At 43.2% G+C, this 506,982-nt stretch overlaps 4 protein-coding genes, 4 long non-coding RNA genes and 1 pseudogene across 19 annotated transcripts; 3 read left to right on the forward strand and 6 right to left on the reverse strand.

Moving 5' to 3' along the window:
* Positions 1–517: 517 nt before the first annotated feature.
* MATCAP2 (microtubule associated tyrosine carboxypeptidase 2) lies at positions 518–23,523 on the reverse strand. 2 transcript variants are annotated; one of them, XM_079947604.1, is made up of 8 exons: positions 23,157–23,523; positions 22,024–22,083; positions 10,732–11,417; positions 6,500–6,643; positions 5,014–5,146; positions 2,481–2,786; positions 1,406–1,503; positions 518–991 (listed from the first exon to the last, which is right to left on the reverse strand). In XM_079947604.1, the coding sequence occupies exons 2-8, from the start codon at positions 22,070–22,072 to the stop codon at positions 830–832; spliced, it is 1,578 nt and encodes a 525-aa protein (XP_079803730.1). In that variant the 5' UTR covers positions 22,073–22,083; positions 23,157–23,523; the 3' UTR covers positions 518–829. The 2 variants fall into 2 exon arrangements, with proteins under 2 accessions (XP_079803730.1, XP_079803731.1); XM_079947605.1 differs by lacking the exons at positions 22,024–22,083; positions 23,157–23,523 and adding an exon at positions 19,668–20,059.
* Positions 23,524–29,419: 5,896 nt separating this feature from the next.
* ANLN (anillin, actin binding protein) lies at positions 29,420–63,752 on the forward strand. Of its 2 annotated transcripts, XM_079947525.1 has the most exons (25): positions 29,420–29,572; positions 35,862–36,015; positions 36,815–37,081; positions 37,794–38,134; positions 38,790–38,994; positions 40,365–40,555; positions 40,674–40,781; positions 41,013–41,118; positions 41,808–41,924; positions 43,544–43,770; positions 43,973–44,121; positions 44,672–44,819; positions 45,223–45,358; positions 45,879–46,061; positions 47,886–48,015; positions 48,980–49,028; positions 49,119–49,175; positions 50,250–50,288; positions 50,529–50,550; positions 51,334–51,446; positions 53,929–53,982; positions 58,096–58,182; positions 59,837–59,944; positions 60,310–60,482; positions 61,311–63,752. In XM_079947525.1, the coding sequence occupies exons 1-25, from the start codon at positions 29,555–29,557 to the stop codon at positions 61,432–61,434; spliced, it is 3,306 nt and encodes a 1,101-aa protein (XP_079803651.1). In that variant the 5' UTR covers positions 29,420–29,554; the 3' UTR covers positions 61,435–63,752. The 2 variants fall into 2 exon arrangements, with proteins under 2 accessions (XP_079803651.1, XP_079803652.1); XM_079947526.1 differs by lacking the exon at positions 53,929–53,982.
* LOC307199700 lies at positions 43,772–45,188 on the reverse strand. The gene is made up of 2 exons (XR_013832140.1): positions 44,939–45,188; positions 43,772–43,835 (listed from the first exon to the last, which is right to left on the reverse strand). It is a non-coding gene; the product is annotated as an uncharacterized lncRNA (long non-coding RNA).
* On the reverse strand, positions 55,361–56,887 carry LOC307199687. Its single transcript, XR_013832123.1, has 3 exons — positions 56,633–56,887; positions 55,822–56,251; positions 55,361–55,493 (listed from the first exon to the last, which is right to left on the reverse strand). It is a non-coding gene; the product is annotated as an uncharacterized lncRNA (long non-coding RNA).
* Positions 63,753–65,125: 1,373 nt separating the features above from the next.
* Positions 65,126–164,330, reverse strand: AOAH (acyloxyacyl hydrolase). The gene is made up of 23 exons (XM_079947603.1): positions 164,293–164,330; positions 157,237–157,437; positions 151,760–151,875; positions 135,585–135,680; positions 131,141–131,207; positions 128,458–128,557; positions 124,648–124,704; positions 112,455–112,525; positions 108,829–108,877; positions 108,284–108,354; positions 107,599–107,647; positions 105,520–105,568; positions 102,220–102,314; positions 97,811–97,902; positions 93,861–93,943; positions 91,154–91,190; positions 89,462–89,536; positions 84,237–84,409; positions 82,188–82,246; positions 80,865–80,924; positions 78,930–79,026; positions 75,186–75,262; positions 65,126–65,553 (listed from the first exon to the last, which is right to left on the reverse strand). Exons 3-23 carry the CDS (start codon positions 151,872–151,874, stop codon positions 65,425–65,427), a joined length of 1,701 nt encoding a protein of 566 aa, XP_079803729.1. The 5' UTR covers position 151,875; positions 157,237–157,437; positions 164,293–164,330; the 3' UTR covers positions 65,126–65,424.
* Positions 164,331–172,834: 8,504 nt separating this feature from the next.
* LOC307199703 lies at positions 172,835–174,085 on the reverse strand. The gene is made up of 2 exons (XR_013832143.1): positions 174,001–174,085; positions 172,835–173,094 (listed from the first exon to the last, which is right to left on the reverse strand). It is a non-coding gene; the product is annotated as an uncharacterized lncRNA (long non-coding RNA).
* LOC307199702 lies at positions 173,710–176,332 on the forward strand. The gene is made up of 2 exons (XR_013832142.1): positions 173,710–174,084; positions 174,847–176,332. It is a non-coding gene; the product is annotated as an uncharacterized lncRNA (long non-coding RNA).
* Positions 175,424–467,388, reverse strand: ELMO1 (engulfment and cell motility 1). Of its 9 annotated transcripts, none has more exons than XM_079947570.1 (22): positions 466,726–467,386; positions 405,339–405,492; positions 388,788–388,828; positions 387,083–387,155; positions 375,473–375,523; positions 367,093–367,262; positions 360,834–360,869; positions 352,347–352,446; positions 349,648–349,799; positions 348,638–348,716; positions 348,015–348,065; positions 345,919–346,041; positions 344,705–344,836; positions 321,375–321,479; positions 307,324–307,432; positions 267,777–267,913; positions 194,982–195,145; positions 192,166–192,278; positions 189,794–189,901; positions 183,369–183,448; positions 180,568–180,645; positions 175,424–176,638 (listed from the first exon to the last, which is right to left on the reverse strand). In XM_079947570.1, the coding sequence occupies exons 2-22, from the start codon at positions 405,414–405,416 to the stop codon at positions 176,438–176,440; spliced, it is 2,181 nt and encodes a 726-aa protein (XP_079803696.1). In that variant the 5' UTR covers positions 405,417–405,492; positions 466,726–467,386; the 3' UTR covers positions 175,424–176,437. The 9 variants fall into 9 exon arrangements, with proteins under 9 accessions (XP_079803696.1, XP_079803697.1, XP_079803698.1 ...); XM_079947571.1 differs by lacking the exon at positions 466,726–467,386 and adding an exon at positions 447,348–447,452; XM_079947572.1 differs by lacking the exon at positions 360,834–360,869 and having other exon boundaries at positions 466,726–467,388.
* Positions 188,699–189,246, forward strand: LOC307199672 (small ribosomal subunit protein eS24 pseudogene; annotated as a pseudogene). Its single transcript has one exon. The product of its transcript is annotated as a small ribosomal subunit protein eS24 pseudogene (transcript).
* Positions 467,389–506,982: the final 39,594 nt, after the last annotated feature.

Consider the following 506,982-nt stretch of genomic DNA (forward strand, 5'->3'; position numbering starts at 1 on the left):
AGATCACATTGTAGATAGCCAGTCCTCAGAAACAACAACACACTGGGAGTCATGATGTGTCAGTTTTGACACAGAATCAGGGTGGAAAGAGGTTGACCCCACTACTAAAAGCCCCTTTATTAGGGGATCATTCATGAAGAATCTTAGCTAACACATGAATGGAGCCTAACTGGGAAATGTAGTCAACTTTTCTCTATTAGAACTGAGAAATGCACATTGCATGTGTATTTCTCCAACAGAAGATGCCAGAAACATGGAAGATGAGTTCAAAGAACAGTTGGCATAGTAAAATGTATAAGCAAATTACTTAACCCTCAGAAAACTGCTTAGCTATAATACTGCACAACCCGGAAACCAACCAACAAGTGAATGGGGTCAACAAAATAGAAAATGCTACATTCTAAAACATTTAAGTATTATGTTGCAAATAGCAATATGCTAGAAAGGAAATCATTCAAAAGCCTGTAGAATCGGCAAACGCCACAGTGAAAGAATCTACACAACGAATTTCATAAAGGATGTTTCCAGCTATAATTTAATCCGCGAGTTCCAGCTATAATTTAATCTCAAAAATTTACAAAATCTTTCATATATCTTGAGAATGGGGTGGAAAGGAGCATTTTCCCCCCTGAAAACAACCTCTGGACTGCACCTGTGCATTTTACCCCTGAAAAAAACCAACCACCACCAGAGAAGCAGATTTAAAGAATATAGATTTTTGCCAGGCATCAAAAATAAGGTTAGTTATTCCAATTCTGTGAGTCAGGACTCACTGTGTTCCAGTCTGGTATAAATGACGCGGGCGGCAAGCAAAAAAAAGAGTGGCGGTTTAGGGCAGAAGAAGCCTAAGCTCCGTGTCAGACAGCTCGTTGACTTCCATGATCTTCTCCAGATGTTCCATATACCTTGTTTGGTCTTGCAAGAAGTGTGGCACCCTCATGTTCTCAATCATTCCTAAATCCTTCAGGCGATCCACATCCTCATAGGAGACCTGGATATTAGAAAAAGAGGGTTCAATGCAGCGCAAGCATCTAGTTCTCCAAACATGGACTCAGTGCCACCCTGCACGCCCTAGTTCGGCACTTTAGCACTAAACCAAAAGCACAGGAAGTAAACCTTGGAAAGGCAGATACCATGCAAAGTGAGAGAACTTTAGGCCAACTTAGGTATGGCCGGGCCTACTATCATCCTGAGAGACCAAGATGCAGTGCTAGAAGCAGAAGCAGAATCCAACCCACTTCTTTCCAATGGACGTAAATCTGCCCCAGGTTTATAAGCCGGCTTATACATCTCCCACTTGCACTTCCATGTTCTCAAATCTTCAAGAGTACACTGTTGGCAGGAAAATCTATGATTCATGATTGATCTATTATAGATCAGTGTTCCACCCAGCAATTTCACCCACCTTTCCGAGAGCAGTCAGCAAGCAGAAGTCGATGGTATGTCGGTATCTCAGAATCCGGAGGATGCCATCCAAGTAGACCTGATCTTTACTGAAGCAACCTAAAATAATTGGATTTATCGGTGGTGAGCCCAATTTTAGGAAAAAGCAAAAGATTTAGCGATGCACAAATGACAATTATCCTTGCATATTTACACAACAACACGCACATACATATATCAGGAACAACTCAGCAGGCTTTGCTTCTGACAAAGCACACACAAGCGTGTAAGACTGCAATCCTCAACATATTAAGTCTCATTGAACTTGGTGGGAATTACTTCTGAGTAAATATGCTTAAGTTAGGCTGAGGAGATTAATAGATCAACCCATGACTCAGCTACGTAAAATGTTTAAGACAGAGTTTTCCGAACTGTGTGTCGCGACACGTGAAGTGTGTCGGCTTCAGTGTGTTGGTGTAGAAAGGGAGCGAGCAGCCTGCCGGTTTGCTAGTAAAACTGAATTACTGTGTCGCGAAATGATGCGTGTCTAAAAAGTGTGTCACCAACATGAGAAATTTGGAAAGCTCCGGTTTAAGATATAACCCACCTTAATTCTACTGAAGGAAATAAGGGGAGCATGCCAGATCTAAAATTTGCTGCTCCTCTTAGTATAAACATTTAAGATCACTAGCTATGACATGATGCAGGTATACACCTAGGCAGAAGTCTAATCCTCTTTATTTCATCATAAATGGTTCAAAGAGTGAGCCACCTCCTTCTGTGACCCGTGAGGCAGCAATTTGTGCATGACTATTGTGCATGGTCTTGAAGCTCAAACGTCTCGACAGAATCATCTTCATACTGTACTTAACAAAGCTTTATTTTGAATATTCTGTATCGTTTTTGTACCTATATCTCATTCCCAACAGAGATTCCTTCTACTTTTACCTTTTTATGATTCCCGTTTTTAAAGACTTGTAAGAACAATTTCTGCCCTCGCCTGAACTTTTGTTTCTTGAGCTTTCAGGGAGCCTTTTTAAAGAATCACAGCTTCAAAGAAAACATTCAAACCGAAGGGGAGGGGGGAAAAGGCTTACCTGGAAGAGAAGTATCGGTCCAGCCTCTCTTGGCTCGAACACAATAGTCCCACCTAGTATTGGGATCTGTGACAAACTTCCCAATGTCCTGAAAGAGCTCTTGGAAGGACATTTGACTTGCTTGGTAGACCGTGTAATATAGAAGTGCCGCCCTCCACAGGAAGGGATCTTTCCGAAAGAGAACACTGTGGATACTTGCCAGGCCTTCCTCTGTGGGGTTGATGGGTCTGAGGCCATGTTTTCTTCGCCCATTCCAGGTGCTCCACAGCTGGCTGTTGTTATTAATGCCTCTCAGATAATGAGTTCCTGTAAAGCATACAGACAACCACGCAATCATGCAGGCATTGCCAGAATGTTAGCCACAAATGTGCAAACTGCTACCGTGGCAAAAAAACAACAACACCCCCAAAACCCAAGCATAACCAAATTTAGCCTCAAGTTCAGAACTTCTCAAGACAGTGAGAGATGACAAATGCAAGTTATTTTGACTGTGGGCAAGCATTCTGCCTCTGGAACTCAAGTTCATTTCAGTAAGAATTGAGCTAGAGCATGGGTGGGCAAACTAAGGCCCAGCGGCCGGATCCAGCCCAATCGCCTTCTAAATCCAGCCTGCGGACAGTCCGGGAATCAGCGTGTTTTTACATAAGTAGAATGTGCACTTTTATTTAAAATGCATCTCTGGGTTATTTGTGGGGCATAGGAAGAAGAAGAAGAAGAAGAAGAAGAAGAAGAAGAAGAAGAAGAGTAGTTTGGATTTGATATCCAGCCTTTCACTCCCTTTTAAGGAGTCTCAAAGCGGCTAACATTCTCCTTTCCCTTCCTCCCCCACAACAAACACTCTGTGAGGTGAGTGAGGCTGAGAGACTTCAGAGAAGTGTGACTGGCCCAAGGTCACCCAGCAGCTGCATGTGGAGGAGCGGAGACGCGAACCCGGGTCCCCAGATTACGGGACTACCGCTCTTAACCACTACACCACACTGGCTCTCATTCGTCATTTCCCCCCACAAAAAAATATAGCCCAGCCCCCCACAAGGTCTGAGGGACAGTGGACCGGTCCCCTGCTGAAAAAGTTTGCTGAACCCTGGGCTAGAGTTTCTCTTGGTGGGTTGCATGTATTGCTTAAGGACACATTTGCATTGCCTTGGCAAACGGAGGATTCCAGCCCTATATTTACTGAGATAATCCAAATAGAACTGCAGGAGAACCCATGTGGCCTTGTGTATATGTGTTGATGTCTTCCTGTGTCTAATGACTTCCCCCTGCAAATCGTCCCAATATTTCTTTTAGGTCACTGATACTTTTAGGTCACTAACACTTACATCCCTCCTGGCTGAGGGAAGGGAGGTTAAAAAATTGACAGGGGGTGGGCAAAGGGTTAAGCGCTCTCTTCCTGTCCAATCACATCCTCAGTTAATGCTCTGTCGCCCAATGAGCTTTACAGAACAAGAATACCATTAGGAACAAGGAAAGAGAGACATCATTTAATGCGAAGCACTTTCTTGAAATCTTTTTTTCTCACCACCACTGGTAACAGTTGGATGGAGGCCAGGTGATTTTTTTATATATATACCATCTTCACCCAGTCCCTTAAGAAACTTAATCTGCTGATCAGAAGATCCCTCAGTACTGATTGGCTCCTGGTCTAGTCTTTTTTTTATTTTTAATTCTTTTTATTAATTTTCACTTAAGTAACCAAAAAGAAAACCGAATAAACAGTTACAACCATTACATAAAACCCCAAAAACAAAAAAAGAAAATTAAATAAATATCTGAGCATAACATAAAAATAGCGACCATTTCCCATTACAATTCTTTGTCTTCTCATTTATCTCTTTATATCTTTAAATACTTAAATCGTTCCTTTGTACACCTATTGACTTCCATCCCTCCCGGTTTCAGGTTTCTTAATATGAGTAATTTATTTCTCTTGCAACTAATAATTATAATGGTTTACACATCGTAAGATCTATATCAGTCCTGCTGTAGTTTTTATGTTCTTATAATTCCCTTCAATGTATGTCATAAATTTGTTCCAATCATTAATAAACTTTGTATTTTTTTGGTTTCTAATTTTTTGTGTCATTTTTGCAAGTTCTACAAATTCAAATAACTTTGTTTGCCAATCTCTAATTGCTGGGGTGCTTTGACTTTTCCAATTTTGGGCAATTAATAATCTAGCTGCAGCTGTGGCTCCTGGTCTAGTCTTATGATTAAGTCCTTAGTCGGCAAGCTACTTCTCTGTTGACCTGACCTCAGTGCTTTCCACCATCCCTTGTCAGATCCTCATCAGCAGATGGAACTGCCTCCTTGGATGGCAACCACAGCTTCCAGTTTTCCAAACCAGAAGACCTCCCTCATCCTTTGTCAGGTGACTGGGATCTTAACCACTCAGCCATTCCTTCTTGGTGAAGAAAGGCCTTACCTATCAGCACCCTTCTCAACAGCAACCGGCTTAGCAAGTCACATAACAAATGCCTAGAGATGGGCATACGTGCATGACTTATCTGCACAATGGCGTCCCTTATTTGCGTACCTATTTCGTGCCTCAGCATTCCTTCTAGCCAATGCTCACGTGCTGTGGCAATATTGATGGTAAGAGTTGGGCGGCCGTTCACCACCGTCATCGAGGCTCGAGAAAGCAAGTCTTCGGAGAGATGGACCACAATCTGAATAAAAAAAGAAGAGATATTAAACCTTTAAACAATCAAAGGTTTTGCATTCCTAGCTCCAGCAACACATTTCCAATTCTGTATAGAGTAATTGCGGGGGTTTTTAATTTATGATTTTCAATTTTATATATTTCAATTAATTTTACAATCATTTTAACATTTCAAAACTTGACTTCCTTCCCCCTCTTTCTGCGGTTCCTTAAATTTATTTTTAATATTTTTTGCAAATTAACTTAATTTGCTCATTTATTCATCTACTTTAAATATATATTCTTATAAAACTGCAGGTTATTACAATAATCCTGCCCATGTTCTTATCTGTTTACAGTTTGTTTGTAAATATTCAATAAACCTTTTCCATTCTTTAAAAAAAAAAGTTATCTTGATTTCTTATTTTTCCGGGATGTTTCGCCATTTCTGCATATTCCATAAGTTTTTGCATCCATACTTCTTTTGCTGGGACTTCTTCTTCTTTCCATTTTTGGACAGGTAACATTCTTGCCACTGTAGTCACATACATGAATAAATTTCTATACTGTTTTGGTAGTTCTGTCCTTATAATTCCCAAAAGGAAAGCTTCTTTTTTTTTACAAACATTATTTTAAACATCTTTTTCAATTCATTATATATCATTTCCCAGTGATCTTTAACCTCACTACAAGACCACCATGTATATAGAGTCATTGTGAACCAAAAGTTCAAGGTGTCGATTCACCCAATGCAATGCCAATGGACTGCAGATACAACAGGAAGTGACTGTTGCAAAGGGTCAGTGAAGATTCACTAGTCCAGCACCCAGTCACATCCGTGTCTAATACAGACTGCACAATGTAGGCCCCAGACAGAGCAATCCTGTGCTGGACTCATCCTGGGCTGTTTGGGCACCCGGCCTCTGAGCATCCAGCGAGAAATAACCAAGAATACAGAAAACACAGCGACAGAGGTGCTATTTCTGTTGGGAACAATGAATACTGGTGAATTCTTATGGATTATATTGTTTTTCCTGCTGGGTTTAGCCAAAGTAAAACAGTATGAATGAAAGCCTAGAAAGCCAATTTAGTTACTGGAAGGGTGAGATTTCTCTCCCTGCTGACATGACCTTTGCCATTGGGATGTCCAGGTGAAATGTGTCGTGACCTGGCCCTAGCGTTAGGCAAAGCGAGGCAGATGCCTCAGGTGACAGATGCTGCAGTGGAAGCTCCTCTCCTTTCTTCTAAAAGTTCCCCAGATATCTTAACTTGATATCTTAAGTCTGGGGCATGCATGGGAGAGCCCTGATTCTATGGTGTTAGATTGATCAATAAATCGACAGATCGATCAACAGATAAATGCTGTTACAAGTGATCCAACCTCGCCTAGGCAGCCTTCTTTCATCATGTATTTCCTGACATGGTTCCAGATACGACTTCTGGGCAGGAGGCTGCCTCCGGTGGCTTGCTCAAAATTTTCGTAGCATCCATATTTTTGCAAAGTCAGTTCCATGATTTTGATGGCCTGCACAAGAGACAAAAACAGAGCAAAAGCTGTTAATCAGGGACTTAGTGAGCAGGTAGAGCTGGTGAGAGGGAGCAGTTCAGACTCCAAGGCTGAAGCAGAGGCAGCAGCTCAAGAGACTGCTGAAGAATCCAGAGAATTTCCCTCTCCTGCTGTGATAAGCTACCCTCCCCCTCGGTCTCCAATAAGGTGCAGAATAATGAGGAGGATGAAACAAAAACCAGAGGTGTACAGATGCAGTTTGAGACTGCTTGGGATACAACTGGAAGAGGACAAGTCAGAGAGGGAAGAAGGCAAAGACCTTCTGCTCCACAGGGGCAAGACCTGCTGGGAAGTGTTGCTGAGTTGTATGCTGTTTCCAAGAGTTGACTTCACTGGCAACGGAGCCCTGTGTCCGACTCCAGCCCTGACAACGGGTATTCCCTAAAACAGATCATCTTGAGGCCCTAGGCAGCTTCATAGAGCTGGGCAGAATCCCAGTGGCCCTTCATGTCATGAGACTCCTGCTCAGCCGGCAGCTGCAGTGCTACCCTTGGCCACCTGCACTGCAGCAATGCCAGAGCTCCCTTGCACTTCCTGTGCTGGACACCGATACTCAGGCAATGTGCACAATATCAGAAGTTTTTATAGATATTTCACAACAAATACAAAAACGATAGAGTCTCCCTATCCAAAAATGATAGAGTCTCCCAAGTAGAGCCACCTGTGCACTCCAGAATGCACATGGAGACTTTGCACAATTCACTTCAAAAGACGAGGCGGTCTGGCAATTGCAAAAGGATTGACATACTGTCTCCTCCCACTGAGGGAAACAGCGCTGGCTTTACAGGCAGAGGAAAACCAAACACACACCCAAACCTCCCATGCTTACATGCTAAATTTCTGGACATGAGCACAAGTAGAAGAATACTATTTTGATTTCCATTTCATGAGTTTCCCACCCGTTTTCAGATTCCGACATGTATGTCTGTGATCTACCAGAGACTTACAGGAAAGTTTGTGCTCTGTTGTGATGCAGGAGGGCAGTGTACTTTGCAATGTGTCACCTAAATAATTCAGAGTGATGGTTCTCCAGTTTCCCTAACAAAGTCCTAGAACTTTGACAGACATTTGGAACACCCATCGCTCATTACACAGATCCAGTTTCTGTTGGGGAGAAAAATTAATTGCTTCATTTAAATAGACGGTTCCCTTTAATATTTCATCTTCCGGCACAATCCTTTTCTTCCTTGCATTGTCAAGCAGGGAGAAAAGGAGGGCCTATGGAAAAAGCGAAGATATAATCCCCTCACGCCCACACCCCACCTGTTGCTAAAAAAGACCTCTACTCGCTCTGTTGTGAGTCACCCTTAGGTTTAGTTTGGCATAAGCAAAACTCTTAGAGCCAATGTGAATTTGAACCAGTAAACCACTGAGGGAACAGCATCAGGTTATGCAAACATATGCCGAAACAGATATCTTCAATGGGTGGGCTCTTTTCCTTCTTGCTAAAATACTGAATTGCAGAACAATCCTACCTATGTTTAATCAAAAGTAAATCCCTTTGGGCTCAATGGGATTTACTTGCAGGGAAGTGAATATAGGATTGCAGCCTTAACATACTGGAAGAATTAATCAGCAACCAACTCTGTTTTCAGTCATCTGGAAAATCCCTCTCTGTGGTGAAACTGAGATTTTCATAAGAACTGGGCTTCCTTCATGCAGCATGCAAGAAGTAGAAAGGAAAAGAAATAACACCATCCACTGTATTCTGTTGAAAACAAACAAGGAAGCAGCGAATCAAATATTCCTAAAGCAAAACTTTTAGGAAAGGTTTGCATGATTTAACTTTGGCTTGCTGAGCACTTAAGCTGACTGAGGAATCCAAGATATGGAACACTTGTTGAAGGGGGGATAGGAAAGGAAATTGCTCAGTGGGAACATGTGTTTGCTCCTGCAAAATCAGCTTAGTTGGATTGTTTATTTATTGCTGTCTACCATCCATTTGCCAACTTAACATGGTTTTTTGCATGCAAAGCTAAACCATGGATTAATGTTACTCGGATGAGCCTCAACAGGTCTCCAGCAATGCAGCAGATTCGCGCCCTGCCTCTCCCCCTTCGCCCCATTTAACACCAAGCTGAAAACTGGAAGCAAATTTGGGAGATGTCCTCCTCTCAGCTGCATGGGATGAGAAAGGCACTGTTCATGCCTGACGTTTCTCTTGGAGTTGCTGAGATTTCTCCTCCTAACACTAAACCATGGCTTACCTTTACATGTGAACCACCCATTCAGTCAATCCTAACTTTTTTTCACATGTGAAAATGAAAACATCCATCGTTTTAACTTGATGTCTGTAGATGATGAGACATCAATATCAGCCTTAACTCTATGCACCTAGAGCCTTTGGTACCGGTGGGCTATGGGAAGCCAGATGTGCACTTAGAATAGGAGTGGGGAGTCTGTGGCCCTGCAGATGTTGCTGGACTCCAACTCCCATCTACCCCACCTGGCATGGCCAATGGTGAGGGATGATGGGAATTGGAGTCCAGCAACATTTCATTTCTTCATTGCATTTACATCCCACCCTTTTATCCTCCAAGGACCTCGAGGTGGGGTACATGGTTCTCCCCTTCCTCATTTAATTCCCACAATTACCTATTGAGGTTGGTTAGGATGAGGGACCGTGACTGGTCCAAGGTGCCTCAGTGAGATTCGAACCTTGGTCTCCCAGGTCCCAGTCCCACACACTTAACCAATACACCTTGCTGGCATTCTGGAGGGACACTGGTTCTCCAGCCCTTAGAAGACGTCTTGCAAGGTCTTCCTCACCCACCTCAGTGCAGAAGGCAGCTTGAAACCTGTGTCTCTGTGGCGCTATCCCCGCCACTGAAATGAGGAAGCCCACCTTTGCAGGAACAAGGCTCTTGTATGAAGGCCGCAATCCTAAGCCCAGCTGCTTCTAAGGAGATGTGGATGTCTTTGAGGGGATGCATCACAATGGAAATGAGGGGGAAACAGGGCTTATCGTCTGAAATGTTCTGGCTACACAATAACTGATCTGCACAGACCCAACCTTATTTACTAACCAGTCCCTGCCACATTTCAATCAAAGTCAAGGGCAAAGAAATCAACAAAAGTGCTGCCTAAATCAACAAAATGCATTATGTAAAACTCTCCAAAGTTAATTAAACAACAACAAAATCAATGCATGCTAACCCACTAACTCTGACTGCAGGCAGTCAGTCATCAACATACAATTTCATTCTCTGATTTCTTGCATCATCACTATATTATTATTATTATTATTATTATTATTACACAAAAAAAACCTGTTATGAAACTGCCTGTTTTTTTCTCTTTTTCTCCCCTCTAACCAATAACGTGAATAAATAAAATAAGATGAAATATAGGAATCAACCATTGCCCTCTCAGCCTGGGAGGTAAAAGAGGCCAAAACCTGGATTTGCTCCCTTTCCTCGTTTGGGAGGAAAGACAACCACAGGGGACTGTTTCCTGAAAGCCAAGACAACATTTGAAGAACGAGTCACTTTCTTCTTGCCTTTTGGGTCATGGCATAGAGCAGCTTAGCACTCCAACTCCCCTCAGCTCCAGCCAGCATGGCCAGTGGGTAGGGATGATGGAAACTGGAAGGTGGTAATATTCTTTAGGTGATAAAGGTAAAGGTAAAGGGACCCCAGACCATTAGGTCCAGTCGTGACCGACTCTGGGGTTGCGGCGCTCATCTCGCTTTATTGGCCGAGGGAGCCGGCGTACAGCTTCTGGGTTATGCGGCCAGCATGACTAAGCTGCTTCTGGTGAACCAGAGCAGCGCACGGAAACACCGTTTACCTTCCCGCCGGAGCGGTACCTATTTATCTACTTGCACTTTGACGTGCTTTCGAACTGCTAGGTTGGCAGGAGCAGGGACCGAACAACAGGAGCTCACCACGTCATGGGGATTCGAACTGCCAACCTTCTGATCGGCAAGTCCTAGGCTCTGTGGTTTAACCCACAGCGCCACCTGCGTCCCATCTTTAGTTGGTGGTGGAGGGCAAAAGGCAGAGCTGTGCACCATTACCCTGGCACTGGGAGCTGTGCACCATTACCTGCTTGAGAAACGTGCTGGACGCCTGGCTGTGCTTTGCTATCACGCTGGACAACGCAGAGCTTGCATATTCAAACTGCGGGTTGTAGCTGAAGTCCGACTTGAAGAACTTCATCTTCTCCTTCTCGACGTTGGAAGGCTTGATGGCAGTGAGGATACAGAACTTCCGCCCGGCGGCGTCTGCCTCTTTTAAATAGCTCTTGGATCTCTGCAGCGGTTTTGGCTTTGCGAGGCTGGAGAAGGAATGCCTTTTCGCCTTGGTCTTGGGCAAGCCAATGCTGCTCCCTGTTACGGAAATACTGCGTGCCAACTTGATGCCGCTGGGTATAGGGCTAGTGATGAAGAGGGAGGGCTGCCGGCTGAGGCCGCACCACCCGCTCCTGGGCAAAGGCGGCGGGACCTTGATCTTCTGGCGCTCGCTGCCCCGCGAAGCATTAGGGGGCCTGGCCGGCTTCCGGTGCCTCTTGTGGTGGGCCAAGGGGTGCTTTTGGAGAAGGTGCTTTTTTTCCTCTTTGCTCTGCAGAAGGACGTTGTAGCTGCTGGTCCCTGTGGTGAATGTGTCCTTGAGGATTCCTGACTGGGACAGGCGCCGAATGCTGCTGCTTTCATTCTTAGGAAAGAAATTGTACTCGTCCGGACTCAAGACTGTCTTTTTTGAGAGCTCTTGCTCTGGCCAGTGAAGCTTTTCTGCAGTAAATTAAGAAGAAAGAAAAAGAAAACCAATCCAATCCAACATGATGTTTTCAGATTCTGTGCAACTAGGAACGTGCAGGCATAGAAACACACAAAGGCAACCTTTATATATACAGTGGTACCTCGGGTTAAGTACTTAATTCGTTCCATAGGTCTGTTTTTAACCTGAAACTGTTCTTAACCTGAAGCACCACTTTAGCTAATGGGGCCTCCCGCTGCTGCCGTGCCGCTGCTGCACAATTTCTGTTCTCATCCTGAAGCAAAGTTTTTAACCCGAGGTAATATTTCTGGGTTAGCGGACTTTGTAACCTGAAGCATATGTAACCCGAGGTACCACTGTATACTTACTGATACAAACATATCTCCAAGAGCTTGGATTGTGGCACCTCAATGCACAGTCATTAAGAATGCATTGCATACAAACAAAAGGCTGAATTCACCTGTTTTAAAACCCGTATTTTGAGACTGAATACAGTTCTTAAATATATCTATCTATCCATGTAACACCTTCAAGCTGGGAAATGTTTCCCTATTACATGGGGTGTCCTGAAAGTGCCACAAATATCTCTGCACAGCCGTATGTGAGAGAGATGGGGGATAAGAGAGAAAGCAAAGGAAAACTGTTCTACCCACTTTATTGGAACAGTCAAAAACTGTCACCTTATTTGCCTTTTGGTTCTACACAGAAAGAATGCTACGCGCTAAACATTTCCTCTCAGTGGGGACGAGAGAAGGACTTCCTCTCCCGCCCTTTCTGGCACAAGTGTCATTTGGCAATTCCTGCTTTTCCAAAGCTATTGTGCACAAGTAATTTCCACTCTTGTGTTTGCTGGATAAAATAAACAGTTGAGCAAATTGTGGCTATTCTTGAAACTTCAAAAATAGAGCTGGCATCTCCCTCCTCCTGCTCAAAAATGGGGAAGACATTGCTTAACACTGTGGTTGTGTATGAGAGAAGCCCACAGCTCCCAAATTGGATCCAGGTAGTGGATTCTGGGAACAACTGGCCCACTCCAGTCCTAAAATTAGTCGATGAGAACTCCTGACCTGCTTGTCTCTTAACCACAGGAAGAGCCCAGCTCCACAGGGAAATTCCATGCTTACAAGCCACAGAATCCAGCCCTAAAGGTAAAGGTAAAGGAACCCCTGACTATTAGGTCCAGTCGTGACCGACTCTGGGGTTGCGGCGCTCATCTCGCTTTACTGCCCAAGGGAGCCGGCGTACAGCTTCCAGGTCACGTGGCCAGCATGACTAAGCCGCTACTGGCGAACCAGAGCAGCACACGGAAACACCGTTTACCTTCCCGCCAGAGTGGTACCTATTTATCTACTTGCACTCTGACGTGCTTTCGAACGGCTAGGTTGGCAGGAGCAGGGACTGAGCAACGGGAGCTCACCTTGTCACGGGGATTCAAACTGCCGACCTTCTGATCAGCAAGTCCTAGGCTCTGTGGTTTAACCCACAGTGCCACCCGCGTCCCTAGCTCAGCCCTAGCTCAGCACTAAACTGTTATCCTTATTCACAATACTTCAGCTCCACATTAAAAATAATAAACACATGAATACATTTATCCATCTGCTCGCCCATTACTAGATTTTTCAAAGGCAACTGCTCTAGATATTGGAGAGGAAAAGGAATTGGAGTGTGAAGCTAATCTGTGCTGTGCACAACTGTTTCTTGCTTTAAAACTTCCAGAACCATTTATTTGCCCCGAGCTGGACCCTGTAGATGAAACCATGCTTGGGTTGCTCAGATGGAGGGCACTTCTACAGCTGTGTATAATAGAACCACTGCCTCAATCCTCTTTTGGCGTGTGTGGGTGAAACGTAGAGTGTATCCAAAGAAGGGAGGAAGGGTTCAAAAAGACTGAGAAATGCTTCTTTAGATTAGGCCCACATTTAGTTATAGAAGAGGTCTAGTGAAAGTGGCTATTTTGTTCTCAGTGAACGAAATTATGGAATGCATTGCCCAAAAGCAAAACCCTCACAGAATGGGATAATGAAATTTCTGGTAGTAGATTCTGTTTTCCCAGCAAACACAAAACACTGTGAAAGCTTTCATTCCTGTGACTTCAGTGTAATTACTTTACCCTCATAAATTCTTGCATTTAAGCGCTGTCAAAGCTGCCAACACAAAGAGTATAAGATCAGCTACCATGCTGCTGTATGCAATGCATAATATATACAATACCTCAGAAGAGTCAGGGGCAGCAATATTTTACGTTCGTGTTTCCCTTAAACACTGCAAAGGTGGAGTAAGAAGTGCTAAATTCAATCATGTGCAAGATGACGTGTGATGTTAGTTTGGCTTGAAGGGTAATTTGAGAAACATTCCCTTTTATGCTTAGCAAAGCACCACAGGGCATAACAGTTCAAGTCTGATTTGGTCATTTTAGCCAGCGTCAACCCAAAAGTGCTTCCCGAGGGTGTTTTGCTTTGGCATGTACCAGAGGACTTGACAAACTGCCATTCTAGCAATCATCAGGAAAAATCTCCTAACAACCATGCAGTCAAAATACCCTTTGGGGAACTAATAGCACAATCCTGTGCACACTTACCTGAAAACAAGAATGTCCAATGGACTTACTTCTGAGTAAACATGCGTGGGATTGCACTGTAAGAGCCACTTCTCAACCTCCACTGGGGAAGATCTTGCATGAATGGAACTCTAAGCAGTAAGTTAATGTGATGAGAACAAGTCACAGCTCACATGCTGTCCCCTCATCCATCAAAGCTGGGATGTGTTTCAAAGTGTCTGCTTCCATTTGCCATTAACCACAGTTTAGCATTTCACCCAAGCCCTAAGGTAAAGGTAAAGGTACCCCTGCCCGTACGGGCCAGTCTTGACAGACTCTAGGGTTGTGCGCCCATCTCACTCAAGAGGCCGGGGGCCAGCGCTGTCCGGAGACACTTCCGGGTCACGTGGCCAGCGTGACAAAGCTGCATCTGGCGAGCCAGCGCAGCACACGGAAACGCCGTTTACCTTTCCGCCAGTAAGCGGTCCCTATTTATCTACTTGCACCCGGGGGTGCTTTCGAACTGCTAGGTTGGCAGGTGCTGGGACCGAGCAATGGGAGCGCACCCCGCCGCAGGGATTCGAACCGCCGACCTTTCGATCGGCAAGCCCTAGGCGCTGAGGCTTTTACCCACAGCGCCACCTGCGTCCCTCACCCAAGCCCTAAAACATGGTTAAGATTGACTCTGTTTTTCTAAAACAAGCCAGCTTCATAACCTACATTCAAAGTTGTCTTGTTTAATAGCTAACAGTAGCCAGACTTTGTCAGGTCAGATGACTCAATGAACGGTGCTTAAACCGAAATGAAAGCTTCCCAAATCCTCCTGGTGCCTGTGCCTGAGTCAAAAAGAGGGAGACTAGGAGACAGAGCTTCATGGTGGCTCACTGACGTCACACTAAACTATGGTTATGCATGCTATCCAAACTCTCCCACTGAGTCCTGCTATTCAAGGAACACCATGAGACATAAAATAAGTGGAAAGATATGTTCAAATGGAAATGTATGCTACAGAGCCATTTTAAACTATAATAGAAGGAAGTTAACTCTGACGGGGAAAGAATGATGGCTCAAAATATAACTTAAATGAGGCCTACATTGGCTTTCTCCACAATCCTACAACATGCAGAACATGCCTACTCAACTTGAAAGCCCCTCTCCCTAATGGTAAGGTAAAGGTAAAGCGACCCCTGACCATTAGGTCCAGTCGTGGCCGGCTCTGGGGTTGTGGCGCTCATCTCGCTTTACTGGCCGAGGGAGCCGGCGTACAGCTTCCGGGTCATGTGGCCAGCATGACTGAGCCGCTTCTGGTGAACCAGAGCAGTGCACGGAAACACCGTTTACCTTCCCGCCGGAGCAGTACCTATTTATCTACTTTCACTTTGACATGCTTTCGAACTGCTAGGTTGGCAGGAGCAGGGACCGAGCAACGGGAGCTTACCCCGTCGCGGGGATTCGAACCGCCAACCTTCCGATCGGCAAGTCCTAGGCTCTGTGGTTTAACCCACAGCGCCACCTGAGTCCCTAATACCTCCCTAATGGTAGGTATGTGATTAAAGCTGTTACTTTACTGTTGAGTAAAGTGTACTTTGCACATGCTAAAGGGCATTCTTGCCTCTCTCAATCCTCCTTATTATTATCCTTGCGTCTCTTGCTGTTGAAATTTAGAATGTGTCATGTCCTTGGGGCTAGAATCTACTCTGCTTAGCACTGTACACTGATGGGACTGCATAAATGATTCTTAATAATGGTTTCACAAATACCTTCCCATCCCACAACAACCAGTTTAGCATTATGAAGACAAGCTGCAGTGAATCTGAAGTGTGTGGTCCCCTCTCCTCCTCCAGTGTGGCTGCAAGGACTGCAGGCACTTTTGCTTCTTTTTTAGATCAACTGCAGCTTGCCATGCTGCTCAAACCCAGACAAACTATGCTAGCTCTTAACCATGTTTAGTGGAAACAAAGCAACCTCAAACCGGTTCATAAAGCTGGCTTGTTTCATTAACCATAGATAAGATTAATGAAAGCAGAAGCAAGCCGTCTCCTTAATGCATGGTTTCAATGTGGCATGTTTAAACAAACCATTAAAAAGTTAAAGCTAAAGGACCCCTGACCATTAAGTCCAGTCACGAACGACTCTGGGGTTGCAGCGCTCATCTCACTTTACTGGCCGAGGGAGCTGACGTTTGTCCGCAGACAGTTTTTCCAGGTCATGTGGCCAGCATGACTAAGCCACTTCTGGCAAAACCAGAGCAGCACACGGAAATGCTGTTTACCTTCCCGCCGGAGCGGTACCTATTTATCTAATTTGATGTGTTTTTTAACTGCTAGGTTGGCAGGAGCTGGGACTGAGCAATGGGAGCTCACCCCGTCGCAGGGATTCGAACCGCCGACCTTCAGATCAGCAAGCCCTAGGCTCAGTGGTTTAGACCACAGCGCCACCCGTGTCGCTTAAGACAAACCATAGTTAAGATTAACCACAGTTTGTTGGCACAGGTGACACAAAATAATAATAATAATAATAATAATAATAATAATAATAATAATAATTTATTATTTGTACCCCGCCCATCTGGCTGGGTTTCCCCAGCCACTCTGGGCGGCTTCCATAAAAACCAAAAATACACTAAAATATCACAGATTAAAAACTTCCCTGAACAGGGCTGCCTTAAGATGTCTTCTGAATGTCAGGTAGTTATTTATCGCTTTGACATCTGATGGGAGGGCGTTCCACAGGGCAGGCGCCACGACCGAGAAGGCCCTCTGCCTGGTTCCCTGTAGCTTTGCTTCTCGCAATGAAGGAACCGCCAGAAGGCCCTCGGCGCTGGACTTGAGCGTCCGGGCAGAACGATGGGGGTGGAGACGCTCCTTCAGGTATACTGGGCCGAGGCTGTTTAGGGCTTTAAAGGTCAACACCAGCACTTTGAATTGTGCTCGGAAACGTACTGGGAGCCAATGTAGGTCTTTCAAGACCGGTGTTATGTGGTCTCGGTGGCCGCCCCCAGTCACCAGTCTAGCTGCCGCATTCTGGATTAGTTGTAGTTTCCGAGTCACCTTCAAAGGTAGCCCCACGTAGAACGCATTGCAGTAGTCCAAGCGGGAGATAACTAGAGCATGCACCACTCTGGCGAGACAGTCCGCAGGCAGATAGGGTCTCAGCCTACGTACCAGATGGAGTTGGTAGACAGCTGCCCTGGATACAGAATTGACCTGTGCCTCCATGGACAGCTGTGAGTCCAAAATGACTCCCAGGCTGCACACCTGGTCCTTCAGGGGCACAGTTACCCTATTCAGGACCAGGGAGTCCTCCACACCAGCCCGCCCCCTGTCCCCCAAAAACAGTACTTCTGTCTTGTCAGGATTCAACCTCAATCCATTAGCCGCCATCCATCCTCCAACCGCCTCCAGGCACTCACACAGGACCTTCACCGCCTTCACTGGTTCTGATTTGAAAGAGAGGTAGAGCTGGGTATCATCTGCATATTGATGGACACCCAGTCCAAACCCCCTGATGATCTCTCCCAGCGGCTTCATATAGATGTTAAAAAGCATGGGGGAGAGGACGGAACCCTGAGGCACCCCACAAGTGAGGGCCCAGGGGTCTGAACACTCATCCCCCACCACCACTTTCTGAACACGGCCCAGGAGGAAGGAGCGGAACCACTGTATAATAGTGCCCCCAGCTCCCAGCCCCTCTAGACGGTCCAGAAGGATGTTATGGTCGATGGTATCAAAGGCCGCTGAGAGATCCAGCAGAACTAGGAAACAACTCTCACCTTTGTCCCTAGCCCGCCGGAGATCATCAACCAGCGCGACCAAGGCAGTTTCAGTCCCATGATGAGGCCTGAATCCCGATTGGAAGGGATCCAAATGGTCCGCATCCTCCAGGCGTGGTTCAGCAAAAACAGAAGAAAAAAAGGGAGGGGGAAGAACACACGTCCCCCTCAAATAATTCTGGGTACTGTAGTTTACCACTCGCAGGGGCACAGTTCCCGCCAACCCTTAAACTGCAGTGCCCAAAATTATTTTAGGCAGCAAATGTGCTTCAAATGCACTTTAAAGGTTTAGCGTGTATGTTGCCTGTCAAGGAAGCTTGAATACTATGTTCAAACTAAATTATGTAAAAGTCAGTAAGGTTACAGTAAGGTTATTTTAATACACATTCTATTTGAATGTCTTACCTGAACTACATAATTGAATCTATTTCTTTCCACAAGAAGTGTCTGTTGGGACAGGAGATCAAAGGTATGCAAGGTTCAGGTACAGTTCCCCACACAGGGGAAGAGGGATGGAAGGCGTAAGGCCCCTTGAAAACTGGATTTTGAAATAAAAAATATCTCAAAGCTGTCAAAATTATGAGGGCTAGAAATCTGAGGGCTGCAGCAGATTAGGCTAAAATAAGTAATTATTTGTGACACAGACAAAATTAATTTTGAATTAAATATAGTCTAGAGTTATCTGTCCCTTTGAATCTCTGGTATTTATCAGCCCCATTTAAGATCCCTGGCATCTCCAACACTGTTATGCTTTTGTAACACTACCAACCCAAAGCCCTCCTGTTCATGTAATCACTTCAGGAATTATTGAAATTATCATAATGACATCCTGTCAAAGTGGGCTATTAACTTATTACATCTGTCCCTGTTTGAGCAGGCTTTTCCAACATGGCTTTGGAAAGAAGTCTTTGGGAAGCTATCTATCTATCTATCTATCTATCTATCTATAAGCAACAACACTAGAAGTGTATAATTTACAAGTTATCATAAATAAATACAAATTATTAGCTTGTAGTTTCTATGCCGCTGTGGTTTATACAATTATTGCTCTAGCTCTATAATAATTACTCTAGCAACCATCTTTTCTGTAGAAGAGCATTACAGCTTGCATTTTTTAAAATTAACTAGCAGTCTCTGTCTGTGCTGTGTTTTTTCATCCTTTACATTTTGAGTAGTCTCCTGATAATCAGTGGCGAAGACAAAAGTGTGATTCAGAGGCAAAGTATCTGCAATATTACTGAACTTTTCATTTCATTTATCAATTTTCCTTTCAGTATTGCAAATGAGGGACAGACAGAGCATGCCAAAGTGAATGGTAAGAACCATCAGCATTCAAGAAACTCCATAAAATGTAGTTTCTCCCACCACAGAGTTCTGTATGATTCTATGAGAGCACTACTATTGATTTTAATGGTCAGAAAATAAAGTCCTTTTACACTTCATTTGTTACACACACACACACACAAAACTTACTTTGGCAGACCCAAGCTAGAAAAATGGTGAAATGAATGTACATAAATATTTATAGGAAAACTGAAATCCTTATTGCAGTCGTGAAAAACATGAGTAGCAATTTTTCATCATGGCATCTCCTTCCAGAAGGGCAGGCCAAGCTCAAAACCGAAAGATCAGTTGCCCAAAAAGTCATCTTACTCCACAGCCTGTGTATTTGGTTCTTTGTTCAAGGGGGGGGGGGGTATATTTATTCTGTTCTAAACAGAAACTCTATTTTAACCACGGCCAAGTGTGCTTGCTACATCACATTAAAGCTACAACCCTCACGTTCTAAGTACTCTCGTGCAGAATGCTATCTCTGATTGGATGCAAGTTCCATTTTCCGTGGCTGCAAATCCTGAGCGCGCACAGACCCTGCCTTGCTGCGGTGGAAGAATGTCAGCAGCTGCAAGGGCCGGATGGGTTAAAGGAGCAGGGAAAGAAATGAGCGTCATTACTCACCAGTGACACGGATGGATTCGAGCATCCTTCGCCTCGAGCACGTCGGGTCTCCCCAGCCACCCAAACCGAGCCCCTTTGCACCCAAAAGCCCTTCCTGCCTCTTCCTGCATGCACAGCTAGACACACACGAGCCCTGCTGCTTAGCTGCACTGGCTTAATGCAAATCCTGAAGCCGCGGGATAAAGCGCAAAGCGAAAAAAGGGTGCCCGCGCCTTTTGCGCACCGTGCGTCCCCGCTGCCTTCACCATGGCGCACCACCAGCACCGACCGCCATCCTGCTCCCTCTTGCCGCTGCTGCTTTATAACGAGACTTTGCAGACTCCAGCTAGAGAGAGGCGCTGTCTGTTGCTAGGACACCCGCTCCCATTTCCGCCTAAACATATAGCGCACAACCTTATAAAGCGGGGGGAAGAAGCGACGGGAGTTTGCAGATGCGCAATGGATGCGCAGTGCAGGCATCTCCACGGAGACGGCAGTTCCCAAAGATGAAACGCGCCGAAGCGCGCCTGGGAGCATCTTGGGGCTTGTAGTCTGGGAAGGTGGGAACCTGTAGGAGCGAGCCTAGGCTGTGCAAAAGATGGGGAAGCAAAAGGGAGTTTGATCTGGCTTGTGTCCCGCTTCTCCAACGACAAAGTTCAAAGCGGCTCACAATAATCACGGTTGCCATAAAATATAAAAAACACCAGTGCCTTGCGAACACAGTTGCATATAAATAAAGCAGACGGCAGCAACGAAATAATCAAGATTGCTACAATTCAATACTGTAACTGGAATTCCAGGGGTGTGGCACAGTATCTGTAGTTGTCTCAAAATCCAAAATGCTCCTTTTCCAGTCTTTTTTATTATTATTATTCCTGCACTGTGCTGATCTAAGTCAATGCCTGGCTTAGCATGTCATCTGAAGCCAAACTTGTGGTTCAGCTCCCTCCTCACTAACCATGAGCTGTTGCCAAGGTATGTCCTCTAGTTCGAAAAAGACTGGGGAGCACCAAGCAACTGGGAGCTCTTTTCCGGGAGCCAGAAGTTTGGCATGGTATGCCAAAGCTTAGCTTACCATTCTGCAAAAATCACGATTCAAAATGACTCAAGGCATCCTCTCCCTAGACGCTATATCTGTATACCCAGTGCCTTTTTTTGCAATACAGTGGTACTTCAGGTTAAGTACTTAATTCGTTATGGAGGTCTGTTCTTAACCTGAAACTGTTCTTATCCTGAAGCACCACTTTAGCTAATGGGGCCTCCTGCTGCTGCGCCACCGCCGGAGCACGATTTCTGTTCGCATCCTGAAGCAAAGTTCTTAACCTGAAGCACTATTTCTGGGTTAGCCAAGTCTGTAATCCAAGGTACCACTGTAAAATTAGATGCCGAAACTCACCATGAAGTTGTTGCAGTAAGTCGCCGGGTGACTTGGGGCAGCCCTGAACAGATGGTGCTGCCCCCTGGTTCTGGGGCAGCTCAAATAAATGTGCCCCTGCCTCCCTTGTTCTCTTAGATTCAGGGCAGCTTGGAAGGGCCCTCATGCAAACACACATGTGCAAAGGTAGAGGCCAGCCTGGAAAGCTTGAAGCCCGTCGCTGCTACATGGGAAATGGATTGAATAAAAGGAAATATGAAATGGCCCTGCCCCATAGCTAGACCTATTGCGGCTAGGAGCTAGGTGCAATCATAGATCTAAAAAATATAGACTCACACACATGGGCATACATAGCCAGGATTTATGGGGGGCAGGCATTGTGTTGGGGGGGGGCAGAACCAAGTTATCTGTGGCACAATTGGTCAGTTAGTTAAGTTTTTTTTTTTTTTTAATTTGCTTGATTTAGCACTCACCTGGCTATGCCTATGCTCGTACATGCTAAGCAGCTTCCGTTTTTCAACACCGAACTAAAAGTTGAAATGGATCATAGCCTTGAGAGTAGCATTTCTTAACACTGGAAGAAACCTTTTCCATGCATGTCTGGTAAATATGTATGTAAACCTAATGTCAGTTGCCAGATTAGCAGCTCTTCGGAGCGCTACCAATATACATCTTATTTTGGTTTCCTTAAGGTGAAAAATAAAGTTTGAATTTTCATTTTGGGCTTCGAAGTGCGTAAAGGCAAGAAGCGGATGGGGGGAGCACCAGCCCTCAAAGGCACCCACCTGAAAGGTTCCAGAACAGCGCTCTGGCTGGGGGAAAAAGCACTGTGTATACCTGACCCTATTTTAAGTGAGATCCATGAGTCTTCTGAACCAATTGTTTTAAATATATACTGGCAGACTTGTTCTACGTAATGATGGTCTTATGAACATTATATTCCTTTGCACTCCTGGTCCTAGATGAAGCAAGTGTGCTATGTCATCACTCTATGGTAGGTACCTTGTTTCTTTCTAGAAGTAGCTTTGCACTTTGGAAATCTCCAAGACATGGATAAAGCACCTAAACAGAATGAGAAGACCAGGTGTCATTTGGCTGTGTTTGGAAAATGGTTCAGGTTGCAATTCTATGCACATGTTCCAAGGGAAAGTCTCACTGAACTCAGCAGGATATTTCCCCCTCTGAGTAGACAGACATGCATAGGGTTGTGCTATTGGTGTAATATGAGAACCCATAGATGATTAATTAGCACATGCTTTATTTATCACCTCTGGTTTCATGTGTACTTCTAAAAGAATTTCTGTTATCTCTTCAGGCAATCATAAGAACAAAAAGAAGCAATACAACCTGTGGCCTTGTTCAGATGTTGAGAGCTGAGCCAGAATGTTACAATGGATGCAATTAATGGCCTAAGAAAGGAACAGATCCCTTCATTTTTAGAAGCGGGAGACATATGTTGATGTGTCCAGCTGTATCACAAAATTTGCTCTCATTGTACGTAGTTAAAATAGTTCAGCCACTTGTTAACAAATGTTTCATCAAATAAATATATAAAATTCATTTCACTGTGAAGCTGCCTCCCAGTAGTCTACCCTCGCAACCCCTTGTTATTACTGGGTGAGATCCAGTAGTGTTTATTTGGCTCATGTAAGTTTCTGGAGGGTGTCTTGATCTTAAAATAGTTTGAAAATTTATCACCTCTATTCGGCAGTTAGCTTTGCTGCTACAAACCTTATAAGGAAATGTTCATTTGTGCTAAATCTCATTCTGATAAATATGAGGAAACCTGCATCCTTTCTTTACCCAAATGTACATTTTAAATAGTCTTGTAATAGTTACTGTTAACATCTAAATAAAATAGCATTCCTGATTTTCTGAGCCTAAAGCTAGCTTTCCATTCCTCCTAATAATTATTGTTCCTAATTTTCATTTTCCTTTCTTTTGATGGCATTGCATGTCCTCCCTTTGCTTTAGCAATCTGTTAAGAGAGTAAGCCCCATTGAATTCAGTGGAGCTTACTTCTTGGTAGACAAACATAGAAATGCAGTGATAAAACCTCATCCCCATCTTACAACTGAGTATTTGTCTCTAGGAACAATATTTGCTACAGATGCCTAGGACGAAATTTTACTTACCTGAGCACAATAAGGCTAGTTCACCAAATTAATACAACACTCTTGCAGGAACAGTATTTTCTGGAATACATGAAGTCCAGAATTGCAGAGATACATTCTATTCCTCTCTGCTTTTTTACCTGTTAAATTAGCAAACCTTGAATTTAATACTATTATTTTGAATACAAGTTCTTTTTCTTCTTCTCGAGTTCCTCCTTTGTGTTTATTTTGCATTTACTGAAATATTAAACCAGACCTAGGATAGCCATATTTGGGAACAGGTTCAAAGTCCTCATTATTTCTCCACCGGTTGACTTGAAGGTCTTCTAAACTGTGACCGGCTGGCTAGTTTCTGACCATGTATCTTAACTGACACTCTCTCTATCTGCCTTTCTAGAACACTGCATTGAAGCTTCTATGATGTCATATTGTGACTTCATCCTACCACATCCTATCACTTGAGTCACAATAATTCTCCTTTTTTAAAAAACTGCCAAATAGCCTTACTAAACCAACACTACTGAAAACACTGGAATGTGTTTGGCAAATAGATTCTAAGAGAAACAAACTAACACAGAAGAAATTAACCAAGCATGTCTTTGAATTCTCTCCCGTCTTCGCGAATTCTAAAACTGGCCAACGAAAACCCAGGCTATATTTAAAGTTTGAGATGTGAACCACTGTATTTAAAAAGGCCGTTGAAGAATGTAAGTAAAGAGAAGGATTGCAATATCTTTTCTCCCCTGCCTTTTGCAGCGACACACAAGACAAACTTCTGATATAATTGCCACTTTCCCTACTCTCTTACAGGGGCTCAGTAACTTTTGTAGAAGAAGAACATGCAAAAGTTGAAAAGGATAGGTTTCGCCACCATATATTAATGGGCAAAGCTATGCCAACTTAAGTTTTCATACAACTGTTATGTTATCATTAGTGCATAATTACTACAGTGCTTGTTTACAGATTTCTTTATATGTGTACAAATATGAAAAATTCAGAAACAGCTGAAACAAAGATGGAGTTTACCTTCCATGTGCATAAAGAATATTTATATCTGAATTGAATGGAGGAAGAAACAAAGGTGGGCAGAACTATGAATGTAAATACTGCATTACCTTTGTATAGCAGGGTAGTTTATATATACACTCACAAATTTTCAGACCTTTCTTTTTGAAAGCTGGATACACTTTGAAAGCTAGGATTTTTTAAATGCCAGAGAGACTGTGTCATGCGACTTATAATATCATGACCTGCATTTTACTCACCCTGGTTGCTGGGAGAATAGAGCCACGTCACGGGGCTTTTATGTAAACCTAGACTGTGTGCAGCTGATCGCTTTCCTAAGACTTGAAAGCAACATTGTAGAGCTATCCTTGCCCATTGTACATACATTAATTATTTCTGTCCTGATGGTCTCTTCGATCAGAATGCCTTTGCAAGCTTTCGTAGAGCTTCAAGCAGAACCCTGCAAACTAAGTATGACCATCACTTCCAAAAGAGACATGTGCATACTGCATATATACATTGAGGTGAATTTCTTTTCATTTGAGGAGGCACTCCCATGTCTTTGATAGTTTATGGAACTTTACTTAAGCATTAAAATACTAACACACCTGTTTCCTAGTGGGAGCGAATGGCTCATGTTCACATATCAATATGACTGTTCACACAGCCCATTAAAAAGTGTGTGTAAAGAATTAATTTTGTGTTGTTTAGTCATTTAGTCGTGTCCTACTCTTCGTGACCCCATGGACCAGAGCACGCCAGGCACTCCTGTCTTCCACTGCCTCCCACAGTTTGGTCAAACACATGTTGGTAGCTTCGAGAACACTGTCCAACCATCTCGTCCTCTGTCGTCCCCTTCTCCTTGTGCCCTCCATCTTTCCCAACATCATGGTCTTTTCCAGGGAGTCTTCTCTTCTCATGATGTGGCCAAAGTATTGGTGTCTCAGCTTCAGGATCTGTCCTTCCAGTGAGCACTCAAGGCTGATTTCCTTAAGAATGGATAGGTTTGATCTTCTTGCAGTCCATGGGACTCTCAAGAGTCTCTATTTGGAATCTTTTGCTAGACATTTTGAGAACCTCTTGGGGTCATAAAATAGCACACAGGCATTCTAAATAAGTAATAAATAGGTTTATCCCTCTCCAAAATGTCCTGCATTCAAGAACACTTTTAAAAAATCTCTTTCCCACTTTCTATATGCATGTGTGAGTCTGCGCACGAAACTGACAGCTTGAAATCCAGCCTTGCTGATTTTTTCCTCTACTCTGACTTGAATGGGATGTGAGGAAATGTCCGTCATGAAGCAGACAATCAAATGCACACTGCTCTCCCCTGGCTCTTGTTCTGTTATTTTATTAGCAGGGAGATGCCCCAGAAGTGGGAAGAGTGGGGACCTTGCTCCTGTTGCTTCACAGAAACAATTGTCCGCATTGTTTGCACATAGCTGCTCTTCTTATGTTTCTTCCATGTTAATATGCACAACATGAAACAAGACCTCTTCCAAAATGTATGCACTCCGGATCAAGTGATTGCATTGATGCCTCCCACCTCCACCATCCCCAAGATTATATAAAGAATGCTTTCTGGCAGCTTCATATCCCTGAATGACTCCACTGCATTGGAGAGCCAAGGTCAAGTGGAGCCATTCAGACACTGAACTGATTGTGAGAGTAGACCGTTATAGAACTGAAAGGCACATTCCCATGATTAATCTGTGTGACCTACGCTGCCAAAGCTCTATGAATGCATATTTAAATATATAAATCATCATAATTTGATTAAAGGGGAGGAAAACAGATGTGCAATGCTGTCTTAGAAATGGCACTATATTGTTTCTGGTTGAAGCATGAATGCAAGTCAGCAAAATACATTTTGTTGAATGACAAAGAATGGAAAGCAAAACTGTATACCTCAGCAAGTAGTTTTTTGTTTCCCGCTGCACTAGCCTTTTATCTAATGAATGGTAAATCAGTAGAGAGTCAATACAGTCGTAGCTTGGTTTTCAAACAGCCTAGTTCTCGAATGTTTTGGCTCCCGAACGATCGAAACCCGGAAGTGACTGTTCCAGTTTTCAAAAGTTATTTTGGAAGTCGAATGACTGACAGGGCTTTTGCTGCTTCCGATTGGCTACAGCAGCTTCCTGCAGCCAATCTGAAGCTACAATTTGGTTTTTGAACATTTTGGAAGTCGAAAGGACTTCTGGAACGGATTCTGTTTGACTTCCAAGGTACGGCTGTACAGAGATCTTTGTAAAATGGCTATGCATCTTTGTAAAATGGCTATGGAGTCCAGCAGAAGTAAGCCTCGTTCAGACCTCTTTAAAAGGACCGCAGTGACCCCACGGGTTAGGGCACCGAGGGCTCATTTTATCGCCTACTGTGAAAGTCAGGGTTTCTACGGCCAAACGTTGCAGGGGGCAATTTGCTGGTGTTTGACGTCGATGTCGGGTTTTGGGCAAAACATTATTTCCAAGGGAAACAGCTGAGTAACATTGAACATAATACCTGGTCCCGCAGCTAGCTATTCCTAGCAGAATACATTCTTTTTCTTGTGCTTGTGTTATAGATATTTTTGTACCTGAAGAAAAAACAGAAAATGATGGACATTGTTCGTTTTTAAAAAATAATGCAAGAGATGGAAGGCAGGAATCTTTACCGCTTACCTTAGGAATCTGTGATGATAAGCAACTGTTTAATGTATTTTCCTAAGGTTGATTGACCCTGGCATTTTTCTCTCCTTTCTTTTTTCTTTTTCTTTCTTTGTCCTATATTCAGATTTCTCTAATGGCTTCAAGAACAGGGTTGCACTGTCAGAGAAACCATGGAGGTTTCTGCAGTTACAATCTGTCTTGAAGGCCATAATTTGGACTGTGGTTTCAGGATCCTGGGAACTGCAGTTTGTTAAGGGTGCTGAGAGTCGTTAGGTGGCGACTATTTCCCCTCACAGCGCTAGAGTTCCCAACAGGCAAAAATGGCCCTCTTTTAAACAGGCCTTTCACTGACTGGCATGCAATGCCCTTTTAAAATGTGTCAGGGGAAATTATGGGGTTGTTCGTTTTATTTTGATGACGTATCTTGTGTTTTTATATTGTGATTTTATGTTGTGGGTTTTTTTTAAAAAAATATATATTAAAGATTTATTAGTTTACAAAAACACGTGCCCTGTCTCTTTTCAAGCTGTGTTTTCTACAGATCAGTTTCATTTGTTGTGAGACATCAGTGTGGCATATGATTTTATGTTATGAACCGTCCTGGGGCCTGTAGGCGCAGCGCGGTAGACAAATTTAAATAATGTGGGATTAGGTGGCGCTGTGGGTTAAAGCCTCAGCGCCTAGGACTTGCCGATCGAAAGGTCGGCGGTTCGAATCCCTGCGGCGGGGTGCGCTCCCGCTGCTCGGTCCCAGCGCCTGCCAACCTAGCAGTTCGAAAGCACCTCTGGGTGCGAGTAGATAAATAGGGACCGCTTACCAGCGGGAAGGTAAACGGCGTTTCCGTGTGCGGCTCTGGCTCGCCAGAGCAGCGATGTCACGCTGGCCACGTGACCCGGAAGTGTCTCCGGACAGCGCTGGCCCCTGGCTTCTTAAGTGAGATGGGCGCACAACCCCAGAGTCTGTCAAGACTGGCCCGTACGGGCAGGGGTACCTTTACCTTTAATCTGTCTCCTGAGAAACCTCTATGTGGGACAAGAAGCTACAGTTAGAACTGGATATGGAAAAACTGACTGGTTCAAAATTGGGAAAGGAGTACGGCAAGGCTGTATATTGTCTCCCTGCTTATTTAACTTATATGCAGAATTCATCATGCGAAAGGCTGGGCTGGATGAATCCCAAGCCGGAATTAAGATCGCCGGAAGAAATATCAACAACCTCAGATATGCAGATGATACAACCTTGATGGCAGAAAGTGAGGAGGAATTAAAGAACCTTTTAATGAGGGTGAAAGAGGAGAGCGCAAAATATGGTCTGAAGCTCAACATCAAAAAAACGAAGATCATGGCCACAGGTCCCATCACCTCCTGGCAAATAGAAGGGGAAGAAATGGAGGCAGTGAGAGATTTTACTTTCTTGGGCTCCATGATCACTGCAGATGGTGACAGCAGCCACGAAATTAAAAGACGCCTGCTCCTTGGGAGAAAGGCGATGACAAACCTAGACAGCATCTCAAAAAGCAGAGACATTACCTTGTCGACAAAGATCTGTATAGTTAAAGCTATGGTTTTCCCAGTAGTGATGTATGGAAGTGAGAGCTGGACCTGGTGTATCATCAGGGAGGTATTTTGCAAAGCCACCTTGCATGAGATTCAGGATTATCCTATAGGTATGCAATAGTGTTAGATTATTAAACCTAGACAGCATCTTCAAAAGCAGAGACATCATCTTGCCGACAAAGCTCTGTATAGTTAAAGCCATGGTTTTCCCAGTAGTGATGTATGGAAGTGAGAGCTGGACCATCAAGAAGGCTGATCGCCGAAGAATTGATGCTTTTGAATTATGGTGCTGGAGGAGACTCTTGAGAGTCCCATGGACTGCAAGAAGATCAAACCTCTCCATTCTGAAGGAAATCAGCCCTGAGTGCTCACTGGAAGGACAGATCCTGAAGCTGAGGCTCCAGTACTTTGGCCACCTCATGAGAAGAGAAGACTCCCTGGAAAAGACCCTGATGTTGGGAAAGATGGAGGGCACAAGGAGAAGGGGGCGACAGAGGACGAGAAGGTTGGATAGTGTTCTCGAAGCTACCAGCATGAGTTTGATCAAACTGCGGGGGGCAGTGGAAGAGAGGAGGGCCTGGTGTGCTCTGGTCCAGGGGGTCATGAAGCGTCGGACATGACTATTAGACTAAACAACAACAACAAGCAGGTTTAGGCTTGGACTGTGCCTCTGGCTCTTGGAAGGAAACGCGCTTCGTTAGAAAAACAACAATCTTAAAAATGTCAGTTTCTAAACGTAGACTTGAGGGGAACACTATGTAGCTTTGAACTACGGCTCCCATCACGCCTGACCATTGGCCACGCTCCCTGGGGCTGATGGGAGTTGAAGTCCAACAGCGCCAGGCCTGCAAAGAAGTCGTAAAAACAGCTTCGCCTGAATGGCTAACGCTCCCGTCCGTCATCCTCTTCACCCACCCGCTCCCTTCAGGCGGCGCGAGCTGTTTTATTCGGACTAGCGGGGAGGCGGAAATGCGCATGCGTTCTGGGGGAAGTGCCCGCCCCCGTCCCTTGAGAGTTTTAACCTTTGGCGTCTTTCGGGCAGGGAGGAGCTTGGGCGGAGCCGGGCGCATGCGCGGCGCGCCCTCCCCCCCCCCCGGCTGTGGCAGGCGCTGAAATTCAAAATTGGACGGCGGTTTGCCGCCGCGGAGGCTCAAAAGGGAGAGGCTGTTTCGGGAGCCGGACGCGGCGAGGGAGTTCACTGGTGGCGGAGATGGACCCGTTCACTGAGGTGAGCGGCGCCCGCTGAGGGAGCCCGGGGAGCGGGAGGGAAGCGGGGCGCCGAGGGGTCTTTTAACTCCCTTGGAGAAGAGGGCAGGAGACGGGCAAGGCCGTCCTCTCCCTCCCGCTTGGCTTTCATCAGTGGCGTAGCGCGGGTTGTCAGCACCCGGGGCAAGGCAAGTAATTTGCGCCCCCTAACCCATGGATTTGCGCCCCCTTAACCCGTGGATTTGCGCCCCCTAACCCGTGGATTTGCGCCCCCTAACCGGGGATTTGCAACCCCCTAACCCGTGGATTGGCGCCCCCTAACCCGTGAATTTGCGCCCCCTAACCCGTGGATTTGCGCCCCCCAACCCGTGGATTTGCGCCCCCCAACCCGTGGATTTGCGCCCCCAAACCCGTGGATTTGCGCCCCCTAACCCGTGGATTTGCGCCCCCTAACCTTGCGCCCCCTAACCCGTGGATTTGCGCCCCCTAACCCGTGGATTTGCGCCCCCTAACCTTGCGCCCCCTAACCCGTGGATTTGCGCCCCCTAACCCGTGGATTTGCGCCCCCCAACCCGTGGATTTGCGCCCCCAACCCGTGGATTTGCGCCCCCTAACCCGTGGATTTGCGCCTCCTAACCCGTGGATTTGCGCCCCCTAACCCGTGGATTTGCGCCCCCTAACCCGTGGATTTGCGCCCCCTAACCCTAACCCCCAGATGTTGCGCCCGGTGCGGCCGGCCCCCCCTGCACCCCCCACGCTACGCCACTGGCTTTAATTGGGCCCAGGTGGGGGTCCTTTTTTTGGGGGGGGGGTTGCTTTTAAGTCGCTTCGGGTTGCCCTGCGATCCTCGGATGGAGGGCGGAATAGAAAGTCCATCATCATCATCATCAGGTGATTAACAGATTTAATAAACCAAATTAAATGTTGGAAAGTGGATTTGATCCTGAAAGGTGGTATAGAAATTATAATAACATATTGTTGGGTTAACGACAGACGAATGACAAGTGTCATATGTTCCCATCAACATATAATATATACAGCGAGTAACGAATGTAGTAAATAATAATGAATCTAAGTGGACTTCGTCCTGGCGGCCCTTCCTCGGGCTGCGATGCGTCCCTACTCGAGAGTAATAGCATTGGAGTCGTGGCAGCACCTCTGAATCAACCTAGCCAACGAGGCTGCCTTTCTGGGCTTGCAAAGCTCCCTTTCGCTCAATTGGGTTTCTCTCTCCGCCCCTTACTTAGACCTCTCCGCCCCCGGAATGTTTTATTTGTTTTAATGCCAAATCTGGGTGTCTTTTAGCATTCTCTGCCTGGACACGATATGTCTCCCTCGTTTAAAGACAAGTAATGCTTTTGAAACGAATCCCAGTTGTAAAGCTGAAAGTCGACCCCGCAGAAAGTGGCGCTTAGTCAGTGATCGCCCTTGCGGCTCAGAGGGTTTGAGGATCTGGTTACTCCTGGGGACCTGGAGCTCTTGGTTTGTTTGTTTTAATCCCTGGCCTTATTCTTTGCTCCGGGTCCTAATAGCAAAGGAAAAGGGCAAAGCAACATAATTCAAATAGCTAACTCCAAGCACGTTGATTTTCCACTTTCTTTCCAAACTGCCTCTTGCCGTGACTCAGAGGAGGGAAATGAGACTAATGGGTGTGGCATTTCCAAATGTAGCTGTTCTTTTGCGCTGGTCAGAATGACTGCAGGAATGCAGAAGCAAACGATGTCACTCTCACTTTTCCCTGAATTATTCCAAGAGTTCACTTAAATGCTTCTAAAAGTAACTTAAACATTTGGGAAGTCGATGAGATTCTGGAACTATATAATAAAGCACAGCACTGCCTATTTTTTAATGCTTATTTTTTAAAAACAGTAATCTGCTAGGTGTCATGTAAAAATACATTTTTATGGTGATATATATAAAAAAACCTGTTGACCTTTAAACGTGTCACATTCAAATGTGGAATGAAATATTTGTGTCTGCATGCAGAGCATGAAAATTACTATTTACCACTTAAAAATGCCCAAAGTATATGAAGTGCTGAACAAATACTTAAAGATAAGACTGTCTCTGTCCACAGGCTCTTAAACAGAAAGGAAGGTACTGATGCATTGTGTTGTGTTTAATTTGAAACGGATCTTTACAGTGCAAATACTGTGTTTACTCTAAAATAAGTCCCATGGAGCTTTGTGAGATTTACTTCAAGGAAGTTGTGCATAGGATTGACAGATCTTTAAAATGTCAAAACCTCTGAAATAAAATCTGTATTGTAAGAAAACCACTTAAGAAATTTGAAACTTGCACAAATTCCTTGTGTTCTTTACTACTTCAAAGCTGCAGTCGTTCTGAAAGTAAGGCCAACAGAACACAGCACAACTTAACTCTGAGTAAATATGTGGAGCACTCTCAAGGTGCCCTCAGCAGCTGGGTGCTAACTGAATTTAAATTATATTTAAGCGGTCTTTCAGCTTACACAATGAGGGGTGTGTCAGAATCGACAGTTATCATCTTGCTTCTGATGCTGCATTCAAACATTTAGTTTTTCTCCTTAATTGGAAGTGAATGACTTGATGAGACTAGTTTTGAAGAGATCCCGTTTTCAAGTTCTGTTTATTAAACAACTTCAGTGTGCTATGTGCTGGAAATCTTCCAGCTGATCCACACCCTTCTTAGAGATGCAGTTGTACTTCTTTTTGAGTTCAGAGCAATCAGACCTGATTTGAATTGTTGATTTAAAATCGTTTGCAGTATTGGATGCTGTGCTAATCTTTAAAGCATCTGGAACTTGAAAAGGATATTTCACTAGTTTTACAACTTCATCTTTTTTTTTTTAATAACCATGCCAGTCTTCTGCCAAAAGTCCTCCTTCCAGTGGAAAAGGCAGATTGCTTTGACAGGCAAGCTTTTATTAAAACTTATTGCCTCAAGGAAACCTTATGCTTTTCCCTGTGGAGTTCTCTGATGTGAAGGAAAACAACTCCAAACACATGGAAAAAGTATATTGATTTCTGCATGCACCATGTCTTTCTTTACACTGTTTTATTAATGTAGAGAAGTAAAGCAGAACACTTTATACATTTGTAAGCACTACATTCTTGAACACATTTTGGAATAAGAACTAAATATTGTTTTTAATTAGCAAGAAACTATTAAAGTCAAATTCAAGAACATGCTTATGGAGATGGGACTACTGCATTAGAAGATAGAAAAGTGCATTTTTAATTTATAATAGTTGGGTTTCATATTCTTCTTGCTTCCTTTGCCTTGGGCATCATCATAATCTACACTGAAGTCCAGTATTGCTTCTATCTACTTGGACCTGAATTCTCATTGCTTGGTTTGCATATTGTATTTAACTCTTAATATTGCAGTGTCAGCAGTTTTCAAATGAAAGCTTTTGACCTTGAATTTTTTCAAGCTCTGCTTCGGATGCCCAGTAACTCATAACATATGTTCCTCCTTGAAATATGGCAATGCAGTGGTATCTCGGGTTACATACGCTTCAGGTTAAGTGGTGCTTCAGGTTAAGAACAGTTTCAGGTTAAGAACAGACCTCCAGAACGAATTAAGTACTTAACTCGAGGTACCACTGTAATGGCCTTTTTTTATATGGATTTGGTAAGGATTGTAAACAGTCTGCACACTGTGACTTTAATTCATGCTAGAATATATAGTACAGTTGATGCATTCCACTTGTTTATAGGTCTCAATTAGAGTTTGTTAATAATGCACATTTGTGGATAGTTCCCATGATGGCTATTCTCCACAGCTGGAGGCAGTAATGCTTCAGAATACGAGCTGCAGGAAACTAAAGGAGGGGAGAATGTTCTTATATTTGAATCCTGCTTGCAAGTTTCACACAGGCGTCTCGCACTGTGAGAACAGGATGCTGGACAAGATGGGCCGCTGGCCTGATCCAGCAGGCTCCTATGTTCTTGTATATCTCTACAGTTCTCCAGATTAGCTGAGAATCGGTATGGGTACGTGCAAAGATATATCCTTTATGCCGCTTTTCTTCTGCCCTGTGTCCCAATTCAGCAGCAGGATGAGTTTGTTCAGGGGTGGAGGTGCTAGTGATAGAAAAGAGTGGGAGAAAGTTGTGCCCTTGCACGTATCACCATGGGCAAACTTTGAAAGGAAGGGAAGCAAAAAGGGAGCATTTCTGCATCATATTCTGTCTTCAGTTCTACGCAGTGGCGAAGCTACATGCTCTGGCACCGGGGACGGAGAGCAGACGGGGGCATGGCACGCTGCTTGCGTGGCATGGCGCCCGGTGCGGTGGGGAGCATGGCATATGTCTGGAGGGTAGCTGCAATGGTATCCCCCTCCCTGATGGTGCCAGGGGCGTGGCGCTCCCCCCAGCCTCCTGTTCCTCTGCCAGTGGTTCTACGCTCAACATGTTGGCCTACTTCTACATGAAGTGTAGAAGTGACTACATGGCTAGTCACTTAGACCAAATAATGCCACTGCTTCTAGGGTTCTAGCCTGCTGATTTTAGATATTCAGATCCCAGCAGTTTGGGCTCCACAAGCCACAGAGACCTGTGTTTTGTTATGATCATTAGTCAGCCAGGGGCACATATTAATGCACCCAGTATACCCCAAATAGGAAAATGGGGGCTCTTTCAATAACTGCACCTAGCTTCTGGGACTTCTGAGGAAATAAAGAAATGAGCATTTTTGAGATGCAGTGCTACTTTTATTTATGTAGGTTTCAAGTGATTCTGATTGATAATTGAATTGTATTGACAACTTTCCTGAGGATAGGGTTGCTGAAGGTCTAGAAAGCTGCAATTTTGTTCTAAAGATTTATACCACGTTTTTCAATCAAATCATCTTCAAAACGGCTTACAAGCAACAGCTTACATTAATATAAACCCTCCCCCTCCCCCAAAATGCATACTGTAGCAACCCTTAGCTGATGGATAGGTCCAGATCATGCTTCCCTCCAGCTCTGCAGTCCCAGGGGAACCGGCAGTTGGAACTGAGTGTCTTTTATTGCAAGAAAGCAGATGCTTCTTAATTGGTTGGTGTGTGGGCCAGGTTGGTTTTCTCCTTGCTGTGATGTTCTTCCTGGGACACTAGTCCCCTAGTTGGTGGCAGAGGCCAGAGTGTCCCTTTGCTTCAGCTCTGCAGTTCTGGGCCAGTTTTATAGAGCTGAAAATTCCTAATAAATGACATTTAATGTGTAATGACTAAAATACTTGGAAATAATAGGCTGATGGAACCAAATGGAATGTGACTGGCAGGCTTCCCAGCTTTAAATTGCTATTGTTTAGCTATTGAATTGCTACATATTTGCTATTTAATCTCACATCTGGATAGTCTTGAACATGCAAGTAGACCAGCATTAAATAGTTAGAGCCACTATTTTTACATTCCTAGTAATTTGAGGAAAAACCCTTGCCTACAAGCAAGGGTTTTTTGTTTTGCTTTCCTGAACTGGAAAACCCCTTCATTTTGCAAATACTTCCCCCTGCTGGTTGTACTTGTTCTGTATTTAAATCTTTCTGATCCAATCTTCTACCAAATTTTGGATAACGTGCAGGACACGCTCATTAAAAACAATAATACAGTAATACCTCGGGATAAAAATGCTTCAGGATAAGTATTTTTGGGTTGCGCTCCGCGGCGACCCGGAAGTAACGGAGCACATTATTTCCGGGTTTTGCCACTCGTGCATGTCCAGACGGTCAAAATGACGTCACATGCATGCGTGGAAGCAGCAACTCGCGCAGTCACATCTTACGTTCTATTCAGGATGCGAACGGGGCTCCGGAACAGATCCCGTTCGCATCCCAAGGTACCACTGTATTCTAAAATGATATACAACATAAAATAATAAGCTGGGTTTAAGAGCAGGTGATTTGCCTTCGTCCATTCATCCACACAAATTTTTTGTGTGAATAAGAGCCACCTGCAACGGTGTCACTCAAAAAACTAGGTGTCACAGTTCCAGCTAGTTGCACTCCTTAAGACTTGCAATTCAAGTATAGACAAACATTTTTATATCTCTTGTGTAGTTTGAGCATTTGTGGCAAGCACTAGACATTACTTTATTGCAGGTTCTCCAAAACGTTCTGTAGTCTCTGTCCTGCTAGTGAACACAACTATGACATTGCAGTTGATTTATGCACTGAGACTGCCTATCTCCTTGGACAAAAAAAACATAGCTTTTGTTTGTAGGAAGCTGCAGAAATTAAAATGCTACTTGTTGACATCCCACTTTCATCAAGGAACTGATTGTATTAACAACCTGAAAGCAGTGCAGTCCCATTATCAACTTACCCATAATAATCTTTGTGTAATATTTAGAAACTTCTAGAGCGAACCCGTGCAAGGAGGGAAAATTTGCAGAAGAAGATGGCTGGGCGGCCCACAGCAGGAGTGCGGCCTACAACACAAACAAAAAGGAGCAGAGAACCTTTGTCAGAAGCTGGTAACCAACCACTTCAGCCTAGCGAAGAAGGTATTTTTCACTTGCATGAGATCGTGTGTGATTATACTCAGGCGTACAGGGCTTTGTGTGGGCAAACTTGTAAAGTTACTTGCTCAGTTGTCTTGCTTCTCACTTAGTAGCTAAATGACATTGATATCTAGTAATGATAAACATTATGAAGTAATATCAAAGTGCATTTTAGTTAATTATGGGACTGCATTCTGGAACTAAAGTGTAACAAATACCATGACGAATGCCTCGCAAGACGAAAAACCCACTAGATGAAAGGGTTTTTCGAGGCGCTTCGCAAGACGAATTTCCCTATGGGCTTGCTTCGCAAGACGAAAACGTCTTGCGAGTTTTTCCCCTTTCCCCCCCTTTTTCTAAGCCGCTAAGAGCGCTAAGCCGCTAATAGGGATGCTTCGCAAGACGAAAAAACCGCTAGATGAAGAGACTCGCGGAACGGATTATTTTCGTCTTGCGAGGCACCACTGTAGATTAATGCTGAACTATATCAGGCATTTTATAAACAAAACTGTCACGTGTTTATTTCATTTGTATCGTAGTATTTATATATTACTTAATACAGTATTCAGAATTTCTAAGCAGTGTTCAGACAGTTTGACTCATTACATCATTTTTAAAGCAAGGTAAAGGAGGAGGACACAGTAATAACTGGAAATTGTCTAAGGAGGGGAATCAAAGGAGGGTGAACTTTTGTTCTTGTCTGATAGTTTAAAATTTCTTCTTAACTGACTGTTGTATTTACTGCCATTGTAGCTTTAGCCTAAAAGCCAACCCAACTGATCCGCTTTCTCCCCCACAACAGCTACAGCAAAGGCGAGTACAAAGCCATCACCATCCAAAAGACGTTGTTCGGACAATGTGGATGTTCCACTTTCTAATTCAGAGAATAGGTATCCAATTAACTCTTCTTCAATGGACCATGCTGCTTCTGAAGTGGCTCCAGCCTCTCAGATTATTGCCCCGTCCATTGAGATTGAAGAACAGGATGCAAAATCTGAGCAAACTCCTGTTGCTTCAGTTAAAACACGCATGCAAAAGCTGGCTGAACAACGACGCTGCTGGGACAACGGTATGTCTGTATTGTGCATGATATGTATAGCTTAAAAAAAATCTGCAAAGACGTAAGCAAGGGAAAGTTCAGTATGTCTTCATGCCATTGTGGTGTTTAAAAAGAGATACCTAATTGCAGGCATCCATACATCTAAATTTCATATGTGTAAAATGTTTTCCTTGGGTGGGGGAAGAAGTTGTTTTCTGGTTCAAGCTAGTTTGGCTTGCCTGCCCATAAGTAGCTATACTAGTCACATACCATGAATCAGTGACTTGAAAGGAAAAGGAACTGTCATTCCCAACTCATAAAAAAAATTTCTGATCGCCTCAAGGTGATTCTTACTTGATGCAGACAACTGTGAAAGTTTATCCCATACTTTTAGCACCGGTTAATCCTTGGTCGTTACACAAACTTGCACTATGTCTGTTGTATTCAGTTTCATGGGATCCTCTGGTACATAGGTCAAATATGAAGTGTGAGTTCTCTCATGGTTCAACATTTTTGTCTTCCTTGTTGGGAGGGCAAGAAAAACAAAGTAGCCTTTCTCCCCTGTGGGTTCTTGTAATATTCCACAAGTGATGGCTGTAGATATGTTTAGAAGTAGTTGGGCAAGCTGGCTTGATTCAGAACAATTTTTATCTCATTTGGTATTTTTTTTAGTAAGAATTGCTTTAATAGTCGTGTGTCATATAGTTCCATAACTCTGCTTCTCTGTATTCTTAATTTTCAGATGTGTCTGAAAGTTCTTGTATTTCTCCTATTGAATCAAACAAATGCGTCATTTCCCCACCCAAACAACTTCCCCTTACAACTGATACCCCAATAGGTCGAAGAGGCCGTTTAGCTAACCTTGCTGCTACAATTGGCTCTTGGGAAAATGACCTAAGTCATCCATCTGCAAGGCAAAACAATACACAAGAACAGCCTGGTACGACTTGTTTATCCAAATTGTCCACTACTAGTGGAGCATCTGCTAGAATCAATAGTGACAGTGTGAAGCAGGATGCTGCATCCTGTTTGCAAAGGGCTGTTGAGCCATCTGTGAATAAGTCGGCAAACTCTGAGATATTGGTAAGTGATCATATTTAATCTGATGTTTATTTCTATCATACAGTGGAGAGGCTGACAATATGAAGATGTAGCCTTGCAACCCTTCCTAGAGAACTGGCCCCATTGAAAGCAGTTTACTTTAGGAGTTGGCATATTTAAGATGGTGCTATAGAAGTGGCAGTTTCAGGAAAGGAAATACGAGTTTGTAGAGTGCAATCCTTAACAGACATCAAAATGTAGCAAAATCCTAATCTGAATCAGGCTTTGGGGAATTTGCGAACAATTGTAACATGTTTAAAAGATAAACTAGGCTGAAAAGTCTAGTGTCAATTATAAAATCATATCTAAGCATACTTCACCAGGTAGTTACTTATTGAGATCCTCTTGTAAATGGCAAGTATTAAGGAATGCATATAAAGATAGTACAGAGACGATGTAAAGTTCTGATCCCTGTTGCAAATGGCTGTTTTAGCTGTGATAGTGAAAACAGCAGTGGAGGAGATGGAAGCATTTGTTTAGCTATCCTAGTAGAATAATTTAGAGCAGCAACTCCACAATTGCTAGTGCTGCATCTGGGAAATCCATTGGCAACATTAAAAAATTAGGTGGATAATAATCTTTGCTGTCTTTCTGAGCTGAGAGTGACAACTAACTGTTCTCTCTAATCCCCTTTCAGGGAACTAATAATTCCATAGCAAAATCTTCAGGAACAACTAGCAACAATTCTAAGGAGACTGAGGTACCAAAAAGACTGCTGCAGGAAAAGGCCAACCTTAAACCACCATTGAAATCTGCATTATCTCAGCCACTTTCTGCCAAAGAGGAGCGACTCAAGGGAACACATGTACAGTTTGATTCTAAGGATAAACCAGCCACACCAGGTGAAGGGTTGCACCATTATTTAAAGCAGCATATGCTGTAGAGATTTTAACCAGAATTTTGTATAGAAAATGATTTCTGCAATTAGCTGACGTAAGTGATATGGCCATGTCGGAGTGAAATTTGAATGGTTTAAGCATACCTGGAATATACTGTGTGCAAAGTTTTAGCTAAGTCATGAGAAAAAATATATATTAATGTTTTTTGTAATTTCACGCTTAAAATGTTTATAAGTTGTATTAAAGAACTGCAAAAATGAGCTTTAAATAAACAGATTCTCTGTCTGCATATATGGTATTTGGTAGTGAGTAAAGTTTCGTGTAGTTCTACACATGAATTGATGTCAACTTAAGAGATGACTTGTTGAAATCTACTCAAATGTATTGGTACCATGTAGCCTCCATGCTACTGTGTCAGACCCCTTAATTTTTCTACCTCCACCTATTCTGATCTAGTGCATGTTTATTTAGAAGCAATTCCTGGTGTGTTGATTTGAACATACTTTGGGGTAATGCCTTTTGATTTGGGATTGCTTAAATTCTTTTATTTTACTGTGCTGGAAGACCTCTTTTTCATAAGAATTAAGACTTATTTAAAAGGTTCCATTTTTTTATTGGAGACAAAGAATAATTATCTGAGCATTATTCAAAACTAGTTTCACACAGTTACATCAGCCTGTGCAATTAGGTTTCTGCCAAGATAAAAGAGTGTCTGGATTTCGCATGGTGGTATTTGATATTGGGCTGCAGCTTTTAAGAAAATTTTGTGCATTTCCAGATGATAAAAGTTTTTAAAATGTTAAGCAGCTTAGTATTTTTCTACAATAAATCTGCTTTCTCACTTGGTTATGGATGTCTGACCTTCTGATCTAAATTGGATGAAACTAACTCTTGTTGAACCATGGGTGACAGCTTGAAAGCACTTCAGTTAACGCTTTGGAAAGCTCATCTGTTAGGGATTCCAGAGACCTAGATTGAGAATTTGTGTACCTTACCTCAGTTGCAAAATTAGGGTCTTTTATATTAAAAGTTTTCGGAATGGATAGAAAGGGCTGTAGACAACCCTAGTCCCACTCGGAGTAGACCCATTAAAAATAATGGACATGATTAACTTCAGACCATTAATTTCAATGGGGTTATGAGTGCAACTTAGTTGGATACCTCTGCAGAATGATGCTTATGTGAATTATAGCTTTTTGAGAAGTACTTATGCTTAACTGCCCCAATTCTCATCAGAACATGTTCAGATATGGAATCTAGTATAGTTGTATAACTATGTGTATGAAGAAGAAAAGAATAATGCTGCACTTCAGTGTTACTTCTAAATAATGAAGAACCTAACTTGTTGATAAAAAAAACCATTGTTCTTCTAGGAGGATCAGGGATTAAGCCTTTTCTGGAACGTTTTGGAGAGCATTGCCAGGAGCGTAGTACACAAAGTCCTGTTATCACTGGAGGACACAGGACTCCCATTATCACTCCAAATACAAAGACAATCCAAGAAAGACTCTTCAGACAGAATGAAGTATCCTCTACTGCTAGTTTAGCACAGCAGCTCAAACAGGTATGAATTTCTACTTGTCTGTAAGAACATGGAATGATTAGACTTGAATATTAGACATCTGTTGGAGACATAGTGCATAAGCTGAGACCGCATCCACTTTTGTCTTGAATGTTTTCAGGAACGTGAAAAAGAACTTGCATGCATCAGAGGCCGCTTTGACAGGGGCAACTTGTGGAGCGCTGAAAGAAAAGAGAACTCCAAGAAAAAAGGCCTAGAAACAAAATCGGTAACATATTGAAACTTGTTGTAAGGGAACCTGTAAGAATGCTTTAGGTTATTTATTATTAAATTTCTTTCTAAATCACTATTCATCCAAAGATCAAAAATATACAGTAAAAATTCCCCGAAATATTGAACATAATAACAGGTAATATTGAATACAACTAAACTAATTGGACACCAGTCGAATATACCCTGATGACTTGACTTAAAGGCCTGAATTATCTTACTTTTCTAGGAGAGTTTGGTTCAGGTTAACTCAAAGCACCTTCCCAATTCTGATGACAACTCACAGGTAGCTGAAGAAAAGGCTGTAGAGATAGCCGTAGAAGGCATAACTTCTGGTAAGAATGCTGCATGATAAAACTACTCCATGGTAAAATTATCTAAACGTGAAAGAATAAGTCTAAAACATGACTAGTAAATTGTTTGATAGAAGACTAATTTATGTTTCAAAGTGCCAATAACTTCCCTTACGGCGGGTGGGAGCGTATGGCACTCCATATGTTGTTGGACTCCATTTGCCTCTGTCAAATTAAAGGAGTCATTGTTCAGCTTTACCTGGACAGCTGCAACTTTCCCACTACTTCTGTAAATGCCATGTGAGTCGTACATTTGCCTCCATCCATCCTCTCCCTGGGTAGAAAATAACGCCTGGCCTGGGTGATTGGATAATTGTGATTTCAATCCCTCGGACTTGGAACTTTCCAAATTCAGTATGAAAATGACATATGGGCAGGTTGGGAAGGGTGTGTGTGTGTTCACTATATTGTCTATTATCTCCAATATTTATATGAATTACTAAGAATCGTAAGGCGTGCCACTTAGAACTTTAGATAGAAATGTCAGATTAATAGGACTACTACATATTGCTGCCTGAGAAGCGAGATTTCTCATCAGCAAGTAGATGCTGGGTGTCTCAAAGTATAGCCTAATACAAGTCCATTGTAGAATGGCCTAACATAGATTAGTTATGAACTTTATTTAATAACTGCTTGCTCTACTTAAGTAACTTATTCCTTGGAACTTACAGGCGCTTCAGAACATGAAAAGACAAAAGAGCTCAGTCCCTTGAAAATCTTTTCACCACAGACTCCTGTACAAACATTTTCCAACTCAAACCTTGAGCAACTTCCGGAGGAACAGAAAGGTTTGTATTTCCTAATTCTTTGTACTAAATTGGTCTAGTTATCTAGGCTTTGTGCCTCAAAGGTTGTCTGGCTTAGCCCTAAACCACTGATGGTCTTTAACATGCAGCTTGGCTCCTTGATAGTGATTGGAAAATATTACGTGGTGACAGTGCATGTCTGGAAAACTGCCTTGGTCAGACCACACCTGGAGTTCTGCACCAGTTCTGGGTACTGCAATTTAAGAATGAGTTTGAGCTGGAAGGTGTGCAGAGAAGGGACAAGGATGATCAAGGGTCTGGAAACCAAGCCTTATGAGGAGCAGTTGAGGGAGTTATGTGTAACCTGGAAAAGAGACTGAGAGGAGATATAGATTTAAGGGCTGTCTTATGCAAGATAGGCAAGCTTGTTTTTTCCTTCCCTGAAGGGTAGACTCAAACCAATGGATTCAAGTTATAAGAAAGGAGATTCTGACTAAACATCAGCAATAAACTTCTGACAGTAAGCACTGTTTGACAGTGGAACAGACTCCCAGGAGAGGTGGTGGACCTTCCTTGGAGGTTTTTAGGCAGAGGATGGATGATCATCTGTTCTGAATTCTTGAGCTGCAATTCCTGCATTGCAGAGGCTTGGACTAGATGACCCTTGGGGTCCCTAATATCTCTACAATTCTATGATTCTATAAGTTTATATCATACCCTTCTTGAGTCACTAGACCTGTTTTTAGTATTTGTATGAAGAAAGGCACTAACACCTTATCAAAGAAGGAAAGTTGGGGGAAAGGCTGTTGGCATTCAGCGTCAGTAGAGGTCCTCCATAATTTTGGAGTGCATTGTCAACAATATGCTGATGACACACAGCTGTGCTCCTTTACATTTGCAGGTGTGACAATGTATGGGCTAGCTTAACCTCTTGCCTCAGTAATGAACTGGATGAAAGCCAATAAACTGAAACTTAATCCAAACAAGACAGAGACACAGTTAATGGGTTGTTCTCTTGAACAAACAGATGGGATTTGGCCTGGTCTGAATGGAGTTACAGTCCGTCTTTAGCTATAACTGTTGCTTGAGGGTCAAGTTGCCTCGGTGGCATGGAGTACTGTCCATCAGCTTAGAGTTAGAGGACCAGCTGTGCCTTTTATCTGGACGGGTACAGCCTAACTTCTGTTGTATATACACTGGCAAACTCTAGATTTGATTACTGCAATATGTTACATGTGGGACAATCTCTAAAGATGCTATGGAAAGTTCCTCTGGTGCAGAATTTGACAGTCAAATTGTTGACCTGTGCAGCATGGTCTGAATATATAATGCCAATTCTGGAACAACTGCACTGGTTGCTATTTGAGGCTCAATTCAGAATGCCTGTTTGACGTATAAAGGCTTGTGTAGCTTAGGTATTCCCCAAGGACTGTCTCTCCCCACATGAACTGACCTGGACCCCGCAGTTGTCATCTGAGGCCCTTCTTTGGTCTGGAGGATGGTGATACAAGAACAATGGTGCCTCGCCATCCTGCTCATGCAATGCTCTCCCCCAGGGAGGCATGCCTGGTGCCACATTTATTTGTAGGAACCTGGCTGAACCTTTCCTCTTTACCCAGGCTTTTGGCCCTTAAGTTGACTTTGTGTGTTTTACTTTCCAGACAAAGAGCCCGAGCCTGAAGCGAATGACGAAATGAATAGTTCACAGGTGATAAGTGACATCTTTGATGAAGTTCTTCAAGAGGATGGGCCTGACATAGAGAAACTTAAAAAAGAGATGAGTATGACCTTGGAAGCTGATTGTGAGGATGAACAGGAGCCGCTGAATATTTCCTCAATGTCCCTCCTAACACCTTTAACAGAGTCTGTTGCTGTTGCAAGTCCAGAGGTAAGAACAGATGCTTAATTTAATGCTGCTATTTGTGTATGTCCAGGTTGTCATAGACTCAAATTCTAGAAAATGAGGAAAACATGCCTTCAAACTTGTAATTCTCAGTTTGCTATTAAAATCCAATTCTCAGCATTATAACGTTGTATTTCTTTGAATTTTAATTACACATAGAATGATCAAAGATCTATGTCTCTTCCAGGTTTTTGCATCCCCATGTAAATTGGTTGATGAGGCGAGCAATGCAAGTGATGATAGTCCAAAGTCCAACAAGTTTCAAAGAACATCTGTCTGCAGAACTGAATCTGGAAGCAGCATTGGGTCCTTGTCAGAGGAGCGTAATCTGTATAGGTAACCACTTGGCTAAGCGTTCTATTCGGCCTCTTAAATTTTAGTACAATGCAGAGAGAGGACTAAAACAGCTAAGCCAAGTGTGGGGAACCTTTTTCAGCCTGAGGGCTACATACACTTCTGGGAAACCTTATGCAGAGGGCTGCATTCAGATGTCAGTGGTGGGAGATGAAAGAGCCAGCAATTGTACTTGTGGCTTATGGAGATTCTTGGGAGCCAGATAGAGAAGCCCCTGGGCCTGATATTCCCCACGCTTGATTTAAGGCTAATCTAGATTTCTTTCTGGAAAATGGCCTCATGGGAAAAGTAGAAGGGCAGCACTTTTGCACTTCCTGAAACATTGACTTAGCCATCATTGTGTTTTTGAATAAATCCACATTGCTATAATCTTCCTAAGGGTGGTCCTAAAAGCTGGTTGTGCCTCTATCTCAATTTGGTCAGGATGAGTCAATCTCTGTTGTAAACCCTTTCTTGCCTCTGCACTTTCTTAACTTTATTTGGTCAAATACTTTGCTCTGTATCTTTCTAAAACTGAACTTTTCTTTTGAAGTATCGATGCCTATCGATCACAGCGATTTAAAGAAATAGATCGTCCTTCAATAAAGCAAGTGATCGTTCGTAAAGAAGATGTTTCTTCCAGGCTTGAGGAGAAAAGGAATGGAACGTCTGATCAAATCAACATCAAACGCAAATTACAGGTGCTTAGAATGCTGCCTTCCAATCCTAGAAAACTGATTATTCATTCTATCCATTTAATTTTTCCTACAAGGATTATAAACTGCCAACATACACACTTTAGGAGTAAAAATGAAGTTACCTGGGGCCACTAGCAGTTTGGATTTCAGCATTGTTTTTGAATGCCAGGTTAGAATTAACTATGGCTAATAGTCCATGGTTGAGAGAATTTACTCATAAGGAGGAACTGTATAATCCTGCAGTCCAATCCTGTAACTGGATAACATGAGCAGAGCTACGTCTGCACCAGCCTAAATTGCTGATGAGAAACTTCAGGGTGGATGTGTTTCCAAAGAAACTGAAGGAAATGTGACAAAATAATGGTTTGAGGTTTTACTAAGTCTACTTATCTGACTACATGTTTAGGAGCTGAATAATGAAATCAATCTGCAACAAACAGTAATACATCAAGCCAGCCAAGCTCTAAACTGTTGTATTGATGAGGAACATGGGAAGGGATCACAAGAAGAAGCAGAAGCTGAGAGACTACTTCTCATTGCAAGTATGGTGGTTGTTTAAAGATGGCTTTCTATGTAAATAACATAACAGGCTTTATTGCCCAAAAGATCACACTAGAGTGTATTAAGCATACTGTATTCTTTTTTACTCAAAGTGATTCTTCAGCAAGAAGCTACCTCATCTAAATTTTCCATAAATAAAAGATTTGAAGAAAGTGTTAAAGCAATGTCCAATTGAGCTATGAAATTTTCTGCCATCCTGTGGTGATGGCTTTAAGAACATCCTAAAACTTTATGAAGGCTGGTCCTGTGAATGAATGTTGGCTTGCCAAAGCCTCCATTTACCTCTGAATAGCACCTGGTAAAAGCAAACCCTTAAGGCCATCATTTTTCTTATATCTAGCTGACTTCTGTTCGAAATGAGTTCATTAGGTGGAGGTTGGTTTTGATCCAACAATGGGATTCAGTTTTAAACATTTTGTGGGATGTGCCTGTGACTTGAAAACAACCTGTAATTGTTTATGAAACATATACATAACTGCTTTATTTTTTATGTCTGTACAGCTGAAAAAAGAACAGCATTATTGGAAGAGCTAAACAAACTAAAAAATGAAGGATCTCAAAGCAAGAAGATTAAAGCTGATTCAATGCCTAGTGGAGTTTCTCCATCCAGGGGCTCTGTTACTCTGTCAGAAATACGCCTACCTCTAAAAGCAGACTTTGTATGCAGCACTGTCCAGAAATCAGGTAATTCCATTTGCTGTGCTTGTGTGGTTGGAATTATGGTTTAGTGTAGCAGCTGATATAGAAACTGACCTATAAGTCAGGAAGTCTCTGGCTTGCAGGTCACATCTTCCATGAGTTCACTAATTGCTCTTGGGAAAGCCTCTCAAGTCCATCTTCATTTGAGCTGGAATTTTAGAGCAGAGTTACCTTTCCTTACAGCATTCTGTGTTTGCAGTACTCCTTTTTCTTCTTAAGGTGTAGATCAAGCAACATTTCTTTCACCCAACCCCAAATCTCCTAGCTGAATTTTCCCCAAATTAATTCTGTTGCATTCCATTCTCCAGTGATCGGCAGTTTATGTCCCAATAATCAATTGTACAGTGGTGCCCCGCAAGACGAATGCCTTGCAAGACGGAAAACCCGCTAGACGAAAGGGTTTTCCGTTTTAGAGGTGCTTCGCAAAACGAATTTCCTATGGGCTTGCTTCGCAAGACGAAAATGTCTTGCGAGTTCCTGCGGGTTTTTTTCCTCCCCCCCCCCTTTTCTAAGCCGCTAAAAGCCGCTAATAGCGCTAATCCGCTAAGCCGTCAATGGGCTTGCTTCGCAAGACGAAAAAACCGCTAGACGAAGAGACTCGCGGAACGGATTAATTTCGTCTTGCGAGGCACCACTGTATACCTCCTCTTTTTCTTTTTCCGCCACCATTTTCCTCTTGCTTTCCTTGTCTTTCCATATTTAGATCGCTTTCCCCACATTCCTGAAGCCATTGTACACTTTAACCACTGTGTTTAAGCAACTTAAGCTACTGTTTTTAAAGCTCAAGATACCAGCTACTACTGTGGCCTTATATCTGATGCCTTCATCCTTTGCTGCTGCTGCTGCTGCTGCTGCTGCTGCTGCTGCTGCTGCTGCTAGATTGGTCATGTGAAGGCAGTTGAAGGCAGCAGCAGCAATAGTAGTGAAGACAGGCAGTAGCAGAAGAAGAAGCCAATTGTTGCTGCAGAAGTGCTTTAATGAGTTAGAAGTACTAATAATTGAAACAACAGTTTTTGGTTGACTACTTCCCAGAACTGTGAATATAGTGAAATTAAGGAGCACCTGGAAAATGCTAGGAAAATAATAATGGTTTTAAAAACAAAAAAAAACCCTACCACTTTGTATATTTGAGTTGGTGTAGGCTGATATACAGTGCAGTCATATATATGTCTCCTTAGAGGTCAGTCCCATAGTGTTCAGTGGACTTACTATGAGTTAATTCTTATAGGATTGCAACTTATGTGATCTTGCCTTGTGTGCAGTTTTGACTAAAATACAGTGGTGCCCCGCAAGACGAATGCCTCGCAAGACGAAAAACCCGCTAGACGAAAGGGTTTTCCGTTTTTCGAGGCACTTCGCAAGACGAATTTCCCTATGGGCTTGCTTCGCAAGACGAAAACATCTTGCGAGTCTTGCGATTTTTTCCGCTCCCCCCCCTTTTTCTAAGCCGCTAATAGGGTTGCTTCGCAAGACGAAAAAACAGCAAGACGAAGAGACTCGTGGAACGGATTCTTTTCGTCTTGCGAGACACCACTGTACTTCCAGCTTCTCCTCGAGTTTTATCATTTCATTTGAATAACACACTACATTCCATTTGGAAAATTTTTACAAAATCTTTAAATCACTGTGAAACTTGATCCTCCCATATTAAATCAACTGTCTTACAAACCATAAAAAATAAACATAGGTGCATTAAACTGTGCAATAAGTTGATTGGAGGCAAAAATGCTGAACCACTTTGTTCTTTAATCTTTTGTGTTAGCTGCTTTTGTAAAACAGATTAAGAGAGACTGCTTAAACTATTCACAGAAACAGCAAACTACTACTACGTAATAATGTTAAAAGCAGGAGCAGAAAACATGGTTGCTACACCGTTAGCAAGTACTGCAAGTTCCCTGAATGGTGGAGATGCTCTTACTTTCACTACTACTTTTACGCTGTAAGTACTTACTTGTTTAGCTACTTAATTTTATTCTTCTTTATAACAATGTTATATGCTAACCATTTGTGCCCTCCGAAGCTGTTGACAATCACAACAAAGCGTTAAGAACAAAGCTTAGTTTAAAAACACACCAGCAGCTTCAAAAAATAAAGTTCTGGAGATCCAAAAGCACATTTAAGGAAAACTTTATTTCTCCAAAAAGAATGGATGTTGCTCTCTCTCACTCCCACCTCAACCCAGTCTTCCTCTTTTCAGATACTGGGAAATGGTAGATTAGCTGCAGTCATTTTAATTAGGATGGCGCATAAGAAAATAGTGAGTGCTTGCCTGTCTTTCCCACACCTCAAACTGCAGGACTGCTGTCTCTGGTGCCCTTGCACTCCAAAATACACTGCTTTGTTCTAACTGGAGAAAAATAGCTCGATATTTGTGCACCTGCTTACTTGTCTGCAATACAGCTGTCTTTGATATCTGGCTGCTAGTTTGGGAGTGGTTCCTACTTGCCTAAAGTAAAATGGCAGGGGTCTCAAGCCCACTTTTGACAAACACTATTGATTTTGAACACTTATTAAGTTTTCCGCAGGAGTTTGAGAGAAAAGAATTAATCACATATGCTTCAGAAGTCTGAAGTTAATCTTGGTTGGGGGATGCTTGAGAGCAGCAGAGCTGTGAGTACAGCAGTGAAAGCTACCCTAAGATGGTCTTCCAAAATCTTACAGGCTTATAACCGGGTCCTGATGTTCCATAAGACAATCAGGAAAAGACATACTTGTCAAGCTGTTTGCCTGGGAGCCCTGGACTGCCTCAGGTTGCCTCTGCTTTTTGCGGCCCTTAGACCGGCATAGATACAGTAGGAGCTACCACAGCTTCTGTTGCGATTTATTTGATTTGTAAAACGTGACTTGGAAAACTGTATTAGACTTAGGAATTGAATTTAACCCTTTCTTCCATTTTTTTAAAGGCAAGATGTGGCCAGTGACTTTGAGATAAAGGTTGAAGTTTATAGCTTGGTATGTATCTCTCACCTTTCGATGGGCATCTATTTTGAGAGAACACTTGGGGGTGCAATAGACTTTTAACATCTCTCTTTCATTTATTAGGCACAGAAGAAAGAATCCACAGGTGTTGATAAAAGGAAAAAATCAGCTAAGTCAAAGGTAAAGGGAATAATTGAATAAATTGGTGATGCTAATCTGTGCTAAAGTACTTTAATACAGAGGGAAGAACACTTTTCCAAATCAATATGACACAATATCCTTTTAAAACAAAAATGTTGTTCTTTAAGCATATTAAGATTATAGTCAAATTTGCTACTCTCTGCCTTTGTGAACTGATGGCAGAATAAATCTTGAAGTGCTTCAGCTGAATAACTTAAGTTCAGTCATCTTGCACTGCATAATGTCGGTTCTAAAATTTTACTGCCTGTGAATATTTTCCATAATTGCATCTAGTACATGGTTTTTTCCTCTTTTTTTGCTTCTTTGATGCCCTGTTGTCACTTGTCTGGGGACGTCATTCAGATTGTAACTCAGTGCCCTATACTGTAGCCATGTTGGCTGGTGACAGGGTTGTTTAAAAATGGAAAGAGTGTGGCCTGTTCATAATCATGTGACAGGAACACGACAAATTTTGTGAATGATTGAAGTAGTATAGAGTGCTTTAAGCAAAGTGGAACATCTTTCTTGTTCCTTTTGTGGAGTTGCTCTCAGAATCCTTATGACAGCAACTCCACCCCGCAGTTGGTAGTAGAAAGACCCTGTGGTGGGAGGGACAATCCAGCAGACTCTGAGGTGGTCTTCGCCTGCCCGCCTCTCCTACAATCTTTCCTATGGAACAAGATGGTAGATCACTCTGTTGGAGTGGAGAAGAAAAGTTCACCTGGAGCTGGACCTGATTTCTTCAATATGCGCTGCTTGCACTTTAAAAAATGTATTCCCTGAGAAATTAATAATCTGAAGGTTCCAAACAAATGCCGGCCACAATTGGGATGTGTATGCAGATGGACTCTGTGAAGTATGTATTTCTATACAGCACTGGTGTGTGTGTGTGTGTGTGTGTGTGTGTGTGTGTGTGTGTGGAAATACATCTGCTTTGGATGCTAACTGCTGACAAATCTAGCTAATTTGTTAACCTTGCTTTAAAACCTAGATGTTCTGCTGTTGTGAGGTCTTTAACAGCCCTGTACAGAATATAACATTGAGAGCGCATTTGTCTCTTCTTTAATCTCTTAGGCTATTACTCCAAAGAGATTACTGACATCTATTACTACCGTAAGTATTAATATTTGAATGATTTAAAACTCACACACAAACATATCTTACCTGTGACCAAGGTTTTTATTTCTAGCAAGATAATATCATGCTAAAGATCATTGTTACTTGCTTTTCCCATACCTGTTGCGTAAATGATCAGTAACTTTCAGCCTTTCAGATGCAACCCCCCTCAAGTACAATGTCTAAAACGTTCTTTTAACAACCTGTTTCCATGTGTTTCTTTCTCTTTTTTGACAGAAGAGCAACCTTCTTACGCCAGGTAAAATTCATTGTTTTTATTGCTTTATTGTCCCATTTGTCGTGAATTGTTTTATGTACACTATTAAAAGCAACCAATTAAGCAAGTGTATATAAATGTACTAAATAAGTAAAAATAAGCAAAATATATTTATAATAAGTAAATAAAATTTTGTCTGTAGATGGCGCTTTTGTATGTTGCCACAGATGCCATCTTAAAGGCTGCTGCTCCTGTTTGAGAGAAGAGGAAATACCTCTTCTAAGAGGGTGCTGGCCATCTACAGCTTTTATTGCTTACAAATATTTGGCAACATTTTTTTTTAAAAAATATAAGGGATTCCTTCTTAGTTGAGAGAGAGGTTTTTAATTGGTTAGAATCTTTCTTTTCTTTACAGGTATGTTTAAATTTGGGATGCGGGTGGCGCTGTGGGTAAAACCTCAGCGCCTAGGACTTGCCGATCGCATGCTCGGCGGTTCGAATCCCCGCGGCGGGGTGCGCTCCTGTTGCTTGGTCCCAGCGCCTAGCAGTTTGAAAGCACCCCCGGGTGCAAGTAGATAAATAGGTACCGCTGTATAGCGGGAAGGTAAACGGCGTTTCCGTGTGCTGCTCTGGTGCCGGTTCGCCAGAGCAGCTTTGTCAAGCTGGCCACGTGACCCGGAAGTGTCTGCGGACAGCGCTGGCTCCCGGCCTCTAGAGTGAGATGAGCGCACAACCCTAGAGTCTGTCAAGACTGGCCCGTACGGGCAGGGGTACCTTTACTTTTTTATGTTTAAATTTAAGGTATACTTATTTTTTTCTTTACAGTCATGGCAAGTCCAGGTGGACCCAATGCTGTGCGCACAAGTAACTTTGTTCTTGTTGGTTCACACACAATTTCCCTATCTTCAGTTGGGAGTACCAGATTCTTGCTGGACAAGGTAATCAACATTGATTCGTTTCTTCAATATATTTTAGTATGTAGGTTTAGCTTAGTGCCTCCTTGCTTTGCCACCCAACTTTCTTGCCCTTGTAGGCAACTGACTGTAAATCTCTATGCTTGTATCCATGCATGAAAATACTCAACATGTACATGATTGCTTTATTACTTAAATGGCTGTGCTGTAAAGTAAGTAATAGTCTTTGCTGGGACCTAATATGGCTCCAAAATAGTTGTCCATTTAGGAGACAGAATCCTGAGGATGGGAGGGGTGGAATTCTTTATCATTGATTCCTAATGGTATTTAAAACAGAGACTTCTGGAAAAGGCAAGTCAATGCTTATATAGTTGCCTCTTCCTGAGGAGATTAAAATGTTAATAGCTTAAGAATGTTGATCTACTGCTGCTTTTCTTAAAATTGGAGGGGGGGGCGGTCTTGAAGCCCAATGCAGGGATTACTGGGCTTTCTAAAGATTAACTGTAGGTCTTAGAAATTATTTAAGATTTCTTGGCCATTCCTGAGCAGTTCGTTTTTGTAATAATGGAGGTGCTTAGTAGTTGGAAATGCAAATGCACAACTTAACCACACTAGCTGTCCTGATGGTTCTCATTCACACTAATATTAGTACAGGGGTACCTCAGTTTACGAACTTAATCCGTTCCGGAAGTCTGTTCTGAAACCGAAACCGTTCTTAAACCAAGGTGCGCTTTTCCTAATGAGGCCTCCCGCCGCCGGTGCCCTTCCACCGTTCGGCCTCTGTTCTTAGACCGAGGTAAAGTTCGCAAACCGGGACAGTACTTCCGGTTTTGCGGAGTTCATAAACCGAGTAATTTGTAAAAAGGGCTGTTCTTAAACCGATGTACCACTGTACTAGGAGCTTGATGATCTCCGGCGAGCTAGGGACAAAGGTGAGAGTTGTTTCCTGGTTCTGCTGGATCTCTCAGCGGCCTTTGATACAATCGACCATAACATCCTTCTGGACCGTCTAGAGGGGCTGGGAGCTGGGGGCACTGTTATACAGTGGTTTCGCTCCTTCCTCCTGGGCCGTGTTCAGAAAGTGGTGGTGGGGGATGAGTGTTCAGACCCCTGAGCCCTCACTTGTGGGGTGCCTCAAGGTTCCGTCCTCTCCCCCATGCTTTTTAACATCTATATGAAGCCGCTGGGAGAGATCATCAGGGGGTTTGGACTGGGTGTTCATCAATATGCAGATGATACCCAGCTCTACCTCTTTCAAATCAGAACCAGTGAAGGCGGTGAAGGTCCTGTGTGAGTGCCTGGAGGCGGTTGGAGGATGGATGGCGGCTAATGGATTGGGGTTGAATCCTGACAAGACAGAAGTACTGTTTTTGGGGGACAGGGGGCGGGCTGGTGTGGAGGACTCCCTGGTCCTGAATAGGGTAACTGTGCCCCTGAAGGACCAGGTGCGCAGCCTGGGAGTCATTTTGGACTCACAGCTGTCCATGGAGGCGCAGGTCAATTCTGTATCCAGGGCAGCTGTTTACCAACTCCACCTGGTACGCAGGCTGAGACCCTACCTGCCTGCGGACTGTCTCGCCAGAGTGGTGCATGCTCTAGTTATCTCCCGCTTGGACTACTGCAATGCGCTCTACGTGGGGCTACCTCTGAAGGTGACTCGGAAACTACAACTAATCCAGAATGCGGCAGCTAGACTGGGGGCGGCCGCCGAGACCACATAACACCGGTCTTGAAAGACCTACATTGGCTCCCAGTATGTTTCCGAGCACAATTCAAAGTGCTGGTGTTGACCTTTAAAGCCCTAAACGGCCTCGGCCCAGTATACCTGAAGGAGCGTCTCCACCTCCATCGTTCTGCCCGGACGCTGAGGTCCAGTGCCGAGGGCCTTCTGGCGGTTCCCTCATTGCGAGAAGCAAAGCTACAGGGAACCAGGCAGAGGGCCTTCTCGGTCGTGGCGCCTGCCCTGTGGAACGCCCTCCCATCAGATGTCAAAGCAATAAATATCTACCTGACATTCAGAAGACATCTTAAGGCAGCCCTGTTCAGGGAAGTTTTTAATCTGTGATATTTTAGTGTATTTTTGGTTTTTATGGAAGCCGCCCAGAGTGGCTGGGGAGACCCAGCCAGATGGGCGGGGTACAAATAATAAATTATTATTATTATTATTATTATTATTATTATTATTATTATTATTATTATTGAACTGGGAAACTAAATTTCACATTTGATATATATGCTATGAAGGAGGAGCTTCACTTGTAAGCATGTGTGTGTTTCAGCTCTTCCTTGGCTGTCCAGTACATTGAACCATTTCTGCAACTTGCTTTATTTCTTTTAGTAGGAAACTGACCAGCAGTTTAGGTTGGGTATGTCACTCTGAAGTTCAGCTTAAAAGCTGAAACAGAATCTTGCAAAGCACATAATTAGTGTTATGCTGCTGTTTTTATCTTTTCCATTTTGTTTTGCTTTTAGTTGCATTCAACGTTGCTCATTTCCTTTTTCCTAGATAAATTATGGAATTAAAGAAAAAGAGCTGTTGGGTTCTTTGTTCCAGGATAAGGTTGCTATGTTTTCTTCCAAAACGGTTCCCAGTGCATGCTGCTTATGTTATCACTAAACTTTGCTCATTTCTATACTGACACGCTGCTTTAAGGACCACGTTGAGATTCTCAGAACTGGAGATTTGGTGAATGAAAGTTACTTTTAGGAAGAATGTCAGGTGGGGTTTTGTGTGTCAAGCAAATCTCTGGGACCCTGACTTTTGAGCACACTATCCTGTGTGTATAAATTTCCTTGGCTATGTAAATAGCGGCCAGTTTCATGAAAAACTTGTTTTGCTGAGAGATGTTCTCATTTTTCAGCATTGTATGTATCCCTTCTGGCTTGAAGCTCTGGTTTGGCTTTCCCTCTCCCTTAATCAGAAGCTAAAAACGGGACACTGTAAAATTTGCGAAATTTAGCTTACTCGTCTTGTTAACTCACCTTTCTGAAATCTGGGCAGTACAATGCTAACCTTTCTAGTTTCTACTAAGGTAAGAGTAAATTGCAGTATTACCAGGCTCTGTTCATTTTACTTTAAAGAGCTGGTGTTAGAAGTATGGCTGGTAGCTTGGGAGGCATTAAAAATATATCTAAGTTGTCAAAACGAGAATGTCCTAGATAGCAGGTGCAGAACCTCCCAATAAATTACTTTTGTATGTATCACTTTGGCACAAGCTTTTTTGGCTTTTGCTACAAATGATGGCTGCAGTCCATTATTACCTTCAGTGCACTTGTGCAGGTACTACTTGTTCATTGTCCTTGTACCAAGGGGATCTTATATATATGCACTCTAACACATTATGGAAAAGCAAGGAAAACCTGTGTGACACAGGGTTTGAGACGGCATGCTCAGCTGTAGCATTATATTCTATTTAATTTTTTAATGATAACTGTTGAAATTCTGTGTAGTTCTTATTTTACCAAGATTTATTGGCTGAATTCTGCACTTCGTTTTGGGGAAAATGTAAGTGTAAAAAAAAAAGAATCTACTCATGTTAAATTACTGAAGCTGAAATAAAAGGAAAATATTGATATGCAAGCCTGTAAGGATTTGGCCCACCCTTTATACAGTGGTACTCTGGGTGTGAATGGGATCCATTCTGGAGCCCCGTTCGCATCCTGAAGCGAACGCAACCCACATCTGCGTGCTACGCCGCTTCCACGCATGCGCGTGAAATCATTTTGAGCGTCTGCTCATGCACGAGTGGCGAAACCCAGAAGCAACGCGCTCTGTTGCTTTCGGGTCGCCGCGGAGGGCAACCCGAAAAAGCTCAACCTGAAGCTGCTTCAACCTGAGGTATGACTGTACTAAAAGAACTTTCTTTGTTGGTGTTGGTGACATCACAATTAAAAAGAGGAACATTTAAGTAGGTGTGCAAACCATATTGCATTTTAGTTGCGTATAGAACAATTTGTCACTTACTTGCTTTCTGAAGCGATTAGCCTCTTGACCACTCTGCGACAATCATTTACCTTTGGTTATATCTACATTTCCTGTTACTACTGCAGAATAATATAGACTGAGGTTACCTACCAGTGGTGGGACGTGGGTGGCTCTGTGGTTTAACCGATCAGGACTTGCCGATCAGAAGGTTGGTGGTTCGAATCCCCACGACGGGGTGAGCTCCCGTTGCTCGGACCCAGCTCCTGCCAACCTAGCAGTTCAAAAGCATGTCAAAGTGCAAGTAGCGTTTCCGTGCGCTGCTCTGGTTCGCCAGAAGCAGCTTAGTCATGCTGACCACATGACCCGGAAGCTGTATGCCGGCTCCCTTGGCCAATAAAGCGAGATGAGCGCCGCAAGCCCAGAGTCAGTTACGACTGGACCTAATGGTCAGGGGTCCCTTTACCTTTACCTTACCTACCAGTACCTACTAAAGTCTGTCAGCTTTTGTTATAAGCAGAAATGAAATTGACATCCGATGCAAATTCCACTGGGTATAAACCATCAGTGACTTGTATGATATATAGACTGTGTAAAACATGCCTGGCATGTTATTACAGACTGAAAGAGATTCTTCAGTGCTTCATATAAAATGAAAGAAAAGATGGAGGAAACGGCGTAAATTATTCTGTGCATGAATGCAGATTATTCTAAATGTGTGCTTAAAAGCACACCCATTGGTGTCTTGAATGGCCTGTGCAATAGATTTGGGACTGAAGTAAATTCTCTACTGTATTTCTAAAATGTATATAGGAATGCCATATCTGCATCTGGAATTGTAGTGTTCCGAGTACACGGCTACCAAACTGAAGCTCTTGGATCAATTTAAAACCTGGAACTTGTCTTGCTTATCTTTGCTTATAAAGGCAAAGGTAAAGGTACCCCTGCCCGTACGGGCCAGTCTTGACAGACTCTGGGGTTGTGCGCCCATCTCACTTAAGAGGCCAGGGGCCAGCGCTGTCCGGAGACACTTCCGGGTCACGTGGCCAGCGTGACATCGCTGCTCTGGCAAGCCAGAGCCGCACACGGAAACGCCGTTTACCTTCCCGCTGGTAAGCGGTCCCTATTTATCTACTTGCACCCGGAGGTGCTTTCGAACTGCTAGGTTGGCAGGCGCTGGGACCGAGCAGCGGGAGCGCACCCCGCCGCAGGGATTCGAACCACCGACCTTTTGATCGGCAAGCCCTAGGCGCTGAGGCTTTAACCCACAGCGCCACCTGCGTCCCACCATCTTTGCTTATACCATACAGTATTTACAGAAGAGTTAAAGTATACTATTAAATTCACTTCTGAAAATGTGCTGATTTATGAGAGCTGAATTTGGAGTTGTCATGTTGCTTCATAAAAGCAACTAACGGGTGCATTGTACTCTTTTGCTATTCATTTGGTTTTTGAATATGTACAAAGTACAGCGGTACCTCTGGATGTGAACGGGATCCGTTCCGGAGCCCTGTTTGCATCCAGAAGCGAACGTCTGCGCATGCACGTGACGTCATTTTGACCGTCTGCGCATGCACGAGCGGTGAAACCCGGAGGTAACGCGCGCCGTTACTTCTGGGTCGCCACGGCGCACAACCCAAAAATACTTATCCCAAAGCTACTTCAACCAGAGGTATGACTGTATCTACTGAAATTGGCTGTAGTGAGATGACCAAACTTTGGAAAGCCTGTTTGGGTCCTTCAAGTGTGTCGTCAGTATTCCTGGGAGAAGTGGACTTCCTGCTTTGTGCTGTGTTTTAAGTCTTGCTGGAGGTGATGGCCTCTGCTTTTGGATGTTACTTGGCTGTACTGGCTATCCAATAATAAGAATACACAATACCACAACTAACATGAGTGAGGAGGTTTTCTTAAAAAAACAAACCAAAAAAACCCCACAGTATGAGTGGGTTTTGTGTTTGGAAAAAACCAGGCTGTAAGCCTTCAAGCTCGCTGGTTGAAGGTCTTTTGCATCTGTGATAAATCATGTATCTATGTTACTTAGAGGCTGGGGAAGAATCCTATATCTGGTGGTACTAGCGTACCTCTGATGAAGCAATGGGCTTCCTGATGTAAGGACCTGGTCTTGGTGAATATTGGGTTATTTCGTCTCAATTTTCTTCCCCTCCCCAATGGCTCTTAGGTGGGATGCCTTAATCCTAACCAGAGTGCATATTGTAGCACACTTTGGATGATCCCAGGAGCATAACTGAATGCAATGTTGCTAAGTCAATCATGCATGTATAAATGGTACAATTGCCTCTGCTGAGGACTAGGGTGAAAATCATGTGTGTAAAATATTCTGCTTACTTTTAAAAAAAAGCCAAAAACAGTACTGCTAAACTTGGTAGAATAAATCAACATTCTGCTTACTGAACCATGTGTATTTTAACAACCATGTCAAGCCTTGTGCTGGCAATGTTTTCCCATCTTACCCCCTGACTTTCTCTAGCTTGGTGGCAATTCTAGGGAGCCTTGCTTCTGGTTTTCTTCAGCCTCTGACCATTACCAGTAAATGGCCAGAGACAACTTCCTCTTCTCAAAAGCTTCTGGAATCTAAGCATTCAAACTTTCAGCTGCAATATGTGTGAAGAAGGTTGTGCTATATCTGAGATTAATGATGCTCACAAGTGAATGTGTTTTTTGTCTTCATGTAGATATGGCTTGTTAAAGAGAAATACAATTCTGAGAATCTTCCATCTATTTATTTTCCAGGTTCCTTTTTTGTCTCCCCTGGAAGGTCATATTTATCTGAAAATTAAATGTCAAATAGATTCTTGTGTGGAAGAGAGAGGTTTTTTGGTAAGTTATCAGTGAATGCAAGTATAGATTTATATCACATGCACACACTGTTGGTGGCAAGATGAAAAAATAGGTATATAAAATGAGAATTCCTGCATGCCAAGGTTAAAGTTTGGGGCAAGTACTCTTTGGTGAGAGAACCCCAGCAGAGATAGAAAATCATAAAATATGCAGCAAAGAAAGGGTGCAAATATAGGCTGTTAGACCTGTAAAATATATACCCTTGTGAATTCCAAAACTTCCCTCTTCACCCAGCATAGAAAAAGACCACGTTTGGTTTACTTACAAACTCTTTAAAGGTCAGGTTCATGAGCTCTTTCCCCATACATCAGTCAGAAAAGCTGCACAGGCAGTAAAACATGACTTACTTGCAAAGTGGTGAATGTTCCTAAACTATTGGTATAGAAACTCGAGAGGCTTGTGAGAGCTATTCACATGCTAAATCCATCAGGTAAACTGAAGGGGAATAAAAGCTTGATTACCTAGTCTATCCCAAGGTGAGCTAAACATGGCAGGATAATTTACTGTATGTAGACTTAAGCATGCTGGTTAGATGAGGCTCATTATCCCAGACACACACAAACTCTTGTCAAGCTGATCCTTATCTGGAGTGAAATTCTAGAATTGTCCTTAGAAGTTTATCCTGATATATAGGGTTAATCAAAGCTTATGTACATGGCAAACCATTCTGTAAGCCTTGTGTGGCTCTTTAGGTTCTGGCTAACACAGCAGGGCTAGACTTATTTCAAAGGTCCTTTAAAAACAGTTATTAATATGATCATGACTGTTAATCCACAATTATTAGTTTAGCTGACCTGTTACTGCTGGATCCAGCAGATGGCACCATGAGCTATATAAAACCACTGACAATCCCAAGATAGGAATATCTGTGTATGTTAGAATTGTGCTGCATTGATTACATCTTAAGAAAGGCACTATCTGAAGGATGCAGTAAAGTCTTTAGACGTGCCACAGGAAAATAACATAAATTTTAGAAGTGTGTATTGTGATTTTATGGTACCTTTTATCAGTTTATGGGACGCGGATAGCGCTGTGGGTTAAACCACAGAGCCTAGGACTTGCTGATCAGAAGGTTGGCGGTTTGAATCCTTGTGACGGGGTGAGCTCCCGTTGCTCGGTCCCTGCTCCTGCCAACCTAGCAGTTCGAAAGCATGTCCAAGTGCAAGTAGATAAATAGGTACCGCTCCAGCAGGAAGGTAAACAGTGTTTCTGTGCGCTGCTCTGGTTCGCCAGAAGCGGTTTAGTCATGCTGGCCACATGACCCGAAAGCTGTACGCCAGCTCCCTCGGCCATTAAAGCGAGATGAGCACTGCAACCCCAGAGTCGGCCACGACTGGACCTAATGGTCAGGGGTCCCTTTACTTTTACCTTTTTATCAGTTTATTTAAAAAAGCAGGATGGAGACTCCAGATATTCGCAGGCGTGGAGTGCTGGCTGCTTCAAGGCCCATTTATGAGAGTTGGGAGAGTGGGAGTGGGCATACTTGCTGAGATATATATGGGTGAGCAGAGAAACGTGGCAACAGGAGCTGCAGTGTTTTCAGTTGCTAAAAATTCAAGGAAACCTGTTGGACTTAACTTGTGAAGAAATGTGTCAGAATAGCCTTGGTGTTCAGCGATCTTTCTCTCTCCAGACTATGTTCGAAGATGTTAGTGGTTTTGGGGCCTGGCATCGGCGCTGGTGCGCTCTTTCTGGAAACTGCATCTCCTACTGGACTTACCCGGATGACGAAAAACGAAAGGTAATTATTGTGCTAAAAAGTACTTAAGCTAGAGGCTGTCTAGATTTTGTTCTAGCCTGAAGTTCTGCAACACTGAGACCTTTTTGTCAGGCTTTACTTCAGCTGCTGTAATTCAGGGTGCATCCATGTGTTGCTGTAGCAGCATTGCTTTGTGGCTAGACCTACTGCTCTATAACATTTGTTAAAAATAAGTGGTGTGAATGACATCACATCTTCCTGTGCAGCTTTCGGAGGCAGCTATGGGCACCCTGTCAGGAATTAAATCCTCCACATTGAGGCGGAGACTGAAATGCTATATTTAAATTCCTTATTTCTCTGTGTTGTGAACACTTGGTTTTTTTTTTTTTTTCCCCTTTTCCTTTCAGCATCCAATGGGTTCAATAAACCTGGCGAACTGCACTAATCGTCAGATCGAACCAGCTAACAGAGAGTTCTGTGCTCGGCCGAACACTTTTGAGCTCATTACGGTTAGGCCTCAGAGAGAGGATGACAAGGAAACACTAGTCAGTCAATGCAAAGACACGCTCTGTGTTACCAAGTAAGTTATGTTGCTTGATTTTAATCTTTTCTGGATGGGTAGTAATGTTAGTCGGTTGGTGCAAAGCCAAGTCTTGAAACACCTTAAATATTAAACCAATTTATTTTAGTGCAACCATATCCCATAACATGGGTGTCTTGTTGGGCCCCTGCTATTATGCTTTGTGCAGCACTGATTGTGGCATGCTAACGATCAACAATGCCTTAGGGCAGCCTTCCCAAACCCAGTGCCCTCCTGCCATTCTTGACCATTGGGCCATGCTTCCTAGGGCTGATGGGCATTGGAAGGCACCAGCTTAGGGGAGGCTGGCCTAAGTTTACTATTTTCCTAAGATCAGGGCCTATTACTTCTTCATTTCCAATTAAATTTGGATTCCTTTACTTAGACAGCAGGTATAATATCTGCATTCTTCATCCAGTCATGAGGCTGATTTGGGAATTCTGCTATTACAGTGGTACCTCGGGTTACATATGCTTCAGGTTACATACTTCTCAGGTTACAGACTCCGCTAACCCAGAAATATTACCTCGGCTTAAGAACTTTGCTTCAGGATGAGATCAGAAATCGTGCAGCGGCAGCAGGAGGCCCCATTAGCTAAAGTGGTGCTTCAGGTTAAGAACAGTTTCAGGTTAAGGACAGACCTCAGGAACGAATTAAGTTCTTAACCCGAGGTACCACTGTGCTATTGGTTTGGATCTTATTGCAGGGTTATAAGGTACTTCTAGAGAATAATGTATATAGTAATGAAACTGTCCCACTTTATCCTTGTATGAGAAAGGCCTATAGGTCAATATTAATGCTTACTATTTCATTTCATTTTTTTTAAAGGAACTGGTTATCGGCTGATACTAAAGAAGAACGTAATCTGTGGATGCAAAAACTCAACCAAGTTCTTATTGACCTTCGCATGTGGCAGCCTGATGCTTGCTATGTGCCTATTGGGAAACCTTGAGCTGCAGGGAAGATTTATCATGGGAGCTTGCTTCAAGCCACATGCTGTGCTCTTAATGTAGACTTTTTTTATGAGGTCCCTTGGGATTATTCATTACACTTCATGCTTTAAAATCTGGAAGGAGAGGTGGTGTTATATTAGGCTCCTTGCTGCACTCAGAGTTCTAACTCTTCTAGGATTGGAGTATGGTAGTAGCTGTGTTTTTAAGCTCTATTTGGCTGTGCTAAATACTTTTTATATATCATATTTTTTGAAATATGTAGTGCAGTACACAATTAAAGTACCAGTTTATTTTAATTGATCAGAGCTCAGTTTATTTCAAGAACTGAAAAAAATCAGCACAGGAGGAAAAAAACTTAGAGCTTTATCAGTGTGCATGTTTCTCCTAAGAAGGATGCCTCAAAAGTTGTTTAGCTTTAGTCGGAAGCTGAAGCAGGAACTTCAATGATTTATTTATAAAGGTGTTTTTCACCTAATTAGGAAGTTAAAAAGTAAAACACCCCATTGTGTTTAATGTTCTGAATACTTGGCACTTGCAAAAAGTGTCTGTCTCAAGAACACCATAGAATAGTCATAGAACCCAATAGAAATAATGAGGTTAAAAAGAAAAAAATGGTGTATGGTTTACAGCTATGATCAATTATGAAGTACATTGCACATTTTCTTAGAAAACATGTATGTAGTTTTCTTGAAGCTGCTTTAAAAAACAAACCTTTATTTACTCTCATATATCTAGCCATTTTCATGCATTTCCTAGTTTGAATGAATTAAAAACTTTCACTGATCTGAGCACTAGGAGAGTAAGATGAATTTCATTTAGCTGCTGTAGAGTTGCAATATGCAAAGTAATATTTCTGAGAATCCAACTTCAGCTGATGAGCACAATGTTAAGGCTGCTCACTTAAACAGCAAATGCGCAGGGGTCACAAATGCTTTCCACTGGGTGTCACAATGCTATATTACTGCTGCATGCATTTTTAGATAGCAGCAATGGGGTACTTCCTCTAAATTGCTATGGCTTTAAGTTGAACACTAACATTTCCCCCCCCCCCCCTACAGCATATTTTGTATTATCACTTTAAATACTTACTTTTTCTGATGTTTTTGAACTCTTCCCCATAAAAAACCCTTAAATATATCCAAAGGGAGTGCCTGCCAATGAGGGTTGTCTTACAATGCTGAAAAAATGTGGGTTTGGTTCCAGAGCATGGAAAATCTAGACTAATAAGCCTATCCCAAAATGATGCCCAATATGATTCTATTCTGGCTGCAGTGTTGCACTCAGATGGGTTTTGTGAATGAACTTCATAGGAACTCAGTGCTGATTTATGCTGGTGAAACTTGTAGAACAAGTTAGTAAACAATTTGTTATGTAAGGAAGAACAGTTATAGATTTGTGAGAGTACACGAAAAAGTAGAGTAAGTAGAATGTGTTGCAAATAAACTGTGTGAAAGAAGAAACGGAAGTAAATAGCTACAAGAGTAGAATAAAAAAATATATCAGCAAGGAAGTGGTGTTTGCTAACTGAGATCTGCTTAGTTTACAGTATCAGATGAGATTGTGTATGTTTAGCACAGCATGGTCATAGGTATATGTGACACATTTGCAGCAAGCCTCACCTCACTAAATACACTGACCTGACCTTGGGAAGAAGAGGGGGCCAAATATTCTGAAGATGACAGCTGGGCCCTCCCCAATAATGTTGCAGCCTTGGAATAGCAGCAAGACCTCTAGTCAAGAACATTATTGGAAAACAGGATGATGAAGTGGCAAATCACTTCCTGGTCAATTCAGAAGAAAGCAAATTAATTCAGCAAACAATTCCAGCTATAATAAATAGCAGAGCATTCATTTTTTAAAAAACAAAAACCAGCCAGCTGCATGTGAGGCAAATAGCATTTGATTAAGACCTTTAGCACGACAATAATGGAACTCGCGTCCTACTGATTTAACTTTATATATGTATACAAGCTCAGACAGATGCTGATGAGTCTTAGAAGCAATTCAAAGGGGAAAGTGACAACATGTTTGAATTAACTCCAATTTGAATATGCATAAAATCCTGAGTATGATGGATTTACTTTTTAAAAATTGACTGTTATTTCAATAAGGAATTGATTAGGAAATTTATCCACAAGTCTTTCATAAATAATCCCTATTCTAAAACTTCATGAAATAGCACTAAACTGTAAAACCTTTGCAGGCATGTGCTGTGCCATATAATATACGTGATAATCTTTATCCCCATGAATTTTAAGGATATTTTGTTAGTTATGCATTTATACTTTATTTCTAAAATAAAGCTAACTGCTCATGATTCCTTCTGCCTGTTATTCAATGTATTTCTACTTACATACTTTACTTAATCTGTTGTACTAATCTTATGAACAAAGTTTAAGGTCTCATGGATTCACACAGAAAGGAAAGGAAGAAATTAAGTTTCCCAGTTGGATGGACATAACCCAGCATATTGGGGGTTTTTAATCAGCCCTGAATAAAAGAAACACGTAACAGACTTTTCACCAGCCCTGTGGCCCATGGCTTATCCAGTTCTTTCCTTGTCTCACCCAAGACAGCTTTTTGTTCCTAGTAACTCCTTTGGGCATTTTATATAAGATTAGATTTTTCTTGCTTGTAAATTAAAAAGATAAGGCTAAAGCAGGCGTCCTTATCTGCTACTTTTCTAAATAAAATTCAGCGGATACTCTTCATTCACTAAAAAATGCATAGCTGAATTATATATTAACTAGATCAAATCTATACCTCCAAACCCAAATGTCTATAAAACATGAAGGAAGTAAAACCATTCCATTTTGTTAAAAGCTTTCCAAATCTATATAAATAATGGTTGAAACCAACCTTTTCCAATTTACATAATCTTTAGCATTTACTATTCTCCAAATATTACACACTGTTCTTTTAAGAAATCCTTATTTAACCATATTTGCACCACATGATCAAAGCTTAAACCTAATATGATTACAAAAAACATAGTTGCAGTTCAGTAATGATACAGGAACATAAAATATGAGTAAAGATAGCTCTTTGCCTGGTTCTGGAAGTATTAATATTGTTGCTTCATTCTGTGACTGGGATTTTACCTTCGGTTAATGTACAATTAATTAAGGATGAAGTTGAAGATCAGGATGGGAAATTAGAGGGGTAGCTGGAGAATACAGACCAGAAATTGTATATGAAACTTAATAGTATACTTGAGGATCTCTTAAATGAAAATTAGAAGAATATGGAAATCACATATATTCACTGTGAATATGGAAAGACTATAAATTAAACAGTAAGCAAAGGAAGGAGTTTATACAAAGAAGCAGTTCAGCAAGCAAATAAAGATAAAACTAAAAGTACCCAAAGCAATTACAAATTCAGAGGTATTCTCAAATGGAGAAAAAAAGCCAGCAAATTATCTTAAAATATTATGTGAACTTTGACAATGGTTCAGCAGTAGTATTTTTTTTTTAAAAAAAGTTGACATCAAAGGAAATTTAGCCAAAGAAACTCAATGAGCACAGCTTTACATTGAGGGTCCTTTAAGAAGCAGTTCTATGTGATATGAGCTTGTAGAAAACAAAAGAAGGGCAAATATTCATTTTAGTGACCCATCCAGATGCTTTATTCAAATGAAGAAGAAAAAATATCTAGCAGAATTTTTGAATATAAAATACACTATAAACAGAGAATTCCAATTAGATTTAATGTGTATCGGAAACAAATTGACCTGAAGAGGCTTGGTAGATTGATGGGACAAACGGGTGAAAAACCTTGCCTAAAAGCAAGCAGTCTCCTATGAGATTCTACATCTATACATAAGTAAAATTTTACCACTGGTGTATTCAGCTGCCAGATAGTTGATAAAGAACTATTTGCACCCATCAGCCTTTTATGTTCCAATACCCCAAAGGTTAGCTTGCATTGTTGGGAAAAGTGTTCTTTATTCTGAATGGTGAAAAGCCACTGTATTTAGCATGCTGAAATCAGTGCCCTCCTTGATCTTTGAACACTGCTACAATCTCATCGTTGGATGGATTTTCTTTTCCAAGAACATGAGGCCATTCATGAAGTATCTTCTTCCAGATGATTCTTGCTCCAAGGGCAGAAGCAACCTGAAAGTAGTCAAAACAAAGGCGCATGTTAGTACATCACTTTTGTTCCTTGCAAGGAAGAGCTTCATGTGCTATATTTGGGCACATTTACCGTATTTTTTGCTCTATAGTATGCACTTTTCCCCCTCCAAAAATTAAGGGGAAATGTGTGTGCGTCCTATGGAGCGAAAGCAGGCTCCTTGGCTTCAGCGATAGCAACGCAAAGCCTCCGAAGTGCAGAGGGAGCACTCCCTCCGCGCTCCGGAGGCTTCACATTGCTTTCGCTGAAGCCTGGAGAGCGAGAGGCGTCGGTGCGCACTGACCCCTCTCGCTCTCCAGGCTTCAGGGATAGCCCCCTGAAGCCTTCGGAGCGCAGCACGAGTTCCCGCTGCGTTCTGGAGGCTTCAGGTTCCTTTCGCTGAAGCCGGGAGAGTCTTGCTCTCCCGGCTTCAGCAAAAGGAAACCTGAAGCCTGAGGCAGGGAGAGGTTGTGCGTGGCTAAAGAGGAAGCCAAAACAGCGAGCGGGATCCATCCCGCTCGCTGTCTTGGCTTGTGCCATAGCCGCACGCAACCCCTCCGGCAGGGAGAGGTTGCGCCCAGCCTGTACGCTGCTCTTTGGGGCTGGGGGGGAAATAAGATTATTTTTCTTGATTTCCCCCTCTAAAAACTAGGTGCGTCCTATGGTCCGGTGCGCCCTATGGAGCGAAAAATACGGTAAGCAGCTAGTTGCGGCACAAAAATGTGGCCAGTAAAAACAAAACTTGGCACCACTAACATGGCCATGAAATTTAATACTTAACAGTCCCTGGTTCATGGAGATTTCTGTAACTATAACATTATGGGCTGCACATTGCTCAGTTAATCTTATGTTTACCAAATGCCTGTTTCCTTAGATTTGTTTGGCTAATACAGGAACAACGCAAACCAAGTTTTTAGTGCATTTGGAGTGCAAAATTGGTTTGAAAGGAAAATTAGTCCCTGCCTAGCATGCCTTTTACAACAGACTCTCCTATCTAGCTAATATATGTTTTTACCTGATGTGTTTGACCCACAATTTTAACCTTTCATTTTTGCTATATTAAGGTTGATCTACTTTCATCTCAGAATTTCGCTGGGATTTCAATGACTATGTGACTAAAATTAATAAGAAAGCCAGCCTACATCAATGACACACAGAAACTTCAATGCACCTTTAACACATAGTTTTTAGTGATCCTAAACAGATTTCATGTCTTAAACACCAGGAGATTTTTGTGGCAGGAGGCAAAAACCAACACATGTGCACCTTTTCTTTATGAGGAGTGCTAATTTTGTTGCAGGTGCATTTGTTTGGGAACTATAAGTAACCACTAAACAGGTACAGTGGTGCCCCGCAAGACGAACGCCTCGCAAGACGGAAAACCCGCTAGACGAAAGGGTTTTCCGTTTTGGAGGCGCTTCGCTAAACGAATTTCTCTATGGGGTTGCTTCGCAAGACGAAAAAATCTTGCGAGTTCCCGCGGGTTTTTTTTGCTCCCCCCCCTTTCCTAAGCCGCTAAGCCGCTTATCAGCTGTTCCGCTGATAAGCCGCCTCTCAGCTGATCGCTAAAAGCCGCTAGACCGCTAATAGCGCTAATCCGCTAAGCCGTCAATGGGCTTGCTTCGCAAGACGAAAAAACCGCTAGACGAAGAGAATCGCGGAACGGATTAATTTTGTCTTGCGAGGCACCACTGTATAATTCTAGCAAAATCAATTATTGTGTAATAGGAAAATATAATTTTCTCTCACGGATGCATTGTCCCCTGTGTAGGTGGAAAAGTCACATTAAATGGACTACATGGTATTTCAATCTCTTTTCCACCATTGGTAAATAAACATCTCCCTTTCCTGTATTTGAAAAATATACATCACAGCTATTTTTGCCTTAACAGGTTTAGCCTCACCTCTTAAGACTGCAATTACAAACATGTTTACCTGAGAGTAAGTCCAAAGGAACTTACCTATTAGTAAACACATATAGGATTCTACTCTATGAATAGGGAAAGAGACCAATTCCGGTTAATTTGGTTAATCTTGGCTTCCAGCTACTCAACAAATGTAGCAATTTGGGTGGCTCAAAGTATAAAGAAGATGCTTTCATGAAGGTGATTTCTGTCAAGCAACCTCCCATCAGATGTCAAACAATTACCTGACATTCAGAAGACATCTTAAAGCAGCCCTGTTCAGGGAAGTTTTTAATATGTAATGCTGTACTGTTTTTAACACTTGATTGGGAGCCGCCCAGAGTGGCTGGGGAAACTCAGCCAGATGGGCGGGGTATAAATAATAAATTATTATTATTATTATTATAAACCAGGGGTCAGCAAACTTTCAGCAGGGGGCTGGTCCACTGTCCCTCAGACCTTGTGGGAGGCTGGACTATATTTTTTTGGGGGGGGGGGGGATGAACGAATTCCTATGCCCCACAAATAGCCCAGAGATGCATTTTAAATAAAAGGACACATTCTACTCATGTAAAAACACCAGGCAGGCCCCACAAATAGCCCAGAGATGCATTTTAAATAAAAGGACACATTCTATTCGTGTAAAAACACGCTGATTCCTGGACCGTCCGCGGGCCGGATTTAGAAGGCGATTGGGCCGCATCCAGCCCCCGTGCCTTAGGTTGCCTACCCATGGTATAAATTCTGGTGTGGCAACCTGAGGTGCTCAGTTAACAAACAGTTAACAGCAAAAGGACCACTGAAATTCACAGCACAATTTTCTTTAAAAATGTGCTAACATGTCAACAGAAACTTCACCCGCTATGTAATTCTTACTTTCCCTTCCCAAGTTAAACTGAAATGCTGCTAGCTCCATTTCCGCCCTACCATAGAGCTGCCTATATGACTAATTAAATGCTTTTCCAGGTTCACAGAGTTAGATAAGTGCTTCTTTTCAGCTCAGTCTTTTAAAATATGTAAATCACCGCATGAATTTTTCCAGCGTCGGGGTTTTCTGACAAATACATTTTGTCATTTGGAAGGAAAGGGTCCAGCGGCCCTCTAGCTGTGCTCTCCTATCCTTATAAAGTGATTATAATTCTCAGAATAAACTGGTCCGCTTGAGCCGGGTGTATTGCCTTAGAGCTTTCTGAAGCATATAACCATTTTGCTTTATTCGGTTGCGCTGAAATGCATGGCTATGTCAGCAACCAAGCCCTCAAAGCCAGCACTGCCCTTGAAGCTGCTCAGTTACTCAGCCTCCCCGCAGCTTAGATTTGAGGGTTAAGGAAGAAAAGGATGAGGCTATTAAAAAATGGGAAATATTTATTTTGTAAAAAAAACAAAAACCTCCAACCCAACAGGTGGGCTGGGGGGAGAAGGCTGTACAACCTTGCAAATAAGTCCCATATCTAAAAGCTATCCATCAAAGGACAGTATTAAGAATGGGATTTCTAGGCATAATTTATTGAACACTAGGTTTATTTTGTCCTAGATGCCAAGTGGTTCTGAAAATTTCACTCAACTTTAAATGGCATCAATGCACAGGCCATTTATTTATTCTGACGCAGACGACCCTTTCACACTTACTGTGAGCCGAGATGGAGCTCCTTGTACAAAGTGGAATCTCATGTCACGTATCGGAATACAGGAACCACTTATGCAGGCCCAGATTTGTGAGTCTTGCTTTCTCCCTCCCAATAGCAATAATAACCAATCATAAAAAGGTAAAGGGACCCCTGACCATTAGGTCCAGTCGTGGCCGACTCTGGGGTTGCGGCGCTCATCTCGCTTTATTGGCCGAGGGAGCCAGTGTACAGCTTCCGGGCCATGTGGCCAGCATGACTAAGCCACTTCTGGCAAACCGGAGCAGCGCACGGAAACGCCGTTTACCTTCCCGCTGGAGTGGTACCTATTTATCTACTTGCACTTTGACGTGCTTTCAAACTGCTAGGTTGCAGGAGCAGGGACCGAGCAACGGGAGCTCACCCCGCCGCGGGGATTTGAACTGCCAACCTTCTGATCAGCAAGTCCTAGGCTCTGTGGTTTAACCCACAGCTCCACCCATGTCCCATCTGATAACCAATCGTACATTGTTTGAATTGCATATACATTGTGTGCAGGTGCTAATTTCATGGGGGTTACATTCTGGGCCCCTGCATGCACAAGTGAAATTGCGTAAAGTGGGGAGCACTCTCTAAACTTTCTGCCGCTCTCCCTTCAATCCATACCAAAAATACAGTGGTGCCTCGCAAGACAAAAAGAATCCGTTCCGCGAGTCTCTTCGTCTAGCGGTTTTTTCGTCTTGCGAAGCAACCCTATTAGCAGATTAGCGGATTAGCGCTATTAGCGGCTTAGCGGCTATTAGCGGCAAAGCGGCTTAGCGGCTTAGCGGCTAAGAAAAAGGGGGGGAAGCGGAAAAAATTCGCAAGACTCGCAAGACGTTTTCGTCTTGCGAAGCAAGCCCATAGGGAAATTCGTCTTGCGAAGCACCTCGAAAACGGAAAACCCTTTCGTCTAGTGGGTTTTTTGTCTTGCGAGGCATTCGTCTTGCGGGGCACCACTGTACAGCATCCAAAAATATCCACAACTAGAACTGAAGCACTGGAGGAACATGCTGCTGCTGCGCCACCCCACACATTAGCTGTTAGAAGAGGAGGCTGAGCAGCGTAAACAAAGCCCCGCTGCATCTCCGACCATTTTGGGGGCTTTCTCCACCCTCACTGATGTCCTCTTTGGGCTCCAGGGAGGGTCTCTTCACAAGCCACGAGGATTCTCACTGGCAGGTTTGAATCGAATTACTTATTTCCTAGGGCCATCGATTGGGCGTAACTGGGGTGTGTATAGTCATACACAAAATGAAATAATGGGTTCCTTCATAACAAAGGAAAAGCAGAGATGGAAAAGGAGAGAGACAGAGAAATGGTTGCAGCCAAGATAAAGGAGATAGATGACTGAATATTTTGCTGATATTTACTTATTATTTATCCAACTGTTGGTTGGCGAAGAACACAGGCCTCAGTTAAGTGGCTAAGGAACTCCATCTGCACGGTGTTCCTGAATGTGAACACTTGTGGGAAGATCCCACAGGGAAACGGCTCCCACACCACTAGGTAAATATGGGAGAAATGCTGGAAGAAAGTTTGTTTCCAAATTGTAGCCCAAGTCTTTCCACATAACTTTTAAAATATAATCTTATTAAAGGAATTGGATGACTACTTAATTGCCTGAATCCCCAGCAGAGCACGCTTGTAACAGGCTTACGATATATTTATTAAACGGACTTCTATTAGTTTAATAGTTATTACTAAGAATATTTTTTTAAAAAAAATTCAGCATTCTTTCAGTATTCTTTTGAGGGGTATGACAATTAAAGTGGTATTAACTGTCTATATTGAATAGGAACACATGCAAATGAGACAAAACCCACCAAGGAAAGGTATCTGTGTTCAGTGTATTTACAAATATGCTGAGGCTTCAATAGGGACTGAGGCCAAATGTTTCACAGAAAGGGGGTTTTGAGGAGGGGTTTGAACAATGTGAAGGTGTTCTACAAGAGAGCACCAGGTTTAAGCAGCAGCAAGAGAGAAAAGGGTGGAAGTGACTGAGGGAGCAGGAAAACTTAGGTATGAACTTGCAGAGCTTTCAGTCAGCGGAATGAAAATAGAGATCACCCATTTCCCATACTATTCCAGAAGCCTGCTAACCTTCTGGAGCAGATTTTGGTGGGGTGAAGGAGAAAAGAATATCCTCAAATATTGCCTTGATTTCTGTGCCTCTATTGTTAAGATTCCACTGGATAAAAGAGAAGAGGGACACTGAGAGAAGCCAAGTTACAGGGAACCAGGCAGAGGGCCTTCTCGGTAGTGGCACCCGCCCTGTGGAACGCCCTCCCACCAGATGTCAAAGGGAAAAACAACTACCAAACTTTTAGAAGACATCTGAAGGCAGCCCTGTTTAGGGAAGCTTTTACTGTTTAATAGGTTATTGTATTTTAATATTGTCAGGGACTCAGCGGGAGCGCAGGGAGGGGAGGAGATGGAGAGCGAGGGGGAGCAATCCGAGGGCAGCGTAGGAGAAGATGACAGCAGCCCGAGAGATTCCATGAGCCTCTCCAGCGAATCGGAAGATTCACAGAAAGGGGCGCCTATGGCCAGGGCAAGGGGGGACACCCCAGAAGCAAGGGGCCAGCGGGGACTCCCAGAGCAGCAGTTGGAAATCAGGACCAGCTTCCCCACCAGAGCGTAGTGGGGGGGAGGAGTCCCAGGTATCAGAGCCAACATATTCACCACCAGCGAGAGAAGATGAGGCAGGGTTGGCCACGCCTCCATCGGAGAGCGAGGGAACGGTCAAGAGGAAGGTTGCCGGCTGTTCAAATGTACAGGCGAGCGGCACAGAAGGTAGCCCGGATAGGGAACCAGGTCCTAAAGCCCGCCGGAAGGAAGGGGAAGAATCAGGGGGGTTAGCGTCAGAGGAGTCCAGAAAGGATGAAACCCTAGCGGGCAGGAGGGCCCAGAGGAGAAAGAAACTTAGGAAGAGGTGGAGCAAGGCGAGAGTCTTAAACTGGTGTGGAAGGGGCGGAGACCCAGACGGGACTTCACCGGTCTAGGCTTTAAGACGTAGAGCTGCGCGCTGCGGCTTTGAAATGGAAACTAAACCTCAATAAAGACTTTTGTACATAACGACAGTCTGGCGTTGGTCCTCTGTGAGCTGGGACCTAGAGGCAGCTCTGACAAATATGGATACTTATTTTAATTGGAAACTGCCCAGAGTGGCTGGAGAAACCCAGCCAGATGGGCGGGGTATAAATAATAAATTAAATTATTATTATCATTACTACTACTACTAACTGGATATAATCCCTCCAGATCACTGGGGGTGACAGAGCTAGAGGAGCAACAGTCTTGGGCAAGGATCTACTGGAGTACAAGAACAGAGAAATGAATGAGGGCAAGGTCAGGGAGGGCTTAGCAGGTAACAATGCAGGTTTTGTGCTGAATCTGGCAGAGGCAAGGAGCCAATGCAGGAGGTTAAGGAAGGGTGCCGCGTAGTCAGAGCAAATTACTTTGGCAGCAAAGTTCCGGGGAAAAATGAGGGGGCTGAGATGCAGCAAAGGAAGGCCAGAGAGGAGAAGTCATTAAGGCAGGCGGTGGTCAGAACGTTGACTAAAATTTTGCGTCAAGAGAGGGAGGGTTATGTCTTTGCAATCCTGTAAGAGGACAAACAACCTGACTTGGTAACAGATTGAATATAGGAAGCAAATGAGAAAGGGGGTCAAATATAAAGCCGAGGTTGTGCGCTTGTTTAATATGATGAATGGCGATGTTATAAATGAATACTGAAGAGCCTTGCTGGGAAACAGAAGAGCACCAGCCTTGGACACAGTGAGCTTGAGGCAGTGTGAAACATCTAAGCAGAAATATCAGACAGGAAATTTAATGCAAAAATGGATGTGGGGAAGATTATGGAGCACAGAAGTGTCAGGGCTAGTTCAGATGCAGGTCAGCACTCTAATGCAGAGACGAACAGGAAATTTAATTCTTTATTCAAGAAAACAGCAAACAGTGCAGAGAAGCCTCAAGACCGGACCAGCTTCCATATGACCACCTGCTAGGAAGTTCTTGCTTCCCACTTTCTGCTCAGTCCTCCAGAGGTTGCCCACATAGGCATCAACTATGCCGGGAGGGAGCCCTTGCGCATTGTTCTGCCACATGCATGGTTCTTCGTGTCCTTGGAGATAAGGGAGGGTGGGAGCCTAACAGTAGAGCAGGCAAGTTGTGCGGAGTCTAAACTGCTTTCTGCTCTTTCCCTTTTACTCACACCTGTTGCTTTTTCATCAGACAACCATCCTATGCCGTATAGGACCCCCCCCCAAAGTTGATGAGCGTTGCCATTCAAATGTTTTCTGTGTGCCATGTCATGTGATCATGCAGGGCGGGGCTTACCTGCCTCCCCAATATTTTATTCAAGTTGGCACCCCTCCTCTGTCTCCAGTGACCACCCCCCAGGCTCTTAACCTTCCTCATATGAGGCTTCCCGAGGAGGTTCACCGGCTGGTGCTCTCCCCGCCTCCAGTCATCCAGCCAGTCCCTGACAAGAGGTTACCGTATTTTTTGCCCCATAAGACACACCTGACCATAAGACGCACCTAGTTTTTAGAGGAGGAAAGCCCCGTTTTGGGGGGATCTGCTCACAGTTGTGCAGCTTCTTTTGCAAAGGAGGAAAGCCCTGTTTTTTTGAGGATCAGCTCAATGTTGTTGAGCTTACTTTGCAACGGGGAAAAATCCTGTTTTTATGGGGTTCAACTCACAGTTATGCAGCTTCTCTAGGAAAGGAAAGGGAGCCATTTCTACAGTTTCCAGACAGATAATCTAACCAGCCAGTCACATGTCGCTGGGGAAACAAACAGCCTCCGTCTGCAGAACATTCAACAATGGAGGCCGGGGCCAGAAAGGGAGCCAGCAATTGACCACACACTCGCTCCATAAGACGCACAGACATTTCCCCTTACTTTTTAGGAGGAAAAAAGTGTGTCTTATGCAGAGAAAAAAACGTATGTTATTGTCATCATAATCACCTAGGATTCTCGCCCATCCATAAGGTCTGGGCAGGGTTATGACAATTAAAAAAATACAGTATAAAAATTGTCAGGGACTGGGCAGAGGAGGAGTAGTAGAGACTGCCTCCAGTGTGGTGTAGTGGTTAAGAGCGGTAAACTCGTAATCTGGTGAACCGGGTTTGCGTCTCCGCTCCTCCACATGCAGCTGCTGGGTGACCTTGGGCTAGTCACACTTCTCTGAAGTCTCTCAGCCCCACTCACCTCACAGAGTGTTTGTTGTGGAGGAGGAAGGGAAAGGAGAATGTTAGCCGCTTTGAGACTCCTTAGGGTAGTGATAAAGCGGGATATCAAATCCAAACTCTTCTTCTTCATCATCATCATCCTGACCCTTCCAGGGAGGAGAAAGAGGAAGAGGAAGACAGTATAGATGTACAACAGGGGTTTTGATGGAGGTCACAGCTCAGAGGCAGATGAAGGGCAAAGTTGGGAAATCATGGGAAAGGTAGAGCAGCTGACTGACACGTCATTAGAAAGCATTCCAGACCCTCCATCTCCCAGAACCCGGTGAGCCTTAAAAGTAGGAGACCAAAGAGCTCAAAGACAGAGGACACTTAGCAGCACCCGTAGAGGAGGTGATGATGATGACGAATGTGGAAGAGGGAGAGACATGGGGAGGTGCTGAAGATTCACTCAGGACAAAGCCATTATCCAAGAGGCTGGGTTCTATAGCCTCTCTCTGTAAAAATTGAAATAAAATAGGACTGTTAGAAACTTTTCCTTGTCTTTATACTTTCCTGGGCAACCAGCTGGGAGCCGGTGACAGCATCCTGCCAGAAATCCATCTAAAAAATAGTCAAATGGGTTCTAATGTAGAATGTCAAATGCTGGGGTAGAGAGGCGTTATCTTCAATGTAAAGGTGATGTTCAAAGATGGGCTAGATGAAGACAACCCAGGAATTCAGGACAGAATGTGGGAGAAGCAAAATAAGAGTTCCTTCATCTGAAGACAGAAAGAGGTTGTGGTACATCCAGAATGCCCTTGAGGACCCCCCTATTCCCTTGAGAACCCACATTTCTCATTATTGTGCCTTTTGCCTCCTATTCCTACCCACTGCCCTTCTCGGCTACTTACCTGGTTAGGATGAAATCCATCCACAGGTTCTATTAGCTGCCAGGCCTCTCCTCCAGACTTCTGCCACATCTCAGCAACTGTAAATGAGATAATCACAGCAGATTATGCACGGCACGTATAAGCGCCACATCCACTTCACCCAGCATCACAGGTAGTATTTTTAGCAGATGAGTTGTGCACATGAAGATTATGATGATTTATGAAACATTGTCAGAGCCAATACTGCATCCAATCCCCTTTCCTTCCAGGCGGCATTTAAGCCTTTCCAAGATATTTATGCAAGGTAAACTCTTGGAGCATAAATGCTGGCAGAAGAACACACATTCGGTTCCAAGTAAGAATGAGGCTCACATGAGGCAAAGGTACAAAATACGTAAACTAAATTCTGATTGAACACATTCCGTCTCCTATTCTTCACTCACCTCTTTCACAAAATCAAAATTCAAGGTCATTGCTTTCTGGAAACAAAATGGACAGTTGTGGTTATATATGTGCTTGGATCTGAACCGTTTTCATTACTGCATACGACTGGTCCAAACGGTCAGATGTTGCTATGAGGTTCAGATATGCCAAGCCTCATGCCAAAGGTCCCAAACTCTTCTTGGGACATCATGCCTTACCCCGGGCAACCTTCCAAATCCCCCATCTCTGTTCACACTTCAGAGCAGGGGGGAAGGCCAGTTTTCTTGCATTGCCAATGTCCCTGTAATGTTCCTTGCTGGCCCTAGCAGGTTGTTTTGCATGGGCTAGCCCAGGAATTCCTCTGCAGCCTGTATAAAAGGTAAAGGTAAAGGACCCCTGACAATTAAGTCCACTCGCAAAAGACTGGGGTTGCGGCGCTCATCTCGCTTTACTGGCCGAGGGAGCCGACGTTTGTCCGAAGACAGTTTTTCCGGGTCATGTGGCCAGCATGACTAAGCCACTTCTGGAGAACCAGAGCAGCGCACAGAAACACCGTTTACCTTCCCGCCGGAGTGGTACCTATTTATCTACTTGCACTTGGACGTGCTTTCAAACTGCTAGGTTGGCAAGAGCAGGGACCGAGCAATGGGAGCTCACCCCGTTGCGGGGATTTGAACCACCGACCTTCTGATCGGCAAGCTCTGGGCTCTGTGGTTTAGACCACATCACCACCCGTGTCCCTTCAAATCCCAAATAATCAAAATCCTACCATTTATTAATTTCCAAGGTTTTTTTTTTATGGGGGGGAGACCTATAACAATACTAATCTCTCACAAACTGACAGCTACCATCATTTTCAGTCTATTATGCCCCCACCTGAATACATCAGATTTCTTGCATGTGAACAAACACATATGACACCCAGCTCTGTGATCTAGATTTTAAAAAAACACTTTCAATGTTGGGAGTTTAAGAGGGTTAAAGGAACTATGACAGAAGCTCACTGTGTGTTCACACATTCTTTTTTCCTCACTTTCCACTTTTTCAGGTTTTTAAGCGCTACAAGAATCTGTGAGCAGCACTGTTAAGAGGAAGGAATTTCTATAGCAGGAATGAGCTTCATGGGGGACTTAAGAAACAGTCTAAAATTCTGGGTGAGGCCTAATCCACAATGAAACCAGTGCCAGGGCTCTCAAACTCCAAAAATTAGGACGTCACCCAAAGCCGGAGGGGTGGAGGGAGAGATTGCAATAGCTGCTGAATATTTAATAATACTTTGAGACTCCAAAAAGGGGGTTGCACTAACTTTAGCAAAAAGAAAATGAAAAATAGGTCAGTGAAGAGAGCAGAGGCAGGCGAGAAGGGGAACTGACAAGAGATGCTTCTACTAAGCCGAAGCCTTTAATTGTAAACACGATTATGGGCCTGTGACAAACATTCCCTAAGGTTGTGTTGCATTTTCTTTTGTTTGCCAACGTGAAAAGGTAAACCCCATTGATTCCCCCACCCAACCCAGACTCAATATATTTAGCACTTCGAAGTAATTTGGCTCATCAGCAATCAGATAATGACTCTCATGAAACATTAAGAGGGTATTCAGAATGGTTTTGATTTAAGCGACGGATCCCTTAATAATTTATTGTAAGCGAAGAATAAGTGATTGCATAACTAAGTAAAAGGAATGTTTAGGAAGCAAAGTCTGTAAGCCTCTTACGTCTGGATCCTGCAAGAAAAGATCCACAAACTACTGCTTACACATACTGTTTCCTTGCTGGGTTGGCACCCACATGAGTCGACTGAGAGCCAGGTACACATTCATGTAGCCAGTGGTCTACAGATTTGGGCTAGACTAGCCGACCATCCAAAATCTGTATTCTCCACCAACACTGTCCCTTCCTCAATGGAGGGATAGATTCTTGTTTTGGGCATCACGGTGAGCTCAGGGCCAGCCCACTCATGAGACAAGGTGCGGTGACTGCTTCAGGTGGCAGGATCCACAGGGGCAGCAGGTGTCAGTCTTTCTCTCCTCCCCCCTTCTTCCCTGGTGGGGAGGGGGGTGCCAAAATATCTTGGGCTGGCCCTGGGAGAACACAAGGTCAGATCAGAATTCAGCCTCTGGACCAGTGGGGCTTCTGCTAGCAGAAAAAGTCACCCGGGTCCCCTCAATGGTTCTAGTAGTCCCTGTGGAAGCCTTCTCACCACTCACCATTAGTGCTGCTGATGCGGGTGACTGCTGGAACTAACAAGGGGAGAGGGGGAGTCGGCTGTATGCAAGAACCTTCTAACCTCTGGATCCAGCAAATGTTAAAATATAAGCCAGGCTATCTTCCTGTGTTGAGGAGTTAGCCTGGGTTATGTGCCATTAAGGGAAACAAAGGAAAGAGGAGGTGGCAAATGGGTGGGTGGGTTAGAAGGATGAAGCCACGAAGTTGAAAGTTGCAGTGATGTGAGCTAGTAGCAAAGCAGCAAGCTCGAGAGTGATTGATTTCTGTGGCTGTGGAAGAAGCATGATCCTCCTGGGGTGTGGACGCCGCGATGCCCTCCATCACAGGCTCAGGTTGTATATATATGTAAATAAAGACACCACAGTCTCTGCTGTCCCTCATTCCCAAAGGAAACACAAACCCGGGGTAAGCGCCTGGAACCCCTGGAATCTCGCACCACTCTGAGATTGGGGTGGTGTGTTGTTGCTGGGTCCACCCCCCAACTGTCACCTCCTAGAGCCCTGTGGCCCTGGTTGCCTCCCTTTTCTGACACTGCTTGCACATCGGTGCTCTCTGAGCATGCAGGAGAGAAGAGGCAGGGCCACATCCTCCAGCTACCTTGTTTCTGGGAAACCCAGCCAGATGGGTGGGGTATAAATAATAAAATTATTATGATTATTATGATTATTATGATTATTATGAATATTATGAATATTAATATTCCCTGTTTAGGGAAGCTTTTAATGTTTGATGTATTACAGTATTGTAATATTTTTTGGGAAGCCACCCAGAGTGGCTGGGGAAGCCCAGCCAGATGGGTGGGGTATAAATAATAAATAATAATAATAATAATAATAATAATAATTATTATTATTATTATTATTATTATTATTATTATTGGTAGTTATCAATCCTGGGCAAGTGAATGGAGTGCAGCAACAGCAGGTTGTCCCATTCAGGGATTGGGGGCCCACTGACTGCACCTTTCCCAAGCCCCCCCCCCCCAGTACCCAAACCCAGGGGCGTCCTTAGGGAAACAAACAATTGGAATTTGTCTTTTGGACTGGTAGGCATCACTCCTCCCATCTAGTGATATGTATCAAGTGGGTTTTTATTCATATCCTCTATAAAAGCTTACCTTCCTTCAGTGGGTAATCCATGTAGAAAACATCAAAATTGGCATATTTCTCGGATTTTGCCAGCTCCTTCAGGACACTGGAAAGCTGTAAGGCTCTCTGTGGGGTGTCGGGAATCCACAAGAAATATATGTGTGAATTGTTTTATTGTTATGAGAACTCTTACCCATCTCTGCCTGCCAGGAGTCCAGAGCAGCTTACAGTAATATGCACAATAAAACAACATGCAAGCTTTGTGTGGCCACACTGCTTTCAGTTTCTGCGCACAAAAACAAGTGTGAAATTAAATCTGCCATTTAACGTCCAAGTCACAGAGCTGCCCGCCCCCCTTTGCTTGGACAAACAGCTGACTTTGCTTACAACCTTGACCAATACGGTATTAAGATATTGGCACAGTATATAGAGCAACATTCCCCTGCAAGGTTCAGAGCTTCACAACCAAGGTATGCATTCAATGCCAGCGTAAGCCATTTCCAGTCGGTAGAAAGACAATTCCCTCCTGGATCTGCTGTAGGCAAAACTGCTTGAGCGAAAGGTCCCTCAAGTGCCACTATTTGCGTGTCGAGGTCCCCAAGTCCACCCCAATAACTCACACATCACACAGAAATTTTTGTTTAAGATTTTTGGCATAATTTTGGCCACAACTTTATTAAAATACAAATTTGTGAGTGGTTGCGTAGGCATTGGTTGTGACTATCTGCCCCCACCATGGGGGACAGACTGACATTCCGCACGATGCGAAAGTCAGAATGGGGGAATACACTTGGGGGTTACACGGAGCAGGGAACCTGCCCTCACCCCAAATGCAACCAGGAGCTCATTGCTATGGCCCGAGCCCCCTTGACAGAGTGGACAAGCAATAGTTAGCCCCCAATTCCTTTAACGGAATCCCTTGCAGCAGCAGCATTAGAGGGGCAGGCAGAGCCAATCCATGCCCCTCAACCAACCAAACCATAAACCAATGCCTAACCGCAACCTTACAAGTTGTGACGATTTGCAACGCAGTAGGCAAAAACCAAATGGCCCCAGCCAATCAGCCAGATGGACAAAATTCTTACCAGGCCCCCGCTCCAAAGCAGACGACCCCATGACAGGCATAGCAAGGTCAAAGCGAACAACCCTATTCTAGGGAGGGAGGGACGGGCAATCCAATGCACGGGCGAAAAGAGGAAGCCCTAGCCTCGTGCAAGGAGTTTTACTATTTCTGGCTGTCAATCAATAAATGGCAACATTAACTTCTTCCCAACAACAAGGGAAGCCCCAATCGCATCAGTGGCCAACGATCAATTAGCCCGCCCCCAACTTTGGAGTGTCCTGGCAGCCCCCACCGCAACACGTGCTCTCCATGAAGGAGAACACGCTTTGTCAAATTCATTTATAACTGATTCAGATGTCCAAGACAGCACAAACTACAGTTCTTCCTTGTGACTGAGCTGCTTCAGACATCATGAGGAGGGGGAGTGCCTGCTTGCAAGCCCCTCCATGCCAAGACCCCCTTGCATGTAGAAAGCTAGCACAACAGGGAAAATATTACGCTAGAAGCACTTGATACCTATGCAGGCTGCTTTCAAAAATGTTCATTCTTAGGCAAGGCAGTCCCATAAAACGTCTATTAGCTTGTGCCCAACCTTGAAGATTTAAGTGAGATATTACTCTGGGGAAGAACAAGAACTGGCAGGCTATTTTGCTGGCATTTGAACCCCATGTACATTAAGCAGATTGTTTAAATATATAAGAAACTGAATCCGATCTGAGCATCTTGAACTGAAGCAGAACAATACAAGCCCTTGGTGATATTAGGAGTCTTCACTAAAACAGGGATATAAAATATCCTGTCCTTTAAAACCTTATTTCCTTCTTACAGCAGAAGTCCAAATACCGTCTTTAAAAATAGAATATCTGAATATATTTTAAAATTACTTTTATATTAAACATACCTCTGAGGTCAGGTTCCTAAGAGTGGCATTTGCAGACATCCAGCCAACACATGGAGAAGACTGTGTGAATGCAGAAAGATTTAAATATTTGTGTGTGTAAATAATAATAATAATAATAATAATAATAATAATAATAATAATAAATGTCTATTCACCTTTCCTCTGAAGATGACAAGGTGGTTTATTATTATTATTACTACACACACACACACACACAAAAAAATACATAGTAACAAACAAAAAGAATGGCCCCACACAAGCAGTTTAAAAGACCATAGTTTAATTAGCCAAAGGGAGAAGAGGAATGTTTTTGCCTCACACCTAAAGAATGAAGGCACCAGGAGACAGAGAAAAACCTCCATTAACTGGAAGGCTGGAGATGTTATCAAAAACATTGCATGTATTTTTTAAAACAAAGTGTTACCGTTTCAGACCTAGGCAGGAAACATAGAGTGAAGGAGATAATTCAGATTAACAACTGAAATTCAGAAAACAGATGTTCTTAATAGATGCGGACTCAATCGTCTGTAATCTCTGGCGTGTTGAAGAACTTTACATCTGTCTGGAGCACTGAAACTCAGGGATGGCCTATAAGAACTTAGGTGCCCTAAACAAAATATTGAAATGAGATCCCCCTTCTTCTCCCCCCAGTTAAGTTTGGATCCTGTCATCACTCCAGGATTTCATCTATTCAATTTGTCCTTGGGGCTTTTTGATCCCAAGAGACTTGCTTTTGCCCTGGGCAACACTTTGGTACGAAACAGCAAGGTATGGGGACTAGCAGGGGAATCCAGTACTCATCTCCTTCCATTTGCTTCTTCTTCAAAGTTCCACCTTGTGATAAGACCAGCCCTGTCTAAAAGCCGAGAGATTATCTCATAGTCTATACTTGCTACATACAGTTACATGCCTAATTACTTTACGCCAGGGGTCAGCAACCTTTTTCAGCTGTGGGCCGGTCCACCATCCCTCAGACCATGTGGTGGACCAGACTATATTTTGGAAAAAAATAATGAACAAATTCCTATGCCCCACAAATAACCCAGAGATGCATTTTAAATAAAAGCACACATTCTACTCATGTAAAATCACACTGATTCCCAGACCATCTGCAGGCTGGATTGAGAAGGCAATTGGGCCACATCCGGCCCCCGGTCCTTAGGTTGCCTACCCCTGCTTTACGCTCTTCCTAAAGGAAGGTCCGTTTACGAACCTCACGAACTTCCACCACGACTAGATGTCAAACCAACAGAATGCATCACCTCTCACACTCAGCTTTTTTCAGCCCAAGATGTAATTTCATTGGATATTCAGGCAACTTACCTGTAGACAGGTGAGAAACGAGAAAAAATGTTCGTATGTGACATCTTTGTTCAACTGGCCTGGAAAACAGAAATATTTTCAAAACTGACCACGTGAAAACATATCACGTCCCTTGCTGGAAATGCATTAGAAATCTGCCTGGCGAGAGTATCTGAGTGACCGTGTTTGGGCTTAACGCAGGGAGAGGAAGCTCACTTCTGACCTTCACATGCTGAGCGTGAAAATCTCAAGAGATTCTCATTGTGTTCAGTGCTTAGAAGCATCTCTGCAGTTGGGAGACTTCCATTATCAACCCACAAAGGTCAGAAGTGGAGCTGTGGGAGAAGAGGACATTGTGGCTTGGTATGCAACTCAAGTCTACATGCTTCCACCTAAAAACAGGAAAAAGACTAAGAATTTCACTGTTTGTGCTCAGGCACCCAAGTACATAGAATAGGCAGGCAGCCCTTGGACGCTCTCCCTCCTTTGATATTTCCTGCCACTATCACTATATTCATTAGTGTACAGTGGCTATTTTGATAGCTAGCATATGTACACGACAATCCTCATGAAGATTTGGCATAGGCAATGGTGCCAAAATTAGGTATAAGGCAATTAATAGCAGTTTGTCTTATTATTGGATCTGCAGCAACTCTATTCAGGCTTCTTCGGTTTTAGCTAAAAGCTATCCACAAAGCCTAGTGCTTGTTTGGTTTACCTTCCAGTTTTTCTCCAATGTTTTGGGATAAGTTAAGGTTCATAAGGCCTTTTATGCTCTCCACAACTTTGTGAAGCAAAGCTGAGCAGTATGATTTGCCCAAGTTCGCTCAGACACTTGCACAGCTATGTAAGGATTCAAAATGACTTCTCTTTGGCCCCATTCATATATATCCTTTGCAACTGCTGCTGCAAATAAACTCCCTCAGGCTGATTCACACAATGTATTTGCAATACGCTATATAGCAGGCATAGGCAAACTCGGCCCTCCAGATGTTTTTGGATTACAACTCCCATGATCCCTAGCTAGCAGAACCAGTGGTCAGGGATGATGGGAACTGTAGTCTCAAAACACCTGGAGGGCCGAGTTTGCCTATGCCTGCTATATAACCTACCATAGGCTTTATTGTTGCCCCTTCACATTTGTGTCTCAAGTCACATTACACACACACACACACACACACACACACACACACTTCTTTACTTCTGCATATACACCTTTTCCACCTCTATTCTCAGCCAATTAAGCTAACAAGAGATCAGAGTCACATAATATTCAGTTCAAATCCCAGGGTTGAGTGACTGATACCCATTAACAAACCTTTCACTCTCCAAAACCAATCTAGCTTTTTCACATCAAGGAGGAAGATTAAAGATGACTGTGTGCATCCATGGCTTTTTTATACCTCACATAGGTTGGCTTTAAAAAGGTGGAAATAATGCATTCTGTCACAGAAAGAAACATATACTTCTTCTGTTCAGGTGACCTAAATTCAAGTATTGTTAAACTCACATCAGGCTTCCCATAACATGCTCTATATTAAGAAATGTTCATATTTGATTATTTGTCTCGTAGTTTTTTCTCCTTCTCGGATCAAGATAATGAATTACAGTATCTTAAGCTGAACTCCTACATGCCCTTACTAGGGAATAAGTCCCACTGAATTCACGGCACCTAGTTGGAAGCGCTAAAACCTATCAGGCTGGCAGTCTGACTTTGACACAATTGGGAAGAGAGACATTTGTAAAACTTTTAACGTTTAGAAAGAAATAATACAAAAGAGCGGGGAGATTTGTTTATTTTTTGCCAAAGAAGGCACTGGTGGAATTTTCAGCTATGACCACAAAAAACGTAATCACCAAAGCCCAAACCAACTTGTCCTTTATATATCTTAAGTACAGTATACCCACTATCTAGTATAAAGCTGGACAATGTGCTTTCACTGAAAGGAGGAGGAGGAGCTCAAATTTTGCAACTTGCACAAATCTGAGGGTCCCAGAAGAGCCACGTGGTGAATGAACTGGCACCTCCGCAGCGCCATCACATCTAAGAAAGAAAGTTGGCGTATTTACCCAGAGGATAGAATCGATCGTGCAAGTTATCCCACAGAAAGTGACCGTCTACCAAACCGGTTAAAACCACATGGCTCCCTTTGGGAAGGAGGCCGTTGAGATATTGCAGAGCCTGCATAACACTGGCGCGCATCTGCTCAGGCCGTGTCATGTGTTCAACAGTGTCAGGATACCTAAGAAAGAAAAAGACCACATGGTGCTTAGCAAGGAACAGCAAAAGCAAATGGTCTCCCGTTTGGCTATGCTTTGGGTGATCTGTTTGGATGCATTTGTCAAGACTAGGAGGGTTACTGAACCCCAGCGGCTGCCATAAGCGACTGGCAGGCTACGAGAAATGTTGGATCATCAAGCTGTGCAGGCTGGGACTAGATGGTTAATTGTGACCACTCTGACCCCGTTATTCCATGCAGAATTTCAAGAGTTTAGTGCCGGATGTGCCTCATGTGTCCCAACAAAGCTGGGATGTATCCTTGTTAAGAAGCAGTGGTTCTGAAAGATTAAAAGTTAAATATTGACATGTGTCTCCATCTGTAGACGCACACTGTCTCGCAGCAGTTAACAGAAACCCTTAGAAGATCAAGCATTTTCAGAACTGGGGAGCTTGGGCAGAGAAGCCTTTATCATGGCTGATTTACCATTAAGGGAGTTTAATCTTTTTTCTGTTTTTCTTTCAGTTGTCCCTCATTTCAAAGCACAGATTGCCTCTGGCCCCAATCAGTCAGCTCTTGTTTCCTTCTTGTTATCATGCGTTTATGTCACAGATAAAATACAGCAATGGGAAAAGAAAGCTGCAGAGATGATCAGTTAGTGGAAAAACAGCAAATCTAACAATTTTGCTTGCTTCCCTTCTCTCTCAAAACCCCCCCCAGAACCCCACTGTGAATTCATTTTTTTTCATGTTTCTTTTTTATTATTATTTCGCTGTCCTACATTTGTGCCTTGGTAGGCTGTGAGATATGTACCATCTGTCTATATTTTTGTACATCCTCCTCATTTGGACATTGCAATTTGGGTTCTGCTGGGAAAGCACATGATTCGCCAATTTCATTATCTCTGTCACTTACAAATGCCTGTATTTCTCAATCTCTCACTTGCCACCTTGGCATGAAATATTGGCAGTTAACTGTGCTTTGGCTGAGGTGTGATTCTGCAGTACAGAAGCTACAGCACTTACTTCAGCTAGAAACAGAGACCTGAATTAGACCAGGAGAGGGATGCATTATTCCAATCAACATGGCTCTAAATACCAGTTTAATAGGATAGTGAAATAGTGTCACTTGTTAATTAAAACAACCACCATTTTTAAAGGAAAAAACCAGCAACCGGTATCTGTTATGAATGCTTATGTTTCACTATATCTGCATATTAATTCCTGGACGACGAATGTATAGTTTGATATCCCAAAAAACACATCTCTGTTTTGTGAGTTGGCAAAGATTTTGATGGTGCTAAAGCCAAGGGTGGGTTTAGGGAAAAGTACTGTACACATTCGAGTGGACTTTTATAGATCAGTTATTTCATTGCATGCCCCTGCCCCCTCTTTCCCCAGTACTATTTTCCCAACAGATTTATCCCAGTGCCTTTTTAAAGGAAGTTATCATCGTGAGAAGTAACAGGAACTAGCCAACAGCTTCCCTTGAGATCACAGCTAGACTTGAACAAGGGCAAGCATTAATGTTTCATTCTTTTGCAGAATATGATGCATTCTCTTTCTGATACAAAGGTCTGGGATCCTTGTGGAACTCGTGCAGTTTCAAAAACCTAGGCACTAACAGCATACTAAAACCATCCAAATGGAAGTAAGAATAATAAAAAACAAACAAACAGAAAGACAAAGCAAGAATGAATTAATGGCACAACTTGCTGGAGTAACATTTGTGAGATACTGCAGGGAGAGGGTAAGGTAGGCACTTGTGTCTGAAAAGAAACAAAACAAAAACTCCTCTTGTCACATTAATGGTGCAAATGGACAATATGGCATCAACACAGGCCATTTATTTAAATGTCAATATTCCCAAGTGAGGGTAAAAGAAAAGCAACAGGATTAGATACTCCATTCTAAGTTTTGTATGGTGAACTCGAGAGCTTGATATTTTGTATTATTTTTCCTTCATTTATTTCCATTCACGATACCACGGAAGTATACTGCAGCTCAGCCAATGCCAAGCATTACTGTATTTTTCACTCCATAAGATGCACTCCCCCCCCTCTTAAAATCTAAGGGGAAATGTCTGTGAGTCTTATGGAGCGAATGTGTGGTCCCTGGGGCTGGGGGGGGGGGGACCCGGGTTTCCCTCGCCAGCCCCGACAAGCTCTGGGACAAGCTCCCCACCTGCTCTTTGGGGCTGGCAGTGGCTTTCCCGGGGCTGGTGGTGAGGGAAGCTCGGCTTTCCCCACTGCCAGCCCCACAAGCGAAAGGAACCCAAGGCTATCTGAAGAGCGAGAGGAGATAGCCGCCTGAAGTCCCGCCGTGGTCTGGAGGCTTCGGGATACCTTCTGCTGAAGCCTGGAGAGCGAGAGGGGTTGGTGCGCACTGATCCCTCTCGCTCTCCAGGCTTCAAAGATAGCCGCCTTCGGGTTCCTTTCGCTGAAGGGTAGGTGCCCCTTCAGCTAAGGCGCAGCGCCCCTTCAGCTAAGCGGGAGGAGAAATGCAAGGGGTTCTGTTTCTCCTGCCACTTCGCTGAAGGGGTGCTGCGCAGAGAGGGGGAGAATTTTTTTTTCTTGTTCTCCCCCTCTAAAACAAGGTGCATCCTATGGTCAGGTGTGTCCTATAGAGCGAAAAATACGTTATTTAGACTCACAATATTGAACTTTTGACATAGTATCAAACCACTGCATAATGTAAATCTTCTATTATGGTAATTAATACCTCAGTACTATTATTATTATTATTATTATTATTATTATTATTATTATTATTATGGCCTGGGAATCCAATTCAGAGGCTGAACCGGAGGAATCCCAGCCTGCACAGGAGTCCCTGCCTCCAGGGCCGGCTGAACTGGGGCAGGGCCTTGATTCTGAAGCACCTGCACCTGTGCCGGATCCTCAGGAGCAGGAACCAGGTGAATCCACTCTGGCTCCAGAGGTGGTTGAGGACTCAGTGCCTACAGGTGAGTCTCCCCCTGGGCCCAGTAACCCTTCAGCCTCTCCTGAACTGCAGAGGCTCAGGGCAGAGAGGCGAAGGGAACTGGTTTCTCCCAGGAGAAGTGCTCGCCTTAAGGCCAGGAGAGGCGGGTCTCCTGGGGGCCGGGACCGCCCCTGGCCTCGGAGAAGATAAAGGCCAGTCAGCCCGGTCCCAGGTTGCGGGAGCAACGTCGTTGATGAGCTGTTTCGGCCAGCACCCAGTCCTGTTCCCCGAGAGTTCCTGTCCTTGCCCGGCTTCTCGCTGTGGACCCTGCTTCGCCCGTGGAGGACTGTCTGCCGACCCCCAACTCAGGTCCTGGACCTTGCCCCACAGTAACCTCCCCCCTGGACCAGCACAATTATTAAACTGCTTCTACTTGTGGGCTGCCTGTCATTTATATAACCAAACAATCTCATGATTGGCACATTCCCACTAAATATGAGTTTATTTGGGAACATTCATGAATATTTGGTGTATCTGGATACAAATATTAAGCTTGTATTCCACTATAGAATATATTTTATGTCACTCATTCTTTCTAAAGCTTTTTATGATTATTACAATTATTATTTTATTATCTTGTAGCTTTATTATTTCTGTTTATGACTGTCTTCAGTACTACTTTAGTTTGATGTTTTGTTCGTTAGAGTAATTTTTCTAACAAAAAGTAGTAGCGGTATTTCAGCAGAACAAAATGACTGAAATGCCATAGCCAGGGAATATCCTGCAAAAATAGTCATAAACTATCCCTCCCCATCTCTCCACCTGTCTCTCTCTCTCTGCAGAAGTAAACGATTTAGTTATAAAAGCAGTAGAATGCATACATGCATGAACCATTTAAATATACCAGAATGTACACATGAGGACTTGTGTCTCCCCACACCAACAAGATCAGATAATTCTATCAAGGATGTTACACAAATGATAATTAAAATGTGCCCTGCATATATTGGTTTTTACACCTGTTTAACTATCATGCTTTTTACGTGCAGTGGTACCTTGGTTTATGAACTTACCGTATTTTTCACTCCATAAGACGCACTTTCTCCCTCCTAAAAACTAAGGGGAAATGTGTGTGCATCTTATGGAGCGAATGCAGCTGGGAGGCTCTGCTCAGCGCTCCCTTTAAAGAGCCGCATGGAGCGTGCGTGCGGCTCTTGGGGGCTTTTCCCCAGGAGGGAGAAGGGCGGCCCGTCAGTGACTGGTTGGACTCCCTCCTCGGGAACAAGCCTGCAAGCACCGCACACACGCTCCACGCGGCTCTGTTGATTTATAGTATCCAAGTGCACAGCGGAATGATGAGGAATACGTGCCAACATGCTCTATATTGCTTTATTTACATTTCAAAGCTGGTAGATTACAGAAATGCATCTTGCCTCTGCCGGAGCAGAAAATGCATCCTCTTTCCTCTGAAGCACGGAGAGAATCACACTGAACTGCAAAGAACAGTGAAAAACAGGAAACCAGTGTACGTCACATCCAGCCTCCCTTTCCCGTGGGAAAACACAACAGCAATGCTGTCTGTGGAATGTAAACATTGTCTTGTGACAAGCCTTTCGCTGCACAGTGAAGAGAGCAGAAACCAACAGGCTCATGACAGGGAGCGCTGAGCAGAATCTGGGATGCATACAGGCTCTGTTCAGTGCTCCCTTTAAAGAATATTTTTCCCCTGGCATTCCCCCTCTAAAAACTAGGTGCGTCTTATGGTCAGGTGCGTCTTATGGAGCAAAAATACGATAATCTGTTCCGGAAGTCCATTCTTAAACCAAAGCGTTCTTAAAGCAAGGCGTGCTTTCCCATAGCAGCCAGGGACTCAATTTACAATTTACAAATGGAGCACACTCAACAGGAAGCGAAACATGTTCTTATTCCAAGGCAAAGTTCACAAACCAAAACACGTTCTTAATCCGAGGTGTTCATAAACTAAGCTGTTCTTAAACCAAGGTACCACTGTACATTCGCCCCTCCCCCGAGAAACCTCAGCATTCTTGTTTAGAGAACTATAATTTCCCGAGTTCTCTGCAAAGCGGATATGACTATTAAATTAGTTTAAGTGTAATGGAGATATACCCAATGTTATATTTTCTTAAAACCTTACCCATTGCAGACGTCATTTCCAATCATTGAAAAGATAACTATTGCAGGCTTGTCAAACTGTTGACTCCTTGCCAAGCTGGAAATAAAAGATAAGCGAAAACTCAGTGTTAAAATTCTACTCACAGCATGAACAATTCTCTCTGGGTTGTATCTAACTCAGAGCAGATCCAATGAAATCCATGGACATGTCTAACTGAGGTCCACTGATTTAAGTAGCTCTACTCTGAGTATGACTTAGATATAACCCCCCCCCTTCCTCTATAACAATATACAGTACGTTCCTATTACACAGAACTTACTAATGCAATATAATTTTATAAGGGTTTACAGCAAGTAGATGAGGCTTTAAGATCATGCTGCTCATCAATATAATCAATGACAACTGGTGATGACAATGATAATAATAGAATCAAAGAATTATAGAGTTGGAAGGGATATTGAGGGTCTTTCTAGTCCAACCACCTTCAAGGCAGTTATCCTGTCCACAGCCATCCCTGGGTGGCCTTGAACCACCAGCCTTCCGGTTAACAGCCAGACGCACTCACCCATTGTGCCATGGGAGGGATACTTAGTTTTTCTTTAACATAGCAGCTTCTCATAGTAAGCATGTACTTACTATGTGCACTATGACATATACTATGACATATACACAGCTTTCCCAATAGGGACCTGGTAAGGTCACACCACCAGTTATAGGAGCCAACTCATTGGGGCCAAGGGGTCTTTGTCCCCTAATTAAGTATTTGTGGGGCCTGGGGGCCTCCAAAGTTGACGGGCATTATCATTGTCATACCCCATTGTTCTGCCTGGACACTGAGGTCCAGCGCTGAGGGCCTTCTGGTGGTTCCCTCACTGCGAGAAGCCAAGTTACAGGGAACCAGGCAGAGAGCTTTCTCAGTGGTGGCACCCACCCTGTGGAACACCCTCCCACCAGATGTCAAAGAGAACAACTACCAGACTTTTAGAAGACATCTGAAGGCAGCCCTGTTTAGGGAAACTTTTAATGTTTGGTGCAATACTGTATTTTAATATTTTGTTGGAAGCCACCCAGAGTGGCTGAGGAAGTCCAGCCAGATGGGCGGGGTATAAATCAATTATTATTATTATTATTATTATTATTATTATTATTATTATTAAAATGTGTGCACCGTGTCATGTGATCAATTATGTGGGGTGGGGCTTACCTGCCCCCCCCCCCAATATTTTATTCAAGTTGGCACTGCTGCCATCTAATTCAGTATTGTCAACTGTGTGGTACTCCAGGGTTTCAAGCTGCAGCTTTTCTCAGACTAACCTGGAGATTCCAGCGGTTGAACCTTGTTCCTTCTGCAGGCAAAGCAGTTGCTCAACCACTGAGCTATAGCCCTTCCCCAAATAGATTTAGGCAAAGGAACTCTCAAGCTACTTCAGAGATGAAAACCACTGGTTTGGATGGCTTTAACATATTAGACATTAAAACATTAACTATGAAAAGGATTGGACAAATTCATGGAGGATACATCAAGCAACAACTTTCTCATGTTAGCCAAATAGAATCTCAGCCTCCATTTGGCTAACATGAGAATAGTTTGTCTAGTGCATTTGGACTTTCAAGTAGCAAAGTGATGGTGGTGTAGCTGGGGCCTTGCATTGTCCTGCAGCTAGCTATTTAAACTATGGATCAAATAGTTCAAATCCCCCATTAACTATTTACCTCTTTACAAGCTCTAGGACGTTTTGCGAAGAGCCACCTAGATGATCAAAGGCAATGAATAAAAGAGAATTTAGCACAGCTTAAGTAACAAGACTTGTAAAAGGCATGAAACATCCAGTGAAATAAGGTCCGCTTGAAACTGGTGAGATTTGATTGAATTGTGATTAACTTTGGGGGATCATGTCCAGCTGGAAAGCTGGACCTACTATTTCCCAACTGAAGCAAGTCAACTTTCATAACCTACTAGGCTTCTCAGGCAAGCAACCCAGATATCCCTCCCAGCAGCTTCACATCAACCAGGCAAGCAAGCGGTATGGCTGCACTCCTTTCCTTACCCCTTCCCCAGGTCACGTGACCCATCTCTCCCCAGCGGTTATTCAGAAAACCCAAAGTACTGCTGACTATGGCAGACAGGGAAGGCAGATGAAAGGACCTGAGGGAATCAGTTGAGAGAAACTATGGTGCCTCGGTTCACAGTAAACCGAAGATACAGGGTAGAATCTACCCCTTTCCATTACAATCTATCAGCCTGTATCACATTGACCGTAACAAGCAGTCTCTGATTATCAGCTTTTGGAAACAAAAGCCCCAAGTTGTCCATCACCTATTCTCAAGGCACATTTTTGCATCTGCAAATGTATTTTGCTACCTGCATCCAGTTATTTTGCTGAAAAGCCATGGCAAACATGATTAATACCAATTGCCCTAGAAGGCCTTGAACGTTTGCAAGTCAGTCATAGATGAACAGATGGGGAGGTAGCCAGCCAGCCAGAAGCTTGGCAGGGAATGAGAAAAGATACTGTTAGACTTGTATGCTAGAACAGTCTGGCTGTGAACTGGCCTTATCTTATTGTTGAATGAACCTTTTGCTCCTCCGAACCATAAAGAAAAAAGGACTCCTGACAGTTAAGTTCAGTCGTGAACGACTCTGGGGTTGCGGCGCACATCTCGCTTTACAGGCCGAGGGAGCCGACGTACAGCTTCCGGGTCATGTGGCCAGCATGTCTAAGCTGCTTCTGGTGAACCAGAGCTGCGCACAGAAACGCCATTTACCTTCCCGCCAGAGTGGTACCTATTTATCTACTTGCACTTGGACGTGCTTTCGAACTGCTAGGGACGTGGGTGGCGCTGTGGTCTAAACCACTGAGCCTTGGGCTTGCTGATCGGAAGGTCAGCGGTTCGAATCCCCACGACGGGGTGAGCTCCCATTGTTCAGTCCCAGCTTCTGCCAAACTGTAAAAAAGGTATAACAATTTAAAGTTGCAAAGAAACTCCAGGTGAAGTAGGATTCCCCAGGCAGCCGAGATTAAGATAACTTTTCCTGCTTCCAATGGTACTCAATGGCTGCCGTGAAATATCTGCCTTCCTAATGTTCAATGGGCCAGAACATTCATTAACAGTTACATTATTCGGATCCAAGACAAAACACATCATCACAGAATGTGATAAAAGTACAGGTGAGAAACCCTATCCTGAGACGTGGGGAAATGAGTTCAGGAAGCAGCTCCCCATCAATTACACATGCTAGGAATACATGAAGAACTGAAGACACCCTGTCCCCAACTACCCTGGAATGAGCTGAAAATAATCAGGCGGAGGACAGGCTTTCTATCAGTGAAGACTAGCTGATCATTCTTGGAGCTTCCATGTGGTTATTTGCAGCTCAAGCCATATGTATCCAGGGTACAGCGTTTTCAATAAGCAGAAGGCTGCCTGTCTGAGGCGTTATACCTTGTTTCCTGAACTATCAAGCGGCATGAATTAATTACAAGAAAAATCTGTCCCAGCCAGTGCATCTATATTTGGAAGCATGAGAAGAAAACGCACCCATTTTATGTTGCTGAAGAAGATGCTGGTGTGTCCAGCAAACTTCAATGGGAATGTTTTAGTATGAGTACCAGTGTCTGTTAGGATGCGGGTGGTGCTGTGGGTTAAACCACAGAGCCTAGGGCTTGCCGATCAGAAGGTTGGCGGTTCGAATCCCTGTGACGGGGTGAGCTCCCGTTGCTCGGTCCCCGCTCCTGCCAACCTAGCAGTTCGAAAGCACATCAAAGTACAAGTAGATAAAAAGGTACCACTCCAGCGGGAAGGTAAACAGTGTTTCCGTGTGCTGCTCTGGTTCCCCAGAAGCAGCTTAGTCATGCTGGCCACATGACCTAGAAGCTGTATGCCGGCTCCCTCGGCCAGTAAAGCGAGATGAGTGCCGCAAACCCAGAGTTGGCCACGACTGGACCTAATGGTCAGGGGTCCCTTTACCTTTACCTTTTACCAGTGTCTGTTACCACTATGTCCAGTGACATATTTGAATGATGATTCTAGGCAATGTGTTGTTGTTGTTTTTAATCCTGACTCCTACGTATTTGTGTGTTTGCTAATAGTTAGCCAGCCAGCCAGCCATGGGAATATAGGATACCTTCTTAGATTGAGCCAGTGATTCAGTCTAGCGCAGTATTGTCTTTACTGAGTTGCAGTGACTCTTCAAGGTTTCAGACAGAGGTCTTTCCCAGCCCTACCTAAAGATGACAAGAATTAAACCTGGGCCTTAGCCTTCTGCATGCAGTGCTCTATGTGCCTTCCCTAGAAACAAGAATGATGAGGTTTCTATACTGCTCAATCTGCATTCCCCTTCCCCCAGCCTTGCTGTTCAACAGCTTCTACTCATGGTGAATGAATGTGCACCAGTGTGGGTGAAGAGCAAACAAGGTACCATTTTTGGAAATGTTCTGGTAATCTTGATGGTTGCAGTGGTTTCTTTTTCGTAAATATAGGTACAGCGACTCTGTCCAGCCTCTGAAACAAAGTTAACAGAACTCTGGTTTAGTGAAGGCATGGCATGCAAATAAAATATCAGATCAAGAATTGCAAAGATACAGTGCAGAGGACTTTCAGGTCACTTATTTGGGGAGAGGAGCTTTTATGACTAAATGGTCTTGATAGAACACCCCCATTTTAGCCTCATGGCAACACTGTGAGATGGGTTAGATGGCATGATAATGACTTGTCCAGTGGCCAATCCATGAGTTTCAGAGCTGAGCTGAAATACCTGAATTGATCACATGTTCATGTCCCTTTAAGAGGGGGACTTACGTTTTCTTACCTAAGTCGGGGTGGGGGTCAAGTTTTGGGAGATAGCTCTGATCAGTCTACACTGGGAAGCAAGGCAACCAAAAAAGCAAAAAAGCTAGATGGGATCTCCCTGAAAAGATCTGTTGTTGATTATATCGGGGGCTCCTAGCCCAAAGGCCTTTAACACTGCTGAGCTGCTGCACTTGCGCAATGAACTGAAAGCCAAGTTTCAGTTGTGGTTCATAAAGTTCAGTTGTGCTTTATCTTTGTTGCAATCTCACCTGCACTCCATCTGCGTGGCAAAGGGCATAGTGACGCACCGTATTTATAAATGTTAGAACCACAAGTTATTTACATCTACAACTTACAATCAAGGGTGCAATGTTTGTACATTTGATGTTTCTGGAAACTTCTTGGAGCAACTTCACGATTCCATTGTTATCCAAGGCTTACAAAGGGATGTTTGGAGGAAAAGGATGCTATTAGTGGAAGGATATCAACCAAGTCTACTGCTTCCATTGGAAGAGCTGTACAATGGTGTGTCCAGCACAGCCAGGGTTTGGGCACAGTGCACAAAACAATCTAGCTTCTGCATCACTCTGGTTCTCAACACATCACCTGAAATGAACCATGAGCAGTGACCATGGACAAGACAGGCACTACTGTCGCAGGCTGGACCCTCACTTATCCTTTTTGGGGAGGGTCAATAAGTGCAATAGGCTTGTTCGCTTATATCTCCCTTTGGGCATTATTAATTGTGAGATAAGGCAATAAGGATCCAGAAAGAACAGATGGCTTGTTCCCATTGAGGGAGGAGAAGCCTGAATATCTTCCAGAAATTGTATATAAGCATTTAGTGGGCACAAGTGAGCAGGGAATTACTAGGGGGTTATTTTAGAGTTACTAATAAATTCATTGATTTTTAGATGCTGTGGGCAGTCTTTTACTAATGAGCCTCATCAGCAGAAGGAACTCTGCTTGCACAACAGGAATTTCCTCCCTCTGCTTCCTGTGTGCACACACACTCCCCAAATCTGCTCCAGAGGGTTGGGAGAACCCAGAACATATTTAGGGGGTGCATGAGAGATGAGAGGGAGATAACATTCCCTTGTGCAAGCAGAAATCCTTATGCTGAGAGAATGATTACTTCAGTGCTACACTGGATTCTACTTCAGTGTTGTTTTCTACCCTGAACCTTTAGGGGTATGGAGGCTTTTAAAAAAATCTAGATAAAGAATCAAGAGAGACAGAAAGGAAATAATTTTCAGGATGCATTTTTCAAGAAACAGAAAAGCTTAAAAGCACTGGTTTACTCCACTCATGGTTTTCTCCAAGCAGTCAGGTGAACCCAGACTAAGCAATGTCACTGCTATTTCACATTGAGGCCAAAATGAGGGTGAAATTGTGAAGTCCAAATTGTAAAAGCTTTGCATCACTAAGACGTCTGGATCATCTTATAAATAGTTTCTTATATCTGACAGCCCCACTTCTTAGAAAGTATAAATAACTACTCTAGGTAAAGCTAAAGGTAAAGGGACCCCTGACCATTAGGTCCAGTCGTGACCGACTCTGGGGTTGTGGCGCTCATCTCGCTTTATTGGCCGAGGGAACCGGTGTACAGCTTCCGGGTCATGTGGCCAGCAGGACTAAGTCGCTTCTGGCGAACCAGAGCAGCACACGGAAACGCCGTTTACCTTCCCGCTTGCACTTTGACGTGCTTTCAAACTGCTAGGTTGGCAGGAGCAGGGACCGAGCAACGGGAGCTCACCCCGTCGCGGGGATTCAAACCGCCAACCTTCTGATCGGCAAGTCCTAGGCTCTGTGGTTTATCCCACAGCGCCACCCGCGTCCCTAGACAACCACAATTCCTAAACAAACAATGGAACATCTACAGTATTGGCCCAAATATAAGCCGTGCCCGCAAATAAGCCACACTTTTAAAATTCAGGGGGGGAGGGAAGAAAAAAAAGACAATACCCGAATATAAGCCACTCCCTTAAAATTCTGCACGCACTCACACCTGTAAATGGCAAATGAAGAACAGAATCCTACAGGTACTAGAGAGGACCCACAAGTGGGTTAAACATCTGTTCGTAGCACCGTAAATGCAAATAAAAAATCAATACTGCACTGTAAAATACGGGGAAAGAAATGAATGACATTAGAATTACGGTAATTGCACAACAGTCTCAAGCTCACAAATCAGCAATAACAATTTTTTTGTTCCGTTTTACCGTATCTCTGTTTTCGCAGTGATATCGTAAAAACCAATTTTTTTAAGGTCACAAATTGAAGCTGCACTTTTCATGGTCGGAATTTGGGGGGGGGTGGCTTATATTCAGCCCAATACGGTATATATGATGCTCTTTGTTCCCAATAAATCCTTCTTCACACAAAGAATGAAAACCTAGCTTTTTATACGATTGAAAAAGAGATGGGGGCAAACAGTCTTATGAACTAAGAAAGATAAATTGCCCAGGAATCAGGAGTTTATGGAACATTAACAAAACTGCCTTAGCAATTGCAAAGAAGTAATCAGGAGACAGTTGAACCAAGGAAACCTTGTCTCTAAACATTGCTTTGTCATCTTAGACAAGTGGACAGATTTGGGAACAGAAGGAATAATAGATCCCACAGATTAAAAATAGAGGCTATTTCAGAACAGTGACATTGGGAAAGAACATCAGGATGAAACAAATGGAAAGTAATTAAGTTGGAGCTGAATTTCGAAGGTAATTACTTTTGGGAACGAAAACTACCATTTGGATGAAAACCACTAATTTAAGCTGCCATACTTTGTTTAAGCAGGGTCAGAATTGACATGTGGAAAAAAGAATGGACAAATCTGTCAATTTCAGCTTCGCACAGCTTCTCATTTCCCCAATCTTAAATCTTAATCACATTTCCACAACACTTTGTGATTTTTCTTTAAGCCCTCATGAAAATTCGGATGTGTATTATTATTATTATTATTATTACTACTACTACAACCCCACCCACCGTTCACCAGTGGATTCCAGAGTGGATTACAAGAATCTGAAATGAGTAATTGACCTTTTGTGACACACCACTCCAAAGTGATTGTTTTTAGAGGCTTACAGAAGGACCATGATTTGACTAAAAATGTGGAGTCAAGGGGCTGAAGCTTTTGGATTTCATTAAGAATTCCCCTCTACTATCTCTCCAATAATTAAGAGGAGGGAGCTCATATTGAAAGAAACTGCCTGGGGGAAGGGAGCTGCAGCAACAAAGACAGTGAGTTGGGGAAGAGAAATCACACACACACAAACGCCTGCAGTCCAGCTGTGCATCCCTTTAAAACATAGATTCCCACCCTTGCTTTCGCTGGGACATGGATCTATGTGCTGCAGTTGTGTTGTTTGGGCTTGAAGGTAAGTATGAAGGAAAAAGAAGAAGAAAGTTTGGTCTGGAAACCATGAAACAACGTGTTATTGTGGAATGGGAGGATCATAATTTTTAGGAAACATCAGAAGCAGAGGGCACGGCAACACTCCAGAACTTCCATCTGAACACAAAACATTTTCTCCACAACCATTCATTCCTGAGATTCTGGTGACTTTGCTTACACACCCGATTGTAGAGTTGAGGAATCCAGTTGCTCCAGAAAACTGAGGCCAGTCGAGCTCATCGGCAAAAGCCTCAGGAAGGTTGGAAAATGCCTTCTATAAAAGAGATTAAGAAATCAGGATGGGTTTTGTTTTCTGTACTTGCCCTTCACCCAATCGTCTCATGGTGGGTTACAATAATGGGCTTCCATGCCCAGAACATTGGCAATAAACTTGATTATTCTTTTCATACTAGCTTTTAATGTAATATGAAGTTCAAGCAGTTTAAATACAGTTTATAGGACACAGCTATAGGCCATAAACAAATTAGTTATCAAGAATTATAGATCAGACATGTAAAATATATGTATTTCTTTTTGGGAGGAGGACTTAATCACAAACCCCTTCCCTTGAGATTTTATTCCTAGAGATCAGCTACGTCTTGAGTATAGTAAGGCTGCCCTCCTGGCTTGGTGCCATCCTGAGCACTATCCAATGGGTGGGTAACATTTATTGTCTTTTTGGGGCAGATCCTTATCTGGCTCCACCCCTATAGGGCTCTGGGGGGAGCGGTGTTTGCTACACAGCACGGCTATGGCCCTTCCCAGAGGGCTACCATTTTCCTGTGCAACTATGTTGGACCCTCCATTTTGAGCAAGCCTGGGTTGCATGGCCAATCAGGTCAGGGACACAGGGGTTGTGCCCTGCCTGCCCCAGCCATATTCAAGATGGCAGCCAGATGCAGACCGCCCTCTTTGCTGACTGTTGCAGGATTTTCTACCCACCCAACTAGTCTGTTAGGGGCCCACCCTGACAGGGGCGAGTTGGCGAAAGGACCTTGATATGGTTTACTTGGTTGCCGCATTTGGGGCCAGGGATGGATTTTCCCCTGCAAGCAAATTAGCCAGCCTGCAGCTTTCTGTCTACCTTTCTACAACTCTGGTAGAAAAGGCACTGGGCTGGATCCTTAGTTATGCGGGTACCCCGTTAAAGGGGTGACTCTGTCCGGGAGTCCACAAAGGGACTGATGGGCTAACACACCTCTCCCAATGGCAGCCTGTGTGGGGAGATGGCACCTGACTCCACAGTTGACCTCACTGGGTTACTATCAGGCAGCACATGGGCCTTACGCAAACCTACTCTTACCTGTAATCAATAAACTTGTGGCCTAATTCAACCCAATACCAATCTCCTGTGTTCATTTTATTGGTCCTCCCCACACCAGCCGCGGACATCATTCGCCTGTGGCGGCAAATAGCACAGTGCTTGATATTTTCCAGTACAGTGGTACCTCGGGTTACAGACGCTTCAGGTTACAGACTCCACTAACCCAGAAATAGTACCTCAGGTTCAGAACTTTGCATCAGGATGAGTACAGAAATTGTGCTCCGGCGGCGGCAGCAGCGGAAGGCCCATTAGCTAAAGTGATGCTTCAGGTTAAGAACAGTTTCAGACCTCTGGAACGAATTAAGTACTTAACCTGAGGTACCACTGTACTGAGTCTTGGCATTTAAGCTAGATTTCAGGGCTCAGCTTAGACCCTAGCAACCAAATCTGGTTCCTGGACCTGAGGTTCCCCACCTCGGCCACAGCTTCCTGAGTCCCGCAGATTAATAAGGATCAGGGGAAAGGAGGACTGGGAAGGCTGAGATCAGATCATGGTGGTAGGTCTAAGCCTTGAGAACTCAGCATCGCTTCAAAATACCGTATAAGGCATTTGCAACACAGAGAAAAATACTTATGGAGAAGTTGAAAAACGTGAACATCCAAGATTTACAAAAGAAGTGCTGACACAATCTAAAACGCTAGCTTGAGCACTTTCATGCATCACTTTCATGCTTCATTGTCATTACTGTCATTATCCTGAGTATTGTTACCACATTAATTAGGCATGATCATCTCAATTATCACTGCCTCTGATTTATTATGTTCATCCCCTGCTCTGTCATCAGTGTGATTCCTATAATCATTTTTTTCCCATAAAACATTAACGAAGAAAAACAACAGCCAATCTCGAATATTTAAATCAGTTAAGGCTTTCCAAAGAGAAAATTAAAACTGCAAACAATGTGGCTTTTAATTTGAATGCTGCCCACAATGCAGCAATAATTATTGGTGCTGAATATTTACTTTTAGCATTGCAGTTTCCCCTCCCAATTTCCCTTCGAAGTTTTCAATAAGCCACTTGGGTAGTTCCTTTCTCTCTCTCTCTCTCTCTCTCTCTTGGAAGAAAATCAATAGCACTTCTTAAGCCATCATGTGGTGGTCGTGGGCAGAAAGTTGCTTTACCTAGATGATTAGCAGTAGATTGGCAACCATTTCTGACTCCCAACTGTATAACAAAAAGTAAAATTGCAAGTAAACAAAAACACTCTGCCTTGGCTTGCCTTAGGCTAATCCCTTAGTGTCTCTCACCCGTAAAATATGAACATTAATTGCTTGTCGTCAGCCAGGGCTTTGCATAGTTCTGCTGTCTGATTTTTTTTTTTTACTTTAGACAAATGGAATTTCACAGAAAGAACACTTGCTGTGCCCTTTCCCCCCTGAAACCCCTCAAAAGCCTTTCTGGAGGGCTGAGTTGTGTCTCTTGAACATGTTATTCAGATGGTTAATAATGGTGGTTATGGGACAGTCTGATTTCTCCAGGCACAAGGTGGCTGTGAACTTATTGCTTGTTACTGACCTGGTTCAAACCGAATAGGGCGCCCCAAGAAAACACAGCTTGCACATAAACAATTTGAGAGCACCTTCCTGCATCTTTTCCTTGTCTCATATGTTTGGCTGCAGATGAAACATCATGGCCTCTTGAATGACAGACACTTTTGTTTTCCAAACCAGAGGGGCGTAAGGGTTCTCTTAATGTTGGCTGAAGGGCTTCCCACAAATCTGTCTTCTGCCTACGGCACTGTTGTCAACAGCTCCTGCAAATATTTATTACTGACCCTAATGATGAACATTTCACTAGCGATAAGTAGTAATTCTACTGTAGTCAGCACAGCAGAAGACAAGAACACCTGAGATGAGAACAGAGGTGTGATCACTTGTGAGGGAAGCTATAATGGCCAAAAGACCCAGATACCTGAAAGACCACCTGCTTCCTTATACACCTGCCCAGACTTTGTAGTCATTGAAGGATGCCCCTTCTCTGAGATGCAGTATGTTCTGATTTGTGAGAGGACATTCTCAATAATGGCACCCCAATTCTGGAATGCCCTCCTCTCTGAAGCACCAACACTGATGGAGCTTTGACACCAGGTAAAACCGTAGATATTTCAACCAAGCATTTGGTTAAATTGGTGCTCGCCACCTCTTGGCTGCTGTAGTTACAGTGTTAGTATATTGTCTGCTTTCACATTGTTGTTGTTTAGTCGTTTAGTCGTGTCCGACTCTTCGTGACCCCATGGACCAGAGCACGCCAGGCACTCCTGTCTTCCACTGCCTCCCGCAGTTTGGTCAGACTCATGTTTGTGGCTTCAAGAACACTGTCCAACCATCTCATCCTCTGTCGTCCCCTTCTCCTTGTGCCCTCCATCTTTCCCAACATCAGGGTCTTTTCCAGGGAGTCTTCTCTTCTCATGAGGTGGCCAAAGTACTGGAGCCTCAGCTTCACAATCTGTCCTTCCAGTGAGCACTCAGGGCTGATTTCCTTAAGAATGGATAGGTTTGATCTTCTTGCAGTCCATGGGACTCTCAAGAGTCTCCTCCAGCACCATAATTCAAAAGCATCAATTCTTGGGTGATCAGCCTTCTTTATGGTCCATCTCTCACTTCCATACATCACTACTGGGAAAACCATAGTTTTAACTATACGGACCTTTGTTGGCAAGGTGATGTCTCTGCTTTTTAAGATGCTGTCTAGGTTTGCCATCGCCTTTCTCCCAAGGAGCAGTCGTCTTTTAATTTCGTGACTGCTTTCACCATCTGCAGTGATCATGGAGCCCAAGAAAGTAAAATCTCTCACTGCCTCCATTTCTTCCCCTTCTATTTGACAGGAGGTGATGGGCCCAGTGGCCATGATCTTCGTTTTTTTGATGCTGAGCTTTCACACTAAGTTGCATTTAAATGAAATATGGCTTTATTGTATTTTAATGTTGTTTCTTGCTCTGGGATTGTGTGATGAAAGAAGAGCAGGTTATAAATAATTTTAACCAACCAACCAACATGGGAGGAACAAGACACATCCATGGTACTAATAAACTGAACAGATGTTTTCCTTTCTAAAGAAGAGTTTCCGGTTTCTTAATATATCTTGAAAACCTCCCATGATTATTACAGCAGTGGCTGAAAGTGATCATCCCCAGAAATATATAGACACTCAATGGGCACCCTTTATAATAGAGGGCAGTTATAATGGGCACCCTTAGTAATAGAGAAGAAAGTGAATTATAGGACGGCCAGTTGAGATCAGTACAATGACCAGCTGAAACGACATACCACTGACATTTGTGATGCTGTCACCCATTCAGGAGGGATGTGAAAATGAGCCCCAGCTGAATCTCCCAACAAAATGATTCCCTTGGACTCTGTGCCTGCGGAAGACAATTAATAATTTTAAAAGCTTAATTATTTTTTTCTCACATTGCAAATCCGTATGCTGCACAAAGCACAACCGGATTAAGAAAACCCACACGGCAGTTCCAGCACACAAAGAGCAATCAAAACAACGATTTGGCCATTTGTGCTCATTTCCTAACCTAAAATAAGATTTTTAACTTCCTCTGCACTATAAATAACCGAAAATAAATGGACACATCAATCAAGTTTACAAAAAGTGCATGCTAAATTAGACCAATTTCTATTAGGCTGCTTTTAAAGCTTGAATTGGTACTTTAAAGTGGACCCTGCTGGGAGCAACATAAATTTTTACTATCTGCAGTACGTTCAATAAAAGTGGAACATTTAGTGAAATCAGGGCATTGAGAGCATTGCTCTCAATTTGGTCTATTAGGGCAAAATTACAAGCTTCTCATAAACACTGACTGCTTCACTGCACCCAGCCTTTAAAGATGGATGGTGCCTGATAACATCTCTTGCAATTTCAGGGCGCATAAAAAGCAAGGCAGTCGTCCTAGTCCACAAGAGAGAGAAAATGCCTCCCCAAATCCACAATTGGGCTACATCTTTATTAGCATGCTTTGAGTAACATAAAGAGTTCTGGAGACCTAGAAAACTTGCTCACTAAGCTGGAGTTCGGCCTACTGTGTCTTGAGAACCAGTTCAAAGAAACTGGCTTTTTTAAAATCAGGAAATAGTCTAACTTCTGCTCCCTCCTTAATGACTAACTGGCTTTGTGTTTGCCAAGCAGCTACTAAACATTAGTGGCGGCACAAGAATAGACCTTGTGGAAGGTCCATGTTAGTTCTATTCAGGGGTGATTTCCATCATGTACAGACACCATCATTAGATCAATTTGTGTTTGATCGGGAAGTACACAGTTTTGAGCTCTGCTGTGGGCTAATTTAGATAATGACTACGTGGCATTGTTGCCTCTGTAAAAGAACTCCACAACTGCCAGCAACAACATTACATTACAGTGGTACCTCGCAAGACGAATGCCTCGAAAGACGAAAAACTCGCAAAACGAAAGAGTTTTTCATTTTTTGAGTTGCTTCGCAAGACGGATTTCCCTATGGGCTTGCTTTGCAAGATGGAAACGTCTTGCAAGTTTGTTTCCTTTGTCTTGCAAGTTTGTTTCCTTTGTCTTGCAAGTTTGTTTCCTTTGTCTTGCAAGTTTGTTTCCTTTTTCTTAAAACCGTGCATTCACTTTGAGGAGCAACTCATAGCACGTGGTGTGGTAGCCTTTTTTGAGGTTTTTGAAGACTTTGGTGATTTTTGAAGCTTTTCCAAAGTCCGTGCTTCGCAAGACGAAAAAACCGCAAGACGAAAAAACTCGCGGAACGAATTAATTTCGTCTTGCGAGGCACCACTGTAATAACATATTGTTATGTGCAATAGGAAGCGGAATTCAGAAGAACAAGGCTGTTTATATGAATTCAGAAGCATGAGATCTATGAGTTCTGGCAGTTCCCTCACTGCGAGAAGCCAAGTTACAGGGAACCAGGCAGAGGACCTTCTCAGTAATGGCACCCGCCTTGTGGAACGCCCTCCCACCAGATGACTAAGAGAACAACAACTACCAGACTTTTAGAAGACATCTGAAGGCAACCCTGTTTAGGGAATCTTTTAATGTTTGATGCATTACTGTATTTTAATAATTTGTTGGAAGCTGCCCAGAGTGGCTGGGGAAGCCCAGCCAGTATTATTATTATTATTATTAATTATTATTATTATTATTATTATTATTATTATTATTATTATTATTTCCAACTCTTTCTAGAGAGCTTCTCTTTCAGCCAGGCAAGATGGGGAGTGGGAACTGAGGGGGTCTTCAGTCCCTCCCAAAATTTTCAAGGAGGGGGATGGCCCCCCCAAAATCCTGTGGCTCCCCTCCGCCTCCTCCTCCCTATCCAGCGCACAAACGCAGGCATCACAGCAGCAGGACACCCTCGCGTCCCAGCCCAGTGCTTGAGTGTCACGTGATGCACCCCCCCATGTGTGTGTGTGGGGGGGGGTGAAGTCGGCACCCCTGCTTTTAGCTCAACCCGCCCAACCAACTATGTCTGCCTCAGCCAGTTTCCACCCGGTCTAATTTCTGCGATGGGTTCTTGTCATTTTCTTCCCTCCAGCAGGACAGAACGGCAGTATCCTAATCTCCAGAAATCAAGTTCACAATTTCACCGACTCCTTCACAGCTTCCTTCTAAAAATGCATGAGATTATGACGACATAATATAACCCAGGAACACTGGCTCTTGCAGAATTACTGGTAACTAATTCTGCAATAAGAAAATGAATAAATTTGGACGCTCAAAGGCATATTTTTTTTTTTAAAGGGAGACTGGCCTGTTGTTTTTTCCTGGTGAAGTTAGCCTCCATTTAAATGCTGGCTGATTGACAGCTCTGATTCTCTCCCACACTTGAAGTGCTCTTCCTGCCTATTATCCTGTGAAACAAGGTTTATATAGTGCCTTTAAACAGAAACTGTTCTTTTTTTAATTAAAACTGCCCTGGGTTAGGGAGTGGGAGGCATTGTGACACCAGTAAAGGTAAAGGGACCCCTGACCATTAGGTCCAGTCGTGGACGACTCTGGGGTTGCGGTGCTCATCTCGCTTTACTGGCCAAGGGAGCCGGTGTACTAAGGGAGCCGGCGTACTGGCCAAGGGAGCCAGCGTACATGTGGCCAGCATGACTAAGCCGCTTCTGGCAAACGAGAGCAGCGCATGGAAATGGAAATGCCGTTTACCTTCCCGTCAGAGCGGTACCTATTTATCTACTTGCACTTTGATGTGCTTTAGAACTGCTAGGTGGGCAGGAGCAGGGACCGAGCAATGGGAGCTCACCCTGTCGCGGAGATTCGAACCGCCAACCTTCTGATCAGCAAATCCTAGGCTCTGTGGTTTAACCCACAGCACCACCCATGTCCTGTGACACCAGTACCACAGGCCAATTAACTTCCCACCTGCAGAGCTTGGTTTCCCTTAGCTTGGCTTTCAAAAGGAATCAGCACATCTAACGACAACACAAGGATTGTACCAATGACCCTTATTTGTAGTATGTTCATACATTCCCTTTGTTTTGTTTTGCATCATATATTTCAGAATTATTATTATTTTTAATGAATTAGGCAATTTGCAATCAATATTCTCAGCTATATTTTAAAATTAGAGAAATTACCTTTACAAAATTTCTGCTCATAGGCGATGCCATCTTTTGGATCAACACCCTAATGGATGAGAAAGGAGAAGCATCAATTAAGTTATGCACATTCACCTTTTCTTTCAGGAATTGTTCCAGCAACACAATGAAATGCAGGCAACCCAGTCTGTTAGAAAACATTGAGCAGTAACAACATGAATACTTGGGGGACCCAAATAGCTGAGGATCACTTTTCTATGATGGCAGGAATGGGCAAAGAGGCTTCCCTTTATCATACACAAAGGGATAGCATGAGCCAGACATGTTATATGTAGGTGGAAAAAATAGGTAAAGGACCCCTGGACAGTCAAAGGTGACTACGGGCTTGCAGTGCTCATCTCGCTTCAGGCCAAGGGAGCTGTCATTTCTGCACAGACAGCTTTCCGGGTCATCTGGCTCAACAGCACACTGTGACGGAAACCAGAGCGCAGGGAAACCTTCCCGCCTCAGTGGTACCTATTTATCTACTTGCACTGATGTGCTTCCGAACTGCTAGGTTGGCAGGAGCTGGGACAAAGCAACAGGAGCTCACCCCGTCATTGCGGGGATTCAAACTGCCGACCTTCTGATCGGCAAGCCCAAGCGGCTCAGTGCTTAAGGCCACAGTGCTACCCACATCCCCGATTCCTAATGTAATAAGATAAATAAAACTAATCTAAATTAAAACAAACATTATTCAGTGTGGCTTCCATATAAGCATGTAAGTAACCAAAAATATAAACGACCAAATCAAAATCCTGATAATGAAATAATTGTATCATAAATAGTGGCTCCCCATTTGTGGAACCCTCTCCTCAGGGAGGCTCACCTGGTGCCTTCGTTACATATTTTTGGGGGCCAGGCGAAAACATTTCCCTTCAACCCGGCATTCAGCTGATTAGCATTCAATGGCTTTTGAAATGTGTTTGTGGGAGGGGGTTACTGGTTTGTTTTCGTCTGTGTTTTATTATGTCTTTTGTATTCTCATTTTGTATTCTTCTGTTGTGAACCATTCTGTGATCTTGGATGAAGGGCGGTATACAAATTTAATAAATCAATAGTAGTAGTAGTTGTAGTAGTAGTAGTAATAGTAATAGTAGGAGCAGTAGTAGTGAACACATTTTCTATCATCCAAAGAGATGCACTCAAGGACCCAGTAATTCTCTGAGGTTTTCTTTCTTTGAACAGCAAATCCCAAGGCCATTTCACAAGCCCTTTTGAAATCCTCTTCATTTTCATAAGTGGTTTGCCACGTGTCAAGGATTCCTAGACCTATCACTGAAATAAAATAAACCAGGTTTTTACCCTCACCTTGTTGCTTTTTGGTATCCCATGAATGCACGAGTTTTGAAATAAGGATTACATAGAATCATAGAATCATAGAGTTGGAAGAGACCACAAGGGCCATCGAGTCCAACCCCCTGCCAAGCAGGAAACACCATCAGAGCATTCCAGACATACGGTTGTCAAGCCTCTGCTTAAAGACCTCCAAAGAAGGAGACTCCACCACACTCCTTGGCAGCAAATTCCACTGTCAAACAGCTCTTACTGTCAGGAAGTTCTTCCTCATGTTTAGGTGGAATCTTCTTTCTCATAGTTTGGAACCATTGCTCCGTGTCCGCTTCTCTGGAGCAGCAGAAAACAACCTTTCTCCCTCCTCTATGTGACATCCTTTTATATATTTGAACATGGCTATCATATCACCCCTTAACCTCCTCTTCTCCAGGCTAAACATGCCCAGCTCCCTTAGCCGTTCTTCATAAGGCATCGTTTCCAGGCCTTTGACCATTTTGGTTGCCCTCCTCTGGACACGTTCCAGTTTGTCAGTGTCCTTCTGACAAATGTAAGACAGTTTCACTATCCAAAAGAGTCAGAAGCAGCGGGGGCAACTTTCATAACAGTTTTTTAAAGGTAAGATTGTCCCCAAGGTAATACCTGCGGAGGCATTACAGATGTATTCTTAACCTGGGGAAGTCTATTCTTTTGAAAACACGTGAAGTAAAAACTCACATAGGCAGCTTTCCAAATCGGAATTGAACATCTGTGGGAAATGTCAAAATATAACCTCCAACAACTCACCCATATTCCATTACAGTTGGAGTCCTTATCTGAATCCCAGTTATCAGGGCTACAATAGAAAGGAAATTAATACATTTCAGAAATGGGTTAAGGTAGCATTTTTCACACACACACACACACACACACACACACACACACACACACACAGCTTCCACCAGAATGCTGACTTTCACTTTGGTGTGAAGTCATGTAACTTCACACCATGTTTTGCAGATGCTTTTTCCCAGCACCTGCCCCAGCCTCAAGGCTATCAATGTAAAGTACTGATGCTAATGGATGAAGCCCTGAACAAATGTTCAATTTTTTTTAGAAAAAAGCTTTTAAACATAACTGTATGGGGAAACAGCAATGTCTAAAAAGAGATACAGGTTTGTTCTTTATGATGCATGATGTTGTGCGTTTTTGTGAATGTTTCAGTGCCGAAAAGTAGCATTAAAATATTTTATAATAAATAAAATACTTTATGAAAATAAATAGATAGCAATTCAGGATATGCATAAGCTATGTTTCTGCTATGTGGCTATCCTGACTATCTAAATCCGCTCTACACCAGTTCCCACATATATCATGCAGACCTTCTCATGGGCAAAGCTACCCACGCTATTGGAAACCTGAAGCTATAATATAATATCTAAAGAAGTGATTTGTCCTAATAAGAGAGAATAATTTAAACCACCCAAATTACCGTCTGCCAGGATACACAGAGGCCTGGATATCGTCATAGTCTCTACCTCTCCAGTGATATCCTCTTAAGGTCTAACCAGGAAGAGAAATGAAGAAGAGTGTAGTGTTGTAATTCTGCCCCCTTCCAGTCAACCATTAAACATCTAAAATAAAAATCTAACTACAGAAGGGGGCAAGAGATTCATAAACCAACCCTCCCAGCTGCCTTTTTTAAAAAATATATATATGACACACTGCTTATTTTCATGCAGAAATAAGACACCCTGACAATTTTAATACTTTTTCATATAAGTTTGCTTCATGTTTTATTAATAATTCAATAAACATGACACTCTTTGCTTCTCTGGGCAATGTATTTCCATGGCCAAGCCTCCAGAAAGAATATAAAAGGAATAATTATTTTTCTTCACCATGAAGGAAACAATATTTCAAAATAATAGAGAGTACCCCACGGTCTTGGACTACTACTTTACAAAGTGATGGGTTTTATAGATACTAGAAGGGACTCTTGTGAGAATCTTTTTGCTGGCATATGACTTTACTTACCGGATAAAGACTAAATTTATCTCCATCAAGGTCTTCGAAAGGTAACTTCCTACGCATAAGTATGGAAGAATAAACACAACGCTCACAAACATTTTTCTTTTTTTTTTTGCAAACAGTGCTATAAAGAGTTCCGCTTATCACTTCTGTACCATTAACAGCTCTAACATACACACATCTATTCAGCGAGCAATTGTTATTATATATAGAAAAGAGCTTTTTAAAAAAACACAGTTTTCATTCTTTGGCCTAGGAGTTGATATTAAACTAAGCACATTGGTCATTGTGAGCAGCAGGACAACATTTACATGTATCTGGAGCATGTTGGTTCATGATCATTGTGCACATCAGCCTCTGTTGATCAACATTTGCACACGTGAATTTCACATAGCTTATCCAAGCAGAGTGGCGGTCAGAGCTACCTTACATGTATGGAATACAGATAGTTTGTTCTTGCTTCCCTTCATCCTTGGCACTGTAACTGTGGCGTTCCATATAAGTATAGGCCCTAGCTCATGAGAACATCACTTTCTGGATGGCGAACAGCTCGTAGGTATGGACTAGGGCCGGGCGATATCTGCTTTTCAACTTCTTGATATACCACCAGCTAAACATTGTGATATACTGATATACAGTGGAACCTCTACCTGCGATCATAATCCGTTCCGGAGCTGCGTCCAGAGGTCGAAACGGGTTGCTGGGAGAGGCGCCGTTGTGCACAGGCGACGATTGCCCACTTCTGCGCATGCGCCAACTGCGGCAAACCCATCGGTTACTTCCGGGTTTGCCGCGGACGTTGGGTGAAATAGACGCAAGCAGAGGCGGACGTAAGAAGAGGTTTGACTGTATCACAGTCTGAAATAAGGATGGAGCTATGTAGAGGCACTGGTTGGCTTCAAGGTTTTCCCCATATTGCGATTTTCCCATAGCGCGTGTTCACACGCACACTATGATTTGTGATATATTGCCAGGTCAAAAATTATCAAACCAGTAATCACAATATGGACTTCAAACCGGTTTTGGACGATACATCGGCCTAGCCCTAGTATGGACATATGGTCCAAATTAAAATCTGCCTGGACACCATTTTGTCAGTCCAATAAACCCAGATGTATGGCAGCCTTAGGTTACTGGTCCTGCCTGCCATCCCTGACCAATGGCCATGCTTGCTAGCAATGATGGGAGTTATATTTCAGCAACATCTGAAGGGCCAAAGCTCCTCCAGTCCTGCTCTAGAATATGAAATTAGCCCAACTCCTGGAGGTTTTTTTTTGGTGGGGGGGGGGAATGGTTTTCAGAAAGGTACCCAAGTCTTGGCTTAAAATATGCTTTTAAGAAAAAACTACCTTTTCCTTAGAAACCTGCTTCAAGGCTATATCCTTTTATTATCACAAGTGGGAGCTTCTTCTACTTGGATGATTTTCACTCTCAAGCCCTGGGATTTAGTATCACAGATTTTATGCAGTAAATCTGTATCTGACACTAAAACGCTTGTTTAAAATTGTTTGGGGTTTTTCTTTGGTCCGTTAGCTTTCCTCCTTACTCTGCTAAAATCAAGAGCAAGAGTCATAAACAATGTAGTAAGGAGATGACACAAACCGCATGGTGTTAGTTAAAAGATAAAAAATATCTGTGCTGCCAGGTGCTCTGAGTTATTAGAATCACTAATTTCCTTTAGTCCTGTTTCCCCTTTTCTTTCTACAAGGCCCAGGTGGGCGACTTGAGGCCCAGGAACCACATACAGCCCCTGACTTCATTTTATGCAGCCTCTGATACCTCTTGAAGCGGCCCCAATTCTAGCATACCATCAGTGTGCCTTCCTCTCTGTTCACCCCCCTTTTTTTACATTTGAAACCATTTTCCCCCTCCTGGTGCAGTTTCAGAACAACTGGAATGAACAGTATGTTACTGTATAAAAATAAATGGATGATTTTTGAATAAACATCTTTCCGGTTTATATGTCTTGGGGGAAAGAACGCCATCCAGTTGTCTGATCATTAATTGGCTGGTTCCTGCCATATAGTGTGTGTCTAGCACACTAAAGTCGGAAAAGAATTACTGTATTTTTCGCTCTATATGACGCACCTAGTTTTTAGAGGAGGAAAACAAGAAAGCAACGCAAGGCCTCCTGAGCAAAGAGGGAAGAGTGCTCCCGTTGTGCTCAAGAGGCTTTGCGTGGCTATCCCAGAAGCCAGAAGAGCAAGAGGGGAAAAGTGCGTCTTATAGAGCGAAAAATACGGTAATTTCATTTGCTTTCCAGAACAGTATCTATATTGGACTGTTCTTATAATTCACCCCCCATAACACTTATTTGAGAGTAGTGGCGAAGCTGCATGCTCCAGCACCGGGGGCGGAAAGCAGGCGTGGGCGTGGCTGGCACGCGTTCCGGGGGCGTGGCACATGGTGGGGGCTGCGCAGCGCATGTCGGAGGGCAGCTGCGATGGTACCCCCCTCCCCAATAGTGCCGGGGGCATTGCACTCCCCCGCCCCCCTTCCTCCGGCAGTGTTTGAGAGTAACCCCATCAAACACAGTGGGATTTACTTCTGAATAGACTGACACAAGATTGGAAATTCTAATCCAATTTCCAATTGTGAAAACTGAAGCAGGGTGGAAATGATTCTGGATAATACTTTTGCCTCTCTTTGACTTAGGCTCCACCCACATTTGGCAAGTGGCCCCTGAGAGACTACCTTGATCATATTAGTTCCTCTTTTGTAGTGCTGGCATTAGCATCTTTGATATACAGGGAGTCAGTGACGTTTTCACGAAATGTAACATTACACAAATTTTGCACAAATCTTACCCTACAGTGACATTTTCAAGAAGCACCAGCACACGTGTTTTTTATAAACTGTGTAAAAGGTAAAGGTAAAGGGACCACCGACCATTAGGTCCAGTCGTGACCGACTCTGGGGTTGTGGTGCTCATTTCGCTTTATTGGCCGAGGAAGCCGGCGTACAGCTTCCGGGTCATGTGACCAGCATGACTAAGCTGCTTCTGGTGAACCAGAGCAGCGCACGGAAACACCGTTTACCTTCCCGCCAGAGCGGTACCTATTTATCTACTTGCACTTTGACGTGCTTTCGAACTGCTAGGTTGGCAGTTGCAGGGACTGAGCAACGGGACCTCACCCCGTCGTGGGGTTTCGAACCGCTGACCTTCTGATCGGCAAGCCCTAGGCTCTGTGGTTTAACCCACAGTGCCACCCGCGTCCCTAACCTGTGTACTAATAACCTGTGTACTAAGCGGTTATTAACAGATTTCCAGCTTCTAGGCCTTCTAAATAGTGGAACTGAGTCACAAAGCCAACACAGGCAGCAAGATTTAAAAATGCATTTAACATCAGCACATGGAGAACAAATGACAATATAGCTATGAATACAGCATTTTGATCTGTAAGTGTTCAAAGGGCTCTTGTGGCACCAACATTGTCCGGCAGATTATATCTCCTTTTTCAGAGAATATAATGGGGAGGTGTTATGCTGTTTGAGAAGTGGGGTGTGTGTATGTGTGTGTGTGTGTCCTGGACTGCTGAGCAATATGTACCTTCTGCAGTAGACTAAAAATATATTTTAATCAATGGGTAGCATAAAGATTTATTTTTTTAAAAAAAGAAAATAATACATACGATTGGATTTTCTCACACAGCTGCTTTAGAAAAGGAACTGAACACACGCCTGATAACCGATGAATGTTTTCCTAGGGGGAGAAAAGCAAACAGGAGAGGAACACAGTGATTTCAAAGGAACATGCCCCTCTTGTTCACTGCATGAAAGAAAAGGTCCCTACTGGCTCCTAGTCCAGGTGAAGGGAAGAAGGGAAATAATCCTGATATGGGCTGAGAAGGGAAGAAAAAAAAGGAGGCCCCTGGACCAAAAGTCTCCTAGACCTCTGGGCAACCCTCCGAGATTCAGCATCCGATAGCCTCCCCTCCATGCAGCACCTGGGAGGGCCAGATCCCCATTCTGCCTAGAGAGAAGGAACTTATCACGCTAAGGACCAGCGTTTGCTTCTCCCGTAGGGGAAAATTAGAATCCATGGTGTTATGTACTGAGTTGAATAGGATCCAAAAGGCAGCAGTCTGATTGGTCCTAGAACAATAGGTTCCAGAATGCAGCAGTCTGATTGGTCCTAGAACAATAGGATCCAGAATGCAGCAGTCTGATTGGTCCTAGAACAATAGGATCCAGAATGCAGCAGTCTGATTGATCCACAGGAACCACCCAATCCAGCTCCAGGTAGAAGGAAATCCACAACCTGATTGGCCTACAGGAGAATCCCGGAATTAGCCAATCACGGGGGGCCCATTGTGTAAATAATGTATATAAGGCAGACATTCTGGGGGAACTTCCATTCCTCCTCACCACTATGAGCTGAATAAAGAGCATGAAATCCACTCTCGACTCCGAGTATATTTCACATGATGTCAGATGTATCTCAGCAATGGCCAGGTCAACCACCTATTCTTCCAAAGGAGGAATTGAAGGTGTCTCGTGAAGGTGGAAGGAGAGGACCGAGTGGCCACCCTACATGGGTCACCCAGGGGCACTTGTGTCCCAAATGCTGCCGAAGTGGGAGGGGCAGTGATTCCCAAGGGAGCCCACCCCCTTGGGACCGCCTGTGGGCCTGAAGAAAGGGGTTGAGACCTTGAGGCACCCTCTGACCCACCTGCCCTAGGGGAAATGAAAGGCTCTCTGGGGGCGCTTCTGCCAGGGCCCCTTCCTCCTTGCTCAGCACCCGGCCCCCTCCTCGCCCTGCCCCTGTGAGGAGATCAGGGGCTGCTCCAGAATGAGGAGTCTTCTGAGGGGGGAGGAGAAGGAACCAGGGGGCTTTCCTGAAGCTCCAGTCGGAAACCGCGGAAGCCACGTTGGACGTTCGGCTTCCAAAAATAGTTCACAAACCGGAACAGTCATTTCTGGGTTTGCGACTTTCGGGAACTAACATGGCTGTATTTCCAAATTCCTGGGCTAAACAGAATTCAAACAAATTCACAGCTGTGCAGAAAGTCAGCAAGGGAAACATTCTTCTCAAACTTTAACACGCCTAAATTCTTAATTTTATGCTGGTGTTCGATGTACCTTACTAACCATACAAAAAACTCCTCCTCATAGTTACTTATGATACGTTAATTTCTGCCCCAATACTTCCCAGTAATGGAAGAGCCTGAATGCAATGGTAATAATATTAATATTAATAATAATAATAATAAATAATGATAATTAATAATAATAATTAATAATGATAAATAATAAATAATAATAAATAATAAATAATAATAACAACAATAACAATAACAACAACAACAACAACAACAACAATAATAAATTTTATTTGTACCCCGCCCTCCCCAGGCTCAGGGCAGCTAACACCAGAAATAACAGATGTCCAGCATTTTGCCTTCACATGCAGCCCTACTTTCCCACTTCAAAATATTTTTAAAACAACGATAAGCCCCTTAAGAGCTATGCTGAAAATAAGCAGTACCGTACATTAACCCATATGTGACAAACACAGCAGACCTACAGGATGGACTGAGGATGTTACCAACAAGAGGGACATGAATTGTTGCAGTAAAAAAATAAAGCCTGGTTTTTATTTCTAGACAAAGACTTTTTTTAAAAAAAGATGCCATATAGTAATCCCTCATCTTATGAGGGGTTGGTTCCAAGGGTTATGTGTATACAATAAAATCATGTTTAGCACTCCCAGAGCCAGCACGCCAAACCAGCACCCTGGTCTTTTTGCACTGTATCTACTTGGGTTAAAGGTAAAGGGACCCCTGACCGTTAGGTCCAGTTGTGGCTGACTCTGGGGTTGCGGCGCTCATCTCGCTTTACTGGCCGAGGGAACCGGCGTGCAGCTTCCGGGTCATGTGGCCAGCATGACTAAGCCGCTTCTGGCAAACCAGAGCAGCGCACGGAAACGCCATTTACCTTCCCGCCAGAGCGGTACCTATTTATCTACTTGCACTTTGTCATGCTTTCGAACTGCTAGGTTGGCAGGAGCAGAGACCGAGCAACGGGAGCTCACCCCGTCGTGGGGATTCGAACCACTGACCTTCTGATCGGCAAGTCCTAGGCTCTGTGGTTTAAGAAAAGAGCTTTTGTGCTCTCAGCCTTCCTTGTGATGCTTGCACAAGATCTTGCAGGGACTCGTATGATCTCAGGAGAGCGTCCCAGAGCCTTCCAGAGTTGGCGAGCTTAGCAGGCCTTAGATCCAAGAGGAGGGAGGGAACGAAAACCTTCTCAGCACCAATGTTTAAAACCACCTTGGTGGTTGGGGCTATGCGTGACTGAAATTTCAGCTTGACTACCGTCAACATTCACATTCAAAAGCACAACAACTCTACCTTTAAAATATTAAGAGAGGAGAAAAATATTTCTTTCCCTCGATGGGAAATGCTGTCATTGAAATAAGAGGCTTTCCTATTTAAAATGTGATTTGATAAACGGTGAATTTCATCTTGTATATGAAAACAATAAATTCATCTGTTGAAATTCATCACTAGGATATAAAAGGCATGAACTGCCCTCAAGTTATGAGGTTTTCATTGCTGGTGGGGTTGTATGCATGCAGGTATGCATGCCATAAATCTTTATGAATGTCCATCATTTGGGCACCCATCCTCAAATAAATCCATGGTACATGTATTCAATCATCTGAAGAGCCGATCATTTCAAAATCTGGGACCACTGTGATAAGCTCCAGGCTAGAACAATATAATTTGTCATGTTAAAAGAATAATGGCCCTTTGTCCATTTGCTGCATTTCATGATGTTGAAGCATATGAGGAGCATGGAAGAACTGTGAACTATTCACTTTGCATTAGGTTTGCTGTGGAAAAATGAAACAGGCACATTTGCCCTGATAACCTGACAGAGGAACCAGCATTTTTGGGTGGAAGTTCCAGACAATACACTCAGATAACCATGCATACAAAGGAAAGAGAAAAATCCCACATGGCTTATATATTCCCTTTCTATGGGATGCAACACAAAAGGCACAAAAAAATTACTCCTATACTCAGTTACCATAGCAAAACACAATGTAACTTTTTTTTTTTTTTTTGGTCATTCATCAGCTGTCTTCATATAACCCTTCCACTATAACAGCACAGTACATTCTGAGACATGTGCTACAACCAGAATATGGTTGCATTTTCTAAATCATGTAGGCATGATTTTTCATTATAGTAATTTGTATTTATGTATATGTGTGTTTGTATGGAACACATAGGTGTAGCCAGGATTTATGTTGGGGGGGGGGCAGCACCAAGTTATCTTACACAACTGATCCATTAAGTATTTTTATTTATTTACTTGATTTAGGGGGCGCAGCCCCCCACCCCCTGGCTATGCCCACTATTTTCCCTGCTCATGTGAACATAACCTCCAGGGTATATTCTTAAAGCCCTCTGGGCGGCTTTGGATTTTTGGAACATGAAAACTTACTCCCTTTTCAGCTTCAGACTGAGTCGTGACATTTTGCATTTGTGCTATGAATCCTTTGAAATTAAAGGCAGCTCAGATAGGAAGACGAGCCAATCTGGAAACTGTGCGGGAAGAGAAACTCCCACTTTGAATAAATATAAAGCACTGCATCCATCCCCCCCCCCCCCCGCCCCACATTCACTGACATACTTATGTCTAAACCTATCTGTAAGTAGCATTAAAAAAGTTTCCCTTTTTCGGCTTCAAATTTGTAAGTAGATTAAAAATCTACTTCTCAAAGTTGCATTAACATCAAACACTTCATATTTTTGACAGGCACCGCTGCTCGTCTACTCCCTCCCACACATCCCAAAATGCCACCAGCATTGCTGGGAAAATGTCTACTGAAATCTTGGTTCACTTCGGCTACTCCTTGACCTGCGTTTTGCAAGAGCCCTGGTTGCCTGAAACCGGGCCTTGGACTGTTCTGGATGTTGCTACTGTCTGTGCCCCCTGATCTCTTCTCTGCGTGGCTGTTTCAGACCTGAGCAAGGATTCAAATCCAGCTCCTGCTAGTTCAGCTCTCTGTCCACCCACTATATTTAAGTGGCCCCACAGGCAGAGCTTCTTCTGCATGGGCTGAAAAAAATGGGGGAAAAAGCTTTATCTTCATTTGCTCAAAAGGCAAAGTGTCTGCCATGAGAGAAGATGACCCCCCCCCCCTCTGACCATGTTGCAAACGAGCATCCATGGTTCTGGCGCTTCAAAAGATGACATGTTGGAAAGTCACATAGCAGTTTCCATATGATGCTCTGGAAGCAACAGTTCTGGTCCTTAGTCACACAACCTCACCATTGATGTAACATAAACTTGTCTTATGAGGCCACTGTTCCATTGACCTCAGTATTGTCTGCACTGACTGCCAGTAGCTCCCCTGGTTTTGGACAGGGTCCTTCTGAGCTGAATCTGCAGACGGCAAGTCCTGCAGTATAAAGGTATCATCTGAAAAGAGACTAAGGCCCCATCTGCATTATACAGCCAAAACAGTGTCATACCACTTTCCCCAAAGGAAATTGTGGTTTCTAAGGGTGCAGAGAGTTGTTAGGAAACCCCTATTCCCCTCACACAGCTACAATTCTCAGAGTAGTTTTAATAGTCAATAACCTTCCCTGGGGAATTCTGGGAATTGTAGCTCCTTGGGGGAATAGGGGTCTCCCAAGACTTCTAAGCACAAGCATTCCCAGGACGCGGGTGGCGCTGTGGGTTAAACCACAGAGCCTAGGATTTGCCGATCAGAAGGTCAACGGGTCGAATCCCTGCGACGGGGTGAACTCCCGTCCTCGGTCTCTGCTCCTGCCAACCTAGTAGTTTGAAAGCACGTCAAAGTGCAAGTAGATAAATAGGTACCACTCTGGCGGGAAGGTAAACGGCGTTTCCGTGTGCTGCTCTGGTTCACCAGAAGCGGCTTAGTCATGCCGGCCACATGACCCGGAAGCTGTACACCGGCTCCCTCGGCCAATAAAGCGAGATGAGCGCCGCAACCCCAGAGTCGGCCATGACTGGACCTAATGGTCAGGGATCCCTTTACCTTTACCTAACCTTCCCTGGGGAATTCTGGGAATAGAGGTCTCCCAAGACTTCTGAGCACAAGCATTCCCAGGATTCTCTGGGGGATACCGTGACTTTTTAAGGTGGTATGAAACTGCTTTCAATTTATGGTGCAGACGGGGCCAAAGCTTTGGGTGTGCACCTTCTGCTGAGTTCATGTTTCATCCCTCTCCCTCCAAGCAATTTGTGGCAGCAGAGCAGGTAATAATTATCTGAAGATGCTCACATGCCTCCAGCTGCTTCTAAACTTGAGTTGAAAATGCTTATTTACAGGGTGTTGTTTATTGCCCTGGCATCACTGTTCAGCATTAACCTAGGGATTAATTAGAAATCTACATTTTTACTTCCGCGACCAGCTTCACAGCAATAACCTGGGAAGAAGCAATATCACAATTCCTTTGCAAACAGCAGAAAAAGAAAGAAAAGAAAACCATCTGCACTGCAATCAAATACCCACAGAAAACAGGGAGCAAACCATACAGCTCAGCTGAAACATAAAAGTGAAAATATATCTAGCCCGAAGGCAAACAGATTTGCTTTCCTCTTATGCTACTAGGTAACATGAGATCAGCATACCTGGAGTTCAAACAGCATCTTCCCATGCAATGTTTTACACCCTCATCTCAATTTTAAAGGCAGCAGTGAATGCCTAAGCATGGGAAAGTAATGTAGGAATTTAGCAGCACAGGAAAATGTTCCCATGGTGGAGAAACTGGGAAGGGGAAGAAAAGGTCTCAGGTGAGAGCTGGGAGGGTCAGACATTTTCTATGTTGGTGCCATGATTTAGAGCTACTTTTGGTTAGAGTGAAGATTCTGTGTTTCCACTTTTTTTTTTTTTGTTTTTTGTATTTTACATACCCTGCTGCTGATCTTTCCCTCCCTTATTTTTTAAAGGTAAAGCCAGAATGTTACAAAAGATGGCAGACTACCAAAGACCTTTTTTGAACTGACTGACAATATGGACTGGATTGATATCTGGAGAACGAAGAACCCCTTGGGAAAAGAAGGAACATTCTTCTCTGAAGCTCAGCTGACTTGGACAAGAATCGACCAAATATGGATAACTAGAGGTCTGGCACCCAAGGTCAGAAAGGTGGAAATCTGCCCAAAAACCTGCTCCGACCATAATGCACTGAAAATGGATATGATACTATTACCAACTGGCTCCTTTAGATGGAAGATGAATGACAATTTGTTCAGAGATCAGGAGATTATTAAGAAGGCCCAGAAAGCATTGAAGGACTATTTTGAGATAAATATGAACACTACGGTGGAAAAAAGAATTATTTGGGATGCAAGTAAAGCTGTGATGAGGGGGTTCTTGATACAACAGAATGCTGCAAGGAAGAGGACACAAAACAACAGAAAAGATAAGATTTTGGAGAAAATAAAAGAATTAGAGAAGAAGTTAAGATCAAACCCGAAGTCCCTGCCGATCTTGAGAGAAATCAAACTCTATCAAGCACAATATTCTAAATTGATAAATCAGGAAATAGAGTGGAAGATTAAATTAATGAAACAAAAAACCTTTGAATCGGCAAACAAATGTGGGAAACTGCTAGCTTGGCAGTTGAAGAAGAGACAAAAATTGAATACAGTTACAAATTTGGAAATTGAAGGAAGAAACATTCAGAACCCCACGGAGATTAGAAAGTGTTTTCAGAAATATTTCAAAAAATTATATACCCAAGGGCCGCAGAATGAGGTCGAGATTAAACAATTTTTGGAGAAAAATGGACTTAAAAAGTTGTCACAAGAAAATAGATCTCTCCTGAATAGTAAAATAACATGTCAAGAAATTGAACAAGCCATTCAAAACATGAAACTGGGCAAATCTCCAGGGCCAGACGGGCTAACCTCCAAGTATTATAAGATATTAAAAGACCATTTGATACAACCACTGATGGAGGTTAGCAATGAAATTATGGAGGGGAGGAGGGCGCCGGAATCGTGGAAGGAAGCTTTCATCACATTGATACCAAAATCGGAAGCTGAAAAGACAAAACTTAAGAACTACCGTCCCATCTCCCTTTTAAATGTGGATTACAAAATATTTGCAGATGCTTTGGCAAGTAGACTTAAAAAAGTTTTAAACGAAGTAATTCATAAAGATCAGGCAGGCTTTCTCCCAGGTAGACACATGTTTGCTAATACAAGGAACATTATTGACATCTTGGAACTTTTGCAAACTGATATAAACACAAAAGCAGTGCTAATCTTTATAGATGCGGAGAAGGCCTTTGATAATATCTCTTGGAAATTTATGAAGGGAAATTTAAAAGAAATGGGAGTGGGTCGGGGTTTTGAGAATGGGATTGATGCAATATATTCAGAACAAAAGGCTAAATTGATAGTAAACAATGTGGTTACTGAAGAGTTTAAAATTGAAAAAGGAACACGACAAGGCTGCCCGATTTCCCCTTTGTTATTTATATCAGTTCTGGAGGTGCTCTTGAATATGATTAGAGGGGACCGGTTGGTGGAAGGGATTCAGGTCGGAGTGAAACAATATAAACTTAAAGCTTTTGCAGATGACCTAGTTCTGACCCTGCAGGAGCCAGAATCTAGTACAAAAAGAGTATTACAACTGATCCAAGATTTTGGTCGGGTGGCGGGATTTAAACTAAATAAACAGAAAACTAAGGTGTTGGGGAAAAATCTGACAGATGCAGATTCGGAACAGCTTCAGAGAGAAACAGAACTAACTGTGGTTAAAAAAGTAAAGTACCTAGGGGTAAACATAACAGCAAAAAATCTGAGTCTATTTAAGGATAACTACGAAAAATGTTGGTTTGAAATTAAGAGAGATTTGGATAGTTGGACAAAATTGAAGCTTTCTTTGTTAGGCCGAATTGCTGCTGTTAAGATGAATGTATTGCCAAAGATGTTGTTTTTGTTTCAAACATTGCAGATTGTGGATAAGACAGAGTGCTTCCGGAAGTGGCAGAAAGATATATCTAAATTTGTCTGGCAGGGCAAAAAGCCCAGAATTAAGTTTAAGATACTAACTGATGCGAAAGAAAGAGGGGGCTTTGCCCTGCCGGACCTAAAGTTGTACTATGAAGCCGCAGCCTTTTGCTGGCTAAAAGACTGGCTACTTCTTGAAGACACTGACGTATTGGATTTGGAAGGGTTTAACAATGCTTTTGGTTGGCATGCATACCTATGGTACGATAAGGTTAAGATCAATAAGGTCTTTAAGAACCATATTGTCAGGAAAGCAGTTTTTAATGTCTGGACAAAATACAAAGACTTATTGGAAAACAAAACTCCGAGGTGGCTCTCACCTCTGGAAGCTAAGGCCCGAAAAAGACCCAATATGGAGGCCAAATGGCCAAAATATTGGGAAATATTAGAAAAAGACGGAGACAATTGGAAATTGCAGAGTTTGGAGAAAATGAAGGATAAAGTGCGAGACGGGTTACATTACGCTCAGATTAAAGAAGTTTTTAAAAATGACAAAAAGGTAGGATTCCAGGTGGAGAAATCGAAGTTGGAAACAGAATTGTTAGAACCAAAAACTAAGGTATTATCAAGAATGTATAACTTGCTGTTGAAATGGAATACACAAGACGAAATGGTTAAATCGGTTATGATAAAGTGGGCTCAGGATATTGGGCATAATATCATGTTTGAGGACTGGGAAAGGTTGTGGACCACTGGGCTGAACTTCACTGCATGTAATGCTTTGAAGGAAAATGTAATGAAAATGATATATAGATGGTACATGACCCCAGTTAAACTTGCCAAAATATACCATTTGTCTGATAATAAATGTTGGAAATGTAAAGAACATGAAGGAACATTCTTTCACCTCTGGTGGACTTGCCCTAGAGTGAAGGCCTTCTGGGAAATGATATATAATGAGTTGAAAAAGGTATTTAAGTATACCTTCACTAAGAAACCGGAGGCCTTCCTTCTGGGCATTGTCGGCCAGAAGGTGTTAAAGAAGGACCGAACATTTTTTATGTATGCAACAACGGCAGCAAGGATACTTATCGCTAAGAGCTGGAAAACTCAAGATCTACCCACACTGGAAGAGTGGCAGATGCAGCTGATGGACTATATGCAACTGGCCGAGATGACTGGTAGAATTCGAGACCTGGGAGAAGAGAGGGTTGAAGAAGACTGGAAGAAATTCAAGATTTATTTACAAAAGTATTGTAATTTGGTCGAATGCTAAGAAGGATGCTAGATCATAAATAATTGCCTACCATTGAATTAGATTTGAATTTGACGATAAGTGAGACTGAGGAAAACATAAAACTTTTGGAGATTAGATTAAACTAATTGATAAGATATAAGAATATAAATAAGATGATAAATTGCTGGAAAAAATTTATAATGATGTAAGTGGGAGCGGGAGACGTGAGGGAGTCCAAAGAAGTTTTGAAAAATGTGTTATGATACATGTTATATTGTTTATCATTTTTGCATTTTGTATTTAAAAAAATCTCAATAAATATTTATAAAAAAAAATATATATTTTTTAAAGGTAAAGGTACCCCTGACCATTAGGTCCAGTTACAGACGACTCTGGGGTTGCGTGCTAATCTCGCTCTATAAGCCGAGGGAGCCGGCGTTTGTCCACAGACAGCTTCCAGGTCATGTGGCCAGCATGACTAAGCCGCTTCTGGCAAACCAGAACAGCGAACAGAAACACCGTTTACCTTCCCACCGGAGCGGTACCTATTTATCTACTTGCACTTTGACTTGCTTTCGAACTGCTAGGTTGGCAGGAGCGGGGACCGAGCAACGGGAGCTCACCCCGTCATGGGGATTCAAACCACCGACCTTCTGATCGGCAAGTCCTAGGCTCTGTGGTTTAGACCACAGTGCCACTCGCGTCCCCCCTTATTTTTTATGCTGCTGCTATTATGAGAATTTGCATTTATTTATGATGCCCCTGATGAGCCACAAACAGGAGCCACCACAGAAAAGTCCCAGTCATGTTTTTCCCACCTTCTGGGTCTCTGGTAGAGGAGGCACACAAAGAAGGTCCTCAGATTATGATTGTAGGGTCCCGGTTGGTTCATACAGGGAAGAGGCATCCTTGAAGAACTGCAGTCCTGTGGTGTTTAAGGCTTTATAGGTCAAAACCAGCACTCTGAATTGGGCACGAAAATTAATTGGCAACCAGTGCAGTCATGCCAGAATTGATATCATACTGTATTATACCACTGCTGTTATGTATTTCCTCCGCTTATAATTGCATTTATATAGCTGTTTTGATTCTTATATTGGACAAGTATCATGTTATGTATTGACTTTGTGGTCTATGTCATAAACTTCCTCCTTTTTGTAATGCCCTAAGAGAGAATATTATGAAAATGATGTACAGGTGGTACATGACCCCAGTCAAGCTCGCAAAAATTTATCATTTGCCCGATAATAAATGTTGGAAATGTAAAGAAACTGAAGGTACATTCTTTCACCTTTGGTGGACGTGCCCAAGGATTAAGGCTTTCTGGGAAATGATTTATAATGAAATGAAAAAGGTATTTAAATATACCTTCTTGAAGAAATCAGAGGCCTTTCTCCTGGGCATGGTTGGCTAATTGGTGCCAAAGAAGGACAGAACTTTTTTTATGTATGCGACAACAGCAGCAAGAATACTGATTGCAAAATATTGGAAAACACAAGATCTACCCACTCTGGAAGAATAGCAGATGAAGATGATCGACTATATGGGACTGGCAGAAATGACCGGCAGAATCCGAGACCAGGGAAAAGAGTCGGCGGAAGAAGATTGGAAGAAATTTAAAGACTATTTGCAGAAATATTGTAAAATTAATGAATGTTAGATTGATGTTGTACAGAAATTAAGTGGTTACCAGCTGTAATGTAAAGGTTGAGTAATAAGTTAAAATAAGTTATAATAAGTTACAATAAGGATTTGCTGAGTTAAGAATTTGAACTGGAATACAAAAGGGGGAGGTGAGAGGAGGTCTGGGAAATAGGTTAATGGAAATAAGTAATGAGAATTACATTTGTTTTTGGGTTTTTTTTGTACTTTTGTTATGTTTTGTGTATTTTTGTTTTTTGTTTGTTTTTTGCACTAATTTGGAAAAATCTAATAAATATCTATATATATAAAAAAATAAACTTCCTCCTTTTTTCTGACAATGGGAGATATGGAAGTTAGTTAAATAAAATAAAATAAAATAAAATACCACTGGTCCATCTAGCTCAGCAGTGTTGACACATGCGTCAGAATTGGTCAGATCTGAAAAGGTGAAGGCAATTTTTCTCCATTGAGCTAAAACTTAGGCCATAGCAAAACAAATAAATAAACATATATCAATTGGAAGGAAGAGCGCAGCACTTTTCCCAAAGGGCAGGAACATTTGGGATTTAAGATTTTAGGTGTGATGTTAAACTGGAAAACCACTATTCTTTACATACTGTCAAAACCGGAGTAAGGAGAAAAGGAGGAGGATAGCAAGTGCAGAGCAATGGATCCTTACCAGGGATAAATGTCTGTAATTGACAATTTCTACCTGAGAATCTTTCAGTAGAACATCTGAAGTTCCTATAATTAACTCCCCCGACACCTAGACATCTCTTTTGTGTTTGATATATATTTTTATCTTGGTCCCCATTTCAATATCTTTTTTTGTTGTTATTCCTTTATCCTTAATGGTTACATTTTTCTCCACACAGCAGTAAAAGCAAGGCTTTCCACAATGCTTAATGTTTATTCAGGAACATTTCATAGCCATCTGGCTTCAGACTTAACCAGTTCTGATTAGGCACAATCATGGTGAAAATAGCCTTTCTTACCTTGAACTGATTTGCAGACATTCTTTCTGATGCCTTTATAGCCACATTGAAGCCCATCTAAAACAGAAAAAGAAAGCAGCATATTATTCCTATTGACACACTGAAAATTCCTACCTTTTGAGGCTTAGCTGGGCAGGGAATAAAGAATGTGCCTGCAAGGGCACAATCAATTATCTCTTTCTGGATCCACCATCAATTATTTGATTACTTTCCATCACATTCCATTTGTAAATGTTCATTTATTTCGCTGCAAGCCCTCTTTTTTGGTCCATGCCAAGAAATGGCTTTATGGAGAATAAGAGAGCTATTAATAGTGGGGGGGGGGAATCATACTATTATTATATAACATATAACACAGCATCATACGATGCTGATGGTGTTTTAAAGTTATATTTGTTTCACACAACTTATATTTTATTATGCATTATCTTTATTATATCGTACCCTGCTCTGAGATTATTTTTTAATGAAGAGTGGGTTAGAAATCTAGAAGAGTTTGGATTTGATATCCCGCTTTATCACTACCCGAAGGAGTCTCAAAGCGGCTAACATTCTCCTTTCCCTTCCTCCCTCACAACAAACACTCTGTGAGGTGAGTGGGGCAGAGAGACTTCAAAGAAGTGTGACTAGCCCATGGTCACCCAGCAGCTGCATGTGGAGGAGCGGGGAATCGAACCCAGTTCACCAGATTACGAGTCTACCACTCTTAACCACTACACCACACTGGCTCTTATCTAAATCTAAATAAATGAATAATCATAAACATTTCTGCGCACTCTGCCTAATGGAAATAATTAAAAAAGGACCATCTGTTTGTTTACTATGGCCTTCTATAATACAGAAGAAGAATGTAATTGCTAGCTTTCAATCCAAAGAGGCTGAAAGGCTGAAGACCACTTTTTGAATGAAACTATTGGAATACGGGGGGGGGGGGGCACACCTTTCTAACTGATTGCCATTACAAGTTACTGGTTTGGTTCTGGTTCAGGCCTGACCTGGCTCACTTTCTCCTTGTTTTTATTTGGCATGGCCAGCTGGGTGAGTGGCTAGGGGCCCGCCAGACCGGAGAGTTGCAGCCTCCTGTGGCAGGCTGTTGCTACTCTCCCAGTGGGCTGGCTGGCCTGGCTCCATCCCTCGGACCCGGAACAAGACTCTTCCCTCTGCCTCCCAGGAATGGCGGCAAAGGAGGTGTCAGAGGAGGAGGAGAGGTGGCCTCAGTCGGCGCTCTCTATTCCCACTTCTTCTCCCAACGTGAAGCCATTTCCAGTTAGCGTTCCTCAACAAGGATGGGAATTCAGGACTCGGCATGACCAAGTAAAAAGCCGCAACGGCTTTAGGGATTTTATGACAGTCTTGGCATTTCCGGGGCAGTTGGAGACTAGGATGTCAAGCTATTTCAGAGAAGAGACCAGGCCAAAAAGGATGCGTAATGGAACAATAACAAGAACAGTTTAGAACAGTAGCAGAGCTGACTGCCTCAGTCAGGACATATGGCTACCTATACAGTGGTACCTCTGGTTGCGAACAGGATCTGTTCCGGAGCCCAGTTCGCAACATGAGCAGAACGCAACCTGCGTCTACGCGTTCGCGGGTTGTGATTCGCCGCTTCTGCGCATGCACATGTCATTTTGAGCATCTGCGCATGCGTGAGCGGCAAAACCTGGAAGTAACCCATTCCGTTACTTCCGGGTCACCGTGGAGCGTAACCTGAAAAGATTTAACCTGAAGCGTCTTTAACCCAAGGTATGACTGTAGTTGGAATAGCAACATAATTTCCCACAGTTTTTCGAGGGGAAAGAAGCCATACGTGTACAGCTACGAATGCAAAGTCCCTAGATCACACATTTCAGGTCTTGTGTGGAGGAAGGAAGGGGCACAAGACAACTCCTGAACCACAGGAAAGGAGTCAACAGAGCAGGTAGTAATAATATGTGAATTAAGCCATAGTCCTGGGTATCAAAGAGTGTTTGATGCCATGATCTCAGTAGGTGCATGATAAGGTTTTGCCTTCTAGGCCATGACATGGGCAGCTGGTTACAAGCAAAGCAGATTTGTATAGAAAATTATCTGCCTTTTTTTTGGAGGGGGGGGGGGAAGCTGCTATATGTTATTCTGTTCAACGTTTGCTGCCACTGTGTAACGTCCGATTCTGTCAAATGTCACACTGCAGCCTGAGAACAAACCATGAAGCAAGTGAAATATCTCTTGCCAGAAGGGAAGGCAGGGAAACAAAAGTTCTCTTTCTGCTTGAGTGCTCAGTATGCCTAGTCATTTGGACGGCCGGAATGGCAGGCCCTAAGAAATGCCGAGCTTCCCAGCGGCTGCAAAGAGACTGCACAAATGCCTGGAGCTGTCCCTATGAATCAGACACTGCAACTCTGGTGGTGTGATCATTATGTCAATGGTACCTACATCCAGTGGCGTAGCGTGGGGGGTGCAGGGGGGGCCAGCCGCACCGGGCGCAACATCTGGGGGGGGGCGCTCGCACTCGCAGCTCTCTGCCCCTACCTGGCTCACAGGTTAGGGGGCACAAATGACTTGCTTTGCCCTGGGTGCTGACAACCCACGCTATGCCACTGCCTACCTCCATTCTGAATGTTTTATTAACATGCCCATGAGCCACGGAGGTTTAATTCCACCACAAAAAGCAAACCAAGCTATTTTAAAGAATATTAAAAATTGCCTTGTTGCCTTGGATCAAAGATCATGCTTTTGCATTTTTAAACATCTAGCCAGTTGGCTCTGGGAGTCTCACAAAAGGGACACTGCTGTACCCTATAGCATTCCCCAACAGCTCTGAAATGGAAGTATATTGCCTTGGAACAAGGAGATTGCACTTAGCAGTCATGACTAGCAGTTATAGATTGACCTCCCCTCAGTGGACTGAGTTCCTCTTTCTCTTTTATCTTTTTTATCCAGTATAGTTACTACCAGGGCTTTTTTCAGCCGGAACTCCCCAGAACTCAGTTCTGGCACCTTTTGGGTGGGTGCCATTACCATTCTAAGGGAACGAGGAAGGTGTTCATGGGGAATTCCGGCACCTCTTTTTCTAGAAAAATAGCACTGGCGACCACCATATTGACAGTTTGCAGATTGGCTGGGAGAGACGCAGGGAGGTCAGCCTATATCACTGGTTGCACAAGGTTCTTCTTCCCCCATCACCCCACTGTGGGCACAAAGAAAGTCTCCCCAAAGAACTGGGAACCCAGGTCTGCATTCAGAGTCTACACAACAAAGATCCTTGCATCCGCTGCATCTTTGCTGATCTCAGAAGAGTCTGTGTTTTCAAAGATATGGAAAGCTATTCTATCTCTTCTCCAGTAGAAATGCCATTAAATAGAACTGATATGTGATTTGCTATAAATTTTACAGTTATACTGTTCTAGAAATAAAATGGTATTTGCTAGTCAAACCATTGCAAAGATGCTGGGAGTGACTTTGAACCAAACACTATCTCCTAGCCTAATCTACATCACAGGGTGTTGTGAAGATTAAATGGAGGGAGGCATGGGACCTTGCTGAGCTTCTTGGAAGAAAAGTAAGGGGGGAAATGGAATGAATGAATGAATGAATGAACAAAAAGGGATGCAAGAAAGGTAAAATACAAGCATGAAGAAAGCTACCAAGTGACAGGTACAATCTTTAACGCATTTGACCATTGGCTTAACCAACCAATGCTTCATTCAGATTAAAAGTTGTTCACTGATGTATCAGTGGTTCTGAGACTGAAAAAGCGATGCCCTCTTTCTTGGATAGACTCTTACGAACAAGAAATTTAAAGATGGCTTTTTATTTCCCAGCAGAACTCACCTTAGGAGGGGGGTACAGGTGACAAAATGGTTGGCCTGCCTTTCGTTTGCACAAGCCAATGGAATGGCACACCACATCTGGATTCATTTTGTGCTCCATCCTGAAAGGAAATGATGCCAAAAAGCAAAGACTCAGTTAGGTTCTTTTGACTAAATACCAGCTCCTTCAGTGGAAATGTAAATCTTAAAAAAACAAAAACAATTTAAGATCCATTTTAATGTAGGCCCGTTTGACCATAGCTTGGTGATTTTGACTGGGTTGTGATTATTTTCAGCCCTAGATTCTAAACCTTTTTGCAGCAGTGGATAAATGCTGTGCTTGAATGAAACATCAGAATGGCTGTCCCTATTTTAGCAAATTACAGGAAAGACAAAGACTAAAAGTGTACCACTGAGTTTCATATTGGTGGATCTCAGTGATCCTCTTGACTTTTACTAAATCTTGGTCAGACTCACTGTTGAATGTGTTCTATATTAATCAATATTATATTACTGAATTACTTGATTATAGAAGAACTGCGTCATTTTTAGGTTATGTACTCAAAAGATATAAAATTACATAATCACCAAGCTTTCACTTCACCAACACTAACCTGAAAGGAGGTTACATTAGCTTACAAGGCTCTGAAATGCTGGGATTAAGGTCAGAAATTGAAAACAAGAAGAAAATTACATTAACTGCAAGCTAGTTTAGCTAGAACAGTTCAACGTACGCTCACCAGCACACCAATAATTGCTAAGCAACTCCACTGTCAAACGAGAGAGCACAGAGCTGTGTTATACAAACATCCTCTTATATTTTGGTGCAACACAGAGGATCCTCAAATATGTGTTAGGTATTGCACACATGCACATATCTGGGGAAGGGCATAGTTCAGCAGCAGAGCAGTTGCTTTTTCATGCAGAAGGTTCCAGATTCGATCCCTGGCATCTCCAGGCAGGGCTAGGAGAGACTCTTGTCTGAAACCCTTGAGAGCCCGACAGCCACTGCAGATAATACTGAGCTAGATGGTCCAAAGTTCTGAATCGGTCCGAGACCAAGGAGAAGAGTCAGCGGAAGAAGAGTGGAAGAAATTTAAAGTTTATCTTCAGAAACATTGCAAAATTAAGGAACGTTAGAAAGATGTTGGGGGAAAAAAATTATGTGGTTTTAGCAGAAAAGATATAAAGGATTAAGTAAAAACGAATTGGTGAAAGAGAGAATGTAAAATGATAGTATATTAAGATAAACTATTAGGATAAAAACAAAGTTGGAAGGATTTGCTGGAATATCTAATTGAATTAGAATACAAAAATGGGAGGCGTGAGGAGGTCAAGGAAATAAGTGAATGTAAGTAAGTGATTTAAAGGTTTGACTTGTTTCTTATTTCTTATTTTGTTTTTTGATGATGTTTTTCTATATGTATGGTTTTTTCATTTTCTTCTTTGATTGTTATGTGTGTGTGTGTGTGTGTGTGTGTGTGTATTCCTTTTCTTCTTCTTTTTTCTGTATCCTTTAAAATCTTAATAAAAATTTATATATATAAAAAACAAAGTTCTGAATCGGTAAAAGGCCACTTCCTATGTTCCTATGGTCCTATTTCTAAGGTACTGCCCCCTACAACAGTGGTTTTCAACCAGTGTGCTGTGGTGCCCTGGGATGCCTTGAATGATGGCCAAGGGTGCCGCGAGCAACACTGGCCTCTGTCCCTCTTTGCCTCCCTCCTCTGATGCCCTCTCATGTCTTTGCCTCCCAAAGGCTTGCACAGCTGTTTGTTGCAGCAGCCCTGGCGAATGGTGCCTCCAGAGCTCACCCAGGGGTGCTTGGGCAGGCTGAAGAGGCACCTCTATTTGGGGCCGAGGGAGGGGCAACTCAGAGGCCAGGAGCGGCATCTGCGGCCACCCAGAGGACTCCCAAGGAGAGGGGAGCAGAGAGAAGGTTGAGGACACACTCCACAAGCGAGGGTTTTTGAAAAGGGATGAGAGGCTGCCAGCTCTGCAGGCAACTGGGCTCCTGAGCCCCATAGCGGTGCCATAGGGGCTCAAAAGGTTGAAAACCTTTGTCCTACATCATTGGTTTTCTTGGTGTGATGCAACCTCATTTAAGCTTGGTTATGTCACACGGGTGGCGCTGTGGGTTAAACCACAGAGCCTGGGGCTTGTTGATCAGAAGGTCAGTGGTTTGAATCCCCGCGACGGGGTGAGCTCCTGTTGCTCAGTCCCTGCTCCTGCTAACCTAGCAGTTCGAAAGCACGTCAAAGTGCAAGTAGATAAATAGGTATCGCTCTAGCGGGGAGGTAAACGGCGTTTCCATGCGCTGCTCTGGTTCGCCAGAAGCGGCTTAGTCATGCTGGCCACATGACCTGGAAGCTGCACGCTGGCTCCCTCGGCCAATAAAGCGAGATGAGCGCCGCAACCCCAGAGTCGTCTGCAACTGGACCTAATGGTCAGGGGTCCCTTTACCCTTTACCTATGTCATTATTATGGTTCCCTTTTAAAAAGTGAAGGAGAACGACTAACCCAGAAAGATTTTGATAGGTATAATAAGGGTAAACAACAAGCAACTTCACAACGTAAATAAAATGATGGATGAGATGAATCTGGACACCTGTCAGGCACCAACTGGAAATGAATATTTTAGCCTCTGTATAAAATGGCTACTTAGCATACATATTTACTTACTTACATGATGCACTAATACTCACAACTTAATTATATGTGGTCCAAATATTTCAGCGGTCAGAATGCATGCCCCTTGTAAGTGAAACTTTTCTGGAAAACACCACATTTAAAAAGTGAGTGCACATACTTAAAAGACTATTTGAACACACCAAAATGCCATTAAGAAGCCAAGAGGTTCCCTGCAGGAACAGAGCAAGAGTCTTTCTAGTTCAGCATCCTGTTTCATAGAATTGTAGAGTTGGGAGAGATTCTGAGCGTCATCTAGTCCAACTCCCTACAATGAAGGAATCTCAACCAGATCATATATGACATATGGCCACCCAACGTCTGCATAAAAAGCACCAAGGTGGGAGAGCCCGCCATCTCTCATGGGAGCCAATTCCACTGTCAAACAGAAAGCTCTTCCTGTTTAGTTAAAAACTTGAATCCATTGGTCTGGGTCCTAGCCTCCGGAGCAGGAGAAAAGAGGCTTGCTCCATCTTCCATCTTGAAGATGGCTACCATATCTCCTCTTTGCCAGGCTAAACATACCAAATTCCCTCAACTGTCCCTCATACAGCTTGGCTTCCAGACCCATTATTATCTTGGTCACCCTCCTCTGCACACATTCTACCTTGTCAAATGCCTTCTTAAATTGTGGCTTCCAGAACCGGACACAGGACTCCAGTTGTGGTCTGACAAAGGCAGAATAGAGCAGGACTATGACTTCCCTCAATCAGAAGACACTATACTTCCGTTGATACAACTTTCAGCATTGGCCTGTTGCACATAGCTGTCAACTAGATTTGAAAATATAGGATCAGCAGCCTCGAAAATAAGGGATCAGCAGCCTCACCTGTCCTGGGGACAGTCTACGGGATATCTAACAATCCGGGATAGTAGCGGGAAGCAGCAGGAAATGGTGCTGGAATAAGGGAATTTCCCACAAAAAAGGGGAAGGTTGACAGCTATGCTGTTGCAGGAAACTTCCGGGATGGCTTCTGTCAATCCAGAATGTCCGACTCAAAGCAGGATATTTGCGTGGTATGTCTTCAGTGCTCATTTAGAGCAAATGGCAATTCGTATTTTCTCCAGATTGATGTTTGCTTTGATTTAGAGCTAAGGACCAGGATTTCCCTGGGGAAGGAGCAGAGCAAGTGGAAAACTACTCATACCTATGTGTAATGGTTCTAGGGGTTGCTCGTGCGTAAGTTGGCGCCACACCCGGCTGGGTTACCTGGGTGAACACTTTCTGTCCGGACAGCCACCCACCCATGGCTGCCTCAATCGCTGGCAGAATCCGTCAGTGGGCGTTTCTTGAACTTCTTCCAGCAAAGAAGTTCTTTGAGCCCAGTCTCCTCCTGCTCTCCCTGCGTGGAAGTCTTCTGCGCAGGGAGGGTGTGGGCAGCGGAGGACCCGTGCTCTCCCCGCTGGTCTCCGGCGAGGAGTCCTGGAGCCTTCTCTCCGATTCCCCCATCTGCCCCCCTCCTCCACTGGTGCTACGCTGATTTCCTTCCCCAGCGGATGGGCTGCCTCTCTCCCTACTGGGTCCCTCTCCGGCATCCCTCTGGAGCCTTCCCTCCGCCTCTGGCTCTGATGGCAGTTCCCTGACACTATGTTTTCTCAAAACGGGACAAGCGCAAATGTGGATGAGCCCTGGTCAGCCTTGAGCAAGGAATCTTGCAGCCTAAACCACCCAACAGATTTTTGTGAGGATAAATGGACTAAAGCTGTCCACTGGCTGACGATTTATTAGTTGACTATTTACCTACCTTTAAACCGAGTGATCATATAAACAATTGCATTTAAACAGATTTGCAGATTAGTAAGGCCTTAACGTAGCTGCCTTTTCTGTTGAGATGATTTCGTTGCTATCACTCAGGTGAAAGACAGAAAGGTTATCTTTAATATATTCTTTTCCCCCTGAGATCACACAGCGCAAAGACACAATAATAATTAAAAACAAACGAAAGTGTGCTTCAATCTCATTCTTGGCCTCACTAATTAAAATTTGCCCCCACATTAAAAGCAGCACACTGAAACCAGGATATATATTCACAAATGTATATATTTAAGTGCCCTTCAAACTCATTCATGGCCTCACCAATTAAAATTTGCCCCCACCATAAATCTTTAGTTGATTAACCTACTGATTACCAACTAAACTTTGCAGTTCCAATTGTAAGACACTCTAAAAACCACTGTTAATTAGTTAATGAATATCACAGGTTATTTTTAAAGGAAGCAAGGAAAGATGGGTACAAATGGGTTTAAACAGTCAGATGTACACCTCTCAGAGATTGGGGTAGAATGCAACAAGTATTTTGGATCAGTAAATATGCAGATACAGAAACAAATACAAAAGTACAAGTACAGCTGCTAAAAAAAAATCTACATTCTCAGTAGCTTTAAAAGAGCACGGTGAATGTTCTAGGTGCAAGGTGGCAAGATGTAAAAGAAGAAAATTAAGAAGAAAAACATCTTTTAAAGAAAGAAAAGAATCATGTCATACAATTTCTTTATGAAACTTCAAAGCACACAGTTGTTCCTTCTGATCTGAGATGAGTCATCTGTATTTCAACTGAGCTTTTAGCCTATCTCATTGTCCTTCCTTATAAAGAGAATTCCTCTCTGTCCATTTTTCACATTATGGTTAATCTGCATAAGTTTAATTTGGCCAGTTAAAATTGTGCCCTTGACTAATACTAGATTCCTTGTTCTTATCATGCTGCTAGTATAAAGCTAAGGAGAAGGCTGGGAGAAAATGGGTTCCTTAAAGCACTGCTAGAAATGTTTGCCAAAAAGGCAAGTTATTGGAGATGTTCAATTCCCTAACATGCTCTCCTACAAAGAACAATAGATGGAGAGCTGTGCATTTATAATACACACACATCCCTTAGCCGTGCTCCTTCTCTTGCCACAACATTGAGAAAGGAGACATAAAATATCATCTGGCTACAATAATTTTTAATGCGCAGAATTCTTATGGGCATAACAAATCCTGTTCATAAATATTCAAAAGGACTAACTGCCACTCCTCAAAAACTATGACTGGCTTAGGAGACGTAGCAGTAGGAGAAGATTAGCATAAGAACGGAAGAATCACCCGTGAGATTCCTCTGGGAAGCTCATAAGCAGAACGTGATGGATCCGTCCCCTGAAGCTCTCCCCTAGCATCTGTCAAGGAGGTGTCATGACATTTTCCCGTAACAGCAAATTGTCAGTGATGGAGCACGTCCTCCATTCATTTGTCCAGTTCTTCTAAAAATCTAGCTAGTGTTCGTCCCCAAAGCGAGTACTTTGTAAGACATTGCTGCCTCTGATTATTCTTCTACTGGTGCTTTTTGTTACTCTTCTTTGGTGTGGGATATTTAAAGTGCAATCAAACCAACAATTCCTGTATTGCTAGATAGGCACATGGTTGGAGCAGAAGCTCAAAGAGTTTTCCTGTAAGTTGGCTAGAGAGGACTCTGCGAGACACACTCCCACTGTGACCTGGGCACATCCTCTCTTTTTTATCTCTCCCTCATCTCTTCATCCCCAAGACAGAAAATAATAATAATAATAATAATAATAATAATAATAACAACAACAACAACAACAACAATAATAATAAATCGAGAAAAGTTAATAATAACTCACTAAATACACACAATCTCAGCATGCACCAGTGTAGAATAGTTGTTTTCTCTGTGTTGTACCACTGCAGACAGTTCATGTTTTAGAAACGCATATTGGAATGGACTGGGGCAACCAAAACCCCCCTGCATATATAAACTTTTAATGTCAGGGATGTGTGCTCTAGCTTAGTCTTCTCCCTTGCACGATACTTTTCTATGTGCGCAATACATATTTTCCCAACAGGAACCACTCAAATAATCCTCTCCATCTACATCCGAAATCAGTGGTTCTCAAAGGGTGTGGCAAGAGAAGGTGGCAAGCGTGGCAGGAAGATTCAAAGACTCTTCAAAGAAACATTTAAACATTTTAGTACAGAACAGTACAGTATAGTATCAAAATATGTTTTCATTTGCAGAAGATGGATAGATATATTTTCAAATTGGGAGCGAAAGCATCAAGTGATGCTGAGGACAATCTTAGTTGTGATCCAGAATCACTGTTTGAACAGAGAAACGAAAGAAATCAGTGTGGCACGAGCAAATATTTATTCTGAAAGTGTGGCCCAGAGAAAAAAATTGAGAACTGCTGGCCTAAAGGAATACAGAGAAAGAACCACATTTCTACTGGTTACATACAATGGCCCTCTTTCTGAATCACTAGTGCTATTCTTATACCCTTAAACAAGATAAACACTGAATTGCTGTCAAATTAAGGAAGTAAAAATAGGTCCCATGTATAACGCTTTGATAGCCTTCAGTTGCATTAAGCCAAGTTGCGACTAATAATAGCAGTGCAACATTTGCAGTCATAAGTGTGAATTCATAATAATCACTGAACAGACCAACATATGGTACATTGCTTTTTTACCAGGTAAGTAGCGACAGAGCCTCTCCAGAGCTTCTTTTGCTGTAGAATTGTGGACTTGAGCAAGCTGTTCTATTATGGACACCACAAGGACACATCCTGCAACGGCAAGGAGAAAGAAAGATTCCTGTTGCCCATATTGATATTAAAATTAAAAAGTTCTCTTTTTTTGCTGAGGGAGAAAATTCAGGTCATCTGAACATTATTTATTAAAGTGTGTTTTGTAAACTTTCCTTTGCTGGAGGAAGAAGAGTATTCTCTAGCAAACCCCAATGTCCTAGTCAGGTGTCAGCCATTCATGTGAAGTCCATTCCTTTCAGCAGACCATTTTCCTGTTTTAGTTCCTGATACAAACCATTGCTCATTCTAACTGTGCTTATTGCTAAGTTGTGGGTGAACATATCAGACGACACAGCAATTCTTCAAACAGCTCTTGTTTATTCACAGGCCAGAACTGAACTGAACTGAAGGGTTCAGCCAGCCTGCTTATATAGAGCTCTAGTACAACGCAACTGTAACAACTTTCTGTAACTATCCAATCACTGAATGTCACTTTCAATCCCTTATTTGCATATGTGGACCTGAGTGAAAACTATCTACAGTATCCCCCTGCTGGCCCAGGGTGAGCTTATCTTATCTCCACAAACCAGTTAACGTAACCATGATTTGAAGTGCATTTGTAACCTAGATTATCAGGAGTCTTGTATTATGAGATTACTATTCATACTATGGGTATGAGAAGTAGGGAAGCAAGGAGCTACATAAAACAGTAATCTGTTGTGGATTCTTTACTATTCCGGGAAATCAAAAGTAGGAAGTGAGAAGAGTAAGTGCCCTCTGTACAGTAGGGATAGCAAACCCACTTATTAGGTGTAGCTGCTGAAATTATCCCTTTTGCACAACTGATAAGAGTACAGAAAGCCCTGAATTCTTTTGCATCTGCTCCTCCTGTTCTTAATCAGTTAGGTTTCTAGGGAAGGCAGAGTGCCCGGTAGCACAGGAGCAAAAGCACCGAGCCCTGACTGCTAGATGACCCTGTGCAATGCCACCGTATTACACTAACTCGGGAGCACAGTTAATCCCTGATAATCCCATCATGAACCAATCAGGAACTACGCTTAGTGGCTTCCAAGAAAGCCAGGGTTTGAAAGACAAATTTGCATCATGTTTCTGGACATGCTGATATCTCGTAAGATATATCAATGCTTTCATGAATGGTGCAAGTCCAACGGTCTCCTGTGTTGCAACACCTCTGCTTGCAGTCTTCAGTGCAGCGTCCTGAATGCAAGCCTCTGTCTCATCCTTCCTGGATTTCAAATTCAGCAGTCAGTTAACAAGGGCACTCTGAACCCTCTGCAAAATGCATGCCTAGACCATGTGATAGACCAGGCATAGGCAAACTTGGCCCTCCAGATGTTTTGAGACTACAATTCCCCGACCACTCGTCCTGTTAGCTAGGGATGATGGGAGTTGTAGTCCCAAAACATCTGGGGGGCGAGTTTGCCTATTCCTGTGATAGACTAATCAAGGGCTAATTCACCTGGCCACGTTCAGCACTTGATGACTGCCAACACAGATCCAGCAGTACACTGGATTTTGGATTATTTAGGAGCAGGGATTTTTTTCAAAGGAAATCCATGTCACTGTACCCATTAGTAATGAAGGCAGAGCACCATTATAAGGTGAAATATAAACGGCTGTTTAGAAATTGTAGCTGCTCGGTGTACACTTCCATACTAATATTAATTGGTTAACCAGGTAGGAGCATCTTGATTTTAATAGGAGTATTAATACTTTTAATAGGACACATATTGTAGTTATACTACCTATACACACAAATATTAACAATCACAGGATTTCATAGGAATTTGACTTGCTGGACTAAATATTAACATTGTTCTTTAGATTTTAAGGAAAATACCACCTGTTTTTTAAGACCTAAGGAAAATCTCTTCTGCTGATGTCACATTGTCAAGATGTTTTATTCTTGCGCTTTAAATATTGATTTCAAATATGAAAGTCCAAGTTGACCAAGTTTGCAATCTAAGAGTAAGTCCCACTGAACACAATAGTATTTGCTTTTGAATTGTCACATCTCGGATTGTATTGTAAATGTATTAGCTGCAGCAAATTGTTAAGGTCAGTTCACTTTCCCACTGTATGTAAGACATACCTTGCCTTGAGAAAAATTAGCCGAGTGCTGGAAGGTAAACAGCATTTCCGTGTGCGGCTCTGGCTCGCCAGAGCAGCGATGTCACGCTGGCCACGTGACCCGGAAGTGTCTCCGGACAGCGCTGGCCCCTGGCCTCTTAAGTGAGATGGGCGCACAACCCCAGAGTCTGTCAAGACTGGCCCGTACGGGCAGGGGTACCTTTACCTTTACTTTATTCTCTGGTCCATGAGGTCACAAAGGGTCAGACACGACTAAATGACTAAATGACTAAACAACAACAACATTCTTCTCCAGGAAGTAGGACATGATTCAACCAGAGGTAAAGGTAAGGTAAAGGACCCCTGGATGGTTAAGCCCAGTGACTATAGGGTTGCGGCGCTCATCTTGCTTTCAGGCTGAGGGAGCCAGTGTTTGTCCACAGACAGCTTTCCGGGTCATGTGGCCAGCATGACTAAACTGCTTCTGGCACAACGGGACACCGTGATGTACTCCAGAGCGACACAGAAACACCGTTTACCTTCCCGCTCCAGCAGTACCTATTTATCTACTTGCACTGGCGTGCTTTTGAACTGCTAGGTTGGCAGGAGCTGGGACAGAGCAACGGGAGCTCTGTCGCACGGATTCGAACTGCCGACCTTCTGATCAGCAAGCCCAAGAGGCTCAGTGGTTTAGACCACAGCGCCATCCACAACGAGAGTAAGAACTTCTAAGTCCCATTGGTTTAAATGAGACAGTGAAGCACAGATATCTTTCTCTTTCCAATGATCCTTGTGGAATCCAGTAGTGAACAGGACTGTGATTCAGAAGCTAAAGTGTTCCCATCTAAGGACCTGGACCAAGTTCCTAGTTCTGAGTTGGATGTTGGTGAACAGGGTCCCCCTAATCCTAGGACTGGCTGAACGAGATGCCACAGTGCTGTGACCATCATAGGTGTCTTCTCATGTCCTGAAAAACCCAAAGCACAGGAAACATACCAGGTGGAATGTCTTAGAAAGAGGTCTCTAAAAAGGTGCAGAGCATAGGAGGCACAGGCACAAAAGGCCTCTATTCACTTCCAACTTCACAGAGCCAGTTACTCACTAGGAGTTCATCACAGTGCTGTGACAAAGACTCTCCTCCCTGGAAGAGAGGGGAGTGGTTGTGGGCGGGAGCCTGAGCTCCGCCCCTAGCAGGGGGCGTTAGCCCCCTGCCTCCCCCACTCACCTGGCTGGCGGCCACGCCCATCGGCAGGCACCCAACCAGGTGCCTCTGAGGGGGCGTTTACAGCAGCCTAGATGCTGCGGCGCCAGCCCCTCCTCGGCCTCACTCTCCGTCGTCCCGTCATGAGTCACCCACCCTCCACTCCCTTTGAGCTCCGGGTCTTAGTTTTTTCCTTGGCCTTGCTATGGACCTTAGGTTGGTTGCCCTGGTTGTCCGGGGGGCCTGGTAGGAATTTTTCCATTTGGCATTAGGCTTTCTGGTTTTTTCGCCTACCTCGTAGCAATCGTCACAACTTTCGTGGTATTGGTGGGTAGGTTAGGCATTGGAAAATGTGTTGTGGTGTCAAAGAGCTAGGTGAGGCCATCGCCTATGCCTTCAAATTTTGGATATTCCATTAAAGGAATCTGGCGGTCGTGTATTCTGTCCGATGCCTGCTTGGCAGGAGGCCATGGCACGACCCTTGGTGACATTAGGGGAGAGCCTATAGTTGGATTAGCATCAACAGGCTCCACCTACTGGTGAATAAACCCTCCTTGTTTTAGACATCCAATGCCTAAGCCAATACCTTTTCACTGCTGTAATCAATAAAGTTGTGGCCTTTTCTTGCCCATTAACTTTACATCACGTGTCCTTGTGTATTCATTCCACATTGCGGGGGTCGGGTCCTCGAACCACAAGGTCTCTTCTGCTGGGCAAGAACAGGGCACTCTCATCCCTTCAAATGAATGGGATACCAAACTATTCCATCATGGACGGACTCTGCCTCATAATCTCAAAACTTTGGAGTTGTACATAACTTTTTTTTTAAAAGCAACGTTTAAGAGATTGGCTTCTTGGTAGCACTTGACAATGACTTTCACTCCTTGACAGGATGAAGGAGCATTTTTATTTCAAGAAGTGTCTCGGTATTACAACGTCTATCATCCCTTTGCTGCCAGACCTGAGCATTAATAAACCTGCCTGTCTCTTTTCAGATATAGTTTGTTCCACCTGCATTTAATTTACGAGGGGGATCAGAGCATACGATGCTCATACTGTTCAACAGCAATAATCTAAAAATTCACATTTCAAGAGACTGCTTTCCTATCATACTAAAAAAGAGAGAATGTGTTTAATAATAAAATGACATTTCTAATGGACTAGAGGGAGTTTAGATGGGAGGAAATCACATCTCAGCTAATAAAGTCGGAGCGAGAGTTTGCTGGCCATGAACCCCCTGGCAAGCTGAACAGACTGTTGAAATTAATCTACTTCTGCAGCAAACATACAAAGGAAATTCTAATTAGAATGGTATCAATGGCTGCAGATAAAAGCCAGCACAAAAGAGTTCCTTTTTTTAGAATACAGATTTTAAATGCAGGGAAAAGCGGCCAACTTTGTTATTATAGTTACGTGGGTTTAGTTGCATTGTGCATGATCCTGCTCACATTAATTTAACCAGATGGGAATATGACTTAACATTCTTTTTTATTGTTAAAATAGAAAATACGGATTTAAGACAATAACATATGCCTGCATGGAACTTTCCTCTTTACGATTCAGGTTGCAGTACTATGTGCCCTTGAAGCCAGTGAAAAGTGCACGTATCTGTCTGACAAAGAATGAATTTTCCTGGTATATCAGGCTAAGGGCTGATGGGAGATTCTTCTCTTGGCACACTGCAACGCACAGCAGAAAGCCTGCCCAGTTGGTCTCTAAGTAGTGCTGGCTTCATTCAGAATTACAGTTCTGGTTGGTTCCAATCTACATATACAAACATGTTGAGTCAGCTGTGCAGACCTGGCTCAGGGTTTATTGGCCTCATCCATGACAGAAGTGACTATTCTTAAGTAAAAAAATAAAATAAAATAAATCCAACTTTTAACTGAAGATTAGAATCCAGTCCGGAAAGAAAAGGTGGCTCCAGAATTCAGTTAGAGATTCTGAAGTTTTAAATCTCCCAGAAGTTTGAAAGATGTTGTGAGAATAATGTCCTGAAAGGTGGCAGATCCACTGACCTGATCCAGACATCTCTTATTGATGTGGGTGTGGGTGATTATGGGCAACAGAACACAGGGACAAACCCTTCTTCTTACGTTTTTCACAGAGCAATTTGAAAATTAGGAAACTGCCTATTGCGAGCCCTGTGCTCAATTGCCAGGAAGCTGGGCACTTGGAGAGCACTGTGCAAGGGACTTTGCTAAGTGTCGACTGTTAAGTTGTGGGTGAACATATCAGACGACACAACAATTCTTCAAACAGCTCTTGTTCACAGGCCAGGACAGAACTGAACTGAAGGGTTCAGTCAGCCTGCTTATATAGAGCTCCAGCACAACGTAACTGTAACAATTTTCTAAAACTATCCAATCACTGAGCGTTACTTTCAACCCCTTATTTGCATAACTATCTACAGTATCCCCCTGCTGGCCCAGGGTGAGAACTTCAGTACATAACATCGACATTATGATATCAGGTTACTGAGAAGTGGGTTATCAGGCCCACCTGGCAGAATTGGCCCCGGGGCCATGGGGAAAAATAAGGTCCTGACCCATTGGTCCAAAAAGGTCCCCCACCCCCAGATCTATACTGACCGGCAGGGGCTCTTCAGGGATCCTGCTCAAGCTGGTGATGACTGAACCTGGGATCTTCTGCATTCATTGCCAGTGAGCCATGACCCTTTCCGCAAGGGAACTGTTATGTACTAAGCTTGGATCCTAGAACAATAGGCAAGTAGGATCCTAGAATGCAACAACAGATTGGCTTGCAGGAGAAGACCAATCAGGCTCCAGGAGGAAGTTTATCAGCCTATTAGGCTGGTAGGATCGTAGAATACAACAACTGATTGGCCTGCAGGAAAAGACCAATCAGGCTCTAGGAGGGAAGCAGAATCAGCCAATCAGATGGGACTCATTGTGTAAATAATGTATATAAAAGCCTGAGGTTTGGGGGGGGGGCAAAGGAATCACTGTTTTACAAGCTGCAATAAAGAGCATGAAATCACTACAGGACTCAAAGTACAGTGGTACCTTGGGTTACATACGCTTCAGGTTACAGACGCTTCAGGTTACAGACTCCGCTAACCCAGAAATAGTACCTCGGGTTAAGAACTTTGCTTCAGGATGGGAACAGAAATCGTGCTCCGGCGGCAGTGGAAGGCCCCGTTAGCTAAAGTGGTGCTTCAGGTTAAGAACAGTTTCAGGTTAAGAACAGGCCTCCAGAACAAATTAAGTTCTTAACCTGAGGTACCACTGTATATTTCAGGAACGCTACGTACAGGTTTGATCTGCAGGCTTGTTCCTCTGCACCTCCATCACGGAGACTTCCACAAAAGCAAGGGAGGGTTTCAAATGCCTCCCTCAACTCTCAACACGGCTTCTTGAGCTTCTCTGCATTGGAGGGTCCCAGCTGTAGGGCAGTCTAGTAACTGCCTTGATTTCCCCAATGTAGCAGTCAGTGTGACAGTTACTGCTGATGGGTTTGCTTCCAAAGCCCCACATGCAAAACAAGCGTGATGTAGCCCACGCACAAGGTCTCCCAGGAGCACCCCCCACATATAAACATGCCGCAAAGGTCTGCTTTGTAATATGATAGCTTCCATCTCCTATCTGCCTTCCAGGGGAATGAGCTATCCTAGTTATTTAAACACTGACAGAGCTCCATGCAATCAAACGTGGTTCAAAATTCAATGGAAAATAAGGGCAGATGTAACAAAGCCCATTGCCTCCTGACTGTGGGGAAAATGATGGTTTTTATACAAACGAATTATCTGTTTTCAAAAGCTCTGCATCGTTATGGAAACAGAACAAATAGTTTATTTTGCTTGTCTTCTTTGGATATGAAATCCCAGACCTGCCGCTAGCCTCTGTGCAACTAAATCTGTAGGAAATACAAATTTGAATGAAGCAGCTGATTTTGTACTGCTTTCCTCCATAAAACAGAACCTCTGGATTCAAAATAGTTTGAGAAGCACAGCAAGAATCAACTCCTATTAGTCTAACACAGCCCTGTGGAAATCCTGGAAGGAAAGATTCACTATCACTTGTAATACTCAACACATTTCTGGATTGTTCCTCATTAGGAGATAAATTATCCCCAAATGGCAATGGGGACAAATGCCCTAATCACTGTAGGCAAAATTATCCCCTCAAGTCAGGCATAGGCAAACTCTGGCCCTCCAGATGTTTGGGACTACAATTCCCATCATCCCTGGCTAACAGGACCAGTGGTCAGGGATGATGGGAATTGTAGTCCCAAACATCTGGAGGGCCAGAGTTTGCCTATGCCTGCCTCAAGTACTGAGGACTTAGGGGACATTTTAAGGCTTCAACTTCCATAAATGCAAATGACAAATGCATATGACTGAAATGCAAGTCATCTGTTGCAATATCTACAAAAAAAAAGCCCACTGCCACTATGACCAATATTACTTGTTGAAAAACAACATATCCAAACGGTGTACATGTTGGTCCATAGTGGCAGTGGGCTATTTCTAGAGGTATTGCAACAGATGACTTGCATTTCAGTTACCATTAAATGGGAAATGACATCTCAAATGTCAACATTTAGAAAGCTAGTACTGTATGTTTGGGGAAACTTCCTGCAGTTAGAGAACACTTTTTCACCGCGTTTTTTTGCTAAGCAGACCCTGCACTGTACTGCAACTCTCGGTTCATGTGTTCTTCAAGCCAGTTGTACTCGCATACATGGGGCTGTAACTGTGTTCTGCAACACACCCAATGCATGCAGGGGAAGATCAGTTGGGGTCATGCTGTAAACAAAAATCTGCTCTTTTTCCCCCTTATGGGGTATCCAAGAGCCCATATAGAGGCCTTACATAGGTTCCCTATTGGTAGGAGAAAATAACAGAGGCCAATCAGAAAATACAGTGGTACCTCAGGTTACATACACTTCAGGTTACATACGCTTCAAGTTACAGACTCCGCTAACCCAGAAATAGTACCTCAGGTTAAGAACTTTGCTTCAGGATGAGAACAGAAATCGTGCTCCGGTAGTGGCGCGGCGGCAGCAGGAGGCCCCATTAGCTAAAGTGGTGCTTCAGGTTAAGAACAGTTTCAGGTTAAGAACGGACCTCCTGAATGAATTAAGTACTTAACCTGAGGTACCACTGTATTGAGAAGCAAAGCAGCTAGTAAGGCTGATCTTTATTGATCTGTTGCAACAGGGTCCTCACTCACCACACGCAGGAAGGAGGAGGAACCCAGAACAAATGTGTGCCTGCCCTTATATAGACATTTTAAATTCCCTGCCCTGGAGCTCAAGACCACCCCTCCATACATCATACATACATCACAGAAGGGGTGTAACCTAAGACCACCCCCAGATACATCATACCTATATCACAGAAAAGGCGGTCTACAGCAGAAATCTGAGTGCGTTGTTTATCTCGTCTGACAGGTTACCTGTTTAATGGTCACTTGATTGGATTGCCTGGGAGCTTGGACAGTCTTTTGTAATGATAAACTCTTAGTTCCTGAGCCAGGTCACAGGCTCACACCCTATTCATCTCTTAAATGTGCCCTTCAGACAGGATTTGTGAAGGAAAAGACAATGGGGAGGCTTTTCCATTTTCCTTTGACCTTGCAGAGAAAACATTTGGTCAGTTTTGGGAATCAAAAATGGTTTCAGGTCAGTCTTCCTGTGCTGATCTATTTATGTGCTTGGTTGGTACACTTATGAGCATTTAACATATATCTAAGACCTCAAATTAGTCTTAATTTGAAATTAAAATTGAAATTGAAATTGAAATTAAAAGGAAATTAGCCTTGAGAGCTCACTGGAAGGACAGATCGTGAAGCTGAGGCTCCAAGACTTTGGCCACCTCATGAGAAGAGAAGACTCCCTGGAAAAGACCCTGATGTTGAGAAAGATGGAGGGCACAAGGAGAAGGGGACAACAGAGGACAAGATGGTGGGACAGTGTTTTCGAAGCTACCAGCATGAGTTTGACCAAACTGGGGGAGCCCTGGAAGACAGGAGTGCCTGGCGTGCTCTGGTCCATGGGGTCACGAAGAGTCGGACACGACTAAACGACTAAACAACAACAAGACCTCAAAATTCCTATCATAGTCATCAAATTGAAGAGCCCCAGGATTTACAAAACCTGCCTTTGGGCACCTCTGCAAATCAGAAAGCACAAGTAATTGGTGGGGGGCGGGAATAACCTTCTTAATACAATGACAGTGTAATGCACAACACACAAGAAGTGCTGATTGGCCCAGTTTAAATGTAACCTTTGGGAAGAAATGGCAAACTGACTGTGAACGGCAAAGGAACCCCATCTGAACAATGCAGGAACTCGGGTTTTGAACTGCAGCAACCTTTGGGGTGGCGCCACATTCTTTTCTGCTCCTCTTACTCCTCCCTGCCTTTCCGGCCTCCATTATATTTGTGGAAAAGGCACACGATAGGAAAAGGAAAGAGGGGATATAACAATATACTGCCCCATTTTCTCCTTCCTTTTCCGAGCACTTCTTCAGCTTCCTTTTCCTATAAATTTGGAGTTCCCATACAAAGCACATGCAAATGTTTTGTGAATTTCCTCTGAGCATGCATTACTCTGCCCAAGACACACTGCATGCCTGTTATATTGCTTCTTGCCACCCAAACGCCACAGCACTGCGAGATTCCGGGAGTTTCAGGTGTGCTTAACCCACCAAGGTCTGTGTCTCCTCATGGAACTAGCAGAAATGACTGGCAGCATACGAGATCAGGGAGAAGAGCCAGTGGAAGAAGACTGGAAGAAATTTAAAGACTACTTAACAGAGACACTGCAAAACTAATGAATGTTAGAATAATGTTGGATTGGAACTAAGTGGTTTCTAGCTGTAATGGGTTAAAAGAATATGAAAAAATGGGTTTATATAAGTAAAAATTCAAGATTGTAATAATTTAAAAATAAGATTTGGGTAGCGTAAAGAGGGAAAGAAATGGTTGAATTAATAAATTTGATTTGGAATACAAAAAAGGGAGGTATGAGGAGGTCCGAGAAACAAGTTAATGAAAAATAATGTGATGGAAAGATCGACTGTTTTTAATAATTTTTACTTTGTATTTTTTCTTTCTTTTTTCTTCTTTTTCTTTTTATCTTTTGTAATGTAATAACCTTAATAAAAATTTTATTTAAAAAAAAAAAAGGTCTGTGTCTCCTTTGGGAAAATGAGGCACAGTGATGCCTTTAGGATACATGATTCATTATGCATATATACAACCTAAGTCTACAATGGAGGGGACCCCAGCATGACACTCCAGAAGGGTCTTCCCTTCTCCATAAGCACAGCATTTGATTCAAACAAACACAAGGCCTTTTTATCGGCCTCCTGCACTTTGCTTGTCACATAGCCTTCTCTCTCTCAGCTTCTGGTCCACATTACTTCCACCCCTTCCCTAAGCTCTTGGCTTTATCTCTGGAGTCAGAAGGGAACCCACCCCTTTGATCCTGCCTAACAACCCATAGGGATGCGGGTGGTGCTGTGGGTTAAACCACAGAGCCTAGGACTTGCCGATCAGAAGGTTGGCAGTTCGAATCCCCACGTCGGGGTGAGCTCCCGTTGCTCGGTCCCTGCTCCTGCCAACCTAGCAGTTCGAAAGCACATCAAAGTGCAAGTAGATAAATAGGCGGGAAGGTAAACGGTGTTCCTGTGCGCTGCTCTGGTTCGCCAGAAGCGGCTTAGTCATGCTAGCCACATGGTCCGGAAGTTGTACGCCGGCTCCCTTGGCCAATAAAGCGAGATGAGTGCCAAAACCTTGGCCTGAGAACATATTATACAACACATTATTTGGAGCTTTTTGAGTATAAAGTACAAAAGGCTAGTGTAATATGCAATTTTTCCAAGGACAATAACTGAGAATCTATTTCTCATTCCATTTGTAGTTTTAACAACAATGTAAATGTGACTTGACTTGACTGATATTAACTTCAGGACCCTAAGACCTGTACAAACACTTGTTCCCGTTCTGCTATTTCTTCATTGTTTAGCATCCATTATCTCTTCGGCTGATTCCCTGTTTCCTCAATTTCCTCTCCACGTCCCTTCCTTTCTTTTCATTGCCCTTCAACCTTGAAAACGGACTCTATGGGTACACTCTGCAGTCTTAACTGTTCATACTGATATGGTGACATGGACCTAGGAATAAGAAGAGGCGGAAGGACAGAATTTTCTGATATTTCTTCTTATCCTTAAATCAAATCAAGCACTGATTTGCGCTCGCATAAATTGCTCAGAAACCAGTAAACTCACTCTGGACAGGCACTAGCTGAAGCTCAGAGTTTAGATTGATTTTCAGCATAAAATGAATTGTGGTTTTGATGGGACCCCACAGGGTGTAAGCAATGCTTTTTAGCATGCCAATGTCCTCAACAGTTGTTGAGTGCAACTGTTTTGGCTGAGTTTTTGCAGTGCTTCCAGTCATTAAACATTTCTGAGTATTGGGGAAACCATGATTCTTTCAATATGACTGCATGTATATTTTTCAATGTTAAAAATGAGACATGAAATGTATTACCAACCCTGTATTTTTCCCAAAATACATATCACATAATGGAACCAATGTTGAAATTCATTGAAAGACCAACGTAGTTAAGCAGGGACAGCTGGCTTAACAACCATCAGAACGAAGGAAATGTGATTTTTTTAAAAAAGTTGCATGTCATTTATTCAGATAAAATCCATGCAACTGGGAGAAAAAGTAATGGTCTTATTTTAAAAATGACTGTAGCTATTTGTGGATTTTACTTGTTGCATCCAATTAATGAACTACATAAGAGATGGTGACATGCAATCCATTGCTTTTGCTACTGGATTGTGGGAACTGTTAAACTGTTCATTTCCTTAGTTTTGACATGTAAATGATTCCAAAAAATTGTAGTTAATGCGAGTGGTCCCCCGCCCCTGCTGAAAGCACTGGTTTTAAAATGTGGCTAAGAGAACACATTTTTCTTTTCTTTCTTTCAAACTGGTATATACCCTGTTGTGGAAAGGCACACAGAAAGCAGGGGGCCTGTAAAATTACTCGCGTACATGCTCAATTTTTCTTGCAGATCTACCACGCCTCATTTACATGTGCTTCTTTCCATGATTGAATACAGAGGCTGTGGCGCTGAAAGAGCTAACTTTATAAATAGCCCCCTTTCCTTCAGAGGGGGTTACTAATGAATAATTAGTTCCACAATTGCGACTATAATCAGGTAAATTATCTGCAGACGTAGCAGTTACTATACGGCTTATTTCCCTGTGCAATTAGCAAACATGCTGCAAGTCGGGGCTTGTTCCCATGATCTCTTTTGTCTGGAGATTGTTAATCCTTATTGATTACCTCTGATTAGCAACTCTCCTGGGGTGGAGGAAACTAGAACTGTGTGTACCCTACCCCTCTGTTGTTTCTACTAGCAGCCGGCATCAGAATTAAACCCATCGCAAGGAAGCGATTACTGCTGTACAACAAACCCTATTGAAATTCTCATGGGCTGGCTGGCTGGGTGAATGCTATTCCTCAATCTGAATGTGCCTTGTTCCTCAGGGTAAGAACAGTAGCAACAATAACCTGAGCTAGACCATGATTGGGAACCGGATGACCTGCAGTTCTGAAGTGACTAGCAATAGCCTTAACAGTGGTATCTCGGGTTAAGAACTAAATTCGTTCTGGAGGCCCATTCTTAACCTGAAACTGTTCTTAACCTGAGATACCACTTTAGCTAATGGGGCCTCCCGCTGCGCCACCGCCGCACGATTTCTGTTCTCATCCTGAAGCAAAGTTCTTAACCCGAGGTACTATTTCTGGGTTAGCAGAGTCTGTAACCTGAAGCGTCTGTAACCTGAAGCGTCTGTAACTCGAGGTACCACTGTATGTGTTTTGCAAGCACTTGCTATACTAAATCCACTTTCACTTTGATAAGCAAGGGTTGCTACAGCACTAGAGACCCCGAGGCATTGCTATTCTGCAATTAGCCAGAAGTGAAATTAAAATTCCACACAGCACTGAATATAAGGCTTCATTAACTTTCAATGCTCTCCCCTATAGCCAACAATCATTTATAATGTTTACTCAGAAGATCACCCCTGTTCAGCAGTGACCCCTTCCAATGTCAGTTTAAAAATTTCTCCATCCAGGGTCAGCCTTTTACTTTTTCCTGGTAATGACAGTTAGTCATTATTGGTTTTCTTTCATTTCCCCACCTATTTGTGTGTTGTTGTTTTTAGCAGAACAGTGCTGTAATTTTGCCCTCAAAATTAAAAAAAAAAAATGCTGAAAGGAAATCAGTAATTAAAATCCTCTGAAGAGCGAACACAAACTGACTAAGAAGCAACTCGTAACTAATATCACAGTTTTGATGAGGAAGGGTCAATTAAAAAAAACAAACTGAACATGCAAACAGGAAGTAGTTCATTGAAGGTACAGTAGCCCTTGTAAATTTCAACAGGGCTTTGTCTGTCTACATAGAACAGACTGGATTTACAACAGCATTTTATAGTTGGAAGGAAAATGTCTGAACAAACTCCAAAAGGCAAGTGAACACAGGGTGGCAATTCTGAAAAAATGCAGAAGTAAACTACATTTGTGGCCATCATGATGGTATAAAAGCACATTATAATCATCAACATCATCATTAAAATTTCTATACCATAAAAGCACAAAAATGCATAACATAATAACAAACAAAAACAATTACCCCCCCCCCCCAGTATTATTTTAGCTGAGATGGCTGCTAAAAAGTTATACAGATTGAAAATGGACAAAAACTATAGTCTGTTTGCTTGGACATAAAACTGGAACATTTACATGCTTGAAAAGAATATCTCACTACTGTGTGCCAGTGAAAGGATTATTTCTCCACTGCCATTACATCAGCACATTTCTGAGTGGTGAGGGGGTTATTCGCAATTGCCCAAATCAAAAGGCTGCTGGAAGCCTTGGAAATGGGCTATGGAACATGTTTGCTAGGCACCTGTCCATTTAGGGATGGCAAAGGAGATTAATTTTGTTTGTGTTTTAATGAGAAGTAACTAAGTCACACTTTATGAACAAGTGTAAGATGTGAAACACAATTAAACTTTAAAAATTGCACTGCTCTGAATTTATGTATGTGTTGGGGAAAAGTGAACATATAGATTGCTTACAAAGATGTGTATACAGAAAAGTGTCTATTGGGAGAAATTGCACTTAAATCCCAACGAATTATTATGGGGGTTGTTTTCAGGGGGGTGTTAATCGCAAATTGCTGTGGAAATGTGGAGCAGTGAATTTAAGAATGGAAAAAGGAGAAACAGAGAAACAGAAATTAACAGATATTTTGTCTAGCCTCAATGCCATTGAATCTAAAGCATTATTACAGTCGTACCTTGGAAGTCGAACTGAATCTGTTCTGGAAGTCTGTTCAACTTCCAAAGCGTTCAGCTTCCAAAGCGTGGCTTCTGATTGGCTGCAGGAGCTTCTGAAAATCATCTGAAAACTGGAACAATCACTTCTGGGTTTTGATAGTTTGGTAGCCGAAACATTCGAGGTCAAAGGCGTTCAAAGGCTACTGAGGTTCCACTGTATAGTCTGATTCTACAGCAGGGATCAGCAACCTAAGGCCCATGGGCCAGAAGTGGCCTGTGGAGGTCGTTTGATCAGCCCACAAGCCACCCCCAAACTGAGCTGCCCACTTGCGCGCTGTGCTAAATTGGCGCAGCACAGCGCAGGGACTTGCTTCCGCTTTGTTGAAAACTGTGTCTGCGCAGACACCGAAAATCACAGGCCTGCGCGCTCACACAAATGCGCGATCCGGTCCACGGAGTGGTCTCCTCGGGACCGATCTGGCCCAGACAAGATAAACCTTGCTGGCCCCTGTTCTATGGGATCAATTTCAGTTCCTGAGGCCTGAAAATTTGGACAAGATGCTGGAAGCTGTGCGGCTAACTATAGGGTCCTGCAGCCCTTGTACATCATGATGAATCATAGAATCATAGAATCATAGAATCATAGAATCATAGAGTTGGAAGAGACCACAAGGGCCATCGAGTCCAACCCCCTGCCAAGCAGGAAACACCATCAGAGCACTCCAGACATATGGTTGTCAAGCCTCTGCTTAAAGACCTCCAAAGAAGGAGACTCCACCACACTCCTTGGCAGCAAATTCCACTGTTGAACAGCTCTTACTGTCAGGAAGTTCTTCCTAATGTTTAGGTGGAATCTTCTTTCTTGTAGTTCGGATCCATTGCTCCGTGTCCGCTTCTCTGGAGCAGCAGAAAACAACCTTTCTCCCTCCTCTATGTGACATCCTTTTATATATTTGAACATGGCTATCATAACACCCCTTAACCTCCTCTTCTCCAGGCTAAACATGCCCAGCTCCCTTAGCCGTTCCTCATAAGGCATCATTTCCAGGCCTTTGACCATTTTGGTTGCCCTCCTCTGGACACGTTCCAGTTTGTCAGTGTCCTTCTTGAACACTTTGAACTATTTGAGAGAGTGGGAGCATCTCCTTGCATAACGGAGAGGTGACTTGAAAGAAGCCATAGTTGCTCCTGGAAAATATCTATCATGGGCTGGAGGCTTATGAGAGCTACCCCTCAGTCCCAAATGTCCACTTTGTGGGGAAGGTGCTCAAGATGCAACTGAATTAGGTGTGGCTGCACAAGTCCTTGTTGCAGGGGTGTGCCGGATGAAACAGAGATGTTGCAAGGGGGTGGTTCTTAGGTCTGGGAATTAGATGGCTTATCTATTCTGGATGTGGCTGCACTCTCCCTTAAGGTACAAGTGCATCGTCTGGGATATTTTTATGAAGAGCTGTTTTAAATAAATACAACAAATAAGAAATCAGCACATACCTATACAGCTATGCTGCTTGTTTTGGACATTGGGAACGAGGGAGGCGCCTTTCAGCAAAAGCACGAAGAGGAGCACAAAGTTGAAGGAAGGAGCCATCTTCCAACGCATTCTCATTCTGGAAGTAAAAACATAGAGGAAGGGTGGGGAAAAACTTCTCAAAATCAGCATTGACATAAGTGAAATTCTTAAGGACTGATGTCATTAAATCTCATGGAGGGAGACCCGAGTGCAGGAGCAATGCATGTGGTTCTTGCACCTAAGGAGCTGAGGTAACCGAGTGCTTTGCCAATAATTTTTTTTTTAAAAAAAAATATTTATTAAGGTTTTACACAACAAAACAAACATCACAATCAGGAAAAACAAAGGGAAAAAAAGACGATCGAAAACAACACAGTTTAACAATGAAAAAAGAAAGAAAAAGAAGAAGTAATCAAAAAAGAAACAAAAAACAGAGAAAAAATTATTTGTTACTTACTATCTTTATAACCCTCTTTCCTGACTTCCTCACATCTCCCTTTTCTGTGTTCCCCTTTACACAATCAAATTCAGCAATTCCCTACCCTCTTTCCAATCTTATTCAATATTATACATTTCAACCTATTTATGCCTTTAGTTTCCTTTACTTTTAAAACCATTTATCACATGTTTTTTATAACTTAATCCTTTGATCTCGACATAATAATACTCTGGTCTTACCCCTTTTTTTCCTTCAAAACATTTTTACATATTTCTTTTTACCATGTCACTGATGCCCTATTCTCTTTATAACCAACCTCATTTTAACATTCAAACATTTTACAATGCTTTTGGAGATATTCTTTGAACTTCTTCCAGTCCTCTTCCACCGACTCTTCTCCCAGGTCTCGGATTCTGCCAGTCATTTCTGCCAGTTCCATATAGTCAATCACCTGCATCTGCCATTCTTCCAGGGTGGGCAAATCTTGTGTCTTCCAATACTTTGCGATGAGTATTCTTGCTGCAGTTGTTGCATACATAAAGAATGTTCTGTCTTTCTTTGGCACCAATTGGCCGACAATGCCGAAAAGGAAGGCCTCTGGTTTCTTAGGAAAGGTAAACTTAAATACCTTTTTTAGTTCATTATAGATCATTTCCCAGAAGGCCTTAACCTTTGGGCATGTCCACCAAAGGTGAAAGAATGTTCCCTCAGTTTCTTTACATTTCCAGCATTTGTTGTCAGGCAGGTGATAATTTTTTGCAAGCTTGACTGGGGTCATGTACCATCTATAGATCATTTTCATAATATTTTCTCTTAAGGCATTACATGCCGTAAACTTCATATCAGTGGTCCACAACTTTTCCCAGTCAGCAAACATAATGTTATGACCAATGTCCTGTGCCCATTTAATCATAGCTGATTTAACTGTTTCATCCTGAGTATTCCATTTTAGCAGCAAGTTGTACATTCTCGAAAGTATCTTAGTTTTAGGTTCTAACAATTCTGTTTCTAATTTCGATTTTTCCACCTGGAAGCCTATTTTTTTATCCAAGTTAAAGGCCTCTCTAATTTGATAATAGTGTAACCAATCTCGCACTTTATCTTTTAGTTTCTCAAAACTCTGCAATCTCCATGTGTCTCGGTCTTGTTCTAGTATCTCCCAATATTTCGGCCAGTTGGCCTCCATATTGAGTTTTTTCAGAGCCTTAGCCTCCATAGGTGATAGCCACCTTGGGGTCTTGTTTTCCAATAAGTCTTTATATCTTGTCCAGACATTAAACACAGCTTTCCTGACAATATGGTTTTTGAATACTCTATTAGCTTTTACCTTGTCGTACCACAAATATGCATGCCACCCAAAAGCATTGTTGAACCCTTCCAAATTCAAAATGTCAGTGTTCTCAAGAAGTAGCCAATCTTTCAACCAGCAGAATGCTGCTGATTCATAATACAACTTCATGTCTGGCAGGGCAAACCCCCCTCTTTCTTTAGCGTCGGTCAATATTTTAAATTTTATTCTGGGCTTTTTGCCCTGCCAGACAAATTTAGAAATATCTCTTTGCCACCTCTTGAAACAATCCATCTTGTCCACAATCTGTAAAGTTTGGAACAAAACCAACATTTTTGGCAATACATTCATCTTTATAGCAGCAATCCGACCCAACAAGGAAAGCTTCAATTTTGACCAAATTTCTAGATCTTTCTTAACTTCTGACCAGCATTTCTAATAATTATCTTTAAATAAATTCAAATTTTTAGCCGTCATGTTGATCCCTAAGTATTTCACTTTCTTAACCACAATTAAATCTGTCTCCTTCTGAAACCTTTCTTTTTCCATTGTTGTCAGGTTTTTCTCTAAAACCTTAGTTTTTTGCTTGTTCAATTTAAATCCTGCCACATGACCAAATTCTTGAATCAATTCTAACACCCAAGTGCTTTGCCAATAAAGAACCAAACTTCCAGTTGCATGTTCTCACTGGGTTTGTGTGCATGCGTGCACACATTCAGGACAGAGAATCTATCCATTTCGGTTTCTCTCGGTTTCTCAGTTTCCCAATCTTACATTCAGCTCCCCACATTTCCACATCAATATGCAATTTTTCAAAAGCCATCATGAAATTCATTAGCATATAAACACCTTTGTATGTTATTTTGCCTAATATGCACAATATTGCAAAGCAATTTCCCCCAATACAATGCATTTTTGTATGCACTTATATGCGCACTACCCTGGTATATGCATTTGTGTAAAGGTAAAGGACCCCTGGACTGTTAAGTCCAGTCAAAGGCGACTATGGGGTTGCAGCGCTCATCTCGCTTTCAGGCCAAGGGAGCCGGCGTTTGTCCACAGACAGCTTTCCGGGTCATGCAGCAGCATGACTAAACCGCTTCTGGCACAATGGAACACTGTGATGGAAACTAGAGCGCATGGAAACGCTGTTTACCTTTCTGCCGCAGCGGTACCTATTTATCTACTTGCACTGGTGTGCTTTCGAACTGCTAGGAGGAGCTGGGACAGAGCAACAGAAGCTCATCCCATTGTGGGGATTCAAACCATCAATCTTCTGATTGGCAAGCCCAAGAGGCTCAGTGGTTTAGACCACAGCGCCATCCCTATGCATTTTTGTACACACTACTTGGCTGAAGAACTGTGTTACAAAATAAGGATAACTGCAAATTTCAAAGGATAGCTGTTGTTTTGGTTCTCAGCTTGTTTTTGAAAAGTATGAATTTGGCAAGTTCACATTTAACTGTGAACTCAGTTGAATTTCTCCTGCATCCCTCTCTTTGTGCACTACTTTTAATTTCCCACCCCAAAAACTTGGATATGGTTGCATGCTGAACTTCAGTCATGGGATCTAGAACTACACACAGCAGCTGTTATCATGTTTGTATTCTAAGTTTGTATTCTAAGTTCAACTTGGCAAATCTTCCCTGGAAAGCCTAATTTATGATGCAACCTGTCTGGGAAAATTAATGAGCAAACGCCTAGATTTTATTTCATCGGAACTGAGAATGATGGCGTCTGCCGCTCGAGGAGGACTTTTGGATCAGCGTGTGAGAATTTATTGCAAACAAAAGACTTACCAGCTTTTTTAAAAAAGGGAGAGCCTTACAAAGTTCACACAGAAGCATAATATTGCTTACTTTAACTCGCCTGTGGAAACAACTCAGAGGCTATTAAGAAGAAAAAGGATAACAACAAGAAGATTGAAAGATGAGACTGGTGAACACTAAAAGCAGCAGAAATATGAGATGACTGGACCCTTACTGAACTCAAAGCATGGGAACCCCCAATAAAAATATATAATTTGGCAAAATATTTGGACTTTATGATATGTATTGGTATAATTTGGAATAATTAATGTGATATGATTGGATTGTTAAATGGAAAACTTAATAAAAAATATTTTTTTTAAAAAAAAGAACTACATACAGCAGCAGTTGCGTGTCGAGGTCCCCAGGTCCACCCCAATAACTCACACATCACACAGAAATTTTTGTTTAAGATTTTTGGCATAATTTTGGCCACAATTTTATTAAAATACAAATTTGTGAGTGGTTGCGTAGGCATTGGTTGCGACTATCTGCCCCCACCATGGGGGACAGACTGACATTCCGCACGATGCGAAAGTCAGAATGGGGGAATACACTTGGGGGTTACGCGGAGCAGGGAACCTGCCCTCACCCCAAATGCAACCAGGAGCTCATTGCTATGGCCCGAGCCCCCTTGACAGAGTGGACAAGCAATAGTTAGCCCCCGATTCCTTTAACGGAATCCCTTGCAGCAGCAGCATTAGAGGGGCAGGCACAGCCAATCCATGCCCCTCAACCAACCAAACCATAAACCAATGCCTAACCACGAACCTTACAAGTTGTGACGATAGGCAAAAACCAAATGGCCCCAGCCAATCAGCCAGATGGACAAAATTCCTACCAGGCCCCCACTCCAAAGCAGACGACCCCATGACAGGCACAGCAAGGTCAAAGCGAACAATCCTGTTCTAGGGAGGGAGGGACGGGCAATCCGATGCACGGGCGAAATGAGGAAGCCCTAGCCTCGTGCAAGGAGTTTTACTATTTCTGGCTGTCAATCAATAAATGGCAACATTAACTTCTTCCCAACAACAAGGGAAGCCCCAATCGCATCAGTGGCCAACGATCAATTAGCCCGCCCCCAACTTTGGAGTGTCCCGGCGGCCCCCACCGCAACACGTGCTCTCCATGAAGGAGAACACGCTTTGTCTCTAGCAAAGCGAATCACAAAGCGGTTACTAGATTTTGATGCAAAGAGATGCAATGACAGGCAAAAAACCAGCAGGCAGTGCTTCTCCAAACACAGCATCTTTTTGTCAGGGACAACTGTGGGTGGTGAATTTTGCCCTCAGAAGCCCCTCTTAGACTCAAGAGAAGTGGCACCCTAACGACAGAAGCAGTTAATGCCGCAAGAAAAACTATTGCCAGGACATGGGAATCATTACAATTATTAATGGTGGACCCATGGTACAATGCAATTTGGCCAACAGCATTTTGGAAAAACTGACACAGAAAGTAGCAAGAGCCAAAAAGAAACATGGCAATTTTTATGCGGTCTTTTTTGATTACAGAAATGAGGTATATGGTAGAATACTAACCATAGTTTACAGCACAGTTTGGCTTGCATGCAGTACATATTTAATTATTCCCCATCCCCCATCCTATAAATTCCTCCAAATTCTAATTCTAATTGATATGAAATACCTTTTGCTTATGGTCACCTGTCTAAGCAATGTACGTTACTACACATAATTTCGTAACTGTGATAATTTTGGCATATACGCTTCAACACCAACCTTGTGAATATATTCAGAAACGTTTGTTGTTGCGCTATTTTTAATTTTCTGCAATTGTTGCATGTCATATGCCCTAATGTAAACAAAGCTATATTGCAGTGCAGCCATGTTAAGCAGTTTGAAGGTGGAAATGAATACAAACTACGTCACCAAAAAACAAGCCAGCAGCAAAAGCCGCATGCCTTACCAGTAGTTTCTGCAGCAGTCTCTCCTAATAAAATAGCAACAGTGAAGAAAAAACGCCTTCTGAGAAGAGGAGTCTCTCACAGAACTGGCTCAGTCTTCGTTTTCCTCTTCCTCTTTTCTTGACAAGTGTGGTTTGGTTAGCAGGGTGTGGAACCTGGCAGCAAAGTTCGCTGTTTGGGGTTTTCTCATAAACCTCATTCATCTGAAACCAAAGCATGAGGCAGAGATACGTTTACTGACCAATTCAAAATTTGCCCTACCCCCTTGATCCTATGAGTCTCTAGTGACATCAGCAATGTGTCTTGCAAATACAGTGGTACCTCGGGTTACATACGCTTCAGGTTACAGACGCTTCAGGTTACAGACCCAGAAATAGTACCTCGGGTTAAGAACTTTGCTTCAGGATGAGAACAGAAATCGTGCTCTGGCAGCGCAGCGGCCCCATTAGCTAAAGTGGTGCTTCAGGTTAAGAACAGTTTCAGGTTAAGAACAGACCACCGGAACAAATTAAGTACTTAACCCAAGGTACCACTGTATACAGAATACAAATAAAGAGGGAGCATTGTATAACATACTTGCATGGCAAGGTTTTCCCAGCCTGCAGGCAAGATATTTATATTCCCGGTGAGCAACTTGGAGGGCCAACACTGAGGCTCCAGTATTCTCCCGCCTGAGACCCTGTTTCTAAGCCCTGTTCCTGCAGGCACCAACTTGGGAGAAAGGTGAGATATAAATACATTTAATAATATTAATAATAATAAATCCAGGTTCATACATGTAAACCAGGCTTCCTCAACCTTGGCCCTCCAGATGTTTTTAGCCTACAACTCCCATGATCCCCAGCTAGCAGGACCAGTGGTCAGGGATGATGGGAATTGTAGTCTCAAAACATCTGGAGGGCTGAGGTTGAGGAAGCCTGAGGTAAACTGTATAACTCAAGGTACGGAGTCACGGTGATGAATAAGGTTGAACAGTTAATAGCTTTTGTCCTGTAGACCTTTCCCAATGGACACTGGAAAATGCCAAAGTTCAAATAAACTGAAAACATTTAATGCATTTCCCGTTCTTTAGTCATGCAAATATATTTTTCTTGGCAGCTGTGAACTTTTAAAGATAGTGCTGCTGTCAGATTTTGTATATGGATTATTCAAACTATTCCCTTAAAAAGGAAGAGAGGGAATGTACAGGCAACCGTGAAAAATGGATGCCTCGTTGGTGCATAGCAGTCAGCCAGGTATTCTAAATGCAATATGACATTTCTGTACCAGGTCCACTGATCCCTTTTTCTTCTTCCTCTCAGCTGAAATTCTTGCTAAGGTAGCAGCACATTATAAGGCCTATACATCCTTTAATCCTCTGAAGAACCTTTTAAACGCATATCAGATTATGACCCACAACACCTTGAAGTCTGTTAAAGCTGTAGACCCTAAATTGAAAGGCATTACGCAGAAAAACAATGCTTTCAGAATATGAAGCTTTCAAGGTACATTTCTCATCTCTGAGGCCATTTTTTTCTGAACACAGCATATCCTAATGCCACCACTTAAACAGTGATCCTTCTCTGACCCTTTCAAGGAAGGAGAGAGAGATGTTCATTTCCGTTTCATTTTTAATTTGTCCACTGCCTGTCAACACTGCTGCATGCGACGGAGTTTGCAAGCCATAAAAATGACAAAACATGCAGCAAAGATCACACATCCCATAACAACACCATCCCATACAAATATGCCATAATGGGGGGGGGGGGAATATGACTGTTAAATAAACACACACAACTTAAATTGGCCAAAGCAATATTCAATAATCCATTTAACTGCTGTTATTGCTGCATTGTGGCTGTGTGTGCCCCTGGCCCAGCTTTTCACTCTATAGGTGGCCTTAGGTAAACTGATACTCTCTCAGCCTCAGCATTTGAAGATGATGACTGTCAGGGAACTGACATCAGAGCGAGAGGCGGAGGCAGGGCTCCAGAGCGATGCCGGAGAGGGGACCAGCAGGGGGGAAGGAATTCAGCGTAACACCAGTAGAGAAGAGAGGGAGATGGAGGAATTGGCCACAGGGCTCCGAGACCCTTCACCAGAAGCTAGTGGAGAGAGCGCTGGCACGCCCCAGCCTTCCCCTTACTTGCGCAGACGAGTTCCGCGCAGGGAACATAGGTGGAGACTTGGTGTCAAACAGCTTTTAGGCTGGAAAAGATTCAAGAAACGCCCACTGACGGATTCTGCAAGTGACTAGCAGGTCACGGAGGACGAGCTGTGAGCCTAAGCATGGTTGGGCAAGCAATCAAACTAAACCGAAGGCAATTTACGCACAAGTAACCCCCTTACAACCATTACAATGACCTACAACAAAGTGCTGCATTGTGGATTGCTACTGCTCAGGAAACAACCTTCCATTCCACTTCCAGCAGGTTTCACTTCCCCTCAGCTCCCATCTGCCAGCCAACTTTCTGTAGTCATTGAATGCACTTGGTTCTCATTGGGCTTCTTTAATGCGGGGGATGTCCTCCCAATTTAGGTTTACCCCATACAGTGGTACCTCGGGTTACAGACGCTTCAGGTTACAGACTCCGCTAACCCAGAAATAGTACCTCAGGTTGAGAACTTTGCATCAGGATGAGAACAGAAATTGTGCTCCGGCGGCGTGGCGGCAGCGTGAGGCCCCATTAGCTAAAGTGGCGCTTCAGGTTGAGAACAGTTTCAGGTTAAGAACGGACCTCCGGAATGAATTACGTACTTAACCCGAGGTACCACTGTAAATGTTTTTAATGGTTCTGCAAACCATTTGGTTCCCTCAACTTGCTGCTATTTCCCTCTTGTGCGTTGCTAGAGCTGTTTTGTCCAGCAGCTCTCATGGACTGAACATCACAAACAGAGACACTCAAATTTTGTTGGGTTGTGTGTGTGTGTGTGTGTGTGTGAGAGAGAGAGAGAGAGAGAGAGAGAGAGAGAAAGGAAACTTCAAAGCTCTTCCTTCTAAGACAAGAAAATACCCACAGAAAGAGTGAATGAATGGGATGGCAGCTTTATATTTATATATCCCTTTTCTAGCTACCCCAACCCACTCTAAATCCCCCTTCTAGGGTTTTTCTAAAAGTTTTTGCACTTCCGCAAGCCTCGGGCTAAACCCGAGCCTACTGAGAGCTCTATCCTATGCTGCTAAGTGACAGCAGAGTGAGAACTGTATTGGAAAGAGAATATATTCCAGGGCTGTTGGGGGAAAATAAGTGAAGCACCCTGTCAGTGCTGCTGCTATTGTCATCTACCAATGCATTATTGGATGTGCCAGACCATTGTCTTGCCTCGGTAATGGGCTGGATGAGAGCCAATAAACTGACGCTCAATCCAGATAAGACCAAGGCACTGCTAGAAGGTGGCTCCCTGGTTTGCGATAACTCGCTATGTCTAAGAGATGATGGCGAAATGTTTCAAGTTATCTGAACTGAGATATAGTAGAACTTGTAAGTGAGCATACAGAATATATTATGTAAAGATATCCAAAGGTCATCTATGGAAACATACATGGAAAAAACACCCAGAGAAGGAAACAATGTGAATTGTTCATGTACTAATGGCAGAAGTTTCAAATCAATGGAGGAACTGACGTTTGTGGTGCTGAGTGAATAGAGAGAGCAAGGGAGCAGAAGTAGCAGAACATAGAAGAATGACTCAATGGGATCTTTTTATCTATATATATATATCCACAGATAACAATATATACTGTGTATGTACACACACACACACACACACACACACACACACACATATTTGTTGGAGGAAAGGTTGCTCTGTATGTCACGAGACCCTACAGCTCCTTCCCTCAAATAAAAACTTAAATAAGCCCACAAATTCACTATGTATAGAAATGCCAGCCCAAACTGGGAACTTAAGTACGGAGGAATACTATTGCTCTGATCAAACTCTGATGGTGATCTTGAGACGGAGGGGATAGGAAGGTAGTCAAAGAAGAAGTGGCCATTTGAAACTGGCAATTTCAGCTATTCTTGTATTGATTGGTTGAGTAAATGTACGTTTTGGTCTTGTCAAAGGAACATTTTTCACCCCCCTTGATGCAACATATGATTGTGGCTTAAGGAGAGAAGTATTAGGCGACTCCGTTTACTTCCCTTCCCAACACATCCCTGTACGGTGTAGGGAGAAAAATGTTTTTTGTTTGTTTCTTAAACTCACCTATTTATTTAACAAGATTTATATACCACTTATCTGTAGATGAAACCTCCAAGTCGTTCACAAAGAATATAAGCCAAGTGACCCTCCACCCCAGTTGTTTCCTTCTGCAATTTCTGTCCTTTTTCACGTCTATTATAACTGCATTTAGGTCACATCCTGACACCAACTCCCCATGTTTGAAAGCCTCAGGTCCTCGTACACCATTAGGGAAATGGACAAAACCTGGTCCTTGCCAATGTTCCCTTTATGGTGACATAACCGCCTCGTGGGACCCAGGAAAATTGCTTCAAGAACAAATAAGCATTTATGAGCAATCATGACTGAGCCTACCCAAGAATGAGATGTTCTTGCGGTCAGATACTGTTCTTTCAATCAAGAAGCTTTCAAGGTGGCATTCAAGCCTCTTTTATTGTGTGTTTCTTCGCCATCTTGCAGTTTTTAAAAGCACCATTTCTATTTCATTTTACAAAGACATGTATGTACATGTTTGCTAATTGCACAGGGAAATAAGCCGTGTGGTATCCTAAGTATGTAGAAATCACTGCCTTACTTCTCTGTTTATAGTGGTGTCAGAGCTGCCCCTAGGTCCCAGCTCACAGAGGACCAACGCCCGATCGTCGTTATGTACAAAAGTCTTTATTGAAGTTCAACTTCCATTCCAAAGCCGCAGCGCGCAGCTCTATGTCTTAAACCCTAGACCGGCGAAGTCCCGTCTGAATCTCCTCCCCTCGGACACCAGTTTAAGATCCTAGCCCGGCTCCACCTTTTACGCTGCTCTCTCCTCCTCTGGGTCCTCCTGCCCGCCGGGGCTTTCCCTTTTCTGGACTCTTCCGACGCTGAGTCGGCTGACTCCTCCCCCTGTCTCCGGCGGGCTTTAGGACCCGGTTCCCAATCCTCATTCTCTGCTGTCCCGCGCTCCTGTACATTTGAACTTGCCTCTCGCGCCAACCCAGTGACCTTCCCCCTGACTGTCACACTGCTTCTGTCACTGCTTCCCTCTTCCGGGATACTGCCCGGATCTGACCTCCCCTCCGTTGTCTGGCTCTCCGATGGAGGCGTGGCCAGCCCTGACTTATCTTCACTCCCTGGTGTGGAATCCTCTGCCCTTGATACCTGGGACTCTTCCCCCCCACTATGCTCTGGTGGGGAAGCTGGTCCTGATTTCCAACTGCTACTCTGGGAGTCCCTGCTGGCCCCTTGCTCCTGGAGTGTCCCCCTTGGGAATCCCCTTGCCCTGGCCACTGGCGCCCCCTTCTGTGAATCTTCCGATTCGCTGGAGAGGCTCATGGAATCTCTCGGGCCACTGTCATCTTCTCCTACGCTGCCCTCAGATTCTTCCCCTTCGCTCTTCATCTCCCCTCTTCCCTGTGCTTCTGCTCCTGAACCCCTGACAAGTGGTACCTCGGGTTACATATGCTTCAGGTTACAGGTCTGCTAACCCAAAAATAGTACCTCAGGTTAAGAACTTTGCTTCAGGGCAAGAACAGAAATTGCGCCGTGGCAGCAGCGGGAGGCCCCATTAGCTAAAGTGGTACCTCAGGTTAAGAACAGTTTCAGGTTAAGAACGGACCTCCAGAACGCATTAAGTTCTTAACCAGAGGTACCACTGTATTTCCAAACTGATAGACACTCAACCACTGTTCACTATTAGAGGGAATGATGATACTGGGGATTTACATAATCTGGCATTGATTTAAATTAATTTTTATAATGAAATGTTTTTAGAATCATTGGATTATTTTGATTGTTGTTAGCCGCCCTGAGCCCAGCTTCGGCTGGGGAGGGCGGGATATAAATAAAATTTATTATTATTATATTATTATTATTCTACGCACAATAATACTATATCTTGATGGAAAGTACCCACGTGGGGAAGTGGTGCTGGGGACAGAAATATCCAGGCTCAGTTCCCATCTAGAGTCGTCAAGTGACTGTAAAACTTGACACATCTGTCCATGTACCTTTAACAATAGCTTGATCCGCAGAAACCAGCTTACCATGGCCTGGAGATAAGCAACATTGCCCGCTCATGTTTGGACAAGCAGAAGAGCAAGGCAACTAAAACATTTGACAATCCTGTTCGCCTCTGATCTGAAGCAGCACACAGCTTTGGACTCTGGCACCCCAACTAAGTAGACAAACAGCTCACACGAAGCAACCCTCAGAGATAGCAAACTCAATTTTTCTCTCATTTACCCTGCAGAAGTCAATGCAGGGAAATCGATGGAAGATGGTGTAAACAAGGAAGGGGAGATTGGAAAGGTATTAATCTTTGCAGCTTTCTTGCTTTAATGTAAAAAGTTTCCATAAAGTCTTTTGTTTTACAAGCTCCTGCTAGTATCATTAAATCGCGCCTCGCAAGGCTGAAGCGTTTGTGCTCTGTGGGACGGCTGCCTGGTTGACTGAGTACCGTTCTCATTACTGACCTTCCTGCGGTCCTTTTCAGGGGATTTAACTAGCCGATTCAATTAAACAGCATTTCCGACAAATGTACACATCTTGTTATAATACCTGTTGAGACACAATTCTATCAATTTGGGCACACTTTAAAACACTTCTAACAGTGTCCAGTGAATAATTACATTCTGTCGCACACATCTTGGTATGTATTCTTGGCACAGTTCATTAAAGCGTGTGTGCCGGCAGGAGAGGAGGATATAGGAACTTGCATTAGCCGATTTTAGATTCTCACATCTCCCTCTGCTTTAAATCAATTGATCTATCCCCATTTACGTGCTCTGCGCTTTTAACAAGCCCTCCTTTTAGCGCAGAAACAACTCTTTGTACGTGAAAGCCATAATGAAAACGTTCTTTTTAACAGTAGTAGTGAAATAACAGTAGCAACAATAAACGAAAGCTCAAAAAACTCAGTGTTATTATTCTGATTCTCTCTCTGGACTCAGCTACACAGATGTAAATATGGGCAAGAAAAGGCCACAACTTTATTGATTACAGCAAGTGAAAAGGTATTGGCTTAGGCATTGGATCACATCAGTTGACTCCACCCACTCGGAGAGGGGTGAGTCTTAAAAGGCGGTTTATTCACCAGTAGGTGGATCCTGTTGATGCTAATCCAACTATAAGCTCTCCCCTGATGTCACCGAGAGTCGCGCCATGGCCCCCTGCCACACAGGCATCGGACAGGATCCACGACCGCCGGATTCCTTTAACGGAATACCCAAAAATTGAAGGCGTAGGCGATGCCCCAACTACAATGTGCTCCGCCAGGTAGCCGCTAGCAAGAAGAAGCTAAGGAATTTTGCACAGTGATTATCAAGCCCAACAGGAGGCTAATTCCAGTTGGTTTTGAGGCAAGGTAAAATCGTGGGGGCGAGGGAAAGGTTTGGAAGGAGAAAGAAAGACCAGTTTATTATAATGGTTTAAGTGTTTTAAGTACATTATACAAATGTGACACTAGGTGGCAATGGCAAGCTAATGGCAAATTCAATGTATTTTTCAAAACACTTTTTTAAAAAGCATTTTCACAGTTTTTTATATGTGTCTAGATTCCAGCTCTATCTGCCTAGGAACCATACCTAGATTTTGCAGTGACTGGCATGTTCAAAACAGAGTGGGACTTATTCCTGCTGTGGGCAGGAACAGGCCCAGAAGTATGTGAGGCCAGATCTAAAAGCGGGCGAGCCACCCTTTCTCTTTCGTTCCCACGCACTTTCCTCTTCTGCTTGCTCCCCACGCACCTGCTGCCAGTGCCAGATTTATGTATAAGCTAAACAAGCTATAGCTTAGGGCCCCACTCTCTTGGACTCCCCCCAAAAAAAATTAAAGGAAAAAACCTGGATGCACATTTCCAAAATGTAAGACAAAAAACAAATAAAATAAAACCTACATACAGCAACAGTGTTTTGTGTTGTGTAGGCTCCTATGATGCAAATAATGGCCTGCTAACCTGCTCCCTAAAATGTCACTGGTTTGCTCATTTCTATATATAGGGTGCCTACATTCTGCATGGACTGGCTGTAATAATTACAGTGGTACCTCTGGATACGAACGGGATCCGTTCCGGAGCCGTTCCGAAGCAAGCCCATAGGGAAATTCGTCTTGCGAAGCACCTCAAAAGACGGAAAACTATTTCGTCTAGCAAGTTTTTCGTCTTGCGAGGCACCACTGTATTGTATAAATGGCCCATAGAGAATTAGGGTCTCTGCATACTAGCAATCTGAGGGTTGAGATTTGTATTTATTATTAATTATTATTATTAATAATAATAATACCCTTCACATCTGGCTAGGTTGCCACAGCCACTCTGGGCAGCTTCCAACACAAATGACAATAATGATAATAATAAAACATCAAACATTAATAGTAACAATCTGACCCAATATAAAAACAAATGATAACTTTTAAATAAACAACTTCTATCAAATGAAGCAATATTGAATAATCCATTAGAATCCAATAGTTAAACAGTAAAATTAAACATCAGCAAATAATAATTCAACAGTTTACACTTATCAATTACGAAGAATTACTAATCTGTAAACAATAAAAATAACAGCAAATCACAATGCATAAAGTACCACAAAACATAGAAAACCATGTAAAGGGATCAAACTGAGAAACAAGCTTATAAAATTTTTAAAAATATCCCTGCACTCCTCTCTTCCCCGCTGATTCGGCTGTTTTCAAAGGCTCCCAGGGCTGGGGGCTAGGGCAAGGCAGAAAGTCTCTCTCCACTCCCAACAACTGAAGATTGTAGGAAGCTAAGAAACACCTGGAAGCAAGATAAGCCAAGCAAGCCTTAGTTTAAATAAAAGGTTATTTCCTTGTGTTTGTAAGCAGGAAACATTTGCCATAAATGCACAGACAGAGATATATCATAATAGCACAGGAAAACATTTTGAGCTTACCACTGTGATGAAAAATTCATTATTCATGCACTGACACCAGTCTGTTTCTTGAATCCTAGACACAGCAGTTACTTCTGATGACTGGAGGATATAAATACAAAGTCCCTGGCGATTAAAGAAATCTGTAACTTTTATCCAAAATTCATCATCTCTTGTTTACAGAATACGGCTTTATTTTTGGCTCTAGTGTTCCAAAACACTCCACAATCCATCTCTACTCACAGCACATATATGAGGCCCAGAACTCTTCCAATGCCTTTCTTCTGTCTAAGGAACCAAATGGATTGCAGATTCCCTGGCCTACGGTTTATCAGTGGGGGGCGAAGAGGTTTAATTGCCATGGAAGAACCAAGAGAGAGAGGAAACATTGAATCAGCAGCTATTTTTTAAGACAATATATTCAACACTTTCATCGCAGAAGCCAATTCCCCGACAAAGAGTTAGATAGCTGAGAAAGAGCTTCAGAGAGAAAACGAGATCACCATCACTGGAAGGGATTGGAGGGTCACAGACACCCCTATTCTATATCCAGATCTAGATAGCAAGTCTGGCCACTGGGGATGGCAAAAAGCCAATCAAAGGAAGACTTGTGATTCTTCTGAGCATCTGCAGTGACTTTCTTGCACCACTATAATCATGTGGTAAGAGGAGCAATGGCACACCCACAACAGACATTTAATGTACATCTAAAGCACACTCTTTGCCCCCAAAGAATCTTGGGAACTGTAGTTTGTTAATGGGGCAAAAAACCCTGGCTAGATCCCCTGTAGCTACGGCTCTGCCTTATGATATTTGAAGATGCCTTACATGTCTCCTCTCAGTCTCCTCTTTTAATAATAATAAATAATAAATTTTTATTTATACCCCGCCCTTCCCGGTTCAGAAAACCGGGCTCAGGGTGGCTAACAACAAATTTAAAACATTTAATTGATGCAACAAAAAAACAGCATGAAATACAGTATAAAACGTGAATGACAATAAATTCAGAATTCAAAAATCCATTTAGGGGGAAATCCATCCAATGAACATTAGATGATCACCAGGGCTAGCTGGCTAAATTAGTCCTATTTGAGCCAGCGAGAAGACCAGGGGAGAATTAGCTGTGGGATCTCAGAGTGGGTAATCTTCATAAAAAGGGGAGGAGGAGGGAAGGAAGGGGAATAAAAGATCAGGCTAAGTTCAAATTGAAAGCCAGGCAGAAAAGTTCTGTCTCACAGGCCCTGCGGAAGGAAGTTAAATACTGCAGGGCCCTGGTCTCATGGGACAGAGCATTCCACCGGGTCGGAGCCATCACTGAGAAGGCCCTGGCCCTGGTGGAGGATAGTCTGACTTCCTTAGGGCCCGGGACCTCTAAACTATGGTTATTCATGGACCTTACAGTCTAAACATCCCCAACTCCCTTGATCTAATCTACTGAGGAAAGCCCACAGGTTTATTTACAATAGGTTTACAATATGCCATACAGATCATGGCCTTCATGCATCTTTATCATTTTGATATACTCTGGCCACAATACAAATAACACAAAACAGACCCATTATTTCAGACAAGGTCCTCAGTTCTTCCTCTCACCTTCCCAATCAGCATTCACGCAGAGCTACTAAATTAGCAGTTAAATGCATTTTAGATTTCTTTCCTATGTAAGAAGACAAGGATTCTTATCCTTTTTAAGCTGCTCGCAACTTCAGTTTAAGGCACTTGTGACATACTGCAGAACCACATCTGCACAACATAAATCTTCCCCGCTGAGTTGTTGTTTTTTTAGCAGAGTGCACCATGACACGTCTGCTATGGGGGGGAAAGGAATCTGAAGACACAACTCAGATTCAGAGTGACACGTTCTTATATTAGGAGATAAAAACAGCACAGGATTTTTAATAAAAAAAATTCCTCATGTTATTTAACTCTAATCTAGTTAATAGTTGGTTCTTCCTCCTGGGTTTGGCATTAGAGCATTTAATTAAAAGGACGGAGTGCTCTACCTCCCTTCCCCCCTTTGTGGATTTTTACCAGAGTGGAGCTACAACAAGATTGACATAGATGACAGGTGAGCCAACATGTTCGCTGACACACAAAACCACAAAAGGACTGTAGAGGATCTTGCACTAGACTTGAACAAGGGAAAGTTCAGCAATGGAGCTTGTATGCTGTAGGTTCCATGTTCAGTCCTTGGTAACGCAGGCGCCAAGGATTTCATATAGGAGGGCCAGGCCTTCTGAGGGCTACTCACAGCCCAATAGTCTTCCACAGATTTCTCCAGCTTGGTGCCTGCTAGATGCTGGTGAAGGAAACCCAGTTACACAGCATGAGGACAGTGTCCTTCCTGGCCAGCCCAAGGAGACAATTGGTTGAAAGGGAACAACACGGGCCCCCAAACCCAACCGCTCATCCTGGAAATTATTGGCAGAAATCAGCAGCTTGCCTCTTACATTCTGATCTTCAGTGAACCACACACAGCTGACCCGTCACCCACATCTTATGCTCCACCCTAAGAAGAAGCTAAAGGGAAAGAGGAGAAGGAGGAAGTCTTGACCTATTGGTGCATCAATATCTGTAAGCTGCAGCAGGAATCTTCTGAAGTTGGTTGCTCCAAGCTGGTGGAATATTCCCACACTGGAAGGCAAGGCAAGGCAAAAAGCCAGGTAGAACAACTTCCAAAGAGATATTCCAGAGAGGGCAGATCTCCAAAAGTTACAGACCTAACCCAAGGACAGATGTTAGTGGCCATTTTGGCCAAGGCCCCCAAAGACTCCAGTTTTTGTTTAAAGGATGTTCCACTTGGTATTGCATTTTCCTTTATGTTATGGACAGACAATCATTAACAATAACAAAAAAACACCTGACTGGTTTCAGACCTTACCTCTTGCATTCACCACAACCAAGACAGATTGTGTGTAAAAAATGTGAAATTCAGCCTTAGGGTGTTGTTGTTGTTGTTTTTTAAAAAAACGTGGTTTAGAGTCTTACGGTATTGCTGTTCCAATGGACAAATGGAAGCTGCGTGTCTTCCTACTGCCTTGCTCTGTTATTGTCAAAGGGATAAATGAAGCAATTTGTTCCAAGTCGGTTCTGAAAGGTATCACCCCCTGCTGTACAGTGAATCACCAGCAGCTACACAGTTTGCTTTCTCCGTGTGGTGGTGCAGGGGGTTCAGCTGTGCGAAGACTGCAGACAGTCAAGTCAACAACCTGTAGCTGCAAGTCACAGGCCTCCCTGCACCAAATTACTTTTGCGAACACCTATGCGCACGATGTGCTTGGAAATATGCATCTTGCGCTGAAGAGAAAAGGCTAAGCGGAGGTTGGATGGTCACCTCTCATGGGTGCTTTAGCTGAGATTCCCGGGTTGGACTAGATGGCTCTAGGGGTCCCTTTGAACTCCACAATTCTATGATTCAAAATGTAGATATGAGACTCCACTACAAGAGTAGTTTAGAATGAGGGGGGAAATCCGCTCGGATAACTTACCTCAGGATGAAGCTCCTGAGTACAGTAATTCCCCCTCAAATGTGGAATCTATTGGGATTGGAGATGAATATTTAGAGTTTATTGCCTCTCCTGCTGTCCTGCACACATTATTCACCACTTCTGTTTCCCCACAAGGTCCCCTCCACAGGCACCAGCCATAGAACGAGCATTTCTTGCAGTGTCAGAATTGAATTGAGGAAGGGAGCTTTGTGCCCCATAAATGTGCGGCTTCATTTCTGCGATGGAGCAAAACAACCTGGGCAGGGACGACTTCAAGGTGTTTCCTGACTCATTCCTTCCAGTGGACTTCAGAAAGGCACAGCGCTTTCCTTTTCTCCAGCAGAAGTAGGTCAGGAAAGAAGCCTTCTCTCTCGCTGCCTTTCAGAGAGCTCAGCGCCTGCCTTGGCAGAACCAGGCAGAGACTCCGAGGGCGACTTAATTGCCCCAGGCAGGAAAAACACTTTGGAGAAAAGCCAGCCGAGCATGAAGGGAGGCCGGCCGGGGGGAGGCCTTGTTCCCGGGGTGCCAGGGGGCCTGGACAGGTCCCTACGGGGGGAGATAAGGCAGGTCAAGGGTGGGGAGCAAGAGCCACATGGGCCACAAGCTCGGTCAATTTCCTTTTAAATGAATGCTTCATTAGCTGAAGGGGTCCTCTCCACCCACCCCCTCGCTGCTGCTGTCCTGATTTAAAACATCTTTACTTGCAATTTCCACATACTATCCTTTTCTTTATAAGCCCGTATGGTGGGGTCGGCAGGAGAAGCCACCTCGCCTCATTGCCTTTTGTAAGGGCGTGTCAGAAAGTGGGTTTTACAGATATTATTGTTTTTGTTGTTGTTGTTGTTGTTGTAGTAGTAGTAGCAGCGCTGTTCACCTGAGGAGCTCAGGGGGCTCCATGATATGAAAACACAAAAATACACACCGTAGGAACAAACAGAAACAACACACCAGCCCCAGTTTAAAAGGCTATAGCCAAAGGATTTATTGAAGGCAGTTGTTCTCAATTAGCTAATTACTGAGGACCCCCTCTTTTTCAAAAGCAAGCCATGGACCCCTACGTCTGAAAATTTGGATAACTCTCTGGTAGTTACCTCTGCAAAGCATTTTTTTTTGGGGGGGGAAGTGGGGTAGCCCCTAAAAAGCAAAGGATTTTAGTTACAGTGGTACCTCGGTATCATGCAGAAATGGCAAAAATTTAGTTGGAGGTGAGGCAAGGGACGGGGCCACGGACCCTCAGGGATACGCAGGACCCCAAAATGGGAACCACTGCTTTTAAGGATCCCCTAATTCTTGCACTGATGTACCAACTTGCCTGCACATGAAGATCAATTGTGAAGGCTTTTCTCACTTGCCCACACCAAGTTTACTTAAATTGGAGAGCATGAAGAAAAGGGCTTTCTCAGTGGTGGCTCCATGAAATCTAAAGTCACTACAAGGTGGGCCTCCATCAAGGTGGTATACTTCAGGTCTTCAGAAAAGGTCTTGAAGACTCAGTTATCCCTGAATGAATCCTTTTGTGCTGCTGTTGAGGGAAGGAACGTCGTGAATCCCTAGGGTGCTCCGGAGAAGGGCCAAAGCTCGGCACTGGAGAACCTGCTTTCATCCGGCAGGAAGTGCCAGGAAGCAGGGAATGGTAGGGCAGTGTTGGAGAATAGCACTGTATGGGCTTAGAGTGCTGTCCTATGTCCCAAAGAGGTTTAAAGACTCTCTCAAGGCAAATCTAAAAAAAAAGTAGTATAAACACCGACAACTGGGAAACACTGGCCTGCAAGCGCTCCAAATGGAGAACAAAAGTGTCATGAGTTTTGAAGATGCTCAAATTGAGGATGAAAGGGAGAAACGTGCTAAGAGGAAGGCATGCTAGGCAAACCCTCACCGTGACCAACTCCTGCCTGGAAACCTACCTTATGTCCCCACTGTGGAAGGACGTGTGGATCCAGAATTGGCCTCCACAGTCACCTACGGACTCACTGTTAAGACCGTGTTCATGGAAGACAATCTTACTCGGCTACGAGTGATCGCCAAAGAAGAAGATGTCCCAAAGAGAGCTTGCTGTCCACTCACCAGCATTGAAGAAAGAGTCAAGGGCCAGTCTGGTTAGATTAGACATGTGGGATTGTGGGCACCCTCTTTTGCCTCGAGCAGCGAAATGCCCTGGACTGGTCCCGGGATTTTTAAATAGATTTTTTAAATTGTTAAATTATTCGACTGAAAATGGTGAAAGAAGAATACTTGTGTGCAATCTCTACACATGTCTAGATTTAATGAGAAGAGGGATCTTATTCATTTATTCCATGGGTGAGAGGAAAACACAAGCAGCTCTTGCTCGATTCTTGCACATGTGTGTGCGTGCAGGGTGTGTGATCTATGATCCCTTCCCATGCTTTGCATAAAGCCCCAATTACATACAAAGAACCTGAAAATTAATTGTGGAACTGCGATATGGGGTTCCGGGTACCATGAAAAAGCATCTGGGTGGCTTCCCTACCAATCCTTTCTCCTTTTTGTCCGGATCCTGACAGTGCTGTGGCTTTCCAGCAACGATGCACATACAGAACTTCTGGCATTTTCAGGGCTTTTTAGCACGTCGTAATCTCGAGTTTCCCCAACAGCCTGTGCTAACCCAGCCAGGTTGAAGGCCTGTAGGGTGCTAAGCATAGCCTGAAGGAGACTGAATTTCAATTAGAATCATACAGAAGCAGGTAGCTAGAAATCTGTCCTGCCTTAGACAGACTCATGTGGTTTGGTTTGCAGTCCAGCCTCTTTCTTACCTGCATCCAGGTATTTGTAGTTTATTGGTCTCTGACTTTATGGCCTTATTGGCCCTGCTTCTAGGATGGCATGCAGGAATGGAGCCTCGTGACCTTTGCGGTTCTGAGAGTGACTGCTGGGCTGGCTTGTGAAATGTTCTCTTTTTTTGCGGAGAGCTTTGGGCATGTGCATGGCATCACCTGCCTGGAATTGTTTACTGCCATGGTCAAGATAAACGCATCACAGAAGGTTTAAAGCAGTAGAATATTCTATTGTTTAGTTCCTGGTATTCCCTAGAGATAATATAACCACGAACAATAAGCTGTAGTGCCAATTCTATATATAAATCTTTGTTCCTAGTGCAATATCACACATAACACAACCTGATTGCTCATCAGGTAAAGTATGGGAACAGAGAAGCCTTCAGTCCCCTCTCTCAGTAGGCAGGCGACATGCCACAGAAAACATTCAATTTCGTGATGTGGTAGTCACTTAATATCCAGAAATCTGCCATGAATCATTCATTTCCATTCATTGTGCTCTTCCACATCTGTTTGATCATTCTGTAGGGCATACCAATCACCTCCAAGGGAGAGAAAAAATGTATTAGCTGCATTAAAATTTCAGAATGCAATTCTGTATTCGTTTGCTAGAACGATTCCTTTTCATCTCAGTAACTGAATCCGGCCCGTGGAGGGATGTACACAGAAGCTTTTGGAAGCAAAAATGCATCTTAACTCACCTCACCCCATGTATGCTAAAAGAAGTCCGTATGTCAAAAGATTAAATCTGGTACAATCTGACACTGTGGCAAAACCAAAGCCCAGCTCTCTGTCCTCTTAAAACACAAGACAACACACATAGCCTGATCACATGCAAGGAGCCCTTGTCAGGACAGAAGAGAATCTCTGTACACTGACATTTGCTAGACAAAGGTTGGTGATAAGTGTTGTCATCTGAACCTGGCACACTAATACCTAAGAACTGCTAAAGCTAGTCCCAGATTACTTATACCAGGCTTTGATGCTCATTTTTATCGGATGTGCCTATTCAAGTATGAATAAAATATAATGTTTTGAAAGTTAAAAATGGACTGTACACCAGGGATGTGTTACTGCTTTCTAGTTTTCTGAACATACTGGTGCGTGTATTTACGCAGCGATCTATTTCCTCTTTAAAAAAGATATTGAGGTTCAGGAATGTGCAGATTTTATTCAACAAATTTTCTCCTGTTTTTCTTAAAACACACACACACCCTCACAACAGCTTACAATACAATCGGTAGAATCACTGAGCAAACAACAGTACAGAAGAAAACTGATAAAACAAAAGGCAGCAACATAATGTACCAGGCAATAATACTAAAGTAATAAATTGGCTCAAAAGTAACACAGAACAGACCCAACAGGGAGGTGATGGATGCCACGGAAATGGAATTATATTCAGCAAAATCCCCTTTAGGATATTCCCAGGCCATTTCTCAACTCACCTTTACGCTTGGGCATAGCTGAATGACTCCTTTTCTTAGGTGACAATGAGAGCCTTTTCCCAAGTCTAATTGCTGTGTGTGCATGTGTCAGGGACTCAGCGGGAGCGCAGGGAGGAGAGGAGATGGAAAGCGAGGGGGAGCAATCCGAGGGCAGCGTAGGAGAATATGACAGCAGCCCGATAGATTCCATGAGCCTCTCCAGCGAATCGGAAGATTCACAGAAGGGGGCGCCGATGGGCAGGGCAAGGGGCGACCCAAGGGGGACACCCCAGAAGCAAGGGGCCAGCGGGGACTCCCAGAGCAGCAGTTGGAAATCAGGAACAGCTTCCCCACCAGAGCGTAGTGGGGGGGGAGGAGTCCCAGGTGTCAGAGCCCACATATGCACCACCAGCGAGAGAAGATGAGTCAGGGTTGACCACGCCTCCATCGGAGAGCGAGTTAACGGTTAAGAGGAAAGCTGCAGGCTGGGCGCGCGCGCCAAGTTCAAAGGTACAGGCGAGCGGCACAGAAGGTAGCCCGGATAGGGAACCAGGTCCTAAAGCCCGCCGGAAGGAGGGGCAAGAATCGTCAGGGTCAGCGTCAGAGGAGTCCAGGAAGGATGAGACCCTAGCGGGCAGGAGGGCCCAGAGGAGAAAGGAACTTAGGAAGAGGTGGAGCAAAGCGAGAGTCTTAAACTGGTGTGGAGGGGGAGGAGACTCAGACAGGACTTCGCCGGTCTAAGGTCGGGACGTAGAGCTGCACGCTACGGCTTTAAAATGGAGACTGAATCTCAATAAAGACTTTTGTACATAACTACAGCCTAGCGTTGGTCCTCTGTGAGCTGGGACCTGGAGGCAGCTCTGACAGCATGGTTCATCCTCCCTTCCCAGCATGCTGCAGTTTCAATGAAACTCCCCAACCCTCCGCAGCAACTGAGCTTTTAAGGAAGCCTCCTACTGGTGACAATGGGAGCTTCCTCCTAAAGCCTAATTGTGCCAATGGGGGAAGACAGAAGGTAGTGGCAGAGACAAAAATGAAGTGACTCAGGGGTACCTTCCCCCAAGAAATCACTATTGAAGGAATGCTGCCTTTTCACATTAAAAAAGGGTTCCTCAGCCTTGGTTTACTTTCATACATTGTCTATAGCTATAGACTTGCTAGAACCACATCTGGTTTGCTTGGTTGGATTACGTAGGTTCCTCTGTGTGGGGCTGGCAGCTGCATGGTCCACTTTTGAGGTCTGGATATCCTGATCGTCCCTTTCCAGCTCAATTATTCTACAGCTAACAGTCGTGAAGACTATAGCTATTTCTTTCAAGCCAGCTGTAACAGCAGGATGCTTTTTTACCCAACTCACACTTGTCCTGCCTTCCATCCATAAGGAGCAGAATAGTCAGAAATGAGAATGTACAAGAATCTTAGAATAAAGACAGAATTCCAAGAATCAGCACAAGTCCAATTTTATTCAACAGCAATTCTGATGGGAATGTTGGTGCATATTTCATCTCCAAGGGCAAATGTTCCAGGTACCAAACGGAAATTAACACACAGGTAATTTTTGAAAAAGTACACACAATACTATTTTTGTTCTTAATTAAATATATATTTGGCAAAAACAATTGTTCTGATGTTTTGTACAAAACCAAATCCCTTGGAAATCACATGTCTATACGGAAACCTGAATACATAGCACTTTTCGGTATCTATGGCGTCTGCCGCATTTGCACACAAAATAACCACAATCCCGCTCTGGACAAAAGACCCCCACCTTTTTTGTGATATATAAGTACACAATAGGGACACAAAACAGCAAGTGGCTTCGTTGAAAGTGTGGAAATCACGTGGGGGAGATATTAGATTAGAAATGTTTCCAGCAAAGACCTGTAGACTCATCGTCTTAAGAAACAGTTACGTGATGTAGCACAAATAGGGAAGGTGCTGGTGTTAAGGGACATGACAAATGGTGTAGAAGCTGAAAGCAGTGAATCATCTTCGTTTTCATTTTTGGTCAGCTCTTTAGCTGACTCCATGAAAAGAGACCTCTTGCCCTCCTCCACTTGCAGAAGACGTTCCTCTTCTCTGCTTCCAGTTAAAGCACCTGCAATGCTGGCTGTAGTCTGGGGGGTTGTGCGTTTTGTCCTTTTGTTTGGAATGTGTATCCCAGCATTTCAGAAAACAAGGAAGTTCCTCTTGGTTCGCCTTTCAGGTTGGAATGTTCATCAGATCTTGCCCAGTGTTGGTGAGAAGTTAATGCAAAGCAGTGCTTTTCATTAGCAGCGGGGAGGACGGTGCCAAAGGGAAAGGTAGAAAAGCAAGAGGAAATAAATGTTTTGCATCCCCCCCCCCAAAAAAATGAAGTCCAATGTGCATATATTGTTCTCTTCTTTAGAAAAACCAATCAACTCTCCAGTTATAGCACTTCCAGTTTAGATTGCAAGTCTCAGCAGTGTGAGTAGCTTTAGTTACAGTCATATACAAAGTCATAGTTGCTGGGTTCCTTTGGAATGGGAGGGGGAGCATCTGGGATCTGTATGTTTTCCAGGTCCAGGAGGCGCAGCTTTATCTCCATACTGAGCAGAGTGTCCAAGTCATTACGTGTCAGTTCACTCATCATATCCTTTCCAAGAAGGGCATTCAGGCCATCTGTCCACACACAGTACTAGAAGGGAAGGGGGGAGAAAGGGAAGGAAGAGCTGCGTTATTCCACCTTGCATAAGTGCATCAGTCTGCAAAAGCATGCCATATTCACTGCAGTCGGAATGTATAAATAAACAGCAGAAGCTCTGTGTTGCAAACATTTTGGCAGTCTGGGCCTATAAGAGAAAGGATGACGATGACAATGGCGATGATAATTATTATTAATTACTTATATCATTGCCATCTGATTGGGTTGCCCCAGCCACTCTGGGTAGCTTCCAACATAATAAAAACACAGCAAAACATAAAACATAAAACAACTTCCCAATACAAGGCTGCCTTCAGGTGTCTTCAGAAAGTTGTGTAGTTGTTACCTCCTTGACCTATGATGGGAGGGCATTCCACAAGGCAGGCACTACTACTGAGAAGGCTCTCTGCCTGGTTTCCTGTAACTTCACTTCTTGCAGTGAGGGAACTGCCAGAAGGCCCTCGGAGCTGGACCTCAGTGTCTGAGACATTCAAGTATAAAGGGCCACAACTGTTTCGGGTTTAAAAGTTCCTGACCAACGAACTGAATTGTGCTCGGAAACATACTGGGAGCCAATGTAGATCTTTTAGGACCAGTGTTATAGGGTCCTGGCAGCCACTCCCAGGCATCAGTCTGGCAGCTACATTCTGGATTAGTTGTAGTTTCTGAGTTGCCTTCAAAGGTAGTGCCACATAGAGCGCATTGCAGTAGTCCAAGCATGTCCCACTCTGTCAAAACAGTGCACAGGCAAGGTCTTGGCTGGGGTACCAGATACAGCTCGAAGACAGCTGCTCTGGACATAGAATTGACCTGTGCCTCCATGGGCAGCAGTGAGTCCAAAATGACTCCCAGGCTGCACACCTGGTCCTTCAGGGGCACAGTTATCTCATTCAGGACCAGGGAGTCCCTCACCACCCCCTGCCCCCCCAAACAGTACTTCTGTCGTGTCAGGATTCAGCCTCAATCCATTAGGCACAATCCATCCTCCAACCATCTCCAGACACTAACACAAGGACATTCACCTCCCTCACTGGTTTCAATTTAAGCAAGAGCTGGGTGTCATTGGCATATGGATGAACACCCAGCCCAAACCCCCTGATGATCTCTCCCAGTGGCCTCATTTAGATCTTAAAAAGCACGGGGGAGTGGACAGAACCATGAGGCACCCCACAAGTGAGTGTCCAGGGGTCTGAACACTCATCCCCCAACACCACCTAAGATAAAAATACTATCTTAGGTTATTATACAGCCAAGTTACTTTTCTTCAATGCAGCTTCTGATGTTGAAAATAGGGAAGAAGGGAGAGGTGACTTGTGTTTCTAGGGTAAATGTCTAAGACAGCACCTCTCACATTTCAGCTGTGGCAGAGATGCATGTGAACTGTATTTCTATCTGGAGCTCATACATCATTCTCAATACAGTGGCACCTCGGGTTAAGTACTTAATTCGTTCCGGAGGTCCGTTCTTAACCTGAAACTGTTCTCATCCTGAAGCAAAGTTCTTAATCCGAGGTAATATTTCTGGGTTAGCAGAGTCTGTAACCTGAAGTGTCTGTAACCTGAAGCGTCTGTAACCCAAGGTACCACTGTATGGGGAAAATGCGTCACTTGCCACCAAAGACATGACAGTGGAAGATCCACAACTGGGAAACATCCAAAGTTCTCAATGAATCAGAACGGCAGTGAAATAATTCTGGGGATGTTAAGTCACCTCCTGAGACTAACTTCTTTTAGGGAAGATGCAAAAAACCCTCTGCATCCAACCTCTTGCAGGGAAGACATGCTGTGGTCTAACCATCCCATGCTGGCCACTTCACTTCCTTTCTTTTGTGGAAGAATTGACTTGACATATATTATTATTAGTAGTAGTATTAGTATTAGTTTTACCATCATCCAGAGCCTCTTTTCTGATTGCAGAACTAGCTTTAATTTTGGATTCACTTGTTCATCAAAGTAAATCTGTGGCAACTAACCTGGGAGGGCTCATCATATTTAAGCGGAAGCCTGATATGCTACTTCATTAAAAAAAAGGGGGGGGGAGGTAAAGGACCTCTTACTGTTAAGTCATGGCCGACTCTGGGGTTGCGGCGCTCATCCGGTTCTATAGGCCGAGGGAGCCAACATTTGTCCACAGTTTTTCTGGGTCATGTGGCCAGCATGACTAAGCCGCTTCTGGCAAACCAGAGCAGCGCACAGAAACGCTGTTTACCTTCCCGCCAGAGTGGTACCTATTTATCTACTTGCACTTTGACGTGCTTTCAAACTGCTAGGTTGGCAGGAGCAGGGACCAAGCAACGGGAGCTCACCCTGTCATGGGCATTCGAACTGCGACCTTCCGAGAGTGAAAACCGGATCAAAACCGGTGCACTATGTCTTCATTTGGGGGTGTGTGTATTTATCCATCCATATTATGAAAAATGATGAAAAATGCTGAACGCAAATGGAAAGTAGATGCAAAACTGTATAATTAGTAATGCATGATACCAATATAAAGTCTGTAGATTATGTCATTGGCTCTATTTTGGGAATTGTGAGGTCTTGCATTGCCCTGAGCGTTTTAAGAATCAGAATTACGTCAGTGTCGCTGGACCTTTAAAAGCTACACTCTGGATGCTGGGTTCAGCTGTGAATACAAAACAAACGTTTCTCCTCCTTTAAAAATAATAATGGAAAACTGCAGCATCACCCTGAAGCTGACAGTTCCAGATAAACACGGGCTAAACAACTGTTTTAAATCAGCAGCAGTCCTAGGGGATTTCATGAACAACCATCAAATCCTATTCCATCAGCCACTCAAATTTCTTACTAAAAACCGTTTATGCAACTGTGAACAAAAGCGCTTGAATGGAACTGTCTAAAAATAAAGATTTCAATCATACTGGCCTGTGTCCTAGTTTACAAGTGGAAAATTAAATGAGCCATAGCAGTGTTTTTATCATATAAAGGATTCTCTTAGATTCCATGCCGAAAGATGAATTTTAAATTTAGCTGACCGTGTGTTACAAAATAAGGCTGAGCTTAAAAATAGCTAGAGCTCACTGTGCACAGCACCAGGCTGGGTGGGGGATGAAAAAATCGTTATATGAACATGACAAGGGACGAAAGAGGACAAAGCCAAACAGAATGTGCTCTATACACATTATTTTAGAAGAAATCATCCACACTGTAGTTAAAGAAGAGTTCTTGAAAGTCTTTGGCTGGAATTCACTGTAAATAGCATGGAGGTGGGGAGTCAAATAAAAAGAGGTGCTTTGGGTGAAGGATTGTGGAATCCACCTCAACAAATAACAGCCCAATAAAGGAGGAAATCCTCTTTGATTTTGCTTCTGCACTTCCCTGAACGTGGCTTCCGCTGTTATATTTACATTTTCTAAGAAGAGGATCTCAAAAAGCGCTATATCAAACAAAACAGCAGTTCAAACTGACCAGGTGCTACACTGTTTCTTCTCTTTCTTCAGCCAAGTCTGGGACCAAACCGAGGGAATGGAAATAATAAATCAGGACACTCGGTGGCAGCCGAGATGGTAAGTGAGGCTGGACATGAGCAGAGCATCTTGGGGAGAGAAGGTGAGCCCTCAATCTCTTCGCCACCTGCCTTTAGGAAGGTAGACCGTGGCTGGTTTGCACAAATCACGGTTTAGTGTGAATGCGCAGGCTGCCAGAGAGAAGCTCACAGCTGTTTTGTGGACCTTTCTGGAACATTTTTGCTGGGAACAAGTTTGTCTTAGCACTTACAAGGATTAGCTATAACCAAAGTACCCATGATCAGCTAAAGAGCATCTTGGAGATCTGTGGAAAAACCACAACATAGTCTTAGGTGGTTCTTCAGGAATTCCTGAAACTGTTCAGTGCTGACCAAAGTAATTCAACAAGGTAATCCCTCTTTTTCTTTTTAATACACAAATAGAATCACACACGATTTACCTCATGCTTGTCAGGAGCAATGAAATTTAGCTGTCCATTGGAATCGTACAAGATGGAGAATGCGAGCTCAAGCACCTCCTGAAAAGAGACAATGAAATATTTACCTGAAAAGGGGCCTAATATGAGTTTAACAAGTTTCCTAGGCTTGGTTCACACACTGTGATAATTCATAGTGTAACCAGTAATGGTTCTTTTAGGTGGACAGAGCAGCCTGCCTGGACAAGGCTGGGGTGGCACAGGGTGTCAGCAAGGTTCAACGCACCGGCAGAACCCATCAGGCGCTCCCCCCAGTGCACCCATTAACCACTGACCTCACCACCCTCCTTAAGCTGCCCTTCCCCAGTAAGCTGAAGCAACACTGGTGTAAAGGCGTCTGTCCCACCACATGGCAAAATTATTGAGCACAGCACCATGTGAATGAGAAGCAGGAAGCCTCGGGCTTGGGAGCACCTCACCCCCACCTGGCTGTGAGGAGGCAACTGGACGTACAGGTAACTCACAAATTACAACAGGTAACTGTCGTATCAAGCAGTTGGTCCCTTACCTTTCTTGCCCCGATCTGGCCACAGTGATCTATGCGATGGTTACCTCCAGGCTTGATTACTGTATACCTCTGGATACGAACAGGATCCATTCTGGAGCCCCCGTTCGCATCCTCAAGTAAGCGTAACACGTGACTGCGCATGTCGCGTTTCGCCGCTTCCGTGCATGCGTGTGACGTCATTTTGAGCGTTTGCGCATGCGGCAAAACCCGAACCCGAAAATACTTAACTTGAACCTACAGTGGTGCCCCGCAAGACGAATGCCTCGCAAGACGAAAAACCCGCTAGACGAAAGGGTTTTCCGTTTTTCGAGGCGCTTCGCAAGACGAATTTCCCTATGGGCTTGCTTCGCAAGACAAAAATGTCTTGCGAGTTTTTCTGACTTCCCCCCCCTTTTTTCTCCCTTTTTCTAAGCCGCTAAGCCGCTTATCCGCTAAGCCACTAAAAGCCGCTAAAAGCCGCTAAGCCGCTAATAGCGCTAATCCGCTAAGCCGTCAATGGGCTTGCTTCGCAAGACGAAAAAACCGCTAGACGAAGAGACTCGCAGAACGGATTATTTTCGTCTTGCGAGGCACCACTGTACTTCAACCCGAGGTAATGACCATAATTTGCTCTATGCAGGGCTGCCCTTAAAGCTGACACAGAAACTCCAGTGGGTGCAGAATGCTGCGGCAAGGCTCCTTACGGGGTCCTCGTCGTAGGATCTCATTAATCTAGTGCTTTACCAGCTGCACTGGCTCCCGGTGGAGTACAGGGTCAGGTTTAAGGTGCTGGTTTTGACCTTTAAAGCCCCACCTATGTTTTCAGTTGCTTCTGTTTTATATATAATCTGCCTTGAATAACTGTCAGGGAAAAAGGCAGGATAGAAATATTGTTGTTGTTGTTGTTGTTGTTGTTATTACCTGTAGTCAAGATTCCCTTGGACATCTTTGATTTAAAGGCTTTTTAAAGCAATACCAGGGTTGTTTATTGTTCTGTGGGTTGTTTTGTTTTTGTTTTTTTGCACACAACGTATTCAGATAATACAAGAAAATAACGAAAATGACATTTACAGTGGGACCATTTAGAATTAAAGCCAATTTCGAAGACCGGCAGACAGAAAAACGAGTGAATTAGATTATGTCCCATCAAGCTATTCCAGATAGCCTTGACATTGAGTACCCAAACAACATTGCGCTTATTTATTGCTAAGCGATCCCTCTGGAAGGATGGAAGCTGTATGCTGGCAAAGGGAGAGATGATGAAACCACCGGTAAGGACATTCTGCCAAATCTATTCTTTGCTTGCGGCACAGCATTCTGTCACTTCTGCTCTGCCAATGCATAAACACCAGAGCAGTTGCTATGCATAATGAAGGGCAGAAGGATGAAAATATCCTTTGGAAGTTCTAATCCGCTGTGAAACTTGGGGGAATGTGAACCCAAGTACTTTGCGCATAGAAAGAAGAGCCTGTCACTCCATCCAGACACCTCTTTCCAGGGCAAGCTGCAACTGGAATGGCTCCTCCATTCACACCCGTGGAGGGAACCAGCTCCCCTACATACCCAAGGTGCTTCTAGACATGGGTTTATTGTGCAACCTCAGAAGCTTGTGCACACAGCTTTTATGCAGGCCCACACTATGTCGTCATCATCAAAATGCCAGCCCTTCTTTTTGTTACATCTGGGTTTTCCTTCACCCCATCACCTAGAAGGGAAACCGTCCCATTTGCCCATTGGGAAAGCTGCTCTTGAAAGCGTGCTTCCAGTGTACAGTGGTAACTCGGGTTAAGTACTTAATTCGTTCTGGAGGTCCGTTCTTAACCTGAAACTGTTCTTAACCTGAAGCACCACTTTAGTTAATGGAGCCTCCTGCTGCTGCCACGCCGCCGGAGCACAATTTCTGCTCTCATCCTGAAGCAAAGTTCTTAACCAGGAACTGTCTCACAGCTATGGGATTGCTTTCCTTCTGGGGGCTTGTTAAAAGCTGAGCTTCAGGGACTGCTATATGGCTCTTCCATTTCACTTGGCTTAAATTGGGCATTCATAGAATTAATAATACTGTGTTTTCTACTTATGTAAAGATGTTATTCTGTTGGATTCATAGGGTGTTTCTTTAAGTATAGCTACCTGCTTCAAACCTCTGTCATGGAACAAGTTAAAAATAAAAACCTCAAAACGAATTTCACAAATTCTCTGAAGTAGAATTAACAAATGTGCTATTCTGTCAAATGCAGAGTTTTCTAACGAAGAAGTCGTTGCATTTTATTCAAAATGATACCTTGTTTTGTTTTGCTCCTTTCTCCTTCATGTGAGGGCAGTCCTTCCCTGTCACAACTGCTTTTATGTCTGCCACGGGCACTGGAGCAAAAGAAAAAGAGGGGGTGAGAGAGATATTCCAAGGTGTGAAAAAACTGTGGCATGAAACAAGAGGCAAGACAAAAGCGCTATGTCAGAAGTGACATCCCTTGTACCATCTTCCAGCATCCGAAGTGAGAAAGGAGCCAGAAAGATGAGATTGTATTTATTCAATTTATGTATCATTTCACATAAAAGAAATCCTGAAGCGGTTTACAAGGATAACATATGACAGACAACTTTTTTTAAAAAAAAACATTAAAATGAAGTTATTTTCTGAAGGGCAAGCTTTTTCCAGACAATGAAATGCTGATTTCTGAGGTCAAGTCATGGCTTCTGACGCAACCTGCCCACTTCTACAGACGAGGTCTCCACAGCTGAATAAAGTGCAGGAAGAAGTGTTTGACTCTTGCTGGTAGCTATGTAGAGAAGGAATAATAACTGTGCCCCGTTTCGTTTGTCTCAGTCCACACAAAGTACGTCAGGGGAAATCTTTCATGAATGCCCCTTGTATTATTATTATTATTATTATTATTATTATTATTAGTTATTCGCTTTATCTTGCCCAGGGCTCTTGCTCCCAACTCAGAAAGCTGCTCTTGAAAGATACAACGACTGATGGTATCAAAAGCTGTTGAGACGTCAAGGAGTGTCAACAGGAGACACTCTCCTCCTGACACAGGCCGCCACACAGGGGAACTAAGGTGCTCTCATTGCCCAAACCAGACCAAATACCTGCTTGTAATGGATCCAAAAGAATCATTCTGGGTCCTACTCCCAATAAGTGAGGATAGGAATCCTGTCTAAATGTTACATGTCTACATGCGTGTGTAGTTATGTTGCTTGTCAGAGGTAGCATCCATTTGGTATTTATGAAACGCAACCAACTTGGTCTCTAAGGTGCTACTGGAAGGAATTTTTTAATTTTTTTTATTTTAATTTTGTTTCAACCAACCCTCCATCACTGAATCCACTACTGCAGGGCAAAGAGCTGTATTTCCTACTGGAGTAACTTTCAGACCTCACCAGAATCATCCTAGCCCATTCTCACACCCAGAGGCTCCCCCCACTCCCAATCCACAGGCAAGATGGTTGTGTGTGGGCTGCATGAGTTCAGAGGACGGTGGTTTAATACACTTTGCAAAGGCTTGCAGTGGCACAACTCCCATGTCTAGGCTTGTACTGAAGCCCTCACACAAGCAGGCAACAATCGAGGCTGGGGAAAAATTTGTTGTTGTTGTTGTTTAGTCGTTTAGTCGTGTCCTACTCTTCGTGACCCCATGGACCAGAGAACGCCAGGCACTCCTGTCCTCCACTGCCCCCCGCAGCTTGGTCAGACTCATGCTGGTAACCTCGAGAACACTATCCAACCATCTCGTCCTCTGTCGCCCCCTTCTCCTTGTGCCCTCCATCTTTCCCAACATCAGGGTCTTTTCCAGGGAGTCTTCTCTTCTCATGAGGTGGCCAAAGTACTGGAGCCTCAGCTTCACAATCTGTCCTTCCAGTGAGCACTCAGGGCTGATTTCCTTCAGAATGGAGAGGTTTGATCTTCTTGCAGTCCATGGGACTCTCAAGAGTCTCCTCCAGCACCATAATTCAAAAGCATCAATTCTTCGGTGATCAGCCTTCTTTATGGTCCAGCTCTCACTTCCATACATCACTACTGGGAAAACCATAGCTTTAACTATACGGATAAGCATGCTCAAATGAATTAAGTCAGAGAAACAACATTCATAGCTTCAAATGCAAGCCAATTTGAGGCAAAAAATTACAACAACAACAACAACCTGCCTATGTGGAACTGATGTGGAAAGGCTGTGACAAACTCCCTTGCAATCTATAAATTTTATTTGGAAAGGCTTCATATGGCACAAGGTAAGCATCTATCCCCTCTTCTATTTGAGCAAGACTCAGCAGAGACATATTTTATTTTGTCAGTTCTCTATCCAGGCAACAAGCTGTTATATCTTGCTTGAAGTGACAAAGGTTAAAGCTATTATTAATGGCATTTCTTTGTATAGTAGCCTTCAGCACACAAAACTTATTCATGGGGCCTTAAAGTCAAGACTTGTCTTTTAAAATCTCCCGTCTTCTCTGTTTTCCTTTCTGCAAACTTTCCCCCCTTTCTGCATTCTTTCATGACAGAAGGTGCTCTCCTAATAAAGAGTACCCACACCTAAGGCTAGACACGTCGCTGTTTGTCCAGAAAAGTGGCCTGTGAAAACACCAGGGGCACAACTCACTGAACAGCTCCACCATACAAAGCTTCCGGAAGAACAAAGTCTAGAGAATTGCCTTCTAAGCTATGGAACGGAGTTCTGTATGCATGAAATAAAGAATGATTCTAATTAAAGGAACAAATCCCTCTTGACCACTAGGGCCAAAGCTGGTTCTGCGTGGGACATCTAGCAAACTGAATGCCCTTAAAAATACATAATAATGAACAACCCAGAAAAGATTCTACTACTATGGGCTGGGTCCCTGCTCATCCCACTCACCAACCCTCCTGCCAGTCCCCCCACACCAGCCCCACAGAGCTCCCCTTCCCACCCCCTGCTACTACTAAGCTTGTGATTCATCTTCCCAGCCCCATTTCTGAAGCCACGTCTCTTCTGTTGCTGCTTTAGAATCATAGAATCATAGAGTTGGAAGAGACCACAAGGGCCATCGAGTCCAACCCCCTGCCAAGCAGGAAACACCATCAGAGCACTCCTGACATATGGTAGTCAAGCCTCTGCTTAAAGACCTCCAAAGAAGGAGACTCCACCACACTCCTTGGCAGCAAATTCCACTGTCAAACAGCTCTTACTGTCAGGAAGTTCTTCCTAATGTTTAGGTGGAATCTTCTTTCTTGTAGTTTGGAACCATTGCTCCGTGTCCGCTTCTCTGGAGCAGCAGAAAACAACCTTTCTCCCTCCTCTATGTGACATCCTTTTATATATTTGAACATGGCTATCATATCACCCCTTAACCTCCTCTTCTCCAGGCTAAACATGCCCAGCTCCCTTAGCTGTTCTTCATAAGGCATCGTTTCCAGGCCTTTGACCATTTTGGTTGCCCTCCTCTGGACACGTTCCAGTTTGTCCATGTCCTTCTTGAACTGTGGTGCCCAGAACTGGACACAGTACTCCAGGTGAGGTCTGACCAGAGCAGAATACAGTGGCACTATTACTTCCCTTGATCTAGATGCAATACTCCTATTGATGCAGCCCAGAATTGCATTGGCTTTTTTAGCTGCCGCGTCACACTGTTGGCTCACGTCAAGTTTGTGGTCAACCAAGACTCCTAGATCCTTTTCACATGTACTGCTCTCAAGCCAGGTGTCACCCATCTTGTATTTGTGCCTCTCATTTTTTTTGCCCAAGTGCAATACTTTACATTTCTCCCTATTATATTCACTTTCACTGTCACCTTGATGTCCAAACCTCACCCCCCTCCTTTTGTGCGTCCCCCTGCCCACAAATCACCTATGGGAGCCTCCACCATCTTCTTCTTCCTCCTCCTTGCAACTCTACCAAGCATCCTTGTCACCTTTCCCCATCCACTTTTCTCCTTGCTTTCTTAAACTTTCCTTTGCACACAGATCCCCTCCATTCCCATGCCTCCTCCTCTGTCCTGTTTTGCAGTCCCGTTTGCACGCACACTTCACACTGAGCTATGTTTACTGTATTTTTAAGATGAAGAGAAGCCGGTCAGTTAGCTTGCTCAGCTAGTGAATGCTAAGTTCAGTTGATGTGTGCTGCACATCTATGCTAATCTCTTCTAAACTGCAGCACTGAATCTGGAACGTCAGTCACGCTGAAGACAATGCAGGATACCGAGAGTGAAACACAAGGTTGTAGGAAGGTAACCATGTAGGAAGGTAGCCATGGAGCTGGGACACGGGTGGTGCTGTGGGTTAAACCACAGAGCCTAGGACTTGCTGATCAGAAGGTTGGCGGTTCGAATCCCCGCGACGGGGTGAGCTCAGTCCCTGTTCCTGCCAACCTAGCAGTTCAAAAGCATGTCAAAGTGCAAATAGATAAATAGGTACCGCTCCAGCGGGAAGATAAACGGCGTTTCTGTGCGCTGCTCTGGTTCGCCAGAAGCGGCTTAGTCATGCTGGCCACATGGCCCGGAAGCTGTACGCCGGCTCCCTCGGCCAATAAAGCGAGATGAGTGCCGCAACCCCAGAGTCGGTCACGACTGGACCTAATGGTCGGGGTCCCTTTACCTTTACCCATGGAAGATCTGAGGGCTTTGCATCTTTTATCTCTCACACACAAGGCAGCTGAGAGGTTTAAAGCTGGCAACTGCTTTCCTTTTAGGGTGTTTCCCTTCTCACTGTACTCAAACAATGCCATATATATGAATAACTCCTGCAGTCAAGCTAGTACCAACTATTATTCTAGCTTTCCTTTGGTTTGGACCACATCAGTGAGGCCAAGAGGGGGGTCTTGTCGTCTGGGCAGCCCAGACCTCCATACACACTGCCCAGGCTTGCACCCCAAGGAGGCCACTTTGATGCTGTTAATGTAGCGGCTTGTCTTCTCCCCCAGAGGCACACTCCATTGTCTCTTGAGACAGACAGGTGCCAACAATAAGAGAGGTGGCTTCCATGGAACCTCACCCTTTATGGGCAGAAGTCCTATTTTGGATTGACGATAGCTCTACCTAGAAGTGGAATGTCAGTAGCAATCTGGCTAGGCATTTCAAAATTTTTCAGCATGGACTTACATTAGCACAGCATGCATTCACAGTTAATAGAAGTCTGGGCTGGATGAGTGAGTTCAGCTATCAAAGACACATTTCAAAGTTATTCAAGACTGACTGCCTCATCATCATCTCTCATTCCACTCTAGCATTCAGTATCATTTCTCTGAGCACAGGGAGAAGTAAGCAGCTCCTCTCAGCGCCAGAGCCTTAGTGAAGTGATAAGAAACCTTGTCCTAGATTCTGATGAAGGATTGCAATAAAAAGCCTGGAACAGCCGTGAGGCCAATCTGTGAAGCAATGAAAATAAGCGAGTCTGACTATAAACTGGTGCTGTTAAGACACTCTGCTGAGGTCCTTATCTCTGTGTCTTTCAGCCAACTGGTGTGAAGGAAACCCCAGGCATTTTCCTCAGGGGACAAACACATTTCAAGCTTATTACCTCTGACATTTGTATAGTCACTGAATGCTCTGTTTGAGTGTTTTTTAAACAACCCCTCCGCAACAAGTAGTGCTTAAAATTGCATGTTAGGGTTTAGCTATCAGAGAACAATCAAATTCTATTTTAAAAAATACTAATTATGGTAGACGCTGCCAAGATGAACGACATGGTCACCATCCGAACAATGAAGTTCATGACCAACAGGCTGCTTCAGCGTAAGCAAATGGTGATAGATGTTTTTCATCCTGGAAAGGCCACTGTTCCCAAAACTGAAATCCGTGAAAAGTTGGCCAAAATGTACAAGACAACCCCAGATGTCATTTTCGTCTTTGGCTTACGGACTCATTTTGGAGGTGGGAAGACAACAGGCTTTGGCATAATCTATGATCCCCTTGACTATGCAAAGAAAAATGAATCAAAGCACAGACTTGCCAGGCATGGTTTGTATGAAAAGAAAAAGACTTCTAGGAAACAGCATAAAGAACATAAGAACAGAATGAAGAAAGAAAGTCAGAGGAAAAGCTAAAGCAAACATTGGGGCTGGCAAGAAGTGAGCCAGCAGTGGATTTTAAGAGAAATTAAGTTAACCTGGCAGAAAATATATGGAGATTGTACTGTTGTGTTGCATTCCGGTCAAATATATTCTGTGAAAACTCATAAAATAGAATACTAATTAGTGAAGAAAAATCCCTGCTTGTGGAAAAGAAAAATTAAAAGTACAGCACAACTTTATAATAGCATTTATACGCTGCTTTCAGCGTTCAATACAGGGATTGCAAATAAATTGCTTTGTCTTCATTTTAAAGAGGACTACCCCTAATATTTAATGCAGAAGAACAGGAAGTGTGGCTTTCTTCAACCCTTCCTCGTTTGGTGCTTCCTCCTATTGTTCAAAGCTGCCATGAGACAACTTCTTGGCTAATGAACCTAATGAAACAGGCCCAGCCTGTAGTAAGAGGGCTGAGACAAGGATTCTAATTAGAAGCTAGCAGAGGAGAAGGAATTAAGTGCTGTAACATTCAACAAAGTCGAGCTGAAAAAGGGTTTGGGGTTTTAGGGGAGAAAGCAAAAAAGATCTAAGGATCCAATCACCTGCCAAACCCTTCTTTGCCCTTTCCCCCTCTCCATTTGCCCATCTTACATCTTCTCATTTTACATCACAAAGCAATGAAAAAGGAAACAAACACAGGAGTTGCGACATTTCAATTACTTACACTTATCCTGCAGTGAATCATGTGGAACTTCTCCCTGGGGACTCTCCTCCAAATCTCCATAATGTAGGACTTTGTGGTTTGGCGAAAGGCGACAATACCAAAATTTATCTGATGAAATAAAATGCCGGTAAGGATCGTTAATCTGTATCGCAGCAAACCAGAGAATGTAATCCAGAAATAAAAGACATGACTGCAGCATTGCCAACCAATATCTACAGGGACCTTCTCCACCCGCAACTGTGATTCTTAGGTCCCTATTGTGCACTGCAAGCTTTTATTAAGATGCCACATGAATTTGCATCTCTTGCCAGCTTCATCTTCTCCCTCTATAATTGTTCTTAAAAGGGTTTGTCAAGAGTTGCTTCTGGTAATAGTATTTGTTGGCAGGTTCAGGCCGCCACAGTCATGAGTTTACGAGGTCAATGCCAGACAATTCCCTCCTAACAGGGCTCTTTACCCAAAGCACCACTATTTAATAAACATATAAATGTTCATTTAATGTTTATGCTTATATAAATGTTTATTATAGAAGTATGTTCCTACATTGCAGGGGCTTGGAATAGATGACCCTTAGGATCTCTTCCAACTCTACAATTCTATGATTCTAAGTGGGTATTTTTTTAAAAGGCAGTTTGCTCCTAGCCAGCTAAAACAAGGTCAGACAACAGGGATTCCAACTGCACAGGTTGCCTGATGGTTTGAATGAAGCAAACCTCTTCTCCAGAGAAAAAGGTTGGATATGGGTGTTTCCCTTTGATAACTAGAGTGAAGCAAATAAGATATCCAGTAACAAAACTAATCTGCCACAAAATTTACCTCTTATTTATATTAAGAGTATTTTTAGATTGTTTGATTCCCACTGCTTGTGGCAACTACAGTGGTGCCTCGCAAGACGAAAAGAATCCGTTCCGCGATCCTCTTCGTCTAGCGGTTTTTTCGTCTTGCAAAGCCAGCCCATTGACGGCTTAGCGGATTAGCGCTATTAGCGGCTTTTAGCGGCTTATCGGCTTAGCGGATAAGCAGATAAGCGGCTTAGAAAAAAGGGGGGGGGGAGGAAAAAAAACCCTGCAGGAACTCACAAGACATTTTCGTCTTGCGAAGCAAGCCCATAGGGAAATTCGTTTTGCGAAGCACCTCCAAAACGGAAAACCCTTTCGTCTAGCGGGTTTTCCGTCTTGCGATGCATTCGTCTTGCGGGGCACCACTGTACCAGCTTCACATATTGATTTGCTAAGACTTTTTTTACTATGCTGCGTATTTTGTCAAGCATCCATAACACTTGAAATATATGATGCACGATAAAAACCCCAGAATATGGCTATGTTAAAGCCTTCACATGAAATGGCCCTCATGTGATTAGCACAAGAAAGAGGAAACACTTATTCATAAGTGGGCAGATGTGCCAGAAATCTAAGGAGGCCTTTTATGTCAGGCAGACTTGAGTGGCAGATTCCTTAGTTTCAGAATAAGCAGAAAATGTTCACATGATCTTAATGGATTGTGACACTGAAGGCAGACAGTGAGAAAGGGTGAAATAATTCTAGGCAGAATGACAGAAGGATCTAAACCGGGACTTAATACCTGCCCCAAATTCCTGTAAAGAAACACACCAGACCATCTCAACAGAAATATTTGCTTTAAGTAATCATACCTTATGTAGTTTTAAGCTAAGACACTTTTAACCTGGCTTCGGCTGGGGAGGGCGGGATATAAATAAAAATTATTATTATTATTATTATTATTATTATTATTAACAGTATGGGCTTGGTTTTTTTTTAAAAAAAATTACTTGTCTGATAGGGAAACTGGGGGGGGTGGGGGTGGATTGGGCACCTCACATTGGTCTTTAGAAACTGAAAATGGATGCTCAGGATCTGAATCAAAGGAAAACTCCCTGGGGTAGCCCATCGTAACCACATCTTTATCTCACACATGACAACTGCTGTGGGGTGTTTGGGAAAGCAGCCTTGTGGGCCGAATTAGAAGCCCTGCCAGGCCTCAGAAAATCCCCACCAATTTAGAGATATTAAAAAATGTGTTATGATTTCATCATATCGCAGGATTTCCTATTCAATCACGCCATCTTACGAGCTGCCACTTGATGACACAAATAAATATGGCGCTGCTGTTTCTTAAAGGCCTCCCTTTGCATCTGCCATAATATCTAGGTCCACCCTCAGTGTATCAACAGCTCTCCCCCAATTTTATGCTGCATTGAACACACACAGAAGTGACGTTTTAAAGGCTAAGAGGCACTCTTTCCATCCTGTCTGAAAGCTCCCTAACAAAACAATAAAGGTTATTTTTATAGTGGTCAATAAAAACAAAAGAGCAAAGGAGAAGGAGGCAGGAAAAAGAAATCTGGTTAGTACCTTGCCGCCGCCGACTGTTGAGTTTCCTAAAGCAGGTTCCCTCAACAAGACGATTAAGACGCTGCTGCTTGATCAACTCTAAAATTTCGGGCTGAATCTTCTCTTTTAGCTCCCTGGGAAAGAGTGGGTTGGGGGGAGAACACAAGCAAACAGACATAGACTTAGTCACATCTAACTAGAAAAACTAACACTACACACACACACTTTCTGTGCAGGTTTTGAGTCTTAACTGGAGTTCTCACTCTGCAATACATTTCCACTTTGGGCAATCCTTTCTCCTGCCCATGCATTAGCTTAAGCCGCCTCTGCAATGCTACCAGTTGTAGCAAGATGAGGAGGCTGTTTCAACTTAGCAATCAATTGGCAAACCAGGTACAACGTGCACTTCTTTATTCGTTACAGTCAAATGCCCCAAACTACTATGGACCCCTGGTCCTTGAGAAGCTGTATATATTCTGTTTCACTTGTGGCGTTGGAGCTTTGCTCCAAACATAGCATATTTAAGGATGGGTTGTGTCATGTGCCCAGCAATGAGGGGACTGGGCCTTTGGTGTGAACACTGTTACGAAAAGGAGCAATGCAGCAGCGAGCTGCAGCTGGCTGGAAAAGCCAAACAGGATGTTGATGTTTGTGACTGTATTCACTGTACTGAGCACCGGATGTTAGCTCAGTGTGTCACCTGACATGTACTGGAAGTACAGGGGTGGAGTTTGTCTCTCTGCTGTTGTTGTTTGAAGAGTACGGAGGTGTTTCTCTGTACTGCTGCATAGACAGAAATAAAGGCATGTAAATACATTTCTGTCTGTCTCTTCCCCCCCTCCTGGGGAAAACAGGGAGGAGGGGAGAGTGGTGTGTTCTTCTCACGTTTGAGGAGAATCGCCGATAGAGATCTCGCCTGCATTCTGCCGGGAGTCGCAGGCAGGGAGGTCAACAAGGAATCGGAGCCGGGTGCCTGGAGAATGGCACATTCCTCTGACTAGGCTCGAAGATTCCGACAAACACTAGGGCTTCTTCCAGCAGTACTTTTTCCAGTGCAAGGGGCTGCACGACACACACACACACACACCAATGGAGGTATAGCTCTCGGCTCCCCACCCCCAAATCTCCAAGGGGGATGAAGCCGTCTTTTACCATTTGAGAAACCAGCTCTCTTTACACTCCGGAAACCAGAACCACACAAGCAGTGAAGTTGCTCATTTGTTCTGTTAAGGAAACGGTGGAGAAAACACACCTGCTGCCTACATTGCAGTAACGTTCAATTCATATAATGACTGAAGAACGTCTATGTTCAAAATGCCTTGGGGAACTTGGATATTATCCTTTCAATAAATCTGACTCACACCGTTCGTTCTGCCCCCTTTGTGTCTCCTCTCCTGGCAGGGATATCAGTAACTTCACCCTCCCTTGTATCTCCCTGAGCAGAGAAGGGATTACTGCCTCAAAAGCAAGCAGGGCTGCATGCCTGGGAGTTGGGCTGTCCAGGCTGAGGGCTTGTTGCTTTCAATGGGGAGAGTGAAGAAACAGCATAAAATGTCTGCTGCTGGCTTGGAACTTCAAGTCCTGGATTCCAAGCAAGGGAGGTTGATGGTTTCCTGGCTTTGCTTTCCCCACAATGGGGACAGATAAGCAGCACATGCAGTCATGGCCACAAGCAGTGCCAGAACTCTGGCAGATGCCTGCTTCCCTGTGCAAGCATCTCAATGGGGATTCTGCACGGACTACGATCTGCCTGCTTTTGAATAAGCTCTGGGGTGCTAGGCTCTACCATAATATCGTACTGAATAACTATTATCTTTGGATCAAACTCATTCAGCCAATAAGCTGAAGTAAGTAATCTTACAGTGCATTGAGGATTCACATTATACATCCTCAAAAACTGTGTCAATGTCTCCTGAGTCTTTAAAAATCAGCTGGGTATGAAGACCTGCAGGCAGAAAATGCAAGCATTTTTCAAGCATTTAAAGCTGATTTTACATTCTGTCACAGGATGCATCGTTGGAATGGCGAAACCGGTAAGTTTACAGTCGTGCTTAGCTCCCCTTAAGAAGAAAAATGAAGATTAAGTTTCAAAATAAACTTGACTGTAAGTCAAAAAATGCTGTTGCATAATGGATAAGGCCCACCAGCTCCATTTTCTTTTTCCTGCTAAAAATGGGCTGAGATCTGCCATGATGAAGTGGCAAGAGTGTCGCTCCAGTGAAAATGTGAAATGGGCCCAAGAGAGGCTTAAAAACAAGTTGACAATCTGCCTCCAGGTCCAAGAGCACAAAGTGATGCAAAAGGAATACCAATTAATATCCATTAACATAGGCATAGAGGAGCTCCTTTAGATAACAGCCTCCCCCCCCCCCCCCGCCAGCACCAGGCAGTAAGGAAATTCAGTCTGCTTTTGTGGGGTTCCTTGTGACTTTGTGCTTTTGCTCCAGGCTTCATTTTGCCTGGTTCACTGATGGTGACATTTTCTTTTTGGCGAGGAACTGGGCAAGAAAGGAAAATTCATAGAGGAGGGGAAAAGCACACACGCACACAAAGGGTGAAAATGTCAAAGCATCATTTGCTGCAAATAAACTACTCTGAGCCCTAGAGGGATTAGAAGAATCCACTTTAGGTGAATACAAAGAGGCATGTTTTTATTTCTGCAGATGGAAGCGAGCGCATTCCACGCTGATGTGACTGCCCTGCTTTGCAATGCTGCCCCTGAACAGTTTTATTACAGAGCAATTCCTGAAGGGTTCATAAATGTCATTCACATTTGTTAGACCTCCCAAACAGGAGGTGGGGAGGGGGAAGCAAGACTTCTACAGGAGAACACCTACAAAATTGGGCGAGATTGGAAATCTTCTTGGTTCATCCTCTCAGACTGGCGAATTTTCAGTATTTCTGCGTAGCTTAGGTTTTGAAGTTTACTTTTGAATTGATCCAGAGAACTAGGCTTCGTGGTCAGTGCTCTCATTATTTGCTCCTTCACCACTTGCATTACCTGTAGATGAAAACAAAAGGGTCTCTGTGAGTAGCCTCCTCGGGCATTCATAGCACTTGCCAGTGTTGTAAATAAAAAATATGCCCTTTCCCCTTATGGGGTATCCAAGAGCCCATATAGAGTCCTTACATAGGTTCCCTATTGGTAGGAGAAAATAACAGAGGCCAACCAGAGAATACTGAGAAGCAAAGCAGCTAGTAAACTTGATCTTTATTGATCTGTTGCAACAGGGTGCTCCCCTCACACGCAGGAAAAGAGGAGGACCCCCAAAAATGCTGTGCAAGGGCTTATAAAGACTTTTGAAATTCCCATCCTCTAGATCAAGACCACCCCCAGAAACATTATGCATACATCACAGAAGGGGTGTAACCTAAGACCACCCCTCAGATACATCCCACCTACATCACATAAATTTCAATGTTGTTTTTCTCCTGTCCTTGTTTATCTCCTGTCTGGCAGGTTACTTGATTGGATTTCCTGGGGAGCCTGGGCAGTCTTTTGTAATGATAAGGCTCACACCCTTATTCAAACACAGATTAAGACAGGATTTGTGAAGGAAGAGACAATGGGGAGGCTTTTCCATTTTGACCATGCAGAGAAACATTTGCTCAGTTTCGGAATCAAAATGGTTCCAGGTTGGCTTTCCTGTGCTGATCTATGCACGTATATCTAAGACCATAAAATTCCTATCACACCAGAAAGGATCCGCTCCTCAAAACGCTGAAATGCTACAATTCTGCTGTATTAGATCAGTTCACCCCCAGTCTTACCTCCCTGCAGCAGGAGATAAAAGACACTGATAATCTACAATATGAGCCAATTACGTGGGTAGGTGCCTTTCCTGTGGTTCGTTAGTATGCACTTTTAAACCAGAAAACAGAATGGAGGAAAGAGTTAAATCAAACCTGCTCTCCTGGTTCTAAGTCAAATGTGGACCTCCCAGCACCACACTGACATGCAAAACACTTGATGGAGATTCTACACATGGAGTTACCACTTTAAATCTGGGTTAGCTCTGAATCTGACAAGGGAAGTGAATCGATGAATTTCAACTTATTTTCTGTCTGGTTCTGACGATACCAATTTAACTTCCCCTTGTTTTGCTCCCCGAAATGAAAAGGATAAAGCTTCCTTTTTACTGCAGGAAATGAGGAAGAAACGGCTTTCTAATGTTTTTATACCTCCAGTCTTGGGCACAACTCTTATTCTCCTTCTTATAAGAGCTATAACAGCAGCACAAGCTATTTCCCACCCCAAGCAAATCGGTCTTCTCTCATTTCTAGCTCTATCCCACACGGACTGGATTTAAGTACAGTAGAAATTTTCCCATTATTTTGCTCAGCTCTGTTGGTCTTATCAGCAGTCACCATGGATGAACATATGCCTTCTCTAGCACCCTCAGCCCCACTGAAATTAAACTGGAAAGCCGCATTCAATTGCTGTCAACATTTCAGCACATGCTTGGCTGCAGGGTGCCCACAACTGTTCCACCACTTTTCAAACATGCCATGGGCCAAAAGGGTTTGGCAACCCCTACTCTTACTGATTTAAGCATCACCAAAAAGTTGCTCTTTTTCTCAACTGAGATCTAAGCTGCTTTGCAGGAAAACACATGGAAATACAGCATTTCATAGGAAGCGGCAGGATGGATACAAGACAAAGATGGATTGTGGCCAATGCCACGTGCATGCACAGTAAATTGGAGGGTATACACAGCCTAAGAGTGCCCTGGCACACCTGACCATTTCAGAAACCCACTCCACCGGGCACTATAAAAATAATTTGTAATAATTTATTGTTTCTACCCCGCCCATCTGGCTGGGCTTCCCCAGCCACTCTGGGGCTTTCAACAGAACACTAAAAACAGAATAAAACTTCAAGCATTCAAAACTTCCCTAAACAGGGCTGCCTTCAGATGTCTATTGATGGCATGCATGGCAGATACTCCTAATGCAGAGCCATCCCTTGACTCATTGCATAAGATACTTGCACCATTACGGTACCTCCCATGCAGCAGGGAACTGGTAATATTATGGGAAGGGAAAAGGCAGGCCTTCCTCTGGCAGTGTGGAGTGCAAGTCCTCACACAGCAGAGATCTAAAGAGCTGTCATGGCTCATTTCATTGCACTTTGCTCATTACACCCCAGGCCCCAGCAGTGCAAGGTGTGCAAGAAATCTGTTAACCAAATGGTGCTTCTAGCTGTACCATGAACACTAGCCTTGTCTGTCGTTTAGTCTTTTGCTCCCTCACGTCAGTGCAGAAGAAAAGGGCAGGAGCAAAGTCAGATTCACGTTGCTCGGCTTAGCACAGAAAAGGAAAACCTGACGTTACTCTTCAGTGAGACCCAAAGGGCCGACTGCACCATTTGAGGCTTCATTCTTCCCTTGTCTTCAGCTGCCCCCCCCCCCCCCCGCCCAATTGTCTTAATTTGGCTGTGTCCTCTTATGCATGCTGGGGTTAATTCGCCTCTAATCAATCATGGTTTGGGTCTGGAGCTGAACAAAAGCAGGCATGCAAAACCCGTTTATTAACTGTTGCATATTTGAAATGTAGAGCTTTCAAAAACAAGAGCAAAATCAAGAGAGATTCTGAAAGAGAACCATGAACAATGCAAACTAGAGAAGTGGAATGAGAAATAGCAAAGCAAGAGCCAGGCATCTGCATATCAATTATTTAACCAGAAGAAAACTCCAGAGAGATGCAGCTCATTAACATGAAGGGGGGCAGGGGAGAGAGAGAGAGAGAGAGAGAGAGAGAGAGAGAGAGAGAGAGTCAAAATCACATTATTTTGGCTAGCTCTCAGGCTTGATGAAATTGCATGCCTCAAAGTATTTATCTGCCTGTAACCTCCAACTCCAATGGGACGCAGGTGGTGCTGTGGGTTAAAGCCTCAGCGCCTAGGGCTTGCCGATCGAAAGGTCGGCGGTTCGAATCCCTGCGGCGGGGTGCGCTCCCGCTGCTCGGTCCCAGCGCCTGCCAACCTAGCAGTTCGAAAGCACCTCCGGGTGCAAGTAGATAAATAGGGACCGCTTACCAGCGGGAAGGTAAACGGCGTTTCCGTGTGCGGCTCTGGCTCTGGCCAGAGCAGCGATGTCACGCTGGCCACGTGACCCGGAAGTGTCTCCGGACAGCGCTGGCCCCTGGCCTCTTAAGTGAGATGGGCGCACAACCCCAGAGTCTGTCAAGACTGGCCCGTACGGGCAGGGGTACCTTTACCTTTACCTAACCTCCAACTACTATGTGAGATAAGAATGTATTTTCAAGCACGCAAATTTATCACTAAAAAAATTAAGAAAGAAACACGGAAGCTCAAGATCAAAGCTAGTTTTTGCCATGGCAGGCGAAGGAAGGACTAGCGACTTTGCTCAGCCCCCAGGGGCATCTCACAAATGACTCAAGAGGACGCAGCTTTACGCATAATTTTTGGAGATTTTCTTCACAAAGATAACCCAAGCTGTGAGGAGATGGAGGGTGCAAAACAAACGGGCTGCTCTTTTTAGAGGGGCTTGCTTGCGTAGGATTAAATCCCCAGTGAACTGGGTCCATGCTAGGAAGTGTGCAAAGTCAGCCGTGACCAGTGTGGCAGTGGAGAACCTCAACAACCCTTCTCTTGGGCGACCACTTGTCTTGAGCCACTCCACAACTCATAAGCCATGAGAAGAAGAAGAAGAAGAAGAAGAAGAAGAAGAAGAAGAAGAAGAAGAAGAAGAAGAGAAGAGTTTGGATTTGATATCCTGCTTTATCACTACCCGAAAGAGTCTCAAAGCGGCTAACATTCTCCTTTCCCTTCCTCCCCCACAACAAACACTCTGTGAGGTGAGTGGGGCAGAGAGACTTCAAGAATTGTGACTGGCCCAAGGTCACCCAGCAGCTGCATGTGGAGGACGAACCCAGTTCACCAGATTACGAGTCCACCGCTCTTAACCACTACACCACACTGAGACAAACCTAGAAGTGCCAGTCGCAGTTCAGGCCCACCCATGGTGAAGCTCCCATTCATTTATGAGACAGAACCACTTTCCTTACAATCCACTGTTTCTTTACAGTGTGCCAAACAATTCATTCTGCTAACTGAAAATGGGAAACTGCTGGGTGCAAGTGGGGTAGCATCCTGGAACATTTATTTATTGGCACATTTATATCCTGCCCTTCTAGTGTCGGTGCACCCACTCAAGGCAGGCTCATCGTTTGTCTCCCCCGTGGCTTTTGGCTTGCGGTTTGCCCAGAGCAAGGAAAACTTTGAGCCTAGACTCAGACATGATGTTATGTGAAAACAAGGGCTTAGCTCCAGGTAGAGAAGCAGCAGAACGACCAGGAGAAGAGAGAAGCGGCCACATGTTTTCCTGCAAATATTTGTGTGTTCTCAGGCATGGTTTGCCTTAGTGGTGTGCATGAACCAGGCTGATTACAAGCTATTTGTGAGCAGGCAAAGATTCTTATTCGTTTAGAAAATAAGTGAGCTGAGATCCATGCTTCTTATTCTAGATTTCTTATTCTTATTTGTATACTACTACGGTGTCCTCAGTAAAGGGCACACATTACATTATGTGGGCTCATGGATGTCTAGAGTAGGATCTATCCTTTAAAGAAGAGAAACCCTTTAAAACAACCGTAAAGCTATCTGCCTGGCAGAAGACTACATTAAGAGCCCATTTCGAGAATGAATTCTGCAATCCCGATTGCTAATTTAGAAGGAAGAATGCTTCTTATTAACATCCTTGTCAAAGAACTAAAAGCACTGTGATTTCACTCCTTTTTTGCCATTCCTGTCTTACTCTAAATAAAACAAAAATTGCAGCATCATTCCAACACTAATGGCCAGAAACAATACTGGACGGAAAGGAATTGAAAAGTGTCCACTGGATTTATTACTGCTTTGGATGCGATACTAAAAACATTTAAAATATAAACCCCCAAAGACTCCTGAGAATCCTGGAATAAAATTGTGTTGCCTATTACTTATTTAGGAGCCAAGGGTAGCCAGACCAGATTTTTTTTAGAACTCTCCAGCTGCCACCTTTCTGTTTCTGCTTTTTGAGGGTGATAAGTCTACAGTATCACTGATTAAAGGGATTCCAGTGAAGCCCAGCTTTTCCAGTTAAGACTGATTTGTTCCCGACAACCACTTGGATTAATCTAGATGCTGACAACCTCTCATAATTGTGATTCATTTCCACACCTGAGCGGGTGGGGAAATCAATAATTTAAAAAGAACAGTATATAGCTCAGTTGTTGTTTTTACATATGAAGTAGCTCTCAGTCCATTTAACACACTGGATGAAATTGGTTCTTGCCAACGAAAACTCACGCCACAATAAATTAGCCTTTGAAGTTCCCGAGAAACAGATTAACACATTTAATGGAATCTGCATCCTGCAATTGTGTTCAGGGAAGTGAAAGCAGCTAAGACTATTTGACTCACGCCACAAATACAGCACAGAACTTTACATCAAGAACGTTTGACAAAATGGCTATGCACAGTGCACTGTGGGTCTCTTCAAATCAACAAAATGTGCACATGTGCATGTACATAGCAGAACAAATGTGGCAAATGTGCAGATAAAGTAAGCTGAGGCCAGGTGACTAGGCAGGGGGCTTCTGCCATTTGTCTATCCTAACCTCCAACCAACAGTGTTTTCAAGCCACATGCCCCTATGCCAAATTAACTGTGTATCATTTTAATCGCTTTGACCTCATCTCTGTCTTGCCACCTTTTGAAAGCTTCCTCCACCAGCACCCTTTATCTCATCCCATTTCTGTTCTCTCCTCATTCTCACTCTCTTATCTCACCCTGCAAGGATTTACTTCTATGCAAAAATAATGAATGCTGTTTCTTAGAAGGAAGATAAGACTTCTTGATATGCTTCTGGTGTGCCTAGTAGGCAAATTAAGTGACAGTCAAACGAGTCGCTCATGAGAGAAAAGTTTTAGCAGGTGATAGAACTAAAAACTATGCTAGAATAGTATTTCTAGACACTTCACTAATATTTGAGCACTGGACTGATAATCAGAATAATTTATCGTTTTACATTGACAATTGGGGCTAATCATATTAACTGCAGAGATTAATTGCAAAGTTCATCCCTACCTGAAGTCCATTCCTACCTGTCTTGATCTAACAGACCACACCTGTACCACAAAAGCTTAGGTTGCAGTCAAAGGGGAAGGTTTATGTGAAGTTGAGGGAGTTTCGCCTATGAAATAGTCTTTCTCTGGATTTTTTTCCTGCTAGAACATATGCTACTAATTAGGCTGCTCCATTTTAAACATGTACAATATTTTATACTGCTATTAAAATCACTTAAGCTTCACTGATCGCCCTCAAAAAGCCCTGGGAATCACAGTTCTAATCACATATTACAAGCTAAGGGATCAATCAATACAACCAGTGACTTTGATTCAAAGTAATTAAAAGTTTGAAACACTGAAGCACTCTAAATGTGAGTTTAAATATTGCATTATAAAATAGTATTTTTATATTAAATATTCAAAAGAGAAAGACATGTTTATTTCATGCTAAGTCTTATATATTGTTTTTTGAATGTGTTTTAGGTAAAGCTGAAAAAATTCATATGCTGGAGAGAAAGTGTGCACACCATTCAACCATGTGGAAAGAGATCTCATTCAAAGAATGCTATTTAACAATCAGGTCTTGAAGGAGGGGATCTTGGGAAGTGGGTTTCCAGCTAAAAGTTAAGATTATGAATGTTGTTTGTTGTTTGCATAAAGCTGCACGCAAATGGTCCCTCATTCTCCAGCCTATTTGGGGGCAGAGAAATTGGGAGGACCATCTCCCTGAATTTCTCCAGAGGGAGGAGAGATTATCCAACAGGATGGACACACCATCAGCAGCAACAGTAGCGCAACGTCTGCCTTTTCCACCTACAGTAGGGTGTGCTTTCCCCCAGCCACTGCAACTGACAGCTGCAGGACCACAGGACGCTGTCTGCTTCTGAGTCAGACCATTGGTCTATCTATCTCAGTATAGCCTACACAGGCTGGCAGTAGCTCTTCGGGGCTTCAGGCTGTTCTCTCCAGATGTGCACTAGATGCTCTATCACTGAGACCCAACACTTCCACCCTCCCCTGCTCCTGACAAAGAGAGAGAGAAAGAAACTACATCTGGCAGCCTAGCTACCATTCTGCACCATCCACAATGGTCAAGACCTAGCGTCATTCCGAGACAGTGTATCTGAGATAATTGTGCAAAGTGGCCCTTTTCTAACGGGATGAGGGGGGAAAAGAGAAACATCTCAGAAAATTTCCTAGAAAAAATTATTTGTAGAAGCCTTTGGCTCGATTCTAGTTCTTAAGGCTAGCAGGGGAGCCATTGTGGTTGTTGGGCAGCTGATAAGTGACGGAGCCCAAAAGGAGTGAAGCTTTCCTCAGCTTTCAGGGCAGAAGTAGAATGATCCCACTGAGATTCTGAAAACTGTTTTGCCATCACCGATGAGTGCATGTTTTCTGTAAATAATGTTCAGAGGAAATGGATCATTAATTGCTGCAATAAGCACATTAGCTTCTTGAATTACTATAGATCTACAGGCAAGGAAATTGGGTCTTCTGGGAACAGAACATGAACACATGACTTGGTTTAATGGCTCTCAGAGGCAGTAAGAGAAGAACGAACCAGATAAGCACACAGGCAAGCATCACCAGGCATGATACATCTTGTCTACCCTGACACTTAGATTTCTGTAGGCATTTTGTCCTTTGGCTCTTACAGAAATTCTGAGGGGGCAGAGATACAATTCAAAAGGCTCTGATACTTTTGTGGTTCATTCCCTGGATACTCTGCAGAAGTATCAAAGAGAAGCAGGTTCTAGATATTAATGGACTGATACACACACACACACACACACACACACACACACACACACCCTGTCTCTACTGTCTACTGTCTACTGAGTGTGGAAAGAAAACCATGCAGAATACATAGCTCATGCAAGTCACTGTAAGTCATGTAGTGACCACATCAACACCCTACATATTGAGGCAGTGAAATAAATAACAGGATTGTGAGAAATCTGATACACTAAATCTGAGCTGTGTGGATATGCCTCCAATGTCAAGGGATGGTCACATGGGACAAAGAGGGAAGATGAAGAAGCAGAGACCTCATCAGAAAAGGGTGAGAAAGGAGAAGTGGAAAATGTATGAGTTCATAATAACACGAACTCAATAGGTTTTGAAATTCATATCTGAAACACTGAAGGGCAAATGCATCAGAAAGAAGAGCCTTTTACAAGCACCATAATCAAGTGTATCATGAATAACAAGTTATGTGAATTCTCATCCTATGGTGGAGATAAATGGTGTTTCTGGTACTCACATGGCTTTAGAAAATAGCTAGGTTTGCTTGCTCACCTGTGTTTGACCTCAATCACAAGATGTGCATTATCTGAGCAGCACCTTACAGTGGGAATTAGGAAGGGGACACACACACACAAAACAAATGTCTTTAACAACTATTTCTATGCCATTATATATCCTTGGGGCAGGGTAGGCATGTAATGACTGCAGCATGCAATGGTTTATCTGACCAAGTAAAAGGATGTGACAGCTTTTGTGAAACTGTTCATTACTTAATTGAAGTCTAGATCAGTTGGTTGGAGATGTTATCCCTTCCCCCACTCCATGTCTGTTCCAACTATGATCAAAATAAGGCATCAGCGATGCCGGCTGGGCGGTGTATTACCCAGGAATCTTTCCAGTAACGTTTCATCTGTCCCCCATGGTCAGCATAGCTCAGGGGCAAAATTCTAAAGTAAAAAAGTTGACAGAGGTTTGCAACCACCCCGTCCTTGTTGCTTAGATGTCAAGGTAGGCAGGGAAACAAAGGTTTGCTTCTAAGTTCTGCAGACAAAGGAGCAGCCACCATGTAAGGACCTTCACAAGACCACTGCTACAATGCCATTTCCTGTTGGCTGGGGGTCAGACGACAAAAGTAAAACGTTTCATCCAATGACCCAGACTACTCTAGTCCATTGTAACATAAACAAAATGGGCATAATCTTCTGTCTTGACGCTTCTGTTGTTTTGTTCACAAGCAGTTATTCGCAGAGTTTAATTGGACTAACAAGCTCGTGGGACTAACTACCGTATTTTTCACCCTATATGACGCACTTTTCCCCCTCCAAAAATGAAGGGGAAATGTGTGTGCGTCCTATGGGGCGAATGCAGGCTTTTGCTGAAGCCTGGAGAGCGAGAGGCGTCGGTGCGCACCGACCCCTCTCGCTCTCCAGGCTTCAGGAAGCTATCTGCAAGCCTTGCGAGCCCGGGGGAGTTCCTGTGGGCTCGCAAGGCTTGCGGGCAGCAGCCTGCAGCCTGGAGCACAGGGCGCCCTCCGGAGGACGCCCCGTGCTTCGGGAAGGTGTCCGCAAGCCTCCCGTGCCTGGCGGGAGGTCCCGGCGGGCGCGCAAGGCTTGGGGTGGCAGCCTGCATCCCGAAGCATGGGGTGCCCTCCAGAAGACGCCCTGTGCTTCGGTCAGATGTCTGCAAGCCTTACGAGCCCGGCGGGACCTGTTCTGGGGGCTGGGGTCGGGGGAAGCTCGGGCTTCCCCTGTACCAGCCCCGCGCCTGGGGGGAAAAATAATTTTTTTTTCTTTATTTCCCTCCCAAAAAAACTAGGTGCGTCCTATGGGGCGGTGCGTCCTATGGGGCGAAAAATACGGTACCTCCGAAAGCTATCCCAGTTTCTTCATCTCAGCCCTGCAATGTGGGAAAAGAATGAAGCAAGTATAGCACATCTCTGCCTAGCAACAGGAAGCAAATGCTGAAGGGAACATACAAAGCACATCCCCTTCACCAAAGAATAACCCTAACCAGGCCACAAATTAACTAGAACTGGAAATAAGAGGTTCTATGCAGATTTAACTCGTGTTAGGAACTGGTTATTATAATTAACAACACCATAGCCAGCATTTAAACAGTTTAAATTTAATGTTTTTAGGTAGAAGAGAATAAGGGCTTAAAGGTAATCTGTTCATTCTTCCTATTGCACCTGATGCTTGAATGTGCTTGCAGTATCAGTCTTGCAGCTCCTTTACGAACCCTTGTGTTGGCTGTAACTCTTATAACTCTTTATGGGTAAGGATGCTTAAGGAGCCACCTTCCCCATATGAATCCAGCTGCCATTTCATGTTATCTAACGGAACCCCTCTGTGTGTCTCTGCACTTTCTGATATTTGGACTTGTTCTATTATGGCACCCAGAATGCAGAACTCCTTCCCTGAGAGTCCACCTGGCCATGTCCAACTGCCCTTCAAGAATTTCTAATTTCCAGAAGCTTTTAGCTTAAATGCTGTGTAATAATTTTTTTAGCTTCACTGTGATTTTTCTCAATGTTATATTAAACTGAAGCTTTGCGTTTTTTGTACGAATTTTAAAACTTTAAAATTGCCGTTTGCTGTTAATTTTCTAAAGGTTTTTCTGAAAACCAAGTTGTGCATCTCCATTTTAGAAGGCGCAAATACCTTGATAAATACTGATACAGCCCCCATCACTGTGCAATAAGCTTGCACAATGCATATGAGACAGCACATGGAATGTAAAACAGATATCGAGCATCTGGACACATAATCTTTGCGCAATCCTGTTCATGACAACTTAATGTGATAACTTAACAATTCTAGGACTGTCTTCTCATAGTAGCCATCCAGATGCCCACAGGAAAACAGCACATCCTCACCTGTGATTTCCAGTAACTGGTCCTCGCATGGCTAACAGGTATTGATAGCTTTAAAAGGTAAAGGGACCCTTGACCATTAGGTCCAGTCGTGGCCGACTCTGGGGTTGCGGCGCTCATCTCGCTTTATTGGCCGAGGGAGCCAGCGTACAGCTTCCGGGTCATGTGGCCAGCATGACTAAGCCGCTTCTGGCGAACCAGAGCAGCGCACGGAAACGCCGTTTACCTTCCCACCAGAGCGGTACCTATTTATCTACTTGCACTTTGTCGTGCTTTCGAACTGCTAGGTTGGCAGGAGCAGGGACCGAGCAACAGGAGCTCACCCCGTCGCGGGGATCCGAGCCGCCGACCTTCTGATCGCCAAGTCCTAGGCTCTGTGGTTTAACCCACAGCGCCACCCGATTCCCTTACTGATAGCTTTACCTTCCATTAAACTTATTTCGCCTTTAAAGCCGTCTAAATTGGTGGCAATCACTACTTCTTGCGGAAATGAATTCCATACCTTAGCAGAGCACTGTGTGAATAAGTCATTTTCTTGTCTGTTTAGAATTTTCCGACTTTCAGTTTCATTGAATGGCCCCAGGTTCTAGTATTATGCAAGGGGGGGGGGAAGCTTCTCTCAATCTACTTTCTCTACCCCATGCCTAATCTTATACACCTCTTAGCATGTCTCCTCTACTCACATTTTACAATCCTATTCAGGGAATATGCTGTTATTAATAAGGACAGCTTGCATCCTGTATGTGGCAGTTCCAATCACGGCCCTTCTGGGTCTAGATTTGTATATTTTATTGGCTGTCGCTGCCACAGTTTCGTAGTGCTGCCTTCCTTTCTCCTTCCCCCCTGAAAATATGAAGAGCATATCAAATCTCACAATGCTATAGACACACTTTAGATTGAATTTCAAGAAAGAGATCGACAGAAACAACCCCTTTAAGTGCCGGAATATATTGCCTGGAGTAAGAGAGGATGAATAACCGGCAGCTAGAATCTGTGAATTGGCAGCGAAGTCCAAACGAGACAACCAAGGTAGGAGCATTCAAATAAGAACTGACTTCTCCCTTATAGGAGCAAGCCAAGAAGACTGGGCAGAGGAGGGAATAGAGGAACGCAGATCCCTGAGTGGCAGCAGGCATCTCTAATGGTCACAGCTGCTCTGCTTTGGATAAATTGACTGCAGCCTCTGGTAGCAGCAGAAAATATCGCTCAAGGGCTGCAGCCATCAGCACATCAATCACAGGGTCTCGCAAGATTGCCGCCAATAAGTCTATCAACCTTCCAGAAACCCAAGGTGGTTTATCCTTGGAGAACAGGAGAAAACTCAAAATGGGAGCATGTGCCTTGAGTAGAGTAGACTAGAAGGATGGGATGGAGATTGTTATATAAATAAAATAAAGTAAAAGCTTCAAAGGCTTCAGAACCTTGTAAGAGAAGATGGGTGCTTCAATGTTTTAAGCGTGGAATAAACAGTGCACCACACAAACACAAAATCCATCCACAGCTGATTCATGGTTTTTCATTTATTAATTCTGCAAGAAGGAGTGACAACATTTCTGCCTCACTCAGCACATTAATCATTCTCTTAAAAAAAAGCCCAGCACAATATCTTAGTCCAGTTGGTGGACTAAGAATGACAATCGAGGGGAGGGGGAAGGAGAGGGATGGATGGATGGGTGGAGAGTTAAAGTCTGTGAATCCAACCTCATTTCTGTCTTGCATGCTTGCTAAAGTCCCAATATCCTAATCCTGAAAAACTCTGCAAGGGACTTGACTACAGTGGAACCTTGACTTACGTACAGCTCTACTTACGACCTTCAGTAGGTGCTTCGACTTATGAACTTTCCTCTAGATACGAACAGAGGCCTTGCCAGCAGCCTGGAGCTTGCCCGGCCAGCTGCAGAGCAGTGCTGGGGCCTCTGCCGTCGGGGAGAGGGCCCCCATCCCACCGTCAAACCTGTGGAAGAGGTGCCGCCTGCAAGAGGCACAGCAGGGCGCACTGCAACCCCAAACCCCACCGAGGAACTAACCTGAGGAAGTCCAGAGAAGAACCTGGCCTGGCAAGGAAAAAACGTGACCCTGGACGAAGTGAACCAGCTCTTTACTGACCCTTGCCCCACCCCCAGATTGTAGCGAGGTAAGTCCACCCATCCCCAGTAAACGTAAGAAGAAAAAAAAAATGTTTTTTCCCCCATCTACAGTACTGTCTTATTCATTTTATAGAATAGTGAGGGCTAACCCATAAAATAGATGTCAACAGAACTGTTATTACAGTGGTACCTCGGGTTAAGTACTTAATTTGTTCCAGAGTTCCGTACTTAACCTGAAACTGTTCTTAACCTGAAGCACCACTTTAGCTAATGTTCCTCCCGCTGCTGCTGTGCCACCGGAGCACAATTTCTGTTCTCATCCTGAAGCAAAGTTCTTAAAACGAGGTACTATTTCTGGGTTAGCGGAGTCTGTAACCTGAAGCATATGTAACCTGAAGCATATGTAACCTGAGGTACCACTGTACAGTCCATTGATTATTGTCTTCATTTTATGGATCTATGGTCTCAGACAGTAAAATCTGTGTTAAATTACTGTGTTGGTTTGTTTTTTTGTTTTTTTTTTTGGGGGGTGTTTCATAGTCTAGAATGGATCAATTCACTTTTCCATTACTTTCTATGGAAAAGTGCGCCTCTACTTATGTATGTTTCTAGTTATGACCGGACCTTCGGAACGGATTATGGTTGTGAAGTAGAGGTTCCACTGTATTTTGTTCTTCTTTTGGGGAAGAGCATTCTGCTTAATTAGGGTAACAGCTCGTCTTCCTCCGGCAAAAATATCTGTGCACGAAAAGGATGTTGATGATGTGAGCACGGATAACCTCAAACATTATTCACAGGAACCATATGCATATTGTCATGCAATGAAAGCACACCTGTGTGTGGAGAAATAAACACATGTGCACTTGTCACGTGCAATTTATATGTGGGGGCTTTCTCACTCTCACACATAGTGCTGATAGACAAAAGTGCTACAGAATCGTATTATCAGTGCACGAGTGTATGCAACAGAATTGTATTGTGGTTCGATGGAACCCAGGAGATGAGCGTTCTAGTACTGCCTCTCTGGATAAAGCCAGTATTTTCAGAGATGCAATTCCCATTGGCTGGTGGTAATTGTTCTTACGGATGGGAATAATCTCTTTATTTCAGAGCACTGCAAGTCATAGAAGTGTACAACACGGAGTCCTCAAGGAAACAAACAAACAGAAAAAGGAAGGGAGGAAAGAGCTGAGTTTTTAAATGATTTCTGAAGATGGTGATTGATGGGGTGACACTGATGTCCAGAGGTATGAGAGTGCATTCCTAATATTAAGGAGCAGCTAAGTAGTATGCATGCAGACTTTCTAAAGGAGAGAGCGGAGGCGCTGCAACAGAGGACCTGAGAGCCTAGTTGCATGTTCAAGGAAGTACAGGAGCAGAGGTACTGGAGAGTCACCATCTTTCACCAGGAGGACTAAAAGAGAAATCCAAGCCCCTGATCTGCTGCAGTGGAGGAAGTCTGGCTGCAGCAGAGGTGCAGGGAAGCCTTGGAGAGTAGTGTTGGGAATTCCACTCCACCCTTGCTGCAGATATGTGGGATTGTTACATGTCACATGTCTGTTTACATTCCAGCACAAATTGCTGGAGTCCCGTGAGCGGAACATCTGCTCTGTATTGCTTTTGTTTTCTCTCTCTCCGAGAAGAACGACAAGCAGAGAGGCCATGCTTTTCTTTGTCCTGATTTATGTATAATAAATGCGTAGTTTAGTATAGTATCCATGCCTCGAGCCTGATCTGTTGTGTGTTTACTCGGCTGAGTAATGTGTGTTCTTGCATGCACAGCAGCATGAGTCGTGGACGCATGTCAGAGGACGATGACTGATGAATCTCCGCAGCGGCAAGGCTGAGAAGGGAGATGTTCCGGCTGGGGTCAAGCCAGCTGGCTTTCCATCCCTCGGTTCCGACAAACAGCGCCCAAAACTGCCTGCCCAAACTATAGGCAGCAACATCCCTACCAGCAATAGGTAGCAGAAACCCTTGACCTGCGGCACTTCAGGAGGGGTGGGGGCAGCGCAGGTTCTGCTGAATCCTGAGCAAGGATTTTCATGTGATGGAAAAAGGCTAATTTGGGCCTCTTCACTGTACCAGTCTGGCAGCTGGCACAATGAAAGGGCATTCCTCCCCTCCGTCTCACCTTCTGCCCTTGCTAAACACAGGCAGTAAGCTGTGAATACAGTTTAATGTCGACAGGCCTTCCAGGGGCTAGGATTGCAGCCTAAGAACTACCATGTGAGCTTCTTGGTGTCATGAAACCATCACGGCGATCAGAGCATACATTCCCTTTAAAAGATGGATCTCTTGGGCCTTCTATACAGAATTAACCACATTCAAAACTGACACACCGGGATAATAAAAGGCATTTGTAACCTGCGCCCGTTGCACCAACGCAGATTGTTACTACCATGGACTAATCTCAGCCCATCAAAACAATCTCTAGGACAGCTGCTGAATTTATACCCTTAAATAAATTATCTCAGGTGCAATTACCTTGTCATGGAAAAGGAGTCCCTCAAAAGTAGTAAACTGTTTAAGCTACCATGGCCACAGCAACTGCCAATGCTAAAGACCAGGGGGAGGCAACCTAAGGCCCACGGACGGTCCGGGAATCAGCGTCTTTTTACATGAGTAGAATGTGTCCTTTTATTTAAAATGCATCTCTGGGTTATTTGTGGTGCACAGGAATTCGTTCATTTCCCTCCCCAAAAATATAGTCCGGCCCCCCACAAGATCTGAGGGACAATGGACCGGCCCCCTGCTGAAAAAGTTTGCTGACCCCTGCTAAAGACGAACTGGCCCACAAATATTGACACCCCAAGACGTGACAGGAATCGGCTTTCTTACTATACAAGTGGGCTACAATCGGGCAACAAGCTTGGTCTCATGTAAACCTGCCTTTACTTATCAGCACATTTCAAAATTCCTCTAGCACCAGGACTCCTTTTCAATCTCATGATATTTCCTTCAGACATCCTACTGTAGGCTGACGGCAGGTGCTTCATGTGTGAATTGCTTTGGGAATGCCTTCTTTACAAATACTTTTTTTTTGCAGTTAATTTCTCATTATTTTGATCCGCCCCTCTCCCTTTCATTGCTATCTCTTTGTGGGTCTGACTGACACACACACACACACACACACACACACACACACACACACACACACTATGGGTGAACGAATGAGATAAAAGCATAAATCTGAACAATGTACATGTTTAAGTCCTTCCAACATTGATATGAATTGAGACTCTTTCTGTACACAATTATGCACAGGTAGGTGTCAACTTATCATTTAAGTATAATGGGGAAGAAATGGTTGTTGTTTAGTCATTTAGTCGTGTCCGACTCTTTGTGACCCCATGGACCATAGCACGCTAGGCACTCCTGTCTTCCACTGCCTCCCGCAGTTTGGTCTTCTCATGCGGTGGCCAAAGTATTGGAACCTCAGCTTCAGGATCTGTCCTTCCAGTAAGCACTCAGGGCTGATTTCCTTAAGAATGGAGAGGTTTGATCTTCTTGCAGTCCATGGGACTCTCAAGAGTCTCCTCCAGCACCACAATTCAAAAGCATCAATTCTTCGGCAATCAGCCTTCTTTATGGTCCAGCTCTCACTTCCATACATCACTACTGGGTAGATCCATCTAATTGTAAAGTTGGAAAGGACTACAAGGGTCATCTAGGTGCTTTCTATAATGTCTGAACAAAGACACTGGGGAAAACCTAGTATATCTTTAAGAAGGTCCCGACATCACCTGAAGAAAGCCTGGAAATGGAGCCCTGCTCAGCTACATCATCCAGATATGCAGATGGCACCAGCTGAGCCATATCCCAAGCTGGTATAGACAGAACATGGTTTAGACAAACTTCTTGCTACTCAGCAAGTTGTGAATGGCAGCCCAGACTTTGAAGGACTCCAAACACCGGATTGCCAGATAGCACTAGATACATTTCATACAACTACAGCAGCATTTTTGCCATGGGATTATCAGTGATTTAAGGTGACACTGAACACGCACAGGGATGTCTGAAGGAATATGCTTCTAAGCATGAATGCAAATGCAATTTCATGGTCCCCTTTGAATGAAGAAAGTGGGGTCCAGTTCACTAATTTTTCAGTAGGGATACAGCATTATTATTTTTTAAATAAAAAACCTGTTTATTTTGCTTTTCAATAACCTTTTTTTCGGGGTTCTGATCAGTGGGGATGCCTACTGTTATGGATAAGTGATGGCGCAAGCAAGGGGGAGATCAGTAGCTCTGGGGTTCCAGGAAGACAAGGCAAAGCAGGATCAGCACCTTGGAACGGGTCCTAGGTATGTGTTTTAGGGCCACATTTAGCAATCCTGCAGGTGAGGCAGAATATGCAAGGTATCTCAGCAGTTGTTCTGGAGCAACTGGAAGACCTATATAGCCTGGACTAAGTATTCACAGGCTCCACTTCCTGACTGCTGCAACTGACCTTCCTTACAGCTGTTGGTTTTTCTAGGCTCAGGAGTTTCAAGCAGTGGGAGTATGTTGACATTCCCGCCAACAAACTTCTCAGGGATCTGAGGGGGATGAGATCCACTTCCTTGGAAATGCATTTGCTATCAGGCAACAGACAGAGCTGGGAAAAACCAATGCTATGAATATGCATCGCCGGGCCATCCTATGTGTGCCTATTACTGCAGACAAATTGCCTCCTCTAATTTTGTCCCCACAAATGTCTGCAAAGGCTTCCAGGCAGCAGAAACATTTGTTTAATCATAGTCTTTGGAAAATTAAATGCTCTTGTTGCCTCTGATAGATATTATCCTCCCCTCCCCTCCTCCCTTTGCTATTCCAGAATGTCAGGAGTGGCTATTTCTCCTCTTCTCTGCAGCACAGCAGAGAATGGAATACAAATGAACACTTTAGTCCCGACCAATCAATCTTGTTTTAATCATTTTCTCTTCCTACAGAGTTTCCTTCTGCAGCTTCCACTCCTTACCTCCTGCAGTACTGCCTTAGTGCAGCTAGATTTCTCTCTCTCTTCTCAAGCAAAATAAATTAGCATAATTACTATCAAGGCTTGCACAGCTGCTTTATGCAATTACTGGGTACTAATGTGGACATTCTGATGTAAACACCCGCTTGAATATCAAAGTTTGCTATTCGTTTTATAACATATTACTCTTAATCCATAATACATATTGTGTGCATGTGTACACACACACACACACACACACACACACACACAAAATAAAATCAGGGAGACACGATTAAGAAATTAAATATTTTTTGTATTGGGCAATATTGCACTGAGATATCAACTGGTGACGATCCTAATGAAAACAGTTGCTTTGGTGGTCATACACAAAGATAAATGCCTCCAGGCATGATATGCTAGATTACTGCAAAAGCATTGAATAAATGATTTACACCAGGGGTCAGCAAACTTTTCAGCAGGGGGCCGGTCCACTGTCCCTCAGACCTTGTGGGGGGCCAGACTATATTTTGAAAAAACACACGAACGAATTCCTATGCCCCACAAATAACCCAGAGATGCATTTTAAATAAAAGCACATATTCTACTCATGTAAAAACATGCTGATTCCCAGACTATCTGTGGGGCTGGATTTAGAATGAGATTGGGCCGGATCTGGCCCCCGGGCCTTAGTTTGCCCACCCATGATTTACACCACTAATTTTCTTTAAGTCTTGATTCTAGGCTATATTTTGAGTTTGGAGAGACCTGCACACGTGCTCATCAGACATATTTGTTTTCCTCTGGCATGCTAACTCTGTGTAATAGTGCTTCTCTCTCACATTCACCTAGGAAATTGCTGGATAAATCAAACACAGATTTAAGGGCAGATGCAGAAACTCACACCGGAAGATGGCCAGAAACATCTCCATGGCAAATGAGCGGAATGCATTGAAACACAGAACAGTTGCAAAAGGAGAAGGCAAACTAACCCCCCCCCCCCAATGACAGGGAGATGAGACTGAGGAAGAACACTGTCATTATCTGATGAGATGGAAATCTAATTCTGTGGATCATCCCAGCAATCATTTTCTGCGATGCATATAGCTTCTGAGGGTAAAGAAGTGGAATACAAGGGATAAAACCAAAAACAATTTAACTTACAAGCAAGCCCCTCAGTTTCATTGCTAAATACTATTACGTAGCTTAAAATTCAATTTTTATGCACTGAAATTATCAGTGAGCTTTCCTCCAATTGCCTGAGTAGTATATAAGCATTTTGAAGCTGGCCTCCCCTCTTCTCTTACCTGAAAACAATGAAGAGTCTTTCACACTTTCACACTTTTTTTTTTTATGGCTGCAACAGCTACCACTCTGGAAATTGATTTTACCCAGTTGCTTCAGAGATCTACGCATACAGGGTGGTATATTTACTTACTTACGGTACTTACTTACTTACTTACTTACTAAATAAATAAATGCCGCTAAGGAGAGGCTACCTTTGCAAAACGAAGAACTGCAGTAATTGTGCAGTTAGGACGTTTATATTTGAATATAGCAACGGCTAAAAAGGATGACTTCTTTAGAGGAACATCCAAGACTGATGAGAGAACAAGCTTTGAAAAATACCATATTGGCCTGCATATAAGCCTCACTTCCCCCCCAAATTCCGACCATGAAAAGTTAATTCGCGACCTTAGAAAAATTGGCTTTTACAATCTTGCTGCTGAAACAGACATACAGTAAAACGGAACAGGTGTGAGTGCCTGCGGAATTTTAAGGGAGTGGCTTATATTGGGGTATTGTCTTTTCTTCTCCTCCCCCCCCCCCCCGAATTTTAAAGGTGCAGCTTATATTCAGGTGCGGCTTATATTCTGGCCAATATGATAGCTGTTCTTAGTGTGCTGGAAAGAGAGATGAACGGAAAATGTCGGAGCTCATCTATCGAACACTTTTATCTTTAGAAAATATCTTTCTTTTTAAAAAAGTAAAATGTTTTCCATCATATACCTGACTTTTTCCACGAGAATGAAATATTACAATTAGTCAAAGGTATTCTTCCTTTGGACGTACCCTACAAGTAGAAAAGGCTAGAGAGTGTTTCAGAAACTTGCTTCAACAATGATGGCAGCCTAAGCCAAACTATCTAAACCAGTGTGATACTGTCTTACACAACAAACATACTGGTCTATTGGTACCGTTGTTATTTATGTGTCGTTTTTACCTGTATGGGCCTATGGCTGTAAATAAAATTACTTACTTACTTACTTGGTACCGTATTTTTCGCCCTATAGGACGCACCGTCCCATAAGGCGCACCTAGTTTTTTGGGGGGGAAATAAAGGGGAAAAAATTATTTCCCCCCAGCCGCGGGGCTGGGGCGGGGGAGGCCCAAGCTTTCCCCAACCCCAGTCCCCAAATAGGCAGCTCTCTGCAAGCCGTAGGAGCCCAGCGCTGGCTCCCGCTGCTTGCTGAGAGGTCCGCGAAGCCTGGACGCACTGAGCTCAGCGTGCGCAGGCTTCGCATGCAGGCAACTCTCCGCAAGCAGCGGGAGCGCTCCTGCTGCTTGTGGAGAGGTCCGCGAAGCCTGCATTCACCCCATAGGATGCACACACATTTCCCCTTCATTTTTGGAGGGGGAAAAGTGCGTCCTATAGGGCAAAAAATACAGTACATTATGAACATTAGATGTTAGAACTAAGGATAGGAAAAACCTTCACATTGCTATTAGGCTGAATGATGAGAACTACCGTAATTAGTAAAATCTGCCTTTTGGAAATCTTTATCAATAACTTTTAAATCACTGAATTTACACACACACTGAAGTATACCTGGACACCTTTGACTTCTTCTCAATTATCAGCTTTTCATATTAGTGCTGTGAGTATCAAACCAATCAGACACAAATACAGCTTTGGATTTGGTGCTGTAAATGTGCACCAAACTACAAGTTGGATGCATGAAGGAGTCACACAACTGTGGTCCACATGCTGCCTCAATCAGACGAATCCATATGTACAACATGCCCATTTAGACTGGCAAATTCACCTTAGGAAACTGGAGTTCAGCCTGAAAGAGCAGAGAGTACAGTGGTGCCTCGCAAGACGAAATTAATCCGTTCCGTGAGGCTCTTCGTCTAGCGGTTTTTTCGTCTTGCGAAGCAAGCCCATTGACGGCTTAGCGGATCAGCGCTATTAGCGGTTTAGCGGCTTTTAGCGGATCAGCTGATAAGCGGCTTATCAGCGGATCAGCTGATAAGCGGCTTAGGGCTTAGGAAAAGGGGGGGAGGGAAAAAACCCCGCAGGAACTCGCAAGACATTTTCGTCTTGCGAAGCAAGCCCATAGGGAAATTCGTTTTGCGAAGCGCCTCCAAAACGGAAAACCCTTTCGTCTAGCGGGTTTTCCGTCTTGCGAGGCGTTCGTCTTGTGGGGCACCACTGCACCATATTTTTCGCTCTATAAGACGCACCAGACCACAAGACGCACCTAGTTTTTGGAGGAGGAAAACAAGAAAAGAAAAAATTTCTGAATCTCAGAAGCCAGAACAGCAAGAGGGATCGCTGTGCAGTGAAAGCAGCAATCCCTCTTGCTGTTCTGGCTTCTGGGATAGCTGCGCAGCCTGCATTCGCTCCATAAGACGCACACACATTTCCCCTTACTTTTTAGGAGGGAAAAAGTGAGTCTTATAGAGCAAAAAATACGGTATATTTGAATCGAAGCCCAAATGAATACGGACCCATTTCTTCCAAAACAATGTGCATCAGAGGAAGCAAACACACAGTCAAGAACTCCCACTGCGATTAACAATTCATTGAGTGCCTAAAAAATCTCATTGACAAAGTATATGTTCTGCCACTGCATTTAGCATGCTGCATTCAGAGGTTACGCTAGCAGATCAATCCTGTTATTACTACTTCTGTGACATGTTATGTTAAAATCTCAGTCATCTTGAAATCTCAAACTCTTTTCCATTTTAATTTCCAGGGTCATTTCTGAACCAAAGCCAAATAAAAGAAAAGGTTGTATTACTTGCCCTGCACCTTATTTTATCCAGACTTGCCCTGTCTAGCCACATTTCCATAAGGAGCATTTTGAAATCTCATAACGTATCACCATGCTCCCGCTTACTCAACAGATTAAAAAAGGTAAAATTGTTAAGTGATAAAAATATAACTTTCATTTACAAGGTTTTGAAGTATGCCCCCATCAGTCCAAAAGTAATGCCACATACCTCTGGAATTTCCTGTAGCTCAAGATAGCATATTTTCACACTTAAAAAAAAAAGGAAAAAGGAACCCTGACCATTAGGTCCAGTTGTGGCCGACTCTGGGGTTGCGGTGCTCATCTTGCATTATTGGCCGAGGGAGCCGGCGTACATGTGGTCATGCTGGTCATGTGGCCAGCATAACTAAGCCGCTTCTGGTGAACCAGAGCAGCACATGGAAACGCCGTTTACCTTCCTGCCGGAGAGGTACCTATTTATCTACTTGCACTTTGACGTGCTTTCGAACTGCTAGGTTGGCAGGAGCAGGGACCGAGCAACAGGAGCTCACCCCGTCGCAGGGATTCGAACCACCGACCATCTGATCGGCAAGTCCTAGGCTCTGTGGTTTAACCCACAGCGCCACCCACATTCCTATTTTCACACTTAGATCTCACATATTTTTCCTCCAATACAAAATATGATCCTTCCCACTATTTATCCAATATTTCCCTTTCCTCCAGTAAATATGCAACACTTGATATAATCTACCAGACAGTAACTCACCTTGGTTACTATCGCCACTTCATAGGGAGACAGGCTGTGCACAGCACCTGACAACACGATGAGTTTTAGCATACCTCAACACTAAATTAGAAATTTCGGGAAGCAGGACAGCCACAGAATTGTTACCACGTGCTCCCCACACATCTCACCTCTAAAGTCAAAGAAACACTGGAAACATTTCCTTAGATTTTCAACTAACCACTGGGAGATGTAATTACTTTTGACTATAGTTTATCCGAACAAGCCAGAATTATAAACAATGGTTTGAAGTTAACTTGTGTGGACAAACCATAGTTAAAGATGGCCACAGTTTGTCTCTGTTTCACCAAGGTGGAGGAGGAAAAGGGGAGGAGTGCAGAGTCCATGGAATGGTCACAGAGTACTAAACTAAATGCATGCTTACTACTATGTCCACAGTGGGGACACAGGTTTCCGAGCGGGAGTTGATCCCAGTGAGGGTTTGCCACGCATGCCTTTATTTTAACGCGTTTCTCCCTTTCATCCTGAGTTTGAGCGTCTTCAAAGTCCATGACATCTTTGGGAAGGGCTGTTCTCCAACTGGAGTGCTCTCAGGCCAGTGTTCCCCAGTTGTCAGTGCTTATACTACATTTTTTTTAGCTTTGCCTTGAGAGAGTCTTTAAACCTCTTTTGTTGACCACCAGCATTACGCTTTCCATTTTTAAGTTTGGAACAGAGTAGTTGCTTTGGAAGACGATAATCAGGCATCTGCACAACATGACCATGAACATATGCATGCACTTCCCACAGGTGTGGTTTATAAATGGATTGATGAATATGTGAAACAGCACCAGATCTACCATAACAAGACTGCTTGTGCATTAGGTGGGCATGATCCACCTATTATGAAGGTGTAACTAAGGCACAGTACTACAAAGTACCCTGAGTAAGTGGCACTATACCACTTGCCAGAAAACTAAGGCCAGCACATCATCATAATAATAATAATAATAATAATAATAATATTTTATTTGTACCCTGCCCTCCCCGGCCGGATCCAGGCTCAGAGTGGCTAACATCATATAAATAATGCAATATGCATAAAAACAAGCAATCAACTGATTAAAATGCACCCCAAAATTAATTCAAATAAATTAAAATTAAAGTTAAAACTGGACAAGTGACAACCCTCAGGTTAAAATTGAAAGTGGTTAATACTCGCCAGGACCAACTGCTTCCACTGATATTGTAAGGACCTGTGAGTGGGCTGGGAAACCTCCTTCGTGCTTGTTCTTATACAAAGAGAAAATGAGTCAGACCGAACCCTGACCAAAGGCCTGGTGGAACAGTTCCGTCTTGCAGGCCCTACGGAAGGATGTCAAATCTCGCAGGGCCCTGGTCTCTTGTGAGAGAGCGTCCCACCAGGCCGGGGCCACGTCTGAAAAGGCCCTGGCTCTGGCCAAGGCCAGTCTAATCTCCCTGGGGCCCAAGTCCAATTGGGACAGCTGCAACAAGAAGCACCATTAAATCTTTGTCAAAACCTAGTGTGTAAAGCAGCCACAAGTAGGAAGAATTTATAGGAGTGTTTTCCCAGTACAATGGTGCAGTGCATAATTTCAGTCAAGATGGCTATAAAAATAAATATACTACACAGGGATATTTCAAGATTGGCGTCAAGTTGGAGGACCTAGCTCTCGGTGCCGACCCATGTGGTTCATGGGTTCAGTGAGCAATTGGTTTCTGTACCTTGTCTAAATGTCTTTAGAGAAGCTGGCAGTAGGTTTTTTCAGTACAACTAGCTGAACCGTGGAAAATGACACTTTTAAGCAGGCCTTCAAAATTTCCTTCCACAGCAGAAGGAAAGGGTGTGTTGTTGGGGGGAGGGAATTATCTTTGCCTGGGGACTTGAGCAAGTACTGTTATTTTCCATAGCTGAAAGGCTTCAGGCTCAGCTGAAATGAGGTTGCAATCTGTTAAGTGTTGCTGCATCTGGAGCCTGCCTAAGAATATTGATGTTACAAAATATTTCTATGGCACCTATCACAGGTACAGCAAGGTGCCATTACACAAATATTAAAGAGCATTTTAAAAAATTTAAAAGCACTCTTTTTGAGTTCCTGTTATGATTTAAACCAGAAGTATAAGGATGAATGTGAGGAGATCAGTGATCATCTACAGAGTCCTAAGGTGGTGGAACAGCTGAGGTCAACCACGAGATAGTTTTCAGGTTCAAATCCACAGTGTGGCATCTCAGAAGCACAGCCTACCTGGCACACCTGGGAGACTATGGTGCTGGGAGCAATCAAGAAGAAGTCTGCATGGGACAATAGTCTAGTTTCTGCACTGGCAAACTGGCCCCTTAAGAAAAGCTTTTGCTCAGCGGCAGAATGCATGTCGTGTGTGCAGAAGAGTCCAAGGTCAATCTCCAAAGACCATTAGACAGAACAGGGTTTGTGGGTGTACAGAAATCGGATGGGTAAACACACAGTGGAAGAACATTTGCCACATTTGTTCAGTCTTCTCCATTATCAAGCTGCATTCTTACAGCAGAAATCAACTTTGCATTGTGCTGATTGGCCGAACAGTGATGGTGTCACACTTCAATTCCTCCCCAAAGCAATTTGACATTTTAAACATTGTTTCTGGGGTTTTTTTTGGGGGGGAGGGGGTGAATGGGAGACACACAAATTTATGAATATACATGAGTAGAATATACATGAATAGAATGAGTTTAGATGTGGCACATGAATTTTTTTTTTTTTTAAAGTGGACACATTCCTTGAAGCATGAGAGAAGCGGCAAGGCAGTACTAAAACAGCATGCGAGTCACTCACTGGGCAGTAAATCTATCAAACATATTGCAAAGATGTGGGAAGCTGGGCTGAAACTCTGAGTACTCATTTGCACGTACACTTGTTTGCACCCACAGACAGAATTATTTTTGTACAGGGCACATCTAAGCATATCACAAAATATATAAGAACTGGATGTACAGATAACATGTAAAAAAATAAAATAAAGGTATGGATGAGAAATCATTACAGTGGTACCTTGTTTTGCGACCAGGTCACTAGCCGAAAAGGATGCAGGGCAAAGTGCTGCGTCTGCGTCTGCGCATGCGTGAAGTGTGATTTAGCTCTTCTGTACATGCGCGAGTGGCAAACCCGGAAGTAACCCGTTCCGGTACTTCCAGGTTTGCTGCGGACGTCCGCCGGAATGGACGCTAGACGAGGTGGATGTTTGCAGAGGTATTACAGTATTCCCGCACATTCTAAAATACAGTGGTGCCTCGCAAGACGAAAAGAATCCGTTCCGCGATTCTCTTCGTCTAGCGGTTTTTTCGTCTTGCGAAGCAAGCCCATTGACGGCTTAGCGGATTAGCGCTATTAGCGGTTTAGCGGCTTTTAGCGGCTTATCAGCTTAGCGGATAAGCGGCTTAGAAAAAGGGGGGGGAGGGAAAAAAAGTCGGAAAAACTCACAAGACATTTTCGTCTTGCGAAGCAAGCCCATAGGGAAATTCCTTTTGTGAAGCGCCTCCAAAACGGAAAACCCTTTCGTCTAGCGGGTTTTTCGTCTTGCGAGGCATTCGTCTTGCGGGGCACCACTGTAAAGTTTCACCATCACCTTCCTTCCATTTAGTTCAAACAACGACAAGTGGTAGCTTCCGTCTCTAATACAGAAAAGCTAAGCGTCAAATGAAACATCCCAGCATGCAGTGGCCTGCCTACATACAATACAGGGGACCTTGCAAAGTAAATAACTCAAAGGCAGCAATAAGAAATGGGTGCCTAACAAAAAAATCTAGTTGTGACCCTCACTCCTATTGCAGATGTCCGGAATTCCTGTTACCAAAGTGCCCAAAATCCAAGTCTAGAGAAAGTGAGAAGAACCTCACAGGGTGCTTTTACTGACAAGTACTTGCTGAAGCAGAAAACATTTCATGCTCTAGACATGAAATGATTATTGCCTCTGATGAAGAGTTATTTTATGCCCAGAATGTGTCAGGCACAATAAATTTTCTGGAGTCCCTCAATAAATAGGCGCCTTAGTACCAACTGAGATTTGCCTCACTTTGAGAGATTTGGAGTTAGCGCCGCTGCGTCCTTTTCCCTGGATGTTTCTCACGCGCTGTTGTTCCTAAACGAGATCATTTCCATAGGGCAACAAGGAAACACTGTCATTTATGAAAACGGCAGAGTGCAGATTTTGTGGCAAAGACACACGTTTGACTCACGGGAGGCTGCAGTATGTGGATCGCTATAAATGCACCGAGGAGGCAGAAAACACAGATTTTCCTTATCTGACTGCATACAAGGCACAGAATTAATTCATTTACATTTGATTTCCAGTACAATATCAAAGTGCTAGGCTGGACTGACATTTTAAAAAATGAATATTTTTTTTTTCAGGGGAGGAGGCATGAAGCTTGCTTGTAAAATATCTATGGACCTAGGAGTGCTTTAAAAAGAAACAGTATGTGCAGTGCCCTATGGAGCATCATTTTTGGACTAAAGGCCTTTCCTGTAATCACACCAAGTGATCCTCCCCTGCTTAAATCCATATATTTCACTTCAGGGATGGGAGACCTGTGGCCCCCAATGTGTTGTTAGACTACAACTCCCATCATCCTTGACCGCTGGGCATGCTATGATGGATGCAAGTCAGAGTCCAACAGCACCGGGAGGAAGACATTTTCCTCATCTCTCCTTAAACGGTAAAGGAACCCCAGACCAGTCGCGGTCCAGTCGTGGCCAACTCTGGGGTTGCAGTGCTCATCTCGCTTTATTGGCCAAGGGAGGCAGCTTACAGCTTCCGGGTCATGTGGCCAGCATGACTAAGCCGCTTCTGGCAAACCAGAGCAGCACATGGAAATGCCATTTACCATCCCGCCAGAGCAGTACCTATTTATCTACTTGCAGCTGATGTGCTTTCGAACTGCTAGGTTGGCAGGAGCAGGGACCGAGCAACAGGAGCTCACCCCGTCGCGGGGATTCGAACCGCCGACCTTCTGATCGGCAAGTCCTAGGATCTGTGGTTTAACCCACAGTGCCACCTGCGTCCATTCATCTCTCCTTAGCATCTTCCAAATCCTCCTCATGTTCTCAATCCACAGCTTCACTTATGCCTTCATCAATCTTGTTAGCATTTTATGGGAATGAATACTGGTTCTCCAAACCCACCATTCCATTTTGTCCGAGTGCAATCAGTCATTATGGGTGCAAGACCCACATTCGGCAAAAGATACCTGCTTTGCCGGGGGTCGGATTGAATGAGCCTCATGGTCTCTTCCAATTCCATAAATTCTTATGACCACATTGGACAATTCTGTTTGTCCGATTTCTGACGTGCTCTTACTGCCGAATAACACCTCAGGGCTCCCACATAGTGTGCTGTTGTGCACTGCTTTTGTGGTTCCACTGGCGTCATTTTCCCCATAGTCAGGAAGAGCAGAGATATTATTTCTAAAATTGTTATTTTTGCTACCTTGGTGATTGAAGTAAAATCTTGGGGCACTTTCAGAGCCTGCAACTTGGATTTTAAAAGCCATCATTTTTTAAAGGGGATGAATGGTATTATATTCTTTTAAAGCAACAGGACTTAAATACAGCACTTGAATTGCATAAATGATTTCTGCTGAATGATTCACTGTCCGTTTATGAAAGCCTGTCAAAGTCTTAACAGAGGTAACTTGGAACAATCACAATTACGCAACACAGAAAAACAAGGAAGTCACAAACATCAATTTTATGACTAGTGAGTGCCAAGGGGGGGAAATGTATTGTTGAACAATGCCTCCTATGGTAGAAAAGCCCAGAGCACTCTATTTTCTCACTAATCTATAACCATTAGGATTAATGGACGTCACATGCATCACTCTCCCTCATGCTCGTCCAGTATTAAACCTTCTCTGGGCATGCGCAATACTTGGGAGAATCTCTTCACTTCTTGCTCCAGGTTTTTGGATTCTTAAATTCATCTTAAAGTCTTTAAGATCTACTTAAATAAATAATAGCTAGCAGCACTCCAGCAGAGACCAAGGCAAATTAAACTCATAATGAAACTCAAGGGGTTTGGATGATTCCCCGTCACACAATCAACTCACTCTCAAAGGCCGGGGGGAGGGGGGGGGGACGAGAAGAATTTGTAGAGGCAGCCGCCACTGTGTTTCTTAGCAATTAATATGCAGATATGGGGAAAACCTTTATATCAGGTATCTTGTTTACAATCGCAAAACATTTTCTAGCTAAGAAGCTGTAATAATATTCCAGGTGTTACGGGTCACTACTTGTATGCTTATAAATAAAACTAAATGACAGAACGTCAGGTGAATTTGAACTAATAGGCAAACAATTCCAAAGAGTCGCACATTACTGTCAAAGCCTAGTTCTTGCACTGTAGTAGTAGTAGTAGTAATAATAATAATAATAATAATAATAATAATAATTTATACCCCGCCCATCTGGCTGGGTTTCCCCAGCCACTCTGGGTGGCTTCCAACTAAGTATTAAAATACGGTGGTCTGTGAAAGATTAAAAGCTTCCCTAAACAGGGCTGCCTTCAGATGTCTTCTAAAAGTCTGGTAGTTGTTCTTCTCTTTGACATCTGGTGGGAGGGCGTTCCAGGGTTGGTGCCACTATCGAGAAGGCCCTCTGCCCGGTTCCCTGTAACTTGGCTTCTCGCAGTGAGGGAACCACGAGAAGGCCCTCGGAGCTGGACCTCAGTGTCCAAGTAGAACAATGGGGGTGGAGACGCTCCTTTAGGTATACTGGACCGAGACCGTTTAGGGCTTTAAAGGTCAGCACCAACACTCTGTCCATTTTGGAACTGTGCCCTAGTCTGAGTCAGTTAGGCTTAAGGATTGATCCGTCAGCTTCAAACTTGTGGTTCTTCCATTCCTTTTCTTCTTTTCCTGCTCTGTGCAAGACCACCAACAATCTAATCTCTTTTTCTTTTACTCCAGTCTCAATGCCATTCACTAAGCTTGCAAAACTCCTCCTCTTTATGAAGCTGTTCCCTTTTCTTCCTGTTGGGAGAACGAAGCTTGCCAGTTGCACAAATAGCAAAAAGCTGCAGCACAGAGACTAGGGGATATGCTGCCATCACCTTCAAGACTGTTGTTGCTTTTAACACCCAGGAGACTTTGGCACCCTTCTCTCATTGTTTTCTGTGTTCCTGGTGTTGTCCGTAGCCTTCTGTCCCAGTGTCTTGGCAAGACGTTTTGTCTGATTATTTAGTTTATCCTGAATTTACTTCTCCAGAGAAGAATCGAAAAATCCATTGATGCCCTCTAAACCCTTCTACTATATTCTGCCTTATCAGCCTTGAATCTTGTTTTGCCCGAATCTATATCCAGACTTGGTGCCTGAATTCCAGCATATAAAGTGATCTAAAAGCTTCCGCATGGTTTCTATTTTTCCTGGAGCTTTTCCTAAAGCCTGACCCTGGATCTTTTCTGCTTCTGCTAAATTGGTCCTGAATTTCTATTCCTGCTTCCCTCTCCCTAGAAGCCTTGGTGCAACATGATACAGGTGCAGGTTTAGGGCTGAATGAGCCATGTGCCTGGAGGGAGGCTCTGATAGGGTCCTAGAGTCCTCCCACCTCCTTCCCAAAGCCTAGTTAGTGCTTTCCCAGCTTTGGGAAGGCAGCGTGAGGACTGGGTGGGTGGTTGCGCACCAAATTTTGGTCTTGAACAGGGCACCATAGTACCCAAGTCTGCTACTGCCTGATACCTGCATCACTGCCTTGTTTGAACCTCTGCTACTTCCACAGGCCATCTCAAGTCTTACCAGACTTCACCACCAACCAAACTTTCCCACCTCTTCTTCCCACTTTGTTGTTGTTCACCATCTAACCTGATGAAAGGGTCTGCAGAACTTAAAAAGCTTGCATGCTATTTGGTGACACTTTGGTAGGCCAAATAAAAGTACTGTAATGCTGTAATCATGATTTGCACTCCCATTCCATTCCAGCCTGCCCCGTTGGATGTTTCTAGTTTAACACTTGTACAGTCTGGTCCAGCTACCCGTTTGGACCCGTGAGGGACATTTCCTCCATCCAAGCCCAGATTCTGAAGAGACACAGAGCACAAAATTTGAATCGCTTTAAGCGTGAGACGTATGAGCTTCGAATTAACAACTATACTTCTGGGATCAGCTCTAGTTCATGAATATGGACTTAGCCAATCAGTCCCTTAACAGCTTCTAGAGAAAAGAAGCCCAGGAGCAGAGATTCAACAGTCTAACATAGTAGGTAGACTAATGTGCTACTGAGCAATCTACTGCGAAGAGAGAAGAATTAGCCTAATTACATGTAAGAATGTAAGCAGGGAAAAACAATCTTAGGAGAAAATGTGCACGCAGAGAAAAACTAATCGAAAGCAGCTTTGTCCACCAGTTTCTAGCAATATTGAACCTACAATTAATTTCCTAATAGGAATATTAGTATTGCTGTATTACATAATTATATTTGCAGGAGACAAGATCCTTTGTGCACCTATCAGATTACTTTATTACACACAAAGTGCAAACAGGGAAAAAGGTGTTATGATAGCTCAGTGAGGATTGGAGTCCCATGAACAGCTCAGGTGGTGACATGTTGTGAGGCCAATATTGGATACTAGCGAGAGGCAAAGTGGTTTCTCTTGAATGCTCATGTGATGGGAGGAAGGGATTTACCTTTGCTTGATTCTATCCAGGCTCCTATTATATGGTTTGTCCCCATCCCACTGCGATGCACCTGTGATTCTCTTATCCCTATTCAAGACCTTCCCTACCTCCTGAATTATTATGAGGAGTTCAGGCTCCGATAAGGAAAACATACAGGCAAATAAAACAGCCTCTTCCAGGCCTTTTAACTTCTTTGTAACCAAGAACAAAATGTAGGGCTGAAAAGCTGCTCTGGGTGGTCACACCTACCCCATTTAGATTGTCACCCAGATAGGATTCTGGTAGTCTTCTGAAAATATTTTAACTGAAGAGGGGAAATGGCAACAGCAGTAAAGCTAGCCAAGTTAAAACAAATATTACTTTAAATTGAAAGTATTATTTCAACTTGCTAGAAACATCAGTCAACAAGCTCCTCATTAGTATGAAGCTAATATGTCATTTCTCTCTTACACACAAACACAGAGAGAGAGAGAGAGAGAGAGAGAGAGAGAGAGAGACTGACTTTTTTTGGTCTCTGGAGAGATAGAGCTGCTCGTTAGTCTCTCTGGGGAAGATGATAACATGAAAAGTGAGATATCTAAAGAAAACAGACATTTGATTTCAGGGACAGCTCATCATTATTTGGGATGCAGTACAAATGTGAATGAGAAAGCTTAAGGGTCAAACTGAGAAGCTTGCAGGTTTAGCATAGTGTGCTTGCCCCCAAAATAAGGATGATGTTCCATTTGGGTACACTGCCCTATCTTGGGTGGGGTTTTTTGGGTGGCGGCGGAATGGGAGAGCACCATATAACACACATATCTGGGAAACAGAGAGTCTGTGGCCTCATTAATCATACTCAATAAAGAAGAATCACCATTGATCCCAAGCATCCTCTCTGTGGAGTCTGGGGCTATGAAGCCAGCTGGATGAGGATTGGAGCATAAGAGGTGCAAGTCTTGCTTTGAGATGACTGAACACTGGTCACAACACATAATTATGCCTACCATGTGGCAGTGCAGGCTGCGAAAAAGGCTCATTTTGCAGCTTGCATTGCGTCCTCTAGTAGGCAGCTGGCGAAATTGTTTCAGATGGCCTGGAAGTTACTCAGTGTGGAGGGAGAGACCTCTGCAGCACTTGAAGACCTGCTGTTGAGGACACAGTTGCTCGACTTCAGAGCGATCTTGGCTCTGCACTTGTTGCAGAGGAGGGAGAGAAAGGAAAGACATTTGCCTTCCTAGTTTGAATCTCCTTTGACTGTATTCCTGCTTTGATTATATCTGTAGCTGAAAAGGGTCTCCTTCTGGTGCAACACAGTGATTTGAATTATCTCAAGATAGGTTAGTTAATACAGAAAGGGCATGAGCCTGTGGGAGGCTAACAATGTTTCTTATAATTTATCTTTTCTGTTGGCTCATTTTTCTACTATTCCCCATTCAAGGTTTCCTCCTGATTTCCATCAACTTTTCTACTTCCCTGAGAAAAATGGTAAAACATCTTCACAGCTCTCAGCAGGAGCAGCAGTATCCCTCAGAACAAGACCAGCAAAACTGACAGATGTGCCTTTTAGCACTGAGCACTCTGGCTAAATCAATACCCTGGCAGCCCCGCTGCCATCTGTGGAGTTTCTGGAGCAGACAAGTTATTTATAGAAACTTGTTTCTGCAAAGCCAATATTTACCTGTCGGCTCTGTCAAATTTTGCCATTCATCTTTGTCATTAGCAATCCACTCTCCCCGGCTACTTTTCATACCAAACAGCAGAATTTTCCTAGAGAAAATACCCTGCACACGTTTCTGAATTCACTCGGTGCTCTGCATCCTTTAAACAAATGGCACTGTTATCCCACCACTGCTGCCCAGGCTCAGAAGATTCATAGGTTTCTGGTAAACGAATGCAGAGATATCATGGGAATGTCTGCCCTGGGCCAAATATCTGTCCAGTCCTCTAGCCACTGCACCATAAATACTGGGAGATAACTACACAGAGAGATGCTAGCATGACCTGGCAAGAGCTGTAGTTCAGTGGCAGAGCACATGCCTTGCACATGGGTGGTCTTAGGTACAATCTTCAACATCTCCAGGTAGGTCTGGAAAAGACTTCTGTCCGAAACCCTGCACAGGAGCTGCAAGTCTCTGTAGACAAAACTGAGCAAGATGGAAGAACTATGAGGCCGTTGGATTATTGAACAATTGATGTCTCACAGATGAATGTGTGAACTGCCTCCCACTATAATATTTGAACTGTTATGAAACCCCCGTCTGCTCAGTCTGTGGAATTTGGTGGCTTTTTCACACATGCAAGTAGAAAACTTGCTGCTGCGGCCCTCAACCAAAAATGTATATCAAAACGCAGGCTGAGGTTTTGAGTCTTGCCGAAGATTTCTTTGGAACATCTAGCCCATCGAATCATTGCAAACCACCATCCTTTTTCTCCACAGATTTTCATGGTCCCCCAACTTGTTTGCACTCCAGATGGGTACAAACTGTAACAGAAGGTCTGGTGTAGGCTACACTTTCAATATGAGTTTTGCTTGTGGGGGAGCTTTCTCTCAATAGTTTTGTTAAGATCTCTAAAGCACCAAACTGAAAGGCAGTGGAAGAAAATCCATACGTTGAGATAGGATAACACAGGGGCCAGCAAACTTTTTCAGCAGGAGGCCAGTCCACTGTCCCTCAGACCTTGTGAGGGGCTGGACTATAAGGACACATTCTACTCATGTAAAAACACGCTGATTCCTGGACCACCGCGGGCCGGATTTAGAAGGTGATTGGGTCGGCCCCGGCCCCCGGGCCTCAGTTTGCCTACCCATGGGATAACAAGACTCTATCATAAATAAACCTGCCAATACATCCTATTTATTGCCAGTGCCTGGTGATTTTAGGAGCTGATGTTTTTCAATTCACAGAATTATTGTCTCATAAAATGGATTAAAATATAAACATATCAGAATGTGCTAAATTATGGCAGGGTAGTGGATGGGAAAAGAATAGAATTCTAGAGATGAAGGGAACTTAAATGAGACTCCCTTGCAACAGAAGAAAATATGAACCTATGTCACCCCACTTAACTGTAATTTAAGTTTTCAAAAAAGACTTTTTGTGTGTGTTGGCATCTGTCTGTCCCAAGAGACAATGGAGTGCGCCTCTGGGGATGAAGTCAAAACACTGGACTATCACAGCACCTGTTGCGGCTACAGAGATGGGTAACTCGTAACTGCTGCCTCCTGCGTTGTTTTTGCTGTGTTAGTAGCACCGATGTGATCTCTCCAGGGTGCAAGCCTGGGCAGTGTGTATGGAGGTCCAAGGCTGCGCAGATGACAACCCCCCCCCTTGGCTTCACTGATGTGGTCCAAAGGAAAGTACAGCAGTGTGTTTGGCACCTGTGTAGCTGCAGGAGTGGCTGGAAGGAGGCATACAAGACTCCATCCAACACTCTTAGAGACTCCACTCTGAATTTGTATAAGACTTGCAGTTACAGAAACTGTGCAGTGGTCTTTGTCAATTTGTGCCATGCATATGAATACATAATATTGAAAAACTTTCTCCAATATGTGGCTGAAATGTTTGTTCATACTAGAACTTGCCCTAATAAGGGGGGAAAGGGAAGCTTGACAGAAGCTAAAAACCAACCCATTGCCTTGAGATGGAAGAAGATGGATCTGAAGACCACCCCTCTTTATCTTTAGCTCTTCCCATCTAATATATTTTCCTAGTGTACAGCTGGTTGCCACCAACACACATACTCTCACCAGGCTACATTCTTGTTCAAGCTAAATTTGGTTTAAGTAAATGGGCAGGATAGCACACGCTGATACACTATTTCCTCAAGAGGGTCTTTGTCAGCAGAAGATGTAGTCCTGTGTCAAGGGGAACAAGAAAGGGGCAGATTTTGCCTTATCAATGTCCCAAATACACTCTTAGATTCACCTGCCAAAGTGAGTAACAGCTGTTCACTTCTTTGGGAAATACTGGAGTACTGAACCAGGGAACACAGTTGAGTTAGTAACCAAAATTTATCCCTTGCCACTGACACCAGTGACTCCATTGTTTTGTTGAGGTTTTGACCCCACACCAACAGTTGTCCTGACCAATGCCTGATTATATTGTCATTAAAATTGCAGGCGACACCAAACTGGGTGGATGGTAGCTAATGCAGCTGAAAACGGAATCGGGATTCAACATGACCTTAACAGACTGGAGAACTGGACGCAAACTAACACAATGAATTTCAACAGGGACAAATGTAATGTTCTACATTTAGGCAGAAAGAACCAACTGCACAAATATAAAATGGGGGACACCTGGCTTGCCAGTAGTACATGTGAACAGAATCTAGGGGACTATTCTAGGCTGCATGAACAGAAACATAGGGTTCCAATCAAGGGAAGGATTAGTCCTGCGCTATTCTGCCTTAGACCACACTTGAAGTACTGTGTCCAGTTCTGGGCACCACAGTTTAGGAAAGATATTGACAAGCTGGAACGTTAGCAGAGGAGAGTGACCAATATGATCAAGGATCTGGACACCAAGTCTTATAAGGACCAGTTGAGGGAATTGGGTATGTTTAGCCTGAGAGGTGATATCATAACCATCTTCAAATATTTAAAGGGCTGTCACAGGGAAGATGGAGCAAGCTTGTTTTCTCCCACTCCAATGGCTAGGAACCAAACCAATGGCTTCAAGTTATGAGAAAGGACATTCCAACTAAACAGCAGGAAGAACTTTCTAATGGTAAGATCTGTTCAACAGTGGAAAGGGCTCCCTTGGGAAGTGGTGAACTCTCATTTAGTATGCTTAGCAAAGTATAGCCAAAATACTTTTAAATAAGAGAGATGACTCGGTGCTCAATTAACTTAATTTACCTATTCAGGGTTGGAACAAGCAGGGCATTCCACAGGTACTCATACTGGGTGCTATTTTTCAGCTAAGTTTTTGTTTTCCTTCTATGATAAACTCCATTTGATAAAATGGGTAACAAATGGCCAATGGAATGTTATTTCCCCACCATCAATACATGCATTTCCCCTGGTAAGGCACAAGAAAAATCCACTTACGTAACATGGTTTAAAATTGCTTTTGCATTGCTTTTAAGGATGTCAAAGCCACAACAAAGCTATTTCCACACTTAGAAGAGATATATAAATGGCTGCAGTTCAAACATTAGGAACAGCCTCTAGAGAAGTTGCTCATTATAAAAAGTGAATAAAGAGTGTTAGGTTTTCTCTTTTCTGAGGAGGGGGAGTGGCCAAGCATATTTAATAACACAAGCAACACTCAAACACTCTAGGGATGTGTGGACCTGCCAATTTCAGTTTCTCTGTTATTTTTCCTCTCTTAAATTCCGTTTGCCCCAATTCTGCTTCAGTTTACAAATGTCTGTTTAAAAGTCTGCACGAAAACTCATTTGCATTTTTGAGTGCATTTCTCTTGATATACACATTTCTGTGCCGTTTCCCCTAATATAGTGCATTTAATGTGTCACTTTCACCGATATATGAATCACTGTGTGCATGCTTCCATAATGCATTTTTGTACACATTATTTGGTTGGGGAAATGTATCACAAACTTGGGAGAAGTGTGGATTTCAAAGGATATCTGTATTTCAGTTTGAGAAGTGTGAATTAGGTAAGTATGCCTCAGGAGCAAGCTTCAATGGCTGAACCATGAATTCTTTAAAGGGAAAAAAAACCATAGACATTGATCTTCTATTAGTGTAAACCAAATTACTATTACCAAATTACTAGGTGCTATTTTTGTAACAAGCAATCCTTGTAAAAACGTAAGAACCCAATTTACGACTCGATTCCACTAAACAAACAACACCTTTAAATCAATCCAATTTTGATAATAGGTTAGGAAAAGAGGGATCGGCCTTGGACAAGCTGTTTATAATCTGCTGGCCTCTAAACCTAGAAACTGCCGCAGGAACAGAATAATCATAGCCTTCTGTCACTGTATAAAACCAAAGTACCGTATTTTTTCGTCTATACGACGCCCCGATGTATAAGATATCCCCTATTTTTGGAGACTCAGATTTAAGAAAATGGGGGGGAGATGTATGTGTGTATAAGACACCCCCTAATTTTTGACATTATTTTTTAGGGAAAAAACCTAGTCTTATACACAGAAAAATACAGTAACTCAGGAACAGTCTCATGTAACAGTGGATGAATAATAGGTGAATTAAATTTGCTTATTCCCCACAGTATTTCTCAAAGACCACAGATGCTTTAAATGCTTCCATATTGCAAATACTGTAAGTGTACTCCACAGTGGTGGTGCTTTAATAAATGCTGGCTGAGCATCAACGTTACCCTAGTGTAACCCTCCAGTGGGATGTGCCCTACTTCTGTCTCGGCGACTCAGTGTTGGCTCGTCTTTAGGGAAATTTCCTCCTTCCCTTCGGTCCTCAGCATTACTTGCACACCAGCCCAAATCATGGCTCAGAAACCCCACTGAAAAACATGGTTTCATTCTGGCTTTGACAAAACGTTTCCCAAACTTATCTCACTAATCCTTTTAATGTCATTACAACAAACCAGGTAGGCCAGAATTATTTCTTCCCCTACTCCGTAGAGGGAGGGAGGTGTCACTGTTGCTAAAAGCTGCAAGCAAACCTTATTTGAAGGCCCCCAGTCTGCTTTTGGCCAATCCTAAAAATGTATTCCAGATGAAAATGCTAAGCATTTTAATGAACCTCCCTTCATGCTGTATAGTTACATGTGCTGACTGCCAATGTCCATTGCTCTGTATTTATGTTTCAGAAAGATATAGCTGCCGTAGTCTAAATGCAACAGACTCAGCACACAGAATCCTATTGTTACTGTGAGATTTTTTTTTTGGGGGGGGGGGACTGGGAGGAGATGAAGGGATGAGGTTATGCACAAAATAAGTGCTGGAAGAAGAAACTACATTTTTAAAATATATAAAATCTCCATTCCCCCCACAGTACTTTTTGTTAATAAAGCACAGTTCAAAATTGAAAAAAAGAAAACATAGGAAAACACAAGGTGGCTGCAAATAACACGAAAAAAGAAAAGATGAAGCAATCTGAGCTGAAGGGTCCAACATTCATAAATGGGAATTTGTTTGTGAGAAAAAGTAACTGCTAAGAAAAAAATTAAGGAGTAAATATTTTCCATATTCATCTTCTAAAACACTGCGCTAATGGAAATCCTCCTTATGTATTTAAATTGAGTTAAAATGGAGTTGCTGGTGATTTTAATGAAAGTAGAATTTTAGCTCAAATTACCTTGGCATATGTTTCTAACCCAGAGAGAAAGAAAGTGTATAACACAATCCTGAAACAGACTGTAAAACATGCATGCATGCCTTGTGTTGTTTTTCAAAAGAACTATAACTACCAATATCCAGGAGGTTCACACAAAGGCAATGGTGTCCCCAAACGCTATCGCTTCCAAAGTAGCAGAACTCAGGGTTCAGCTCCAAAATATGAGAACTACTTATTCAAGTCAAATAATACTGCTTTTTTTTTCTAGGACTCACCACCACTTCCCACAATCTGATCTCTCAATCCAGTTGTCCCAACCTGCATGCGACTATAAGTTTGCTATTCAAACAACTGAGGTGATCTATTGTCTCGAGCTTTCCATTAATTAGCAATTATTATTAACAGCTAAGCCATGTCAAAGCTACAAGAAAATCTTTGATCAAGTGACAACATGGCCCAGCATGTTTTTTTCTGGCAGTATTCAAGAGTACAGTCATACCTCATGTTACGTTTGCTCTATGATACGTTTTTTCACGTTGTGTCCCGCGGCGACCCGGAAGTACCGGAAAGGGTTACTTCCGGGTTTCACCACTCACGCATGCGCAGATGCGCAAAATGACATCACGCGCATGCGCAGAAGTGGCGAATCACAACCTGCACGTGCGCAGACACGCTGCTGCGGGTTGCGTTCTATTCATGTTGATAACGGGCCTCCCGAACAACATAATAATAATAATAATAATAATAATAATAATTTATACCCCGCCCATCTGGGTATAACAGATCCCATTAGCAACAAGAGGTACCACTGCACACAGTGCTGGCACCATTTTCTTCCAGATCGTGCAGTGAGGTAAATGCAAGGCTGGGAGAGCAAGCATGGCTCAAGGGGGAACTGCAAAAAGCAGGAGGCTAAGGTGGCAGTGGAGAGGAAATGGATTGCAGCCCTAGTTTTCACTTTAATTCTTAAAAAAACCAAACCCTGAAAGCTCTTCAATCAGCACAATTAAAGCAGTGTGCTGTTAATGCCTTCAGAAACCTGGCAAAAACAGTCTTCAGGCATGCTCTAAGGTGAGTAGCTAAGGGAAGCTGTTGTAGTTTAGTGTTGGACTAGGTCTCTGGTACAAAGTCACTGGGTAAGAGCAGATTGGATAGTCTTTCGCTCAAGTACTTGAGTGCTGTCATCAGACATGCTTTAATCACCATCTCATGCATCAAAGAACAGCGCTTTCCCATTCCTTTTTTAAATGCCACATTGGCTTAAATAAAAATCCCTAGGACTCGATGGCACTTTTAAAACAGAAACAAAAGCAGAGTGGCTTCTAACTGTTCTACTCCTCTGCGCCTTTCAGCATTCTGTATTGAGTCCTTCAAATCAGATATTTTAAAAACAGCTTTTTAAAAAGCCACGAAATATTATCCTTGTTAACTGGGGTAACAAAGAGAGCTGGAAGGAAAAAGTGAGATCTAGATCTGTGCATTTTGAAAGAAGTCTTGCACTTCCCCCATGATAATGGCTCACATTAGTAAACAGGTTTCCTGCGCTGCGGGACATAATAAAAAATCTGCAGAGTTAATGGATTAGTAATAGCATTTACTTTACCTTTAATTAAAGCTCCTCTGCTTCTCAACTACATTTGCGTGCCAAATATTCTGATTCCCCCCCCCCTTTTTTTGATGGGGGGAATCTTCCACCCCATGGCCCACATTCAATGAGCTATTTTTGTCACAACAAAGGACTTGAATATGTTCAGTAGAGCTTTCCTCCTTCCCCCCTTTTTAAAAAAAATAATTAAGAAATTCAACACAACATCAACTGTATAAACAAGCATTGCAGGATATAAGAGTCATTATAACCAAGGAAGAGTTCACTTCACCCAAATGTATCTCTGCAAAAGGGCTGCAGCCACTGGCTGGATGATTGACACGTACAAGAAATGGGGAACAAGTATACAAAATGTGTTTCTCCTCAAAGCTCATGAAATACCGGTATATTTCTCCCCTCCATGTCAAAAGACATTTGGTATGTGGGGACATCTGAGAAACATAAGCCCAAATCTTCCCTGGGACAATGGAACTGCATTGTGTGGTTCTGAGGATCAATGGCTGTAACTCAACAGATCAATAATTCTATTCCACTGGACCGGAAACGGAAGCTCTATTAAAATATACACAATTGCAATCTCTTCCTCCTTGAGTACCCTTTGTATTCATGAGGGCAAAGTTTGGAGAGAGCTTTATCCTGTGTGTGGTTTTAGTTGAGGACAGATCCCTTTGAAACCAATTCTGACATTCACTCTCCATGCAAAAGATTGTACAGTGGTGCCTCGCAAGACGAAAAGAATCCGTTCCGCGAGTCTCTTCGTCTTGCGGTTTTTTCGTCTTGCGAAGCAAGCCCATTAGCGGTTTAGCGGATTAGCGCTATTAGCGGCTTAGGGGCTTAGCGGATCAGCTGATAAGCGGCTTAGCGGATTAGAAAAAGGGGGGGGGGAGGACGGAAAAAACCCGCAGGAACTCGCAAGACATTTTCGTCTTGTGAAGCAAGCCCATAGGAAATTCGTTTTGCGAAGCACCTCCAAAACGGAAAACCCTTTCGTCTAGCGGGTTTTCCGCCTTGCGAGGCATTCGTCTTGCGGGGCACCACTTTAATTGTGCTGTGTCCCACCAGCACAGAAATACGCACGCAAAATATGCAAACCCGTAAATTCCTGTCATTTCCATGTGCTCCCCAATAGCATACTGTGAAAGGATAGTCGCAGAACTGTCTGCAAACCAAGCAGCTGATTCCTGCACCTGTAGAAATGCACGTTCATGGGAGGAGAAGCAAATATATGAAGACGGCCTGAGAGCGGGATTAATATTGTTAAAAAATACATGATAGACGCTTTTGCTTTTGTCCACACAATAATAATTCGGCATATGCAGTTTAAAGCACAGGCTTTAAAGGCATTCAGAGTGTCAGGAATAAAATAATAATAATAATAATAATAATAATAATAATAATAATAATAATGGCTCCAAAAGGAGAGAAGAATGAATCCTGATGATCAGAGGAACTGTGTGCTGTGATAATCTCTTGATAGTCGCAGCCTGTATCAAACAGTAGCAGAAACCTCTGGGAGTTTTGGTTCAATGAATCTTTTAAATCATGTCTCAACCAAGCATATGAAACATGTAGTTCGTTTTAATAAGCTATATTTAAAACTGATGCTGTGCTCTCTTTGGGGCTTTGAATCTATTATGAGCTGATTCTCGTTATCTTCCTTAATGTTTCAGGAAAAGGCAATTTGGTCAACTTACAAAAGTGAGAGATTAAATTAATAAGTGGTTTAATATGCAGTGACCAAAATGGTTTGTTCAGTTTATTATACACAAAGGTCGAAGTAATATCTATTGTTACACTAAATTGTATAATCCACCCCAGATAATAGTTGTTATGTAATATACATTTCTTTCCCTAATAATTATGAAAGAAAGCAAAGGCACGGGTTCTGCACCAGTGTAAAGCCTGGTTTGGAAAACTTCCTATGCTAGGCTAGAATTTTGTCGGGGGTCTTGCCCCAACTCTGCTCCTTCAGTTTCAAGGCCAAAGGAGCAGTGGATTCTCTAGGGAGCCAGCAACTAGTGAAACAAAAGGCAGCCCCTGGACAGTGGGATCTGCCAAGGGAATGCAGGCCCTGCAAAGAGGAACTGTCTTTCCCTGATGATGGTATCTGGAATGGAGCATCGTCCATCAGAAAAGCTGATGGTGGAGCATGCTGCTAACAGATCGTCAAAGACTTTCGTATCTTTGGATGGGCTTGCTCAGCAGCTGGAAGAACCCTCTTCCCCTAAAGAAGCACTTGCCACCGTGATTCTTCCATGCCTGCCCAGTAGAGGCTTAGCAGTACTGACAAACGTCCACTCTATGGGAAAGAATACAGCCATCCGTATGGGGAGAAATCAATCGCTGCAAGAGAGATCCTTGCAATAGCTCAAACCACAGTCAAGAGGGTGACCACTGAAAATGAAGATGCTCCACGAAGAATGAAAATTTAAAACCAAGGAACAGAAGTAGTTTGTAATAAGAACTTACTACAAAAGAAGCTGCCTGGAAGCTACCAATGGGGCAGTCAAAAGAGAAATGAGCAGAAAGGGATGATTCCAGCTTGAGAAGTTTCCCGAATAAGGCTTTGTGCAGCTACAGAGCCCACGTGGCTGTACAGAAACCTTGACGAACAGAGAAACTGATACTGTTTTGGCTTCGCCTTTAACCAGATTATTTTATGGAAATGGAGTGGCAATTTAATTAGCAGCAAAATTCTGTTACAGATTTGAAACTAATCGTATCTCATTATTTGTGCATGCGTGTATATGTGTTTGTGTGCAGAAAGACGGGGTCCTGCAAACCTAACGTGTGCATTTGGGGAGGCAGCCTTAAAAAAAAATAAAAATACACAAGTAGGATAGGTAGACAGATGTTGATAGATGTCCTCTAGGCTCTTGGCTCAGAAATCTTCTGTCTGCTGAATGTTTGCTGTTCTGTGGCCTGCCTAATCAAAGGCCCAGGAACATGTTGCAGGAGCTATTAGGGATATCCAAAGGCATTAGGACTAGTGGTCAATGCCCCGGCCACCCACATGCCAAAGGTTCCATCCTTTATAGGCGACATGTTTCTAACAGCTCCCCAAAGGCCCCTGTCACCAGCTCCCAAGGCCCAGAGGCCTAAGCAACATCCCTCAACCCATTAGCATAACCAAAAGTGACTCGCAGAAGAATCACAGAAGCACTGCAGTCCCTGCGCAAGCTCCATTGCTGAAGGGCAATTGTTGAGAGATGGCAGTTTTGTGTCCACGGCTTCCACACTTGCATCTCGGTGTGGAAAACAGAGAGGTACCTGCCCATCTTACTGTTTTTGCTCCTCCACGGACTCAGCTAGATTGGTAAAGAAAAAGTGATTTATATGTGTTGTATATGCGATATAACACTGTGCCACCAGACGGTGCCTGTGGAGCCCCGTGTTTCCCTACTGGATTTCTCTGTTTAAGTTTACAATGTGTGTAGCTGAAACGCTTCTTTGATGTGTCTAGATCCAGCCTATGTTCAACCACATCGGGCCACTGTTATTTCACCCTCCATGCTCCCCCTGCCCCTCTGTATTCACAATGCAGTATGGGGAAAATAATGCAACTTACTTTATGGAGTTTATCTGTTTTCCTGCATCACAGGGTGTTGGAATACATGACCTTTGGTGGTACCTTCCAACTCTATGATTACAGAGAGAATTACTTTGAATAGTCCGACGCAACATTAGTCAAAAATTAGGGGGTCAGGAAATGCATTTGAAATTTCCCCAGAGGAATCAATGAAAATCATTGATTCATTATGCGGGTACTTGGCTAATGAATGATTTTCAAAAGAACACATTGTTTTAAAAGGGTGCTGTTCTGTTCAACTATTTTAATAAGACTAGTGGAAAATTAAATCCCAAAATTCAAACCCACCCAACCGATTTGCAGCAATAATGGCTTGCTGCCCGAAGCAAACGCCATTTGTTTTTAGTCTCCGTGTGTGCATCTTAATAATAATAATAATAATAATAATAATTTATTATTTGTACCCCGCCCATCTGGCTGGGTCTCCCCAGCCACTCTGGGCGGCTTCCATAAAAACCAAAAATACACTAAAATATCACAGATTAAAAACTTCCCTGAACAGGGCTGCCTTAAGATGTCTTCTGAATGTCAGGTAGTTATTTATCGCTTTGACATCTGATGGGAGGGCGTTCCACAGGGCGGGTGCCACTACCGAGAAGGCCCTCTGCCTGGTTCCCTGTAGCTTTGCTTCTTGCATTGAGGGAACCGCCAGAAGGCCCTCGGCGCTGGACCTCAGCGTCCGGGCAGAACGATGGGGGTGGAGACACTCCTTCAGGTATACAGGTATATTCTTTTATAAATCTGCCTGAATAAGTTGTCTATGCTAAAACATAGGCTTTGTTTTACTTTTATCTTGAGTAAGAGAAAATCCAAGCAGCATTTTCTTGGAAATGTAGATCCAAATTGGGTTTCAAAGCCTAGGATGGGAGGTTACCAATATTTTAAAGCTTGTTAAAGAAATCTTCTGTGAAGCATCTAATGGGGCCCTGAATGTGAGACTAAATGGAAACCTGCAAAGCAACTTTTGCTAAATAATAATACATGGTATAAAGAGATGGTGCACACATGCAGACACGTAAACTGATGAAGGATTTTTTTTTGGGGGGGGAATATATAATTCTGCACCTATAGCAATAGAGAGGTAGTTACCAATTCTTCAGCTCAATGGATGTTGTTTTATCTATTTATTTCATGCAGTGTTTCAAAATTATTATTATTATTATTGTAATGTAAAATTAAATTAGCTCAAAAGAATTTAATTAATACCCAAACTTCAGTGGCACTGCTGCCTTTTGCTGCATGAAGGTCGGTTAAGCTCTCTTGCATATAAATAGAACATTTTGCATTAATATACATAATAAACATTTAGGAGTGGTTAAAACGTATGCAGCTTGCACTAGACTATATTCAAGAGAAAAGATAAAACCAAGATATTTGAAATGTTCCATCTAGGACTACTCTTGTTTCTGCAATAGACACTGCCCACACTTTTGAGTCACAAATGTCTGAGACAAAAATAGGCTTTAAAAAGGAAACAAATACCTATATACTGTCACGAATTATTGGGCCACTTTATATATACAATTATATCAGGTGCAATGTTAGAACCTGGAGGTGATTGTGGGCTGGGTACAGATAAAAAAACAACAAACTGAATCTAGACAAGATGAAGGTGTTGCATGTTCTGAGTTCTTGGGTCTGCTCCAGAGGGAAGTGATCTCGCCAGGAAGCAGCAAGTATGTAGCTTGGGCCATTCCTGGAAGCTCAGGTAGTTTAGTAGCTAGGAGTGCTTGTTTCCAAATGTAGCTGGCAATGGATGCTTTTGAGCAGAGATGACTTGGCCACTGTATTCCATGCAGTGCTAACCTCCAAATTAGACCATTACAATATGCTCTGCATGGGGCTGCCCCTGAAAACATTTTTGCATGTAGAACCTGTAATGTGAACCTACTCCCTAAGCAGGCTCTACACACCGTGAGTGGCCGAACAAGGACTATTTGCAAAGGTATTTACACAAACATTTACACAAGTTCAACTTTATAGATTCTACACTACATGCAGTGGGGAAAGATTCACGAGCTCAAAGTTTCCTCTTGTAATGCCCTACATGTATTTCCTACACGGTAGGGTTTATTTCAGTAAAACAATTACTGAATTCGTATTAAGACCACACTGCAAACTCTGCAGTGGGATTAAGTTGTGCATATTTCTATACTGTGCTCATGAAGTCAGCATGCAAGATCTATGCAGGCAGACTCGGGTTTTGACCAATCTTTGGGAAAAAGGAGGGCAGAAAAGTTTTGCAATCACCTTCTACCATGATTTGCTTTTACAACCCAGCAAATCACTTTCAATAACCCTCAAGTGATAATCCTGTCTTGAGAAAGATTAAGCAGGTGTTAAAAAGCAATTTAGTCACTCGCACAAGCTGTTGTCATGAAAGGGGTGCCAACATCTTCTCTTTCTCATTTCTTCCCCCTTGCAGTAAACTTGGGAAATGCATCTAAACTTTGAAGGCATCTAACTCTGTTTATGTGGGATCTGGGATTATGGCCACACTTCAGAGAAGGTGATCTTCTGCCGATGCTCTTTTATGTTATGCAGCCACCAGAAATGGGTAGAATCGAGAGCATTAAAGGCAAAAATCCTGATAATGTCACAGTTACAATGTGCTCCTGGAGTCTGCATTCTACCTGTGACAACAGCACAGAGGTAATGTGACTAGACTATTCCTGAGCAGCTGCCAAAAGAAATTTCTACTTTGCATGCTACATAGAATGCCAAGACAATGCAGGAACAATTGTGGGGCTGTAAAAACTGTCACAGCTGACAGTTCTTATTGTTCATGAAACTTCAGTGGAGTGTAGAAAGTTTTCATATTAACACTCTTGGGGGTGGGGTGGGGGAAATCACAGAACAAAAGTAAGCGCTGGCGTAATCAGAGTACTTCCATGGTCCCATCTACCTTGCTCTCACCTATTTCATCTTAATTTAGTGTTATCAGTTTCTACCCACATGTATTGCAGAAGGAAATGGAAAGAATAGATGGATGGGAAGAAGAGTCTGTGACTACAATTTAAAAAACAACACTGGACATAAAAGGGATCTTCTATTTCCCAGTAAAATCTACCTTACATAACACTAACTGTAAATTAATGTTTGGCTTAATAAAAATGAACACGGCAAAGTGGTTCTTGTCATCCACATTCAACGCCCAACACTAACAGGTAAGCAGAATGCCAAGTTTTGTAAACCTGGGAAACGAAGTAATGCTTATGAGGCTGTATTTATCACTTGGGTGACTTAAGGCGTGATCTGAAAATACACCTGAATTCCTTGAGGCTCCACCTGGAAATGCCACAGTAAGAATGTTCCTGCCACTGAAAGGGCCATACTCCTTTAGAGACACACTCTCTTCCTTTTTTCTAAGTGGAAGTAGCGGGTTGAAAGATTTCTTCCTTATGCCAAGCAAGCATTTATTACATTTAGATCCTTCTGTCATGTAACACAAGTCAGTGCAACACAGGATTCGCACATGGTCTCCCATCTACGCACTGAGCAGACAGAGACCTGCTTGATGTCAGTAAAGTTACTGCAACAATTGCCTTCATGCCCTGGGACCCATCCATTTACCTTCCTCTAAAACATGAGGGTGAACCTAGACTTAAATAAAAAACACATCACTGCTAATTAAAATCAAGATCCCAGTACAGTAACACTATTTTTTAAAAAAACAAAAAACTAAAGCATTGTGTGATGTCAGTCAGTTGCAGGGGAAAAAATCAGTATTATTGCACCTTAAAGACTAATTAAAATGGCAGAGAGCTTTTGTGGACTGTAGTCTATCACTCAACTTTATTGGCTGCTGCTTGGGGGGCATGAAAACTCAGAACATAATGATGCCATGTCATGCATTGTGCTTTACTAGGTGTTATCCAGAGAAGGCAACATGGGACTGCTGTTTTCAGCGGAAGGTGCATGCTTCATAAAGCAAGCAAAGGATTGCAATGCCTGGAGACAGACAGGTCATGTATCCACAGGAGTGACCAGAGGAGGAAGAACTGCTCAGAGGAGTGGAAAGAGAAGGAATACACATGGACGCCTTCATCTGCCTCACCTGGAACAAAACATGTCTCTCCCACATCAGGCGCTGTAAGTCTCCAATGGTTTGACTTCACCCCAGCAGGTGAACTCTTCCATTGTCTCCAGAGATAGACGGATACCAACAGCAGGAGCAGCTGCCAGAAAGAACATTTTTGCCCTAACAGCCATTTGCCCTGGGACTTCAGAACTGAAGGGATTCCCACTATAACCCCATCCATTGGCCAGGGGACTCTATGTATTCATGTTCTGTGCCACTGCAAGCTGATGCTAGCCGCCTTGAAAACCATTCGATTAAAAGATAAGGTATAACTCTTGAGAATGAACATACAAATTTTCGATGGAATGGAATATTGGGTGATCCTTGGTGTTCAGAAGCTGGTGAAATTTTGGAGATCCTTTGGAGGCACATTTCATATTCAATAAATAAAATCCAGGATTTGCTGTGTTTGGGGGCTGGTCAAACCACTAGCAATCTCTGGGGACAAGTAGCTTCTCTCACTCCTTTAGGGAACTAGTTATACAGTGCAAGGCAACTATTTCAGTCATGCTCTATACTTGTGGCATTCTATAACTCAAGAACACTTGTGTTGACCTTTGTGGTGGGCATGTGCCTTAACTGCAGATGTTACTGCCCTGGGCAAATAAGCTTTGAATTGCATAATCTTGGGACCCATCCATCTAAGACCCGAGTAAGAAAATGGAAGGGGGAACACAAAGCAACTAGCAACATGTAGTTATGTAGTTATGTAAAAGTCTAGAGTGGCAGATGATATAATTATTTCCTCCCCAAAATGTAAGAGTGAATCTATCATAAGTAATCTAAAGCCTATCAGTCAATGTGAACTTTCAGTGATGAATCTGGCAGCTAAGTATCTTTCATTAATGAACATTATCATGTGTGCATGGGGTTTACACCCTTCAGCCAATTATATTACTCAGTTTGTCAGCTGAATACATATCCCAGCTTCTGACAGAGACTATATATGGCAGAATTTATCAAGGTCAGTGAGATTTTCTTATTTCACAGTAGTACATCAACCATTTGGTTCATAGTATAACATCAAGAATTTCTTTGACATGAAGGAATGTCCTGAGAATAAGATCATGTTACCACTGTAGTAGAAAAAGATTGATTCCTAGGAGAAAATTGGGCACAACAAAATTAATCTTGTCCTTCCCCCAAATCCATCTAATCTCATGTATGTAAACCCAATTGAAAAACCCATTCCTGTTTATCTAAATATTAAAAGTTAAAGAAGCAGCAAGACTCTCAGAAATTGGTATGGTGAAAGGCGAAAGCATGAGCCAGGAAGAGATGCTTACACACAATAAATATAAGAAGACTTAGATCATGCATGAATAGAAGCTACCTGCACTCTCAGAATGATACCTTACCACACAACTCTAAGAGAACAACAATGGCTTGCCAAGAGTGTAGGTGTAGGATACTAACCAGGCATACAGACTTTGTGCCATTGACCAGCAATCACACTTTTAAAAGCAGGGGTACAGAAATCCATGTCACAGACAAATTGCTTGAATGACATTCAGAGCATTGCCCCGCACCTATAAGCCTTTCTTGCTAAGGTAATGAGCGTTTTAGAATTTTATGTATGCAAATGAGTCTTTATAAGAACTAGTCAAAACAGAGAAGAGATAAATAAATGGCTTAAGGAAAGAAACGTACAGAGGTTGCAGCCGGCTGAGTCACGACAACAGTTGGAAGACATCTACTGTGTGCTACCTTCCACGCTGTACTGTGTTGTGCCTTTACTGACCGTGCTGATTTTGCTTCAGGGAAGATAAAACTAACATTCCTTGCTATGGGGGTTTCTGAAGTAAAACTAGAATCCATATGAATCTCTGTTTGAATCCGGTCTTAAATTTTGAAGGGGTTAGTCCATCAAGTAAATTGATTTCCACAACAATGCAGGCCAATGAAAGACACTTTGAAATTGTGCGCGCGCGCGTGCACACACATACAAACACAAGGACTATAGTGTGTCCCAATTGCTTTTCCCAAGCTTTCACAGTTGCAGGAGTCAATCGGCTTGCTCAAAGGCTTGTAGTTGATGAAGCTGAAGTCTAATACACAACAGTCCTGTACTGGCAGCAAATAAAGCATTCAGCCCCAAACTGTAATTTATAGGTGGCTTAAACTGCAGTGCTGATTCTTCTAACTCTGCCATTGCCATGGCTGAAAAGCAGCAAGATAGAATCCCCAACCCAAAGCTTAGCAGTTGAAAGCCTGCCCCCTCAATCTCTTTGCTGTTCGGTTGCTAATGCAGAGAGAGGGAGAAGTAAACAAATCCCTTCAAACAAGGTTATGTGAGATGCTCGGATTCTAGCAGTCAAACAGTATTTAGTCATCAATAGTAATTGAAGCTGACAGATTTATATTCTGTTTGAATTACACCCCCAAAGTGTTAGCAAGAACTGAAAGGATGTTTTTGCACTATGAAATAGATTTCTTCCAAGGATGAACGGCAAGAGGTAGAAAGTCAATGTTTGAGAGCAGCACTTTATTTTACAGTTCTGAAGGCTGTGTTCCCTACTACCCAAACATAATGTATCAGTAAGAAATGCCACTCAAAGGCTTCCTTATACATCTCACCACTAGGAGTCCGAAGTTGTGTTGTGACTCTACTCAAAAATACTCTTTGTAATAGAATATTCAGTGGAAAGGGTTCTGATAAATAAATGTATTGAACAAACAACATCTCAGTTCAAGGCTAGAATTTCCATCATTTCCATCAGAGTTGGATCATCTTGATTTTCCCAATAACTACAAAATGACTTGGTCCCATTAAATTACAATGCATCGCCTAACAGCTGGATAAAACCTGAATGAAAAACACCTGGAATTTACTAGCAAATTTAATAAATATTGGTCAACGGCATAACAAACACTACCAATCTCTTTATAAAAATTCACTTGGGAACATTCATGAACACGTTAATGTGGACCATCTCTGTTACAGCTCTTATTTCACTTTCACCTCAGTGGAGTAAAAGACTTCATGTAAATATTCAACAGCTCATCAGTGATCAGATTCCATTCAAACAGCTCATATATCTACATGGAAAATATAAGGTCCAAAAGTGCATTAAGAACAATGGTGAGAAAACCAACCCCAAGTGAAGGACTTAAAAGATGCAGAGTATGGCAACTTATATATTAATATGTCAACTTATATATTAATATATAAAATTACTTATATATGCGTAATTTTAGAGCCAAAACCTCAACACATTACAACACTAAGAATCCAATATCTAGAAACTACATGGTTCACAAAGATTTCTGTATCTGATGTCTTCACTGAGGATCCCAAAGTCTCTATCTTTATGGAGTCTGAAAAGTGAAACATAAACTTTTCCTGACTCATACAATTTCTCAGTTTCATGCTCTTCTTGACTCTGTGGTGTTTGAAAGGTTAAAAAGAGACCAAGAACATTGTTTTGGCTGAATGCAAACAGATTCATTCCTGGGTGGAACGCAACAGATTTTTACACACACACACACACACACACACACACTTGTCATATGGGGCTTCTGAGAGTATCTGCTTTAGGAGGCTAAGCTGACAAGGCAAGGAGAGTTATAATCCAGTATCCAACCCAAAGAAGTCAAAAACAAAAAATTCTCTGAATTTCCACTGTGCTGACCTGTCCAGTGTAGAAACATGTAAGATATCTCTTAGGGCTAGAATTACTATTTTTAATACTGTATTCCAATTTTTAAAAAAGTAGTTAGAAAGAGAATGGAATCATGGTGCTGAGAACAGAGATCAGCAAATATAGTTACCTGAATGAACTTTAAAAGCAAGCAACCAAAAACCAGCCATAGTAAAACCTGCATGCCTTAATGATGCAAACATTAGAAATCACACTGTGGCAGCGTCTTCCCTACCCCCATCTTAATTTCATGTAGTTTGGAATGAAATATTAACTTGTGTACATTTGTAAAATCTTTGGAACTGATGGAATTTTAAAAAGTAAACCATACATATCACTAATCATGAGCAACAAGGCAAATCAAGGCAGTGGTAACAGCTACATTTATTGTATGCTTGCATATTTGGAGCCATTAAACAAAGTGCAATCATGTTCCATTTAAAAATAAAATCCTCAATAAAGGTTGCCAGCTACTGGTACTAATCCTCACTGCTTCTGAAGCTGAAGTAGCAGGTTAAATAATTCAAAGATGCTCACTTACAGAAATCCAGTGGCTCCATCATGCACGGCAACCAATTTCCCTTTGGTACTACAGCTAGAGAATGACTTAAGGCTTTTTCTGCGGAAGGAACAATATTCTCGAACAGCAGATGGCCTCTGATGAAGCTGTTTAATGAGATCCGTTTTCAGTTCGCCATAGGAAAACAGAGCCCCTTTCTGCACACCTTGGCTTGGCGCACAGCTCAAGTCAAAAAGAATAAGCATGTAGCTTTGCTTATGTTTAGAGGGCTGAAGCCCAGTTGTGCTCTGATTGGCAAGCACCTAGCAAACGGCAGCCAATCAGCGCGCCTGCTTTTTTTCAGGGAAACTCCTGCCCATTTATTTAGCATCTTCAGAGGACATATTTCCTAGGAGGACAGACTTGCTTCCAGCATCTTTAGCGGGGAAAATAACAGTGCCTTTGCTCTCTGTATATCCCTCGCCCCATTAGCCCTTCCTGCTATATTTTTAGGGCTGAGGAATTGTCTAGGGAGGGTTGAGATTCATTCCCAGCTCCCACCTTACAGGCGAAAGAGGAGGGAGAGAGCCTGAGCTCAACAATTACTGATTCCATCACCATGGAAACTGACTGGATGCAGTGAGCTGGATATGTGTAGAACATCTGCTGCCAGGCTCATAATCAAATGCAATCTCATCTTCCACCCCACCAACCCGACTGCTTATCTGATCGGGAGTTTACTTTATATGCATGCTATGAGAGCTAAAACATGAATGTGTGTGTGTGTGTGTGTGTGTGTGAGAGAGAGAGAGAGAGAGAGAGAGAGAGAGAGAGAGAGAGAGAAATAGGCACATACATCTGCAGCTCAGGACACGCTCGTATATCCTGCTAAATACTCATGCACATGGATGAAGCGGTAAACAACAGATGGGTAACAACTGTACATTTATAATAAACGCTAGGAAAGCCCTTAAAATAGAGGCACGGGGAGCTCACTTTATGGTTGCCACGGTGAACGGCAAAGCTTTAGTATTCTATATGAATAATTTCTAATGTCAGCTGTTTTGGGCTATTGCATTATATCACACTCACATTTATCATTCGCTCTGACAGCAAACTCAGGTAGCAAATGCCGACAGGGCTGTAGCCCAAATGGGGTCACTGAGAAACGAGAGGACAGTATCGGCATGCTCCGGTGAATCATGAGATACGCAGAAGTACAAAACATTATGGAAAACCACAGGAGTATAAACAGCCCAGTAAGGACTGAGCATGCTCAGTAGTCATGGATTTTTGAATTTCATTTGGAAGAGGAAAATGGGAGGAACAAAACAGAGGATCCTAGAAAATGGCATGGGTGGTTGAGTGGCTGATCACTCCTGTTAGAAGGTGAAGGTATACTGCAACATTTTGTTGCAGGTCCCACCTGTAACTGTAGATCTATTGAAGAAGATTGGAAATGCACAATTAGAAAAGTAACAGGGTGCAGCTTTTATTTACCGTTTTTTATCAGAAGAAGAAAAAATCATATGGTTAAATGCTCCTGCATACAACATATTAAAGTCTTTATTTGAAAGGACATGGGAGCCTCTAAAAAAAAAAAAGTCATCACGTTCATATAAATGGGAGCAATATTCACTTAAGTTTAGGGCACAAAGAAAGCGGGTGGTGTATACAATATATATATATATATATATATATATACACACACACACACACACACACACACACATACACACACACACACACACACACACATATATATATATATATATATATATATATATATATATATATATAATTTTCTTCCCCACACTATTCCAGGACTACCTGACAATATATGAACATTAAAGTGTGGTAAAATGCACCCCCAAGGTAATCTGGGTAAATGTACTTAATGTAGCTGATATATTCTTGTTTTTGCACTCTGTTTATGCTCAAGGACAAGCCTAAGCCAGTCTCTCGGTGTTATATCCAATTAGATAGACAGAGAAGACACACATACGACATGTAAAGAGCTAGCATATGGTCCGAATGCACATGAGGACATCAACTTGCTGAAGCTAGGAAGGTCTGGTCATCTGTCTGAAGCCATAGACATGTGAAGCATAAGCTGCAGTCACTCTCTTAGCAAGGAAAAAGGCATGGCTGTAGGTACAGTGGAGGCCTCTTTTAAGTGCTTAGCTCCAGCTGTGATAGCTTTGACAGAGTCTGGCAGATCTGCTCACCTGGTGTCAAGGTACTGCCAGGAAGAGAGGGGGAAGAGAGACTAAGTCTAGAAATACTTGAAATAGTTATTTGATAATTAGAACCCCTCTCCAAACGGTCCTGCCTTATTTGTTGGGAACCACAGAGCCTAGGACTTGCCGATCAGAAGGTCAGCGGTTCGAATCCCCGCGACAGGGTAAGCTCGGTCCCTGCTCCTGCCAACCTAGCAGTTCGAAAGCACATCAAAGTGCAAGTAGATAAATAGGTACCACTCTGGCAGGAAGGTAAACGGCGTTTCCGTGCGCTGCTCTGGTTCACCAGAAGCGGCTTAGTCATGCTGGCCACATGACCTGGAAAAACTGTCTGCGGACAAACGCCGGCTCCCTCGGCCAGTAAAGCGAGATGAGCGTCGCAACCCCTGAGTCGTCCGCGACTGGACCTAATGGTCAGGGGTCCCTTTACCTTTAGTGTAAAATTGTCTAGCGTGGCAACATGGACTGCCCAGTGTTTCTTCTTCAGCTCTCTGGAGTCCAAAGAAACAGGAGGGCCTTCCTCTAACTAGTAAGGAATTTTATGCAGTGGCAATACCTGCCATGTTCCTTTCTCCCACCCCAAAGGTCCCTTTTCTGTAGTTCTGTACTGTCAGGTCTCTGGATTTGGATCTACATAGACCGCCATAGCTCTCCTTTCTGTCACATCTCTAGTCTTGCTGTGTCCCTGTGGGTATACAGGGGGTTTTGGTACACTGTAACCGAAATACTACAACACAGATCACTTGGATATCTAATAGTGCACTCCAATAGGTAGTGACAGAAAACATCACATGCTTGTTCCTTTAAGTTCCAGAAAAGCCTTATTTAAAAAAAACTTGTTGCTGTACAGTGGTACCTCGGGTTACAGACGCTTCAGGTTACAGACTTTGCTTCTGGATGAGAACAGAAATCGCGAAGCAGCAGCAGGAGGCCCCATTTACTAAAGTGGTACCTCAGGTTAAGAACAGACCTCCAGAACAAATTAAGTTCTTAACCTGAGGTACCACTGTATCTTACTGCCAGCACAGCTGGAGGATAGGAATGGAAATGAGGGTCTACAGGGTTCTTTTGCACCCAGAGTCTACTCAGGTACAGATTGCTTCAGGTTTGATATAAAAACTAAAAATGGCAGATTTCGTGTATGGAACTTTAAAGGGCTGAGCAGTGCAGTCAAAAAATTTTCACCTGATGCACTCTCCACATCTCAAGCTGCTAGGAGTTGCTTGTGCGCCTGTTGCAGTGTTGTGTTTTGTGTTCAAGTTGAGGTGTGTTTCCTGAGCACTATCCTCTATAAATCAGGATGATTTACCTACCGTAACAGGTTGCAGAGTACAACTTTGTACATCAATAAAGCAGAGCTCACATAAAAAAGAAGGCAATCCAATTCAAGGAGGGGACTGCACAACAATTTCCCTCCTCTGTTTCTCTCCATCCCAGCTTTATACAAACCTCTGCTGTTGTTTAAAACCACCAACTTCCTTTGTGTTCCCGCATCCCTGCTCTATTAAAATCTTGGCTGTTCAAAACTGCCATTTGACTCTCTCCATCTCTGCTTTATTCAACCTTCTATTCTGCCTTGGACAGACCAGACATGAAATAGTTGTGTCCAAATATCTAAATGGCTGTCACATGGAGGAGGGAGCAAGCTTGCTTTCTCCAGCTCCAGAGAGTACGACTCGAACCCATGGATTCAAGTTACAAGAAAGAAAATTCCGACTAAACATCAGGAAAAACTTTTTGACAGTGAGAGCTGCTCAACAGTGGAACGGACTCCCTCTGAAGATGATGGACTCTCCTTCCTAGCAGGTTTTTAAGCAGAGGCTGCATGGCCATCTGTCATGTATGATCTGGTTGAGATTCCTGCGTAGTAATCAGTTACCATACTCCAGGTGAGCAATTTCATCCCTTCCAACTCTACTGTTCTATAATTACATGAAATTGCCCACCTAGAGTATGGTAACTGAGTGGATGGTAGAGCTTTATTAACCCAGGAATGCTCACATACTCAAGACAAACGCAAGGGTAAATTGAGTTTCGTCATCAGTTTATGTAATTCCTAGAAAAAAAGTAAGAATTTTTAAAGTCCCATTAAAAAAGGAAATGACTTGGAACTAATAATAATAATAATAAATTTTATTTATATCCCGCCCTCCCCAGCCGAAGCCGGGCTCAGGGCGGCTAACAACACTAAAACAGTGCAACATTATAAAAACATTATAAAAACTAATGCTATGCCCCAGGTATTCCAGCAGGTCTGTTGTCACTTTCAGATTTAAATGCATTGTGTTCTGGCTCCCCAGGATGAACTCATATTATACGACATATTATATGACAAAGAATGTCCAGGGTTACAGGTGAAGCTTTCCATCAATGCTTTCCACAACAGCAGATCTCTAGAATGGCTGCTGCTCTCGTCTTCAACATTCTGGGTCCTGTTACATATTGTCACATGAGAGTTATCCCTGGCGCAGCACATGGAAAATAGTTCTGAGACTCCACTGGCCTTTACATGTGTATCTTTCTGCTGGATCTCTGTGCAGCATCAATGAATTGCAGGAGGCAGCCTTCTGAGTGAAGAACCTTCTGGCACTAGAATGACTTTATCTAGGCTGGCTGTTGACTGTTCCTGGGCAGGAAAGACTCTAAGGGCTTCCTGTGTCATCCAAGTCTTGCTTGAGTATGGAGGCCTTCACTGACGTGTGGTGTGCTCCTGTCTCCTTTGGTCCTGTCCTCTGGTTCACGCCCTGATCCTGCCTCCTGGCTTGTCGTTCAATCCTGACACTCTGGCTTGTTCTTCAGCCCTTTATCAAGGTGTTTTTATTTAAAGATCCGTTTACAGTCATACCTCGGGATGAATGCGCTTCGGGTTAGGCAAATTTGGGTTGCGCTCCGCGGCGACCCGGAAGTAGCAGAGCTCGTTACTTCCAGGTTTTGCTGCACGTGCATGTACAAACCGTCAAAATAACATCACACGCACGTGCAGACGCGCCGAAACGTGACCCGCGCACGCACAGATGCGCGGACACAGTTTACGTTCGCTTCAGGATGCGAACAGGGCTCCGGAACGGATCCCGTTCGCATCCTGAGGTACCACTGTATATCTCACTTATCCGCTAATAAAATCTAGCATTCAATATGGCTTCATTAGTAATATCCAAACATGAAGCATTCAAATTGCAACCACAACCACCTATTATCCCCAATAATTTGAAACATACCCTCCCAATGGACCTTGAAACATATAATAAACTTAGCAAATGAAAAATGGTATTGGGCAAAGGACCTATAAAGGTAAAGGTAAAGGGACCCCTGACCATTAGGTCCAGTCGTGACGGACTCTGGGGTTGTGGCGCTCATCTCGCTTTATTGGCCAAGGGAGCTGGCGTACAGCTTCCGGGTCATGTGGCCAGCATGACTAAGCCGCTTCTGGCAAACCAGAGCAGCGCACGGAAATGCTGTTTACCTTCCCGCCGGAGCGGTACCTATTTATCTACTTGCACTTTGACATGCTTTTGAACTGCTAGGTGGGCAGGAGCTGGGACCGAGCAAAGGGAGCTCACCCCGTGGCAGGATTCAAACCGCCAACCTTCCGATCGGCAAGCCCAAGGCTCAGTGGTTTAGACCACAGCGCCATAGGTGGAAGCAATTAAACAATCTGTGACCTTTTAAAGTGTAAGTGTGTGATATTGTTTTTACTTGTTACTGTGTTATGTATTTTTGTGGTTTTATATTGTAAGCCATACTGTGATCCTCAAGTGAAGGGCAGTATAGAAAGTAACAACAATGACAATGACAACAATTGCCCCCACTAACAAAAGTATTATGCCTAGTCCTTACTTGACACCAGGTATGGTGTCCTGGGAGCATGAGCTCAACACCCCACAGGTAAAAGACCTTGAGAAACAGACTGATTCACTGTGCTCAAGCTTAGTTTGTATGGATTGGGTGCATCTGCAACTCTGTGCTTGCTGGTGAGGACTTTAGTGGAAGCTTATATCTTCTGTAACTGGGACCCAAAGTCACCCCCTGGAGCATAACACTAAGTAAACAAGTGATGTGGTAACATGAAGATGCCACCAGCTGTCTTTTTTGCCCACCCCCCCTATTTATTTTATTGTCAACTTTTCTCTGTATAATGTTCAAAAAATTACAAGTGATGGTTGATTCTGTTCTTTCTAGCAGGGAAGACCGGCTGTTGAAAAGCACTCTCTGAACCTCCTTCTCCAACAAACCTTTTCAGATTCAGCCCACACACCAGGTCTGATTCTGTCTTCTTTCTCACTCTTGATTCCTAAGGCTTTTGCATCTGTTTAGCGCTTCCTCTCATTTAATAATTCTCCCATGAATTTCTCTCCTGACTGCTGCCTATGTCTCTCATAGCCATCTCCATGCTACAGGTACCATGTACTCTGTAGCTGTTGCTATCACCAACATCTCAGTAATGATCCATCATGGAATTTTGTTCTCCTTAGCTTCCATTTCCCTCAAAACCTCGGTAAAAGGATTGTTGAATGAAATGTACAAGAACCACCCCTTTGAATGTCAGCTATGTAACATTTCAGTCTACTTGCTCCATGGAACATTTTTGGGAAGAATCTTTGTCAAGACTTCTGAAATTCAGTACAATCCAAAAGGAGGCTGCTAAAATCACTACCTTTTTGTTACCAGCAAATTTGGAAACCAATGCAAAAAAATGTAAAAAATGTTTTCTATTTCACAGAGATGTGGGTAATAAATAAACCGCTGGCTTCAATATTATGATGTTTCCTGCTCTGTTACATTGCTATGCTCAGTTACTCTTATTACCAGGGCTTTTTTCAGATGGAACTTGCCGGAACTCAGTTTTAACACCTCTCAGGCGGGTGCCATTGCCATTCCAAGAGAATGAGGGTGAGTTCTGGCACCCGTTTTTCCTAGAAAAACAGCACTGTTTCTTACTGACCTTGTTGTTTCAAGCCAGGTCTCCCTCTGAACTTTGCCACCCCGTCAAAATAACAATGGCCCCGCACATTATTTGATTTCCATCTTTCTGTGAACTATTTTCCCTTTCCAAATAGTTACGTAAAAGGCAAATTAGGTCTTGGACAAAGCCATTGTTAGGTGTGCAATGAGAATGGTTGTGCAATTAAACATATGGAGCACAATCCTCCTCTCCCAGCAGAAAATGAGAGAGGATAAAAGGACCCATGCACAAGAGTTACAACCATAGCTTGGGCAGCATAAATATAGTATTTGGGGTTTGGGTGGCGGATTGCCCTTGGGCGTGAAGTTGTATTCTGTGGACGCTTGGTCCCTTTACAGCTCTATGATTCCATAAAAACTGCATTTCCGCAGAAGTTAATTACATCTGTTGAAGGTGAGAGAAAGAGAGGGGGGCAAGTTTCATAGGACAGAGAACTCTGCATAAAAACAAGACATTATCTAAAGGACTCCCCCTTCACTCGCAGAAGCTGCCACACTATCAGATTATACTAACTTAAAAGTGAAACAGCAGCGGTAGCACTGGAAGCCATAATAGTTCTTTGGTTAAGAGGAGCTATAAAAATCTCATTGTCAATAGCATCATTCACTGTGATAACCGTATTTCAACTGAAACAAAACCTCTGGAACATTATACCCCAGTCTATTCATCTATAATGAGGTCTGTAGTCTGGGGAGCTTTCAGGCTGAATTCTATGCATTGTGACTCGCAAAATGAAACCCTGGTATTATATGCTTACTGACATTTACAGCAGGGATTCATGCAGCAAAAAACCATATGCCATGCATTGCTAATTTAGCTAAAATATGAAACAAAACACACTATGAAGATATTATCTCCATCAACACTTTAAGCAGGCAATGACCGACCCTTTCAGTGCAATAAATTATGCAAGTTGCAATGACAGCTCGAGTTAGAAGCTATCACTTCACTTGCTGATAAACCAACCCTGCTTCAACCTATTTTTGTATTTGTGCCTGGTTGAACAGCCCAAACCTAATATTTTATTCTACTGACTTTCAGCTAGCTTGTTATCCAAGGGAGATGACACATATGGCCAATGTTTGGGGTCATTTTGATACCACTTTTTTATTATCAGCCCAGATTAAACGTGGATTGTAGTGAAGCAGTAATCTGAATCCCAATTTAGCACTGCTAAATATCTCTTGGAATAGTGATCTGGGCTTTGATATGATCCCTACAGAAGCGGCTTAGTCATGCTGGCCACATGACCCGGAAGCTGTACTCCGGCTCCCTCGTCCAATAAAGCGAGATGAGCGCCGCAACCCCAGAGTCGGCCACGACTGGACCTAGTGATCAGGGGTCCCTTTACCTTTACCTATGATCCCTACTAACAGAAAACTCAGATGATCAGTATCTGTTTGTTAGGAAGTGAGTCACCCCGCAAGAAAGTAATGGTTCTTCACAGTGCTATTTTTATGGAAAATGAGGTGCAGGAATTCACCCTGAATGCCTCCCCTGTTCTCTTATAATGGCAATGGCGTGCACCATAGCGTCCACCAGGTGCCAAAACTGAGTTCTGGTGAGTTCTGGCTGGAAAAAAGCCCTGATTCTACAAACACATGGTATTCCTTAGTTATGAATAAATATACCTAATTGTTTGTAAGTTAAGAGATTTTTTTTTTTTTTTAAAAAAAAGCAAACCCAATGGCCTGGCAAGTGCCTGTCTTTTTACAAGATATATTGACATCTGGGGCTCTGCATGTGTTCTTAGTACGCTGGAAGGCCCATGATGCAAATCCCATACATAATGAACTAACCCATGGGTAGGCAAACTAAGGCCCGGGGGCCAGATCCGGCCCAATCGCCTTCTAAATCTGGCCCACAGACTGTCCAGGAATCAGCGTGTTTTTACATGACTAGAATGTGTCCTTTTATTTAAAATGCTTCTCTGAGTTATTTCTGGGGCATAGGAATTCATTCATCCCCCCCCCAAATATAGTCTGGCCCCCCATAAGGTCTGAGGGACAGTGGACCGGCCCCCTGCTGAAAATGTTTGCTGACCCCAGAGTTACTAACCTCTCTAGTCCTTAACAAGATGTTCAACCACTTCTACAGTGCAGCTACTAAAATCTTGCCCCATGAAAACAGAGTAGTACACGAAAAGCTGTAGATGAAGCTCAATAAAGATCACAACACAAACATTAGCAAACGGAAGATACTGATTAGATCATGATTAGACCCGTGTCGTCGCTGCAACGTGACGTCAGCAAGAAAGATCCACCAGAGATGCCTAGAGTCTCTCAACATTTGCATTGATTAGGCAGTTGTGTTTTTTAAATCACAACACCAATGAACAAAATCAAAGACAGAGACTAATAACTCTCACATCAAAGGCAGAGCCTACATATTTGCTCTAGATTTTCAGTGATTTATTGCAAACAATTTACTTATTGACTCATGGCATCGTCTTCTTTTTGCTCTAGGGGATCCATCTCTTCTTTGGCTGTGCCCATTATGCTTTCATGCAAAATTAATGTTTCACTGGGGTATGGCTTATTTTTCTTACAGAATAATGCGCCATTAATTCCACACTACAAACGCTTTGCCAACTTTCTGTTTTATGCTCATCTCTTGAAATCAAGACACCCGGTTTCTGTTCAGGCTCAGTTGATGGAGCAGTAGCCCACTCAAGATATGAGAATGGAGTCAGTGCATGGATTTTTTTACTGACTTCAAGAGCAGAGCCCATCGGAGCAGGTGCAAGTAGCGCCCAGTGCATACATGCAGGATACAGCCCCCCAGATGCTGCTGTACTATAATTCCCTAGTAAACCCAGAGAGCATGACCAATGTCTAGGGATGCTGGAAGAGGGCCACGGTTCCCCATCCCTGACATATGTGATGCAGCTTTTTTTAAAAAAATGTAGTTTCCCCTTGTTTTTCTAGTAACTGGAAACCAAGTGAACAACAAAAAACCTTTCTCATGATTGCTCTGACAGCTTTTCATGAAGTTTTTGCCAGCCTGAGTCCCAAAGCACTGCTTTCAGACCAAGGTGTAAAGGTAAAGGACCCCTGACAGTTAAGTCCAGTCACAGACGACTCTGGGGTTGCAGCGCTCATCTCGCTTTACAGGGAGGGAGCCGGCGTTTGTCTGCAGACAGTTTTTCCGGGTCATGTGGCCAGCATGACTAAGCTGCTTCTGGTGCAACGTAACACCGAAACCAGAGCAGAGCACGGAAACACCGCTTACCCTTCTGCTAGAGTGGTACCTATTTATCTACTTGAACTTTTTGGCATGCTTTCGAACTGCTAGGTTGGCAGGAGCAGGGACCGAGCAACGGGAGCTCACCCCGTCGCGGGGATTTGAACCGCCGACCTTCTGATTGGCAAGTCCAAGAGGCTCAGTGTTTTAGATCACAGCACCACCTGCGCTGTGTACTAAGGTACTTGGCTGTAATATAAATTGTCTGGCAACTGTAGTAAATGACTATTTAATTTAAATGTTCTGTTGAAGATGCAGCATGTTAGAGACAGCGTTTTCTGACCCCCATACATCACCCTCCCTACACAGGGCTTCCAATACCTATGTAAGAAAAATTACTTTGTGTGTGGGTTAAGGTTGTCAATTCATCATTGACTTGAGCCTTGGCAGATCTGGATAGCTTTACTAAATCTTCATGCCAACACCTTCCTCCTATTGGGCAACAGGTATTTTGACAAGTGCCAGATGTCACCAAATGTGTGGTTATTTGCAATATAAAGATGTTTTTTTTTAAGCTAAAGTTTCATTAGTGGTAAAGGTCTGACTGCTCCTTTTTAATATTGTTCTTACCTTCAGAAAAAATCTGACCTGATGGGTAGGTTTTCCAAAGCAGCAAGATATATCTATTAATTCAAAGAGCCTATTCATACTCATTACTTTCTGTCAAGAAATGAATCTCACACTGAAGTGAATCCCACACTAACTAAATGGGATTTAGCTTTGAGTAGACAAATTTAGGATTGCACTCTTCGGCATATGAACACCCTCTGCTATCACAGGGACAAGTAATCAGCTGAACCAGGTTGCACTGTATTTATTTGAATGCAGTTGACACACAGGCCCAATTCTACCCAATAAAACGTGTAGCAGTTAGGGAAATACTGTGTTCAAATAAAGGTGACACAGGCCACTTCATTTGTTGCTTACATCCTCCCCACCTCAGTGAGTCAAATGCACATACAGAAACCTGTGACTTCTTCTAGGTTGAATTTTCTTCCTGGGAAGTAACAACTGAACATGTCAGCTGCATTACAGTGGGTTGGACTAGATGATCTACTGGGTCCCTTCCAACTCTACAGTTCTATGATTGTTGGATTCTAGGTCCAAAGCTATGAAAGCAGACTAGCCAAACGTAAGAAAGATTATATATAGAGAGAGAAACTGCAACAACCCACTTGCTACATTTCCAACAAGCTAAAAAAATGCTATTTATATAAAAGATTAAATACGAGATGTTTCTTAAATTAATACAATCCCCACAAAAGATGCCAAACAGCATTAAGTTCCAAAGTCCCTTCAAATAAATGGATTCTAATGAAGGAGAGCCGATAACCCTCAGTGCACCCAATTATTGTCTCCTAACAGGTTTTCACTATAACTCAATGAGATTTTTTTTTTCAATTAGAAACCACTCTCATTTTACAAAAAAATGTGCAGCAGGTTGCAGGGAAACAAGTTAGAATGACGAATGAAAATGTTTTAGTTATGCGCCCAGAATGCCTAATGGATAGGATGTATTTATAGGAATCATCTGTTTGCAAAACTATGTCATAAAGGGCTAATGACCTCAGCAGCAATATGTGGAATTTAATATGCACTAATCCCAAGAGCTGGAAAGGTAAAATTTACTCTAAAATTACTTTATTTTCTATTACCTCTCAGTCTGCTAAACCTGTCTTCGTCAAAGGAAATTCCAGTTCCATGGCTTCACCCCACCAGCCACTCCTGGTGGAAACTGTAGTCTGCAGGTTCCCCTTCCCGGGTGTACACAGGATCACTGATGAAGGACTTCTCACACATTTGATTTTACCCCTTACAATTGTCACTGCTTACTTTGCAGACGAACTTTCAGGCAGATTCTTTATTATTATTAAATTTCTATCCCACTCTTCCTCATAAAGGCTCTAATTTTCCTATCTCCAGAGGAGCAGCAGACGTCAGTCACAGCTACTGTCACCTGCTTCAACCTCAAATAGCTCTGGCTCTGCCAGCCAGCAGGGAGGTTTGAACAGTAAACATGGTTCTACGTGCATACAAGCAGTTGCAAAGTTTTTCAGCCACGCTCAACTCCATTGGATCGCTCACGGGTCACTGTGTCTGCAAATACATAAATATTGACCTATGGATATCAAACATGGCGCTGTGGGTTAAAGCCTCAGCGCCTAGGACTTGCCGATCGAAAGGTCGGCGGTTCGAATCCCTGCGGCGGGGTGCGCTCCCGCTGCTCGGTCCCAGCGCCTGCCAACCTAGCAGTTCGAAAGCACCTCCGGGTGCAAGTAGATAAATAGGGACCGCTTACCAGCGGGAAGGTAAACGGCGTTTCCATGTGCGGCTCTGGCTCGCCAGAGCAGTGATGTCACGCTGGCCACGTGACCCAGAAGTGTCTCCGGACAGTGCTGGCCCTTGGCCTCTTAAGTGAGATGGGCGCACAACCCCAGAGTCTGTCAAGACTGGCCCGTACGGGCAGGGGTACCTTTACCTTTTATCAAACATCAATCCCGCTGCTGTTTAAATTGTCACTTAGAGGTACACACCCTGATTTATTTCTTTTTTCTATTTCAGCTGTTGAGTCGCCTCAATGAATATGTAAACCAAACTGCTACTGAAGAACATTGAGTTAACCCAGGATATCCAGCCGGGTAAACAAGCCTTGCTCCCCTCTCTGAATAATGCATTTAGAGGGTTGGGAATGTATTCTGCAGGGAGCACTAAATAATTTTGTCCTCCTTACATTTGGATTCACTATTTAAGCTAGAGCAGCTGCCTTCAGAAATCCTTGTTAGCTCATGTTATGCTCCTGAAGGGAGGCATAGCAGACACCAGATGGGATTCTTCAAGTTAGAGACCTTACATATTCCCAAGCAATAGCCAGGTAAAGACAGTCATTCTTGGCACTGCTACGGCAGGCAGCAGACTTGGTTTCTCCTGAACATCTATATCTTACAGCCCAATTTTCAACTAGCATATGATATACAACAGCCTCAGATGCTCTTTTTTATCACAGTTGTTGATATACTATTGGACATTGTTCTACAGAGGAAGTAGCATAAGGCATTGTTGCTGTTGTTTAGTAGTGTCCTACTCTTCGTGACTTGCCGATCGGAAGGTCGGCGGTTCGAATCCCCGCAACGGGGTGAGCTCCCGTTGTTTGGTCCCAGCTCCTGTCAACCTAGCAGTTCGAAAGCACCTCAAAGTGCAAGTAGATAAATAGGAACCGCTCTCCGGCGGGAAGGTAAACGGCGTTTCCGTGTGCTGCTCTGGTTTGCCAGAAGCGGCTTAGTCATGCTGGCCACGTGACCCGGAAGCTGTCTGCGGACAAGCGCCGGCTCCCGGCCTATACAGCGAGATGAGCGCGCAACCCCAGAGTTGGTCACAACTGGACCTGATGGTCAGGGGTACCTTTACCTTTGCTCTTCATGACCCCCTGGACCAGAGCACATCAGCTGCTTAAACTTCCTGTACATAGCCTTGGCTAAGGATTTACGTAACAGGAGAAATATTTTTCAAAGCCATGAAGTTGCAGTTATAGTTAAAGTGAATAACTGGATACATTGGACAAAGACTAAAAAACCGAAATAAAAAAAACACAGATACCAACATTATGCAATCAGTATCTTGCTTAAAGAGAAACTAAAGTGATTTCTTGTCATTTGCTGGCTATTTATTTCATATATCAATGAAACCGGACTTAAGGACAAACTGCCAAAATCATTCTTGCAGATTTGGATATTCTAACCTTCTGAATATAGACACTTGATGCCTTATGTGGTTGAAATCGTGCATATAACCCGTTCCCTATGGGTTCAACTGGCCTTCTGAACATTAAACTCTCTCTCTGTCTCCATGAGCACAACCCTTTATCCTGTAGGGAGAACAATTATGAGAATTACACCCTGATACCACTCGAGCAGTGAGGGCATGACCACTACATCCTGCTGTAGTCTTTGTGTTTTTCGTATGTGTATTATATCAATGAAAACAAAATAAAAATAAAAATATTGATGGATTATTCTCACTGTTAATGAGAGGTGGCAATGAAAAAGAAAAAGCTTGCCGTCGCCCTACCATTCTAATTTTAAAATATTTTGAGAAAAGATACCCTGAAAACCTTTTAATTTTAAATTTAGCTACACTAATTCACTCCCTGAGGCCAAACAGGTAAAATGTTCTCCCGCTTTATACTGCTGAACAATTCTGCCCTATTTCTTTATCAGCTGGTTCAGGACAGATGCAACCTATGAGCATATCAAGGGTGTAAAACACAACAAAGATAATTACAAAATTGTATTATTTGCGGACGATATCCTTTTATTTATTACAAAACCAGAAGATACAATTCCAAAAATTATGGAGAAAATAAAAACCTTTGGCAGAAAATCGGGATATTCTATAAATTGGACAAAATCAGAGATTTTACCAATTGGGCCAAGGGCTACATTGTATAGAAACCATCAATTTCGGATGTACAAAGACTTTATTAAATACTTGGGCATAATGATTTCATCAGATATAGACCAAATTGTAAAATTAAATTTGAATCAAATTATAAATGAGATTTCTTTTGATACTGAAAGGTGGGGACCTCTAAACCTTTCCCTTTGGGGAAAGGTTAATGTCCTCAAAACGAATGTTGTTCCAAAGCTTTTATACATTCTTAGAGGGTTTCCAATACATATTCCCAAATTTTACTTCCAAAAAATAAATCAACTATTTAGATCGTGCCTATGGGGTACAAAGCCACCAAAAATATCACCACATAAAATGCAACTTCCAACTAAGGAAGGTGGCTTTGGTCTCCCAAATCGTATATCACCAGGCCTACCTGCTGAGTAAGACTAACGATTGGAGAGCTAGCAGGAATCCCAATTGGGCTACTCTCAAATATAGTTTCTTGGAACCTCTTGTAGGGTGGACTAAACTCGGCTCCAATTTTATGAAATATCCTATTATCCTGGAGACTATTAAAGCACCTATAAAAATTTGGATGAATATAAATAAAAATAATAAGGATGACCCCTATCAGCATGAGATATTAACAATGTGGGCCAACCCAAAATTAAAAATTGGAGATCAAATAATACTTTGGCAAAGTTGGATGAAAAAATGTATTTTGACATAGAATCAATTAATTGATGAAAATTACAAATCTGTGGAACATGAGACTTTGCAAGTAAAGTATGGATTAACCAGTGAAACACAATGGCAATACATCTAATTGAAACATATGTTGGAAAGGCAGTTTGGCCCTGACGCTACAGCAGCATCTGAAACACCCATGCTGCTACAAGATTTAATTTCTGCAACAAAAACAAAGAACTCTACACTTGCACTATATAAAACCCTACTCAACGGAAAGAAATAGGATTTAGAATATGATAGACAAAATTGGTGTGAAGAGTTAGGGGTACAGATAACAAATGATAGATGGGAGTCAAGTATAAAATCAAAAGAAATAGCCTCTATGGATCTAAGACTTATTCAGCAGAAAACAATATTCAGAGTCCACTGAACTCCCGCAAAACTATACCAGAGGAAAATAACAAGTACAGACAACTGCTGGAGATGTGGGAGTGAGAACTTGGTATATAGGATGATTAATTGCCCGATGATAAGATCATTTTGGTTCAAGGTGAGGACATTTATAGCAAGAGTAATAAAAAGAAATTGTTATTTAGGCGAATTGAATTTAAATCTAAATTATACTCTGGAAACGTGGGAGATTACAAGGGGTCAAAAAAAATATGGATGTACTGTGCTATATTAGAAGCAAAAAAACTTGTTTTGATGAATTGGAAGAGCCGCAAAAAGATTCCATTGAGCACATGGATTGATAATATGGACAGACTAGCTACATACGAATGAATTGCATGTCGATGCAAATTAAGAATGGATAAATATGAAGAAATCTGGAAGGAATATTTAAGCGATAAGGCGGAGAGTGGTGAGAAGTAGGGGGAGGAGAGGAGGGGAAATATTGTTAAAATGGTGCAGTAATAGGTATAAAGGTAAAGGTAAAGGTACCCCTGCCCGTACGGGCCAGTCTTGACAGACTCTGGGGTTGTGCGCCCATCTCACTCAAGAGGCCGGGGGCCAGCGCTGTCTGGAGACACTTCCGGGTCACGTGGCCAGCGTGACATCGCTGCTCTGGCCAGAGCCAGAGCCGCACACGGAAACGCCGTTTACCTTCCCGCTGGTAAGCGGTCCCTATTTATCTACTTGCACCCGGAGGTGCTTTCGAACTGCTAGGTTGGCAGGCGCTGGGACCGAGCAGCGGGAGCGCACCCCGCCGCAGGGATTCAAACCGCCGACCTTTCGATCGGCAAGCCCTAGGCGCTGAGGCTTTAACCCACAGCGCCACCTGCGTCCAGTCATAGGTATATCAGTACTCAAATCTGAATTGTCAAATTGTGTTATTAGTGTTATTATGGTTTTTGTTGTGTCTTTTGCGGTTGTTGTTTGTATTGAAAAAATTATTAAATAAATTTTTTTTTAAAGGACAGATGCAACCTCCTAGCCAAAATTATGAAGGAAAAGTGTCCACACACGCCAACTGCAAACTTCAGTGACTGGAAATAATGTGTTTATGAAATCCACAGACTTACCACCTTCTGTAAAACTGGGATAGTAAAATAATCTCTTAGGGCACCTTCAATATGCATGGAAAACCTTTTACAACTTTCTATACAGAAGAAAAAAGTTTAATGGTTGCAGACAACCAGCTACATTTTTGTTCTCCTATAATACCCAAATGGTATGAATAATTCATGCATCCAGGTACGCCAAAATAAAACGGAACTAGTGAAAAGAACTAAATTAGGGTTACATAGCAAAAGCATAGGTTAAGCAAGAACACTAACTTACCTCCAAGGGCCCTTCCAGACTGGGGTTTTATTTCTAACATGCCAAAGGTGCAATAATAGTGCAATAGTGGTGTATTTATGTCAGACCGTCCACAAATTAGATGTTCAGTGATAGTTTCCCAGTGTTACCATATTATTGCTCTCTGGAGGGACACTTTGTACAACATTTGTGGCATGGAAGAGTTAGGAGGAAATTACAGGCATGTATGTATTGCAAATAATTCAGTACGTGCACCTCAAAACATTTGTAGGTGCCAATGGTCTTGAAAGTGTGATCATGTATAATTGCCTCCACGGCTTTTTTTCAGGGGGAACTCACAGGAACTCAGTTCCAGCACCTCTCTAGTGGGTGCCATTTCCATTCTAAGAGAACGAGGGAGGTGTTCATGGTGAGTTCTGGCACCTCTTTTTCTAGAAAAATGGCACTGATCACCTCAATAACATCATGAGCATACTGAATGCTCAGTAAAAAGGAGAGATCCTAATAGGGAGCGAAGTTACGTGCCTCTGTCTAGTTCATATTACTGTAATAGCACCAACCTGGATAAAGAAAATAAACTTTGTGAAGGGGGTTTAAAAATTCTATTTTAAAGGTAGAAAATTTAATGAACCTCTCTACAATATTCCTTATTACACATAAAGTGGTTCAGACTGTACATTTTATTTAGAAAAATTCAACTAAGATTTCTTCCATTTATTACAGCATTGGGAATAAAAAAAAAAGGTGACCTAGTGGAGAAGTTGACAGTCAAACTATCGAAGAACTATAATTGTCCTCCAGCAGAGAAAGCCCTCAATGTGTTCAGCAGCTCCAGCCAGCTTTGAAAAACTCCTGCTACCTCTAGATTAGAATATACAATTTACTTTCATTAATGAAAAATTAAATGAAAGAGCTCTTCCTTCTTCTGTTATGATTAAAGACGAAAGCTGGCTGAGTAGCTTTCGGGAAGATATTTGGGTCCCAAGAGCTAAAATCCAATACACTGTAATTGCTATACAATCTCACATCGGATTAACATTCTCTCTCTCTCTCTCTCTCTCTCACACGCACATCACGCAGGGATAAGAAAATATATGAAAGTGGCAGTTAAATATATACAGTAAGCTTGCTGAAATGAAAAACCGATCTTAAGGATGAGAAGGATCAAAACAAGAAACCAATGCTAACAATTGTCTAGTTTATACATTATGGTAAGATGCGGTTAATGGCTTGCAATGAATGAGTAGCCATAAAGCGTCGCTTGTTGTTAGATCCGAACCCTAGACCGTGTCTTCTACTCCTCCCAAACAAGGCACAATCATGAAAGTCAAGTTTTCTTCGCAGCCACCCAGAACAGACTGACTTGAAAGATTATATCTCTTAGCTGCATAGACATTTTATTCAATTCAATGTAAGTTAGCTGTTCTAGCCAAAGACCCGACAAACCCGCAGCAACAGTACCAATAAAACAATATGGATCATGCCTCCATCATATAAGCCAACATCCATGATATAAGAAAGAGGTTAATAGAGACACTGAAATCCCTGTCTCCACTAACCCAGCCAGTGTACCAGTTATGGCATTCACATTAGAAATTTCCTTTTCCAATGCATCCATTCTGCTAAAGATTCCCTCTGATGTTTGCTTTGAAAAGAGATATTGGTCGCATAAAAGCTCCCTTTTTTAAAGAAAAAGATGGGAAACACAAGCTCCTGGCCCTGTCGCCTTGTAGGCTCCTCCTGTGCCTGCCCGGCAATTGGGGCAGAATCCAGTTGCCCCCACACTTTTCCCTTCCCCAGACAAACGGGAAAGGGGGACATGAAGAGAATGAAGTAGAAATGAAGAAACTGGGGGGCGGAGGCAGCCAACAGGAAAACACAGTGAAAAAACTCACTCAGAATGATGATCCAGCAAACAGGGTGAAGGAAAGGACTAACAGATGGAAAATCCACACAAAAGCAAGTGTTTTGCTCCACACACATAGAGAGACGAAGACCCAACCATCCCTTGTAGCAGTCCAGAGAGAGATGGGATGACTCCTCCCTTCTGGAGAGGACATTGCAAGTTGAAGACCCTGCCTAACTCCAGTAGGGGAGTTATCCCTAACCCTGCTCAAATCTCTTCTGAGATATTAACTTATAATGCTAAAACTATGTAATGCATTACTGAACATTTCAGCTGCTGAGCTCATCCATATGCTTAAATGAAGCATAAGTCTGTCAATGTTTCAACACATTAGAATAAAATGCCACATAAAAGACTATTGTGGTTTAGTTGTGCCCGACTCTTCGTGACCCCCTGGACCAGAGCACGCCAGGCACTCCTGTCTTCCACTGCCTCCCGCAGTTTGGTCAAACTCATGTTCGTAGCTTCGAGAACACTGTCCCACCATCTCGTCCTCTGTCGTCCCCTTCTCCTTGTGCCCTCCATCTTTCCCAGCATCAGGGTCTTTTCCAGGGAGTCTTCTCTTCTCATGAGGTGGCCAAAGTATTGGAGCCTCAGCTATTTCCCCACAATTATTTAGAATTTTAAAGGTGGAAACAGTGCTAGCAATTTTGAAATCTTGTTTTCCCTCACAAACGTTTTATCACACTTTCTCCAAACTCTGGGGTTAAATTAGGCCTTATTCTTCTTTTTTAGATAAATTTGGTCTATGGGTACTAAAAGCTAATTCAAAACTCTGGTTTCTCTTCAGATTGTATAAATTTTTCGCCTTTTACATTTCTTTCTTTTTTTAACTTTTATTTTGCTTTAAACAAGTACATATAAATATAGACAACCAAAATTACAAAGGAAAATTCCTTAATAGTAATGAAAAAAACTACAAAAAATATCGAAGTACATGACGCAGAACATAAGCAACTATGGGAAAGATAAAAGAAAAGAAAAGAGAAAAATAGAAAAAAAAGAAAAAGAAAGAAAGGAAGATGAGCCAAAGCAAGAAAGCTCATCTATTGTACACTTCCGTCAAGCTCGCAACAGATCATTATTCTTATCAATTTTCTCTATCTGCATTCCAAAGGAATCCCTCATCTTGGTATCAGAGAGCATTTCTCTATGCGGTATCATTCTAAACATAACCAGGTCTTTCTTGTTGAGCCCTTATACCCTAAATAATTATTTAAACATTCCCATTCTTCTTTCACCAATTTTTTAGGTTTATCTCTTATTGCATCTGTCAGCCTTGCGAGCTCCAAGTACTCGCACAATTTGACTACCCATTCCTCTTTAGTGGGTGTATTTTTATCTTTCCAGTGTTTTCCCACTATAACCATTGCTGCTGATGTTGCATACATAAATAGCCTAGTTTTATTTTTGGGAATATTATCTGAAAGCATTCCTAGTAAAAATTCTTCCGGTTTCTTGCTAAATGTAGTTTTTATCAATCTCTTTATCTCTTCATAAATCATATTCCAAAATCTTTGTATCTCTAGACAGGACCACCACATATGGTAGTATGTTCCTATTTACCACATATGGTAGTATGTTCCCTTTTACATTTCAATCACCTTCAAAACTAGTCCAGAGACACATATGAAATCATATTACGTGGAAACCAAGAAAACAAAGCAGCTTTGCTTCCAAATGCTACCCTTCCCAAAATCTTGCCTTGTTGAAGTCTTCGGAAGTTGCTCTCATCTCTTTCCATGTCTTATTCAGCAGCTGGATGCAAATGCAGAAGAACTCTTCAAATGACCTGTCGTGCGTGAAGAACATTGGGTGGAAATCATTGCAGGTCTCACTTGCTAAATATGAATAAATTAAAACAAAAAAGTATTAATATGTGATTGACAAGGAGCTCCGCCTAGAATAATATACAGCAACAATATAATTAACTGGCTTGAGGTAATAAGCAGTGAGTGAACAGGTCAGAGCAATTTGAGAATTACTAAACAAATGGCACCACCTCTTCTGGGGAAAAAAAGTGCTGGTTGTTTTAATTTAATAACCCATTCTTCACCCTAAATTCCCAGGGCAGGTTATAACAATATAAAATACAACATTAAAAAGGTGTTTTTTTAAAAAACAAAACAAAACTTAGAATTACAAAAACAGCAAAAAATAGGGTGAGCTCTAAAAATATACACCCTTTAAAGTGTAATTTCTTAAACTACAACTGTATAAATATATAAAAAATAAAAAACTTGTCCAGTAGCACTTAGAGACCAATTAAGTTGGTTCTTGGTATAAATTTTTGTGTGCATGCACACTTCTTCAGATACCTGAATCTACAAGTGTACATTTCACCTTATCACAAGTTTATTCCTTTTTTGAGGCTCCTCAAAATTTATGGAATTTATGGAACCAGATACAAGTCCAAAGATCCAACAGCAAAGCAGGCCTTTGGAACAGCTCACCCTCTTGGTGGGCTCTACTACACGTTGAAGGGTCACCTCATAGTTCTTCCATCTACCTAAACTAGGGCAGAGATGGCCAATGTGCCTCCTGAACCAGGGCCTAATTCTCATAAGCAGTGATGGTGCAATGGCCATCTGCTTCTAGGTTATGTACCTGTTCAGACCACAGGTGGGAGCTCACGTGGTTGAATACTCTCAGTTCATATGATAAAATCCCTGTACACACAAAACCAGATGTTAGAGAGGAGAGACCAACCCTAGTCTTCTCTTTGACATTCTACTGTTCTTTGTTCAGGGATTTTTAAAGAGTATTCTTCATGCATTTGTACCCCGCAACTCACATTCCAAAAAGGTACAGATTAGAAACTAGATTTATTGCCCATCTGTTTTTTGGGGGGGGGATAACAAGATCTACACAAATTATTTTGGAGGGGTGTTTGGCATAGTGATGGTCAGCTGGATTGGTCAGTGGGGCAACTGGACTTGGAAATGGCATGATCTTTGAGATATTGTTGCTATTCTTGCTTATGGTTGGTGTTTGGACCTTACCTCTCCCACGGTTGTTACTAAACCATTTTACAATCTGTGACTTTAATCACCAGGATGCCCTCACAGAACAGAGGCCCAAAACCTTTCTAACGGTGCCATGTTCCAATTACAAAGTTAAATTATAAATGCAAGTTTTAATTATCAAGTCAGATGGATTGAAATCCAATCAATTTCTCCTAGAGATGTGGTTAGGGTGCAAGTTAATTTAATAGTCTGGGCCCAATAACATTTCATTATTTTTCAAAGCTGGACTCTCAAGGGGAGTTATGAAAGTCATTGTATTCAAATCTACAAGTTAGGCCTGAGTCATTAAAATAAATGAGTAGTGTCAGGGGCCTCGTTTTCAGGGGTTTGTGGCACCTTCAATTTCCATTCATCCTCACTGCAGCTGTGACTGAACAGCATTTCTGATAATCAGACCTTCCGTCTGTAATTGAACACAACAGTAGCAAAGCCCAAGGGACCTGTGTAGTTGTCATCAACACTATTAAGAATGAGCAGAAATAAAGGCATTGCCGCAAACATGGGAATGAAACCAGGCAATGGCCTTGGGATATCAAGGTCTTTTTAAAATTAAATTTCTCACATCCTCAGCAGTTCAGTTTTGCATCTTACAAATGCAAATGAAAACAAATGAAAACAAAAAGTGAGGGAAGTATAGATCAGAGAGACTGGAAAAGAATTAATAATAATAATAATAATAATAATAATAATAATAATAAGTGTTATGGCTCCAGTGCGTCTTTCTCAGTGGCTTATTTCACCTGTTTCCTTATAAGATGCTCGAAGAACATCCATTTTAAGGGACCTTACAGGGCACAGCTTTGAGCAGCTTATAAGGAAGGGAGCAGGATAAACCCCTCAGGAAGGCTCAGTTGAGCTGAAATGCATATGGCTTACATAATAAACATTCACCCTTGGAAAGCAAATAGTTTATAAAGGTAAAGGTAAAGGTACCCCTGCCCGTACGGGCCAGTCTTGACAGACTCTGGGGTTGTGCGCCCATCTCACTCAAGAGGCCGGGGGCCAGCGCTGTCCGGAGACACTTCCGGGTCACGTGGCCAGTGTGACAAAGCTGCATCTGGCGAGCCAGAGCCGCACACGGAAACGCCGTTTACCTTCCCACCATTAAGTGGTCCCTATTTATCTACTTGCACCCGGGGGTGCTTTCGAACTGCTAGGTTGGCAGGTGCTGGGACCGAGCAGCGGGAGCGCACCCCGCCGCGGGGATTCGAACCGCCGACCTTTCGATCGGCAAGCCCTAGGCGCTGAGGCTTTTACCCACAGTGCCACCCGCGTCCCCAAAAAAATAGTTTATAGACTAGCTGAAAAAAACGAATTTCAGATTCCAGTAACAGCACTAAATTGGGGGGGACATATTTTGCTAATGAATCCTTAGGTGATCAGCTCAAGATTCTTTTGCTCAGAAACTGATTCTTATTTAAACCGTAGAACTGACAACTGGAAAAGTGGGATTGAGGTACCTTAAAATAATGTCTCGCCATGTTCAGAAATGGCAGACATTTGATACAGCGGCTGGACTGGAGGTTGGTAAAGGGAGAGGAACCAGCAGATGCTCTTGTCTGCCATGTGTGACTAACTTTCCACAGCATGCTAGCCAAAGCCTAAGTCCAATTCGACACCAACATCAATTTCCAGACAGCATCATTTCAGATTTCAGCTGTGTGTTGGGTGGCCGTGGGGTGGTAGTGATGGGAGACTGCAATTGTTGAATGCTCTCCGGTTTGCCATTTAAAAATGCTCCTTGCATGTAGAAAACTAGATGTTAGGGAGAAGAGCATTCAAATACGGAATTTAGCATCTCATACCAGATGACCTTCTGTATGTGCACACTAAATCTCAGACTGAACATATTCAGAAGAATTTAGACATAGTACTTGTACTTAGTGGGCATTTTGTTTCATTGAATTTACTTTGAAAAACAACAACTGTTGCCTTCCACCCCACTCTCTTGGCATGAGAAAAGCTAGAAATCTTTTTTTTTTTTTTAAGTAAGCAAAACTGCTAGATTGCATACTTTCAAAATAGTTTTTCATCCCAGCACCCCTAGGTGTAACCTGAAACGTGCATAGCAGCCAGGAGTGACAAGTCTGTTAACCCTCTTCCCATACACCATCTTGAAAATGAAACCAAGGCAGAAAGTATGGCTTTAACATGAAGCCATATTTTTCTTTTTTCTTCTTCCTCCTCGCTTTCTCAAAACCTTGCTCACCATGTTGTGATGTTTCGGTTGGCCTTATAAAAGTAGCCCTTGTGATGAGCTTTCAAAGTTTTCATACGAGCCAACCCGACTACCTTTGCTTTTTATTTTCTTGTGTTATTTTTTTCATGCTTTGCCTTAAACCACTTCATAGCTGGGGGGGGGGGCGACCCTAATTAGGATGCTCTGTGGAGTATCCAAAATAGTCAGCTATCGTTTCCTATCAAATCAGCTTGTTCTCTGAGTGGTTATTCATACAGTATTTCAAAGCATGTAGAATCATAGAATCATAGAGTTGGAAGGGACCACAAGGGCCATCGAGTCCAACCCCCTGCCAAGCAGGAAACACCATCAGAGCACTCCTGACATATGGTTGTCAAGCCTCTGCTTAAAGACCTCCAAAGAAGGAGACTCCACCACACTCCTTGGCAGCAAATTCCACTGTCAAACAGCTCTTACTGTCAGGAAGTTCTTCCTAATGTTTAGGTGGAATCTTCTTTCTTGTAGTTTGGAGCCATTGCTCCGTGTCCGCTTCTCTGGAGCAGCAGAAAACAACCTTTCTCCCTCCTCTATGTGACATCCTTTTATATATTTGAACATGGCTATCATATCACCCCTTAACCTCCTCTTCTCCAGGCTAAACATGCCCAGCTCCCTTAGCTGTTCTTCATAAGGCATCGTTTCCAGGCCTTTGACCATTTTGGTTGCCCTCCTCTGGACACGTTCCAGTTTGTCCATGTCCTTCTTGAACTGTGGTGCCCAGAACTGGACACAGTACTCCAGGTGAGGTCTGACCAGAGCAGAATACAGTGGCACTATTACTTCCCTTGATCCAAAAAGTATTTCTTTTGGTTCCTGAGTTAGAGGAGTCTATAGCCTTCAGCCAGGGGCTGATTTCAGGGTGGTGGGCTGTATTCAGTATGTGCAGAAATCGAGGGAAACTATTTCAGTGCGGTTGAGGCATACAAGAAGCCTTCTGATGTCGCAGTGTATCATTATAATTGCTACCAAAGTGTAAAAACTGCTATTGTCTCGCATTTCACTGATGTCATAAGGATTCTATAAAGTCTTGGGCTTCAGCTGAAATAATATGCAAAGCAAATCTTGGTAGGATAAAAATATAACAAAAGGTACCCTGAGGAATTTTAAGCATTAACAGAAGGAGGTCTTAAGAAATGGCAAGGAAAGTGAGAGTGGCATGAACACTATGAAAATTCTTACTACTATAACTGCTTTTATGCAGCTTTTAGACATGTCTCTATATTAAAATTTTGCTGAATTTAGTGGATGCTATTATCAATCTACAAAGACAGTTCCATATAGCAGTAATTCTGAAGCAATATTTCCCCACATACTTCAAAATGACATTGTTTGAAGCCAGAAACGGTCACTGAGGCATTGTTATGACCTGAGTTTTTAATGTGGTCATTTTTATTACACTGGAACAAAAAGTTAACTTAAAATAAAAGTCAATAACTTTTCTAACTTTGATAAGAACACGTGAGCTAGAAACATACTGACCAATTTTTTTTCCATAAAACGCTTCTTTTTTGTTAGCTGTGAATCAAGAATAAGTAATATTTTGAGCATTTTATGAAGGAAAAAGAGGACCTGGCTGATACCAGCAGAAGTATTTTGGGGTTTCCTCCAGCACCTGCTCCATCCCAACTTTACTTATTAAAACTATTTATAGACTGCTTCCCAACCAAGGGTCCTGAAGTGGTTTAGAGAATATAATTACAACACTAAAATGTTATAAACATGAAAAATCACGTATTAAAATATATATAAAATCAAAATGAACTGCAAACAAAAATTCAGCGATATGGATGTCAGGGACTCAGCGGGAGCGCAGGGAGGAGAAGAGATGGAGAGCGAGGGGGAGCAATCCGAGGGCAGCGTAGGAGAATATGACAGCAGCCCGAGAGATTCCATGAGCCTCTCCAGCGAATCGGAAGATTCACAGAAGGGGGCGCCGATGGGCAGGGCAAGGGGCGAGCCAAGGGGGACACCCCAGAAGCAAGGGGCCAGCGGGGACTCCCAGAGCAGCAGTTGGAAATCAGGACCAGCTTCCCCACCAGAGCGTAGTGGGGGGGAGGAGTCCCAGGTGTCAGAGCCCACATATGCACCACCAGCGAGAGAAGATGAGTCAGGGTTGACCACGACTCCATCGGAAAGCGAGTTAACGGTCAAGAGGAAAGTTGCAGGCTGGGCGCGCGCGCCAAGTTCAAAGGTACAGGCGAGCGGCACAGAAGGTAGCCCGGATAGGGAACCAGGTCCTAAAGCCCGCCGGAAGGAGGGGCAAGAATCGTCAGGGTCAGCGTCAGAGGAGTCCAGGAAGGATGAGACCCTAGCGGGCAGGAGGGCCCAGAGGAGAAAGGAACTTAGGAAGAGGTGGAGCAAGGCGAGGGTCTTAAACTGGTGTGGAAGGGGAGGAGACTCAGACGGGACTTCGCCGGTCTAAGGTCGGGACGTAGAGCTGCACGCTGCGGCTTTAAAATGGAAACTGAATCTCAATAAAGACTTTTGTACATAACTACAGCCTAGCGTTGGTCCTCTGTGAGCTGGGACCTGGAGGCAGCTCTGACAATACACAATACCTAAAATAGGCCAACAAGCTACTTGGGTAAAATCTGAGCTAACAATATTTGTTCTTAACAGTCTTTAGAAGCACCCTACTGCGGGTGCTTCCCGAATAAAACAGGAGAGAGTCAACTCTTCACACATCTGGCTTGTTTCCTAGGTACCTTGATTTCTTTAAGAAAAAAAACTATCTAGTTTCAAGACTAAGCAAAGAACAAGTCTAGGATTCCCCCCCCCTCTCATATCATATCATATAGGTATCAGAGAAGTGACAATTGCGAGGAAGGTCTCAATGAAATTTGAAAAGGTGCAATGTAGCCTAAAACATTATCCAGAGTGGTTCACAGAAACTACAATTCCGGTCTACACACATAGCCTTAACCTGTCCTCCTACTGTCTGATCCACTCATACTGTCTTTGGAGATCAACCTCTTTTACATGACACGACTGACCTTCATATTGACCCAACTGCCTAGCAAGCCAGCAACTGGCGTTGTCATGGTTTCACACAAGTCACAGTAATGATTGTGACAGCAGCCAAAGCCCAACCAATCCCTGCCAGCTCATCTGCATGCTTGGTTTAGTAAAGACAGAAGGAGACATGCAGAAAAAGGACATTGGTTAAACCGACCAGGTTGTTGTGCCCAATCTGTACAAGGTATAAAGGTAAAGGTAAAGGTACCCCTGCCCGTACAGGCCAGTTGTGTCCGACTCTAGGGTTGTGCACCCATCTCACTTAAGAGGCCGGGGGCCAGCGCTGTCCGGAGACACTTCCGGGTCACGTGGCCAGCGTGACGAAGCTGCTCTGGCGAGCCAGCACCAGCGCAGCACACGGAAACACCGCTTACCTTCCCGCTAGAAAGCGGTACCTATTTATCTACTTGCACTTAAGAGTGCTTTCGAACTGCTAGGTGGGCAGGAGCTGGGACTGAACGACGGGAGCTCACCCCGCCGCAGGGATTCGAACCGCCAACCATGCGATCGGCAAGCCCTAGGCACTGAGGTTTTACCCACAGCGCCACCGGCGTCCCATGTATACAAGGTATACTTTGCCATTATTACCCATATGGCAAATACTGGCTGGCCTAGACCAAGTCAGACTAATGGTCCATCTCGCATAGCGCTGCTGCCCACCCTGATCTGGCAGGAGATCTCAGGTGTACCAGGCAGGTGTCTTTCCCAGCCTAACACCTGGTGATGCCAGAAATTGAACCTATGATTCTTGCATGCAAACAGCTGCTCTACCCGGGAGCCCTTAGCCCCTCTACATGTATTGTGCACGCATAGTTAGTCATGGGGAATGGCCATCTGGATTCAGGCATGGCACAATATCCAGAACTCAAATCCACAGCAAATCTTGAACTGGCAACCTAAGAACTGTGAGGCAAATATTCTCCTTGTGGATCACCACACACAACACCCCCCCCCAAAAAAAGTTTGGAGATGAATTAGTATATAGGTCCAGACTGAGGCTATTCACTTCCCGTTTCCAAGGTATTTGTAGCATATTTTGTCAAAACATACGCGGGTGGCGTTGTGGTCTAAACCACCGAGCCTCTTGGGCTTGCCAATCAGAAGGTCGGCGGTTTGAATCCCCGCGACGGGGTGAGCTCCTGTTGCTCGGTCCCTGCTCCTGCCAACCTAGCAGTTTGAAAGCACGCAGTGCAAGTAGGTAAATAGGTACCGCTCCGGCGGGAAGGTAAATGGCGTTTCCGTGCGCTACTCTGGTTTTGGTGTTCCGTTGCGCCAGATGCGGCTTAGTCATGCTGGCCACATGACCTAGAAAAACTGTGGACAAACACCGGCTCCCTCGGCCAGTAAAGCGAGATGAGCGCTGCAACCCCAGAGTTGTCTGTGACTGGACTTAACTGTCAGGGGTCCTTTACCTGTACTTTTTTTTTTTTTGTCAAAACATAATCTTCAATCATACACCCCTTTGAAGGAGATTGCCAAAATAATAGTACAGTGGTACCTCGGGTTACATAGGCTTCAGGTTACAGACTCCGCTAACCCAGAAATAGTACCTCGGGTTAAGAACTTTGCTTCAGGATGAGAACAGAAATCGTGCTCTGGCAGCAGGAGGCCCTGTTAGCTAAAGTGGTGCTTCAGGTTAAGAACAGTTTCAGGTTAAGAACGGACCTCTGGAACGAATTAAGTACTTAACCCAAGGTACTACTGTAATATGAAAAAGCAAGGTCAAAGTCTGCAAAGGCTCATAGTGAAGAGGCTCAGCCTCTCTTTCCACCTGAATTAATCACTGGTAGGGGAGAAGGAAAATGGTGGGGGAGGAAAAAACCTCTGAAATCCTTCTGTTTCCACACAATGTAGGGTCCAAGCAAATCTAGAGAGAGCCAGTGTGGTGTAGTGGTTAAGAGCAGTGGACTTGTAATCTAGGGAACCGGGTTCGCTTCCCCGCTCCTCCACATGCAGCTGCTGGGTGACCTTGGGCCAGTCACACTTCTCTGAAGGCTCTCAGCCCCACTCACCTCACAGAGTGTTTGTTGTGGGGGAGGAAGGGAAAGGAGGATGTTAGCTGCTTTGAGACTCCTTAAGTGGAATGAAAGGCGGGATATCAAATCCAAACTCTTCTTCTTCTTCCTCTAGTCCAACCCCCTGAAATGCAATGTGGGGCAATGTGGGGCTTGGACCCGTGGCCCTGAGATTAAGAGTCCTCCTCCTCCTCCTCCTCTTCTTCTTCTTCTTCTTCTGCAACTGCTTGTGACCTCCCCAAGCCAAATGCTTGGAAGCAAATGGTCAAATGCTGTTCGGTTCTGTTATCTCATTTCCATATTGTTACTGGCAGGAAACTGAGTTTGCCTACCGCACTCTGAACACTTGAGGCCCATGGCTGGTTCTGTACAAAGCCACAGGGAAGCAATTCAGGTGCGATCTACATTAGTTTGCCCTCAGGTGATAAAATGTTAATAGTCCCCACAAAAATCTGATACTAGTAACATCTCTATCTAAAAGTGTCATCCAAGTCAAAATATAGATTAAGATTGCAAGGGTACAGAAATGGTAGGCTGGTCCTATATAACACAATCCCTCCTCGTTTCTTGCCTTCTTTATTCATCCCCTTTAAGTCTTCACATAAGATGCACGTTAAAAAATAATTGTCAAGAACAGCCAAGACCATTCTTTCAAATACCCAGCAGAACTACAACAGTAATTGACAAGAAAGAATGATTTTGCAAGTGAGCAGTAGCGAGAAGACTGAAAGCAGGAAAAACAAAGGAGCAGATGGAGGACGTGGCACACCAAGCCAAGAAGGAGACAGTTCTAAGGCGCATATGCTGCCTTGAATTATTCAAGGTTATGATCTAAAAGGGAATTTATTACAAATGAGTATTGCCAGGTGCCAAAAATTCACCTGAAGTTAGCTGGGATCTTATTATCCTGCAGCCCCACTGTATTTAACTGACATCGCTTACTGCAAACCTCATTCATGGAGATGGAATGGGTTGATTTTGCGATGTAAAATTGTCCTGCTGGCAGCTCCATGCGCTATTTGTTATTGTCACAGATCTTATGCCTGGTGTTTTAAAAGCCTCTTTTGAGTTGCTATGTGCATGCCAATTTTACATCAGTTTCAGTCCTGAAAGAGCAATTGGGTGTCTTCCCAAATGCCCGAGGAATACTTGAAGACCAACATTTTGCTACTCAAGAGAGATATTTGCTTAGACGTCAGTAAACAGGATGTAAAGCTCATGTCAACAAAAAGTTACATATCAGGCCTCAGATTAGGCCTGCACAATTCTTTATCCGCTAAACAAAAAATGCAGCCCATCAACCCAATGCCACCAGCCTGTTAGGGCCTTGATAAATCAGCTGTTTTTGCTAATGCCTGTGATGACCAAAACAGAAGGCTTGTTAAGAACCTAGCAAGCAACATTATATGACTATTGGGCTATGTGTGGCTTGGAACGTCAAAAGCCTTTGCATTGGGACCTATGCATATTGAGCCTAATTGGCTAAGTCCAAACTTTGAACACTTTGATTTTGTGGGACAGAGACTACCTGGAGGCTTGTATGAAAATTTGACCCACTCACAAGCAAACAGTGGTGGAACTCAGGTGTGGGCTGGACTTGTACAATCTTGTTCATTAACTACTGTTAAAGTACTATGTGAAACGATGTTGAAAAGTCAGAGATGGTCCAAAAACAAGTTCAGGCACCAAGTCATTATTGTGCTGGAACATCTGCAGTAATTCTGCAGCCCAGCTCATCAGCTGGTCCACATAGCTTCCAAAATAGATGCCTGAGGAAAGGGTTGCCCAAGATTGCCCAGGGGACTCATTAAATCAATATGTCCTTAAGGCACTCGGCTATCAACCAGAGCCTAGCTGTTATTATAAACCTGTTCTTGCCTAGGAGACTCCTAAGAGAGGGTTAGCTGTACAAAATCTCTTGCCCAAGGGCGAATTCCTTGAGAACGCAACTGGACTTCATTTTTGATGATATATCCACACTGCAGATGAACTGGCAGAATTGACTGAACTGGATATAATCTAAACAATTATTTCCTTGACAAGGAAATGAGAAGTGTGTGTATGTGTAGGCATAATTAAAAGCCCACATGGCAAATGATACTGAGTTTGGCTTGGGGAAATCCACCACACATTTAATTCTAAAAATCTGACAACCTAGTTATGTTATTAAGGATGACTCTCCAAACTGCATTCATGAGGAAACTGTGAATCACAATGCAGAAAATTCCTCTGATATTGTGAGATGTTTCAGAAGTACATATAGGTCTATCACATATATTATATTATCAGTACAATGGCAGGAAGCTGGTTTTAGCTAGATTCCAAGTCTTCTTGCCATGTCCTTTTGCTAAATTGTAAAAAGGTTCTTAATGTTGTATATATTCTGCTTCACATTATTGTCAGCTGGAAAAAAGATTGAATGCAGAATAGGCTGAGCATTGCAGGTTTCATAACACGTTGAGAGCCTGATAACTGCCCTTGAGCAGAAACATGAAAATTCTGATATATTCATTCTGTACAATTTGTGTTATCTAAAATAAGCCTCCTGCTTTGCTAATATAAGGATTACTTTATGTTGGTCATATTGCATAAGATCTACAGGTGTAATGCTAGAAAAGAATTGGCCTGGATTCCATTTGCTTCTTCTTTGTCTCTTGATGCCTTTGTGTCACTGGAGATATTTTGCTTCCTCCAGTAGTATCGTGACTGGACCAATATCGTAAGTCCCCAAAATGGACATGGGGCACAATGAGAGACCCTATAGACCTTATGAATGCCCCAGTGCTTTTGTTTCCACTCCATCATACGGTGTTTTCTGCCATCCCATAATGTCTAGGAACATGGTATCTTCAAAATGAGAGTTGAGATTCTCAAGGTTAACTAAATTCCACAGGAGAGAACAGATTATATGCTTTTAAGGAAAGCCTACCAGCAGACAAAATACACACCTATTAATTTTTGTTGTTGTTGTTTAGTCGTTTAGTCGTGTCCGACTCTTCGTGACCCCATGGACCAGAGCGCGCCAGGCACTCCTGTCTTCCACTGCCTCCCGCCTATTAATATATACATTTATTAAATAGTTCCTTATAAATGCAATCAACTAAAAAGCACAGGAGAAAACTGCTCTTTGAAAATTACTATTGTTTCCTACAAAGAGTACAGTGGTGACCCGCAAGACGAATGCCTCGCAAGACGAAAAACTCGCTAGACGAAAGAGTTTTCCGTCTTTTGAGGTGCTTCGCAAGACGAATTTCCCTATGGGCTTGCTTCGCAAGACGAAACGTCTTGCGAGTTCTCCCCCCTTTTTTTCCTTTTTCTAAGCCGCTAAGCCGCTAATAGCCGCTAATAGCGCTAATCCGCTAATAGCTGTGCTTCGCAAGACGAAAAAACCGCAAGACGAAGAGACTTGCGGAACGAATTAATTTCGTCTTGCGAGGCACCACTGTATTTAATCTGCCATTAACAGTAATCACAAAGAAGAACAGTTGGGAAATACAAATATGATCAAATGACTTATAACCTAATCCTCCATACTGTTTGCCTGCCATCCTGTGATCTTCCCGATCACAGAGTGGGAAACTTGATGATCTTCAGATGTTGCTGGACTACAACTCCCATCCTCCTTGACAACTGGTCATGCTGGCTGCGGCTGATGGGAGTTGGAGTCCAAGTTTCCTCACCTCTGCTCTAGACCAACATAGAATTTAGAATGCTTAGCACACTAAAGTTTACACCTTCAACAATGTCTGCAAACAATTAGTTAAGCATAGGAGGATAAATTATTTTAACTCATCACATTAAATAAACCAAACAGGCAAAGGCTGAAGTGCCAAAGCAGCTTTTAAATTACAGATTCCTTAAGGGCATTCTCAGTGCACAAACATCTTTACTGATGCCTTTGTTGAGCTTCACACATTTAGAGTTTTATACCTCTTTCTGCCACTAATTAGTACAATTCAGATGAAATCAATCTCACACTTACAAAAGAATTATATTAGCTAGATTGCCATATTGCTTTTACTTGCTAACTCAGAATACCACAGTAACAAACCTCCCTACCCCTCAAATATCCTAATCAAAGAATCTGAGCCTTTGAATTAACACATGATACATGAAATTCATTTCAGGGCCCTTCAATGCTACAAGGGAGCTTTGTGGATTAGGAGCATAACCCTTTGGGTTTTTGGATTTTGGTGAAGACAATACCTTTTCTGAAAGTTTCAGCTTTGTTTGAAACTTCAAAGCATATATAAAAACTTGCTCCCAGATCGTGGTTTCTATTGTTTTGGAGACATGGATTGCACTTCCAAACAATCAGCAAAATAAGAGTTTTGTGCTACATGTCTGCTTCTGCTTTTTGACTTTTCAGCACTCACATGCAGTGGGTCTAGCAATGGTCATACAATCACAGATATCATCTGCATTAAACAACAGCTAGTACAAATCATAGTTGGCAAATCTATTTCAAACCATGCTTTCTGATTCTGGTTTGTTGACCAATTTCAAACTATAGCTGATCAATTTGAACAGTTTGCCAAACCTTCATAATATGAACATATGCAACCATTAACTCTAATTACTACTAGAGCTGAGCTGAAAGAGGGAGGTAATTTTCATTAACATTTTCAGACACTGAAAATGTGCAGGTGCGGCTAATTTCTCAGTCAGGAGGCAAACAATAAGAAAGAACTATCTGTGCTGAATTCATCACAGTGATGGAGACTTATTACACCATAAGAGCTGTAGTGTGCTCCACTGTAATAGTATTGTTTCCTGCACTAAGGATATCTTAAGTCAAAACTGTATTCCTTGAAGGATCCTATTGCCATTCCTGTTCTGAATGTTTAATGTAGTAGGAATCGACAACAATTTTAAAGCAACATAGATGGAACCAGTTGTACTAGCTCAGTGCTCAAGTGAAGCAGCAGCTGAAAGTCACATCTTCAACCACTGATAAAAGAAAATAGAATCAACTGTCTTCAATAAGTATCCGATCTGAGTTGATGAGGCAACTCAGGATAGCTAGTCTGGAAAAAAGTAATAACGTATCAATGCAACTGGCCATAACTACATATTTTTCACTACCCTGATATTTAAGAAAGTTTCCTTTTCAAGATACGTGTGTAGCAGGTAATGATACTGTCTGTTGTTTCACTTAATAAATGGCACCGTTCAATGGTTTTGGTGAATGACCAAAGAACTTCAGCCTACTGCAAATGTGACTGTGATATATGTTTCACAGTGAATGCAGTGTCCTTTTGGCACAGAAACATTGCCACAAGACAAATTGTGGAAAATGATTGGTTTGGTAACAAAAATCAACTGTTATCAGAGCTATTCATTTGTTTCCCATCCAACTTCACTTTGCTCTCCATACAGTAATCAAGGAAATTGTACATAGTTTAAAGATTTAAATATATTGGAAGGCTATATAGTGCTTTTTAAGACGAAGCGTCCCAGCTGAACATTGCAAAGGCCTCATCAGTATTCCAAGAAACTCGCAACTGCCCTGCAATGCAACTACTGTACATTGTGACAGAAAGCACTTCCTTTTAAATGCCCTCATTCATCATTCATGAATGAAGAAGGATGGGTCATACTAGAAGGGCAAATAACTGGAATTCAGAACAGCTGAGTTCTGTTGCTGCCTAAAACAAGACAAAAAATCCTATTACAGATATCCTGTGTTGTTAACTTTTACGACACCCCTTTTTTTTTTTTGGCCAGTATGCCATTTTTCTCGATTGCATAAAGATGGTTATTTCTGCTTCAGAAGATTTTACAGTAAAACAGAAATATTTGTAATGGGAAAACAAAACCCTTTACATGTTTCCCATATTACCTGCCATGCCGAACTGGCACTGGTCAAGAGTTTGTCTTTGCAAGAAGGAAACACCTCTCTGGATTCAAAATGTTTTAACCTCACTGATGTGCATTATACCCAGACACTTGAACACATGTAAAGAAGCACACATGGTGTATGCAGTTATCCTTTGTTATGAGAACTCCCCCTCTTCTTTCTGTGTCTGCCTTGGGTTTCCCTCTCTTGATGATATATTTTCCGTTATGAGACTTGTTCAATAGTTTGACATGGGACTTGCCCTATCTTCAAGGAGAGTGAAGACCCACCTCAGACTGCCCATGCTGTTGGTTGGGCACAACACTGAGGTTTCAAAGACACAGCTGTGGGTGCCATGCGGCCTGCCCAGTGTTGCCTAAGGGAGCCTACTGTCCTTGAGATGTACTATCCCATTGCCTGGTTTGAAGAAAGATGCAGTCCTTCATCTCACACAACAAAACGTCTTGGGCTGGCTCTGATTAGCAGAAGCAGTATCATAGACTAGAATTATTATTAGTTCAGACCTGCCAAAAAAGTTGAAAAACATCTTCATGTATGCGACAATGGCCGTGAGAGTTCTGGTAGTACAAGGATGGAAGACTGAAGAAACCCCAACTAAAGAATCATGGCAAGAAAAATTGATGGACTATGCAGAACTGGCAAAACTGACATATAAACTACGGGGACAAGGGTAACTGTGACTTTAAGGATGAATGGGAACCCTTTACAAAGTATCTGAAGATGCAACAAAGCGAACTGGACTCCTTGGCAGGTTTTGAATAAACATTCACAAACTTTTTATTGATAATAATCAGCTACACTGGTGCCTCACAAGACGAAATTAATTCGTTCCGCGAGTTTTTTCGTCTTGCGATTTTTTCATCTTGCGAAGCACGGACTTTGGAAAAGCTTCAAAAATCACCGAAGTCTTCAAAAACCTCAAAAAAGGCTACCACACCGCGTGCTATGAGTTGCTCCTCAAAGTGAATGCACGGTTTTAAGAAAAAGGAAACAAACTTGCAAGACAAAGGAAACAAACTTGCAAGACGTTTTCGTCTTGCGAAGCAAGCCCATAGGGAAATCCGTCTTGCGAAGCAACTCAAAAAACGAATAACTCTTTCGTTTTGCGAGTTTTTTGTCTTTCGAGGCATTCGTCTTGCGAGGTACCACTGTAAATAGTTTGAGGATCTATACAATTTTGTAACATGCAGAAAACAGCATTCTTAGAGAAACCAAAGACTGGAACTGAGGGAAGTCGGGGGGTAGGGTGGGGTGGGGGTTGTGTGGGAGGGGGGAGGGAGGAAAAATGGGGGGGGACAAGGATGGTAAGTTTTTGGATAATATGTCTTGTTATAATTTTGAATATATATTTTTTTTAAAAAAAAGAATTATTATTAGTTCAAGTGGGTTTTCACTTTATATGAAACACCCCTCTTTTCAGGAAGTTTGGCAAATTTCATTCATTCATGTCAAATATTTGGATGGTGGCGGCTTACATTCAAGAACATGGTGGCCTCAATATCGTGCATCCTTATCTAAATGATGTCAGATTCAAAGGTGGGGAAACTTCCCAAACGTATCAAAGCCAATAACTAACCAACCCATAATTACAGAGTTACTTTATTTTATTTTTGCATTAGGAGAACAGCTGCTGAAGACAAATATTTGCATAGCAAAATAATTATGGAGAACAAACGAATTTTAACTATTCCCGTGACTTGAGAGCAACAGCAACGTACACCAATATATTTTTGGAGACTAATCTTTTTGCTTTATTGTGGAAAGATTCACATATAATGGGAATATGTACGCTACAGTCAAAGTGATGGATCGCCATCGTTTGTACCAAGAGGATTCTAGCCTTTAAAAAGCCTATTAACTGATCCCTACTTCGTATGAGTCACTACAGAACATTCCATTAGGATGTATTTTTCTGGGCATGATTTTTGTGTTGCTGATGAATCATTCATCAGTGAGTCAGTCTTCACTACAGAAAAGAAAGGTGTGTGCTTTCTTCTCTAACAGAAGATCACACCCAAACTAAGGATGAGGGAGGCTATTCTGCTCTTCCATATGTTTAAACACAGACCTACACCAACTACATAAGCAGGAGTCAGGTTTTAAGAGCAAAAGGGATGTGTGGCCGTGAAGTACAAAACTCTATCTCCAGCTGCCTACCAAACCCCTAGTCACTCGTGGGTATGTGGCTGCTTCTTCCCTTCTTCCCAGCATGCCTTTCTGTAAAGACTTTCTTTTCCTGTCCCTCAAACATCCCCCCCATCACCATGGCACCCTCTGTCTGCCCAGGCCCAAGATTCCTCTTAGATGGGCCATCAACACATTTTATCACGTTCATGCCTCTATTATTAAGCTTGGAAGGAAGCTTAGCCTATACTTTTCCACTTGGCCTCCAACCTTCCATTCAATGCTTCAAATAATCAAAACCCTAAAGGTAACGGTAAAGGGACCCCTGACCGTTAGGTCCAGTCGTGGCCGACTCTGGGGTTGCGGCGCTCATCTCGCTTTATTGGCTGAGGAAGCCGGCGTACAGCTTCTGGGTCATGTGGCCAGCATGACTAAGCAGCTTCTGGCGAACCAGAGCAGCGCACGAAACACTGTTTACCTTCCCACCGGAGCGGTACCTATTTATCTGCTTGCACTTTGACGTGCTTTCGAACTGCTAGGTTGGCAGGAGCAAGGGTCGAGCAACGGGAGCTCACCCTGTCGCTGGGATTCGAACCACTGACCTTCCGATCAACAAGCCCTAGGCTCTATAACAGTATGTCTTTTTGTCTGTCCTCAGTTTTCCAACATTCAGATTGATTAGGTAACCCTGTCTTCTACTATTATATGTAAGGAAGGAAAAATTCTCCTTAGCCACTTGCTGCACAACATGCATAATTTTATACACCTTGCGTGCATTCCAACTCCCCATTTTTCTAAAACCAAAAGGCCCCAAATCTTGTAACTTTTCCCCATAGGCCAGTTGTTTCAGGCAGTTGTTTCATCTCCCTGATCATTTTGGATGCCCTTTTCTGAACCTTTTCCAGCTCTGCAATATTCTTTCTTGTGTGCAGCAACCAGAACTGTGTGCACAGTATTAAAAGTGTATCCACACCACAGATTCCTATAAAGACATTAAGATGATGGGTGTTTCAATTCCTTTCCATAACAAGGATGCTGGGTTTTTTTTTCTACACAAGCTGCATACACACTGGCTCAACATTTGCACTGAGCAAACCACCACAGCCCCAAAATCTCTGTCCTGGTCAGTCACTGCCACTGCTTTTGTACAAATTGCGTCCTATTTCTTTTTGCTTCTTCCATTTCAGCATGCACAAAATCCTCAAAGGAAAGGAAAAGAGCTTGCAAAGACAACATAATCTGCTTCCCAAAAGGCAACTATTCCAGTACTGCAATGCCCCTCATTTAAACTTTTCCTTTGAAAAGAAATTATTTGCTCAGGAGCCAGAATTAGCTCAGCTACAAAGGGTTTGTATTTCCCTCCAATTATTTAGTCTTATAAACAAGAGCTATGGACTACACTTTGTCAGGACAGACATAAGAATATTGCCAGGAAACCCTTTCATAGAATGAAAACACCCTGTGCACAATTTTAATGGCGCTCAATTGTGCCTTAGTTTCTCTGGTTAGTTTCCAGGTAGGCATCAGAGGGACAGGTGAGGCACTGAATCCATCTCTAGTGGCCTGGATGGCGCAAATGGCCCCTTGGCTTTTTCCCTCTGATAGCTGCCTTACGGCTCACCCAAACTCATCTTCATCTGCACTTTCCAGTCACAGGTGTGAAGAAGAAGAAGAAGAAGAAGAAGAAGAAGAAGAAGAAGAAGAAGAAGAAGAAGCTCTTAAATGGTCTCAGCAATCCATGGAAAACCCTAATTGCCATTTGTTCCGATTCTGCATTAAAGAGCAGCTTTTCCTGGGGAAAGTGGTGAAGCAAAAATCAAAGGGCTCAGACATGGACTGGGAAAGCGTGGACCTGTGCCTAGAAAACGTGGGGCAAAATATAAGTGTGGATGAGCCCTTAATCGTGGCCATTCCCAGCAGGTCATTATACAACTTATACCTGCATTTGCTTGCTTTCCTCTCCCCTTTCCCTTCTTCTTTTATGGATGTATCTATTAATTTGTAATGTCATTCTGGCACAGATCCATCTGCTTCATTGCTTCTACTTATTAATAAATCAATGTACTCAGGTACACTGAAGTTTTTGGCACAGTGGCAGCGAGGCCCATATCGTTCCACACACTGCTCTTATTGCAAATGCAAGCAAATCCTTTCACCCATGACCTGCTCCCAACTATTCAAGCAGTCTTAAAAGGAGGTCAGCAACCCAACAGAAACCGGGAACCTAAATAAAGCTTGTAGATCAACACTGTCACCCTGAATGAGGCCAAGTTCAGAGCAGGGAACTGGTTAAACAAATCCAGGAGCACTTCCAGCAAAAAGTAGTATCTGCTTCCTGAAACTTGATTTAAATGCTAAATGTTTTGGTGCCTGAAAATTGCTTTAGCAACTGGGTGTTTGCCGCGCATAAGGACCGTCCTAGTTACATGCAGAATTCGAAGTACGGTGAAAGCCCTAAGAGGATATAAAGTGCTGACAAACACCGCTAGGATCAGTACGAGGATTTCAAACATCACATCTGGCACCATGCAAAAAATGTTTTGGGGTGGATTCCTCATAGGTCCTGCACTATTTAAATCAATCCCAATTCTGTTACCTGCATCTCACCGACAGGCTGTTCACAATTTTGAAGTCAACACTTTCTCTGCATAACACAAACAAGCACAAGGAAACCACTTAAAGGTAATTTGCATGCACATATGTAAACTTGGATTATCATTGTTATTAATTACTTATCACCGTCGCCATTTAGTTAAGGTGCAGGAGTTTGGGGTCAAAAGGAAGCGAGTGAACAAAACGCAGGAAGAAGATCTGGGAAAAGTTCTGCGACCTTGATTGCGCTTATACAAGGTCTTGAGAAAGAAAAAATACAAGCGCTAATGGGGGTAATTTGTCAATACGTAGCCATCAGCTTGAGGTTTGTGGAGACCTCATTTATCAAGAGGAAAACTTTGCCAAGAGGATTGAGAGGGGGGGGGGGAATGTATGGTATTCTACATTAAAACACCATTACACCCAGGTGATTTCAGCCTTCAGATGTGTATGTCAAGTTAATCTTTTTAGACATTTTCCTGAAAGTAGGATTTCCTCTTTCGGAGAATGGAAAATGCTTGCCCTCTCGTCCATCATATATGATCACCCCCCCAAGCGCTATGTAAAGACTGGAATCCAGAGACTGGCGTGTTCTTGGCTCTTGGGTTCTCCTTTCTTTCCATGCCACCCAAAAATCTTCTCCGGGGGGCCGGGGAGTTAATTTTTGCGACATTTTCCCACCTTCGCCGCATCAAGCAGTTGGTCCCTTACCTTTCCCGCCCCGACCTGGCCACAGTGATCCATGCGACGGTCACCTCCAGGCTTGACTCCTGTAATTCGCTCTACGCAGGGCTGCCCTTGAAGCTGTCCCAGAAACTCCAGCGGGTGCAGAATGCTGCAGCGAGGCTCCTCACGGGGTCTCTGCCATGGGAGCATGTTCACCCAGTGCTTTACCAGCTGCACTGGCTCCCGGTGGAGTACAGGGTCAGATTTAAGGTGCTGCTTTTGACCTTTAAAGCCCTTCACGGCCTAGGACCCTCGTACCTACGGGACCGCCTCTCCTGGTATGCCGCACGGAGAGCCTCAAGGTCCATAAATAGCAACACCCTAGTGGTCCCGGGCTCTAAGGAAGTTAGATTGGCTTCAACCAGAGCCAGGGCCTTCTCAACACTGGCTCCGCTCTGTCTCATGATTCCAGGGCCCTGCAGGATCTGATTTCTTTCCGCAGGGCCTGTAAGACAGAGTTGTTCCGCCTGGCCTTTGGCTTGGAGCCAATTTGATTCCCTCCCTCTCTCTCTCTCTCTCTCTCTCTCTCTCTCTCTCTCTTTTTCTTTTCCTTCTCCTCCTGTGATGAGGCTACATTTTAATACTTTAATGTTCCATTATTTTAATGTTGTATTTTATTTTTGTTTTTAAGTTGTAATCATTCTTCTTGTTTTTATTATTGTTTGTAAGCCACTCTGAGCCCGGCCTTGGCTGGGGAGGGCGGGGTATAAATAAAATATTATTATTATTATTATTATTATTAAAGGTAAAGGTAAAGGTACCCCTGCCCGTACGGGCCAGTCTTGACTCTGGGGTTGTGCGCCCATCTCACTTAAGAGGCCAGGGGCCAGCGCTGTCCGGAGACACTTCCGGGTCACGTGGCCAGCGTGACATCGCTGCTCTGGCCAGAGCCAGAGCCGCACACGGAAACGCCGTTTACCTTCCCACTGGTAAGCGGTCCCTATTTATCTACTTGCACCCGGAGGTGCTTTCGAACTGCTAGGTTGGCAGGCGCTGGGACCGAGCAGCGGGAGCACACCCCGCCGAAGGGATTCGAACCGCCGACCTTTCGATTGGCAAGCCCTAGGCGCTGAGGCTTTAACCCACAGCGCCACCTGCGTCCCTAGATTATTATTATTATTATTATTAAGAGACCCTTCTGGCATAGCGTAGGTGGTGGCATGGCAAACATCAACATCACTTCCATTTGCAAAAACCTCCATGGGGTCACCAAAGTCCCTCCTCTGGAAAAAGAGCTCCTCTCATTCACAGGACACATTTGGCTCCAAATCTGATGGACTCTTACTATTTCCCAGTAAATGCATAGCTTAATACAAATACAAGTAATATAAATATAAATATTGCAAAATGAAAACCATCAGTTAGTATTTCACTACTGTTAAACTATTCGGCCACAAATACTGAAAAGAAAGAAAGACTCTGATTGTAAAATTAAGGAATGTTAGAAGGAGGCTGGAATGAAGTTATGTGACTTTAGCGGAAATATTATAAAGGATTAAGTAAAAATAGATTGTTAATGGATAAAAGGAGGAAAGGTAAAGTTACATTATATTAAGATAAATTATAGGATAAAAATTGGGAAAGATGGAAAGGATTTGCTGAAATAGCTAACCGAACTAGAATACAAAAAAGGGAGGTGCAAGGAGGTCAAGGAAACAAGTAAATGAAAGATAAGTTATGGGAAGGTTCATTGTGTTTTTTAATTGTTTTTATTTTTCTGTTTTTCTGTTTTTTATAATTTTTTTTTTCTATTCTCTTCTTTCTTTATTGTGATGTGTTGTTAAGTTTTTGTTTAACTTGGAATTATCTCTTTCTCTTTTTGTAACATTTAAAACTTTAATAAATATTATTTAAAAAAAAGAAAAAAGGAAAAGAAGGATTCTGCCACCAATGTTATGGCTCACAAAACTTGTTTAAGGCAGGAGCGGCTAACCTTTTTGGTTCTCGGGCTACATTTGCTGATGGCCATCTGTCAAAGGCAGGCATAGGAACTCGGCCCTCCAGATGTTTTGGGACTACAACTCCCATCATCCCTAGCTAACAGGACCAGTGGTCAGGGGTGATGGGAATTGTAGTCTCAAAACATCTGGAGGGCTGAGTTTGCCTATGCCTGGTCAAAGGGCTATATGCCAGCATTGGTCGTGACCAAAATATAAGTGGCTGGGGATGCTGCTACATCTTTACTCTCTTACATGGCATACAACCTTTCAGAGTGTGTGTGTGTGTGTGTGTGTGTGTGTGTGTGTGTGTCCTGGCTGTGCTACCTGGGCTCCCCCTTACAAATGGCCCCCACAATTCTGCCTTTTCAATTCACTTAGTGCTTCATAACTGCAAGCAATGGTTAAAAATATTCTCCTTGAATACTGCAAGTGCCTCCCCAACCGTTCCCACACGGGCTTTACATTCATGAGCTCTTATAATATCTAGCCTGGCACTCAGTGCAGGTGTTGTGAGCAAAGTGGAAGGGAAACTGAGACCACGCAAAGCTTAGGAATAAACAGTGCTGCATGCTGTTAGGGGGCTGAATTTCACATATTGATTAGAAGCAACCTGCCAAATCTTTGACTACAAACCTCTGGTGCATTTTCTGTTTTCAGAGCAAACATTGTTATATAATTATACAGCTTCTTGTCTGGAGCAGACAATTATGTAAACCAAGTAGTATGGGTATTACATCCTTTTTACTTTCATCCCTTCTGCTTTTTTCTTAAATGTCATTCCCGTAATTTAACACCAAGCAGCCTGTTGCAATTTAAGATAAGAATTGTCAAGACTAAACTGGTTAAATATGTATTCCACTGAAAATACAGTAAAGGTTCTGCATATTTCAGGTCTGTCCTGATTTAGTAACTCTAGGCATGCTTTTAATAGATCAACAAGAGACTCCCTGCATGCCTGTTGTTCCTTCAGACATAATAAGATGCATCCAGCAAATTTAAGAGCAAGCAGCGAGCTGGTAATCCCAGAAGAAATAATTGGGGGAAATAACGTGCAAAACCAAACAGGAAGAAATATAATTAGCACTATGAAACTCTGATCTCTGCTTTTGTATAATTCAGAGGCTTCAACTGCATTAACATAGAGATATTACTTAACAACAGGCAAGATTTCTTTCTGCCACTTCAGTGAGTTATTAAAATAATACCCAGCGATGGATTCTAGAGGTTTTGTAACATTCAAACCTAAATTAGAATGTTCTCAAGGTCCTGGCATATTAACTGACAAAGCCAAAGTTCCCTGGTTCAGACACAGGAGGGATTTGAAACTAAGCTCTGAAGATACAAGTTTGCCTGGCCCCCAATGAGACTTCACAATTGATGAAGCCAGCAGCACTGCCTCCTCGTCTCAACCCTGACACCTCTTTGGGGCTTAGTTTCTGGTTTGCACTAAGTCACAGTTCCCCGTCATGTCTCAAATGGGAAACTCCGGCCTAAAGTCAGAAAATAAACTGAAGTGCCAGATCAAAATGATCAGACAACAGCAAAGGTTGCTAGGTTTATTGAGGGTGCAATGAGATAAAGGGCCCCTATCTGAACGATCATCCTGGTCATCTGATTGTCCTTTTTACCCATTGTTGTCTTTTTAATTGTATATATTGCTTGTTTTATGTTGCTATGGCCGTTGGCTAATGCGAATAAAGTTTATCTAAACTGAACCGGGTCTATATAAGAAAGAGAGAGAACAAACAAAAATAGCCAACATGGAAGTCTCCCATTAATGGTTGAGGTGCATCATATGGAAGAGGCAACGAGATGGTGGCTTTCTAAATCATATTTGCCATGCACTGCAGTTGGTGATGCTGATGTCCCACATTCTACTAGGCTGCCTTTAAATGTAACCAGGAACAGCTATGCCACAGAAACACTTGACTCAGCTATACAGCTGCAAAGAAAACGTTTTACGTTAGTTGTAAAGTGCAATATACAAATGTGACATTAGATGGCGACAGTGAGCTATGGCAAATTCAATATATTTTTCAAAACTTTTTTTAAAAGCATTTTCATAGCATTTTTTTAAAAATATGTGTATAGATTCAACCACTGTCCTCCATCCTAGAAGTCAACTCAAAAGAGCTGGTCAGTTTTGAGATTGCTTGTTTACAACTGGCCCTTTCTTGCTAACACTGGGAGGCTGGAGGTTTCCCCACAGTGCTCTTTCCCCTCCTGCGTAACTTTAGACTGTGCGCTCCTTGAAAACAGATATCTGCAACTAACTTTAACCTGCGAAGTGCTATACATATAAATAATTTCAAGAATTTCTCAGTAGCATTAGGTCTTTCAGACCTGTCACTCCTAAGTTGGCAAATCTGACAGTCACTAAAGAAGAACTAGAGATAACAGTGAGACAAAGTGTATGGTCAAAACCTGACATTACAGGCGTGGCCTGGCTTTTGCTCTGCATCTCTTCCTGACATTGCAAAATATAAAAGTGTAAAATACATGACATTGTTCACTGTGTTGTGAGTTTCCTTGGTTTACCTCATTGGCAGCCACTTGTAGGGGTGAGGAAACTTTCGATGTAATGGTTATGGGAAACTCCAGTCAAATCTAACTAGTACATTTAATGTATGAAGGGGTTAAGACCACAGAAACTGTATTCCTGGACTCAGCTAAGTCACACCCCTCACCTGGAAGGAAGTTAAGTTTCCTCCTTTGCTCCCTATCTTTCACCATATGAACTCACCAAGATAGGATGTGCCTGAGCTCATTTACTGCAAGCAAGTTCAGGCCACATGCTAAGAGCTATTTCACTATATTTTGTATCACAAGATTTCTGCCTGTGTTTACTTCCTGCTGCACAGAATAACGCATGAATGCAACCTTTGGAGTTAGTAAGTAAAGCATTTAAAATACGTGTGGTCTGGTCATTGCAAAGGATGTAGAGAGGAAAAGCTGTAAGTGGACTAAAATGTGATATTTTAAAGGTCTAACAGCCTATTATTCCCATGTTGCATTGTGCTGCATGATTTTCTGATTTTAAACTCTGCTGGGGGTTCTCTCTTGCTAGAATGTTTAGTCCTGTGTTTTGGGTCTAGGATCTTAGCCCCGTGCTTCAGATCTTTTATTAATTACCCACATGGGAGACCTATATCTATTTTCTGCGGCTATTCCCCAATTGCATTGCACTCTAAACAATGATAATAACAATTCCAAAATCTTAAGCAGCACAGATTCTCCTTTTCCTACAGGGTGATATAGCCACATATATTTTTTACAGATGCAGTTTACTAGATGAGGGGGACTATTTAATCCTTTCCACCTTGAAAGAGGAAGTATCCTGGGTTAGGAGAGCTATTTAGTGATACACGGAGTTACTACCTCATTAATAGGACGGAATTCATAGCTCAAGCTGGGAGGGATAAAAACAGATTTGTCCTATAAACTTGCTTTACTCTGAAAGAACCTGGCATCAGGAAAATAACAGTTCATTTGGGGGAGCGGCAGGGATTGTTCTTCTAGTTCCCTGTTGCAGAGTATGTGATTTAGCATTCCAGCTCTGACTTTTTCACATGACTGATTTCTGTAACAGCACAGGGTTAATCAAATTTGTACTTCTCCTATCAAAAGCCTCTCCCCTTTTCCTTTCCATCAATCTGGGATACCTTCTCAAATCCACTTTGATTCCTCGCAGAGCTATGATGGTGTGCAGAAATCAACGCCCCAAGCCAACAGCCTAGCCGTGGTTTCAAAACAAAATAGGCTTGCAAGCCTCTTTGTAAGTCATTTTGCAGAAAAGCTGGGAGAGAGAAAATACAGCTGAGGGAAGGGCATCAGTATTTTTCTATGAAAAATCAATAGAGCTTTCAGCATAGGATTAAGCTTCTCATCCTTCTCTAAATTTCCTTCATCAATGATAAAGCATGTGGAATGTTACTCTTCAAATGACTGAAGCTGCTTGAAACATTTGCACATATTTTAGAAGCAGCTTTCCTGAATGACAGGATTACTGAACATTTCACCAGTCAAGATGAAATGATATACTTATACGTTGATACTGTCACAAAAGTGATGCTTAGCTCTAGAATTTCAATTTGGTACAACTCAGCTACTTTTACTCCAAAAGAATAAACTCCATCAGTTTTTAATAAACTCCTCCCTGAAGAATTCTTCCTAAATATCTAGAAACCTGTATGTCTTAAGGCTGAGATGTATAAACGCTGCAGCCACAATAATCCCCTCTGCTGCTGCTGGGCCTTCATGTTTGTCCTTCCGGCAATTTCCCCAAAGCACAATGGGGGAACTCTGACCAACTTTTTTGAGCCCCCTCAAAGCACTGACGATTTTCTACAACTGGAGACTACTCTTAAATCCCCCCTGTCAATTATATGCTTTCTTTAGTCATTTGACAACTGGTAAATCTGATTTATAAAAGGGAAAAGACAGAATGAATGGATAACACATGAGAGTTGTTACTGAGTATCTTCCAGACAAGAAACAAATTAGGCGGTTTACAAATGCTTCCAAAAATAAGAATAGTATCAAACTTCTGGAATTGCATTGAACAACTATGCCTTTTGGAAAGAACACGTGAAATAATAATAATAATAATAATAATAATAATAATACCCATCTGACTGGGTTGCCCCAGCCACTCTGGGTGGCTTCCAACAAATGAAAACATTGAACACAGTAAAACAGTGAACATTAAAAACTTCCCAAAACAGGGCTGACTTTAGATGTCTTCTAAAAGTCAGAAAGTTATTTCCTTGACATCTGATGGGAGGGTGTTCCCCAGGTTGGGAGCCACTACTATGAAGGCCCTCTGCCTGGTTCCCTGTAACCTCACTTATCACAGTGAGGGAACCACCAGAAGGCCCTCGGAGCTGGACCTCAGTGTCTGGGCTGAACAATGGGGGTGAAGATGCTCCTTCAGGTAGACAGGCCTGAGGCCATTTAGAGCTTTAAAGGTCAGCAGCAAACCTTCATATTGTGCTTGGAACCGTACTGGGAGCCAGTGTAGATCCTTTAAGACTTGTGTGAAACGGTCCTGTCAGCTACTCCCAGTCACCAGTCTAGCTGCCACATTAGCTGTCGTTTCCAAGTCACCTTCATAGAGCACATCGCAGTAGTCCAGGCAGGAGACAACCCGAGCACTCTGGCAAGACAGGGCACAGGCAGGTAGGGTCTCAGCCAGTGTACCAGGTGAAGCTGGTAGATAGCTGACCTGGACACAGAATTGACCTGCACATCCATGGACAGCTGTAAGTCCAAAATGACTCCCAGGCTATGTACCTGGTCCATTATGGGCCAGTAAATTCTATTCTACTGTGTATAAATGGCATTCCTATCTCAGTGCAATTTGACAAGTCACACTGACAGCCAGGAACCCTCAACTCAGGTTGGTGGGTGATGAAATGCAGTGTCAGAAACACCATCGTAGCAAGACATTATTCCTGGGTCTAAAGAAGCGGAAGACTATTGATCTAATGTATCTGACAGCTATAAAGGCCAGGATCCAGAGCGACTTTTTCCATTTTATTTATTTTCTCACATTTATATCCTGACATTCTTCCATCATGGAACCCAAGGTAGCCTCTCTGTGTCTTTTGGGAGGTCACCCATCTAGGCATTGACGACCCCCAGTCCTGTTTAGCTGTAGCAAGATGGTGGTCTTATGAAGCCTTTAGACCATACCATGATGCTATCTGAAGCTTAGGCATGCCCAGAATGATTTCTTAAAGAGTATCTTCATTGAACATCACCATCCCAAAGTGCTTTTGGAAGTCTTTGACTTTCAAAAGAAGTTGGCAATGTCTTTATGCTTGTATAAGAGAAGCACATGCCCCAGTTTGAATAGTTAAATCTCATATATGGGGTAATATTAGGCCTATTATTAATGTATTTTAGTTTACAGAAATGTGGCCTTATGAATAATATATATACTTTTATTTTTGATACATGTATTTTTTTAAGGAAAGACACACCCAAAGTCAGCTTTGTTCTGGATAAGCAGCTACAAAGCACTTTGGATCCCACCCCCTCGGCTTGACCTTACAAATGCTAATTTTGGCACTGACAAAGCAAAGAGGCTATAATTAAAAAGATACCACATCATTCTGAATGATAAGCAGGATGCTTCCTACATCAATATTTAAATTTATTGGCACACAGAATTGATTCTCCCGTATCTGAAATAGGCTGGCACTTTCTGTTCATGCATCATCTCAAAATTAAATACATAGTCCTTAAACCACATCACCCAGAATGTAAACAGCAATAAATCTGCCCAGAGTAGATCGAGCTTGTGAGAAGTCAGAGGAGACTCTAATAAAAATCCATTACTGAGCTGGAAGCACAGTAAAAGGTGGTAAAAGGAGAGGGTTCTGCTACCTTGTTACTGGAAATCCATAAAGCATAGGCCAAATCAGCTCTATGAGATTTCATAGCAATACGGTACGAATGAAACTCTTACAATGCTTGATTTATATGTGTGGTCGGATATAGGAATGGAAGGCAAGGGACTGGGGGGGGGGGCGGCAATCTATTTTGTCCCTCAGTATTACAAGGAAGCATTATTTCCTACAACTGAACAAAGCACAGCAACTACTGTATATGGAATGTCACTGAACTCCAATTTTCTTGGTAACAGATGTCCCATTGCAATCCCCAGCACAAATTTACTAATATCTGAGAGTACTGTATAACTTGATCCAAATGAAGAAGGGGGGAAACCAACTATTTCGGTCAACAACAACAATAAATGATCATGCTTGCATCTCACTTATGTTCAGAGCACTGTTAGGAAGGCCTAGTGCAGTCTTCCCCAACTTTGGGTCCCCAGATGGTTGCTGAACTGCATTCTGCATCATCCATGACTATTGGGGACTGCTGACTGAGGATGGTGGGGTTTGTAAATACAGCAGCATCTGGAGAGTCAAGGTTGAGAAAGTCTGGTGCATAACTAGAGCAACGGAACAGAGTTACGAAGAAGACAACACTGCAGTCCTGGAAGTAACCAAACCATGACTTAGGCAATGTCAACACCTGTGCTGACAAGGAGCCACGCAGGTCTTGCTAGTGTCTTTCTACCTCTAGGGGCAGAGTTTAGCTCTGCAAGCTAAATCATAAAAGGTAAAGGTAAAGGTACCCCTGCCCGTACTCTGGGGTTGTGCGCCCATCTCACTTAAGAGGCCAGGGGCCAGCGCTGTCCAGAGACACTTCCGGGTCACGTGGCCAGCGTGACATCGCTGCTCTGGCGAGCCAGAGCCGCACACGGAAACGCCGTTTACCTTCCCGCTGGTAAGCGGTCCCTATTTATCTACTTGCACCCAGAGGTGCTTTCGAACTGCTAGGTTGGCAGGCGCTGGGACCGAGCAGCGGGAGCGCACCCCGCCGCAGGGATTCGAACCGCCGACCTTTCGATCGGCAAGCCCTAGGCGCTGAGGCTTTAACCCACAGCGCCACCTGCGTCCCATAGTTTCACTGTAAATTTGGTGTCTTCAAACCATGGTTACAGCAATAAACCATGACTAGGGTTTCACTTTAGTCCAGTTCTAGGGTCTGCCCTCTGGAGTAAGTAAAGGTAAAGGTAAAGGGACCCCTGACCATTAGGTCCAGTTGTGGCCGACTCTGGGGTTGCGGCGCTCATCTTGCTTTATTGGCCGAGGGAGCCGGCGTACAGCTTCTGGGTCATGTGGCCAGCAAGACTAAGCCGCTTCTAGCGAACCAGAGCAGCGCACGGAAACGCCGATTACCTTCCCACTGGAGCGATACCTATTTATCTACTTGCACTTTGACGTGCTTTCGAACTGCTAGGTTGGCAGGAGCAGGGACCGAGCAATGAGAGCTCACCCCGTCATGGGGATTCGAACCGCCAACCTCCTGATCGGCAAGCCCTAGGCTCTGTGGTTTAACCCAGAGCGCCACCCCTGTCGGCATGCACAATTTTACAGAGGTGGCAGTTTCAGGAGATAGTGCCCCCAATCAGTTCACCTGCTTAGGAAGGGTGGGGTGGAGGGAAGACACTTAAGAGAGAAGCATAATAAAATATATTTAATGCCAGAGGTCAATCTTTATGTGTTTTAGCTTATCAATCATTTAGGGGGAAAGGCATTCCTGTCTCAAACTTTACCCATCGTATGCTTTCCTCAAGATTGCAATTAATTGTTATAGTGGAAGAAACAACACGTGAATTGGCTTGACACAGGTTTGAAAAATCTAAAAGCCTCTCTTTTTCTAACCTAAATATTGGATAAAGTTTTGAAATGAATGGGGGCCAAATAGAAAAGTCTTATCCTAATAGCAGAAAATATTGCTGCCTGGCATACCTGCCTGGCATCTTACTATTTAAAATACTGAAGCAACCTCACTTTTAACGCATACATATACCTCTAAAGCATTTAATTCACTACGTTGCTCTAAAATTAAATCATTCTGTCAGCTGTAACAGAACAACCTATATAAATGCAGAAGGCTTCATACCTAACTTTATGTGAAATATTAAACACCAGTGATGGTTTTTCTCCCTAGATTATATACCTTGGCATAATTACCCCTAAAGGCAATTTGATTTTATAATATATTCATCACTGTAAAAAATCACATAATGTTTTTCAATTGCCTATTAATATGCAAATATTAGACTGAAGATTGGAAGCAGAGCTGAAAGGAACCCTAAAAATCCCTGGAGAAAACCAAGTTAGGGCAGCAGACTTAACAACCCTCCAGAAACACAAACAAATTAGCATTCTGTTGTATGCGCCCTTGTGTTTTGCAATGCGTATTTGAAGGGAGAGAATGAGTCAGGATAAGAAGAAAATAGAAGTAGATGAGGTTGTGTTTCTCTGCATACCTGGGATGCTATCACTGCTGGAATTAGTACTATTCATATATCTATTTGAAGAACAGCTTCTTCATATAGAATTATGCATTTTACTCCATTCAGATATGCCACCTTGACTTCAAAGAGCTCAATGTGATGATATACATTATTCTCCCATCTTCCCCTCACAACGCGGTGACATTTGCTAGATGCCACAACACAATGGGGATGGGAAACTTAGGTCTCCTCAACCCTGGCCTGACACTAACCACAACCCCACAACGGTATAAATGTTTGCATCATATTTTGACCCTGACTGCTTTATCCCAAGGACTAAAGGCAGGTTACCTGACAAGCTTGCAAACCAAGTACAGTGGTGCCTCGCAAGACGAAAATAATCCATTCCACGAGTCTCTTCGTCTAGCGGTTTTTTTGTCTTGCGAAGCATCCCTATTAGCGGCTTAGCGGATTAGTGCTATTAGCGGCTTAGAAAAAGGGGGGGGGGGAACTCGCAAGACGTTTTTGTCTTGTGAAGCAAGCCAATAGGGAAATTCGTCTTGCGAAGCGCCTCGAAAAACGGAAAACCCTTTCGTCTAGCGGGTTTTTCATCTTGCGAGGCATTCGTCTTGCGGGGCACCACTGTATCTGACTGAGTAGGGAAGTCCTGGCATCCCCCAAACAAATCCCATGACTGTCTCCTCTACTGCATGGTGATCATCTGTGTACTGAAAGCAGATGCACATATATTTATTTATCACAATTATATCCTGCTTTTATTTCAAATAAGCTGAAGCTTCCACTCAGGAAGCTTTCTAGAAGAAGTGCTGCTTAGTTTCAACACTGGAACCTCACTATATTTTCTGGACAAAGACACAATTCCAACAGACAATTTACATGTTCCTAGAATGTGTGACTGGGAAGGTTGTGTCAAAACTAGGCTGGAGTCCTTTTGTCCATTTTTGGGTCCACCTTTTCTACAATTGCCCAAGCTCTCCAGGGAACACATTCAGGCACATTTTGAACAAATGAATAACTGCTCTGGAGACGGACAATAAGGGCGCAGAAAGTTGTTACAATCCCCCAAACCTCATACTACAATCCATTGCCTACCCCGCTGCCTGATCTGTAGAGAAATGGGCTTTTGTGTCCATTTTCATCTCAGCCCTGCTCTGTCGCTGCTTCCATTGCCTTCATACAAGAGATAAACGACTATTTCCCCCTTCCAATTTCAATTTAATTCTTCTTATTGCCACCCCAAGGCAACTTTTTTTTCTGAAAGTTGAGAGAGAGAAAGAGAGAGAACTATTTCATCTAGCTTTCGAAAAACTGAAAATGTTTTTTTTTTTTTTTTTTTTTTTTTTTTTAAGGGAGAAGATTGTCCTGCTAGTAAAACTCCCATGTTATTATTCGGTCTTCCTCCACTGCTACCAAGTGAGAAAAGAATTCCCACTAGATTCATGGCTGGTAGCAAACCTCCATTTTCAAGAAAACTCTAATTAAGCTTGAGCGTAAAAATATTTTTATATTAGAAATATTTTCATCTTTGACTTTGGTCATTAAACATAACTCCTCCTCTACGAATATAAAGGCTGGCTGAATAATGTTTAGGCAATAGCATGGAGCAAAGGAGCACTCAATGTGAAAAGCCCTTTACTGCCTTACCAGTTTAATAGCAGAGCATTACCCCTCCCCTTCAGCCAGAAGCTGGGAATGTGAAATAAATCCTTGGTCTGTAGTGATTTTGCAAACATGTAGGCACTAAACCAAATTTTGGAAGCTGCCTCCTACGAATCAGAAAGACTAGCCTTCCTCTGTTTTTAGATTAAAGCTAAAAAGTGGTAGACAACTGATGGGTAAGCATTTTAGACATGCACAGAAGCACACATTTCTGCAGGCAATTTTCATATGATTAAAGAAAAAAAAAAAACCCCACAACCTATGGTCTTAGCTAATACATCACCGTATTTTTCCGTGTATAAGATGAAAGATTTTACTTAGAAATAATAGGCAAAAATTGAGGATAGCACAGGGGGGACAGGCGATTGGTGGCAGCAGATAAGCGGCTCCTCTCCCGCTTTGCTGTTTCAAAGTGAGCCACGGAGGAGGGAAGGAAGGGGAACCATGGATCCTCTGCTCGCGACTGCAGCAGATCCCCCCGCCATCCGTAGGCATTCGCTCCATAAGATGCACAGACATTTCCCCTTACTTTTTAGGAGGAAAAAAGTGTGTGTTATGGAGCGAAAAATACGGTATCTTGTTGTGTTTCTAGCCTTGGATCTTCACGTTACCTTTGCAAAACAAAACAAAATCTAAGTGCATATATTGAATGCTGGGCATGATACTACATGCCTACATATTCCTTCCTAACCTTCATGCAATTCACATTTTATGTTCTGTAAGGATTGCCCATTATCAGATGTGCATCTGTATGCCCCATTCAGATGTCATGCTGAACATGAAGACACAGAGCAGGGTGGCTGATGGAGCAGGACCCTACAACCCCGTAATGTGTTTAATATCTGCAGTTTTCCAAATGTGTTCAAAGGCCAAAGGCCACTAAGCACTGAATCTTTTCAGCTGCGTGTGCAATTTATTGCTCTCAAAAAATAATCATTTCCAGTTTTGCAGTTCCTGCAATACCTGCAACAATCCTCTTACCTGTGCAGGGAATACAGCATACGACTTAAATACCAAAAATAGATGGCCCTCCAGGTCTCTTCCCATTATAATTAGAGCCAAACCATAATACAGTTCCAAAATGCCACACTGACCTCTGTTTTACTGAGCCAGCAGGACTGAAAGTTCAACTGACTTCTTTAAAAGCCTGCAAAAGCCTGGGGGCTTGTAGCTTTTCCTGGTCATGGTTTAAACTGATCTACGGATCTCTGAGAAGGGCAGGCAAAGTTTAATTGTTAGAAGCTAATTTTCTTAAGCCTTTCATTAGCAAGAACATTTAGGCAGAGGAAAAAGTGATAGATGGAACTTCAAAGTGGACTAGAACACCAGTGGCCCACAGTTAAGTATCCTGCCCTAATTGCAGAGCTGCTTTTACTGTGCGGTTCTAGCTCCTCCAGTTACTCATAAGCATTATTTTTATGGGCAAAGGGATCTGTTGGCAAAGAAATATAGCAATATATGCCCTGTTAATTTCCTGATACTTCAAAGCTAAGCACTGTTGCCAAATGGATTACTGATAAATGCAAGGAAGGAAAAAGGCAAGTTTTCTTGAAGATTCTTTCAAAGACTTCATCTGCTCTCCCATATAGCACTGTTGCTTGTACAGTGGTGTCCCGCAAGACGAATGCCTCGCAAGACGAAAAACCCGCTAGACGAAAGGGTTTTCCGTTTTGGAGGCGCTTCGCAAAATGAATTTCCTATAGGCTTGCTTCGCAAGACAAAAATGTCTTGCGAGTTTTTTCGACTTTTTTCCCCTCCCCCCCCTTTTTCTAAGCCGCTAAGCCGCTTATCTGCTTATCCGCTAAGCCGCTAAAAGCCGCTAAACCGCTAATAGCGCTAATCCGCTAAGCCGTCAATGGGCTTGCTTCGCAAGACGAAAAAACCGCTAGACGAAGAGAATCGCGGAACGGATTCTTTTTGTCTTGCGAGGCACCACTGTATAAGTATTTCAGCTATTTTGCTGTACAAGGGTACCTCGGGTTAAGAACTTAATTCATTCTGGAGGTCTGTTCTTAACCTGAAACTGTTCTTAACCTGAAGCACCACTTTAGCTAATGGGGCCTCCCACTGCCACTGCGCCGCTGCCACACGATTTCTGTTCTCATCCTGAAGCAAAGTTCTTAACCCGAGGTACTATTTCTGGGTTAGCGGAGCCTGTAACCGGACGCATCTGTAACCCAAGGTGCCACTGTAATAATAATTTATTGTTTATACCCCACCCATCTGGCTAGGTTTCCCCAGCCACTCTGGGTGGCTTCCAACAAAATATTAAATTACAATAGTCTGTTAAACATTAAAAGCTTCCCTAAACAATTATTATTATTTATACCCTGCCCATTTGGCTGGGTTTCCCCAGCCACTCTGGGCGGCTTACATACAGAATGTTAAAAACACGATAAAACATCAAACATTAAAAACTTCCCTAAACAGGGCTGCCTTCAAATGTCTTCTAAAAGTCAGATAGTTGTTTATTTCCTTGACATCTGATGGGAGGGTATTCCACAGTGCAGGCGCCACTACCGAGAAGGCCCTCTGCCTGGTTCCCTGTAACTTTGCTTCTTGCAGGGAGGGAATTGCCAGAAGGCCTTTGGAGCCGGACCTCAGTGTCTGGGGGTTGAACTGTGTTTTTAAGTTGGGATCCACAGAACAGCGCAACTTGTTTGGTGCGTCCAAGGAAACTTTGAACTTTATAACAAACCACTTTTGAAACTGAGCATTGGTGATGACAATATCACTAAAGCAACAAGGGGGGAAACTCCCTGCATTTGCTCAAGTCTTTGGCCACACCTCCTTGAGTACTTCCAAAAGAATCAATACCAGTTGTACTAAAAAACATCTGCCTACCATTTGAATTAAAAATTCAAAAAGAAACATGGTAAGAGATATGATTGTGTTTTCCACATGAATACAAAGCAGCCACAATGTGCGATTTTCACTTCAGCTTTAGATTAACCAGAGTTTGTTGTGTTCTCTGGACTCAGAACTGTGGTTAATTGTTATTAACTATGGTTAGTATAAACAAGTCTGCTTGAGTAACAATGGTTTGACATTAGCTGGCTTGATATTAACCATAAGTAATACCAACCACAGTTTTCTGGGCTCAAATGACCTGGCTTTCTGTGGTTAATCTAAAATAAACGAATGCTTCCACATTTCCTTCTTGGCTATCACAATATCCTCGCCTGTAAAAGCTGCTTTGTCAATAAACAGAGCTAAAATGCTTAACAGGGCTAACCATGAATGCCTATCAGAATGTAATCCCTCCACATTAGAAGAAAAAGCAAATGCTAAAATATGTTTACTCACACACAAAAAAGGCCTCCTTAAAGATTATGAACAACATGAGTCACATAACCCTGCATGGCTCGTAATAAAAGTTAAATACAGATCTTTTTAAAGGGGTAAATGCTACCAATGGGGGAATCTTTCAGAGCTGAACATCTGTCTTAATTCAAGATACTCAAAAACTATGCTGGCATGCCCTTAGCTACAAAGCAGCTCCTGTCACTCGAATGTTAAGGCTGTGCTAGGGAAAGCAGCTATTACAATCATTATTCCACAATTCAAGGGACCTCCAGCTGCCAATCTTGACTTACCCTTGGTGGTTTCGCAGATTAGGCTGCAAACACCAGGCCGTAGATATCATAGAACCACAGGCAGAGAAACTTTAACTCACATAAAATGATTAACAACAATAGCAAAGACCCAAAGACTGAGTGTGACGAGAGTCAAGATGGAAGCCCAAACACAGATGGCAAATTCAAAGGTCTTTTTTGACCAAGAGTGAGTGTGGCACAGCAGCTCTGCCACTTCCAGTTTAAGTAAGGTAAAAGGTAAAGGGACCCCTGACCATTAGGTCCAGTCGTGCCCGACTCTGGGGTTGCGATGCTCATCTCGCTTTATGGGCCGAGGGAGCCGGCATACAGCTTCCGGGTCATGTGGCCGGCATGACTGAGCCGCTTCCGGCGAACCAGAGCAGCGCACGGAAATGTCATCTACCTTCCCGCCGGAGTGGTACCTATTTATCTACTTGCACTGATGTGCCTTCAAACTGCTAGGTGGGCAGGAGCAGGGACCGAGCAATGGGAGCTCACCCCCTCGTGGGGATTTGAACCACCGACCTTTTGATTGGCAAGCCCTAGGGCTCTGTGGTTTAGACCACAGCGCCACCTGCTGCTCTGCCACTTACGGTTTAAGTATTCCATTGCAAATGCTGCAGGGTAATTGTTTCTGATAGTCTGTCAGGGCCAAACTACATATTACCTTAAACACCAAGCTTAAATTACCTTAAATCACCAACCCAGCTCTCCTTGTTTCTCAGGTCCCACTTAACTGGCTGCAGGTGAGCAAGAAAATGCTGAGCATTATGATGTCATGTTACATGTCTGATGTAACTAAAGGTTGCCAAGAGATGAGAGGAGAAAATAGTGGCATTTAACATACAGTTAACATACAGTTAGGCCTTTAAATTTGGATGTAGGCCTGTGGCTACACACTAAGATCAGTATGTCACAAATTCGCTCAGAAGTTTGGTATATCCGTTCAATTCATAGAAAGCCATATTATAAAACCACAAGAGTTTCATTCACATAAAGTACTGATCTGACCAGCAGCACAACCAACCACCATCTTCAGTGTTTAACCCCTTCCCCCAAAACTACTGACACCACCTGGGCTGCCTCCCTGCACCCAGCCATGAGGCTCACTTTGCAAAAACCATCTAGGAAGCTGCTAACCGGGTCTTGAACCCACAACATTTAGTAAGGTGCTTGAGTGCCACTATCCATGGTACCTGCCGCTGATCTTACAGTATATATGAAGTGGAATTTGTAGAGTGTAGGAAATAAGCTGAATGGTCTAGGTACCTTTCAAATAATGTAATGAGTATTGCAACAAGCATTGCACTTTTAAACACATATTGGTATGGACAGTAAAAAAACCTGATATGGCTCTTGGTGTCTTACGGCATTTAAATACAATTCTAACAGTTTTAATAATGTTTTTATGGCAAGCGCTAGATTGCATATTATTTTTTGAAGGCTGAATCACCAACTTTGCACTTTAACAAAGTTTTGATCATTACCTATTCCACAAGACAGAAGGAACTCATAGTGTCTTTTAAATTATGTATTTCAGAAGTTATTTTTAAAAGTGCATTCCTGTGCAACCCAAGCAAGCTATGAATTTCTACAGGAGGAGCAACTGTGGCATAAATACATATTTTGAAATATTAAGCGTCTAAACTGTCAGATATACCTTTGTCCTAGACTGTGACAGATTACTTCAGGATTGCAGATTTTACTGAGCAATACAGCCTTTATTGTCAATAGAAGGAATCATTCTGTAAGCACTCCTAAAAGTGACAGTTCTCACAGCTCAGCGTAACAAATCAGATGTATGTGTTTGCGGAACACAGAGTGCCTGATACATCAAAACTACCTATTTTCTTTGGAAGGAATATAGTTTGCTTGTAAATAATTCTATGTTGTGGTTATTCTATGCAATACACTCCCTGTTAATGCCAAACAAAGATCTAAACAGAAAAACTAGATCGTAAAGTATTGTGCATTAAAGATGTCAATGTTATCCCCTAAGTTGCTTGAATTGGGCCATAAATGAAATAGTTCGAATGTGTGGCATTTACTGCAGTTCTGGAAAATGCTCCGGAATAGAATTCATCAAATCTCCAAATGGTTTCCAAATTCTTAGAGCACTAACAAAAAAAAAATAACAAAAACCTTTTATGGGCCTACAGAAAGTTGACCATTCTGCCCAGCAAGTCAAAGGAGGAATAGCAAGAGAAAGCCTTTGGCTTATGAATTCCTTTGTCTTGTCCTTTTACTCACACCAACATGCATAGCATTCCTAAAACTACAGGAAAATTTGACACGGTATCTTAGCACCTTTAATATGATATGAAGTGAGCAGATAAAATGACCACATTAAACCAGAGGACTGAGCAGATACTGTGACCCGGTTCGCACGCCATGGTTGCTTGTTAAAACAAACTATGGTTTAATGCAGGGCTAGGGAACTGCAGGCCTGGGGAACATTTGCTGTTTGACCCCCCAGGACCTCCCGTGAGCCCTACTCTGACCCTCCAGCAGTGCTTTTGCTGTGTCTTTGAACAGAGGCAACGCCCTGTGTTTGCCCGGATGTGGCTATGGCTGGAATGTGGCAAATTGCACAGAAATAAGAACCACGCCTGTCGTTCTCCCCATTTCTATTTCTGGCCCAAGCCACTTTTGCCACTGGCATATAACTCCGGCAAGATTTCTCATGAGCAGCTGCAACCCTTGGGCTCAGGAAGGTACCCCCCCCCCCCCACTCTGGCTGATAGTGAACATGCTGGCTCCCACCGCTGAAAGGTTCTCACCCTCCTTCTCTCCTGTTGTTTGCCAGTCTGGTTTGCTGTGACATTCTAGCCTGTGAGTGGTAACCAAGGTTTATTTGGGACTTGGTGTTTTGGGGGAAATAAACCACGAGCCTGGGTTCAGAGGTCACAGCAAGCCAAACCCTGGCTTGTTTCCCAGCATGGTGGCAGCAGTAGAAGCAGCAGCAGGGTGAAGTATGGAGAGAGCCCCACTTAGAGAAACTGGAAGCTGCAAAATCCACCGTTTATTGCTGGCTACTGATGTCCACCACTGTAGAATACTTTTTGGAGCCACTTGATTGTCATTAATTGTTTCTGATTGTTTTAACTGTATTTTTAATTGTATTTTATGATGTGCTGTATGTTGCTTTGAGATGCCCGCATCACAGATGGTAATTTCAGTATTTTAATAAGTTTTTCAAAAGCAAAAACTGAAAAGAACACCCAAAGCTATGATATTTGGTGATGCACAAGTTGAGTATGTATGGCACTGCAGCATGGGGGGGGGGTCATTAAAATTCATTGAAATTCCAGTCCTTGGGGGGGGCTGTTTTCGAAACACTCTACCCTTTATTGTTCAACTCCTTAATATATTGTCTATTGTTACTTTGAGGCTTCAAAGCACATACATTTCAGTAATCCTTGAGGCACAAAAAATGCCACCCAGACTTTTGGAGGTGCTTGCAAAAGGAAAACCTTTAGGTGCAAAATGTGCCTGGCGCCCTGCTAATTTTGAACCCAGGGTCAGTGGGTGGAGTCTGTAGGAAATGTTGTGATGCAGTTCACCAGACTACTCTCTGTACACTACAAAATGCTTGCTTAAAATGCACATGTGATACTTACGTAACTCTCCCACTTTCAGGATATCACACAGCATCTTTGTTAATTCGATACTACTTCGACCAAAAGGACACTCATGCTTGTCTTCACGGCTGCTGTTTTCTAATACAATCTGAAACAGGAAGAAAGAACTGAAAGTTTACAACAGGAATAGCCATGTCTTCTCAGTAAGCATCATAAACAGAGTTCAACTTATTTAAATATTATATACTACCTTTCAAGGCAAAGAGCCCTCTCAAGGAAGTTCACAAAGAGAGAACAAAATCTCCCTTAGTACCCAAACAGTGGCCAACTGATGAATAAGGTACACATAAATAAAATAAGCAGGAGGGTCAATGTCAGACAAGCTTCAAACAGGATAAATTATTTTTGTTCCCCTTCTAAAAATTGTTAAATTCATGTGGGCTAACTTTGAAGGGGGGAAGCGATGTTCTTACCCTGCTTCAGGCAACCCAACAGTCAGAACAGCTCTATGGTGAGAGCAAACTCTGCGTCTGCTTCTGGCACACGGATGAGGAGTGGGTTCGCATGTAATGCCAAGCCATGGTTAACCAAGGCTTATAAACCAACAACAAACAATGGCTTATGAAAGTCATTTGTTAGCAGCCAATAAACTATGGTAAAGATACAGTGGTGCCCCGCAAGACGAATGCCTCGCAAGACGGAAAAGGGTTTTATGTTTTGGAGGTGCTTCGCAAAACGAATTTCCCTATGGGCTTGCTTCGCAAGACGGAAATGTCTTGCAAGTTCCTGCGGGTTCCCCCCCCCCTTTTCTAAGCCGCTAAGCCGCTTATCTGCTTATCCGCTAAGCCGCTAAAAGCCGCTAATAGCGCTAATAGCACTAATCCGCTAAGCCGTCAATGGGCTTGCTTCGCAAGACGAAAAAACCGCTAGACGAAGAGACTCGCGGAACGGATTAATTTCGTCTTGCGAGGCAGCACTGTAGTCAGATTAAACCATGGCTTTGCATTAAGTGGAAATCAGGCCACTATAACATGTTAATACTTTTATTCCATTATTGCAGTGGGTTTCCAACTTATGTCCTTTAGTTCAGGCAACCATTTGCATACTAGTTTGTTTGCTGATGAAGCCTTGTACATTTTTAGCAAAAAACAAACAAACTCCATACTCATAACAGAGAAACATTAGACATTCTCAATTTATGCCCACTACCACCCAGGTATGCTGGGCACCATCAAATTTGCTTGGAAGATCTGTGCCCTAGAAGGCACACAACCTTCCTCTGCAGCTGTGCATTGCCAGAGAAAATAGTACAGTCTTTCAGGGAATTCCCTGATAATCTTCCAAGGAACCCAGGGTTGCCTAAGAACCGGCTTTGAAAACCACCATACTAATGTGCACAAAAGAGTATAAATAGGGTGAAGTGATACACACTAAATGTTATAGTCATTATGCAATCTTTAGATATTATAAATACAAAAATTAACCACACTCCTGCACTAAATCCCACCTTAGTTTCCAAATTAGCATTTTTAGAAACTAAAGTGATATGTAGGCTTTCTGAGAGCTATCTGCAGAACCATTAAAAGGATTGTCTAGCGCATTGGAGATAGAAAAGTTTGGCTTATGCACCAAGTAGTACTTTCAACATAGCTGAGGAGTGAAAACATTTTCACCTGATATAGCTCTGACTACAGCTGAGCATAAAATGACTTTTGTCTTTTTAAGCCTTGGCCCAAAACCATTGGGGAACTCGGGATGGTTGCAACTGCACTATAAAACACAAAAATGCCACTGCTAACATCACATCTAACTGGATGGTGTGTTTGAGTTGGACCCTGAAAACCTCACCTTTCATTAAAAAGCAAAACCACAAGTTTCTAGCCTTTGATAATTGTTGGGAAACAACCCAATCAATGTTTCTACAAGAAAGAAAGAAAGAAAGAAAGAAAGAAAGAAAGAAAGAAAGAAAGAAAGAAAATATCCAGATTACAGTGGTACCTCGGGTTAAGTACTTAATTTGTTCTGGAGGTCCGTTCTTAACCTGAAACTGTTCTTAACCAGAAGCACCACTTTAGCTAATGGGGCCTCCCGCTGCCTGAAGCATCTGTAACCCGAGGTACCACTGTACAATTTCAATGGTCAGGCTTCCCCACCCCCCAAATTTACTCACATAAATGAGGTACTCCCTATGACATCCTCTCTCCACCCCACAGTTCTCTGTCCTCATATAATTTCTGCCCTCTCCTCAGCAAGTTCCCTCTGCAATAACATGTATTTATGCAAATATGCAACATGGTGTAATGTCATGTATTTCTCCACCCCACTCCTCTCCAGCAAGAGTAAATAATCTGGATGAAGGGCAGAGAAGTATGACTGTTGTCTTTAGAGATGGAGGATTTCACATACGACTGTGCTGCACTTGGCTTCCAGATTGGAACACAATTTCCAGCTGGACTGCGTGCTGCTTTGGATTGCTAATAGCAACTCCTTGAACTTGGTCTTGGTAGCAAATTGCCAACCAGTGCATATATGTCGACATCAGCCAACTGCGGAAACTGACCCCACACCTCTGGCATTGGGTACTTCATCTAGAACTGCAACAACTGCAGAGTCAAGGTCACTCAAGGCAAGTGACTTTTTCCTCCAAAGTGTGCAGCCATTTGGACAGTGGGTCTCTGAATGTTAAGGAGAAGCGCTTCTGATCATTGCCAGGGCGATGTGACTTGTAGTCCAAAACATCTGAAGGACACCAGGATGAAGAAGGCTTCCATAGCCTAAAGAGGACAGACAAGTCCTCCATGTTTGCTGGGACAGGGGTTATACTTGAGCAATACCATGCTCACTGGGGTTATGACTTGCTTAGATCATGGTGTCAGGCTTCAATAAGAAAAACCATGGGTCAAACCCATGCTCTGCTATGATCTTGGTTGTCTTGGAAAAGCCACTCATAGCCTAACCTACATCTCATGGCTGTGAGAGGCTCTGAAAGCAGCTATGAGGTTCTTCAAGGAAGAACAGATGTGAATGACATAAATAAAAATAGTTTCTGAAGAACCCATCCCCTTAAAATCCACTCCTTTCCCATATAATAGCATCTTAATATGGGGACATTGTGCAGGGGATGAAGTAAAGCCTCTGTGCTGATAACATTCTACTACCAGCATCCAGACACCCAAGCTCTCATCTCTTAAATGTGCCAAACATCAACCGCTAGAATTTCAGCACAGGACAAACTGGCGACTAAACAGAAACACTGGTAGACTTGCCAAATATCTCTGGCTCCTAGTCTTTGTTGATGGAGAAAGTGGTAGAAACTCAGCAGCCCATGCGAATACTTGGTGGCTGAGAAATCAACACCCTTGGTGTCTCAAAGCATTATTTTCCCCCTGCTGCAAAAATAAAGGTTTAAACTACACCTAGTTGCGAAATGCTACGGGTAAAGAACTGCAGGTAACCTAAGAAACGCTTCTGCAATTTCTGCTTTTACACTTCTGCAGATTCCCTTCAGGAACACAGTACATATTGAATGACTCACTCCTTCTGCTTTAGAGCCTTTCACAGCGGAAAACTCACAGTTCTCAAGTATGGCAGAGATGATAAAAAGGCTGAGCCAAAAAAACGCCAGCCATGGTATCTATTAGATCCCTCCATCCTCATGCCTGCTACTCTCTCGTAACAAAAATTAAACCCTACATAACAGAAGGTGCTACTTGGTTGGCAATTTAGATACAGATAATAGAAATGGGTAATAAAAATAAATGACGAGACAAAGTAAAATGAAAGGACAGAGAAGAAGGCAACAGACTCCGTAATGTCTTGGTTCTCACAATTCCATTTGCTGGTTTTCACATTAGACCAGCATATTAAGTTTTCATGAGTGGATAAAATATTTAATGGTGGCAATGAGTCTGCATGTCTCATAAAGCAGGGTTACAGCAATCCATTAAGACGATCTGAGAACCAGTTGAGAAACTTTGTCGTAATTTACATGGCAAATAAAATGGCACTTTGAGGAATCGATATGCAAAACAGTTTTCAACATCTGTCCATATTTACAGCACTAAGGAAAGGCTCTTCATTCTGAGGAGCGCAGCTAGCAATTCTGATGTAATGGCAAAAAAGTACATCCCTGCTTTTATTATAATGCCATGGGAAGCTGGCAGTATGAATAACCAGAAAAAAAATAAATATTACCAAGTTTAGCAATAGATATTTAAAGCAATGGCCATATTGGTAATCTGCCATTATATTGGAATGTTTTTCATGCTCTAGTGAAACAAATGATTGCCGATGCCAGCAAATATATAGCTTCGAAACACCAGAGTTGAGTGACACCATCAGCAGAAGCTTATGGCTCAGCTCCTGCTGGACTTTACCTGAGGAACCCTGGATACCTCTGCCTTGGTTCTAAAAAACCTAAACACAGAAAACTAGAATATAGAAAAGACTAGATTTCAATCAAGATTATTTGCTGCCTTCAAGTCCACATACCCTGTGTTAAAATGGTTTAAGTGAGTTGTTCCTTTGTAGCTGTGCCTGAATTTATTTCATCCCTTCATTAAGGCTCACAATTCTGAGCTAGTCCGAGACCTTTCATTCACGGATGTCAGTGCCTGCAAAACTGCCTTTTGTTTTCCGCTCCATTTTGAAAACGCAACTAAAAGCAGGGGGGCCAAGGTGATGCTCTCTAGAAGTTGTTCAACTTCCTTCAGCACCGGCCAACATGACCAATTGCCAGGAAGATGGAAATTGCACTGAAACAACATGTAGAGGGCACCATGTTGGCTACCATTGATTAAAACAAATACTCTAGGTAGCTGTGTATCTGCATGCACCGTCAGTGGATGTGCCATTCCAAATGATCTACTCCCCTGTTTAATGTCTGCAAGTGAGGAAAGAGGAAGGAAGGAAGGAACTGGCTTTAAATACTGTAGAACTGCTGGATTTAAATAGTGTTATTTTGTGTTTAACCAAAAATGATAGGGAGATGAGTGGTATAAGAACAGTGGTACTGCTAACTGCTCCCACCAAATCTATTTGTGTGGTGTAGTGGTTATGAGCGGTGGACTTGTAATCTGGTGAACGGGGTTCGCTTCCCCGCTCCTCCACATGGAGCTGCTGGGTGACCTTGGGCCAGTCACACTTCTCTGAAGTCTCTCAGTCCCACTGTTTGTTGTGGGGAAGGAAGGGAAAGGAGAATGTTAGCCGCTTTGAGACTCCTTACGGTAGTGATAAAGCGGGATATCAAATCCAAACTCCTCCTCCTCCTCCTCTTCTTCTTCTTTTTATTTTTGCTATCAGAATCCAGACTATGGTAAGCAACATTAGGAAATAAGCCACTGTACTAGATTTTGCACTTACAGTAGAGTGTTATGACAACGCAGAAAATGCAATATGCCCAGCACAACAGCTCAAGAGACAACTGAAAAATCCCTGCATGATCAGTTACAGGGTCTCAGCAAGGAAGATTGTTGAAGACCTCCTCTTGGCTCCCTGCATAGCAACTTAGGCCACATTGGGCCAGATCTGTATATGAGCAAATGAAGGTGCCTTGTCTTTTATAGATGGCATTGCTTGATCTGGCACACCGGAGCTCCTAGAAGTCAAAACTGCAACAATGATCAGAAGCACCCCAAACAGATATTTTCTATGTTGCCCTCTGTCAAAATGTGTGCTGGACTACAGTGTGGCTAAATCATTACATTTAAAGGTAAAGGTAAAGGTACCCCTGCCCGTACGGGCCAGTCTTGACAGACTCTGGGGTTGTGCGCCCATCTCACTCAAGAGGCCAGGGGCCAGCGCTGTCCGGAGACACTTCCGGGTCACGTGGCCAGCGTGACATCGCTGCTCTGGCGAGCCAGAGCCGCACACGGAAACGCCGTTTACCTTCCCGCTGGTAAGCGGTTCCTATTTATCTACTTGCACCCGGAGGTGCTTTCGAACTGCTAGGTTGGCAGGCGCTGGGACTGAGCAGCGGGAGCGCACCCCGCCACAGGGATTCGAACCGCCGACCTTTCGATCGGCAAGTCCTAGGCGCTGAGGCTTTAACCCACAGTGCCACCTGCGTCCCTTAAATCATTACATTTACTCGTATTCAAAACAAAAGACAAAAAAAAAAAGGCACGCTCACACCTGTGTGAGTTAACTTGCTGAAAAATTATCAGATTAGATGTGCATGATCTACTCTAGGTGAAGCCGTACATCATATTTTCCATTTTCTTACAAACCTTTAATTGTTCTTCATTATCATTTTTTATATAAAAAGTTATTAAAGGAGCATGGAAATGAATATTCAGCCACATAAAGAAAAATTCATTTATGTTTCTGGTAGTTTCACAGTCTCCACCAGCGAGCTCCCACAGCTTTGTTAATTAAGGCACCTCATGTTACCAAACATGATTGCTTCCATTGTGGCTCTGCTGTTTGAATATTCCTCCATACTAGTTAAGAAACATCACAGAAGACTGTGGGGGAACCACATAAATTGGGTGAGACCGGAGAGAGTGCTGGTAGAGAAATATTAAGCAGAGCAAAACAGGCTAAGCTAGGGAAAACAGTAGGGTTTAGGCACAATTTCCTTTCCACTGTTGAAACTAAATATGCTTATATAACAGTATCAATGCTCTATAGGCAGACTTCAGGCTTGTGGGTCCTACTTCGTTTTTCTCCTAGGAGCCTGAAATCAGGTGGCCTGGTGCAAGAGAAACAAATTTCAGATTAAATAATTATGACTCCAGGGATTTATTTTAAGTAACAGAACTGAATAGAGCACATAGTCCTTCCACACAAAAATCCACTCCTGTTAAATCTCCCGGCTTTCTTCATTTCAGCCGTATAACTGAGACAGGGCCCCATTTCATTGCTGCCACTGGTAAACAAATGGGAATCAGAAATCCTTGCCAATCTACTGCAAATCACACAGACACAGTTCACATGCAACCATGGCTACGCAAAAACGCATGAGTACGCAGGCATTCAGAGGAAAAATCACTGCTGCTCCTCTCCTCTCGTGGTCGTCCTACTGCTGCACTTCAAGGAACTAAGCCATGGACTAGTCATTGCATCTGAGCTAAGGCTCATAGTTTGCCTTACAATACCATGAGCCGTAGGCAAAGTCCATCATTTACCACTGACTTGCACCTGCCCAGTTTTTTCAACACAGCATAATTTTTTTAACTTGTGGATTTATTGACTTTTTCAATATAGATCTTGCCTTTCCCCCATATGGCAGTCAGTTAATACATGGGCAATGCAGCCCTATTATCCCTTTTTAAAATCATTATTTTGTTTTATGTATTTATATATAGCAGTTTTCAGCCTCCCAAAGCAGTTCACAGATTTTATTTTAAATGCAATGTGCCATTAATAAGAATGAATACAGTGAAAGAAGAAAACAGAAGAGCCAAATTAATCAATCTGACAAACGAAACCTAGGCAAAAGCTTAAATGGATTACAAATCACCGTATTTTTCACCCTATAGGACGCACCGGCCCATAGGATGCACCTAGATTTGGGGGGGGGGGGAATAAAGGAAAAAAAATATTCCCCCCCCCACCAGGCGCGGGAAGCCCGAGCTTCCCCCGACCCCAGCCCCCAGAACAGGCAGCTCTCCGCACGCCGTGGAAGCCCAGCTTGTGGAAGCTCTGGGAGATTGCGGGGCTGGGGGAGGGGGAAGCCCGCCGCCAGCCTCCAAACCACGTCGGGAGCTGCGCCTCCCTGCTGTCCCCCGAGCTTGCGGGGCTGGGAGAAGCGGGCTTCTCCCCGCCGCCAGCCTCCAAGCCACATCGGGGGACAGTGGGATGGCGGCATTCCGCCTCCCCGCTGTCCCCCGAGTTTGTGGGGCTGGCGGTGGGGCTCTCCTGAAGCCTGGAGAGCGAGAGGGGTCGGCGCCCACTTTCAGCGAAAGCCTGCATTCGCCCCATAGGACGCGCACACATTTCCCCTTCCTTTTTGGAGGGGAAAAAGTGTGCCCTATAAGGCGAAAAATACGGTATATGTGGAGCTTTTAAGTTTAGAAAAAAGTCAAGTTCAGTGACATGGCAGACATACAGTGGTCCCTTGGTTTACAACCATAATCTGTTACGGAGGTCTGTTTATAAACCAAAGCAGGTTGTATGTAACCCAAGGCGTGCTTTTGCCAATGGGGCCTCCCCCATCGTAATTAAAAAAAAAAAAGGGTTGTAATCCAAAAAAAGGTTGCAAACCAGGATACGCACTTCCAGGTTTGACGTGTTTGTAACCTCCCCCCTAAATAAATTAACACATGATTCAAATTTTGGTTTTGGCTTTTGGCAGAATTTAGGCCACAACTTTACTGATTACAGAAAGTGACTGGTTGCATAGGCTCCGGTTCCACTAGCTCCCTGCCATGCAGGTAGCGCTGACCCAGGGCACCAGCATAGGTCAGTCAAGGGTGAACACCTGGATAAGCGGAAAGCTGGGAATGGGCGAACTCCACCACCCAAATGTCCCTCTGAACTCAGGCACGGGCATAACCCCCACTCAGGGGTTGACCAAACCATCAAGTCCCTGGATTCCTTTAACAGAATACTCTTCACATAGGGATGGCGAGAGCATTCCCCCATCCCTATCTCCTGAACCAGAGCCTATGCGCAACCTTACAAGTTGTGACAATTTGCTATGTGGCAGGCAAAGCCCAAATGGAAACAGCCAATCAGCCAATATTAATAATAATAATAATATGTTTTATTTATACCCCGCCCTCCCCAGCCAAGGCCGGGCTCAGAGCGGCTTACAAACAATAATAAAAACAAGAAGAATGATTACAACTTAAAAACAAAAATAAAATACAACATTAAAATAATGGAACATTAAAATATTAAAATGTAGCCTCATCGCAGGAGGAGAAGGAAAAGAAAGAAAAAGAGAGAGGGAGGGAGGGAGGGAGGGAGGGAGCCAGTGGGGAAAATTCCGGCCGTGCCCCTGTCCCAACGACAGACGACACACAATGGCATAGCAAGGTCAAGCGCAAAGCCCTAAAAGTAGGGAGAGGTAGGTGGGTGTTCCGAATGCACGAGTCAAAAGAGGAAGCTGTGGGTCACGTGCATGGGCATAAATAGGTCCCTCAAACCGTTTGGACTGCGTCCCATTGGCCAGATTGCACCCAGCTTCAAGGGACCTACCAATAGGGTGTTGTGGCTGTCCAAATGTACCCACCCACAACACAGGGTGTCAGTTTTCCAGGTCTCACCGCAATACTCTTTAAGTGCCAAGCAGGGAGAGAGGGAACTCATCGGCTGGGGAAGGAAATCAGCGTAACACCAGGGATAAAGGGGGGCGGTTGGGGGAATCGGAGAGGGGTCTCCAGGACTCTTCGCTGGAGACCAGCGGGGAGAGCACAGGTCCTCCTCTGCCCACACCCACCCTGCGCAGAAGACTTCCGCGCAGGGAAAGTAGGCGTAGACTTGGCGTCAAAGAGCTTCTGTGCTGGAAGAAGTTTAAGAAACGCCCACTGACGGATTCTGCTAGCGACTGAACAGCCACGAAGTGAAGGGCTGTCCAGTCAGGAAAGGTTTAACCAGGCTAACTAGCCAGGCATGGTGGCAACTTACGCATGAGCAACCCCTATACATTCATTACATTAAGGGAGGACCTGATAAATATAATTATTCTCTCTTTTAAATAAGGCATTTCCAAAAGCCAACATCTATGAATGATTGGTCAACCCACCAGGACCGTGTGCAAAAGCCAGCAGGGACTTCTGAAGTCCAAGGCATGCCACTCAAGCTTGCTATAATCTCTTCAGAGGTTGCAAGGAGAGACATTTTGAAAGAACAGCTTTCTCAACACAAAACACCAGCAAGTTTGCGAGACTCTGCCGAATCCACACCGATCATTTTGTCTGGAATTGACACTGTTCATCCATCCAATTATTAGAAATAATCCTGTGAATCTCCTTCCAGGTCCTCTATGTCCCCTCTCATCTCCACTTGAACACAGGGCTGAATTTGATCAGTATGTAAAAGAGAAAAAGAGAACAGAACACGCTGGAACAGGGGTGGGGAATCCTGAACCCACAAACCAGTTCTCGCTCACAGCAAGACTGCATCTGGCCCTTTCAGTCCCCTCCTACAGCTGTACAGCACAGAGAGAAAATGGCTCTGGTGCTCTGTAAAACGTGTGGTTGCAGCTCCTGCCTCTGTAAGAAGACCAAAGCGGGGGGGGGGGTGGTGGTGGAGGGGATTAACAGCAGACTTGTGTTTCCCGCAAATATGCAAAAAGAAGTCCATGTATTTGCAGCTCCATGCATGCAGTATTTCTGATGCAACTGCATAAAGTTTGAGTCTCTAAATAGCTGCAAATGGTGCTTGCAGTTCTGCTGTGCATTGACCTTATTTGCATTCTGCTGGGAATGCCAAATTCTTTTCGCCATTTGCACAGTTAAGATAAGGAGTCTGTATACTTTTTTTTTAACTTTGTGAAAAAAAGAAAATGAAGAGTGCTGTTGAGAGACGGATAGTACACATATGTCTGTTTCCATGGAAAATAGTTCTTTCTTTGTATGTTTTTAAAGGGTGTGTGGTTGTGTGTGGGTTCCATCCAGTACAAAAATGCACTGCCCCTTCCCCTACAGCAGCTTTCCACACGGCTATTGGAGCCCTCAGCCCCCAAAAAGGTTCCTTACCATTACCCTAGAACAGGGGTTGGCAAAATTCTTCAGCTGCAGGCCGGTCCACTATCCCTTGTTAGAATTCCTGCTCCAGGTGGTACATGACACCAGTCAAGCTTGCAAAAATTTATCATTTGCCCGAAAACAATTGTTGGAAATGTAATGAGACTGAAGGTACATTCTTTCACCTTTGGTGGACGTGCCCAAGGATTAAGACATTCTGGGAGATGATTTATAATGAAATGAAAAAGGTATTTAAATATACCTTCCTGAAGAAACCAGAGGCCTTTCTCCTGGGCATGGTCGGCCAATTGGTGCCAAAGAAGGATAGAACATTTTTTATGTATGCAACAACAGCAGCAAGAATACTCATCGCAAAGTATTGGAAAACACAAGATTTACCCACCCGGGAAGAGTGGCAGTTGAAGTTGATGGACTACATGGAATTGGCGGAAATGACTGGCAGAATGCAAGACCAGGGAGAAGAGATGGTGGAAGAAGATTGGAAGAAATTTAAAGATTATTTACAGAAATATTGTAAAATTAAGGAATGTTAGAAAGATGTTGGAATGAAGTTACATGGCTTTAGCAGAAATGCTATAAAGAATTAAGTACAATAGATTGTAAATGGATTAAAGGAAAAAATAATGTTAGAATTTGTTAAGTTAAATGATAGGACAGAAAATTGAGGAAGATGGAAAGGATTTGCTGAGACAATTAATCAAAGTGGAATACAAAAAAAGGGAGGTGTGAGGAGGTCGCTGAAACAAGTAAATGAAAGTTAATAACATTGAAAGTATTGGATGTGTTTTTTTTCTTTTTCTTTTAATTGTTTTAGTTTTATTTTTGTTATGTATATGTAGTATTTTTGTCTTTGTATTGTATTGTATGGTTTTGTTATGTTTAATTCTTTTTCTTTTCTTTCTGTAACTTTTAAAACTTTAATAAATATTATTTTTAAAAAAAAATAGAATTCCTGCTCCATTATTGCAGTCATGGGATTTTTATCTATCACATGACAGTATATGTTTTGACTCCACAGAGTGACAGACACAGGATGTTTGTGTTACTCTGTTCCGTGAAGTGGGACTATTGTCTTTTGTCCTTTTTCTCTTTGTCTGATGCTAGAGAGAGAGGGAGCCATGTTGCAGTGCTCCGTGTGTGTGTTTATATGTAAATAAAGTAGATTAGCCAAAATGCTGAGTTGCTGAGGTCTGTCACGCATGAGGCGCAAACTCTGTGGATACCTAAGTGTGCCGGTGTCGGTTCGCATCGGTCGCTGTGATGTTCAGAATGAGGAAAGCTTATGAAGCTCCCGAACAAACGACCAGGAGGGAGAGAACATGCCAGTCGGGCATGTGTCTCTGCCAGGGTCCTACTCAAGTGTAGGCTGAACTCCTGACATCCCTCAGATCTTGTGGCAAGCTGGAGAAGCAGCACCGTGGAGGGGCGTAGCTGGAAGAAGAGGCGAGGGGGGCAAGTAGTACTCCTCCCCACCCCCCAGCCCAGCTCAGCCCAGTCCCCTTCCTCCTCTAGGCAGGGCAGGGAGAAGCCAGGAGGAGGGAGGGAGGAGGAGGCACTGCGGTGTGTGTGTGGGGAGGAATGGAATGGCGCAGGGTGGGAAATGGCGCAGCCCAAACCATCAGAGTCCCCATGCCAACCCGCGGACAGTCCGCAGGCTGGATCCTGAAGGCAATTGGGCCTGATCTGGCCCTTGGGCCTTAGCTTGCCGACCCCTGCCATAGAACTATGAAAGCAGAACAACTTCATAAATTCCAGTTTTGCTGGCACTCACGCAACAGGAAATAAAACAATCTTTGTTTTCGGGGGGGGGGAACAGTGAGGGAAACCGCTCATCCATTTGCTTTCTGACTCAAAGCAATACACATGAAATGATAAACGATAGAAGAACTATTTTTAAAAAGTATTTATCTCCTTTAAAACAGTCTGTGGGATTTATATAACAACTATGAATCTCTCAGCTGCCATCAACCAGAGCATTAAGTGCCAATTACTTCCTATATCTTTCACTGTAAATAACTGGGACAATTTTAGCAATAACAACCTCCAAGAAGGCAAAGTTAATGGGAGATAAAAATCCATAGGTGATGGTGGCTATAAACTGGACAAAGAAATCAAATAATACATAGCAGTTTTACGTGAGCTAATGAAAGAAGTGCCTACAACATGTGGCTGGTAATTATGCTCTTTTCATATAATTAGAAAATGGTAAGACAATGCGAAGAAAAACCCATTAGTCCAGTAAAGAACGGAACAATTGAAACAGCCTTTATGAGCTGCTCAATATATAATTAACTGTTCTTGAGTACATTCATTTTAAAGAACAACAGAGGAGACTATGGTTCTTTTGGGGATATATATATATATATTCACTGTTGTAGCTATCTTTAAAATGACTTTCTAATATATAAACTCCTATATATACTTATCAGAAAGTAAGCCTCATTGAATTCAATGGAACTGATTTCTGAGTAGACATACATAGGATTGCACTGTCCAGACCTTATTTTATGATGGATTCAATCTTCACTATGCTCCATTCAACCATTGTCTGCTTTAATGGCCATGGTAAATTGGGGGTGAGAAGTCTTCGAAAGACTAAATCTAAAAAGCCACTGTCCCTGACTGTCTTTTAACCTGGTGACATTTTATTAAGGAGTTTCTGTATTAGATGTCTGTAAAGTGCCCTTTACAGAACTCTGAGGCTTTGGTTTTATGCCTGTTTGAATCAAAGTTGTAGACTAACTGATGTAACTTAAAGTTAATTTTTTTAACCACAACATTTTATACTTGTAATTTTTATATATACTTAAAATTGTTTTTTGTTTTTTTTTAGTTTTTCTAATGCCTAAGGCTATTTCTCTATTTCCAGTGACTTAAGATAGCCAAGATTTTTGAATATTGTATGTACTCTGCCATTCAGAACTTCTCCACTCCTCTGCTTCCATGGAGGTTAGGAAAGTTTATGAAACTTACTCAGGCACACACTTCTAAAATGTCAGAAAGAAAATGCAAAAGAAACAAAATATAATTTACTGCTACCTTTCAAGTAAGTTGTGTGGGCAAGAAGTGGGAAGGAAAAGAGAGAAGTAAAGTAGGAGAATGAATCAGCCTTCCTTTATCCCACATGTCTAAGTGAAATCAATCATAACAGATTCCTTCCTCTTGGGAGTCAAAACATGCAAAAGAGGTTTTTAGGTCTTCAAGTCATCTATCAAGGATGGCATTTATATCAGTTTGAAAATAAATTTGGGGGTCACTGCTCAGCATTTGTCAGCGCTTACAACAGAAAAATCATAGCTTGCTTTGCCCTCTTGGCAAATTAATTTGAGCAATTAATTGCTATTTGCAATGTCATGAGCCCATCTGCTTTCCTAGAATGATGGACAAAAAAAGAAAGAAATATAAAAATACCCTGCAACAAAAACGCGCTCTTACCCGGATATAAGCATCCTGTTGATGTTTGGCAAAGTATAGCATGTTGTCGAGAGCCAGCATTCCTGGAGGAGTCTGCGTAAAATCCATTGCTGGGTTCACATGATTCTGTGAAAAGGCAGCAAGTGTTAGCATTAGATATGTAACCACATGAATAATTGGACTAACTGCCTTGCAGGTCAAACAGAACACAAGCAAGCAATACAAAATACAAAAACTTTCCTGAAGTTGCTTGAGTTTAGCTCCCAACATTCTCCTCTCTGAAAGACTGCCTTCTCCAATATTATCTTGATGATGCTTTGAGATTACCTGGAGACATGGTGTTCAGATATGCAAGTGTCCCTGCCTCAATGGCTGTGAGCAAAATCGAGGCATGTACAGCCCACCATAAGCAGGCCACTGGCCTCAGCTGTGCTCACCCACCTGCTGCTATTTTAATAATAATAATAATAACAATAATACAGTGGTGCCTCACAAGACGAAATTAATTCATTCTGCGAGTTTTTTCGTCTTGCGAATTTTTCGTCTTGTGAAGCACGGATTCCCATAGGATTAACGGTTTTAAGAAAAAGGAAACAAACTTGCAAGACATTTTCGTCTTGTGAAGCAAGCCCATAGGAAATTCGTTTTGCGAAGCACCTCCAAAACGGAAAACCCTTTCGTCTAGCGGGTTTTCCGTCTTGCGAGGCATTCGTCTTGCAGGGCACCACTGCAATAATAATTTATTATTTATACCCTGCCCATCTGGCTGGGTTTCCCCAGGAACTCTGGGCGGCTTCCAACAGAATATTAAAATACAATAGTCTATTAAACATTAAAAGCTTCCCTAAACAGGGCTGCCTTCAGATGTCTTCTAAAAGTCTGGTAGTTGTTTTTCTCTTTGACATCTGGTGGGAGGGCGTTCCACAGGGCGGGTGCCACTACCGAGAAGGCCCTCTGCCTGGTTCCCTGTAACTTGGCTTCATGCAGGGAGGGAACCGCCAGAAGGCCCTCGGTGCTGGACCTCAGTGTCCAGGTAGAACGATGGGGGTGGAGACACTCCTTTAGGTATACTGGGCCAAGGGCTTTACTGTTTAGGGTTTTAAAGGTCAGCACCAACACTTTGAATTGTGCTCGGAAACGTACTGGGAGCCAGTGTAGGTCTTTCTGCCTTTCTGCCTGCTCTCTTTTCCCCAAGGATGAAATAGACTCACCTTGGGGAAGAAAGAATGGATAACAGAGAGGAAGGATCCAGCACTGGTCCATGGGACAAGATGCTTGGAGGCAACAGGTCCTATAATAAAGCTCTACACCCCCTCTGGGAGAGGACACACTCAGAACATCATTTCCTACCAGCCAGGAGGGCCGTTCATACTCTCTCCTCCCCAACTGGAGTATTATTTTGTCCTAGGGAGTAGCAGGACGAAGTGGGCTGGCGCTGTACCCTTCAAGCATCAAGCTGAACATGCAAACAACCCCTCATTGTTTTTTTCAAGGATTCAGCTTCAATGCTCAAAGAAGACCATGTACTTTGGGGGCGAGCACAAATTTGCAAATTTGAAAAGTTGGCTTTTCCAGGTGACATGAGGAATTCCTGGCAAATTAATGGTGCCATTTCAGGATGGCAAAGAGCTGATTTCCCCCCTGCACTTCAGACAACGCATGATTCTTTATCACAAGCACTTCTATTTTGTGTCCCACACACTGAGACAATATTATTATAAACAGTATCATGGTCCTAGGCATTATGCATGCATACTAAAGGCTCAAAGTCTTCTTCTTCCTCCACCCTAAGCCCAAATAGTTTTCCCAGATCCTCTGAAATCCCACTGACTATATGAATCTATAACATCAGAACACACTTCCAGCACGGTAAGTACTCCACACAATTGACATCGGAAAGTGGATGGTTTGGGTGAAATAGGTTAAAATTTGAAATATTAATCCAAGTGGATCTCAACGAAAAGGTTCACTCACAATCAGTATATGGTTTCCTAGTTTGTGTGTTAAAATGGTGCATCATTCAAAGCAGCAGCTTTCAATGGCTGTTATAAATAGCACAGTCGGTTGCTGCTACTAGAGTTGAAACCCTGGGGTACTGATCCATCTGAACCTCTTATCTTTCCTGACGCATGCTCCTGTCAAGGGCTGGTTTGGGGCTTCTTTGTCTCCGCTTCTGCATTCTAATGTGCAGAGATTTCCTTCGCTTTTTGATTTCATTGCATAAGACCCAGATGGGAGAGAGCGTTCAAAGAAAAACCTTTGTAAGGAGTGAAGTGACTCTGCGACAATGGCAGAGCTTTCTTATGCTACCTATTCATTCCCTGGCAAGTCTGGTCCACTTTATTCCTACTGGGGAAATATGTAAAGGGCATTTTAAAGAGCACCTGTCCAAGTTCCAAGGCTAATAGAGCAGTAAAATGCTAATTTAATTCAGTGCTAAGAAATCTCTTGTCAGTAAGTGAATGACAGCTATATTTAAATCTGTCAACAGTGTGCATTTGGATCAGAGTACAAATCTTGTTAAGTTATAAAATATAAAAATGAAGTGCTTCACAGATGGAACAAGCATCAATTGGTTTCCTCTTCTTATGCAAGGACAGTTGACCCCCAACACATAATATGGCTTTTAACACCAATGCATCTTTCCATGCTCATTACACCATGTGTGTTTGTGTGTGTGTTTGTGTCAATCAGAGGGAGGGAACTATGGGACTTTCTCCAGATGAGGTGGGGTTCCAGAACCCTCATACTAATGTGTAGTACCTCCAGCCTACCAATTTCTATGCCCCCAAACCTTTGGGGTGAAATTATCAGTAGACAAATCACATTTGGGTAGATAACCAAGAGCTCCCCTTTACAATTCAAAACTATTCCGAGAGCTAAAAAGTAGGACGCTTATTCAACATAAGGGGAAAGCAGAGGTGGGGCAGAGAAAGATGAAAGATGAGCAATAAACAAATACAGTTATTTTATTTAATGGAACTTAATTGTAAAAACCTCTAAGAGGGCTACATAAAAATAGAGAGAGATGACTAATAACCAGAAATTAGCGAATCCATTAGAATACCTACTGAACTATAATATTTGGACTCAAGCTGACAGTAGGTTGGTAAATCAAAGGGCAGAATTACATCTTACATGAAATGTGCAGCAGCTACAGCCACCAGCACCTGGGTGTAACTGTCTAGAGAAGGGATGTCCAACAGGTCGATCACGATCTACTGGTCGATCCCTGCGAGGTTTTGGTCGATCACGGTCGATTGCTGGCCCCCTTCTGGCCCCGGCACCTCGCCCCTCTCCATTGTTGGAGAATGGAAGACGGAGTTTACAAACCAAGGTTGTTTTCCCCGCAGTGATCCTTCGAGTAGATCTGCGAGTAGATCACAGTCACTTGGAAGTTGGCCACCCCTGGTCTAGGGCAATTAACCTGTGTCCTAACATCACAACATAATGAAATTCCCAGCTCCCTTGGCTAGCAGCAGTTAGGTATATTTGGTGGGAGCAGAGAAATGTCCTATACCACGATTTCTGAACATAGACACATCGACCTAGCTGCCTCATGCGAGAGAGGAAAAGCATCAGAGCACTCAAATATTCTATATCACTTTACTCAAACATCTGCAGCTGTTTGAAACTGCTACTTCCTCCCCAATGTCCCTCCACCTCTGCTTTATTCAAACTGTCATTGATTAAAATGGCCATATTTTACGCTCAGTAGTCATCCATACCTACTTTACTCAAACCTCTCCCATTGTTTTACACCACCATTCTGCCGCCCCCGGCTCAGTCTCTCTCCCTTCTCTCCCCCATGCCAGGGTTACTGCTGTTGTGCAACCTGCCTTCTCTTTAGCTCCTCCTGCCCTGACTTCATGCAAATCCAGGATTGTGATGCAGCACTATAAATCTTCCAATGCAGGCAGCATGACGACAACCTTACATTTTTATGTATAGAGGAATAGAAGTTATTTGTATACGATTGTATCATGCAATATCAGGGTGGTTTACAATGTTACAACATAGAATAAAAATAAGATAAACATTAAGGTAACCAGCGAATCAAAACAAAAATTAAACAGCTGCCTGTCAGCATAAACGGGTTCTTGACTTCAAGAACCGCCTTGAAGACTGACCTCAGCTAGAAGTTGGGTATTTAGTATTTCCAGTCCCAAGCTTCTGTTTAATTTCAGCTGGGAGATGGTGTAATATATTTACCATCTAGAAAACAACTGAGATTTCTAGTTTTAATAGGTTTGATGGATTTTATATGATATAATAAGCCATCTGAAGGTTACTCTCTGAAAGGCAGCCTATAAATATTGAGATGAATAAATAGTTGTGTTGAAATCCTGCACCTAGTTACGTTAATTAATTCCCTCTGAAATCAACGGGAGTCTAGTGAGCATGTAGATGGGCACACAACTGCGGATCTTGATTTCTATGTCTAAAGAAGCCAAGATCTATTTATGCATTTCATAGTCAACTATATTTCACTGCCATCTTTCTGTATGTGAAAAACGCATAGCAACTGGAGCTACATGAAGATTGAAAAAACCTCTGTGAACTTTGGACAGCTTAAGTGAACACTGTGCTGCCTAAGATGCCATCACTTTGATGAAATGTAAATCCAAAACTGTGATTACTTGTGGTCATTAAGCAGCTCATGGCATGTTTTTGGCAGATTAGAGTTTCCCTGGACAGATTCCAGTTTGGGAAATTACATTCCACCTACCTAATATTCTCTTGTAGTCACAGCTGGAGAAAGCAGCCTTCATTTCCTCTCCTAAGCTACTTTATATCATTACCATCTGCTTTGCAAAGGCACCAAAGAAGTTGCTGTTTCTCATTGGCAACACACAATAGTGCAATACTCAGACTGTTTTCCAACTATGTACAGCTACTATGAAACACTGTTGTGTGCCAATCATGTGCTAGGTACTGTACTTCATTCAAAAGGAGCCAGGGAAAATATCAGAGTAAGAAACTCTGGGAAAATATCAGAGTAAGAAACTCTGCTCCTTGGGAGAAAGGCGATGGCAAACCTAGACAACATATTAAAAAGCAGAGACATCACCTTGCCAACAAAGGTCCGTATAGTTAAAGCCATGGTTTTCCCAGTGGTGATGTATGGAAGTGAGAGCTGGACCATAAAGAAGGCTGATGGCTTAAGAATTGATGCTTTTGAATTATGGTGCTGGAGGAGACTCTTGAGAGTCCCATGGACTGCAAGAAGATCAAACATGTCCATTCTTAAGGAAATCAGCCCTGAGTGCTCACTGGAAGGACAGATTGTGAAGCTGAGGCTCCAATACTTTGGCCACCTCATGAGAAGAGAAGACTCTCTGGAAAAGACCCTGATGTTGGGAAAGATTGAGGGCAGAAGGAGAAGGGGACGACAGAGGACGAGATGGTTGGATGGTGTTCTCGAAGCCACAAACATGAGTCTGACCAAACTGCGGGAGGCAGTGGAAGACAGGAGTGCCTGGTGTGCTCTGGTCCAGGGGGTCACGAAGAGTCGGACACGACTAAACAACTAAACAACAACAAAGAAACTTGTACAGCATTAGACAAATCTCTGTTGTATGCTGTACTATGCCGTAAAGTTATCTGTGTTCCAATATACTTGATGTGTAGATCCTAATTCTCATTAAAAGAAACCGCTAAAAACTAAAGCATTACATGAAATATACACAAGACATTGGACTTTGATTTCCTAGCCAATTTTTAATTATGTTTTTGAATGCCTTTTGGACAGTTGTTCAGCTGTTGTTGAACTGCAACACCCATGACTACTGATCATTGGCCACGCTTGCTGGAACAGATGGGAGTTGGAGACCAACAATATCTGGATGGCAACACTTTGATTAGTGCAACAAATTAAGGCTTCTAGCAGGAAGGTAAACGGTGTTTCCATGCGCTCTGGCTTCCGTCACAGTTATCCGTTGCGCCAGAAGCGGTTTAGTCATGCTGGCCACATGACCCGGAAAGCTGTCTGTGGACAAACGCCGGCTCCCTTGGCCTGAAAAGCGAGATGAGTGCTGCACCTCATAGTCTCCTTTGACTGGACTTAACTGCCCAGGGGTACTTTACCTTTACCTTTTTTTATCTAGTTCAGGGGTAGTCAACCTTTTTATACCTACCGCCCACTAATGCATCTTTCTTGATGGTAAAATTTCCTTACCTCCCACCAGTGCTTGATGGAAGGAGAGTTCAGCCTGTGCCGTATAACCCACCTACTGCCCATGCAGAATCCTGAAACGCCCACTAGTGGGCAGGAGGGACCAGGTTGACAACCCCTGATCTAGTTAGTTGTCCAAATTTTGTTATGAAGAGAAGCAAAGATTTTGCAGGAAAGGGAACACATTGGATATTTTCGTTCATGCTGATTATGATTTTTGGAATGAGAGCACTTTCTGACCTAGTAGCCTTTTTCCTTTTGTATTCATGCAGTTGCTGCTTAAGGACTAAATTCCAAAGATCATCAAAGTCTCAGAAAAAAAGATATAAGGTTCAGCACCGCAGTTACATGTGATGCACTGAGCCTCACAACTGAACGCAAAATGCGATCGCGACATCCCAAAAAGGGCACTTCTTCTCCACTGCCGTTTGCCTCTCTACCCACTGCTCACACTGGGGGGGGCCCTTCCCAAATTGCTGCTGGTGCTTTGAATTTGACAAATGTTTGTGTAAAGATGGAAATGAAACTGATACCAACCGGTTCCTTTAGATGGAAGATGAATGACACCTTATTAAGGGACCAAGAGATTATTAAGAAGGCCCAAAAGACACTGAGAGATTATTTTGAAGTAAATCTGAGAACCACGGTGGAAAAAAGAGTAATCTGGGATGCAGGCAAAGCGGTTATGAGAGGGTTTCTTATCCAACAGAATGCAGTAAAAAAGAGGACTCAAAATGAAAAAAAAAGAAAAAAATTTGGAGAAAATAAAAGAAGGTGAGAAGAAACTAAGATTGAAACCAAAATCGCAAGAGATTCTGAGAGAAATTAAGTTATATCAAGTACAATATATGAAATTGAATCAAGAAGTGGAATGGAAAATTAAACAGATGAGGCAAAAGACATTTGAATCGGCTAATAAATGTGGGAAACTGCTAGCCTGGCAGTTGAAAAAAAGACAGAAGCTAAACACTATTACAAATCTAGAGATAGAAGGAAAGGATATTCAGAATCCAGTGGAGATTAGAAGGTGCTTCCAGAGATATTTTAAACAACTTTATACACAAGGGCCTCAGAAAGAGACTGATATTGACCAATTTTTAAGATCTAATGGATTACAAAAAATCTCTCAAGAAAATAAGATAATGTTGAATCAGAGAATTACAGAACAAGAGATTGAAGGTGCCATTCAGAACATGCAATTGGGCAAATCTCCAGGGCCGGATGGGCTAACCTCCAAGTATTATAGAACTTTGAAAGACTATTTAATTCAACTGCTAAAGGAGGTTTGTAATGAAATTATGGAGGGGAAGAAGGTGCCTGAGTCGTGGAAAGAAGCTTTTATTACGCTTATACCGAAAACTGAGTCTGAAAAGACACAACTCAAGAATTACCGCCCCATATCACTATTAAATGTGGATTATAAAAAATTTGCTAACATATTGGCTAACAGATTAAAAAAGGTATTAGTTGAAGAGATACATAAGGACCAAGCTGGCTTTCTCCCAGGTAGACATTTGTCTGATAATACAATAAATATAATTAACATTTTGGAGAAACTACAAGAGAATATTGATACAAAAGCAGTTTTAATTTTTATTGATGCGGAGAAGGCCTTTGACAACATTTCTTGGAATTTTATGAAGAAAAATATTCAGGGAATGGGGGTGGGACAAAGTTTTGAAAATGGTATAAGTGCAATTTATTCAGAACAAAAGGCTAAATTGATAGTTAACAATGTGGTGACAGAAGAATTTAATATAGAAAAAGGAACACGGCAGGGCTGCCCTGTCTCCCCACTACTTTTTATTTCAGTCCTGGAGATTTTGCTGAACATGATTAGAAGGGACCGCTTGATTGAAGGTATCCAGGTCGGAGCTAAACAATATAAACTGAAAGCTTTTGCAGATGATTTGGTTTTGACATTACAGGAGCCAGAGTCTAGCACGAAAATGGTATTAGAACTGATTCAAGAGTTTGGTCATGTGGCAGGATTTAAATTGAACAAGTCAAAAACTAAGGTTTTAGAGAAAAATTTAACATCAACTGAAAAAGAAAGGTTTCAGAATGAGACAGGGTTGATTGTGGTCAAGAAAGTGAAATATCTGGGGATTAACATGACAGCAAAAAATTTGAACCTATTTAAAGATAATTATGAGAAATGCTGGTCAGAAGTAAAAAAAGATTTAGAAATATGGTCAAAATCGAAGCTTTCCTTGTTGGGTCGAATTGCAGCTATAAAGATGAATGTATTGCCAAAAATGTTATTTTTGTTTTAAACATTGCAGATTGTGGACAAGATGGATTGTTTCAAGAAGTGGCAGAGAGATATCTCTAGATTTGTCTGGCAGGGCAAAAAGCTCAGAATAAAATTCAAAATATTAACTGACGCAAAGGAAAGAGGTGGGTTTGCCCTGCCAGACTTTAAACTTTACTACGAATCAGCAGCATTCTGCTGGTTGAAAGACTGGCTGCTTCTTGAGAACACTGACATTTTGGATTTAGAAGGTTTTAGTAATGTTTTTGGGTGGCATGCATATCTGTGGTACAACAAGGTTAAAGCGCATAAAGCATTTAAAAACCATATTGTCAGGAAAGCATTGTTTAATGTCTGGATAAGATACAAAGATTTATTGGAAAATAAGACCCCAAGGTGGTTGTCACCTATGGAAGCAAAGGCTTTGAAAAGACTCCATATGGAGGCCAAATGGCCGAAATATTGGGAGATATTAGAACAAGAAGGAGACAAATTGAAATTGCAGAGTTTTGAGAAACTAAAAGACAAAGTGCGAGACTGGTTGCATTGTCATCAAATAAGAGAGGCCTATAATTTGGACAAAAAAATGGGCTTCCAGGTTGAAAAATCAAAATTGGAAACAGAACTGTTAGAACCTAAAACTAAGATACTATCAAGAATGTATAACTTGCTGTTAGAATGGAATACACAGGATGAAACGGTTAAATCAGCTATGATTAAATGGGCACAAGACATTGGTCATAACATTATGTTTGCTGACTGGGAACAGTTGTGGACCACCGGTATGAAATTTACGGCATGTAATGCCCTAAGAGAGAGTATTATGAAAATGATTTACAGGTGGTACATGACACCAGTCAAGCTTGCAAAAATTTATCATTTGCCCGATAATAAATGTTGGAAATGTAAAGAGATTGAAGGTACATTCTTTCACCTTTGGTGGACGTGCCCAAAGATTAAGGCTTTCTGGGAAATGATCTATAATGAACTGAAAAAGGTATTTAAATATACCTTCCCTAAGAAACCAGAGCCCTTTCTCTTGGGCATGGTCGGCCAATTGGTGCCAAAGAAAGACAGAACATTTTTTATGTATGCAACAACAGCAGCAAGAATACTCATCGCAAAGCATTGGAAGACACAAGATTTACCCACCCGGGAAGAATGGCAGAGGCAAGTAATAGACTATATGGAGATGGCAGAAATGACTGGCAGAATCTGAGACCTGGGAGAAGAGTCGGTGGAAGAGGACTGGAAGAAGTTCAAAGACTACTTGCAGAAACACTGCAAAATTTATGAGTGTTAAAATGATGTTGGATATAAAAATAATATGGCATTAGTGACAAAGTTAGAAAGAGTATGTAAAAATGAATTAAAAATGGTGAAAAACTAGAGTTATATTATGTCGAATTTAAACAATATGGTATAAGTGATTAAGTCATAAGGAATAGGTAAGAACGATCTAAAAAGAGAAGAAAGATCGAAGACTTAATAGGCTGAATTATATAATTAACAATGAGATTTGAAAAAGGGTAAGGATTTGCTGAATTTGACTGGGCAAATGGGAACACAAAAAAGGGAGGTGCGAGGAAGTCAAGAAACAGAGTTAAATAAGTATAAAGTTAAAAATTGGATTTTTTCTTTTTTATGCTTTTTATTATCTTTTTTGATGTTTTGTTTTTTTTTTTGTTTATCTTTTTGTGTATCTATTTTGCATTTTTTGGCTATGTTTGTTTCTTTCTTTTTTCTTTTGTTGTATGTAACTATGTGTCTCTTTGTAAAATCTTAATAAATATTTTATAAAAAAAAAGAATTTGACAAATGTTTGGTGGCTTTTTAATACAGCATTGGTTGAATGGGTTGAATGAATTGAATTTTGCAATACCTTTAATAGGAACTAAGACCTCATCAAGCACTGGCTTCAAATCAAACGTCGTTCTGATGGGCAAAGCCAACTGGGATGCAAGAACACTTTGAATCAGTAATGAGCCATAAATGTGCCAGGATTGAAGGACCCGGTCATGGATACACCCCCTATCCAGCCTTGTATACAAGTGCCAAAAGTCAGCAGGCCTGTCCAGGATGTGGGTCCAGGACCTGATAAAAATAGGCAGTACTGGGTCAGATAAAATTACACTTAAAACTCATGACACTGGTGAATGTGGTAAGTTTTACCTGATAGTTACTTTCTTTAACTACAATTTTACCTAGAGAACTACTAAACACACACACAAATGACATGCTGAAAATCAGGCATCTGCATATACCGATTTCCAATTTAAGAAATGTCCACAAATCTAAAGTTTTATTTTAAAAGTAGATCTATGAACTCCTATGATCATTTAGCTAAAGTAATTAAAGCGAGAGGATCTGAAACAATACTTCCTCTTCAGTGCTTCAAGATTTCAACTATAAGCTAATGCTGCATAAGATAAATTGGTTTTAAATGTAGAACCACAATACTACAGCTATTTCAGAACTGCTGACATGAAATTCTATGTAAGTACAAAGACAGTATTAAAATGGCATTACTTCCGGACCGTTGCTTAGAAAATATTCAATATTCTTCCTGTTATTTTGTGACACTAAAATATTAATATAGTCATGAACCATTCTGCAAACCCAAATGCTCTCTTCCTTTCCCTTTCCCTTTCCCTTTCCCTTCAAGCTTTCAAAGAGTCTCCCTCTCGCCCATGATGAAAATTCTGTTCAAAGGCCAGCTACACACAGCAAATCATTCACAAATATGTGGCACATTTTATGGATATATTTTACTAGTATATTTCACTATGAACGGCTGTAGGGGTTGGATGCCATTGAAAGTTGAAGATTTGCACAGTAAGGATGAAGGAAGATTATGGACCTTCCTTTGGCAATGCATCACTGTAGGCATGAAGAGAGATGGAGGATAATTTATGTCAGGTTTGGTAGTAGTAGTGATGATGATGATGATGATGATGATGATGATGATGATGCTTATACCCCACTCATCTCACTGAGTTTCCCAGCCACTCTGGGCAGCTTCCAACAGAATATAAAAAATTTAGATTAGATAAGATTAGATTAGATAAATTTATTGTCATTGTCCATATATACACAGTATACACAACAACGAAAATCAAACACCCAAGACCGGATTCACATACACATTTGCACGTATCTCCAACACTCTCATCCTATTCAGACATAATCTATTAAAACATACATAATCCAGAATATAACATTTGGTGCTCCAACTACAACTCCCATCATCCCTAACCATTAGCCAATCCAGTTCAATATCACCTGGATAGCCACAGGCTCCCCACCCCTGGTTTGTGTTCTTCTCTCCTTTGAATTTTTCAGCATCTAGTACCTTTCACACCTGGCTTACGTACACATAAGTAAGCAGGGCCAGGCAGCCTGGACTAAGCTGCTTTGGCATGGCCAGTTCTTTTAAACAAAGCTATTTCTGGGGAGCCAAACCAGGTGAACATTGGAGACTGGGATCCTACTTTGGTTAGCAGAGAACTGTATCTTTGCCATAGAGGGATTCTAACCCACAAGCGTAACCCCTAGAAGACACTGGAAGCTCGACGTGACCAAGCTCACGGACAGTGCCCTGATGTCTTGAAAGAAACACAAGGTATGTTTTCATATATCTCAAGTTATCATAGCTGAATAGGCCTGGCTTCCAAAGGCAGAATAACTGGCACAAATCCATGGCAGCTATTCCTGATCGAGAAACCAGATCCCAAAATGACTAGTAGATCTCCTGGTCTATGCAGAAGAGTTTGAAATCTAGGGTTTAGGTGGCATTTCTGAAAATGTCTCTGTCCAAGCGAGCCCACGGTGCATTGCTTTGTGCATAGAAGAACAAGTCAAATTGTGTCACGGTCAAACAAAAATCCAGAGAGAGAAGTCAGCCTCTCAAAACAAATCAGCCATTTGAATGTTACCAGCTGCCTAGGAGACACAGGCAGCAGCTGTTAAGATTTTGACACCAAGCAACCAAGTTTAAATGCTATGCACGAACAGAAACTATGTCCCAAGGGTAGAACAGCACTGCTGTTGGTACAATAGGTCCCATTTTCCAGCTAGTTGTGTTAACCAGCAAGGGTTAGGCTTCGGTAGCAAAGACTCAAAGTTCACAACACCTTCTCTCTCCATGTGTTTGCCCTAAGCAGGTCTGGAAACTCACTCTATGTGCAAACACTTTGTGTTCGGTGCTCGTAACACAGATCTCTCCCTTACATAAAGGGAGGGATTTATTATGACGATCTATATAAAACATTCCTCCACTAAAGTGGGGGGGGGGGAGGGAGGGAGAGAGAGAGGGAGAGAGAGAGAGAGAGAGAGAGAGAGAGAGAGAGAGAAGATAGGAGAATGGTATGATCTGCAAGGCCACATGCTGCACAACATATTAAAAGAACTCTGCATTGCACATTTCCAGTGGCTCAATACTACAACGTCCCATCCATCTCAGTTGTTCAAACCTACCTGACTAGCTCACAAAAGACTTGGGTTACAAACACCTTGGGTTACAAACAATTGGTTTCAGACTCCGCTAACCTGGAAGTAGTACCTTGGGTTAAGAACTTTACCTCAGGAGGAGAACAGAAATTGTGCAGTGGTGGCACAGTGGCAGCAGGAGGCCCCATTAGCTAAAGTGGTACTTCAGGTTAAGAACAGTTTCAGGTTAAGAACGGAGCTCGGAACAAATTAAGTTTGTAACCAGAGGTACCACTGTAAATGAAATAGAATCAAATCATCGAAGTGGAAAGCACCAGGAGAGTAGTTTGCAATGCTAACATCTTTTGCCCAACGTGGGGATCGAACCCATGACTGTGTTAAGTGTCTACCAACCGAGCTGAATAAATTGTTTATGAGCACACAGGAGGCAGGACTCCAACCTTTGGGGAATTGGGCCGCATCTACTTATTTAGCCCCCAAACGTAGCTCCACAGGGGAACCAAGGTAGGATCTAACTAATACCAGCCCGCTTCCCCTGTACCTCTTGCCTTCAGCACCATGCTCTCAAGGTGAGTGGGGAGGCCAGCCTGTTCCACTCCATCCTGGAGCCTGCAACTCCACGCAGGTGCTATAGGTTGGCCACAAAGGTGAACAAATGCTTGTGAGTCCCACAGCCCTGAAGGCAAGCCTCAGGAATGAACCCTTTGCCTTTAAAGATGCGTAAGGGTGCTCACCGAAACTTAACTTAGCTGCCTCATGACTTCAGCACTTACCTGCTAATGTGGGTAACTAATATATTTACGCTTCCCTGTCATTCCATCATACCCACCACACTGGGGTAGAATAGGTGAAAAATCCCACCAGCAAAGCCATTCAACTGATGATCCAGAGAATGACAATAGTGCCTGTGGGAAGGTGGGTGGACTACAGAACGAGGAGGCCAAAGGAGGGGTGGGGTGGGTGTGCTGAAATAGCTCTTACACCAGCCCCCCATCCTGCCACCCTTGGTCTTGTGTGAAATAGCTTGCCTAGGCCCCTGTATTCCTTAAGCGGTCAACATGGCTGTTTTGGGAGTCACAGGGGTATCTTTTGAAAGTGTTCAATTTACCAATGTTATGAACTGAGTTGAATAGGATCCAAAAGGCAGCCGTCTGATTGGTCCTAGAACAATAGAATTCAGAATGCAGCAGTCTGATAGGTCCTTGAACAATAGGGTCCAGAATGCAGCAGTCTGATTGGTGCACAGGAGCCACCCAATCCAGCTCCAGGTGGAAGTGAATCCGCAACCTGATTGGCCTACAGGTGAATCCCGGAATTAGCCAATCACATGGGGCCCACTGTGTAAATAATGTATATAAAGCAGACATTCTGGGGGAACTTCCATTCCTCCTCACCACTATGAGCTGAATAAAGAAAATGAAATCCACTCTTGACTCCGAGTATATTTCAACCAAGTTCAACATATATCTGGGATGAGAAAATGGCAGCTGAAGGAAAACTATTGCTTTCTGCCCTGCCAACTTTAAGGCAAGCGTTATGCACAGGAACACACAGCTCTATCGCTGGAATCTACCCCCAGCCTAATTTGGAAAGCAAGAAACATGCAGCTCTTTGTAACAACCTTCCTTTAAAACTAGTCACTGACCAGGGCCAACCACTTGAATTGTGGTTTCATTGTTTAATTTGTATAGCATCACCTTCAGATGATATTTTGCTTTCCTACATTGCCTGTTCTGCTATATACAATTATTTCATCTGAAACCAAGAGCATCTGCCCCATGAACAAGGAGTGCCTATTCTATAAACCACCGGCTGATATAGAATGAAAAGTTGCCTGCTTTCCTTCACTGCCTATCCATTACTTTTAAACTTTTGGTGGTAGCCTCTATGGAACCTTGAGCCGAGTTTTAGATTTCAACCTGAAAAACCTGGATTGAGATTCAAGTCCAGCCACAAAGCTTCCCTGTTAGCCTTAAGAAAATCACTGCATGTAAGAAGAGATCAGCAGACCTTACAGTTAAAGATATTTACACATCCTCAAGTATGGTTAGTTACATGAAAATAGCACCCAGATAAAATATTGTTCCAAATTAATTTTATAGATTCTAGCTATCAGTCAGCAGTGGGGAACATATGCCTTTCCAGATTTTGCTGGACTTCAACATCAAAATGGCCTCTAAATAGTCAAGCAGTTGGTAAATGAGAGCATGGCATGCAATTTTAGGTTAGGTGTGTGCTTAATTCTCCCACTGGAATCATTGGAGATTTAGACTACAATGCTATACACATACACCTGGAAGTCACTCGCACTGAATTCAGTGGGGCTGACTTGAACAGACCTGCATCGAATTGCGCTTTAAGAGTTCTTTAACTCTAGCTGGACCATGCTAAAAAAAAATCTAGTTTTAAAAATAAACTAATCAGATCCAGGCTCTTCACTGCCCCTTAAAAAAAAAGAACTACTGCTCTGAGTTATTGTTCCAAATGCAATCAAGACTTTGATAGTGCAACAGGTCGACAGCATCTCCAAATCTAATGCCATCAGCTCATGGAGGGACGGAGCGTATCTTCCCAGCCAAAGGGAAATTACAGGGAGGCTGTAAAATGAAGCAATCCATTCCCCTTTGCCAGGTTCAAATCTAGCAAGGAAATAACTGGCGAGCTAAAAGGGGGGTTTGTTTATTTTAACAATTTGCGTCGCACACTGTTATTTGTTCAGTGTCGTCTGCCAAGCAAATTTGGCAGGCTCCACAATGCTGCTCGGAAGAGGCAGAGAGCAGTGGTTTTGACATAAGCTGCTGAATGTGATTACTGGATACGGCCAACAGGGCTGTTTAGGCGGCAAACCACTCTTCCCACAATGACGGGGCTCAAAAATGAACTCTGCAAAACTTGATGCAGTACCAGTAAATCATATTGAAGGGCCGTCATTACCCGCAAGACAGATTCAGAATTGCAGACAGCAGACTGGTAAAAGTGGCTCCACAGAAATAATTCCCTGACAACTTTCAGAAGAGATAAGAAAACTCAGAGTAGACTACACCCCTCAAAACAAACCTCTTTTTTAATGTTTCAAAAAGGTTCTTATCACTAAACTTTGGCCTGTGTGTATCCTGCAATTTTTCAGGAATTTCCTGTTGGACGCAGAATACAAAAATATAAACAAGTTTCTAGCTGTTAAGACCATGGAGATTTGCATGAAAGCAAAGAATGTGTGCAATATCTGGCTGATTCCATTGACGGATGGGGGTAAGCAAAAAACAAAAAACTCCTTGCCTCTCACACACACCAATTTGCTTAGTTTAGACAGGTTTCATCATTTCTTGGGAAAGAACTTGGGCAGTAGTTCATGTCCCAGCCTAGGAAACACACAACTCAGCAACACCTGTCGACAGTGAAGGTGGCCGTTCTGTCTCCATCACTCATGTGCCAGCAGCCCTTCTATTAATGCTTAAGTGCAATGACCTGGCAACATTTCACATAATTCTTAGACCTTTAAATGTCACTTCTTGAACAGCAGAGGATTAAGCTCATTACCGCTAACATATATCTGGGAGATTAAATTGATAATATGGTACAAAGGTTAGACTGATGGAGTGAGACCACAAAGACCCAGGCTTAAATGTCTCAGGAGCAAAACTCACTAAGCGCTATTGGGCCAGTGACACTCTCTCAGCATTACCAACATTCACAAGGTTGCTGCAATTGTAAAATGTGGAGGAGGGCAAGATACAGTAAGGCTTAAAATAAGGTAAAGGTAAAGGGACCCCTGACCATTAGGTCCAGTCGTGGCCGACTCTGGGGTTGCAGCGCTCATCTCGCTTTATTGGCCGAGGGAGCCGGCGTACAGCTTCCGGGTCATGTGGCCAGCATGACTAAGCCGCTTCTGGCGAACCAGAGCAGCTCACGGAAACGCCGTTTACCTTCCCACCGGAGCGGTACCTATTTATCTACTTGCACTTTGATGTGCTTTCAAACTGCTAGGTTGGCAGGAGCAGGGACCAAGCAACGGGAGCTCGCCCCATCACGGGGATTTGAACCGCCAACCTTCTGATAGGCAAGTCCTAGGCTCTGTGCTTTAACCCACAGCGCCACCCACGTCCCTTTAAAATAAGGTATAAATATGTAAATATTGTGCAAGATAATAATCACCTCTTGTTGTGACCAATGCGTGAATCACTGGGGCCAAGCTATCCCCGCCCAAGAAAGGCCATCACTAGCACATCTGTTGCAGCTGGTGCTTGCTGAGGCTACCCACTGATGCTACCCATGTTTCCAGTGAGAAAAAAGGACCCATTTCCCAAATTTAACCCTGCAGATAAGCTGCTTATCTCCTTGCTTCCCCTCTCATCAGGTATGTTTCTCTAGCCAAGCTCAGTTTATCAAATGTGATGCCAGCACAGACTGTACCTCGGGGGTCACAATTCAGTGAAGAACCCACAGCAAATGCATTTGTCAGGTGGAAAAGGCACCTTGATGGAAGATGCTGGAGACAGGAGATTGATTTAGTACTTTTAACTAAAATGCCTCACAAGGGAGAAAAAAGAATCAGGCAAGAGAGAGACTAAGAGGTGTCCGAAATTCCACCAGCTGTTTTGGGCTTCCTATGCAGAACACAGGAAGACTCTCATTACATGCCATTTCATTGTATATAAAGGTATTTTGCACATCAGACAACTACCACCGTGAGACTCTGTGGCATTCTACGCAGGAGCGGCTATTTGCAGTGAACAACAGGCTTGACCACCAGGGGTTATTTGCAGTCTTATCAACTGCTATGTCGCCAACAGCATGCAGACCTCCTTAAGCTCTGCTGGGGAGATGCTGACCTCTAGAGGCACATACTAAGAATAAACCAAATGCTTAGTTTTCACGCACGTCAGTCAAAATGTTTCAGCTAAATTAATTCAGCCATTTCTGGAGGGGAGGGAGGAAATGTTGCCCGAAATTGGGAAGGGGTAGGTGAAATTTTAAGATTCTTGGTGAGGGAGTTGGCCTTATAGATGGGGTAGTTTGTTTGTTTAAAAAAAAAAACAACCCTTAAAATAATTTTAACTTGCCACCACCAATAAGCCTCCCCATCTTTGCAGCCATTTGATTTACCGTATTTTTCGTTCTATAGGACGCACTTTTTCCCCTCCAAAAATGAAGGGGAAATGTGTGTGCATACTATGGAGCGAATGCATGCTTTCGCTGAAGCCAGGAGAGCGAGAGGGGTCGGTGCACACCGACCCCTCTCGCTCTCCAGGCTTTAGGCAGCTATCCGCAAGCCTTCTGAGTTCCCCCCGCGCTCTGAAAGCTTGCGGATAGCAGCCTGCAGCCTGAAGCCCGGGGAGCGCAGCGCCAACTCCCGCTGTGCTCCCCGGGCTTCAGGCAGCTATCCGCAAGCCTTCGGAGCCCGGCGGGAGTTCCCACCGGGCTCTGAAGGCTTGCGGATAGCAGCCTGTTCTGGGGGCTGGGGTCGGGGGAAGCTCAGGCTTCCCCCGCCCCAGCCCCGCGGCTAAAAACGAAGCCTCAGAGGGCTGCAGAGAGATATCTTACTGGCTACTGCTGGAAATCTCCTCCCCGGCCCCTGCAAACCAAGGATTATTATGTCATGTGAAATGTCAAAACCCCTGAGCATAGGCGCTGTGTCCTGTTTTCAGACTTCCCCACCTGCCACCAAAAACTTTCCCCCTTTTATTTATTTCCTTTATACCCTGCTCTTCCTCTGAGGAATTCAGAGCAGCTCATATGTCAGCCTTCCCCAACCCGGCGCTCTCAAGAATTCTTGGACTGCCGCTCCCTTCAACTCATGCCAGCTGGGAAATGGAGTCCAAAACATCTGGAGGGGAAGGCAATTACATACGGTCACAGAGTGGGCAGTTCTCCAAATAGTTCTGTACCCTGCTACATTTGAGTTTGTCGCCATGGAGACTAGCTAAAATTTATTCTAATTTACTTTGAAGTTTACCATAGGAAACCAGCCAGCTCAGAAGAGATCGTGCAGTCAAGCTCAGCATTCTGACGTAAGTTTCATGTTTTAAATGCACTGAGCAAGGGATCTGCACTACAAGAAGTTCTACGAAATTCTTACATCATCTCTGCTCTTTTTATTCATTATATATCCTACTCTCTACAAGCACAGTATTCCTGGGAGGCCTTGAAAGCCTGAGTAAGGAGAAAAGTCCTAACTGCCTTCCTAAACAGAGGCAGTGAGAGAGCCATGCATTGCCAGATGTCTGGAGAATCAGATCCTCCTCAATTTATTAAACACCATTTTGAAACTCATAAACTTAAACACACCACTCAGTTAACAAAAGAACATGCACCTTTCTTCCTACTGTTTTCTTTTAAACTCCATGATCTCATATCTTTAGGATCATAAGTGAGTGTGTATGTATTTTCAAGCACTGAAATAACATTTTTCAGCATGGATCCAATACTGAAAAATAAAGACTATTGTACTAAGCCATTCAACAAAACACAGAGCTTGGGTGGCCATCTGTCATGGATGCTTTAGCTGAGCTTCCTGCATTGCCGGGGGTTGAACTAGATGATCCCGGGGTCTCTTCCAACTCTATAATTCTAAGATTTTATGATTCTATGAAACATAGCGTCAGGCAATTAAAACAAAAATGAAAACCCACCAGCAGCTAGCTATACTGTAATGTAATATCTGCTTTCAGCTGGCTACGTGTATTTACAATGTCGAAACAGGAACATTCAAATCTTCTCTGTGATAAGATATGCACATCTCATCTTAGGGGAAGGGTCTGAAATACCCCCTCTGGTGAAGACCCCAATTGCAGGAGGGGCCAATTTCCAACCACTGGCTTAGCTCTATAATTCACCTACTCTGAAGGTGCACACACTCATCACATGTCAGCTGTCAAATGTTCCTCCTTCCTACTAGCCAGATCTGCAATATGAAGCACCAAGGTGCAGCCCTCAGCAAATTCACTGGTACTGAATTACTGCTTTGTTTGACTTTTTAAACCCTCACATTCCTATTCTGATAATCTGATATTCAAATTATCAAAGGTCATAATCTTTTGTAGACTATTAATTGATCAATAATGAAGAGCTGATTTGCTCATATTCATAAACCACTAGTTTATTTCTACTGTTCTGGCCAGGAAATCTCAACATTTTTCAGTGAACACCTGTTATTAGTCACACCAGATGTCCAAAATAGAGGGCTTGAGGGGCTGTAGAAACCTTGTTTAAATTAATGATTTTAGACAGGGGATACAGAATACAGCTCCTGATTAAAGACTCCTGCCAGGCACAGTGACTGCCCCACATATCTTGCTGAAATTCTCCTCTTTAAAGCCTGTCCCCAATTTACTGCTTAATTAACTGCAACTAATCTGCTCCATACAAATAGTCTGGCTTCCTTACAAATCACTTTGAATATTTTCCATGAGGTTTCCTATTACTGTAGATACAGTTGAACAGCGATGGCTAAATGTTCAGTGTAAAAGAAGCAGAACTGCCACATTCCAGTGCATTAAAAGCGAGTAACATTCTTTCAATGAAAATAGACAACATTTTGAATCTGTTGTTTTATTAATTTTGACACTGGAGCATGCAAAGAGCCTCCTAAGCATTTTGACTGCAAGTGGAAGCTGTTTTCAAATCTGAAAGACAGCCCTCATCATTGCAAACCTAAACGAAATGCAATGCTTTAGCAATCTAGGATATTTCTGCTGGAACAAGTTGGTTCATTGCTACTGCAGCCGTATAGTTAAAGGTCCGTATAGTTAAAGCTATGGTTTTCCCAGTAGTGATGTATGGAAGTGAGAGTTGGACTATAAAGAAGGCTGATCGCCAAAGAATTGATGCTTTTGAATTATGGTCTGGAGGAGAATCTTGAGAGTCCCATGGACTGCAAGAAGATCCAACTTCTCCATTCTTAAGGAAATCAGCCCTCAGTGCTCACTGGAAGGACAGATCCTGAAGCTGAGGCTCCAAATACTTTGGCCACCTCATGAGAAGAGAAGACTCCCCGGAAAAGACCCTGATGTTGGGAAAGATGGAGGGCACAAGGAGAAGGGGACGACAGAGGACGAGATGGTTGGATAGTGTTCTCGAAGCTACCAGCATGAGTTTGACCAAACTGCGGGAGTCAGTGGAAGACAGGAGGGCCTGGCATGCTCTGGTCCAGGGGGACACAAAGAGTCGGACACGACTGAACAACAACAACAACTTGCAAACAGAATTCAAAGGCAATGTCTCTCAGCACTCATCAGCTAATCTGCACCCAAGAGACATCACTTTTAAGTCCATCTGCGAGTGGCTTCCATACAAATCACTTGCCCACGGACTTCAAAGTGATGGCAGTCACACCTTTTCCCGTCTCACACATGACATCAGAGGTAGGGTAGTTGGGCGTGGTTTGGGGAAAATGGTCTTGCAGGTCAAATAAGGTCCCCTGTCAGGGCTCATTAGGCATGCAAGCCGAAGGTCCCATACCCTTGCACTACAAAGGTGCCCAGAGTGCTGGGCCATAAGATCTCAGCTGGGGGCAAACCCAGGATGGGCCACATCCAGTATCTTGAGACTAACATAGCTGGCTAGAACTGGGTAGCAAAGGACTAACGACAGCTCGTAACTGTAGACACTCATATCCAGTTATGTTCTGGATATGGCCATAACCAACCGATTCAAAACAGAGCATATGGCTTAACTAAATTTCCTAGCTGCCTCTGCATTTTCTCCTCCCATTTCAGTGGCCTACTCTCTGGGAAGTGGGATGCAGGTGGCGCTGTGGTCTAAACCACAGAGCCTAGGCCTTGCCGATCGGAAGGTCGGCGGTGCGAATCTCTGCGACAGGGTGAGCTCCTGTTGTTCAGTCCCTGCTCCTGCCAACCTAGCAGTTTGAAAGCACGTCAAAGTGCAAGTAGATAAATAGGTACCACTCTGGCAGGAAGGTAAATGGTGTTTCTGTGGCATCAGTCTTAACCATGTTCCTTGTACTGCCCTTGTAGTTGGTTAGGTGCTGCAGTCATTGCCACACTTGTTTCATGATGTTATCAGCTAAATAATTTTCCACCTTAAGCTTATACTGTTGTTTTGCTGCCTTAATGCCTTTTTTGAGATTTATTCTCGCCTCTCTGTATATGTCTATATTCCCTGTCTTAAAGGCAGAATCCCGGATTTTCAGGAGCCCTCTTACTTCAGCAGTCATCCATGGTTTACTGTTCCCATAGAATCTAATGCATCTCTGCGATGTTACATTATCGATGCACACTTTAATACAGGAGAGTATAGCATCTGTGTATCTATACAGATCTTGATGTTCAAACACGCTCCAATCAGTGCTCTCAAAACAAGCCTGGAGCTGGCTAAGAGCACCCTCTGGCCAAATTCTAACTGTTTTTATAACTGGCTGAATTCTCCTGAGAGGGATGTACTTCAGACATAGAAAAACTGAAGAATGGTCGGATGAGCCTAAGTGGGGGAAGGGGATTGCCCTGTATGCCTGTTTCAAATTGGAATACGTGAGATCTAGAATATTCTGTCCTCTAGTGGGAAATTTCACAAACTGTTCTAACTTAGGAAAAACCATCTTTAGGCAGGCTTGATTGAAGTCCCTTGCCACAACAAGGGCGCCCTCTGGGTGGATTTGCTGCTGCTCGGAGATGACGTCATATAGCTTAGAAAGTGCCGCACTGACATTAGCATCAGGTGGAATAGAAACAGCTATAATAATTATGACAGTTACTTCTCTAGGCAAATAAAATGGCCGACATGTAACTGCCATCAATTCTAGATCTGGGGAGCAATACTTGTAAGCTACTTTGCTGTTAACGCACCAACCATTGTGTATGCAGCTTTACCAGAATCACTGTTTTTATCAGAGCGATAAATTATTCGATTTATCAGCTCAACTGCCGCATCCGGTACTGCTGAATGTAGCCAAGTTTCTGTAATAATTACCACACAGCTCTCACAAAGAAGCTTGTTTGCTGCCATCAGCAACTGTAGTTCGTCAATTTTGTGGATGAGAGATCTGGTGTTGGTCAGGAAGACGCTTGGCAGTGCTGGTCTGGTGGGTCTTTTTCGAAGCTCTGCAACCACGTTTTTGCTTTCGCTCTTTTCTCTTTCGCTTCTTTCGGCACTTCCCCCTTCCGTCAACAATCCATAGAGATCCTGGAGGTCTTACTATGTAGTTTTGTATACAGTGGGACCTTTGAAACTCTCTAGTTATCTCTATTTTTCTTGTGAGCCCGATGTTTACCAGTTTTATGCATGAGTAGGTGAGGTATTGGGAGCTCAGAGCCGCAGCATATGAACGCGCCGCCATCTTGGAACCAACAGCTAGGCATGTGTTGTTAAGCCTGAACAATCCAGGACCAGGGCCAGTCAGGCTGGGTCCAGGTTGTTGTGGCTGATCTGAACCAGGCCCTGAATCAGTCTGAGGTGAAGGGGGGTTGCACCGCTCTAAAGCAAACTAGACCACTGTAAGAATTAAGGGAGAATACTCACAATGAACCCAAGTTTTTTGTAATCCCGTGTGTACATAGATTTGCGTTTCTCAACATTGCCGCCACTGTTGTTCGGTTCAGACTCTGCATCGAAAGCAATTCTTCGGAGTTCAAATATGATATCCCTTTGGGCCTGATGGGGTTGTAAAAAATACATTGCCATTTTTTAAAAAAGGAAAACATACACACAACACTGAATATCAAAAGTAACGCCAGAACATGTCCATATCACATTTTCATTCTCCCAAGTTTTTTGGCCTTAAAATTTCTATTTTAAATTGTAGTACGATGTCCTGTTGTTCCCCAAACTACTAGTTTTAAACCTGGAGTTTAAAACTTGTTGGTTTTACTCTGTATTAGATGTTATGCTTTGGTTTTATCATTTTTAAAAATACTTTGTTGCTGCTGTAGTGTAAACCACTCAGATAACTCGTTATTAGGAACTATAGTAATTCTATAACTAAACAGTAAAAAAAGGTAGCTGAATTATGCTAAACATAGAACTTTGGCTTGGATAAAAAATATTAAACTGGATCCACAGACTCTGCTGGTATACCCCCAGGTATCCTCTCCAATGTCAGAGTTGCAGTGCTGGAAAAAAACACCAGTTATGGACCTTTCTATAGCTGCAGGTAGGAGGTGATGAGGGCAGATATCTCTCTCTCTCTGTGCAGAGGGAGATCTGAAAGATCCAGTGGTTCAAGGGACCATAAAATTGCACCCTTTGTGAAGAAATGAGAATGGTGTGACATGGCATATTTACTAATTCTCTTGCCTGTCCTCTGGAGTTTAAAATGTAATTGGAATTACTGCTTCAAGCTTTTTTTTAAAAAAAAACATACCCCAAGCATATTTGTGCATACTTAAGAAGTAGGGCGACTAAGTGCCTTAATTTTTTGTTGTAATTTAGTTCTACTTATCCTGGTCTGTCTTCAAGATTCCTCTCTTGTGCTTTATATACCCATATGGTCCCTGCCTTAGATTTGCCTTATATTCTGCAGCTGAACCATACTAGGTGCCTTCAGAACACAATAAATGGTGCCTGACTTTCTTGAGAGGTATACAGGAATTGCATGTTATTTTTTTCCTTTGTGGCCTCTAAAATAAAGCACACTGCTCATCACTCATGCATAACAAATCTTTTCCTTTTCACTGAAGTGGTTTCCCTATTTCTACAGAATAAGTGTAGCAGTTCAACAATATTGCTTTGCTTACCTGATCTTGGGGGTCCATTTTGGTCATCATCCTGTCTTCCAGTAAGTTAAAGGTGAGCACTTGCAGAACATAGAGCTGATGTGCCATTTCATTATTGATGGCCCTCTGAGCTCTGATAACATACTGAAAATAGTAGCAAGAGCAACAAGAGCAGAATCACCAGGCAACCTTACATAAAGTTACATCAAGTTAAGTTTAGGCAGGCAAGGGGGGTGGGGTCCAGAAATAAACTTCACAATTGGAGATATAATTATATTTAACATAATTGTTTTGCTCTTCTCTTCATCCCCTTCCATCCTCTCCATTGCCTAGGACAGGGCTACCAACCAACCAAAACACACTAGTTATTTTGTAGATGCCCACAAGATCAGTAAACAGCCTCTTTTTGCTGCCAGCCTGAGACAGCAAAAACAAAGAAGTCTGTCAAGCACCTGGCTGGTCAAAGCACACAATTGGTAATATGAGTTTAGTTTAAGAAGTCACAAACCCTAACAATGCAATCAATACATTCACAGTTCCTTTAAAATATGTGAGTAGAGGAATGTGATTCAGCTTTTTAACTGTGTTATGGAAACTACAGGGAGGGGCCACATCTTTATAGTTGTTAAATGTTACAAATATTATGCCTGAATGTATCCTTTCGACTTGACAGCACAGGGAAGATGCCTACCTTTATAAATCATATACAATCAACTCCTTTACCAGTTTCCTCCATTTCAACGCTATTATTTTGCCTTTGGAAAAACGACTATTTTCCCTGCCACCTCCCCAAGCGTGAGGACATGTATACACACCTCCTACCCCAGGAAGTGCTCAGAGGTGACAATTGCTGAGCTGATTGTTGGCCAAGGAAAGCCAAATCCCATCACCAGACTTGCTGAGGGGTCCAGACATGCAAAGGAAGTTCTATTGTTCTTCGGGTGGCGGGACTTCAGAGCTGTTTGCCTATGCTAATCTTATACCTGGGTCTTGCCCTGACATGTCCGCACATGCTAATCTGGTACAAAGGACTTGTCTGGACATGTTTGCCAAAGTTGAACTAGTGTAACCCCTGTCTAAAGGTAAAGGGACCTCTGATCGTTAGGTCCAGTCGTGGCCAACTCTGGGGTTGTGGCGCTCATCTCGCTTTACTGGCCAAGGGAGCCGGCGTACAGCTTCCGGGTCATGTGGCCAGCATGACTAAGCTGCTTCTGGCGAACCAGAGCAGCGCACGGAAACACCGTTTACCTTCCCGCCGGAGCGGTACCTATTTATCTACTTGCACTTTGATGTGCTTTCAAACTGCTAGGTTGGCAGGAGCAGGGACAGAGGAACGGGAGCTCACCCTGTTGCGGGGATTTGAACCGCTGACCTTCTGATCGGCAAGTCCTAGGCTCTGTGGTTTAACCCACAGCGCCACCTGCGTCCCTCTCTGCCCGTCTACCCCTCCCCTTTTGTGACATGTCAGTGATGCAGCAATGTTGTATCAATGATGCTGTACAGTGGTGCCCCGCAAGACGAATGCCTCGCAAGACGAAAAACTCGCTAGACGAAAGAGTTTTCCGTCTTTTAAGGTGCTTCGCAAGATGAATTTCCCTATGGGCTTGCTTCGGAAGACGAAACGTCTTGCGAGTTCTTGCAAGTTTTTTCCCTTTCCCCCCCTTTTTCTAAGCCGCTAAGCCGCTAATAGCCGCTAATAGCCGCTAATAGCCGCTAATAGCGCTAAGCCGCTAACAGCTGTGCTTCGCAAGACGAAAAAACCGCAAGACGAAGAGACTCGCGGAACGGATTAATTTCATCTTGCGAGGCACCACTGTACAAACTGTATTCTGGGTTATGGTGAGAAAGTTTTAAAAGCCAATGTCACCCATGCCCGGGGTTCTTACTGCTGTTTGAAACTGTTGCGCAACAATAAAGGGTCTAAGTCGACTGACTGCTTTTTTGCTCCAAATTACTTGGCTGGAATTCCCTTCTTTTACTGACCGCATGGACCCGCGGTGGACTTGTACCCTGACGAACTGGGCTGTTGAATAGTCTCTCAACCCAGAATCTTCTTTAACAACTGTTACTTTATCAAAAATGAGCACAGAAACATGAACTGAAGACACAGCACTCACTTGTAAGATGATTGCCCGAAGTTGCTTCTGTGCTAAAATATTTGCCATTTCCTAATTTTGAAAAAAAGAAAAAAGAAGAAGCAGTAACAATTCAGTTTGAAAAAAGTATACAGCTCATTATGGCAGCATCAGTACAATGCCTTGTTTGGTTATTAGGGGAAATCTATAATCTATTCCTCAGAACAAGGAAACTACCTTCCTGTTGCTCACTTGCATGATAAAAGACGAAGGGAAACGGACTGCGCTAATTCTATTTCTGTGAATTGGGAAGAAAACCACTCATAAGCATCTCCCAATGGGACACAACCTCCAACTTGATTTAACAATACAGCTGCCAATCACCTGCATTTAAAGGGGCAAGCTCAGTATCTTAACAGAGTGACAAAATTAACCAGGACTCCCTATTGTATGTATCTTGCCAGAATAAACAGTTTACTTCTTAGAGAAGGGTAGCACATCTCAACTCTGCCGTCACTAGCTTTCATATACAACAGTTCAAGCTATAATTGTCCGACAAGTATAACTAAGAATTGCGTTTATAGCACAGTTTTGGCCAAAGCAGCTGTGTTTTCAACAGGTACCACCACAAAGTGACCCACCTAATATTTTAACACCCAACTCACCTGTCTCCTGTCATCAGGCGCTTTGAGGAAAAGTGCATTTATTACGGCAATGGTGTAGGTTTGTATTTCTTGATCTGCCCTGTATCAGAGTATAATATAAAGCAGGTATACAAAAGTCAGGCTTTAGATAATTTTTGTTGTTGCTGCTGTTTCTAGAATAGAACAATAAAGTACAGGTACAAGCTGCTAGAGTGTGGTAGAGGAACCCTACAAGCCTTTAAAATGATTATATTCTAAATTAATGCTAAATTAATGCACAGCTTCTTAACTGCAGTAAGTCGTCAGCTCAAACTGTGTTAAATCTATATACCGTATTTTTCACTCTATAAGACGCACCAGACCACAAGACGCACCTAGTTTTTAGAGGAGGAAAACAAGAAAAAAAATATTCTGAATCTCAGAAGCCAGAACAGCAAGAGGGATCTCTGCACAGTGAAAGCAGCAATCCCTCTTGCTGTTCTGGCTTCTGGGATAGCTGCGCAGCCTGCATTCGCTCCATAACACACACACACATTTCCCCTTACTTTTTAGGAGGGAAAAAGTGAGTCTTATATAGCAAAAAATACGGTATTTGTATCTCACTCGTCTTTCAAGGTCATGATGAGCATACATAAGTCTGGTTTTTATCTGTGGAATAGTTTAAAACGGCAGGCAAGAGACTTGCTAGAAGCTCCAGAAAGCTTCATTGGCTGAGCATATGCAGCAGGAGAAGAGCGTCTCTGAACTGAATGTAGCCAGGGAGCCATGCAGAACTGGGAAGGTGAGCAACTCCAGGATGGGGACGGTGGAATTAGCTAGGATGGCCTATCTTCTTCTTCCCTTCCTTGCAGTCAGTTCTCGCTCCACCCATGTGGAAATGCAGGATCATGACCAGACTTGGGTAAGAACTTTAATCCTGGCTGATGCTCCAAATCCTTAATGAGATCTTGTCAATTTTAAGGCTGCTTTCAAGGTCATCAGCTGTAACTTTAACCATTATTCCCAGACAAAAGTAATGCAAAGCTACTCACCCTTGAAGGTGTGGGATTAACTGGCCAATTGTAATCTCCTGTGCCACCTTCTGGTACAGATCATGGCTGTTCAACACCATTGACTCTAGGATGGCTAGTGATCGTTGCAGTATAGCAATGTCAGAAGGAAACTTGCTCACGTAACTTGCTATCTATAAATAAATCAGGTTTCTTGTAAGAGGCCATGGGTTGGATAGAAGGAAATGTTCCAGCAAAATAAATAGCATTTGGCCAAAGCAATAAACCCTGGGTGTCAAATCCTGGGATAATAGCACACTCTGGTTTGTCTTAATCATGGTTAATGCCAGTGCACATGCCACACATGGATGGTTTAGGGTGCCAGGGTCAATCTCTGTGGAACCAAGGGGGTTTCTTGACCAGGTGCTTATTGAGCATCTATTTACTGAGTCATTCACCCGGACACATGCATATGGCAATCATATACTGCCAGCATTGGGTTCTTGTCTCACACTTCCCAGTGGAATTTTCCATAATTTTTCTTGTCGGCTTTTTACAGTTAGAAAAACGATGTGATAATTGCACTAGAAATTGTGGGGTGCCAACTAAATCTTGTGCAAATCAGCAGCCTGTATGGAAGCAGAAAACACTTGACTTCTGAAACCACTGTTAAGGGTCACTGAATATTGCTCCTGTCCCTGCCATACGCACCACACAAAATATTCAGAGATATAAAGAGAGGCTTTATATTTACATACCTGCATGTGGTTAACAGCTATTCACCCAGACTATGCTATGGACTTCCTTTTTCTCTTGCAAACCCAAGACAAGCATGTTTATAATTAAGAGTTCCTCTTGGGAAATGTTTCCTTAACATGCTTACATTATGATATTATAAGGTAATGTGAATTCCATTCTCTCTTCTTTGCCTTCTCTGGCCTCTTTCCAGAAACTACTTGTTCCAAAATAGGTCAACCGCATACGAAAAAGTCTCAGTGCAGGGCTGCTGCAACATCATTCATAATTTGCCTTACAAATATTGTTCATCCTATGCCATTATAGCATTAACTTACAGGTAAGTTAATAAAATTACAGAAATTCGATCAAATATGAACATCATCGGCACAACCTAGGAAGAAGTGAGCTGTGACTAAATTCTGTTAACTTAGCAGCAATTAAACCCCATTCCCTCGGCTTTTGTTGTTGTTGCTCTCTTGTTCGGCAATGAAATTGTAGCATATCCATTAAAATGCTTGGCGGTTTGTCATGCCCTTCCCTCTAAGATCAGTGTGGCTTATGACTTCTCGTTTTATCCTCACAACAAACCGATGAAGATAGGCTGAGATGCAGTGATTTTCACAGCATCCTGCATACAATATCTAGCAAGCATGATACCAAACCATGGATGTTATTAAAACTTAGACCAGGCACCCCCAACCTTCGGCCCTCCAGATGTTTTGGACCACAATTCCAATCATCCCTGACCACTGGTCCTGTTTGCTAGGGATCATGGGAGTTGTAGGCCAAAACATCTGGAGGGCCGCAATCTGGAGGGATGCCTGACTTAGACCCTCCCAGACCTTTCTAGAAAACACCACCAAACTGGTTATTGAGTATACTTCAGAGCAGGGGTCAGCAACCTTTTCAGCCGTGGGCCGGTCCTCACTGCAGTCATATTATGTAGCACCTATCCATAATATGGATCCCATGCCCTTTAAAAATGTGGTTTTTCTTTTGGGGTGGGGGGTTATTGGGTCGTAGTTTTAATTTTGATTATATATTTTGTGGTTTTATATTTTGATTTTGTTCTGTGAACCGCCCTGAGACCTCCCGGTATAGTAGTAGTAGTAGTAGTAGTAGTAGTAGTAGTAATAATAATAATAATTATTATTATTATTATTATTATTATTATTTATTATTATTTATACCCCGTCCATCTGACTGGGTCTCCCCAGCCACTCTGGGCGGCTTCCAACCATTCAAACATTAAAAACTTCCCTAAACAGGGCTGCCTTCAGGTGTCTTTTAAAAGTAAAGTAGTTGTTTATTGCCTTGACATCTGCTGGGAGGGCATTCCACAGGGCAGGCGCCACTACCGAGAAGGCCCTCTGCCTGGTTCCCTGTAACCTCATTTCTCGCAGGGAGGGAACCGCCAGAAGGCCCTCGGCACTGGACCTCAGTGTCTGGGCAGAATGATGGGGGTGGAGACGCTCCTTCAGGTATACAGGACCGAGGCCGTTTAGGGCTTTTAAGGTCAGCACCAACACTTTGAATTCTGCTCGGAAACATACTGGGAGCCAATGATGATCTTTCAGGACTGGTCTTATATGGTCTTGGCGGCCACTCCCAGTCACCAGCCTAGCTGCCGCATTCTGGATTAATTGCAGTTTCCGAGTCACCTTCAAAGGTAGCCCCACGTAGAGCGCATTGCAGTAGTCCAAGCGGGAGATAACTAGAGCATGCACCACTCTGGCGAGAGTGGTATATAAATTCATATATAAAGTATAGGGTGGTATATAAATTCAATTAATAAAATAAGAAGAAGAAGAAGAAGAAGTCGTCATTCTGGTGCCTGACACACAGTATTTCCAGGCAACTTCCAAGAATAGGCTGATACTGGCATGAAAAGCTCCCAAGCGGCCTCAACCCCCCCCCCCTTCCATTTTGTAAATGAACAGAACAGATGTGTGTGGAAAATACATCTACTCTGACCCTTAATGTCAAGCATAAGCATACTGTACCTTTTTAATGAAAGCCACAGAGAATGTGTCCCATGATACAATTCCATGATCCATCAGTTCAACGAAAGCCGTCAGAGTAAAGGATAACATGTCTCCAAAGCTGGAAGAGACAGGAGCCATAGCAGAAGTGGGGTGGGAGAAGAACCATGTAAAAAGCAGTGTGAAACCTTTGGGCAAGAGGGGAAAAACAAAGCAAAGATGTGCAAGAAGGGGCAGAAGCAGAATAAAATGAAGGCCGTGCAGCAAAGCAGCATCAAGTGATATCCACATGGATCCCAAAGCAGCGTCAACTGGAAGGAAGCGTTTGAGGATGTTTCTGCCTTCTGTGTGGGAAAAGGCTGTCCAATGCCCAAGAACAATAACATTGTGCAGGTGTCAGCCTGCTCATTCAAAAACAGGACACCCACAAAAGACTTGCTTCTCTTCCCAATAATAGATCCATTGCTGTTTAAACAGTTCCCCGCTTTTGGACAAACACCAGCCAACACAAAAATAGGCCACGGAATCATGTTCTTCCCTCCTTCTCTACCAGATTAAAGCTTTTATCAGCACCTTTGCTATTCATCAGAGTTTGGAAATGAGCTTTAAATTCAGATTTCCAAAGCATAGCAAACAAAACACTCTGTTTATTGCCAGTGCTAGCACAGAATAATAGAATTAGAGAGTTGGAAGGGACCCTGAGGGTCATTTAGTCCGACCCCCTGAAATACAAGAATTTCAACATGCAGTCCCCCATCCAATTTGATGCCATACTGGACCCTGCTTAGCTGTGCAAATATGCTAGCAGTTTTATTGTTGCACCACTGGTATGGCCAGCCGGGGTTGGTGTGTTCGGATTCAGGATGGATAGGGGAGGGCACATGTGAGCTCTGAATTACAGTTAAGGAATGAGGTACACATCTACAGAACCTCAGCCTGACAAATTCACACCCACCCCAATGTGAAAACCACTCTATAAAACCCTATGGGAACAGCCTCCAGGTTTTTTTGGGGGTGGGGCGGAATACACTATGAATATGTGTAGGGTTTTTTGATTATCATTTTTAAAAAGAACAGTGTTCTAGTTAGCAGGTCAGATATAAATCAGGGCATATTCTTATGCAAATGGAACTCTGCTGCAAAACTATCTTCTCCCTAATTGTTCCACACCATTAAAAAAACACTAGCTAGATACCTTTAGGCTTTTCTTTAATACATAGCTCGTGATAATTCAACCCAGGAAGACTACCTAGAAAGCAAGAAGCCCTTAAGCTCAGTCAGGTGGAAACATACAGAGAGAGAGACTTACACTCATAACTCTGGAGTCCAGCACACTGAACTGGAAGCTATAGCGTCGCTGGCTAAGGAGCCAAACTGGGGTCCTGATGTTGGTGATCAGAGGATCATGGAACCCAAAGTTAGCCTTTGGAGAGGAGCTGAGACATTCACAAGCACCGTCCCCCGTGCCAGAAGAAGCAAATGCCTTTCTCACCACCTTGCCAGTCCAATGGCACAGACTATGAAGCGCAGGAGAGCTGCCCATCTCCAGGCCAGAGGGCAGATGCTTCAAGAGAATCTAGTTCTCCCCGGAGGGACAGAGCTTAGGTCACATGACCTGGAGAAAGAGGCTCGAAAGGCCTCATTCCACTTCCAACACTTGTCAGAGCAAGTTGTCCACTTTCCTTGGGCTGCACCACAGGACCAGTACAGAACAGTTGCCACCATGGCAACCTTGATTATGTCATCATATTGGCTGGAATTTCCAGTGATGAGCAAATTCCAGTTTCTTAGCAACCGAATAAATTCAGTGGTGGACTTTATAGTGTCAGTTTGCACAGAATGAAACCTAGAACAAACCTTATCTGGTTTTTAAACTCCAGAGGGAGGGTTAATCAGTACCTCATAATAAGAATGTAAGGAGAGTCTGCTGGATCAGGCCAATGGCCCATGGAGTCCAGCATCCTGGTCTCACAGCAGCCAACCAGATGCGCTTGTGGGAAATCTGTGAGCAGGACCTGAGAACAAGAGCATTATCCTACCCTGTGGTTTTTAGCAACTGGTATTCAGTAGCAGACTGAGTCTGACCACGGTGTCAGAGCACAGCCAGCTCATGCAACTGCCTGTTGTACAATGACACCTAGTGGAAGAAATGAAGGCATTCTGCAATACTGAGAACTGCTAAACATACTGCATTTATGATGCACATGCAATGGACTCACATTATACCAGAAAAATATACGAGGGCGCTAGGATTGCATGCAGCTCACCACCACCACCAGGTATATATAAGCAGTAATGAGCTCATTTGCTCTTCCTCTCATGCAGCAGCAAATATGGCACCTTCCAAAATTTTGTTCTGAAGTCCCGCTGGAAAGAGGTCATGTAATATTTCCTGGTGCACATGCTTCTCTCTCCCACCCCCACCCCCACCCCCAGTATGCTCCAATTCCCTTCCTGGATCGGGACCACATCTGAGCTTAGCCATTCTGTGGTTTGCCATGAATAAAGGAAGTGACGCAGGGGGAGATGCCAAATCTGAGAGAAGCTTTGCACAGGAAACACCATGAAGGGCTGCTTGGGTCACCTAGCATCTCTGCACACCCAGAGGAGTCCTATGTAAGGGATGGAACCAGGTGAAAAAAAAGGAATGAGAAAGAGGAGGAAACTACTGCTTCATACAACACTTAATAAATGAAATTTCTGACCACAATATATGGTGATGACCATGGGCTTGTAAAGGTAAAGGGACCCCTGACCATTAGGTCCAATCGTGGCCGACTCTGGGGTTGCAGTACTCATCTTGCTTTATTGGCCGAGGGAGCCAGCGTACAGCTTCCGGGTCATGTGGCCAGCATGACTAAGCCGCTTCTGGTGAAACCAGAGCAGCGCACGGAAACGCCGTTTACCTTCCCGCCAGAGCGGTACCTATTTATCTACTTGCACTTTGACGTGCTTTCGAACTGCTAGGTTGGCAGGAGCAGGGACCAAGCAACGGGAGCTCACCCCATCGCGGGGATTCGAACCGCCAACCTTCTGATTGGCAAGTCCTAGGCTCTGTGGTTTAACTAACAGCGCCACCCATGTCCGACCATGGGCTTAAATGGCTTTTAAAAGGGTTTGGACAGGTTCAATGGCTATTAGCAATGACAACTCAATGAAAGCTGTTCTAGCATTGCACTTCATCTTAACTGGATCAGGGTATATTTTTTAAGCATACACAAAGGAGGGGGGGGGGACTGGCTGCTCATATCCACTGAGGGGCACAGTGAGTGGAACCTTTAAAAAAGAGCACCAAACTACATGGGATGTGAGGGACAGGCAACCAGATCCCCTAACACGTTTTTGAATAGATCCCCCAACAAGGATATGTTTTGGATCAGGGCAGTGTGCATTGGTGAGGTCTGCGTGAAAACCTTTCCCCTACGGTTTCTTTCTCTGACCTGAAAATTGCCCTCTCTGATATTACCAAATCTGATATTAGTTGTGTGTCAAAGACAGATAACCATTATCACATCTATCTTCACTCGCAGTTTCTACATGTTCCATTATAAAATTAAATGCTTTCCCCACAAGGTGTCATCACAGTACCAGAAAAATCTTCCCGGGAAGGCAAGTTCAGAAAAAACACTCTAAATGCCGAAGAGACAGAATTATTCCAGGCCAAAGTTAAGACTTCAGAAGAGAAGATTCAAGTACTGATGCTGCAATCCTGTGCACATTGACCTGGGAATAAGCTCAATTTTACGCAGTGGGACTTACATCTAAGTGAATACATATATACTCCACAATCCAATTTATATGGCATAGTTGGGGCATATATTCAAATCCAACTTAAATAAATGGGCACGTAATAAAAAAAAACCCAGTATCTTATGAACCACCCCCTGTCCTTGTAAACAGGCAGGCAAATGCTGCAAACTTAACTCATTATTAAATATGAATCAAATGGCAGTTCAGCACAATGAGACGTTTGTGGGGCAAGGAAAGAAAGGCTGTTTTCCTCTCTGCCGACAGAGTGAGGGATTCATGGAGGCTCCTTGCTGCAGCCGCATCTGTGCGCTTGGGGACTGCAGCTGGAATGTACTTCGCCTGCACACTGCAGCCCAGAGCCGCCTCGAGTCAGTGACATTCCTTTGGCATCTGCTTTGTACAAACAAGGGCCCAAAGTGGAAATGTTAAGTTAAGGCAACAGTTGTGAGGTTAATACTGCAGGGGAAGGCCGCGGGGGAACAAGCCGGAAGCAGAGAGAAAACTAGCTACTGTTGGCACAGCAGAAGCAGTCTCTAGGCTCAGCTTATTCCCGTTTAACGGTGCTTGTCACCACAGACCAAAGAGAGACGCAGGGTAGCTTCACAAATGGCTTTTAAAAATGCCAAGTTGGGTTGAAGTTATCAGAAATATAAGCAATTAAACGTGCACCTTTCAACCTTACAAAACATTTTTTGGTAGCCACAGGTGAGAACGGCTTTGACCATGAATTAGTCTTCCTCAGAGATCTAACGTGCAAAGGACTTATTGAAATCTATTGTGCTTTTGGCATACACCAACTTGGAAGTGGTGTATATATGTTTGTGCTTTGTGAGCTTGATTCTCTTTCATTTGCTTCACATTATCTGTTCCTATTTATTAAAAAATATTTATAGCCTACCCTTCGGCAGGGCACAACAGTTTAAATAAATAAAATTATAGAATACACAACAATAAAATCATTAAAATATCTCAGCAAGCAACAGAAACAACTAAAACCACAGTACAACCTGGATAGTATTTCCTACACAGAGCCTTCTGGCTAGCCAGCTGCCTTATACCAGGTTAGACTATTTCCCATTTTGTGCAGGAAATGTATATACATGCCAAACACACATTGCCTCCACTGCAGGCATGTTTCCCAGGCATGCACTGCACATATCTAGCTGCCTGCTCAGAGGCTCAGAGCAGCTTATATATAGTTCTCAGGCAGTCTGAAATCCAGGCAGCTTACAAAGCCAAACCTGCTTAGCGTCAACAGCAGAATGGTGTGACGTGCCTTCTTCAGGCGATTCTCCAAGCATGAGCATACAGGCAAACAGACAGGTCTGAATTGGTCACATGTGGTGGAATACCTGCAATTTCCTACCTGGATGTATTGTGTGTGTTGCAATTGCTACATCATATATGAGCACGGAAAAACTAGAGCACAAAAATGTAATCTGAAAAGCTGTGGCACAAGGGCAGCTCACCAGATCAGAAGGGAAAGATAAAATAATTTCTATTACTATGTCCATCTTACTAACAAGTTCATCTAAAATTGTTCAAATCAGTTTCAGAGATTGCTGCGTGATAATGCCAACCAAACAGCTCTGCGGGACTCAGCAGTTCATGTGACTTCTTGTTCTTTGCTTCAGTGAGAGTTAATTTCTTGGAATCTCCCAAACATGCTGTCCACGTGTAGAAGAATTAGAAACTGAAGTCTGGTTCCAATTGCACTGTGCAATCAACACAGAGCTTACGATCCACTGTCACATGAAGTTCCCCTTTTAGTAGTCAGATGTACTTCAGTGCAAGTGTTGATGCTTTAAAGGTAAAGGTAAAGGTAAAGGACCCCTGACAGTTAAGTCCAGTCACAAATGACTCTGGGGTTGCGGTGCTCATCTTGCTTTACTGGCCAAGGGAGCCGGCATTTGTCTGCACACAGTTTTTCCGGGTCATGTGGCCAGCATGACTAAGCCGCTTCTGGCGAAACCAGAGCAGTGCATGGAAACGCCGTTTACCTTCCCGCCAGAGCAGTACCTATTTATCTACTTGCACTTTGATGTGCTTTCGAACTGCTAGGTGGGCAGTGGCAGGGACCGAGCAATGGGAGCTCACCCGTCGCGGGGATTCGAACCACCGACCTTCTGATCGGCAAGCCCTAGTCTCAGTGGTTTAGACCACAGCACCACCCCCATCCCCGTTGATGCTTTAGAGCCCATTAATTTAATTCACTATGTGTTAAATGCTCTTCCTTGAGCAATTGAGAGGAGGACTCCACCCATTTCCATGGGTCCATTTCCCACAATTCCTGACTTGCTGTTATGTACAAACAAGGGATCGTGCTTTAAAACAAATTCTGATTCACTAAACAAAACAGCATCAGAGCCCACGGGTTTGAAGCTGACTTGTTTTGAGACTGACCAGTTACCAGTTAGCTTTAAACTATATTCTTTGGTTCATATGCAAGGACAAACCAAGAATTCTACAAAATAAGTGCCAGCATGGTCTTTCTTCCCAGTTGCATGGGGAAAGGGAGGGGGAGTTTATGAGCCCAATGCTTTCGAGTGCACACTATTTCCAAGCAACATGTGATTTGGATTGGATTGGATTGATCTTTATTACGGCCATTGGCCCGTTACACGACAGTTTCCCATACCAACATAATATACTTAAACCTCCAAATTTAAAATCGCCAAAACTTACAAAAGACAAACAGGAACCGAAGCAAAACAAAAACAAAGACCACCATCATACATTACAATAAATTTGTAACCTATACATCGCCCTCTGCTCATAAATTAATCAAGGATATCAATGGTGATATCACCTAAAACATAGATCATGGTTTAAAACAATGGTGATATCACCTAAAACATAGATCATGGTTTAAAGGGATTATCCAGATTCTTGATCAGCGTCCTATCCCTAAAGAAGAGAAACGGTCTCCTGTGTGGCTCGGATAATCCCTTAAAAAAAAAAAAAAGCAACATGTGATTATCCTTTGCACTGCACTACAAGGCCACACGCACCCATTCTCTCTGGCCGTTCTGTCTCCAAGCACATCCTTTCCACAGGACGTCTCCTCTTAACCACTCTCACTCTTAACCACTTCCAACTCTCCTAGCATAGGCCTCTTCCTTCCCTTGGACTGCTTGCTATTGACTTCCTGTCTCCACTTTTCCTGGATATTTACTTTGTTTCCGATTCTTTCCTGTGTCCCTTTACCTTCTCATCAGAGCAGTTAATCAGATGAAGGAGCAAGAGTAGCTTAGACAATGGCAGCCTGAGTGCCTTCTGAACCCACCGCTCAGCCCAAGATTACCTCCAGGCTAACCTTGCTACAAAGCCCATTAGCGCATGACAAGACTGTATTTTTAAAGAACAATTTCTAGCTTTGTTTGTAACAGCATTAGATCCCGATCTTACATATTTGAGCTAGTGTGTCTAATGGCAGCAGCAGCAGCAGCCAACAGAGCTCCATGCTGAATTTAATGGTGCAGATAGCAAGTTCTAGAATCACATCTGGGAGTTATTCTAGTGTAACTTCAAGCAGATACCAATTTCTTCCACTTAGGAGAGGCATTTGCAGAAATCTGCTCATATGAAAAGAGTTAACATGCAGGAATCCCCTGAATATACACTTCTTGTTTTTTAGTCATTTAGTCGTGTCTGACTCTTTGTGACCCCATGGACCAGAGCACACCAGGCACTCCTGTCTTCCACTGCCTCCCGCAGTTTGGTCAAACTCATGCTGGTAGCTTCGAGAACATACACTTACTCAGTATGAAAGTCCCACTTTAGCAGAACACAGAAGTCTTTCCTTTTATTCTGAGAAATAGCACTTTCATAGAATTACTCTAAATTTAGGAAACCCGGTATAGTCATTGGTGATGCATTGACATTGCATGTACAAACTTAGAAACAAGAAATGTTGTGCCAAAACTTATTCTGGCATACTGTAGACCAGTCTTGAAAAGAGAGAATAAGACACAGGAAACTCAACTGCAGCCACCAGCAACTCAGTAGCTTTCATGCTCACAAAACTGAGAAATGTCAAGAACCAGCATGAATAAGAATCATGCATCAGCAGGGGCTAGAACAAATTATGTCCCTTGAGATTCAAATGCTTTTATCTAGTCCTTAATTCCCCCAGAAACTAAGCTATTATCATTACTACCTCAGCATTCAGAAATAAGTTAGCTGGTCGGAAGTGAAACCTTCTTTCCTTTAACTTGAATTGAACTCCTGTACTATCAGTAGGTTTAAGATTAATTTGAGTCAGCATACCACTAATCAAAAGCATGCTTATTCAGAAAATAGTTGACACTGCAATTTCTCCATTGTTCCAAAACCATTTTACCTGGTGCTAGAAGTTAAAATGACTGTGACTCTCAAGTTTATTACTAAACCATCAGCTTCCCGGATGCACCAGGTGGGAACACAGGATATTCATGTAAGAGGGATGGTAGCTCAAAGCAAAAAAAGAAAAAAAGAAAAGCTAAAAGGAGACAGCACCAGCAAATAGCTACAGGAGGTATAGGAAAACCAAGCATACATTCCACAAGCATTGCAAAAATAAATTAAAAAACAAAACAAAAACTGAAAGCTCCGTAATAAATCTGTGGCATGTGGCATAAAAGAGCAGGAAAGAGAAGCAGATTTGCTTGATCAAAATATGCACAGGTATTCAAATAAATAAAATCAGCAGGGAGGCCTGGAATTTAATCATGCAAAGAGGAGGAAGTTTGCAGGGTCATGAGCCAATCAGATTCTTACCAGGGCTTCATTATCTTCTGCAATTTCTGATATCGTCTGCAAAAATTTAAAAACTTTCAGATAAGGAGAAACATTGTTAAGACATTTTCCTGCTAATCCGCATTTGAGTTTTACAAGGCCATTTGAACACCACCAGAGGAACTACAGTTGGAAATAATTCAACTGAAGCAGACTTGAAATGGTAATAGCACGCTTTAATGCTCTTCGGAAGAAAATAATGTAAAGCAACCCAATCTACCTTTTAATTCAACAACAAAATCTCACAGAAAAGGGTGGGGGGAGAGAGATTGCTTATTATTCTAAGGAACGCTTAAGAACATTGCCTGCATATCAGAACCTCACCACCATGGGGGACAATAGTATGACATCGCCTATTAGACAAAGGCCAGAAGTTTCTGGGGACATACAATCCTTTTTAGCTGTCTCTCAAACTTGTCGCAGAAGCAAGCAGAAGGGTCATCTGGGCCCAGACATCAGCCATAAGAAACTACATAGCTGCTGGGATCATAGACCCCTGAGCTCCACCCTCCAGCCAGGTACCAAACCTGGGAGTTTGCTGGCTCAAGTAGCAGTCAACTCCATCACAACCGCCAAGGAGTCTGTCAGCAGCTTCCAAGGGACAATTTGGTTATTTGGAGAAACACCAATGGAATGCTTAGGGGCGGAGTCCCTAGAAATTAATTAATTAACAAAACAAGAACTGATACCAATGCTACTGGGGGCACAGGATGGCCAAAATGAAGGCTATTTGGGGAAATTCTTGTGATAACCATCCTGGCAGCTAGCAACAATTACACAGTATATCAATCACAAGAGCATGGAAATATTTAGAGGAATTTATGGTACAGTCGAATCTGGGCCATAGCTATTGCTGAAAAATGAATTCAAAAACTGTGGTATACTACTAGATGACAAGGAAAAAAAGGCTGGTTTTCATCTACTATGAAATAAGTTACTATTTGTAATTCTTAGTAACTTTTAAGGGAGAATTATCATAAGACCTTGAGGACTGTATCATGATATTTACAAATAAAACAAATCTTTAAAAAAAATGTTCCCCCCACACCAATAACAGATTTTTTTTTCACAATAATGTGAATGAAATGACCCACATTTATACTTTTTTGTGTGAATTTGTTTAATTTAAACTGTTCTGTTTTCCTTTACTTCTTTATTCTTGTGTGCTAGTAAAGTATATACTGTTCAGATAAATAAAAACTTTGTTTTTAACTGTAGAAAGTTCTATTTTCCCCCTTCTCTCTTTTTAGGATATAAAAGGATAAATGTTTGTGTGAGCAGCTCAAAGCCTTACGGAAAAGGTGGGGTATAATCCTACAACTGGTCACTCCCCCCCCCCCAAAAAAAAATCAGAATCAGAATCATAACCATAATATGATGGACTCAGCTACACAGGTCAATTTATAACATTTAAAATGTGTTATAAAATGTGACACCAGATGGTGCTGTAGAGCAGAATCCACAGTCAATGGCAGATTGCCTTGGGAGTTCTTTATACCCCTATAGCTTTTCTTTATAGCGTTTTTTTTTATATCTGTGTAGATACAGCTCTCAAGTCCCTCACAAACACATGCACTATGAGCATTTAAAACTCTACAATTCACCACCCTCCAGTTAGCACACTATGGGTCCAGCTCAGGGCCGGATTTAGGTTTGATGAGGCCCTAAACTGCTGAAGGTAATGGGGCGCTTGATATGTCCAGCTGTCCTTTGTCAACAACAAATTGCCGCTGTTTTTGTGTTGAATATAAGCTATATGGGAATTTGCAACCAGTCCATGCAGAATGTAGGCACCCTATATATAGAAATGAGCAAACCAGTGATATTTTAGGAAGCAGGCTAGCAGGTGAGGCCCATTACTTACACCATGGGAGCCTACGCAACACAAAACACTGTTGCTGTATGTAGGTTTTATTTTATTTGTATTTTATCTTATATTTTGGAAATGTACATCGTTTTCTTTTCTTTCTTTCTTTCTTTTTTGGGGGGGCGCAAGAGAGTGGGGCCCTAAGCATAGCTGTCAACTTTCAGATTTGAAAATAAGGGATCAGCAGCCTCACCTGTCCCAGGGACAGTCTATGGGATATCTAACAATCCGGGATAGCAGCGGGAAACGGCACTGGAATAAGGGAATTTCCCGCAAAAAAAGGGAAGGTTGACAGCTATGGCCCTAAGATATAGCTTGTTTAGCTTATACATAAATCTGGCACTGGCCAGCTCCTGCTATTCCTAACAACTCTGCCTGTGGCAGCAAATAATAATAATAATAATAATAATAATAATAATAATAATAATAATAATAATTTATTATTTATATCCCGCCCATCTGGCTGGGCCTTCCCAGCCACTCTGGGCGGCTTCCATAAAAACCAAAAATACAGTAAAATCACACGTTAAAAACTTCCCTGAACAGGGCTGCCTTAAGATGTCTTCTGAATGTCAGGTAGTTGTTTATCGCTTTGACATCTGCTGGAAGGGCGTTCCACAGGGTGGGCGCCACTACCGAGAAGGCCCTCTGCCTGGTTCCCTGTAGCTTTCCATGGCCACCTGACTTCTTGTGCTTTACAATATTTGCACCAAATCCCACGGCAATGTGTAACCACTACAAATCACTATAACAAAATGTGACAGTGTACAAGTGTGTGAATAAGGTGAATGCTTGCATGGTGCAATTTTGATAAAACAGCCTTGTATTTAAGCCATAGCCTGGTAACCACAGGAACAGGAAACACTAGTAAAACCTTCTTCAGGCAAGGAACTTTCGTGAGCTTATTTACAGAACTTGAGCACTAGTTATGAAGGTTCGTCATACCAGCCATTGAAATAAGCAGGCTGTACAGAACAGACACACAATTCAAGACATATATGAATACAGTAGGGAGTTTTTAAATGCCCATCCCCTCAAGACGGAATCTAAGGACACAATCCTCTACTAACACCTTCAGGATGGGCCCTATGGCAACTAATGGGAATTATGCAATATACTGGTTGTGACGGACAAGTTTTTAGCCAGCTATATCCTGAATCAGAACACCTGAGGGGTAACTTTCAAACACAACATAAAGTGCTGAGTCAAAAGCATCACATATGTGAACAGGTGTTTGTTTGTTCTACCTGAAGGGAGGTGGCCCTTTTCATCATCTGCAAAAAAAATAGTATAATAATCCTTGGCATTTGAGGCACAACCTTTTGCAAGTAATGGTACCCCTTTCAACCTTACTTATATGTGGCAGAAATTACAGGATTGTGCAATGAAACCAATTTAACCCTTGGTTGCTCTTCAAATTTTCGCTCTAGCTAAAATACAGGTATCCAAATCTGTGATTTTAATACATTTCTCCTGTTACATCAAGTCGGAAGGGGAATGAATCAGTGCTCTAATTTGAAGGTTCTCCCTGGAACTTCCTAAACATAACGTATAGGGAAACAAAGGGAAATCAAATGATCTTGCTTGTCAGCAAAGTTGCTGTGAGGTTAACCAGACTGGGCATGACTTGATTCTGCATGATGTTATTTCTGAAAGCTGAAGTCACAATATTTGCCTTTTGGGGGTTATATGAACTATAATGCGCTGAACAATGATGTTCTAAAATTAGTGGGCCAGAAGGATCCGCCTTATGCAGAGTGGTCTGTGAGAAAATTGAATGCCCTTTAAAAGACTCTGTAACTCAAGAGTACAAATGAGCCGCAGACTTTTGTTCATATTAATTTTAACAGAAGAAGAAAATCTGAAACAGAATGGCAATATAATGTTATAGAATAATAGTGAAAGGATACTTGCTTAGACATTTGCCTACCACAATATGCTCACTGTTTGTCCTCGAAGGGACTCTGGATTACATTGCTGGCTCTCTACCAAAAGGACAGCAGCTCCTTTCGGAATTCCTCAAGCCACAAAGGCTTAATACTTGCTGAATGTGCACCCTTCCTATCTGCCAGGAGTCACTTCCAGCTGAGACAAATTTTGCCAGCTCTGACGAGACCAGCTCCTTTGTGGCTTATTTGGCAAAGCCTCTGGTTATAGATCAAGAAGGCCCCTTGTTTTCAAGTTCAGTTAGGATGTCTTAGGGGGAACAGGGAATGATTGTCTGTGGCTCAGGGCTCGGCTGGACCTGTTTTGTAAGGAAGAACCTAAATCTGCCCCCAGGGAAACTTCCAGCTCAATCTGCAGAAACAGAGAACACCGTGACAATATGCAGTGGCTGCAAGATTGCCATTTCCCAAAACTTGGAATACTCTGGCAAGTTTTGAATTGGAAGAGGGCTGCAGGGGGTCGGGCAGTGGCAGACAGGGAGAGGGGGGTGCAGAAACAGGGGCCTGCATGAAAGGAAAGGGTACCACATAAAACACAATAATGATGGCTCCATATACAGTAGAGAGAGAGAGAGAGAGAGAGAGAGAGAGAGAGAGAGAGACTCCTGTTATTTAGCCTTACAACCACTGCAGCAATGTCCTTAGCAGAATTAAAACAAGCTGCAGGGAAAGGAATTATTTATCTGCAAAGCTCTTGGTGGAAGTCATCTCATTCAAGTTCATGAACAATTTCCTTCAAACATATGAAGAAGAGGCACATGCATCTCCAAATTAAAGGTGCAGCGCACTTCTTCTTTGTCTGCTACCAAGGCTATTGCGACCTACGTAAGTGGGGAGAGGAATTCTCGTAATAGCAGGAAGAAGGTAAGTCTGTAACTCCACACTTATGGAAGAGCTGCTGAGAACCTGTAGCACCACCACCACCACCACGTTAGACCACAACTCCCATCACCCCGGACCACTGGCCATACTGGCTGGGACTGATGAATGCTGGGGTCCAACAACATCTGGGGGACCACCGTTTCCCATCCCTAAAATCAGCTAGTCCCTGTGAATATCTCCATATCTGTGCTGGCCCTCCTAGGATGGAGTCTCCATGGGATTCCAACACAAGTGGGATGGTTCTCACATGCACATTTATTACAGCAACTAAATCAACCCTTAACGGCTGCTCAGCAACACATTCTTTGTGTATGTTAAGACATGTGCGTGCGCAAACGCACACAAACACACATCCCCATGAATGACTGCTATTGGCATGGATCTTGCCATTTTGCACTGGGCACATGGAAACCACAGTGAGACTTTCACATCAAATTTGATGGAGCATAAAGGAGATAGCAGGTGCATATAATGACTCTGGAAAAGAAACTCTCCTTCCTTCCTTCCCCTTACAACAAGCGACTGAAGCTGACAGTACTCAGTTGAAATCAATGTCAAAAATGCATTTTAAAACCTGTATTTTCAACAATGATGAACCACACATTCAGATTTTGTTAAGACACTCTGGAATGCTATGCTATTTATATAGCCACAACTTTTGAATTTGATGCAATATTAAATATGGTCTTTCATTCTCACAACATTCTCATTCTTTCATCCCTCCCACAAAATAAAAATAAAAATCTGGCTCATCAAAAAGACTGAGGTTTAACAATATGTACACAAAGGAGTCTACACATTTCCTCTCTAAGTGATATGGTGCTCTGACCTTCCTTGCTTCCAATCAGACTCTTCCAGGGGCAGGTAATTCTGCTGAGATGCTGAACTGATCCAAAGAAAGTGGAATTATCTGCTTTAAGTAGAGGTTCCTTACTGAACCGCTGCCTAGCTCACAACACTGTGTTTGCCTTGTTCAGTCAGGATCCACATTATGATGTGTAAATCATGCAAGCAGGCACACAGGGCTGGAGCTTACCAGAAGGCACATCATCCCTAGTCTTACATCTTGTAAAAGCAAAACTTTTGGGTGCAAGACTACATTCTGGCTCCAACTGTAATTCAGGCAAGAAGCATGGTTTAGCTACTGGAAGTTTGTAGAAACACAGAATTGTGCCTGCATATTTCCCCACCCCTGCCACCCAACCATACATTTTTACTATAAAGCTTGCAGGATTTCCAAGGGGTTTCTAACATACCCCAAACTGTCTATAACTTTTAAAACATCATGTGGTAACTATTTAAGAACGGGCATCAGGCGATGAATAGCTCTCAGGACTTCTAGTGGCAGATAACACATAAAAACATTCCTCCATCAGACAACTACTTCTCTTTAACTCGCCTCTCATGAAATACTCGTTCCTTTCCAAGGAACAAAAGCAGAAATGGTGGCTTCTAACATGACTTACTTTTAAATGAACAACAAATACAATTTTACTAGCTTATCCAAGCAACAAATAAGAAAATGTGCATGTGTTAAAATACTCACTCAGTGCCACTTTCCACCATCTGCGTCAGGAGCGAAATGCCGTCTAGATTGATAAATTCTTGGGCAAACGTTATATCGCGTGAATAACTAGCTAGGTCTTTCAGTGCTTCCAACTTGGCATCCATGCTAGAAGACTGGATCCTCTCATGGAGCTGAAGGGCGGTTTGGGCCTCACCAAAGACAGAACATTGAATAAATGGAGGGAGGGGAGAGAGGGGGGAAGACAGACCTTAATTTCAAGTGTTACTAATATATGAAGACACCTGAAGAAAAAATACTAGTTAAGTTTAAATACTATCACATTTTCACCTCCACTCCCTTTTCCTTTCCACCCTCCTTACTTTTTTTTCCAACTCTCTCTTGCACACAGATCACTCCCATTTCCTGGCTTCATCCTGTTTCCTATTTGGTGGTCGGCTGATGAAAATTGATGTTCTCAATTGCTACACTGAATCTGAAGACGGCGTAGTACCAAGAGTGAAATACATTGTGTGAAGGTGCTATGGGAAATTTGGGGGCTCTGCATCCTTTATCTTTTTCACATGGGGCTGCTAAGGAATGGAAAAAGGAGAGGTTTGAGTACAGCGAGAAGGGAGAAACGCTGAAAGGAAAAAGAAGGGGCTATTTTAAACAACAGCAGAGTAATGTAGGGGTGGAGAAATACTGATGGTTTTTCTTTTAAAAAATAGTTTTAACAAAGGAGAAATAAGAGAGATGGGTACACACAAAAGCTAACACCAAAAAGCTAACACAACGTAGCCTTTCCAAACTCCCTTCTCCCTGTATTCAAACCTTATTTAAAATTGCTACTCTCCCCCACTCAGTGTCACTCCCTACTTACTCTACTAAAGTCATTACCATTATTTAAAATCATCACTTTCCCCCGCAGGGTATCCAGATTCTTGCTTTATTCAAATCTCTGCTGTTGTTTAAAACGACCACTTTTCCCCTCTAAGTATCTGTCCATCCTTGCTTCACTCAAACGTCTGCCCTTGTTTTAAACTTTCCCCTCTTGGTTTCACTCCCTTCCAACTCCCTTGTCTGCAGCCTCATTCACTCTTCCTTCCCTGCGCTGACTTCATGCAAATAAAGGATGAGGCACCACATATCCTCCAATGGGGACCATGTGGTGAAATTCCTACATTTTATTATATAGAGAGAAGTACACAAAGGTACAGGTAGGAGAGTTGGGGATGTTATGACAAACTGAGACCAAAAAAGGCCATCAATGCAAGGGAGAGGTGTGGCACATTACTGTGCTGAGTTCAACGTAAACAAGGTCCACTGGAAAGGATGTACAATTCAATCGGAGTGGGTGTGATTGCTATGAACTGGCAAAGCAAAAATAGCAATGTGCACAAACACTTAACAATGGAAAATTATTTTCTAGCTGAGCTCTTCCTCCCAACCTGTACTGAGCAGCAGTCAGATAGTGCCGGATCTGTAAATGAATTCCAGCTCAGCAACTTCACAGTGGCATCTCTTTTTAAGCCTTTTTGTTATAAACTAGTGAGCTGCCTAAGTCCACACAGTGGAGAATGAGAGAGGGAAGGTAACAATCTGTTTCCTATTTCTCCAAGAAGAAAGCAATGCTTTTGGGGGAAAAAAAATCTATGTGGGCACAGACGCCTTTTTTTTACAGCAGTTATTATTAACATTAATTTAAATGCCACTACGCATTAAAAACAACAGCCCTGTTTTCCTGCATGGTCACTCCTTGATGAAAATGCTTCTTCTTTTGCCTCATTAACTACCTTAAAGCTAATACTGTGGAATGAATGGCTTGGATTCTAACTAAGCTTCCACTGCGGGGATGTTCACTGAACAGAGTTCTGCTCATGGGGAAAGTACCTTTTGCCAATTCTTCCTCTCCCCCTCCCCCCCGCAAACCTTTGTGCCCCCTGGGACTGTCAAGGGGAATGCAGGGGAAGGAAGCTATCTGCAAAAATTGGCTCTCCCTCTCACCCGCCAGAAGGAGCCTGCACTGTATCTCAGATCCAGCCATCACCTACCTTACAATGCAGTTGTAAGGGATGCTGAGACAATGTGGGCAGAGCACTTTGAGAACTTAGTAAAAAGCACCAAATGAATAGTAACTGAACTTCCAACTTATGCTTTCGTATCATGCTACTATGATTCCCAGAGTATTCCTTGATTTGGAAACGCTTCAGGACGCTGAAGTTCCTACCATCACTGTCTTATATGCCAACTGTGAACTATTTGGAAGGAAGATAGCAGACTTTTCATCAGTTATTTCATGCTTCAGTCACCTACAGATTAGAATACAGTGGTGCCTCGCAAGACGAAAAGAATCCGTTCCGCGAGTCTCTTCGTCTAGCGGTTTTTTCGTCTTGCGAAGCAAGCCCATTGACGGCTTAGTGGGTTAGCGCTATTAGCGCTATTAGCGGTTTAGCAGATAAGCAGATAAGCGGCTTAGCGTCTTAGAAAAAGGGGGGGAGGAAAAAACCCCCGCAGAAACTCGCAGGACATTTTCGTCTTGCGAAGCAAGCCCATAGGAAATTCGTTTTGCGTGGGATTGGCAGAAATGACCAGCAGAATCCATGACCAAGAGAAAGAGACTGTGGAAGAAGACTGGAAGAAGTTTAAAATATATCTTAAGAGCTACTATAAAATTGAGGAGTGCTAAAATGCTAAGGGAGAAGAAGACGTAGAATTACAGCGGTAAATTTTGTTTGATTTAGGGTGAAATTGAAAAGGAGAATGAATTTAAATTTAATTGGTTAAAAGGGTTGTTGAATAATTGTGAAAAACAAAAAAGGATGCAAAAAGGGGAAGGTATGGGGAAGTCCGAGAAAAGAGGCTTATGAAAATAAGGTTAAGAAATTATGAATTTATGTGTTTGTTTGTTTGTTTGTATGTTGTTCGTGTTGTGTTTTTTAAAAATTGGAAAACTAATAAAAATTTTTTTTTTAAAAAAAGGAAATTCGTTTTGCGAAGCACCTCCAAAACGGAAAACCCTTTCGTCTAGCGGGTTTTCCGTCTTGCGAGGCATTTGTCTTGCGGGGCACGACTGTACTCTAATGAGCTCCATGGGCCTGGGCTGCCCTTGAGAGGAGTTTGGAAGCTCTTTCTAATGCAGCTGCAAGACTTCTGGCCAGAGTTCCATTGACTGGATCAAATTTGAAAGATCTTGTACCAGCTGCACTACTTGCCAAATCATTTCTGGTACACATTCAAGGTGCTGCTTTTGATCTTTAAAGCCATAAAGATACCTGGGGCCAAAATACCTTAAGAATCACCTTCCTCTATATAAGCCTTCCTGGAGCAGTTTCACTCATCATCATGCACAGTCCTGATTCGGCTCCGCACACCACCAGAAATATGGCAAGTAGCTATCAGAAACAGGGCTTTTCATTTGTGGCAACCTCTGATCTAGAACACCTTCAAAGGAAAGTCCACCTTCTTCCTTCACTGCTGGGCTTTATATGGTTGGCCGAGAGTGCATTATTTCAGCCACTTTTTGTAGACTATGGTCTTTAAACTGTTTTATGATGGAACTGCCTCTCTTTTTTAATCGTAGTATTTTAAGATGGTTGCATTTGCACTGGGCTTTTATTACTGTGTCTTGTTTTAATTTATTTACTGTACGCTACCTTGAATACTTTTATAGAAGCATGGGATATACATGTAAAAAACAAACACAGTTTTGAAATTTCAAACACTCCACAGACATCTGCAGGCAGTGTGATCTCATTCATCCCTAACTTTAGTGTAGCAAGCCTCAATAAAGTCAGAGCAGATTTATCGTGATCACAGATTAAACAAATAGTTTCTTTTCACAAAAATACTGTTAGTTGTCTCACATGGCAACTAGCCGAGGTGACACTGCCTGCTATCACGACTGATGGATGGGGGAAAAGGCTTCACTCAGTGTGGCGCTTTCACTGGTCTTGGCTCCTGTTGCCATAGTGCTTTATATGCACTCATATGGAATACAGTGCCTCTGCCCCAATTCTCCCTCCCTCTCTCTCATTGTGTCATTAGAAATGACACCTACAGGACATGTGCTATGAGCAGCTTCCAAAGAACTCTCTGCAATTTCTGGTCGATAAATGCCAGGACAGCAGGGAGTACAGCTCATTAGGCCATGATAATTCTGGTTACCAAGAAGTCAGCCCTACTTTAAAAAAAAAAAAAAGCTACAAGAAAATATTCATCTTATGGAAACACTTCTTTGTTGTGAGATAAGTGCAAAGGGGGGCTGATGTTTGGAATGAATTATACTATCCTGGTCAGACAGGGAGAAGGAAATAGGTAAAACATCCCTTTTCAAAAAGCGTCTAAAGGTAAAGGGACCCCTGACCGTTAGGTCCAGTCGCAGACGACTCTGGGGTTGCGGCGCTCATCTCGCTTTATTGGCAGAGGGAGCCGGCGTACAGCTTCCGGGTCATGTGGCCAGCATGACTAAGCCACTTCTGGCGAACCAGAGCAGCGCATAGAAGCGATGTCGTAAATGAAAATGCACACAGATAAAATCAATTAAAAGCCAAATTAAAAAGGAAGTGCAATTTTAAAATATTCCTAAAATGCTCACCCCAGAATACAGTAGGGAGGACAAGTGGGAAGGCTCCACTAACAGGTTCCACAGACTGGAAGCCACCACTAAAAAGGCCCTTTCTCATGTAGCTGCTCTCCTTGCCTTCCTCAGATGCAGCTCATGGATATGGGCTTGATGAAAACCTCAGAATTCAGCTGGGTTCACAGAGGGAGAGGTGGTGCTCAACATACTTGCGTCGCAAGGAGCATAAGGCTTTATAGGTCAAAATCAGCACTTTGAATTGAGCCAGGAAACTGAGCAGCAGCAGTGCAGGAATTGGTGCAATATGCTCAGAACATCTGATCCAAATTAGAAATCTGCCCACTGAATTTTACACTAGCTGCAGTTTCTGAACTGTCTTCAGGGGCAGCCCCACATGTAATGTACTGCAGTAATCTAATCTAGAAGTCACCAGAGCATAGGCAACTGAAGGTACGTTATTCCTAGGTTATTCCTACTGAGAACTGCTCAATGGTAGAACAAATGCTATACATGCCGAAAGTCATTCCCTGACATCTCTGGTTAAACGAATCTCTGGTAAGATCTCTGCACCACCTCGCCCATGCGGGTAGCAGAGGTTTCTAAACACATCCTCTCAGCCACACTGGATGAAGGTATGAGCCTGCAATGAGAATATGCTAATTCATGTCTTGTTGAACCATGGTTTATGGTTTATCTCAGTGCGGCCAGTGACAGCTACTTCATGACGAAGCATCAGACGACTCACAAAAAGTTCAAGAAACAAAATAAATGAACTGAGGTAGAATTCAAATGGAATTGTGTGGCGTATTGATTTGCTAGTTAGGAGGTTTGGACTTTTAATTCATTTAATGTTTGTTTGTTTGTTTACAAGGCGGCTTACAGATAAAATAAGAACAGCTAAAAACGGAGAAAAACAAACCATCAAAAAAACCTAAATACTGATAAAATTAAAACTACATATATAAAATCTATTAAAACCATGCCAATAATTACAATAGAAACAACATGGCACTAGCCCTTTCGTTAAAAGCAGCCAGCTTCCCAAAAACCTGTTGGAATAAGGTGGTCTTCTCCTGCCGGTGGAAGGGCAAGGCAAGGAGTTCCAAAATCTGGGAGAAGCCACCAACTAAGGCTGCTCTATGTGGTTTGTTGTAGTGTTTCGCTAGTTCCCAAATGTGCCTGTAGGCTCCAAAATGTTGGCGACTCTTGCCTTAATATATCATTTAAACAAAAACTGACAAAAAATTGGGGAGAGAGTTAACATATCCATTTAAAAGGGAAAATGGTATTGCTCTAACACCGCTACAGCGTGCCTCCAACATGGTCTTGTGACAGAGGCTAATAAAATACAACAGTGTTATCTCCTGTCATGTTATGCAGATAAATTAGTCACATCCTTGCTGTTTATATGGGCTGCCGCCGCATGGCTGATCTCCTGTAGCCAAAAAGGCAAGCAACAATGAACAGCCTAATTCATCACACTTTACACTTAACGAACCAATGAAAAGTAATCTGCTTCACGCTGTCATTTTGTCCAAAACAACTCCATTTCACTCGCTGAGAAGCTTAAACTTTCTTAAAGCACTGGATTGCTGGAAACAAGTAAGTACATTATGTGTTGAAATGTACTTAAGTTTTTGGCCTTTCTGCTCAGGCATTAGCAAAATTGGTTAGGGCTTATATAATAAACCTCTGCAATTAGGTTTTGCATGTCCAAAGCACTGAACAAATATAGTCACTGAAACCTCAGTGGTAAATGTTTCCAAATAATTATTGAAAAGGAATTAACTGAAGGACAGAGTAACAGATTTGTCCAAGGTCATAAAGTAGGTTAAAATAGTATTTTTAGTGGGTCAACATCTGCTGCAGCTTTTATTTCTAAACTTCTTTTTCGTACAGTTACAGCCAAATACCAAATGGTTGGTTTGTTAGCATAAAATATGTGGCAATTCACCAAACAAGTGGATTTGACATCTTTTAGCATGCAGAGTTATCCTACAACTAAAAAGAACCAGCTAATTTGCACTGGTACTTGTACGTAAGACAAGTAACAATGTGAGGAATTATTTCTGTGAGTTAAATGTGATAATTGAACATCATAACATCTATCAAACGTCTCTTTTAAAAGGTTTGATAGCCCTCTGTCACTGCCCTCAATTGCATGCACATCTTGTCTGCCATGGGGCAAGTTTTGAAAAAAAAATGGTTTTTACTGTCGGTTTTTCAAGTTCAGCCAATAAAAAAGCCAGCTGTAATGAGCAGCCAGTGGCTAGGACCTATGAGCCATCGACAAATCCTCTATGCCCCTCATAGTTTTGCAACTGTTTTAAAACTGCAAATTTCTTTTTTAAAAAAGAGAGAGGGAAAAGAAAAGTCAGACAGCCTGGATGATACATGTCACGAGGAACAAGATGATATATGGCATTTAGAAACAATGCACATGTCTAATGCTGGATGGGCATGTTGCGATGTTTGTGATGCTTCCTTTCTCAACACCCTTTGTAGGATGAGAGTGGTGGAAATGTAATCCAAATATTGTGGGGTTTCTGTAAAACCATGTTCACCATGCAACTGAAGAACCCACTGAAGTGGCTTCTCTTAAAAAATGCTACATTGATTTTTTTTTCCATTGATTTTTTTTTACAGCAGAAATCTTTTTGCTGTAAGCCATGGGCTTCAGCTTTAATAATTTTAATGTTGTAAAATAAATTGATTTGGGGTGAGCAATGCTGTTGAGGTAGAGGAGATACAAGGTTTTGGAGCGTAGCTTTCTACTTTTCCATGCGAGGTCAACTCTTTGAAAGAGGCAAAGAAACCAGTAAGGACAAAGGCTCCACACGGAGCTCTTCACAACAAGTTTGCGATTACAGGCAGTGACCATTTTAGGCGCGTCCAATTGACACACAATCACAGGCACACGGCTCCTTTTGGACCCAGATGAGAGCAGAACAGCAGTGGGACATAATAGGGTTCACATAGGAACGTTCTGCAGAAACGTGCGAGTCAGAAATGGAAGCCCCAGGCAAATAAATTCAGCTGCCTGTACAGGGGCGTCACCAGGGTATAGGGCTGAAATGTACAAATATGAAATAGCCTGTTAAAATAAAATCTGATAAATTTATATGGGGGATGGAGGAAGATAGCTTTTGAGGTATTAAAGAGGAATGAATCAGAGGAAGAACAGAAAGAGTAAAGAAAATGAGAAAATTCAGCCAGTACTTGCTGTAACCTAGGAAACTGAGTTTGCCTGCAGGTTTCGGAAAGGGGGGGGCACTAGTATAATAAATAATTACATGAAATTTACAAATAGAGCAAATGAACCAAATGAACAAGTTGCATGTGTAATGGTGCAGACTCGCAAAACTGCAATTCTGCCAACCGTTTAAAAAGCAAGCGATAATTTTGTAATGATGTTGTCTTAAGACGTATTAGAATGAAGGCAGGGTGGCTATGCTATGAACCTCACTGCCTTGCTGAGATGAGCACATAAATGAAAGAGAATGAAGAGGAATGTCATCATGCCCTAAGCATTGCTTCCAAGAAAGCTGACTGAGAATCAGAAACTCTCCACATTGCCTGATTGACATAAAAAAAATCCACTTTCTACACATAAAATTTAATAATAATAATAATAATAATAATAATAATAATATACTGTGAAATACTTTTTAAAATATGTGTAATTTCCCTCTTCTGAATTAATGGAAGTATAGGATCACCAACCTATAGGTAATGGCCCCTTTCTATGAACATAACATAAAATCAAATCAAATCAAAGGAATCATATAGTATTGGGGGAAACAAGAAAATCAAAGGAATGTGAACGTATCAGTAACTTACTGGTGATGTAGTTAATCGAAGTATTGCTCCATTTTTAATTTCATTACGGTTCTGGAAAAGAAAATTCCAAATGTCAGACATCCATAACTGAGGCTCTTCGACGTGTATAAATCATGAAAGAAAAAACTGAATTTACAGCAATCGCCAGGTGCTTCCTACTGTACATGAAAATTTACATGTACAGTACTGTTGTGTGAAGTTACCAGCAGTGGGTTGGATCCAAAGTAAGCTGATTACACTTGGCTCCTACGGAAATCAATGAGTAATCCATTATTTCGATGGACTAATTTCAAAATTAGATTTCTAAATCAGTAGCTACAAGAAAGTATATTCTCAATAAAAGACTTGTTTTACCTAAGTGTATTGGGATACCTTCCCTGTGACTCTACATTTAGGGTGGAACCCCTTGATTAATGGGAGCACTTAAAGTCAAGGCCATTCCAAAAATGTTTCCAATCTACACTGAAGGTTCAAGACTCCATGGACATGACTAACTCATACATCAAGTCTCTCCCTGTGAATCTTTGTTTAGTCAACTCTGCTACAGTGGCTTCCCAACAATTGTTTGGGTTTCTAATCTGCACATGCGTCAAATGGACCAGAAGATGGGGAGGAACATGGATATCTGCCAAGAGGCAATTTAAGTCCACCATCTTATAAAGAAGAAAACTGATTGATTTTCGGGGCTTAGGAACCCTTTTCTGTTAATGTACTGCTTTTCTTCTGGCAGGTTAAACAACAACATTTATACAACAAAAGAAACCTTCTCCTCTTAGTAACTGTGGTGCAGCACAAAATAAAGTCGTGCTATGCAGCCCACCAAAGAGAAAAGGCCAGATTATCCAACACAATGAAGGGAAAATAGCACAACATCAGGAATCAAACTAGCCAAAAGATTTTATATGCTGTACAAAGTCCCTTGTTCTCTGTCTTGTTCATATGTGTGCATTTTCACTTGAAGAACACAGATTTTTACAATGCCATTAATCTGTGCTCAAGACAGACAGGGACTGTATATTTGTGCTGCAAGGACAATTTTTATTCTGCTTATAGGCTGTACCATTCTGCTATGAACTTGGTCTAAGGCTTTTTCTTTCTTTCCCCTTGCCATTTGCAGGGCTGGGGACATTTTTAAGCCCCATGAGCTGCATCCCCTTCTATGCAATTTTCCAGGGTCCGGATGCCAACGTTGGGCAGGGCCAGAGGCAAAGTGGGTCGTGCAGTGAACGTCAATACAGTGGTACCTCAGGTTAAGTACTTAATTCGTTCCGGGGGTCTGTACTTAACCTGAAACTGTTCTTAACCTGAAGCACCACTTTAGCTAATGGGGCCTCCTGATGCTGCCGTGCTGCCGGAGCCCGATTTCTGTTCTTATCCTGAAGCAAAGTTCTTAACCTGAAGCAATATTTCTGGGTTAATGGAATCTGTAACCTGAAGCATATGTAACCTGAAGCGTATGTAACCCGAGGTACCACTGTATTATCTTTCTACAGTTGCCTATTTCCCACAAACACTCATACACTCCTCTCTATCCTCCCTCCAGGTAGGCAAGAGTTCCAGCCAGGCAAAAACTCTCAAGGGCCAGGTAAGAGAGGTTTGGAGGGCCACATGCTCACATCCAGCCTCCTGAGCCTGAAGTTCCTCACCCCTGCAGTAGTTGAGTAGTCAGTAGTCCAGTTAGATGAACCAATGGTTGAACTCAGTATACAGCAGCTTCCAATGGGCTTAGAGAGGAACAGGGCTCCTGGTTGATGCTTTATATTCAAAAGCAGTTTGACTCCAGATTAAAAGGCTACAGCCTCTCCTCTGCAGATGTAATTGCATGTAAAGGCTGCAATTTGTGGCATGGAATTGTTGTTCGCTGCTAGTGGACCTTTTCACGGTGCCCATGGGATGTTCTTTTACCCCAAAGCAAAATGGGAGCTGCTCTCTGTGTATACGAGCCATATGCACAAAATGGCAGTGCAGGAAGCTTACTGGAGCAAAGAGGGAAACTTAAGAAAGAACTTTCCCCTCCATGTGCTGGGAAGATGGAGACCACTGTGAATATATGTGCCCTGAATGTATACACTGTTTATACCCTGATGGATTCTGGGTTTGCAATGATTCTGCTTGGAAACTAGCACCAAGGGTATTTCATTCGTTCGCTCTCTACCCGTAAGTGTACAAATAGAATTTACCAAGGACATCAGTGCTCACGCCCTTAAAAGAAAAAAGGCATGGGGAAAGGGTATTCTGATATTCCTCTGCTTCCTGAAAAGGAAGCAAAACAAGAGGAATTTAATTTCTACCCAGTAACATGAGTTCATGTATTGCATCTCCCAGTTTTGTGGCCACTACCAGCTACCAAGGAGCAGTCTGAGGTCCTCGTTTTCTGTAAAAGCCTAAATAAACTGCACTATGAAATGTGAAACCAAACTGATGTCATATAATCAAGGAGCTTGTAGGTCAGTTGAAACCCATCATTAAACATCTGCAGCACTGCAATGTTATTCCTCCAGCGCTCTGCTTTCCATAACTGCAATGTGCAATCTTAAAACCACTGGAACGAGCCACAGAGATCTGACACCACTGCTTTACATTCCCTCTCAGACACAAAGCACTAATGCCAATATATATATACATATATGTATATATATATGGACATTGAAGAACTTTTGCTTCTTAAAAAAGCCAAGAATGTTATCTCACACTGAGAGTAGGAGGGAAAGCATTGACTGGTTTTCTTTTTTTGCAAAACTCATACAAGGTAATTCCATCAAAATGCAGGCCCCTTTAAGACATGGGACAATTCTCTCCTCTGACTCAGCCAAATTTAGTCATGAAAATTTGTAGTTAGCAGTCGCCTGGTTACTAGTACCAATCACAATTATTTTATACTTCATTACAGAGCATTCAAAATATGTTGCATCTGTTATCTCATTATGTTGTATCTCACATTATTTTGCATCCTTGCATCAACCCTGTAAAATAGATCTGTAATATTAAATGCAATATTGCAGATGGGAGCCTGTGGTTGGGAGATAATTGCTTGCCTACGGTCACCAAACAGGCTTAAGCTGTAAAATATGAATTGTGATTTCCTGATTCATGGCCCTATGAGTCCTATGCTACACTACTTATTATTAATTTATTAGTTAAAAGAATTGTAAACCACTCTTTATCAAACTGGGTATCTGGGCAGTGTATACTAGCAATTGCCCTGGTCACCTAAACAGGCAGACCTGGAAATGTAACAGCATTTTGTCTACTTTATGAGAAGCAAAGAGCTTTACATGAAACAGACAAGACAATTGATAGAATTCAGATCTTCCACAGGAGGGAGATATTAGAATGTTTGAGGAAACCCCAAAGTTTGCAGAAGTACAGATTTGGGGGGGGGGTGTCCAAAAAGGGTGGGTGACCCAAAACAGGTTAATGAAGATCAAGTTGTCACAGAATGCAGGGGAAGAGAACAATGGGCCTCACTGACTGGCTGGAATCCTGAGCAGGAACACTTCATGGTGGAAGATTTTGTTGCATTACAGTATTGCCCAATTGTTTGCTTGAATATATCTCGTTTTGAGTGCCTATGTAAGGACTATTCTCATAGCCAGTGGTAAAAACTGCCACGAGGCAAATTCCAACCAGTAACATAACATTGGTGTAGTCAATTTTCTGCAGTTTTGTCCTGCATTTACAAGGGTAACAATAAAAATGTACTGTGTCTGAGGTTCACAGCTACTCAGCTGCCAACCCTGGACCACAGAATTCTATACTTTGGGACACTCCTGTGTTTTATTGACTAGGGAGAGAAAGTCTCACTGTCACAAAATTTGGAAAGCCTTTGACCTACCTACACTATATAATAATTCATTCCTGGGGGAAACAGAAGCAACGTCACATATCGTCTCCATGCGTTTGAGAAGTAACCAAACAGCACATCTGCTACAAGCATCTCAGGATAATCCACTTGCATCCTGATACGTGTTCGCATATGGGCAATGCTAACAAGCCCAAAGAAACAGTCATTTTGTAGCTTAACTTATTAAGCTTTACAATCATGGAGAATGAAAGGGACTTACTTTTTACTTACATTCTGGGTTCTTTTAAAGATAAACAATTATACCAAGCAGATAAAAATTACAATAGCAATTCAACCAAATAAAATGTTGACACGCTGCCCTCAGAGGAAGAAAACCATATGACCTCCTATTCAACCCCAAACAACTAACTATAAAGCAGTGTATAAATTCACTGCAATGTGTGAATCGGTAAACTCTATTACAAGTCACCTGAACCAACTTGTGTTGTATTATGAAATTATTGTGGATTGTGTCTTAATACAGGAGCTAACAATAGGAGCCAAGACAGACTGAAGTATGCTGTTAAGTAAAAAAGAAATGTTGAAATGAACTGCAGCAAACACCGAAGGTGACTATTTATTCCTATGTTCCATCCCATTCATCATCCTGAACCTTGAATTGACCAAAGTCTCCAGCACTTGTAAGCTTCATTTATCTTTAAGAAACAGAGACCTTTTTAAACAGAGCATTGGCGGACAGTAGCAGCTAACAGGAAACGAGATGTGAACGGGGAAGGACTTGGTTTAGGCCTCACCTCTGTCACAAACCCCATTAGGTGACCATAGATAATCCACTCTCAGCTTCTCCCAATGGGCTTGATTACTAAAATTACCTCTGGCCCAGCATGGACATTAATACTGAACCATGATTTTAAGCTTGCACATGTTCCCATTCCAGCACAACTATGAAGAGACGAGAAGGTCCAACTTCTGTTTTGTAGGGGAGAGAAGGTGTACATGAGGCATGCAGGTCTGAAAATCTCTGTGGCTCATTCTCATCATGCTAAACCATAGCTGTCAACTTACAGAATTGAAAATAAGGGACCAGCAGCATCAAAAATAAGAGATCAGCAGCCCAAATAAGGGATTTTGCTTACCCGGCTCCTCACGATGCGCCCCTGAGGGGGGAAAGGGAGAGACAGAAACACGGCAGCTCGTGCGCACACTCTCTCTCTCGCAGTGGAGGACCCCGAGCCACTGCCTCCCTCCCGAGCCAGGAGAGCATGAAACCCGGGGAAACTAAGGGACATCATCAATAAGGGACAGGAGCGGGACATGGCGCTGGGATAAGGGAGTTTCCCGCCAAATAAGGGACGGTTGACAGCTATGTGCTAAACCATGGTTGAGCATTACATGTGAATTCACCCAGGGTAATATGGTTTGAACACACTAAAGCAGGGGTAACCAATATGGTGCCCTCTAGAAGTTGCTGAAGTAGAAGTTAGGGACCGCCTAAACCCTTATATCCTAGCTTGATCACTGAGATCAACTGTAGGAGCATTGCTGGTTGTCCCCAGAGCTGGTGAGGCTCATTGGACATCAAAACAAATCTAAGCCATTAGAGCCATTGAGCCCTGTGGAATGCTCTTCCAACAGGGATTTAGTAGGCATCTTCCTTAAACATTTAAAGGTTTGCTGATTTCCCCCCCCCCCATTGCTGCTAGGCTTATGAAGATAATTATGATAAACATTTTCTGTAATAGTTTGTGGTCTGGTGTGTGTGTGTAAGCAAAACTGCTGTAAACCACTTTGACATTTTATTATAAAATTGCAGTATGCAAGTATTTTGGGAAAACAAACACATAAGCCCCATCACCACTTGACCATTGGGCCAGGCTGGCTGGGGCTGATGGGTCCTAGCATCCAACAATCAGCTGGAGGGCACCATGGTGACTACCTCTGCTCAAAAGAGCTGCAAAAATGCTAAGTACTATTACTACCACCACCACAGGGGTATCAGGCGTCAGCCTGCAATGGCATAGAGTTTGTGGTTCGCCTCTAACCAGAGCCATCACAAGGAAAAGTCTGAAGATGCCACGGGTAGACAGGAGTTTATGAAGTACTTCTTATGTATTCCACTGGAATGCATCCACAAGCATCGGCTTTGTAATGCAGCAGGCCAGACAAAACCTAAGCGGAAATATCTGCTCTCCAATTAAAAATCCAATTTTGTTTCTCCATTCCCAAACAATTACTTAAGCGCCTGCAAGAAAACAGTGCACAATTAAACCAAAGGGATATTCTACATTAACCTGAACGAAACCGTGCTCAGCGTGTCAGCTAATTTCAGTGGATACACAGAGCTGTTCTGTGACTACTTAATACCAGTGATAACAAGAACGTTTGGTTAAGTTGTGGACTGTATAAATAACTCTGCTTCAGACTGACCACAGTATTCAAAAATATTCTAATCAACAAGTTTACTTTTCATTTGCAAAGCTTTAAAACATCTTTGGATTGATAGGTTAGATTCCTGGCATCTTGGTATGTAAGATTCACCATGTTTGCAATTGTTATGTTCAACCCTGGTTGAAAAAAACCAAAAAACCAAAATGCTAAATTTAAATGTATCAATCAATAAATTGTCCATTCTCCTTCTCCTCCAGCACCCCACATAGATGACCCTTGTGAACTTCCTTACATTAATTTATCTTGAAATTCAAGTTGTAGTTTATTTTGCTGCTGTGTGTTTTGTATATATGACAGAGTATATAGTTTTTCCTGTATGCAGAAATGACCCTCATTCTATTAGCATATACTGAAAAGGCAGGTCAGGTATAAACTCAGAGCACCTCTTAGAATATTTGCTGACTGAAGTGAAGAATAGAAGCTACAGAAATACTAGTTCCTTGTTTTTTATTTATTTGTGCAGCACACGAAGCCCGCTTTTATAAAGCAAGAGTTTCCCTAGCATATGCAATTACAGGATTTATTCACAAGAAACCGTAACTTTTTGCACAGAACAATTTAACTACTGTAGCCAGGGCTCAAAAACAAGATAAGGAATCTACAAAAAGAAAAAGGAGGTTCATCAAGACTGAATCCGAAGGAAAAACCAGGTGGTCACAGTTTCATTTATCCACACAAGAACAGAGAAGAGAAGACAAACCAACAGAAGACAAGACTCCTCGTTGTTCTCCAGTGACATAATAGGTATAGATGCAGATTGAAACAAAGGGGAATGAAGAAGAAAATACATTGGGGCTGGGAGGACGGTGACATAATCAAAATGGGGCTCTTGTTCTTACTGTTGAGCGTTTCAGCTAAACACTGATTTAGTACAGTGGTGCCTCGCAAGACGAAAAGAATCTGTTCCGCGAGTCTCTTCGTCTAGCGGTTTTTTCTCTTGCGAAGCAAGCCCATTGACGGCTTAGCGGATTAGCGCTATTAGCACTATTAGCGGCTTTTAGCGGCTTATCGGCTTAGCGGATAAGCAGATAAGCGGCTTAGCGGCTTAGAAAAAGGGGGGGGGAACCCGCAGGAACTCGCAAGACATTTTCGTCTTGCGAAGCAAGCCCATAGGAAATTCGTTTTGCGAAGCACCTCCAAAACGGAAAACCCTTTCGTCTAGCGAGTTTTCCATCTTGCGAGGCGTTCGTCTTGCGGGGCACCACTGTATATGCAGCAATGGCTGCAACCAAATAGGGCTAAAGGAAAGAACACTTTGGCTTCTGCCATCAGCCAGGAAGAACACAATGGCAGGATAAGTGCACTCTGGCAGATAAGCAGCAATTCTTCCAAAGCTTGTTTTAGTCTTTCCTCGTTCCTTTTTGCATTGCTATTGTGTCCATTAGATCAGCCTTTCTCAACTTTGGGTCCTCAGCTGTTGTTGGACTACAAATCCCATCATCTCTGACCACTGGTCCTGCTAGCTAGAAGTGATGGGAGTTGTAGTCCAACAATATCTGGGGACCTGAGGTTGAGAAAGGCTGCATTAGATTGTGATCCTGTGGGCTGGAGATAATAATCATAATCATAATACAATTATATACCAACCACTTTATATTTTAATGAAAACAATCTCAACATGGTTTACAACTCATTAAAACAATACAGAACATATTCAAGCTTCAAGGAAAATATTTCAGATCCTTTTCTAAGTGACGTTTTGCGTTCCCCATACTTATTTAAGTAGCAAAAGTATCTTTAGAATTCGGAATAAATAGTCTATTTCTGGATTAAGGAAAATTGTTCTGACTAAAATGATAGTGCTAGCAACAAATTATCACACAGGCACCAAAAAAATACTTCCAATCAGCACGCATGTGTTCGTACTCGCAGAGACTTATAAGCAAGGGCCCACAGGTTAAAGTGGTGAAAAAGCACTGAAACATTCCTTTCTGCTACTCTGAGAAAATGCTAGGCTTGCCTCTCCTCAGAGGCCTGGGAAAGGCAGTCCAAATCCCGGCATGTGAAAGGTCAAAATGCCCACTTGTTGAAGGCCATCTATTCACAAGCCTGCAAAGTCCATGAAACAGTCATCATGACCTTTGATATTTCTCCCTCACTCAACCGGTAAACAGTAAAAACTGTAGCAGTAGTCACGGGCATCTGAGTAATACCAATGGCATTTCATTTTCTCGCCCATATTTACTTTCTATCTGACTCAAGTCAGCCTATAAGCAGAATAAAAACCCTCCTTGCAGCACAAATATACAGTCCCTGTCTGTCTTGAGCACAGATTAATGGCATTATATATATTTTTTTAAATGCAAATTTATTAAAAAAAAATTAAATACAAATGCGTAAATATTAAACAACATTACTTATATCATAACATAATTTTGTCGCTTCTTTGGACTCCCTCGCATCTCCCGCTCCCACTTACATCATTGCAAAAAAGAAATTTTTCAGGCAAATTACCCACTTGTTTACAATCTTATCTCCACTCATTTAAGTAAAATCTAACAATTCTCCAAAAGGTTTATATTTTCCTTAATCTCGCTTATCGTCAAAATCAGATCTAATTCAATGGTAGGCAATTATTTATGATCTAGCATCCTTCTTAGCATTCAACCAAATTACAATATTTTTGTAAATAACTCTTGAATTTCCTCCAGTCCTCCTCGACCCTCTCTTCTCCCAGGTCACGGATTCTGCCAGTCATCTCGGCCAGTTGCATATAGTCCATCAGCTGCATCTGCCACTCTTCCAGTGTGGGTAGATCTTGAGTTTTCCAATTCTTAGCGATAAGTATCCTTGCTGCCGTTGTTGCATACATAAAAAATGTTCGGTCCTTCTTTAGATTAATGGCATTATAAACATCTGTGTTCTTCTAGTGAAAATGCACACATATACCCAACAGTAGCAGCAACAGATAGCACAAAACAGATTCTTCCAGAAGGTCTCATTTCCTCCACGAAGAACACCTGGGGTAGTTGGTTGGAAGGAAGGAGGCAGCTGGGGCAAAATTTTAGTATTTACAACTTTTTCGGGGCCTTGTGCTTTCTATTCCACCCCCCACGACTCAAGAGTGTCATGTGTAAAGCAACTCTCAAGGAGTGTTCACAGAAGTATGTTCATACATCATTCTCGGTTACTAAAACTTGATGAGAAGGCCATCACTGATTACATTTTTGTATCAGCTCATGCGTGTGGATCTTTGGCAGAAGCAGTTCACGTGCCAAGCTGCAAGTCATCAAGTGTTATCACATGCACCATGCATAATTCAGCCAGCAAAATCCGTAAATTCTGACAATGAGCCAAATACCTTTTCATCTAGAGTGGCCAAGAAATACTTCACAACTAAAATGCAGCATTTAACACAGGGCTGCCCCAGTGGAAAGAGGTTAAATCTTGTGAAAAGGAATCACGTTGAGCGTATTATGTTGCCTCAGCACTATCAGTTACATCTTACTTTGTTTCATTCACATTTCATTTCTGCATATTTTGGCACTAACTAAATTAGCACTTTGGCTCCTGAAACGTGAAATGTTTAATATTAAAATTTGCTAGAATAAGCAAGCTCAAAAGCAGCACCCAGCTTACCACGAAGAACTGCAAATACTTGAGATTGTTTGCAGTTTACTTCTTAGGCACTTTCAACTAATATGATGTATTTCAAAGGGTGAACTTCAGTTTAGCTTGTGCTTCAGAATTCGAGTGGTTGAAAACTGTCAGCTGGAACAATTGATTTATTTCACAAGCTTTGTGCTGAGAGAAATCAGAGTGTAAAACACTTTTGTAACATGCATCAGGATGACTTGCCTGCTTGGCTTTTTTAATAAAACAAAACCTGCAATGGACTGCTAGTAGCCCACAGCCCAAGAGCAGCATCCAGACTGTGGGTTTGGCCAAATCTCATGCACCGCTCAGCAAACCTCCCTCTAGCACAAAATGAGTAAACACTCCAAGCACAAATTAATCCAGTGTTTTTGTTTTGTTTTGTTTTGTTTTGTTTGGAAAGAAAAAGCGAGATGCTACTTCTCCTATCTTGATAAAAGTGCCATGGTTGCCAGCACAGAAAAAAGCACTGCTTTAATCCAGTATAAATGCACACCAAGGCAACAATTAGGGCACCTCTCTCACGAAGATGGCAAGTGCTTTGCAACTCTTGAATCTAATTTCTATTAAGATACCATTTAGGGGAGAAAAAAGGGAAGTGGTGGCAACAACACTTTGTTTACCTAACAACCAGCTCTGGGTATGTCTCATTTAGGTTTCCTGTCTGCTACTTTTCGACAGTACTCCGATTATGAATAAGTGCCTGCTCAACTGTACTTTCTAAAGAGGTTTGGACACACCAGTCCACAGAGCTAGCAAAGTGGTTTTGGTAGAAAAGGATTTAATTTTGCCCTCCTCTGCCCACAGCCTTACAACACAACTGAGCATCACGCAAGAAAACTGCTTGCTTGCATCACTTGAGGGTACAGAGAGGATGTTGCTATGTGCTTGAATGCTCTGCCATGTATAGTTTTATTTCAGGAGAAAAGGATTCTTCCCTTTGCATGCTAATTTTCTGTGTATGAGACTTTATTTTTGGTGGGCAAGTCTTTCAACTGGCCACCACACTCACCTGCTCTCTTCAGAGGCAGAGTTCAAAAACTGTTGTTTGCACAGATAAATCCTTAAGAAAAGTATTAACATGTCCACAAAAACCTGAGAGTCAACTTTATGGAGCCTTCCTCACCATTTCAGAACCAAAGAGTTGAATTCTTGAAAGCAGACAATGCTATCCTCCTCTTGAAATGATTGGGGATGGGAGAATAACTAAACATGCATTTTAGGAGAGCAGTTTCAAAGTAAGTGTTGGCAATATGAAGGATATTCTTCTAAGCAGGCGATTTAAAAAAACAAAACTGCCCCTACAATTCATTCATTAATATTTATTCCAAATCAAGTGCTCTAAGTTCAAGATCCTTCTCTAGACCCAGTGACATACCAGCAGCACTGGAAGAACTGGCACAAAAAACCTTCCACAGTTAATTCTGATACAAGTTGCTTTATTAAGAAGCAATTACTGTCAGCATGCGGATAATGCTTATCCAATTAAAATCTTGTCTAGAAAGCCCTCCAATACCCCAATTATATTTCTAACCACAAAAACTGAACTGCTACATTACCAGGAGACAGAGTTCAGACCAATAGGATGAGGCACAGTGAGCCCATTATAACCCACTTGGGTCTAAGTTCTGTAAAAACCAAGGTAATAATGCAATTTCCCTCAACATTAGCTCTGAAACTGAATTGTCAGCGTGAAGAGCATTTTTTAAACAAAAAGAAAGAAAAGAAAAGCACACAAGAGATGTCCAGAGGTATTTTCTTACCTTTTCGGTGATGTAGAAATTGGTACTATCAGCATGTTGCAGTGCATAATACTCGTGATTTGTAAGAGACCACCTTAAAAGGTACAAACAATTTTATTAGGAAAATGCACTTGGATGACAGAAGCCAAGAACAATTTTTAGCTTTTCGCTTTTTAGTTACATGTCTGAGCACAGAACACTTGGGTAAATCTAGAACCAGAGCAGGGAACCTCCAGTCCATGGGTCTAATCAGGAACTGTTTGGGCCAAAGCACACCTACCTGCCCTATATCTGACATCCTACCTGTATCACATCAGGTGTGATTTTTACAGCAGGTAAAGACGGCACCTCAAAAGCCCTTCAGCAAAATCCTTTGCAAACCCTGACAACCAGCTAATTGTCAGGGCCTGGCAAAGCACAGTACCTTTGCCTGCATGGCTAGATTACAAACCACATATGCAAAAATGGGTTGCCTAACGCCACGTGAGCAAAAAATCTATATGTGATGTCAGGTGATTGACAGGTGGGCATGCCCACCCACTGTCAAACTTGGCCTATGGAGAATGGGAGAGAAAGAAACTGGTTTGCCAGCTGGATCCAGTTCCTTACTCCTAATCTAGAGAAGGGTTTAAGGAGCCTATTTAAAGATAATGTATATTTCTTTTAGGGACGCGGGTGGCGCTGTGGGTTAAACCACAGAGCCTAGGGCTTGCTGATTAGTAGATCGGTGGTTCGAATCCCTGCGACGGGGTGAGCTCCCGTTGCTCGGTCCCTGCTCCTGCCAACCTAGCAGTTCGAAAGCACCTCAAAGTGCAAGTAGATAAATAGGTATCACTCTGGCGGGAAGGTAAACGGTGTTTCCGTGCGCTGCTCTGGTTCGCCAGAAGTGGCTTAGTCCTGCTGGCCACATGACCCGGAAGCTGTACGCCGGCTCCCTCGGCCAATAAAGCGAGATGAGCGCCGCAACCCCAGAGTCGGCCACGACTGGACCTAATGGTCAGGGGTCCCTAAGCAGTTATGATTTCCCCTGAACTAAAAAAGAAAAAAGACAAATGCAAGATTTATTTTTTAAATTACTGCACAATCTCTCCACTCCCACATTTGTAGTTCTCCAAGAGGATCCTCACAGGATTAAACGGAATAGTCTGCCAGTGTACAGGAAAGCAGCTTAAATGCCACTTTGAGATGAGGCTGCAGGTCTCTCATTTGCAGGTAATTTCTTTGGGGAACTGAATATCTCCTGGCTGTGCAGCACTCTATGCAAACACCAAAGATTGCCTAAGCACACTAGAGAGAGTCACGTGTTCTGACGCAGTTAAAATGTCGAATTACAACTGGGGAGAGTTTGAGTGACCTTGGGATAAGTCACTCTCAGCCTAACCCACCGGACAAGCTTGTGTTTAAAGTCGGGGCAGCAACTATGTAAGTCACATTGAACCTCCTGGAACAAATATATATAGTTGTCCATTACTTGTTTGTGTAATGTTCACATTTGTACATATAAAGGTAATAAATAAAATTGTCTTTCCCTCTGTTTTATCTTCAAAATGGATGAAAGAAAATTGAAGCCCACACCTTGGAAACCAGTACAGTGTGTTTGTGTGTGTGTGTGTGTGTGTGTGTGTAGGCTCCTGGGAGGTATTTGAATTAACTCGCAAGAGGGAGAAAATATATCTGAGAACTGTTTATTTTGAGAGTTGAAAGCACAGCAACAAATAAAACTCACCCATCACAGGCTTCCTTTATGATTGCTGACAATGGCTTTTTCTGAGGACAAAAAAGGAAAATGCATTGTGTGAGAACAGCATAGCATAGCCTTCAGTAGATATTTGCAATACCAAAAGAAAACTTGGGCCTATTTCTGTTTAGTGTGAAAATGTTTGTTGAAAATTGATCTATAATCTATGTAAAACAACCAAAATGGTCTGAAAAATTATTATAAACTCATTAGGTAGCCCCAAAGCAGGGACAGAGAAACTGTGGTTCTTTGGGTAGAGGATGATATATAAATTCAATAATAATAATAATAATAATAATAATAATAATAATAATATGTTTCCGGTTACAATTCTCATCATCTTTGACCATTAAGCATGCTGGCTAGGGCCGATGGGAATTGGAGTCCAACAACATCTGTAGGGGTCCAGGTTCCCCATCCCTGCCCTACAGCAAAACATTATTTCTCAGCAGCCTACCGGGCAAAATGAGGAAGAACCGTGATCTGAATTACTGAGAACGCTCCTAGTACTTATTTCCATTTCTGATTAACGACAAATTGCTATTTTATCTGTGGTTAATTTTAACTAGTAATGCACTATAATATGGCAACTTTGAAATCATGGGTTATCAAACTGACTTCCTTCAATAAACCATAGGCAAGATGAGTCCCAGCACAGAGTTCAAACACAACATGAAACAATGGTTAATCAAAATAACCATGGCTTGAAGTTGGCTCGCTTTAACATACCACTGTAAAAATGAACAAGAATTTCTGGAGTTTGAAAGAAACAATGAGGTCCAATAAAAAATGGAGGTAAAATCTGAGGAATTTTAACATTAATATTGAGGTTACTGATTCAGGGCTGGCTCAGGACATCATGGCTAAGAACCATGGAATGGTACTATCACAGCATTCCCACAATGCATGTGGCCGGTGACGCCCTGAATCTGGCTTTCTCAGTAGGGCAAGAAGAGAGTGATCTGAAGGTAGGAGATCTTGCCACCTTTCCCTTGTCTGCAGTCCAAAGATTTAGACTGCAGTGGCTGCTCCTCTGCAAAGGTTTGGAGGGGCTATTAGAATGGTCCACTCTCAGAGCCTGAAGATTTCCGTCCCAGATGACTCCAGGGTCTTTTCCGTCTGACAGCCCTGTTGAAGCTCTGGGTTAATTCTGTGGTACATAGCAATGAGCCGAGCAGCTCAAACCATCATCCCTCTTCACCCTCTTGAACTTTGATGAGCCCTAGTGGCACTGAGGTATCCCTCAGAGCTATGGGCATTGCAGCTTATTAGAAGACTGCTAGAACACAAGAGGAGGACAACCCTGAAGGTAAGCAATTGAACAAAAGTGTGCGCTTATTGCCAAGCATACTTTGTGGAAGTGAAGGCAGCGAAGAGGAGATACTTTTTGACCTCCACTGAGTCCTTCGTTGCTCAACACACCTTCCTCTGAAGTCCCCGTGGAGGTGCAGTTTGAATGCAAATAATGCAAGCAAGCTAAACACTTCAGTTGGGCTCATTGATCAGTGGCTACAATGAGCCCCCTTTCTCAGCACCAATCACTTACAGCCAGCTCCATCAACTACGTTGGGGAGAAAAACACCAGGGATGAGGACAGTTCACATTTCCCTTTTGCTTTAAAGATTAAGCCCACCCCACTTCACTTACTATGCAAGTGGGGTGGAGGTAGGGTTAAAATAGTCTGGGTTGCTGCTATAATTTGGTCTTCAAATAATTTGGTCTTCAAACAACAGAGCTATGGAGCAAATCTGTTAAAATTACTAAAGGGGGATGGGCAGGGACTAATCAGACATATTTGAGATTTCCCCTAATTCTCTGGTCACTGAACCCTTTTTTGGAGAGGCAGAAGTGTCTGACTACTAGTGATGATCATTAATGTTAAATGTAATTAGGTCCTGGGTATTAAAGGGCTTGGTATTATTTCCTATACTCATTAGCATCTCCTAGACAGAAAAAAAGACTTCAGATCTCACAGCAAACATTGTTCTAATTGATGCACAGAGCAATTCACAAACAACTTTTTTAAAAAGTTGCCTTTCTTACATCTAGGTGAACAAATGTGTCATAACTAAAGTGTATTTCATAGAATCATAGAAGTATAGAGTTGTAAGCGACCCTTAGGATCATCTAGTCCAAACCGCTGCAATATAGGAATACAGTGGTACCTCAGGTTAAGTACTTAATTCGTTCCGGAGGTCCATTCTTAACCTGAAACTGTTCTCAACCTGAAGCACCACTTTAGCTAATGGGGCCTCCTGCTGCCGGAGCCTGATTTCTGTTCTCATCCTGAAGCAAAGTTCTTAACTTGAAGCACTATTTCTGGGTTAGCGAAGTCTGTAACCTGAAGCGTCTGTAACCCAAGGTACCACTGTATGCAGTTGCCCCATATGGGAATCAAACCTGCAACCTTTTTGCAATACTGAGTTTGGCAAAGCTAGCTCTACATTATACAGAACTGCTTTTTCCTGATTCACTATAGTGAATTCAATAAATGCAATAAACACCCATTAAACAAGATAACACTAAATAATCTGCTGAAATTATCCACTAAACCAGCAGTCTGAATTCCTCTCTGCTGCGCTGCGCCGTCTGGCTAAAGTTACTTTAGTTTCAAGGTCCCCAAAATAGAAAGAACACTGTCTGGTCTGGAGATGTCACAACATTCTGAACACTGCTGCAAACATCAACACTTGTATGCCTAGGAAGAAAAACCAAAGCAAAAAAGCAAGAGCCATTTGGATGAATAAGTGATTGTCACAAAGATGGCGTAGATTGATTAAAGCAGTCACCAGGAAATAAACACATCTAGTCAGTTTTGTTTTGCAAAGAGTGGCCTAGTTTACATGCAACACTGAGCCAACGCATGGCTTAGTGCGACTGAACCAATGTGTGGGTTCTCATAGAGAAGAACATGGCCGCTTTGCAACTGCTCTGGTCCTGCTGCTGCTGCTGCTGTGAGCTAAGCCGTGGTTTGGTTTAGCATTGTCTCCAAACCTGGGCTCATGGTTTACCACATTTGCCACATTTCCTTAAACCTCTGAGTCAGCAAGTTGGAGTGCAGCAGCTTCCAGAATCTGGAATGACGGAGCTCTTACAAATGCAGAACGGGTATTATGTGGCACCCATAACAGTGCCAGTTCCACCCACAAAGTAGCCAAGGGGGCACATGTGGGATTAGGCTGTCTAGTAGGTGAGCAGATCCCAAGTTGTTAGGGGCTTTATATACTAAGAGTAACCCCTCTGAGCACAAGTGTTAAATACAGTGGTGCCTCGCAAGACAAAAATAATCCGTTCCGCGATTCTCTTCGTCTAGCGGTTTTTTCATCTTGCGAAGCAAGCCCATTGACAGCTTAGCGGATTAGCGCTATTAGCGGTCTAGCGGCTTTTAGCGATCAGCTGTTAAGCGGCTTATCAGCGGATCAGCTGATAAGCGGCTTAGCGGCTTAGGAAAAGGGCGGAAAAAGCGGAAAAAACCCCGCAGGAACTCGCAAGACATTTTCGTCTTGCGAAGCAAGCCCATAGGGAAATTCGTTTTGCGAAGCGCCTCCAAAATGGAAAACCCTTTCGTCTAGTGGGTTTTCCGTCTTGCGAGGCGTTCGTCTTGCGGGCCACCACTGTACTGAGGCCTCTCAGCGATCACACTGCAGCATTCTGCATTAACTGCAAGTGCAATTATGTGTTCACCTCAGCTTTGCTCTGAGCAACAAAAGAAATTCAAGATCGCTATAATAGTTTAAGCTAAGTATCGTCTATCAAGGAAAGCCCTCGTGGTTCCTGCCAAATATCCTCTCCATAGTAGTGACTATTCTGGGAATTTCTGCACAATAATAGATGTGTATAATGAGCCTCTGAATAACTTAAGTACAAAAGCCTAATTAAGTCCCGGAACCTTTCCCATATCTAATGCAAATAGATACCTTTAATCAGTTATTAATTTACCCTAGGAAAGTAACAAATGCATACTGAAGCAAGCATCTTCAACCAGTAATTGGGTTAATCCTAAACATACATTCTCTGGAAATGTATCTCCATCTTTCCCTACAAAGTACAATTCATTCACCTGGCTGCAAGCTCTGCTTGCCCAGGGACCCCCTCACGACCACCCTGTTACCCTGCAGCCAGGTAAACCTGTGTCCTTTGTCAGTTCATGAGATCCTCCTTTGTGCTACAGATCACACTTGTCATGAAGCTTCCTTCTTGTAAGTGAGCATCTCTCAGTTCACAGAGCTGAGAGGATCATTTGGGGAAGGTGGGAGGAAGAGGAGAAGGTACACTCCCAAAGGGGAGAGGTGTGCAGACAGGCTAAGAAATGGTCTGGGTTTCTTGCTCCCCTGTAAAGAGCCGTAGCTACAGGAGGCTAGCCAGGTTTTTGGGCCCAGGTGAAGCCTCCAGAGGGGCACCATTGAGGCTCCCTGCCGGTGTGTGTTATGGCTTAAGAAATGGTCTGGGTTTCTTGCTCCCCTGTAAAGAGCCGTGGCTACAGGAGGCTACCCAAGTTTTGGGGCCCAGGTGAAGCCTCCAGAGGGGAACCATTGAGGCTCCCAGCCGGTGTGTGTTATTCAAATGCACATGGAGGGTGTCAAACTTAGTCTTTGACCCAGATAAAATAAAGCCTAGTTTCACCCCTGCCCCTGTCTATGAACATCCTGACAACCAGGTTGAGCTTTCATGCATGCAATCGTATATTCAAAAAGACAAAGGTGCTGTCAAAACAAAAAACCGGTATTTCAGTATTGACATACCAGTCATGGTTATTTTAGCTAACAGAATTAGAAATAGATTCAGGTTGGTAGACGTGTTGGTCTGACACAGTCGAAATATATAAAAAGAATTGTCCAGTAGCACCTTAGAGACCAACTAAATTTGTTCTTGGTATTAAACTTTCGTGCGCATGCACATAAAAGCTTATACATGTGGTACCTCGGGTTAAATAATAATAATAATAATAATAATAATAATAATAATAATTTATTATTTATACCCCACCCATCTGGCTGAGTTTCCCCAGCCACTCTGGGCAGCTCCCAATCAAGTATTAAATACAATACAGCGTTAAATATTAAAAACTTCCCTGAACAGGGCTGCCTTCAGATGTCTTTTAAAAATAGGATAGCTACTTATTTCCTTCACATCTGAAGGGAGGGTATTCCACAGTGTGGGCGCCACTACCGAGAAGGCCCTCTGTCTGGTTCCCTGTAACCTCACTTCTAGCAATGAGGGAACCGCCAGAAGGCCCTCGGTGCTGGATCTCAGTATCCTGGCTGAACGATGGGGGTGGAGACGCTCCTTCAGGTATACAGGACCGAGGCCGTTAAGTACTTAATTCGTTCCGGAGGTCCGTTCTTAACCTGAAACTGCTCTTAACCTGAAGCACCACTTTAGCTAATGGGGCCTCCCACTGCTGCCGCGCTGCCGGTGCACAATTTCTGTTCTCACCCTGAAGCAAAGTTCTTAACCTGAGGTACAATTTCTGGGTTAGCGGAGTCTGTAACCTGAAGCGTATGTAACCTGAGAACAAATTGTACCAAGAACAAACAGAATTAGAAATAGCAAAGCATGGCTTTTCAGGGACTCAAAATTTGCTCTTCTATTTCAGAGGCAACTTAGCTCACTTGATCCCTGGAATAAAAGGGCCCTAGGAAGTTAACAAGAACATAAAATCCTAAACCGAGTTGGACGGAGGTCTATTGTTTGTAGGTTTGTAAGTTTGTAAGTCTTTTGTATTTTTTACTCTTTATTTTTTTTTTTTTTTTTCTTTCTCTTTCATCTGTGTTTGCTTTCTTCCTATATGCTTGTTATCATCTCTGTTATATTTTTGTATGTGGTTTTTAAAACTTGCTTAATAAAGATATTTATATTGGGGGGAAAAAAAGAACATAAAATCAAGAAAGTAATGAGATCATCCCTAAGCTGCCTCTGCATTCCCCCTCATGAGCCATACTTCCCATATGATAAAAATGCTTCTTCTCCCCCCCCCCTTTTCTTTCTTACAGCACACAATTTGTCTCCAGCATTGAAACTAACAGCTGAAAACAAGATGCTCTTGGAGCCCATTCCGTGCAGCGACTGCCATCAGTTACGTAACTCGTGGGCTACAGAGCAGACCTTGGCAGGCGAGAAAGATCAAAAGTGTAACACAAGTATTACTACAACGTGCCACACATGCAACATCCTCCCCACCCCCCACCAACAAGCCAACAAAAGAGTCACTGTCTGTGAAAGGGACAACTGGGTTTGTAAGCCGGCTAAGCTGTTATCTCTCCCTCTGGAAAGAACTGTGTATCCAGAGTCTTCTCGGAGCACTGATTTCTGTTATCGCCTGATGTGGAACTTTTTTTCAACACACAACAAAAACATAAGAGTCTACATTTCAGAACTGTACAATTTAATAGAAAAAGGAAGCCAAACAACCAGCCCCTTTTAATGATAATATTAAGGCCTCTCTTTGTGTGCGTTTTTCCTTCTCTCCAAACACAACATCCCCATTCCTCAAAATGCTGTTGTTTTTTCCCCCCTTGCCCAATTGTAAATATCTGCCTGGCGTCAAGGAGAAGGAAGGGTGGTTATTTTTCATTTTGTTAATCCCTCGGCCACTTCAACAATGATTTCTTTTTTTAACTTTGCTAACAAATGCATTTTACAAAGCAATTCTGCACCAGTACTTCTTAAATGAAACACATTTCTTGATCTGAAGCCATAATTCGTGGACTGGATGCGTATTAAGGCCCAGGAAACATGTGCTGAGGTCCCCATCACAGGTCCAGGGGGAGAGGGTGCCACCAAGTTGCACTCAAACTGAGATACAACCAGCACATATTGTCATGGAGTCCCTAAACACAACTGCTGCAATTTGCAAAATCCAGCAATCCTTTCTGGTACTACTATCCTAGACTAGCTGGATTTGAGAGTTATGTCCAACCAACTTCTCAGCTCAGGCTGATGATGGAGTGCTTTTCTCCAACATTTCTGCATAAACCATGGCTCCCTCTCTTCTTTCATTCTGACAATGGAATGGTAGCTTCATTTCCCCTGGCTGATACTGCACTTGCATGACGGTCCATAAAGCAAGCAGAATGTTAAGTGTTGCTGGGAAACAATGTCTGTCTATGTGGCAAGTCATTACATCGAGGAAGTTAAGTCTTTTAGAAGAATTCAGTGAACATTAATAGGGTGCCAGTTTTAACGCTTGAAGAAAAAAATATGTACATGACAACAAACTGCTTTTACTATTTGAAAAGATCTGTAGCACTACAGTGGCACCTCAGGTTACATATGCTTCAGGTTACAGAGTCCGCTAACCCAGAAATAGTGCTTCAGGTTAAGAACTTTGCTTCAGGATGAGAACAGAAATCGTACTCCGGCAGCACGGCAGCAACAGGAGGCCCCATTAGCTAAAGTGGTGCTTGAGGTTAAGAACAGTTTCAGGTTAAGAACAGACCTCCGGAACGAATTAAGTACTTAACCCGAGGTACCACTGTACTAGTACATGCAATCTCCTTCTGACTAATCCTCACAACAACCCCAGAAGTCACTGTTATACTAATTTTACAGATTATTATCTGTAAAATAGAGATGAGGTGAGCTCCTCCAATCCAATGTTTCTTACGCTGCTGCATTTAATTTTGTATTTCTTTCCATGTTTATATGGTATTATGTATTAGAACAATTGTTTGCAAGGGGTTAAATGTGGGCACTTGCTTGCATGCACTCACTTTAAAGCTTCAGCAGAGAAACAAGGTGAATATAGGAATTCTGCTAACTAGATGGAGCACTGCTCTCCTTGGTAGCAAGTGTCTGGGAATGCTCTGTCTTCTTGCCAGTACTTCTGACTTCTGCGTACTGATTGCATTTCAACCATGTAATATTTTTTGTACTAAATGTATATGCTGTCTTGGGACGCGGGTGGCGCTGTGGGTTAAACCACAGAGCCTAGGACCTGCCAATCGAAAGGTCGGCAGTTCAAATCCCCGCGGCGGGGCGAGCTCCCGTCATTCAGTCCCAGCTCCTGCCTACCTAGCAGTTCGAAAGCACCCCCAAGTGCAAGTAGATAAATAGGTACCGCTTTCTAGCGGGAAGGTAAACGGCGTTTCCGTGTGCTGCACTGGCTCGCCAGCTGCAGCTTCGTCACGCTGGCCACGTGACCCGGAAGTGTCTTTGGACAGCGCCGGCTCCCGGCCTCTTGAGCGAGATGAGCGCGCAACCCTAGAGTCGGTCAGGACTGGCCCTGATAGGCAGGGGTACCTTTACCTTATATGCTGTCTTCCTTTGGAAAGCTCAGAATAGATTACATGAAGCTCTCAGTGGTGTCCCACCCAGGCACTGGTCCAGCCTGCATCTGCTGGGCTTGATTACAACATTTAATGTGCCCAGACTTTCCACTGGACTATTCACTTCTTCTGACTGCACACGGCAGAGCACTCAATTCAACTCACCTCTCATCTTCTCTTCCCCCTTTTGATTATGCACTACATACAGATCTCTTCTTGCACTCCAAAGTCACCCAAGATTGAATAACAAAATATATACATGTCCAGATATGCTAATTTCTTGAAACACAGACACTGCTTTTAGCAATCCCAGGCACACAGCAATGCCAACAAGTTTCTCCAACACCCACACGGGCTGCTCCGTTGGCTAGGCAGGTCATTACTAACCATGCAGGCCTCTTTAAGAGTTATAGAAAGCAATTTTAGGATGCGCTGTTGTTGTTTAGTCGTTTAGTTGTGTCCGACTCTTTGTGACCCCATGGACCAGAGCACGCCAGGCACTTCTGTCTTCCACTGCCTCCTGCAGTTTAGTCAAACTCATGCTGGTAGCTTCGAGAACACTGTCCCACCATCTCGTCCTGTGTCGTCCCCTTCTCCTTGTGCCCTCCATCTTTCCCAACATCAGGGTCTTTGATAGGATGCGCTATCAAATCACTTATTTTGTTTCTGAATTCACCACTGTTATGGTTAGGGCGAGATTAAACTGGGGGGGGGGGGGGTTTCCCCATCTGAACCAAGGCCTACAATGAAGTTGCCATGGGGTAGTAGCAAGGGCTTCAGAAATAAAGGGCATGTAATAGCTTGGATGGTTTGCGGTCACCGATCAGAGAGTGGAGGAGTAATCCGGTGGAAGGAGGGGCTGATAAATGAATGTGCTTCTTGAAAGCTGCACTCAAGAGGCAGATTGCCAACGACCCTTTCCCCCTTTGCAGATTGCGCATGAAATCTCAATTGATATGAAATACACACGGAGACTCACTGTTTGTTTTTCTTACAAGTGAAACTGAGTATTTTCCCCCCAACCACATCTTGATTTCAATTTGGCAGCGCCACTGAGAGCCAGTTAAAATGCTTCAGAGGCGAGTTTATGAACACTTGTTATTGCAGGTCTTAGAACTTAGACCGGCTTTAGAACTGATGGGATGCAGAGCTCTGATCCAATGCTGATCATGTACCTTCGCCTAATATATCACAGAAACTTGGGGTAAGTTAAATCCAAACCATACTTAGGGGCATCAAAAATGCACCGCTGCTAAAACATCCAGGGAGCATAATCTTCCTATGATAGCTATGGTTAGGCAGGATACAACCATTTTTGCTATCAACTCTGATACCTCTGATGTGCAATAAACTTATGAACTCCTTATTTAGTAAGAGGCACAGCATGAAGCTGAAGATTACTTTTTCTGAGCTGCCGTGTGAGGTACTAGAGACGTAATTCAGCATGTTCTTCAACATGGGAAAACTTTCAAGAATTTATTGAAACACATTTCTGAAACTTTGCTCACTGTTTGTTTCTGTAGGATGAATATATTCCTGGAGGTAACGATTGAAGTATAAGCAATACAGATGTTCTACTTGCCAAAATGTAAATAAGTTAATTTGCAATTAACTAAAATCATACAAAGCTCTAGTTATCTTGTCAATTTTTACCCCAAAAATGTCCCTAAACACGTGGAGAATAATGGGTGTGTGGAAGTTTGAAGTATGCATGCATGTTTTAACGAAGTGGAGGCATTCTTTTGTCTATGGTTCAAAACACCTAGAAAGTGTTTCTTTGACAAATGTATCCTCTCCTGTAAGACCATATGGACAGAGAACAAGTTGCCAGAAATTCAGATATAATGTTGGGTGCAACTGCCTTGAGCCAAGGAAGTTTTCTTTTGGGAATTTTTAGGGATTGGGTGTAGCTTATCATGGACGTGGGTGGCGCTATGGTCTAAACCACAGAGCCTAGGGCTTGCCAATCGGAAGGTCGGCAGTTCGAATCCCCGCGACAGGGTGAGCTCCCGTTGCTCGGTCCCTGCTCCTGCCCACCTAGCAGTCCGAAAGCATGTCAAAGTACAAGTAGATAAATAGGTACCACTCCGGCGGGAAGGTAAACGGTGTTTCTGCGCGCTGCTCTGGTTCGCCAGAAGTGGCTTAGTCATGCTGGCCACATGACCCGGAAGCTGTACGCTGGCTCCCTCAGCCAGTAAAGTGAGATGAGCACCACAACCCGAGTCGTTCGTGAATGGACCTAACGGTCAGGGATCCCTTTGCCTTTACCTTTTATATGGAACTCTGCCACATTTGTGAATTTGCCTGAGCAGTCAGCACTTGAAAGGGGCCACCAAACTGCGCAACAGCCTCCTGTGAAATGCTAGTGTAGCTACAGCTCCTTGATTTACAGCTGGTGTGTGGAACCTCTGGCCTTCCAGACGTTGCTGATTGGCCATGCTTGATTAGGTTGATGGGAGTTACTAGTTCTGCAACATCAGAAGGATTCCCCACGCCTAGGTTTCAACTTCAAGAGCCAATCCTAATCACCACTATTACTTAGTCAGGCACTTCATTCCACAACAGTCCTCCTCAGAGCAACAAACTCAGCTCCTGGCTTTCCAAGTCAGCTGCCTCGTAATAAGCTGCCCAGAACTTCAGGGAGACAGACTTGACATCTTTCCACAGGGCCTGCAAGACAGAGCTGTTCCGCCTGGCCTTTGGTTTGGACTCAGTCTGACCCTTATGTTTCCCTCCCCTTATGGTTTTGATCTATGGGCTACTTTTAAAATGAGGCTGCATTTTATATTGCATTTTAACCTGTATTTTAATTTGGTTTCTTTCCCCCCCCCCCATTATGCTTTTTACTGTAATTTTACTGGTGTTAGCCACCCTGAGCCCAGCTCTGGGAGGGGAGGGCGGGGTATGTATGTATGTATGTATGTATGTATGTATGTATAAATAAATAAATAAATAAATAAATAAATAAATATTATTATTATTATTATTATTATTATTATTATTATTATTATTACAGCGCCTACAGTAGTAGCCAGATTTGTAAAGGCAAATGTCTGTACACACCAAACCATTAAGAACAGAGCTGCTTGGACACTCCAGGACTCTCCACATTCAAAGCAAATTGATACAAGCAAGTGCAGGTCTTTTGAACGAGTGACTAGGCTCAGGAAGCCAACGCTTAAGGAAGGGCTTCGCAAAAAGTCCCACACAGGTCCTTATAATGCACAGTTTGTCTCAAAGGTGTGGTAAGAAAACTACCATTGCCCTTCCTGAAGGCTTCTGGTAACAGCAGCAGCTTTTGAAGGGGAGATTAATAAGTACATGCCTTTTATTCAGATTTTTAATTGTATTAATATAAATGTAAATTAGTTCTGAGATGCACCAGTACGAGTAATAACAGCACGAACAAGAGAATTAAGAGGAATTTTGTAAATGCAGCAACACAATGCTAAAAAATGAGGGTGGGGGAGGGCTGCTGCCATACAATAACCTTAAAGACATCATTGCATCCATTTCCATTGACATTAATGACCTGGTGTGGCGAAAGGAGCTCAAAAGAACTCCAACATCCTTATTTGGGCTCGTCCGCGAAAACTGATGGATCCTGATAGATTCCGACAAGCCTTGCGGAACCCTGCTCCTCCTGGCGACTCATTAGATGACCTTGTTGAGGACTGGAATAACCGGCTCTTGGCAGCCATTGATGAGATCGCGCCTAAGCGCCCTCTGCGACCCCGTCGAAACCGGGCCCCTTGGTTTACTGAGGAGCTCCGGAAAATGAAGCGGGATCTCAGACGGCTAGAGCGAATATGGCGACGGACTCGTGACGGAGCCTCAAGAACATCTTATAGGACGCTTATGAAAGCCTATGAGACGGCTATGAAAGCTGCTAAGAAATCTTACTTTGCAGCTTCCATTGCATCCGCTAGCTCTTGCCCGGCACAACTTTTTAGAATAATTAGGTCAATAACGTCCTTAGGAGGACAACCAAATTTAAGCACAAATTCGACCCACAGCTGTGAGGCATTCGCGAGTTTTTTTGCGGAGAAAGTCCTATTGCTCCGCCGTGACCTCCCTGCCAATTTAGATACAGTGACTGAACTGGAGGCCCCTCGACCGACTTCAGATCCAGTGTTGGACCATTTCGATCGGATACTCCCTACTGATGTGGATAGATTCCTCCAAGTTGGTAGGCCCACCACCTGCCTCCTTGATCCGTGCCCGTCTTGGCTGATTAGGGAGTGTCCAGATGTTGCGCGGACCCCCCTGGTTGAAATTATCAATTTGTCCCTTGACACGGGGACATTCCCAGGGGAAGTGAAGGAAGCAGTGGTGTGTCCACTCTTAAAAAAAAACTTCATTAGATCCCTTAGACCTATCCAATTACCGCCCAGTTTCAAATCTTCCATACCTGGGTAAGGTAATTGAGAGAGCGGTTGCTGAACAGCTTGGTAGGTTTCTGGAGGAAACATCGGCATTAGATCCATTTCAGTCCGGTTTCCGTCCTGGTTTTGGGACGGAGATGGCTCTGGTTGCCCTAACAGATGATCTCCGTAGACAACTGGATTGAGGCGGGTCAGGACTGCTGATCCTTTTAGATTTGTCAGCAGCCTTTGACATGGTCGATCATGATCTTCTGGACCACCGCCTCGCAGACGTGGGGATACAGGGCATAGCCTGTAACTGGTTGTGCTCTTTTATCTCTGGTCGGGGACAGAGGGTGGCACTAGAGAGGGAAATGTCGTCGCGCCACTCCTTGGTGTGTGGAGTGCCGCAGGGCGCAATTCTCTCCCCGATGCTTTTTAACATCTTTATGTGCCCCCTTGCCCAGATTATCCGGAGCTTTGGGCTGGGCTGTCACCAATATGCTGATGACACTCAGCTCTATCTGCTGATGGATGGCCACACCGACTCGGCCCCAAACACACTGACCAGATGCTTGGAAGCTGTGGCTGGATGGTTTCGTGGGAGCCGATTGAAACTAAATCCTTCGAAGACAGAGGTCCTATGGCTAGGTCGGGATGGCATGGGGATGAGGGACCAACTCCCTTCTCTTGCGGGGGCCCAATTAGTGCCATTGCCTTCCGTTAAGAGTTTGGGTGTAATCCTTGATGCCTCCCTTTCCATGGAGGCGCAAGTTACAGCAACAGCCAAGGCGACATTTTTCCACCTTCGCCGCATCAAGCAGTTGGTCCCTTACCTTTCCCGCCCCGACTTGGCCACAGTGATCCATGCGACGGTCATCTCCAGGCTTGACTACTGTAATTCGCTCTACGCAGGGCTGCCCTTGAAGCTGTCCCAGAAACTCCAGCGGGTACAGAATGCTGCAGCGAGGCTCCTCACGGGGTCTCTGCCATGGGAGCATATTCACCCAGTGCTTTTCAAGCTGCACTGGCTCCCGGTGGAGTACAGGGTCAGATTTAAGGTGCTGCTTTTGACCTTTAAAGCCCTTCACGGCCTAGGACCCTCATACCTACGGGACCGCCTCTCCTGGTATGCCCCACGGAGAGCCTCAAGGTCCATAAATAACAACACCCTAGTGGTCTCAGGCCCTAAGGAAGTTAGATTGGCTTCAACCAGAGTCAGGGCCTTTTCAACTCTGGTTCCGGCTTGGTGGAACGCTCTGTCTCATGAGACCAGGGCCCTGCAGGATCTGATTTCTTTCCACAGGGCCTGTAAGACAGAGTTGTTCCGTCTGGCCTTTGGCTTGGAGCCAATTTGATTCCCTCCCTCCCTCTCTCTTTTTTTTCTTTTCCTTCTCCGCCTGCGATGAAGCTACATTTTAATGTTCCATTATTTTAATGTTGTATTTTATTTTTGTTTTTAAGTTGTAATCATTCATCTTGTTTTTATTATTGCTTGGAAGCCGCTCTGAGCCCGGCCTTGGCTGGGGAGGGTGGGGTATAAATAAAAAAATATTATTATTATTATTATTATTATTATTATTATTATTATTATTTGGGCTGCACTGAATAGTGTTGTCTAGGCAACTCCATCACATTCTATGGCGAGTTTATGCTCCAAAGCCACAAAAGAATTCCATTTGTATAATTCCATAGTTTCGCCCAGATATATGTTTTCCAGACTTTTGATAACTAGGACATGGGCTGGGGAGGAGACAGAGGAGGTTGGATTAAAACAGAAGGCACACTTTGTGGTTTCTTACAAAACGTACATATATTTATCATGTTCTTAATCAACTTCCATAAGAATGTGTAGGTGTTTATCTAATATGTGAAGATAATGACATTAACTTTTGGCATCCTCTCCTCCCCTTTGCTCGCTGGTCAATGCTCATTAAGGGAATCACACTTTCTGAGCAATGGAAACGCTTCTAAGTCTCATGATATACTGCAGGCTGTATCAGAAATCCCAACGAATCCTTTTTCCCTCCTGCGTGTAAATATCATTATCCATATATTGGCAGGCAAAGGGGAAAACCGATGCTACAAATACCCTCCCTGCCACATGGGGCAAAGTGTGGCAGATGTCTGCAGCGTGCTGGGTTAATTTTCAAAGCACATTTCAGCTCCTCTTGGGATATACTAGGGTGCCCGGATAAGTGTTCTGGGAATCAGTGGCCAAGATAGCAACTTTAACCAACCATATACGTTCCAAACATTGAAGAGGCTACTTCTGATTTTGTTCAGAAAACTGGAAAACTGTAGGCTACAGTCCAATTCCACATGCCTACTTTATTCTCAAGCCTAGAATGCATTCTGTGCATAGTTCATGATTTGTGGAGAGAGGGAGGACAAACAAATCCAGGCTCATGTGGAGTGGCTGCATGAACAGGTTTCCTGTCTCACCTATACTAGAACAGCAAGGTGTGGGGAGATTGGAGAAAAGATGAGATAAAGTGCTCCAATTTTTTGTTGGTGTGAAATTTCAGCGATTTCAGGAATTGGACTGTTTGTTCTTACTGTGCCTTGGATGAAGTGAAGGGCCTTGGATTCTGGCTTTGCAAAGAGACCTGGGTCATTTTAGTAGTGTCACCACACTCATTCAAAGGTTATTTCCCTAGGCCAGAAAGGAGCTGCAGTGGGGGATTTCTACTTGCATGAAACAGCAAGTAGAACAGAGCTATCTCCACCACACATATGTAGCTGCCAAGGGCTACAACTGCAGCAAAAGTGAGGTTGCACAACTACAATGAAGCACTGTTTTGAACTGGACAGATTTCTCTGCATCTAGCAGTCATATCAAGGCTGAGCCATAGACTGCACTCCAAGTTTAGCCAGATAGTCAGAGCTGAGGAGAACACAGAAGCACAAATGCATTAGAAAGCCTTTTGTAGACCCTTCTGTCCAGAAGAGCCCAAGAACCGGCTTGGAAGGGCAAGTCTAGTCCAGCCCCTCAGAATACTTCACTTTAACAGTTAAAAGGCATTCTGAAATTCGTTATGCTAAGTGCCAACTAGATGTCTTAAGTCACACAGCCAACAAGGAAAGCGATACTTTTAACTCCAACATATTATCCATAGTTCTAGTTACAAGTAGGTAGCCGTGTTGGTCTGCCGTAGTCGAAACGAAATAAAAAATTCCTTCCAGTAGCACCTTAAAGGTAAAGGTAAAGGTACCCCTGCCCATACGGGCCAGTCTTGACAGACTCTGGTGTTGTGCGCCCATCTCATTTAAGAGGCCAGGGGCCAGCGCTGTCCGGAGACACTTCCGGGTCACGTGGCCAGCGTGACAAAGCTGCATCTGGCGAGCCAGAGCTGCACACGGAAACGCTGTTTACCTTCCCGCTGGTAAGCGGTCCCTATTTATCTACTTGCACCCGGAGGTGCTTTGGAACTGCTAGGTTGGCAGGCGCTGGGACCGAGCAGCGGGAGCGCACCCCGCCGCAGGGATTCGAACCGCCGACCTTTCGATCGGCAAGTCCTAGGCGCTGAGGCTTTAACCCACAGCGCCACCTGCGTCCTCCAGTAGCACCTTAGAGACCAACTAAGATTGTTATTGCTATGAGCTTTCGTGTGCATGCACACTTCCTCAGGTAGTTTTTTATATTATCCATACAAATTCTAATCCACCCTTCCTTTATGAAGAATTCATGAAATTGTATAAATCATCAATCTATAGAAAATTACAACTTAGTTCAACCAATGGCTGAAGAAGACACCCCAAATGCAGCAAATGTTCAGTTTAGGCAAAAAGTAGGTAGTAGTTTCATAATCTTATATACATGGTTGTCTGGAAGGCAAAATGAATATTAAAACCTGCCTATGTAAAATTTCTCGGATATGTAGAAATACACAGAATTGGCCACTTACTTGATCAATTTCCGTCAACTTGGGGAAGGCACCAGGCCATTCTATAGCCACTTTCACGATATCTGCGGGAGGCGGCATTTTTAGTTGTTACTGTTCTTCAAAACCAGTGAAACTGAGAGCTAAATGCTGCAGAGTGTCTCTGTTTCATTCACAGCTGGAGGAAGAGAAAGAAGAGAGAGTACTGTTTAAAACATATTCAAACACAAATACATCTATTTGCATCATTTGTCAGGTACACAAAAGGTGTGTATGTTTCTGAAAGATTACACATATTCACACACTAAAAGTTTGAAATTATTCAGTACTATATTGCACAGCATGCAACTAGACAATCTGCTCAAAAGATGGCTGAAGCACTAAAATGTACTGTGAACAGCAGCCATGCACTAGATAGGTTTTTGAAAAAAAACATAGAAATTATCTGAACTATATTGCTAGAGAAAGGCTGAAAAAAAGATTGAGCATTGCATTCCAGAGTTTTGGAGAACCAAAATAACCTGTTAGATATTCTAGTCCATCACCTTTCAAGAAGCATTACCCATGAAGGTATGACCAGAAAACATTTTCCCTTTAATTATGGCAATGATCCTTTGTATGTTCACAAATAGATCATTGCACTATAGCAACCAGGATGTCAGGAGGAAGGCAAAATAGAACAGCGCTAGACAATGCAGCAACATCACTTGGAGAGAAAACGCATTCAACTCATTATATATATAAAGCACTTCTGATTTGGAATATATGGGACTCATCCTTTAACAAACTATGCTTTCATGATCTAAAATAGCTTCATATAGTTACACTGCCATGCAAACCAACTGGACAACATACAAGCTCCACTTAGAACTGGAGCAATATTCCATTAAAAACAAGTTTCTAGTCATAAAGATGGAAGCTTGAAAGAAAAGAATAATGAGTGTGAAAAATAAGATATTTAGATGTCCCTGCTGTAGGACTTGTAATTTAAAAGTATGAATCATGAACTTCAGTTCAGATATCAATTTATGAGATGCTAGGACTTTCTCACTGTAACGGCATAAAGGCCAAAGGAGTAACTGAAAGATAGCTTGGGAAATAATGAACCAAGCACAACTACCAGAGGCTCCAGACTTTGAAGATTGTGGGGCACAAAGGGAGGGGCACCAATAAAATCATACATAGAATCATTTTTCCAAAGTCTTAGTCTTGGTCATACAAGCCAGCCCTACTTACCAGACCTGATAGGTCAACCACTACCTGCCTGACTCCATCAAGGGCTTTGTAATCCACCATGTTCATATAACACAATATATGTGCTTGGTCACACATGCCAAAGCACTATGAACTCATGAACTCCAAAGGAGGGCTGTCATGATTCCAGAGTCCAGCAATGACCACCAGGGCAGTGAATCAGAGGTGGTAGTGTTACCATCTAAGGAACCAGACTACAAGTCCTATCTCCAAGCCTGATGCAAGAGAGTGGGAGCCCACTGAACCAGAGCTCACAGCACCAGGGTCTGCAGAATCGGAGCCAGGACACTCAAAGGCACCTTCTCCTGAACCTGAGGATCCAAACACCTTTCACAGTGCCTCTCCAGTCCAACAGTGTAAAGTGCATCAGGTCAGATGTGATGGAGCACAAGGCCATAGGATGGCACTTTAAGAGACACCAATTCTCCACATTTTTTGTGGGGGCGAGGGAGAGGTGGACTGGAGGTTGGGATCTTTGTTCACATCCTACTCTTGTTGGACAAAGTGACTCATTGGGAGCTCTCCATGGTGCTGAGATGACCAGCCTCTCTGGCGCCTTGGATCAGTGGGACCACAACAAGACTAAGGAAGCTACTCTCCCTAACAAGTAACTCCCTCCCCCTGCCCACTCCTTTCCTCCTCCTTGTCTCCACTGTCATTGCTCAAAGGAAAAGCACTCTTCACATGAAAGTTGTTACCAAATCATAAACTGGAAATGAAAATAAGGCTGCAGTCCTAACTAAGCACGCTTACTTGCATGTTAATGCTGTAAAAATCAACAGAACTTACTTCAGAGAAAATATGTTTAGGATGGGGGCAATGATGTGAAATACACCATTATTTCACTTTCAAGTCTAAAATGTGGGACAAAGCTTCTGTCTGCTCCCACCCCCCTCCATTTTTTGTTTTGTTTTTTGATGCTGCCACTGGTGAGGGGGAACCCTCCGGGATTGCCTCTGCCTATGCATTTAGGATGGCATATAAACTAAAACTGAGTCTTTTAAATCAACTTGTCTGAGTTCTAATATTCACACAACAGCCATCTTTTCTTCCTTCCTTTCCACCATAAAGAATCCATACCATCAGGAGTGTGGAGGGGTAGGGATGATATAACGAGTTACCATCCACATCCCCGTCTCTCACTCTCCTCCGCATTTCTCTTATGAATACAGACGAGAATAGAATTGTGTTCACACCCTGCTGGCTTCCTCTGCGCGAATCAGAGTAAAAAAAAGGAGGCATGTGTCTGAGCAAACGTACACTCCTCCTCAGCTAGGCATAAAGACAATTACATCAGCATGGGGGTCTTTACAGAGCTAAGAATTTAGGTGTCTTTTCCCCCTTTTTGGTAAACATGCTCTCATTTTCGAAAGCAATAGCCACAGTTCTGCTTAGTTTAAATTTTAAAAGATTGGAGAAGGTAAAAAGTCTGACATATTAAACATGTGTCATTCTGACAGCTAACCAAGATATGCAGCATTTGTGATTTTGGATGAGGCTTAGGCAACTGCAGAAGAATGCATTACACATCATCCCAAAGTTTGGCAAAAATTAGAAATTTAGATGCCAAGAGCAGTTTTTAAAACCAAAATAAATTACACCATTAAAGTACGAGCTCTGGGACTTAATGATAGTCAGTACATTGTGTATTCCTTCAGAAAAGTACGGTAATATCAAGCACACTGCAGTTTTTTGTGAGGGCCGGGATATCCTGCTGCGCTGCAGTAATTAACTCATAAGCTGAAAGGGTTGGGAACATCCCTGGTGCAAGTCATTAATAGGAAATGCATTAGTTCTCAATTTGCCTACAAGGCTCTGGGAGATTTAATTCAATACCTGAGCTGTTAAAGGCAAGCGTTGTAAACATATAATTTTTTAGAGTGTCAGGTTTTGAGCTGGAGGGGCAGTATACCTGTATTCTTCCCCGAATTTTGTTTTTGTTATAATATTCTTCTGTCTGTAAATAAAAGTTTACAGTGTGCATGCAAGGAGTGTGTAGTTTGCCTCTGAGTGGATGTGTTGCCAAGGATACACATGACCCAAGGCTATTTTGAGATATTTCCTCTGTTAGCTGCCCATATGTTAGTATGCAAGGACTGGGATCAGGGTTCCATCAAAAACATCTTTAACTATAAATCCCAAGACCACCTGTAGTAGACAAGCTGTCGGATTTGTCTGAATAGGCACCCGCAGCTGAGTTAAAATGTGACCAATTACTTGATTACAGCCAGACAGTACTATCACCACGGAAGACATATGGTGAGGGGGGAAAACACTAAGAAGTGGATACCAAAACACATGCTTGGACAAAAGCACTGTTCGAAATTAGCCAGGCACCAGGAGCATTTTGCACCTGGCTTTTGACCACTTGTGACCAAGTGAAGATGCCTGGGCGCCAAGATGGCTCCTGACATCATCATCTGGGGAACATTGGATCAGGACTGTTTTCGTACACTAATACCCCATCCTGGAAAATCCTATTTTATCTGTACAATCAGAATGAATTTCTGGAATCAAATTGCTTTTTCTGTGCAGCCTGAGCAGGAGCAACCACCATTAAGAAAAAGAGGTCAGAATAGGCCAATATATACCTGTAAGTGGATTGTCCCTGGATCAAGTGATTTTTCTTCTTTAAGTTCTCAAATCTCTTAACCCAGATCAAGGTTGTCATGTGAACTAACCAGATGTTTAATTGAGAATCAATCACAGTCAGTCCATCGTTTGAAAAATAAGACTTTAGAGAAGTTTGCCCAAAATGGCAACTAGGCATTCCGCTTTGGAGACAACAAACTTGGTTTAAGGAGCCATTTGGTGCCTAGTTTATATATTTGTTTCTAATACTGGACAAAAGTGGGTTCTGGGTCTGAAACACTTAACACACTTACCATATTTTTTGCTCTATAAGACTCACTTTTTGCCTCCTAAAAAGTAAGGGGAAATGTGTGTGCGTCTTATGGAGCGAATGCAGGCTGCACAGCTATCCCAGAAGCCAGAAGGGCAAGAGGGATTGCTGCTTTCACTGCACAGCGATCCCTCTTGCTGTTCTGGCTTCTGAGATTCAGAATAATTTTTTTTCTTATTTTCCTTCTCCAAAAACTAGGTGCGTCTTGTGGTCTGGTGCGTCTTATAGAGCGAAAAATACAGTAACTGAAACACTTAACACACTTAACTGAAACACAGACAACTGCCTTTAAAGAAGGTAAGAGCAGCCCTGGTGGATCCGGGAAGCGTTCAGCTCTTACAGTGGGCAAGCAGATACCTATGGGAAGCTCATAAGCAGCCATTACAATAGCCACACCCTGGCAATACTCTGAGGGGTGTTGCCTCTCATCCTGGAAGAAGGACGCAGCAATCATGACTAGCAGTCACACTGACTTTTAGCACACTGGGTTTTTTACAAGTGGGCCTAGTCTTGTGAAATGGTCTGCCACTTCCTCCGTATCGCCCCTTTCACTTTGAGTCTTTATTCACATTTATGGCTCACTCCATCTCAAAGAGTGAGTAACAACTGCAAAATACACCAGGGATATTAAAACACCCTTCTCTGAGGACACAGAGACTGGAAAAAAATGAAATTCTTGCTGCTCAAGAAAAGGGATGCAAAGCAGGAAAATTGCTTTAAAGTAAAAGGTAAAGGTAAAGGTACCCCCTGACCGTTAGGTCTAGTCACGGACAGTTCTAGGGTTGCAGCGCTCATCTTGCTTTCCTGGCCGAGGGAGCCAGCGTTTGTCCGCAGACAGCTTCCGGGTCATATGGCCAGCATGACTAAGCTGCTTCTGGCGAACCACAGCAATACACAGAAATGCCGTTTACCTTCCCGCCGGAGCGGTACCTATTTATCTACTTGCACTTTGATGTGCTTTCAAACTGCTAGGTGGGCAGGAGCTGGGACTGAACAATAGGAGCTCACCCCGTTGTGGGGATTCGAACTGCCGACCTTCTGATTGGCAAGCCCTAGGCTCTGTGGTTTAAACCACAGCGCCGCCCACATCCGTCTGCTTAAAAGTAGTAAATGTTAATAAAAAGAATAATTTTCTAACCCAGCTTTTTTAAAAAGGTGCATGTATGTGAATCTAATAAACCTATTTGGGCATAAACATCTGGGGGAATGTTTCAAAACTGGGGACACTTCCTGACTTTCAATCCAGCATGTGGGTCACAAAACCAGTTTTATTCATGAGATTCATTAGGCTTTAGAAACAATTACAGCTTAATCCTATGTATGTTTACTCAGCAATAAGTCTCACTTTGTTCACTTAATTCCAAGTAAGTGCAGATAGTAATAGCAGCCTCCCTGCTCTTTTGCTACGACAAACACAAGTTACTTTTGGAACAAGAAAACCAGAGGCTTGAAATTCTCGTTTCATGTTTCATGAAACACTAAATGGATGTTTCACCATTTCTTGTAGTTAAACTATTTAAGAATATCGGTGATCTCTAACGATCAGTTGCAATAGACTCTTAATACACCCCATAAGATGATTCAGTTATAAAGCATAAGAAAAAAACAAATTCAACTTCCAGTATTAGAAAAAAAACATTACTTCCTACAAAGTGAGCACAAAGGGGACACTGTAAAGGGTAGTGGGGCGGTGTTGCATAGCCACACGTTGCTAAGCACAATTGTTATACACACACACACACACACACACACAAACTGCTTGTATTCAAGTCGAAAGGCCTATGCTTTCAAAACCTGAAGCAGCAAATTTAACAGAAAGGGCCTTCTGAGAACAAGCCTGATTAACAATTTTAGAAAGATAATACATACTAAATTAATTCCCCCAAGAGAGTTATTTTTGCGTTTTAATAGCATGGATGAGCAGCCAACTCTAAAGGAGTTGTAAATTCTGTCTGCTGGATAATAATACATTAAAGCCAGCACAGTGAATTCACACTGCAGATATGCAGAGAAGCTTCCTTGCGGCATTCTTTAATCTGGCAAATGTTCAGCTGTTATCACCTCTGATTTGAGCACAATGAGCCCAACCTTAAACCAACTGAGTGAAACCATATGCTGCAACGCGGTGGGCAGGCTATAGCCCTCCCACCAGCCGCAGGCAGCATGGCTCAGGGTCAGAGGCAAGGGGACACCACCCAGCAACATCAGGAGTTCTCCATGACTGTTGCAACGTCTGATTTCACCCTTATCTGGTTTAACTACATCATAATACATAACACAAGAGAAAATAGCAGTCAGTACCTGATATAAGCTTCCAAGCTATTGCCATAGTAACATCCTCAGCATCGACGTGCCCCTATGATTTGCAATCTCCTTTGGCTCTAATGTCTAGGTATAATTCAGACTGCGGAATCTGGTCTGTAAGCTCCTGCCTATTCAGAACCTAGTTATGTTGCCATTCCAGAGCTCTCCGTCAGAATTGCGGTTTTGTTCATAATTTAATGGCACTGCAGCCCACAGAATGCATAGCCGTTGAGCAATGGTTGCACTATAAAATCCTAGTAACAGAAAGCTACCGAATACAACAAGCTACCCACACAATACCCGCTCCACATTTGTAAGGACATGGGTCACTTAGTGAGGTAGTACATACACTTTGGAACTCCCTGCCACTTGAGACCAAGCAGGTGCCTTCACTGTGCCTGCTAAAAAACATTCCTCTCAAGACCACCCTACCCAGATGCTTAGAAAGTTGAGGAAATTTCAATCTGTTTTAATATTTTAACTTATGTATGCTTTAAAGTAGGGTTGTGAATTTTTCTTGATTGTACTACTACTACTACTACTACTAATAATAATAATAATAATAATTTATTATTTGTACCCCGCCCATCTGGCTGGGTTTCCCCAGCCACTCTGGGCGGCTTCCATAGAAACCAAAAATACAGTAAAATATCACACGTTAAAAACTTCCCTGAACAGGGCTGCCTTAAGATGTCTTCTGAATGTCAGGTAGTTATTTATCGCTTTGACATCTGATGGGAGGGCGTTCCACAGGGCGGGTGCCACTACCGAGAAGGCCCTCTGCCTGGTTCCCTGTAACCTCTGCTTCTCGCAATGAGGGAACCGCCAGAAGGCCCTCGGCGCTGGACCTCAGCGTCCGGGCAGAACGATGGGGGTGGAGACGCTCCTTCTGTTTTATCTTTTGTAATCTGTTATTGTAAATCAAGCAATATGTAAAGTTTATTAAATAAATAAATTTGCAAGGACGCTGCCATGACCATTATGATGCTCTCCTAATGCAAATGTAACTCTGCCAGATCATCTGGCACGGCAGTTCACATGCTGGCTCGGATTAAAAATATTTGGATATTGTTGAAAAATACTGATTTACTAGACCTGGAATAGATTTGGGTGGCATGCATATTTATGGTATGATAAAGTAAAAGCACATGAAGGATTCCTGAATCACATAATGAGAAAGTCAATACACAAGGTATGGGATAGATATAAAACAATTATTGGAATGAAAAACACCTAGGTGGCTCTCACCCTTGGAAGCGATATCAGTGAAAAAGTTAAATATGAAAGGGAATTGGGCCACCTGTAGGGATTTGTTAATTGAGGCAGAAGACCAGTTAATTGAAAAAAAATGAAGATGTAAAAGAATTTATGACGAATTGGTTACAGTACCACCAGGTAAATGATATTTTTAAGATAGATAAAAGAAATGGTTTTGATACAATAAGATCAAGGTTTGAAATAGACCTGTTGGACAATAATGTGAAATTATTATTGAAAATGAATAAATTACTGTTAGAATGACATACAAAGCATGAAGAAGTTAAAGCTCTAATGATACATTGGGCTAGGGATTTGGGGTATAATATTCAAATGAAATCTTGGGAGAAGTTATGGAGAGAAGAAATTAAATTTACTGCATGTTGTTTGCTGAAAGAAAATTATATGAAAATGATGTACTGTCGGTACCTTACACCGAGTAAAATTGCAAAGATGCATAAAGTAAGTTCAAAACTCTGTTGGAAATGCAAGGAGAAAGAACGTACATTTTACCATATGCAGTGGTCTTGCAATAAAGTGAAGGCTTTCTTGGAGATGATTTATAATGATTTAAGGAAAATGTTTAGAAATACATTTGTACTAAAACCAGAGGCCTTTCTGTTAGGTGTAGTAGGCGAAGAGATACCTAGAGAAGATTCTGGGCTAGCAATACTCTTGCTGCTGTTGTTGCATACATAAATAGTCATTTATGTATGCAACAACAGCAGCGAGAGTATTGCTAGCCCAGAATTGGAAACAAGAAGTACCATCGAAAGATGAATGGCAGACGAAACTGATGAACTATGCAGAGACGAAGAAATTGACAGGGAAGATCTTAAACCAGGAAGATCAGGTATTTGAAAAAGACTGGAATAATTTTTTACATTACTTAAAGGGCCATTGTAAACATCTAAAATCACTGGCAGGAATGTGAAGATGTTTGTAATGTGAAATGCTTATCATATGGGTTATTTAAAATGGAAAAAATTACCACCAGTAACTGGATAATTTAAAGGGATGCAGATAACTTTGCATTATAGAAGGGACCCAGGGAGGGAGGGAGGGAAGTCCGATGGTTCTAAGGAACGTTTTATTTTTTTGGATGTGTGAAATGGTTAATGTAATAAAGATATACAAAAATGTGAAAACTATATATCCACCTGGCCTTGCATTCTGGTTTCAAAACAGGCCACTCAGACATCTCTGGAAAATTCACTATCAGGTTATGAAGATGACAGCCATTTACTGGGCACCAACCTGGAGTTTCATTAACTATCCTAGCTAACAGCTTCCAGAAGACCTAGATATTTCATAAATTTGCCTCATCCTTTTAAAAGCCACCCCCACAACCCACCCCTGGCAAAAACAACCACTTCCATTTTTCTGTCTTCAACTTACTACCAATGAAGTTTGTTCAGTAACTGTGAGTTCTAATAATATGAATTGGGGGAGGGGGGTTTCTTTCCATTAACTCTTAATAACAGCCACCATAATCCCATGCACTTTACAGTGGTGCCCCGCAAAATGAACGCCTCGCAAGACGGAAAACCCGCTAGACGAAAGGGTTTTCCGTTTTGGAGGCGCTTCGCAAAACAAATTTCCCTATGGGTTTTTTCCCCTTCCCCCCCCTTTTCCTAAGCCCTAAGCCGCTTATCAGCTGATCCGCTAAAAACTGCTAAACCGCTAATAGCGCTAATCCGCCAAGCTGTCAATGGGCTTGCTTCGCAAGACGAAAAAACCGCTAGACGAAGAGCCTCACGGAACGGATAAATTTCGTCTTGCGAGGCACCACTGTATTATGTTCACCCTTAATGTTTTTCCTAAACAGGCAAGTTGCAATTGCATTTACGTTTGCTTTTAAGGAAGATGCTCTAAATCCCAGTATTGGGGGAAGGCCTTTCTGTACCACGTGTTCCCATCTGCACAGTTCCCCTTTTCAAAACATCAGCTCTCAGATCCTAAAAACATGGTGATACACATTACTGGTTCCTATCCAGGAAAAACCCCTTCATGGATCACTGCCTTGCCATGGCAAAGGGGCTTGAATAACTCAGAGAAGCTATGAACTATGCCAAGCAGGGCAAAAAAACCGAAGATCATGGCCACTGGTCCCACCACCTCCTGGCAAATAGAAGGGGAAGAAATGGAGGCAGTGAGAGATTTTACTTTCTTGGGCTCCATGATCACTGCAGATGGTGACAGCAGCCACGAAATTAAAAGAATCCTGCTCCTTGGGAGAAAGGCGATGGCAAACCTAGACAGCATCTTAAAAAGCAGAGACATCACCTTGCCAACAAAAGTCCGTATAGTAAAAGCTATGGTTTTCCCAGTAGTGATGTATGGAAGTGAGAGCTGGACCATAAAGAAGGCTGATCGCCGAAGAATTGATGCTTTTGAATTATGGTGCTAGAGGAGACTCTTGAGAGTCCCATGGACTGCAAGAAGATCAAACCTATCCATTCTGAAGGAAATCAGCCCTGAGTGCTCACTGGAAGGACAGATCCTGAAGCTGAGGCTCCAAGACTTTGGCCACCTCATGAGAAGAGAAGACTCCCTGGAAAAGACCCTGATGTTGGGAAAGATGGAGGGCACAAGGAGAAGGGGACAACAGACTAAACAACAACAACATCCAGGAAAAAGACAATGGTGCATGCAAGTTTTGTGGTTATACCCCATGCACCAAGTAAGAAAAGCATCACCAATAATTGAGGTTTGTAAGTTTATCACATCACAGTCAATATGTAAAAAATCAACATAGACGGTAACCACAATTGGAACCTACTTTTGACATTCCTAAACTGAATTCACACATGGAATACAATTGATCAAAACTTACGGGGAGCCTAGTCAACTCAGCTGCTTTGCATACAGATTTAGTATTCTGTTTCAAACGAAATTCCACCTTCGGAAGACTCATCATTGCAGTGTCTAATTGTCCACATAAATGACATAGTGGTTGTTGAAGGAAATCTAATGGAATGAGTTAAGGCGAAAGACCAGCATCCTAAAAGGCAGCACAATCTTTTGGAAAACTCTTAAGAGCCTCTTAATCACCCTTGTTTTCGTTTTTTAAGCTTTCTCCGCAAACAACTGTGTTTTGCTGCTGTGCTCAGGAGAAATCACTGTTTGCTTAATGCAGCTCCACAAAGGCTCTCGCAGCACGAAACATTTCAAAATAAAGTTTTCAACTGAAGTAGGCAATTCAGAGCTTCCTAGGGTGTTTGATGCCTTTCAGGAAAAAAACAACCTTCAAGTGCTATAATTTTGCAGGAAAATTTGTTGCGCTGTGAGCGGAAAGGTGATCAATTTTGAAGTTCATCCTTCACATTTCAAAACTGATTTTTACACCAGAAGAGCTCAACTGCTTCGAACAAGGAATGTGCTCTTTAGCTTTCAGCCAATGTACTTATAAGCAGAGTGGTAACCGATTGGTCTTGATCCTAACGCCATCCTAGAGTTACCACTTTCCACAGAGGGAGGATGGGTGCATAAACTGGCTATCATTTGTGTGGGGGTGTTATTTAAGTAAAATCTATCCAGGATAATAAGTACACAACTCCAGGTATTCAAAATGAACTGACACCCCCAAATAGGTCTATCAAGTAGTATTTGCATTTCCACAAAGTTTAGGAATGCTCCAACCTAACTGGTGCCTAAGTTTAGAAAAATATTTGCACACCCGCTAATGAAACCTACCAATAATCAAAATAGTTAAAAGTTACATTCCTTAGTTATCTGGGTGTTATTATTTTGTTCTTGATCATTATTTTAGGATTTATTTCATGCACAACATTAGTCTAATAATTGGTTTTTATGTTAATTTCATGTCATGCTTTTTCAGTTATTGTAATCTGTTCATCCAGATTTCTAGTAACTCACTGGAAGTTTTCTATTGGCTTTTTGTGACTCAGATTACTCCAGAAAAGAGAGATAAACTCAGAATTTACAATGAGAATCCATGTTGCCAAGCAAACATCAGTGGGGGGGGGGGGGGTTGCTATCAGACACAAAGCTCACTTCACCATCTACCTCTGAGAATATGTCCCATGGTTTCTTCCAACCAGGTATAGCACCTATAGCTAAACATTATCTGGATGTTCTGTTCTAACACATCATTCTTTCCCCAAGGACAGTCAACTCCAATTTACTGAACACTACCAACACACAGCCAAATGCAACTTCTTGCAAGGAAAGTCATGAAAAAGATGTGAACACAGATCTTATACATGTCTACTCAGAAGCAAGTCCCACTGAATTCAACAAGAGTTGCTCTCAGACTAAGTGTATATAGGATTGCTGCCTTAATGACTTTTTGCTTTCAACTCTCTGTTCACCGACCAACCAGAATTCCCCAAAGATCTAAGATATTTTCCTTTCAATAAATATTCCTTGCTACTGAACACAAACATGTAATAGAACAGATCATGAAGAAAGTCCCACTGATCCTTCATTTTTTGAGAATTGCCTACTAATCCTAATGTACTGTCTATTGCTCAACAGTTCCCTGCCACTATACTGGACAAAAAAAAAATGCCCATTTTCAATAATCCTTTGGGGGAACAGGGGAATTATTGGATGTTCTCATTGGGACAGAGTATGTGTAAAGTCTAAGTCAACTTGACCCGGATTTTTTAATAGATTAAAAACTACTGCCAGTCACCAAAATCATGCAACGCAAATACTTTAAAAAGGTCTAAAAATACCCCCCATATAATAATAATTTTTTTTATTTATACTCCGCCCTCCCCAGCCGAAGCCAGGCTCAGAGCAGCTAACATCATACAAATAACACAGTATACATAAAAACAGGCATCAATTAATTAAAATACATCTTAAAATTAATTCAGATAAATGAAAAATCTGGACAAATGGCAGTTATGAGGTTAAGACTGAGAGCGGTTAATACATGCCAGGACCAACTGTTTTCACTGATCATATAAGGATCTGGGAAGAGGCTCGGAGGCCTCCTTCATGCCTGTTCTTATACAGTGGTGCCCCGCAAGCCGAACGCCTCGCAAGACGAAAAACCCGCTAGACGAAAGGGTTTTCCGTTTTGGAGGCGCTTCGCAAGACGAATTTCCTATGGGCTTGCTTCGCAAGACGAAAACGTCTTGCGAGTCTTGCGATTTTTTCCCGCTCCCCCCCCCCCTTTTCTAAGCCGCTAAGCCGCTAATAGCCGCTTTGCTGCTAATAGCGCTAATCCGCTAATAGGGTTGCTTCGCAAGACGAAAAAACCGCTAGACGAAGAGACTCGCAGTACGGATTCTTTTCGTCTTGCGAGGCACCACTGTACAAAGGAATATAGGTCAGACCGCCCCCTGGCCAAAGGCCAAGCAGAACAGCTCCATCTTGCAGGCCCTGCGGAAGGATGTCAAATCCCGCAGGGCCCTAGTCTCTTGTGGAAGAGCGTTCCACCAGGCCGGGGCCACAGCCAAAAAGGCCCTGGCTCTGGTCAAGGCCAGTCTAATTTCATAGAATCATAGAATCATAGAGTTGGAAGAGACCACAAGGGCCATCGAGTCCAACCCCCTGCCAATTTCCCTGGGGCCCGGGATCTTCAGAGGGTTGTTGTTTGCAGACCATAAGCTATGCATGTTCCTGGGAGAACAAAACATGGTACATTAAGGTTACCAGACCTTTCCCGGGGACAGTCCTGGATTTACAAATCAGTCCCCTGACAAAATCCTATCATTCCTACTTAAGTTGAAAAGTGTCCCTGGATTCATTGAAAAAAATATGGTAACCTTACTGTACATGACTACACATATCCAACTGGAAATGCTTAAGCACTACCAATAAATGGAGTGATTCATACACCCCAGAGAACAAGTGGTGAACCAAGACAGCTCAGTAAAATTCAGATTTCATCCCTTATTAAAATAAAGCCACATGCCTGATTTCCAGCACACCTTGATTTATTTGTGTTTTTATTTTTTGAGATTACAACCCTTAAAGTGAGCAGGGGGGCTTCAGTGAAAAACAGTTTGTCATCCAGTCCCTGAGTCTTACATAGCCAAGCAACAATGCACATCACTACTGGCCAAAAAAAGAGAACACTTTGGAATATTCAAAATATGTATTCCATTTTTTAAAAACAACTGGTTTCTTAGCACATTGTGGAGCATTGCCTTTAAAAAACAGCCCCTGCTGCTGCATATAGATTAAGAAGGCTGAATGTTGCTCAATTACAATGGCAATTGAGCTAGGAAGCCGTTTGGAAAAATAGCAGGTAGCTTTCCTTTTTAAAAGGTCAGAAGTTCAAGGCTCAAGCGCTCCATTTTGAATAAAAAACATTTTTAATTCAAGGGCCAGCTGTGCTCTTTAAAATGTATGCTTTTATTTTCTAAATGGCTTCCCCAGCTGAGCCCCTTTCTCTCTGCAATTCAAATCAGGCTCAAGATGCAGAATGTCTGAACAACAAGTTTATAGCCATGCAGGTGGTAGAGGGCAATGCCCCCTGCCCTCAAGGTCCCCACGTGTACCAGCCCCCCAACTACTTTTCCTCTGACCTACTTGTATGAGCAGGGAAAGTTTGGAGGGTGTTTTTATCTGCATATGCAGAAACAGTCAGTTCATACATCCATAGCAGTAAGAGAGAGGAAATGCAGCAGCTCAACCAGATGCCTTCACTTGCCCCAGCTGCAACAAAACATGTCTCTCCTGTATCAGTCTCTATAGCCACAGCAGGCACTGTTGACTTCACTTTCAAATGTGCACACCTCCACTGTCTCCCGAGACAAAAAGATGCCAACAGCTTGAACACCAGCAGAACAGTCCACACAATTAGGATGAAGCCTGGGATGTCGGAAGCAATAATGGGATGCATGGCCCCAGGTATCTTACCTGGCAGGTGAGTTCCTGTTCAGACATCAAAACTCTTTAAAACTCCTCTCACAGAGGCAAGCATGTGTCGCACGTCAGAACAGTCTGCCTCAGTTTCCATCCTCAGACATCTTTTGCAACTTGAATACAGTGGTACCTCGGGTTATAAACACCTAGGGTTACAAACACCTCAAGTTGCAGACTCCGCTAACCCGGAAGTCGTACCTCAAGTTAAGAACGGTTTCAGGTTATGAATGGACCTCTGGAACAAATTAAGTTTGTAACCAGAGGTACCACTGTGTTGGAAATGGTGTATCTCAAGATTAAAAAGTAGAGTTTGAAACGAAAGTAGTTTCTGAACTGCCCAGCTGAACTGCCCAGCTTCGACTACAGATTTTATTTACAGATCTTCTATACAGATCTTCAAGCACGAAGATCTGCACTAGGTTTCTACCCAACAAGAATTCAGGAAATCTATCAGCAAGCACAGTCTCGTTCTACCACCACACTGTACAAACACAAAATAACAAGAGCCATGGTTAACCTTAACTATAACTATAAACCTCAAACCATAGTTTACAAAGCTGGTTTGTCTCAGTCAACCATGGCTTTTTTGCTTTTGTCTTTTTTTGTTTTGTTTGTTTTGCTTCTTAAAGCCTTTTTTATTATGCATAACTTACTGGATACAGCTAAAATTACGGAGATATAGGCATTCAGTAGAAAAGAGAAGTCAAGCATGGAATTATATCATGGCCGTTTAAATACACACAAATGCATCACCCTTTGGCCTCATTTTAACTGTTGCTAACTCCTGCCTAAGTGACTAATGTGTTGGCTGGTTTGGTTTTTTTTAAAAAGTATCTTTATTAAAGATTTTCTTGGTTTACTAAAGTATGTGCAATCTCTCTCTCTCTCTCTTTTTTCCAAGTAACATTTTTTACAGATCATTTTCATTTGCTGAGACATTAGGAGGAAAAGGGGGAAAGAGGTGGGGGGTGGTGAGTGGGGGGGGGGGGGGGTCGGGTGGCGATGTTTCTATTATACTTAATATATGTGGGGGTTTGTGCCAGCGTCGCTTGTACAGGTTCTTTGCTATTCACTTGTGTTCCCTTGGTGGTGAGAGAGGTTGGCCCAGGGTGTGGTTGTTCATTTGTGATTGGCTGTGGTGATCTTTGTTTTCATGTGTGAGTGGGGTGGGTGGGTGTTTGGGGTCAGGTTAGCCCTTTGTCAACCATGTTAAGATGAGCAAGGGTTTAGGGCATGAACAACATGCAGACACACTTGCTCACTGGCAGAGCTCACGATTCCTCTAACTTTGTACAGTGGTGCCCCGCAAGACGAACGCCTCGCAAGACGGAAAACCCGCTAGACGAAAGGGTTTTCCGTTTTGGAGGTGCTTCACAAAACGAATTTCCTATGGGCTTGCTTCACAAGACGAAAATGTCTTGCGAGTTCCTGCGGGGTTTTTTTCCTCCCCCCCTTTTTCTAAGCCGCTAAGCCGCTTATCAGCTGATCCGCTAAGCCGCTTAACAGCTGATCCGCTAAGCCGCTTATCAGCTGATCCGCTAAGCCGCTTAACAGCTGATCCGCTAAGCCGCTTATCAGCTGATCCGCTAAGCCGCTTAACAGCTGATCCGCTAAGCCGCTTAACAGCTGATCCGCTAAGCCGCTTAACAGCTGATCCGCTAAGCCGCTTATCAGCTGATCCGCTAAGCCCCTAAACTGCTAATAGCGCTAATCCGCTAAGCCGCTAATGGGCTTGCTTCGCAAGACGAAAAAACCGCAAGACGAAGAGACTCGCAGAACGGATTCTTTTCGTCTTGCGAGGCACCACTGTATTAGTTTCCCCAGGCTGCACAGCAGGGCACATGTGTACCTATCTACTCAACCTAGTCATTGGTCACATTTATATGCAATGGCTTTATTGTCGTGAGCTAAGCCTTTACCATAGCAAAATAGAAAAGCGTTAACATATGGCGATAAACAGTGTCGTGAAAATGAAGATTAACAATCTGACTGAACGAACAACAGCTGCCCCAATGTTCTGAGGAGCTTCTAGCATTATTTAAGATTTGGGATGTTTTCAAGATCTGTGTAGTTCTATTAATAGCTGCTGATAAAGACTTGAGGATGGAAATGGGCTTGGTATATTATATAGATGACTGTTATTTGCATTCAGCATATGACTTTATCTATAATAAGTGACTGAACAAAATGGACATACCTATATGGGAAGTTTTGATGAATTTTCCTTGAGGGTGGGGAAATTTTCAGGTACTTTTATGGTGCAATAATTTTGCAATTCTTACAGTAGTAATTTTCCTACTAACTCTGGTATTTGCATGTCAGAGTTTTCTCTTTCTTGGCTGTGCTCATTGGAAGAAGGAAATGTATGAAAACTTGCATGTCACAGCGCAAGTGTTGTCAAATTGCCACCCGTGTCCCACCAAGGGCCACGTGAGTTTCATTCACATCTGTGGAAGATGAAGAGAGGGAATGGCACATCCATCGCATTAAATACTTTTATCATTTTTAATTGTATTTTTATTCCTTCTTTTATCTCTCACGTTGCATTTTGTTGTATTGCAGTTTGAATTCCATGAGACTAAAATTGCAATGCAATGTGTACGAGATCAAAAAGCAATAACAATACAATGAAAAACCATGGAATGTCTATCACAGCGCATTACAATTGCTGCAACAGGAAGAAAAATCACGGAGGAGTCCGCCAAGACACTTGGAAATTTCCAGATGGTCCATGAGGAAAAAATGCTTCGGAACCACAGTATGAATGCACTACTACAGTTGTAGTCTTCTAGCTTCTCAAAGGCTTTTGAGAAATAAGGTAGGAAGGGGTAGCAGACTTTGGCTGTCAATGAAGCTTTTTAGCAGCAGCTGAGTAATTCAGTCCTGAGTAGTTCAGTATAATGTTTACTCAGAAATAAGTTTCTTTGTGTTTAATAGGACTTACTCTCAGGTAGAACTGCAGCCTAGGCTTTGGTTTAAGATTGGCACTGGGGGAAAGCATAGTTTCAGGCAGAAATTCAACAGGCTAAGATATTTAGTTTGTTTTGTCCTCATCGGTAAGTGGGTCAGAAGGCCCAATCAAGTCTGTTGGAAACCTGGTGCGAACAGGTGACTAAGTCATGACTTAACTGCCGCATTGCAATGCCGATTCAGTGCAACTAAATCAGGCCAACTCAAAATTATCCTCCAACATCTGCAGTCTGAACGGGACAGGGGGAGAGGGACTTCCAAATCCCTGGAAAATGGGTAGCAAGAAATTGAAAAGCTAGAAGTTTCGATAGATTATAAACAAGCCTTAAATTAAACCTAGAATAGAAAGTCTCTGGAAAGTCCTGCTTCTTAGCAAACAGCTAGATAATGGTATAGCCACGAGTGACTCATTTTCCTTCCACGTCATTAACAGAAACAGGATTAGTGACCAGTTTCTTGCTTTAAAGCACCTATAATCGAAACAGACAGGATACAGATCTCCTATTCCCAAAAATTAACAGAAAGTCTATTTGATAGGCTTAATTAAGAATTATGATGAGGCAACACTGAATATACATATATGAAATGTACAGTTTGGACTGTTATGGTAGAAGTATTCAAGCTTTCAAGTTACACAGACTTTTTCAGCAAATCAGAAAGTTTCACCAGACTACTGAAAACAGGGTCATTTTGTACATGTCCCAAGTAATCACATTATTTCCTACCAGATGTATGAGAAGTAGGGTCTATATATGTAGGCTCTAACTCCTGTTACAACTCACACAAACCTAAGGCTGATTCATATGCTTCAAAGCCTTGCATATAGATAACCAATGCATGCCATTGCTGAATGTGTTTGTTTCGCTCAACTGAGCTATAGAACTTAAATATCTGCTTTATTCTCCATTCAGAAAGTTGCCCCAACAGAAAATGTAGCCTTTTAACGAGCACAAAACACAGAGACATAAAAATGCCTATACTTTTCTTTTAAAAAACAAACCAAAGTTATTCTCCCCATCAAATGCGCTCAGCATAATACATTTTGTGGCGTTTCTACCCTTTGCTCTATTTTAATATAAACACTGCCATCGTGGAGTAGCACTTACACTGCAAAACCAAGAAATACTTTCACAGCAGATAATTAAAGCAGCCTAATTTGCAACCACAACTGTGCCCTGTTATCTGTGCTTTGTGGAATTACAGAGTTCTGTGCTCTGCAGAATTACAGTGACAAACTTTTACAAGCCAGAACAGCAATTAAGTGTTCCTTTGACATGGCATATAGCATGTTTTTAGAAAAATCTAAGAGCAGGAATACTAAAATTAAAACAAAAAGTAGCCACACCCAAAGTCTTGTGCCATTTTTAAGCAAGAGAAACTATCCCATTTTGGTGAGAGAGGGCTTCAGACTAGGGCTCACCAAATCCTATGTGGCACTAACAAAGTCGGATTCTAACTGATTAGGATTCTAAAAGCGCCATCTCACAAAGTTCTGCAGACATTGGGAAAACAGGCATTCCTGCTACGAAAATGATCTGCAATGAGCCTTCCGTGCACACTCTCCGATTCACCTCTTTTGCTCGCTCCCATGAGAAAGAGAGCGAAAGCTTCTGATTTTGATTTTATACTAACCACAGTTCCCTATGACATCCAAATTCAGGAAAATGTGGTATGCTTAAAATTACTGCTAGTAAAACATTCATACCCTGGCTTCAGATCCTCAATTTTCACTAACCATAGTTTAAACTAAGCATATTTATCCATGTTCAGATATCGAAGGGAATTCATTCCTTCATTCATCATTTTACTTGTATGCCGCTTTTGCACAAAAGAATCATGCTTCCAAACTAATTTACTGTATAAAATAGTTAAACACAAAAGCCACAGATATGATTAAAACAAGACTAAAACCATAACAAATGGACACTCAAGGTAAAGACCCATTTATGCAGCTAGCAAAGCCTCCTGGAACAAAAGCGTCTTCAATTGTTTCCACAAAGACAGGAATACTATTCCACAGAACAGGGGCAGCTACACTAAAAGCCCTGCTCCAAGTTACTGCAAAGAGAGCTTCTTAGATCTTTGGAATTTGCAGGACAAACTTTCCTGCAGAATGCAGTGATCTACTGGGTATATAAGGGATCACCTGCAGCAATCTCCAGACCAACCCCAAGGGCACCCACCCCGTGGGGGCATTACAGCAATCCAACTGTGAGTGTTTAAGCGCACCATTTATAAGTTATACTAACTGTGGGGGGAAATAGCTTTTGATTGAATAATATGCGTTGATTCAAATAGCACACTTACTTTCAAATTATTAAACACAGAACTGAAACAGTTGCATTAAAAAAGAATTAAGGTAAAGGTAAAGGTACCCCTGCCCGTAGGGGCCAGTCTTGACAGACTCTGGGGTTGTGCGCCCATCTCACTTAAGAGGCCAGGGGCCAGCGCTGTCCGGAGACACTTCCGGGTCACGTGGCCAGCGTGACGAAGCTGCTCTGGCGAGCCAGAGCCGCACACGGAAACGCCGTTTACCTTCCCGCTGGTAAGCGGTCCCTATTTATCTACTTGCACCCGGAGGTGCTTTCGAACTGCTAGGTTGGCAGGCGCTGGGACCGAGCAGCGGGAGCGCACCCCGCCGCAGGGATTCGAACCGCCGACCTTTCGGCAAGCCCTAGGCGCTGAGGCTTTAACCCACAGCGCCACCTGCGTCCCCAAAAAAAGAATTAAGCGGCACTAAAAGCTCCAGAAATAGTTATTTAGTGGAAGAGTTGAACATTCAAAAATTAGCTAAATGCAAAAGAAAGAGAGCATACATCTTAGCCTTCAGACTGAAAAGGAAAGCTTTAATAACCTGAATTTACCCTTGAGAAGAGTTATGGGGTTTCTTCTTACTGGATTTGGTCAAGAGATTCTGATTCATGTTAGGCAAGAACAGAATGCTCAGCTACATTGCTAGCCAAGCTTCACACGCAATATTGTGCCTAGATTTGTGTAGATTATCACAATGTATGGTAATTACACATTTTATTCTTAGATATGTATGTATATCTAATGGGAAATGGCATTCAACTGCACCCTCTCATCACACAATACAACAGATGCTACAAAGAAGAACACTACGTACTGTACAGTTTTTACTTCAAAGACAAAATATTTGTCTGACATTATTTCAACCAAAGCAGCTGCTGGGATACAATGACTTTTTAACACCACCACCACACTCCCTTTCAAGATGTTACTTGCCACCACATTCACAAAAACGATTCCCCAGCTCATATATGTATGTGAAGTTGCCCTTTTGTCCATTGTTTATTTCAGGGACACGCAGGCACGCAAATAACCATGAATTTTGGTTTATATTGCTTAAAACAGTACATAGGAGAATCCACAACATAAAAAGCCTCCCACATGAAATAAAACTAGCACATGGGTGTTTGAGATTCCAGCATTGCAGAGGGTTGGGCTAGATGACCCTCAGGGGTCCCTTCCGACTCTACAATTCTACAATTCTCTGATAAGAGAGGAATGACAGAGCAAAACTCCAGTCTGAAACTATATTCTGGTATTACATGCAGAACAGCTCTTACGTGAGTATTTATTTAACAGTGTGTGGGGTGGGGAGTCTCAATTTACACTTAGAAATTTTAATAAATCACATCTCAGATAATGGCTCAATTTCCCTAACAATGTAAGGAATACAGATTGTTCCCTCAGCTCTACATGAGTTTCCTTTCCTGTTGCTCTTATTAAAACATTTTAATAAGCTGATCAATCAAACAAATGCCTCGCCAAACCTGAACATAAGAAGCGGGGAGCAGAATCATATGGCATGGATTCCATTTATTCAGGATGGTGAGTGTCTTGTTCTCTCATTATTAATGGGAGGTGGGGGTGGAGCAACATCTTTCATGTTTTGTTGAATATTTGCAGAAGTACTTTTCTTCAAGACTGCATACCTTTAATCTCAAGACATTTTTCCATGAGCTCCTAAGTAGGTCACCAACTCAACCTTCACTGCTAAATTCTTCCTGCCTAAAGTTAATGCTTTTTCAATGCCTTACTGTTACAGAACGTTGGTTTATTCATAAATCCAATTCCTTCGCCTTCTCAAACGAAACTGTTTAGACGTGAAAATGCATTGTATGGTTTTGGAGGGGAGTTGTTGGCCAATATTGCAAACCCCATACATCCCTTTTAACTTATTTCTCATGTGCCATTTTCTGCAAAACCACCCTTGAAAGCTAGCTCTGTCTCAGAAGGCTAAATGTGCTTGCTGAGCCCAGCTAATTAGTGATCCCTTTTTCCCTAAAGGACACATTCGTAATGGTCTTTTCTTGAATTATGATCATAGTACTTTGTTTCAAACTATAATGAGAAGGCATGTGCTTTTAATAGACAAGTGAAGCATCATGCCGAAGGCCAATGAAAATGTGTGTTTTGTGACGAGGGATCTAAAGCCCTGCAAATTCAAGTGCAAACATAACCCTGACAATTATGACAATTCAAAAGAGAATCAGATTTGGTTCTGAAGGCTAGTTTCTACTTTATTTTGCAGTTACTATTTGTACTCCTCCCTATGCAAAGATAATATACAGCCTTGTCATACTCCTTTCCCAATTCTGAACCAATCAGTTGTTCCATAACCAGTTCTAACTGTTGCTTTTTGTCTCATATAGAGATTTCTCATGAGACAGATAAGGTGGTATATTATCTCCCTGCTTATTCAGTTTATATGCAGAATACATCATGCAAAAGGCTGGACTGGATGAATCCCAAGCCGGTACAGTGGTACCTCGGGTTACATACGCTTCAGGTTACATATGCTTCAGGTTACAGACTCCGCTAACCCAGAAATATTACCTCGGGTTAAGAACTTTGCTTCAGGATGAGAACAGAAATCGTGCAGCAGCGGCGCGGGAGGCCCCATTAGCTAAAGTGGTGTTTCAGGTTAAGAACAGTTTCAGGTTAAGTATGGACCTCCGGAACGCATTAAGTACTTAACCTGAGGTACCACTGTATTAAGATTGCCGGAAGAAATATCAACAACCTCAGATATGAAGATGATACAACCTTGATGACAGAAAGTGAGGAGGAATTAAAGAACCTTTTAATGAGGGTGAAAGAGGAGAGCACAAAATATGGTCTGAAGCTCAACATCAAAAAAACTAAAATCGTGGCCACTGGTCCAATCACCTCCTGGCAAATAGAAGGGGAAGAATTGGAAGCAGTGAGAGATTTTACTTTCTTGGGCTCTATGATCACGGCAGATGGTGACAGCAGTCACGAAATTAAAAGACGCCTGCTTCTTGGGAGAAAAGCAATGGTAAACCTAGACAGCATCTCAAAAAGCAGAGACATCACCTTGTCGACAAAGATCCGTATAGTTAAAGCTATGGTTTTCCCAGTAGTGATGTATGGAAGTGAGAGCTGGACCATAAAGAAGGCTGATCACCGAAGAATTGATGCTTTTGAATTATGGTGCTGGAGGAGACTCTTGAGAGTCCCATGGACTGCAAGAAGATCAAACCTATCCATTCTGAAGGAAATTAGCCCTGAGTGCTCACTGGAAGGACAGATTGTGAAGCTGAGGCTCCAGTACTTTGGTCACCTCATGAGAAGAGAAGACTCCCTGGAGAAGACCCTGATGTTGGGAAAGATGGAGGGCACAAGGAGAAGGGGACGACAGAGGACGAGATGGTTGGACAGTGTTCTCGAAGCTACCAGCATGAGTTTGACCAAACTGCGGGAGGCAGTGGAAGACAGGAGTGCCTGGCGTGCTCTGGTCCAGGGGGTCACGAAGAGTTGGACACGACTAATCGACTAAACAACAACTATGTAAAGAAGCACAAGGAGAAACCTTTCGAGGAAGTAGGAACAAAAGTAGGGCTTATTTCTATAAAGCAGATTGATGAGGGGTGGGGAAAATATATTTTGCTGAAGATCACAACAGGATGTAAAAATTAGGGGTCTTAAACCCCTTCAGGAAGGAAAGCCTTAGGGAGAACCATAGGAAGAACCTCAGTCTCACTAGCTGCTTTATTTGGGCCTAAAAATGATTAGGATACTTCCATTTTGCTTAAGGTAAAGGTAAAGGTACCCCTGCCCGTACGGGCCAGTCTTGACAGACTCTGGGGTTGTGCGCCCATCTCACTTAAGAGGCCAGGGGCCAGCGCTGTCCGGAGACACTTCCGGGTCACGTGGCCAGCGTGACATCGCTGCTCTGGCGAGCCAGAGCCGCACACGGAAACGCCGTTTACCTTCCCGCTGGTAAGCGGTCCCTATTTATCTACTTGCACCCGGAGGTGCTTTCGAACTGCTAGGTTAGCAGGCGCTGGGACCGAGCAGCAGGAGCGCACCCCGCCGCAGGGATTCGAACCGCCGACCTTTCGATCGGCAAGTCCTAGGCGCTGAGGCTTTAACCCACAGCGCCACCTGCGTCCCTCCTCCATTTTGCTTAGAAAGCTGAAATTTCTTCATACAGACCAAATCCAACACACCCGATAATCAGAAACATACGGAATTGTGACAGGAAATTCAAAGGGAACCCTGAAATAGTTGCTACACATGTAGACCATGACACCCTGATTGCAAGTAAATCCTAGCAAGGACGTTTATGTAGAAATGGGGGGAATGAAGCACACCCCCAATGTCTGAAGTGTTTCTAGACCACCTAGAAAGGCAAGATTTGATACACATATTTCACAAGCCACACAAGGCCCCTTCATAGGTTAATTGTACGAAGAGATGGCATCTCAGTTCCACTCCTGATGTCCGTACATTGGGCGGTACTCAACTAAGCCTTACTCAGAGTAGGCCTAGTTGAATGCCACCCACTGAATGTGGCCTCTGTGGCAAGGAAGCCTATGAGCCTAAGCTTCCCCACTGCAGACATCAGTGCTCAACCTGTGACAACACTGGGCACAGCACCAGCAACACAGCCTTGGTGCCATAGAGCCCTTCACAGGAACTACATATGAATGGAAATGGCTGAAAATGGAACACATTTAAGACTTTTGCAACTTAAAGGTACCTCGGAATTCCAGCTCCATGCAAGCCCAAGTGCATGGTTTAGCACCAACACTAAACCAACTGGAGATGAGTTGCCTCTTCGCACACTAGAATTATGAGATTTGGAGGAGACGCTTCCACTAGCAGACAGGAATTTGGAAAGGTCTCACAAAATGCAAATTTCATTCCAGCAGCGGGATGAAATTTATAGTTCACGTTCAACCCCAAGCCTGGGCCCATTAATCTCCTTTCACGAGGGACAGGAAACGTGTACTATACACTGCAGTGATATCTTCCTGAAATACCAAGTGAATCACAGTGAAGCTGGTTGTACATGGTTATAGTACAATTCTCAGTTTAAAGCTTGAACATCAGCTCAATCCAGTAGCAGCCAGACTTCATTTACTAACCTCATTTCTGGCCTGACTCACTGACAGAAATTGTTAGCATCTTTCTCCCATGAGAAAGAACCCTGGATTTTGGTGTGCATGCATCACAATGATACTCAAGCAATGCCCTTCCCACATGATCCAGCTCCAACTCAAAGTGAAAAGTAGAGTGTGTTTGTGGGCTTCCTAAAAGGCCATTGTTGGAAACAGCAGGCTAGTCTATACAGACCTGATCTATCAGGGCTCTGGTTCCGCTTTTATAGGTTACCACAACTGTGTGGTGCCTCAGCCATGTGGAAGCTATTTTTATTAGCCTCTTTTTCATTTTCCTCTATGTTCATTTACTCCAATGTAAACGTCTGAATCTAACATCTTTTGTAATTCCAAAAGGCAACAACCCAGTAAAATTTGAGGGCTTTCCCTCTTGTTTTGTTTACACGCAAATAACTTTTTTCCCCTCATAAGAATAAACAAATTCTAATTCTACCCATTCCAGACAACATGCCATTATGCTGCAAGTCACCAGCTATATGCAAATATCATAAGGCGAATCATTTAAATGCATGTTTGGCATATTTCTTGAAGCTCAGCAAGTTTAGATTTTTAAAAGATGAAGGTGGGAGTAGCTAAGATTGCATTTATTACCGAAGGCATAACACATCGTTCTTCGGTTGTTCACATGACACAACCCAACTGCCTACTCTGGTAAATTTTCATCGGAAACCATAAATCAGAAAGTCTACAAAATGAAGAAACCCTTTCTTATTATTTTTTTATCCATAGTGATAAATAATAATAATTCTGAACTGGCTTCCCTTTTTATGCTAGCAACAGTTGCCATATTTTACTTCTACAAATGGTCTCTGCCACTCTCAGCTGCAGAACTGGATTCAAATGGTCAATACAGCATAACAGGGTAAGGCCTAGCAGCTATTATCAGCTTAGCAGAGGTTAGCAGGTTAACAGAAGCTTCCAGAGCAGAGCTTTGACGTCTAACGTTGTTAAGAGCAGCTTCGCTTTCCATGTGTAATAGAAGATGTGGTTATATCCAAATTTTATGCTGGAAAAGACTGTAGTGTAAGAAACAGTAGCATGTAGTGCATGGTGTTTTGCAAACAAGTCCTGAAAATGATCACAAATGTTTACACAACTATATACCCACATATTTCTATGGTATTTATTAGAGGCTAAAAGGGGGGGGGGGAGTGTTCTTTTTGGATTTGCATAGCTTCTTACTTGACAAAGGCTCCAGATCTGCAGAGGATTTCAGTACAGTGGTGCCCCGCAAGACGAACGCCTCGCAAGACGGAAAACCCGCTAGACAAAAGGGTTTTCCGTTTTGGAGGCGCTTCGCAAAACGAATTTCGCTATGGGCTTGCTTCGCAAGACGAAAATGTCTTGCGAGTTCCTGCGGGGTTTTTTTCCTTCCCCCCCCCCTTTTTCTAAGCCGCTTATCAGCTGATCCGCTAAGCCGCTAAGCCGCTAATAGCGCTAATCCGCTAAGCCGTCAATGGGCTTGCTTCGCAAGACGAAAAAACCGCTAGACGAAGAGAATCGCGGAACGGATTCTTTTCGTCTTGCGAGGCACCACTGTAACACATTTCATCACCCTTTCATCCCTCCTAAGTTTGCTTTCAGTGGACAGGGAAGACCTTCCTGCAAACAACACGGAGGAAGCAGCTGCGAAGTGGGAAAACAGAAAACATTTACGTGCATTCAAAGCACACACACGCATCGCCGTCAACCTGGAAGTGGCAGCCAACAGGGCAAAAACGGCCCTGAAAGAGTGTGAAAACAGTGAAAATAGTGTCTAGCAATCTCATGAGCCTTTGCAAGTGTAAGCCCAGAAGCCTTTGCACCGACCTTTGAGGTCTGTGGAGAGTTGGAGTTTCAGCAAGGAAGTTTGGCGGGAGCAATTGTGATGGAGTTTGGTTGAGTTTTGGTTTTTAAAGCGTTTCAAGAGGTTTAGATGGTGCTTACAGACTTTTTCAATGGTGTTCCCAATATTCGATTTAACTTAAATGCATGGTGCCTCGGAACATAACACACACACACATGTAAATGGGGAGTTGCCTGTATTAAATGTGGCATGTAGATTTTAATTCATTCATGCTAAACTATGGATCAAAGATTAACCCAGGCTTCATGATTTTCTTATCTCATTGCAAATTGATCTTCATCCACAACTCCACCAGGGATGAAAGGCTTTTCTTTTCAGAAATTCAAACATCAAGCTCTAGAAAGCTGCGAACGAGACAGAAAGAAAGCTGGTGCTGTCAATATCTGAGTCCTGCATATTATTGCAGCCTCAGGAGCCTCTCCTAGGAAACGGAGGTCAAGCCTTAGAGGGCAGAGATGAGGAACTTGTGGCCCTCCAGATGTGGTTGCACTGTAACTCCCATCACCGCTGACCATTTCGCTATGTTGGCTGGGGTTGATAGAGTTGGTGTCAAACACCATCTAGAGGCCACAAGTTGTCCCCCCTTACCTTAAGAGGGCCTGCTTCCTCACTAGGAGGCAATGTTCAAAAATAGCCAGGAGCCAGGTACATTTTGCACCTGGCTATTGGCCACTTGCAACCAAGTGAAGATTCCTGGGCCCCAGGATGGCACCTGACGTCTTCACCATCTGGATGCCTGAGGATCATTGAATCTTAACTGTTTTCACACACTAATACCACATCCTGTAGAATTCAATCAGTTATAGTTCATCTTCACAATCAGAATGATTCTGTGATTCTATGAATTTCAGGAAGCAAAATGCTTTTTCCGCGCAGCCTGAGAAGCAGCAGTGTTACAGCTAATTGTTGTAGTGCCTACCCCACTGCCCTGCTGACAGTTGTGAAGAATATTCTCACATTATGAATAGTCCATGTCTCCACTGGTGCTGGAGGAGACTCTTGAGAGTCCCATGGACTGCAAGAAGATCAAACCTCTCCATTCTTAAGGAAATCAGCCCTGAGTGCTCACTGGAAGGACAGATCCTGAAGCTGAGGTGCCAATACTTTGGCCACCTCATGAGAAGAGAAGGCTCCCTGGAAAAGACCCTGATGCTGGGTAAGATTGAGGGCACAAGGAGAAGGGGACGACAGAGGACGAGAGGGTTGGACAGTGTTCTCTAAGCTACCAGCATGAGTTTGACCAAACTGCAGGAGGCAGTGGAAGACAGGAGTGTCTGATGTGCTCTGGTCCATGGGGTCACGAAGAGTCGGACACGACTAAACGACTAAACAACAACAATGTCACCATTAAGAAACAGAGGTAGGAATATACATAGACTGTTTCTGGATGAAGTTCTCAAAAGTTCTTAAACTAGCTCAAGGTTGTGAATCTGAACTAGCCAGATGTTTCACTGATCATCAGGCACAGTCAGTCCATCATTTGAGAAGGAAGAGTCGTCTTGCCCAAAAATGGCAACCAGACATTGCGCTTTGGTGACTACAACCTCGGTTTAATGAGCCATTTGGCGCCTAGCTTATACATCTGATTTTCTAAGACTGCTAGCAGATACATGTCTGCATCCTCACAGAACAACAAGAGAGGGAATGAGATACACACATGCACCCCCCCCATGTACCTGTGGGACCTCTGGAACACTTCAGAGAAGGAAGCACAGAGAAAACCACTTGCACATTTGTAACAGAGAAGAGAAGAAGTAGGACTTGTTTTTGTTTTCCCTCAGGGCCATGTGGGAAAGCAGGCATACATCAACAATAATCCTGCAAGAAGACCCATAAATTCATTCAATCAATCAATCAATCAATCAATCAATCAATCAGTGTGCCAAGGAACGGATTGGTCTCTATTACGAAAGCAAACAAAGCTGTGTGGCAGGAGTGACATTAAAAAGAAGCACCAACAGAAACATATACGTATATAGTTCCAGATTATGAATTTAGATTGCTTATTTGTGTTATCCCATTGGAAACCTTCTCTATGAGAAAAGCACAAATCTTCGAAACAAATACATAACGTATTAAAGGAAAACAAGCGTCCACGTCAAAAGGCTGCAGCCTTGACTGGAGGGAGCTGGAAGATGCTTCCAGGCAGAGACTAGCCCTCATACAACAAGCTCAGGAATGAAAGGTCACCTTCTATCCAAAACAAACACTTTAAACATTGTGCTTGGCATGAAAGCCTCTCCTCCTAAGAGTCAACAATAGCCCTTGCGCGGAACCTTAATCCAATCTTTTAACAGTCTGCCTGATGCTGACTAGCTTCATGGCCAAGGCGCTATTTTTAATCTACCTCCCGAACCGTCTTGGAAGAGGCCGTGGGCCGGCAAGGCCAGATTCGGAAGCCTCCTACTCTGTAAGCCAGAAAAAGATTACGTTATTAGAGAGGCAAAAATAAATGAGTTATCCTCACATCCCCTTAGCTAGTAGTACTGCACGGAAGGCAGTTGCATTCCACAAAGGGATTTAAAGCGCCATACATGCGACGACACTGGAGCAGCAAAATGTTACAGAAGCTGATGGATTTCGTGAAAGGGCATCCATTTACTTCATTTGCACTTGCAATAAGATCTGGTTATAGAAAACACTGCATTTTGCAGCTCTGAAAACCCCTCCCCCCCAACCCTTACCCTGCAGTTTTTGTTATTTTTGACCATGTTTGTATCTTCCACCATGGAACCCAAGGCAGTTCCCAAGAAGTCTCCCAACCCAACTCAGAGCTGCTTCTGCAAGGCCAGAGTATTATACAGTCTGCCCTCAGGCCATGTATCTTAAAAAAAACCGGGAACCTAAGTCTGCCACCAACCACAGCTGTCAACTTACAGATTTGAAAATAAGGGACCAGCAGCCTTGAAAATAAGGGACCAGCAGCCAAAATAAGGGACCTGCAGCCTCACCTGTTCCAGGCACTCCAGTCTTCCTGTCCTCCTGCAGTCTGGTCAAACTCATGCTGGGTAGCTTCGAGAACACTGTCCAACCAACTTTGTAACCAGAGGTTCAACTGAACAGAATCTGAATTACATGCACCACAAGGCCTATGCAGCCTCAACTTAAGATGGCTCCCCGGCCTGGCTTTGCACTGCAAAGTTTGCAGCAGCACATGCAACAAAATGGCGTCCAGCATTCAAAAACCTCCTCAGCTTGCATTAACTAGCCACACACAAGGCATGCAAGCTCCACCCCCCAGTCGTTCTTAGACTCCTTATTGGGTGAGCAACACAGCCAAGCAACACAGTTGGAGCCTCCCTCCTCCCTGGCGGGCAGGGAGGGAGGGAGAGGAGCTGCCTCCTTTGAAATTTAAGGGACATCATTTAAGGGACATTTAAGGGACATCCATCAATAAGGGACAACAGCGGGACATGGCGCTGGAATAAGGAACTGTCCCTTCAAATAAGGGACACTTGACAGCTATGCCACCAACCCATTTAGGCGCTAACAAGTCGAGACAAAATCAAACAATATTTGATCAGATCTACAGACCCTGATTTGCGGTGGGGATTCACCTAGGCCTGGCATTTTATTTTATTATATTTTTTAATATGTTTTATACTGATTTTCTTACATGGTAAAGATAATACTTTCCAAATAAAATACAAAAGAAACAACAAATTACCAAATTACCAAGTATGTATAAATCCTTAAATTCCTAAAGAAGACATGTATTATTTAATTCACAATTTCTTAATTTCTCCATATGACTTCCAATCTCCTTATTGAGGGTTCATCCTTCCCCCCCCCCTTTTTATTATCACTGCTTCCATATTCCTTATCTCTATTTCTTTCTTTTATTTTATCTCACATATTCTTTATTGAACTTACAGATTGCAGAGTTCATTCAAAGCATGTCCAGGTTTTCACTTGTGGACAATGTTTAATTGAATATTCTTTGTAAATTCCCCATTCTTTTTTTATACCTTTGGGTTGGCTGTCTCCTAATTGTCTCAGTCATTTTTGCTAATTCAAGATATTCAAGCAGTTTTATTTCATTTTTAAATGCCCCACTGCACTCTCAAAAATAATAATATTCGGAAGCACATGATGTGGTGATGGCCACCAGCTTAGGGCAATTTTTCCGAAAGGATTCTGTCTTTTAACTTTAAAATATTTGGAGTTTTCTGACTGACAGCAGGTCAGGCTTCAAGAAGATTGGGACACAACAAACACAATATTCTGCTGGGTTTTTTCCGGCCCTTTCCTAGTGTTATGTACTGAGTTGAATAGGATCCAAATTGCAGCAGTCTGATTGGTCCTAGAACAATAGGATCCAGAATGCAGTAGTCTGATTGGTCTTCAGGAGCCACCCAATCCAACTCCAGGTGGAAGTGAATCTGCAACCTGATTGGCCTACAGGAAAATCCTGGAACTAGCCAATCACGTGGGGCCCATTGTGTAAATAATGTATATAAAGCAGACATTTCGGGGAAACTTCCATTCCTCACTACTATGAGCTGAATAAAGAGCATGAAATCCACACTCGACTCCAAATATATTTCACCTAGGCTTCCCTCAGAAGCCCAGAAGCCTCCAAAGGGCTGTAGGCCCAAAAAAGTGCCCTAGAAAAAATGAGATCCAAGAAAAAGGGAGGGAACAAAAACCTGGTGTGGATCGCGGGAGGGAGCTGAAAGGGGATCCAGGAAACAAACACAAAGGGGGGGGGATGGAAATGGAGCCAGGGGGGGGGGTTGTCTCTCCCCTGAAGTATCCCTCAAAAGTTGCCCCTCTGTGTATTCTTCTAAATATTAACTGCCTGCCAGTGGTGAGATGGGCAGAGACAAACCCACATCGGGGATCCCAATTCTCCCCTACAGGAGAAACTTATATAAATAATAATTTATTTTTAAAATATTTACAGCCCACTTTTCTGACTGACAGCAGGTCACGTTTCAAGGCAGCTACTCATAAAAGACTGGGGTGCCACAAACACTACATACATACATACGTACGTACATACGGCAGCCGTTACTGCTGAAAGTATCAAGGGAACAATGATGTAAAGTGCTCTCTCTCCCCAGATTTTAGGATATTACTGCTGCTGAAATTAGGATTCAGTAAGTGATAGGAGCCTGTTGTCTTCATATTGTGCTTGAAATTCCATTTCTCAGGGACGTCTAGATAAAGCGTTGGTCTGAACTAGGAATCCTCCTATTTTTCTAATATCCCAAATATGCAGCAACTGCCTCCATGGATGCACCAGGTCAGATGCTACTTCCTCCACTGGGCTGCATTCCCTGAGCTCACTTTGGAGTGATTTATTGTGCCTGACCCAGTCCTGTGTTGCATTTGAACAAACACCTGGCAATTACATTAACCGCACAGAAAGGTGGTTGTACAGTTTTACCAAGGCTAAAGGCTAATCTCTCTAGTAGCTTGACCTGCTAGCAGGACCATTAGGCAAAGGAGCCTGCAAAGAAACACGTTTCAAATATATGAAAATGTAGTGTGGAGATCTATTGGGAACACAATTGAGGGTGTGTTAAAAGGAAAAACTATGAATGGACGAAACTGTGCTTTGAATTCACCAAAGACATCAATTCAAAGTCTCAAGATAAACCAAACGGGAACGAAAAGAGACATTAAAAGCTAAATTGGAGCAAGAAAAACCTTTCATTCCCGCTTATACTCAATGGGGGACCAAAAAACATAGTTGTTATACCATTTTTTTTACCTCTGCAGTCTTAGATGGGAAATCCCTACAGGAACAGGCATGCATGCTGCCCTCCAAAACACACACAGAGACCTGGTACCAATAATCTCCCCCATCGCTGAGAGGTGACAGTCGCACAATATATTCTGTGATAAAGCACCCCAGTCCATTAATTCAAGATGGGTTCAGGAACTACATTTCTACACAGGGGGTTTTGCTTCGAGGACTGGAAAGAACAACGGGATTCCTTTGCAGAGGCTCTCTTTGAGACAAAGGCACAGTGTCCCTATAAAAAAATTGGCAAATCGCTAAAGCCAAATCAGCATCAAATAACTCAACGTCAGTTTTCTTCGTTTTATAGCTGTGGGCTGTCAAATCCCTATGTTTATACATCTGTCTTCCTCCACAGCTGCTGGCTGACTCCTCGGCAAGTTACCCATTACGGGATGTGATATAACACTCACTAGGGCTTCACCATGAGGAACATGCTATGTGCCAGCTCATCCCCAAAATCTGGCCTCAGCCTGCCTAGAGTCTCGCTTGCTCACCTGCTCTCCCTAGTTGTGCCATTGCCTTTTGACTGAACTGCACCAGAAACTCCCGAAAAGCTGAATAAAGGAAGCAGAGAAGTCCAAGAGGTGGGGGAGGTATTGGAAGGAGATCTGAAAGACATGAAAGCTATAGTTCTCAAAGTGTGTGGCATGCCACACTAGTGTGGGCAGAGAGGGTGGCAAGTGGGGCAAGAAGATTCAAGGAACATTTAAACATCTCATTAGGGTAGAAGGTCAAGAATTATGGAAGTTGTAGTCCTGTAACATCAGGAGAACCACAAGTTAGTCACCTTTGATTTAAAGCAGGCATAGGCAAATTCCACCCTCCAGGTGTTTTGGGACTACAACTCCCATCATCCCTGGCTAACAGGACCAGTGGTCAGGGATGATGGGAATTGTAGTCCAAAACATCTGGAGGGTCAAGTTTGCCTATGCTTTATTTAGAGTCTCTGGATCAGCAAACTCTGCCTAAATAGAGGGGCTGAGGTAGAATACCTCCAGAGACAACGTCTGCACATAGCTTGAGGAAAACTGATATACCAAGCTCCTTACAATGAGGGAAATGCCGGGGGAAGAATTAATAATTCCCAAAGGTATTGTAATGGATGTATGGGGGTTGCTCGTGCGTAAGTTGCCACCACTCCTGGCTAGGTAGCCTGGTTAAACCTTTCCTGACTGGACAGCCCTTCACTTCGTGGCTGTTCAGTCGCTAGCAGAATCTGTCAGTGGGTGTTTCTTAAACTTCTTCCAGCACAGAAGCTCTTTGACGCCAAGTCTACGCCTACTTTCCCTGCGCGGAAGTCTTCTGCGCAGGGTGGGTGTGGGCAGAGGAGGACCTGTGCTCTCCCCGCTGGTCTCCAGCGGAGAGTCCTGGAGACCCCTCTCCGATTCCCCCAACCGCCCCCCTTTATCCCTGGTGTTACGCTGATTTCCTTCCCCAGCCGATGAGTTCCCTCTCTCCCTGCTTGGCCCTTCTCTGGCATCGCTTGGGAGCCCTGCCTCCACTTCTGGCTCCGATGTCAGTTCCCTGACAGGTATCAATAGAAAATGATGCCAGTAACATGCCAAACATGGCGTGTTACTGGCATCACCATTCTGTAGTTGGCTTCAACACTGCAACCTCATTCTGTGGTGGGCCTCAGTAATATTCAGCCTTTCTAATGAGGCCCGGAGGGTAGAATATTTGAGAAACCTCGGTCTAAGAGACGTGGAGGAAGTCAGGTGACACCAGAGAGGAAAGGTGGCTTTCGTGGGAATTATGGTTTTGCGCCACCCCTAGCAGCATGTCTGCCAAAACCTTCCCACCGAAAGAGAAGATGCATCTGAGTTAGTATGCTGACCGTGTCTCATCCACATCAAATGCACACACCTGATACTGGGGGAAAGAAGAAGCAGGAGTTGGCAAAGGAAGCTGCAGTGCACCAAACTGTTTCGTTCTTTCCAAATGGATATTCAAAGAGGGAATGAGGCCATGCAGTGAGACTATCCCCAAACTCTGAGAAATTAAATGGGTAATTTGCCTAGTCCTAGGCAATGGGTGTCTTCACTGACTCCGACTCCAGACAAGACTTTGCAGCTTCAATTCCCAGCTCCTGCAATGGAAAAACTAAGGGGGAAGGGGATGCTTAATTCTTCCCTTTTGCAAACACTTCCCCCCCTGAATTTCCCACAGGGTTACAGAACAGTGTTGATGAGTAAGCACAGGTTTCCAAGTGGCAGCTGAGACAGGGCTGCTCTATAGCGTGCACTTGGGCCCTCAAATACCGAAGAACAACATTCCACTTTTGCCAAGTACCTCAGAGAAGTTTGGACATGGTAGCTCTGCGAGAAGAGCGAACTAAATTAAATTAGAAAGTTGCGCTTATTTCTCTGGGGAGGCGGGGAAAATGGGTAGAGATTTGACCCAACACAACTTTTTACTGTTGACTTTTGCACCTTTCAATAACCCTAACATTCAGCAAAACCAAAACACATTTGCCCATAAAACTAAAATCAGGCAGTTGCCACGCTGGCATGTTTAAATGCAAAGCTAGCACAGATGGAATTAATAGACGCAACATTTTTATAAAAAAACACACACACACACACCCTGAAGTTAAGCTGTTGTTTCCACCAACCTCGCACAAATGTGTTTCTTTTTTTTCTTTCTCTCTCTCTTTCTTCATTCATTATTGTTTTAAATGTAAAGAACAGAAAGCATTTGTTTTCCTCCCCCATCCCAACCGTCTTATGATTGGCAGCATTTGAAGGGAACGGAACAAAGGACGCCCCACACACCACAAGAAACAAAGCCCTTCTTACACAACAATTCAGCATAACTGCTTCCTATGAGCAATCTCAGAAGTACCGCCCTCTCTTTTTGAAAACAATAGAGGAGTGTAGAATTACATCCGGGTGTACAATTAAAAAGGAGTTCCTGTACTTTTGAAGAGATTATTGTCCACACAGAACTAAACACCAAGAGTCCCTTCTGTCTATATAGGTTCAACCTGCCCCAATGGCAAAGCATGGCTCTTTCAGTGCAGAGGGTTTTTTGAGCACGCCAAAGTGGACAAGGACATCAGCACCTGTTGAATCAGCACCTTCCTCTTCTTATTAATGTGCAAAGGCCTCGTGTGACCCCATATGGAACTGAAAACTACCAGTAAAGCTGAAATTTCATTACTCTGGGTTTATGGTAACTCCAACAGGGATGCATAAAAAAAGAGAAATGATCAGATTTCATGATAGGTCACAGCAATGCACTCATCTGATGATGAAAGCCACTTGTGAGCAGGAGTCTTTTAGGCCCCAAATCTCACCTTCTTAACTTTGGGAGCTTTGAAAAGAGATACAAGGGAAACATTAGGGAAGGAAATCTCTATTACACGATCCTTAATTCAAGAAGATATGCCTCAAGATACACAGGTTCTTGCCCACTCTTGGCCACAAGGACATCTTGTACGTGAGGAAATTGAACAGTCTGGTTTCTTTCCGGACTGAAATCCAGAATCAGATCAGTCTATAGCTGCTATAGGTAGATATCGCCGCTCAGGAATGATAACTCCAATTAACAGGCCTGCCCACCTTTACATCACCAAACAAGAGCATTTCATCCCACTGTTTTGCATTCCCAGCGCATTCCTGAGAAAAGACGTATTTTCAAATTGTTGGGTATAATGGCCACGTTCACACATCACACTTCAACCAAACTATTGATTTAGCAGGAACATGTTGGTTGGTGAGGAGGAAATCACAGCCACTTTGCTCCTTCCTGGGCTGTTTGGTGTGGCCTGGCAGCTCAGCCAAGGTTTGGTTTCGCACAGGGCTGGAAAACCAGATGTTGCTGGACTCCCAACTCCCATCAGCCCCAGCCAGCCAGTTCAGGGATGGGAGTTGTGGTGCAGCAACATCTGGAGGGCCAAAGGCTCCTCAGACCTGGCTAAGCACATCATCCAAACTCAGGAACGTGTAGGGCAACCAATGTCCCTCCTCAAATGTGGATGATGGGGAACATAAGCAATGGCAAGGGCCAAATACAGCCCCACTCTGCCACCCCACATGACTCTACATAGTTCCATCCTTATTTCAGACATCGGGATACACCGGTATATCATGATTTATCACAATGCTGAAAACCAGGTATCGCCCATCCCTCCCACACACTTCTGTATCCCTCACCCAGGCAAACGAGAGACATTATCATAGTTCAGAGACATTCCAGGTAGGCAAGAGCACTTGAGGGTGGCATGAAGCCCCAGGCAGAAGGTAAATGGCTGGGCAGAAGGCCCAGGCAGAAGGTAAATGGCTTGAGGAAGGAGCTGGGCCTGGAGAAGAGGTTCACGGGCTGGACAGAGAGGCTTGGGGGGGGGTGCATTCAGACCCTGGGGCTGAGGCTGCACACCCTTGTTTTACCCCTAATAGGTAACGGTAAATGTACCCCTGCCCGTACGGGCCAATCTTGACAGACTCTGGGGTTGTGCGCCCATCTCACTTAAGAGGCCAGGGGCCAGTGCTGTCCGGAGACACTTCCGGGTCACGTGGCCAGCGTGACATCGCTGCTCTGGCGAGCCAGAGCCGCACACGGAAACGCCGTTTACCTTCCCGCTGGTAAGCGGTCCCTATTAATCTACTTGCACCCGGAGGTGCTTTTGAACTGCTAGGTTGGCAGGCGCTGGGACCGAGCAGCGGGAGCGCACCCCGCCGCAGGGATTCGAACCGCCAACCTTTCGATCGGCAAGCCCTAGGCGCTGAGGCTTTAACCCACAACTTCCCCTAATTTCTGAAGTAGCAAACACTTCTTACTCTTATGTGAGGACATATAGGGTTGCAGGCTATGCAAAGATGCACACCCACAACCAAAAAAGGGAATTAAACATCACAGATAGAAGACTGGTGAAAATGCTTCTATTCTGATGGTAGTTATTCCACTAACAATGTTCTATTTACCATGACCAAACAGCAGCAGTTTAGTTTCTTCATTATTCGTAAAGGAGGGCTGGATGGAACCTTTATTTTTTGTAGAGAAGGTGGAAATGCTAGACCAGGCTTGTCTTCCACCTTATTCTTTTCATTTTGCACTCTGAGTTGAACAGCAAGGTTTGGAAGCCAACCTTTTCTTGAAAATCCTGCACCAGCACAAAAGCAGACAAAATAGTCGTACTGGGAGCGCAGTTGCAACTCGGAGGAGATTGACAGCTGGCCCTGTTCAGGACAGTTAACACAGCAGGGGCTTCTTATGTCAGGCAACAGAAGCCGCCTCTCTAGACAACACGCAGCAAAAGAATTCTCAATTATGCTAGAGTACTTTCAGCTTGCGGCTTCTGTAGTTTCAAGAGACGCTGCTGCTGATTTTGCCTGTAATACTAGACAACAATTTCCCCTGATTCACAAACATCAAGGGGCAGAGAGGTTCTACCAAGATGTGCTGCTACCCACAGCCCAGAACTCTGCAAGCATGTTTTTGGAAGGTTAGTTGTAGTTAAAAGATACTGAAGTTAGTGCTCACTCCAACTCTGTTTAAATCGAAACAGGGAAAATTTGCTATTGGCGTCAGTTACTCTAGGAGCCCATCATTCATTAAAGTCATCAAAACTAAAATAATATATCTAACGATTATCCCATGGTGTGGATACACATCTTGTTTTCTACTTGGGAAGAACAGAACAAGGGTATTAACTTGGTAGAACAAACTTGCTACAGGAAACACCAATATTTTTCATAGCACCCAATTTGACCTGCAACATAACCTTCTCCATTCAAGAGGTCAACAGTTAGAACAGAAATACTCTGATCTGAAATTGATAATTACACTCCACTTCCAGTTTATGGAACTGTATAAGGTGGCGAACTGTATAAGGTGGCGAACTGTATAAGGTGGCGAAATGTATAAATGTATAAGGTGGCGAAACTGTTCCTGGGCTTCAGACGGCAGGTGGACACTGTGTAATCGAATGCTATCCTATTAAAATAAAACAAAACCCTACACAGAGAAAATAAAATCCAAGGAAGAAAAAATCTAGCTGAAATTCTGATAGAATCCTGGAAGTTTTTCAAATGTGCCCAGGAGCAAAATTTTTAGCACCTCACCTGCTGCTTGTGTGAAAACAAGGCCAGAGAAAGAAAGGAAGTCCACCATCTAGCGCTTTCCAAATGGGTAGAAACAAAGAGCACAGGGACCACACTATTTAAAAGCACCAATATGCAGACATTTCATAGAATCATAGAGTTGGAAGAGATCACAAGGGCCATCGAGTCCAACCCCCTTTTAGAGAGAGTATAGTTGTATGTATGGTTGTATTGTTTAAAAACTAAACTGGTTTGGTCTGATCTCTGGATTCAGTTGTTGTCCACGTATTTAAATAATATACAGTAAATATGTTACTGATACCTGTTCTTCTACATACAACTACAATAATAAAAATACAATTAATAACAATAATTCAAAAAGCCTTGTGCAATTAAGGCTAAAACTAGGGGAGACTTAATGGAGGAATTACTCAAACAATCATTAAAAGCTTGCTGAAGCTTTCCAAGATGAATGCTTTCCCATGTCTCTTGAAAGGAGATTAGGTAATAGGCCTGACAGTTAAGTTTGAAGAGTTTTTCAGAGCTGTGTTGCCACAACTGAAAAGACCCTGTCTCTCATGCACACTCTCCAAACCTCAAAGACTGCTCAAGAGATCTTTAATGCAACCTGGTTCCAGATTAACACCAGAACTTCAAACTTGGCATGGAAAAAAACCAGGTGACCAAACAAGCTGACAGGCAAGCACCAAATAAAAGCCTCATCATTGCATTTTGTATCAACTAAAATGTCTGGGCTTTTTTGAAAAGCAGTTCCATGAAGACAACATTGCACGAATTTAGTCTGGAGGTAACTACAGCAATGAATATCTGAAAATATGTTCCCAAAGTTATTATACTTTGAGATGAGCATAAGAGAGCTGGGATGTAAAAGAGCTAAATTGCAAGTTTTTGTTTAATTTTATTCACTGCAGTCCAATATGTTGGTAATTAATTTAATGTTTTAATGAGCTAGAATGGCTTAAGCAGGTGTTTAATAGAGATGCTTAGTCAGTTATTATTAAGTTCCTGATATTTTATAGACCGTGATGCCACGAAAACGGCAGACTGCATACAGAGATTTCCATTATCTCAATTTATCACCATTCTCTGTAATTATTTTTCAAGTAAAGCAATATGAAATGAAGTGCCAAAAAGCTTATTAATCCAATTTCTTTCTCATGGGCATAAAAGGGTGTTTACAGCCTCTCCTCCTGCACACCCCATTATTTAAAATGGATGGTGCACAGTTTAAAAGACAGAAATTCACCTTTGCCCTTTGTACGCACAATTCATTAAAGACTTCCATAACGCTTAGCATTTGTGTATTGCTTTAGTGTTCAAACTGCTTTAGATTCATTCTCTCAGTAACCCTTTCAACAATCCAATAAGACAGGTCACTCTTATCCACATATTACAGACGGATGGCTAAGCAACAGCAACTTGCCCAAAGCTGCCTGCAGCCTTCATTAGGGCTGGTTTCCAACATCGTGATGTGTCACCAGCTAAACATTGTGATATATTGATATATCACGATGTCTGAATTAGGGGTGGAGCTATGTAGAGGCATTGGTCAGCTTCACGGTTTTTCCCATTGTGATTTTTGCATAGCACACACGATTCACAATATATTGCCAGGTCAAAAATTATGAAACCAGTATCATGATATGGACTTCAAATCAGTTTTGGATGATATATTGATGTATCGCCCAGCCCTGGCCTTCGCAGCCAAGGTGATACTTGAACCAGGGATTTTCTTACCTGCTACAATACACTGGATCTCTGTTGTTTTGTTGGCTCAGAGAGTTATAGGGATATGACAAGTCATGTACAGTGGTACCTTGGTTCTCGAATGTAATCCATTCCGGAAGTCCACTCAACTTCCAAAATGTTCGAAAACCAAGGCGCGGGCTTCTGATTGGCGCAGACACCCCAGAAACAATAGCCAACAGCCGCATCAGACATTCAGCTTCTGAAAAAAGTTCAAAAACCGGAACACTTACTTCCGGATTTTCAGCGTTTGGGAGCCAGTTTGTTCGTCGACTAAGCCATTTGAGAACCAAGGTTTCACTGTAGTTCAGTCTCATGCCCCTTCAAAACCTGCATATATTTCTTGTAAGCAGGTCCAGCAATTCTGCTCACTCCACTGCCATGTGCCCTGCACCACTACATGCATCTAGCGGCTCTAAAAACGGGCTATGCGCTGCATTCTATTTTGTTACTGCGCTTTTACATAAAACCATCTGTGTGCTAATGTTCACTATAAGGCCACTCTCACGCACAAGCAACACTGGTTTGATTTGGGGAAGTTGGGAGGTGGGGGAGCAAAACAATGATAATACTGGGGTTACCGTACTTTTCCGTCTGTAAGACGCTGCCTTGTATAAGACACCCCCTCCCTCATTTTGGGGGACTAAATTTCAGAAAATGAGGGGAGATGGCCCAAAGTTGTTGAGCCTTTCCCCCCACGCAGCTGCTGGCAAGAAACACACCCTGGATCGTTTCCCGTGCGCAGCGACATCGGGTGAATTTGCACTCCCTCCAGCCATCCGGTTTGGAGGAGCGCAACCTCCCCTGATGCTGCCACGCATGGGAAACGATCTGGGGAGTGCTTCCCACGCGCAGCGGCATCGGGTGACCCCAGTTATTTGACGTGATTTTTGAGTCAAAAAATCTTGTCCAATACACAGAAAAATACGGTAATTTACATTAAGAAGAGTGGTATTATACCAACAAAAACAGAGTGGCTTGTCAAATTATTGGAGTATTACAATATTTCCAAAACAATGGGAGAAATTGGAAGGATCTCAAAAGAGAAGATAGACAGGGACTGGAATGTGTTTAAAGGATACTTGCAAAACCATATTGAAAAATCAGAACTCCGATTAGAATAAACAAGTTCCATTTTAAATACTGAAATACTAAGTAAGATGGCTAACAATGTGTAATAGAAAAAAAAGCATGACATTAGGTTAAAGGTGTGTGAAAGAAAGTAATAGAAGTGGAAAGAAATTGCAACTGAGTAGATTGGAAGTCTAACACAAAGGTGGGGTGAGAGGTGCTGGATGGTGATGGGAAAAGGAATTATCTGTGGGATTGAGTGTAGGTATGTTTGAACACTTTTAAGGATTGTATGGAATGTATGCTTGTATGCTTGTATATTCGCAATATGTGTGTATTAATGCTGAATTATATTAATAATAAAAACTTTTAAAAATCAAAAAAAGAAGAGTCCAGTTGGTTCAGTCCAATCTAGTTACAGAATCATAGACCCTGAGCCAGTCACAGCCTCTTAACTTACCTCACAGGGTTGTTGTGCGGATTAACGGGGGGAGGGTAACCATGTACACATTGGGGGTGGGAAAGGTGGCATATTAATGCAATAAAAATGCTCTTCTGCTTACCCGCTTAAGGAAGCTGGAGGTGCCAGCCAGATGGCGATGTCAGTCACCAGCCCGGCACCCAGAGATCTCCATGTGGTCGCAGCTGGAGTCTAATCAAATGCCCCAGGACTGTTGTGCAGTCTGTGTGCTAAGCTTGCAGCGTAGTTCTACTCTGACAACACAGACCTTCAGGTACCTAAACAGAGTCCCCGTTGTGAAGAGCCATTGTGATGCTTGAAAGACAGCTTGGCTCTGGAATCCTCGACAAAGTCCGCATGACTCAGCTCAAAGCCGAGGAAACGTTACGGAGCACGTTAGTAAGAATGATCTCGAGAAACCGCTTCAGTGTTTCCCAGGCAGATGCAGAATCTAACCAATTTCACCCGCCCCACCTTCCGCTAGCTGCTACCACAAGCCTACACAAGGAGGAACCCACTAACTGAAAACAGCTTTCCAGGGGTTCGGTAAGCCTCCGGTTTCTCCTGCCTGTGGCTACAAAAGCCAGATTGGTCAATCACCTGAAAAGTCACAACACTTGGTTCTCCAGCAGCCTGGAGTGGGTCCCCCGTCCTGCAGGTCTCGTTTCCTTTTGGCTTCTTCCACCAAAAGTTCTGCTTAATCTGCTTCATAGCCTGAAACACCTTTAAGCAAAATGATGGGTTTTCATGTTGGAAACATCGGAAGCTGACTTCTGAAACTCCAAATTGCGGCAGCAAAATTCACATCGGGACTTTAGTGGCCATTAATACCTGCTGCTTCCCCGGTACATTGAAGTCCGCTGGTGTGCAACTTTCAGAGCTACAGCATTTCTCCTGTAACTATCACTCATTAAACAATACTTCGGGCCAATACTTAGAGCTGCTCATGTTTCATTCACGGCATAATCCTGTATGCCTTCAGATAGTAATACAACAAAAGCCACTGTCAGCAGCAAAGAGATAATGAGTGTTTTTGTCAAGACTACTGAAAAGCATCTTGTATTATGCAAACATTTCAGTAATAAGAAAAGAAGCCTGCATATCCCTACATAATATTGTAGCAAGTGGTTCAAAATCTGCTTGCCGAACAGTATTAATTTCTCTTGAACGTCATATTAAGCAGACTAATGCAGCTAATTTTCAATGGCAGCCTGTGCAAATACTTAAAGAGCCAAGATAATGCCTTATCAGCAATTTGGCTAACAAAACCTCTTAGCAGTGGTTAACAATTGAGGAACAGGCTTCCCCACCAGAGTTGAATTCCTTCCCTCAATGCAGAGTTAAGTGGTTCATCAACACGTACAATATTATTGATATTTATTTGTAAAGAGTAAGATGAGAGATCCCCGCCCCTAGGGGCTTACAATCCAGAAATCAAAATAAGGGATAAAAAGGGAGAATAAGGTTAAAACACTTAGCTGCTTAACCAGCATCAGAGACAACAGCTTGCAATGGACAATAGCACTAATTGTGACCCAGCTACAAAGTTTTATCTCTTCACTGAACTACAATTCTCACGTTTTTCTTCACTTTCCACTGCCAGTTAATTGTCCCTTATCCCTTTCTCGTTTCTCTAGTCAAGCTCTCTTCTCTGCCTCCTCAACTGCCCATTTAGCTGCAGGATGCATAGGAAATATTCATGAATATCTGTGGAATTCAAAACCCATGTCAAGTTATGCCCTTAGATTATAAACCACATTCCATTTTTATATTCAGTACAAGTTACCACAAGTGTTACGGGGGGGGGGGGGGACACACACCCTGAAATGGTAGCAAGAGGAGTATAAATTTTTAGATGCCTAAGAAAAAGGTTATCTTGACTTAAAGCAAGACGAAGGGGAAATTTTCTGCTGAATTGGACAGACACTACAATAAGCAATGAGTTAAGGTACAGGGGAGTCAAAGGAAGAAATTTCTGCTTCTGGAAACATCAAGCAATGGACAGAATTAAAGTTAAGAAAACACAAGAGCCAGGAGCAACTTGTCCCGGATTTGAGGACCGACCTAGTTCTATTTATCATGTTCTTATTCTGCCTTTCCTCCAAAGTCCTCAGGGCAGCCTGTTCATTTTTATCTTCACAGGCACCCTGTGGGGCAGGTCAGGTGGAGAGACTGTGACTGTTTGAACACTTTTTTCCGTTATTCCAGCTGCGGTAGTTCAGGGTTGGGGAATCTTGCACCCAGGGGCCAAATGTTGACCCATCGCTGTCATGCCGGCCCCTCCCTTAAAATTCCCCGTGTGAGAATGTGGCTCTCAGGACCAAAAATCCTGCCTCCCACCCCCCACCCCTGCTCTTACGGAACATTTATTGCATTCAGACCCAATTCTGGGGGACTTTTTGCACACACAAAGCAGAGCCTCTCTTACTCCTCAATCCTATGCGCATGTACCTGGAAGCAAGACACAGCGGGCCTTGCATCTGAGTAAACGCACGTAGGGATGCACTGCTCACAATTGGCACCACGACTTTCCCACATTATATACCTGCGGACCAAAATCTCGCTGGTGCATAAGGCAACTCTCAGACCCACTAACAAATGGTCCCAGCTGCGAAGGGGAAGGCTTGAAATCCAGACAAGACCCAGAGTTCCAAAGAGATCCTGCTAACTGAAAGCAAATGCGAAGGCTACGTACACATGACAGTGATGGCTAATAATAATAATAATAATAATAATTTATTATTTATACCCCACCCATCTGGCTGGGTTTCCCCAGCCACTCTGGGCAGCTTCCAACAGAACACTAAAATACAATAACCTATTAAACATTAAAAGCTTCCCTAAACAGGGCTGCCTTCAGATGGCTTCTAAAAGTCTGGTAGTTGTTTTTCTCTTTGACATCTGGTGGGAGGGCGTTCCACAGGGTGGGTGCCACTACCGAGAAGGCCCTCTGCCTGGTTCCCTGGAACTTGGCTTCTTGCAGCAAACTTCTCGCAGCAAACTTGGCCCTCCAGCTGTTTTAGGACTACAACTCCCATCATCCCTAGCTAACAGGACCAGTGGTCAGGGATGATGGGAATTGTAGTCCCAAAACAGCTGGCGGGCTGAATTTGGCCATCAGTGCAATTAGCAGCTTTAAAAATGTAGCAAGTTCACCCCACCCCACCCGTGTTTCATCACTTTTTTACATTGTGGTACTTCTTCTTTTTTGGTGATCACTCATAGCAGAGTAAGATGGTCTTCCATAAGCACGGTTTTAACAATGAGTCTGTAAGTGACTGTGGAGGCCAATTCTGGACCCACACATCCTTCCACAGTGGGGACATTGGTTCCCAGGCCGGAGTTGATCACAGTGTGGATTTGCCAAGTGTGCCTTCCTCTTAGCACGTTTCCCCCTTGCGTTCTGAGTTCGACACCAGTGGTGACATCTTCACCAGATGGCATTACTCGATTTGCTTCCCCGTGCTAAACTCCTATTCAATGAAGCAGTCATCTGTGCATGAGGAAAAATGCACCAAGCAGCAGTATTTCTCAGGAAGCTGCAGGATACGTATAAATTTTGACAAGCCTCATGTGTACTTTGCTTCAAAAACCAGCAGCAGGAATGTGTCGGATCTGGAGCAAATGGCAACACAAACAAAGCCGAAAGCTTCTAAACTCCTCCTCCCGTCACACAGGCGAAGAAGAGGGCAGAGGAGAAGGTATGACCGGATCAGGCTTTCCCAAACTTGGGTCTCCAGCTGTTTTTGGACTGCAACTCCCACCATCCCAAGCTAGCAGGACCAGTGGTCAGGGATGATGGGAGTTGTAGTAAAAAAACAGCTGGAGACCCAAGTTTGGAGAACCAGGTGCCAGACCAGGGTTTTGCCTGACTTGCAAATAGGACTGAGTAGGACTGTACAAAAGCAGGATAGAAAAACTTTCAACAGTAAGAAGAACGAAAAAGGGTGGTCAGTATCAGCCAGGGTCAACAAGACAGAAGCAAAGTTTGCTGTGATTTCTTTAATTATTATAAGCAATATTTTATATGGTCACTTAAGTGAATAAAGCACATTTCATGTTGTATACTCAGAGTGCTGTTTTGGGGTTGTTGTTTTTTTAAGGATTAAAAAGGTACTCACTATGAAGTGCCGCACCTTTTAACATTTGGAGAGAGAAAAGGCCCAGTACTGCGTACTGTTGAGCAACCACAGAAAAAAAGCCCTATATATTCAGATCTTCAAAGCAACTTGCTGATATGGGTCACTAATACTGCCCAGTGATTATTTTTTCAAAAAAGAATATCATATAAAGCATTCCAGAAGGTCTAGAGAATGGGTAGGCAAACTAAGGCCCAGGGGCCGGATCCGGCCCAATCGCCTTCTAAATCTGGCCAGTGGACGGTCCGGGAATCAGCATGTTTTTACATGAGAATGTGTCCTTTTATTTAAAATGCATCTCTGGGTTGTTTGTGGGGCATAGGAATTCGTTCATTTTTTTTCTCTTTCCAAAATATAGTCCGGCCCCCCCACAAGGTCTGAGGGACAGTGGACCGGTCCCCTGCTGAAAAAGTTTGCTGACCCCTGGACTAGAGGAAACAGTTCTCATTTCACAGTGAATTCACTATTTTAACATGTTCCTTGCTGTCCCTGTATATCAGAGCTTCCCAAACTCTGTGTCGTGACACATTCGTGTGTCGGCTGCAGCGTGTAGGGGCATCGTACAACCACCCCACATTCCCAGGGTTTGGAAAAGTGTTAGTTTAACCTCTGGTTTGCTAGTAAAACTGAATAACTGTATAGCAAAATGATGCAGAATTGAGTTACCACGTCACAAAATGATGCTTGTCTAAAAAGTGTGTCACCAACGTGAAATGTTTGGAAAGCTCTTCTATAGATGGATAGGACTGAAAATGTTTCCAAAGCCCTCAGACAGAACATCATTCCCTCAAGAGGGCAATTTGCAATTACAGTGGTACCTCGGGTTACATACGCTTCAGGTTACAGACTCCGCTAACCCAGAAATAGCACCTCGGGTTAAGAACTTTGCTTCAGGATGAAAACAGAAATTGTGCAGCAGCGGTGCGGCAGCAGCGGGAGGCCCCATTAGCTAAAGTGGTGCTTCAGGTTAAGAACAGTTTCAGGTTAAGAATGGACCTCCGGAACGAATTAAGTACTTAACCTGAGGTACCACTGTATTTCAAAAACAGCTTTGTCTCCACCCCTCCTTTTTCTTGCTCACTAGCTCTCTCAAATGAAGGCTTCCGCTGTGGATCCAACACAAAATTACCTGGGAGTAAATCCCTTCAGACCCAATAAGGCTTACTTTTGAGTAGACATGCACCAATCAGCATCATCGGCCAAACAAGCTGCATGCACCAAATGAAGCAGAAGAGCGCAGGAGATGTTCAGTTTTCACAATGCCTACATTTTGACATCACCCCCAAAGCTGCACTCCTCCCTTGTCTCCCGAGATAGACGGGTGCCAGCAAAATATTGCAGACCGATATCATAATTAACCTTGCAGGGGTGGGAAGATGAGAGGTTCCTAATTATCATTTGTGCTATTTGCTATTTAAAGATTTGAAACAAATGTGAGCTTGGATTTGATGGCGTAATCATTTTGCAAATTTGGCTTTTCGTACCCAGGGACAAGGAAATGCAATGTTAGAAACCTGAAATGGCATTTCTGCCTGTTGTTTCTTCCCTGTTTGTATACTGAAAACCCATCTTATATCGATGGTCAGAGCAAATGCCAGAACCTCACACATCTTGTAGCAACTTGCTTCATGCTCCATGTCGCTGCTCTTCCTACTATCAGCCCTTGCAAACTCGTTTCTGACTTTCCCTTCCATGCCCTGTAGCCCCTTCGTCCTGCAACTGGCCAGCCCTGCTGCACTCGACTCCCACCCCCCAATTCTAACTTTATCTGCCTTGACTTCCTTCTTCTGCTCCATCCATCAGCTCAAGTGGTTAAAGTTGGCCACAATTTGAAGCGAATGCAAGCTGTAAACTCTACGTAACAGGAAGCGTTGGGCAACTGTTTACTGTAGGTGTATGGGTTTGCCGGCAGGATCACAGGCAGATCGAGGAGATCTGTGGCTGATCACCAAAGAGTTCTTACTCCCAATGGTGTAGCAACAACAGCAACTGCCCCCCCCCCAACCCAACAACTAGGCTGCTTACACCAAGAAAAGTTGAGAGGACCCATAAATGCATTTTACTGCATCGATGCAAAGAATTGTAGAGTTGGAAGGGGCCCAGAGGGTCATCTAGTCCAACCCCTTGCAATGCAGAAATCCTGCCCACAGCTGTCCCCGGATGAGCTTGAACCACCAACCTTCTGGTTAACTGCCAGATGCACTGTCCCACTGCGCCACAGAGGACTGATACTGGGAACAAATTCCTGGGCAGAGATCACTCAGAGGCGCCACACTCCTTAAACTGTAAGTTAAGCCCACACCAAGCCACTATTTTGCACTTGGAGCAAGTGCTAAACCTCAGAATTCTACCAGGAGGGGGGGCACTGATCCCACAAGTATGCCCACCCATTCTTCTATGTGATTTTTTGCAAATTGTAAATGGTTATGGCTGAGGAATACTCAGAATCAGAACAAGCCAAGATGAAGGGAGGGACAAGAGGAATAATGACAGATTTATGAGTAAACAGAGGGCAGAACTGGGGGGGGGGGCAGGTTGGGAGGGGGAGGAATGCCATTTCCTATTAGTTTAAGTTCTAGGCAACCCAACAAAGTTAAGCGCACCAAGACTGAGGGTAAAGGTAAAGGTACCCCTGCCCGTACGGGCCAGTCTTGACAGACTCTGGGGTTGTGCGCCCATCTCACTTAAGAGGCCAGGGGCCAGCACTGTCTGGAGACACTTCCGGGTCACGTGGCCAGCGTGACATCGCTGCTCTGGCGAGCCAGAGCCGCACACGGAAACGCCGTTTACCTTCCCGCTGGTAAGCAGTCCCTATTTATCTACTTGCACCCGGAGGTGCTTTCGAACTGCTAGGTTGGCAGGCGCTGGGACCGAGCAGCGGGAGCGCACCCCGCCGCAGGGATTCGAACCGCCAACCTTTCGATCGGCAAGTCCTAGGCGCTGAGGCTTTAACCCACAGCGCCACCTGCGTCCCTTCAAGACTGAGGGACTTCATGCTTAATTCTGACTGCTGCCCACATTACGTAACCGCAAGGGATTGCTTCAATTAGGCCTTTTGCATTTTAATCTTTGTTAATGCTTTTGGCACATTTGTTACAAGTGGCCTTTGCACATTAGATCAAAAATCAAAACTGGAAAACAATGCTTCCATATGCAAGCACCAATCAGGGATAGCAGAGATCCAAGATCTATTAGACTTCACTCTGCTGTCTAAAGGAGAGTCCAGCTGGGTACAAGATGGAGTCAAGACATTGCAAGCCTTCAATGGTTTACAGGAGAGTGTGCTTAAACATGCAATTAGTGGATTCACCGTATTTTTCGCCCTATAGGATGCACTTTTTCCCCTCCAAAAATGAAGGGGAAATGTGTGTGCGCCCTATGGGGCGAATGCAGGCTTTCGCTGAAGCCTGGAGAGTGAGAGGGGTCGGTGCGCACCGACCCCTCTCACTCTCCAGGCTTCAGGAAGCTATCCGCAAGCCTTGCAAGCCCGGGGGAGTTCCTGCTGGGCTCCCAAGGCTTGCGGAGAGCAGCCTGTTCTGGGTGCTGGGGTACCTCAGGCTTCCCCCGTCCCAGCCCTGCGCTTGGGGGGGGGGGGGAATAATTTTTTTTCTTTATTTCCCCCTCCCCCCAAAAAAACTAGGTGCGCCCTATGGGCAATGCGCCCTACAGGGCGAAAAATATGGTAATTACCTGCCTCATACATAGCGTAAAGGCAGTATGGGCTTTCTCTTGCAGCAAGAAAACTTAGGAATAAATGCCACTGTGTGGTAGTGAGATATGTAAAACCAAGTAAGTTATGTATTCATTTATTTAATAATGTTTACATACCGCTTAACTCCAAACAGAACAGAACAAAATACCCCCTGTGTGGTTTATGTACTAACAGGGGATGAGGATCGCGTTGCCTTATCCCAGGCCCAACTCACACACTGGCTATCTGGGTCTATGCTAAATCCCATCTTTAGAATAATGAGGCTAAACGGTTTTATATTTGGGGCTGCGAGCTCGTTAAAAAAAATAGGAGGCCTTTTGGGATGAACTGTTTCAGCAGTTAAGCTTTTATTAGGCTTCAGTTGCCATCTGAAATCATGGCTGTTGTTATGAAAAGGGACGCACAAGTCGTCCGTTCTTGGTAACAAGAGTGAAAGGACGCCATGAGAATGCGACGCATGTATGCGACAGTGCTCAGAGCGACGCGCCTTTCAGCTCATGCTGCCTCCATCCACTCAAGGGAGAAGCAGGTACATAAAATCAACATTTCTAACATGGGCTGCTCTAAAGGCAGCAGCTTATTTCAGAATATATTAGACACCTGTGCATTAACTAAACAACTGTTATGCGTTTGAGGAGTGGGTGGGCTGTATGCCTGAGCCCCCCTTTCTAATTCCTGGATCCCGCATGGATTCAATTGCTGGAATAGCCAGGCCGGCCTGGTAATGGCCCACTAAGTAAGGGTCGCCAAGGGAACAAAGGAAGTGGCTCTGTGCCAGAGAGCGAATGGGTGGGCTTTTCTCCCTCAACCGTCTGGTAGACAGAAAGACAAAAAGGCAGAGTTGAGAGTGATGTGTGCTATACGCTGGATGCAAAATCTCTGAAACGCAGAGAGAGGAAGCCTGCCTTGATTTCGGCTGGAATCCGAGGCTGTGGCAATGGGAGAAGCAGGACCTCCTGGTAGGCTCAGGTGGTATAGATGTGTAAATAAACAATATATCCTAAAGCCACCTGTGTCTCCTTTCCAAAACGAAAAAACGAACTCTGGGTAAGTACCTGGAATCCCTGGGATCTCGCACAGCTCACTTATAGTCAAGAACTATATAACCTGTTTTCCCAGTAGTGATGTATGGAAGTGAGAGCTGGACCTGGTGTATCATCAGGGAGGTATTTTGCAAAGCCACCTTGCATGAGATTCAGGATTATCCTATAGGTATGCAATAGTGTTAGATTATTAAACCTAGACAGCATCTTCAAAAGCAGAGACATCACCTTGCCAACAAAGGTCTGTATAGTAAAAGCTATGGTTTTCCCAGTAGTGATGTATGGAAGTGAGAGCTGGACCATAAAGAAGGCTGATCGCCGAAGAATTGATGCTTTTGAATTATGGTGCTGGAGGAGACTCTTGAGAGTCCCATGGACTGCAAGAAGAACAAACCTATCCATTCTGAAGGAAATCAGTCCTGAGAGCTCACTGGAAGGACAAATCGTGAAGCTGAGGCTCCAATACTTTGGCCACCTCACGAGAAGACTCCCTGGAAAAGACCCTGATGTTGAGAAAGATGGAGGGCACAAGGAGAAGGGGACGACAGAGGACGAGATGGTTGGATAGCATTCTCAAAGCTACCAGCATGAGTTTGACCAAACTGCAGGAGGCAGTGGAAGACAGGAGTGCCTGGTGTGCTCTGGTCCAGGGGGTCACGAAGATTCGGACACGACTAAACAACAACAATATAACCTGTGCTACTTTTCTAGAAAAAGAGGTGTTGGACCTCACCATGAACTTCTCCCTTGTCCTCCACCTGAAAGGTGCCAGAGCTGAGGTCCGGTGAGTTCTGGATGGGGGAAAAAGAAGCCCTGTGTATAACTGTCTATTTAACATTCCTTGACAATTTATCATTTTTAATGTGTTTTCCTCTGGTGCGAAGTTTATTTTCACTTCCCAAAAAAATATTTCTGTTAAAATATTTATATCCTATCTTATCTTAATGCCTTAAAGGTGATTTCCAACATGCTTCATATAGGGTGCATGTTTCATTTACTTTCTATACATCTTTTTTCTGTCCTCCTTCCACTTCCGTGTTATTTTGACAGTATTTAGACGGCAAGGATTTCGGACGGGGGGCTTTGTCATATTTTAAGGGCTGTGCAGTTCACTCCACACAAAAATTGTGTTTTTAAATTCCTGTCTTATTTGCGAGTACACAAGGGGAACTCCTACGCATTGCAACCGAGAGACAAAATATAGTCGAGCAATGATGCAACAGCTAGAACACAGCATCCTACACATTCATGCCAAAATGAAATACTTGCATTAAATTAGTTAAGTGCCCACCAGGCTTTTTTCTTTCTTTTTTTCATATTTCCAGTAAGGAAGCTGGAATTAGTTATAAGTGCCTGGTACACATGCCGAGTTTGCCTCCCCGACTGCACAGCCCACAGTTTTTTTTCTACAGAGGTCAGCTTCTGTGGGAGAACAGCTCACTGTGTGGCAGAGGGACAACAGGTGCAATTATTAATTATTATTATTACTACTACTGTGTGGCAGAGGGAGAGTGTAAGCATGAAGGGGGGGAGGCAATTGATGTGTGTGAAGTATTGTCTCCCCACGCCTCTTTTAAAAAGAATCATAATAAAATCCTAGAACTGGAAGGGACCCCGAGGGTCATCTAGTCCAACCCCCTGCAATGAAGAAATATTTTGCCCAATGTGGGACTCGAACCCACAGCCCTGAGATTAAGAGTCTCATGCTCCACTGACTGAACTACCCCAGCAGTCCCAGCAGCAGTATTAATAATAATTTTAAAGTGTTTTACAAGCTTTGATTCTAAGCTCTGCAGCTGAACTGGGATTCAAAACTAGCTTCTATTTACTGAATACCATGGATCCCAGAGTGATATAAAAATTATAGAGCAAATCATTGTAAAGTAGTACTCACTGGCTGGGACTGTAGAGCAAGTTATCTGGAGGGTGTCCAGACTAGTAAAGGCTGCCTTAATGAAAGGAATGTACGAAACCAAGGATGGGGACCTATAACCCTCCAGCTGCCATTGGAACTATACTCCCAGGCAGTGTTAGAAATCAGCCAGGCGCCAAGTGCATTTTGCAACTGGCGCAGGTCCAACTCCAACCAATTGGAGATCTTCGGATGCCAGGAAAGCAAAACGTCACTTAGAGAAGGATCTGAAATTTTGTCATTTGTTTTATTTCATGTTTTAATGCATTGCAAACTACTTTAAGATTTGTTCTTTAACATCTAAAGAGGAATAGAAATGAAATTAATAAATATATTATTATTATTATTATTATTATTATTATTATTATTATTAATAGAACTCCACCACAAAAGGGCACCTTTTTGTGGTGACCATAACCTGAGTTTAAGGTGCCATTTGGTGATGAAATACTATGGCTGAGTTTCTAATGCTGTCCATCATCCATTGTCATTGGCCTGGCTGGCTGAGGACAAAAGAAGATGGAAACCAGACTCTCCACAGCCTTCTTCAACCTGTGGGTCCCCAGATGTTGTTGAACTACAACTCCCATCACCCCTAGCTAGCAAGGCCAGAGCTCAGGGATGATGGGAGTTGTAGTCCAACAACATCTGGGGACCCACAGGTTGAGAACCGCTGCTCCAGAACATGGGTAGGCAACCTAAGGCCCGGGGGCCAGGTGCGGCCCAATCGCCTTCTAAATCCGGCTCGTGGATGATCTGGGAATCAGCGTGTTTTTACATGAGTAGAATGTGTGCTTTTATTTAAAATGCATCTCTGGGTTATTTGTGGGGCATAGGAATTCGTTCATATTTTTTTTCAAAATATAGTCTAGCCCACCACATGGTCTGAGGGACGATGGACCAGCCCACGGATGAAAAAGGTTGCTGACCCCTGCTCCAGAATATCTGGAGTCACAGGTTCACCACCCCTGACTGAAAAAAATCTCTTTTTACAGGTATGAATATCTACTCAGAAGTAACACATTGAGTTCACATTTGAAAGAATGTGGTAGGAGACATGAAGGCATCTCAAATAGAAGTTAAAGATCCAGTTCTGGATTGTGGTGAACTTTTAAAAGGAAGGTTTTTCACCAAGCTACATTAAATTTTTACACCACCCATTATTCATTGATCCCAGGGAGGTTTACAGCATAAAAATGAAAAAAGGAGTAGAAATTGTGTCTCAAACTAGCAAACAGGCACAAAATAAAATTTATTAATAGAAACCAGAACAAAATATTTGGAAACTGCTTCCGCAGTACATTTCTTTTCCTGTTTCACTTCCTATTCAAAAGCACGGTGGTTCAACTTTAAAGATGCCAGCATATCAATAAATCACACTTTTAACACTTTCAAAATGGACTTTACAAATATAGCGGCCCCCTGGTAGCAAGCTACCACAGAGAACTAAATAGAGGATAAAGTTACAGCCTTTGCAGTAAATTCGCTTGCCTTTTAAACCCAGGGTTGTGATATGAACAGAGTTGGTATCCTCAAGCGGTGCAATACATAGTATTTTATTGCATTTGATTCCTACCAATATTCCAGGTCTTAAAAGTTTATTGCTCAGCTGACTTAAAATGAGCAGGAAGGCGGGGGGGGGGGGGGCAGGAGACTTCCAGAAGCAGAAAGTAAAGGGGAAACTAAACAGAAATCTTTAGTACTTTAATAGCACACACGTAACGTTTCCCTTTTTGCCACAAATTCGTCTTCTTTTTTAAAAGCATATTCAGTACAGGGAATGTTCTTATAGCTACACAAATCTAAATCTATTGTAATGGAAGTGCTGCATTTTTGCTCTTAAAAGGTCAGGCACAACATTAATTAATCAGCTCTCATAAAAAAGTAACAAAAATAGGCTGAAATATGCAAAATGTCTTGTCCTCTAGGCATGGGTCCCAATTGATACTGAACTTTTTCTTCCTTTGCTGAACATTCTACAAGTGAACTGTTGAATGGCCTCCTAAGGTGGAAGTGAGATTTCCTGTAAACTGCTGTCAGACAACCAGGATTTAGGAAAATACTATCTTATAATTGACATACTTTTTTCTACTTAAAAGAACGCAAACTTATCAATTTTCTTCAACCGTGCCAGTTTACAACAAGGAGCAACTTGCTCCTCAACAACCAACGTCAAACAATAATAGGGTCACAGAAGGGAAGGAATGAAGTGCTTCCAGGACCAAATAAAAGAAACATGGAATTGCTTGTTTTGAGAGCAAAGCACAGAGACGTTCAAAGAAAGCGGCAACTTGCAACAATTTGGTAAGAGGCTTTGGGAGAAAGTTGGCCGCCATTAGCCAATCTGCTCCAAACACTCTCAACTGAAGGCAACAATGATGGGAGCTGGTTTATGTAAATAACATCCTCATTATTCCTGAACTGCACCACTCAATGCTGAAGTAAGGGGTTGCATGTCTGAATGATCACCCATTACATGGAGACAGGAAACCCTCCGAGGATGCAGAAAACTGTGTCAGAAAAGGGCTTTGCATAGCCCCTTCTAAGGCACGCTGTTTTTATTCAAGACGTTTGTTGTGGGAAATCAACTCAGGGATTCACAGATTTTGAATGGTCACCATAGATAAGGCCTGGTTCTCCCTGCAGACTGGGGCCTTGTCTCTGATGTCACGGAAAGCTTCAGAGTGCCTTCAAAGCATGGTGCGACATGGCCCAGACCAAATTACCGTCATAGGAAATGGCCACATACCTGCATACAGATATATTTTTTCCAACCAAGCCCAACAGGCGTTCTCCAGGGTCTCAGGAAGAGCTCTTTCAAATTATCTGATTCTTTAACTGGAAAAGACAGGAACTGGTTTTCTGCATGCAAAACATGTGCTTTACCTCTACCTCCTCAGCCTTGTGTGCCCATCTCCCATCCAGGCACAGACCCACTCCAGATCCGCTTAGCTGTGTTATGGCTGCTCCTTTATGTGACTTTAGGCTCTGCTGATTCTATGAACTGGTCCTAATAAAAGGGTTATGGCCATAATAAACGGGTCAGGTGGGAAAGAAAAGAAAAAAGACAACCGGAGAAGCATAAAAGTGTTTTACAGTTTTTAAGAAACTAAAATGGAAGGTAATGCCAAAAAGGCAATAACAGTTTAATGATTGTTACTTCAGTTTTATGCAAAGCTGTTGAAAACAAAATCTTTCATGGCATGCAACAATTACAAGACCAGATGATTCTTTTAAAAAGACTTTCTAGCAAGATAGAGCGTTTAGCTCAGTGCACAGAGTTCCTATGTTAAACCTTGGCATTTGCAATTGAAAGATATCGGCTAACAGGATAGACCTCTACAGTACTTGCAACACAAGATCTTGAAAAGGCCACTGGTCTCCAAGTGGTGGGTTGGTTCTCAAACTTGAGTCTCTGGCTGTTGTTGGACTACAACTCCCATCATCCCTAGCTAGCAGGACAAGTGGTCAGGGATGATGAGAGTTGTAGTCGAACAACGGCCAGAGAGCCAAGTTTGAGAACCACTGCGATTAATGGTTCACCACCTGACCTATCTCAACCTACGGTGAGTTGCAGCAACAATACAATCGCCATACAAAGATATGGTAACAAACAAAACGGTCAGCTGCCAAATGTGCCCTTCAGCTAAAGGCTGGCCTGGGGTCCAAAAATGTTGAGATATTTCCAGTGCAGACAAGACTTGGGGCAACGGTCCTTTCCTGGTGTAAGGAAGGAGCCTTATTATGTTTCAACCTGCAAGGTGGCATTCACAAAGCACGACGATTCATCTCTGCAGCAAAGCACATGGTTCTCCCCAAGATGTTCAATAACTTTCATTCATCTATAATGGCCTTTATAGACAGCAAGTATTTTGAGGACCGCAAACTACACATCATGTTTGTTCCACATGCTGTTATTTACCTCAAACTCTTTGGCACAGGCAAGTTCAGGAACACATTTACTTCGAAACGCAAACCAGCTTTGAGTATAGCTGGGCAGGCTGCTCCGAAAAGTCTTATCAAAGGAATAGAAACATGTACAGCCTATTAGCGAAGGGATATTTTAGAAGGTCTTGGTGGAATGGTCTTAATTACCCAAAGCTGGGAGGCAGCAGGGCCTCCAGATGTTCCTTTATTTTAGCCGTCTTTCTCATTCAGTAACTTCAAAGGCCCACCGAACACAAAGGACATCCTGATTTTCAATGCAGTGCTGGAACACCATGTCCCTCTGCGATGCAATCCTACACCCAGCTCCCCTGAAAGAAGTCCCACCCAGTTCAATGGGACCTACTCTCAGGTAAGTGTGCAGCGGCCTACAAGGGCCTTCGCTCTTCAAATGCAGACCTAACGTTGCTCATGGATTCCTTTGAGAATGCCAGGGCAAAGGGAGGGGGGCCAGTGGATCACTTGATTGCCGGCATGGAAAGCATGAGATCACATCCTAAAAGCAAAAGAAAATAGCCGAAGCCCTCACGGCAAGGGCTCAAACTGCACAATCCAAGAGATTTCAGCAAACAAAAGGCGGAAGGAAGGGTGGAGCGGCACCACACAAGCACACAAAAGTTTGCCACAGAAAGAGCCCTGTGAGGAAGTGCTGTTACATGCACCGTTGTCTCAAGAAGAAACCAACCGTCTAGTTAGTTTCCTTCTCCCACTAGACACCCAGGAGAAAATGTGCACCCTGATAAACTGAGGAGGAGGCCAGAAATGCCTCCCTTACGATGAGAGAGGCACATTACATGCGCTACCAGAAGGTATGGATGCATCACAGGCGAGAGAGTGCGCAAGCCCCTTGCTCCAGGGCAATTTTATTGAACAGAAATCCCTGGGAATAAAGAGGCTGTAGAGGCTGTTGACATCCATGGCAGTAAAATGAAACAAAGCTTTCTACAATATCTGCTTTCTGTAGGTTGTTCTGTGAATTTTACAGAATTGAAAAGAGACTCTGAGCACATTTTTCCTGCTTAGCATGATATCACGGAAGTGGAAGGGGTAGAAAACTCTCTGCCTGTGACAAACCTCACTCTTCATTCTGCTTGATGCTGAGAGCACGGGGCCAGCTGCTCCTGGAAGGTTCAAAGATCTCGCTGCCCTAATTAGTCGCCATGAAATAATTTATGAGTAGCAACTTAAAGTCAGACATCGTTATCCTATGGAAGGAGAATGTCTTAATACTTGTAAGAAACAGCAAATTATTAGTATGGATTCGCCCTGGGTGATAAAGCGACGTGTGCACATATAGCATGTCGAAATAGAAAAATACTTATAGATAACAGGTGACGAAATACCAAATTATTCCTCCATACATTTACAGAGCCCACCCATGCAACTGCTGACTCGGTCCATTCAATATTTAAAAATGCACAAATCAGTCTAAAAGGTCCTTTTAAATTTTAGTTGAACAGGCCATTCCCCAACAATATGGCCTACTCAGAACTTGCCAATTACAAAAAAAACCACATAAATGGAAGAAGAGAAATTCAAATGGTTTCAGTAGACAGCACTAGAAAATAGAAGTGATGTTTTGGGATTTTTCTCTCCCCCCCCCCCCCCGCCGTAGTGGAAAAGAAATAAAGAAAAATAATTACAATTGTGGGTGAAGTTCTGATACACTCACAGGACAATATCCAGCCAAAGAGTTCAATGTACGAGTTCAGCATACCCTTTAATCTCTCCCACTAAAAAAATGGGGAAGGGGTGAAGTGTTTAACTTTATCCAGCTATACCTTTAAATTGCTTAATTCAGACATTTTAAATACACACCAAAAAACCATAGAAGTGCAAAAGCAACTTAAGTAAAAATATATAGCACAAAACCCTGTAACTGATAAAAAACTGTGGTTATCAAAACTCTCTTTGGAGGGAGTCACGCCCTGGAATGAAAGTTTAGCTTTTTAGTCAGAAATATCGTTAAGTAATTGCTGGTACTGCAAACTCAACTAGATGAATGCAACTGATTTTTGGTTTTCAATGCCAGCTCTTGCATGAAGTCCTGCTGGTAACTTTCACCTGCCTCTCGCTGCCCAGTCACTCAATTCCATACAGAGCCCAGCTGCAGCAGAATAAAACTATATTATTATTTGCAAATTTTTGTTGTGATTGAGTAAGTGACATTTCTCTTTATTCGCTGAAAGATGGGTGTCACATGCAGTTCATGAACTTACTGAACTTTCCATCATAATCAAGATAGTATATATATATGTATATATATATATATTGTAAACTGGAGATTTTTTATATGGTGTGCAGAGTACACTTTAGAGCAGGGGTGTCAAACTCAAATTCATCGGGGGCCACATCAGCAGTTTGGTCACCCTCAAAGGGCCGGTTGTATCTGTAGGACTATGTGTAAAGTGGAGGTTTCCTGTGTAGAACGGCCGGCGCCGCTAGAGGGCAGACATTCTCTGGCTTGTAGGCTGCCGCGCATGCGCTGAAGAGGCGGCTTTCTTGTGTCAAAAAAAAAGAAGAAGTGAGAATAAAAGGTGAAGGCTGGCAGCCGGCGGCGGCTACACGGGCCACATGACGAGGTCTGGCGGGCCGGATTCGGCCCGCGGGCCTTGTGTTTGACACCCGTGCTTTAGAGCGTATCAAAGGGCAGGCCCTGGGCCAAGCAGCTAGCACTGAAATTCAAATAATACTTGGGGGCAAGGGGAGAATGGATGGGCACAAGGGGCCTGGGCCCAAAGGCTTCACAGGAAAGGAGGGCCTTGAAGAAAACAGAAGTTGGCACCAAGCAAGTGTTTTGGAAGGCTATTGAAAGCAGACAAAGCCGCAAGGGGGGACAGACAGCCTCTTTTGAAGGAGCAAGAGATTTTCAGAAGATGGAGCAGGAAGCTTTTAACTAATGATACAGAGGAATCAAGGCATGATGCTTGCTCCCATTGAGGGTTGCACTGTAAATTCCACTGAATTCAATGGGGCTTGCTTCCAAGTAAAAAGGTCTCTCTCATATATGTGTGTGTTTTACTGTTTATTTTAAACCTGGGTGTTTTAAACTTTTTGCTGAAATTGTTTTGTGCGTTAATTTTGGGTTTTATAACTGATGTCATGCTTGCAAGCCACTTGGAAGCCATTCTGGCCTGTAAGCGGCATAAATATCAAGCACCACCAACATTTATACACAGGGCTGGGCTTACCTGTAAGGAGGCAAGGCCAAGACTCAGTTGACAAGAAATAAGGTAAGGGGGGTCAAGTCCTCAGCTCCTTATCCACCCGCTTGCAAATCTCCCTTAGGCATCAAAATGCCTTCGGCTACCTTTCTGTTACATAAATTGTCTGCTTTATAAAATATCCCTACATTGTAGGGGCAGGTAAGGTGCCAGCATCAGGTTTAAGGCAGTGGAGGTAGTCCATCCCCCCCCCCCAGGGTGCCAAGCTAAGAGGATGCAAAATAAAATAAAATACTTAAGGCAGGAACCTACTGAGAAGATCAATTCAAAAAGCAACTGTACCAAAAGGAATGTGCGTCAAAATAAAAAAAATATTTAGTGGGGGTCCTCGCTTAGGGTGCCATATAACAAGAGCCTGTCCCTGAGCTATTTCCTAACCCCACAACTTAGGGGCATCCCCCTCTCCCGTTTCTAGCTAGCCTGGTAGCGCGGTTTTTGTCTTGACCCGCATCAGGCTCAGGGTTCACACGTGCGGGCCGAGGAAGTCAGGTGCAGAGGCGCGGAAAAGGGGAAGGGTCGAGAAGAGGAAGAGGAGCTCGTGAGAAGGGAGAAGAGGGAGGGCGAGAGAGCAGCCCCCAAGCCGCTTATCTAGGGCAACGCCGGCCCCCCCCCCCCGGAGGCAGGCGCGCCCGCCCGCCCATCCCCGACCCCGGCAAGCGCCCCACGCGCAGGCAGCGGCTGCCGATCGAGCACGCGGAGGGGGGGGGGAGAGGCTTGCTTCCCCCCCCCCCCCCAACTGCAGCTGCGTCCTCCTTCCTCCCCCCCCCTCCTTCCTCGGGCGCCTGTCTCCAGGCGCTGCCCGGGTCTCTCGCCCAGGCGGAACAGATCCCCCCCCCAAAAAAAAACAGCACACACCTTCCCCCCCCCTCCTGTTTGGCTGCTGCGCGGACGCCTCCATCGCCCTCCCCGGGGACAAACGGCAGCTCCGGGCCAGAAAGGAGGGAGGGGAGGCCACCTGCTGCGACCCCCCCCCCATCCCTCCCGGGGAGAGGAGCCGCCAGCGCACCCGCGCAACTCCGCAGCTCTCCGGATGCCCCCTTCCTCTCCTCTTGAAAGTCTTCCCTGCGGGCGGCCAGCACTTCTTTGCAGGATCAGCTCCCCTGCCTCCCCCCCCCCCCCCGCCGCATTTCCCACGCGCGCCTTCCCCAGCCCCTGCCGCGCAGGTAGAGCCCGGCAGGTCCCCAGGGCGAGCCCGGACGCGCGCACGGCAGGGAGCAGGGTCACCCCCCCCCCCCGCAGCCAACTCGGCGGGACTTGCTCCCGAGCGGACGGCAGCCTCCCCGCAAAAGAAACCCGCAGCTGCACCTCCCCGTCCAAGGCAGCAGCAGTAGCAGCAGCCCGCGCCCCCGAGCCAGCGCCCGTGCAGTCTTGCCAGCCCGCCTCGCCCTCCTGCCCGCGATCCTAAACCGCGAAGCCCAGCAAGCAGCCCGGGGATCCCGGCGCGGAGGAGGAGGAAGTTGGGCGCCGCGCTCGGCGGGGGCTCCGCCGGAGAAGTTGGCCTCTTACCGCGGCTTGTTTGGGTGCTTCTCTGGGCGACTCTCTCTTTCTCTTTCTATCCCATCATCAGAGTCCAAGGCGCGCAGCACACAAGCCCCGCGCAGAAGCCTCGCCGCCGCCGCCGCCGCCGCTCGCACTTCCTCTTCCTTCCTTCCTCCTGCTGGCCGGAGACGCGATTTGCATCTGCAAAGAAGCCTCCCCCCCCAAGATGATCTCTTAAAAACTCATCGTTTCTTTGGAGACGGAGAGTTGCTGCTGCTGCTGCTGCTGCTGCTGCTGCTGCTTTTCGCCATGCATCCGCCTTCGGTCTTCACGGCTTTCAATCGCTGATCCGCCGCGATCCTAAAGGCATGTTCCTTCGACGTACCGAGGGGTTGGCAGGCTTTGCGCAACGCCGCGGATCCCGGCGATGGGGGACCCTTCCAACTTGCCAGGCCTGGGCGGAAAGAGAGCGGCGCGTAACGGATCGGCTCGGCTCTCTGTCTCGGAAGGCACCTTCAAAAATCAAAAGAAAGCAACGAGCCCCTTTGAGGGTGTTTTGCTAAAAAATGCTTCTGGAAGCCGGAAGAGTGTCGCGTAGGCAGGAGCCGCTTCCCATTAGACTTTGGAGGGTGGCCGGGGGGGATTTGCGGGCAGCGACTGCCCAAAACACTCCTCGCTGCGCTTACGTGGGATTGACCCAAGATAACACTTGCTTTTTGGAGGCGCGTGCAAGCGCAGCTCGGCAGCAGCGCGGATCCTTAGCAAGCGAGGGCAGCAGTGAGCACATTATGTCGCATATATAGAATTGTGGACTTGGAAGGGACCCCGAGGGGATATGTATATACCTCCAATTTCAAATTTGTTTGCAACCAGCCATCGCTGTAGTTGAGCCTTGCAAATCATGCTTTGCCCCTCTTAGCAAGTGATGGGTGTTTATCTCCATGCTGTGAAAAGCTTCAGCTGCTGTTTTACTACACGTTAACCTGTTTGCAGGGACGCAGGTGGCGCTGTGGGTTAAAGCCTCAGCGCCTAGGGCTTGCCATCGAAAGGTCGGCGGTTCGAATCCCTGCGGCGGGGTGCGCTCCCGCTGCTCGGTCCCAGCGCCTGCCAACCTAGCAGTTCGAAAGCACCTCCCGGTGCAAGTAGATAAATAGGGACCGCTTACCAGCGGGAAGGTAAACGGCGTTTCTGTGTGCAGCTCTGGCTCTGGCTCTGGCCAGAGTAGTGATGTCACGCTGGCCACGTGACCTGGAAGTGTCTCCGGACAGCGCTGGCCCCTGGCCTCTTAAGTGAGATGGGCGCACAACCCCAGAGTCTGTCAAGACTGGCCCGTACGGGCAGGGGTACCTTTACCTTTACCTAACCTGTTTGCAGTGGCGTAGCGTGGGTTGTCAGCACCCGGGGCAAGGCAAGTAATTTGCGCCCGGTGCGGCCGGCCCCCCCTGCACCCCCCACGCTACGCCACTGCCTGTTCGTGAAAGGCGCAGGCGGAACTCTGGCCATCTCTTTTTGAGGCAGCTCCAGTTGAAGTTTCAGGAACTCCATAGTTCACACGTACATGAGACAGAGTGTAAAAGGCAAGTGTGTAGATGCAGTAGAGATTGCTCAGTGAAATAAATGAATAAAATTAAGTCAGATGAACGCACATACCTCCCAAACACATCTATGGTATACAGTGGTACCTCGGGTTACATACGCTTCAGGTTACAGACTCCGCTAACCCAGAAATAGTGCCTCGGGTTAAGAACTTTGCTTCAGGATAAGAACAGAGATCGTGACACAGTGGCAGCGGGAGGTACCTCAGGTTAAGAACGGACCTCCGGAACAAATTAAGTTCTTAACCTGAGGTACCACTGTACTAAGGAAGCTTATTCTCCAGGTGTCAATTGTTTTGTGACCCAAAGACCACCATCCACACACCAGAGGCGTTAGCAGGATTGCGGGAGCCCTAAGGACAGAACTCTGAATCCGCACACTCCATTGCTGTGGAATGGAATGGAGTACTGTAAATCCTGAAAAGAAGGCATGGCTGAGTGGAAGGTCTCTCGTCCAGGCACTGAACAGACCTAGAGCTCACCAAGACCTGGCTGGCTGGTCCCACGGGGGTTGGCAGAGCAGAAGGCAGGGAGGCCAACAATGGCAGGCAGAATCAGATCATCCCAGTCTTGGCCTCTTCCTCCCTGCTGAGTCCTGCAATGAAGAAGAAGAAGAGTTAGGATTTGATATCCCGCCTTTCACTCCCCTTCAGGAGTCTCAAAGCGGCTAACATTCTCCTTTCCCTTCCTCGCCCACAACAAACACTCTGTGAGGTGAGTGGGGCTGAGAGACTTCAGAGAAGTGTGACTGGCCCAAGGTCACCCAGCAGCTGCATGTGGAGGAGCGGGGAAGCGAACCTGGTTCACCAGATTACAAGTCCACCGCTCTTAACCGCTACACCACACTGGCTCTCAATGAGGACACTGAGACTAGGGTACTCACAAGTAGACCAGAAATACTGTGCTGTTAGTGAATGGGCTATAAAGTAGTCAGGTTCTGGAATCAAGTGATTTTAAAATTGTGTTGAACATTTGCCTACTCTTTGGTCCCTTTTTAAGTCCACGGGATCTGTGTTTTGAGCATTAATCCTGGCTCGCATGCACAAAGGTTGCATGGCGGTTTTACGACGCCCGCTCTCTTGTGCATTTGTTCTCATTTGTTTCCGGGGAGGTTATACAACAGTGAACATTCATCCGGATTTGTTTGCGCAGAGAGTCTACATTATCCTGTCCATACATCCTGGAGGCCACCTGACAGGGTTTGAAAGACAGTGACTTACTAGTAAAAAAAAAGACTTGTTCCCATTTGTGTTTCCCCTCTGGCCCAAGACACAGATGGAGGAGGATGCTCCTTCTCACACTTGTCCCCTGCTGCCCTGGTCAGAGAGGGCGACAGCAGCAAGGGGGGCTCTGAGGGCCCAGTGATCAGCCCCCTGTTTGGGTGTAGACCTTGGCAGGGGCCCAGTGATGCCAGTCCCTGATGCTGGCGCACAGGAGTCACCCAGCAAAATGGGTTGGCAATAGATGCCCGCGACCCAAACCAAAGTACTTATTCACTCATTCTATCATTAATTTATAACATTCACTGCCACAAAAGTGCTGCGCTGGCTGATGTCTTTAAAAGGGAGGGTGCATCCATCTATCTATCGGCTGCTGTTAGGTCTGATGGCTAAATAGACCATCCCTGTTGAGAGACAATGTGCCCCTGCAGACCAACTGCGGAGGCCTTGCTTGCCTGCACCATGGCAGCATCTGGTGGCCAGCGATGGGAAAAAGATGCTGGACTAAATGGACCCAGCAGGAATCTTCTTAAGCTCTTATGGGTCATGAATTATTAGTTTAAAGACATCATTCCGGTCTTGATCACTGCTGGTGCAGAAAGTATAGCAGATAAGCGACTGACTGGGAAGGTTTTTTAGAGCATGTGACAGCCAATCTGTTTGCAGGCACTGGTCAAAGCACGAGTTGCCACATTTAAAGCCCTAAAACATTTTGGGATCAGAATAGTTAAAGGACCAAAATCCCACAGTTAAAATTATATGAAGAGGCCTATCAACTCAGGCACCTATTTTCTTACATTAATGAAACACTGGGTGCAAATAAGAAGACTTTTATTGTATCGGTGTATTTAAAACAACAACAACAGAGAAGTAGCCTGTAAAACTAAAACACTATCCAACTGATTAAAAATCTAGAAATTCAGAAAATAAATGCTGGTGCCCGGTATATTTCCATTGATTCCTCTTGAGGGTCATCCAGAATTTTATCTGAAAGACAAGGAAATAGACATTAGGCCTAAAAACCAATAAACTTACAAGACTGAAATATTCTCACCAAAAAAATGCCAAAATTTTCATCCTATTATTATTATTATCATCATTATCATTATCACTATCATTATCATTATTATTTGTATACCACCATCCAAGGGTCACAAGGCAGTTCACAAAATAAAAATAGAAAATGAGAACACAAAATACATAATAAAACAAAAACAGACCAATAATTCCCCGTCGCCCAAACCCCTTACCATAAACACATTTAAAAGGCCATAGAAAGAGAAATGTTTTCACCTGGCAGCTAAAGATATATAATGTGGGCACTAGGTGAGCCTTGCACGAGAGGGGAGTCACCACAGAAAAGTCCCCTTCTCATGTTGCCAGCCTCCAATGTTTCGTGGAAGAGGCACACAAAGAAGGGCCTTAGAAGATGATCACAGAGACCAGGTTGGTTCATATGGGGAGAGGCAGTCCTTGAGATATTGTGATCCTGAGCCTTTTGGAGCTTTATAGGTCAAAACCAGCACTTTGAATTGGGCCCGGGAACTAAATGTTAGCCTGTGCAGTTGGTTCATGCAGAAATTGTATTTTACTCGAGTCAGAATATAAAACACACACACACACACCTCCTTTCCATTAGAGGGGATCTGGGGTGGCGGTCTTTCTTCTACATACATGTTGTGGGAATGTATTAAAGTTTCTGACTTTCTGGGACTATATCTTTAATGAGATCTCTAAACTAGTGTGGGCACAAGCAACAGAAACACCAGTGTACTGAATCTTTTCATTAGGGGCGGAAAGACCTGCTATGTAAGACTCTCATCAGTTTTCTGTTGACAGCAGCTCCACTTTGATAACCGGGTTTTAGAAAACTCTATGCAGCTTAAACTTCCAAAAATGGTTTAATAAGGTGTGGGAAATTGCACTCAAAAATTGACTCAACATCTCCATACTGCTAGAGGTAAAAAAAAAGAAATAAACATTTTCAGCTGACTGTTGGGTGTTTCTAATGTAGACAAATATCCCTACAAATGAACAATCTCTCCTGCAGGATTCTGGAATATATGGCTACAATAAGACTCATCTATTTGGAAAGATGTGTGTCGCTGTCAAATTAACGGGATTCTGTTACAACCAACAACTGTTCTCCTTTATGTTAGGGCTATCCAACTTTGCTATAAGAGTTCTGTATTTGTAAATACAGAATACTTTTTCTTTTCTACGTTTGAGGCACTGAAATTGGGAGTGATAGTCTATTTTCTGTATTAAGAAAAAAATAAACGAAGAACTATTAAAAAAGGGGGGGGGGAGAATAGTTAAAGGACCATTTGCTGCCATATGTTCCTACTAAGGGCCTTATGGGGAAAGGACCTCTTCCACGTCTCAGCTAAGGTGTGATTGGTACAAACATGCGAAAAGACTTTTCCATTTGTGACACCCACCTTGCCTCAGCGCATCCATATGCCACCTCCTGAAAAATTATTTGGGCAGGTTTCTGACCTGCATCCTCTTGGTTAATTTTGCTTTCTAAATGGAGGTCTTTATCCTAATTGGTATCTGTATTGGATCTGAACACATTTTATATATGTTCTGTTGTTTAGTCTTGTTTTTATATATGGAGTTGTTTGACAGTTTTTATACAGACCTGTCTTCCTATAGACATAGAAATATAAGGCTGTCGTCACGCAGCCTTCATCAGAGGATTTATAGCGCCTCATCAGAATCCCAGATTTGCATTAAATTGGGGTTGGGTAGGGGAACAAAAGAGAAGGCGGGTGCACAACACCAGTGGCTAAGGCATAGGAGTGAGAGGGGAGGGACACTGAGAAAAATGGCACTTTTAAACAACAGCAGGGATTTGAATCTTGCCAACAAAGGTCCGTATAGTTAAAGCTATGGTTTTCCCAGTAGTGATGTATGGAAGTGAGAGCTGGACCATCAAGAAGGCTGATCGCCGAAGAATTGATGCTTTTGAATTATGGTGCTGGAGGAGACTCTTGAGAGTCCCATGGACTGCAAGAAGATCAAACCTCTCCATTCTGAAGGAAATCAGCCCTGAGTGCTCACTGGAAGGACAGATTGTGAAGCTGAGGCTCCAATACTTTGGCCACCTCATGAGAAGAGAAGACTCCTTGGAAAAGACCCTGATGTTGGGAAAGATGGAGGGCACAAGGAGAAGGGGACGACTGAGGACGAGATGGTTGGACAGTGTTCTCAAAGCTACGAACATGAGTTTGACCAAACTGTGGGAGGCAGTGGAAGGCAGGAGTGCCTGGCATGCTCTGGTCCAGGGGGTCATGAAGCGTCGGACATGACTATTAGACTAAACAACAACAGGGATTTGAATAAAAAAGGGTGGGGAGACACAGGAAAGGGAGAGGAAGTGGAAATGGGTTGCATAATGGAGCAGGAAGGCCTGAATAAGAGGGATGCAGAGCAGGGCTGGAGGAGAGGGAAGTGGCCTCAGAAATGGGCTTGTGTGGGGTGTGTGAAAAGAGCTTTGTAGCTGCATGGTTTGGGAAGAGGAAACTTGGGGGTGGGGGGTACTGGGGGGGAGTGTCTGGGCAGTTGATGAGCAGTGTGAGCAAGAGCAAAGCCCCTAATTTCATATATATTTCCCCTATATTGTAAATTACTTTGGGATGCATCATGGGGAGTGATTCATAAATGAAATTATTATTATTATCCTCATTATTATCATTAATAATAATAATAATAATAATAATTTTATGCATCCCCTTGGCTAATTTTGATTTATGATTCTAGCTTTGCATTTCTGATGAACGCTAGCTGCCTTGAGTGGTTCAGTTTTGAATGAGAAAGGCAAGTTATAAATATTCCTAATAAATAAATCAATTGCTCTTAGCTCCATGTGGCAGAGCTGCAGTCTCTTGGAGTCAGAGTCAGATTGTTTGTTTGCAGCACAGATATGTACTCAGTTCCCAAAAGCAAGCGCCTGCCGTTGCAGATGCCAGGGCTCCTTTCTGCCAAGCAGCTCCAAAACTCACACCATTTCCCTCCCTGCTCCAAGAAGCCTTCCCATTCCTTCTTGGAACACAGCTAGGAACCCTTGTCCTTGACACTTTCAGTGCAACTCTGCACACCTATACTCAGAAGTAAGTCCTCTTGAATTAAATGGAGCAAATCCAGGAAAGTGGGTTTGATTGCAAGTTGGTTTCTGTGTTATTACCCCCACCCCACCTTTTAGGTATGAACACTCCACTATGAGAGCCTTTTGTGGTCCAAAGTGAGACAAAGGATGTTGCTCTATTTATACCAGTACAGACTTGTCCTTCCCTTCCTTCTGCCGTAGCATATTGTTATAAGATGGCATCTCCCCCCCGTGCAACATTTTGTCTTCCGGTCATGTTGTATTTTGCATAGGGGAAAATTATGTTTGTGGCTGGAAAATACCGCCCTCGCCAAAGAAGTGTTCAAGGCTGGGAAACTGGCTGGAGTGCAAGCACTGTGCCAAAATTTAGTCGCTCACGCATCTTTCAAAGAGAGTTTGGAAGCATAGACAATGTGGTCACAGATCATAAGCCAAGGTTTAATCTGAGCAGCACCAGTGCTTTTTTCTGGGGGTACGCACACCCCTAACCATTTCTTGAATCTTTGTACTTTTATCCATGTACTGTATTTATTTTCCCCAATTCAAAGTATAAAATGGTGATTTTGAGAGTACCCCTAAACATTTTTTTAATAAAAAAAGCACTGAGCAGCACCCTATCGTCCCCTCCCCCTTTCCAAGGGTACTTGTTGAAGAAGAAGGGTTTGGATTTGATATCCCGCTTTATCACTACCCGAAGGAGTCTCAAAGCAGCCAACAATTTCCTTTCCCTTCCTCCCCCACAACAAACACTCTGTGAGGTGAGTGGGGCTGAGAGACTTCAGAGAAGTGTGACTAGCCCAAGGTCACCCAGCAGCTGCATGTGGAGGAGCGGGGAAGCGAACCCGGTTCACCAGATTACGAGACTACCGCTCTTAACCACTACACCACACTGGCTGCGTTTTCTCTGCAGGTTGTGGTCCAAACTGGCTTCCTGGCTCTCTGGCATTTCTAACCACAGCCAGACAACCCGAAAGTAAGCAGGTGAACCTTCCCTACCATCACCACTTGGTGTCAACACTCCAGGAGAAGATTCACCTGCTTACATTTTGTGTCTTAAAGGCAAGGGAGCAATGCCAGTTATAAATGGCAACAAGAATGTCAGCTAACATCTGGATTCCCTCTTTTAACAGGTGTAAATGTCTCTTCAAGTTGATGTCTCAGTGCAATCTACTGTAGTCGATGTGCAACTCTGGACCACCAGCCACCTCAAAATAGCTCACCAGCTATGTGTGGCATCCCATCAAGGCTTCAAAAAACTATCCTGTTTTTATGGTCTGCCTAAGGCTGTGAAAATGAGGTTGCGTGGCGAATTCCCACCCCCCACTAGGATAAATAAAGACACGAGACACCATAATTTAAGGTTAATTGGGTGAATTAGGCCACAACTTTATTGAATTCAGGAATGAGAGGCATTGGCTTAGGCACTGGTCCTATCGACTATCCGGCTCCAGCCCATTTGCTGGAGACATGGGGAAGGGTTAACACTATATCGGGGGAGTCTCCTGCCGAGGCACGTCGACTAGGAGCTCCCCCAGGTCACCGCTCGGGGGCGTGCCTTTGGCCCACACCTCCATAGGCTTCGGACAGGGCCACGCCCCCCCGGAGTCCTTTAACGGACCACCCTTCGCTCACTGGGGGGAGGTGATGGCGTTCCTCCCCCCCCCACATCCTCTTAACCCCTTCTTACCAATGCCTACCGCCAATGCCGAAGAGTTGTGACGAGTTGCTACGAGGTAGGCAAAAAACCAAAAGGCTATAAATTGCCAATTGGGAAAAATTCCTACCATGCCCCTTGCGGCAACAGACCGAAGTCCATAGCAAAGTCAAAGACCTACCTAAAGCCTACCTAAAGGGAGGGAGGGCAGGAAAAACGTGAGGGCTAGCCAGCGAAAAGAGGGCGAGCCCCCTCTGCGCCGGCCCTAAATAGGGCAGGCCACGCCCCCCCAGCCAGCCGATTGGCTGGCTGGGGGGCAGATGCGGCCGGGATTCCCCTGTTCTCGCGGGGGCTGAAACCAGCCCCCGCTCACATGGGGTGGGTGTGAAGCCCGCAACCCCACCTCCTGGGCAGGCCGGAAGTGGCTTTATCAAGCACTCAGTAGTTTGCAGCACAGAGATGATGGGCAGGCCAGCTCTCCTGTAAATGGTCATCATTATCTTCCCTGCATCTACTCTCCTTGCCTGATGAAATGCATATTTTGTTTGAACCCTTAAATATACATGCTTTGCCGTTGCCTGCCTTTAGCATATGTCATGGCAACGTGAATAGTCGATGTCAGGGACTCAGCGGGAGCGCAGGGAGGAGAGGAGATGGAAAGCGAGGGGGAGCAATCCGAGGGCAGCGTAGGAGAAGATGACAGCAGCCCGATAGATTCCATGAGCCTCTCCAGCGAATCGGAAGATTCACAGAAGGGGGCGCCGATGGGCAGGGCAAGGGGCGACCCAAGGGGGACACCCCAGAAGCAAGGGGCCAGCGGGGACTCCCAGAGCAGCAGTTGGAAATCAGGACCAGCTTCCCCACCAGAGCGTAGTGGGGGGGAGGAGTCCCAGGTGTCAGAGCCCACATATGCACCACCAGCGAGAGAAGATGAGTCAGGGTGGACCACGCCTCCATCGGAGAGCGAGTTAACGGTTAAGAGGAAAGTTGCAGGCTGGGCGCGCGCGCCAAGTTCAAAGGTACAGGCGAGCGGCACAGAAGGTAGCCCGGATAGGGAACCAGGTCCTAAAGCCCGCCGGAAGGAGGGGCAAGAATCGTCAGGGTCAGCGTCAGAGGAGTCCAGGAAGGATGAGACCCTAGCGGGCAGGAGGGCCCAGAGGAGAAAGGAATTTAGGAAGAGGTGGAGCAAAGCGAGAGTCTTAAACTGGTGTGGAGGGGGAGGAGACTCAGACAGGACTTCGCCGGTCTAAGGTCGGGACGTAGAGCTGCACGCTGCGGCTTTGAAATGGAGACTGAATCTCAATAAAGACTTTTGTACATAACTACAGCCTAGCGTTGGTCCTCTGTGAGCTGGGACCTGGAGGCAGCTCTGACAGTCAATAACTGATAGCTTTAGAATATGTCTAATATGCGAAAGCTGCCAGAGGCTTTAGTGAAAGCATCGTGTAATGACCAATGATTTATATGTCCGACACTGCGCTCTCATGGGCTTGCCAAAATTCCCTCTTTGGGACACTTTAAAAGCCTTGGGTGTGGGGGCTGCCTGCCTTGGCACCTGGTCATTTTAAATAAAAAAAGGGATATCCTTTTGAAAATCTGATTCCACAATAAGGACTTTGTTAGCCTAAAAGAGTACGTACTGTTTTCTGACTTGAAGAACAGGTATTTCAGAGGAAATGATGAGACCAAATTAAATAGAGTTTTCCCAAATGGGAATTCATGAAAGATTTGTGTTTCCTACTGAAAGGTTTCTAGTTAAAAACCAGATAATACTCCTAGTCTAGTTTTCTGAAGAAAGGAAAATAAATTGTCCCAAAGATGAAGTGATTATTCCCCTCAGTGCTTTAATCAAAAGAAGTCCTAATGAACATGTATTATTATGTGTTTATGAGGAAGAACACTCATCAAACCATTCCATGGCAGATGACAAAATGGCTACTGACCAGTTACCTCATTTTAGTTTGTTTAGTATCTGGCTGAAAATAAATGTACTGTAGTCCCCTGCAGCCCCAGTTTTGTCCTCTTTGAGGCAATGGCTGTCATCAATGACACACTATTTTTGTTTTAATTGGATAACATAAAAATTCCAAACGAGGGGTTGCCAACGTGGTGGGACACGGGTGGTGCTGTGGTCGAAACCACTGAGCCTCTTGGGCTTGCAAATCAGAAGGTCAGTGGTTCGAATCCCCGCAACAGGGTGAGCTCCCGTTGCTCAGTCCCTACTCCTGCCAACCTAGCAGTTCGAAAGCACGTCAAAGTGCAAGTAGATAAATAGGTACCTCTCTGGCGGGAAGGTAAACAGCGTTTCCGTGTGCTGCTCTGGTTTCGTCAGAAGCGGCTTAGTCATGCTGGCCACATGACCTGGAAAAACTCTCTGGACAAATGCCAGCTCCCTCAGCGAGTAAAGCAAGATAAGCGCTGCAACCCCAGAGTCGTTCACGACTGGACTTAACTATCAGGGGTCCTTTACCTTTTTATGATTCCCATCATCCCTCAGCATTGGCCATCTAGGCCAGGGCTGATAGGAGCTGTAGTGCAAAACAACTGGTGGTCAAGGGATTATGTTGGCTACCCTTGACCGACACTGACCCAGCATGAAGGCTCCTAATTTTAAGTAGACAGAAGTAGCAAACATGAAGCAAGACAATGACTTCAATCCATGTGAACGTCACCCGTTCCAACCTTTTCCTATCCTAGTATTTTCAGTCTGTATTCTGAAATGTCATGTGCCAACTGATGTTATGCAATCACCCAGAAGTATTTCGCTGTGGCAGCTGATTAGTCCACTTTGGCAAAGCATGCTTTCTTCTGATAAGCAGAGGGCCCGAAGTGGGCAACTATTGTGCAAAATCAAGAGGTGGCCATTCATAAATAACAAGATACCTGCCCCCATCACTATTATGGGAAGACTGGTTTTCCACAGAACAAATTAGTTCAAGGAAACCTTTGTTTTGGAAATACCTCAGGACAGCTTTTCTGAAATGGTCCACTCATTCTGAAGACTCCCATTGACTTATTCATCCATTGGCTGATGAAATATATATTCTCACCCTGTGTCCTCACGTGAGCATCATGTTCCATTGTGTTGAACACCGCATGGTGCTATTTGGCTCTGGCAACAAGTGTATTCCCTCACAGATGGGATTTCAGCCAATCAGTCTGGCTGCCACTTGGACTTCGGAGACAATTCAGGCTCTTTGGCAGAGGAACATGCACAATATTTAGTCCATTCAGCATGTTAACATTTTTATTTTATTTTGTTGGATTGTGAATGATGGAGGAAATAAAGATAATTTGTTCTCTGGGGCAGATAAAGCATCTCCACAAACCTGGTGTATCATTAGGGAGGTATTTTGCAATGCCACCTTGTATGAGATTCAGAATTATCCTATAGGAATGCAATAGTGTTAGATTATTAAACCTAGACAGCATCTTCAAAAGCAGAAACATCACCTTGCCAACAAAGGTCTGTATAGTAAAAGCTATGGTTTTCCCAGTAGTGATGTATGGAAGTGAGAGCTGGACCATAAAGAAGGCTGATCGCCGAAGAATTGATGCTTTTGAATTATGGTGCTGGAAGAGACTCTTGAGAGTCCCATGGACTGCAAGAAGATCAAACCTATCCATTCTGAAGGAAATCAGCCCTGAGTGCTCACTGGAAGGACAGATTGTGAAGCTGAGACTCCAATACTTTGGCCACCTCATGAGAAGAGAAGACTCCCTGGAAAAGACCCTGATGTTGGGAAAGATGGAGGGCACAAGGAGAAGGGGGTGACAGAGGACGAGATGGTTGGACAGTGTTCTCAAAGCTACCAACATGAGTTTGACCAAACTGCGGGAGGCAGTGGAAGAGAGGAGTGCCTGGTGTGCTCTGGTCCAGGGGGTCACGAAGAGTCGGACACAACTAAACGACTAAACAACAACAACAAGGACTGGGCAGACCCAGGAGAAGGACTGGGCAGACCCAGGGTCAAATCCCAGCTCAGGAAGGAAGCCTATGGGGTGACGCTGGGTTAGTCAACCTCTCAGGCTTACCTACCTTATAAGGTTGTCATGAGGTTAAAGTGGTGATGGGAGGGAGAGAACGATGTATGCTGCCTTTAATTCCATGGAAGAAGAAATGTTGGATATCAGTGTCGTAAATAGATGAAATACCTAGCGCTGAAAATGTCTGTCAGTCATCAGGCTATTAACATAAATTCAGTAGTGTCTATGTACAATGACTCTAATAGTTTTGCCATCTTAAAGTTGCCTGTAGTTGCAGTATCAGACCATAATCATGCAGGTGCATGTCTATTTAGCCAAAGATTTATAGTCATACAATCTCAGAAAACAGGGCGTATAACCCTATGAGAAAGCTTTCTGTGTTTACTTCCCAGCTCTGTGAGCCTATATGGAGGACAGTTCAGTGCAGAGTTAAATGAATTCAAAGCAAGCCATTTTGGAGCTGTCAGAGAAAGAAAGTTGCGAACCAAGCTGAGAAAGCAGAATTTTGCGATAGCTTTTAAAAAAGAAACAGATATGTCTGGTGCATCTAACAAAATCTGAAAAAAGATGGAACCCCAACTGTGCGTGAATAAACACGAGATTTTACAGATGGCAGGAAGAAACTGTTTCTAGTCATTCCTGCTAAGTGGTTTGAAGCACCGCATTCTACAGATTGCCTTTGAACCTGAAAGATGCCAGCTGTGTTGTAATTAACATGGAGTGAGTGGCACAGAAAATATGGCTGTTGTTTGTTGCCTTTGTCCTTCCAGAGATGGAAGGGGCCAGCAGAAACTAGACAGTCAAATTTTCAACGTTTCACAATTAGTGTTTTTGGGCAAGAAGATTCAAAGATGATCAAAGAAACATTTGAACTTTTCTTCTTTCTGTTTTTCTTCTAGAAAAAAAATGTGCCTGTACTCACCATGAAGTTGTTATAGCAGGTGCCACATTTTTAACCAGTGCTTTTCTTCTAGAAAAAAAAGCACCGGGTGAAAACAAACACTGATTCCTGATGTATCTGATGCCAATGACTTTGCAAATAATTGGATGCATCCTTGAAGTATGGTAATCCATGTTTTTTTAACGGCATCTATTTTTATTTAAACAGGAGCATGCTCGTGGCAACACTAAGACGTAAAATGATGTGGAAAGGCCATACCAGAAAATGCAAATATATAAGGAAAACATTTGCAGGTGATTACAAAACAAACCTCCTTCCAAACCAGAATCTTTTGACTAAATAAAACAGCTTCAGCTTTCTCTCTGGTTGTTCCTCAGCATGAAAAGAATGATAGAGATCGCTATGTAACCCAAAGTACAATCTGTGGCTGAGACGATCTCGCTTTTGCAGCTGTTTATTATAAATGCATTTTCAGAATGCCAGTATTCTAATGGTGCCCACACAGCCGTATCCACAAAATGACTGCCAATTTCCCCTCTTTACCAAATACCTCTCAAGAGCATTTTTGTGCATTTTTGCAAAGTGGCCATAATTTAGGACGGATTCCTTTTGAGGCGTTTCTCTTAAAGCTGTACATCCACGTACAGGCTGCATGAAATAAACCAAACCCTACCGTATATTCATGGGCTATTGATGGTGCTTCCAGACAGGGGCTTACAATCACAAACAGGCCATTTGGATATCTCAAACTGGCAATCCACAACATTCCTGGGCTCTTAAGCAACTTCTAGACCAGGGCCATAATATTGCAAATGGGACAATCAGACACTGCAAAACAGGTAATTCTGAATAGCTTTTAAAAAGACAAAAGCAAAAACCTTAATGATTTCCCACAAGAAGGATAAATCTGAATATGGACTGGAATTTCGATGCTTATGGTATGATGTGGTTGCTGCAAAGTATTTGCATGCCCTGATCCCACAATAAACACCCCCCTGGGAGCAGCCTTAGAGAGAAGGATCCCTCTTGTGTCGGGAAGAAGGAAAGAACTTTTAAAAGGCAGAACTAGCATTATAGGCTGGGATAAAGAGTAGGAAAAGGCAGCCAAAGGACAGGTATACCTGTGTGCTTGCTCAGTGTCCAGTGTGATGTAGGAAGTTACCTCCCTTTTTAAGATAGCTTGTTATTTTAGGTGTTTATAGATAGGAGTGCACTTTCAAGGCTACTGGTGGTCATTTTGCTTGCCCCACACCTGACATCACATGGTATCAAGTGTGGAACAAAAATGATATCACAGGCCAAATTAGGACTCCTCTCAGGCCTACTCTGGCCTGCAGACTGCAAGGTCCTCATGGCCACTGTGAAGTGTGAATGTGATTGTGACCCATGCACTCGCAGACGTGAGTGTGCTTATCCGGGAGGCTGGGTGAACTGTGGTTCCTTGTTGAGTATACACTTGTTGCCAAGCCCAGGTTTGCTGCCAGGTAATATGGGCATGTTACTAAATATGGGCAGGTGGTTCTTCAATGAATAGTTAGACAGTGTACAGAATAGCACTTCAGAACAGCTTTGCCCAGCAATGTCTACCATTTGAGGACGGCAACATGAACTGTGGATGCAATTGGGTTAATCAACCAGCACAGAGCCAATGCCACAAGGAAAGCTTCCATAACCTTTTACTGTCTCAAAACTTTCCAGTCAAAAGTAGTTCACATTCTCAGATGTAAACCACCAAACCCCCATGGTCTTATTCATGAGAATTAATCTTCATATTCCATCCTGGCATTACCAGGAACATTAGAGCTGGTTCGTGCCTGTAAAAAACAATAACAACAGTTTGTTTTGCTGCTGAATCCCATTCTCGTGTAGTGAACTGCGTGGAGGAATAAGCTAATTTGGGGCTGTGTGATTCAGTCCATGAGGGCTTCAGTAGTGAGCAATAATATATCAGGGTCAAACTGTATATATATATATATATATATATATATATATATATATATATATATTACATTACACACACACACACACACACACACACACACACACACACACAGTGGTACCTCGGGTTAAGTACTTAATTCGTTCCGGAGGTCCATACTTAACCTGAAACTGTTCTTAACCTGAAGCACCACTTTAGCTAATGGGGCCTCCTGCTGCCGCTGCACAATTTCTGTTCTCATCCTGAAGCAAGGTTCTTAACCTGAAGCACTATTTCTTGGTTAGTGGAGTCTGTAACCTGAAGCATATGTAACCTGAGGTACCACTGTGTGTGTGTGTGTGTGTGTGTGTGTGTAATACATACACACACACACACACACACACACACACATACATGCATGCACACACACACACACACACACATATGTATACACACACATACTGCCTGTGAAAAATATGTGACTACCCAGCTTTTAACATGGCAGCCCAAGACTCCATCCATTGGGTTAATAGTGGCAATTAACATTCGTATTTCTACTACACTGTGTTGCACCACAACAGCACATACCCAGGAGAAATTTCATGAATGCTTGGTTAAGGGCATGAAATGTGAATACTCTGATAAGGAAACAGTGTGGCAGGCTATGTACCTTGATGCTTTTTGTTTTCCGAGTTTTTATGCCTCGGTGGAACAAGGCACTCTGTCCCTGCTCAACCTTTGTTGTCAGACACTCTCCCTACAAACCTCAGACCGTAATAAATCTGTTACAACAATTGGCTGTTGAGCAGAAGGCCTGTACTCTGAATGATAAGTGAGGCTTCTGCTCCATGTGAGCTTGCAAATATTGGCCGAAAGACAATGCTGTGTTTCAATACTATACATGAACAAACTGGAGGAGGGGGAGACCTCACACGGTGGTTATATGAAGTCTAAATCCTAAACCTGCGAACCTGGTGCCATTGAACACAAGTGCAATTTAATTCACACACATAGGATTGTGCTGCCTGGCTGTGGCACTATGCATGCCTGCTTGGGGCTAAGTCCTGCTGAACTAATGGAATATATTGCCAAATAAACATGTGTGAGTCACACGGCACACTAGGAAAACAGGACGAGATCCAGTGTGCTGCATCATTGCTAAGTGCCATACAGAGCAACTGGCACCAGTGAAGTTACATAAAATGTAATTTTCACAATATAAGGGAAGATTCACAGCTGCTTTTGGATCACATGGTCTCTCTGGGCATATTTCCATAAATAACTGCAACTCACCCCTGGGCTTTTGCCTCCGGATGTGTGGTGTTAAAGGAGAGGAGGGAACTTTGGTTCATAAAGTGAACATGCGAATTAACCCTCGGTGACAGATGACCACAAGAAGCCTCTTTGAACCCTCGGGAGGAGTCATATGCTAAACTACTTTAGGGATTGTCAAAAATTACTCCGTGTGCACTCAGAGAAAGCTGCGCCTAAGTGAGATTCTGACTTGGTAAATAAATTTCCCTTCCTTTGAATGTATGTTTCAAGCAAACATCATGCCTGAGGTTTAAATGCATTATGCAGCTGTTTTAATATGATGCCACGATTGCCTTCATGAAGTTCAGCAGGAGCAGAAATAGCAGGGCGAGTGCACCAAAATAACTGGCTTCTAATCTTCTGCCTTGTGGGTGTGGGAGGGGAAGGAATCCGAGGGCCTGAAAGTAGAATTAACTTTCACAGTAGCATAATCTAGGGAAAAACCACAGGTGAAATAAGAATCATCACCAGCAAATGTCTGAAGATCAATATGCTGTTAAAGCACAGAAAGGGGCAGGCTTTTTTTTTTCAAGGTCTGCAACCCTTGCTTTTCATATCAGTCTCTGTAGATCTTCATGGCCTAATCCTTTGCAAGTGAAACATGAAACATCATCCATAAAGGCTGCAATCCTGTACATGTCTACTTGAGTGTGGTACTTAATTCCAGTAGAATTTATTTTATTTTATTTGTTCAATTTCTATACAGTGCATGCTCGGGTTGTGAACGTGATCCATGCAAGATGCATGATCGCAACCCGCAGCGGCGCGTCTGCACATGCGCGGGTTGCAATTTAGCGCTTCTGCGCATGTGCGACCACCAAAACCTGGAAGTAACCCGTTCCAATACTTCTGGGTTTTGGCAGGCCTGTAACCCGAGGTATGGCTGTACTGACTTTCATCCGAGGATCACAAGGTGGTTTACAATATGAAAACACAAAAATACATACCATAATAACAAACACAAACAGTACCCTCCCCACCCAACACAGTTTTAAAAGGCATAAATTGGTTAATTAGCCAAAGGCCTGGGAGAAGAGAAATCTTTTTGCCTGACGCCTAAAGATATGTAACAAATCGGGAGCCACCGCAGAAAAGGCCCGTTCTTGTGTTGCCACCATCTGAACCTCTTATGCAGGGGCCACACAAAGAAGGACCTTGAATGATGATTGCAGGGTCCAGGTCAGTTTATATGGGGATAGGCAGTCCTTGAGGTATTGTGGTCCTGAGCCTTTTATGTAAACCTAGATGACCCTCAGGATCCCTTCTGACTCTACACTTCTCCGATTCTATATAGACAGGGCCAGCCCAACAATGAGGCAAGATGAGGTGGCTGCCTTAGGTGGCGGGATCTACTGGGGCAGCAGATCCCAGTGTTGACCTTTCTTCCTCTCTTGTTCCTGATGTAGCTGTTCCCTCACCCTTTCTTCCCTGGTGGGAAGCAGGATGCCATTTTGGGGTCTGTCCCAGGTGGCCAAATGTATAGACCTGCACTGTATATAGACAGCGATGATAAAATAATACAGGCAGCTGCCTAACACCAAGTCAGCCTATTATCAGGCACACCTCTGTGGACAGTGAGGGGCAGTTTCAGACGGGGGCGTTCTCACCCCTACTTAGGAGGTGCCAGGACCTGAAACTGGGGTCTCCTCGTGCAAATGAGATCCTCTACCAGGGAGCTACCTTCTTCCCCTGAGACAGTTCAGCGGCAACACAGACTGCTGCAGAAAAAGTAATGAAAGGAACAGAACAGCGAAAGCCTTATTGTAAAGATCAAAAGCATCTGATGTGCCAGTAGGAATGCTGAGGTGCTAAATCCTGATGACAAAGAGGATGGTCAGAGAGCAGCACAGACTGAAGCCTGATTCAGACAGGATGTACGGCAGGTATACATTTGCCACCCACGGGCAGGCCTACCGTTCCCCCAGGTGTGCACTTGCATGGATCATGTCACTTTTGATCAAAGCAATTGTGAATATATATACCCAGCTGGAACGCAGCATGCAGGAAAGGCGCTGCTCCATCACGCTGAATTGCTCCTAGCAATTTTTCTCATGCCTAAGAAAAAACGCTTGGGATGGCTCCAATGTAGGCAAAGTGGTTTGTGTGAGCTAATCCCAGGAGACTGAACTAAGCAAACCCAACCAACGGTTTTTGTTGTTGTTGTTTTTTTGAGATTTTCCCTTGATGCACATCCAACCCTCTCTCATCTGCTGCATATTAGTCAGTCTACCTCTATGTCATGTTTGCAACCTGCCCTTTTGCCAAGTCGTTCAATAATAACTTGTTCCCCAATTTCCCCTGTGCATCGTCCCTGGGAGGTAGATTCAAGGCTTGGAGACGGGGCCTGGTGCATATCCCTGGTGGTCTAGTGGTTAGGATTCGGCACTCTCACCATCACAGCTCGGGTTCGATTCCTGGTCAGGGAATTCTTTGGGGATGCGGGTGGCGCAGTGGTCTAAACCACTGAGCCTTTTGGGCTTGCTGTTCGGAAGGTCAGCAGTTTGAATCCTCGCAATGGAGTGAGCTCCCGTTGCTCGGTCCCTGCTCCTGCCAACCTAGCAGTTCAAAAGCACGTCAAAGTGCAAGTAGATAAATAGGTACCACAGTGGCAGGAAGGCAAACGGTGTTTCCATGAGCTCTGGTTTCCATCACAGTATTTCAATTGCACCAGAAGCAGTTTAGTTCTGCTGGCCACATGACCCGGAAAGCTGCCTGTGGACAAACGCTGGCTCCCTCGGTCTTAAAGTGAGATGAGCGGCGTAACCCCATAGTCGCCTTTGACTGGACTTAACCGTCCAGGAGTCCTTTACCTTTACCTGGGAATGTAGCGAACGTCATCACTCAGCTGGTACTGAACCCAGGACTACTCCTCTCAAGTTCAAAACTCTGCCCACCACAGTATTCTAGCCTGCCTCCTGTTTACATTTTGGCATGATGAGAACCATCCACACTGAGACAGGAATGATCTCGGTACAGCATCTCCATACACTGTTCCTTCTTTAAACATAGAATCATTAGTTGTTCCGGTTTTTATTTTTGCTTTAGCACCGTCCATGTGCCTGGTGCTTCACAAAGATTGGAGAACAGCTTCATGCCCATGTGGAACTTACAATACAAGGGAGGCAACAGATGAAGAGGTGGGGAACAGACAGAGGCAAGACACTACTAAATGCTGAAGCTGGAATGATACATTTGCACAAGACCCGTGCAGCAGTATTTGTCTCCTTTCATATTTATTGGTTTTAATTTTGAATTTTTGAATTTTGATTTTTTTTAATTTGTGAGCCAAATGCAATTTAGATTATCTCCAAAATCAAACAGAGAACCAGGGGAGAGGTATCAGGATTGGCTATTGAAGTGAGATCTGGAATTAAACTTTTCAGAAATGAATCCTAGGCTTCCCTCCACTCCCCTCTTCCTGGTTGTGTCTTACTAATTCCAGATAAATAAAGGCAGTATCACGATCTTGATACAGCCAATGCAAATTTGTAGGGTTGTTTCTCAATACAACCTTGCCTGAACCAGATAATATCTCTGCATGTCAGGTTCTGTAAACAAGCTGTGTGTCGGTTTTCATCTGAAAACACAGGCACTCTGGAGTGTTTAATTAAAATTAAGATGCCCTTTGCAACAAAGTCACCCTTCACCATTGCCAAACAACAGTGAAGAATGAACAACTAACCAGCATGAAAACACAAGCAAGCTCTCCTACAGTCCCACTTACAAGTTCTCACCTGTGGCTGGTTTGCTCCAAGTCCTACCCAGACATCAGGGATGGGAAACATCTGGCTCTCCAGATGTTGTTAGACTTCAGCTGCCATCAGCCACCTGCCAGGGTTGGGCAGGGCTAGAGACAAGACTGCACAGAGCAACAGGGAAGACTCTTACCTTTCAATGGCAAATTATATCCCAGCAATGTAAAAGTCAGAGATTTGTACCTACATACATTTCCATCCGGGAAAGCAAGAGGCACTATTGTTGTTCAAAAAGACACCCGGGCCAGGCAAAAACTTGTCTGTAGGCTGCCTTGAGTCCATGTCAGGGCAAAAAGGATGTATAAATAAATATCTTTACCTTGCCTTGCAGGATCTCTTTGGGAAAAGAAAAGGCTAAGGAGTAAACCCTACCCAAATCTGGAATAAGGTCCCTAAGGCCTTGTATGCCTCCTTCCGCCAATTCCTGTCAGACGTCTTGCTCTGCTTTTCTTTGGACCAGCGAGGCCGAGAGAGGAGTCGTGTTCAGTGGGCAGTGTCCAGGACCTCCCCACACTCTGCTGAGGCTTGTGCCCTGGAGAGGTCATTGTGGCAGTTTGACTTCATCTCTGGAGACCCACTCCATCGTCTCTCAAGGCAGACGGATGCCACGTCCAACAAAATTTGTGCCTGTCCTTATGAACACGAAATATGTTCTGATGTGCACTTGCTAGAAGTAGAGCCCTAATGAAACAGACAGCAGTTCCTTCTGAGTAAGCATATATAGGACCAGATTGTAAGGATGCAATCCTGTGCACACATACTTCACAGTAAGCCCTACTGAACTCAGTGAGGCATGTTTTTGAGTTAACATAAAAGAGAATAGAAACAGGAATGTGAGCTGTCAGCATGCGACAACAGCCACACCCCAGGAACGGCTTTGACTGCAGGCTAAGCCAGGAGAGGGTAGCCATTGGGTCTCAAACCCTCAGTGAGTTAGGGCCATCTCTGCATGTGAAGACAGGGGGGTTTCTGACCTATTAGCCGTCCACTTTCAGTGTCACTAGTGACACTCCTGGACACTTCTAGCATTGTGGAGTTCTTTGGAGCAGGTCTTCCTATGAGGTACTCTAGGCAAGGATGTATATACACTATACATTTATAAAACATTTAAAGCATGCGATTTCCCCCAAGGAACTGCCTCACAGTACTACAGTTCCCAGCACCCTGAACAAACTGCAGTTCCATGTGCTTTAAACATGTTATAGTGCATGCACAGCTTAATTATGTAAATTCCATAATGTTTTTTCCGGACAAACAACAGCAATGGGGAAATGAACTGTTTCGGCTCTGCTTAAATACTTAATGCGACAGAAAGAGGAGAAAGGGCTAATAAACTCAAAGGTATGCGTTTTTTGTAGGTCTGTTTCCACAGGGAGCATAATGTGTTCTCTCAAATCACTTTCCAAGGAGCTAAGGGAACAGATTATGGTTTGGGCATGAGGCCTAAGAGTCCATGAAGTTGGCTCCCGAATATTTTCTAGCTCACTACTGCTCTCTGCTGATAGATCTTACATACTGAATAGGCCTGTTTTCACTACCCTACCTGCTGAAAATCCATGAAGATAATGATTGCAAAGGGATCCTTCTTTTTAACTTCTTTAGGGGAATATCATTCCCAGTTTGATGCGGCATTTTCTAAAGTTTGCCAACGAGACCTTTCCGAGAACCAAGTGCTCAATCTCACACCGTTTATGCACCAAAAGTAGCCCATCCATAGAAAAGCCTAACTCCTTTTAGGGGTGTGTGAAAAGTACACATTAATACCACATACAGTACAACAGCAGCCAAGAAGCTCAATACAAGCTTTCCACAAAAGGGATAGCAGAATCTCCTCCAAAGTCTATGGATGGTGTGAATGTCAGTTTGCATTTCTTGGTACAGAAAGTGTTGATCTGATGTGTAGAGATCTTTCCTATTCTAATTAATTCAAGAGGGTTCTCAAAGCTGCTCTGTGCAAAAGAAACAAGCAGAAGGTTCGTGATGTTTGGGTTATTCCTTCAGAGAAGTTGAGCACAGCTGGCTTAAACTGGTTCTGTTGCCTTTTTCGGTCAAGGTCATGCTGATTAAGGCCAGAAGGAGCCTGGGTTTCACTTTTTTCTATCTCTCTTTCCAGCTGTGTGATGTTCTGTATATAGTATGCTTATTGTTAAGTTTTAGTCTTATTATAAGTTATTGTAAGTTTAAGTTTAGTCTGCTGCAGCTGAACTTCTGATGGACAGTGCCAATCCTAAATGTATTGGATTTGTGACCATTATGCTCATCTGCCTTCAGTAGCAGTAAAGCTCTGCTGGACAGAATATTAATTGCCTCTGCTCTATTTTTTGGGGAATCCTGCAAGGAATTTAAGTTTTTTACTCTGCTAACTATAAGTTGGAGTTTTGCTCTGGATCAATATTGAGTAGAATTCATGACAGTGAAGAGATTATAGTTAAACCTTGGAACTTGAACATAATCTGTTCCGGAAGGATGTTTGACTTCCGAAACGTTCAAGTTCCAAGGCGCGTCTTCTGAGGAACGTTAAAAAACTGATGTTTGGCAATGGAGTGGTTCGAGAACTGAGGTTTGACTGTATAGCAAATATTATAAACTAGGGGTTGTTCCCCTACCCAGTCACCTCACCGACCTCCCTGCCATCCCCCCCCCACATCAACCCACAGTTTCCCCTTTCCTACCCCATGCAAGTACTAAGCTTGCCTTTCACCTTTTCTAACTCTGTTTCTGAAGCCAATTCTGTCTTCTGTCTTGCAGCCCTGCTTTGCACCTTCTTTTTTTTATAGAATATTTATTAAAGTTTTCAAAAAATAATACAATGTAAAGTGAAAAAAAGAAAAGAAAAGAAAAAAAGATAACAAAAATACAAAAAATACAAAAAATACAAAAATACAAAGGTAATTAAAAACGCATAGAATTTCCATTACTTATTTTCTTTTAACTTATTTTCCAGACCTCCTCATACCTCCCTTTCTTGTATTCCAATTCAAATTGTTGGTTCAACAAATCCTCACCGTTAATTTTTACTTATTTCTAAACCTTATTTTTCATATCTCTTAAGCATTACAGCTGGAAACCACTTAATTTCTGTCCAAGATCATTCTAACATTCATTAATTTTACAATATTTCTGCAAATAGTCTTTAAACTTCTTCCAGTCTTCTTCCGCCGACTCTTTTCCCTGCTTTGCACCTTCACCCCCGTGACTTTGCTTCCTCTCCCTCCTCCTCCTCTTGTGAAACCCCTGATTGCGTACAAACCACTCCCATGGCAACCACATACATCTTCCTCCCCTCACACATGGCAAAGTACCCTTCTTGCCTCCTGCCAATTTATGAAGCCAGCATCCCCTTATTTCATGCCCCATCTCAAATCTCCGACCCCCTTCCCATGCCTCTTACGCCCTTTTCTGCAACCCACTTTGAACCCCCTTTTTCACCTCCATCCCTTTCCCCCTCTTCTCTCTTCCTCACTTTCCTCCACTCTCCTTTGCACGCAGATCATCTCCATTTCCATCCCTCAACCTCTCTCCTGTTCTGCACCCCTTTTGTGCACAAACTCCCCATGCTTATCTATGTCACTGTATCTTTGAGATGAATAGAATCATAAGAGCAAACCTGACACTTATTATGTTCAGTTAGAGAAGGTTAAAGTTACTGGGAAATGATATATAATGAATTGAAAAAGATCCTGGAGAAGAGTGACTAGTGGGGTGCACAGGGTTCTGTCTTGGGCCTGGTCTTATTCAACATCTTTATCAACGACTTGGATGATGGACTCAAGGGCATCCTGATCAAATTTGCAGATGACACCAAACTGGGAGGGTGGCTAACACCCCAGAGGACAGGATCACACTTCAAAACGACCTTGACAGATTAGAGAACTGAGCCAAAACAAACAAGATGAATTTTAACAGGGAGAAATGTAAAGTATTGCACTTGGGCAAAAAAAAATAAAAAAAATTAGAGGCACAAATACAAGATGGGTGACTCCTGGCTTGAGAGCAGTACATGTGAAAAGGATCTAGGAGTCTTGGTTGACCACAAACTTGACATGAGCCAACAGTGTGACGCGGCAGCTAAAAAAGCCAATGCAATTCTGGGCTGCATCAATAGGAATATAGCATCTAGATCAAGGGAAGTAATAGTGCCACTGTATTCTGCTCTGGTCAGACCTCACCTGGAGTACTGTTTCCAGTTCTGGGCACCACAGTTCAAGAAGGACACTGACAAACTGGAACGTGTCCAGAGGAGGGCAACCAAAATGGTCAAAGGCCTGGAAACGATGCCTTATGAGGAACGGCTAAGGGAGCTGGGCATGTTTAGCCTGGAGAAGAGGAGGTTAAGGGGTGATATGATAGCCATGTTCAAATATAGAAAAGGATGTCACATAGAGGAGGGAGAAAGGTTGTTTTCTGCTGCTCCAGAGAAGCGGACACAGAGCAATGGATCCAAACTACGAGAAAGAAGATTCCACCTAAACATTAGGAAGAACTTCCTGACAGTAAGAGCTGTTCGACAGTGGAATTTGCTGCCAAGGAGTGTGGTGGAGTCTCCTTCTTTGGAGGTCTTTAAGCAGAGGCTTGACAACCATATGTCAGGAGTGCTCTGATGGTGTTTCCTGCTTGGCAGGAGGTTGGACTCGATGGCCCTTGTGGTCTCTTCCAACTCTATGATTCTATGATTTTATGTTTGAAATAATGTTTGTAAAAGCAAACAAACCAGAAGCTTTCCTTTTGGGAATTACAGTGGTACCTCAGGTTACATATGCTTCAGGTTACAGATGCTTCAGGTTATAGACTCCACTAACCCACTAACCCAGAAAACTTTCAACTTTCTTGGGCACATGAAATTAACGACAATTATCTTGAATTTTTGCTTAATCCTTAAGAAAGAAGGGCATTTTCGCTGGCCAGGTTTAATTCAGATCCTTCAACTCTCCTGTGGGGAAGGTTCTCGGGAATGGTGGAAGGAGAATAAATTTGCCCATGTGAAGACCATCAGGTGGAAACTCTTACATATATGGTTCTTAAATGTAAACTATATGTTGATCTCCGCCAGCAGTTCCTAGATCAACTCTGCAGCCCCTAATGGAAACCAAAGTTAGAGGTGATACATTTTCTATTGTTGAGGAATAATCAGGAGCTCACCAAGTTAGTGGCTAAATATCTTTATCTGGTTTTTTGTCGTTGAAACACATTGCAGACGTCTGATCTCCCTGGAGACCTAGAGATGTAATGTTAGACTGCTTTGCCTCTTTCATTTGAAAAATGTTTTGTGTCACTGGGAAGGCGGTAATTCTGTATTGATTTGCTATGGATGTTTGTATGTGATGCCAATAAAAGGTTTGAGAATTGAATTGAATTGAACAAGCAAACCTCCATATATGTACAATGCCCATCAACTAAACTCAACCTTTTTATATTTTATTTATGATTTTCAGTTTTATACATTTCAATAATTTTACAATCATTTTAACATTTCAAAACCTGACTTCCTTCCCCCTCTTTCTGTGGTTCCCTAAATTTATTTTTAATATTTTCTGCATATCCAAATTAACTTAATTTGCTCATTTATTCATCTGCTGTACTTTAAACATATACTCTTATAAAACTGCTGGTTATTACAATAATCCTGCCACTGTTCTTAGCTGTTTACAGTTTGTTTGCAAATATTCCATTAACCATTTCCATTCTTTTATAAAAAGTTTGTTATCTTGATTTCTTATTTTTCTGGTAAGTTTTGCCATTTCTGCGTATTCTGCATGTTTTTGTATCCATTCTCCTTTTGCTGGGACTTATTTCCATTTTGGGGCAAGTAATATTCCTGCTGCTGTAGTCGCATACATGAATAAAGCTCAATATACAATCTGGGTAGTTCTATACAGTGGTACCTTGGGTTAAATACTTAATTCGTTCCGGAGGTCTGTTCTTAACCTGAAACTATTCTTAACCTGAAGCACCACTTTAACTTATTGGGCCTCCTGCTGCTGCTGCGCTGCCGGAACACGATTTCTGTTCTCATCCTGAAGCAAAGTTCTTAACCCGAGGTACTATTTCTGGGTTAGCGGAGTCTGTAAACCGAAGCGTATGTAACCTGAAGCGCCTGTAACCTGAGCTACCACTGTACTATGGGCCATTTGAGGGCTCTGCATCCTTTACCTCTTTTATATAGGGCTGCTGAGGAATGAAAGAGGGAGACATTTAAGTACAGTGAGAAGGGAGAGACACAGAAAGAGGGAAAGTGGCTGTTCTAGACAGCAGCAGAAGTTTGAGTAAAGTGGAGATGGAGAGACACTGAGGGGCTTTTGATTTTTTTTTTAATGAACCAGTTTTTACAAGGCGAAATAGTAGATGGGTACAGCACTCAAGCTTATACCAAAAAGCAAACACAACACATCCCTCCCAAACTGCCTTCTTGCTGTGCTCACACCTTGTTTTAAACTGCCAAGGGCTCGACCAGATGACTTTCAAGTATCATCTAAACTGGACTTTTAACTGCTTTGCAAAAAGAGCAGGTGTTGTAGAGTCCATGCTCCTTTCTCGTTTGTATAGGAAATCAATCGGGCACCAGGTCTTTAAATATATCTTTTGCTTCTCTGAAGTAAAGGGCGTTGCAGATACAGATCTCTGGAGCGATGTAGGTTAATTGAAGTACATGTAATAATGTAATCTGGGCGCTGGTTTTGTACCACATGGTATACAAAGCATTTGGTATCTTATAAACTCGCTGAGTAGATCACACCCTAGCGATGAAAACCCAGGGGGAACAAGAGGGGGGGGGGCAAAATAAATACAGGTAAATAATGAAGAGTTTGGGAAGCAGGCATTTCTGCTGGAGAACAAAAAGCATTCTGTCCCTTTAAAACAAGGTGTTTCAGATGCACCAGAAGGTAAAGGTACTGAGGGGGGAAAGCTGGGAGGAAAAGCAGATGTGGGCGAGGACAGCGACCATATGAATTATCTGAGTCAGAGCCACACGCACATAATTCCCGAGACACTTATTTCCAGACAGATTATGAATGCAGCTAAAGTGGCCTGCGAGGGAAACAGAAGGCGGCTGAGCCAGAAGCCGATTCTTTATTTCCTACAGTTTAACTTGGTGACCTTTGCGGCTCCGTCGTATACGATTGGAATGGCAGATTTGAGAGGGCAAATTCCCCCATCCCAGCAACACCAACGAGCAAGCATTGGTCAGAAAAAGAAATTCCAGTTCCATCCCACACAAGCCTAACAAACAGCTGGAATACTGAGCGGCCGCAGAAGCGGGAGGGCTTTCCCCCCAGCTGCTGAAAGGAGGGCACCAGATCGAGAGGAGGTTCCTGGACCCTTAAGGAGGGAAACATTCCTCCAAATGCAAAAGCTCTTCTTGCACACGTCTCAGAGGTCTGAGTCTGAATCTGGCAACCTCAGCTGGCAGCACATGCTCTGGCCATTCTGACCTCAGCCTTGACCCAGCAAGTGATCTTTAAATGTCTAGCAGCATATAATACACACCGTTAGGCAAAGCAGGGCAGCCTCTTACTCGACCTTTGCTCACAAATATACACTTCCTTAAATATAAGGGAGTCATAGCTGTCACCTTTTCCCTTTTCTTGCGAGGAATCCTATTTGGAATGAGGGAATTTCCCTTTAAAAAAGGGAAAAGTTGACAGCTATGAAGGGAGTTCAATTACATTCCTCCCCTAATTTTCATACAGAGCCCTGTAAGCACACCTCTCTTCTGTGCTATTTGCGTGCATGTGCAAATGTTATTAACGTAGAGTTGAATCTGAGTCATTTTTATTTTTGAATGTTGCTTCTAGCTGATGCAGGTTTTGTACCTGAGCCACAGATCTGTGAAATGAACATAACGTGATGTGTTTGTGGGCGCCAGACCCCCCTCTAATCCCTGGATCCAGCAAGTGTTAAAATTTAAACAAGCCGGGCCAGATTCCTAAACCTCTGGCTCTAGCAAGTGTTAAAATATAATCCTGGCTAGCTTTTCGATGAGGTAATCGCCTGGGTCTCAGGCTATTAAGAGAACAAAGGAAAGGGGGCTCTGTGCGAGATGACAAATGGGTAGGGCCCCTCCCTCATCTTGCAGATTGTGAGAAAGACAAAAGCCAGAGTTTTGGGTAGAGTTTGGGGGCTGTGATATAAATTGCAACTAAAGCAGCAAGAGAGAGTCACAGAGAAATTTTTGATTTCTGTTTTACTCCAAGTCTGCAACTATGAGAGAAACAAGACCGTTTTGGGGTGTTAATGTTGTGAACTCCTTAATTGCAGGCTCAGGTTGTATATGTGTGAATAATCCTTATATCATAAAAAAATACCACAGTCTCCACTTTACCTCATTTCCAAAAGAAAACACAGACCCTGGGTAAATGCCTGGAGCCCCTGGAATCTTGCACTGCTCAGAGATTGGGGTGCCTTTAACCTCTCCAACAATATTTCTCTTGCAGGTTTTGCACGTGTTCCCAAAGTGCTCCAGGGATTGCCATAGTACAGTCATACCTCGGGATGAATACGCTTCAGTTTAAATATTTTCGGGTTGCGCTCCGTGGTGACCCGGAAGTAACGGAACGGGTTACTTCCGGGTTTCGCCACTCGCGCATGTGCAGATGCTCAAAATGACGTCACGCATATGTGTGGAAGCGGCGAAACGTGACCCGCGCACGCGCAGACACGCACTCACGTCTTACATTCACTTCAGGATGCAAACGGGGCTACGGGTCGGATCCCGTTCGCATCCAGAGGTACTACTGTACTTGAAAGAAAAGTGGTTAACACTGTACGCCAATACAGGCTCGCAGGGTGGTTAGCATGGTGGAGAAAAATTTCCTTCGGAAGCAGAGGAAGCCACCTTCTACGAAGCACCCATCCACACTTTCGTTCACCCTGTGATTTCTAGTCCCAGGTCTGAGAGGTTTTTGTTTTGTTTTGTCTTGTCTTGCCACTTTTCCCCAGGAAAACTGGTTGATCTTGGTCAGTGTTGTGTACAACAGCAGTTCTCCAGGATTTAATGAGATATTCCAAGCCTTACCTGGAGATCCCTGGATTGAATCTGGGACATTCGGCATGAAAAGCAGGTGATCTTCCATCGAACTATGGCCTCCCCTATTCTGGAGGATTTATCATTTGAGATAATATACTCCTGCAGTAACTCACACAGTATCTGGAATCAAAGAACCAACCAGAATCCTTATAGGGCTGCCATACAAACAGAATATCTTGGACATATCTGGGATTTGTCCGGGTGGAATTTCTGAAAATCAATGAAAACCCAGGTGTATGACAAGTGTTGATTTTTTGCCAAATTTCTAAATATAATATATATAGCTCAAATACTTCAATTTTTTAAGGAGATTTTGTGTCTGGATTTTCACTTTTTGAAAAATGGCAACCCTATCTTAGCAACGCAGAGATGGCATAAGCAGACTCCATGAATTAAGTCCCTCAGTTGAGAATAGCACTCAAGAATCCCGATTCCTAGTTTTCATAAATATATATCACTGGAAATTACAAAGCCAGTATTTTTGGACAATAACATTGTACCATTAATAGATTTTGTTAAAGGATATTTTCTCCATTTAAATGACCCCAGAGCGTGGTGCAGCATAAAAACACATACAGTCATACCTCAGGTTGAATGTGCTTCGGGATGAGCACGTTCGAGTTGCGCTCCGCAGCAACCCGGAAGTAACGGAGCGCGTTACTTTGAGGTTTCGCCGCTTGCGCATGCGCAGACACTCAAAATGACATCACGCGCATGCGCAGAAGCGTAGAAACATGACCCACGCACAGACGTGCAGAAATGGGTTACGTTTGCTTCTAGATGTGAACAGGGCTCTGGAACGGATCCCGTTCGCATCTAGAGGTACCACTGTAATTAAGACACAATGCTGGTTAGCAGGTCTTTCCCTCATTGTTGTTCTCAGTTGTTGTTGTTTTTAAATGGTTTGTGAATATATGAGCGAATGAAAAATAAACTATTAAGCATGACCTTTTTCGTCTCACAATTGGTGTCTTGTGTATTAAAGTTAGCCCTGTTTAGGGAAGCTTTTAATATCGGAAGGGCTATTGTATTTTAATATTTTGTTGGAAGCTGCCCAGAGTGGCTGGGAAAACCCAGCCAGATGGGTGGGGTATAAATAAATTATTATTATTATTATTATTATTATTATTATTATTATTTGGTTTTAAACACAGTGTAAGGTAGTCTCTGTGGGAGTATATTGTATTTAATTATGGGGTATCAGAGTTTCTCGAGGGTTAACCAGGTTGGGATAGCTGGGATAGCAGGCTTGTTGGTTTTTGAATGTCTGATGTAGATTTTTTTCAATTTCATTGTTCTGTATGGGACAATGACAATAAAGATTATCGTATCGTATCGTATTATTTCACATACTTAAAAAAATATCGAAACTTGGATGCAACACAAGTGTAGTTACAATTACATCTGTTAATTATTTACAGGGCAGCTGATTACTCGTTTTAATTATTAAATTAGTTGACCAGCACTAGTTCAGTCATTCTGTTACTGCCTCAGCTCTTCCTAGGACTTGCTAGCGTCTATTTTCCTTCCTTCCTTTGCTGCTTCTTCTGAATTATTCTCTCTCCCCCAGATTGTTTTCGTAGCTTTTCCATTTTGGTGAGGAATGCAAGAGATCCCGGTTGCTGTGCCAGCCGCCTCAGGAAGTTTATTGAGAGATGCTGTTGGCAACCTTGCCTCCTTCAAAATTGAGGTAATTTGTGAAGGGAACCCGGGGTGACTTTGGGAGGGTGGAATTTGCTTTGCCATTCACCGAGCCAGCCGGAGTCTCAAAGTGCTGTTTCTCTCTATAAAACAGTTCCAGCCAGTTCTTCAAAATTTGTTTTCCAGGTTAACAAATGCCTTTCTACCACCACACGGAGATTTACACAGAACCAGCCACAACTGCACAGTCACAAGAGACCTCTCAAAGCCGGAAGCAAATGTTCGGCCAAAAATGTCCAGAAAGAAGGACCGAAATCGACATCTTACTTATTTAATAAATATGAACGAATCTTTATTGCTAAAAGCTATGAGCCGTCACAAATGGTCACAAGGCATAGAATACAATAATTGATTTAAAACTGAACAACAGCAACAGCAAAGCAAACATACAAAAATGTAGAAAAAATCACTCTTGCCTAAGTTAAGCACTTCACATCTCACACTCCCCCTTATGATACTTGTCTTGGAGCCTAGCTGTCAACTTAACTTGCAGCCAAGGCAATTTTTTGCAACCAGTGCAGTAATAAATACATTACTGCGGGCCAGCAAAATAGAGTTTTTAATAAATATATATATAGGAAGAAAAAAAAAGGTATCATACATTATATCTCCCCAACCCATCCCAACCCAACCCAACCCAACCCAACCCAACCCAACCCAACCCAACCCAACCCAACCAATGTTTAGAAAGTAGTTTAAGATATTTTTTCAGGCTTTACAGCCACAGAAAATAGTTATAAACAGTGATAAAAAAATGAGGTGCCATTACTTATACAATACTTACTCATTACTTATGTGAGCTTTGGGTTCCACCACAAAATGGCTGCCATGGGCAGCTAAAAAGGTGCCACCACATCATACCAGTAACTATTATCACAAAAACCCCTGCTTATAAAGTATTGTGTTGGGTTTGATTTTTTTTCATTCCAGAAACTTAGAAAATGTTCATCTTTCAATAAAATTGTGTTTTTGAGGGTTTATTCCAGCTGGCATTTGTTAACTTAATTCAAATAACACGGCCATTCCCCCATATTTTCCTGAAACATTCTGAAATAGGAAATAGTTTTTCCATTGATGACCAAGGCATAGCAGGAATCTAAAAACTGTGTGGGATGAATTAATGATGAATGAAGAGAGGAATGGTAAAGATCGGAGAATGGAAAAATTTTATGACGCAGTTTTAAAATGGCGTCTCGCAAGACAGGCTTGTTTAAGAAAGACGGGGGGAGGAGAACCAGGACTATTTGAAAGTGAACGATGTTTGGAATTTGATCTTTAACCTGGCAGAGCCCTCTAGGAGATATTTTATAAGCCTGGGACAACTAAAGGGCAGACCGAAGATAAATTTTCGAAGTAGGAGTGGAATGGCGGCTGTCCCTATGAAATATGACTTATGGAGTGCATAAAACCCACGCAGACGATGTTTGTTCTTAACCTGCCTGTGAAGATTATCAGAGATCGCAAAGAAAGGAATATATGACAACAACAAGAATGAAGAAAGTAAAAAAGAGACTATCTGGATAGAACTGAATAGAACTGTTTAATTAATGCAGTAATAGAAGTGATGTTTGGATTCTGGTCCGGAGCTTGATGTATGGGTACCCCCAACAAAATTGAAAAATTCGGCTGTATAATTTGGAATTAATGTGATTTGAAATAATGTGATACGATTGGCCTGTTAATAAAAATTATGTTTTTTAAAAAATGTATAGCAGAAGAGGAGAAAAGCCAATTAAACAAACCTATAAAACTAGAGGAAATCCAAGAGGCGATAAAGATGATGAAACTAGGAAAGGCCCCAGGACTTGACAGTTTATCGGCCAAGTATTATAAAGTCTTAGAAGAATATTTAACACCGGTGTTGTGCGAAGTAATGAATAAGATCTTAAGAGGAGGAAGAATACCAGATTCCTGGAAAGAAGCATATATTACGCTAATACCCAAACCAGATTCAGACAAACTCAATATTAAGAACTACAGACCGATATCATTATTAAATAATGATTATAAAATCTTCGCAGAAGTAATGGCGAATCGGTTCAAAAAGTGTTTAGCTAACTTTATTCATAACGATCAAGCCGGATTTCTACCCAACAGGCAATTAAAAGACAATATAAGGCACATAATAAATATTATTGAATACCTGGAATGTAAAATTGAAATTGCCGTGACACTAATGTTTATTGATGCGGAAAAGGCTTTCGATAATGTATCCTGGCAGTTTCTAATAAAATGTATGGAAACAGCGGGGATAGAGGGCACATTCCTGGAAGGAATAAAAGCAATTTATTCGTATCAAAGAGCTAAATTGATTATTAATAATAATTTAACTGACTCTTTTGAAATCGCGAAAGGTACGAGACAGGGGTGCCCTCTGTCACCTCTTCTGTTTATAATGGTGTTAGAAATAATTGCAAATAAAATAAGGAAAATTTCAGAGATACGTGGAATAAGAATTAGTGCAAGAAATCAGCTTGAATCACAGACTGGGATTAAAGTAGTAAAAAAGGTAAAATATCTGGGAATATGGCTAACCATGAAAAACATAAATTTAATGGAAGATAACTATATAAACACTTGGAAAGAAATAAAAAAGGACTTGGATACTTGGAACAGGATAAAACTCTCATGGTCTGGAAGAATGGCAGCAATAAAGATGAATCTACTTCCGAAACTGCTGTTCCTATTCCAAAACATTCCGGTAATAAGGGGAATTTCAATATTTAAAGATTGGCAGAAAATTCTCTCTAAATTTATTTGGCAAGGGAAAAGGCCGAGAATTAAATTTAAATTACTCACGGACCATAGAAATAGAGGAGGATTCGCGGTTCCAAATCTGAGATTATATTATGAAGCCTCGTGCCTTTGTTGGATCAAGGAATGGATTGTTATAAAGAACACAGATTTGTTGGACCTGGAAGGGTTTAACATCAGATTCGGATGGCACGCATATCTGTGGCATAATAAGGGAAAGGTCCACATAGGATTTTCCAACCATATTATTAGAGGACCATTGCTGGAAGTATGGGAGAGGAATAAAAAACTACTTGAAAGAAAAAAACCCTGGTGGTAATCACCAATTGACAACTTAACAATAAAAAAAATATAGAAGGTGAAAGATGGACTTATGAAGATCTTTTAACAAAAACAGAAAAAGGATGGAAGATTAAATCATATGAAGAGATAAAGAATAACAGGTTGGCTGCAATTCCATCAAATTAATGCCTTATGGACTGAAGACAAAAAGATTGGGATGAGTGAAAAAAAATCCAGATATCAGGTAGAAATACTGGAAGGAAAATCTAAAATTTTATCCAAAATGTATAACCAATTGTTAGAATGGGACACCAAAGATGAAGAGATAAAGGAGGTAATGGTAAAATGGGCGATAGATTTTGGATACAACCTAGAGTATGACAGTTGGATGAAACTTTGGAATAAAGGCATGAAATTCACAGCTTGTACAGCACTTAGAGAGAATATGGAAAAAATGATGTACAGATGGTACATCACACCAGTAAAACTGGAAAAAATGTATAAGACCGGAGATAAAACATGCTGGAAATGTAAAATCAAGGAAGGCAATTTCTACCACATGTGGTGGACTTGTGAGGTAATCAAAAAGTTTTGGGAACTCATTTACAATGAACTAAAAAAAATATTTAAATATACTTTTGTAAAAAAACCTGAGACCTTCCTTTTGGGGATAATTGGAGATGACATTAAAAAAGAAGATCAGAGTCTATTCCAATATGCAACAGTAGCTGCTAGAATACTGATAGCACAAAACTGGAAGACACCAAACACTCCAACTGTAAAAGATTGGCAAACTAAATTATTTGAATATGTAGAACTTGCAAAAATGACACAAAAAATTTGAAACCCAAAAGGCACAAAGTTTATTAACGATTGGAATAAATTTATGACATATATTGAAGCAGATGTAAGAAATTTAAAAATTACAGTAGGTTCGATATAGCTCCTGCGATGTGCAGAGGTTGAAAAAGAGAAACTGCAGAAAGGAAATCTTTTGTAATATAGTCCAAAACCGAGTTGAAGGGAAGTCAAATAAGGATGTGTTGTTTAATTACTGTATGTTCTGTTTTTTTATGTTTGTTGTTGTTTTGTCTTTGTTTGGTGTTGTATAGCTAATTGAAACTAATAAAAAGAAGTTAAAGAAAAGAAAAAGGAAAAGAAAAAAAGTTTTCCTCTTTACACATTAGTTATTGAAATAATTTATACTCTGCCCTTCCACAAAAGGTCTGACCTTCTAAGTGTCTAATTTCATATTTACCAGAAGATTATAAAAAGTAACTGTGCAGTTCTGGGACAATTAGTGCAAATGTTTAAAGCAGTTGGTAACTGGACTTCACCCTGTTGATTCAGGGGACTTTTGCTTGCAGGGCAAGGCCTGGTTCACAGATGTCAGGGTTAAGCAAACGTCTCATAGACTTTTATTGCCACCAATTTAACCTCACGTCTTCAGAGGCAAAGTTGGATTTGGAACATATTTGATACAGCCTTTGAAGTCAGAAATGGTACAGATGTTCCACATATGATAAGCACCTTCAGATCCTTAGGAATTCTGTTTTTTACGTGTGCAAATGGGTAAAGAGACTAGAACTCCTTTTGTTTTTTGATTTAATCAAGAGTGGTTGCCATGTGTCCTCTTTTCCCAGGACATGTCCTCATTTTCAGGGTTAAAATTTGAGACAAATTGCATTTATGTGCTTTGAATGGCCGTCATAGCATCATAGCGCGTCCTCTTTTTTGCTCTTCAAAATATGGCATCCCTATGACTTTCTTTCAAACATGTTATCCTTATGAAAATTCTTCAGCATTTTAGTTTGATTTCCCCTCCAACGTGTTCATTTTGTGTATTCAGCTTTAGCTAATGTAAACACTTTTGCAAGCATTTTTTCCAATACCATGCAATTTTGTATGTTATTTTCTCTCTCAGATTTATTTTTTTGCATATTTCCCTCAATTTTTGCATTTTTCTAATATAAGCATTGTTTGGTTGGACAACTGCATCACAAAATTCACAAAATTTGATAATTTTGCTTTATTTGCAAATTGAACTGAATTTGACCCGCATCCCTAGACTTCACTGACTTATTTTGGGAGTCAACCCACTCTGGCTTGGGTCCCCCCCTCCAAAAAATGTTTTGTACTTCTTCAGACCTTGGGGTTCTCCCAACATTGTTGACACCTCCCTCTTTTGTGTGGGTGGTACCATTTTGGCTACATAAGCAATGACACACACTTTTCAGCATCAGGAATACGGGGAATGATTCATGGGGACTGGGGCCAAAACAGTGTGAGTAAGAGGAATATCAAAACATGTTGCCCATACACTAATTCCGAATTATCATATTGTAATACACTTCTTCTGCAGTCATCAGCTATAAACATATACACAATTCCTGACTGTTTTTCAGATGCAGAAATATTTTGTTGCGTCTTCATAAGGAACTTATACAGCTTTTAAAAGCTAAAGTTTCCCTACTCTTGTTTAAGGCCTAGTATTTGCAATCTTTGCAGCACAGCTGTGGAAATATATGTTATGCCTTTGTGAGGCTTGGCGTTCTCTTCAGAATTCTGTGCAAAGCCTGGAAGAAACATGATAATGCTGTTATTGTCTTCACTGTAGATCTGTGCAAAAATGATATTTAGAGAAGAACAGAAATTCTGTGCCTTGCAACATTATCTCATGCATGTTTACTCATAAGAAAGACATGTAGAGTTCAATGGGACTGTTATGTATTCAGTGGTCTGTGTTTGCCTGAGCTTGAGTCTGGACTAATGATTCTGAGCCCCTGTGTTCTGATTCAGTATGTGATAGCAGGATTTGGGCTACTGCCATTGGCCCATAAACTCTGAGTTATGATTCGCAGCTTGGGCGTTTAGATAGCCAATCACATTGAGAGTGGGAGTGGCCCAGGCCTTCAGAAATCTTTATAAGCAGTTGCTTTGCTCCTGTTGCTCAGTTCTGTTAGTTCAATAAAGGCTTTTGCTGTTATTGTTGTGTGGGAAGCAAGGGACTCTTCAGGGACCATTTCCAAATGAAACATATATTGGATGCTAGATTCAGGTAGGTAGCTGTATTGGTCTGACGCAGTCCAAATAAATAAAAAAAATTTAAAACTTGTCCAGTAGCACGTTAGAGACCAACTAAGATTGTTCTTGGTATAAGCTTTCGTGTGCATGCACACTTCTTCAGATACACTGAAACAGAAGTCACCAGACCCTTATATACAGTGGGAGGGTGGGTTTTTTCTCAGGAGAGTAGTAGGAGATGGGTGATTGACTCAATGAGTATGGTAAGCCTGTTGACGACAGGAATGCACATGAAAGCTTATACCCAGAACAAACTTAGTTGGTGCTACTGGACAGCCTTTTTATTTATTTATTTATTTATATTGGATGTTAGTTTGCAGCCCTATCGTATGTAGAGTTAAATGAGCCCACATTGAAATCAATGATCTGACATGTTTACGTAACTGCAACTTTACACTTTGGTGCAACTTTACACTTCGGTGCAATGCATGCTTATTTGAAAGTAAGTTTCATTGAAATCTGAATCTGCCAAGTAAACATTATTGAGATTGGGCTGCCTTGCTGCACTCACAAGCAGACTTAGAAATGGCAGCGATTGGTGCAGTGTGGGGTAGGCATTTACCTAACCTCTCATCAAATGATTTGCTGCTACCTACCAGAAGGTGAGGTGGCCGTGTGGGTGGCATGATGCAAATTAACCAGCAAGAAAGCCTATCTAAAACCAATGGTATGTTTACACCACACACCCCTCCCTGCTGCCTCACCCCTTCCCCTCTTAGTACAGTGGCACCTCGGGTTACATACGTTTCAGGTTACATACGCTTCAGGTTACAGACTCCACTAACCCAGAATAGTACCTTGGGTTAAGAACTTTGCTTCAGGATCAGAACAGAAATCGTGCTCTGGCAGCGCAGCGGCAGCAGGAGGCCCCATTAGCTAAAGTGGTGCTTCAGGTTAAGAACAGTTTCAGGTTAAGAACGGACCTCCGGAAGGAATTAAGTACTTAACCCGAGGTATCACTGTAAGTGGTAGCGACTCACATGCTGTGAGGTCAGGTAAGTGTCTCTACCTCCCATTCACTCGTTCCACTGAAATCAATGGGACTTCAATTCCACCTAAACATTAGGAAGAACTTCCTGACAGTAAGAGCTGTTCGACAGTGGAATTTGCTGCCAAGGAGTGTGGTGGAGTCTCCTTCTTTGGAGGTCTTTAAGCAGAGGCTTGACAACCATATGTCAGGAGTGCTCTGATGGTGTTTCCTGCTTGGCAGGGGGTTGGACTCGATGGCCCTTGTGGTCTCTTCCAACTCTATGATTCTATGATTCTTTCCAAATAATTGACATCACAATCAGACAGTTAAGTTATATGCATCCCAATCCTATGCATTTTTACTAAGAATTCTTGTTGAGTTCAGAGAGGCTTGCTCCCAAGGAAGCATCTTCAAGACTGCAGTCTTCGTTTCAAAAAGAAAAGTTACTTTTGAAAAGAATGGGGTGGGCATCTGCACATCTAAAAATACAATTGACTGTATTATTTATGTGGAACAGTGCAGCTCTGTGGATTTCCCCCATCTGTTCAGCTGCAGAAAACTAAATTGAAGTTAAATGGGCTTTTAGAAAAATCATTATGGCTTAAATTGAACATGATTCATTGGGAAAATAAAGCCATATGTGTTGCATTAGTTTTTCATCTTTGCTCTGTCCCAGTTTCGCTTGATTGGATTCATGTCATATTTGGTATTTTAGATGTGACACAGCAATTTGGAGCTGAAGAAGACCACTCTGCATTTCAAAGTAGTGTTTACAGTTCCATTGCATAACTTACTAACTAAAAAAACCAATAGAAGTTGGAGTCATAAGATTCTACAAGCTTCTCTGGATTGAACTGCTCTAAAACCATGCCTACATTGCATTGTTGATGTGCATACCACAGTAATTCATGCCTTCATCACATCCATTCCTATCACATGAAAAGCATTTGGATGTTTCACTTGGTGCAGAATACATCCCACCAAGCAGCTGACCAGAGTTGGCTGTGGGAACTTATTGCACCAATTTTACAAGAACCACCCTGGCTCTTGCTTGTGGGATGTAAACACAGGAGCAGTCAATGACAACATTCCTAGAGTGTACATGTTAGAACATGGGGAGGGATGTCAGTCTAGCAAGCAGGTAAACTTCCTGGGGACGGACTTCCTCTGCATGTGACCAGAGGTGGGTGTGGCCTCACCTGTGCAGGTAATGATAAAAGCACAGGGCAGGCAGCCATATCTCTCTCTCTCACCTTCATCTTCTGAAGGAGCAACATGCCCTCTTGGCTCTCAGCCAAGAGAGGACAGTACTATCTGTTGGGATTCAGAACTTACTGGGTTAATTGTGTTCTGAGTTGTGCCTCCCATTCTGACGTGTGGAAGGAGGGAGGAGCTCTACTTGTTGTTCTCTCTTTGTCTCTGAGAGAGACGGACGCCATGAATGCCAGCAGTCCAGGAGAATCTGAGAAATGCTGAGCTGTAAATATTTGCTGCAATAAAGAACTGATGAATTTGGACACACAGTGCTTGGTGTGTTTGTCTGGATCTGAAGCAGACAGCAACGGTTTTTTGTTCCGCTGTGTTTTTACTCTGCAAGGCGAAACCGGAGAGCAGAAGGTCTGCGCAGCTTGTGGCTGGGAAGTGTGCCGGACCACAATAACTGAGGCTAATTGGGCCATAAAGCAATTAGCTGGCCAGTGTCAATTTAGATCTTATCTCAGATTTCGTCACAGGTTATGGGGGACCTAATTAGCGCTAATAAAACTGTTGCTGAGAGTCTGCCGGTGAGCTTTGAAGTTTTGAAGTTCAGCTTGAACAGCTGGGAGGACGCTAGACGAAGCGGAGGTCTGCGTTCTGTGTTTTGCCTGATGCTGAGAGGCAGAGAGCTGAGAAAGCAGCTGAAGAATCGGGTGCCGGAGAGCTGACTGGTGATACGTGAGTAGCAGCTGGGGCCCGGGAAAGAGGAGAGAATGGCAGACAGCCAGGTCCTTGAGGACGTTCCGCTTGAAAAGC

The sequence above is a fragment of the Podarcis cretensis genome, assembly GCF_951804945.1.
Source record: "Podarcis cretensis genome assembly, chromosome: 12".
In the NCBI taxonomy this organism is placed as follows: Eukaryota; Metazoa; Chordata; class Lepidosauria; order Squamata; family Lacertidae; genus Podarcis; species Podarcis cretensis.

Coding starts and splice junctions, on each gene's coding strand:
- AOAH (XM_079947603.1), bottom strand. CDS start 151,874: ATGAGAATGCGTTGGAAGATGGCTCCTTCCTTCAACTTTGTGCTCCTC. Junction 91,191..93,860: donor CCAGAACATTTCCAAAAATG/GTACCTTGTTTG, acceptor TTGATCATCTAG/GTGGCTCTTCGCAAAACGTC. Junction 82,247..84,236: donor CGATCGATTCTATCCTCTGG/GTAAATACGCCA, acceptor TCTGTTTTCCAG/GCCAGTTGAACAAAGATGTC.
- MATCAP2 (XM_079947604.1), bottom strand. CDS start 22,072: ATGTCTTGGAGATTTCCAAAGTGCAAAGCTACTTCTAGAAAGAAACAA. Junction 6,644..10,731: donor CCAGCACGTTTCTCAAGCAG/GTAATGGTGCAC, acceptor TCTCTTGTGCAG/GCCATCAAAATCATGGAACT. Junction 992..1,405: donor TGCTGACTGCTCTCGGAAAG/GTGGGTGAAATT, acceptor TCTAATATCCAG/GTCTCCTATGAGGATGTGGA.
- ELMO1 (XM_079947570.1), bottom strand. CDS start 405,416: ATGCCGCCTCCCGCAGATATCGTGAAAGTGGCTATAGAATGGCCTGGT. Junction 267,914..307,323: donor CCTGAAAGTGGGAGAGTTAC/GTAAGTATCACA, acceptor ATTCATATTTAG/CAAGTGAGACCTGCAATGAT. Junction 183,449..189,793: donor TGATTCACTGCAGGATAAGT/GTAAGTAATTGA, acceptor CTTTTGCTCCAG/TGCCCGTGGCAGACATAAAA.
- ANLN (XM_079947525.1), top strand. Junction 43,771..43,972: donor TTGCTGTTGCAAGTCCAGAG/GTAAGAACAGAT, acceptor TGTCTCTTCCAG/GTTTTTGCATCCCCATGTAA. Junction 58,183..59,836: donor TGGAAGAGAGAGGTTTTTTG/GTAAGTTATCAG, acceptor TTCTCTCTCCAG/ACTATGTTCGAAGATGTTAG.